The sequence below is a fragment of the Castor canadensis genome, chromosome 16, assembly GCF_047511655.1.
Source record: "Castor canadensis chromosome 16, mCasCan1.hap1v2, whole genome shotgun sequence".
Classification (NCBI taxonomy): domain Eukaryota; kingdom Metazoa; phylum Chordata; class Mammalia; order Rodentia; family Castoridae; genus Castor; species Castor canadensis.
The window spans coordinates 62,411,451-62,988,166 of record NC_133401.1 but is presented as its reverse complement, the minus strand read 5'-3'; the positions used below and the strand labels follow the sequence as shown (position 1 = coordinate 62,988,166).

General features: G+C 42.9%; 3 protein-coding genes, 3 long non-coding RNA genes and 12 pseudogenes across 23 annotated transcripts; 2 read left to right on the top strand and 16 right to left on the bottom strand.

Moving 5' to 3' along the window:
- Positions 1-31,486: 31,486 nt before the first annotated feature.
- On the bottom strand, positions 31,487-34,626 carry LOC141417871 (protein-L-isoaspartate O-methyltransferase domain-containing protein 1 pseudogene; annotated as a pseudogene).
- Positions 34,627-61,090: 26,464 nt separating this feature from the next.
- LOC109697586 (protein transport protein Sec24A-like) lies at positions 61,091-66,165 on the bottom strand (annotated as a pseudogene).
- A 40,255-nt stretch (positions 66,166-106,420) lies between these two features.
- On the bottom strand, positions 106,421-107,238 carry LOC109697593 (olfactory receptor 1J21-like; annotated as a pseudogene).
- An 8,433-nt stretch (positions 107,239-115,671) lies between these two features.
- LOC109697595 (sperm motility kinase 2B-like) lies at positions 115,672-147,738 on the bottom strand. Its single transcript, XM_074057237.1, has 5 exons — positions 130,239-147,738; positions 128,743-129,010; positions 119,788-128,498; positions 117,071-117,670; positions 115,672-115,935 (listed from the first exon to the last, which is right to left on the bottom strand). The coding sequence occupies exon 1, from the start codon at positions 142,462-142,464 to the stop codon at positions 140,980-140,982; it is 1,485 nt and encodes a 494-aa protein (XP_073913338.1). The 5' UTR covers positions 142,465-147,738; the 3' UTR covers positions 115,672-115,935; positions 117,071-117,670; positions 119,788-128,498; positions 128,743-129,010; positions 130,239-140,979.
- Positions 147,739-147,855: 117 nt separating this feature from the next.
- On the bottom strand, positions 147,856-352,856 carry LOC109702162 (protein transport protein Sec24A-like). Of its 16 annotated transcripts, XM_074057238.1 has the most exons (19): positions 352,590-352,856; positions 350,339-350,441; positions 341,722-341,872; positions 338,928-339,048; positions 338,496-338,644; positions 334,771-334,896; positions 332,359-332,468; positions 328,596-328,814; positions 326,168-326,301; positions 325,756-325,846; positions 324,845-324,924; positions 323,562-323,656; positions 165,897-166,047; positions 163,103-163,223; positions 158,952-159,077; positions 156,550-156,659; positions 150,356-153,005; positions 149,944-150,034; positions 147,856-148,861 (listed from the first exon to the last, which is right to left on the bottom strand). In XM_074057238.1, exons 8-16 carry the CDS (start codon positions 328,642-328,644, stop codon positions 156,619-156,621), a joined length of 888 nt encoding a protein of 295 aa, XP_073913339.1. In that variant the 5' UTR covers positions 328,645-328,814; positions 332,359-332,468; positions 334,771-334,896; positions 338,496-338,644; positions 338,928-339,048; positions 341,722-341,872; positions 350,339-350,441; positions 352,590-352,856; the 3' UTR covers positions 147,856-148,861; positions 149,944-150,034; positions 150,356-153,005; positions 156,550-156,618. The 16 variants fall into 16 exon arrangements, with proteins under 16 accessions (XP_073913339.1, XP_073913346.1, XP_073913347.1 ...); XM_074057245.1 differs by lacking the exons at positions 147,856-148,861; positions 149,944-150,034; positions 150,356-153,005; ... (5 more) ...; positions 338,496-338,644; positions 350,339-350,441 and adding exons at positions 292,888-293,675; positions 294,824-295,422; positions 297,607-298,819; ... (2 more) ...; positions 306,130-306,281; positions 306,526-306,793 and having other exon boundaries at positions 326,168-326,298; XM_074057246.1 differs by lacking the exons at positions 147,856-148,861; positions 149,944-150,034; positions 150,356-153,005; ... (5 more) ...; positions 338,496-338,644; positions 350,339-350,441 and adding exons at positions 292,888-293,675; positions 294,824-295,422; positions 297,607-297,743; ... (2 more) ...; positions 306,130-306,281; positions 306,526-306,793 and having other exon boundaries at positions 326,168-326,298.
- LOC141418395 (U6atac minor spliceosomal RNA) lies at positions 151,776-151,892 on the bottom strand (annotated as a pseudogene).
- LOC141417869 (uncharacterized) lies at positions 171,209-176,908 on the bottom strand. The gene is made up of 3 exons (XR_012442516.1): positions 176,769-176,908; positions 174,511-174,613; positions 171,209-173,877 (listed from the first exon to the last, which is right to left on the bottom strand). It is a non-coding gene; the product is annotated as an uncharacterized lncRNA (long non-coding RNA).
- LOC109678825 (olfactory receptor 1D2-like) lies at positions 184,803-195,981 on the bottom strand (annotated as a pseudogene).
- LOC109698665 (olfactory receptor 1J21-like) lies at positions 284,165-285,390 on the bottom strand (annotated as a pseudogene).
- On the bottom strand, positions 327,585-327,701 carry LOC141418394 (U6atac minor spliceosomal RNA; annotated as a pseudogene).
- On the top strand, positions 352,840-443,512 carry LOC141417870 (uncharacterized). Its single transcript, XR_012442517.1, has 4 exons — positions 352,840-352,988; positions 356,036-356,166; positions 439,498-442,477; positions 443,223-443,512. It is a non-coding gene; the product is annotated as an uncharacterized lncRNA (long non-coding RNA).
- On the bottom strand, positions 360,612-362,192 carry LOC141418179 (olfactory receptor 1D2-like; annotated as a pseudogene).
- LOC109697121 (olfactory receptor 1f45-like) lies at positions 371,321-373,567 on the bottom strand (annotated as a pseudogene).
- LOC109697120 (olfactory receptor 1F1-like) lies at positions 390,145-394,385 on the bottom strand (annotated as a pseudogene).
- On the bottom strand, positions 401,974-402,839 carry LOC109697119 (KATNB1-like protein 1 pseudogene; annotated as a pseudogene).
- Positions 443,513-446,370: 2,858 nt separating the features above from the next.
- LOC141418401 (U6atac minor spliceosomal RNA) lies at positions 446,371-446,478 on the bottom strand (annotated as a pseudogene).
- Positions 446,479-459,095: 12,617 nt separating this feature from the next.
- Positions 459,096-481,481, top strand: LOC109697117 (uncharacterized). The gene is made up of 3 exons (XR_012442518.1): positions 459,096-459,311; positions 471,986-472,097; positions 478,584-481,481. It is a non-coding gene; the product is annotated as an uncharacterized lncRNA (long non-coding RNA).
- A 24,953-nt stretch (positions 481,482-506,434) lies between these two features.
- Acsl6 (acyl-CoA synthetase long chain family member 6) lies at positions 506,435-566,843 on the bottom strand. 3 transcript variants are annotated; one of them, XM_020180527.2, is made up of 21 exons: positions 566,694-566,843; positions 549,391-549,611; positions 546,258-546,372; positions 545,556-545,620; positions 545,187-545,288; positions 544,547-544,646; positions 543,845-544,023; positions 542,749-542,781; positions 541,322-541,373; positions 534,991-535,064; positions 533,222-533,299; positions 531,636-531,770; positions 531,091-531,225; positions 530,028-530,123; positions 528,791-528,863; positions 522,640-522,728; positions 521,819-521,935; positions 518,882-519,025; positions 517,653-517,754; positions 516,778-516,849; positions 506,435-510,218 (listed from the first exon to the last, which is right to left on the bottom strand). In XM_020180527.2, the coding sequence occupies exons 1-21, from the start codon at positions 566,740-566,742 to the stop codon at positions 510,081-510,083; spliced, it is 2,169 nt and encodes a 722-aa protein (XP_020036116.1). In that variant the 5' UTR covers positions 566,743-566,843; the 3' UTR covers positions 506,435-510,080. The 3 variants fall into 3 exon arrangements, with proteins under 3 accessions (XP_020036116.1, XP_073913336.1, XP_073913337.1); XM_074057235.1 differs by lacking the exon at positions 533,222-533,299 and adding an exon at positions 533,087-533,164; XM_074057236.1 differs by lacking the exon at positions 566,694-566,843 and adding an exon at positions 555,033-555,347.
- Between the last annotated feature and the right edge of the window lie 9,873 nt (positions 566,844-576,716).

Sequence of the window (576,716 nt, the reverse complement as noted above, 5' to 3'; positions counted from 1 at the left end):
AATAACTTTATATGGCAATACAACTGCACCCTCAGAAGAATGATAGCAATTAACAAGCCCAACACCACCCAGTGCTGATGAGCTATGGAGAACATAGAGTGCCTTACACACGTGTAGTGGAAGTGCAAACTGGACTGCCTCTTTGGAGAGCAATTTGGCAAAGTCTAATGAAGTTAAAGAAGTGCATGCCCCGCATTCCAGCAGTTACACTGCAGACACACCCTAGAGAAACTCAAGTACACATGCACAAGGAAATAGTTAAGGAATGTTCATGGTACCACTATGGTAAAGAAAACCGGAAACAACCTGAATGGTCATAAAAACAAAACAGATAAATTGTTGTATAGTATCAGAATGGAATGTTAAATGACTTAGAAGTAACATGTGTTAACATGGCTACTAAAAAAAATAATGTGAGTTGAGTATGGTGGTGCACACCTGTTATCCCAGCACTCAGAAGGCTTAGGCAGGAGGGCCACAAGTTCAAGCCTACCCTGGGCTACACTGCTAGAGTCCGTCTCAAAATAATAATAACAATAATATTGAGTCAAAAAAGCAAATTACATAAAGATAGACACAATATGCCATTTATATACAGTTTTTAAACCATGGAAAGTCTCACTTATGCAGGGTCACTGCTACATTTATATGTAATGATAGCACAACACAAAAATGTACATGATAATGACAACTGAAAAATCCACACTGATGGTCACCTGGGGAGTGGGAGTAAAGAAACTAGGAGGAGGAATGCAACTCTTTGTAATACCTTTTCCAGTATTTTTAATCTAAATAAAGTAAATCTAAAGTTAATCTACATAAGTCTAAATAATCTAAACTAAAATTAATCTAAATAAGCATGGAGATGATACCTGAGAGAGCAGAGCAGTGGACAGTAGGTGATGGTTACATCAGTGTTTGCTATATACTCTGTATTTATCTATGCCATGAACAAAATTTTAAGTTAGACCCAAACAATACATAATTTTAGACTTGAGAGAATTCCAACATTTATACTTTACTACATTTCCTATTTTCAGCAATTAACTCATTGCTTAATGTTTATTATATATAAGTAAACAAACACATACTACAAAGTAGAACAATATATCCTTAAAAAAATATAGCTCTGGATAATGGGTATGATTTTCTAATCTTTGTTTAATAGAAACTCACTTCAGACATCCAAATTGGAAAAGAAGTAAATTGCCTCTATTCATAGGTTATATGATCTTATGTAGAAAACCCCAAAGATTATACACACACACACTGTAAAACTAGGGGAGCCTAGTGTGTTGGCATATACTTTTAAACCCAGCCACTCAGGAAGTGGAAATAGGATGATCATGGTCCAAGGCCAAACTGTGCAAAGCACTAGATTCTCTGTAAAAAACAAACTAAAAGCAAAAGGACTGTGTGTGTGGCTCAAGTAGCAGAGTGCTTGTCTAGCAAATGCAAGGCCCTGAGTTCAATCCCTAGTAACACAAACGTGCACACACACACACACACACACATGCACACACTCATGCACACGCACACACACTCACGCACAACCCTTAAAACTAGTTGGCAAAATCAGCAAAGAAGCAGGATACAAAGTCAACACACAAACATCAATTGCATTCTATACACTAACAATGAGCTATTTGAAGAGCAAGTTACAGAGACAATTCCACTTATAACAGCAATAGGATTAAAGAATAAAATATGTATGGAAAACTTAAACAAGGAGATGAAAGATTTATACAAAGAAAACCACAAAATACTACTGAAAGAAATGAAAAAAGACACAAATAACAAATAATTATAAAAGAAAAATGAAAAAAAAAAAAACAAATAATCCACATTCATGGATTGGAAGACATAATGTTGTCAAGATGTTAATTCTATTCAAAGCAACTAATGAAATTCCTATTAAATTATCAATGTCTTTTTTTGTAGAAATTGAAAAATCTATCCTAAAATTCATATAGAACTCAAGAGACCTTTAATATTCAAAACAATCTTCCAAAAGAAGAGCAAAGCTAGAATTTAATCCCTTAAATTCAAAGCTACAGTAAGCTTTCACTTTTGCTGGCATAAAGGCAGACATGTAGACAAATGAAATAGAATAAACAGCCCAGTAATCAACTTTTGAGTATATGGTCAAAGAATTTTTGTAAGGGTGCTAAGACTATTCCATGGGGAAAGGATACCATAGGATTAGGAAGTGATCCTAGGGAAACTGAATATCCTCATGTAAGAGAATAAAGTTGGACCACAACTAATATCATATACAAAAATTTAAAAAACCATGAGATCTGAAATTATAAAACCCTTAGAAGAAAACATAGGGTAAAAGCTTTACAGAGTTGAATTTAGCAATGATTTCTTGGATATGATGCCAAACCATAGGCACCAAAATTTAAAAAACAGACAAAGTAGACTTCATGAAAATTTTTAAATATTGTGCATCAAAAAACAGTGCCAGAATGGGGGTGTGGTTCAAGTGGTAAAGTGCCTGCCTAGCAAGCTTGAGGCCCTGAGTTCAAAACCCCAGTATTGCCCCAAAACTACCAACAGAGTAAAAGGGTAATTTACACAATGGGAAAAAATACTTGTAAATCAGCTCGCTTGAGAGATTAATATTGAGAACACACAGAGAACTACAACTCAACAACAGAAAAACAACCTGATTCAAAAGTGGGCAAAGGATTTGAACAGACGTTTCTCCGAAGAAGGTATACCTATGGCCAGTAAGCACAAATTGGAAAGATGCTCATTATCACTAATCCTTAGGGAAACGAAAATCAAAACTCAATTAGATATGCTACCACCTCACACTCATTAGAACGGGCAGTAAAATACACAAATAAAATGCAAAAAGTAGAAATAAATACTGACAGGTGTAGAGAAATCAGAACCCTTGTACACTATTGGTAAGAATGTAAAATGGTACAGCTACTATGAAAAACAGCATGGTGTTCCTAAAAAACTTAAAAATGAAATTACCATGTGATCTAGCAACTCCAGTTCTGGGTGTACATATAAAACAATTGAAAATAGAGTCTAGAAGACATATTTGTACACCTTTGTTCAGAGCACTATTATTCAATGCAGAAACAACCCAATGGATGAACGGATAAATTTTATTCAGTCTTCAAAAGGAAAATCTGATACATAGAACAGCACGGATGAACATTGAGGGCATCATGCTTAGTGAGATAATCCAGGCATAAAAGACAAATACGATATTTACATTTACATGATACACTTAGAGTAGTCAAAATCACTAAAATCAAGGTGTCATAGGTCGTGTTCCTTTCTGAGGCTGTAGAGAAGATGGCTCCTGCTCATTTGGATCATTGGATGAATTCAGTTCCTCACAGTTGTACAGCAAAGGTTCCTTTGCTTGATGACTGTTCATGAGGGCCATTCTCAGTTTCTAGAGGTCCTTGCACACCCTGGCTTGTGACCCCTCTTTACCTTCACTGTAGCAGGTCCATCTCACATCACATCTCGGCCCTCCTCTTCCACTTTTAAGGAGTCAGATGATTAGATTGGGCCTGTCCTAATAATTCAAAATAATCTCCCCATTGCAAGGTCCTTACCCTTGATCTCATCTGTCAAATTCCTTTGCCAGTAAAGGAATGCACTCACAGGTTCCAGGGCTTAGGGTGTGACCATCTTGGGATCATTATGCAGTTATGAAAAACGATAAGGTACTCTGGGTACAGGAGAAATATCCAAGTTATTACCACTATTTGAAGAAAACAAAAGCAAAGTGCAGAAAAGTGCAATCCTCTTTTAGTTTAAAAAAGAAAAGAACATAAATGCAATTATATGTATAATTTCTCCGCAAAGGGAATTTATAGGAAATTATTGACAAGAGTAGTATATGAGAAAGAATGCTCAGCATTTCTTTCATTTTTCATATTCTGTGGTTTGAGTTTTCCAGCCTTAAAAATGTTTTGTGGGCTAGCAGCCTGGTTCAAATGGTAGAGTGCCACCTGGCAAATGCAAGGCCCTTAGATCAAACCCCAGTATGACAAAAAATGTTTTGTAAGGATGGGTATATAGCTCAGTAGAGGAGTGCCTGTATAGTATGCACAAGGCCCAGGGTTTGGTCCTCAGCACCGTAAAAAATAAATAAATAAATAAAACTCAAGAATTGTTTAGCTGGGCATGGTAGCACACGCCTGCAATCCAAAGCACTCAGGAGACTCAGGCAGAAAGATCTAAGTTCAAGGCCAGTATGAGCCACATAACGAAGCCCTGTGTCAAAAATGATAACAAAAATATTTTGCCTATTTTTAAGATAATTGTTTATTTATATTTAATAATATCATAAGATTTTTCTGGATGGCATGATTAAGTCTAATTGTCTGTCTTGTAGAACCCTATGTCAAAAGAAAAGCAGCATATTAAAGAATGTGTATACATATGGGTATGTATGTATTTAATTCATGTTTGGATATACACATATGTGCATATCTATGTATACACATGTATCTATGTGTACAGACATGTATGTATATCTAACATACATATATACTGGGGAGGGGTTTGGAAGGTAGAGCTGATTGACTCTGTCAGCACCTGATGGTGCCTGCTGCCTTGACTGGCCATGAGCTCCTGTCCTATTTGGGACACCTCCCAAACTCACTTAATTGCAACCCTGCACAGGAAAATTGTTGCCATGTACCAAGACTGTCTAACAATGGCAAAAAGCCCAAGGAAGAACACACCAAAGGGAGGCAGTCAAAAGGAACCTCATTCCTCACCCACATCTTCCCTGACTGAGGAACTGGCCCCAATCTGTACCTGATGCCTGGTGCGAGGAGTCTGACTACAAGATGAACCTTCAGTCCAGATCCTCTCCTTGACCTCTTCACACAGTCTCTGGATCTGATCCAGGACACTGCATAAAAAGAAGCAGAGGCAGCAGTTCCATGGCCTCCTGCGCCAGTCATCATTGGGAAGTGTAAAATCCATGCCTGAAAACCCCAGTGCCATTTGAAGGGACCCTCAGCAGCTGCTGGGCATTTCCATGACTCCAATTCTACACTCTGGTTGTGACACCTACATTGATTATTCCAAAATGCAGATATTAGGTGAATCTCCACTCTGCTCCCTCATATCAAATACTGCCACCCTCCCAGCTGGAGGAGCAGCCTGGTGTCACTGCTCATAGGCCTGCTTACCTGGCCTGTGTGTGGCACTTATATAAAATCAGGATATCAAATCTGTATCTCCCACCTCAGATGAGTCCCAGAGGAATTTCTATTTTGGCTTTTTATGTTCCTCTTGTTTTCAATGCCTGGGGGAACAGACAGGCCTGAGATCTCTTACTTTTGAGCCAGAACATCTAAGAGGGACTGGCAGAGTGCCACACAGGATTAGAGGAGGCCAGAGATACCAAAGAGATGATGGACAGACCCCTGTGTCCATCTTCAGGGAGACTGAGACGGTGCTGGTATAAAATATTCAGGAAGGGGACAGAGGCAGAGGTTTGGTCTCCAAGCAGTACCCTGCCTCTGGTCTATTGATCTCCCTTCCAGACTCCTGACATCAGGAAGGAGGTTCTAATAGGGAGGAAAAGCCAGGTGCACACAAGTGTCACCAGCCCCTTGAGTCCTACAATGTGCCTGAGGGAATCTGTGAGTTCAGACAGGAACTTCACAGATGGGCAGTCATGCTTCTGTTCTGTAGTCATGGGAAAGACCACTGTGGGCTCTGATAGAGTCCACAACCCAAATTCTATCTGTTAACCAATCAAGCGTTACACACAAAGTGTCCCTGAGACTACCAGGCAATTGGATTCTTGACCTTCAGTTCCACTTTACCACCGCTAGTCATAGCAAGTTGATCTGATATATGAATACATAAGGAAGAATGAGAAGAAACATGAGAATATTATTCAAGGTAAATAAGATTTTGCAAAGCTAGACAAACTAGATGGGATCCTGCCACTCAATACTTTTTCTACTTTGGCTCATTTTAATTATTCTTCTTTTTCTCACTTGCTTTAAAAAAACCTCAGTAGAGGCTTTTGAGGACAAAGGATATTCCAGATGCACAATGGAAAAGATAAAAGATAAAAGAATTCTGTGGCTAACCACCAAATCAGGTCTGGTGACTGGGAAGAGAACATTTTCATGGAAAGTTGGGTGTTCCAGCCACATTTGACAACCATCCTAAGACTTCTCTAGAACCTCCTAAGAACAAAACACCAGAAGAGAAAGGGAAACCCCAGAAGGCAGAACATGGGGGGAGTTGGATCAACAGTACATCTTGGATTCATTGGTAATTTCCTAAGCCGAGGGGAGCCAGGCCTCTTGAGTGATTGATAAGGTGGATATTTGGAAGATAAATGAAAAGGTTCAGGAGCTTACAGCACTTCCATCAAGGTTGGGTCACAGTTGAGCTGATCCTGTTCTCCTCCATGAAATTAGACCTTCTCTGCCTCCAGGAGGCTGTGAGGGGACTTTGAATAATATGTCCCAACACAATGGGCACTGCAGGCCACGCTTCTTCCCATCAAGGCCAAAGACTTGACCTGTGACTTTACAACTTTTCCAAGATAGCTGGCACTCCTTGATGCTTTTCACACAGTTCCTTATGGCTTGATACCCAGTGTTTATGTAATAATTATCTCACCCACCACACAAAGCAGAGAGCAAGGCAGAAATAGGATGTCTCTGGTTTGTTTCCAACTGAAATAATGCTTATAGGTTTAGGAAAATTAAAATCCACTTTTTCCACAATCCACCAGTGACAGCCACAGGAAGTTAGCAGGACTGTGATGTTCATAGCTCACATGTGCAGCCAGGAATTCCTGTTTGGAGAACAAACCTCAAAAGCAAACATGGAGTCTAAGTCCTGGACTGAACTCACTTGAATTTCAACAAACACCCATTTCAACCCAACACATGTCCCCCTCTAGGGATAATGTCACTGTCCCTGAGCAGGGCATTAGCTCTTAGGCAGTCAGGACTTGCAACTCCAACATCCCACCTTCCAATCACTTCTCTACCACCCTCTATTCATGCCCACTGCCAGTAGTCTTTGTGCTCAGATGCTCTTGTGAGCCAGGAACCAGGAGAAACACAGACACATGCTGGTCAAAGTCGGTGACAAAGGGATTACACACTGTGATTCTTGTAGGGTTTGGGGGCTGTGGAGGGGATCATTTGCACATAACCTACCATGTATCAGGCATGGTGTGGATATTGGGAATATAGCTCTGCTCACAGATGAAGAGACACCCACAGCCCAGTGTGACTAGAGCCATGATCCAAGAAATGCAGAATACGCTAGGACAACAATGGACACCAGACCTAGCAGAGGAGGTAGGTCCTAAAGGAACTTCTAAACTGAGACTCAAAGGGTTCAAAAATGGCTCTGCCAAACAGAAGAGATAGTGGGAGAGGCAGACTAATTCTAAAAGAAGGACCAATATGTCCAAAGGCCCAGAAGCTGGAAAGGCTCTGTCTTGCTCAAAGAACTAAAATAAGTTATTACAGCTGGCATGAAGCATGTAGGGGACATGGTCTCCCAGCCATGACAGGATGAGAGCAGGGAGCTGACCCATGGCCTCTGCTGGGGTAGCAGGTCTACCACAGCTTGGATGAGATCCAGAGATCTCTGAGAACAGCCTCCTTGTGATGTGCCAGTGGACTCAGAGGTGTCTCAGGCTGTCTGCCTGGTACTGCATCCCACAATGAGAACAGCAAATCTGGTCAATGGCAAGGAAGTTTGGAATCAGGGATAAAACAGAATGACATTAGCTCTAGAAAATTTGGTTCAGGCAAATTAATAGACACAGAAGCTAAAGGAGCAAGGAGGAAGAGGCATGGAGATTTACTGTTTTGTGGGCACAAAGTTTCTGTTTAGGATGATGAAAACATCTGGAAATAGTGGTATGGTCACACACCAATGTGAATGTACATCATGCCATTAAATTCTACACTTAAAAATGCCCATCTCAGCTAAGCATGGTGGCATGCACCTGTAGTCCCAGCTATTTAGGAGGTTGAGGCAGGGGAATCACTTGAGCCCACAAGTTTGACACCAGCATGGGCAGCATGGTAAGAGTCCCTCACAAGAAATATATCTAAAAAGGAAAGTTTTATGTTACATTATTTTACCATAATTTTTAATTGGACAAAGCAGGGGGGTGCTAGTCCTTCCAGGCCTTGGATAATAACCAATGAACTAGACATCAATCAGAATTAAAGGTTCATGTCCAGTAGCTAGCACAGAGTAGATGCCCAATACATAAAAGTGATTATTCTTATAGTTGTTATTTAATCTGTGGCTTTTCTTGTGTCACCTAGGTTATAAATAAATGTATTTGGTATTAATGTTCCCTAAGTACTGACAGAGAGTTTCTATTAGATTTATGTATTGTTAATTATCTGAATAATCATTGTAGAACTCTTCATCATGAATTCAAGTTCAGCTTCTCTTTCCATTGCTTATTCCCATCTCCCACAATAAACAGTTTACCATTCAATTATTTTCATTGCAACCACTGTGACCACTGTACTTAAAATTCAACCAGGCTTCTAATTTTAAGAATCTTTTTTTGTGTATATAGTGCCAACAAATGACAAGTGTTCAGGGCTTAACATCTGTTCGCAACAATACATGGTTTTAAATTTAAGAACTAAAAACACATATAAAGGCAATTATGATCAGTTTTTGCACTGAGATTCATGTCTGTGCATCAGCAACTTGTTCAGTGACAGCAGTAGTTCTGATAGATGGGGCCTGAATGCAATGTTTGGACACCCCACTGCCAAAGGACTTACTTTTGACTGACATAGAAGACACAGCTATGAACTTATGGCAGAAAGGGATGCGAATGGAGCTGAAGGTGATTTTACTTCAAGTTGGGAGCTGATAAAACAACTGAGACAACAGTGGAATCATCAAGTGTGTAGAAGGAAAGTAATAATTTGTTTAGCCTCAATCAGATGCTAACTACACATAAGTTGGTAAACTGTGGAGGGAAATAAGTACAAAATGCTAGAAATGTATTATGAAGGATTATGAAGCTTCCAATTAGGACTTTTAATATTTGTAGCTAGCTAGGACAGAGCTTTCCTTAACATCCCAGCCTCCCATTGAGCCTTCTAGAACTTCAGCTCTAAACTGAGCAGCTCTTCCCCATCAACCACCTCTACTCAAGAACCGTTTTGCTTTCTTCACCTGGAATAAAACCTGGCTTTCCATGGAGGTCACTTCCCCACAGCCCTTGGGATGGCACATGGAGTCCCTGTGCTCTGCTCTTACATCATCACTTCCTCAACTCCAACCTCCTCCTGACTGTGTCACCTGAGGACCAGCAACTCATTCACCTAAGATTCGGACACCTAGCTCCCACCTTCCCTTCCACCTTCCCTTCGGATAGCCATCTTACATTCTGAACTTCACTTCCTTCATCAGTGCACTGTAGTGCATTCTGATGGCACTCCCCTTCAACATAGTTATTTCAATCATCATAGTCTCTGCTAGGCAACAGTCACTGACCTACCATTTATCTCCAGTCCTTTGTCTCTTTTCTTTTTTCTTAATCCATCAGCAAAGTATAGGCACATAAAGAGACCAAAGAAATATATTTGTCCTTTTCCTCACTTAACTTGAATGCTTTTATTATTTCATCAGTAAATATAACGTTGGCTTTGACTTGACATGTTTGTGTACATGGTTTTTAAGAAATCATGTCAAAGCATAGAGGGATGGTGAGGGAAGACATCATGCTAAGGAAGTAAGGAGGAGAGTCAAGTGACTTTCTGGAAAGAACATTCCAAGTAGGAATAGTAAATCCAAAGGCCTTCAGGCAGCAGTGTGCTAGGCAACTTTAAAAAACAATGAGGAGACCAACACAACAGAAACAGCAAACAAATGGGAAGCAGAGGCATGGAGCAGGCTGGCAGGAGGAAGTACAAAGCCACAGGGGGACTAATGGGAAAGAAAGCCATAAGAGGGTTTTGAGCAGAGAGTAGTAACATGACCAGACTTGCATTTTGAAAGGCCTGTTACCCCTGCAGGGTTCAGAATAAGCTACAGGGTGGGGCCAAGGCAGAAGAAGGGACACTGGGTAGGAAGCTATGACAATAATCCAAATAAGACATGGGCAGGGTAGCAGAAGTGTGAGAAATGGTAAGATCGATCCTGAAGAATAACATCTAAATATAAAATGTATATTTTTAACAGAACCAACTAGACAATTAGAAATAGAGAAATAGATATATCAACAGATAATAGATCAATAAATAGAATAAGGTAGTTGGATACTCACATCTGAAAAGACACCACAACTTATTGTTGAGTGAAAAGCACATCATAGAGCAGTATGTATGTATGAGCCTATTTAAACTAACAAAGTTATACTGTTATATATGCAGAGGAAGTGATCTGGGATGATATGCACCCCACTGCTAATGGCAAGTTTCTCTGAGGAACAGGATCAGCAGGGGTAGAGAGAAATGTCAACTTCTACTTTATATCCATTTCTTGGTTTAAAAAGCCATAAGTATATACTGCTTATTACTCATGGTAAATGGGACATCCACAAGAAGTGTTTGAGCCTGCCTAGATGACCCCTTCATGGGTAATTCACTCAAAGAAGCCAAACATCAATGGCATGTGGAAGCTTAAGATACCCTCCAGCCTTGGGCCTCCTTATCAAGCTTGCCAGAATCCCCTCACCTCTTTGAGCTCCAGCAAGGGTGACAATGCCTGCTCCATTGGAGGGCTGTAGCATCATCTCCCTTCCTCCTCCCCAACAAGGATGCCAATGATGTCTGGGAGATGAGGCTGTTCCTAAAGCTCAATGTGCCTTGGGAATCCAGGTCCCCGGAAGGCAGGATGACTGCTGGGCTAGCAATGATTCCAGCACTACCCCACCAAAAAAGAATAACAGTCTTCTTTAGAGAAAAAGACAGAGATGATTTCCTCAGGCCCTCTGGGGAAAGGTAAGAAGTAATGCAGAAATACTCCCTTCTGCCAGAAAGAGAGCTTATGACTCCCCAAAATCCCAAGTCAAGGTCAGAAGCTCCTAGTGATTTATGATTTTCCTCTCTTGACTTCCAAGAAGGCATGGGGAAAGGAAAAGGAAAGCTGAATGCTATTTATCTGAAATCACTAATATGTTTTGAGAAGCTATAAAATGTGCAAGCTCTTGCCAAAAGATGTCAAGAAAGAACTTTGACCTCTATTTTGGCCAGAAAGGATCTGTTCCCTTCCTAATGCAGATATATGGGTTTTTGTCTCACATCTACCCAGTCAGATGCACAGCACATTCTTAACTGTTTTGAAATGATTAAGAATGGAGCCATAAATCTATGCTTTGACATGACATGGTGATTTGACCCCCCAGCCATATCGTAATGCATTATTACAATGCTTCCCAAATCTATTGAAAAAAATTTCCAGAGCTATTTACTTATTAATAGCTGTCCACACGATGAGGATCATTTTTGAGTAATTATAATAGTATGCCACATTATTTTGTGATGAGAACATAATCATGTCCATTAAAATTATAAGTACAGTTTTTAACCTTAGCCAGAAATAAATGAGGTTAAGTCTAAGGGCAACACCTACAGGTATCTCCTTCAAAAGCTTTTCTTTTTTTCCAAAGCTTACTTTCTAAAGCAGAAAAGACCCCCTGAAAGCAGAGGGTGCTGAGGAAGTGCCAGAGGGAAGGCCCTTAGGACCTCCACTGCTTCATACCTCCCACTCTGCAGCATCAGCCTGCTGCTTGTGGTCTCCTCTCCATCCTCCCCCTTGCCACCCACCCACCCTCCTGCATGAGCCCTTAACTCTCTAAGCCACAGGCCTGCCATAAGCCTGTCTCCTGGGCCTGACTTCCTTTGACCAGCTGTGAGCTTGCAGGGCCTGTGACACTATGCAGAGGCCATTAAGAAGTGGAGAAAGATGCAGAGGGCTTGCTTGAGGAACAAGACAGGGTAGGGGATTGGGGCTCTTATGGTGTGGACATATTGCAGGGAGGGTATGGGAAGGTACCTCACTGCCTTCCCAATGAAAAGCTCTCCACTTGGCGGCTCCTGTCAGAACTGAGTATATTGAGAGGTCCCAAAAACATGTGACAGTTTCATACCAAAAAATTACTAATTGCTGCTGAGAAAACAGGTTACTGTAGAAGTCTGAAATCAGACCCCTATCTCTCACCCTGTAAAAAAATCAATTCAAAATGGATCAAAGAACTTAATGTAGTATCTAAAACTTTGAAACTACTACAGGAAAACACGCAGTGAAAATACTGGAAGATGTAGGCAATTGTTTTATGAATTGCCCAGGAAATAAGAACAAAAATTGAGGCTGGATGCAGTAGCTCAAGCCTCTAATCCTAACTACCTGGAGGTGGAGATCAGGAGGATTGTAGTTTGAAGCCATTCTGGGCAAAAAGTTTGCAAGACCCCATTTCAACCAATGGCTGTGTATGGTGGCACACTCCTGTCATCTCAGCCACATAGGGAAGCACAAATAGGAAAATCAAGCTCCAGGGTGGCCCAGGCACACAGCAAGTCTCTATCTCAAAAATAACCAACACAAAAGAGCAGTCTGAGTGGCTCAAGTGGTAACACATTTCCCTAGCAATTAAGCGTGAGGCCCTGAATTCAACCCCTGTATGACAAAAAGAAAAAGAATTGACAAATGGGATCACATCAAATTAAAAAGCTTCTCACAATCAAGAGATAACCCACAGAACAGGGGAAGATCTTTGCCAGCTCATCAATAGATAAAGGAGTAAGATCCAGAATATACAGGGAGCTCAAAAAACAAATTAAAACCCCAAAAGAACAAATAATCCAATTAATAAATAGGCAAACAGATTGAACATATCGTTCTTAGAAGTACAAATGGCTAATAAAAGCATGAAGAAATGCTCAATATCCTTAGCCAGAAAGGAAATGCAAATCAAAACTACACTGACATTGCATGTCACCCCAGTCAGAAAACAAACAGCTGGAGGCATGGCTCAAGCAGTAGAGCACCTGCCTACCAAGCATGAAGGTCTGAGTTCAAATCTCAGTACTGCCCCCAAAATGTGGCAAGGATGTGGAGACAAAGGAACCCTCATACACTGTGGTTGGGAATGTAAACTAATGCAACCACTACAGAAATAAAAGTTCACCAAAAACCTAAAAATACATATGTCTTATGACCCTAGTATACCACTCCTGAGTGTAAATCAATATACAAGAGAGATACCTGTACACCCATGTTTATTCATGCGCTGTTCACAATAGCCAAACTGTAAAATTATCCTGCGTGCCCAACAACCAATGAATGGATAAAGAAAATGTGACATTGGAGGCCAGGGACTCGTGCCTGTAATCCTAACTCCTTGGGAGGCTGAGATAAGGAGGATCACAGTTTCAGGCCAGCCTAGGCAAATAGTTCACAAGAGCCCATCTCAGGAGCTAAATGGACTCAAGGTGAGGAGTAAGAAGTAGTGTGCCTGTTTTGGAAACCCTGAATTCAAATTCAAGTCCCACCCACCCCCCAAAAAAAAGGAAAAAGAAAGATAAGAATAGAAAATGTGGTATATATACATAATGGAAAATTATTCAGTCATACAGAAGAATGAAATTATTCATTTGTAGGAAAACGGATAGAACTAGAGATCACTATGTTGAGCTAGCGATGCCAAGCTCAAAAATCCAAATATCACATATTTTCACTCATACGTAGAATCTAGACCTAAGATGATGATGATGAGACTTGAGTGTAAAAGAAGAACTGGGCGGGGGGGGCGTAGTGGAAGAGGAAGAGCAAAAGAAGAGGATACTGGGGTAGGTTAAAAAAACCAATTACTCATTATTGCCAGACATGGTGGCCTGTGCCTGGTACTCAGGAGGCAAATATGGGAAGATCACAGTTAGACGTCAGCTCAGACAAATTTAGGGCAACCCTAAAGTAAAATACAAACACAAGACTGTGGGTTACTCAAGTGGTAGAGCACTTGCCTAGCTGTGCAAGGCTCTGGGAAGGGAGGAAGTGAGAGGGGAAAAGAGAGAGATACGAAGGGAGTGAAGGAGACAGAAATTACCCAGTGTTTATTCGAAATTCTAATTTAACTGGGCATCCTGCATTCTTTCTGGTAACCCTAAGGAAAAATGAGGGAAAGTAGAGCAGGTGTCACCTTCCAAGTACCTCCCCAGAGCCTCCCTCAGTACTAAGGCATGGTCTAACGCACAGCCACCCCCTCCTCAGCAGGCATGGCTTAGGTACTCTAGGCCCAAACTCAGAGCTCTCCAGGTCCAGAAGCTCAACCTTTCCTAGAAAGAGGTCTTTTTGCTCAACCCTTTCCCTAAGACCTCTGTCTGTCCAGTCCTGCATCCTAATGATTCACCTCCTGCTCTAGTGGTCATCTTCTTCCCCTACCCTCATATTCCTGCCATCTCATATCTGCCATCAGAATACACCTTACCCCAAGGTCACAGCATGGGAGGAAGAAGCTCAACAGGGGATGGCCTTATACTGGTTACCACAAACTCCAAAAATCTCCTTGGTGCTGCAGGTAGCTGGTAGTGAGTGAGTGATGTGGGCAGTGACTCCAGCAAATGCTTGTGACCCATCTCTTCCTTCTCCCTGCCCCCATGAGTCTTCCCAGGAAAGGAGGCTTCCAGCAGCTTCTCACCCATGCCACAGATTCATTCAGTCAACAAATACATCTTGTACGCCACTATGTGTCAGGGACTATTCTAAATACCAGAAAGAAAAAGAACAAAGACCCTGTCCCCTAGCATTTACTCAGGAGCAATATAGAAATGCCGAAACTCAGGAGCAAAACATCACAAACTGGAAGCCAGACATTCATCACCTGTCTAAAAAATGTAACAAGGGCCGTGTGTTGGTGGCTCATGCCTGTAATCCTAGCTATTCGGGATCAGAAGTCAAGAGGATTGTGGTTTGAAGCCAGCCTAGGCAAATAGTTGTGAGATCCAATCTTGAATATAATCAACACAAAAAAGGGCTAGGCAGTAGAGCACCTGCCTACCAATGGTGAGGCCCCAAGTCCAAACCTAGGTAGCATAATAAAACTAACTAATTAAAAATGTAACAGTGACATGCAGTGGAAACATTAGATTATTCAATGAAAAACACAGGGGAGCTAAAAGAATGAGTCCAACAATAATAAAACAAGCCAGATGTGGTGGTGATACCTGTAATCCAAGGACTCAGGAGGCTAAGGTATGAGGATGAGGAGTTTGAAGCCAGCCTGGACTACGTAGCAACACCCAGTCAGTAGGAGTAGTAGTCATAGTAATAACAGAACATTAATAACTACATCTGAGGCTGCTCTTTAAGGAAAACCAGTATTGAAATTGTCAAATAACTAGCAAGCATCAACAAAAAAGACAAAATTTAAATAATAAAAAATGAAATAGATACTAGGGAGACTTAAAAATTGTAAGACATGCTGCTGGATTTTTTTTTTTTTTGCAAAGACATAGATGATTTTCTATGGAAAAATACAGATTATCAAAATTGACCTTCCAAGAATATTTTTTGTTGGTCCTGGGGTTTGAACTCAGGGCTTCACACTTCCTAAGCAAGTGCTCTGCTACTTGACCTAACCTGCCAGCCCTTTTTTGCATTGGGTATTTTCAAGACAGGTTCTCCCAAACTATTTGCCCAGAATGGCTTCCAGCTGTGATCCTCCTGATCTCTGCCTTGCAGGTAGTTAGGATAAGTCACCAATACCTGGCAGCACCCCAAGAATTTTTAAAACCAACAGTCAGGGGAATGTTAAAAAAGTTACCAAATGTTAATCCCACAAAAGGCCTCAGATCCAGATGTTAGATTTAACTTTCAAGAAACTGCTGGTTTTTCTCATACAAATTGTTCTTTCACAAGAAAAAAAAAAAACAATATAATTGACATCATCAAATTATCATAACTGTGACACTAAAACCTGACAGAAGTAGTGGGCAAAAAAACCTATGAATCCTTTTCATTTATGAAAATAAGTATAATGATCCTAAATAAAATGCCAGCAATACAATTCAACAGACTATTAAAAGAATAATATGTAATGATAAAATTGGGTTTATCTCAAAATTGCAAAAGGGGTTAGAATTGGGAGATTATGCATATACCCTCTCCTATCAGGGCAGCAATTCTTTAAGTAATAAACAAGGTTACAGTCTTGTTAAATTAAATATCCATTTCCCATAAAAATTCTAAAGTCTGTAAATAGAACATTACTTGCTGAACATAATAAAGTATTGCTCACTCTGTATGGATCTTGAATGTCCCCCACAGCCTACATGTTAAATGCCTGGTTCCCAGCTTGGTGCTATAGGGAGGTGAGAGAACTTGCAAATGTTTAGCTAGAATAACCATTTTGGAAACAATTTGGCAATATAGATCAAGAATGTAAAAATATTCACACACACACACACACATACACAGAGTCAATACCCCTTTTGACAGTTACTATTGCTTTCCCAAGAGCTACTCTTTCCTACTAACAGACCCTAAGTTCTAGGAAGCAATGTCCCCAAGCCAGATCTAAGGGAACCAGGATAATCCTGTTAGTTTCTGCCAGCAATGGGTCTTGGTGTGGTCATTTGACTTTGACCATGTACAAGAAAGTTTTTTGGAGAGTTTACTGCCTGGAAAGAGAGCTCTTCAAAAGAAAGCCCTTTTACTCCTATCCCTTTCTTTTTTCTTGGGATTCTACCAAAAAAGGATGGAATTCTTGACATTATGACAGCCATTTGGGGCCATGAGAGGACATATTACCAATATACTGAAAGATAGAAAGCACCTGAGCTTTTGATGTCACTGAGCCATTGTTCCTGTACTATCTTTCCTCTAAATTTACATCTCAACACATAGTAGGCATTCATCATTCATGGATGCCAGGCATCTTCTGATCTCTAGTTTCACATGAGACCTATATTACCCTACACTACATATGTAAAAGTCTGACATTTTTATTGCTAGAGTGGGACGTGTATCCCAGGCTGCCAATCATCCCCAGCCACGTGGAATGAGAATTCAGAAAGGAGAAGTGAAACAGCAGCCACATGCCAGGCAACCATGTGCAAAGAACCCCGTCTTCGCGTGGTACACTGTTGGTTGTCCTGTTAGACTGTCGCAGAACTTCTGAGACTGCTTCCTGGGTCATTCATGCCACACAGCAGCCAGTAGTGGTGTCACTAGAAAGTCCCACAATGGGATGGAGCACTGATGCTAGCTGCCTTTTTTCTGGCTACATATCTAAGCCTGTTCTCTGCACCACCACCCCATGCTCCAAAGCTCCTGACTAGCTTGTAAAAAGATGTCTTTCTACATAAACACCTGCAGTGGATTCTCTCATCTGCAAATAAAAACCCTAACCTATAATTCCACCTCTAGCAATCTATTCCAAAGAAAATAATCCAAAACTCAGAGAGCCTCACACATACAGATGACTACTGCTATATTATCTGCAATAGTGTACAAAAGTTAAAATGTGTCCCTCAGTGAGATACCTAATTAGTCATTTTTAACAAAGCTGCTTAAGGTCTCCATTATAAAATGTTTGTAACAACATAGGAACTAGCTCAGAAAATAGTGCAGAATCATATACTATCTGACCAGAGCCAGAGTAACAGCAGTGGGAGTCCCAGAAGCATTCACATTGGGTAAAGCAGTTGTTATCCCTCATGTGGTAAACAACTTCAGGATTTCTCCCCGGCCCATGAAGTCACCTGGTCACCCCTGAAAATTCTCCTTCTCACAGCCACAAGGTTGGGTCACAGCAGCCATGTTTCCACCTCGTGAGCCAACCTCACTGGCCATGACTGACAGGGCCTGTTATCTGAGAAGACTACCTGGGGTCGTTGAGACCCTTCTCCAGGTATCTGAACTGAACCTATTCATGTCCTTGGGTGACTGGCCATGGGGGTTGTGTAGGAGTTCAGATGGTATGCAGTGACCATCTTTCTTCTTGGGGCTACAGGAGCATGAGCAGAGAAAGCTGGCATGGCTGAAAAGAAAATGGGGAGGATGAAGGAGTGAAAAGGGAGAAGGAAGAACAGAGGAAGAAAGGGAGGGTGAAAACCATCAACTTTCCAGATTTAGCCTATTCTTCAGTGAAGCTTCCATCTTATTTTGGAGTTCTGAAAGAAACTCCTATGTCTTTATAATAATTTTTTGCCACTGACTAGTTTCTGTTACTCAAGGGTGGCCTGTTCCACTGTTTCTAAAGTGGAACCCTCTGGATGCCATGAGCAATCTGAGGGCACCTCGCCTCAGCATCCCTGTCTTGTTTTCTCCCACTTGCAGCTTTACCTCCCAGGCACCACTGCTGGCACCTCCCCCTGCACAGCCAAGTCACAGTTCTCCTGGCAAATTTGAACAACTCAGCTTAGTGAGAGTGAGTCTCTGGCTCCCTTCACTGGGTTGGTCAGGATCAGGATGGTGAAGAAGAGGTGAAGGATGACCTGAAAGGCTCCCGCGTAAGAATGCAGAATGCACTTGCCTTTAAAGTAAAGAAGACAAAAATTTTGGATCTGGGAGTTGCTTTAAAGATCTGAGGCAGATGAATGACGGAAGAAGAAAGCCAGCCCAGAGATGTGTATTTTGAAGAGAAAACCAAAATGTGACAGTTACTAGAAAATCCGGGCATCAAGGAGAGAAATGGGTAGAAGAGGACATTTAGGAAGTTTGTTGAAGAATTCCCCGCTGCAGTCCCCTAAGGAAGCCTTTAGTGAAGCTGTTCATTATCCTTGCTGAGGCTTCTGGAGCCATAAGCATTTCTTTTGGATGTTTAGTTGCATTGAGATTTTCTTACTGACAAAAGGTCCAAAGACTGGGGGTGTGGCTCAGCTGGTAGAATGCCTGCCTTGCAAGAACAAAACCCTGAGTTCAAACCCCAACACTTCCAAAACAAAACAAAACAAAAAACTCAGAAGGTCTAGTTTTGTTCTGATTATAGAGGGTGAAAATGAGGAAAGCCCTACTCAGAGAATTAGGGATGAAATCTGGCATAAAGTCCCAAAAACAAGAGCAAAGTTGCTCACAGTCTGCATTTTCTGATGAGTGCTGCTGGTGGCTGCACATGCAGTCAACTTCATGGGGTGCAGAATGAGCTGCAGGATGCAGAAAGACCTGGGTGTCCTTCCTCACCATTTGCAATGGAATCACTCCATGAATCCTGCTGGAAATGTAATCCAATTAAGGTGTTGAGTTGACTGCTGATCACCATGATTAAAACCTTTGCTGATACAGAAAATCCAGAGCCTCAAAAGGGCAAGACCCAGTAGCCCCAATCCCACCTGACCAGCAGCTGACAGCCAATGACTCTTTTTCCACATTCTCGGGGCCCCTGTGACCAGAGAGAACAAGAACTTCCCATCTGAGCACCTGCTCATGACACCTCTAGAGGGAACTGAAACTCAGAAGCACCAAGCAATTCTTTCTTCTTTCTGAGGCTCATTTTCACCTAAAGAGACTGGCTTTCAATGTGGCCTTCCAGGTCTGCTGAGAAATGAGAATGAGCTGTCAGAGAAAGAACTGTCTGGAAGCTCATGTCTGCACATGTAAGTGAGTTATTACACTCCCATAAGAGTCAGGAATATGGTCCTATAAAGAAATATCTTTCTATCATGTATCCCTATACCATTACTCAGAATCCTTTAAGTGCCTCTCTCCTCCCTCTTCCTCTCTCAATAGCTTGATCATTAATGACTTGATCATTTAGAAAGTCCTATGATGTTTATATAAAAAGATGACTGACTTATTATAAAGACTTTCCTACACACAGTCTAACAAACTTATCTGCAGTCTCTTACACATCATGTCCCAACCTGCCACCCTGCTCCCCCAAAATGACAGAGGGAGCCCACCATGGCACTGACAGTTCTAATTAGAGAGACAGACTTGATTAGCATAGTCACAGCAATGAGAATCCAGTGAAGTCTGGAAAAGCTCCAGACGTGTCTGGGCAAAACACAAAGACTTAGGGACGAGAAACATGCTGCCTGTGTGCTCACCAGAAGAGGTGATGCCTCCACAGGCCTTGGCCAATGCTTGTGTTGGGATAAACCCCTTCAGTCATCCTTACTCCATTCTCCAACAACCCACCACATAATTATGCCTCTGCTGTAATCACTCATTCCACCCAGTTGTCTATCTATCCATTCAACTGACCATTCATCTTCCTGTCATCAATTCATTTACATTCATCATTCTCCATATCTAACCATCCTTTCATCTACCCATCTTTCCACCCAACTATGAATCTGTTTGCTTCTCTCAGCTCCATCCAACCATCTATTCATTCAGTTACACTGTCTTTAGTCTGTTTCACATATATACTCAAAGAAGCATCCCACCATCCATCCATCCAACCAACTTGTGTATAGGATCTATTCAGGGTTCCGTGGCTACAGAAACAAGTCTCTCCCAATCCAGAAAGCCTCTCTGTCAAGTAGAGAGGAGATGTTTGTGGATAAGCCCCTGTAGGAACCTCCTCTGTAGAACCACTCACGTTCTCTGTCTGGGATCTGCAAGCTGCACTTTTTTGGCTGCTCCAATGCCAGCCCCATCACTACCTGGTCAGGACAGTTACCTAACAAGCTCAGAAAGCAGAATAGGACAGCATGTGGGCCTGCCTTGAGTTTCCCACCAGCATCTCACAGTAGCTGCAACTCAAGTGCCCGGACCAGGCAGGAGCGGCGTTGCTGCCCTTCAGCTTCTAAACTTGCATTGTTCAGGAGAAGTACAAGGTGAGTACATGAACTTCAATTTTCTTGTAGCTATGTTTTAAACAGGAAAGAGAAACAGGTGAAATTAATTTCAATGTATTTTACTTAATCTAATATATCTAAAATATTTTAATATGTACTCAGTGTAAATAATAAGATAGTTTACATTTTCTTGTTAGATACCTCAAAGACCATTGTGTGTTCTGTTCTTAGAGCATCTCTTAATTCAGTCTTGTCACATTTCAAGTTCCTGATAACCCATGTGGTGAGTAGTTACCATACTGCTAGGCTACCATATTGGCTAGTACAGTTCTAGACTTTATGCCATTATTTTAAGGCCAGATCAAAACATGAAGCCTCCCTAATCATCTGGGTCCTTGCCAAGTTGACACTTGCTACAGATTTATTTGGCAGCTAGTCAGAGGAAGAGCTGGGGCACTGTGACTGGAAGGACAGAAAGTAAAAGGCACTGAATATGATACTCACAACCCCCCTCCACTGTGTTGAGGAGTTAAGGCCAGCCCTAAACTTTCCAATTCTCTTAGCAAAACTGTGGGGTTGTTAAACTGGCCTCCTCCAAACACAGTCTAGCCACAGTCTTTGGTTCCTGATGGGTCCTCTGGGAAGGCTGCCCCATCTTAGAAGCCCCAAGAAGTAATTTCTGTGATCATCTGCGGAGGGCAATGTTCAGTCACTGTGGTCTGCTCCACCACCATGCCTGTGCAGAGCTATACCAGCTCTTTGCAGAGATAGGCTGCAGGACACTATTCAGCCAGCCAGTTTCATAACCAGCCTGATTGCTGCTCACATCAAATCTGATCTCTTCATGACTTGCAGCTAAGGCTAGAAAAATAGAGAGCTACTGGTACAGATGCTGCTCAACTCTGGGAACTTAGAACTCCCAGGACGTGGGTTTCTAGTAATGAAGAAATTGAGGCACAAAGGGGATGAATGATTTACACAAAGCTACATAGTTATCAGTAAAAGTGATGCTGTAGACTAGATCCTGGACACTTGCTGCCCATGCTGATGCCTTTGCCCTTTCAGCCTTTCTCACAAGTAGGCCCTCTAGAGAGAAGGCTGGACCAGGGAGAGGGGACTCAGAGAGCTTCCTCCAAGAACCCAGAGCCATTCCACCCTTAAAGCCAGACTCAAGAGGAGGAGGAGCCCATACCAAGTAAACATTCAAGACCCCTGGTCATCTGGTCCTTTCTCTCTCTTATCCTCTCCCCTCATGAGTACATCCTGGAGACCCCAGCCTCATGATGCCTTCAACAAGCTCTAGGAGTTCACACCTCTACACCTTTGTTCATTATGCAAATTCTTCCTGGACTGTTCTCCCCCACCTCCCTTCCCTTCCATGACTGGAAAAGTCCTTCTAACCTACAAGGCTCAGGCAGTTCCCAGCTCACTGAAGCCATCCCTGACAGCACCAGGCTGAAGGCTCACTCACTCACCCTCTGTCCTACAAGAGCATGTTTGATGGTCCACCTGTCCTCCATGCTTCCTAAAGGGCACATGGGACCTACTAACGCCATAGTGCCCAAAAGGCACATAACAGTGACTTAGTAAATGCTTATTAGATAACCAGGTGAGAGCTTATGGTGTACTAATAGCCTGCATCACCACTCTTGAACTCAGCCTTCTTCTATTTCTCTGGAACCCCATGGGTATGGGAAACTCAGCCAGCACCAGCTCCCACAATTGGTGCAGCCACACATGGGAAATCCCTGCACTCATTTGTACCAGGAGGTCCCTCCTCAAGCAACTCTCCACTCTGACCAATTTCCTTTTCTAAACCTCTGTCCCTTTTGCCGCAGACCCCTAGCATTCCCCACCCTTCACCCATACACTCCAAAGTGATAGCCCCTGGATCTGCACAGGGGATTTCAAATGTCCCAGGTAATTTAGTGTGCTCAAGAAAATATTGAGAGATTACTTATCTGTGTTCTCTAGAAACTGAAGGCTACAGTAGATCTTGTGATTATATTCCCCCACTGAGAGTCAGAAATAATCCTGAAGGTGACAAGCTAAATCACCACTTTGTAAGTTACTAAAACAAAACTAATATACAGAGAAGTGTTTTCTCTGCCATTTTATAGCAATTTTACCATTAAACTGTCTTTGATTGCAATTCATAACAATGAATAAAGCAAAAGGGAAAGGATATCTTCAGCCTAGATGAAGATTTTATTCTGAGTACGAACAGTTTTCCCCATAAGCAAAAATACCAGGCAACATTTCCAAAGTAGAATAGCCACATCCCACCAAGAATGACAAGTGGGAGTGACTGAGGTCACATTGCATAATCAGACTGCTTCATCATACCCCCTCCCCAAAGAAAGCCACCAAGTACTCTGGACTGGTGCTAAGGCCTGGATGTCTATCCCCTTTTTCTTCCTCACCCCAAAAACTCAGCCCATGGCCTCTCAATTAATAAACTCAGTTTATCCTTCAGAGGATCAGCTCCAACATGCCTTCCCATGGAAGTAAATCTTCCCTTCCAGCCCCCACCCCAGTTCATAATATCTTTCCTAGGTGGCTAATAAATGTCTGTTTCCACTATAACCTTTGCTCCATGATGATAGGGACCAAGTGCCTATTTTGCTTATCATTCACCTTCACTGAAAAAAAAGTATTGTAAAAATAGTGAATAAAGATAAGTCCAGTGTTCTAACACCACAAGTCATATATCTTTTCTCAAAGGAAGCACATGTTCTCCACATGCTCAGCTAAGAAGTCAGCCCTCAAAGACCCAAGACAGACCTTTGACAACATCTATGTCTTGCTTGAGCAAAAGTATAGGAGGATTATGATGGTTAATTGTAGATGTCAATGTGACTAAGTTAAGGGTGGCACAGACAAATGGTCAAGCATTATTTATAGGGATATCTGTGAGGGTGTGTTTTAAGGAAATTGGCATTTGAACCAGTAGACTAAGGAAGATCTTCCCTCACCAGCAAGGACAGGCACTGCCCAATCAACTGAACATCTGAAGAGGTCAAAAGGCAGAGGAAAGACAAGTTTGCTCCTTCTCTTTCTCTTCTTCTCCTTCTCCTCTTCCTTCTCCCCTTCCCACTTCCCCTTCCTGCCCTTGGACATCAGGACTCCAGGTTCTCTGGCCTGGCACCAGTGGCCCCTGGGTTCTCAGGCCTTTGGCCTCTGACTGACTCAAAGCATCAGCTTCCCTGTTTCTGAGGCTTTTGGACTTGGATGGAGCCGTGCTACCAGCTTCCATGTCTCTCCAGCTTGAAGATGGCCTACTGGGGGATTCCTAAGCCTCCATAATCATCTGGGCCAATTCCCCTAATAAATCTTCTCTGAGGCCAGACATAGATACAGTTATAGATCAACCTCTGATTTTTGTCTCTCTGGAAAACCCTGACCTATACAAGGGCTCAGGGTCACTTGTCCATATACTTGGGGAAATACATCCCAGTGCTCTCTGAAGCATACCTTTCAGGATCCTCTGAGGAACCTGTGACATGAGGACAATAAGCATTGGTCTTCTCCCTAGGAAATTTGGGATCCACTACACCAGAAGCACTACCAGAACCATCCACAGCAATGCCACCCTCCTTTGTCTGTTCCCAACCTATATGGCGCCCTCATCATGCAGGCCCCTCAACATCCTTCAAAGAAAAACATCCTCCCCAAAAAATCTGCAGGAAAAACCACATGTATGGAGAGATGTTTCAGATGGGGCTCACAACTGGACAAGCCTCTCAGGTTTCCATCTGCTGAGACATTGGGCCATCTCCTAATCTCCCAGTGTTCTAAGGAAAAGGGACAGGCATAACAAACATGACCCAGAAACAAAGCAAGCCCAGCTTTGTTTCCAGTGATCAAAACTAAGTGTGAGGGAAGAGAGGGATTAAAAAAGAAAACCTAAGAGCCACTCTCATGCAATCACTGCATTGCAGTAGGCCCCAAAGCCAGGCCACAAGATCCTCCTCCACACAACTGAATCACATGTGAAAAGAAAGGTACATTTTTTCCAATTCTGTTTGAGCTCAAGACCACAAGGGGGAACACGAAGTTACCCTAGAAAATTTCTGCAGGGAGAGTTAACAGTATCCTTCAACCAGAAGGAGAGCTATCAGCAGGGCTCACAGAACCCAGAACAAGAGGAGAGGACACACCTGCAGTCACCCCCACATCCCTGACTCAGCCTGCTCATGGATCTACACAGGAATCACTGAAGATGTAGAGAGGTGTTGCTGGGACCCACATCCTGACTGGGCTGAGAATCAGAGAAACACATGTAAATATGTGCCAGCCAGGATTGAGGTTAGATCCTCCAGTTACTTTTTCAAAAATCTGTGAAATCCAATAGCCAAGTTATGGAAACAGCCAAGATGTCCCAGCACTGACGAATGGATTAAGAAAATGTGGTATCTATACACAATGGAATTTTATGCAGCCATGAAGAAGAACGAAATGTTATCATTCGCTGGTAAATGGATGGAATTGGAGAACATCATTCTGAGTGAGGTTAGCCTGGCTCAAAAGACCAAAAATCGTATGTTCTCCCTCATATGTGGACATTAGATCAAGGGCAAACACAACAAGGGGATTGGACTATGAGCACATGATAAAAGCGAGAGCACACAAGGGAGGGGTGAGGATAGGTAAGACACCTAAAAAACTAGCTAGCATTTGTTGCCCTTAACGCAGAGAAACTAAAGCAGATACCTTAAAGCAACTGAGGCCAATAGGAAAAGGGGACCAGGAACTAGAGAAAAGGTTAGATCAAAAAGAATTAACCTAGAAGGTAACACCCACACACAGGAAATCAATGTGAGTCAATGCCCTGTATAGCTATCCTTATCTCAACCAGCAAAACCCCTTGTTCCTTCCTATTATTGCTTATACTCTCTCTACAACAAAATTAGAGATAAGGGCAAAATAGTTTCTGCTGGGTATTGAGGGGGGGAGCGGGAGGGGGCGGAGTGGGTGGTAAGGGAGGGGGTGGGGGCAGGGGGGAGAAATGAACCAAGCCTTGTATGCACACATGAATAATAAAAGAAAAATGAAAAAAAATAAATAAAAAAAAAAAAAAAAAAAAAATCTGTGAAATCAAAATGGTCCCCAGAGTCGCAGACCTTCCAAATCTAAGTCCAAGGAGACAGGTGTATGGATCATTAGTAAATTGCTGAGAAAAGCATAAGTCAGGAGAATAGTAAACATAAATCAGACAAAAGAGGCTGTGGCCCCATTAGTAATGAGGAGGCTTGGACCCAGGCCAATACCACTTAAGTCTCATGGCTACTTACATCATAATGTGGGAGTGGCGGAAGGGAGAAGGCATAAACTCCAGTGTCTGGGCTCCTAACAGGCTCACCTCAAACCCTCCACCTTAGGACTTTACACTTAAGAAGGCAGAAAGTGAGTCATGTCCACAGCAGGTCAATGTGGGATGAATGGTGTGCTCTGTGCTCTGACATTCCAGCCAGGCCAGGTAGGAGAGGAGCACAAGACAGAATTCCTCCACCCTACACAGAGATGGAGGCTCTGAGAGATTCAAAATGAGGTGACAAGGATGGGCTCAACCACCTGTCTTTCCCACTGCCCAGGAGCAGGAGCCAACCCTTCCTCAAGTCCTCCCCACATGGACGAGGCACCGCAGAGGGCACTATGACCAGTCCTTCTTTCCCTTGCCCCTCAGGAAGATTGGACATAGGACCACTCTCCAAAGTCCCTCCATTCCTGCCAAAAGGCCTGGTCTTGATCATCCCCCAGGGCCAGAGCTCCAGGCTGGGCTGCAGTCAACACAACAGGAAAGGTCACGCCATCTTCTAGTCGCTCAGGGGAGTCGGAAGGACACTGGGTCCTAGGCAGCGTGTCCCGTGGTCCCAGAGCTCCCCACCTGAGCCCTGCTCTGGGGCTCTTATAATGGCAGACAACCTTTGTGATGATCAAAGGAAGGCCAATGCTAAGTTCTGCTCCTGCCCCTTACGTCATGCTGTGCTATCTTTGGAGCCTTCCGGTAAAGGCCATTTTCTTTCCCATTTGCCTTACAGAAAAGGTGAGGTCACTCATTGTCAGGGACCAGGGAAAGACCTTCATCACTGCCATTGTGAGTAAGGGTAAACCTTCTGGAGAAATCTCACCTCCAAACTTATTTTATAGCAGAATGTTAGAAAATAGAGAGGTTGTTTGAACAAGTATGAGGGTCTGAGCCCACCTGGCCCTGCTGTCACCCCATATAAAATGTGAGTTTTTCCTAAAGCAGATCCCCTCTGACTCTACTCATAGCACACAGGACCCCCATTTAGCCACCTGGACATAACCCTGGCCAATGTCCTCTTCCCCTCGATCATCAGGTAGCCTCCTCGCTATAGCATCACTGTGTCCCACAGCTAGTCACCTACTCACATTGGCTCCTCACCACCTCCTCATGCCAGCCTGGTCCCTCCTAATTCTTCCCATGAACAGTCAGGCACATCCATAGTACAAAGACCACACTACTGTGTCCTAGCTCTGAAACTTACTATTACTTACCAACATGCTTAGAAAAATATCAAGGCCCTTAGTCCAGGTACAAATGAAAACCTTTTGCCTCACTATCAAAAAATACAACCATTCTGAGCCTCAAGGATTCCTCCTCAAGTATTTCAAACCTCCATTTGGATGCTGCTTTTATGAATGACCTACCTTCTGTTCCATAAGAGGCACTAGTCATCCACGCGGGTCTAGGCCAGGCCCTGCAGCCACAGGCGGCCCATGAGCCATGCTTTCCCAACTGAATTACCCAGCCCTTTATGATTCTGCACTCAGGCAGTAGTGACCCCAGCAAAGTTGCCCAGGACCAAGGCACTGCCACTTGGTTCCCAGCTCTCTCCACACACACTCCCCTGTGCCCAGGTAAGGTGCTTCCTCCTTCCCCCTGGATCATGAGCCCAGATTCCTCCTTGCTTTATAACCCTCCAGGGACCTCTGGCCATTCTCTGTCTTAAACTTTCTACCCTGTGCTGTTTGTTGCTCCCTGCACTGCAGCCTGTGGTCAAGCTGTCCTCAGCTCCTCAGCAAACTGTCTCTCCATTCACCATGCATCCTTTACTTATCAGTTCTTCTGGGAGCCCCATGGTTCTCTGCTCCATTGTTGTTAATTATCTACTTACCTGTAAGCCCCACTAGACTAAGACCTGCAGGAAGTCAGCTATGGACTCTGTTAACTCTGTCTCTTGATGCCAGTGCACAGCCCCATAGCTGCTCAAAGAATGTTTATAAAAGGCAAACAAGCCAACAAATAACTTAGCCTTCCCATTTGTGGTAACCATCAGGTCCCCTCTAACAGTTGCCATGGTATTTGGGCCAGGGAATCCTCAGGTCCTGGCAAAGTCTTCCTGCAGCCCATGGTGGGGGCAGGAGTGGCCATGATAGCCAGGGCAGGTTGTCGGGACCAATTTATTTTGTAGACTCGTATTAACAGAAAGCAATTTCATTAACAAAAATTGTTGCTTGATGAGTTACCTCCAATTTAGGACTTCTTTCTAACATGTCCTTAAAAGCCATGTGGAGCAGGCTGAAGAGCTGAATGGGATTTAATGGAAAGTGCTTAACAATGGTGTCTCACTGGGAACACTGGAGAGCCCAAGGCCTTTTCTTGGACTGTGAACACTTCTCAATGCTACAGAGCCACCCTCTGGTTTGAGGAAGGGGTAGACAGGGTGCATACTTGAAGCTAGGTTGGAGGCTGCGGGCTCCATTAGAAAAAGGAACTGCACTGAGAAAATGCTGACAAAGGAGAAAGACACAAGGAGGACACACTCATAGACTTACCTATCCAGTGAAGCCAAGGAAATGAGATGCACACAGCAGTTAGTTGAAGACAGGCACTCAAAGAAGGTAAGCTCTACACACCAGTGACAAGTTCTATAGCCCACATAACCTGTGGGGCCAGTGCAAGCTGGATGTGGTATTCAAAGAGACACAAAGTCCTACAGCGAAAATCCCCCATTTTCCTTAACCTTGCTAAGGCCTCTCTCTTCCTACTCCTCACAGCTGGACTCAACCTTCCCACCTCCTGTCCACAGCCACCCTCACCCTATGCTGTTTATCATGTGATTCAACAGTCTCAGGTATTTTTCCTTTACCCACTGCCCAGGTAGACTCTCTATCCCCCTGGACAAAAGCATGGGCACCACCTAAAACCTGTTAGAAATGAAAATTTTAGACACATCTGTGTGAGCCCAGGAACCAGGCTAGGAGCCCAGGCCAGCTTGATTCCTGCCTCTCTGGTTCTGGCTTTCCTACCCATTCTCCTGATTCAACATTACAATAACATGAAAAACAAGCTGGTCCAGATAGAATTTGCAGAAGGTTTCCATTGCCTGAGGCAATCGTCTATAAAGGGAAAGGAGAAGGCCTGGCAACCCATGTACACCATGAAATCTTGTCTGATTCCCATCACCCAGCCCTGGGCTCTGCATGCTGAGACTAGGGATTGAGAGTAGACTGGGCATCAGGAAGCATCCTCTAATCCAGGGATTCTGATGCTGTTCCTCATACCCTGCAGTAGCTGAGCTAAATTCAGACACAAACAGCTGCTTCCTGGGAGTGTCTGTGCACAGCCAGAGACCCCTGCCCTGTGCAGACATCAGTGTCTTGGCCTGCCCTTTGCTGGGGCTAATGGGATCACACCTGAGTCAAGAAGAACAGCGAGACCTGGGCACCAGGAGGGACAGGTTCATAGCATTGCAGGGGCAGGAAGCAACACTCTCTCTGACCCAGTGACTAAAGACCATGCCACACTGGAGAAGGGTGGAGCGTCTGTGTTTGCCCTTCAACATTGTTCTTCTAGAGCCTGGGTCCTGGCCTGGGAAGGACAAGAAGGAAGGTTTCTCTGCAGCCCTGGAAGCTGCGATCACTAGGACTCCTTATGCCTGGAGCAGCCACTCTGCTTTTCAAAGAGTAAGTCACATGACTAGGGTTAGTACTTCCATCAACACCTTCTACCTCCACCATCTCCCGTGATGACAGGACTGGTGCTACCCCAATCTACAGATGGAAACCGAGGATCCTGAGGTTCCCCATCAAAATGCCCTATGTGACCAGCAACACCTGGGCACTTGTGAGAAATGTACACTCTCAGGCTCTACTCAGACCTGCTGAGTCAGACATGCACTTTAACAAGATTCTGGCCACTGTGAGAAGCACTTGGCTGAGTGACTACCCCAGGCCTGAGTGCAGTCCAAGATTCTTTTTCTTTAACCCAGTGATGCTACAATTTGGGTGGTCAAGTCCACAGTTAGTGGCAAAAGCGCACATTTTCTAGCTCAAGGCCTCTGTTAAGCCACACCTGTTTGCCTTAACTACTCTGAAGGAAAGGAGGTGGCTTTCTCTATTCTCCAAACTTCTAGGGTTCCTCATGAAGTCTGAACTGTGTGCTGACTCTGATCTGCAGACCAACCATCAAGGCAAAGGAAGGGCAATGGCGCCCCCGCGTGGCAACATCAACACTACACCTCCCAAAGATTAAATCAGAACTGGCTCCAGGGGGAATACTGAATTCTTGGGGAATGAATGCCACTCCAAATACAGTAAATCTTCTCACCCAAGGTTTCACATTTCACAGTTTCAATAACTCACAGTCAGCCATAGTTTGAAAATGCTAAATGGAAAATTCTAGAAATAAGCAATTGATGAATTTTAAATTGCACACCATTCTGAGTAGGGTGGTGAATCTTATGCTGTCCTGCCCAGGAAGTGACATCCCTTTGTCCATTGTATGCATGCTGTATTCACTACCTGTCTGTAAAGCAGTAGCCATCAAGGTTGTAAGATGGATGCAGTGTTGTTACTCTCTTACTGTTCCTAACTTGTATGCTAAATTTTATCACAGCTATGTATGCACAGGAAAAAAGCATAGTATCTACAGGGTTTTGTACTATCCATGGTTTCTAGCAACCACTGGGTCTTAGAAGGCATTCCCCACAGAGGAGAAACTAGTATAATAATGCTATATTCAGGGTGAATTTATGGAAAGCAAGTCTCGATCTAAGCACACAATTTTCTAGTAGGGTAACAATGTTATTGAAAAAAGTTGGCATGAGGATTCTTGGCTCAGCCATCCACCATCTTTGTGACGTTCACCTGCTCTGGCCCTTTCCTTATCTAGAAAGTGAAGGATTGGATAATATAATTTCAACAAGAGTTGTAACATTCTTCATTGAAAACATTGCATTTCTGTATTCAAGTATTTTTTTTTTCAATTACATGTGACTGTTTATTTTAAATGATTTACCAATGATTTAACAGGCTTTGCTTCACTTTCATCTCAAACAGCTAGAAATCAACACACTTGTCATATCTTATTTTAACCACTGTGTATGCTATTTTGATAACATTTTTCTTTATTAATATCAGAACCAAATATATTGACCAAAACGTATAGATTTAAATTAGCTTCTTGGTAGCCATATGACAGATTCTTGGGATTTATCTGATATTAGATGATATTTCAGGCCTATTACCAGCTATATGCATGACAGGCAAAATACACCACTCTAGACCTGCTTTCTTCTCTACAGATTAAAGACCTAGATTAGATGATAACTAATGTTTTATCTGTCTATACAATTCCATGATGATACTCCTCCTCATCACTTTCATTTACTTTTAATTCATTTGCTACTTTTCTACCTATAGACCATAATTTTCCATATCCAAGAATGGAAATTCATTAAAAAATAGACACAAACAAAAATATTCTTATTCCAATATATCTGCATTAACAGATAAGAAAGCTTTCACTTGAGTTTCCATTTAATTCTACCTCTTTATTTAAAATCAGTGATAAAGTCACACTTATAAAATAAAAGCATTTAAGAACACAAAAGATACATTTTGATGACAAAAAAAATATGCAATGATCATAAAATCTACCGTACACTTTGCCAAGGTGAATAGAATGAAAGACAATATGAAAATGTCAATCTTCAAATGCATCCCTAACAAAGGCTCCTAAATAGTAAGGCCATCACTGAAGAATATATATTTCTACAAATCTGGATATAGTGTCAAAAAATTAGGGGTGAGGAGGCAGATAAGATTAAAACTGATCCTAGGTTTAACATGAAAATATGTGGGTGCCAGGAATTCAAGATTAAACTTAATTCATAACAAAATGAATACTTATAACAAATGACAAAGGTATGGAACTATTTTCTTAGAAACAAAATGGTCATATCTTAATAATAGTTTAATGGTCGCATAGAAAAATTGTAGACATCCACATTATGCCTCCCACCCTGGCCACAGGTGTAAAACAAACACCTTCCATGAAATTATCTTTCACATTACTAAAATATCCTCAATTATTTGGGAAATTTTTATGTTTAGACTATTCCAAACAATTGCTTTGTATGTGTGAAATTATTAGAACTGAGATATCTGAAACAATATTTGAATCTTCAAGAGACAAAAATCCCTCTCACTATACAATGATTAAAGGAGTTTCCTTAAGCAAACCTGAGCAACTACTGTAATGGTAATGCTGGTGGGAATAAGTGATACTTTAAAAATATATAATCCATCTAACACTAAGCAGCAAGTATGTTACATTGTACACTTTCTTAACAAGGAATGACTGTTTTCCGGCCTTACTAAGGAAGGATAAAACTAATAGTGGCATTTACTACCTGTTTTATTACTGAGAAGCTACATAGCGTAAGTATGTAATAGTAAGCAAAAAATGAAAACCGTCATAATTTTACCAAAGAAACAGAAAAAGAGGAAGAAGTTAAATGAGCATAGTGTCGGTCCCAAAGATTGCACTATGACTCTGAACCAGATTTCAATACAAAGGAATCTACATACAGTTTCAGTGATTACCTATGTATCTAGAAAGATCCAAAGCAAATGTAGGCAAGCTCAGCCCTACCTTGTCAAAGATAAATATTCAGATAGAGCAGAAGTCCCATTTGCTAAAGTGCATCAGCTGATCATATCGCTTTGGCCCTGCTACTTAGAGCTATCCAAGCAAGTGGTGGTCATTTGCGCTTATCCATTCACTCACTGTCTGTGGTCAGAGACAGAAAGGACAATGGACTTCTTTTTAAATCAAATACTTTCTACAGTGAACTATAGAAAAAAAACAGCCCTAAATACACTAACTTTTGAGTTCTAGAGAGTTAAGACAGTCTCATGATTTTTAAATACTGAAAATGTAAAGGGTCCATACAAATTAGGAGTTGTATTAAGTATATTATACTTTTCTACTTTAATATTTGCTTGCTGTGCTCTTAAAATCTCTATGAGAGAAGCAGGTATTTTCCCCATATCTTTTGGCAATAAATTCAACAGCAAAAGTTGCAGGGTTGTAAAATTTCATGAAATCTGTGTGTTTTAAAGCTAAATTATTCAATTTTTTGTATTATTATTGCACTCATATATTGCCCGGAATATATCTACAGCAACTCAGCAATAGTGATGGCAACAAAAAATAAGGTAAATAAGCCTACAAAGCATTTGATTTCCTTATTAGATAATAAAGTTCTCATAAAGGAAATACAAAGAACTGCAGTTCAAATCAGATTGTATTTGCTTAACAATTTTTTAAACCTTATACAAAATTAAATCTAACCTTTACCACTACAAATCTGTAAGGAACCAGAAAGGGACTTACTGTACACAAAGTCTTAACTATTGCTGCATTCCACTTTGAAATCACTCTGAGTTAAAACAGTGTTTTCCCAATAGTTAAAGAAAAATAGATTTTAAAAAAGAGATTCTTTTTAATCACTAAATACATCATTTTTGTTACTAATGGAAACAGGTTATACTTTTTTCTACTATAATTCACTCTGATGAAAGAAATAATTCTCTCTTTTAATTCCTAGTAAACGCTACATTTTCAAGACTAAAGGAACTATCAGTAGGCATCCTTTCTTCTTGATTTAAATTATTTGTCTCTAAAATACGTCAAGTAAGCTTTTAAAGATTCAGGGAGGGGCAGCTTCATGATTTTCTCCCTCAGTAAGTTTTGAGGAGGCTCGTCTGACTTCAAGGCTTCACTGTGATCTTTCTCTTCCTCTTCTTTGCTATCTTCTTCCATTTTTTCATCCTCCTCACTGTCTAGGGGCTGAGGAATAAGCTGGTTACCCACAAATACGTAAGTGTTAATTCTCTGTTTAACTCTCTTTCTTCTTCTCTTGGGTGGCGCCCGTTGAGGAATCCCCTTGGCCTGCATCTCATCATTTATGAAATTTCTAAGTGTGCGTCGAATGTAGATTCGAGCCAAGTCCTGTAGATTCCTGACAGCACACGGGGGGAGTCCCACAGAATCTGGTTTCCCATTATCATTCTTACTTGGCTGTACAAGTGGAGCAAATGAAACAGCAAGGATATTTTTACTCTCCCAAGTGTTTTGTCCAGTTCGCATAATCTGTGTTAACTGATCCTCTATAGGCATAACCAGTAGCCTCCAACTTTTAGTAAGATTTTCATGTAGTTTTCATGGTCTTTCTGGACTCCAGCACCACAATAAATTCGATCATACTGATGGCTGTCAGACGCTATCTGGAGGCAATTACCAACCACAAATGCAGGTTCACAGAACTCAAATCTTAGCAGTAGTTTTCTTTACAGCTGCATGTTGCAATGTCTTCATCTTGAGACGTACAGATGATTTCGTTCACAGCAGGGACCTTGCCAACTTGCCCATATAATTCTTTTGATAAGCTGCTAGGAGATCAGGGTGACCTAGCCTTGCCCTGTAGCTTCCCTCTTAGACGGATAGTCTAGGTCTAGGAGCTGATTATCAAAGCTATCACTATTTTTGATGAAGCTCTCCAGCTTTTCCTTGGCATATTCCACCACATCTGAATGAAGCTCAATTCCATGATTTATTCCAAAAGGACCTGTGGCGCGGCGGTCGGTCCGGCCCGCCTCAGCGACGCGGGGGCCAGGCACTAGGACTCGGCTAGCTCCGCCTGTATTCAAGTATTTTGAGTGTATTCTCCATTACAGACTGCAGGAGGCAGTTGGAAACTAGGTGGTTTATCCTTCAGTTATCTGATATAAAAGAGACCAGGGCAGAAATAGTCACAGAGGAAAGGCCCTTCACCCAACCAGGGCTTCCCTGACCACTGCATGCCCCTCCCCTAATTTTCCAAGTCCTATCCTATGCAGTTTCCTCATTCAGGTCCTAGAAACATCCACTGGCAAGACTGCACCAGTCTTTTCTGGCACATCTGATGCAGCTTGTCCTCAGAATACTTAGCTGGGATTTACATCCTGGAGGCTGAGCCACTGAGATGGCCTTCCAAGTGATCCTGGCTTTCTTTCCCAAATATTAGCCAAATCAAAAGAGTAGACTAGTATTTTAAAGTAGGTTGTTTAAGTGCATGTAGGAAAAAACAATGTGAGACCTGCAATGTGGTGGGTGAAGCCCTGCTAATTTGTGATAAGAAAAGCAATTTAAATATCTTCTTTCCTCCATTGATCCAGGACTCCAAATCTAACAGGCCACCTGTTCCTTGAAGGCTGTAAAGCATGGGCACAACTAGTGGAAAGGGTCCAAGACAAACACCTTTTACATTCTCTTATTTTCTCTGTGTTATGCTGGAGCCTTGTAAATTCCAGAGAGCTTGGAAACAAATGTCCCACTATCCTCCCTGCCATTCCAGCAGGTCCAAAACCAGACTGGCCATGTCAGGATTGGACTGCCACTTGCCTGTGGATTTTGGGCAAATGTAGAAAATTTCTCAGTCCCAGAGTTTGAACTCAGTGACCATACTAGGTAGGTAAGCACTTTATCACTTGAGTCATGCTGCCAGCCCTTTTTTGTTTTAGTTTTTGGATAGGGTCTTGTGTTCAGACTGTATGCTCCTATCTACAGTGTCCCTTATAGCTGGGATTATAAGGTACATGCCATTTTGACCACCTTATTTGTAAGATAGGATCTGACTAACTTTTTCTCCAGGTGGATGAGATTTCTGATCTCTGATCCCGATTCCAAGCAGCTGGGATTAAAGGTGTGAGCCACTGCTCCTCTTTATTTTTTTTAAAATGTCATCTGGAGTATACCTTGTTTCCCCAGACAAAAACCCTCCTTCCAGATATGTTTTCTCATTTTGCCTCATGATGCTTAAATAGAAGACCTTAGCCAAAAATATAAATTCGCCTTCTGTCAGTGGTGCTTGAAAGGGCATTAGTGTCCAGTAGCCATATGTAAGAGTTCTTCTTTAAATCCTCTTGGCTTTAGTAATTTTTGTGAGGTCCAGCACAGGTGATTCCATCTGAATTTTTTTTAACAACTACTCTTCTTTTCTAAGAAGTTTTTCTCCAAACCATCTTCAGTTTTCTCTGAAGACTCCACCAATTAACCACAAGGTTAATGAATTATATAGTTTAAAAGGACATGCAAAAACAAGTCAATGAAATACAAGAGAATATGGATGAACAGTTAAATGAATTGAAAGAGAAGGCAAAGAAACAATTAAACCAACTCAAAAAGGATACAAATAAATATCTGAATGAAATCAAGGAAGATACAAAAAAAAAACAACCCAGATAAATGAAATCAGGAAGATAGTACAAGGCATGAAAGGGGAATTTAATGAAGATATAGAAAGTCACAAAGAAAACCCAAATAGAAACTCTGGAAATAAAAAGCTCCTTAAGTCAAATAAAAATTACAGTTAAAAGCCATTCCATCAGACTGGAACAAGTGGGAGACAGATTTAAGGATCTGGAGACAAACTAGATAAAAGATTAACACATAGAAAAAAACAATGAAGCAATATGAACAGAATATGCAAGAATTCTGCATCTTCATTATAAGAACAAACCTAGAAATCATGGGTATTGAAGAAGAGCTGTACAGGAGACATATTTAGGAAAATAATAGCAGAAAAATCCCCAAATCCCCAAAACAAGATGTCCATCCAGGTAGAGGAGGCCTCTAGGACAACAAGGAGGCATAACCAAAGTAGAACCTCTTCATGGCACATTATAGTTAAGCAATAAGTATAGAGAATAAGGAAAGAATATTGAAAGCTGAGAAGGAGAATTGTCAAATCACCTATAAAGGTAAATCCATCAGAATAAGAGATTTTCAATAGATACCTTAAAATCATGGAGGGCATAGAATGACTTCTTTCCAATATAGAAATAAAATAATTTCAAACCTAGTTTACTCTATCAGGCACAGTTATCACAAAATTGAAGGAGAAATTAAAAAAAACTTTTGATGATAAATAGAAACTAAGGCAACTGATGCTAAACCAGCACTCCAGAAGATAATCCAAGGAATCTTAGACACAGAAAATGAAGGATAAACATCACCATAAAAGTATAGGAACAAACTTCAATTGCTTATCTTGGATAAGCTGAATGTTAATGGTCTCAAGTACCCCAGCTAAAGACATTGATGCTCTTGCTGGATTAAAAAAACAAGACCCAAAGATTTGTTGCCTTCAAGAAGTGCATCTAACTGACAAAAATAAACATTGGCATGGGTAAAGAGGTAGAAAAAGATTTTCCAAACAAATGGACTCTAAAAATAGGCACGAGTACCTATACTTACATCTGATAAAGTAGACTTCAAACATAAATTAGTCAGAAGAAATAAAGATGAACACTCCATACTAATAAAAGGAACAATACATCAAGAGGTAATTGTTAATTTATATTACAGTTAGACCCAATGTTGGTGTAATGAGCTTCCTTAAACAAATAGCACCGGACTTAAAAGCACAGATAGACCCCAACACAATGATAGTGGAAGACTTCAATACCACATTATCACCAGCAGACAGGTCATCCAGACAAAAGTCAATAAAGAAACATCAGAATTCAGTGACACGATAGGTCAAACAGACTTAACAGACATCTACAGAGTATGTCATCTACAAGAAGCATAATATACATTTTTCTCAGCAATCCATGGAACTCTGTTCAAAACAGATCATATTTTAGAATACAACCAAGTATTAACAAATATAAAAAAATTGGAATAACTTGCTGTATCCTGTCAGACCACAAAAGAATAAAACTAGAACTTGACAACAAAAGAAACTACAGAAAATATTCAAACACATGGAGACTGAACAACATTTTGCTAAACAGCCAGTCACTGAAGAAATAAGGCAAGAAATAAAAGTTCTTGAGATCAAACGAAATGAAAACACAACCTACCAGAACCTATGGGATATAGCACAGGCAGAACAAAGGGTAATGCTTATAGCTATGAGTGTCTAGACTAAAAATACAGAGAGATCTCAAATAAATGACCTAGTGCTGCATATCAAACTCTCAGAAACACAAGAGAGCTAAAACCAAAATTGGCACAAGGAAGAACATAATAAAAATAATAGAGGTGAAAAAAAGACGAGACTATATAATCAACAAAACAAAAGGTTGGTTCCTTGAAAAGATAAATAAGATTGATAAACCCTCAACCAATCTGAGTAGGAGGAGGAAGGAAAAGATCCAAATTAATAAAATTAGAGATGATAACAGGAATGTCACAACAAATACCAGTGAAATACACAGGATCATTAGGCAATATTTGAAAACCTGTATTTAAATTAATTGGAATCTCTAGAATAAAGAGATAAATTTCTAGATACATTTAATCAACCAAAATTGAGCCAAGAGGAAGTATATGACCTAAGCAGATTTATAACAAGTAATGAAATTGAATCAGTAGTAGTGTCTCCCAAAAAAGTAAGACCAGGACCTGATGTATTCACTGCTGAATTCTACCAGACCATTAAAGAAGAACTAATACCAACACTCCTCAAGCTTTTCCATGAACTAGAAAGGGAAGGAACACTACCAAACTCATTCTATGAAGCCAAACTGGACAAGGACCCAATGAAAAAAGAGAATTATAGAATGTGTATAATGAATATTGATGCAAAAATTGTCAATAAAATACTGGCAAACTAAATTCAGCAGCATGTTAAAGAGGTAAAACACTATCATCAAGTCAGTTTGATTCCAAGGATTCAGGGATGGTTCAATGAATATGCAAATCAATAAATGTAATACAGTATATACACAGAAGGACAAAAATCATATGATTATCTTTCTAGATGCAGAAAGGTCTCCTATAGCCAACATGACACTAAACGGAGGAGAAAACCCATTTCATCTAAAGTCAGGAATGAGACAATGGTATTTATCCCCCCACACACTATTATTCAACATAGTTTTGGAATTCCTAGTCAGAACAATAAGACAGGAAGAAGAAATAAAAGGAATTCAAGTAGGGAAAGAAGAGTCAAATTACTTCTATTTTCAGGTGATATGATCACCTAAAAGACCCTTTAAATGACACCAAAAAGATCCCAGACATCATAAATACTTTCAGGAGAGAGGATACACTGTCTATATACAAAAATCAGTAGCTATCCTATATAGCAACAATGAACAGAGAAAGAATTAAGGAAAATAATCCCATTTACAATAGATTAAAAAAACACAAAATACATAGGAATAAATTTACTCAAGGATGTGAAAGACATTGATTATAAATTACTGAAGAAAGAAATTGAAGACCTCAGAAGATGGAAAGATTTCTCAGGCTAACTGATCAGCAGAATATCACGAAAATGGCTATACTACCAAAACAATTTACATATTTAATGTAATCCCCATTAAAATTTCAGTGACTTCCCACATTGAAATTGAAAAATCAGCCCTAAAGTTCACACAGAAGTTCAAATAGCCAAGGCAATACTGAGCAAAAAGAGCAATGCTGGAGGTATTATAATAGTCAACTTCAAATGATACTATAGAGCCATAGCAATGAAAATAGCAGGCTTTCCAGTGTCAGTGACTTACACCTGTAATCCTAGTTACTTGAGTACTTGAGAATAGGTAGATTGAGGCCAGCCTAGCAAAAAAGTTCATGAGACTCCCATCTCAAAAATAACTAGACTAAAATGGCTGGAGGTGTGGCTCAAGTGGTAGTGTTTGTTTTGTGATTACAAAGCCCTGAGATCAAACCACCAAATCAAACCAGCATGATACTGGCATAAAAACAGACACAAAGCCCAATGGAACAGAAAGACCAGACATGTAAATTCATGTAGCTTCAGCCATGTGTTTGTTGACAAATGAGCCCAAAACCTATATTGGAGAAAAGAGCCTCTTTACCAAATGGTACTGGAAAAATGGGTATCTTCATGTAGACAACTGAAATGGATCCCTTTTACCCTGTGCCAATATCAATTCAAAGTTGATCAAAAACTTAATATAAGGCCTGAAACTTTGAAACAACTGCAGGAAAGAGTAGGGAATACACTGGAACTTACAGTCAAAGGCAATAACTTCCTAAAAGGAACTCCAATGGTTCAGCAATTGAGAGAAAGGATGAGCAAATGGGATTGCATTAATTATATACATTGCACATGACAAAGGCCATGTGTTTCTCTCATATGTGTTAGACAAATCCAAAGGATAAATGTATACACAAAATGAAACATGATCATATACAAATTTATATGTTTATATATATTATATATATATGCTTATAATATTGGAACTACTCTGTGAAACTTGGGTAGTATAGAAAGGAAAAGAGAAGGAGAGAGAGCTAACAATATTGAAACCCATTGCATCTGTGTAGGTAGATGACATACGATAGGTACTGAAAGCCACTGAATAAAAGAGGGAGAAGGGAAAAGGTAAAGGAGAATAATAGAGGGGATAAGGTGATCAAAGTTTAGTATATTCACAACTGAGATACATTGAGAATTTGAACACTGAGTTTGGAATTAAAAATGAAGGATGAGTGTAAAATACGTCCTGTGGTGGGACTTATGGGAGAAAGGAGTTTCCTCCGAAATGAAGGAGTGTAAATATGGTTGATGTGGTTGTATACATATATGAAATAGAACAATGAAATATTTTGTAATTGTTTTAGGTGGGTGGGGAGGTTGATGAGGAGACAAGATGGTGGGGACAAACCTACCCAATGTTTAATATAAGGCTATTCAGAAATGTCATGATGTCATGATGAATCTCCCCTGTATAATTAATTTATGCTAATAATAATGAAAAAGTTAATTAAAAAGAAAAAGAAAATATAGTATATACATATACAATGGAATATTGTTCATCTATAAAGAAGAATTGAAGATCATCATCTTAAGAGAAGTAATTCCAGTTCAGAGAGGCAAGGTCATATGTTTTCTCTCCTATGTGGAAGATAGATCTAAAATGAAAACATATGCACAAAAACCGAGTGCCGTTAACTCACGCCTATAATCCTAGCTACTCAGGAGGCAAAGATCAGAAGGACCATAGTTTGAAGTTAGCCTAGGCAAATAGCTTGTGAGACCCTATCTCAAAAAAAAACCCATGACAAAAAAGGGCTGGTGAAGTAGCTCCAGGTATAGGCCCTGAGTGTGAGTTCCAGTACTGCAAACAAAAATGTATGCACAAATATAAACATGATCATACACACACAGGCACACACTGTCCATAGATACAGATGTAACTATGGATATAGATACATATAGACATATTTCCAATACTGGGACTATTTGAGGAGACAAAGGGAGGAGGGAAAGGAGAGAGAATGATTGAAAGTAAATAATATGGAAATATATCACATATGTGTAGGAACAACATGCAACAAAATGTACTGAAAGCTGTTCAACAATACCACATAGTGGGGAAAGAGTAAGGACAGGTAATAGAGGGAGTTAGACTCATAAAAGTACCATAAATCCACAGGTAAAATATCAAGGCAAACCCTTTCGCATGATGAACATATACATAAACACTGAAGGATAGGAATATAAAACAGGTCTTGTTAGAGGGAGGGAGCTAGTGGGAAGAGGAGGGGAAATGAAGAGGGTAAAGAAGGGTGAATACGGTCCAAGTATTTCCTTATATGTGCATAAAGATGGAACACTGAAACCAGTCAAGTTCATTTTAAGAAGGGGGCAGGGAGAAGAGGGAGAATAATGGTAAGGATGAACCTAACCTAGGTACATAGTACTCATACGTGGAAATGTCACCACAAAACCCCCTGTACTACTATTATATACTAATAATAGGGCTAAAACAAGACAAATATGTGCAGGCCACGTTTCAAGTTGCAAGACTGCCCAATAGCAGGGTTTTTTCCCTGAATGTTACTGATTATAGACAGCAGAAGTGACTATTTTTATATGTCAATGGTTTAGATGCCATGCATTTTGAATTAAAAAGAGAATTATTTGGCCATTTTACACACTTTCAATTTTATAAATATTTGCATAATATTTAGATAAAATATAGACACACAGTTCAAAATCCTTCTGGATTACAAATACATTGGACACAAATTGTATTAGAATTACTTATCAGTTGTTTGTTTTGCCACACAGCTTATAAGTGGTCATTTAAAGACTTTTAGGCTCACACCTACAATCCTAGCTACTTGGGACATTGAAAAGGGAGTATTGTGTTCAAGGCCAGCTTGATCAAATAGTCTGAGAGACCCTATCTCCAAAATAACCAGAGAAAAATTAATGGGAATTCTGGCTCAAGCAGCAGAGAGCCTGCTTTTCAAGTTTGAAACCCCGAGTTCAAACCCCAATCCTACCAGAAAAAAAAAAAAGACTTTTATGTGAACATACTTAAATGAACTCTGCTTCAGTTAAAGTTTAGTTTCCTAAGTAGTCAAAATCTTGACAAGATCAACAGAAAACACATGTAATTATCTTGATAAAATACAAAACCTTCCTTTAAGCCTGTTTCTCCCAAATGTTACTAGGAGTAGATCAGTATTGAAATATCCTTGTCATTAGAAACATAGAGAATTGGGTTTTAGTTTTACATCAGTACACTAAATTTCAACCTGAGATTTGAACTTTTGAATTTTTAAAGTATAGCCAACCTAACTATACATAGAAACCTTTGATTAAACTTCATCTTGTATATTTTGGCCATCAACTCGTACTTTACATAACTTCCCATGGTTTCTGTTTTCTTGTCTTAGCCCTCTGCTTTCATTTTGGAACAATTCTTCAGGACAAGGACTTCTTTACAAAATTCTTTTTCATACAAGAGTATCACCATATGTTTGATATTCTTTCCTATTTGCTGATTTCTGTCTCTTCTTTCTAATTTGAAGTTTGAAGTAATTTTTATCAAATTTTGACTTTAAAAAAATTGTTTCTTTTCCTCCTATAATAAAACACTCTTAGTAGCCTTGTATTTCAATGAAACCCAAGAAGAAAAGCAATCTTAAACTGTTTCTATATACAATAAAAACTACTAGAACTGCAGCTGGCGGCGCATTTCAAGTGGTAGCATACCTACCTAGCAAACTGAAGGCCTTGAGTTCAACCCCCAGTACTGCTAAATAAATAAATACAAAAAATAAATAGGAAGATAAATAAAAACAACCTATTAGAACTGATAGGCAGGTTCAGGAAGATTACAGAACACAATATCAACATAGAAAAGTCAAGTGGATTTCTATACACTAGCTTCTAAAAAATTTTTTTATTCATTTATTCACATGTGCATACATTGTTTGGGCCATTTCTCCCCCCTGCCCCCCACCTCCTCCCCCACCCCCCCGCTTCCATGCAGAACCTGTTCTGCCCTTATCCTAATTTTGTTGAAAAGAAGACATAAGCAGTAACAAGAAAGACAAAGCATTTTTGCTAGTTGAGATAAGGATAGCTATACAGAGATTCCTAGCATTGCTTCCATGTACGAATGTGTTACAACCCAAGTTGACTCATCTCTACCTGAGCTCTTCACTAGCTCCTGATCCCCTTCCCATATTGACCTCTGTCGCTTTAAGGTTTCTGTATTAGTTCCTTATACACCAGCTTAACACTACCTTAAATAACTAAGAAAACAAGGAAAGGGCATATTCACTTAGGGAACACTTATAGTACATAACAATAATACAGTCTTATAAATGTAAGTGAATTTCAGTGAAACACGGGAAACTACAAACATTTTTGAAAGAAATTAAGCCCTAAATAATGGAACTTGTTCCATGTTCATGGACCATGAATGTTGTTGGGATGGTAATACAGTCATCAACACAGTGTGGCACTGACTTGAGGATAAGGCAGATGAACATGAGGATAAGACAATCAAATAGAGAGTCCATACATAAATCCATACACTTAGGGCCAATTGATTTTGTTTTCAATCGTTTGATTATGGTAAAGTACATGCAACATGAATTTGCCATGGGGGTATGTCTGGTGGAATCTGAACCCAGGACCTTGTGCATGCTAGGTAAGTGCACTACCACTTGAGTTATGACCACAGTCGTTTTTGCTTTAGCTGTTTTTCTAATAGGGTCTCACATTTATGCTTGGGCTGGCCTGGACTGTGATCCTTCTATTTATACTTCTTGTGTAGCTGGGATAACAGGTGCATGCCACCAAATCCAGGTTCAATTGGTTGGGATGGGGTTCTCGAGAACTTTTTGCCCAGGATGGCCTTGAACAGCAATCCTCCCGCCTACTGAGTTGGTAGAATTGCAGGTCTGTGCCACCAGCCTAGCTCCATCTTCACCGTTTCTGAGAGTACAGTTCAGCGGCATTAAATTCACTCATGAACCACTTAATAACAGGCAGTTCTGAGAAATTTGTCACTAAGTGATTTGTATCATTGTGCAAATAGGTTTAACCCATATCAAAGATTTTCTCTGGAAAGCAATTTCCCTCCTTAATCTGTCTTGAGTTTGGAAATGTTCTTTAATGGCCATTCCATCAGCCCTCACGGAAACACCACTCATTTTCATATAGTGGTTCTTGAATTTTTTAAACCACTCAGAGCTAGGCCAATTATTTGACATGGCATCTGACTAACAACCTTAGTAGGGGATTTTGTATGCTTACAAACAAAGCATCATATTAAATAAAACACAAGAGAAAATGATGCAATAAAAGAGACACAGTAGCCAGCCATGGGTGATTCGTTCCTGGAATCCTAGTTACTTGGGACACTAAGATCAGGAGGACCATGGTTCAAGACCAGCCTGGGCAAATAATAAAACCCCATCTTCCAAATAACAACGAACATAATGATCAAGCAGTAGAGTACCCGAATTGAAGCCCTGACTTCACACCCCAGATCTTCCAAAAAGATAGAGAGAGGGGGGACTCAGTAAACACATGTATGAAGCTGCTGCCAGTGTACCACAGCTACTCTCCTACAGTAAACTTTTTATAAGTACACTCTAACATAACAATAAATACAACACTATAAAGACATACACCAGGAATATAGTCATTTGTCATTGTCCCGTATTATGTACTATACCTAGCTGTACATGCTACTCTTTTAAATGATTGCAGAATGCTCTTTGTAGCTGCATCAAGGGAGCATTGCATTTGCACAGCACCCTTAGGATGTCTGCCACAGCACTAGGCAATGGAAAAATTTTAGCTCTATTATAATCTTGGGTCCACTATATTGCAAGTGCTTCGTGTTGGCAGAAATATTTCTGTGAGGCCCATCACCATACATTCATAATGTGCATCCATCTCCACAACTGTTGTTTTGTTTTTGCTTTCGCATTTGCATTTGCATATTTATTTGGTGGGACTAGCATTTGAACTCAGGGTTTTGAGCATGCAGAGCAAGTGCTCTACCACTTAGGCACACCTTCACTCCATTTCCCTCTGGTTATTTTGGAGATGGGGTCTCACAAACTATTTGTGCAGGCTGGCCAGGATCCACAATCCTCCTGATCTCAGTTTCCCAAGTAGCTAAGATCAATGCTTTTTTTGTAAACTTTTTTTTTTCTCAGTGGTCAGGGCCAAATCCAGGATCTTGCACAGAATAGGCAAAGAGCTATACCATTGAGGTAGCCCACAGAAAAATAAAACTGATACTTTGTACACAGAGACAACAACTCACCATTCTCCTCTCCCAACCTCTGTGGAACCAGCATTTCCCTTTTTTTTTTCTTAAATCAGTGGTGGCAATGGAACTCAGAGCTTTGTATATGTTCAGTTAGCCCTTTACCACCCACAGTGGTACATACCCAGCTACAGCTATCATTCTTTCTGCCTTTATGATTTACAATAAAACATTTACTGTCTTAATTCCTCTAAAGTATCTGAGGTTCCTTATGCTAAGACCTTTGGGTCTCTATCTCAGAATTGGGCCTGGTAGGAGAGATGCCATGTGTCTGGCCTGATTCCCTGAAGCAAAGATTTCCCTGACATTCAGGATGATCCCTGCAGCACTCATCCTGCAAGACCTGAGGTTCTGAGGAGTCTCTTAATTGGATCCCCAAAATGGGCCAAGCCCTACAGTCCTTAAAACAAGCCCTTACTATTGCCCCACTGTCACCCTCCCTGACTTGAGCAAACTCTTTTCCATATATGTACATGAGAGAATGGTGATTGCCTTGGGAGTACTCGGGACCCATCGGTCACTCTGTAGCATATCTATAGTTCAAGTATGGTCCCATTCTTCAGTACATTGTTCCAGTAGTTATTTTTGTAGAAAAGCCTTCTAAATTGTTCCTGGGGCACAAGGTGATACTGCTGACCTCCATCAAGTAACAGTTATCTTAAGCACAAAGACCTACCATGGGATATTTGATAGTTGTAGTCAAAAGAATGAAAGTCTCTTTTGAGGGATATCAGACCTCCAGATTCAGCCTCTGCAAACTCTAAATCCTGCTAGATTACTATCTGACCCAAACACTTATCCCATACTTGGACACAATTGTCTGGTGGTTATTGTTTCAACTTGTATAGCCCAGGGTGACCCCGAGGACACTCCCTTCCTCTATAGTGATACCACCTTTTCACTGATAGCAGCAAGTATATGATTGGCAGGAGACAGGTTTCTGGTTATGCAGTTGTCAGCCTCTCAGAGGCCATTGAGTATAGCCTCTTGCCTGGTAGCTCTACTTTAGCCCAAAAGGCAGAGCTATTTGCGTTCACTCAAGCTCTTCAATTAGAGGCAAATGAAACAGTCAGTATATCCATTGACCCTGCCTGTGCCTGCAATGTAGTGCATGCACACTCAACCATCTGGAAGGAAAGGTGCCTTTTAACAGCCCAAAGCATCCTAATGAAACACGTCCCTGAGATCATAAACCTACCAGACACCTTCAAACTCCCAATGCAGGTAGTTGTAATTCATTGTCAAGCCCACCAGAAAGCCACAGGCGAGGTATCTGGGGGAAACAATCAGGTTGACAAACAAGCCAAGGAGGCATCCAGACTACCTCTGCAGGCAGCTTTACTCCCTTCTCCCTTTCTACCCTCTCTCCAATGTAACTCTAGGGAAACTGAGGCAGCCATGGCTAAAACATTCCCAGATACCCTGAGGGTTAGTTACAGGAAGCAGACCATCATCTCCTCCTGCCTGGATCCTCCCAATGGAAGGTTTTGTCAGGTTGTCATCAGTCTACCCTTCTTGGAGCCAATACCTGTGCTATGCTTGGGAAGAATGCTACTTCTGGGTTAATGGATCAAGACAAGTACAAACTAATATTCATAAACTAACCTGCCAAGCCTCTAAACTTAGAGAAGAAGCCACCCAAGGATGTCTCTGAAGGGAAAATCCTAGACAGGGTTATTCCATGGTTTCTCCCCTTCTTGGGACCTCTTGTATCTATTTTATTCCTTTTTGTCATTGGTGAGGGCCTTACTAATCTTCTAACCAGATTTATTTCTTCTTGCCTCTAGGCCAGAAAGTTACAAATGATGCTACAATATGAGTTCCATCCTGTACTGCCTGACCCTTCAATACCTCTAAGTACCCTGGACTAGGCTTCCAAATAAGACCACGACATGTTCCCATAGACTGCACCATCACCTTCTGTCAGAACAACAAATACATCTCTACCACCCTTCCCAGCTCAAAGCAGTTAAGAGAGGATAAGAAATTCTCCCTACTAAAATTAGGATTGGTTCTGTTGTTCTGTCACGGTAGGATGTAGAGAAGGCTCCCATTTTAAGGAAACATGGCAACAAAGGAATACTAAGGAACAGATGGAAGGTTGGGGGTGGATCATGCCCACTGGGGGACCCAAATGGAACACAGAAGTAAAAGCCAAGCTTACAGAGATGTTTTCCCTTGCATTAAATTCAAACCATGATCTTAGGAATTGGTAACCAATCAGTAAGGTGTACAAAAAGGGAGACAGTCAAAAGTGACCTGACCAGAGGTATAAAATCTATTCTCACCCCTCTACCTGCAAGCTATTCTCCTTTGTGTAGCTGCCACCATCATTTCCCCTTTTAATGGTGACCTAATAAATCTTTGTTTTCTCCTCCTTTCTCTGTCTTGGTAAATTCTTTCACCAACTCAAGAATCACAAATCCCTGACAGTAAGGAGTCAATGCTTTTCAGTAAAACCGTGTAAGAACCTCTTACAGAAGTATGCTCTAAGATAACAATAAGTACAATATAGTGAACACATAAACCAGTAATATAGTCTTTTGTCATTGTCATGTATTATGTACTGGATATAACTACTACACTTTCACATGACTAGAGCACAGTTTGTTTATGATAGCATCAAGTGAGTAATGCATTGGCACTCCACCCTTAGGATGACTGCTACATCACTTGGTAATAGGAAATTTTCAGCTCCACTATGGGTCCACTATGGCATAAATGGTCTGTGTTGGCAGGCACATTGCTGTGAAGCCTGTGACTATACATTCATAATGTGCAACCATCACCACCGTCCAGCTCCACAACTCTTTTTTAAAAACTTTTTTCCTCAGTGGTTGAAACCAAATCCAGGGCCTTTTGCATGCTAGGCCAGAACTCTACCACTGAGCTAGGCTCATAGCCAAGAAAAACTGAAACTTTATATTCATTAAACGATAACTCCCTATTCTCTTCTCCCTATCTCTCTGGCAACCACCATTCCTGTTTCAATTGGTGGTGCAGAGGGAACCCAGGGCTGTGTGCGTAATCAACTAGCTCTACTACTGTGCTACATTATCAGCCACAACCTTTAGGATTTTCACTATCCTGAGTACCTTATGTAAGTGGACTTCTGTCCACAGTCCCAGATTCATAGCAGGGAAGGTGTGGCCAGGGTCACCATTTATGACTCAAACTCCACAGTCCCTATCCAATAGTAGACCTGGATGGTCTACCATTGGGCAGACCCTGCCCTGCCCAGACCTATTGAACATAAGCACATGGGCTCTTTTGGAGGGACCACACAGCTTGGGACACTATCTTGGATGAGGGAATTTTGGATGCTGGATCTCTTCCCACAGTTCATGGCTCTCACTGCTCTCCTCCCCACCACCAGTCCCACTGCTGTTCACTGGCAGGTAAAGAGAACTGGCAACCTGACTGACAGGTGGGAAAGGGATGCAGGCTGGAGCAGTCAGACTATGTTGATGCCAGGAAGCAACATGGAGGATGCAGAGGAAGGTACTTGTGTCCAGACCTTCTGCACACCAATCACAGGACTTGAAATATGGAAGTCAGCAGCAGCACACTCTAGGTGCTGATTTCAAACCTCAAGGGCACTGCTTAAGGTTATTCCCAGGCATACTTCACATTCTGGTTCCAAGTGAGACTATCCTAGTAGAGTTACCTGTTTCTCTTCTGTCTGACATGACAGCACTCCCTATTTCCCTTCTGAGATTTTTTTTTTGGCAGTACTGGGATTTGAACTCAGTGCTTACCACTTGAGCCACTCCAACAGCATAATTTCCTTTCTCTGCCTTTTCTCCTTTGCACTGATAAACACTTTGCTTGCTAAATGACTGAATCTTTTTTGTCACCACCTGGAATACAAGCTATCTGAAGACAAGTGCTATGCTTTGCTCACTGCTGCAGTTCAAACAATCTGGGCTCACAGAGGGATCATGTACTCAGGCACAGTAGGCCCGGTGCTGAGGGCCTCTGAGTCTTGAGGCTAATGACAATCTATTTCCATTTTGATTTGTCTTATCAAATCATTACTCTATAATAATGAACCCATTCTAGGTTATAGTCATCCTTACTATAAACAGTCACAAAATATATGAGTCAAAGAAAAAATAGTCTCTGAGGTTCCCCCATGGATTTGGAAGGGATTTATCCTCTCTAGGCAAATTCAGGTGATCTTGCAGCTCACCACCCCATTCTGCAAAGGATGCGTTGGAAGGCCATCTTGATGGCAGATGATACTTGACTGGAAACCCATGGGGAGAGACCCAAGGTAATTTGCCATTACAGGGAAAGATGGTTTGCACACCTCGCTCCTGCTCTGGACAGAGGCCTTAAGTAGGATTGATGGGCACACAGTAGCTTGAAAGTCCTCCACTCACATGTTCCATGACAAGGTAGATACAGTTCACTGTTTTGATGACCTGCAACAGCTTGATGATGTTGGGGTGGTGCAGTGTCTTCAGTAAAGATATTTCGGATGCAATGAGGAAGTGTTTCTCTCCCTTCTCCTGTATTTTCACCACCACCTGGGTCCCAGTGAGGCAGTGGTAGGCAAGTTTCCTGCAGCCAAAACTGCCTTTGCCTATGGTCCTCAGGACCAAATAGAGCCTTGGGGATCTCATCAGAGGATCTGGAATTGAGAGGGTGCTGTGCTGATAGCCCCTGACCCCACTCACAACACAATGTTTGTGGCACTGTTATTAAATTTAAAAAAAATTTAAAAACCAAAAAGAAAAAGATAAAAATAACCAAGAGTAAAACAAAAAACAGTGCTACCTGAGTAAAACGAAAATGTAACATAAAAAGAAACAATAAAAGAAAAAATCAAATAAAAATGAAAAATATAAGTAAAAATAGAAAACAAAAAACAAAGACCAAAAGCCAAAGGAAGTCAACCAAGCTTTGTAGTAGTCCAGCGGGTCACCAACCAAGAGCTTCCTGCACTGTATGGACAAAAATCCAGCCCAGGCCAACTCCTTATATACCTTGATCTGTTTTTCCTTTTGGTTCTAGGGTTGAACTCAGGGCCTTCTGGTTGTTAGGCAGGCACTCTACCACTTCAGCTTTGGTGCCATTTTTTTGCTTTCCTGAGTGGGTTGAACTCCCAGCACTCTCAGCCTGAAAGAGCTGACTGCTGACAGCTGGGCGGGGCTCCCCTATGGAGTGTTGGCTCTGTCTGCCAACAGTCTCAGTTATTGTTCAAAAAGGGTTGTCTTTTTTGCCTGGACTGGCTGGACGTTGATACTCCTATTTATGTCTCCAACACAGCTGGGACCACAGTCGTGCCCCATCAGGCTCTGCTTGTTAAGTGAGATGGGGTGTCAACATCATTTTACTGGGGCTGGCCTTGACCCCAGAACCTCTGAATCTATGCCTCTTGCGAAGCTGGGATTATAGAACTGTACCACCACACAAGGCTTCTTTTACTAATTCTTGACATGGATACTCAGCTTACTATGTTTAGCCTTTTCCTTTCTTAAATATATTAACAAAATATTTTTTTCTTCAATGACGTACGTCTCTCGAGTCATCATTGTAGCTAATTCTCACAAATTTTCTTACATGATGTTCTACTGCCCTTCGCTTTTTTTTTTTGGGTGGTGCTGGAGAAGACACCCAAGGCCTCGAGTATACTAAGCAAGTGCTATACCTCCCAACTCAAATTTCCAAATATTTTGTAATTTATTTTCATCATGAATTCTTTAGACACACTAAAGAATATAATTTGTTTTGTCTATCTCTTTGCATTGACCTGTAATTTTATGAAAACAGTATGACAAGTATTCAAACTTGCTTCATGTTCTGGTTCAGGTGTGACCCAAGTTTTTCTGTAAAGGGCCAGGTAGAAAATGTTTTGTACTTTGTACCGTCTGTTGCACCCATTCAACTCTGGTAGCCTGTGGTGAGTACAGCTACAGACAGCACGAAACAAGTGAGTACTGCATTTATCTTGTGATTTCTAACATGTTTATACTTGCTAAATTCATTCATGTACTGGCTTGGCTGCTTTTGCAAAGATTTTAAATTTCAAATAGCTTAACAAGATAGAAATAAGACAGCTGTGGTCATCTCTCCCTACAACAGGGGCCGAGTCTCCTTTCTAATTGCTGTCATCCTCCATGCATAGCTTGCAGTACAAGATGATGCTCTAGCTCCTGCCATGGCATCTAAATACCAGCCAAGTACAAGAGGAAGAGGAGGGAATTTCCTCTCTTACTTCAGTCACTCAGCCAGTCCTTTTTGTATTGCTTAGTTTTGAGATGGGGATCTTGCTTTATGTCTGGCCCAGACCAGCTCCCCATCAGCCTCAGAGGCTTTCATTACAGTCCAACGGGAAAAACTCAATGACGTGCAACATGTGCTGGATGGCTGGTTGTCCAGAAAAGCTTGGTCCTGCCAGCTATGTCAAGAGATCCTGGGTTTTCAGGCCCAGCCAAAACATTTTACAAGACAGCCTTGCCAGCCTGACCGCTGGACCTGTCCCCAGGGCCTCCAAGATGGATGTCAGCTAGAGCACCCACCTCCCAAGAGAGGAAGGATCCAGGATAAATTTGTTTTGAGCCTTGTCTCCCAAGGGTGGAATAACATGTTGGGTAAGTAGAGGCTGAGTAGACGATACCCTGACGCAATAATAATAATTCTCAGTCAGGTCCCTGGATGAGCAGTCTAACCTGGTAACTCGCTAGAAATACAAATTCTCAGACCTCACCCCAGAAACCTCAGTCAAAAACTCCAAAGGTCTGGCCCAGAATCTGTAACCTTAAAAAAGAAAGATTACCAGTCACTGTATGTAAGCTTTTAATTAACTTTATTGGAAAGTGAAATTCATGAGTTAGCACAGATCAAACGATTGTCTGCATGAGTTACAAATGAGTCCCTTTTTTTATTTTTACAGGAATAAAACTGTGCAAATTACAAACTGTAATAAGGAAGACAAACCTTGTCTCTAACATTTCAGAGAAGCAAGATTTTTACATAGCACATTGAACATCAACAGGTATTTTAATTTGAGAACAAGAATTTAATGTTGTAATATTATACACTACTTTACAAAATTCAAATTTCTATGTAAGGATTGTATTTGTAATAGTTAATAAAATCTTGAAATCACATTTGGTGGTCCCCTACATAATAGTTGTTATACATCCTTGGTTAGAAGAAATAAGTCTTTTAGTCTAATTATTGCAGAACAGTCTATCAGTCTCAAGACAATGAAAATATATGCAAATTTAAAAAATGGTAGATATATTTTGATTTGAAAAACACAGTGTTTCAGAGGTGCATGTTTGATTCTTTGCGGTGGTCCTTTGTTTGCTATAGTTTGTTGAGATTACAGTGAAAACATCTTGATCATCACATTTAAGTCACAAACCTAAATAGAAAAGGAAGGCAGGACAAGTTCCCAGGAATTCTGCATTGTTATGATTTCCTTAACAATACTAAGTCCAATTTCTTCATTTTCACTTGCTGTATATGCAAGAGGAATTCATAATATGACAAAGCAGATTCTTCTACCATGTCTTGAAGGACATGTGCTTTCATTGGACTCTCATCCCTTACGAGTAAAATGGTAAAATTTAATGGCAACAAAAACAGTGGATCTGGGACTGGAGGTATGGCTCCAGCAATAGAGTGCCTGCCTAGCCAACGTGAAGACATGAGTTCAAACCTCAATACTGCCCCCAAAAATAAAGAAAAAAGGAAAAAAAAAAAAAAGAAACTACTACGGATCTGTCATAGATTTTTGACCTACTGCATTAACTATAATATTTATCATACAAATGGCTACTTCTGGAGGTTTTCTCTAAGAACATTTGCTTGATTATGTACACTTTATGTTGTTTAAGGGCAAGTGTATACTGGAATTAGGAGAAACTGTGAAGGTTTTTAGTAACAAATTTATTAAAAGCTTAGTAACTCCAATAATTGCTAAAAGCACAATTCTGTACTGTTTATTGAACATAATTCTCTTTTCTTCTATATTCACATAACTTGCTTAAGCATTACATCACATATATGATTCAAAATAGATCCTTGCAAGACCAAACAAAGTAAGTTACAAATGAAAAACCTGACTTACCTTATTATATAAAGTACTGGGAAAAATGGTCTCTGCTCTCTAAGCCATGAGATAAAAACTACTGTTCTGGCAGACTCTGGTGCATCAAGTTCTGGATGGTCTGTCTGTTAAACAAAACCAACAATATCCAATTAGCTCTAAGTATGAGTCTACAATATGTAGAATAATTTTACTGTGCTTGTGAATCAATCACCTGGTGGTTTTGTTGGTCCAGACAGTGAAGACTTTAAGCTTGGAGGTCATTTCTTCTCAGTTGCAAAAACTCAACTCTGCCATTGTTACACTGAAGTGGCCATAGACAATACGTAAGTGAATAGGCATGGCTGTGTTCCAATAAAACCAAATTACAAAACAGGTGGCAGGCCTCCTTGATCTAGGAGAACGTCCTAACTCTTCTCTGCATTTTTATGACATTTTATTTCCTCATTACTTAAAATACCTGCTGAGTCCCGTAATTTTGCTCACGGCCTAGAAGCCAGTGCTTATCCTAGCTAGAATATCGACACACCAGTCTTTTTAAATAGTTGAATCCCCTAATGATTCCATGAATGTAAACATAGAACCTATCACTTAAAACCTGCCAATATAGAAAAGTAATGAAATAAAACACATATTCCAAAGGTGGCTACAAACTAGCAAGAGGGATTGAAAAATAAAAACACTAAGAAAGATTGTCTATTATTGGTTTTAACTTTAAAATTCAAAACTATCCAAATGCTACAGATTCCTCATGGGTTAAATTATTAGTCCATAAGCAAGAAAATTTTTACAAGACTATTTTTAGCAACTTATCCAAGACCACATGGCTAGTAATACACATAGGTCCATTATTCCTTTCTTAAGTAACCAATATTAATCCAACTGACAGTAACCACCTGTCATTTGCTAGGTTAAATGAGGGTGGCAAGTAGTTCAGTTCTTACTCCAAAATAGCAATTTAAAAGACCCTGCCGAAGACCGGAGGTATCGCTTAAGAGGTACAGTGCCTGCCCTGAATTGTTCAAACCCCAGCCATACCAAAAAAAAAGAAAAGAAAAAAAAGACTTCGTCAAGCACTTGCCTGGCAAGTGAGAGGTCCTGGATTCAACCTCCTGTCCTCACCCCACCCCTCAAAGAAAATGGTTCTGTCATTGATGCTGAGGGCTCCTTGAGGAAGTGAGGAGGTGATTAAAGCTGCTAGACACAGGTAGGAGGAGAGTCACAGGGAAGAACAAAAGCAAGTAAAGGACTGTTACCTCCAAGAGTTTGGGCCTTACTCACTGAGGCCAATCACAGTTATTCATAATATGAAGAAGATGAAGTTAAAACAAAGCTGCTTAAATCCCAAGAGATCCAAATTAACTTCTGATCCTAACTATTATTTCAAAAGCAAATGCAACACATATGATGTTGTACAGTGAACAAATGATATCAGTGAAGTCCAAATAACATCTGGAATTTAGTTAATAACAGTATAGCAATCAACTTGAGTTTAGCGGATTATACAAAAGTATCATGGATTTGTAGTTTCATTTTACTTTATTTTGATGTATACATTTTGAGACATGGTCTCACTATGTAGTCCAGGACGGCCTTAACCTCACCATCCTCCTACCTTGGCCACGCTGTCCACCTCTTTTTTTTGACATGGGGTCTCCCTGTGTTGCCTAGGCTGGTCTCAAGCTTGTGACTCAGGTGATCCTCTTACCTCAGCTTCCCTAGTAGATGCGACAAAAGGTGTGTGCCATCATACACATTAGGGTAAAATGGGTGAGGGTGTGTGAAAACTATCTGTGCTGTATTTGTAACTGATCTTTAAATCTAAAATTCCAAATGAGGAGGCGGAGAGGTAGCAGGGAAAGAAATGAGAATCTCTTTCAAACATCAAGCACAAATCTTCCCTTTGGCTCTAATTGGACCTGGTTGCTTGACTTGGGCCATGTATACATCCTGAGAGGAGCAAAAGCAGCCTAAACTGGTAACAAATTATAAATGGATATATTTATAGGGCTAAGTGATATGATAACAGTATGCAATGTGGAATGACTGAATTGAGCTAATAAGACAATCCATCACCTCAAATGCTCATTTATTCCTGCTGTGTAACTGACACTGTACCCTTGACCAATATTTCCCCATTGCTCCCTCCACCAGTCTCTCTATCCTCAATCACCATTCTGTTCTCTGCTTCTATGTGTTCACTTTTGAAACTTCTAGTTATAAGTGAGAAAATGCAGTATATGGTGGCTTTTTATGTTAGCAACACAATATATAATTCTTTTGGAAAACTATCATTTGAGTGGCTGAAAACATCTCTGTACACATAGTGAGCATCTCTCATGCACAGGGCACGTGCAAAATCAGTTACTTGTAACTTTCTTTGACTATACACCCCTCGAGGTTCAAAGAAGAGGTAAGGTCCCTGTCCTTACCACGTTCAACTGGCATAGAGACAGAAGCAAAGTTTAGGGAATCACAGGGTAAAAGTTTGGGCTTTTGACATTTTCACCATGCTGTTTTCTGGTTTTGTTTTCTTACCTGTTTAAGGAGAGCCAACACAAAAAGTGGGAAAAGCTGCAAAGACAAAGGGACCATGAGCCCAGGCTGCTGGTTACTGAGGACTGAAGAGCGGTAAGCTGCCAGAGAGTCGATGAGGACATTCACGAGAGCATCCCAGGCGTCATTCAGACTGGCAGTGACAGACCTGTCCACAGCTAATGGAGGGGAGGGTGGGACAAAAAAGGCACAAGGCAGTTTAGCAACTCCACTGGTAAGGATAGGAAAAATAATTTTAAAAATCGTGATGTCTCTTTCCAATTTACTCCACACACAATGAGCGAAAACACACAGCACAAAAAGCATACTCTAGAGAATGCAACCAACCTCTGTTCAAATGGCCTTCTGCCAGTTCCTAGCTATGTGACAATTTGGTAAGTGACTTAAGCTTCCTGTCCTCAGTTTCCTCATTTCAAAAATGGGAAAATTACATTCCATTGACTCTTAAGATTTTAGTCCACCATGTTATTTGTATGACACTGAGAAAGTTTTTCTAAGAAACATTCTGGAATTCAATATATTTTACTGTCATACAGTTTTATTTATAGTTACAGACTTAACAGTTATTGAAGCAGATTTTCACCTGTTACCCCACTCTGTTTATATGTATTTCTGCATACCCCAAAAAATTTGAATAGTAAAAACAGCGCAACTCTTTTGAAGACTTTTCAACTGGCAACTTCCTGAATCCATGTACTATGAAAAATATATTCAACGAAGGTATGTTACCTAGCCAACAGCAACTCCAAGGCTTCATCAGTTGAAGACATGCTCTGGTCTTAATGATGATAAAACATAAAAGTGTGCATATTGTGCTCAACCAAATATGGTAAAAGGATCCATACTTACAAAGCTACACTGAAGTTTTTAAAATCTATAAATACTGCCTGATAATTAGTTCTGTTGATACTAACAATGTTGACAATAATGACTATATAATCATCAAAAATATTTTTTTGGGGGTACTGGGAACTGAACCCAGGGTCTCACTTAAACTACACAACTATACACACAACCCTCCACCCCCCTTTTCTTTTTGTTTGGTTTTGATTTTTGAAATAGGGTCTTTTCTGGGCTGGCCTTGAACTTGAGATCTTCCTGCCTCTAGCTCCTAAGAAGCTGAGATTGCAGGTGTTCCACCACAACTGGATCAACACATATTACTTAAAAAATAAGGACAGTGACCCTCAAATTTCTTAGGAGACCATTTTCAAATTATTTTTCTTTTTCCTTATTATTTTATTTTATTTATTTATTTTTGGATGCTAAGGATGGAACCCAGCATTCTAGGCAAGTGTTCTACCACTTAACCCTTTTTGTTGGTTTCTGAAGGTAAGAGTCTTGCTATGTAGCCAAGCTCCTCAAAGAACATGTGATCCTCCTGCCTCAGTCTCCTGAGGCATCACCCAAGTAGCTAGGATTACAGGTGTGTACCACCACACACACCTACAAGTTTCTAACAACATATAAGAATACAGTACAGGGTGCTGGTGGCTCACACCTGTAATCCTAGCTACTTGGGAAGCTGAGATGAGGAGAATCAAGGGAGGCCAGCTCAGGCATATAGTTCACAAGACCCCATCTCCAAAATAACCACAGCAAAATGGACTGGAGGCGTAGCTCAAACGGCAGAGCTCCTGCTTTGTAAGCATGAAGTCCTTGGTTCAAACCACTGTCCCACCGAAAAAAAAAAAAAAAAAAAAAAGACTACACTAAGGCTCCATGCATGAAAGAAAATTTTCCCTACAGGAAACTCAGAAAATAGGTACCTATTTCTGTGAAAGGCATACTGGAATCTGAAGTAAATGGACTTTGTGAAATACTTCCCTGAGGGAAAAAGGATTTAAGACTCAAACTGACTAAACACTGCATTTGAAAACAGGACAAGAGAATCAAGACAGCAACTAGATCTGAGATGGAAGTAAATAGGTAAAGACCCCAATAAGTTTTCTCCCAGCCTGACAAGATTTGGGAAGGCTGTGAACATATGTGTGGTAGTAAACTGGTTTTAATCTCAAATTCCATGACTGCAAATCTAACGATCTTTATAGTGCCCTGTCACCTCTTACTATCCAAGCTGCTGTGCTCATAAAGCACTGTTATAAACAATACTACTAAGTACCGACATTAAACACTGGGTACCATGGTTATTTAAGTCCAAAGTACATGACTATAGAGACTGAAATTAGTTTAGTGGGGGATAAGACAACTGAGGGAAGGAAGCAGGAGTGGCACTAATTGCTTATGGGCATGATATTCATTTTGGGATGATAAAAATTTTCTAAAATCAGATTGTGATGGTAGCTGCATAACTCTGTACATAGACAAAAAACACATTGGTGCAGTCCTGTGATACATAATTCTATCTCAATAAAACTGTTTAAACAAGGAAAAAGGATTTTCTGTGGCTTATCTTTTCATTGACATAGCTACAAGCACCCAAATCGAAACCTATAAAGCTAATTACAAGACAAACTACGTGGATTTGCTTAATGGTTTTACTTGTAAAATATTTACAAGTGATACCAACTCTTATCCATACTGGCCAATAACCCTGAAATTGCCTGAACATCAACTTCTAGAAAGACTTCATTCAGAGTTGAAACTACTGGCAAACACAAAGCATGGACACGTATTCTTCTTTCACCTTTGGGGAAAACACATGATAGTAAGGACAGCTACATTCAAAAAAAGATTATGCTAAAGTCAGGTCTTTTCAATATAGAACCAAGTAGTGCCATACAGGCAGCAGAGATGGTATCAACACTCTAGAAGGTAACACACACGCACTCCCTGTATAGCTATCCTTATCTCAACCAGCAAAAACCCTTGTTCCTTCCTATTATTGCTTATACTCTCTCTACAACAAAATTAGAAATAAGGGCAAAATAGTTTCTGCTGGGTATTGAGGGGGTCGGGGGAGAGGGAGGGGGCGGAGTGGGTGGTAAGGGAGGGGGTGGGGGCAGGGGGGAGAAATGACCCAAGCCTTGTATGCACATATGAATAAAAAAATAAAAAAAAAAAAACCAAAACACTCTAGTCTGTGACAACAATAAATTTTTATTACCATTTTTTTAGTATAAAACTTTTTACTTCAATAATTTCTAAAGAGGTAACAGGGATTATATTTCAATGGTGAAAGTATGCTAACATTTTCTTCCTTCTCTCTTTCCCTCCCCACTTCTTTCCTTTTCTTTCTTTTTTGAGATAAGGACTCACTATGTAGCCCAGGCTGACCCAGCTGCTTGAGTATTGAAATTAAGATATCTGCCACCACACTTGCCAATATGCTAGTGTGTTTTACAGCCTGTCTTAAAGTTTAGGAAATTTTTATTTTATTTATAGTACTGGATGGAGTTTGAACTCAGGGCCTCAACACTTGCTATGCAGAAGCTCTGTCAGCTGAGCCATGCCCCCAGCTCTAATGTAATTCTTTTTACACACAGGAAAAAAATTAAAAGAAATAAATTAATATTCACAAAGCCTTTTCTTTGGTAATTGCCTACAACAACAATAAATAAATCAAAGAAATAAAATGAAAACTTTTAGAATCATCAAATATCTCTCTCTTTCTCTTTCCCTCACTCTCTCTGCTGGGGATTGAACCCAGGACCATATGCATGGGAAGCTCACCTGGGATGTGAATAAACAAACTGGGCACAGCAGGAAAGTACTCAGGAATAAAAAGAAGCAAACCACTAACGATGCGGCATGTGGATGCATCTCAAATACACTACCTTAAGTAACGGAAGTCAGACTCAAAAGTGTACACACTACAGGTTAAGAGAACTTCGAATCCTAACCACTAGACCACGAGGGAACATTCACATCACAGGCTGAGCAACTTGAACCCTAATAATGAAAATCTGAAATGCTCCAAATCCTGAAACCTTTCGAGCACTAATATGACGACAGTAGAAAACCCCACTCCTTACACGTGAGGGTAGGTGTCAGTCAAAATGAAGGCACACTAAAATATTGTATAAAATGACCTTTCAGCTATTTGTGTAAGGTGTATATGAAACACAAGTGAGCTTTATGTTAAGACCTGATCCCATTCCCAAGATATCTCATGACATACACGCAAATATTCAAATATTTGGAAAAAGTCCATAATTGAAAACTCTTCTAGTGCCCAGTCTTCTTTTGTTTTGGCAAATAAAACATGATGTCTAGTCAAGTGTCTTACGCCTGTAATTCTAGTTACTCAGTAAGCAGAGATCAAGACGACTGAGGTTCAAAGACATCTGTGGGCAAATAGTTCAACAGACCTTATCTCAAAAATACCGAACACTAAAAAAGGGCTGGTGGAGTGGCACCTGAGTAAGAAGAGGGAGATAGCATGGCAGACTGAGGGCGAATCAGGCCCAGGATGGTTCTGAATTTATGGGGAGAGAGGGGGAGGTCTGTGCCTGTGTCTCCTACAGGTCCCATGGGACCAGATCCTGATGGGTATCCATACCTGCTACACGGTCCTCATGATGTTGCATGAGAGCGTTTCTTGCAGACTTGTGTGTTTGGGGTTTTTTTTTTTTTTCTTTTTTTTCTTTTTGGCAGGGAACTCAGGGACTTATGCATGCAAAGTGGGCTCAGTGGCAACTGAGCCACACCCCCAGCTGGGGAAAGCATTTCTGGGGTGTTCCTTCAGTAGTTAGTGCCCTCTAAGGGACCCTGCCCACCCTAACTGACACCTAGTCTAGTGGGAGGTTTTAATGTCTGCTTTGTGCTCTGGCTTTAATATTCATTTCCCTGGTGTTTGGCAGGTTGATCATTCTCGTATGTTATGTCCTCTTGTGCATTTTCATTAATTTGAATTTATTCCTCTATGGCAATTATAGTGCCTTATGTCTCCCATTCCCACCCCCCCTCCCAAAAAAAGTCAAATGTAATTGTGTGCTCCACCTTTTTGACTTGGAATTAAGGCTAAAGTATATGCTTACCTTGTACGGGAAAACTTTTAAAGGGATGTCAGAAGCCACAGAATGGGACCTAGTGGACTATGTTTCTCTTTTTACATGTTTTAATACTTCATCTTTTTCCCCCTGTGGTGCTGGGGATTGAACCCAGGGCCTCAGACATGCTAAACATGCCGTCTACATACAGCTGTATCCATCCCTGCCTATACTCCTCTCTCTCCCTCTCTCTCTCTCTCTCTCTCCTATCAATGACTTCTAATGAAATTAATTGATCATAAAAGAAGAAAACTAAGCCAGTTAACCACACAGTTTTCAGTTAGGCACTCTATAGAGAAGCTCAAGCCTAGTTTATTGGCATTTTCCCAGGCTCTTCATACTCTCATTTCTTGGGGGGAGGGGAGGGTAACTGGGATTTGAACTCAGGGTTTTGCACTTGCTAGGCAAGCACTTGAGCCACACCCTCAGCCCAATTCTCAGGCTCTTTATGAAAAGTAAGGTAATACAAATAGTCTCTGATTCATCAAGTAGGAAAAGTCTTAAGCACTTTCAGGATACACATGTCCCCCTAATTAGCAGGCAGCCTCTAGAGAAATAAACATTTCTGAATTCTGCCAATCTTGAATGAATGAATAGAACCCAACAAATGTGCCCTTCAAAACATGAATACAGTAGGGCTTGGTGTGTAGCTTGGTGGTACAGCACATGCTTAGTTTCTATGAGGTCCTGGGTTCAATCTCCAGTATCACTCCTCCAAAAATATGGAACTAAAAAATATTAAAATAAATGAATTCAGTGAGGGCACATTATTAAAGTGAGGGGTAAGAGAGAACAAACATTAGATAGGCAAATAGTTTTTGTTGCTATTGTTGTTTGTTTTCGTGGTACTTGAGCTAGAACCCAGGGCCTCGTGCTTTCTTGGCAGGTCTCTACCATATAAGCCACTCCTCCAGACCTTTTTTGAATTGGGTATTTTTGAGATAGGGTCCATGAACAATTTTCTGGGGCTGGCTTTGAGCCATGATCCTCTTGATCTCTGCCTCCTTAGTAGCTAAGGTTTACAGGTGTGAGCCATCTGCAAACAGCGAGACAGGCAAATAGTTTGATAAATAGATTTCAAAATTCATTGGGTAGATTAATGGATCCCTTTTTTTTTTCCCCTGTAGTTTTCATGTAGTTTTTCAGCCTTAACAATGATTAGCTTAGCTGGGAGCCAGTGGTCCATGCCCGTAATCCTTAGCTACTCGGAAAGCTGAGATCAGGAGGATCAAGGTTTGAGGCCAGCCTAGGCAAATATTTCCTGAGACCCCCATCTCCAACACAACCAGAGCAAAATGGACTGGAGGTGTGGTTCCAGCATTAGAGGGCCTGCTCTGCAAGTGGGAAATCCTGAGATCAAACCCTAGACCTTCCCACAAAAAAGATTGCTTCACATCCCTTAAGAATCAAAAATATTTATACATGAATAAAAATTAGAACCAGGTTGATAATGTAGAAAAATGAAAAACCAAGAAGCAGACCAAAACTCTAAAGATGTCCTCCTTCTGGAGATGGATATAAGGATGAGAAAGCCACTGAGCTATGTACAAATAAAAATGGTTAGCAGGGCTGGAGGCTTGTGTAGAATGCTTAGCAAGCTCAAGGCCCTGAGTTCAATCGTACTTCAACTAAAGGGGGAATATTAGAGGATGGGGAGTAGCTCCGTGGTAGAGCGCTTGCCTAGCATGTGTAAAGCCTGTTCAATTACCAGCATGGCCAAAAACAAATGTTTTTTTAAAAAGACACTCAGAAGGTGAAGGTAGGAGAATCACAAGTTTGAGGCTAGCCTGTAAATAATGAGAACCTACCTCAAAAAAAACAGTAAATTAGTAAAAATTTTAAAAGAGTAAACTAACCAATTTTATGATTATTTGACCATGATTTAAAAAGTTGTTTAATTAAAACAAAACAAAAAAAAGGCCAGAGGCATGGATCTGGTGGCAGAGTGATTACCCTCTGAGCACAGCGTCCTGAGCTGAAACACCAGCACCCGAGGAAAAACGTTAAGTCAGGCATGGTGTGTGTGTCTGTAGTCCCAGCTACCTGGGAGGTGAGGCAAGTTCACGACCACTACCTCCCATCAAAAAAGAAAAAAAGACCTTCCACTACTACTGTAATTGTTCAATAAGTACAATAAATAATCCATCAGTAACACAGTCCGATATTCCTTGCAGCCATGGTCATTTGTTTTTAAAACTGAGATATTTCACATACTATAAAATTCACCATTGTAAAGTGTATAGTTCAGTATTTTTTAACATAGTCACAACAGTCTCTCTTTCTTTTTTATTTCCAGTACTGAGATTTGAATTCAAGGCTTTGTGCTTGCTAGGCAGGTGCTCTCACTTGAGCCACACCTCCAGCTAGTCTATTTTTGTGTTTCTTTTCACTTCTTAATTGCATATTCTGTAATTACATCTTATAAAGTTAGCAAAGCATCCCAGCAGTGTAAATCCTTTAAGATATAACTAGGTGAAAACATATATATCTATCGGCATAAAAAACATTTGCTTCTTTGTAGAAAAAAATAGTGTTCCCACCTTGGTGCACCAAATCCTCATAACTGCCTCAAAGCCAATCTTCCAAGTGAGGTACCTCTGTACTTCCTTCTGTAATTTCTGTACTTGGTCTGGATTGTGCTGATGATGGTAAGATGGATAGTAACAGATGCTACCTGCTGAGCACTGAGAAATACAACCTAGAAGACAACACGCTACTGATTATATGTTCATTTTTAACATTGTGATTTTGAGACAGTGTCTCACTTAACAGCTCAGGCTGGCCTTGAACTTGTGATTCTCCTGTCTCAGCCTGTAAGCACACAGCTCTTTTTTTTTCTTAAACTTATTTCTCTACTCATTTCTGTATGTCTTTCTATACTGCTTGTGTCAGCTGCTGTGGTGCTTATTGTGCATGCGTGAACGCAGAGCACTGTCTCACCAGCTGAGATCTGCCTTACTTAGAGGGCTAACAGCCCTTTTAATTTGATTTTTTCTCTTTTTTTCTAGTATATATTAATTACACAAAGGGGTTCTGTTATATTTCCATACATATATACAATGAACTTTGATCATCAACCCCACTATTACTCGATCTTATCTCCCTCCCCCGATTTTTAGACAATTTTTAACGGGTCTGATTATTCTATTTTCATACTCGGGTATGAAACACTTCATCATATTCACCCCCTTTCACTGTCTCCTTTCATCCTCCAGACTCCTGCTGGTTCCCAACCCCAAATGCTCCTCCTTCTGACAGTCCCACAAACTCCTTTCAAATGATGCTACTATTACCACACCAAAGTAACTGCAGGCATTTCACTCAGCTTTTCTCTAACTTCTCAAGGTCCTATCAAAAATAATAATCCATTCCTTTAGGTTTAGGCTGGGAAGAAAGTGGGGAACACTTGAGTCTAAGAATTTGAGACCAGCCTGGGCAACATAGCTAGACTCCATTTCACAAAACAAAACCTGACTGATTAAATCTCTCAAGGGAATAAATTCTTTTACATTGCCTCCTACTTACAATAACATCATATAAATGTCATTTCACTGTTCACTGAAGAAAAAAAATCATGATGAACTTACCCAGAGAAGCCAAATCAGAATACTGTCCACTGAGAAGGAATAAGTCAACAGCTACCTGCTGACCAGAACAGTCCAAGGCTAATTTCTTATAGAAGTCAGTGGATGGAGTCAGGTTTATTTCCTATGAATAATAAATAACAAAGATACATTTTTTAAAATCATTACCAAAAATGTAAAATACACATCTGTTTATGTATATTTTATTATAATATCGTTGATCTACCTCTACATGTGTTTCTTTGTTTTTGTTTTTTTCTTTTGCGGAAGTACTGAGGTTTACACTCAGGGCTTCACCCTTGCTAAGTAGGCATTCTACAACTCAAGAAACACACTCAGGCCTATGTATGTTAATAATTTTTTCTGGGGCAGTCTACTCAAACCTTTTGCATTTTTATACTATTTGATTTTTCATTAAGAAGCACACACTGTGCAGGTGTGGTGGCACATGCCTGTAGGCCCTGCAATTGGGAGGCTGAGGAAGGACAGTGAGTTCAAGGCCAGCCTGGACTACTTAATGAGACCCTGTCAGAACAGACTAAAAAAGAAGATGCATGTGGTGTGTAAGAATAAAAAATGGGACAGACCTGTTGAAACTATTCCAGGAACTGGGGTGGGGTGGGGGGAAGGGATAAAGGAGAATGATGGAGGCGGTGAATTCAAATATGATATATTGTAAGAATTTTTGTAATGTCACAATGTAATAATAATGTAATATGCAGTAGAACATTAGGCAGTCTGTCTCTAGGAGTGAAATCATTAGCAAAATAAGATACTGGTTTCTCTTTCATCTTTTGGGAAATGTATGTCTCTTGACATCATAAACACAAGTTGCTCAAAAGCAATTGCCAATATAGCAAGTTATGGCCACTGCTAACTGGTCATCCAGGTTCCACCTTGTTCCTAGCAGGTATATTTCCTTAGTTTCCCAGACTTTCTCATCAAAGCCAGGTTGGATTATAGTGGCTTGCTGAAGATATTAGAAACAAGGCATGGGGGCATCAGGTTAGGACAACTGTAATCAAATATGTCTACAGAAGAGTGAAACCCTTTACCGATTTCCTTATTACCCTCCTTCTCACAACTGAAAAATACATTAAAACAAACAAAAAAGCTCTGTCGCCAAAGGGACAAGGGCTCCAGCATAATTCATACAATAGACTTCATGATTTCCTAACCTTAGCAGATGACCTGTGGTTGGGTTCCTCTCTTGGCTTAAGAGCTCCCACACCAAGAGTTGGGAGTTGTGTTTGAAAGACAGACATTCAACCAGCAGTTGGGGATATCAGCCCAAAGGCAGCCTGAAGTGCAGGACCCAACACATTCTGGGTCTCCAGACTCTTGGTAAACATTTGTGGAAAAGTTTTTACTAAATCCTGGAAAAGCTTGTGAAATGAGGCAAGAAAATTCAAGAGTGTTACAATTAAAAATCTTTTTCACACCAAGTCAGTATCTAATTCAACAGACGAGACACTGAGTTATGATGATTGTCAGAGAATCTACAGACACTACAGTAAACGATGAAGTAGATGAAATGAAAAGAAAGCCATTTAAAATCAACATAAATCAGCAAGCAAGAGATCTTACTTACAGCTCTAGAACATGCAATAGCCAAGCAAGTCTGTAAGTTACAAATGTGTCCTAAAGAACTACCCTAGTGAAGAAACTTGATCTATTTTAACACCATGGAACATGCTTTCTCCATCGCCTCTTTATTCTTCATTAAGTTCCAAAGTCCCCTGTTGTAAAATCAAAGATATTTATTAACTTGCCTAGTAGTAACGTTACTACTAAGGAAAACAAAATGTAAAACAACTACCTCTTCAGGTTAGGATGTAAAATAAAGAGAATTAATGGTTAAAAAAAAGATACTTTGCATTATGGCACAATGACCACTACCAAGAGCAGAGCCCAAAGACTTGCTAGTGAAAACATCACCCTACAGCATATATGCATGTACAGGGTAGATAACATCCCCCTTCAGACACATTCTGCTCACCTCTCATTATATTATGTCATGGTAATCTCCAGGCAGATAATAAGTTTCTTTGAACTGACCCCAATGACACTCTGTGAATGAGAAAAGCAAAGGGCAGTGAGTTCAGCCTGGCTAACGTGCTTCCCCAGTGACCAGCAGTGACTCTCAGCAACCCTCCCACCTCCCACAAGGCTGTCTGAGTCTCTGCTTTAATTCTTTCAGGTGTAAAATGAGAAGTGGAATTGTGAAATCATATGGTAATTTTACAACTCAGAGGAACTACCACACTGTTTCCATAGCAGCTGCACCATTTCTATTCCTACCATCAATCCACAGGGGTTGCTATGTTGCCACACTTTGCCAACATGTGTTGTTTTCTATTTTTTAAAATCCTCCTGATGGATGTGAAGTTAACTCGTGGTGAGTTTTTCATATTGAAACTCATATTCTACTGCCTGTGCTTTTGGTGTCATCTTTAGGACATCATGAAGATTTTCTCCTATGTTTTATATTTTTAGCTCTTCAGTCCCATCTTTACTTCATTTTTAGTTAATTTTCTTTAAATGGTACAAGGTATGCATCCAGCTTCACTCTTTTGCATGTCTAGTTTCCACAATCATTTGTTGAAACAAGACAATCATTTCCCCCAAGAATGGTCTTGGCACTGCTGTCAAAAATCAACTGAACAATGTGAGGAAAAAAGCCAATCAACTGGTCATATGTATTAGGTTCATTTCTAAGTTTACTATACACCTTTGGGGTCTCCATGTACATCCTCAAATGCCGATATAGTTGTCTTTCCTTTTGTGGCACTGGGATTAAAACTCAGGGTCCCTCTTATTTTTTTTGGTGGCATTAGGGTTTGAACTCAGGGCCTTATGCTTGCTAGGCAGGTGCTCTACTGCACTCAAGGCTTTGTACTTTCGAGGAAGATCCTCTACTACCTGAGAAATTCCTCCAAGTCTTCTGGCACTGGTTACTTTGGAGATAGGGTCTGGATCTTTGCCCAGGCTGGTCTGGACTGCTATCATCCTATTTAGGGTTCCCACTGTGCTTGGATGACAGGTGTGTGCCACTGAGCCCAGCTATAGATTGAGATGTGGTCTGGCAAACTATTTGCCTGGGACAGCCTCCCAAGTAGCTAGGATTAAAAGCATGAACCACTGGTGCCAGGCTGAACACACAGTCTTGTATGTGCTCAGCAAGCATGCTACATCCCCAGCCCTCAACAAACTTAAGTGAATGAGAAGGAAAACGAAGGCTAAATTTAATAAACTAAGTATTAACTTGTTTTGTTTCCTATTTTCTAAAGAGAGAGATTGGACTGAAGGAATCTTACAACTCCAACAATCTAATAACTTTATAGTCAAGACTTTCCTTCACAGAATAAGCATATACCATACACTGCTAATTTACCAAGTGGTCATGAAATATTTCCAAAATGGAAAATTCCTGAGGCAGTTTAATAAATGTAAGTGTAAAACACATACCTTCAATGTCTGAAACTATTAGCACCTGCAGTTGGGAGAGGCTTCCTTGAAGACTGTAGAAATGAATTCTGCTGTCAAATGTTATGAAGCCAGTTCTTATCCTAGAGTTACCAAGAAACCTAAAAACAAATTCAGAGAATGTTTTGTTAAGTTTTCCCATATACATGCACATGAAATGTCTGCTAAGCTTACATCTAATTCAGTATTATGGAAAATAGCCCAACACAAATGAATCTTTAAGCCAGTCAATGTTCCCCTACCATGAAAACATATCCTCCCCAAGGGAAAACACTACACATAAGCCAAATAGTCAATGAAAGAGTAACAATACAGAAATTCAAAAACTATTACTTCTATATAACATAAGTTTTATGTAATTACTTAGGAAGTAGCATGTGAAAATATCAGAAATATGTACAAAACTTTGCAGGCAATTTGAAGTGATTTTTAAAGAATGGATCAGGAACTAGGGATGTAACTCAGTGAAAAAGCATTTGTCTGGCATGAGCAAGACCATGGGTTCAATTCCCAACACCATGAACAAAAACTATCATACACCATCTGTAAAACGAAACATAAATTTAGGTTGTGAATCTTTAAAAAAAGGTATATAAACCTTTTTATATTATTTAAAGTAATTCCTTAAGAACAAAGAAGACCAAAAGCACCTCCTTTAAAGAACACAAACGTGAAACCATAGTTGCTTAAAAGGGAAAAGAACTAGCTTTTCATCTTATTGATCATGCTTGGGTTGAATCAATGGGGTACTTCATTAACACACAGCCCCCCATGAACAATCTACAACATGAGAAATACAAGTGATGGCAGGAATAAGGATGTCTTATTCCCAAGGTGAGGGAGTCACTCCACTTGTGCTGAGATTAGGTCTACACATTCCTCCATATCATATAAGAGCACTGTACTTCCTTCCATTGAAAGGTCACGCTAGTTTTCATGAGTTACATTAAGAGTCCAAGCAACACTTAAAATAGTTATTTTAAGGACTTAAAGAGTTATATGTGTGCACACTATTTGAAACTTTATTCCAAAGTCTATGGTAAAATGATTTTTTGAGAAAACTAGGAACAAAAGAAATAAACTAGGTATTAAATGTGATGGAATTATTGCTATTTTTGCCTATTGTGATACTAGTATTGAAGTTAGGGTTAAAGTACTAAAGCATCTACAGGTAAAGTGATAATGATGGCTGGGCTTTGCTCTAAAATACTCAGGGCTGGGTGAAGTGTATGTAAAGAGGAAGAGTGAGATGAAACAAAACCAGCAAAATGCAGGGCACTGGTGGCTCATGTGTGTAATTCTAGACACTTGGGATGCTGACACCAGAAGGATCAAAGTTCAAGCCCAGCATGAGGAAATATTTCGGGAGACTCCATCTCCAAAATAACCAGAGCAAAATGCACTGGATGTCTGGCTCAAGAGGCACAGCATTTGCCTTACAATCTCAAAACCCTGGATGCAAACCCCAGTTACACCCCTCAATAAATCCCCCACCTCCCCTCCAAAAAAGCAGAATGCTGAAGATGGAGGTTAAGTACCTGAAGATTCATTACATTATTCTTCCTATTTACTACAGGTTTGAAACTGTTTATAAGAAAACCGAGGCCTTAGATATCATTGATTTAAGTGAACTTTTAGAACATAATTAAACAGCTTTGTTTGTACTTGCAAAGTCGTCATTCATTTTGCAAACAGTTTCACATTTAAGCTGAACTGAGACACTTACAAATCCAGATTGTTGCATAAACTCTGGCAAACTGATTTCAAGTATCCAGTTTCAACTGCATTGTGAGACACATCAATATGAAGAGGTACCCTGGAGGTTGTGGTGGTCCTAACTGAACAAAGAAAGAGAACCTCATTAAATACATTTAACAGGATTGAATTTAAACTTACTTTCTGGGTTCACAGACAGCAAAACCATAAAATAAGCATTATTTACAGACTGGGTGTAGGTAACATGTATAGTATCTTCCACTGTTTACAGAATTAAAAGAAAAATGAGTCTGCACCTGCCATAACTAAAAAGAGTATTTTTTTCTAGGACAGGAAATGTTGAAAATATGAGAAGGGTTCCTGGAGGTACCAGCAATGTTAGATTTCTTGACCTAGGTAGTACTAACAAAGGTGTTTCTTTATAATTATTTGATAACATACATATCTGAGCTTTATTATATTTACCATATGAACATTGTATTTCACAACTTAGGGAAAACATTTTTCTGAAAGTGACAAATCAAGTTGGCCCCAGATGGCTATTTAACTAAAACATTCCAGCCAAATTCCATAAAAATGTGAGATGCTAATTTCTAAACTTCTTTTACAAAGATTTGTTTTCAATTCAGCAAAAAGCAAGTACCACTTGCCAAATTCATAAAACCTGTAGCTCAAGAGGTAGTAAGCCAGAGGAGCTAGGGGGATGGCTCAAGTGGTAGAGCACCTGGCAAGTGGGGGGCCCTTATTCAAACCCCAGTACCACCAAAGAACAAAAAAAAAAGAGAAAGAGGTGAGCCCGGAAGAGGCAAAAGCCTTTGTAGCAAGGAACTCCCCAAATTTCAAAGCAAAGCAGCCGTTCAAAGCTACAGGATGAACAGAGCTCAGGAAGCCATTTCAACAGCATACATGCATGTGCTCTTCTGCCTTTAATTCCACAGAGAGACAGCCACACTGAAGAAAATCACAACCAACCTCTTAAGGGCCACAAAATGTTGTCTCCATTGCAACTTTGTTGTGAAAGAGACCGAGCCCTCATAAGTTCCTCAGCACCAGGAACTGCCTGCAGAGATGCCAGAAAATTACACTAACACACTAAACTCTTAAAGGTTGGCATTAAGTCTTATCTTCAAGACCCCTTTTCCCTGGAGGTAGTGATGGCACAGTGAAGGATAACCATATCAACAGGACTGGGTTTTATGCAAGTATTACCACTTACTTAGGTATTTGTTGAGTCATTCAGCCAACATTTGTCTTCACATTCATAAGTTGGGAATAACAGTGCTTCTCTCTGGATGACCTCTCTCTCAGTGTTATTTGTTATGATAAAAAATGTACATGCTCTCTGAAATGTAAAGGGCTAAACAATAGGTATAATTATTATCATTTTTGGGGGGCAAGGTCTCGCTAGAGTTCATAAGACTCTATCTCAAAAAATCCCATTACTAAAACGGGCTGGTGGAGTGCTTCAAGGTGTAAGCTCTGGTACCCCAGTACCACAAAAAAATAAAAAATTGTATTCGTCTTTCTCTATTTCTCAACTACTAATGAAATTTCCTTACAAAAAGACAGTAAGTTTTCAGTAGTCTAATCTTAACAAAACGTTCTTTGTTTTATGATATTCTTTCAACAAAGGCTAGAAAAATAGTTAATGCAAGAGATCTCTTCAACTACTAAGAAAGCCACATTCAACCAACCTCCCAATACCACCCACCACCCTTCTCTCTCCAGTCAGAAAATTACATACCTATTATATACACTTGTTTTACCCAAAGAACAGGTCTGGAATAAGTTCTAAATAAATTATTTCTAAAATTACTGGCTCTAACCTAAACCTGCATATCACTATACTCCTCCTACTGTATTTCTGTCTGATTAGTGTTCTGAACAATAAATTGGAAAAAAGTGCTCAAACTTAAAAAAATAAAATAAAATAAAATAAAATTACTGGCTCTAATAAACCATGAAATAAATGTAAAAAAATGGTCTCGAGATATTATCACTTGTTTTGCTTAAAACGGATGTAGGTATTTAGCTATAAACACAAGTGCATAGAAAAACTTACCAGTGACTGCTTTCTGAGTGGCAGAACTGATTATACGTATATACGCGTGAATCAGAGGGCTGCTTTTCTTCTGAGATGGGGTCTCTGTATGTTGTCACCATCTTCCTGTCTCAGCCTGCCTGGTAGCTGGGATTACAGGTTCTCTGTTTTCACTTCATAGCTTTACTGTCTGATTTCCTGACAATGTGAACAGAAATTATAAAATGACCCTAAACCATACCATCATGGGGTAGGTAACATAAGCTACACTTCTACCTTCTTTGGTCAAGAAAGCCACAAAAAGGGTTAGTACAGGTTCTGCATGAAGGACAGCTCACAACTCTACTGGAAGGAACCAGGGGCAACTGCTGAAAAAACACACCAAAGTTTTTTAACGCAATGATCATCACTTTGAAAAGGGAAACAATCTAGCCCTTCGACTACTGGAGCATGAGAATTTAGGAGACAAAAATTAAAGAGTAAAATGCATTCTAATTGCCAGGCAAAAAACTGTGTAGCTGAAATGCATTGGTGTTAAATGCTACTGTTTTCTTCCGGGATCATTCCCATTAAAATTTGCCTTTTTAAAAAGGTATTTACTTTCTCTTTAGACCTCATAGTGTAAAACCGAGACAATACCTCTAAATGTGGTTTGGAGATAGATGGCTAAGGAAACAGGATCAACCTATTTTTTTAATAAAACAGGGTCTGGCTATGTTGCCCAGGCTGGCCTAGAACTCGAGACCCTCCTGTCTCAGTCTCCCAAGGAAGAGACCACATTCTAAAATAGTGATGAATTAAAGTATTAAGGAAAATTTTGATATTACGTTAAAAGGCCTACCTCCTAGTTCTCACAAAACAACTATTACAGAGTTAAAGAGTATTTAAGGTTGATCATACAGATAAAACTTCTAGTCTTCCCATCAAAAATCAACAGGGACTGGAGACTTGGCTTAGTGGTAGAACACTTGCCATGAATGATTCTAACACCACTCGACACCTCACCGCCTCCACAAGAACTCAGTAAGTGCAATAAATCCTGTAAACTATCAAGGATTATATAATGCTCTATTTAAATTCTCAAATATTTCCAGTCATCCCCATAACAGTTCAACTCTCTTGGAACTGCACCGAAGCACTTATGATGTGACCCTTACAGAGTCTTCAATCTCATTTCCCCTCTGGTCTCTTTTTCCTGTTCATCCCCTGAGCTTCAGCCAGGATGGATTCCTTGCAATCCCTTAAATACACCGCGTTTCCCGACTGCAAGCCCGCACTCCCACGCTCACCTCCCCATCACTTCTGAGCGCTTCCCCATGCCCGGCGGGGACCGGCCCAGAAAAGGAAGACCTGGTTCTGGTTCTGGTCCTGGCTCTGGCGTGGGGGGCGGGCGCCTGGCTCCCCGGGGAGGACCGCGTTTCCCACGCGTGACCGCGGCCGCGGCCGCTCCAAGCCGGCAGCGCGGGCAGGGAACGCGCCGGGACGGGGCTCAGGAGGCGGGAGGCTGCGCTGGGGCGAACCGGGACCGAGCGCCGACCGCACACGTCCAGGCGGCGTCGCGGCCGGCAGGCGGGGCAGTCGAGAGCCCGCGGGGCCACCGCGCCTGCAAACGCCTCTCAGCTGGTCCCGGCCGCTTCCCCGCCCGCATCCTCCCGAGGCCCGCGCCCGCCTCCCGCAATCCCCGCCCCTCCACAGCTCACCTCCCCGGGCTCCGGGGTCCCCTGGGCCGGCCTCGGCCGCGACGCTGCGCAAACGCAAGGCTCCAGAACCGCGCCATCCGACAGCCGCCTGGCGTTCGTGCCCCGCCCGCGCGACTTCGGCCCGGTACCCGAGCCTCAGCCCCAGCCACAAAGGTACAGGAATGGCCCGGTCCGGGCTTCGGGGGTCGCGCAGCCGCTACGTCTCCTGGGAAATGTTGTCCACGCGAGTACCAAAGCCTTCTGGGACGTGTAGTTTCCCGCGCTTCACTGCCGAGAGCTGCGCCGATCATGATGTCTGTCAGCAAGGATCCTGAAGTGCTCCTGAGTTAGTCCCAGTCCCTCCTCAGCTGTGAAGCCCTGGGTTCCAGTCACTGAAGGTAGGTTGGCCAAGGCCAGTGTCATCGCTGTGCACTCGTGTGACTAACGGTGAGGTCAGCAGGTGGTGATCCAAGGTTCACTCACGTCCCCTGCAGTTATCATCAAAGGGCTGTTGAGCACCTACTAGGTGCAGGCATCATGGAAATCCGTTCTCAATAAGTTAACGGACAAAATGAACACCATTGCTCTAGGTGGAGTAGGTTTTAAAAGGCAGGGAGCAGACAAGAAGTCACAAGCATAATTACACGGCAAATATCAAAGAGGTAAAAGAAACGGTGCCAATAAGCAGAAAATTACCTACACGTTTTGATTAATTCCTTGTAACAGCCTGTTGAGTCCTACGTTATATTCACAGTCATCGTCACTCTCATTTTAACATAATAGAATACTGCAGATAGCATTTGTCACCTATCCTGTTTTGCGCCCACTGAAACATATGCCTTGGACATTGAAATTTGCTAGTTCTCTCAGTGTTTCCAGTAGTTTCAGTGTATTCACTGCATTGAATGTTTTTGTGGGTTTTGTTTTTTGGTTGTGTTTCTTGTTTGTTTGTTTTTTGCGGTGTTGGGGTTTGAACTCAGGGCCTACACCTTGAGCCACTCCACCAGCTCTTATTTTGTGAAGGGTTTTTTTCGAGATAGGGGCTCTTGAACTATTTGCCAGGGCTGGCTTTGAACCGTAAGCCTCCTGATCTCTGCCTCCTGACTTGCTAGTATTGCAGGTGTGAACCACTGGTGCCAGGCTGCATTTAATGTTTCAAAAGCAATTCACTAAAGCTCATTCAATACATTTTACCAAACCCTGTTTGCTAGTTATTTATATTATTTTAAGATTCTCTCTTGCACCATTAATATCCTTGCACCTATATTTTTGAAGATTATTTTCTTAAACTCTTTGAACTTGAATTGCTGGATCAAGGATTGGTAGAACTCTCACACATTTGAGTACACTACCAGATTTTCTTCCTGAAAGGTTTTACAATTTATATTGCCATGGGCGCTTGCTGACAATATGTGCCTTGTGCTCCCGCTCACTCTATGTTTTCTTTAAATATTTTTATTTAATAGAACAAGTTTTGTTTGAATGTGTAAATATAAGATTTGTGAAATTATAAAAATGTTATCTTGTTTTTATATATAATTTTAGTTACTTGAAAAATTAAATGTGCTATGTATTTCTTCATGATTTAGATACTTCTGATTTTTTATTACATATTATTTTTGTACTGGGGTACATTGTGACTTTTACAAAAGTTCTTACAATATAGCTGCTGTTTTATCACTTACCTAGGAACCAGGTTAACTTCCTATCATTGTAATAAAAACGATGGATAACTAGCTTATGAGAGAAAAGGTTTATCTTTAGGCCTCACAGATTTGGAGGTTCCTGTCTATGACCAACCGTCCCTATTGTTTTTGGGCCTGTGGCAAGGCAGTACAACGTGACAGGAGCTTGTGGTGGAAGAAGCTGCTCAGATTGTGATGGGATGCAAGAGAAGGAGATGGGGTTGGAATGTGTTGATCCTCTTCCCTATATTTATTCATGTATTTCATTAGATTTGGAAAGTTTTTGCCCATTATTTCTTCAAAATCTTTTTTTTCTTTTTGCCCTTTTTCTCTTTCTTTTCTTTTTGTAGTTGCTAAACTGTATAGGTTGATATGCTTGACAATATCCTAGAGGTCCCTTGTGCCCTGGTTTTTGTTGTTGTTGTTTTTGCCTTTTCCACTGATTTATTATGTTTGACACAGACCCAGATTCTACAACACCTCCCCACACCATATCTTCTCCAACACCAGCAACCCCTTCCTTCCATCCCCTTCCATACCTCCCCTCTGCCACTGTGCACCATTGGGGGAGGAAAACAAAATGAACTGGAGTTGGAGTGCCCGCAGCAAGCTCCTCAATAGGTCATCTGGTAGACTGAGGGGCTGGGAGTCCGTGGCGTTCAGCTGGGTGTTGGAAGACACAGCACAGCACAAGATGAGGGTGCTCTCAGGGACCTGGAGAACCTCATCCCATGGGCATTCTGTGCGTGGTGACCAGGTTGTCCATCCTGCCGCTCATCTATCACTGGCCATATGGGGAAAACTTGAGCCTGAGGACGATGTGATCCTTACTCCCCACCATGCGTGCCCAACCTCCAGTGATAGGCTGCAGCCAGTGCTGGCCATTGGCCAGACCAGAACACCCAGTCTCCCTGAGGTCTGTAGGACCGGCTCATGATCTGAGGCTCAGATGGGCACTCCAGGGTCTCCCAGGCTGTCCACAGGTCGCAGCCCCATAAACAGGCTTCCGGACCTCCATCCAGATGCTTAGGTCTTTGACCACAATGCTCTTGGTACCATTCAGGTGACCAGAGAGGTCCCTGACCATGCTGCCATCCCACAGGTCCCATATCCTGATGGTCCCATCGGTAAAGCCAGCCAAGGCCAACTTCTCATCCAGTTTGGTAGCCAGCGCCTGGCAGGAGAGACCCTCACAGGGCAGCTTCCTTCATATACAGGGAGGGCACCGACAGGTTCCACACGTTCACGCTGGCCCAGTTATGGCCTCCTGCCAACAGGGTCCTGTTGTCAGAGGTCTGCAGGCAGCTGTATGCCTGGCAGCAGGTGGCTATGGGGGAACCTGTCCTCAGCCACCTGGCAAACCAGGCTCCACACATTGACACTGGCCTTGCTGCAGATGAGGGCATGACATGTAAAACTGCTCATGGCGATGGCCAGCACGGTCTCTATATGTTTCAGCAAGCACATCTTTTGCAGCTTGTGTGGGACAGCAAACCTCTTGGACTACCAGGACAAGGTGTCTGGCCTATTCCATGGGTCTAACTGCAGATCCCTCAGGCTCCCAGGACAGAAGCTTCAGGAGTGAATGGGCACCGCCGGCTGGCTCCTGGCCACCTTGGGCCAGGTGTTACCTTCTTGGGAACCTCAAGCTGGGTCGACTCCACCAGGATGGGAGTCATGGCTTCAAAGTTGTCATCTTCCACACATGGCTCTGGTTTGGAGTCACACAGCTCAAGGTCCATGCTGTCCAGGTCCAGCACTGCCTCTGTCATTTTATGCTTCTATTCCTGATCGTAGACCCTGAAAAATGTCTGCCAGAGGTGATGGGTAAGGACATTGTGCCAAAACCGAGCCTTACAGTCCCCGACTGGTGGCAGGTCATCCACTTCTGGGGTCCACAGCAGCATGCTACATGACTCGTCCATGTAGTCTTTGATGCTGGACTCCAGCAGGGCCTTTGGGAGCTGGGGGGGGCGGGGCTCCCTGGCTCCCCACAGCCGTGCTGGGCTTCTCTCGGGTGAGACTGGACTACCTGGGGCTCCATGGACAGGGCCTGCAGGGGCTGATGGCAGCTCTCTGTCAGCTGGAAGAGTTTGCTGCTTGTGATGTTCTTGCAGGTGCTCCTGGGCCATCCTGAGCTGAAACAACAGAGATCACAGGTTGGGAGGGAGGCTAGTGAGTCTGGAAGAACCTCCCTAAGAGCCTTGTTTTTGCCCCACCAGCATCTATTCCCATTCTTCTAGCAATGGGGGCTCAGTTAGGGTTGTGGGGACCAGTCCCCAAACCCCTAGTTTATAAGGTTTGGGTGCAACCCACCATTCCCTCATTTCTAGTGGAGACACATGTCTCAGGCCTGGCCATTCGGAGTCCTAGTGATTGACACATGACCCAGGCCTGGCCAGCCTTCTAAAATAGACCATGAGGAAGAGGCCATCCTTTTGAGCACCTGGATCCAGCTGTGCCTGAAGCCAGTGTTTTACTTAGTTGAACATATTAACATTCCCTGTCTGCTTACATTAGTTTGAGTTGGATTCCAGTTGTCACATCTGAAGTATCCTTGAGCTACACAGAAATGAAGCAATCTGAGGGGCGAGAGTTCTGGATTTGGACACCCGGAGAGCCATGGTTGACCTTGGAGGTGTCTTCCTGGGAGTGTGGTGGGGCTTTTAAGACTAGCCAAGTCTTCATGTACTCGACAAAGGTTTGTTGAGGATTGTCCTAGTCCTTTGCTGCCACAACAGAATTCCTGACACTGGGTTATTTCTAAACAACAGAGATGTATTTGGCTCATGGTTCTAAAGACAGAAAACCCCAAAGCAAGGTGCTGGCATCTGGGAGGACCTTCCCGCTGCCTCACCCCCTGGCAGAAGACAGAGGGCAAGAGAGGCCTGAGCTTCCTTTTCTCTTTTCATAGGTACTGGGACCTTGTCCTTGCTAGGCAAGCACTCTATCACTTAAGCCCTTTTTGCTTAGCTTATTTTTCAGATAAGATGTCTCATTTATACCTGGGCCAGCCTGAACTGTGGTCCTCCTTTTAACACTTCCCTTGTAGCTGGGAACCACCACACCTAGCTTATTTGTTGAAATGGAGTCTCACTAACTTGGCTGGCCTTGAACCACAGGCCTCCCAACCTCCACTCCCAAGAAGGTGGTATTATAGGCGTGAGCCACTGTGTCCAGCTGAACTTGCTTTTATAAGAAATCCATTCTCTGGACAGCTAACCCATGCCTGAAATGAAATAATGACATCATCCATTCCTAAGAGCTGAGTCTTTGGGAACAAGTCATGTCTCCTTAGGAAACTGCCCCCCCCTCGACCCCCCGGCCCTTTCCTGACACTGTGGCACCAAGACTGAGCTTCCCACACATGAACTTTGGGACACACACAAACTGCAGCAAGCACCTCTGTGGTGCCAGGCTCTGTCCTATACCCTGGTTACAGCAATGAGCAAAACTCTCTGCCTGTCTAGAGTGCACGGTGCCGTGGCTCAGGAAATAGGAAGGAGCCGTGTTTCTTCTGTGACTATCATCACCCCCTTAATAGACAGATGTGGAAACAGAACCTCAAGAGGTGAAGCCACACAGCCAGCCAGTGACCGAGTGGAGGTCTGAATTCATCTCTTCACAATTTCCAAATCAGCTGTGCCTGCCACACAGGCTGCAGAGAGCAGCTCTCCAAGTGGAAGTGACTTCATGCTCCTCAAAGCAAGCTGCGACGTGATTGAAAGGGGACAACAAGACCGTTGCACATGGAGGCTGTGGAAAGACTCCGCCAGACACAAACGTGCTCACGGGCGAGGGCTGGTGTACAAGTCATAGACTCGTGCAAGAGACAGACACACAATGATGCATAAAAAAATTATTTAAACAAGAGCTGTGACTCAGGTGTTTCTGCTGGGACAAATAAAAATAACAGGAGAGAAAGATGGATTCGTCACCAGAACAGTTTCTGAGAACTGAATCCCCTACAGTCATCCTTCTTCTTCATTAGCTTCTGAAAGTTGGAAACCAATCTCCCTAGACATATTCCTGCCAGGGGTGCGGGATAAAGCCCGGGTGGGTGGGCGGGGATGGGAGGAAGGGGGAGATGCATGTCAAACAATGATTCTCTGTCCAGCACTGGGCTCCCCGGGGGCACGTGGATCTGTTGCACAGGTTGTTTACTGCTGGTTTCTCCTCTGGTTGGTCTTTGCCTGGGCTGTTCATTGGCACCATCTCTAAATCACAGTCATTTATTCATTTGCTTATTCGTTTATTTATTCAGTCATTCCAAGATAGGCAAAGTAACATGTTAAGACTCTGTGTGGACAAGAAAAAGCATATCCCAAGGGGCTAAGACCTGTGTGCCACAGGTCTATGTAGAGATTTAAAGAGAAGAGATGTCTCTCTTTTTTGTTTTTGTTACTTTTGCTAGTTCAGAGAGTGGCAAACTACAGTCTGTGGGCCATTGTTTTTATAAATAAAGTTTTACTGGAACATGGGCACACCCAGCATTTACCTACTTTGGCTGAATTAGCATGACAATGGCAGAACTGAGGTTGCTACAGAGACTATGAGCCACAGGTCAAAAATATTTACCTTTACAGAAGTTTCTTGACCGCTAATTTAGCTAATAAAAAAGGATTTGCAGTTGTAAGCTCCAGAGCTCACTCTAGGGTTCTTATTCATGGTTTTGGTAGCTCACAGAACCTCATGGATGGCCAGGGAGCCAGCCTAGAGGTCATTGTTAGGACCCGGAATCCTATTCCCCCGAGAGACAGAGAGCCAGGCGCGAATGCAATCAACAAAGCAGAGTTTATTGGACTGGCTAGCCAGGGTCGAGCTCCCACACGGACACGCAGGACCGGTTAGGAAAGCAAGACCCTGAGCCTCTTAGGGGGAAATCTTATATAGACTGCAGTGGCGTGCATATTTTTGTTATCAACATTAGACAAGCAGGCAGAGCACATCCTGCACGTACTTCACATCTTGCTCGTACCTCACATCTTGCTCGTATCTCACATCTTGCTCGTATCTCACATCTTGCATTCCTCACATTCTATATGCCCTAACTGAGCCCTGCCTCATTGCTTATCTTATCTACATGGGATGTTTGGTACTGGTTTCTCCAACAAGGGGGTTGGGGCCCGCTGAGACCTCCTATTCCTTTCATTCCCCCCTTTCTTATGGCCTAAATTGAGGAATCATCCTCGAGAGGATGAAGAGCCTGATATTGTTGGCGGAGGACCAGAAGTTGGATAGTATTAATTCGACTTTTGACAAAAGTCATAAGTCGGTTTAGAATCCAGGGTCCTATGGTAACAAGCAGTAGGATGATTATTATTGGCCCTGCCAGTGCAGATAAAAGGGTAGCCAACCATGGGGACTGGTTAAACCAAGACTCGAACCAGCTTTCCCCTGCCTCTTTTTCTCGTTTTCTTTGTTCCAGGCTCTTTCGGAGTTTAGACATGGAGTCACGAACAACTCCGGTATGGTCAGCGTAAAAACAACATTCTTCCCCTAGAGCAACGCATAGTCCCCCTTTTTGGAGGAACAACAAGTCCAGACCTCGTCGGTTTTGAAGTACTACCTCAGACAGAGAAGTGAGGGATTTTTCTAGGTGGCTAATGGAGGTTTCTATTCTCTCTATATCTTCGTCTATGGCTGCGCGCAGCGAAGACATCCCTTTATGTTGAGTAGCCAGGGAGGCTATGCCGGTCCCTGCCCCAGCCACCCCTAGGCTAAGTAGGGTAGCAATGGTTAGTGTAGAAATAGGCTCTCTCTTCTTTCTCTCACCTGTTCCTATATTCCAGTATGAATATAGACTTTCCTCCGAATGATAGAGGATGCGGGGCAGCACAACCACTATAACACAGAATTCTTTAGAGCTGTTAAACACCTTAGTTGATAGGCACGGGGTGAGTCCAGACCGCGAGCATAGCCACCACCCATTGTCCTTTGGAATTACCCATTTAATAGCATTTTCCCAGGTAGAACTGGCGTTAATAACAGTACATAAGTCCCGTCTGTTCTTTGGCACTTTTCCTAAGCAGGTTCCTTGGCCGTTTACCTGCTGTATGGTCAGACCTCTCTTACGGTCTCCCCAGGAACATTGAGTAGGGTTTTCCTCAGATGAGGTATCGTGAGTGGTGTTTAGCCCTATTGCCTCATAGAATGGGGGCCTCACATCATAACATAACCAACAGGAGTTAGTCATGTTAGGGTTGGTGTGGTTTAACGTCAGGAAGGCAGCACCCATTAGCCCCCAGAGGGGGTCTTTAGATGCGGTCATGAGACTGGGCCTCACCAGGGGAGGGCTGGTTTCTGATGGTCTTGGAGTTGTAACATTAGCCCGAGCTATGGTTGAGGGAAGGTGGTGAGTTGTGGAAGGTTGGGGAGATGGCTTTACATTGGGCGGCCTAAGTACCTTATTGGGGCCTACTGCTGTGGACGGTGGCCCTATGGGCTCAATTTTTAATCTGACCACTATGGTCGAGCCAGCATGTCCACCATATTTATAAAATACAAGTCCCCATACCTTACCTTGTATCCACCCAGGGGTGTCCTTCTTGCCAGTTTCAGTGAAAGTGACCTTGATTCTATCTAGATCCGTGGGCTGGCATTTATGGGTGGGTATTGGAATTCTGTGCCCCCTTAATATCCCATTTACAAAGGCAAATTTGACTAGGTCTGATTTTGATATCCCCCATTTCCATTCACTATCATTGGATGTGACACATGCCCATGACCTACAGAAGGAGTATTGTATCCCCCCACATTCCTGGTTCTTTTTGTGGCCGGGGCAGGCATAAAACCCATAACGTCGGGCTGACTCCGGGGCAGTAGACTTGTAGGCAGGATTGATGTCTCTGAAGCAGAACTGAAGCTCCGGCCACCAAGTTCCTATGGGGGCAGTGCGAGTAGTCTCGTTGAGGGTGGTATGAGTCTCCCCATCGGTGAGTATCCAGGTTTGCTTATAGGGCTGGTGAGGGTTGGTTTCTGCGAGGCTCCCGCTCTGGGCATTGAGCAAGATCAGAGCGATCAGCCACCCCATCCGTGGCTGCTCCTGAAGGCTCTGCATGTTTCCGGGGCCACAAAAGCTTTAGCTTTAATGGGTTGTCTGGGTGCCGCCGTACAGTCCACTCCTTGACCCCTTCTTGTTTTTGATGATTGGCTCGACGCACGTGGGAGTGGTGGATCCAAGGTCCGATGCCATCAACCTTGAGGGCGGTAGGGGTAGTAAACAGTACAACATAAGGTCCTTTCCATCTAGGCTCTAGGGTTTTGGACTGATGCCTTTTAACCCATACCATGTCACCCGGGACTATGCCATGTTCCGGAGCCGGGTCCCTCTTAACAGCGTGGTATGCTTGAATTAAGGGCCAAATCCGTTGTTGCACTTTAGCTAAAGCCTGCAACATGGTCAGGTAATTTGGGGCCAGATCACCTAGTTCTGGGCTTAAGGTCCTCTGAATGATGGGGGGTGGAGCCCCATACAGGATCTCAAAGGGAGTTAGCCCATGGACATAGGGGGAGTTCCGGACTCGGAAGATGGCCAAGGGAAGGAGCGTCACCCAATCACCGCCAGTCTCCAGAGCCAATTTGGCTAAAGTCTCCTTTAGTGTCCTATTCATCCTTTCTACTTGCCCTGAGCTCTGGGGGTTATATTCACAATGTAGCTTCCAATTGGCCCCCATAGTCTGGGCTAGTCCCTGCAGGACCTTACTAACAAAAGCCGGACCGTTATCTGACCCAATTGCCTCGGGCACCCCATATCTGGGTATGATTTCCTCTAGCAAAGCCTTTGCCACTACCTGACTCGTCTCCTTCTTTGTAGGAAAAGCCTCCACCCAGCCTGAAAAGGTATCTATGAATACCAGCAAATATTTGTACCCAAACTTTCCCGGTTTTACCTCAGTAAAATCCACTTCCCAACTTCTTCCCGGAGCCCTCCCCCGTTCCCGAGTACCTGTATGGTGCCCCTCCCTTCGTCCTGGTTTCATGATTGTGCAGCTGGCACAATCTTCCACAATTTGGCGGACTGCTATGGTCTGGTTCGGAAATCGGAGCTGCGCAGATGTCAACAAGTCTAGTAATTTTCTCCGCCCCAAATGGGTGGACTTATGTAAGTTAGCCAACAGGAATCGTCCGAGTTTTTCAGGCAGAATTAACTTGCCTTCCAAGTCGCTTTTCCATCCGTCTTCCCCTTCTCTAAAGGGGGAGTGGGCTCTCATCCAAGTGAAATCCTCTGTGGAGTATTCTGGTCGGGGGGGTAGCGGAGGGAGCTCTGGGACCGGCACGTCTATCGCCGCAACCGTGGAAGGTTGCCCTGTCTCCATGGGAGGACTCACCATTGCTACTCTCTTTGCTTCTTGATCTGCTCTGTTGTTACCGACAGCTTCCGGCGTCTTGGCAGACTGGTGGCCTGGGACATACATCACTGCCACTGCCTTCGGTTTTTCCACTGCCATTAATAGACGCTGGACTTCGGCTAGGTTCTTTAGATGTTTTCCTTCTGCTGTGCGGAATCCTCTTTCGCGATAGATGGCCCCGTGGACATGGATGGTACCGAAAGCATAGCGGCTATCGGTGTAGATATTGACTCGCTTTCCTTTTGCCCTCTCCAGGGCCTCTGCCAAGGCAATTAATTCCGCTTTTTGGGCTGATGTTCCGGGTGGGAGGGCGCTGCTCCATACCGTATTTCCTTCTTGGTCGACTACAGCTGCCCCTGCCCTTCGGGCTCCATCTTGGAAAAAACTGCTTCCATCCGTGTACCAGTTTAATTTGCAGCCGGACAGGGGGGTATCCTTTAGGTCAGCCCGTACCTGTGTAACAGCACGGCAATGGCCGCTATGATGCGGAGGCAGGGGGGCCATCCTGCCGCTACTGCGTCTAATTTCTTGGAAAAGTATGCCACTGGTCTCTTCCAGGGACCTAGCTGTTGGGTCAAGACTCCTTTGGCTACCCCCTTTTTCTCATCTAATTCCGTTAGCAGGTGTTCAGTAGCCTTGATGCACTCCTCTCGGGTTTCTGCCGCTAACAGTAAGTCATCAACATACTGTAATAGAGTGACTCGTGGGTGGCTCCGACGAAAAGGTTCCAGGTCCTGGCTCAGGGCCTCATTAAACAGGGTGGGAGAGTTTTTAAATCCTTGCGGCAGTCTGGTCCAAGTGAGCTGTCCGGATTGGCCCCCATCTTCTTGCCATTCGAAAGCAAATAGCGGCTGACTAATTTCTGACAATGGAATGCTGAAGAAAGCATCTTTCAAATCAAGGGTTGTATACCATACTTGCGAGGGGGGTAGGTGGCTGAGCAAGGTATAGGGATTTGGAACGGTGGGATGAATGTCCTCCGTCCGCTCGTTTACCTTTCGTAGGTCTTGCACAGGCCTATAGTCCCCGCTTCCCGGCTTTCGGACGGGGAGCAGAGGAGTATTCCAGGCAGACTGACAAGGTCGCAGTACTCCTTCCTTTATTAGCCTGTGGATATGAGGGGCTATGCCTCTTCGGGCCTCCTCAGGCATAGGATACTGTTTCACCCGAATGGGGAGAGCAGAAGCCTTCAATTGTATAACTACGGGCGGGAGGTGTTTGGCGAGGCCGGTTCCCGCAGTCTCCGCCCAGGCCGTGGGAAATCTTTTTACCCAATGAGTCATGTCCCCTCCTGGTTCCTGTTGACTCTCAAACAGACGATGCTCGTCAGCCAATGATAGGGACAAGACATGAATCGGGCTCCCTTCTCGATCAGTCACAATTATTCCATCTGGTTCAAAATGGATATGGGCCCCTATTTTGGTGAGTAGGTCCCGTCCGAGCAGGGGAGCGGGGCTCTCAGGGACGACCAAGAAGGAGTGTGTGACCTGGTGTTTTCCTAAGTTCACCTTTCTTTTGGTAGTCCATGTACATAACTGCGTACCGGTGGCCCCCTGAACAACACTTGTTCGTGCCTTGTTCAAAGGTCCATGTGCCTTGTTTAAAACCGAATATTGGGCGCCGGTATCCACCATGAACCCCATCGGCTTCCCCTCCACATGCATTGTTACCCAGGACTCGGGGAGGGGGTCTGAGCCCCGTCTCCTTCAGTCCTCTTCTCCGGCTAGTAGGACTCTGGCCTGCTCTACTGCTCGTTCCCTTTCCCTGTTTTCCCCCGGTCTCCTTCCAAACCCTCTTCTTCCCTTTAACTTAGGACATTCTCTCTTCCAATGCCCCGTTTCCTTACAGTAAAAACAGTGTTCCTTATCCGGGGTCCTGGCGTGGCCCCCTCCTCTGGGTTGGTCCCGGACACCCGCTAGGAAAATACGAGCCATTTCTCTCTGTTGCTTTCGGTTTTCCTTAGCCTGGAACTCCCGGTCCTCCTTTCTCAATTTCTCCTGGGCTTCCCTGTCTTCCTTTCTCTGTCTTTCCTCCCTTTCTTCTGGAGTTTCCCTAGCGGTAAAGACCTTTTCTGCTACCTGTAGCATTTCCCTTATAGTCATCTCCCCTAAGTTTTCCTGTTTATTGAGTTTTCTCCTAATGTCTGGGGCTGCCTGATTAATGAATGAGAGTACCACAGCAGACCGGTGGAGGTCCGCCTCAGGGTCAATCGGGGTGTACTGACGGTATGCCTCATAGAGGCGCTCTAAGAAACCGGCCGGGCTTTCGTTTTCCCCTTGAATGACTGCTTTTACTTTTGCAAAATTGGTGGGCCTTCTAGCGGCCGCTCGGAGACCGGCCATAAGAGTCTGGCGGTAGATCCGAAGACGCTCCCTACCTTCTGCGGTCCCGAAATCCCAATCAGGCCGGCGTAGGGGAAAAGCCTCGTCTATGGCCGGTTGGAGAGTTGTGGGTCTCCCATTATCCCCCAAGACATTCTTCCTCGCTTCGTTGAGGATGCGCTCTCGTTCCTCCGTCGTAAAAAGAGTATTGAGCAGCTGATGACAGTCATCCCAAGTGGGGCGGTGTGTATGCATGATGGACTCCAGGAGATCTATGAGACACTTGGGGTCTTCAGAAAAGGGCGGGTTCTGCGTCCTCCAGTTATATAGATCACTGGAGGAGAAGGGCCAGTACTGAAACTGTTGCCCTCCTCCCGGTCCCCCTTGGCCCACCATCCGGACTGGAAGTGTAGGGACAGTTTCCTCCCCCTGTGTTGATGAGGGGGGCCCGTCTTCCCCCTCCCTTTCCCGGATCCCTCGGGGGCGAAGTCTTCGACCCATTCCTCCTCCTGCTGCCAGTCCTGTTGAGGAGGATGAGGAAATTTCCTCCTCCGGGGCACTGGCTTGGCCAGGGGGAGTCACGTATGGAGGCGGCCGATCTTCCTCTGCCCCTGCGAGGGATGGGTAAAGGGGGGAACTCTCTGGTAAGACCGGAGATGGTGAAGGAGATGCCCTAATTTGAGGACCGGTCAAGGTGGGAAGAGGAAGTTTTTCCTCCTCCTTTATGACCAAGGCGGGCGTGACTGGGGTTTTAGCCCCGGGGGCCGAACTGGAGGGGTGGGTCAGAAAAACTGTTAACCAAGGGGGAGGGTTCCTCACCAGATCCTCCCAAACCAAAATGTAAGAAACTTGGTCTGGATGGCCTCGATTGTCTGGCTGAAAAATGACTGCTTTAACCTTAGTGATCAGGTCTAGGGAGAGGGAACCTTGAATGGGCCACCCGACTCCAAAGGTGGGCCACTCTGCAGAACAAAAGGTGTCGAACTTACCTTTCTTGATGACCAGACCCGCATTTAAGGCCCTTTCTTTAACTTCTGGAAAGTGAGAAAGGATCAGAGACTTTGGGGTTGTTTGTCCCTGTCCCATTGTGGAAGGAGACTCAAACACCAAGAGAGATAGAACAAAAAGGGTAAAGGCAACAATAATTCCACACACACACAACACTCTCCAGCACTCGCTCGGACCGGTCCTTCTCTCACACTGGTGCGCACCCCATTCAACCTCCTCACCGTCCAACTGGGATATCAGGCCGAAAGGCGTCCACTTGACGGGTGGTCGGTCGACTAGCTCAATTAGTTCTTCACCTGGCGCCAGGGTTCCTAAAATGCTCGAGCCCAAATGAGAGGAAAGCCTCTCCCAATAGGACCCTGTGGTCCTCCTTGCGAGATTCCCAGAATGAATCTCCCTGGGGATTGGCCGAATCCCCGCCGCGGCCCAAATGGAACACTCAAGTTCCTCCAAATGAGGGTCTGGGATCCCCTCCCAACGCCTAGGACTTGGGATCGCCCCTGCTTTCTCGCAGGCAGGTTCTGTCTCTCGAGAAAATGAAATCTCGGTGGGACCTCCAAATGTTAGGACCCGGAATCCTATTCCCCCGAGAGACAGAGAGCCAGGCGCGAATGCAATCAACAAAGCAGAGTTTATTGGACTGGCTAGCCAGGGTCGAGCTCCCACACGGACACGCAGGACCGGTTAGGAAAGCAAGACCCTGAGCCTCTTAGGGGGAAATCTTATATAGACTGCAGTGGCGTGCATATTTTTGTTATCAACATTAGACAAGCAGGCAGAGCACATCCTGCACGTACTTCACATCTTGCTCGTACCTCACATCTTGCTCGTATCTCACATCTTGCTCGTATCTCACATCTTGCATTCCTCACATTCTATATGCCCTAACTGAGCCCTGCCTCATTGCTTATCTTATCTACATGGGATGTTTGGTACTGGTTTCTCCAACAAGGGGGTTGGGGCCCGCTGAGACCTCCTATTCCTTTCAGTCATGCCACCAGGGGCCAGGCCCAAACTTTCTGTGGGAGGGAAGGCCCCCCAGGGGACCCCTCAGCAGCCCCACTGAGCACACCAACTGGATACCAGAGCCTGTGCTGTCACTGTCCCCAAAGGTCACATCTCTGCCATCTCTTTGGTCAGGTAGACATAATGCAGACCCTATGGCCCCTCCATTCCACTTTAGTAGACTACACAGTGCTCACTGTGCACAGGGACATGGGCACAGGGAGGCTCTTTAAGGATGTAGGAGCAATGGTGCCCAGCACCAGGCGTGGGCAGTAGAACTCGGTCTTTTGTTTAAGGACACAATGGGAGCTTTGCTGCTCACATAATGGTCCACGGTGAGGGTGCCCATAGCAGTCCTCCAGGCAGGCACTGAAGCCCAGGCCAAGGGCAGTTCTGACACCTTCAACCCATGGTGTCAAGGTCATTCTGGAGGCTGACTTCCCAATTAGCTCGGAGGGAAAGGATTGGGTTCAGGGCCAGAAGGCCAGGCACATCTCCTCAGCTGGCATCCAGGAGCTAAACCTCCACTGAGTGGCTCCACCCACCTGCAAAGAAAGCTGGGAAATGTAGTCCATTCTTGTGCCTGGAACCCAGGAGGCTCACCAGGGGAGCCAAGAACTTCCAGTGGCCAGGACCAGGGGACCAAGTAAGAAGTCATGTTTACTAAGAGCACAAGGGATGATCTGAGGAGGAAAAGTAAGGCAGCACAGGATCCCTAACTGCACCTTCACAACACTACGTCTTTATCTCTTGATGTATTTTGCATGATGTCTACTTGGATACACACATCCAAACACATAGCAGATGGATAGAAGGAACATACTTTCAATACACTGAGTGAGTGTGTGTGGAGGGGGGGAGGAGAGGGAAGTTGGAGTAGTAGAGATGTGTGCTGAAGGCAAAAAAGAAGTCAAACTAGAAGAAAGTCAAAGCCATTGTTCAGTGCTGCTGACGTGGTGTGTGATGGCCTGGAAGCATGGTCAACTGACTGCCATGTATGATGTCCAAATTTAAAGAGGAGGAGAAGCAATGTAGTAAAGAATAAAAGTCATACGCATCTGTTGTAGAAAATGTGGGAAATGTAAAAACTATAATGAACTAAACAAATACACATAATCCCAGTCCCCAGCTGCAACTGCTATTGTTATTTTTGTGTATTTCCTTACTGTCTCTTTTGCAAAAAGCATCACACTCTACTGTAGTTTGCTTATTAGAAATACAAACTATTATGTACACTCTATATTCTGCTCTTTGTTCCCCGTTTTTCTATTTATCATGAAGTATGTTCCTTATTCCATGAAATCTTTGAGCAGACTTTCCAGCGGCTAAATGATTTTCCACGTTTGGATTTAACTATTGCCTTATTCATGAGAATGTAGGTTCTCTCAGACATGGGACTGTTCTGAATGATGTGGCAACAAACAGTCATCATGCGGTAACATCTTCACGTGGCAAGGCCTCAGCATGTGACTCTCTCTATAGCTTAGATCAGATCGCCAGAGTGAACTGGGTCAAAGGGAATGAATGGGGGTGTGTGTGCGCATTAATTTTTTTTTTTTTTGTAGCACCGGGCCTTGAACTCAGGGCCTTCACCTTGAGTCACTCCACCAGCCCTATTTTTGTGAAAGGTATTTTGAGATAGGGTCTCACAAACTATTTGCCTGGGCTGGCTTTGAACCATGATCTTGTTGATCTCAGCCTCTCAAGTAACTAGGATTACAGGTATGAGCCATCGGAGGAGTGGAGATAGGTGCTAAAGGCAAAAATGTCCCCAGAATTGTGCATCCAAAGCCCAGACCCCTCCCAACCCGAGAGGAAGCCTTCTTTTCCTGATGGCTTAGCCATGCATGTGTGCACTCCACAGCATTACAGTTTAATATGCTCTGCTTCTGAGCTCTGTGCAAATGGAATCACACCCAACATGCTCTTTTACATCTGGCTTTCTCAGAAAACATTGTTTTCAAAATCTGTTTTCAAGCCTGGTGCTGGTGGCTCATGCCTATAATCCTAGATACTCAGGAAGCCAGAGGTCAGGAGGATGGATGTGGTTTGAAGCCAGCCCAGGCAAATAATTTGCGAGACCCTATCTTGACAAACCTTTCACAAAAATAGGGCTGTTGGAGTGGCTCAAGGTGAAGGCCCTGAGTTCAAGCCCCAGTACCACGACCAAAAAAAAAAAAAATCCTTTTTTCAAAATCCTTCCACATTGTCACATAGTTCTTTCTCTGCTGTCTTGGCTGTCTGTCTCTTTCTCTGTCTCTTTATTTCTCTCCAGGGTCTCACTATGTAGCCTAGGCTGGCCTCAAACTCATGATCCTCCTCCTGCCTCCCCGGTGCTGGGATCACAGGTGTGGGTTATGATGCTAGCAGTCCATTTGCTTTTGTCTTTTCTGAATCCACCTGTTTCCTGCCCTTCACTTTCATGTTTCTGAGGCCTGACTTTGAGAGTTGGGAGGAATTCCTTTTTATTTTTTCAAGCATTTGGGGGCTACAAGACCTTATGCCCTCACCCTCCTTCCTCAGAGCCTGGCTGAGCAGTCTCCTTAACATCCCGACTTAGAGGAGGAAACTGAGGCTCAGGGCTTTGAAGGAAACAGCCAGGACTGTGAGATTTGCCCTCTGTCCTTTTCATGCAGGAAACAAGGTCATGAGAAAGCTCCTTCTTAAAGGAGCGGAGGAAACTCAATGAACACCTGCAAATACCTGTGTAACACCTGTCCGGTGTCAGCTGCCTGCCCCAGCTGTGAACGCCGGCGTGACCCTGGGACTCATCCTTGTTCCTTTCTGTCTGTCTCTCTGGCCCAATCCTACGACTTTATCACCTCTGTCCTACAGTGTCGCATATCTCCGGGCCCATTGCCCCCCCAGATCTTGGCACTGTGTATGCCATCACCCACTTAGCATCTCCCCTTGGGTATTTTTTTTCTTCATATGTGCATACAATGTTTGGGTCATTTCTCCCCCTTTCCCCCCTCCCCGCCCCTTAACCCCCGCCCCCTCTCTCTCCCCCAAACCCCCTTGAAACCCGGCAGAAACTCTTTTGCCCTTATTTCTAATTTTGTTGTAGAGAGAGTATAAGCCATAACAGGAAGGGACAAGGGTTTTTGCTGGTTGAGATAAGGATAGCTATACAGGGAGTTGACTCACATTGATTTCCTGTGCGTGGGTGTTACCTTCTAGGTTAATTCTTCTTGATCTAACCTTTTCTCTAGTTCCTGGTCCCCTTTTCCTATTGGCCTCAGTTGCTTTAAGGTATCTGCTTTAGTTTCTCTGCGTTAAGGGCAACAAATGCTAGCTAATTTTTTAGGTGCCTTACCTATCCTCACCCCTCCCTTGTGTGCTCTCGCTTTTATCATGTGCTCAAAGTCCAATCCCATTGTTGTGTTTGCCCTTGATCTAATGTCCACATATGAGGGAAAACATACGATTTTTGGTCTTTTGGGCCAGGCTAACCTCACTCAGAATGATGTTCTCCAGTTCCATCCATTTACCAGCGAATGATAACATTTCATTCTTCTTCATGGCTGCATAGAATTCCATTGTGTATAGATACCACATTTTCTTAATCCATTCGTCAGTGCTGGGGCATCTTGGCTGTTTCCATAACTTGGCTATTGTGAATAGTGCTGCAATAAACATGGATGTGCAGGTGCCTCTGGAGTAACAGTCTTTTGGGTGTATCCCCAAGAGTGGTATTGCTGGATCATATGGTAGGTCAATGTTTAGCTTTTCAAGTAGCCTCCAAATTTTTTTCCAGAGTGGTTGTACTAGTTTACATTCCCACCAACAGTGTAAGAGGGTTCCTTTTTCCCCGCATCCTCGCCAACACCTGTTGTTGGTGGTGTTGCTGATGATGGCTATTTTAACAGGGGTGAGGTGGAATCTTAGCATGGTTTTAATTTGCATTTCCTTTATTGCTAGAGATGGTGAGCATTTTTTCATGTGTTTTCTGGCCATTTGAATTTCTTCTTTTGAGAACGTTCTGTTTAGTTCACTTGCCCATTTCTTTATTGGTTCATTAGTTTTGGGAGAATTTAGTTTTTTAAGTTCCCTGTATATTCTGGTTATCAGTCCTTTGTCTGATGTATAGTTGGCAAATATTTTCTCCCACTCTGTGGGTGGTCTCTTCAGTTTAGAGACCATTTCTTTTGTTGAGCAGAAGCTTTTCAGTTTTCTGAAGTCCCATTTATCTATGCTATCTCTTAGTTGCTGTGCTGCTAGGGTTTCATTGAGAAAGTTCTTACCAATACCTACTAACTCCAGAGTATTTCCTACTCTTTCCTGTATCAACTTTAGAGTTTGGGGTCTGATATTAAGATCCTTGATCCATTTTGAGTTAATATTGGTATAGGGTGATATACATGGATCTAGTTTCAGTTTTTATGCCAGTACCATGCTGTTTTTATTGTTATTGCTTTGTAATATAGTTTGAAGTCAGGTATTGTGATACCTCCTGCATTGTTCTTTTGACTGAGTATTGCCTTGGCTATTCATGGCCTCTTGTGTTTCCATATAAATTTAACAGTAGATTTTTCAATCTCTTTAATGAATGTCATTGGAATTTTGATGGGAATTGCATTAAACATGTAAATTACTTTTGGGAGTATAGACATTTTTACTATGTTGATTCTACCAATCCATGAGCATGGGAGATCTCTCCATTTTCTATAGTCTTCTCAATCTCTTTCTTCAGAAGTTTATAGTTTTCCTTATAGAGGTCATTCACATCCTTTGTTAGGTTTACACCTAGGTATTTGATTTTTTTGAGGCTATTGTAAATGAAATTGTTTTCATATATTCTTTCATTATTAGTGTATAGAAATGCTAATGATTTTTCTATATTGATTTTATACCCTGCTACTTTGCTATAGCTATTGATGGTGTCTAGGAGCTTTTGAGTAGAGTTTTTTGGGTCTTTAAGGTATAGGATCATGTCATCTACAAATAGGATATTTTGACAATTTCTTTACCTATTTGTATTCCTTTTATTCCTTCTTCTTGCCTAATTGCTCTGGCTAGGAATTCCAGTACTGTGTTGAATAGGAGTGGAGATAGTGGGCATCCTTGTCTGGTTCCTGATTTTAGAAGGAATGGTTTCAGTTTTTCTCCACTAAGTATAATGCTGGCTGTAGGTTTTCATATATAGCTTTTATAATGTTGAGGTACTTTCCTTGTATTCCTAGTTTTCTTAGAGCTTTTATCATGAAATGCTGTTGGATCTTATCAAAGGCTTTTTCTGCATCTACTGAGATGATCAAGTGGTGTTTGTCTTTGCTTCTGTTCATGTGGTTTATTACATTTATTGATTTTCATATCTTGACACCCCTGCATTCCTGGGATGAAGCCTACTTGGTCGTGGTGAATGATCTTTTTGAATTGTAGTTGAATTCGGTTTGCCATTATTTTATTGAGGATTTTTGAGTCAATGTTCATTAAGGATATTGGCCTATAGTTCTCCTTTTTGGAGGTGTCTTTGCCTAGTTTTGGGATAAGTGTAATACTGGCTTCATAAAATGTGCTTGGCAATGTGAGTCAATGCCCTGTATAGCTATCCTTATCTCAACCAGCAAAACCCCTTGTTCCTTCCTATTATTGCTTATACTCTCTCTACAACAAAATTAGAGATAAGGGCAAAATAGTTTCTGCTGGGTATTGGAGGGGGGGAGCGGGAGGGGGTGGAGTGGGTGGTAAGGGAGGGGGTGGGGGCAGGGGGGAGAAATGAACCAAGCCTTGTATGCACATATGAATAATAAAAGAAAAATGAAAAAAAAATAAAAATAAAAAAATAAAATGTTCAAAGACACACAACAAAAAAAATAAAATAAAATAAAATAAAATGTGCTTGGTTTCATAAAATAGTTTTGCTGGGTAGAGTATCCTGGGGTTGAAATTATTTTCATTCAGTGTCTGGAAGATCTTGCCCCACGCTCTTCTGGCTTTTAATGTTTCTGTTGAGAAGTCTGCTGTGATTTTGATGGGTTTACCTTTGTATGTTATTTGTTTTTTCTCTCTTACAGCCTTCAATTTTCTTTCTCTAGTTTCTGTACTTGGTTTAATGATGATATGCCGTGGGGTAGTTCTATTTTGATCTGGTCTGTTTGGTGTTCTGGAGGCCACTTGCATCTGTTTCGGAATATCTTTCTATAGATTTGGGAAATTTTCTGTTATTATTTTGTTGAATATATTATTCATTCCCTTTGCTTGCACCTCTTCTCCTTCTTCAATGCCCATGATTCTCAGGTTTGGTTTTTTGATGGAGTCGGTGAGTTCTTGCATTTTCTTTTCACAGGTCTTGAGTTGTTTTACTAATAGTTCTTCAGTTTTTCCTTTAATTACCATTTCATCTTCAAGTTCTGAGATTCTGTCTTCTGTTTGTTGTATTCTGCTGGATTGGCCTTCCATTTTGTTTCCCCTTAGGTATTTAAGTTGATCTCTAACCTAGCCAAAGCCAAACTCCCATCTTCTCCACCAAAGCAGCCCCTCCCATGGTCCTCCAAATCTGGCTAATGCCAATCCTCTCATTCCAGTGGTTCAGGCCCCACCTTGACTCATATTTAACTCTCTTTCCTCCCCAGGTTTTCAGCAAATTCTGCTGACTCTATCCTTAGAACATGTCCATCTGTCCATTCATCCATCTATCTATCCATCCACTCACTCACCTATCCACCTGTCCATCCATCATCCATCTGTCCATCCATGCATGCATTCATCCACTTATTCATTCATCCAGCCATTCATTCATTATTCGTTCAGCTAATATTCATGTGCCTGGCACATCTCCAGCTTGAGGGACACAAGGTTTCCACAGTCCACTGGCATCCCTCAGGAGGTGAGAGGTGACATGGCATGGACTTAGAGTTGGACATCAAGGTGGCGATATTCCGGCCAGAGAGATGTGCTCAGAAGTGATGTGTGTCCCCCATCAGTCCTCTTACTCCCTCAGATCCCTCTGGGATACTCCTCCTCTCCCTTCCCATTCCTAGTGACAATGGTACTATAGGATGAACCAACTTTTAATAAATGACCTGAGCACTCACCATGCACCAGGCACTGCTGGGACATGACATCAAATCCCCACCATGGCTCTTGTGGTAGATCTTGTTTCCATTGCCTGTTTTGCAAATGAGAAAGCAGCTGGGAAGAAACTGAGCAAGCTTGCTGGATTAGTTAAGGTGTAGATGAGCTCTTAGGTCAAGTCCTAAGTAATAATGATTTAAAAAATGGAAGTTTATTTTTAATTCATGTCAGTGCAGACATAAACAACCTAAGGTAAGTTCCCTCCAGCTGTGGTTACACCATCCTCATTCTCACCATGGGGCCACACACCGACAGCAGGAGAAAGAGCAAGGCAAAGGAGGGCCTGGTCCTTAGGGGACCAAATCTGGAAGTTTCACACATCACTTCTGAGCACACCTCTCTGGCCGGAATATCGCCACCTTGATGTCCAACTCTAAGTCCATGCCATGCCACCTGTCACCTCCTGAGGGATGCCAGTGGACTGTGGAAACTTTGTGTCCCTCAAGCTGGAGCTGTGCCAGGCACATGAATATTAGCTGAATGAATAATGAATGAATGGCTGGATGAATGAATAAGTGGATGAATGCATGGATGGATGGACAGACGGATGATGGATGGACAGGTGGATAGGTGAGTGAGTGGATGGGTGGATAGATGGATGAATGGACAGATGGACATGTTCTAAGGATGGAGTCAGCAGAATTTGCTGAAAACCTGGGGAGGAAAGAGAGTTAAATATGAGTCAAGGTGGGACCTGAACCACTGGAATGAGAGGATTGGCATTAGCCAGATTTGGAGGACCATGGGAGGGGCTGCTTTGAGCCACTTCAGGCTCTGAACCAAGGGAGTCGCCTCTGATTCTGCCAGCCTCTCTGTCTGAGTCACTAAGGCTGAGGGTAACAGTGACCTTGGCAGAGGCCTTCGGCTGCCTCCAACCAACTCTGGTTTTCCAGGCTAAGCTTCTGCAGGCCTTAGTGAAGTCCAAAGGATGGGGTTTATTAATTATTTGATTACATTCTTTCTTCCTCTGCTCTGCCCCCAATGTGTCAAAGGGCAGGGAGCTGATCTGTGGTGCCTCCTGTGTGTCCCACTAGTGCACAGTGGGTCCTCACTGTATAGTCCTAAGTGGCGTAAGGAACACGCTGTCCATCTAATTTGCCCTCCCTGTCCCTGATGGAGAGGGCCATTTTCCTGGTGGTTGCTTGATCATTTCTGCAGTCTCAGTGCCTGTGGAATGGCCCAGTGCAGAGTAGGTGCTGTGGCAAACAAGGACCCCCCCCCACACACCTTCCCCAGGCCTTTTCACCTTTAAGAGCCCTGAGTTGTTCTGGCCGCCAAGTCCCAGCTCTCAGTCAGGAACTATCCAGGGCCACTACATGACCCAGTTCTGACCTGCTGGGGGCTTCTGGTAAGAGACAGGCACAGAGCAGAGTCCCCTTTGTGCTTTTCTTTCCTGCCATGAAGCTGCTGTGGGAGGAGGTGATGTTGACCTTTCAGCAGCCATCTTTTGACTCTGGAGCTCCAAACTTTGGGAGAGAAAGCCACCATGATGAAGAGAGCAGGACAGTGCTACCTTTGTTCATCACTGAGTTCTGAACCAGCCTCCTCTGGAACTATTCCCACATAAGCAATAGCCTCGTGTTTTAAGCATCAGTAGCCCATTCTTTCTCCTGCTTGCAGCCCAATGCGTTCTAATGGATTCAGCACCCAGTGCATGAGCTGAATAGATGAAAGCACTTGCTGTGTGCCCCATGCACTTTCCTGTGTTCATTCAGGAGTCTTGCAAGGAAGGTCCAGGTATTATTTCAGGTCACAGTCAGGTGTGGTGGTGCATGCCTGCAATCTAGCACTGGGGAGGCTGAGGCAGGAGGATCCCGAGTGTGAGGCTAGCCTGGGCTGCATTGCAACACCCTGTCTCAAAAAGCCAAAAAACAGACGAACCCCCTCCCCCACAAAAGCAACATAAAGCATACAGACAACAGAAGATACAGACACACACATTCACACACACACACAAAATGAGGCATGAGTGCTCAAGTCTTTTATTAAAAGTTGGGTCATCTTACAGTACCATTGTCACTAGGAATGGGGAGGGATAGGAGGAGTATCCCAGAGGGGTCTGAGGGAGTAAGAGGACTGACTGATGGGGACGGGATGGGCTCCACCACAACTGCTGAAATGTTCAGGCAGTGCGAGTCAATTCTGAGGCAAAGCATGGGATTTGTGCGTGAATTTGGAGGTAACTTTCCTTGGTCCTGGGCATTTATTGAATCCCTTCTGTACCCCAGCTGTCAGTAACAGACACTTTTCAGGGGTTCTTTGGCAATGTTGGGAGATATCTTGTGTTCTCACAACTGGGGAGGAGGGGTGCTCCTGGCATCTCGTGGGCACCACACGCTGCTATGGCTTGCAATGATGCCCTCTCCCAACTAAGAGTTATCTGACCCCAAACGTCTATATCCTGGGTTAGAGAAACCCTGCTGTACATCAACTTGCTTTCTTAAGACTCACATTTTACAAATTAGACAACTGAGGCTCAGAGAGGGGAATTGCCTTGGCCAGGGTCGCCCAGCCGGTTAGATTTGGAGCTGGGATATGAATGGAAGCCTGTTTCATTCCCCACCCACTAACTCCCAGTTGTGGGAGATAGGATTAATTTCAAGTTCTGGCAAATGCGGCTCAGAGAGGTGTTGTGACCAGTCTAGGGTCACACAGCAGAGCTCTTCCAGTGACCTTTATTATCCTGTGAGACACTCAGGAAAAGGCCAGCCCCCTTTTAGAGTGAGTCCACTCCCCACATCCAGTGATCACTAACTCACATCCCGTTATTCTCTGCCCAGGACAGCTTCCCTCACTTATACCTGTGCCCCAGGTCAAATGCCACCTCACCCAAGATCCCAAAGAAACAGGGATCTGGGGTGGAGGGGGCAGGGCCACCCCACTCCCTCCCTGCTTTTAGGGACTTGTAGTGTTTCCCCTGAGGACACTGGGAGAAGGATTCTAAGGTCTGGAAAGGAGATAAGTAAGCAGTAATGTTCCTGGCCCAATGTTGATTATAGTCTAAAAGGGGCATTTAACTGACTCAGGGAATCTTCTGCAGAGACTGTGGGGCAGGTCAGGGACTCACTGGCACACTGAGAAGAGTATGACCAGAAGGCCATGTGACAGGAGGTGTGAACCCCTCATCTCACATCCAGGTGGTGGCAGTGACTGAGGAACTCTCCCATCCCAGTTGTCCCTGGTCTTACTCAGCTGCCTTTTTCTAGATTATGGAACTTGAGCCTTCTCCTCTACTTCTGGGAGATGGCTCTCTGTGACTACCCCACCTGATTGGAGGCTCCGTGACTGCCCCACTGACTGGGGACTGTGAGACTGCCCCACATGGATCAGACAAGCTTTAGCAAGGGCTGTGGTAGGTCAGATGACCGCTTCCACCTGCCTGCCACCCATGGAGACCCTTGCCAGAGCATCTCCCACCACAGGGTCCCTCAGATATGGGCACCCACCCATCCCCAAAACAGCCTGCTTCCTTTTGCACTATCTGACTTACCTTCTGCAACCATTATACAGTCCTGGCTAGGACAGCATGGGCCATCACCCCATCAATAATGAGGGCAAAAATTGCAAGTTTGGAAGGGATCACATGGCTACAGACCTATTACTAGCGTCCTCTCATTTCTCACTGCTCTGTGGTCTGGGCAAGGTACCTGGGGTCCTGGGCAGCATAGTCTGTCTTCTTACCCTCTGGGCTGGAACATGGTCCTATTTCACAAATGCAGGTTTTGTGGTCCCCCCCACCCCATAGAGAGAGTACCATAGTTCCTTTATAGGCTGTTCACCAGAGGGTTTGTCTCTGTCCTGCAGATCCCAAATGAATCAGCTTGCACAGGGGCTAAAGAAGAGAGAAAGGGGCTAGTATTCATATTGGAAGTCAAGGACATGAGTTTTTCCTGTTGGGAATTTTAAAGGCTAGCTCAGGTCTCTGTTGGGATGGGGTCTCTATAGATCTGCATTCTCTGTTCTTTGTTTTCTAAATATTCTCTGCCTCATTTTTATTCTCATCAGAAGATTAGGAAGGAGGTGAAAGAACATGGATTCTAGTTTGGAACAGACCTAACTGATCCTCCGCTTGTTCTGAATATGCGTATTTGGAGTTGGTTGGGTGACAAACAATATTGAGAACCAACTGACACATGATGGAGTAGACAGTACCAAGAAACCTAGTACCTAGAAACCTAGGTACCAAGTACCTAGACAGTGGTCTAGGTTAGACTCAGTCTGAGTATTTGAAATTAGGATTCTCAATCTCCTTGTTCTTTGTCACGACCAGAACACAGCTTCCTGGTCTCCATCTGAATTTCTGATGCAAAATACCATTTTGTCAGACATTTATCATTACATCTGGGGCTGCAGTTTGGTAGTGTCAGGTCTCTTTTGAGCAGAGCCTGGCAATTTTGTGATAAAAAATCTCTCATGCTGTAAAGGTCAGAGTTAGGAAGCCACATGCATATGAGTGTTCCCGTTCTGATGCTGTGAGCTTTACCTGTCTCTGGAATAAAATACAGCAAAGATGTGAGGATGGCTTTCCCGGCTGGGGAGCATGAACCATGTCGCTCAGAGGCTTATGGGCAGTGTGCTCAGCCTTGGTCTCTGGAAGAGCTGTGAGGACACAATCCAGAAGCTTTGACCTTTTCTTCTGCTAGTCTTCAGGTACCGTAGCAAGGCGTCCGTTTCTTGGTGTGGTAGTCAGAGCCCTACCACCCCAGTTCACCCGATGAGGAAAGAGGGGGGTAGAGAAATGAGCACACTTTTCCCTCAGATTTGGGTATTGAACCCAGGGCCTCCTGCATGCTGGGCAGGCACTCACCACTTGACGTAGCCCCCAGCCTTTTTGCGTGTATTTTGTTCTCAGAGCTGCCTGGACCTGGAGATCCTTCTGCCTCTGCCTCCTTAGTAGATGTGACTACAGATAGATATTGACAGCCCAGCAGAAACCTCTTTTCTCCAGCATTTGTGTCTCTTTTTCGTCCATAGGGCTTAGGTTATCATGAGCCTTTCTACCAACATCTGCCACATCATCTTTATCTGCCCCCAGAATGGGTGATAAAGTTGTTGCTTCCAGAAATGAGTCAGAAGAAGATTCTTTCAGAGGCCGTGATGGTTAATCTTGATGGCCAAGTTGATTGGGTTGAGAAGTGCCTAGCAGACTGATAAATCACACTTCTGGATGTGTCCAGGAGGGCGTTTCCAGAGAGGATTAGCTAAGGAGGAAAAACCCACCCTGCATGCTGGCAGCACCATCCCAGAAGCAAGGGAGGCAGCCAGTGATTGCAGGCATTCTCTCTGCTTCCTGGCCACAATTAAGTGAGCTGCTGTGCTCTGCCATGCCCTCTGTGCCATGATGGACTGAAACCTCTGAAACCAACAGTCAAAATTAACCTTCCCTCCAATAAGTTGTTTCTATCAGGTGTTTGTCACAGCGGTGAACACATGACTAACACAGTAACCATGGCACATCCTGGGTTGATTTTCCTCCATTCTGTCACCTCAGGTCCAAGACCATTCCAGGCTTCACAAGTGAGCTCTGTATGTCAACCATCTGAAGTCATCATAATGACTGCTGTAGTGTTGTCCCTCCGTATCAGTCTTTCAGAAGGCTTTCGGGAGCCTCTGCAGATATCACAATCTCCAGATGCTCAAATCCCTTAGATAAAATGGCATAGGATTTGCATATAAACTGCAGCCACCTCCTGCATGCTTTAAATCTCTCTAGTTTACTTGTGAATCCTAATGCAAGGTAAATCTATGTAAATAGTTGTTTGACTCAAATTCTCAGTGAATAATGACAACAAAAAGGTCTGTGTGTTGAGTACAGATACTTTTTTTTTCCTCTTTGAATATTTTCCATTTGTGGGTGGTGTTTCTGTGATTTGGGACCACAGCACAGAGGGACAACTGTTTGGGCAGCCTTTCCCATTGTATTGCCACAGACGACTGCAACCCATGTCTCTTGTGGTTCTTTCTGACTGTAATGATTTCTCAGTCTTTGCTTTCTTTTTTATGCTCTTCACTCTTTTGAAGAATCATGGTCAGGTATGACCTTGTATTTGGGGTTCTCTGACTTTTTATGATTATACAATTAGTATGACTTTGGGAGAATAATTACACAGAGGTAATGTATCCCCATCAAATCATATAAGAGATGCGTGGTATCAGTGTTATGTATATGGATGATATTAACCTTTATCACCTGGTTAAGTTAATATTTACTTTGAAGATTATGGCTGTTTTTCTATTGTCTTTGGCTTCAAAACACTAATCCAGGTGTCTCTGATGGGCAGAGGAGAGTATTAAGCTTCACATTCAGGTCGGGGGGAGGGGCAGAGAGGATCTACAAGGCACTACTTGGACATCTTCTGCAGAGAAAGTCAACTCCTTCTCTCCTATTTCTCTCCTTATTCAAATACTTGTTTTCATTGTACGGATTTAGTTATATTTTTTCTACTTTAAGTTATTATCCAATGCAGGTTGAATATCTATTATTTAAATCGTTGGCATCAGAGGGGTTCCAGATTTCAGATGTTGGAATGTTTACAATATTTAATGAGACCCCTTCGAGATGGGACTGAAGAATCAACACAAAATTAATTTATGCTTCAAGCACAGCTTATACATGTGGTCTGAAGGCAATTTTCATCTTTTTTCTCTTTGTTTTTTCTACTTACCAGGCCGAAGCTATGTAGTCTCAAACTTCAAATTTTCAAATCTCAGGCTGTCCAGTGCTAGGATTACAGGCCTGCTCCACCATGCCCAGCTGTTAAGGTAATTTTATACACTATTTGTAGTGCATTTCTGTCTTGAGTGCAGCTTGTCTCATAAGATTACCTGTGGAATTTTCCACTGGCACTTGCCAATATTGCAGATTTTGGATTTCCTGATCATGGATGTTCAACCTGTAGGTAGATATTAATTTGCTTCTGGCATTGGATTAGCTCTCACCTTTGAGAGCTCATTCAGGTTGAATAGTGTGTGTTTTTAGCATGCCCCACTCATTTTCTTCCTGCTTGCCTTCCTTCCTTCCTTCCTTCTTTTTTACCTATCATTTCTTTACAATTTATTTGGTTCTCTCTGTCTCCCTTCCCCCCACCAGCACTCCCTTAGAAACTACAGTAGAATGTGCCCCAGGTCTGTTTTTCATGAGCCCAAACAGTCATTTTTCACTGCAGCACAATATACATAAACTTCATTATACATAAACTTTGGATTTATTAGGACACAGAGTTCATTGAGCAGATAAAGCCAGCTTTCATTGTACACAAGGCAAAAGGTCAGTGCCCAGAGAAATCTTCTAAAGGCCCATTGACATTTTAGTTTGTAACCTGAAGCACCAGAAGGCAAAATTTCAGAAGAAAAAATACAAACTCTTAGAGGGTTGCCATGAGCAGTAAATGGCAGGAGGGGTCTCCTCAGCTCATGAGAGACATTCTGGGATATCTTGTTGCACAGCAGCCTCATCTTGGAATGGAGGTGGTTTCATGAAATTTCAATGGCCATGATACGGGTGGTCCCTCTTCCCTCTGGAGAGAACAGCATCTGGGGAACTGTGCAGGGATGAGACATGACCGTCCCTTTCAGGATTCCCTGAGCAGAAGTCAAACTCTTCTCCCCAAGTTGTTTCAGTTGGTATCTAAAGGGTTGACCTCCAATGGCACATTAGTAGTAGATTGAAATTGCCCATGGGAAGGAGGGTGAGGTGCCCCCTGCAGTCCTGGCACAGGCCTGCCCTCTGCTAACTCTGGGTCTGGAAGACGAATCACAAGACATAGCCCTGGTTATCTGGCTGTCCCAGTGGGGACTCTGCTAGTCTGGCACAGTGTCTGTTTCTGTGGGGAGAGGGCACTAGAGACCTGCAAGGTGCTGTGTCCTAATGACCAGTTCATGTCCTGTGAGTGCTTCACATAGAGACCCATAACCAGGGTGATTCTGAGACCATGGAGGCATCTTTCGCATCGCCTGAACCTGGCACTGAGATGAGGGTGGCCCAGGAGAAAGGATGCAGGAGCTAGGAAGGATGCAGGGTAAGGAGTCGCTTAGCAGAATGAGGTAGAAGATGTGAGGCTTGTGTGGAATTGGCCAGCCCATAACCACTCACACTGTGCCCAGGACAAGCAGACAGAGGCTTTTCAGCTCTGCTCCCACCCTGCTGCTGACCTTGTAGGGGTTTCTTTTCCCTCTCAGGTAGGCCTTTGTGCATGATGCATATGGCTTCCAAGATGAATTTGGGGTCATGGGGATGGAAAGTTGTTTTCCCTTTGGCTCTGAACCTTTTAATATGTTCATTGATTTCCTTCTATTCTTCTCTGTCTCTCTCTCCCTCTACACATTCACCTTTTCACTGAGGTTTCAGGGAAAAACAGATTCCCAATGGAACCTCTGCCCTGGCCAGGTGAGGCCCTGCATGGCTATAATCCCAGCTATTCAGAACACTAAGGTATGAAATCTCTTTGGTTTAGAAGTTGAGCCCAGTGTGGGCAACAGAGAATTTCCACCAAACACACCAGCAAGCAAACACATGCCTATCCCTCAAACCCTCGCTGTTTCTATTCAATCTCCCTGTGTCCTTAGGTCCCAAATTCAGTGGCTCTTTCCACATCTAGATCATCTGTCAGTTCTCCAGTTCCCCAGATTCTACATTTCACTACTAAGTTTTGGTGTCTAGGAAGTCACTTCCCTGTTTCCCATGCAGGGAAGGAAAATAGAATTTCTTTTCCTAAACCACATGGGTTCTTAGCTGGGACAGATTCCTATTAACGAAAGGCCAACCAAGAGGAGAAAAACACCAAGTTTGAAAAGTTGTTCCATATCTATCACACAGGAAGGAAACAACTCTCCCAGGCTAGTAACCAACTCCCAAAGCTGTGCGTTGGGCTTCTGTTTTCTACTGTATTTTAACAAAGAGCAATGACTCTTAGAGTGCTGAGACAAAGATTAAGAAATTTCCACTTCCAGTGTGGGAAAACTGTGAGAAGGTGGCAATGTCTGCTCCAGATTGCTCTGGTTTCTGCTTTGCCAGCTTAGGCTGATTAGTGCCTTCTCCAGGAAGGAAGAATTTCAGCTCTAGCTAAAGGGGAAGGAGAGAAAGACAGAAAGTTCTTATGTGTATGTTGATCTTTGTCTTGCCATCAGGGAAACTCCAGCTTCTTAACTGTCTCAGGTCAACACTCCTCAATACTTGAGAGAGAAATCTTTTAGTTTCCTTCTTGCCTTACCCTTGCCTCACGTCAGCAGTGATTCCTCCATACCTGATTATATAGTAAATCCCAACTTCACTGGGCTTTGTAGGGGATGATGTGTGCACACATAAGCTATGGTTCATTCTCCAAGAAGTGTGTAATGTAATGAGGGGATGCGCTATGGATAAAGATATGCATAACACAAGAAGGAAGACTATGAGGAGAACAAAATACTCATATTATTTAGTCCATGTTAGTATATCTCATATACTTTCACAGAACTGCTGCTACGATAATACTGAAGAGATAAGAATATATGATGTATCATATGTAGTCTTGTTCCCATAGGCACCAAGATAAGTTATCATGGGGGTTCACACGCTGCAGAAGTCCTGTGAGGTGTGTGCTGTACAGATCTGTGGGCTATAAACAGTCAAGGAGTTGATACAAATGCACAATTCTTAGGGTTTTATAGATTCCTGGAAGTCTTGTAGCAGAGTGAGCAAAGAGAGAGGGAGAGAATTCAGAGAGAGCTGTGTTGGGAGAGCTGAGCATTGAAGTTGGTGAAAAAAAAAAAGCGTGAGGACAGCTTGAGGCCACATGGTGTTAGGCTTTCTACTTGAAGGGAAGAATATTTGGGAATATTGTGGCCTTTTCCATGTTTTCTATGAGACTTGGTTGACAGATACAATCAGTGTGTTAGGAGGATTAAAGGAGTCTGTGTTTAGGGTAGAGATGTACAGAGAGAGGAAGGAGTTGAGAGTACAGGACTGAGACACCTCCTGCCATAATGCTGAAGGTGGAATGGAGGTCAGAATTAGCAAGTAGCCAGATGAAGTCAGGAAGCAGTTGATGGGTACAATGAGGACCTGTCACATAGGAGAGTTGAGGAGATTGAGAAAGGAGAGTACTACCAGGCAAGAAGGCCAGTGGCACAAGGGCTGCTGAGGACTGGCGATCCAAGTGAGCACTGTCTGGATGTCAGGACAGAAGAGGTGACCTTGTTGAGACTTACTCTTCACATGTAGAAGAGGAAAGAAGCTTGGTGTCCTGATCACTTGGTCCTCTAGAGTGAACTGACTCAGGACTCAGAATCGGGAGTCCTGGGTTCCAATTGGAATCCTGCTGTTAATTATGACGTTATGTCCCCAAGGTGCTATAGCAACTGTAAATGCTTAAGATTTAGGGGAATCTCTGCTTCCTGCAGCTTATATGAAATTCATGGGACGTCATAGATCCAGGTAAAGAACAGCTACCATCCAAAGGATCCGGTTCCCCATGCCTGACAAGTTCACATGCTGAGTAACAGAACACCAGAAGGTTAGTTGGGCACAATGGACAGGCAATGGGTAGTGTTCTGAGCTGTGAGATGTAGAGGGAGACGTACGCCTGGGGCAGAGCAAGAATGACCTGACATGGCAGTGAACAACCCTCTGAGGGTAGGACCTTTCTGTACCCCAGCGGCTAATGGTTTATATCCCAGGGCTAGAGAACCTGTGTGTCTGTCACCGTGAACACTGTGGCAATTCCTTATTGAGATCATGGGGCAGATAAACCTGAGGAGTGTCAGCTCTGAAGCCCTCTGAAATTCTCATATCACTGTCATGGACATTTTCTTAGGGGGTGGTAGGCCCTTCTAAAGACAGTGTACACGTGGTATGTCTGATCCTCAGTTGTTGTTATCTCTATAGTCTGTCAGAAAGCCCTTTATATAGAAAAACAAATTACTGGTTAAGGAGATATAAGCACCTGTTAGTCTCAAAAATGAAATGAAGAATCCTGCACCACTACCCATGCCAGTAATCCAGCTACTCAGGAGATAGAAATCCGGAAGATCGCAATTTGAAGCTACCTGGGTAAAAAAGTTCAAGAGACCCTATTTCAGCCATGAAAGGATAGACATAGTGGCACACATCTTCTCCAGCTACTTTGGAAGTATAAATTGGGGATTTCTTCCCAAGACAGCTGTGGCATAAACGTGAGACCCTTTCTCCAAAATACCCAAAGCAAAAAGTGCTTAGAGTGTGGCTCAGGTGGTAGAGCACCTGCCTAGCGTGCACAGGGCCCTGAGTTCAAACCCCAGTACCAAGTTATGTGCATGATAAAGCATGATTGTGATCACGTGACACTAATTACAGGAATGGTCACGAATGAGATTTGCACCTATCTGGGCCTCACTTGCTCTTTTTACAAAGAAGAAATGTCGGGTATCCAGGAGCCCTCTCAGCTGTAGACTTCTGTTCTGAGATGTGAGGGTCACCTTCCTTTGGGCTCCTGTCATGTCAGTATTCCCCAGATGCAGAAGAAGTGATCAATCAAAGGTATCTTAAGGTGACAGTGGCCACCCTGTCTTGCACTGAGCAGGAGGATGAAGGCCGCATAAAGACACCTAGGATTGCCCCATAGAAGAGGGAAAAAACAGTGAGGTGGGAACCACATGTGGACAGGGCTTCCGTATCCCACAGACGGGTGGCAGCTTCAGTACAATGGAGAAGATGTGGGCATTAGAAACAATGACGCACGTAAATGGTGTCATAAATGTCACTCCACCCACGGTGAAGACCATCAGCTCATTGACAAAACTGTCTAAAGAAGAGAGCTTTAGAATTGGGTGGGGGTCACACAGGAAGTGATGTACAAATTGTGGGAATAAAGGTAGTTTGAAGTAGGAAAACAGTATATAATAACCCACAATATGGCCACCAGAAGGACACAGAGTCTGGGCCTCATGATCGTGGTGTAGTAGAGTGGACAACACATGGCAATATGGCAGTCGTAGACCATGACATTCAGGAGAAATCCGTCCATGTTAATGAAAGTGGTGAAGAAGTAGATCTGGGTCACACAGCCCATGTAAGAGATGGACTTGCTGCCTACTATGTGATTTACCAGCATCTTGGAGACAGTGACTGATGAAATGTAGATGGTGACACTGGAGAGGTTGGCCAGGAATAGGTACGTGGGCATCACTGCTGTTTGTCAAGATGATGATGTTCCCATTGACCATAATGAGGTACAGCCCCAAGAAAGCCCAAAGAGAATGTCCTCCTGCTCTGCCTTTCCAGAGAGTGTGAGGAGGAGAACTCTGTGTCTCTAGTCTGTCCCCATCCATGTCTATTGGGAAGAAACTGTCATCATACAGTAAGATCACATGCCAGCAGTTGAGCAGAAACTTCTTAAATAGTTTCAAAGAGATCACACGTAGGTTGAGATTATCTGGATTGCTTTATTGTATAGCTCCATAGAAAAATCCTGGTTAATTTTAATAGGGTTTCTTATAAATGGCTGTAGTTTTATTACCTCTACTCTTAATTGCAGAGCATGTAGGTATTTTCTTGTATTCCTTCTTCTTCCTCTTGTGAAACAGATATGAACTCTCCACCACTTGAGCCATTCCCCAGCATATTTTTTGCTTTAGTTTGTTTTCCAGATAGGGTCTTGTGCTTTTTCCCAGCAGCCTTGGACAGTGCCACCCTTACTTCTGCCTCCTTAGCAGCTGGGAATGAAAGGTGTTTACAAACACCACTGCCACGCCTGACCTCGTATAGGTCCTTTCTTGTACAATATGTAACTTAATCTAATATTTGCAGCTTAACATGTCACTTAATTCACAAGGAAACTGATATTGCACAGCTACATGATTTATCCAAATTCACAGAGACATTAAAAGTTAGATTTACAAGTAAAATTAGGTTCCTTTTTCTTTTTGCTATATTTTAATTAAGTCTCATTAGTTGAAAATTAACCAAGGGCAAATGCTGTATCAAGAGCCATACTATAACTTGATGATTTTTGGCTGTGATTTTTCTATTTTCTTAGAATTTGGAACATTTGGGAGGAGCTTTGATAGATCTTCCAGGTAGTGTGTCCTCAACACATTATCTGCCATTAAGAGGGCTTCCCATTTTGCTAGGTGTAGTGGCGCACCCCTGTAATCCTTGCTGTTTAGGAGATGGAGATTAGGAGGATTGCAGTTTGAGATCAGCCCAGGCAAAAAGTTAGATAAGGCCCCCATCTCAACCAACAGGCTGGACATGGTGCTTCATATCTCCACCCCAGCAGTGCAGAAGGCTCACATGGAGGCAGCCCCTCGCATTTATCTGAAAAATAACTAAGGCAAAAATTGCTGGGGTCATGGCTCAAGTGTAGAGCGCCTGCTCAGCTAGTATAAAGCCCTGAGTTCAAATTACAGTACTACAAACCAAACCCAAACAAAAGGCCTTCACATTAGCTCACAGCTCTTGGTCTGCTGGTCAGAGGTACTGGCCAGTGACTATGGGCAGCCCCCTCTTGCTGCCATCAGAAGACGAAAGGCAGATACCTGTTTGCTATCTGTTTGTCTTCTACGCTTTTATTTCTCAGTTCTTTTACAATGTCATTTTTTGGTATTTAGTTGGTTTTCCTACTAAATACCAATTCCGTTTTCATTCCAGTGTCTTCTCTTTTATTTAAAGTTAGTTTATTAGTGGTTATCTTGAAAATGACAATTAATATCCTAAACCTAGTTTGAAAAGGCCAACTTAAGGTTCATTAGAATATACTGTCTTTGAGCACACATAGTTACTTTGTTGTTATCACAGAATACACACTTATTACTGTGTGCCAATTGTTACACGTTTATGAGTATTATTTTGTGAACTGCCTTTTAAATCGTACCGAGAGAAAGGAACGGTTACACTGAGCACGAGAATGCTAATCTCCTGTAGAGTTCCCCTCACCAGGGGTCTTTCTACTCTCTGTGCCTAGAGAGTTACTGCCCAGGGTCCTTGCATTGTAGCCTGAAGGATCCCTCCTGGCATTTCTTGTAGGGCAGATCTGTTTGTAATGGACTCCTGCTTTTGTTTATCTGGAAAGTCTTAATTTTTCTTTTATTATTGAAGGATAGTTTTCCAGGTATAACATATTTGGTTAACAACTTTTTCTTTGAAAACTTGCAATGTGTCAGTCCTTTTGTTGTGGCACCCGTGGTTTCTGGAGAAAGATAAGGTTGGTAATGTTACTGCGAATCTTCTGCATGCAGTGAATCGCTTCCGTCTTGTTGCTTTCAGAATTTTCTCCTCTTGTTGGGTTTTAATTTTCTTGCTAGGCAGGTGGTCTGCCACTTGAGCCACCCCTCCACCCTCATCCGGGTTTTGACATGCTGACTGTGCTACGTCTTGTGAATCTCTTTGGCTCTGTACTGCTTGACGTTTATTGAGTGCCTTGGGTATACATTCATGTCCTTATGAGCAGATTTTAGATGCTTCATCCGTTGTTCCTTCAAATATTCTGTCTGCCCCTTTCTCTCTTCTCTCTCTGAGATTCCTCTGATGCAAACATTGGTATGCATGACAGTGTCCCAGAGATTCCTCAGGACATACTCCTTTGTCACTTTTTTCTGTCTGCTCTTCAGACTGAATGGCTTCAATTTTCCCATCTTCTAGTTCTCTGATGCTTTCTTTCATCTACTCAAATCTGCTATTGAACCTTTATGGTGAATTGTTTATTTCAGGTATTGTGTTTCTCGCCTTCTTAATTTCTGTTTGATTTCTTTCTATAGTTTGCATTGGTTTGATTTTCTCATTCTGCACTCATCGTTACAGATTTTCTTTTTTTTTTTAATTTGGTAGTACTGGGATTTGAACTCAGGAACTCACTCTTACTAGGTAGGCTCTCTACCACTTGAGCCACACTTCTGGCCTTTTTTGCAGTGTTTATTTTTGAGATGCCTGAGGCCGGTCTAGACCATGATATTCCTATTTGTGCTTCCCTGCCTATCTGGGTTGAGAGGTGCAGGCCACTGTGCCCAGCCATTGGTAACCTAGGAACTTGCGAACTTTGTGCCTGGGCTCGCCTGGAACAGCCTCTCAAGTAGCTGTGCTCCTAGGCATGAGCCACCATGCCAGCTTCTTTAGTTCTTTCTGCATGTTGTCTTTTTTCTTTGTTATTTGGTTCATGTGGCAAAGATGTAGCATTTTTCATTGTAAAGAAAGCATGTTCCTTCATTTGCCTGTAGTATAGAATCCCTTGTGTAGTATTTGGAATATTAAGTGGCTGACAGTTTGGGAAAGTCCTTGCAAGTGTGCAGGCCCAGCATGGCAGTGTGGGGATGACAGTGACTCTGGGAAGCAAGAGAGTTACCACAAGAGCTGCTGGAGGTGCTCTTTGGAGGGCTTATGGTGGAGAAAGAGGAAGAGAAATGTGCCATGGATTTGCCAGATTCCGACAGACTAAACACAAGTGTAGTGGCCAGTGCTCCTGAAGAGTATATGTGGAATGACACTGGCTTTTGAAGGTTGTCAGTTACTCTCTGTCTTGTCAGTTACTACCTGTCTGAGTAGTAACTCACAAGTTACTACTACCTGGCTGTGAAATTTTAGTGTAGTAGAGGCTATTTGTACTCAGTGATTCTGAAAATACAAAACCACGCATGAGCCAAGCAACATCAGGTGTGTTAAGGGAAAATTGAATTGGAAATTGAGACAGAAGAAACTATGGTCTCTCTCTCTCTCTCTCTCTCTGTCTCTCTGTCTCTCTCTCTGTGTCTCATCTGTGTCAGATGCCAACTCTAATCCTGAAGGTTTTGTCTGTGACTTGTCTGTTTTCTCAGAATTTGAACATTCATGGGCTTTAATAGGCCTGCCTGGTGGTTTGTCCTCAGCACTTTCTCTGTCATTAAGATGTGGTCACCAGAGCTCACAGCTCTTGGTGTGCTCACCTGAGCTGCTGTCAGTGGTTATGTGCAGTGTCCCCTCTCCTTAGTGCCATCAAAAGAGGAATGGCAGAGGCCTATGGTAGCAGAATATTTTTTCATGTGATGAAAGGGATTTGCAAATTGATAAAGAGCAATTTCATGTGGTTTACAAAAAGTATTCCAGGACTAAAAAATCACCAGAGGTGTGGGTGTGTGGTGGTCAAGTAAAACACTGTGGACTGTAGGGTCCCTGGGAGAGGTCATTGGTCAAGTGGGAAGGAAAGGAGATGTGATCAGTGGGAGATCAGTGGCCTGAAGAAAAGGAAGCAGAAAGACCAGCTGCTGCTATGGGAGGTGGCCTGACTGCCTGGCAGAGAATATCGTAGCAGTTACTTTTGGGGGGTGGATTGCATATAGGATGTACATATTATGGAGACAGCGAGGAATCTACCAGAGTGAGAGTTAAATGAATGAAATTGAAGAGAAGTGCTGAGATTTGAATTCAGTTTTTATCTGGATTCACTCCCATTGTCAAAGTAGAGCAGGTCAAGAAGGAAGGTAGACATTGCTCCTGAGGAAACACAGTAAATGTGGACCGTATATGTTGAAGGCTTTGGCAGGCACTGGGGGGTATGTAGTCTCACAAGCAGAGTTCATTGACTGTAGATGAGAATACTATGGTCTTCAGGACAGACAGTTTCACAGCAGAAGCAGGGGAAAGAGGTGTGATAGGGATGTCGGGGGCCTGTGCTCTCGGGGGTTGTAACTGCTACAAAGGCCCTGTGCTGAGAATGGCCACAGTCTCCTCCTAGAGCATTTGCATTGAGAGGTGGGCTGGCTAGGAGGGGCATTTGGTGGATGAAATATCACTGTTCCACAGTTTAACCTCAAGACATTGAGCTTCTGAAGCAAACCACTGAATTGTGGTAGGGAATGCAGTTGGTCTGATTAGATTTTCATCAGGCAATCTGTGAAATAGAATTCAGCTTTCCCTGCAGCTTCCTGAGGAAGAGAGTACTTCTAGCACAACTGTGACAATGACATTAGCTCATATAACTGAAATCAGTTGATGTCTGCTCTCATGCATTGATCCGTGGTCAGTCATGCTAGGGTGTCAGCGTGTTTCCACATCTGACATAACTGCTTCCCTGAGTGTTTGGGTCCCTGCACCATGAAAAAAGGCTGAGGACTCCAGTGCAGCCAGCATCCCTCTTGGGGCTCAGGCTGGCACCAAGTAGCTGAGATCTGCATCACCTTTATTATGTGATCGTGGATCACTTTCGGAGGACACGGAGTCAACTAGCAACAAGTGGACATGAGGGACACAGTAGCATGTCTGACAGAGGAGAGTCTGTGTTGGGTTTGCAGGAAGTGGGGCTCTTGGTTCTGAGCTCTCCCAGGCTTCTGAACAGACTCCAGCCACTGGTCATAGCACTGCTAAACCTAGTTATCCTCTCCTCTTTCCACTGCCCACTTTCCTGTTTCCATCCTGGAGATGGACTGTTCTGTTCCCAGTGCACAGCTCATCTGTTCAATGGGCATGAGAATCTGTCTATTGTTGGAGGAAATCGTCTCTCATTTGCTCTCCCAGCCCCACTTACCTGGATGCTGTCTGCTGTTGGGCACTGTCACAGAATTCCTATATCGGCTGGTTCCCTTCTGGACCTGGGTGATGGGAAATTCACAGCTAGGCTGAGAAGGGAACGGCCTTTTCTCCTGGAGCAGAACATTACGGATGGGACACGTGGCTGTCTCTGGTCAAGCATGGATGACTGGGAACTAACAAATAGATCCCTTTCCTGGAGACTGGGGCAGCCATGAGGACTGCTGCCTAGTTGTGGCCCCTGGGGTTAGTTCCCTTGAGGTCTCTTTAAGAACACATTCTGTTTATTGTTTGTGTTCTGTCTTAATATAGAAAACAGCAATGTGAGAATCTTACTTTGGATCTAAATAGTTGTTCCACAATCTTGCAGCTTTTTATTCATATAAGCATTTAAAATGATAAATTTCCTCCAGACATTCTACAGATTTGGGTATCATTTATTTTTGTTATCACTTAATTAAAATATTTAATCATTTGCCTCATTGTTTGATGTATGTTAAGTTGTAACATTTGGAAAAATTGTCTAGTTATGTTATTTTCTCTGGCTTTAATTAGAACATATGAATGTCATGAAGTAATGGGTTTTATTGGGTCATTTTCCTGCGTGCATACAAAATACTTTCATCATACTCAACCCTCTATTACTGCCTCTTATCCCCTCTCCTACACCTTGTCCCCTTTCACATCTCTAAGATTCCCTATTACTTTCACGCTCTTTTTCCTTAAATTCCACGAGAGAAAACATTCAATGACTTGTTTTTCTTGTTTCTCTTAACATGATGAAATCTCATTGTCTTGCAAATAATATCATTTCATTCCTCTTGGCCAAATAAACCTCCATTGTGTCGATTCACCACATTTTTACAGCGCTCATCCACTGACAGGCACCTATGGGTTCTGTCACTTGGCAGTTGTGCAGTGCTGGGTTGACATGGCTGTGCTGATGTCTCTATGAAAGCTCACTTTGTTCTGTGGTATCTTCTCCCAAGGACTGAGGCAGGGGCATCACCCTGAGTCCAAAGTTAGCCTGGCCTAAATAATGAGACACCGCCTCAAAATATCAAAAAATGTAAACTTCAACTACTCCCCCCAATAAGTTTATAAAGGAAGAACTAGGTTACTTACTGGGTAAGGTAGGAGTTTAATACTTTTTAATTGCATACATATTAAAAACTAAATAATAAAAGCAGGGGGTGGGAAAGGAAAATAGAAGCAAGATATAAAAGAGGTGAAAAGTATATGGTGGGAAGGCATTCAATTAGTAGGAACAGAGAACACAGTAAGATATGTGCAGAGAAAGATAAAATAGTAAAGATCATAGAAACACATTTTTGATAATAGCTGCAAAAAAAAATAAAAAAGAAACAAAAATCCATAGTTCTTCCTTATTGGGGAGGTTGGTACAAGATTTCCCTGCTCCTTGGAACAGTTGTTTTTTTCTTTGAAGGTCAAACAGGCTAGGCCAGTGGGGGTTGTCTAGTTTGGGGATTTAAGTCAATGGCAGACCGCTCATCCAGCAACTGCACAGTCCGGAGCCAGATCTCCTACCCAGCAGGTGCACAGAAAATGCTACTTGCAAGCTGGGCGAACAGCAAGCAGCTGCTCCCCTCCTGACTCCCGGCAACCTGTGGCTCCCAACCTCCCAGTTCTCTCCAGGCTAGTTCCTCACTCGTGTTGACTCCAGGCTCGCTCCCCACTTGATTGATGGAAATTACCGAGTCAGTCATGCTCCTGCTGACTCCTACTGTGCTCTCCACTTGACTGTCATGATTGCCACTGGGGCTTGTCACCACTCTGCCTTGACTCACGCCAGATTGCATCCAGATCCCAACGAGGCAGCACCTTGGCAGTGCTCACTGTCCATGCTCACTCCCCAGGCAGCAGCCCTGGCTTTGGCTTGCGGGATTCCCATGTCACTCAGGTTGTGCCCACTCCCAGTCTGTTCCCCACTGCACTCCTGGCGGGTCCCATGCACCTGAGGCGGTCCCGTACTGGCACTTTCTCAGCATGGCACCTCTGTCTTGGAGTTTGTGGTCTCTACCCACATGGTTTTGTGTCTGAATTTCAGTCCCAGTCTCAACTAGTTTTATGGATCCACACACATTCTCCCAAGTGATTTTTTGTTTAGTTACTGGGGAGGGGAAGCTTTTGGGGATTAGAGATACAAAACTAGAGCTTCTTCTGCTCTTCCCTGGAATGTTCTTAAGGCCTCTCTTTAGCACTCTATTTGAGGGTCCTTTCTACTTTTAGAAATCTAAAGTTCAGTGTTCCCAGACTTCTGTTCTATCCCTATCTGCTGTTTACTACTGCCTTCCTGTGCCTTTCATACCACGGCCTTTCCAAGGAGATGCAGGGCCATGGAGGGCATCTTTACCTCCTGGCCCTGTTCCTATAGCAATTCTTATACGGCAGATATGCTTGTAATGAATTCCTTCAGCCTCTGATTATCTGAAAATGGCTGTTTTTTCATTTGTTATTAAAGGATGATGATGGATGCACAGTTGGTCATTACATAAAAATAAGTAGCATTTCTATACACAAATAATGAACAGGCTGAGAAAGAAATGAGGAAAATAATACCATTCATAAGAGCTTCAGAAATATTTTTTGTTTCATTTATTTATTTGGAAACAAGGTCTCCGTGTGTAACCCAAGCTGGCCATAAACTCTCAAGCCTCCTGTCAGTTTCCCATGTGCTGGATTTACAAGTGTGTCCTACCATGCCTGGCTATATAGTACAATTTTAACCCGGGTGCTGCTGCTGGCTCATGCTGGCAATCCCAAGAGCTGAAATGGGGAAGGGGGAAGTGGTGTGAGGTCTCCCCGGGTTAAGACTTAAGGAGACCCCCGCCATCTCCAAACTAACCAGAACAAAATGGACTGGACATGTGCCTCAAGCAATAGAGTACTTGCTTTGCTAGTGTGAAGCTCTGAGTTCAAATCCTGACCCTGACAGATAGATGATTGATACGTAGGTAGAGAGATAGATAGGTAGATACTGTTAAGTAAATTTTTATAGAGAAACCCTAAGGCAAAAGTTCCTGGGACTGAGGAAAGTCCTATGTGTTAGATCCCAGTAGTGTGGCTAGTGGGCAGGTGGTGAACAATGCTATATAGATGGGAGTTAAAGCAGAGACAAAGTTTTTTATTTACTTTCCAAGAGAGAAAAGGACCAGACACCATTGGCTTCATGAGGTAATTTGAGTGAGTCCTTAAATGTTTTTGTAAGGAGGCAGTTGTAGAAACAGGTAGGGGGAGTGGGTCAGGCAGTTGTTTGTCCCTTTCACAGATGGTGAGGTTGCATCCCTGATTAGATCAGCACATTGGCCGGGTTTGGCTTGGTCCAGAGATAGGTCTTCAAAGTTTTTGAGTACTGTCGTTTGTCAGACTAGAACAGAAAAGAGTTTGAAAAGGATAAGCAAGGTTTTGTGGGAATCTACACAGAATCGGGTCTAGATGCAAAAGGGAGTTATTTAGACTAATTTTTGGGCTTTACAGTTCCCTCCATCAGACATGGAAGAGATGATTCTTTGGAAGATGACAAGGGGCAACCCCCGCCCCCACCCACTCTAGGGTTGTTGAGGATGTGAGGTCCATCTTCTATACATGCTTCATGCTGAGAAGGTGTACAGACTTGTCCCTGAGGAGTCAAGGGGTCATTTTGGACTGGGTGCTTGTGGTTCACACCTATAATCCTAGTTACTCAGGAGGCAGAGATCAGGAGGATCACAGTTCGAAGCCAGCCCAAGCAACTAGTTCTTGAGACCCTATCTTGAAAAAAATCCATGACAGACACAGCTGGGTGGAGTGGCTCAAGGTGTACATCCTGAGTTCAAACCCCAGTATGAAAAAAGGGGAATCACTTTGGGGTATGGGTTGAAAATGAATAGCCAGGTTGGGTATTTGAGTCTTGGGGTTGTGCAAGTTTTTCATGAATAAGGTTTTGTGGTGCTGAAGAAAAGATATCACAAAGCAGAGAAGGCATGGGCCAAAAATGAGCAAAGAAAGGATGGCAGCCAGAGGGCCAAGAAAAGTGGTGAGCATTTATACGTAGACCAGACATTGAGCTTCCAGGAAAAGCAGTCCATACCCCAATTTTTAATTTTTATTGGTCATTCCAAACAGGTATAATTACTTGGTTAATAGTAATAGGAATTATTCCTGATTCATTTATGTAGAAACAGCATTTCCTGGTTAGATGGAAATTGTGAACATGAGTTGAGGGTTTCTCCCCCTTCTCTCTCACCAGGACATCTTCCTTATCCCTTTCCTCTCCAGTGACAAAAGGATACAGAAGAAAGAAGCAAGAAGAAAATCATGTTGTGAAAACTCTAAATTTGGTGAGTGGGGCATTACTGGGGTTTGAACTCATGAGGAATGTTGCCATTACTCACTGAATTTCCTGATTAATAAAAACTCATCAATCTCACGTGATTTGTAACCCAGGTCACACATGGCTGCCAGGATTGTAGGGTTCAAGTGTTTAGGCAGTGTGTCAGTAGGACTCAGTGACTTTTCCTCACCTTGGCTGAGGCACAGGTTCCCCATGATGTTCTCCAGGGCAGTCTTCTCGCTAGGCCTGAGGGTGAGTAATTGAATGATGATGTCTTGCAGTTCCACAGAGAGGTAAGATGGTATGCCATACCTTGGGTGCAGGACCTGCTGCTGCAGCTGCAAAAATGTCTTCCCTTTAAATGGGAAGGCAGCTGTGACCATGTAGTCCAGGGGGACACTCAGGCCATTGTATTTGTGGTACAGGAAGAGTTTGGTGGCATGGACTGAAAAAACAGCACACAACTCTATCAGAATCTGAAGCTAAAGCCAAAGTCGCTCTTCTCGATGTATCCTTGGGCATGCAGCAGGATGTTAGATTTCACGTGTGTGTGTGTATCATGCCTTTTTTGTGGCAGTATTTGATGGCACACACAATCTGCTTGTATACTCCATGGGCCTCATTCTCATGCAGGCAGTTGGTCTGTTGGATATACTGCAGGAGCTCTGCCCTACTACTGTGTTCCATGATGATGTAGCCCTGGTCCACTGTTTCCATCACTGGAACCGTTTAGTCATGCTCGGGTGGTACAGAGTCTGTTGATGATCACGTTTGGGTGCTGTAGAGACTGCTGAGAATGAAAGGGGCTTCCTCTGATAATGGTGAAACAAGAGGCATAAACTGCCCTCCCAGCTCTCCTGAGAACTGATAAAAAGCATTTTCATGGCCTGGGGACATGGCTCAAGTGGCAGAATGCCTGCCAGTCTAGCTTAAAACCCTGTGTTCCCTAGAACTGCAAGAAAGAAAACAGTATTTCACTTCTCATAACTGCTTCAGATGTGGGCAGACCTCTTTGTTTCTATATGGATTGAGCCTGACATGTTGCAGCTATCTTCAGTGGTAACCGCCATGATGGCTCTAAAGAAAAACCTGTCACATTTTCCTCCACAGATAAATTCATTAGAGCAGTGTGTGGAGCTTTTGAACTAGACCTTGGTGCCTGGATGTTCCTGACTCTTTGATACTAGCTTAGAATTCTTCAGATACACTCTGGCTTGGATAAACTCACTTTCTCCTAACATTTCTCATCCGACCTAACCCATGGGGATCCACTTTGTCTTCCTGCTGCCCCAAATCACACTCCCATCACTAAGTCCCCAAGAAACTGTACTCTGTCCTATTCTGTATGTGTCTGTTTCTCTTTCTTCAGTCTCAATGATGCCTTTGGGATGGTTCTCATGCACTGGGGCTGAACCGTTTAGTTTCATTTAAACATATTTATTATGACTATTTTTCTTTTATAAATATTAAATATACATGTATGGATGCATATGTAAATTACAGAACATGATGACATGAGCCTTTATACACCTACATGTAGCATAAGAAGTAGAGGGCAGGACTAGGGATGTAGCTCAGTGGTAGAGCCCTTGACGAGCTTGCATGAAGTCCTGGGTCAATCCCCAGTGTAAGGGGTCTCTAGGCGTTGGGTCCCTAAAGGAAATTCCATGCTGGGAGTGAAAACAACCACAAGAACCCTGGCACCAGAAGAAAGACTGCCTCCCAGTTCTGGTAACTGGGACCTAAGCTAAATGAGCACATGTGTACTTCCTGAACTTTGCTTCATCTTCTGTAAGTTATGACTTTTTTTTTTTTTTTGTAAACTGTGACCTTTTCTGTAAGGTTGTGTCCTTGTTATGGGCAAGGCAGACATGGATTAAGAAGTTCTCAGTCTCCAGTTTTCACCTGATCTGTAAATAAATCCATTTTCTGCTCTTATACATATTATGTTGTTCTCTCTTAATGTAGGTGGGTGTTCCAACCCAGAGCCAGGCCCTATTGCTGGGGGAATGGGAAGCTCTGGTTATAGAATTTGGCAAACCTTGCAGGGATGGAATTGAGGCAGGAAATTTAGCGAAAGTACCCAAACCAGGTCATGGGGGACATGAAGCCTCCCTGGAGCTAGCCTTATGGGGCAACAGGTGATCTATCTCTACCCAGAATGACTCCAAAATGCCCCTTTTGAAAAAGCATTTTCATCTGGACCGAACCCTAATTAGAGCCCATGTAATTCACATGTATGGTCAATCAACAAAAGCCACTCCTAAGTACCACTCAAATCTCTTCCCTTTTCTTATCCCCTGCAGTGTATAAAAACCCATCCCAACCAAGGGGTGCTACAGGTGCTGCTGGTAACCCCTGTCACTTACAGCCTGATACTCCCCCCTTTCTTGGGGAGTGTACACTCTTGCTCTCAATAAAACACTGTTACTGTTTTGCTATCTGTATGTCACCATCTAATTCTTTGCTTGGATGCCAAGTACCTGAGATCTTCTCTACCAGGGTCTTCTGAACCCACCCACCAGTAACCATTTTTGGTGAATCAGCCAGGAGGTAAGCCCCTACACAAAATCCCACCTCTGTTCCCCACTTTACTGAGCCAGTGTACTTTCACTTCCACTTTCCTTATTTATCTGGAACACCTGGCACATGTCTATCACTATATACCACCAAGCACACCTGATTCAGGTTGGACGCCCAAAGCAGAGGCCTCCACCCAGGGGTCAGACTGGTGGACACTGGACACGGCCATTGGAGGAGCCAAAAATATCAGCATGTTGATGCCCATCCACTGCCAAAGACGTCTGGCCATGTTTTGGAGGAAAGTTGGGGTCATTCTCATTCCCCTCTACCATCTCAGGACCATAGAGGGTGCCCTAAGGGCTCATGGAGTCCCAGCCTCCTTACCTCCTAAGGGTTGTGTTTCTTCTCTCTCTTCTCCTTTATTCTTTCTTCAGATCAAAATGGGGAGAAGTACATGTATCCCAACAGATTCTCCACTTGGCTGTATCCTTAAACATCAGGATCATCTCGATCCTGGTAATCTGAAAAAGAAACACATTGTCTCCTACTGGAATGTAGCCTGGCCCAATACCAACTGGGGAGTCAAGTAAAGTGGCCCAAGATGGGAGCTGAAGTTATAATCCCATTTTACACTTAGATTTGTTTTGTAAGAGAAAAGGCATATGGTGATAACTATCGTATGCCAAAGCTTTTATGGCCTTGTGTCAAGACCCTTCCCTCTGTAGGTCGACCTCCAGCCCCCAAAGGAGGAAAGCAAATAATGAGGATGTGGACATCCTTGATCCCCTGCTACAGGGAGCGACGCCTGGCTCCCGGGGGACACCTCTCTCCTTACTATAATCCTCCCTGTGCACCCCAACCTCTGATGAGCCCCCCACACTCCTGAGACCCCTATATACTCGAAGTGAAACACTTTCCTTGGAGGCTTCCCAAGCCTTGTTCCCGCTGGGAGAGATGGAGGGGCTGGAGGGGCCGGTTTGGGTATAAGTGCCTTTTTCTGTAGCTGATATCCAACAGTGCAAAGAAAAACGTAGGAGATATTCTGAGGACCCTGATAAATTTGCAGAAGGGTTTCACACCCTATCCTTATCTTTCCATCTGTCCTGGAGAAATATCAGTTCCTTTTGGCCAGCTGTTTCACCCTCACAGAAAAAGAAAGAATACTTATTGCTGATTGTAGGGAGACAGATGTGACCCTTGGGATTGTCAGCTATGGACTGATACTGTCCCTGAAAATGAGCCTAACTGTGACTACCAACACTCTGGGGATGGGGGCAGAGGTGAAGGAAAGCTAACATGGTGGAGGCAACCCTCATGGGCATGAAATCAGGAATGCTAAACCCATTAATTATGATGAGGTTAGAGGAATTACTCAGGTAGAAGTCCCGTATCATCTTAGGACAGGCTGCAGGAAGCCTTTAGAAAATATATCAGTGTCAATCCCTGCTCTAGAGAGGGGCCACTCCCTCTAGGCCACCATTTTATTACTCAGTCCACCCCAGACTTCAGGTGGAAGCTTCAGAAGGTACAACTTGAACCTCAGACTAATAAAATCCATTTGCTGGACACTGCTTTTCTGATCTATAATAACTGTAACCTGGAAAAGAAAAAGAAAAGACAGAGTAAGGAAAGGAAGCAGGACAAAGTTATGGCTGCCATGTCTCATGATTGGGAATGCCCTCCCTTGCAAGGCACCCTAACGTGAGAGAGGAGGCAATCCCAAAGTCAACCTATTACTAATGCAAGAATCCTCGGCATTTTGCCATGGATTGCCTGGTGCCCCCCACCCCCACCCCGAGCCCTTGTCAAAACTGCTCTGAAAGAAGAGTTTTGGCACTGGAGGGTTGACTGTCCCCACTCTCAGAGAAGGACCCAGGCAGTTAAGACTCTGGCTGCACTGGCAGAAGCAGAGCAGAACTGAGGGTGCCAGAAGTGCCCTCAGCAGCCCCCGCCTAAGATCAGCACATGGGTAAGTAAATTCACTTCCTATTGGATATGGGACAACTTACTCTGTTCTTCCTACCTATGTGGGAAAGCCTTTCTCCCTGATGATGTAATGAAGGTTGATGGGAAAAAATAGGGTTAGAAATTCCACCCACCTCTTGCCTTATTATTTTGAGATCCAAGTCTTCATGTACAGATTTCTTGGAATTTCTTTTTTCTGCAGTACTTGGGTTTGAACTCAGGGCCTCATGCTTTCTAGGCAGGTGCTCTATCACTTCAGCCACTCCACCAACATGCATAGATTTCTTAGAGTCCCTGGATGTCATGGTTTACTCTTGGGACAGGATATAATAGGAAAACTGAGCATGGTGCTGCTAATGGGACTAGAGAAACAGATGATGCCTGTAGAACCCATAAAAAGGGCCTCACTGAGGCCCTGTTCCTAAGAACTCCCAATTTGGAAAAACCTTGTATGGTATTCTGCCACCAAAAGGGTACTAACTGTAGGGTACTAACTCAGAACCTAGGGATGGAACCTTGTCCAGTTGCCTATCATTCTTTTTTTATTCATTTATTCATATGTGCATACATTGTTTGGGTCATGTCTCCCCGCCCCCACCCCTCCCTCTCCCTCATTCTAAGAGGTTGGAAGGAGTTGCCCTGGGTTTGCCACGATGTCTGAGGGCAATACTTGCCATTACCTTCCTAGTACAGGAGGCCACTACTCTGGGTCAGCAGCTAGAAGTTCTTACCTTACCACCCATTAGGTAAGAGCCACCTTGGAACTAAAAAGTCACTTGGGGATGTCCAGGGAGAGATTAACTAAATACCAAGCCAACCTTCTAGAGTTCCCAGAAGTGAAGATAAACATCCTAAATCCTGCATCTTTGCTGCCCTGTGAGCTAATGACTGAGCATACTTGTAAGCATGTGATCATACAAACTTATGCACAGAAACCAGACCTATCAGATAAGCCACTCCTTGAAACCGAGGCTGAATGGTTTACTGATGGAATTAGTTTTCTGCTAAATGAGGAGAGAAAGGCAGGGTATACAGTGGTGAGCCAAGAGAAATCATTGAACCTCAGCCTTTGCCAGCTGACTGGTTCTTCAGCCCAAAAAGTAAAACTGATAGTCTTCACTACAGCCTTAACTTTGGGGAAAGAAAAACAGACTTAACATCTATACTGCTTCAAAATATGCCTTCCTGAATGTTCCTCAATATATTAAAGGCTATATATGACAAACCCATACCACCATTATATACTAAATGGAGAACAACTGAAACCATTCCTGCTGAAGTCAGAACGAGATAGGATGCCCTCTCTCCCCACTCTTACTCAATAGTTTTGGAATTCTGATTATATAGGCATAGGCAACAACTTCCTAAATAGAATTCTAATGGCTTAGCAACTAAGAGAAAAATAAATGAATTAAAAAGCTTCTGCAGAGCAAAAGAAATAGTCACTAGACTCAAGAAATCAGGGAAATAATCCCATTTGCAATAACCTGAAAAACTCTAATGAAGTACCTTGGAATCAGTTAAAAAAGGAAACCAAAGACCTTGTCAAGGGAAACTATAAACCACTGAAGAGAGAAATCGAAGAAGACATCAGAAGATAGAACGCTCTCCCATGCTCATGGATTGGCAGAATCAACCTTGTGAAAATGGCTATACTCCAAAAGCAATCTACATGTTCAATGCAATCCCTATCAAAATTCCAATGACATTCTTCAGAGTAGAAAAATCGATCCTAAAATACATATGGATTTGTTGATTCCATTGTTAATGCCCTTGCTGTTTGTACTAAAATGGAAAAAATGAATGTTCTCCAATCTCTAGACTCCAAGTTTGTTTCCCTGGTAAACTCTTGCTGTTTGTGTTCGCTGAGTCTCATTCTTTTGTTTCCTTGTCCCTTGTGAACACTAGTGAGTTTGAGGCCTCTTGTGAGTTTTCAAGGGTTCTTTAGTATTTATATATTTTTAGGAGTCAATATTGGGGTTTGAATTAGGGCCTTGCACTTGCCAGCCAGGGACCCTAGCACTTGAGCCATGCCCCCAGCACTATTTGCTGTTTTTGAATAGTCTTGCTTTAGTTGTGGGCAGTACTGTTGGTTTGAACTCAGTGCTTTGGGCTTGTTAAGCAGGTGGTCTCCTGCTTCAGCCTCAACTCCAGGGGGTCTTACATTTTTGCCCATGCTGTCCCCTGGGTCCTTCTGTTTATGCTACCTTCTTAGCTGGGATGAGAGGCACAAGCCTTATTTGCGTAGAGAAATAATTTAATGCCTTTCAGAAGAACCGAACGGGAGCTTTGGTAATAGTCCATATTCCATAAGGGCGTCTACTGTGCCAACCCACGGAACAAGTGCTTCTCTCTTGTCCTATCCATCCATGCACTAGTTTTTGTGGATTTCTGGCTGGATGTCACACACAAAAGCCAAGAGGTGACCCACGACTTTATCCTTATTCTGCCAGAAGTAGTTCTGGAGGATGGTCATCTTCTCCTGGGTCACCATCTCCACCTTAGTGCTGCAACTGCCAGAGGATCCCAGGGCCACAACTTCCTGGCCTTGAGCTCTTTCTCCCCCTGCAGGCAGTACTGGTCAGTTTCAGCCTGTCTTCTTTAGCCTGCTTCAGCCTCTGGCTCTTTCACTTGTGGCCCTCGCACACCTTCTCAGCTGTCCACTTCTCAGCCTGCAGCAGCTGCTGGATCCCTTCCCACTGACTGGATGTGGCTCCAGAGACCCGGGGACAGGTAAGAGGTCTGAGGCAGTGCAGTGGCCACTCAGGTCAGCTGCCATGCCCAGCATTTCATTGGTTTAAATGGGGTCTCACTGACTTTTGCCTAGGCTGTCCTCAAACTGCAAACCTCTCCTATATCCACCTCCTGAGTAGCTAGGATTACAGATGTGAGCCACTGTGCCAGTACTGTACTTAAAAATCTACTGCTATAAAAATTTTAATTCAATACTTCCACGTTTGGTTCAGCCGTATAACCAACTGGCCTCAGCTTGTTTCAGTTTCTCATAACTATAAGACGGATTTAACTGGCTGAATGTAGATGTGATAAATTTACATTACCATACTGCTTTGTCTTACACTAAGTTTCAAATACAGCAATACTGAATTTTTGTTTTCTTTGAAAAACAAAAATTACTAATGGTAAAACAATTGACTTATAGTATTTACTACACTGTCTACAGTCTTCAAGTTCATGGATAATGTAAGAGTAACTGTTAAAAAGTGAAGTAAGGCTGGGCATGGTGGCGAGTGCTATAATCCCAGCACTCAAAGGCTGAGGCAGGAAAATCACAGTAACAGGCCACCCTGAGCTACATATCAAGTTCCAGGGTAGCCTACGCTATGAGATCATGTCCCAGAAAATCAAAAAAAAAGAAATAGAAATGTGATAAATATTTCATCTGAGCCATTGGTAAGTAAGTTTAAATACTAAAACGTTTGCTAAGTATGAGTTCAAGTCTTCGTGCCCACGGACTAGGGGAAGAGGGAAAGAAAAGAGTAAGAGGCGAGTAATATCGAAATACAACAAATCTGTGCAGGAACAAGACACAATGAAATGCACTGAAAACTTTGGAACAACATGGGGTAGGGAGAAAGGGTAAGGAAGAGTAATAGAGGGGGTTAGGCTGATCAAAGTACAATATATTTACAGGTAAAATACCAAGGCAAAACTCCATTGAGACTGGGTGCCGGTGGCCCACGCCTGGAATCCTACCAAGTCAGGAGGCAGAGATCAGGAGGATCGCCATTCAAAGCCAGTCTGGGGAAATAGTTTGTGAGACGCTATCTTGAAAACACGCATCACAGAAAATGGGCTGGTGGAGTGGCTCAAGGTGTAGGCCACTGAGTTCAAATCCCAAGACCACACACACGCACACACACACACAAACTCCACTGAACAATGGACACTTAAACAATGAAGGACAGGACTATAAAACAGATCGTGTTAAGGGGAGGGCATGAGTGGGAGGGGGAAGGTGAAATGAAGAGGGTAGAGGAGGGAGAATATGGTTGATGTATTTTCTATACATGAATAAATATGGAACGTTAAAACCTGTCAGAGTCATTTCAAGAAGAGGAGAGAGAGGAGCGAGAACAATGGAGGGGATGAACCAAACTGATATGCATATATCGACACGTCACAACAGAACCCCCGTGCAACTATTAGATACTAATAAAAACATTTAAAAAGCAGAGTCAGGTGTAGTGATGCACACCTGTAATTCCATGGTACTACAAACCAGAAAAAAAGAAAGGAAAGAAAATAGAAGGCTTAGAAGTCCATGTAAGCCCCTCCCCAGGTGTCCTCACCCTCCAACACCGCACTGAGTTTTTTATGATTCCTGTGCTATTCATATTTATACATGTGTGTGTACGCGCCCACATCTGTTGGTATTGATGATGCTTAGTTTTGCTTGTGGTGGAACTTTATAGGAAGGTATTTTGGGGTTTTTCTCTGATTTGTCTTTTTTGGCACTCAACATCATGTTGGGAAGACTCATTTCTGTTCACGCCAGTAGTTCATGAGCACTGCACACGGCAGGTCATTGCATATGCAATTTACTAATCACTGTCCCAGTGGGTTTTTGGCTGTTTCCAGGAATTTTGGTTTTCTTTTTCCTAAATTACAAAGTAACTTTGGGGTTCCTTACCCCTGTTCCTTGAGCATAGCTCTAGGGTATACACTGAGAAGCAGAGCACTGAAAGGAAGAGAATAAACTTGGTTACCATTTGTCACAGCAGCTGAGGAATTTACACCCCAGTGAACAATGCTGAGACCCAGTTGAATCACAGGACAATGATTTTTGATTTTCATGTTGGAGACAGAACCCAGGGCCTTCTCACGCTGAGCCCACGCTCTGCCACTGAGTACATCCCTAGTCCTAATTTGACTTTCTTTCCTGAGAAAGGTTTTGCCATACAGAATAGACTGGTCTTTAACTCTCCATCCTCCTGCCTCCACTTCCTGAGTGCTGGCATTACAGGCTTCCACCACCACATCCAGCCTTGCTCATTTCAAATTTGTGTTTATCTCATGAGAATGAACTAGTTTGTAATTATGCATTTTTGTTTTGTTTTGGGATAGGATCTTGCTATAAAACTGGCCTCAAATTCCTGGTCTTTCTGCCTCATCCTGCCAAGTGCTGGAATTACAGATGTACACCACCAGACCCTATTATAATTATGCCTTTAATTTGCATTTTTAATGATTATGAAGTTAACAATGAGTTTTTCAGGTTATTGGACTATTTCCTCTTCTGGGAAATAAACTGTCTGTTCATATTAACAGGGATAAGTTTTGTCGTTTAGAAGCAAGTATATTCTAGACTCTGTTCTTCACTAGTTATATGTGTGGCACACAATTCCGTTCTCAGTTTGTAGCCTTTTTCCTTGCACTGTGGTTGTGTGTTTACCTTAACAATGTTTATTCTACAGAATTTCTAGCATGTGAGTAGGTTGACTTAAGATGATAGACTCCAGTGTAGCAGCACCCATCATCACTTCACTACAACAAAACCCATGACTCATTCTGACCCTTCCACCACGCCCTCACCTATTCTTTCCTCCCATGCTTGGTTTTCTTTTTTTTTTTTTTTTTTGCAGTCCTGGGACTTGAACTCAGGGCCTACACCTTGAGCCATGAGCCAGCCTTTTTTGCGATGGGTTTTTTGAGGAAGGGTCTTGAGCACTATTTGCCCAGGCTGGGTTTGAACCATGAGTCTCCTGATCTGTGCCTCCTGAGTAGCTAGGATTACAGGTGTGAGCCCCCGGTGCCTGGCGGTTTTCTTTAACTTTTTGATACAAAGTCTTCCTATGTTGCTCAGTCTGCCCTCCAACTCCTGGGCTCAAGCCATCTTCCTGCCTCAGCTTTGTCTCCCAAGTCACTAGAACTATACATGTCCAGCTCTCATGTTTTTTTTTAAACTGTAAACATCATGTTTTCATATGTAAATATTTGAAAGGATATGCCTCCTGTCTGGATGCCTTCCTTACCTCCCATGGGCACAAACACCCCATGCCAGCTGCCCAACCTCCAAAAGGCCCTCCTGTCCCTCTGCGGCTCCAACGCTGGTGCTGGAGAACCATCCCATGGGAGCCTTCATACCCTGCCCCTCCCACTGTGGGCCTCATGGTTCTCACCTCCACCTCCAATGTGGTGACCTTACCTTACTTCTTCACACCTAACTTTTCAGGACAGACGCTTCTTCATTTATGATGGGGTTGTCTTGATAAACCCAATGCAAGGTGAAAATATGTGAGTCAAAAATGCATTTAAACACCATAGCCTACCTTACACATGATCAAAACATATTTGCCTACAGTTGGGGAATTACTAACAGAGAATAAACTACTGAGTTTTTTGGAAGTTACTGGGATTTGAACTTAGGGCCTCACATTTGCTAGGCATGTGCTTTACCACTTGAGCCACTCAATTACTCCTTTTGTTGTGTGTTGGGTGTTTGTTAGATAGGGTCTTGCTTTTTGCCTGGGCTGGCCTCAAACTTGGATCCTCCTGATCTCTGAGTACCTAGGTTTGCAGGCGTTAGCCACTGGTGCTGGGCAAAAGTAATGACTTTTTGTGTAACTTACTGTGTAACTTAATGATGGGATGTGAAAATACAAAACAATTTCCAGTTAAATGCTAGCAACACAGCATACTGGAGAGTATGAGATGCTGCCCTCTGGATCCTGGTGCTGACTAGGAGCTGTGGCTCATTGTGGCTGCCTAGCATTAGAGAGAAGCTCTCTAATTTTCCACATTCCAGGAAAAGATCCCAATTCAAAATGCCAAGTGTGTTTTCCACTGAATGTACATTGCTTTGGCACCATTTTAAACCTGGAAAATCATCAGCTGAATATTGTAAGTTGGCAACTGTTTGTCATGAATTGTTCTCTGCCACCTGGAATGGATGGACAACCCTGCTGCTACATGCAATGTTTCCCAGTTCTGGAATACACAGAAGGATTCTTCACTCACAGGTCTGGCCCCTCAGTCAGATGGCTAGGACACCTGGGCGCTGGCTAGACATCTCTCTTCCTCTTGACACAGCCAGTTTAAACTTCCTCACAGTGTGATGGTCTCAGGTCCAAACTCCTGGGCTTCCACATGTCAGGTCAGACTACTCACTTCTATTATGGCAAATAAAGAGATGGTAATGTTTATTAAGGGCAGAGAAAGATTTATTACTCAGCCTGGGTAGTACTGTGGAAATGGAATTTATTACTCAGCCAGGGATATACCATAGGAATAGGCAAAGTAAGCACTCATCCCATTGTTAGCCATCTTTGGGGTACAGACATGCATTTTGGCTTTAAATAGCTACAGAGTTGGGCAGGGTTTGAAAGGTATGCACAGATAAACAGTCACACTTACAGGTGTTGATCTGGTTGGATGTTGTCTCAGTCCTTGCTCTTAAAGGGTCCTGGAGAAGTTGTTACTGCCGCCAACACTTGAGGGGAGCAATCTGGTGCCCAAAAAGTGCTTACTCCTGCTCCACAGTGCAGCCTCATTGTTATGGGTATCTGTCCTCATTTGGAAAGGTGGTCTGTGCTCCAAGGCTCCACTGTCATTAGGGATCGTTTCAGTCCCTTCTCACAAAGATGCTACTGATCATTCCCATCCTTCCTTGATTCCAAGGTGACTGCAGGAGAGAATAACTCAGAGCAAAGGATAACAGGTACAAAACTGAATCAGAGATGCTAAGTCTTTCTCCTTTGTTCAGTTAATTTGTGTACCCAAGGAAGGAGTCAGTGCTTTTCAGCAAAAGCAAATGCTTTCACATTGCTTAAATTGTCCCCTTTGTTTGAACATTCCTCAATGTTGAGGGAACTAGAAGACCAAACCTACAAATTATGGCATATTCCTATGCCTTTATAGGAAACACACTTAAGAACATAATAGCAGAAAACTTCCAAAATATCAAGAACAAGATGCCCATCCAGGCACAGGAGGTCTCTAGAACAATAAGCTGACACAACCACTGAATGTCAGGGTTGTGGGGAAAGGGGAAGGGAGGGTAATAGAGCGGTTAGACAGATAAAAGTATTATAATTTACAGGTAAAATGCCAAGGTAAAACCCTTTTGAACAATGAACATACACTTAAACACTGAAGGACAGGCATGCAAAACAGGTGATGTTAGGGAGAGGGCACTAGTGGAAGGGGAAAGGGCAAATGAAGAGGATAAAGCAGGGTGAATATGGTCCATGAATTTCCTGTATGTGCATGAAGATGGAACACCAAAACAGGGTGAATTCAGTTTAAGAAGCCAGGAGGTGGTAGAGGGACAATAATGGTAAGGATGAACCTAACAGAGTACAAACTACTCATATGTGGAAATGTCACCACAAAATCTCCTGTATCACTTTACAAACTAACAAAATTGTTAAATCAAGACATACATGTGCAGGCCAGATTTCAAGTAGCAAGATTGCCCAAACATCAGGGTCTTTTTGTGTTGTTTTTTTGGTTTTTGGGTTTTTTTTTCCTGAATGTTACCTTTACAAATGGCAGGATGGACAAAAGTTTTATTGACCATTTTTGTATGTGGAAGGTTTAGATGTCATGCACTTGAAATAAAGAGAGCATGAGCTGGTCATTTCACATGTACACATTCACACTTTTCATTTTGAAAATGTTTGCATAATGGTTAGATAAAATTGAGACACGCACCTCTACATATTTCCAATTGCACGCGTATGAGACCAACCAGAGCAAACAGTCCAGAAAACCCCATCTCCAAATTAAGCAGAGCAAAATAAGCTGGAGGTTTCTCTAAGCAGTAGAGAGCCTGCTTTGCAAGCTCAAAACTCTGAGCTTAAACCCCACTCCCACCAAAAAAAATTTTTAAAAGAAAAAAAGACTTTTACATGAACAGATACTTAAGTGAACTCTGCTTCAGTTAAAGTTTAGCTTCCTAAGTAGTCAAAAGCTTCACAAGATCAACAGGAAACACATGTGATTGTCTTGAGACAACACAAAACCTTCCTTTAAGCCAGTTTCTTGCAATCGTTACTAAGAATAGATCAATATTGAAAAGCCTTGTCATTACAGACTTAGAGAATCAGGTTTTTGTTTTACATCAGTATGCTAGATTTGAACCTCAGAAAATTCTTTAGGCGACTTTTAAATTATAGCCAACTAAATCACACATATAAACCTTTGATAAGCTTCCTCTTGTACACAGTTTGACGATCTACTTGTGTATACTTTACATAACTTTCCACACCTCCTGTTTTCTTGACTTAGCCCTCTGTTTTCATTTTGGAACAATTCTTTAGGACAAAAGTTACTTTACAAAATTCTTTCCATCCAAAAGCACTGAGATATGTCTGGTATTTTTTTTCCTATTTGCTAATTTCTGTCTCTTTTTTTGTAATTTGAAGTATGAAATAATTTTTATAAATTTTTTAACTGACACAAAGTTGTTTCTTTTCCCCATCAAATAAAGCACTCTTAGTAGCCTTACATTTCAATAAAACCCAGGAAGAGAGGCAATATTAAACAACTTCTCGATACAATAGCAATTTACAAATATGCATTTGTTAATAGATCTAATTATAGATGAGAGTTGAATGCAAATAAATAAATACAGTTAGATAGATAAATAAAAACAACCTAGTAGTACTTGATAGGCAGCAGGTTCAGCAAGATTACAGAACACAATATCAATACAGAAAAATCAGGTGGATTTCTATACACTAGCTTAGTAGTCCAAAAATAACTAAGAAGACAGGGAAAGGGCATAGTCACATAGGGACACTTACAGTACACACCAATAATACAGTTTTAGAAATTTAAGTCCATCTCAGTGAAAGACTAAAACTACAAACATTTTTGAAAGAAATTAAGCTCTAAAAATAACAGAACCTTCTTCCATGTTCATGAACCATTAATTCTGTTAAGATGGCAATGCTCATCCTGTGACGGATTCAATGTAATCTTCCTCAAAATCCCATCTAACTTATTTGCAGGATTTGAAAAGCCAATTTTGAGATTCATATAGAAATTCAAGGAACCCAGAAAAGTCACCATCTTTACTGAGAAGTACAAAGATAGAAGACTCACACTTACTGATTTCCAAACTAAGTTCAATACATTAAGGGAAATCGCTCAAGGCCCAACCAAAAATCTAGCCCTCTTTCATTCCAGGATCAGAGGGGACGTGCACAAGCACACCACCCTAGACCCTGAGACACTGGAGGGTCTACCAGTTCTTCCCACGTTTTATCAGGCAATCCTCACCAGACAGACAAACTCCAAAATCTTCAACAGAGCCTCCCAAACTCACTTCTCAACCTAAGTAAAAATGGCTTCAAGGCCTTCAGATCTTCAACGAAGGAGGTACCAAGGGCTGAAAAGAGGTGACAGGCTGATTGTCTGTGGCAACTGCCAACTCCCTTTCACTCCAGGGAGCCCTCAGGCTCTGTACACTAGCCCTAGCCTTACTTGAGCTAATTCCAGGCAACCACAGGTTCTATCATAATTCAACTTAGACTGCTATAATAATGGCCAGCCTGGACATTTCAGTTCCAACTGCCAAAATCCATGTCCCCCACCAGATTCATGTCCATGCTTCAAACAGGAGTGCCACTGGAAATGGGACTGACTTCCTTTCCTTTTCCATGAGGAGAGGTCATTCCAAGCCCAGGAATCCCATGAACAGCCTATTCTTTGTGATTGGCAGATGCCTCTGACCCAGTTCCTGGACTATGAGGCATCAACAGATGGGGGAGACCTGTAACTCAATTGATGTGGTCCAGGGGCTCAACAGGCTCCTGTGTTCTCTACCTCTATCTCCTGTGAAGCCCTGAATGTGGCAGGAAATAAAATTATTTTTCTGATAGAGATGGCAGCTTCATAGTCTGTCCTAGTTACTGTTCCAGGACTCACTGTTCAATCCCTGATCCTCCTCACAGAAACAGATGGACAGCCCCAACAGGGTTGCTTCCTTGCTGCTTGTTTGCTCACTGGAGACCACTGTTTTCACTCATTATTCCCTGGCACTGCCTAAATTCCCCTGTCCTGCTCTTGATAGACATATCTAATCCTAGCTAGGACCAGCTTTGTGTCTAAAACACATGTAGCACTGGGTCCACCTTTTTTATGGTAATGGGCATTGAACTCAGTGTCTTACACTTGCTATGCAATGCTCTACCATTTGAGCTACAACCCCAGTCGGTAGTGTCCACTCTTGACTGGCATTTCTGGCCCCATAACCACAAGTCACCCTGACCTTTGACCCTTTGTAACTTCACTAAATTCCCACTGAGGTCTGGGACACTATTCTCCCTGGACGTCTGTTTTCTTGACTCTAGTCAAATATTTCTGATAGACTTCAACCTCTCCCTCAAGTGCCCCTCAAATCTTCTAAAGCCAGAGGCCCAAAGAGGACTCTGGCTAAATTTTTATCAGCTGGCCTAAAACCCCCTTGCAATTTCCCCTGCAACAGCCCCATCCTGGCAGTAAAAAAAAACCAAACCAAAACAAAACAAAATAAAATAAAAAAAAAAAACGCAACAGTTGGCTCTTAAAGGATGGTACAAGATCTCAGGTCCCCAATGAGGCAGTTCTCCCCCCACCCTAATTGCCCCTAACCCATATACCCTACTAAGTCAAATCCCCACAGGGTCCCTGGTTACAGTCCTAAATTTAAAAGAAGACTTCTTTTGCATCCCTGTACACCAAGATTCCCCATTCTTGCTTCTCTCTCTCTCTCTCTCTCTCTCTCTCTCTCTCTCTCTCTCTCTCTCTTTCTCATAAACTCTTACAGTATGTAGATGATCTGCTCCTGTGTAGCCCCCCTCAAACATACCACACAACGTAATTTACCACATAACAAGGGATATAGGGTCACCCCTTCCAAGGGCCAAACATCAGTTTCACAAGTCACTAACCTGGGTCTCACCATTACCTGGGTGAGTAGCCATTGTTCATTGCAAGTGCCAGCACAGATCACAGATATCATCTCCCTTAACAACTCTCTGGCAGATGCCTAGTCAAGGCTGCCACCCGGGGAAATTCATCACCTGACACTCCTGGAAGGATTGCCCTTTAACCCATGCTCTTCTCACCTTCCCCAACTTTGACCCCCCAACACAAGGACTGAACATACCACTCTCACCCGGGCTCTGGAATACCTAGTTCTTTCACATCTCCATAATCTCTTTCACTCAGGGTACAAGGCCTCACTAAATCTGTTTCAAGCTCAACTAACTCAGCCACTTAGTCTTACTTTATCTGCTCCCGGGTGTCCCCCCGCCCCAGGCAAGTGTTAGGCCCCACCCTTCCCCACACACCAGGCACAAGGCAGTCTGCCAGGACTACTCTATGGCTGTCCTTCTGTCCTTCACCACATACCCCACACTTCTACCTCACTTCTCACAGAGGACATCTGGCTCACTCTCCACCTTTCCTGACAACAATGTAGACAATATGCTTGTTGAAAGCTTCACTTTGTAAACCTTCCTCTGACCTTCCAGCTCAGTCTCCAGCCATAAAGCCAAGGGATGAAGTCTGTATCTCCAATTCCTCAACACCACTAAAGCCAAAATGGCAAGGGCCACACCAGGTGATTTTGACTATGCCCACCATGGCCCAGGTTAATGGGCAACCACATTGGATTGACCAAACTCCACTAAAGGTACAACCCAGTCAGAACCCGAAAAAAGGTGAGAGCTCCCATATACCAACATCGCTCCCCACTTAAATATTCCTCTCTCCCCACAGGACCCACTTCACTCCACCTTACCAGGATCACTGACATCCTGACTCATCCATGCCTCTAACTATAGCCCATTTTGAGTCCTTTCTATACTATCTTGCAGAGGGCTATGCTGCCATCCCTATTCAGTCCCACACGTGCCTCACAGGCCTCCTCTTCCTCCAGTAACTATGGCACCAGGACTTTTCTCCAACCCAGATTTCCTACTTCACCTTCTGCTCCCACCACTTAGAGACACTCAGTGACCTCACTCAATTCTGCCTTACTCCAAATCAGGGTTTTACCCAACAATCTGATACCAACCTCTCACAGGGGCCATGCTGCCTGCTCTTTCCCAGTGTGGGAAATGGAAAAGCCCCACTGGTGCCAGACCAAAACATTCTCCTTGGGGCGGGGGATTGGCGGACTGGATCAAGGGGCAGTGGGCCTGCCTAGCAAGCATGAGGTCCTGAGTTCAAACCCCAGTACCGCCAAAAAAAAAAAAAAAAACATTCTCCAAGGTGGCTACTTTGACCTACAATTTCTGTCTGTCTGCACCAGGCTTCCTTTCCCTGTGTGGAACATTTTCCTGTCTTTGTTTACCTGCCAACTTCTCAGGCACCTGTACCCTTGGACACCAGATTCTGGATGTGGCTACACTACAAAATAACCAAACAATTCAGGTTCCCCACTAAGCTTCCCTGACCTTGGGAGCCTGAGTCCAAAGAGCCATACAACTCATTCAATCCTTGTTGGCCTGGGACTCTCAGGCTCCCTGGGGACTGGGATAGCGGGAATAACCTCTTCCTCACTAAACTTTCAACAATCATCAAGAACTTTCTCCGTCACCTTAGAAGAGCTAGCCCAGACCCTCCAAACTCAAATTGATTCCTAGCAGGGGTGGTCCTCCTAAACTAGGGAATTCTTTTCTTTTCTTTTCTTTTTTTGTTATGGGGCTTGCTAGGCATGCACTCTATCTTTGAACCACACCCCTGGGACTATCATATTGCACTTTTTGGCAGCATTGGTGTTTGAACTCAGGGCCTCATGCTTGCTAGGCAGGTGCTCTTACTTCTTGAGCCACTCCCCCAGCCCACTGGTGAACCCTTGACCTCCTAACTGCTAATGATGGGGGAGGGTGTCTCTGTTTATAAGTTCAAAGCTGTGGGGTTGGCAGAGTGGCTCAAGTGGTAAGAGTGCCTGCCTAGCAAGTGTGAAGGCCCTGAGTTCAAACCCCAGTGCTGCCAAAAAAAAAAAAATAATAATAAAAAAAAAAGATAAATGCTGTTTCTATGTCAACCAGTCTTCGTTCATTCACAATGCTCTTAAAAATCCCAGGAAAGCGCTTCTGATCTCCCATAACATTCCTAAAAATCCCAGGAAAGTGCTTCTGGTCTCCCATAACATGTGACAGTCAACTGGGGACAGTGGTCTGCCTGAGTTAAGTGGATGCCACACGTGGCACCCCCATTGGGAACTGTTATTTTTTCCTCATTCTGCTGACAGTGGAACTCGTATCTTTAAATTCCTTTCTCACTTTGTTTTCCAAAGGCTCCGTGCTTTGGTCCACACTACTACCCAAAAACAGTTCAACTCAATCCTGTTCCTCCAGATGGCCTGCTACAGATGCCTAAAACAAAAAGTCCCTGCCAGTACCCTCTACCTTTCAGAGACCTCAACTCCCTAACCTAGCAAGAAGCAGTTAACAGACTATTGTGGTCCCTTCTCCCAAACTATATATAGCACAAGGCAGGGATGTAGGGATGTTAAAGTGAGCATAAGGGCAGCCTTGCTGCGACCAGATGCCATTTCATATGCCGTGTGGATGGCTAACTGAAGCACCTCACCTAGCCCCAAAGAGTGACAGACATCTGCCCTTAGCCATTGTCACCAGGAACACGGGATGGTTAAACACACAAGTGACCTAATCACAACTTATCTTCCTTAGCTGCCTAGCCAAAGACTTTTCCTGCTAGCCATCTTCCTGGTACTTTTCCAACAAACTCCTTTATCTAACCCCAGTCTCTAAATGGCTGTGGACTCTAGCTGGAGTCCACAGTCCTCCACATATTCTTTCCCAAATAAAACCTGTGCTGACATTGAGCGGTCCCCTCACCTATCTCTCCCTGTGTTTCTCAGTTAATGAGGAATTTGATGGACTGTGAAGGGATCCATGGTCTGGTGACATGTGAGCAGACATCAAAGAGATCATATGATCACACGTCTTTTCTTGGAGGGCATGCGTAGGGACGTGATTAAACATACTGACTTCTATAAATTAAGAGAAACCACTCAAGGCACCATCAAAAGCATTTCCCTCTTTCTTTCCAGGGTAGGAGGGCAATGCACAAATACTCTATCCTAAGGACTGAGATACTGGAGAATCTAGCAATTCTTGTCATACATTTTATCAGGCAATTCTCACCAGACATTAGACAAAAACTCCAAAATCTGTGACAGGGCCCCCCAAACTTCCTTCTCAACCCAGCTAAAAATGGCCTTCAAGCCCTTCAAAAGGAGGCATTTACAAATGAAAAGTGGTGACATGCTGATTGTATGGCCATGGCCACTGCCAACTGCATTTCACTGCAGGGTGGCCTCAGGCTGTGGACACTAGCCCCAGCCTTACTTGACCTAATCCCAGGATACCACAGGCTCCCCCATGGTCCTCATTCACCTACTATAATTGTGGCCAGCCTAGATATTTCAGTTCCAATGGCCAAAATCCGTGTCTCCCACCTGGCTTATGTCCAGACTTCAAACAGGAGTGCCACTCAAAGTGGGACTGCCCTTCCCTTGCCCACAGGAGAGGTCATTTGAAGCCCAGGATCCTCATGAACAGCTTATGCGGGGTGACTGGCAGATGCGTGGTCACTTGGACTATGAGGAATAAACAGCTGGGGGAGACCTACAGCTCGACTGATGGGGCCCAGGGGTTATACAGGCTCCCGTGTTCTCCATCTCCATGGAGTACTCCCATTTAACCCTGAATGTGGCAGGAAATAAAATTACTTTTCTGATGGAGATGGGGGATCCATAGTCTTCCCTAGTTACCATCCCTGGACCTCCTTAACAGTCCCCAATCCTCCTCACAGGAATAGATGGACAGGCCCAATAATGTTCCTTACTCCCCTGCTTGTCAGCTCTCTAGAGACCTCTGTCTTTACTCATTCTTTCCTGGTACTGCCTAATGCCTCTGTCTTATTCAAGCTAGGACCAGCCTTAGTGTCCAGAACACAGGTAACACTAGGTTCAGTCTTTTTGTTTGTTTTAGTACTGGTCTTTGTACTCAGTGTCTTGCACTTGGTATACAGGCACTCTATCATGCATCAGTTGACAGTGTCTACTCTTGACATTGATCCTTTCTAACTTCACCAAATTCCCGCTGAGGTCTGGAACCCCACGCTCTGTGGACATTCTCTTTCTCCAACTCAAGTCTGAAAGACTTCAGCTTTTTCACCAATTGACCCAATATCCCCTCAAACCTGAGGGCCAAAGAGGACTCTAGCTCCTCATTCCTAAATTTTGATTGGCTGACCTAAAACCTCCTGGAAATTTCCCCTGCAATACTCCCTACTGGCAGTTAAAAACCAGATGGCTCTTACAGGATGGAACCAGAACTCAGGGCCATCAGCAAGGGAGTTTTCCCTCTCCCCCATTGTTCCTTATACATGTAGCCTAGTAACTCAAATCCCCACAGGGCTTCCTAGTGTATAGTCCTAGAATCAAAAGATGCCTCCTTTTGCATCCCTGTGCACCAAGATTCCCAATTCCTTTCATCTTTGAGTGGAGAGACAACCAATACTCAGATTGCCCAGCAGTTAACCTAGACAGTCCTACCCCCACATCTCTCCTTCTGCAATACATCAATATAGGTCTAACAAAAAAACCCTGGAATTCAATAGCCAGGAGTCTGAGGCTCACACCTGTAATCCTAGCTACTCAGGAGGCAGAGATCAGGAGGATCCTAGTTCAAAGCCAGCCCAGGCAAAAAAGTTCATGAGACCCTATCTCGAAAAACCCTTCACAAAAATAGGGCTAAAGGAGAGGCTCAAGGTGAAGACCCTGAGTTCAAGCCCCAGTACCACCAAAAAAAGAGAAAGAAAAGAAGAAGAAGAAGAAGAAGAAGGAGGAGGAGGAGAAGGAAGACTAAGGAGGAAGAAGAAGAGGGGAGAGGGAGGGAGAGGCGAAGGATTAGGATTAGGAGGAGGAGGAGGAGGGGGTGGGGGAGAGGGAGAAGAAGCAGCAGCAGCAGAAGCAGCAGCAGCAGCAGCTGAGATTTAAATACCATCTGGGGAGTACAGACACTGGATTCACGAGAGTACATAGTTTCACCTGCTAAGGATTAAATTTCCTTTTAAGAATAAGGTTTTCTTAAACAAGGAGCCTCTACACTGAGCCCCCAAATGGGCCGAGCCCTTTCTGTCTTAAAGCAAGCCCTTACCACTGCCCCTGGCTTGGGAAAACTCTTCCACATATGTCCATGAGGACAGGTGACTGCCTTGGAGTCCATGGCGCCCGCCAATCACCACGCAGCACACTCTGTCAAGGATGCGCCCATTTCTCAGGGCCTTGGCCTCAGTAGCTCAGGCGTCTAAACTGACCCTGAGGCGAGGGATGACAGTGCTGAACTCCATCAAGTAACAGGCATTTGAAACTCGAAGGCCTGCCATGGGCTATGCGACAGCCATTTTCAGAAGTACCAAGGTCTCTTTCTAGGCACCTCAGACCTCCAGTTGCAGTCTGGTCAAACTCTGAATCCTGCTACGTTACTAGCAGACCAAACACTGACCCCACACTCCAACACTCTTACCTGGAAGTCATTGCTCTGATCTACACATCCAGGTGGGAACCTCCAGGATGCTCCATCACTGACCCTGATACCACCTGCTCACTGATGGCAGCAGGTTTATGATTGGCAGGAAACAGGTTTCTGCTTATGCAGTTGTCAAAGACTGTCACAGGCCACTGCGTCTAGCCCTTGCCCAGTAGCTCTACTTCACTCCAAAAGGCAGAGCTATTTGCCTTCACTTGAGCTCTTCAATTAGAGGGAAAGAAAACAGTCGATATAAACTGACCTTGCGTATGCCTCAGAAAGGACACACACACACACTCAATCATCTGGAATAAAATGGACTTTTAACAGCCTAAAACTCTCCACTGAAACATGTCCCTGGAATCATAATCTTACCAGAGGCCATCAAACTACAAATGTGGGTAGCCATAATTCATTGCCAAGACCACAAGAAAGCCATGACCAGGTATCTCTGGATAACAATCTGCCTGCTAAATAAGTTGAGGAGGCAGCAACCTTACTCCCTCATCCCTTTCTACCCTCTCTCAAGTATAACTCTAGGGAAATTGAGGAGGCCAGTTGGAAGCACCAGACCATCACCTGCTCCTTCCTGGATCTTCCCAATGGAAGATTTTATCAGTCTACCTTTCTTGAAGCCAATACCTTGAGTGGTCCAAGGGGGAATGTATGGTGTACTTGTACAATACAGTAAACAAACCAGGAATGTAGTCATTTGTCATTGTGACATATTATGTACTGTACATAACTATTTGCTACACTTTTACATGATTAGAGCACACTGTTTATGACAGCATCAAGGGAGTAGTGCATTTGCACTCCACCCTTAGGATGACTGCCATGTCATCAGACAAGAGAAATTTTCAGCTCAATTGTGATCTATGGGTCTATTATGGTGGAAGAGGTCTGTGTTGGCAGACACATTGCTGTAAGGCCTATGACCACACATTCATAACGTGCAAACATCACCACCATCCATCTCCACAACTCTTTTTTAAAGCATTTTGCCCCTCAGTGGTTGGTACAAAACCAGAGCCTTTTGCAGGCTAGGCCAGGACTCCCCACTGAGCTAGGCTGGTAGCCAAGGAAAACTGAAACTGTCCATTCAGCAGTTACTCCCTGTTCTCTCTAGTAGCCATTCCTGCTGTCCTCAGTTGGTGGTGCAGAGGGAGCCCAGGATCTGCACATGCTCAGCTCCTGTTCTGCTGCTGCACTGCATTCTCACCCACGACCTCTAGGATTTCCACCACCCCGAGTACCTGTGTGTGTGGACTTCTGTCCACATTTGTAGATTGGTGGCGGGGAAAGTTTGGCCAGAGTCACCACTATGACTCAAACTCCAGCGTCCCCATCCAGAAGTAGGAACCTCCGCCCTGCTCTGCCCAGGCCTGTTGAGCATGAGCACATGGGGTCCTTAGGAGGGACCAACCGAATGAGGGCATTTCGGATGCTGCATCCCTCCTCTATGTGCGTGGCTCTCACCGCTCTCCTCCCAGGACAACAGTCCCCCTGCTGTTCACTAGGAGGTGAAGAGAACCGGCATCCTGACTGACAGGTGGAAAGGGATGCAAGCTGGAGTGGGTCCAGACTATGTTGATGCCAGGAAGCAATTGGAGGATGCAGAGGAAGGCGCTTGTTTTCAGACCTTTGGCACACGGATCAGAGGATTGGAAATACGGACGTTCAGCAGCAGCACTTTCGGTGCCTATTTCAAACCTTGAGGGCACTTGAAAAAGTACATGCCTGGTCTATTCCCAGGCTTTCCTCACATTTTGGTTCCAGGTGATTTTCCTAGTGGAGACCTCCATGTCCCATGAGGAGAGGCCCTGGCCATTGGCCATTCCGTGGAAAGACGGTTTCATTCCTCACTCCTGCGCTGGACAGAGGCCTTTGCTGGGCTTGCTGGGCTCACAGCAGCTTGAAAGTCCTGCTTGAATCCTTCCTGCAGCTGGCTGAGGATATACCTGGTCCAACCCCCACACTATGGTGAAAGGATCCACCGCACACAGGGTCCTCTGGCTCTCTGTTGTTAACTGTGCCTTTCTCAGCTGTCTGTAGCTTTCACTGAAGCCACTTAGTTGTGGAAGTGAGGGTGTCACTTTTGGCCCCGCACACAACAACACAGTCTTAAAACAGAGTTCACAATCCTCCTCCTCACCCTCTTCCAGCCTTGAATATTCCCGCTGGAAGGCACTGTGGCCACATCGTGGGGCTGCCCGCTGGTGAAGGCGTGTTCATCTGAGGACATTCCCTTAGAGGACATGCCACTCTCTACCTCCCCAGGGGGCGGAGCAGCCGCAGGACCAGGCTGGGGGACGATGCTTGTGGTAGAGACATTCCTTGGCAGGATGCAGAGGGGAACATTAGGCAGGCCGGCTGTTCCTCTGCCCCTGTGCCCTGTCTTGTCATCGGAGGACAACGTGAAGGTCTGAAGAAGGCCAGGTGCACTGGCTCTCCTCCTTGGGGGGGGAGCAAAGGTGGAAGGGTCTGCAGGGGATGGGGTGGGCACAATCTCTGGGCGCACCTGGGGCTTAATTCGGGCTCTGAATGTAACCTCCTGGCACATTTGATCTCTCAACATGAGGTAGGTGGCCATCGCCTCATCAAATCGTCTCTGCAGTAGAGACTGGCGAATGTCATCTGGGTTGTAACCCAGGTCACGCATGGCCACCACGATTGCAGGGTCCGGGTGTTTGGGCAGACGCTCCACAGCTGGACTAGGTGACCCTTCCTCCCCTTGCCTTAGCCAAGGGTGCCCCACGACGTGGTCTACAGTGGGCCTCTCACTAGGGTTTTTCGTGAGCATCTGAACTATGACATTTCTCAAGCCCATAGAAAGGTATCTGGGTATGTCATACCTTAATTCCAGGACTGCCCGCCGCACCTGCATAACAGTCTCCCCTCTAAAGGGCAAGGCTCCCGTCACCATACAGTAGAGGACGATGCCCAGGCTCCAGACGTCCACCTTTCGGCCATCATAGGGTAGGCGCAGGAATACTTCAGGTGCCCGGTGTGTAAAGGCACCACACCAATCTGTGAGCGCCTCTCCAATGGAGTACCTGGTGCCAAGGCCAAAGTCGATGACTTTCACGTTGCCTTCAGTATCAAGCAGGATGTTGTCAGCTTTCAGGTCTCTGTGCACAATGCCTCTGTCGTGACAGTATTTGACTGCACACAGGATCTGCTTGAAAATGCCACGGGCCTTCTCCTCACACAGGCGCAGGGTGTCTCTGATATGCTGCCGGAGCTGCCCTCCGCTCACGTACTCCATGACCAGGTAGACATGGTCCACTGTTTCGATCACCTGAAACAGTCTGATGATGTTAGGGTGGTCCAGTGTCTTCAGTATAGAGACTTCATTCGCAAGGTAGGAGCTATTCTCCCACTTCTGCTGTAGTTTTACTGCAACCTGGGTTCTTGTGAGGTGGTGGTAGGCAAGTTTCACATAGCCAAAGTAGCCTTCGCCTATGGTCCTCAGGAGCCAATACTGAGCCTTCAGGATCTCATCAGGGGACCTGGCACTGAGAGAGCGCTGTGCTGTCAGCCACTCATACCTCTCATCATAGAATGATCGTGGCATCTTTACCAAATTTTAGAAAAGAAACAAATTAAAAAGCCCCCCCCCAAAAAAAATAACCAATAATAAAGACAAAAAACAATGCTACCTGAGAAAAAAAGGAAACGTAACAGAAAGAGAATCAAAAGAAAAAAATAAAGATATCAAATCAAAAGGTAAATAAAAATGAAAAATATTAGCAAAAACAGGGCGCAAAAACAAAGACCAAAAAGCAAAATCCCAAAATCCGTCAACCAAGCTTTGTAGTAGTCCAGCAGGTCACCAACCAAGAGCCTCCTGCGCTGTATGGACAAAAATCCAGCCCAGGCAAATTCCTTATATACCTGCTGGATGGCAGTTGGCCTTACTAACAATGGCCCCTCGGTGATGTCAGAGAACAAGTGAACCAATCACAGCTAGGCACAAGCCACGGGTCTTATCTCATTGGTCCAAATACCATTACAACTTTTTTTTTAAAAAATTCAAAAAATAACCTACTCCAACAGTTTCTTCCTTGATGGGTCATGGAGTCTGGTATTTCTCCCTGTGAAGCTAAAGCCAGTGGATGCTTCAATGGCCTCTTCAGTTGGAATATGAAACTCTGTGATAAAATTTGGCTTTTAAAGACCTCATCCTATCTACACTCAAGGTATTCAATTCCTTTGTCTTTAAACCTGGAGTGACTGATGTCAAACTAATCCTTTGGTAGCAGTTCTCAAACTTCCACTGTCACAAAAAGAAGTGTTCCCTAAAGCACCATGGAGCACTTTTAACATCTGTTGTGGGGGTGGGGGGTGGAGAGAGCCCACTTCACCATAATTTCCCTCATCAGATTTTGTATCAGAAGCCTTGGAACCCAGAAGACAGTGCGTTGGTATTTTCAAAGTGATGAAGGATAAAACCATCTGCTAAGAATTATAGCAGAGAAAAAGTGCTACAGCCCATTTGTGCTGCTGTTACAAAATGCCTTAGAGAGGGTTATGTGTAATTAACAGAAATTTATTTCTCACAGTTGTGCAGGTCGGCAAGTGCTTGGTTAAACTTCCCGGGAACTTCAGTGTGCCAAAGTGCTTGTTTTTGCTTTCTTACTTTGACTGTTACCCTGTTACTATTTCCTCACAAGGTGGAAGGGTAGAGACAGTCTTTGAAAGAAAACAATGTAGCAGACACACTTGCATCCCCCATCCAGATGCAACAGATGAGATTTTATTTTACTTGCTTCAGATCTCTTGTTGTTGCTGCTGCTGTTGTTCTCCTCCTCCCCTTCCTCCTCCAATTCCTTGTCCTCTTCCTCTTCTTGGGGTGTGGGGAGAGATCTTGGGCAGAGTCTCAGTGTGTAGTCCCAGCTGCCTTGAATGCTTGATCCTCCTTCCTGAGCCTCTGAAGTGCTAGGATTACAGGTGTGCCAACTCCCCCACCTTCTTCTTTTCAATTTTTTTTGGGTGGGGGAGGGAAATAAGCCACACACCTGCCTAAAGCCCTGGGTCCCATCTACCCTCCTGGATATTGTCATTTTTGGCTTTTGTTCTGTTTTGACCTTGCAATACTTGGGATTTAACCCAGGGTGCTTCCCACATGCTAGGCAAGTGCTCTACCACAGAGCTACATCCTCCTTGGATATAATTCTTAAGTCATTCCGTCTTTCCCATGTGTTTATCGACCTTTCCATCCAGTCAGCTCACTGAATTCTTCTTAGGTTAGTGTACCTGCAGACACCCTTGACTTCCATGCAGTCATATGACCCTGCACATAAAAGTACAATTTCTCCTCCATTGTAGTTTTTATCCTTTCATTTATTTTTTTCGTCTTACCATGATGTCCAAGACATCTGGTACAAGGTAGAATGTTACCAGTGATAGGAAGCAGAGTTCTCTCCTGTCTGACCTTAATAGAAATGTCTCAAATATTTCACCAGTAAGGATACCGTTTGCTATAGGTATTTGATAGATAACCTTTATCAGGGTTCAGGAAGTATCCTTCAATTCTGAGTTGAAGTTTTTATAAGGAGCAGGGAGAAGGATCAGAAGAAAAAAACAGTAGGCCTGAGTTCTGATAAAGTAGCAGGGAGATAGGGATGGCTTAGTAGAGAGGTAAAACCTGAGGAATCTGAGCGTGGAGAGGGTCACATAACACTGGGGAGGGGGAAAGTCACGTAGCAGTGGGGTAAAGTAGCCTATGGAACTGCATATAACCATATATGGATTAGACTTTGCTTTTTCCTTCTGTAACCTGCTTGCAAGGATATATAAGGTGAGACCCCTTTGTTCTAGGGGCTCAGCCTTTGGACAGGAGTTCGCTGGGTCTGTGCCAGCACAATAAAACTGCTTCCTGCTAAACTGCCTCAGTGTCCCATATCTCAGCTTGAGATTCCCACAACAATATTAAAATTTTATTAAATGCTAGCCAGACACTGGTGGTTTATAAGCCTGTGATCCTAGCTACTTAGGAGGCTAAGATCAGGAGGATCATAGTTCAAGGCTAGCCTGTGCAAATAGTTTGGGAGATCCCATCCCCAAAATAATCAGAGCAAAGTGGACTGGAGGTGAGATGTAGCTCGAGTTGTAGAGTGCCAGCTTTGCAAATGCAAAGTACTGAGTCCAATCCCAGTGCCAACAACAAAAAAAATTATCACTTTTTGTGTTGGCATCTATTGAGATGTTTGAGGTTTCTTCTTCATTGTTAGGTTGATAGATTACATTGAATTTTACTTAGCCAGAGTTGGTTTTTATGGTCACAGCACACTTGGCTGTTCCAGTAGCAGCGCCCCTCCTCCATGAATCCCTATCCCTGCGTCCTTACCTATTCATCACCCCTCCCACATTGATCCAGTAAGTTGTTCTGGTCAAGATCTGTTGTGATTTGGCCAATGAGACATTACAAAGGTGACACAAGCAGAGGTTTGAAAAGCACTTGTGCACTGGGCTTGCCCTGTTTTGCTGCTTACTGGGAAACCTTGTGCCACAGGAGAAGGCTGAGGTGACCTGACACAGATGTGACTCAGCTGACAGCCAGCTCCACGGCCAGACATGTGAGGGAGGCCGTGCCATCAGATGGCTGTCGCTGCCCGAGGACTCAGGTGAGACCAGCAGAGCTGTCCAGGTGTGCCTGCCTGCGCTGCCAACCACAGAATCACAAGCACAAATAGGTGCTGTTTTCAGATAGTTTTTTGGGGGTGACTTGTTAGACAGCAATAGATAACTGATACAGGGGACATAGAACTATTTGGTTTGTCTGTAATTTTCTCTCTCCCACAAAAGTTCTAGCTGTATTAATAACCTTTTCCCACATGAGGGGCCAAGTCTCCTTTCTAATTGCTGTCATCTTCCATACACAGCTTGTGGTACAAGATGATGCTCTAGCTCCTGCCACTGCATCTAAACACCAGCCAAGCAGAAGAGGAAGAGGAGGGAATTTCCTCTCCTACTTCAGTCACTCAGCCTGTCCTTTTCATATTGGTTATTCTTGAGATGGGGTCTTGCTTTACATCTGGCCTAGACCAGCTCCCCACTAGCCTCAGAGGCTTTCACTATAGTCCAAAAGGAAAAACTCAACAAGGCGCAGCATATGCTGGGCAGTTGGTTACCCAGAAAAACTTGGTCCTGCCAGCTATGCCAAGAGATCCTAGGTTTTCAAGCCCAGCCAAAACATTTGACAAGACAGCCTTGCCAGCCAGACCTCTGGACCTGTCCCCAGGGCCTCCAAAATGGATGCCAGCTAGAGCACCCACTTCCCAGGAGAGGGAGGGTCCAGGATAAATTTGTTTTGAATCTTGTCTCCCAAGGGTGGAATAACCTAACCCACTGGGGGAGGTGGAGGCTGTGCAGACAATACCCTGAGGCAATAATTCTCAGTCAGGTCCCTGGACCAGCAGCCTAACCTGGGAACTTGCTAGAAATGCAAATTCTCAGATCTCACCAAAAACCTTAATCAGAAACTCCAAAGGTCTGCCCAGCAGACCTTAAAACCTTGTAAAAAGGCCTATATCCAAGCACAAGAAAAAAGAAAGATTGCCAGTTGCTGTATGTAAGCTTTTAATTAACTTTACTGGAAAGTCAAATTCATGAGTTAGTACAGATCAAAAGATTGTTTGCATGGGTTACAAATGAGTCTTTTTTTTTTTTAACAGGAATGAAACAGTGCAAATTATAAATTGTAAAAAGGAAGAAAAACCTTGTTGGTAAAATTCCAGAGAAGCAAGATTTTACACAGCATATTGAAGATCGATAGATATTTTAATTTGAGAACAAGAATTTAATGTTATAGAATTATACACTACTTTATAAAATTAAAATTTCTATGTAAGGGTTATATTAGTAATAGTTAACAAAATCTTGACATCACATTTGGTGGTCTCCTACATAATAGCTGTTGTGTATCCTTGATTAGAAGAAATAAGTCTTTGTCTAATTATTGCAAAACAGTCTATCATTCTCATTGTTCTTAAAGACAATGAAAATACATGCAAATTTAAAAAATGGTAGAAATATTTTGATTTTAAAAATATAGCATTTCAGAGGTCCGTGTTTGATTTCTCTGTGGTGGTCCTTTGTTTGCTATAGTTTGCTGAGATCACAGTGAAAACATCTCAATCACCACATTTAAGTCACAAACTTAAATGGAAGACAAAGGTAGGACAAGTTCCCAGGAATTCTGCATTGCTGTGATTTCCTTAACAATACTAAGTCCGATTTCTTCATTTTCACTTGCTATATATGCAATAAGAATTCCTAATATGACAAGGCAGATTCTGTTCTGTCTTCTACCATGTTTTGAAGGAACTGTGCATTCACTGGACTCTCATCCCTCACAAGTAAAATGTAATTTTATTGTTGGATAAAATGTAAAGGTAAGAGTGGATCTAGGACTGGAGGTGTGGCTCAAGTAATAGAGTGCCTGCCCAGCAAGCCTGAAGCCCTGAGTTCAAACTTCAGTACTGCCAAAAAAAAGAAACAGCAGACTTGTCACAGATTTTTGACCTACTGTGATAACCCATTATATTTATTACACAAATGGCTACTTCTAGAGGTTTTCTCTGAGAACATTTGGTTAATTGTGTGAACTTTGTGTTGTTTAAGGGAAAGTGTAGAGTGGAATTGGAACAAACTGTGAAGTTTTTTTGTAACAAGTAATTCCAATAATTGTTTATAAAGCACAAATTAGTACTATCTACTGAAAATAATTATTTTTCTTCTTCTTTTCTATATTCACATAATTTGCATAAGTATTAGTTTGCATATATCTGATTCAAAACAGGTTCTTGTCAAGACCAAACAAAGTATGTCACAAATGAAAAACTTGACTTACCTTATTACATAAAGTACTGAGAAAAATGGTCTCTGCTCTCTATGCCATGAGAGAAAAGCTATTGTTCTGGCCGACTCTGGTGTATCAAATTCTGTCTGTTAGACAAAACCAACAGTATCCAATCAGCTTTAAGTTACGTGTCTATTATAAGGACTATAACACTCCTCAAATTTTACCATGCTTATGAATCAATTGCCTGGTGGTTTTGTTGGTCCAGATAGTGAATACTTTTCTTGGAGTTCATTTTATCTCAGTTGTAAATTCTCAACTCTGCCACTGTTACATTAAAGTGGCCATAGACGATATGTAAGTGAATGGGCACACCTGTGTTCCAATAAAACCTGAATTACAAAATAGGTGGCAGGCCTCCATGATCTAAGAGAATGTCCTAACTCTTCTCTACATTTTTATGACCTTAGAATAAATGGATTTATTCAGGTGGTTATTAACAAACATGACATTTTATTTCCTCATTACTTAAAATACCTGCTCACTGAGTCCAGTAATTTTGTTCAAGGTCTGAAAACCAGGTCTTATAATCCAACTGACAGTGACCAGGGTGTCAATTATCCTAGCTAGAATCTTGACACATCAGTCTTTTTAAATAGCTGAAATGCCTAATGACTCCACCAATGTAGACATAGAACCCATCACTTAAAACATGCCAATATGGAAAAGTGATGAAATAAAACACATATTCCAAAGGTGGCTACAAACTGGTAAGAGGGATTGAAAAATAAAAATACTAAGAAAGATTGTCTATTATTGATTTGAACTTTAGAATTCAAAACTATCCAAATGCTATAGGTTCCTCAGGGACTATTTCAACTATTCTTTCATAAGCAAGAACATTCTTACTTTACAAGACTATTTGTAGTGACTTGGCCAAGACCACATGGCTAGTGATACACAAAGGTCTATTATTCCTATCTTAAGTAACCAATATTAATCCAACTGACAGTGACCACCTGTCATTTGCTAAATTAAACCAGAATTTCAAGTAGTTTAGTTCTTACTTCAAAACAGCACTTTCAAAGACCCTGCCAAAGACTGGAGGTAACATTCAAGTGGTAGAGTGCCTGCTTTATAAGCATAAAGCTCTGAATTCAAACCCGTCCTACCGAAAAAAACAAAAAAAAAGACGCTGCTAAGCACCTGCCTGGCAAATGACAGGTCTTCAATACAATCCTCTGTCCCTACTCCACCCCCAAAGAAAAGAGGGAGGGGAGGAGAGGAGAGAAGAGGAAAGGAAAGGCCCTTCCAAAGACTGAAAAATCACTTACCAAGAACAAAACAACACCAGAATGGGGTTGTAGCTCAGTGGTAGACTCCTTCCCTACAATGTGTAAGGCATAGCACCAGTCTCACAGAAAAAAAAAGAAAAACAGAAACAGAGAGAGAAAGAAAGACAGAGAGAGAGACTCACAACACTAATATCATTTGTAGTAAACTCTTTTTTTGGTCATTAACTAAATTCATTGCTTTCTCCTCCAAATAGAACACTGTCTTAAACATAGACAAGTCAATGCGAAGTCACACGAAGAATGCCATTCTCTCTTTTTTTGACAGTACTGGGGGATTTCAACTCAGACCTCACCCTTGCTAGGCAGGCACTCTACCATTTAAGCCACACTGCCAGTTCTTTTTTGTATTGGGTATTTTCAAAATAAGTTCTCTGGAACTATTTGCCCAGGCTGGCTGCAAATTGTGATCCTCCTGATCACTGCCTCCTGAGTAGCTAGAATCATAGGCGTAAGCCAATGACAACTGGCTTAAGAATGTCATTCTTAGATTAGGAGGTGAGGTAGGAGCATTGTGGGTTCCAGCCCAGCCTGGCCATACATGATGACACTGTCTCAAAGAAAACAGGGAAAAAAGAAAGTCATTAAAATATAATATCAACTAGCATGGTGGCAAGCCCATGTAGTCCCAGGTACTTGGGAGGCTGACATAGAAGGACCATTTAAGCCCATGAGGTCATAGACCAGTAAACACAGCAAGATCCAGTATGGAAACACACACACACGCACACACACACACACACACACACACACACACACACACACACACACAAAACGAAATGTTTTCTTTTTGGGAGAAATTTGGAGTGTTGATTTCTGATTTCAAAATGTGATAGTCATGTTTTTGCCTCACTTGACATGTCCTTTAAGTCTATAGTCACTGAAGTAAAAGTCTTACCATAGTCTGTGGAATTGATGCATAGTTTGGAACTCCTACCACTTGGTGGAGAAAACTCTGCACAGTTTTTCCCAACACAAAGCATCAGTGCCTGTGAATAGGAGTAAAATTATCTTAGAGGATGCCTCATAGGAAGTGTTGGCACCACACCTCTGGGAGTATTTTGAAAGGTCAGAAGGATGCGTGTATTTACAGAGATTGTACAGTTCATAACAGGACTAAAAACAACTAGTATTTACCACAGTGACACCTGGCATGGAAAAAGGCAGTGGTGGGAGAAAATGGCTGACACAAATACATGTAGAGCAAAGAGTACAAATCTATTCAAGAAGAGAGATACCATGGGGAAGGAAACCTAATGCTAAAAAGGAACAGTGGTACAGTGAGGGGGTCAGGAAGTCAAACTACTCACAGAGCCTGAATCCAGGAGGAAAGCGCCATCTCTGCTCAGTTTCTCCGTGGAGAGCTGAAGAACAGGGGGCTGAGGGATGATTCTGTCATTGATGCTGAGGGCTCCCCGAGGAAGTGAGGAGGTGATCACAGCTGCTAGACACAGGTAGGAGAGTCACAGGGAAGAAAAAAAGCAAGTAAAGGAGTGTTACCTCCAAGAGTTTGGGCCTTACTCACTTAGGCCAATCACAGTTATTCATAATATGAAGAAGATGAAGCTAAAACAAAGCTGCTTAAATCCCAAGAAATCCAAATTAACTTCTGATCCTAACTATTATTTCAAAAGCAAATGCAATCCTATGTAACACTATATAATGCTGTAGAGTGAACAAATGATGTCAGTGAGGTCCAAATAACATCTGGAATTAGTTAATAGTAGTACAGCAATCGATTTGAATTTACTGGATTTCACAAGAGTATCATGCTTTTGTAATTTACTTTATGTTGATGTATTTATTTGAGATAGGCTCTCACTATGCAGTCCAGGACGGCCTGAACCTCACCATCCTCCTCCCTTGGCACCACGCCAGCTGAAAACATTTTAAAATTTTCTATTCTTTCTTTGTTTTGACACAGGGCTGCCTGTGTTGCCTAGGCTGGTCTCAAGCCTGTGGGCTCAGATGATCCTCTCGCCTCACTTTCCAAGGAGGTGGACGATGGAGTGGACCAAACCTGTGGGCTCAGGTGATCCTCTCGCCTCACTTCCCAAGGAGATGGACGATGGTGTGAACCATCACACACATCCGAGTAAAATGATGGGGGTGAGAACTTTCTGCATTGTATTTGTAACTGACCTGTAAATCTAAATTCCAAATGAGGGGAGAAGAGGAGGAAGGGAGAGAGAATGACGTGTTAACACTGTTTCTCTCAGAAAGTATTAGGAGTGCTTTACTTGTCTCTCATTTTTTTTAGTGGTGCTGAACTGAGGGCATCCTACTTGCTAAGCTGGCTCTCCACTACCCAGCCACATCTGCAGCCTCCTCTCTTCCTGATAGTTACGATATTATAGACACAAAATCAACAACATTAAAATTCCATGTCAACTTGCTATGCTGCTATTTTTTAATGGGAGGAAAAAAGTAAGACTGAACCAGGTATGGTGGCATGGGCCTGTACTCCTAGCACTCAGGGGGTGAGGAGGATTTAGAGTTCAAGGCCAGCCTGGGATGCACAGTTAGACCTTGTCTCAAAAAAAAAAAAAAAAAAAAAGAGAGAGAGAGAGAGGGAAATTTAAGTTTAGTTAATTGAACTTATCAAATAAGTAAGATTATTTTGTAATACAAATTAATAATGTTAAGAACAATTTTCATTTGTAAAAAAATTACCTCCTGTTTCTCCTTTACGTGATGGTTAATCTTACCTGTCAACTCTTTAAATTTTTTAACCATGGTTAAATGCCATGAAGTAGGCAGCAATGTCTTCACCATGTGGGTGTTGTCAGGGCCGAGGGCCCTTCCATCCTTGTCAAGGGAGTGCTAACCTCTCCTGTCATACAACACCTTAAATGTCACCTTGACTGGATTGAGAAGCACACAGGAGACCAGAGAACACACCTCTGGGGCGTCTGAGATGGTGTTTGCAGAGACGATTACATCATGAGCTCTCTGGATGGATTAAAACTCCTCAATTGATTCATAGTTTGATGCCATTACTGGGGGGAGGTGAAGGTGGGAGGTGGGGCCTGGTTGGAGGAAGAAGGTCCCTGGGGTGTCCTTGAAGGGAATATCTTGCCCTGGCTGGTTCCTGTGTTCCTTTTCTCTGCTCCTGGCTGCATGATGGGAACTGCTCTGATCCACAACACCTCCCCACCATGATGGACTGACACCTCTGAAACGGTGAGGTAGAATAAATCTTTCTTCCCTTAGGTGATTTTTGTCAGATATTTTGTCAAAGATGATAAAAATAATGAATACAAAAGATATCTTAAATTTTTAAAAAATTTTGAAAGATTTTAACCAAAACATTACTCCCTATCTCTACATATACTAACTTGAGCACAACTGTAAATAGATGATGATTTAACATTTTTATGCTTTAACTTTAATAAATATGGCAATAAATAATATGACTTTAATAAATTTCCTATCAAAAGCAAAATATTACAACTCAGATAAATATTTTCCCTTTACTTCAAAGACAGCATTACATTGAACATGGACCTAGGGTACTCAGATGTCATTTCACTCTTACCATACATCTTCCAGATCAATTTGTTTAAATAAATAGGCTGCTCTGGTCAACTTGACATTTTCTTTATTTCTTACATCTGTTCTAGAGACTTGACTTAGGAAACTAAATAAAGGTACTATTTTCAGGAGCTTCCCTGAACCAGTATCTCTCTACATATAACTAGCAAAAAGATAAAAATATAAAGCTTTAGATAACAAACAAACCTCTTCTCAATTCAGCACTGGAATGAGTATGATTACGCTTAGAAAACATCTAGAAAAAGCCACTAAAAAAAGGAATCCATCTTTCCTCATCTGAGAGATTGTCAATTCTGTACAAACTGGGATGAGTTGTGAGCATAAGGTGAACCAAGGGCTGGGTTTGCACTTGACACAGCAAAATGTGTTCTTCTAGATACACGTTTGTCCAGTCTGGAATGATTTCTGTAATGAAAAACAAACCCCGTGCCCACCAAAAGAAGACATTTAAAAAGTACAGAATTTTGTAAATGTCAGACAGAATTTTCAAATTTACTATGAATTATTGTTTCAAAAAATATTCTAAGAAGTCATATACGTGTATTAACTTGTGTCTACAGTGTCACCTAAAAGTCTGGAGCAGTTAATGAACTGACCATGGCAAAGCTATCTTATATGTTTCCTCATCATAAAATAGGTCTACTATCTACCATGACATAGTGACAGTGATGTAACAATCTAAGCAGTATCACAGGAAGGACGTCAGTACGTAGCAGATGACAAAGGCACACATGACGGGCTATGGTATCCACTAAGTGTTCTACCAATGCTGCATGATAATGAGTGGTGGCGGTCTCTGTTTCTCCCACACTTAGAGAAACTAATCAAGATACCAAAGCTTGCAAATCAATGATGAAAAGTAGTAATACAAATGATGACTACTAAGTACAAAAGAGTTCATAAGCAAGAGTGACATTTAAATAGTGTATTAGCTTCATGGAGAATGATGAAGTTTTGAGGTAAAGGTTTCCAGGGGACGGAAAGGGGTAAAAGAGGCAGAGGAAACAGGAATGAGATAGGACTAAAGCAAGGGCACCGGCTAAATAAAAGACTACGAGGAACCCTGGGGGAAGCGCAATTTATGAGGGACAAGAGAGCACTGCTCATGTGTCATACTGACACACCTTCACGTGTCCTGGCGGTGCCCATGCTGGGTCACTGTCCTCAGAACCAGCTGGGCTTCTGATGCCCATGAGCACCTGCACTTGTGCAGCCGCCTACTTCCCAGGGCTGCAGCGCATCAGTGCTATGGGGACAGGACCTGGGCACTGAACTTCCTGTGTCCTGTTACACACTCTCTGCCTGACGAAACCAACTCTCTTCCTTTCTCTGTTTTTGCTTTTCCTTCCTTTTTTATGTCCTTCCTTCTTTTTCTTTCTTTCTTCCTAGTACTGGCGTTTGAACTCAGGGTCTTACCCTTGCTAAGCAGGTGCTTTACCACTTGAGCTACACCACCGGTCCTTTTGCACTATTCTGCCCCAGCTGGCCTTGGCAGCAATCCTCCTAAATATGCCTCATGCATAGCTGGGATCACAGGGGTGCACAATCATGCCCAGCTTGTGTGTTAAGAAGGGATCTCACCAACTTTTTCCCAGCTAGCCTCAAATCTTGATCTTCCTGATATCTGCCTCTGCCTTTTATTATAGGCATGCACCACCATGACTCAGCCTACCAAACTAAACTTTCTCTGGTCCTATCTGTGACCTTTCTTATAAAATCCAGTTTTAGCAAGAACCCCCACCCTCAATATCTGATCACTCTCTACAACTCATCAGGTTCATCATTCTCCATCATCCCCCAGCTGATGTCTAATTACCCTGGACTATCTTCATAAGAATCTTGTTAGCAAGAAGCCCCTTTACTCTTTTTTTTTTTCTGTTCCTTTGAGACAGTGTCTCAATAGGTATCCCAGGCTGGTCTTGAACTCACAATCATCCTGCCTCAGCAGACCAAATGCTGGCATCACACGGGTGTGCCAATAGTCCTTGGTAATCTTGATGGTACCTATTAGTAATTTTCTATCCATCAACCCCACCTTACTCTTTCTAAAATTCCCAACTACCCATGAGGCATTCAGAGCTGCATGTAGTCTCCTACTGTGCTTCCAACAAGTGTCATTGAATGAAAAAACAAAAAGCTGTATGATTTTTGAAATTAGTATGTGGACAGTCACTAAGAAGGAGGCAAGTACTACGGGAAATGAAAGAAGCAAAGCTCCAAGTACACATTAAAAATATTTAATGAGTGTCTATTATGTTTGTTTTGGATTTTTGTTTATTGTTTTGGCAGTACTGTGGTTTGAACTTAGGCCTTTGCACTCTAACACTTGAGCCACATCCCCAGCTATTATGCAGGGAACTGTTTAGGTGCTGGAACAAAGTAGTGAATGAAAAAGATAAAAGCCCTATGGTTATGTCAGACTGCATTCTATACAAGGAGAAGAAAATAATAAATAAGCAAAATACCTGGTCAGTAATATGTGCTTCAGAAAAAACCTAGAATGGAAGAGTCAGACATGTCAGGGTGTTGTAGGGAAGGGAAGGATGAAGCGGTGCATGTTAAATAGAAATAGACAGAAAACCTGAGAAGGAAGACAGATATGAGAAAAAAATCAAAACAATGACAAAAAAAACCCTGAAGTAGAGGGAGAAGCTCTACTTCTGTGTACTTATATTCCAAAATGGAAATATGTACCTTGAAACTAGAGCCTTTCCTATGAGGGGAGAGCAGGTTGCCCACAGCATCTAAAAGAGATTACACACACCAGGCAAGCAGATCTTGGAAATTCAGAAAAACACAGAAATAAACAAGATCTAAAGCAGCCCTGATCAGTACTTTTGATAAAAAGCACTATTATCAAGAGCTTGTAGATAAAATGCTATGAGAAGATTACTTGAAGTCTGTAAGCTTGGACATTAAATGCTAGACACTGGATAAATAAGCCTATTCCATGATTCCAGAGTTCTCTATGTTTTTAGGAGGTGAGGTAGAGACACAGAGCAGTTAGGGAAACATGTAAATTACATGCCTGTAATCCCAGTGCTTAGGAGGTATATAGCATGACCCTGTCTCAAAACAAAAGAACCAAATGAAAAACGCTATGAACAAAGCTAAAACTAAACTGAGGCTCCATGAAAGAAAATTTTCCCTATAGGAAACTCAGAAAAGGGGTATCTATTTCTGTGAAAGGCACATCGAAATGTGAAAGAAATCAATCTTATGAAAGGCTTCCCTGAGGGAGAAAGGATGTAAGAACCAAACTGATGTTAAACTCTGCATTTGAAAACGGGACAAGAGAATCAAAATGACAACTAGATCTGAGATGGAAGTAAATAGTTAAAGACCCAAATAAGTTTTCTCCTAGCACACAAGATTTGGGAAGGCTGTGAACATGTGTGTGGTAGTAAACTAGTTTTTAATCTCAAATTTCATGACTACAGGTCTAACAATCTTTATAGTGCCCTGCCACCTCTTACTATCCAAGCTACTGTGCTCATAAAGCACTGTTATAAACAATCCTACTAAGTACCGACATTAAACACTGGGTAGCATGGTTATTAAGTCCAAAGCAGATGAGTACAGAGACTGAAATCAGTTTACTGGGGACAAGGCAAGCGAGAGAAGGAGGCAGGAGTGCCGCTAATTGCTTATGGGCAGAAGATAAAAGTGCTCTAAACTCAGACTGCGATGATGGCTGCACAACTCTGTAGATAGACTAAAAACAATGGAATGGTACAATTAAAATGGTGCAGTCCTGTGACAATAATTCTATCTCAGTAGCGCTGTTTAAACAAGCAAAAAGTATTATCTGTGGCAGATCTTTTTATTGACATAGCTATAAGCACCCAAATTGAAACCTATAAAGCTAATCATTTACAAGAAAACAAAATATGTGAATTTGCTTAATGGTTTTACTTGTAAAATATTTACAAGTGATATCCACTCTTACCCATATTGGCCAATAACCCTGAAATTGCTTGAACATCAGCTTCCAGAAAGACTTCATTCAGAGTTGAAACTACTGGCAAACACAAAGTACGGATAGTATTCTTCTTTCACCTTTGGGGAAAACACATGATAGTAAGGACAGCTACATTCAAAAAAGATTATGCTAGAGTCAGGTCTTTTCACTATAGAACCAAGTAGTGTCATATAGGAAGCAGAGATGCTATCAACACTCTAGTCTGTGACAACAATAAAGTTTTTTTTTATTATTATTTTTTGAGTATAAAACTCTTTATTTACAGTATTACTAAACAGATAACAGGGAGCATATTTAAATGATAATATCCTAGCATTTTCTTCCTTCTCCACTTCTTTCTCTATATCCCCCCCACCACCCCGCTTTCTTTTTTTGAGAGGAGGACTCACTATGTAGCCCAGGCTGGCCCAGCCATATGAGTGTTGGAATTACAGGTATCTGTCAGCACACCTGCCAATATGCTAGTGTGCTTTGTGGCCTTTTTTAAGTTCAGAAAATTTTTATTTTATTTATTTTATTTGCAGTACTGGAGTCTGAACTCAGGGCTTCACACTTGCTACCCAAGACCTCTACCAATTGAGCAATGCTCCTAGCTTTAATTTTACTCTTTTTAAACACAGAAAAAAAAAATTAAAGGAAATAGATTAGTAGTTACAATGCCCTTTCTTTGCTAGTTACCTACAACAACTATCAGTAATTCAAAGTAAAAATGAAAACTTTTAAGAATCATCAAATTATCTCTCTCCTCTCTCTCTCTCTCTGTCTCTCTTCTCTCTCTCTCTGTCTCTCTGTCTGTCTGTCTCTCTCTTTCTCTCTCTCTGTTTCTCTGCTGGGGATTGAACCCAGGACCTTCTGCATGGTAAGCTCATCTGGGATGTGAATAAACAAACTGGACACAGCAAGAAACTACTCAGGAATAAAAAGGAGTAAATCACTAAGATGCAGCATGTGGATGAATCTCAAAATGCTAAGTAAAGGAAGCCAGACTCAAAAGTCTACACACTACAGGTTGAGCAACCTGAACCCAAATATCCAAACTCTGAAATCTTTCAAGCACCACAAGTGGAAAATCCCGCTCCTTAGACATGAGGGTAGGGTAGCGGTCAAAATGAAGGCACACTAAAATATTGTATAAAATGATCTTTGGCTATGTCTGTAAGATGTATAGGAAACACAAGTGAACTTTATGTTAAGATCTGATCCCATCCCCAAGATATCTCATAATGTACATGCAAATAATCAAATATTTGAAAAAAATCCAAAATTGAAAAAATTCTTCCAGTGCCCAGTCTTGTTTTGTTCTGTCAAGTAAGACATAAATGTCTAGATGGGCACCGGTGTCTCACATCTGTAATCCTAGCTACTCAGGAGGCAGAGATCAGGAGGATTGAGTTTCAAGGCCAGCCCAGGGAAAATGAAAAACGAGACCCTATCTCAAAATACTCAGCAGAAAAAAGGGTTAGCAGAGCGGCTCAAGTGGTAGAGTTTAGCCTGCCTAGCAAGTGTGAAGCCTAGAATTCAAACCCCAGTGCCACCAAAAAAAAAAGTAAATTGAACATGCCTCAGAATAAAACACAAATTAGGTGTTAATTAGGAATGAACAAGTCCCACCCTTAAGAACTGCTGTCTGTCTCCAGCACAAGTCCTTTCAAAACGTCCACTGGACGAGGTCTTTCCCTGGCTACTCCATCTTAAAATAGCAACTCGAGCACTTCCTATACCCTTACCTGCTCTGCTTTTCTCCTTAACTATTACACTGTTTATCCTGTTTATTATCTGACTCACTAATAGAACTAAAATCTATGCAATAATTTTTTTTTTTTTTTGAGACAGGGTCTCGCTGTGTTGCCCAGGCTGTTCTAGCACTCCTGGGCTCAAGTGATCCTCTTGCCTCAGGCTCCCCAGCACTGGAATACAGGCCAGAGCACAGCTCAATAAAGGGATTTTTAAACTGATGCACAGAATGTCTGCTACAAAACAGACTCTCAATGAGTATTTATGGCTGAGTATGGTGGCCCATGAGTATAATGCCAGGACTTGGGAGGTTGAAGCAGGAGGAACATGAGTTCGAGGCCAGCCTGGGCTATACAGTAAGATCCTGACTCCAAAGAAAAGAATGTGTGAATAAAATGTAAAATGGTCTAGGAAAATAAACACCATGGCTTTACCAAAAATAACAACAAAGCTCTTATGATCAGGAACACTCTTTTGGCTGAACAGGCATTCCTAATTACTCCAAAGAGTCTCTCATACTCAGAAGAAGACATTCTACATGAACAAACGTACCTTTACTACAATACTGTGCTGAACGTTAACACAGTAGAGCTTATGTTGTGGTTTTTGTGACAATAAAGCAAACAAAAACTTACCTTTGCTTGATGTATACAAGAGTGCTGACTGAAAAGAACCCAACTGCATGTCAGGAAGACTCTTTTCCGCTGACATCTGTACTGTATACCTGGCATCTGGGTTGACATTGGGCAGAGACAGGAAGTCTGTGGAGCAGACAAAGAAGTTCCCATGGAAAGTGTGAATGGTGAGAACTAGGCGAGAACAAATTTTAAAATGACTTTATATGCCTGCCTCTGGATATTTACACTTTATCCTAGTCACTTATGAGATACTAAAAATAGGTAGATAATAGAGAGGATTTAGTGAGATTGAGGGGGATAGGTGTCTTCTTAAATAAAGGTGAGGATACAACCTTCAAAACGCTTTCTGGGAGGGACAATTTGGCTCTACATATTAACATTATTTGAACTTTAGCAATCTCTTATCTAAGAATTTATGCTATAGATATACTCATTCAAGTGCACATTTCTTTGTGCAAAAACATTTTAAACAGATTTGTCACAGCAAAAAATTTTAAAAATCACCATCACTGGTTATCAGTAGTAAAATAACTAAATTGTGATTTGTTCCTTTTAGTGAAATTAGGTAGACATTAAACAGAATGGGATAGGTTTATATAAACTAAAATGAAGGGATCTTTAAAGTTTATTAAGTGAGCATGTCATTTATGCAAATACACCATCTATGTACTTTCCATGCAGTTGTACCTAAGCCAAAAGCAGAAAATCCTGTTATGCACCAAAGTGGTTACAGTAAATACATAAGGATGTAATTGTGTGTACAATCAAGCTGATATGGAAGGAATTTAGCATTACCAATAGGTATATATGCAAATATATACATGCATAATGCATGTATAAAATATTTGTATTTTAAAGAAAAACAGATGCATATATTGTGAAATAAAAACTAACTTTAAAACAAGAAAGATACAGTTCTGCACATACAAAAACAGATGTCCATGATGTGGTTTAAAAACATGTGAGCATCTCATGGAGCACAGCAGAGCGGGAGCCAGCATGCAGAAGCCTGGTGACTTGCCAGATTCACACTGCCCCAAGCTCCCTTGCCAGCATCTACAGCAGGGAACATCATCTGCAGCTAGAGAAACACTTCAAGGTGGATGGGTACCCTGACTATAAGACCAGGTGGCCCTGGCTACCAGGCTCAACCTGAAGGAGTATGATGTGCAGGTGTGGTTCCAAATGTATTTGATCCTTAAGGACTGTGAGGAACTCTTTTTTTCTGGGGGGGGGGGGGGCGCAAGGGGGAGTCCTGGAGTTTGAACTCAGAATTTTGCACTTGCAAAGCAGGCACTCTAATGCTTGAGGCACACCTCTAGTCCATTTTGTTCTGCTAATTTTGAAGATAGGGTCTCACAAGGTATTTGCCCAGGCTGGCCTCAAACCTTGATCCTCCTGAACTCAATCACTCAAGTAGCTAAGGCTTATAGGTGTGAACCACCACTGCCCCAGCTAAGTTCATTGTTAAGGCAGGAAAATGACATAAAACCAGCAGAAAAAAAAAAAAAAGCTAGGCCCCAGTGGTTCATACTTATAATCCTAGCTACTCAGGAGACCAAGATCAGGAGGATCATGGTTTGAAGTCAGCCTGGGCAAATAGTTTGTGGGACCCTATCTTAAAAAAAACCTATCACAAAAAGGGGGGGAGGTGGGCTGGTGGAGTGGCTCAAGGTGTAGGCCCTGAGTTCAAACCCCAGTACAGAAAAACAAAAAAACAAAAAAAAAAAAAAGAAAAGAAAAAAATCCTGGACCCATTGTTTGGTTTTCCGGAGATTACAACAACAGCTACGACCACTGAAAATAAAGTGCCAAAAGCAGAACATTTTACAAACCCCGCCCCACCCCCTTGCCCTGCCATTCCTGGCTCTCCATTATAACCAGCATTTGGAAGTGACTTGATCACAAAGCACTGCTCCTTTCATCTTTTCAGTCTGGACAGCTTCTTCTACCACAGCCTGAAGTCTGATCCCGATTTCTGGTCAGACACTGTGAAGTCCAGGGAGCTCCCCTCAGCCCTAGAGGCCTTCCAGAGACTTTCTATCTCTGCATTGGCACCTGGGTACAAAGAGGGAGGTAGCATGGCAGATTGAGGGCAGATCAGGCCCAGGATGGTTCTGAATATTTGAGGGGGGGAGGGTCTGTGCCTATGGCTCTTGCAGGTCCCATGGAGCCAGATCCCTGTGGGTACTTTTGGATCTGTGAATACACCATTTCCCCAAACCTGCTAGACAGTTCTCATGGATATGGTAGGAGAGCAATTCTTGCAGATTATTTTTTTTTTTCTTTTTGGGAGGGAACCCAGGATCTTATGTATGCAAGGCAGGCTCAGTAGTAACTGAGCCACACCCCTAGGTGGGGAAAGCATTTCTGGGGGATTCCTTCAGTACTTGGTGCCCACAGGCTCTAAATGGCCCTGCCCACCCTTACTCACACTTGGCTAGTGGGAGGTTTTAATGTCTGCTTTGTGCCCTGTCCTGGCTTTAATATTAATTTCCCTGGTGTTTGGCAGGTTGGTCATTCACATATGTTATGTCCTCTTATGTTTCATTCATTTGAATTTATTCCTCTACGACAACTGAAGTGCCTTATTATTTCTTCCCCACCCCCATAAAAAAGCCCCGTGATTGTGAGAGTCATCTTTTTGACCTGGAATTAAGGCTAAAGTATGTGCTTACCTTGTACGGGAAAACTTTTAAAGGGATGTCAGAAGCCAAAGAATGGGACCTAGTGGACTATGTTTCTCTTTTTATATGTTTTAATACTTCATCTTTTTCCCCCTGTGGTGCTGGGGATTGAACCCAGGGCCTCAGACATGCTAAACATGCCGTCTACATACAGCTGTACCCACCCCATCTCCTATCAATGATTTCTAATGAAATTAATTGATCATAAAAGAAAAAACTAAGCCAGTTAACCACACAGTTTTCAGTTAGGCACTCTGTAGAGAAGCTCAAGCCTAGTTTGTTGGCATTTTCCCAGGCTCTTCCTACCCTTACCTTTTTTTAGGGGGCTGGGGGTAGGGGCATGGGGAACACTGAGATTTGAACTCAGGGCCTTGTACTTGCTAGGCAGGCACTGAACCATTCCTCATCCCAGTTCCCAGTCTCTTTATGAAAAGTAAGATAATAAAAATAACCTCTGATTCATCAAGTAGAGAAAGTCTTAAGCATGTTTAGTATGAACACTTTCCCTAATTAGCAGTCAGTATCTGGAGAAATAAACATTTTTTAATTCTGCCAATCTTATATATTAATTTTTAACGTTCTGTTTTGAGACTGTGTCTTACTTCATAGCTCAGGCTAGTCTCAAACTTCTGATTCTCCTGCCTCAGCCTGCAGGCACACAGTTCTTTTTTTTTAAAAAAAAAATTATTTCTCAATGCATTTCTGTATGTCTTCATATACTGCCTTGTGCTAGCTGCTCTGGTGCTTATTATGAGTTTATAAGCACAGACCACTGTCTCACCAGTTGAGATCTGCCTTACTTAGAGTACTAACATCAGACCTTTTAATTTCATTTTCTCCTCTTTTCTACCAGCATATATTAATTACACAAGGGGTTTTGTTATGATATTTCCATACACGCATATAATGAGCTCTGATCAGAGTCAACCCCACTATTACTCGTTCTTATCTTCCTCCCCCCATTTTTAAACAATTTTTAACGGGTCTGACAACTCTACTTTCATACTTGGGTACAAAATACTTACTCACCCCTCTCATCCTCCAGACTCCTGCTGGTTCCCAACCCCAAATGCTCCTCCTTCTGACACTCCCACAAACTCCTTTTAAATGATGCTACTATTACCACACCAAAGTAACTGCAGGCATTTCACTCAGCTTTTCTCTAACTTCTCAAGGTCCTGTCAAAAAGAATAATCCATTAGTGGTATAGAAACTTCTCTATTTCTCTCCTACTAAATTAGCATAGCCCACTATAAGATTTATTACTGGTTAAACTGATCAGCAGGAGGCTATTGTGCACACCTGCAGCCCCCAGCTGCTTAGAAGGCTGGGGGGAAGGGGAAATTGAGACCAGCCTGGGCATTATTCAAGGGAATAAATGCTCTTACGTTGCCTTCTACTTAGAATAACGTCATATGTCATTTCACCATTCACTGAAGAAAACAATCATGAAGAACTTACCCGGAGAAGCCAAATCAGAATACTGTCCACTGAGAAGGAATAAGTCAACAGCTACCTGCTGACCAGAACAGTCCAAGGCTAATTTCTTGTAGAAGTCAATGGATGGAGTCAGGTGTATTTTCTATGAATGATAAATAACAAAGATACATCAAAAAATCATTATCAAAAATGTAAATACATCTGCATATATGTATAATTATAACATCTTTGACCCACCTCCATATGTGTGGTTTTTTTTTTTTGGGGGGGGGCAATACTGGAGTTTATATTCAAGGTTTCACCCTTGCTACATAAGCCTTCTATCACTTGAGAAACACGCCCAGGCCTACATAGATTAATAACAATTATCTCTGGGGTATTCTACTCAAACCTTGTACATTTTTATACTACTTGATTTTTCATTAAAAAACGGACTAGACAGGTGTGGTGGCCAAGCCTACAGGCCCAGCAACTGGGAGGCTGAGGAAGGAGGACAACAAGTTCAAGGCCAGCCTGAGTTACTTAATGAGACCCTGTCTCAACAGACTAAAAACGAAGATGCATGTGTGCTGCTTTTTAAAATGGAAAAATGAGACCTGTTGACACATTGTAGGAATGGGGGGAGGGGAGATAAAAGAGAAAAAGGGAGGGGAGAATTCCACTATGACATATTGTAAGAGCTTTTGTAAATGTCCCAATGTTACCCCAGTACAACAATAAAAAAAATAAATTAAAAAAATGTGCTGCTAAAGAATTTTCTTTGAACTTTTTAGGGCTAGGGATATAGTTCAATGTAGAAGCAAGACCTAGCATGAATGAGGGTTTGAGTTTGATCCCCAGCAGTACTGAAAAATTTTTAAAAGAAAAGTAAAAGAGACAAAGAAAAGAATTTTCTCTGAGTGACTTTTCCTGTCAAAAAGTAAACATCACTAATTACATTAATTTTGTAATAGGCAAAGACAATTATTTTAATTAACATTTGTCAAATGCTCAGTATGCTGGTAACTATTCCAAACAAACCACAGGTAACACGGAGCCCCTTCGACTACCTATTTCTGCTTCACATGGAAACAGAGGAGCTAATAAGTACTCAAGTGTCCACATCTAATAAGCAGTAGAACATTAGGCAGTCTGTCTCTAGGAGTCACATAATTAGCAGAATAAGATACTGGCTTCTCTCATCTTTTGGGAAACATATTCCTCAAACTCTTAAGGTCATAATGCAAGTTGCTCAAAAGCCAGTGCCAGAATAACAAATTATGGCCACTGCTTACTAGGGACTTGCTTGTCCCTAGCAAGTGTTATTTCTTTAGTTTCCCATACTTTCTCATCAAAGCTAGGTTGGATTATAGTGGCTTGCTAAAGATATTAGAAACAAGGCATGGGAGCCTCAGGTAGAGAAAATTGTAATAAAAAAGGTATGTCTACAGAAGAATGAAACCCTTTACCCAATTCCTTATAACCCTCCTCCCCATAACTGAAAAGTACATTAAAACAAACAAAAAAGCTGGGTGCTTGTGGCTCATGCTTATAGTCCTAGTTACTCAGGAGGCAGAGATCAGGAGAATCATGGTTCAAAGCCAGCCCAGGGAACTAGTGCGCGAGACTCTATCTCGAAAAACCCTTCACAAAAATAGGGCTGGTGGAGTGGCTCAAGGTGAAGGCACTGAGTTCAAGCCCCAGTACTGCAAACAAACAACAAACAAAAAACCCTGTGGCCAAAGGGATAAGGGCACCAGCATAAATCATATCATAAACTTGATAATTTTCTGACATTAACAAATGATCTGTTTGGGTTCCTCTCTTGGTTTAAGAGCTCCCACAACAAGAATTGGGAGTTGTGTTTGAAAGACAGACATTCAACCACCAGTTGGGGCCATCAGGTCAAAGGCAGCCTGAAGGGCAGGACCCAAGGCACCTGGGTCTCCACTCTTGGTAAACATTTGTGGCAAAGTTTTCAGTAAATCCTGGAAAAGCTTGTGAAATGAAGAAGAAAACTCAAGAGTGTTACAATTCAAAATCTTTCTCACACCAAGTAAGTATCTAATACAACAGACAAGACACTGAGTCATGAGGAAAGGTCAGAGAATCTACAGAGATTAAACAATGAAGTTGGTGAGATGACAAGAAAGCCATTTTAAATCAACATTATAAATTGGCAAGCAAGACATCAGAATTGGAGCCTTACAGCTCTAGAATATGCAATAGTTCAGTAAGACTATAAGTTAAAAATGTATCCAAAAGAACTACCCCAGTGAAGAAATACCATCTATTTTAATGCCATGGAATATGGCTTTTTTCATGACCTCTATATATTTTATAAGTTCCAAAGTTCCCTGTTGCAAAATCTAAGATATTTACTAACTTGCCAAGTAGTTAATACTACCACTAAGAAAAGACAAAATCAAAACCAACTACCTCTTCAAGTTAGGGCGTAAAAATAAAGAGAATTAATGGTAAAAAAGAATACTTCCCATGATGGCACAATGACCACTGCCAAGAGCAGAGCCCATAGACTTGCTAGTGAAAACGTCACCCTACAGCGTAGATGCATGTACAGGGTAGATAACATCCCCCTTCAGACACGTTCTGTTCACCTCTCATTGTATTATGTCATGGCAATTTCCAGGCAGGTGATAAGAGTTCTTTGAACTGACCCCAATGACACTCTGAACGAGAAAAGCACTCAGTGCTTCCCTACAGTGACCAGGGGCGACTTTCAACTTTCCCACTTCCCAGGAGGTCTTCAAACGTTCTTCCTTTTGGAAGAGGCTTATCTTCTACTCTGAGCTACACTCCCAGTATGTTTTCTCACCTTCTTGATGATGTTATTTTTGTTTGCTTTCTTGAGACAGGGTCTCACTGCGTAGGCCATGTTGTCATTGAACATGTGATCTTCCTGTCTCCACCTTCTGAGTGCTGGGACTTCAGAGGTACACCGCCACACCTGGCTTCTTGATGATGTTCTGTAAAGCACAAACCTCTTTAATTTTGAAGAAGTCCAATTTATATACTTTTTTCCTTTTGTCATCAATACTTTTGATGCTTCATCTAAGAGTCCAAGATTCACTCCTATGCTTTCTCCTAACACTTCCAAACTTTTAGTCTCACAATAGGCTCTATGAGCCACTTTCAGTAACTATTAATTTTTTCTGTAGTGCTAAGTATTAAACCCATGGCCTCATGCAAGGTAGGCAAGTGCTGAACCTTTGAGCTAAACCGCCAGCCTGAGTTAATTTTTTTATGGTAAAATGTACAAAATATATAAAATTCATCATCTTAACTATTTTGAACATACAATTCAGTGGTATTTGATGTATCACAATGCTGTGAATCCATCATTTATTTTCAGAACCTGTTCATCATCCCACACAGAAACTCTGTACCCACTCACAATTCCCTACTTCCCTTTCCCTCCAGCTCCTAGCAATCTCCATCTTCTTTTCTGTTTCTATGAATCTGCCTATTCTAGATACGTCATGTAAGCAGAACCACAGAATATATTTCTCCATTTGTGTCAGGTTTATTTCACTTAGCAAAATCTTTAAGCTTCATCCATGTTGTATCATGAATCAGAATTTCATTTTTCCTTGAGGCTGAAAAATATTCTATTATATGTTTATATCACATTTGCTTATTCATTCACTTGCTCATGGCTACTTGGGGTGCTTCCAACCTTTGACTATTCTGAAAAATGTTGCTATGAATGATGTACAATGATTTGTCTGAGTCTCTGCTTTAATTCTTTCAGGTATAAAATAAGAAGTGGAATTGTGAAATCTTATGCTAATTTTATGACAACTCTGAGAACTACCAAACTGTTTTCCATAGAAGCTGTACCATTTTCCACACTGACCATCAATTCATGGGGGTTGTGATGTTGCCATACCTTGCCAACATTTGTTGTTTTGCATTTTGTAAAAACTAGCCATCCTTCTGATGGATGGGAAGTTAACTGATGATGAGTTTTTGGATAGTTTGATTTTTTTTTTTTTTAGAAATACGCAAGCAATTAGTATTTTATTCTATGATGGATTCCACATTGTTACAACAAAATGAAAAATGAGAAGACATGGTCTACATTAACAGAGGTGAAATGTATAAACATACTTAAGTTACAACTCACAGCAGAAAGTATAGCTATTTCTTATTATAGTTTGAAAAAAATATTTTTTGTCACAAACAATACACAGAAGGATTTTTGTTTTGTTTTTGGTGCTGAGGACTGAAGTCAGAGCCTCTAGAATGCAAGGCAAGCAGTCTACCACTGAGCTACATCCCAGCTCTCATTGTGATTTTGACTTACATTTTCCTAATGATTAAAGATGTTGAGCATTTTTCATGTCCTTATTGTCCATTTGTGTATCTTTTATGGAAAAATGTCTAGTCCAGTCCTCTACCCAGTTTTCAATATTTTTTGTTGTTTTTGAGGCATACTTCTTTATGTGTTGTGCATACTAAATTCCATATTAGATATATCATTTGGAAAATTTTCTCCTATTCTGTGGGCTAATTTTTTCACTCCCTGGACAGTGTTCTCTGATGTACAAAACTTGTTGTTTTTCTTTTGCAGTACTGGGGATGGACCCCAAGGCTTTGTGTATGCTAGGCATGGGCTCTAATACTGAGCTACATCTCGAGCCACAAAAGGTTGCTGTCTTTTAGGAACCTGGGATGAAACCCAGGGCCACACATGCTAGGCAAACTGTTGTAGCACAAGAACTTTATTTTTAGTTAGGCCTCACTAACTTTGCCCTCATAACTCATAACTCATAACTTCCTGCTTCTGCTTCCTACGTGGCTAGGATGACAGTCATGCACCATCACACCTTATGCACAAAACGTTTTAAGATTGATGCCGGGTGCTGGTGGCTCACGCCTGTAATCCTAGCTACTCAGGAGGCAGAGATCAGGAGGATTGGGGTTTGAAGCCAGCCCGGGCTATCTCGAAAATATCCATCATAAAAAAGGACTGGTAGAGTGGCTCAAGGCATAGACCCTGAGTTCAAGCTCCAGTACTGCAAAAAAAAAAAAGTTTTTGAGATTGATAAAATCTAAGTAGGTATCTTTCTCCTCTACTGCCTGTGCTTTCGGTGTCATCTCTAAGACGTCATGAAAAATTTCCCCTATGTTTTATATTTTTAGCTCTTAAGTTCGGTCTTTAATCCATTTTTAATTTTCTTTAAAAGGTACAAGACATTCACTCTTTTGCACGTCTAGTTTTCCATAATTATTTGTTGACAAAGACCATCATTTTCCCCATGAATGGTCTTGGCACTGCTGTCAAAAATCAATTGAAGAATGTGAGGAGAAAAACCAACCGATTCATCACATGTATTAGGTTCATTTCTAAGTTTACTATACAACTTTGGGGTCTCCATGTACATCCTCAAATGCCAATAGTGTTGTCTTTCCTTTTGTGGTACTGGGATTAAAACTCAGGGTCCCCCTTTTTATTTTGGTGACATTAGGGTTTGAACTCAGGGCCTTATGCTTGCTAGCCAGGTGCTCTACTGCACTCTAGGCTTTGTACTTGCAAGGCAAATCCTCTACCACCTGAGAAATGCCTCCAGGTCTTCTGGCACTGGTTACTTTGGAGATAGGGCCTCTATCTGGTCTGGACTGCTATCATCCTATTTAGGGTTCCCACTGTTGCTTGGATGACAAGTGGGTGCCACTGAGCCCAGATATAGGTTGAGATGTGGTCTGGCAAACTATCTTCCAGGGCTAATCTTCCACATAGCTAGGATTAAAGGCATGAACCACTGCTGCCAAGCTGAACACAGAGTTCTGTTCTTGCTTGGCAAGCACGCTACACCCCCAGCCCTCAACACACTTCTCAAATGAATCAGGAGGAAAAAGAACCATAAACTTAATCTGAATTCTAACATTAACTTGTTTTGTTTCCTCTTTTCTAAAGAGAAAGACTGGACCAAAGGAATCTTACAACTCCAACAATCTAATGACTTTGTAGTCAAGACTTTCCTTCACAGAATAAGCACATACCATACACCGCTGATTTATCAAATGGTCATGAAATACTTCTAAAATGGAAAATTCCTAAGGCAGTTTAATAAATATAAAACATACACTTTCAATGTCTGAAACTATTAGCATCTGTGTTTGGGAGAGACCTTCTTGAAGACTGTACAAATGAATTCTGTGTCAAATGTTATGAAGCCAGTTCTTATCCTAGTGTTGCCAGCAAGTCTAAAAACAAATTGAGAGAATGTTTTGTCAGGTTTTCCCATATACATGCACATGAAATGTCTGCTAAGCTTACATCTAATTCGGTATTATGGAAAGTAGCCCAGCACAAATGAATCTTTAAGCCAGCCAACATTCCCCTATCATGAAAACATATCCTCCCCAAGGAAAAACACTGCACATAAGCAAAATAGTCAATGAAAGAAAGCAACAATACAGAAATTCAGAAACTATTACTTCTATATAACATAAAGTTGTATGTACTTAGGAAGTAGCATGTAAAAATACTAGAAATATGTACAAAACTTTGCAGGCAATTTGAAGTGATGTTTAAAGAATGCATCAAGAACTAGGGATGTATAAACTCAGTGGTAAAGCACTTGTCTGGCATGAGCAAGACCGGGGGTTCAATTCCCAACACCATGAACAAAAACTATCACACACTGTCTCTAAAATGAAACATGAATTCAGGTACTGCATCTTTTAAAAAATGTACACAAACCTTTTTATATTATTTAAAGCATTTCCTTAAGGACAACAAAGATGACCAAAAGCATCTGTTTTGAAAAACACAATGTGAAACCATAGTAGCTTTTCATCTTATTGATCTTGCTTAGGTGAATTAAAGGGCCAGCTCATTAACACACAACCCCTATGCACAATCTACAACATGAGAAATACAAGTGATGGCAGGAATGAGGATGCCTTATTCCCAAGGTGAGGGAGCCATTCCACTTGTGATGAGGTTCGGTCTACACATTCTTCTGTACTTCCTCACAATGAAAGGTCACACTAGTTTTCATCCGGTAAAATAAGAGTCTCACCAATATTTAAACAGTTATTTTAAGAGACTCGAAGAGTTGTAACAATCAAATGCTATACGTGCACACTATTTGAAACTTTATTTCAAGGGGCTGGTAAAGTGATTTTTTTTTTTTAAGAAAACTAGGACCCAAACAATTAACTGGGTATTAAATATGATGGAATTACTGTTACTTTTGTCTGATGTGATACTAATTTTGAAGTTAGGGTTGAAAGTCTTGAAGCATTTATAGGTAAAGTGGTATGATAGCTGAGATTTGCTTTAAAATACTCAGGTTGGGCAAAGGAGAGTGAGATGGAGAAAAACAGCAAAATGCAGGCCACCTGTCACTCGTATAGAATCCTAGATACTTGGGAGACTGACATAGGATCACTGTTTGAGCCTGAAGAAATAGGTTGAGAGACACTATTCCAAAATAACCAGAGCAAAATGCACTGGATGTGCGGCTCAAGAGGTAGAGCATTTGCCTTGCAATCTCAAAGCTTTGAATGCAAACATCAGTTCCACTCATAAATCAAACAAACAAAAGCAGCAGAATGCTGAAGATGGAGGATAAGCACCTGGAATTCATTCATTATTCTGCTATTTACCTCAGGCTTCACAATAAAGTTTCCAACTAAAGGAGGCCTAAGATTTCACTGATGTAAGTGAAATTTTAGAACATACAGCTTTGTTTGTACTTTTAAACTTGCCATTTATTTTGCAAACACTTAGTTTCACAGATTGTCTGACAAACTCTAGCAAACTGAATTCAAGGATCCAGTTTCAACTGCATCATGAGACACACCAAATATGAAGAGGTACGCTGGAGGTTATGGTGGTTCCAACTGAACAAAGACAAAGAACCTCATTAAATACATTTAACAGGACTGAATTTAAACTTACTTTCTGGGTCTGCAGACAGCAAAACCATAAAAGAAGCATTATTTACAGACTGAGTGGAGGTAACATGTAAGATATCTTCCACTGTTTACATAATTAAAAGAAAAATGAGTCTGTGCCTGCCATAACTAAAAAGAGTATTTTCTCTAGGACAGGAAAGGTTGGAAATATGAGAAGGGTTCCTGGAGGTACCAGCAATGTTCAATTTCTTGACCTAGGCAGTACTAACAAAGGTGTTTCTTTTTTTTTTTTTTCCTTTTACCTTATTGGCACATATCTTTTTTTTATTCATTTATTCATATGTGCATACATTGTTTGGGCCATTTCTTCCCCCTGCCCCCTTCCTCTCCCCCCCTACACTCCTTCACTTCCAGGCAGAACCTGTTCTGCCCTTTTTTCTAATTTTGTAGAAGAGAAGACGTAAGCAATAATAAGAAAGACGTAGCGTTTTTGCTGAGATAAGAATATACAGAGAGATTCCTACCATTGCTTCTATGCACAAGTGTATTACAACCCAAACTGATTCATCTCCACCTGACCTCTTCATTACTTCCTGGTCACCTTCCCATATTGACCTCTGTCATTTTAAGGTTACTGTATTAGCTCCTCTGCAGTGGGGACATCAAACACTTTCAAGTTTGGGTTTCCTACCTATCTCCATACCTCCCGTATGTGCTCTGCCCTTAGCATATGACCCAAGTCCAACATTACTGCATTTGCCCTAGATCTAAAGTCCGCATATGAGGGAGAACATACGATTTTTGGTCTTCTGAGCCTGGCTAACCTCGCTGGGGATGATGTTCTCCAGTTCCATCCGTTTACTAGAGAATAATAAGGTTTCATTCTTCTTCATGGCTCAGTAAAACTCCATTGTGAATAGCTCTGCAATAAATGTGGGTATGCAGATGCCTCTGGAGTAACCTGAGTTGCATTCCTTTGGGTATATCCCCAGGAGTGGGATTGCTGGATCATATGGCAGATCTATATTTAGATTTTTAAGCAGCCTCCATATTGTTTTCCAGAGTAGTTGCACTAGCTTGCATTCCCACCAGCAGTGTACAAGGTTTCCTTTTCAAAGGTGTTTCTTTATAATTTAATGATAACCTACATATTTGTGTTTTACTGACTTCTCTATGTGAACATTATATTTCACAACTTAGGGAAAACATTTTTCTGTGACAAATCAAGTGAGCCCTAAAAATGTGAGCTGCTATTTCGTAAACTTCTTTTATGAAGATTTGCTTTCAATTCAATAAGAAGCACATACCTCTTGCCAAATTCATAATGTACCTGCACCTCAAGAGGTAAGCCAGCAGGGTGGAGGATGGCTCAAGTGGTAGAGCACCTGCAGTGTGGGGTCTTCATTGAAACCCCACTACCACAAAAGAACAACAACAAAAAAAAGAGGTGAGCTCAGAAGGAGCAAAAGCCTTTGTAACAAGGAACTCCCCAAATTTCAAGGCAGCCGTTCAAAGCTACAAGATGAATGGAGCTCAGGAAGCCATTTCAGCAGCACAAACGCTTGTGCTCTTCTGCCTTTAGTTCCACAGAGAGACAGCCACACTGCAGGAAACCACGACCAACCTCTTAAGGGCCATAAAATGTTGTCTCCATTGCAACTTTGTGGTGAAAGAGACCGAGCCCTCACAAGTTCCACAGTACCAGGAACTGCCTATAGACAATGCCAGAAAATTACACTAACATACTAAGCTCTTAAAGGTTGGCATGAAGTCCTACCTTCAAGTGCCCTTTTCCCTAGAGGCAGTGATGGCACAGTGAAAGAATAACCATATCAACAGGCCTGGGTTTTATGCAAGTATTACCACTTACATAGAGGTGTTTGTTGAGTCACTCAACCAACATTTGTCTTCACATCTGTAAAATGGGATTAACAGTGTTTCTCTGGATGACCTCTCTCTTAGTGTCATCATTATTATTATAATTATTACTACTTGCAGTATGGAGGCGTGAATTCAGGGCATATACCTTGAGTCATTCCACCAGCCCTTTTTTTGTGATGGGTTGTTTTCAACATAGGGTCTTGAGAACTAGTTGCCTGGGCTGGCTTTGTACTGTGATCCTCCTGATCTCGCCTCCCAAGTAGCTAGGATTACAGCGTGAGCCACCTGTGCCTGGCTTCTTAGTGTTATTTGTAATGATAAAAAATGTACATGCTGTCTGAAACGTAAAGACCTAAACAATAGTCATGAATTTTATCATTTTTTGACACCAGGTCTTGCTGTGCACCCCAGCCTAGCCTTGAACTTGAGATCCTCCTGCCTCAGCCTCCTGAGTAGTACATTTCAGGTGCGTGTCATCACACCTAGCTCAATAAAAATCATTTTAAAAAATATGTTCTATCCAGGTGCTGTATTTAAAAACGCATACCATCATTAACTTGGTAACAAGTTACACTTCTACCTCCTATGGTCAGGAAACCTGCCAAAAGGGTTTATACAGGTCCTGCATGAAGAACATCTCACAATTGTTGCCTGGAGGTAACCACAGGCAACTGCTGAAAAAACAGACCAAAGTTTTTCAAGGCAATGATCATCACTTTGAAAAGGGAAACATTAATCTATTCTTCCAGGTAACTACTGGAGCATTAGAATTTTGGAGAAAAAAGCAATCCGATTGCCAGGCCAAAAGACTATAAAACTACGTTGCTGAAATACATTGATTTTAAACCCTGCTTTTTTTTTCCAGGATCTTTCACATGAAAGTTTTCCTTTTTATTTTCTCATTAAGCACTCATAAAACCAAGATTTAGATATACATCCAAATCAACTTTTTTTTTTTTAGGGAAACAGGGTCTCGCTGTGTTGCCCAAGCTGGCCTGAAAGTTGAGATCCTCCTGTCTCAGCCTCCCAAGAGAGACGGCATCCTAAAACAGTAATGAATGAAAGTATTACAAAGGTTTTGATATTATGGGAAGGGGCCTACACTGTTCTCACAAAACAACTATTACAGAAATAATTCTATTTAAAGTTGATACAGATAAAAACTTCTAAAATCTTCCTAATGAAAATCAGTAAGGGGCTGAGGGCATAGTACAGCGGAGAACACTTGCCTAACATGAATGAAGCCCTGAGATCGATCTCTAACACCACTCACTACCACTGCCACCACCTCCAGAAGGTATCAATAAATGCAATAAAACCCTATTACCAAAAGAAGATTTGCTTTTCAAACTGTCAAGGATTATATAATGCTCTATTTAAGTTCCTCAAATATTTCCAGTCATCCATGGGACAGCTCAACTCTCTTAGAACTGCACTGAAGCTCTTATGATGTGACCCTTACAGAGTCTTCAATCTCATTTCCTTTCTGGTCTCTTTTCCTGTACATCCCCTGAGCTTCAGCCAGAATGAATTACTTGCAATCCCTTAAATACACCACGTTTCCTGACTGCAGGCACGCACTCCCATGCTCACCTCCCCATCACTTCTTGAGCACTGACAATCTGAAGAAGTTTCCCAGCCAACATGCTAAGCTGCACACTCTTAGCCAGACTCACCACCAAGAGCAGAGTCTCCAAGCCTTTCTTTCTCTGCCTTCCAGTGATCTTCTCCTTGTTGCAACAGGGAGATCACCTTGGGTATGGTAAATGGAGTCCAACTCTTAGAAAAATAAGCAAATAAAACACTTAAAAACCAGAAAGACTAACAGAAATAAGTTACAGAGATCACATGTGTCCTGCAAAGTCTAAAATATTTTCTACCTGGCCTTTTATAGAAAAAGTTTGCTGACTTCTTGAAAAGGCAAGTGGGAAAGGGAAGTCCAGAGGCTCAATGCAGTCCTCTGCTGAGATGAACAAACAAACCACAGAACAACTGCTGTTAGGACAGTTTTGTCTGAATCATGAAGAAACTTCTAATGTGGAATCATATAGAGGGACAAGGATGACTATCAATACCACCTCACTATGGGCCTGGCCCTGAGCTAAACACTTTCCATGCACTAACTCATGTCATTCCCTCATCTACCCTAGAAGATAGCACTGATTTTATAGGTGAAGAAACTGATGCACAAAGGGATAGAGTTATTTCCCCAAAGCTCACAAACAGCAACAGAAGAAAGAGGTTAAAAACATGTGTCTGACTTAAGAGCCCCACTTCCTAACCGCTGTGTGCACTGCTTCTCTGCCATAGATGATCATGGAACGCTCCTGTAGCTTACTCTTTATTCCTGGAATAAAAGACCTCTCCTATTGGATCCCCTGCTATCCTAGGCCCACTCACTGTCTCATCCTAATGGGGGGGGGGGCTTCCCTAGACTCCCAACATAAAGATAAAAATGGCAGGCCAGTCATTTTTCCCAAGTGGTAGAGGAAAAGCATATGATCCATAATGTCCACTGGGAGAAAAAAACTAAAAACTAGGGGCTGAGAAATCTGGGAGAGGCATCATGAGGATGCTCAGGAGGAAAGAGAAAAAAGCATTCTTGCCAGGGACAGGGAGTAACATGGAGGAGACAAACTGGCAGGGCCAGAGAGGAGTTTTCCCAGGTGTGCAGTTTGTCTGTCCATAGTGATAAAAAGACACCCAGGCATCTTGCTTGTCAAATTAGTAATGACGACACAGATTGAGATTAGTGAACAAAAGTGAACCCTGGAGATGGGAATATCCCCTACACAATCCACCACCCACGAGGGTGGACCAACTCCTGCTCTGTAAAAAATGGCCTCTAAATCCTGATGGAGGTTGTATTGGGTAGAGAACTTCAGTTAAGTTGGGAAAAACTCCACCTCCATTCACTAAGAAACGAGATGGCAATGAGCTCACATGAGATTGTGCTTCCCTTTGCTCAGGAGCCATGTCCTCTATCTGAGCTCTTCCCCAAGGACCACTGCAGTGGCCCTCAGAGGCTGGATGGGAGAGAAGAAAAGGGACCAGGAGAAAGTCCTTTCTGCTTTAGGCCCCTCAGAATCAGCAGCTTTCAAATCCTTTTCATCACCCCAGAATGACCCCAGGGGTCTTCAGAGAGGGAAGTCAGAAGGAGCTGGGAGTGGACAGGACCAGGGAAGGGCTGGGACCATGGTGGCCCAGGGCCCGGGCCCCACTCTTCTTGGCTCAGGGAATCTCCAGGATCAAGACTAGGAAGAGACCCTGGACTCCATCACTGACCCTCGCCCCATGCCAGGCACCTTCTTACACTGCTTGGCCCCACATTATTGATCCGCATACTGAGGGCAGAGTGGGGCCACCTGACCCCATTGGCACAACCAATGAGTAGTGGCTCCAGTCTCACTGTCTTCCCCTGCGACAGTCTTCCTCAGCCTCAGCTGCGCCCACCCAATTTCTCTGCCTCCTGCAAATGAATCCATTTCCAGGGTTTTCAAGAAAATCCTTCCAGAAACGGGGAACGGTGGCTTCCCCATGCCCGGCGGGGCCCGGCCACAGAAAAGGAAGACCTGGTTCTGGTTCTGGTTCTGGTTCTGGTCCTGGCTCTGGCGTGGGGGGCGGGCGCCTGGCTCCCCGGGGAGGACCGCGTTTCCCACGCGTGACCGCGGCCGCGGCCGCTCCAAGCCGGCAGCGCGGGCCGGGAACGCGCCGGGACGGAGCTCAGGAGGCGGGAGGCTGCGCTGGGGCGAACCGGGACCGAGCGCCGACCGCACACGTCCAGGCGGCGTCGCGGACGGCCGGCGGGGCAGTCGAGAGCCCGCGGGGCCACCGCGCCTGCAAACGCCTCTCAGCTGGTCCCGGCCGCTTCCCCGCCCGCATCCTCTCGAGGCCCGCGCCCGCCTCCCGCAATCCCCGCCCCTCCACAGCTCACCTTCCCGGGCTCCGCCGCCGCGATCCGCAAACGCGAGGCTCCGGACCTGTGCCACCCGACAGCCGCATAGCTTCGTACTTCGCCAGCGGGACGTAGGGCCACGAAGCCGCGCCAGGACCAGCGCTTGGCCCCGTGAAAACACACGAGGTGCGGGGTCGCGCGGCCGCTAGTTCTTCTGGGAAATGTGGTCCAGGTGAGGACCAATGCCTTCTGGAACATGTAGTTTCCCGCGTTCGTCTGCCGGGGGCGGGGCCGATCGCTTTGGCTGCTGCTGTGCTGGGCCCTGGCTGATTCCTGAGTTCTCACAGGTCCCCTCTGAGCTGTGGAGCCCTGGGTTCCAGTCACTGAAGGCAGGCTGGCCTAGGTCTGTGTCATCGCTGCATGCTCAGGTGACTGAAGGTGAGGCCAGCAGATGGTGACTCAGGGTAGACTCCCGTCCTCTGCAGTTATCATCAAAGGGCTGTTGAGCACCTACTAGGTGCAGGCATCATGGAAATCCGTTCGAAATAAGTTAACCGACAAAACGAACACCATTGCTCTAGGTGGAGTAGGTTTTATAAGGCAGGGAGCAGACAGGAAGTCACAGAGATAATTGCACAGCACTTTAGAGGATCCCTGTTACCAGGAAAAGCAAAGGAAGCGCAGGATTGGGGTTTCTGGGGACAATTTGGGAATGTGAGCTGGGTGGCCTGTCTGGTGAGAAGGAGCAAAGGTTCCCAGTCGGGGCCTGGGGAGGCGCATTCCAGGTACTGGGAACCAACAGACAATTTATTCTTAAGTAAATACTTTGTTACAAGAAAAACAGAAGGCTCGCCAAACACCAAAGAGGTAAAAGAAAAATGCTCTCGGTGCCATTAAGCAGAAAATTAGTGATGTTGTTTGATTAACTCCTTGTAACAGACCTTTGAGTTCTACATTAATCTCAAAGTCAGTCACTGTCGCTCTCATTTTAGCATAAGAGAATATTACAGATAGAACTTGTCACCTATCTCGTTTTGACCTCACTGAGAAATATGCCTTGGACACTGGAATTTGCCAGTTAATATTCTCTCAGTAGTGTTTCTGATAGCTTCAGTGTATTTACTACATTTACTACATTTAAAAATATGTAACTAAAGCTCATTCAATACATATTACTAACCCCCTTTTGCTACTTATTTATATTATTTTCAGATTCTTTTTTGCATTGTTAATATCCTTGACCTATATCTTTGAAGATTATTTTCTTAAACTCTTTGAACTTGAATTGCTGGATCAAGGGTTTGTAGAACTGTCACACATTTAAGTACACTGCCAGATTTTCTTCCTGAAAGATTTTACAATTTGTTTCCATGAGCGCTTGCTGACATTATGTGCCTTGTGCGCCCACCCACTCTGTATTTTCTTTTATTGCTTTTATTTAATAGAGCAAATTTTGTTTGAACATGTAAATTTAAGTTATGTGAAATTTGTTGTTATAAAAATCTTATCTTGTATTCATATATAATTTTAGTTACTTGGAAAATTAAATGTGTTATATATTGCTTCATCATCTAGATACTTTCTGATTTTTTATTGCATATTATTGTACTGGGGTGCACTGTGACATTTACAAAAGTTTTTACAAAATATCTGCTGTTTAATTGCCTATATAGGTGTCATGTTAGCTTTCCATCATTTTAGTAAATATTTAGGATAATTAGCTTATAAGGAAAAGGCTTATCTTTAGGCCTCACAGTTTTAGATGTTCCTGTCTAGGACCAACTGTCCCCATTGCTTTTGGGCCTATGGCAAGGCACACAACATGGTAGAGAGCTTGTGATGGAAGAAGCTGCTCAAATTGTACCTGGGATGCAAGAGAAAGAGACCAGGGTCCTTCTATCCTCTTCCCACACCCACCCCCAATGATGGGAAGTCCTCCTGCTAGGCTCCATCCATTAAAATTGCCACCACCTTCCAAAAGTGCCTGAAACTGGGGACCAGGTCTTTAACACAGGGGCCTTTGGAAGACATTCCAGATCCAAGCTTGTTATGGTTTGCATATAAAGAGTCCCTCTTCCAATAGACTCATGTGTTGAAGGCTTGGTTCCTGGCTGGTGGCACTATTTTGGGAGGTGGTGGAAACTTCAGGAGGTGGACATAGGTGAGGAAGTAGATCACTGGGAGTGCATCGTTGGGGCTGTACCTTGTCCTGGGTCCCTCTCTGTCTCTACTTCCTATCTGAAGTGAGCAACCTCTGCCATATGCTCTGCTTCACACAGACCCAGAATCAAAGGAGCCAGAGTCAGAGGTGGACTGAAACCTCTGACACTAGGAGCCAAAACAAATGCTTCTTAAGTTGATTATGTCAACTGTTTTTTTGCAGTAATGAAAATTCTAGCATAAAACTATTGTAGGTATATTGACCATTTCCTATTGAAATGTTCACATTTCTTTCTTTTACATAGATGAAGAAAGGATTTGGTTAACTCAGTATCATGTATCCCCTTGATCTTTGGTTAATGTGTTTATTCAACTTTGATTTTTGAGATAATTTTTCATGCACATGCAGTTGTAAAAATAATCAGAAGTTCCTATGTATCCTTTGCTTAAGTTCCCCATGGTGATATGTTGCAAAGATGTTCTACAAAAGAACACATTGGGAAGTTGTTTTTTTTTTAATTTCTGGGACAGGGGTTTGTACTCAGGGCTTCACACTTGCAAAGCAGGTACTCTACGGCTTGAGGCATACCGCCAGTACATTTTGCTTTGGTTATTTTGGAGATGGGACTGTTTGCCTAGGCTGATCTCAATCCTTGATCCTCCTGATCACAGCATCCAAGAAGCCTGACTGCAAATAAATTTTGGAAGTTGATTTTTTATCATGCAACTTTGCTGAATCCGTTTATACAAACAATTTTTGCATTTGGGATTATCTGTGAACAGAGTTAAATTTACTTCTTACATTCCAGTCAATGTCTTTTGTTTGTTTTTCTTGACTAGTTTCTTTGCTTTGCGTAGAACTTTCAATGGTGGGTTGAAGAGAAGTGGTGTGAGTGGCATCTCTGTCTCGTTCCTGGGCCACAGCAAGGACCACTTTATGGCATCTGCCTTCTTTTTCTTCAGTGTTTTCAGGGTGCACACGAGCAACTATTTTCATGTGGTGACACAGCTCTTCCTCAGTGACAGACATTGTTGATGGTCTTGATTCCTGTTTGCATGAATGCCTGACATTTCTCTCTTCTGATCTTCAGCAATTCACTTAGGCAGGCAGGGCAGGCCTTGCCTTGACCTACAATTGGGGCTCCAGACGGGTTCCCTATTGACCTGCACAAGGCTAACAGCAAAGGCTGGGATGTGTCTTCAAATGGTAGAGCGCCTGCCTTGCAAGTGTTAGGACCTAGGTTCAGTCCCCAGTACTGCCACAGATCTAAAGAAATTATCAATGTTTTTTGATGTTTCATCTTTCCCTACTGCCCTCCCAAAAGGCTAACATCAGAACCTCACCAGACAAAATCTTCATGTGTTGACGAATGAAGGCTCCTCATGCGATACCAAGCTCAGAAGGACACTTACATTTGCAGCTCATGCCTAGAAGAAGTCACCATGACAACTTCTGGTAAGTTCTTTTTCATTTTCATTCATCTTTAAGGTTTTCTAATGTCCTTGTGATTTCTTCTTGGATCCATTGGCTGTTGAAGAATGTGCTGTTGTGTCACCCTTGAGAAAAACAGAGTGTCAGCACCGAGTAACTTGTCCCTGAAACACCCCCTTTCCATCCCCTGAGACTCCTGCCAAGTCAAGGGGACAGTGACAGTGGGCCAAGACTGGAACGCTGGGATAAAGGCCTCCTGGAGGGCTCTGACTCCCTGTCATGCACATGAGAGTGAGGGCAAGCAAGTGTCATCTAGAAGAGCTCTGCCTCCTGCTCACCTGCTAAGTCAGCTACTCCAGGGAGTGCTGTCCACACAAAGCAGGCTGAGCTGATGGTGTCAAGGCTATGTAGTCTAACCTTTAACCCCTGTCCCTGTGGAAATCAGGGATCATAAAGGAGCACAGTGGAGAGGACAAATGCTTTTGGTCCAGCTGGCCACCACTGGTAGTGTGGTGGGGGAGGATGCGCATTACTGGCAAGGCACCACGGGACAAAGGTGCTGCTTGCCTAGTCTGTGGTCACCACTGGATCTTAGCAGCACTAAGCCTGCATGGTTTCTGATGAGAAGTCAACTGTTGGTCTAATTGATGATCTCTTGTATAGAAGGAGTTGCTTCTGTCTTGTTGCTTTCAAAATTCCGTTTGACTTTGGGTTTCAGGAATTTTACTACAGTGTGTCCTAGTATGGGTGTGTTTGAGGTTATCTTGCTTGGAAGACGTTGATCCTCTTCACTGAATTAATTCATGTCTTTCATTAGATTTAGAAAGTTTTTGCCCATTGTTTCTTCAAAATCTTTTTTTCTTTTTGTCCTTTCTTCTTTTTTGGAGTTCCTATGATGTATAGGTTGGTATGCTTGACGATATCCCATAAGTCTCTTGTTCCCCGTTCATTTTTCTTCATCCTTTCTTCCTGCTCCTCCCTAGATAATTTTAACTGTTTTCAGGTTATTGATCTTCTTTTGCCTGGTTAAATCTGCTTTGACCCCTCTGGTGAAATTTTTACTTCAGTTATTGTACTTCCAGATCCTAAATTTGTCTGGTTTCCTTTTATAACTTCTGTTTGCTGATGTTTTCATTTTGTTTATACATCATTTTCCTAACCTCCTTTCATTTTTGACCATGTTGTCCTTTTACTCCTTGAGAAAAATCCAAGGCAGTTCACTTCACAACTTTTGCTAGTAATTATGATGTCTGGGCTTCCTTGAGATGATTTCTGTCATATTTTTTCTTGTGATTGGGGAGAACTTTCCTATTTCTCTATGTGTTTTGTAACATTTGTTAGGAATTGGACACCCTGAATATTATAACTTAAAAGTCTGAAAATCACATTCTTTCTGTTTTCAGAAATTTCTGATCTTGCTTGTTGAGCTCTGGAGCCAACTATTTATGATGTTTTCAAACCATATTTGCAAACTGTGTATTCCTAATATAGGATTGTTTGGTACTCTTAGAATTTTGGTAAAAATGGCCACATTTTCTTAGAGAGAGTATATTCAGTTTTACACTTCCGTCCATCACACTTTGACTTACAGTTTCAGTGACCACATACAATAAGCAATACACAGTTTGCAAATATGGTTTGGGAAAAATCCAAGTGTGTGTGGCATTATCTTGTCAGGTCAGTCAGTGACCTGATAACAATTTCCTTAAATGTTTGGCTCCAAAAAATGGAAAACATCATGTGATAAATAACACTGAGAGTCAGGGAAGCCAGTGCAGCTGAGAGGGTTGAAACCAAGGCAAATGTCTACACTAGTTTTTCAGAGTGCCACCAGACCACCAGAATCATCTAGCTCCCAAATTTTACTGGGTAAGGTCCTCAGACTCTTTCCTGGAAGCAACTGGACACCCAGTGAGCCTGAGACATGGAGGAATGTTACTTAATTTTGCATGCTACCTTTTTCCCCAAATTAGTAGCCTCTCTTTTCATGAAGCACTCACGTTGTTATACGTGTCCAAGTGTCCAATCACGTTCCAGAGTTCTGAAAACGTTGATTCCATTTGCTCTTTGAAGCTCAGTCATTGCTTTAGAGGAAAGACCAGCCCCTAGAGCTTCATGTTTCCCCATTTTGCATGAGGTCCCTCTTTCCATTCTAGCTTGCTTTGCAGAAATGTTCTTCAGATCCTAGCAGTACATGCCGGACCTGCACGACATCCCACCTGTGAGTTTTCCTCCTGGGCCAAACAAATTGAAGGGTCCATGCTTCTGTGTACTGCCCTTGATATGTGTGTGTTTTAATAAATGAAATAGCTTTTGTTCCTGATTATAAAAGAGAATATGCTCCCTTCCAATATTTGCATTTAAAAAACTAAAAAAAAGTGAAAATTAGCTATAAACTCTTCAGCAAGAGTTACACATCCTTAAGATTTTATGTTTATCTTTCAAAAAATTTTTCTACGAATGATTATTCTTATAAAGCATGGTACCTGGTATCATGTAACCTGCTTTTTGAAACTTAGTATATGTTTGACATCTGTGTATGTCACTAAACATAGACTGTTCTAGGTATTAAGGACCATCTAGTTCTTTATTGACCATCTCCCAAACTGATGCCATCTAAATCTTTTCTATCTTCTTCTATTTTATTTTTTTAACTTTCAGCAACGATGAGTCTCTTTCCATATGGTTATTGCCCATTTCTCATTCTGTGTTGTAGCATTTGTCCACTTTTCTTTTGGGCAAAAGACTTATGTTGCAAATTTTCTTGTGTTAATTTTCATTTACCTTCCTATTTCTTTGTTGAGCTTTAAAATTTTTTTTCTGTGAATAATCAATTTTTGTGTGTTTATAAAGAAAATATGCCAGGATTTGTTTTCATCATGCTTTGGTAAGACATGCAGACTCAGAAATGACTTCCCCAAGCAAGGGGTTCTACACTCACTGATTCTTAGCACTGAGGCATGGACATGCCTGCACAGCCATCTGGGAAAAGTACCACAGTTGGTCAGGAGTGAAAGGATCCACAGGTGAACATGAGTAAGAGCCTTTATTGTGGTTTCTGCACTGAGGAATGGAAGAGGTACATTTCCCAGGTGCAGGACTGGCTGGTTTGAGTGCTTTCCATGTGCCCTAGGCATAGGGCCTGGGCATAGTAGCCCAATAAGTAGACTTGGGATGGCTATGGCAGGGGATTGTAGGGCCAGAGTGTAAAGGCTGGTGGAGGAGGTGGGGGTGGTCTGGCCTCTGGCTAGTTTGCATGTGAAGACATTGTTCTGGTTGAACCTTTGGCAATCTCTAAGGATATTAGGCAGGGGGGCAATCCCTCTCCCATAATAGTGGCCCGATGTCAAAGCATAAGAACACATAGACAATCAAAGTCATGATTCACGCAAAATCTCATGTAGCCAATTTAAAAAGTTTGTACTGATTTGCCCTTGACACCAAACCTGGAAAGAGGTGTTTTACAGAGCTCCTTAAAAATAGATGATATTTTCCTATAATCTTAATATTTCCCAGATTGCTTTATTGTCTTCCTCATTACATTTGGAATATTTTGGTGCTTTGTTTTAACATTAGTATGTATCAATATTATAATGAGCAAAGTTTGAACAACATGAGTTTTTCTCCTACATGTTCCTATAGAGAAAAGAAATCCTAAATGAAATCTTCTCTCCCTTAAAAAAATTAGTCTCCTCAAACGTTAGTGCCACAAAACCTCTCTGATGCTTTTTCTTCATACTTTTTGGCTCCAACCAGAGAAACCTTACTCTCAGGTTTAGGTCTTAAAGGGAGAATTTCTCCTCTGATACTATAGCCTCAAGAATGTAGGGATCCCATTTGTAGTTTGTCTCCTAACACTCAGTTGGTCTGGAGGGAATCACTGTAAGAGTATTTTTATTGTCCTGAAAATAACAATGTGACTTTGCATTTGTTACTGTGGTGAAATGAGTCTTGTGTGTTGTGGCGTGCCTGCCAGTTTTCTGTCCATTATCCACTTCTTCCTCTACCTTTCTAAGAGTATCCCTATTTCACTGGAGGTGGTGATGTTTTTAATCCTAACAAACAAATGAACAAACAGCAGCAACAAAAATTAGCAACTGCCTTTGGCAGCCTGCTTTGCATGTGGGTGGCCATTGAGATGTGAGCAAGAGATGCTGAGTGGGGCTTCTGGAAAAGCCTTTGAATAAGCCCCCTTTGCCCTTCCTCTCATCACCTGGGACTAATAAGATGGTTGTAGCCTCAGCAGTCATCTTGGAAACAGAGCGATGAAGGCCTCACTCTGGGTGGTGGAGGATAGACCGGAAGAAGCCTCATTTCTAGCCTTGAATTCTCCACTATGGACAAAAAGCAATCTCTTGTCCTGTTTAAGCCAATATAATTGGGATTTTTCTGTTCACCACAGCTGGAGTGGATTCCCACAGATACAGGTATCTCTTTAAATAATTAAAAAATTCCCTCCTAATTTCTCATTTTTTTTCTCTAAAACCAGTCTGAATGGGTGTATGGGAGAAGGTGGTGTCGAGCTCCACAGTCATTTTCCATTCCTTTGTATCTTGAGCTTCTCTGGACGCCAGCCCAGAACTCACCACTGCTAAGAGGATTTTGAGCCCCTGCTAACGAGTCTGTCTCCTCACGGTCTCCTGTGTCCTTGTTCCTCAGGCTGTAGGTGAAGGGATTCAGCATGGGGGTCCCACAGAGTACATGATGGTCGCCACTGTGTCCTGGGCTGAGAAGGAGTCTGGGGTTGTAAGTAGATCCCCAGGACAGTCCCATAGGACAGGGTGACCACGGACAGGTGGGAGCTACATTTGGAAAATGCCTTGTGCCTCCCTTTGGCAGATGGAATCTGCAAGACAGCCACAGCGATGTGGGAGTAGGAGACTATGGTAAGCACATGGGGCCACAAACCAACACATGCTGGTTGACACGTGTCTGAGCAGGCCGTCTTCATGAGCAGATAGGTACTTCAGAGGAAGTGTGAGATCTCCCTGGTCAGTCTGCTCATGAGGAGTGTGTGAACCAGGGAGATGATGCCAGAGCCCACCCACATGAGAGCTGCCAGTCCCCCACAAAGCCAAGGAGTGATGGTGGTGTCATACTGCAGGGGGCTGCAGATGGCCACATATCGATCCAGCGCCATGGCAGCCAGCAGAAAGGTGTCCACATTAGCAAAGGAGATGAGGAAGTACATGTGAGTCAGAGAGTTGGGATAAGTGATGGTCCCTGTTCCTGCCTGTGTTGACCATGAGCTCAGGGATCAGATTGATGGTGAAGCAGATGTTGACAAAGGAGAGACTGGTGAGGAAGAAGTACATGGGAGTGTGCAGGTGTGGGTCAGAGCTGATGACTAGGATGATGAGTGCATTCCCAGCCCCAGTGACCAGGTACATACACAGGAAGAGCCAGAAGTGGATTTGTTGCTGCCCTGGGCCACTGGTGATGCCAAGCAGGAGGAACTTGCTGACTCCAGTCTCATTCTCCTCTCCCCTGTACGTCCCAGTGTGGATAGTGAGGAGTCAGAATTGGATCAAATTTATTTGTAATGCAATAAATGAACACAGTTTTCTATCTATAAAAATCACAGCTTTTTATTGAGTGCACTCATGCTAAAGACTGAACGTGCAATCTTTTCTGTTTCCTACCTTATAAAATATGAACTTTTATCATCCACACTTTTCTGATGAAGTGAATGAGGCTTAGAGCAAGTGATGGCTCCAGACCACACTGATGGTAAGTGGCAAAGGACTTTGACCCCAACATGTTCTGAATGTAGATCCTGTGATCTCAACCATCCCACTGCAGAGTGGACGATCTGGTCAGTTTTCAGATGCTGTGTGCTGAGGGCAGTGTCACCATCACTGAGTCTTTAACCTTTATACAGCCAGCACGTCCTCATTGCATGGCTGCTGCGAGCTGAGGGGACCCAATGGAAACTGGACATGAGCCCTGTGCTCAAGGTGCCAATTGAGAAGACAGAGCCTAAGTGTGAAAAGTGTTGGGAGCATTCCCAAATTATTATGATTTGACACGTGACCAGCACGTGGACAAAGGCCAGGAGCAAAACCCTGTTGGCCATGATGCACAGTTCTGTGTATGAGTTTCCCCAAGACTGTTCTAGGTTTGGCCACTGACAATTGTAAGGAGGTGTGTTCCCTGCCTTGCCTATCCCGCTGCCTGCCTGTGAGCTTGTACTGCTCCTTCTCTGCTCTGGACCTTCCTGTGCATCATAAAGACGGCCACCCCCAAGTTCCAAAGTTCAGGGCTTCACACCTTCAGGATTCCATCACGTGGAACCCAACTGACCAACCTGGTGCAGGCTTGCCTTGCACAGCAGGGATTCAAGAGAGCCCAGGATGACGTCTGCCCCCAGCCCAAGTGTCATTTCACTCAGGGCACTGCCAGGTTGCACTGGCTTTTTTTCCTCTCAGTAACTGGCAGCATCTTTGAAAAACTCCAAGAGAATACAACACTTCCCTGCACAAATGTCCTCAATAGAGGGTTGTCACAGACTAAAGCCCTGACTTCTTCTAACTCAGTAAATGGGACTCTTTCTGACCTGAGTCCCACTGACTTCTCTTCCTGTGCCTCCTGCCAGGCTCATGGACTTCAGTCCTTTCTGCCTTAGGGACTTTGCTATTGTGTCCCAGTGTCTGGAACAATAACTAGCACATAGGAAGTGTCAGGAAATTGGTCAGATGACAGCATGAACATTCACAAAGGTATTGCACACCAAAATCTACCAGTATCAAGTACAGCCATGGTGTTTCATGACCATATGTGGTTATGACTAAGGAGTGCATTTATGAAATAAATTTGGCAAGGCTGGGCTATAAGCTCCATGGTAGAGTGCTCGCCTAGCATGTGCAAAAGAAAAAGAAAAACTGTGTGCTTAAAGCAGGTCTAAGTGAGTGAAGTGGAGAGATGACAGTGTTGAGTCAATGTCAGTGTGGGCAAATCCAAGGTCACATGTGAACAGGAATTCCCTTGAGTGTGCTCTTGAGGGAGATGACACATGTAGCCTCCATGTAACCTAGGACCTGTAACCACTGTAGACCAGAGATAGCAACCTGGCTCCTGTTAGCCAGATCTGACTTCAGGGCATATTTAGTTTGGCCCTGCTATAGTTAGGAACCAGAAGGCCTCCTAAAGGCCCAGTGTTAAGGAATTAGTCTTAGAATTGTGGATCCCCAGCCTCTTCTTTTCCTCTTTTTTTCCTGGACACAAGGTGAATGTTTTTTGCATACCATGTGCTTCTGACATGATGTGCTACCTTTCCACAGGCCCAAAGCAAAGGCACCAACTGATGTTGTGCTGAAACTTCTATCAAAGTATGAGACAGAATCAAGGTTTCTCTTTATAAGTTGATTATGACAGACATTTGTTAGAGTAATTGACAGATCCTACAGTAACACAGATCCTCAGAGTTTTTCAAAATGCTTCTCCTTGACTGATACTTTAAAAATCAAAGACTTTTTAGAAAACCTGGATTTCTGACTCTACTTGAAAATAAAAAGCCTTGCACCAATGGGCGCAATCAGGGAAATGATTGGTTGGGAAAATAGATTAACTAATTCTCATTGAGAGTCACTATGCAAAAGAAAAAACTCTGTGTTTCATGTCTACACTGACCCTGTGTGTCCCTCAGAGCCTTCCTCTGTAACAAGTTCATAAAAGTCCTACGAGATAGAGAGACACACTTAAGTGACTGCAGAGTACAGTTCGCCTCTCTAGGCTGCCCCATGTCACTGTGGTGGCCTTCTATTCTGCCCCTGGAACCATTGAGGAGCCAGCTACTCCCTTTCAACATGTCATCCTTTCTAGGCTGTGCCTGAAGCTGTTGTGACTATTTCCTTGTCTTCCAGTAGTCTAGACTCTGAAGAAGTTTTGAAAGCTGAGCTGAAGAACTTGGACAAAGTTCTGAAGGTTACAGAAAGCTGACTTTAATTTTAAATGCAGAATTGCTCTCCTCTGCCATTTTAACCAGAAAACCAAATACAGGTTGTGTACCTCATCCAGAATGCTTGGGAGTAGAGATGTTTCAGAGTTTAGATTTTGGAATATTTACATATGCAGAATGAGATATATTGGGGCTAGGACCCACATCTGAACACAAAATTCATTTATATTTTAAATATATCTTATACACATACCCGTGAGTAATTTTATATATTTTAATAATTTTGTGCATAGTTTTGAAACAAAGTCTTACGTGTAGAATTTTGATTTGTGTCTTTATGTGAGTACACAGGAAGTTTTTGATTTTGTAGAATTTTGGTTTTCATATTTTTGGATTAGGGTTTTTTTTCTCTTTATGATAAATTTTAAGGACATAAATGAATTTTTAATAATAGCAATTGCTTAAAGCAACCGGGTCTCCAGGCAGTCAGTTTCCTGTCATGACTATGATCTGTAGGAATTTGTGTTATAACTCTTTTCATAGTGTGGATTTGACCTGCACCACAGAGTTTGATTTCTTAAAGGACACCTGAAACTACTTTCACTTAAATTCAGACAGGTGACAGGAAAAATGATGCGGTTTTTATTCAGTTACTCATCATCCAGCAGTACATGTGGAGCACTGTCTTCTGTCTCTGTTGGGTCACCAGAGAACACAGACCACACCCCGCCCTCTGGCGACACCACTGCATTCCAGAAAGCACTTACTAGACTCACACTGAGTTTGTTCAAAGCCAAGGAGGAGCCAAAAGAACTGAGACATGTTAGAAGTTTATGAGGTGTCTCAGTGTCACACACGGCCTGGTCATGGAGGAGGACACAGTGGGGATTGGGAGAGAATAGAAAATGCTTTAAAATGTGTTTTTAAGAGTGATGTGAGAGGTGGGTTTGTTCAAAGCACATTATATGTGTATGGACATATCATAATAAACCCCCTTTGTACAGTTAATATATTTTAGTAAAAAATAATAATATATATATTTTTAAAAATCGACATGACCTACTCTACTGTTTACTTAAATGGAGACATCAAATTTCCTTTCCGGCTAGGTGAGATTTTGTACCTGGAAGGGACCCCCCCCTGCTGTCCTTACTATTCCACCTCTGCACTATGCTGCTCATGGGAAGCTGAGGCAGAGAAAGCAGGGGGGGCTGACATTCCTAAACCCACCCTGGCTCATATGTAGTCTTTCTAGAATTTGATTCCTAAACAGATGACTCTTCTCAGTTTTCCCCTCAATCCAATGGGGGACAAGATGGTGAGGTACAAGGAGAGGGTGCATTTAGTGTCTGGAAAAGGGGAGCCAGAGGGCTCCCCTTTATTCAGCAGCCTTTATTCAGGACCACATGTGCTATCTTGTAGAACACTGAGAGAATAAAACCTTGAATACCAGCTCCTCCTCACACTGAGATAAGTACGATCAGAAGGCCATGTGACAGGAAATGTGAATCTACTCATCCACATCAAGGTGGTGGCAGTGACTGGGCAACTCTCCCATTCCAGTTGTCCCTGGTCTTACCCAACTGCCTGAATTACTCTGAATTCATTTCTCTAGATTCTGGCACTGGAGCCTTCATCTCTGCCTCTGGGAACTGATTGGGGGCTCCATGACTGCCCCACTTGATTGGGGGTTTCGTGACTGCCTCCACTTGATTGGGCACTCTGTGATTGCCCCACTTGGTGCAGAGGAGCTCTGGCAAGGGCTGTGGTAGCTAAGATAACTGCTTCCACCTGCCACCCACAGACACCCTTGCTGGAGCATTTCTGGAAATGATGATACTCCCACACATGGCCGCACACAGATAGACACCCACCCATCCCCAAGCCACTTGCTTCCTTTTGTACTCTGTTCAAAAATTCTATGGACTTGGGACTTAGATGAATCTGAGGCCTTTTTTGTAGATTCATGTGGGGTTGTTTGAAGCAAACTTGACCAAGTCACTGTGAGAAAGTCGAGGTCCTGCTTTGGTGACTTTGGGGACGTAGGATCTGCATTTACCTGGGTGAAGTTGGCAATGACAGGACCACTGTACCAGTTAATGGCATGTCCTTTCTGTTTATTATAGAGTTAATTGTTGAGACATGACTCTCAGGCACTGACTGAATAATATCTAAAGGTGCTTAGTTGGTTAAAATATGTAAAGACTTTCCTCCTGTATTATCTGACTTACATTCTGCAACCCTATAGGGTCCTAGATAGGACAGCAAGTGCAATCACCCCATCAGTAATTAGGGCAAAAATTGGCAGGCTTGGGAAAGGATCACATGGCTATAGATATATGGGTAGCATCCTCTCTTTTCTCACTGCTCTGCGGTGTGGGCACAGTACCTGGGGTCCTGGGAAGCATGGTCTGTCTTCTTACCGTCTGGGCTGGAAAGTAGTCTCGTTTCATGTATGTGGGGGTTTTATAATTCCCACTGTAGAGAGAACCCCCCCAGCTCCTTGTCACAGGCATTTCACAAGGGAGTCTGTCTGTGTCCTACACGTCCCAAATAAATCAACTTCCCTAGGGGCTAAAGAAGAGAGAAAGGGGACTAATGTTCATATTGTAAGTCAAGGACATGAGATTTTCCTGTTGGGAATTTTAAAGGACATTTCAGGTCTCTGTTGGGATGGGGTCTTTTACAGATCTGCATTCTCTGTTCTTTATTTTCTAAATATTCTCTGCCTCATTTTTATTATCCTCAAAGGAGTAGGAAGTAAGTGAAAGAACATGGATTCTATGTTGGAGCAGACCTAACTTATCTTTTGAATATTCCAAATATGTATGTTTGGAGTTGGTCGGGTGACTAAAGATGCTGGAAAACCAACTGACACCTGATGGAGTAGATGGTGACAAGAAATGGACGGTGGTTCATGTTAGCCTCTGAGTATTTGAAGTTAGGATTCTCACTGCCTTTATTCTTTGTGGAGAACAGAACACGCCTTCCTGGCCTCCATCTGGTCTTCCTATGCTAGATACCATTTTGTCAGACATTATCGTTACATGTGGAGCTGTACTTAGGTAGGTGTCAGGGTGGCTATTGACCAGAGCCTGGTAATTTTGGGAGAAAACTCTGTCACGCTGTCTGGTCACAGTTTGGAAGCCACATTCTATGATTTGCTCTGATTTTGATATTGGCTGAGCTTCACCTGTTTCTGAAATAAAATATGGCAAAGATGTCAAGATGACCTTCCTGGCTGGGCAGCATGAATCACGGTGCTCAGATGGTTAATGGCAGTGTGCTCAGCCTTGGTCTCTGGAACAGCTTTAAGTGTACCATCCAGAAGCTTCCAGCTTTCCCTTATCCTGGCCTGTAGTTGCCGTAACAAGTGGTCCTGTGGTATGAGAGTCTGTCCGCTCTACCCCACGATATCGCATGAGGAAGGAGGTGGTTAGAGAAATGAGCAGACTTTTTTTTTCCAGTATTGGGAATTGAACCCAGGGCCTTGTGCATGCCAGACAAGCATTCTACCACTTGAACCATGTCTCCAGCCCTTTTGTTTGTATTTTGTTCTGAGATGGGTCTTACTAACGTTCCCTAGGCTTGCCTTGACCTCGAGATCCTCCTGGCTCTACTACCTTAATAGTTGGGATTACAGATATGTGTTACCACGCCCAATAGAAACCTCCTTATTCTAACATTTATGTGTATTTTAGTCATAGGACTTAGGTTAACTTTCTGGCTCACTTGATTGGATTGAGATGTGCCCAGGAGACTAATAAATCATACCTCTGGATGTGTCCATGGGGGCATTTCCAGAGAGGATCAACTAAGGGGGGAAGATGCACACTGAATGCTGGCATCACTATCCCAAAGGCTAGGGGCTCTGAAGGAATAAATGCGGAAGGGGGAGGAAGCCAGCTAGAGCAGGCATTCCTCTCTCTGCCTCCTGGCCACCATACACTGAGCTCCTGTGTTCTGCCGAGCCCTCTGTGCCGTAATGGACTGAAATCGCTGAAACCATGAGCCAAAATAAATCATCTTCCCTTAAGTTATTTCTCTCAGGTGTTTGTCACAGTGATGAACACCTGACTAACACAGTGACCGTGTCACATCCTGGGAAGATTTTCCTTCATTCTGTCACCTCAGGTCCTAGCCCATTCCAGGCTTTGCCTCTGAGTTCTGTGTATCAACCTTATCCAATCATCACAATGACCACTGTAGTGTTGTCCCTCTGTATCCACTGGGCACTGCTTCCAGGAGCCTCTGCAGATATCACAATCCCCAGATGCTCAAATCCCTTAGATAAAATGAGGTAGGATTTGCATATAAACTGCAGCCACCTCCTGCATGCTTTAATTCAGCTCTAGTTTGTGGTTCCTAATGCAAGGTAAATCTATGTAAATAGTTGTTTTACTGCATTCCCAGGAGATAATGACAAGAAAAAGTTCTGTAGATATTCAGTACAGATATTCCTTTTCTTCCTTTTTGAATATTTTTCACTTGTGAGTGGCACTTCTGTGGTGTGGGACCACAGCAGACACAGAGGGACAAGTGTATGGGACAACCTTTCTCATATCGCCACCGACGACTACAACCCATGTCTCTTGTGGTTCTTTCTGACTGTAATAGTTCCTCAATCGTGCCTTTGTTTTTCCTGTTCTTAACTCTGTTGAAGAATCTTGGCCAGGTGTTTTGAACAATGGCTTGTATTTGTATTCTCTGACTTTTTCATGATTAGACTGTTACTAGGACCTTTGGGGAAGATTTCCACAGACGTGCAGTGTCCTCATCACATCATATCAGGGATGCATGCTATCGGCATTAGTTATCACAGGGGACGTTAACCTTTATCCTTGGTGAAGTTGATATTCACTGCAAAGATTATGGCTGCTTGTGTATAGTATTTGGCTGTAAGACCCTAAGTCCAGCTGTCTCTCAAGGGCAGAGATGAATATTAAGTTTCACACTCTGGTGGGATGGGGAGGGGCAGAGAGGATCTGCACACACTACTTGTACATCTTCTGTAGGGAAAGTTGGTTCCTTCTCTCCCATTTATTTCCTTATTCAAATACTTGTTCATCAGTATGAATTTACTTATATTTTTTTCTACTTTATGTTGGTACCAGGGACTATCAGTGGGAGTACCATGCCCAACTGTTCAAGATAATTTTGCACAATATTTTTAGTGCATTTCTCTCTTGACTACAGCCTGTCCCATACGGTTACCTGTGCAATTTTCCACTTTACCATCGGGTTGGCACTTGCCAACAAGGCAGATTTTGGAACATCTTGGATTTTGGATTTTCTGATCATGGATGCTCAACCTGTTGGTATATCTGTTTTTAGTTTTGGAATTGCATCTGCTTTGACATGGGAGCTCATCCAGGTTTCTAGTGGTCTTTAGCATGCTCCATTTCTCATTTTCTTCCTTCCTGCCTTCTATCCTCTTTCTTTTAAACCTATCATTTCTTTTCTTTACTTTTATTTGGTTCTGTCTCTCTCTCTCTACCTTCTTTCTCCCACTCTCAACACTTCCTTAGAATCTATTCTAGAATGTATCCCAGGCCTATTTTTCATGAGCACAAAATGGAAATTTTTTACTGCAACACAATATACATAACTTCATAATATATAAACTTGGGTTTATTAGGGCACAGAGTTCGCTGAGTAGACAAAGGCAGTTTTCAATTACACAAGGCAAAAGATCAATGCCCAGAAAAAATTGCTGAAGTCCTGATGATAGTTTAGTTTCTGACCTGAAGCATCAGAAGGCAAAATTAAAGGAGAAAACCAAGAAACTCTTAGAGGGTCTCATGAGCAGTAAATGGCAGGAGAGGCCTCCTCGGCTCATAAGAGATGTTCTGGCATATCCTAAGCTCCAAGTAGACCTAGGCTTGAAAGGCAGGTGGTTCCATAAAACTTCAATGGCCATGACATGGGGTGGTCCCTGGGGAACTGTGCAGGGATGAGGCATGACTGTCCCATTCACTTTCACTGAGGTGAAGTCAAACACTTCTTCCCAAGTTGTTTTAATTGACTTCTGAAGAGTTGGCTCCCAATGGCAAATTAGTGGTAGGTGGAAATTGCCAGTGGGGAGGAGGCTCTGGTTCCCCTGGAGTCCAGGTAGCAGGAAGGGAGGTTCCTGTCATAGGCCAGCCCTCTGTTAACTGGTTCTGGAGGACAAATCATAAGACATAGCCCTGGTTTTCCTGGCTGTCTCTAGGGAGGTCTCTTTTAGTTTGGTACAGTGTCTGTTTCTATGGGGAGAGAGCCCTAGAGACCCTGCAAAGTGCTTTGCCCTAATTAATGACTAACTCATGTCCTGTGTCTCACATAGCCAGGGTGATTCTCTCTGAGACCATGGAGGTATCTTTCTATTGCCTCTACCTGTCCCTGAGATGAGGGTGGCCCAGGAGAAAAGGTGAAGGAGCTAGGGAGGTTGCAGGGCAAGTAGGTACCCAGCAGAATGAGGTTGAAAGATGTGAGGCTCATGTGCAATTGGCCAGCCCATAACCATTCACACTGCCCAGGCCAAGCACACACCCTGTTGCTAACCTTCTATGGGCTGCTTTTCCCTCTAGGCAGGCCTCTGTGTATGGTGAATAATGGCTTCCAAGATGAATTTAGGGTCATGGGGATGGAAAGTTGCTTTTCCTTTGGCTCTGTACCTTTTAGTAAGTTCAGTGGTTTCCCTGCATCCTTCTCTCTGCCCTCATACTCATGTCTTTGCTGAGGCATGTTTAAGGTAGCAGTAGAACAGAGTAATAACTTTTACATTTACTCTATAATAAGAATCATCCTTTAGATGTTTACATATTTAAATGTAAAAGCCTAAGCATTTTATAACAAAGATCTTTAAAACAAATATCCTGGTTTTTGTTACCTTGAGTATCATATTAACCTTATAATAGCAATTTAAGAACCATTTTGAAGATGTTTACATACACACGCACACAAACGTTTTATAAATTAAGCATGCCAGAAAAAACGTCAACTTAAGCACGCATAAAATGAGTCGGAATTCCAGGAGGTGAGTAAATTTTGCCCATGCTTTAAACAAATTCACACACACACATTTACACCGAAGTTATAACAGTTTCCTTCAGAAGTCCCTGACCTGTGAAACTCCTCTCGGAGGTTCCCGGGAGTGGATCAAGCTCCCCTTCCATCCAGTGAGATAGGACGTGACTTAGGACTGATTTCCCGGGGGTGGTGCTTACCAAGTCTGGATGAGACTGCCAGATGAGTTGGTCCACTTCTCCTTGGAGTCCAAGCCAGGTCAAGACTGCTCAGAGAGTTGGGGCACCGGGGCGAAGGAAGACCCAGAATCCCATCTGGTGGCACGCCACCTCGTTCGGTCCCGTGTCCCTCCCTACTCCAACGCAGCCCAGACTCCAGCTGGTGGCACAACAGGCCAGTCGGTTGGAATCTCGCTGGGGCCTCCAAATGTTGTGGCAATATAGTCAGAGGAGAAACCAAGCGACACTCGTAGGTAGGAGTGGAGAACTCAGATTTTAATTTTACACTAGCGGGTCCAGATGTGTACCTGTGTCTGAGCCCTGAACAAAGGATTCACAGGATATTTAAAAGGCAGTGCAGGGCATCAGGTTACAAGGAATGCGCTCTCCCATCAATTAGGGGCTACTAGTGGATTAGTTAAGAACAGCAGGGGAGTCCTGCTTTTGGAAAGTTTATTTACAAGTGGAGACAAAGGAATGCAGGAATGAGTGTTTATCTCTGCATGGTGCCCCTCACCTGGATCCTGAATTTTGCATGGTTCTACTGGGTAATTCCTCGTGTTTTACAGCTCTGTCTGAGGTTACAGCTTTTCATTGACAGCTTACCATGTTTTGCGATCCTGTTTCAAGGCTATCTTCCTCTTCAAAATAATCAGAATAAAATAGTTAAACTACCTAGGATAAAATGAGAATATACTTCTAAATAAAATAAGTTCATATTTAAATCATATATTTAAAAAATACTATCCTGAGAATGAAATTTTATTAAACTTCAATATGATGTAAAGCTTAATGACTGAACAACAATAGTTAATTTAAACAAAATGAGAGAGAAGTCAAAATTACTTTGAAAAGAGGCCCTACTTTCACAATGCTGTCAAGTATACTAAATACAGTTTTTGGCATAAAGACACAGCCTTTGGAGTTTAAAATATCACCACTGCATGACGATATACATAAAACTGCAATTATTATTTATGCATTAGTGGATTAAATAGTCAAGAGGCTATACAATCTAGACCAAAATTAAAACTAAAATGTACTAACTAAATGAAATAGAATGGAATTAAAATAAGATTCCTATTTAAAGCATCTATTTATAAAATATCATTCTCATCATTATAATTCTATTAAGCTCTGATTTGAGGTAGTTACTAAGTAACAGTAGTAATTGAAAGTGACAATGAGAGAAGTCAAAAGTATTTTGAAAGAGATTTTACTTTTGTGTTCATCTACAATTATGGTAACTACATTTTTGGGCATAAAGACACAACATTTGGAGTTTAAGAAAGCCAGTGCAAGATGACATAGATAAAACTGCAAGTAATGCTTATGTAATAGTGTACTAAATAATCAAATTCAAATCAATATAATACCTGGTGCTGTGGCAAACAAGGACCCCCTCCCCACCTCACCCAGGCCTTTTCACCTTTAAGAGCCCTGAGTTGTTCTGGCCGCCAAGTCCCAGCTCTCTGTCAGGAACTATCCAGGGCCACTACATGACCCAGTTCTGACCTGCTGGGGGCTACTGGTAAAAGACAGGCACAGAGCAGAGTCCCCTTTGTGCTTTTCTTTCCTGCCATGAAGCTGCTGTGGGAGGAGGTGATGTTGACCTTTTGGCAGCCATCTTTTGACTCTGAAGCTCCAAACTTTGGGAGAGAAAGCCACCATGATGAGGAGTTCACAAAGTTCTGAACAAGTCTCCTCTGGAACTATTCCCAGATAAGCAATATCCTCGTATTTTAAGCATCAGTAGCCCATTCTTTCTCCTGCTTGCAGCCCAATGCGTTCTAATGGATTCAGCACCCAGTGCATGAGCTGAATAGATGAAACCACTTGCTGTGTGCCCCATGCACTTTCCTGTGTTCATTCAGGAGTCTTGCAAGGAAGGTCCAGGTATTATTCTCAGGTCACAGTCAAGTGTGGTGGTACATGCCTGCAATCTCAGCACTGGGGAGGCTGAGGCAGGAGGATCCCGAGTGTGAGGCTAGCCTGGGCTGCATCGCAACACCCTGTCTCAAAAAGCCAAAGAACCAGAACCCCTCTCCCACAAACGCAACATAAAGCACACAGATGACAGACGACACGGACACACACGCGCGCACTCACACACAAACACACACAAAATGAGGCATGAGTGCTCAAGTCTTTTATTAAAAGTTGGGTCATCTTACAGTACCATTGTCACTAGGAATGGGGAGGGATAGGAGGAGTATCCCAGAGGGGTCTGAGGGAGTAAGAGGACTGACTGGACGGGATGGGCTCCACCACAACTGCTGAAATGTTCAGGCAGTGCGAGTCAATTCTCAGCCAAAGCATGGGATTTGTGCGTGGATTTGGAGGTAACTTTCCTTGGTCATGGGCATTTATTGAATCCCTTCTGTACCCCAGCTGTCAGTGACAGACACTTTTCAGGGGTTCTTTGGCAATGTTGGGGATATCTTGTGTTTTCACAACTGGGGAGGGGGGGTGCTCCTGGCATCTCGTGGGCACCACACGCTGCTATGGCTTGCAATGATGCCCTCCCCCAACTAAGAGTTATCTGACCCCAAACGTCTCTATCCTGGGTTAGAGAAACCCTGCTGTACATCAACTTGCTTTCTTAGACTCACATTTTACAAATTAGACAACTGAGGCTCAGAGAGGGGAAGTGTCTTGGCCAAGGTCGCCCAGCCTGTTAGATTTGGAGCTCGGATATGAAGGCAAGCCTGTTTCATTCCCCACCCACTAACTCCCAGTTGTGGGAGATAGGATTAATTTCAAGTTCTGGCAAATGCGGCTCAGAGAGGTGTTGTGACCAGTCTAGGGTCACACAGCAGAGCTCTTCCAGTGACCTTTATTATTCTGTGAGACACTCAGGAAAAGGCCAGCCCCCTTTTAGAGTGAGTCCACTCCCCACACCCAGTGATCACTAACTCACATCCCTTTATTCTCTGCCCAGGACAGCTTCCCTCACTTATACCTCAGCCCCAGGTCAAATGCCACCTCACCCAAGATCCCAAAGAAACAGGGATCTGGGGTGGAGGGGGCAGGGCCACCCCACTCCCTCCCTGCTTTTAGGGACTTGTACTGTTTCCCCTGAGGACACTGGGAGAAGGATTCTAAGGTCTGGAAAGGAGATAAATAAGCAGTAATGTTCCTGGCCCAATGTTGATTATAGTCTAAAAGGGGCATTTAACTGACTCAGGGAATCTTCTGCAGAGACTGTGGGGCAGGTCAGGGACTCATGGGTAGGTTGGAGACAGGGACCAAGCCTAGAGATTAAGCACCACATGCCCTAATCATTAAGGACAGAGACTTCCTAGGTGCTGGGTTCTGATGCAAGAATTTCCTATGGAGTGACCCCCAGCCCTGTGCGGGCCCCTGTTGCAGGACACCGCTATTCTCCCCTGTCTTGAGGGAAACGCTGAGATCTACAGGTTAGGAAGCCGGCCCAAGGGTGCCCTGCCTGGGAGCTATGGAGGGATCTGGGCAGCACCTGAGTGGCTGGTTCTGGGTCTTAGAGCCTCTAGGTGGATCCATACCTTCCTCTAAGGCAGCTGAGGACATTGCCTAGTGGTTCCAAGATTATCAAGGTCACGCAGAACTGCCCCACCAGAAGCTGGGCTACTCAAGGTGTTACCATGGGTGCTGGGGCACAGGAGGGCCGCTGTCCCTCCAGAGAGGTGGGAAGGGCAGGGTCACCTGCCAAAGAAGTTTAGGGAGAAGAGGGAAAGAACAGAAGGAAGGGAAGAGGAAAGAGCGAGCCCGCACAAGCCCTTAGGCGCCTTCCAAATGTCGCAGGGGGCCCAAGGACACCGAGCGCCAGGGAGCCAGGGGAGTGGGCTGGGTGGGCCTTACCGGGTGGTGGGCTGGCTCAGAGCGGCTCGCTGCCTGCGGTTCAAGTCTGGCGCGCCGGCCCCGGCGTGGCGGCTGCTCGGCGAGTGGCGCGTGTCGGGTGGGAATGGCGTAGATCGCGGGGGACGGGAATTGGTGCGGTGGCCTCTGAGCGCCGCACGATCTGCCAGCCCCAGGGTTCCTTCCGGAGCTTCTGACGATGGCGCTGAGCGCGCAGTGCGGCCTCCCGGCCCCGGGGCCCACCGAGGACTGTGCGGCGGCGGCAGCGCGGCGGGCACTTGGCAGACGCTCCCTGCGTCCACGGGCCCTCGCGCGCCACTCCGTGACCCGAAGCCGTGACCCGATGCCCTTGCGCCCATCCGGGATATGGCGCTCTAGGGAAGAGCGGACACCGCGCGTCCGCGCAAGGATGGAGGCCTTCAGAAGCACAGGCGGTGACCCCAGCCGGCGACGTCGCGGCGGGCGGTGCCCACCCCGGACCCTGCGCCCAGCGGCCGCCAGCGAGTGCAGGAGTCAGCTGTGCCTCCGCCTCTGCGTCGTCAAGGAGACCCTGGGCACCGAGAGGGACTATGTTGGCACCTTGCGGTTCCCTCCCTCGGTGAGTGTCGCCGGGGCTCGGGGACAGCCTCCCCCCCGCCCCGCAACCCGTGACTTCAGCCCCGGTGGGTGCTCAAGGAGCATGGGCAGCGCTGGCGCGGGCACCAGCACCTCCACTCCTGCAGGTCTCAGGGTCGCCTGGATCCTCCCAGGGTCCCCTGCTCCCAGCTGCCAATCGTGCTGCCCTTTTGTCTTTTTCTCCCAGCTCTCCATCCTTTCAACTAGTTTTAAAATGAGTGACATCCTCAACGCATGATGCATTGAGGATCCTTCAGTCACCTGGTCCTTCAAGGCCGATTGGTGGGACAGACTAAGCTACTCTGATCCAGAAAAGGAGTAGGATAAAGCCCAGAGGAGCTTGCCAAAACAAGAAACTGTGGTTTTGTGTTGTCCCTATCTTTTATTGTTTAAAAGATGTCTTTTGTGCAGGGCTTTGCACTTTCTAGGCAGGAGTTCTACCCCTTAAGCGACACCCCCAGCCTGTAAGATTTCTGCACTCCCAGTGTCACAGGAGGAAGAAATGCTGAGGGGGCGCTGGGGATGGGGGATCTCACTTTTGATCCCTAGTCATCCAGACAGAATGATCTGCCTGGTCCCTGGGAGGGTTTGTAGTGGCTGTGTTTGGAAACCAGGGTGGGGAGAAGCATAGATGACAGTTGACTTTTGGAAAATCTTCAGTAAACACAATGTCTGTGCTTAAGGTTACAGTAGTGGCCTCAAGGAACTCATGGAAGGCGGTGTGTCTTTGGAGAGAGGCTAGCAGATTAAAAAAGGGAAAAAGAGTAGGAAGAAATACGTTTGCAATACCTTTTCATATAAAGTTATGCATGTATGTGTGGACTTACTTTTAAAAAACGCCAACAGAAATGTTGCGTTTCAGCATGGTTGTTAGAGTCACCTAACCATGATGCATTTACACACCCTGTGGATAGCATTTTCTATGTATTAACTGAGAAGTTTCTGGAAACAGACACAGAGAGAGCAAGTCGATATCCCAAGACAGCCTGAGGGAGCTGGCATTTGATCCCAGGTGGTCTGGCTGCATAGCTGACAGTCCCTACCCCTACCCTGAGCTGCTTCAACATGGTGCTGTGGTCATGGGCAAAATGACTGTCCTTGGGTGACTGACTGGCTGCCTAAGTGCTTGAGAATGAACTCTAAAGGTTTGGGATGCCAGGAAAAACTTTTTTGATAATCAAAACCTGTGTCAGCCTGGGCCTCCTTGCCTGTGTGGGGCAAGTAGAGCACAGACAGGTAGAGTTGGAAGATGTCAGACGGTTTTACTCATGCACAGGCGTGCACAGGCAGCTGTTGTACCTTCGAGGCAGTATATATGGTGTTGAAGAATCAGCCCTCTGCAGGACAGCCCAGTGGAGACAGAGCTCAGTGTGTTTCACGGAAGCCCAGTCATCATTATCCTGGTGCTGGCCCTGGTGGCTGTTCGTCTGTCACTTTCAGGAGAGATGGATGGTCTTGGTGTCCTGGCTTGCGGGATCTCAGTGTCTCCCTTTCTGGACAGTACCTCCTTTATCAGACTTGTTTGGCACGTTCCCCTCTGCAGAGAACCCACATCCTCTGCCAGGCAGCGCTCCTCAGAACCCTGAAGGGTTTGTGTTAGGTCTGGGAAGCCAGCTGTGCTGGTTGGGAGACCTGGCCTTTCAGATCATTGGTGGCTTTTCTGTTTCCCAACAGACAAGGCTCTGGCAGGGGAGGTGGCAGGGTCTGCAGACACTTACACCAGCACGCAGGGGTCCCCCCGACCTCCCTCCCAGGTAGAGGAGCAGAGCTGATTGTGGTGCTGGTGTTAGGAGACAGAGTTGGAGAGTGAGCCAGGTGGATTGTGGGGCTGAACCTTAGTGTCTGCAGGGAAGGATTTGTGATTCACAGAGTTGAGGACAGCCCTTGCCTGGTTAAGGGTGGTGGCCCTGCAGCTGATCAGGGTTCCATCTCCAGATCCCCTTTCGTAGCTCATGTTTTTCTTTAGGGACTGTGTTTTAGCTAGATTCCAAAGGCCCACTTAGGAGGTCCCTGGAGGACATTTCTGGCCCCAGCAGCTGATGGGGGCAAATTCTGTCACTCTCCCAGTGTAAGTAGTGTTGGTATTTTGGAGTGTATAGTGGTTTGTCTTAGGGTGTCCTGTGAGTGCTAGCTGTCACCAGGTAGATGCCAGGAGCAGCACCTCCCCAGTGGGACAGTTAGAAATGTCTGCAGACCTTCTCAGGTGTCCCTGGGTGCAGCTGAGTTCCCAGCTAAGAATCACTGGGCTTAATCCTTTGCCACCCTCTTTGCTCAGACCTTTGGGGACTTTACTTCAGATGGAGCAGTGTGGCCCATGTGACTGCAGGGTGTCCCTGTGTGTGTGTGTGTGTGTGTGTGTGGTTAGGGCAGTAGCCAGATGTGGGTTGCGCTTTGTGCCTTGGGGCCCTTATGGCTCCTGGTTAAGAGCACAACCTAAGGGACTGGCACAGTGGCTCACTCAAGTGGTAGAGCACCTGGCTAGCAAGTGTGAAGCTCTGAGTTCAAACCCCAGTGCTGCCAAAAATAAAGGGAAGGGGTTTAGGGTGTAGAGCATGTGGCAAAGCATGCATACTAACTGCAAGGCTCTGGGGTTCAAGCCTCAGCTCCAAAAATAAATAAATACATAAAATAGATAAAAGCACCACCCAGGAGCGTAAAGGCCAGAGTTCAGGCCCCCATGTGACCTGGGCACAGTCCTTTGCCTCTTGGAGCCCCGTTTCCTCATCTGTAAAGTGGGGTGAGTGACGATGGATAGGAAATGAAGTGAGGGTGTGTGCTGTTTTAGATGGGATGTGGCCTTGTTTAGGCAGAGACTTGAAGGAGGAGGTGTCTGGGTCCTTGGGCGCTGAGTGCAGGCCGGGCTCGCAGGTTCTCCTGGCTCCATGGAGAAGCCCCGGGGAAGGGAGCCCTGCAGCCTCACTGTGGGCACTGGGAAGTTGAGTTTTATTTCTCAGCTCCTGCAAGAACAGAAGGGAATCTCGCTCATCTTTTGTCTTGTGGTCAACACTCACTCTGGGTTGCTGTCTGGCTCCTTCCCCAAGGTGGAATTGAGAGCCCATCCCTTGATCCTGCACCAGGGGAGGCGAGGCTCCTAGGCTGGCAGGACTGGGCCGAGATGCTGGTGGAAGCAGGTGGCTCAGTATCTTTGTGTGGCGTCTGGGGACCTGGACAAGACTGTGACTGTTCTCTAACATCAGCAAAGCCATGTGGGTGACAGTGGGCTGAGGGATTTGGTGCAGGAGGACATTCTGCCATGTGGCATTGGGTTCAAGTGCTGAGGTCTGGGCCGCTCTGTGGAGTCAGCCTGTCGGTCTGATGGTCTGATGCTGGTCTCTGCCCTCCGCGGTTGTGTGACCCTGCGGGAGGCGATGCCCTTCCCTGGGCCTTGGTTCCCTCATCTGTAAAATGGGTTGGGCAGTTGGCTCAGTGCCTGGCAGATTGCTTTATTTATTTTGTAATGTTTTTGTTTGTCTGTACTGGGATTTGAACTCAGGGCTCCACGGTTACTACACAGGAATTCTCTTCTACTGTGTGAGCCATGCCTCCGGCCTGAAATAGTTCAGATTCTTAGCATTTCCTACTTTCTGCACAAGGACAGTCATGGCAGGTCACCCCCCCCCCAGCACACTGCCTCTATTTCTTCCTGGGCTTGAAATGTGCAGGTCGGTTTATCTTGACCAGGCAGCCCCGTCCTGGGCCTTGTTCTCTGCACTCTGAAGACAGTGGGGAGCAGAGGTGTCCTGTCATGGAACCGAGGATGCTGCCCAGGCTCTGCTTCAGGAGCCACACAAAAAGTTTGAAGAGACTCACCCCCCACCATACAGCCACCCAAAAGCTGGAAGAGTACCCTGCTCCGGCCTGCTGGGGGACTGTCACACACCCTGTCTCCTTTGCACCGTCACAGGGCTGTAAGGAGATTCAGTCGTCAGGTCCTTGCCCGAGGTCACACAGAGACACGAGGTTAGTTTTCTGCCTCGGCTTAACACACCGATACAACTTTGGTGGCCTAACACAGCGCTGCTTATTTCCTCGAGGTTTCTGTGGGTCCGAGGCTGGGTACAGTGTCACTGAGCTCTGCTCCAGTCTCAGGAGCTGCAGCTCAGGAACTGACCAGAGCTGTGAGCTCAGCTGAAGCTGGGGCAGGAAGGGGTTTTGTTTGTTTTTGGACCTTGGATCCAACCCATAGCCTTCCCAGAGCCCCACCCCATCCTGGGACTCAGTTTTGCATTCTGTGCAGAATTCAGTTTATAGTTCAGAGGCCTCACTTTCTTGCTGGCTTTCAACTGGAGATCACTGTCCTCTCCTAGGACCACCTCAGATCTGCTATGCTACTGTATCACACCATGGCCATTTCCTCACAGGTAGCAGGTAAATCTTTTGCTTCGAATTTGTCCTTTTAGGAAGGACCTACATGTGTCCATGTCCATGTTTTCCTCCCATCCCCCTCAAGCTTTAGTGTCTCAATTCTCTTTTAATTCTCACCTGATCAATCCAGGCCCACCCAGACAAAACTGATTTGAGACCTTAATTACATTTGCAAAGTACCCTGACCTGTGGTGTGTACTGTATCCTATCAATTATGTGTCGTAAACTAAATGTGCTTCAGCTCACATCCACACCTCTGCTAACGTGAGGGGCATACATGTAGGAGGGAGGAATCTTGGGGCATCTAAAGACTCTGCCAGCCAAGGGTGGTTGGTGGTGGATTTTAACTCAGGACTGGCTGATTTTAGAGGTCATGTTCTCACTGCTATTTTGTATGTGTTCCCTCTTTGACCTGGGTGGAATGGCCACAGGGAGGCAGCTGGTGGGCTGTGGAGCCAGCCAGGTTTGTTCTGAGTGAGGTTGGGCATGGGTGGGTGCATTTCCCCTGGCAGGGCCTGGTCTTCCTAACATCTCACACAGCCCCTCTGCATGTCCTGAAATGCTTTCCCAAGTGCGTTGTCTGGGAGGAACCTGGAGCAGGTGTCTCCTTGGCACTCCTGTACATGGGGTTTGGGCTCAGACCCTGTTGTGGGGAGACTGCCCACCTTTCCTCTGAGAGGCATTGGTGTGGGTGTTACCTACTTAACTCCCTTGATGGGGAGGGGAGGAGGCTGGTTCATTGACTTCCCAAGTCTGAGGCTTTTCCAGGTAACTTACTGCGTAGTGATTTCTAGTTGAATTCTCTTGTGCTCAGAGAATGTGCCTGTGTGTTTCAGCCTTTTGAAATGGATTGAAATTTGGTTAAAACCTGCATATGGTCCAACTTACTTACCAACTGTTCCCGAGCATTTGAGAAGAGTGTGTGGCCTGTGAAGGTCATGGGAATGCCTTGCCGATGGTATCCAGGTCACGTGGCTGGTGGTCGTGGACAGTCTTGCTGGGTTTGTTCAGCTGCTCTCTGAAGAGACTGTGGAGTCTCCAGCTGTGACTGCAGACTTGTGTTTCCATTTTAGTTAGTGCATTTTCAAGTTATATGTTTCAGAGATCTGTGTGATGCCCATTGGTGATGCTGCATGAATCAACCCTTTGATCATCAGGAAGTACCTCTCTCTGTCTGTTTGTGCTCTTTGTCCTGAAGTCTGTTTTGATACTACAATGGTGGTGTCATCTTTCTTTTCTTTCTGTTTTCTTTCTTTCTCCTTTCAGCTCTTTGTGTCTTGATTATTTCAGCCCATGTCTTATAGGCATCAAGCAGTTGGTTTTGCTTTTTTAAATACATACCGACAGTCTCTGCCTTCTAATTAGATAGTTTACCCCACGTATATTTAATGTGATTATTGACAGGGCTGGGTTTAGAGCCAGCATTCTGGTTTGTTTGACAGGATAGCAAAGATGATAGAATGTCCCCTTTCTCTCCCAGCCCCACTGTAGTGGAGGTAGAAGGAAGGAAAATGGAGGTCCTGGCTTAGAGGGCACTGTGGGATCAGGCCTGGGCTCAGTACACCAGTTTCTTTTCCCCCTTCACTTGTTCTGCACTGACCTCAGCAGCTTTCTTTCTGGTCATGAACTCACTGTGTGTGTCCAAGTCTTCTGAACTCTTCCCATGGCACTAACAGGCCACTTTGACTCCTGATTTATGAAGGCCTCTCCCTCCCTCAGCTCCCTGCTCAGGGCCACTTCCTCAGCCTCCCAGGTCTGTTTTCTTCTGAAGTAACCTTGGCTAAGTCATTGTCTCCCATTAAGACCAGAGCCTGTCTGCTGTGGTCACTGGTTGGCCCCACAGCCAGCGCATACAGGCGCCCTGTTAATTTGATGAAGGAGAATGCATGGGTTAAATGGGGTCTCAAAGTGGCAGAGGCCTTCCTGGTGGCACGGTGACCTTGTTTGGGGAGTGTGAGCCCAGGTTGGTGGTCCTCTTCGGTAAGGCTCCTGGGCTGCCTGCCCTGGCCACACTGGGAGGATGGAAGGACCCCAGTGTTTGATTTGCCCGTCAGGGAGTTGTGTATGGTAGCAGCGGCCAGGCCAATGAGTGGGCTTTGTGAGACTGATCTCCCCATTACAAAGGGGTCAATACAGTGCGGTGCGTGTGTCTAAGGGACATCCCCCAGACTGTCTGTCTCCAGCACCATGCGAGGTAAGATGATGTTTGGGTACAGAGCTCACTGGTGTTACACATCTCTGCATGGATGAAGGCACAAAACCAGGTGTGGGTGTTTATGGGCAATTTAGTGCAGTTTTCATTCTCTCCCCACCCTGCACAGGCATATTGTTGTTTGGATTCTTTGGGGAGTAATTTTGTATTCAGGCCCTGAATACTCCAGCACCATTTCTTCAGCACCAGAGTATTCTCTTAGATAACCACTGCTAAGTGAACACAATCAGGAAACTTAACATTGACACCTAGTCATGCACCCCACAATCCATATTTCCCCCTCCCCTCATCCTTCATTCCCTCCTCTCTCCCAGGCCCACATTGACATGCCAGCTATGGGTGAGGCCAAAGGTAGGAGGACCGGCTCTTGGCCACATCCAGAGACCATACCTGAAAAATACCTGAAGCAAAATGGATCAGGCATGTGTGTCAAGTGGTCAGCGCCTGTGTAACAAGCATAAAGCCCTGAGTTCAAACCGCAGTGCCCCAAGAAAGAATACGTTTACTAAAGGGGCAAAGATGTGTCAACTTTATAAGTCTGAGTGAATTGATGGGTGTGAGAATCCTAGAAGCAGACTGTTAGAAAGGGAAACTGAGTCACCAAGTTGCTCAGTGGCTTGGCCAAGGGTTACTAAGTGAGTGTGGGGCTGAGCTGGGCCCTGAGCCCAGGTTTCCTAGCTCCTGACCCCGTGATTCTGCTGTGTCCAACAGCTAACACCTCTAGAGGACTTAGCCCATGATGCTGACCCTGTGCACCTGGGGCCTCCCAGGGCTCTTGAGGCTTTACCTTCAGACTGAGGTTTCAGTAAACTGGGAGTTTGGGGGTGTTTTCTGGTGGAAAGTCACTTAGTGTGCCCTTGCTGTCTGCTGGGTCTCGTGCTTGCTGAAGCAGAGCCGCTCACTACTGTTCACACCAAAACCACGGGTTCCTACCTGGGGGTCCTCAGGCCAGATCAGGCGTCTAAGTGCGTTTTTGTCAGCCTTGCACAGTGTTTTAAAACTGGCTTATTAGTTGTCAGTGTCTCAAGAAGTTATTCAGATGACAGCATCTACATTCAAAATGTATTGCACAGCAAAGCCTGCCAGTATGGCATAAGCCGTGGTATCTCATGAGAGATGTGACTGTGACTAAGGAGTGCATTTCTGAAATAAAATTGGCAAGACTGGGATGTAGATCCATGGTGGAGTGCTTGCCTAGAGTGTGTGAACCCTGGATTTGATCCTCGGTACCGCAAAGAAAAGTAAAAAGAAAAAAAATGTGTGCTTGAAGCAGGTTTATGTGAGTGCAGTAGAGAGATGACTGTTGAGTCATTGTCAGTGTGGGCAAATCCAGTGTCACCTGTTACAGGAATTTCTTTGAGTGTGCACTTGAGGAGGATGGCATGAGTAATCTCCATGTAACCTAGGACCTGTGACCATTGCAGACCAGAAGGGGCAAAGTGGCTCCTGTTAGCCAGACCTGGCCTCAAGGCTTATTTGCTTTGTCGCTGCTGTAGTTTGTGTAGTTGGATCTGGAAGATCTTCTAAAGGCCCAGGTGTGAAGGGATTTGTCTTCAGGGTGGTGCTATTGGGAGGTGTGGCTAGAGTTCTTTGGGGTATTCTTTCTGTCTCTCTCTCTCTCTCTCTCTCTCTCTCTCTCTCTCTCTTTCTCTCTCTTTCTCTTACACAGGCTACGTTGAATTCAGGATCCTTCTGCCTTAGCCTCATGATCAAAGGTGTACACTACCAAGCCTGGCTGTAGATGGGATTTTTCAAGATTAATTTTGGTCTTGTTATGATAAATTTTAAATGCACATATGAATTTTTAATGATAGAAATTACTTGAAGCAACTAGATCTCTTGACATGACTGTGCTGTCTCAGTAATGTGTGTTATAATTGTGCTTTCGTAGTGTGGATTTGATCTGCACCATAGAGTTTGATTTCTTAAAGGATACCTGCAACTACTGCCATTCAAATTCATGCTGGTGACATGGAAAAATGAGGAGGCTTCATCCAGTTAGTCATCATCCAGCAGGTATGTGTGAACATGTGAAACACTCTGCTCTGTCCCTGTTGTGTCATCAGAGAACCCAGACCACACCCTGCCTTCTGGCAACACCACTGCAATCCAGAAAACACTAGACCACAATGAGCTTGTTCAAAGCCAAGGAGGAGCCAAAAGAACTGAGACATGTTAGAAGTCTCAGTCACACAGGGCCTGGTTATGGAGGAGGACACTGTGGGGATTGGAAGAGAATCAAAATGCTTTTAAAATGTGTTTTTAAGAGTAATAGGAGGGCTGGAATGTTCAAAGCATGTTATATATCCAGTGGTGGAATCTATGGTGAGGACCAAGGAGAGGGTGTATTTAGTGTCTGGTTCATTCCTGGTAAAATGGAGGCCAGAGGGTTGTAACTGTAGGGCTGCTGCAGCCTTTATTCAGGATCACATCTCATATCTTGCAGAACACTGAGCAATGCAACCTGGGATTCCAACCCTACCTGACACTGAGAAGAGACAACCAGACCATGTGACAGGAGATGTGAACTGACTCCTCTCACATCCAGGTGGTGGCAGTGACTGAGTAACTCTAACATTCCATTTGTCCATGGTGTTACCCAGCTGCCTGAGCTGGTCTGAATTCCTTTCTCTAGGTTTTGGCACTGGAGCCTTTGCCTACACATCTGGAGCAGGTTGGAGGCTCTGTGACTACACCAGCTGAGTGGGGATTCCGAATGAATAATACCTGAAGGTGCTTAGGTGGTTAATGTGTGTAAGGTTTTCCCCATGCGTTATCTACCTTACCTTCCCAACCCTACACAGTCCTGGCTAGGGCAGCATGGGCGATCACCCCACTAGTATTTAGGGCAAAAATTGGCAAGTTGGGAAAGGATCACATGGCTCCAGACATACTGGTAGAGTCCTCTCTTTTCTCATTGATTTGAATTCCTTTGTCTAGATCGGGTACTGGAGCCTTCACCTCTGCCTCTAGGAGCTGAATGAAGACTCTGTGACTGCCCCATCAGATAAAAGACTGTCTGTCCCACATGAAGGAGTGGAACTTTGGCAGGGAGTGTAGTAGGTAAGATAAGTGCTTCCACCTGCCAGCCAAAGACACCTTTGCTAGAGCATATCTGGAGCTGATGATGCATAACCCTTGCCTCACATCAGCAATAAATCTTCCATACCTGATCATGTAGGAGAATCCCAGGTTTACTGAGCTTTTAGGAGAGGTGTGCACATATAAGCTATGGTTCATTCTCCAAACAGTGTGAAATGTAATGAGGGGATGCGCTATGGATAAAGATGTGTAACACATTAAGGAAGACCATGAGGAGAACAAAACAGTCACGTAGTTTAGCCCATGTTAGTTTACCTCCAATATTTTCACAGAAGTGCTGCTAAGATAAACCTGAAGAGATAAGAACACGTGATTTATCATACGCAGTCGTGTTCCCACAGGCACTAGGTTGTGGAGGGACTCCACACACTGCAGAACCCTGTGAGGTGTGTGCTGTGCTTGTCTGTAGGCTATGAGTAGTGAAGAAGTTGGTACAAATGCACAATTATTAAGGTTTTGTAGAATCATGGGAGTCTTGTAGCAGAGAATGAGCAAAAGAAAGAGGGAGAGAATTTAGAGAGAGAGAGAGAGCTGTGCTGAGAGAGATGAGCATAGAAGTTGGTGAGAAAGAAAGCTATGAGCACAGCTTGAGGTCACATTGTGTTAGGCTTTCTATTTCAAGGGAAGGATATTTCTGAATATCTTGGCCTCTTCCTTACTTTCTGTGAGACTTTGTTGACAGATACAATCAGTGTGTTAGGAGGATTAAAGGAGTCTGTGTTTAGGGTAGAGATGCACAGAGAGAGGAAGCAGTTGAGTGTGCAGGACTGAGACACCTCCTGCCATGATGCTGAAGGTGGAATGGAGGTTAGAATTAGCAAGTAGCCAGATGAAGTTTGGAAGCAGGTAATGGGGAGGACAATGAGGACCTGTCACATAGGAAAGTGGAGGAGATTGAGAAAGGAAAGCAGTACCAGGCAAGAAGGCCTGTGAAGCAAGGGGTACTTGGTCTGACCACTGGAGATCCAGATGAGCACTGTCTGGATGTCAGGACAGAGAAGGTGGGACATGAACTGGTTGACATTTACTCTTCACATGTACAACAGGAAAGAGGCTTGGCATTCTGGATACTAGGCAGCTGGACTGGAACTGATCACTATTTGGAATCAGAAGTCCTGGATTCCTCTTGCAATCCTGCCATTAATTTTGTCCTTATGTCCCTGGGGTGTTATAGCAACTGTAGTCACTTGAGATTTAAGGGAATCTCTGCTTCCTGCAGCCTAGGTGAAATGAAGGACACAAGGAGATCCATGTGAAGAGCAGCTACAATCCAAAGAATCCAGTTCTGTATTCCTGACCGGTACCCATGCTTAGTAAGAAAACACCAAAAGGTTAGTTTTCCAAGCAATCTTAAGTTCTTTTTCTTTATGCTGTATTTCAATTAGTATCACTAATTCCAAATTAGCCATGGACAAATGTTCTGTCTACAGCCATATGGTAACCTGATCATTTTGTCTGTGAGGTTTTTCTTAGAATTTGGAATATATGGAGGCTAGATCAATCTTTCAAGTAATGTCCTCAGCACATTATCTGTCATTTAAATGGTTTCCCATGATGGTGCACCCTGTAATCCTACCTACTTAGGAGGTGGAGATCAGGAGGAATGCGGTTGGAGATAAGCCCAGGGAAAATGCTAGAGGCCCACATTCTCAGCAATAGGCTGGGCATGGTGGTTCACACCTCTAATACAACAGTGTACAAGGTATATGTACATTTCAGTTATCTGAAAATAACTAAGGCACAAATTGCTGGGGATATGGCTCAGGTGTGAGAGCACCTGCCCAGCAAGTATAAAGCTCTGAGTTCAAACTTTAGTTCTGCCAAACTAAACAAAGACCTATCCTTACTTCACAGCTCTTGGTCTGCTGATTTGAGGTGCTAGTCAATGGCTGAGCTGTGTCCCCATTCCTTGCTGCCATCGGAAGAGGAAAGGTAAATACCTATGGCAACTGGATGTATTTTTCTATGATTAAAGGAATTTACTGATGAATAAAGAGCAATTCCTAAAATAAAAAATCATTAAGGAGCCATTTTTAGTTGTTTATCCAAGAGTAAAAATCAACCTTGGAATGGTAAGTGGCTCAGGGAAACCATTGTGAGTCAGTGCCCCTGGGAGATTCATGGTGTTATGCAGGAAGGAAAGGAGATGTGGTCCTTGGGAGATCAAAGGCCTGAGGAAAAAGGAGAAGAAAAACAGGAAATGCTATGTGAGGTGTCCTGATTGCTGGGGCAGAAGATTTTGTGGCAATTCCTTATAGGATGTACATATTATGGGGACAGAGAGGTGACTACCAGCAAGAAAGTTAAATCACTAAATTATGGGGGAAATTGCTGAGATGTGAAACTAGTTTTTCTCTGATTCATGTCAGTCATACTAGACAGGGTAGGTCTAGGAAAAGCTAGACAGTACTCCTGAAGGAACAGGGCTAATGTGGACTGAATCTGTGGGGATGGGGAGGGATTGGTGGATTTGTGAAGAAAACTCAGAGAGTGCCTTGACAGGAGGATGTTAATATTCTCACCTTCATGACAGATAGTTTCCATAGTCAGATAGAAAGAGAACACAGAAAGCAGTTGATGGTGAGGAAAATGAAGGCATATCACACAGGAAAGCTCAGAAGATTGAGGAAGGAGACCAATGTCTTGCAAGAAGGGAAGAGAATTGAGAGCTACAGATAGAGGACCACTGGAGATTCAGGTGACCACTATCTGCCTATCAAGACCCAGAAGGTGGGAAATGACCTTCTGGAAACATAGTCTTCAGGTATAAAACAGTACAAGAGGCTTGGAGCTTACTATGACTCGGAGACAGTAGTCCTGGGTTGCAGTTGCAGTCTTACCACTATTTCAAGCCCTTAAGTTTCTAAAGAGCCATAGCAACTCCACACAATTTAATTTTAGAAGACTATTTCCTGCCTGTAGCCTGTGTAAACAAGGGACACCAAGAGTTCATGTGAAGACAGTTAAGATCCAAGATTCCTGATCCTAATCCTTTTGCATACCCAAGCTGAATCACAAAACACCAACAATTTAGGTGGGCCCAGTACATCGGAAACCATCATTGTTCTCAGCTGTGAGATGTAGGGGAAAGACAAGCCTGGAACAAAGGAAAATTTACCTAAGATGGCAGTGAACAACAGCCCTCAGAGAGGACAGTTAGGGACCTTTCTGAGGACAGTACTGGTGTCTGTCCCATGCAAAGAGGACATTTGTGTATGTCCGCCAGTCTGAACACTGTAGCATCTCATCTTCTGAGGCCACTGGGAGAGGTGGATCTGAGCAGAATGTGCTCCGAAGTCCTCAAATTCCAGATCAATGTGTCACTGTTTACTTAGGGGTTGGTAGGAATATGTATAAAGAAAATAGATGTACATATCTCTGATCCTCAGTTTTTCTTGTCTTTAAAATAAGTAACTCTGAATCAACCTTTTTTGTAATTAAGAAATTAGCTGATTTACGACTGTGAGCAGCACTCAGCCGCAAAGATAAAGCATGATCTTGGTAACCCATCCCGAATTACAGGAATAGTCACTGGTGAAATTTGCACCTGTCTGGGCCTCAGTTTTTCTCTTTACAAGGATGATGAAATGTAGGATATCCAGGAGTGCTCTCAGCTGCAAATTTTCTGTTCTAGGATTTGTGAATTGCCTTCCTTAGGGCTCCTTTGTATCACAGTTCCTCAGCCTGTAGAGGAAGGGATTAACCAGGGGGTCGCTTCTGTGAAGATGACGGTGGCCACCATGTCCTTACTGAGTAGAAAGATGAACTTCCCATGTAGACACTCAGGATTGTCCCATAGGGGAGAGACCACAGACTGGTGAGACTCAGATGTGCACAGGGCTCTCTGTATCCCATGCACAGATGGCAACGTCAGTTCCTTAGAAAACATGTATGCATAGGAACCATGAGGTATGTAAACAACGTCAGAAATATCAGTGCACCCCCAGTGAAGACCATGAGGTCATTGACAAAGGTTATCAGAACAAGAGAGCTTTAGAATTGGGTAGGGGGTCAAAGAAGAATTGGCACACAGCATTGTGGGAACAAAATTTAAGGTGAAGTAGGAGAACAGTGTGTCTGACAGCATGCAGGTTTGTAATGACCCATGATACGGCCACAAGAAGGGCACAGAAAGAGTCTGGGCCTCATGCTCATGGTGTAGTGGAGTGGACAACAGATGTCTGTGTAGTCATCATAGGCCATGACACTCAGGAGAAACCTGCCTATGTTGATGAGGTGACTGAGAAGTACATCTGGGTCATGCACTTTGTGTAAGAGCTGTCATTGCTGCCCACCTTGGTTCACCAATATCTTGGGGACAGTGACTGATGAAAAGGAGACTGTTGTATCTACAATGAACATTTTGTGTTGTTTGAAGGGTTTAGCTGTTCAGGATGTGCTAGCAGTAACATGTCAGGAATAGAATCTAGGAGGTGGTAAACGGTTTCTGTAAAATTCTATGAAATTGCTTTGTGTCTGAAATTTTTAAAATTAAATTACTGGATGTAGTTCTGTTTACAGTGAAGGATTGTATTATAAATGGGCCATACGAGGCTCTGAAAGTGTACATGTTAGCAATTTAGGAGTGGTAATCATTACTTTTGACAATCTCCCCTTATCCATTCTCAAACACTGTCAAATAATGCACTGCTTTTGAGGGAGAGTATGAGATGATACAATGAAACCAAAGTGAAGAGAGCTCTGATAAAATACTGAATTCCTAAAATGGTGTGTGCACACACAGAAACACATCTTTTTTTCCCTACTATTTGGCAAGACATGAATGAGGTGGAGTGAAAAGTATTTCAAAATGTATGTCACCAGTCAGAGCCAACCGCAGTGGGCTTACTTACAGATGAGCTCAGTCTTCAGGTCTGTTCAGAATTCATCCACGGAGCATGGAATAGTTGGTAAGAATCATCACTGCAACCCATTCATAATGCTCATTTTTATTTCCCTCCAATATGCTTTAACATATAACATATGAAGTTAAGTGTACACTTTTTAAATATCAAGAAAGGTGTCTGACTCCAAATACGGCATCGAATCTTCTCATCATCTCAAAAGTTCCTTCAAGCTACTTCCTAGTTAGATCTTGAATGGTCCCAAAGTTCAATGTAGTAAAAATTTATCTTTTGTGGTACTGGGGCTTGGAATCAGAGAATACACCTTGAGTCACTGATTAGGATTTCATCAACTATTTGCCCACACTGGTTTCAAACTGTGATCCTCCTGATCTCTGCCTCCTGAGTAGCTAGGATTATAGGTGTGAGCCACCAGAGCCTGCAGTAATTCTTTTTTTTTTAAGTGGTATTGAGGATTGAAGTCAGGGCCTTGAGCTTGCTGGACAAATACTTTACCAATTCAAACAGAATCCTTTTGGCTTTTAGTTTGTTTGTTTCAGATAGTGTCTCATGGTAAGTTTGCCTAGAATGGAATTGAAATCATGATCCTCTTGAGCAGCTGAAGTTCTGTCTGTTATGCCACCATGCCTAGCTGAATCCCATCTCTTAAAGGTTCTACCACCTCAACACTAGCACACCGAGGACCAAGCCCCCAGCACATGAGCCCTTGGGGACAAAGTTTGACCATGTACATGGAATAGCCAGATATATCCCAATGACCACCTCTCAGTGAGAACATGACTCCACAGAACTTGTGTCTTCTTGCTCTAAACCCACCAATTAGAACTCGCCAAGGGTAACCTGCTCCAGTAGTGCCCTGGCCCCCAATAAAGATGTGAGTCTACAAGTATCATGTGATAGCAAGAGGAAACAGATTGCGTCAGTAACAGACATAGCTCATAAATACACCTATGCATTTTAACATCCTAAAAATCTTACACAGTGGGTAGACCTATGTCTAAGATAAGATAGGTGTTACATTCCAACCATCCTTCAAGTATCTTCTGGATCAGGAGTCCTCATTTCCTCCACACTCAGACTATTACATTGTTTCACTCATGTTGTAATAAGGAAGGCAGACAGCTTGTGGTATCAGACACTTCCTTCAGAAGTGCACACAGCTGTTCAGCAGCTGTGTCCTCTGATGTTTCAAATGGCAGCTCAGGTACAAGGAAGCAAGCCTCACACTGGCTTTGGAGCCCTGAGTCCTACCAGAGCCAGTGTCTCTTAAATAGCCTAAGAGCATAGTTCAGTTTCCAGTGTCCCTTCATCCCATGATGTACCTGGACAGGTACAACTTACCCATCAGGAGTCTTTTTATCATGAACAAGGTTGACTAGTATTGCAGCTGTTGAATCTTTTTGAAGGTTAGCAAAGCAATCAGAATCGTAGATAAGGTTGCTTAAGAGCTCAGTTGACATATTTTCTTGTAGGTTATCAGAAGAATGGAGCTAATAAGCAATCCAAGAACAATTTCTTTTACAGACAAGAAGAAAGGATTTTGTTGGTACACATGCAGTTATAGAAATAATCAGAAGATCCTGTGTATCCTTTACCTAGATTCCCCATGGAGATATGTTGCAAAGATGTACCACAAAACAACTCATTGGTAAGTTTGTTTTCTTTCTTGTTTTTTTTTTTTTTTTTTTTTTGTGGAACTGGGGTTTCAAGTCAGGGCTTCACTTGTAAAGCAAGTGCTCTACTGGGGAAGGCAAGCTGCACTGCATCTTGCTCTGGTTCTGAGGAAGTGTTTACCCTGGCGTTCCTCCCAATGTAATCACCCGAAGTAGCTGGGATGACAGGTGTGCACCCCAGAGCCTACTGTGACTAGTTTTTGTGTGTTGATTTTGTATCATGCAACCTTGGCGATAAAATATTACTCAAACAGTTATTTTTGTATGTGGAATCTTTAGGACATTCTGTGATCAGAGATCAGTTTACTTCTTCCTTTGCAGTTTGATAGTTTTTCTTTCTGTTGAGCAGTTTCTTTTCTTTGGCTGGAACTTTCAATGGTGTGTTGAAGAGGAGTGGTGTGAGTGGCATCTGTATCTTGATCCTGGTCCACAGCGTGGGCCACTTTATGGCCTCCACCTTCTTTTTCTTCAGTGTTTTCATTGTTTAAATAAACAAGTACTTTCACGTGGTGACCCAGGTCTTCCTCAGTGACAGACATTGTTGGTTGTCTTGATTCCTGTTTGCATTCTCTGCTTGAGAATTCTCTTGATTTCCTGACATTTCTGTGCTCCGATCGTCAGCAGTCCACTTAGGCAGGCAGCACAGGTCTTGCCTTGACCTTCAATGGGTGCTCTAGCAGCTTCTAATTGACCTTCAAAAGGCTAACAGCAGGGGCTGGGCATACAGTTCAAATGGTAGAGCACCTGCCCAGCTAGTATGAGGCTCTGGGTTCAGTCCCTAACCACCACAGATATAAAGAAATTGCCAACATTTTTCGATGTTTCATCTTTCCCTTCTGCCACCCCAAAGGGGCATCAGCAGAATCTCACCAGACAAAATGTTCATGTGTTGGTGAATGAAGGCTTCTCATGCGACATCAAGCTCAGAAGGACACTTAGATCTGCAGCTCTGGCCTAGAAGAAGTTACCGTGACAACTTCCGGTAAGTTCTTTTTCATTTCCATTCATCAGCAGAGATTTTCTAATATCCTTTGTGATTTCTCCTTGGATCCGTTGACTGTGTATGATTGTGCTGTTCTATAATACCTGAGAAAAACAGAGTGTTGGCGTCTAGTAACTTTCCCTGAAACACCCCTTAACCGTTCCCTGAGATTCCTGCCAAGTGGAGGGGACAGTGACAGTGGGCCAAGAGTGACACGCTGGGATAAGGCCACCTGGAGGGCCACTGACTCCCTGTCGTGCACATGAGAGTGAGGGCAAACTAGTGTTATCTAGAAGAGCTCTGCTTCCTGTTCACCTTGTAATTCAGCCATTCCTGGGAGTGCTGGTCACACAAGCACAGAGCAGGCTGAGCTGATGCGTCACGACTGTGTGGTCTAACCCTTAACCCCTCTCCCTGTAGTAATTTGGGGTCATAAAGGAGCACAGGGGAGAGGACAAGTGCTCTGGGTCCTGCTGACCACCACTGCACTTCAAGGTGATGTGGTGGTGAAGGTATAGTTACTGGCATCACTGGTGAGGCAGCACAAAGGACAAAGTCGCTACTTGTCCAGCCTGTATTCTCCGCTGGACCTCATGAGTGCTATGGAGGTCAGGGCTGGTCCACCTTTTCCCCTGGGAGCTTCCCTGTTACTAATTTTCAATAAATCTTGTCTCTGAGAGCATTTTCTTCCCTCTCTTGGCAACCTCCCAGACTGCCCTTGCACACTTAGACTCTGCAATATATTAATCATATATTATTAATTTTTCCTTCTGAGTCTTCATTTTATGATGAGAAAAGATACCTCAAATGATTGTTTATCTTTTCTTGTTTTTTTTTCTTTTGATGGTACTGGGGTTTGAATGCAGGGCTTCATTCTTTCTAAGCAGGCATCTACCTCTTGAGCCAAACCTCAAAGATTTTTCTGTCTTTATTCAAGTGATCAGAGGTAATCTTTGGCTGCCTATATTGTCTATCCTGGCAAATGTCCAACATTCACTTGAGGATGTGCATTCTGCTGCTGTTGGGTGCAGTGTTCTGTAGGGTGTATAGATCTTATTGCAGTACAGTATTGTTAACTCCTCTCTTTCCTTATTAATCTATCTGATTATCTATCACTGAAAATGATGTGTTGATGTCTCCAACGATTATCATTAAAATGCCTATTTCTCCTTTCAGTTCTGTCAAATTTTGCTTTATATATTTTTGTAGGTTTTGTAAGGTGTGTGTACATTTATAATTTTTGTACTTTCTGCCTTGAGCCTTTTATAAATAATTATATATAATAATAAATAATCTATAATTTCATCTCCTTTGAGTTAAAACATATTTTTTTGAAAGTAATGCACCCACTTATCTCTGTTAATTACTACTTGCATGAATATATGTTTCCTTCCTTTCAACATCAAAGGAAGATTCTTACAGTGTAGAGACAGGTCATACTTTTTTCTAATGTCCTAATATCTGCCTTTTTACAGGAAATTTTCATCAATGAACAAGTTGAAGGTGTTGTTTTTTATCTGTAATCCCATCTACACCGGAGGTGTAGGTTGAAATATGGTCCACGGCTAGCCTGGGCAAAACCCCAAGCCCCTATTTGAAAAATAAAGGAAAAAAGGTCTGGGTGGTGTGGCTCAAGTGGTAGGGCACCTGGATAGCAAGCCCGAGGACCTTAGTTCAAAAACCCAGTCTGTCCAAAAAAGTAATTACTGAAAAGAAAGGATATAATTTTTCCATGTAGCTATTTGTTTTTATGGCTCATATTTTTCCTTAATTACATCTATTACTGCCTTCTTTTGTGGTATTTTCTGGTGTATCAATTTTATTCCATTCTCACTTCTTTTTACCTTGCATGTTTTATTTTCTTAGTTATTGCCTGTGGAATCACAGTAAACATTTTAATTTATAGTAATGTAGTCATATTTAATTAATACCAGCTTATTTTAACAGTGTTACAGTTGCTTCTATATAGTTGTACCCCTCATTTTATGCTGTTGGAGTTACTAATTACAGCTTTATATATTGAGTATCCATAAGCCTAGTCTTATACTTGTTTTATGTAGTCATCTTTTAATTTATATAGGAAAAGAGGAGTAACAGCCAATATACTTTAATACTTATTTATTTATTCCTGTACTGTTGCCTTTACTGTTGTTCTGTATTCCTTCCTGTAAACTTAGTTAATGTCTGTTCTTTTTATTTCAGAGTGATGGATTTACTTATCATCTATTACAGGGCAAGTTGACTAGTGATGAACTCCCTAAGATTTTCTTTCTTTGGAAATGTAATAATTTCTCCTTTATTAAATCCAGGAATTAACACATGCTAGACAGACACTCTGCCACTGAGCTACATCCCCAGACCCTCTCGGTCATTTTTTGAAGGTTAATTTTGCCATATATAGAATTCTTACATGGCACATGGCTTTCCCCCAGTACTTAAAATATACCACTGCACTGCCTTCTCACCTACATGGTATCTGATGAGAAGTCAAGTGTTAATTCTGCTGATGGGCCTTGTACAGAATGAGTTGCTTCTCTTTTGCTGTCTTCAAAATTTTCTTTTTGTATTTGAGTTTTAGTAATTTTCTAGTGTATGTCCCCTTATAGGTCTCTTTGAGTTTATCCTCCTTGGAATTTGTTGATCCTCTTTACATATTAATTCATGCCTTCCTCTAGATTTAGAAAGGTTTTGCTTATGTTTCTTCAAAACCTTTTTTTTTTTTTTTTGCCACCTTCTCTCTTCCATTTCCTTTTTGGAGTTCCTGTGATGTATAGGTTGTTATGCTTGATAATATCCCAGAGGTCCCTTGTGCGCTGTTTATTTTCCTTTATCCTTTCTTCCTCTTCATCAGACTGGATACTTTGGAATGTTTACATATACAGAATGAGATTATGTTGAGGTTAGGACCCAACTCAGAACACAGAATTTGTTTGTGTTACATATGTGTAGTATGCACATACCTGAGGATATTTTTATATAATATTTTCAAGATTTTGTGCATAATTTGAAACAAAGTCACAGGTGTAGGCCTTCCATCTGTGTCTTTATACTAGCACTCAGAAAACGATTACAGTTTCTTACAATTCGAAGTATTTATTTGGCAACGTCAAGTTGTCAGTATTTTAATCTACTCTGGCTCCTCCCCTATATTCCTCTATCCATCCCTTTTTCTCTATTGTTTTGGGGGGTGACACTGGGCTTTGAACTCGGGAGCTCACATTTGCTAGACATGTGCTCTTTCGCTAGATCTACCCTGCCAGATCTTTGTGATGGGATTTTTCGAGATAGGGTCTTGGGAACCATTTGTCCAGGTCTGGTTTCGAATCGCAGTGTTCTGATCTCTGCCTCCTAAGTAGCTAGGATTTCAGGTATGAGCCAATGGTGCTCATCTCTTTCTTTCTTCATAGGGTTTGCTATATATCCCAGGCTGGTCTTGAACTCAGGATCCTTCTGTCTCAGCCATCTGCTCACAGGTGTGCGTTATAATGCCTGACTATAGGTGGGATTTTTCAAGATTGATTTTTGGTTTCATTATGATAAGTTTTAAGGACATATATGAATTTTTTATTATAAATATAGAAATTACTTGAAGCAAATTGATCTCCAGGCAGTTTCCTGGCATGACTATGATCTGTAGGGATTTTGTGTTATAATTAGGCTTTTGTACTGTGAATTTGACCTGCACCATTGAGTCTGAACACTTAAGGGACCTTTAGAACTACAATCATTTGAGTTCACAAACAGCATGGAAAAATGATGAGGTTTTTCATCCAGGTATTCGTCATCCTTCAGCAGGTACATGTGGAGCAGTCTGCTCTATCCCTGTTGGGCCACCAGAGAACAGAGACTAACCCTGTGCTCTGGCAAGGGTACTGCATTCCAGAAAGCACTTACTAGACTCACAGTTAGCTTGTTCAAAGCCATAGCTGAGCCAAAAGAACTGAGACATGTTAGAAATTCAGGATGCATCTCAGTGGTCACACAGTGCCTGGCTTGTGAAGGAAGTCACTGGTGATTGGAAGAGAATGAAATATGCTTTTAAAATATGTTTTTAAAGGCTGGTGGAGCAGCTCAAGCAGTAGAACAACTGCATAGTAGTAGTGAGGTTCTGAGTTCAAACCCTAGTACCACCGAAAATAAAATATGTTTTAAAGAGGAACTTTAAGGGTGGAATTGTTCAAAGCACATTATATGCCTATGCAGACATATAACAATGGAACCTCTTGGTACAATTAATAAATTTGATTAAACAATCATATATAAGTCAGCATGGCACACTGTACTGTGTACTTATGTGAAGATATGAAATGTCTTTAGTGACTGGGCAGGATTTGGTACCTGTAAGGAACCTCTCCCCCATTATTCCTATACCACCTTTGTACTGTGCTTCTTATGGGGAAGTTGAGGCAGAGAAAGACAGAGGAGGCTGACACTCCTAATCCCACCCTGGCTCACATTTAGTCTTTCTAGAACTTGATTTCTTAGCAGATTGTTTGTTGTTCTATGTTTTCCCTTCAATCCAATGCAGGATGGATGGTGAGGAGGAAGCAGAAGAGTATATTTAGTGTCTCATTCAGTCCTGGTAAAATGGAAGGCAAGGGTTGTAACTTCCAGCTGTTGCAGCCTTTATTCAGGACCACATCTGCTCTCATGGAGAGCACTGTGAGACTGCAACCTTGAATCCCAGAAGTCCTCACCCGGAGAAGAGTGTGACAAGAGGTATGAACACACTCCTCCACATCCAGGTGGTGGCATTGAATGAGCACCTCTCCCACTGCAGTTGTCCCTGGTTTTACTGAACTGCCTGAGCTGGTCTGAATTTCTTTCTCTAGCTCTGGCACTGGAGCCTTTGCTCTGCCTCTGGGAAGGATTGGAGGCTCTGTGATTGCCCCACTGGATTAAAGGCTCTGTGACTGCCACACCTGAGTGGGGTTGCGTGACTGCCCAACCTGATTGGAGACTCTGTGACTGCCCCACATAGAGCAGAGGAGCCCCAGCAAGGGCTGTAGTAGGTGAGATGACTGCTTCCGCCTGCTACTCATGGAGAGCCCTGCTGGAGCATCTCCTACCATGTAATCCCTCAGAGATGGGCACCCACCCATCCCCAAAGCAGCCTGCTTCCTTTGCACCCTGTTGAAAACCTCTATGGATTGGGGATTGAGATGACACTGAGGTCATTTTTGTAACTGTGGGGTTGTTGTGTGATGCATATTTGCCCGAATTTACTGTGTGGAAGACTAGGTCCTGCTTTGGAAGTTAGGGGACGTAGGATCTGCATTCTCTTGGGTGAGAATGGCCATGACAGAGCCACTGTGCCAGTTGCTGCCATGCTTTTCCTGTTTCTTATCAGGTAATTGGTGAGGTGTTATTCTTAGGCACTGACTGAATAATATCTAAAGGTTATTAGTTGATTAACATGTGTAAGGATTTTTCTCATGCATTGTCTGACTTACCTTCTGGAACCGTAGCAGGTGCTGTGTAAGACAGAAGTGAGATCACCTCATTAGTAATTAGGGCAAAAATTAAAAACTTTGGGAAAGGATCACATGGCTTCAGATGTATTGGTAGCAACCTCTTTTTTCTCACTGCTCTGTGATGTGGGCACCGTACCTCGGGTCGTGGACAGCACCATCTGTCTTCTTAACCAGTGGGCTGGCTCCTAGTCTGCTTTCATGTATGTGGGGGCTTTATGGTCCCCCTACAGCTCCTTATTACAGGTAGTTCACAGGCGAGTTTGTCTTGTCCTGCAGATAACAAACGAATCATCTTCCCTAGGAGCTAATGAAGAAAGAAAGGGGACTAGTGTTCTTATCAGAAGTCAAGGTGATGAGCTTTTGCTATTGGGAATTTGAAAGGATAGTTCAGGTCTCTGTTGATCTGCATTCCCTGTTCTTTTCTAAATATTCTCTGCCTCGGTTTTATTCTCATCAAAGGAGTAGGAAAGAGGTGAAAGGACACGGATCCTAATTGTGAACAGACCTAACATATCCTCTGATTATTTGAATATGTGTATTTGGAGTTGGTTGGATGACAAAACATGTTAGAAAATTAATTCATTCCTGATGGGGTAGGACAGTGCCACAAAATGGACAGTGTCCATGGGAGAGTCAATCTGAGTATCCAAAATTAAGATTTTTAATCCTCTTGTTGTTTGTTGAGACAAGAACGCACTTTTGACCTCCATCCAGTCCTTGATGCCAGTACTTTGTCAGACATTATCATTAAATCTGATCCAGCAATCACACACTCCCAGGGATATGGCAAAAAGAATGTGACTCAGGTTACTCCAGAGGCACCTGCTCACCCATGTTTATTGCAGCGCTATTCACAATAGCCAAGTCATGAAAACAGCCAAGATGACCCACTACTGACAAGTGGATTAAGAAATGTGGTATTCATACACAATGGAATTTTACTCAGTCATGAGGAATTTTGAAATCTTATCATTTGTAAGTAAATGGATGGAACTGGAGAACATCATCCTGAGCGAGGTTAGCAGGCTCAGAAGACCAAAAATTCTATGTTGTTCCTCATATGCAGACTTTAAATCTAGGGCAAAGGCAGTAATGAAGTTGGACTTGGGTCACACGCTAAGGGGAGAGCACATACGGGAGGAATGGGGATAGGTAGGAAACACAAAACTTGAAAGTGGTTGATGTCCCGACTGCAGAGGAGCTAACACAGTAGCCTTAAAACGACAGAGGTCAATGTGGGAAGCTGACCAGGAAATAGTGAAGAGGTCAGGTAGAGATGAATCATTTCAGGTTGTAATACACTTGTGCATGGAAGCAATGCTAGGAATCTCTCTGTATAGCTATCCTTATTTCAACTAGAAAAAACGCTTTGTCTTTCTTATTATTGCGTATGTCTTCTCTTCAACAAAACTGGAGAAAAGGGCAGAAGAGGTTCTTCCTGAAAGCGAGGGGGTTGAGGAGGAGAGGGCAGGGGAAAGGGGCAGGTGGAAGAAATGACCAAACAATGAATGCACATATGAATAAATGAATGAAAAAAAATAAAATAATATATAGTTGTAAACTTTTTACCAAGCCTTCTTCTGGTGAGTTGATAGCCTCTTTAAAATAACAACCAAGATGATCTACTCTTCCCCTCTTTTCAACACTGTGGTAGAAAATGCCATCAATTAGAAAAAGAATAAAGGACATGAGAATTAGCAAAGGAGCGGAGGAAACTGGACTTTCTAACAGATGCCTTACTCTCTGTATAAAACATCCAAGAACATTCCAAAAGCATTAGAATAAGAGACCTAGAACATTTTTTAAAGTTCATCATCACCCTAAAAAGAAATAGCACAGTCATTTTCAAAACTGGAGCTACTGCTGTGAAGAATGTTACAGAGGTTCCAGAAAAATTAGATTCGCATATGACCTAGCAATTATACTTCTGGTTGTATATCCGAAAGACATGAACATAGTTTTCAGATGCTATTTTCACACCCATGTTCATAGCAATATTGTTCACCATGACTAGAAGTGAACCAAGAGTTCATCTCCAATGACTGGATTAAAAAATGTGGCATGTAGACGTAGTGGAATACAAGTCAGCTTTAAAAGGAAGGAAATTCAGATGCATACCCCCTGTGGATGAACTTTGAAAATGTTATGCTGTGTGAAGCAAGCTGGTAACCAAGAATGAATACTGTGTGGTTCTGCTTACATGACCTATCTAGAACGGTGGAATCCATAGAGCCAGAGAGTACCGTAGTGCTTTCCAAGTGACTGGAAGGGGACTTGGGGGTGTGTTTGGTGCATTCAGATTTGAAAACTCTGAAGACCTGCCACAGAGTTATGTGAACATACTGAAACACATTCATCTGCATGTTTAATACGATTCAGTTGGTAAATTTTGTTGTATCTATTTCACCATAATTTGAAATAGTTTCACACCTCGCATTTGTAAACATCAATAATAATCAGAAAGAAAATGTAGTAGAAAACCAAAGGCTAGCATGACTCCATTGTCATTGTAAATATTAATGGATAAAATGAAATAGTACCTGAAAGATTGTAGAGGTCTACCATATTCATGAATAATGACGATTTCTGCCACAAGAAATGTATATTTTACCCTGAACTAATTCAAATTGTTCTCTGATGTACATGTAATAAAATTCCAACAGAATTTTTCATAGAATTTTAAAGAAACAAAGATGAAAAAGGAGAAAAACATTTTTGAAAAAGAAATAGGTCATGACTGCAGAATTAGGCTGCAAAACTCGAACATGTTGTAGATGTCTGGATTCAAAACACAAGGTGTTCAAATAGGAAAAGAAAATGTAAGAGCAGAAGCAAGAACCACTAGAAACAGATTCACGCATATATTGAAATTTGATAGGTCACAAAGCCAGATCTTTGGGGAATCCTGGTATTCCAGTAAATGTTGCTGTGAGAAGAGATTTTTGTGGTACTGCGGGTGGTGGGGGCAGGGGGGAGGGTAAAGTGGTAGAGCACCTTCCTAGCAAACTTGAGTCCCTGATTTCCAACCTCAGTACTGCAAAACAGGGAGAGAGAGAGAGACAGAGACAGAGACAGAGAAATTACCCAAAAGGAAAGAAAAACCAAGTTGAATACAACTATATTATTATGAGAACCTTTGTCAATGTCACAGTGTACCCCAGTACAACAATAATACAATAAATAAGTAGATAAAAGTAAAAGAAAGTGAAATTGTAAGACTTCAATATTCAATATAAAATGGAAAAAAGTACAAAATATGAAAGGGATAAAAGAAAAAGGAAAGTCTGTCCATTCTTCTGTGAGAGGAATTGTGCTTTCAAGCAATGGGAATTAAGACTGGTGTGTTAGATATGAATAAATTGTGACATGTCTAAAACGAATTCTGAGTCTGTATTCAGAAAAACAATAGGACCCTCTACACACACACACACACACACACACACACACACACACACACAAGAGAAAGAATAGAATTTTTCTTAGACTCTATCTATGAGGGTTCCCAGATGAGCTTTAGGATACATGGGAAATCTTTCTTCATTTTACATAACAAGGTGGGCCCTCCTGGAAAAGGTCAGACCAATACCATGTAAAGCTTCCCCCTCTGAGCTGAGGGAAGTGCCCATTAACAAATCCTCCCCTGCCACCCCCGAGTCAGCTCTACAATGGTCTGCTCCACTGTGAGGGTTCCAGGCAGAACTCTGAGTGTTGTCTGTTGAGGCTCAGCCAGGCCTTGGCAACAGCCAAAGCAGCCTTGGAGCCATGGATGGGCCCAAGACTGTCCATCAGATGTACTCGACGCTGGTCCTAAAGGAATTTTCCAGGCTTGTGACAACAGATCCTGAAGAACTGAGACCAAAGCCCTATGATTTTCCATGGGAGCTAGTGATATATGTAGCTATTATTGGACTTTTTTCTGTTCTACTGATTTTGTGGAGAAGTTTTCAATCCGTTCGAAGCCGACTTTACGCAAGAAGAGAAAAACATCTTGCTGTGAAGCTTTCTGGACTAATTGAGGAAAAATGTAAGTTACTTGACAAACTTAGCCTTCTTCAGAAAGAGCACGATGGCTTGCAGTCATCGTTAAAGGACGCTAGATCAGTAGAAAGACACCCTTTTGAGGCAGCCTCCACAAAGGTGGAAATATCCAAGTCGAAACTGGAGGAAGTTCTCCTTCTAGGAAACCAGCTGATAGAAGAGAAATCTAAACACTCAACAAGTTGAATTGAATGTGGAAATGTCAAAAATGATACATTGCCTGGAGGATGAGTCAAAAGTTCTCAAATCCAAAGTAGCTAAAGCCAAAATAACCTTAAGACTCCTTCAGATCAATGAAGCACATCTTAAGGACTCAACAACAGATGTTTGGAAGGAAAACACCAAACTTCAAGAAAGCTGTAAGCAGCTTTTACGAGAAGCTGAAGCATGCAAAGAACAAGTGAGTGAACTTCATAGACAGAAAATTAAAGTGGAAGACTCTGTGGCACATGCAGAACAACTTCTAAGTGCCAAGGAAGATCACATCAGGTCTCTAACTGAATGCTTGCTAAAGATGAAAGTCTGGCTTATTCTTCAAGAATATGTGACAGATAACAGGCACTTGCAATCAGCAGTAAAGAGTGGATCAGGAAATGGCGCTCTCTTAGATAACCAGACAGAAGAAGCCTTGAGAAAGCTGATGTATGCTGTGAAGTTAGATGGTTCTTTAAAAACCTTAGAACAAGAAAGGAACCAAGTTTATACACAGTTGTGTGACGTCGAGAGAGCAAGTGAAGATCTTAAGCAGCATATTAAAAGTGTCCAGTGTGAACAAGAAGTTTTACGGTCTGAAAATACACAATTGGAAGATGAGAATAAGAAACTTTGGCAGAATATTAAGAAAATTAACTGTATGAAGAGAATGGAGTGAAATTCTACATGAAATTTATGGCAGAGGATCATTACCGGCGAGACATAGAGAAGAAAGTATCCAAAGTAGAAGAAAAGATGAGACAGGCTGCTGAAGACCTGCAGACCTATAAAAATGCAGCCAGAGAGCTCGAAGAAAAATTGGAGAGAACCAATCATTATTATCAAGAGCAGATTGTTTCCTATGATCAAAAAGCTTATTTTAACTCCTTGAAAGCCCAGGCTGCTGAAAAACAGCTCAAGTATTTTAGGAAAGTCAATGCCAGCAAGAGACAAAAGTTACTGAGAATGCTGTTGGAATTTGAACATTTAGAGAAATGTGGTATTTCAAATGCAGCATGTATCAGAGAGCATTTTCCACGTGATCCCTCACCATTGGGTGAACCTTCATCAGAAAGGAAAGCTTTCCTGTCTCCTTCAGTTTTCTTGGAAGGTCCATTCAGACCTCCACCTTTTCTTCCTCAGGAAGGACAAGGCTCCAGAAGACCAGAGAATCCTGTAGAGCATCACATTAGCAATGAAAGAAGACAATCAAGCAATGACAGGGTGACTGTCCCTCGTAGAGCACCTCCTGAGACTGGATCCCTGTCTCCTCCATGCAAACAGGATGGAAGAATGATTTTCCCTCCATCAGATCACCCGTGTACTGATCCAGCTCTTCCTCCACAGAGACATACTTCGTATGTGCCTGTTTCATCTCTGCCTATGGAAAGTAAAGTAGTGTTTCCAGGTTTTGTCCCTCCTGTCCGAGGTCCATTCTTCCCAGTGCATCCAAGCCCCGGACAGTATTTTGTCCCAAGGGATTTCCGTGGCCCACCATATCCCCCAGTTCCAATGAGAAATGTCCATTCACCGAGGGGTTTCCCCAGTTATCTTCCCCCAAGAGCTGCATATTCCCCTGCTGTAGCCACGTTCCTGAAGTAGAAGTGAGTTTTCTTCAGGGTCGATTCCACCTTCAGATGATCCTGCAGCTGAACCTGTAGAACGACAAGAAGAGACTTGGCAGTGTTTTCATCTCTGCATAACTTTGACTTCTCTCTTGTTTTTATGTAAAAGAACTGCTCTTATGTGTCATTATTATTTACCTTCAATGTAAGATTTAATAGAAGCTTAATATTCTGGATAGTATTTTATGAGTAGGTGGTTTAAATAGGATTCTTATATTATTTCCATTCTCTTTTATTTAGATAGTATGTTTTGTTTTCATTTTGTTCTAGATAAGTTTTCATTTGATTATTTAATCTACAATTACATAAACAAGAATTGGAGTTTTATGTAGGAAATCTTGCAGTGGAGCTTTTCAATTCCACAGTTTATGTATTTAGACCTAAAATACATTTAGTACAATGATAGACTATAAACGTAAGGTCTCCTTAAATTGTTTTCACTTCTCTCTCATTTTCAGTTAAAATTACTACTGTTAGTCATTACACTTTATCTCAAACTAAAGCTTTCTAGAATTATAACTATCAGAATAAAATTTTATAAGTAGGTGATTAAAATAGGAATATTATTTTATTCCATTCTATTTTATTTAGGTATTTTGTTCCTTTTGCATTGTACTCTAGATAGTATGTCGATTTGAATTTGATTGTTTAAGGCACTATTACATCAATAGTACTTCCAGTTTTATCTATGTAACCGTGCACTGGGCTGTTTAAACTCCAAAGTTGTGCCTTTATGCCCAAAAATGTATTTGCCATAATTGTAGACCAACAGGAAAGTACACTCTCTTTCAAAATACTTTTGACTTCTGTCATTTCAGTTTCAGTTACTACTGTTACTTAGTAACTCTCTGAAGTTGGACCTTACTAGAATTATAATGGTGAGGATGGTATTTTATAAATAGATGATTTAAATGGGAGTCTTATCTCTTAAATGCCATCTATTTTATTTAGATATTATATTTTATTTTCAATTTTGGTCCAGATTCTATGACCGTCTTGACTATTTAATCCACAAATACATAAATGATAATTGCAGTTTTATGTATATCATCTTGCAGTGTCTGTATTTTAAACTCCAAAGAATGTGTCTTTATGCCAAAAAATGTATTTAGTATAATTTTAGAACATTGTGGAAGTAAGGCCTCTTTTCAAAGTAATTTTGACTTCTCATTTTCTGTTTAAATTAACTATTGTTATTTAATTATTATACTTTATATCATATTGAAGTTTAATAAAATTTCATTCTCAGGATAATATTTTATAAATATATGATTTAAATGTGAACTTATTTTATTTAGATAATATATTCTCTTTTCCTTCTAGGTAGTTGAAGTATTTTAAACTGATTATTTAATACACTATTATATAAGTCATCGGAGTTTCATGAATTAATCTTGCATTGGGGTCTTTCAAACTCCTAAAGCTTTGTGTCTTTATGCCAAAAGTTTATGTACTGTAATTGTAGACCAATGGGAAAATAAAAACTTTTTTCACAGTAAAATAACCCAGACATTGACATTTATTGCATTATCTCACATGTGCAGAATTTTTTAAAGTATTACAGAGATGAAGAAGGAAACAGTGTTGGTAATGTGCAGAGAATATGGAGAAAATAGGGAGGTGTGAGTCAAGGATACACTAGCGCATGAGTGGAATGAAGAACAGATCTAATGTAGAAATGAGGACTGTAGAGGCGAAGTTGGATTGTGTTAGGTAATTTGTTTAGGGGTGGAGTTTATTCAGCACTTGGGATCACAACAGTGAGATGAGGATTATCCCGTGAAATGATAGCACGTTAATGTGCTTCACGATAGTGATGACTGTTATCTTTATGAATTCCATATTTCAACCTCAAATATACACAATAAATTTATTTTTAAAATAATGATGTAAAAAAAAGAAAAGGGAAAGGTGCTCTTATTATTCTACATGCAGGGAAGGCACCTTGGACTTCCTCTGTCAGATTGGCAATGGAAGGTGCCTAGCTCTGCTGTGGCTGTAGAGAACCACCATCTCAGATGATCAATTAGCCACTGTCCTGATGAGAAGCTCCAGTGAGACTCGAAGGAGTGCAGGTTCCCAGGGAAATGCAGGCTCCCTCCTACAAAGCAGGAGTTGAAAGGCCATGGCTGTGCCCAGCAATCCCAGTTGCCTCTTAAAATTGCTATAATAGGAGATGTCCCTATTACTTCTGAATAGCACGGGAAGCCCAAACTGTTTTATTAAATTCTGTCTGTGTGTTCAAAAAAGTCCTTTTCTCTACTGGATTATACACATGATTGTATTATTTATACCTTGATATTCATGGATACAGAGAAGTAAATACATTCATTTCCTGTGGTTTACTGCCTTGAACTAATCAATATAAAAATGTGGATTCTTGGGTGGTTGAAGATGGGTAAGGTTTGGAGTAAAACAGATTAGATTCAAATCCTGACCCACCACTCAGTATCTGGGTAATTTGAAGTAAGTCAACACAAAGAAATCCGTGGATGTGATAATTGAGTGTTTTCCATGTCTGAAAGTAGAGCTCCCTCACAGCATTGAATTTAGGAACTAATCCAGTAGTGTGCAACCTGCTTTAAAAATTCTATTGTATAAAAATGTAGCATTCATATTCGCTTTTGCTCCTCTTCTTGGTGCATGGGGAAGTTTATTTCAGATTTCAAATCCAGGCTACACTGACATCACAGGCATGAACCCTGATGCTCACACATCTGCTTCCTTCAGCTCAGTGCATGTGTGGTCAGTGCACCAAACCTCACAGCCCTGCTCATACCAGGTACATCTGTCATGCAGGACTGAGAAGAGTGAATGTCCATTCCTTTGAGGAAAAAATTAGCAACAAATGTCTTCATGTGGAGGGAGGGCGATTGCCCTCCCCATTGCTCAATTGTCAGATCCCATGATTCACCCCCACAGACGGAGCTGTTCTGTCCTTTCTAGCTGAGCCCTCCTTTTGCTGATGCTTTCTAGCTCTTGTCCACTCACTAACATGCTTTACATATCTTTGACTGCCATGCAAAGTTGACTTGTGGTGGATTTTAACTGAGGACTGTCCGATTCTTGAGGTCATGTTCTGACTGCTGTGGTGTACGTAGTCCCTCTCTGCCCTGGCTGGAATGGCCCCAGAGTGAGGCAGCTGGTGGGCTGTGGAGCCAGCCAGGTTTGTTCTGAGTGAGGTTGGGCATGGGTGGGGTGCATTTCCCCTGGCAGGGCCTGGTCTTCCTAACATCTCACACAGCCCCTCTGCGTGTCCTGAAATGCTTTCCCAAGTGCGTTGTCTGGGAGGAACCTGGAGCAGGTGTCTCCTTGGCACTCCTGTACATGGGGTTTGGGCTCAGACCCTGTTGTGGGGAGACTGTCCACCTGTCCCTCTGGGAGGCATTGGTGTGGGTGTTACCTACTTAACTCCCTTGATGGGGAGGGGAGGAGGCTGGTTCATTGACTTCCCAAGTCTGAGGCTTTTCCAGGTGACTTACTGCGTAGTGATTTCTAGTTGAATTCTCTTGTGCTCAGAGAATGTGCCTGTGTGTTTCAGCCTTTTGAAATGGGTTGAAGTTTGGTTCTGAACTGCATATGTCCAACTTACTTACCAACTGTTCCCAAGCATTTGAGAAGAATGTGTGGCCTGTGGAGGTCACGGGAATGCCTTGCCGATGGTATCCAGGTCACGTGGCTGGTGGTCGTGGACAGTCTTGCTGGGTTTGTTCAGCTGCTCTCTGAACAGGATATGGAGTCTCCAGCTGTGACTGCAGACTTGTGTTTCCATTTTTAGTTAGTGTATTTTCAAGTTGTATGTTTCAGAGTTCTGTGTGATAACCATTGGTGATACTGCCTGGTAAACCAAGCCTTTGATCACCAGGAAATACTTCTCTATGTTTGTGCCCTTTGTCCTGAAGTCTGCTTTGATACTGCAATGGCAGTGTCATCTTTCTTTGCTTTCTGTTTTCTTTCTTTCGCCTTTCAGCTCTTTGTGTCTTGATTATTTTCCTCCCTTCTCCTATATGCATGATGCAGTTGGGTCTGGCTGTTTTAAATCCATATCCACAGTCTCTGCCTTCTAATTTTATAGTTTACCCTGTGTATATTTAATGTGATTATTGACAGGGCTGGGTTTAGAGCCAGCATCGTGGTTTGTTTCACAGGACACTAACGATCTTAAGAAGTCCCCTTTCTCTCCCAAGCCCCACTCTAGTGGAGGTGGAAGGAAGGAAAATGAGGTCCTGGCTTAGAAGGCACAGTGGCATCAAGCCTGAGCTCAGCACACCAGTCTCTTTTCCCCCTTCACTTGTTCTGCACTGACCTCAGCAGCTTTCTTTCTGGTCATGAACTCACTGTGTGTGTCCAAGTCTTCTGAACTCTTCCCATGGCACTAAAAGGCCACTTTGACTCCTGATTTATGAAGGCCTCTCCCTCCCTCAGCTCCCTGCTCAGGGCCACTTCCTCAACCTCCCAGGTTCTGTTTTCTTCTGAAGTAACCTTGGCTAACTCTTTGTCTCCCATTAAGGCCAGAGCCTGTCTGCTGTGGTCAGTGGCCTGGCCACACAGCCAGCGCATACAGGCACCCTGTTAATTTGATGAAGGAGAATGCATGGGTTAAATGGGGTCTCAAAGTGACAGAGCCCTTCCTGGTGGCACAGTGACCTTGTTTGGGGAGTGTTAGCCCAGGTTAGTGGTCACTTCAGATGAGGCACCTGGGCAGCCTGCTCTGGCCACACTGGGAGGACGGAGAGACCCCAGTGTTTGATTTGCCCATCAGGGAGTTGTGTATGGTCAGCAGTGGCCAGGCCAATGAGTGGACTGTGTGAGATTGATCTCCCCATTACAAAGGGGTAAACAGTGAGCTGCGTGTGTCTGAGGGACATCCCCCAGACTGTCTGTCTCCAGCACCATGTGAGGTAAGATGATGTTTGGGTACAGAGCTCACTGGTGTTACACATCTCTGCATGGATGAAGGCACAAAACCAGGTGTGAGTGTTTATGGGCAATTTAATGCAGTTCTCATTCTCTCCCCACCCTGCACAGGCATATTGTTGTTTGGAGTCTTTGGAGTGTAATTTTGTTTCAGGCCCTAAATACTCCAGCACCCTTCACCTTCAGACTGAGGTTTCAGTAAAGCGGGGTTGAGGTGGGGGTGTTTTCTGGTTGAAAGTCACTTAGTGTGCCCTTGCTGTCTGCCGGGTCTCGTGCTTGCTGAAGCAGAGCTCTCACTACTGTTCACAGCAGAACCACGGTTTCCTACCTGGGGGTCCTCAGGCCAGATCAGGCCCCTAAGTGTGTTTTTGTCAGCCTTGCACAGTGTTTTAAGTTTTTCTTAGTTGTCAATATCTCAAGAAATTATTCAAATGACAGCATGAACATTCAAAAAGGTATTGTTGCACAGCAAAACCTAGCAGTATGGCATACAGCCATGATGTCTTGTGAGAGATGTGACTGTGACTAAGGAGTGCATTTCTGAAATAAAATTGGCAAGGCTGGACTATAGATCCACGGTGGAGTGCTTGCCTAGAGTGTGTGAACCCTGGATTTGATCCCCGGTACTGCAAAGTAAAGTAAAAAGAACAAAAATGTGTGCTTGAAGCAGGTTTATGTGAGTGCAGTAGAGAGATGACTGTGTTGAGTCATTGTCAGTGTGGGCAAATCCAGTGTCACCTGTTACAGGAATTTCCTTGAGTGTGCACTTGAGGAAGATGGCATGGGTAATCTCCATGTAACCTAGGACCTGTGACCACTGCAGACCAGAAGGGGCGAAGTGGCTTCTGTTAGCCAGACCTGGCCTCAAGGCTTATTTGCTTTGTCCCCACTGTAGTTTGTGTAGTTGGATCTGGAAGATCTTCTAAAGGCCCAGGTGTGAAGGGATTTGTCTTCAGGGTGGTGCTATTGGGAGGTGTGGCTAGAGTTCTTTGGGGTATTCTCTCTGTCTCTCTCTCTCTCTCTCTCTCTCTCTTCAGGCTACTTGAGTTCAGGATCCTTCTACCTCACCTTCATGATCACAGGTGTACACTACCTTGCCTTGCTGTAGATGGGATTTTTCAAGATTCATTTTGGTCTTGTTATGATAAATTTTAAGGACATAAAGGACATATATGAATTTTTAATAATAGAAATTTCTTAATGGATCTGGATCTCCTGGCATGACTGACCTGTAGTGAATGTGTGTTATAATTGTGCTTTCTTAGTGTGGATTTTACCTGAACCATAGAGTTCAGTTTTTTAAAGGACACCTGAGCTTCTTCCATTGAAATTCAAGCTGGTGACCTGGAAAAATGAGGAGGTTTTCATGCAGTTACTCATCATCCAGCAGTACATGTGGAGCACTGTCCTCTGTCCCTGTTGGGCCACCAGAGGACACAAACCAGACCCTGCCCTCTGGCAACACCACTGCATTCCAGAAAACACTAGACTCACAGTTAGCTTGTTCAAAGCCAAGGAGGAGCCAAAAGAACTGAGCCGTGTTAGAAATTCATTAAGCATCTCAACGGTGCCTGCTTATGAAGGAAGACACTGTGGGGATTGCAAGAAAGTAAAATATGTTTTTAAAATGTGTTTTTAAGAGGACTCAGAGGAGTGGATTTATTCAAAGCATATTATATATCCAGTGGAGCATCAACGGTGAGGATCAAGGAGAGGGTGTATTTAGTGTCTGGTTCATTCCTGGTAAAATGGAGGCCAGAGGGTTGTAACTGTAGGGCTGCTGAAGCCTTTATTCAGAACCACATCCGATATCTTGCAGAACACTGAGCAATGCAACCTGGGATACCAACCCCACCTCACTCTGAGAAGAGATCACCAGACCATGTGACACGAGGTGTGAACCGACTCCTCTCACATCCAGGTGGTGGCAATGACTGAATAACTGTCCCATTCCATTTGTCCCTCGTGTTACCCAGCTACCTGAGCTGGTCTGAATTCCTCTCGCTAGATTTTGGCACTGGAGCCTTTGCCTTTGCCTCTAGGACTTGATGGGATGCTCTGTGACTGCCCCATCTGATAGGAGGCTGTGCTACTGCCCCAAGCGATTGTGTACTCTCTGACTGTCCCAGTTGGTGCCAAGGAGCTTTGGCAGGGGCTGTGGTAGGTAAGGTAACTACTTCCACCTGTCACCCATAGAGACCCTTGTTGGAAGTTACGATGCTCCCACCATGTGGTCCTCAGGGATGGACACCCACCCTTCTCCAAAGCAGTCTGTGTCCTGATGTGCTCTCTTCAAAAGCTCTATGGATTTGGGACTTAGATGACCCTGAGGTCTTTTTGTAGACCCATGTGGGGTTATTTGAACCAAACTTGAGTAAGTCACTGTCTGAAAGATAAGCTCCTGCTATGGTGACTTTGGGGATATAGGATCTGCATTTACCTGAGTGACATTGTCCATGACAGGGCCACTGTACCATTTGCTGGCATGTTTTTCCTGTTTCTTGTGGAGTTAATTGATGAGGCATTACTCTAAGGCACTGACTGAATAATATCTGAAGGTGCTTAGGTGATTAATGTGTGTAAGGATATTCCCCATGCATTATCTGACTTACCTCCCGAAACCCTATATAGTCCTGGCTAGGGCTGCATGGGCGATCACCCCACCAGTCATTAGGCTGAAAATTGGCAAGTTGGGAAAGGATCACATGGCTCCAGACATACTGGTAGAGTCCTATCTTTTCTCACTAGTCTGAATTCCTTTCTCTAGATTCGGGCACTGGAGCCTTCACCTCTGCCTCTTGGAGCTGAATGAAGACTCTGACTACCTGACCTGATTGGGGGTTGTGTGACTTCCCCACCTGATAAGAGACACTGTGTGACGAAGGAGAGGAACTTTGAAAGGACTGTAGTAGGTAAGATGAGTACTTCCACCTGCCAGCCAAGGACACCCTTGCTGGAGCATCTCAGGAACTGAGGATGTATTACTCTTGCCTCACATCAGCAATAAATCTGCTGTTCCATACCTGATCATGTAGGAGAATCCCAGGTTTACTGAGCTTTTAGGGAAGATGTGCACACGTAAGCTATGGTTCATTCTCCAAACAGTGTGTAATGTAATGAGGGGATGAGCGATGGATACAAATGCATAACACAGGAAGTAAGACTATGAGGAGAACAAAATAGTCATATAGTTTAGTCCATGTTAGTTTATCTCAACTATTTTCACAGAACTGCTGCTAAAATAGAACTGAAGAGATAAGAACACATCATTCATCATATGCAGTCGTGTTCCCACAGGCACTAGGTTGTGGAGGGAGTCCACCCACTGCAGAAACCCTGTGAGGTGTGTGCTGTGCCATTCTGTAGGCTATGAGTTAAGAAGAAGTTGGTACAAATGCACAATTACTAGGGTTTTGTAGAATCACGGGAGTCTTGTAGCAGAGAATGAGCAAAAGAAAGAGGGAGAGAACAAGAGAGAGCTGTGCTGGGAGAGATGAGCATTGAAGTTGGTGAGAAAGAAAGCTGTGAGCACAGCTTGAGGTCACACTGTGTTAGGCTTTCTATTTCAAGGGAAGGATATTTGGAATGTCTTGGCCTCTTCCATGTTTTCTATGAGACTTGATTGACAGATACAGTCAGTGTGTTAGGAGGATTAAAGGAGTCTGTGTGTAGGGTAGAGATGCACAGAGAGAGGAAGCAGTTGAGAGTACAGGACTGAGACACCTCCTGCCATGATGCTGAAGGTGGAATGGAGGTCAGAATTAGCAAGTAGCCAGATGAAGTTTGGAAGCAGGTAATGGGGAGGACAATGAGGACCTGTCACACAGGAAAGTGCAGGGGATTGAGAAAGGAGAGCAGTACTAGGTGAGAAGGCCTATGAAGCAAGGGCTACTTAGTGTGAGCACTGGAAATCCAGATGAGCACTGTCTGGATGTCAGGACAGAGAAGGTGGGACATGAACTGGTTGACACTTACTCTTCACACATAGAACAGGAAAGAGGCTTGGCATTCTGGTCACTCAGCCATCCAGACTGGAACTGATCAGGATTTGGAATCAGCAGTCCTGGCTTCCGCTTGCAATCCTGCTGTTACTTGTGTCTTGATGTCCCTGAGGTGTTACAGCAACTCTAGGCACTTGACATTTAAGGGAATCTCTGCTTCCTGCAGCCTAGGTGAAACTGAAGGGACCCCAGGAGATCCATGTGAAGAGCAGCTCCATCCAAACAATCCCGTTCTCCATTCCTGTCCAGTACCCATGCTGAGTAACATACACCAAAAGGTTAGTTTTCCAAGTTAACTTAAGTTCTTTTTCTTTATGCTATATTTCAGTTAAGTACCAGTAATTGAAAATTAGCGATGGGCAAATGTTCTATCAAGAGCCATACTATAACCTGATGATTTTGCCTGTGACTTTTTTCTTAGAATTTGGAACATATGGAAGCTAGATAGATCTTCCAAGTAGTGCGTCCTCATCACATTATCTGTCATTAAAATGGTCTCCAATGGTGGTATACCCCTGTAATCCTAGCTACTTAGGAGGTGGAGATCAGGAGGAATGCGGTTTGAGATAAGCCCAGGCAAAATGCTAGAGACCCACATTCTTAGTAGTAGGCTGGGCGTGGTGGTTCACACCTCTAATACAACAATATACAAGGCGTATGTAGGAGGCAGGCCTTGGATTTATCTGAAAAATAACTGAGACTAAAATTGCTGGGGACATGGCTCAAGTGTTAGAGCACCTGCCCAGCAAGTATAAAGCCCTGAGTTCAGACTCTAGTTCTGCCAAACAAAACAAAAGACCTGCACCTTAGCTCACAGCTCTTGGTCTGCTGATTACAGGTGCTAGTCAAAGGCTGAGCTGTATCCCCATTCCTTGCTGCCATCAGAAGAGGAAAGGTAGATACCTATGGCAACTGGATGTATTTTTCTGTGATTAAAGGGACTTATTGATAAATAAAGAGCAATTTCTAAAATAAAAAAATAATTAAAGGGCAATTTTTAGTGGTTTATCCAAGACTTAAAATCACCCTAGGCAGGGAAGTGGGTCAGGGAAACCATTGTGAGTCAGTGCTCCTGGGAGAATTCATGGTGTTAAGCAGGAAGGAAAGGAGATGTGGTCCCTGGGAGATCAAAGACCTGAGAAGAAGGGAGAGAAAAAACAGGAAATGCTGTGTGAGGTGTCCTGATTGCCGGGGCGGAGGATTTTGTGGGAATTGGTTATAAGATGTACATATTATGGGGACAGAGAGATAACTACCAGCAAGAGAGTTAAATCACTAAATTAAGGGGAAAACTGCTGAGATTTGAAACTAGTTTTTCCCTGATTCATGTCAGTCACACTAGACAGGGCAGGTCTAGGGAAAGCTAGACAGTGCTCCTGAAGGCAAAGGGTTAATATGGACTGTGAATCTGTGGGGATGGGAAGGGATTGGTGGATTTGTCATGAAGAAAACTCAGACAGTGCCTTGACAGGTGGATGTTGATATTCTCACCTTCATGACAGAAAGTTTCTATAGTCAAATAGAAAGAGAAGACCAAGATATCCAGTTATTTCTCCTATGGACTTGAAAGTGCTACTGTTGAGTAGACAGACAGACATGAGTGGGGCCCCAAAGCAAGACTGGGTGAAGAGCCATAAATGGACAATCAAGGGCAACACTCAGGCACCTTTGGGATGGTAAGGCACAGCTACACTCAGGGATGATTAGAGGCAACTTCTGCCTTCAGAGAATGGTCAGGGTCAACATCTCATACCAGAGGCTCCATGACAGTAATAAAAGGAGATTTGTGCAGGACCAAAAGCCTCCACTCAACTTTTTGGCTTAAGTGTTCCAATGTTTTAGCCAGAGGGAGTTCTGGTGAACTTCACAGACAACAAAGGGTGAGTGTAAAAATTAAGCAGAAGAGCAAAAGCTCCCACAGGAAGGGAGGGGTTCTGAATATGGTGCCAGTAAAGTAGCAGAGTCTAGTTTAGATATAGTTCTGGGAGTAGCTCAGTTTACCTGGTAATTAGGTGCATGAAGAGCGCTGTGCTCATTGGCTGATTGCAGACCTACTATGTTCACCTTATTCTCATCAATGGAAATCAGCAGTTCCCAGGTAGGTGTGTCCTGCCCTTCCTCCCTCTTCTCTAACTCTCTCCCCACCACTTCAGGCCACAGGAAGGCTCCAAGAAAACAGAATGTTTTTCTCTTAAGTTTAAAATAATTTGAACAAGTTTGTATGAAAAGCTGTTTTGGAAGTGAAGTGGTTACTGGGTGGTCTTCCTGTGGAATTTCCTGGGGCCCCATACCTATTCTACCTACTCAACAGTGCAGTCACATACAGAGGCTATTCCAGCCTCAACTGGTCCAATGGGCATGAGTACTAAGATACACCCTGTTTGATAAGTAACCTTTTCAGTTGTGTTTTACTGGAACTTGGGCTTGAACTCAGGGCTTCATGCTTGCTTGGTAGATGCTCTACCACTTGAACCAGGCCTCCCACATTTGTGCTGTGCCTTTTTTGGAAGTTCAACTTACCTGCTATCTTCTTTCATGCTTCCCACCATAGCCCAGTTGACAGGTATATGCCATTGCACCCATCTTCTTCACATTCAGATGGAATGGCCATTCTGGGGCCTGCAGTGGGATCCTCCTGATCTCAGCCTCCACATCAGCTAGGATTACAGGTGTGAGCCAGCAGCACCCAGCTACCATGCAATGTAACAACCTTGGCATTATGGTTTTCACCCACTGTGGGGCTCTCATAGGGGTCATAAAACAGTACATTCTGTTTCAGTCCAGGATTACATAATGTAACCTGTCACTCACATGGTGTAAGAGGGGAGGAATTCTTTTTGGAATTAGACATAAAAAGATACCCTTCCCTGCCCCATTTTGAGGTTGATCCTGCTCAGGACGACCTGCTGTCACATCATGTGGAAGTGCATTTTCTGCTTCTTGCTTTTTCAAAACGCATTGGCTGTCTGTCCCCTCTCAAATCTTTCCTTTGAGAATAAAATTTCTAACATAACTTAGCATCCGCCTGTGGCACGACCACAGATATGTGTTCAAAACAAGCTAAGTTATCCTACACTGTCCTCATAGCATTGATGTTGATAGGTGGGCGGGCTAGAAGGGGCACTTGCTGAAAAAGCTAATACTGTTTTGTGGATCAAATTCTAGCAAGCGAAACTTCCCAGGAGAAGAGAACATTGTGGAAGGTCATGCACTGAGTCCTATTACTCTGACTGGATCTTCATTGGAAATCCTGTGAAGTAGAATTCATCTTCTCCTGTGGTTCCTTCAGGAGAGAGTGCATCTATCCCTCCTGGACAATGGCATTTAGCTTGTACTACTGAAATCTGTGGATGTCTGCTTTCATGCATTGATCTCTGGTGAGTCTCGGTAGTGTGTGAATGTGTTGACACATCTGATGTGTCTGCCTCACTGTGTTTTGGTCCCTGGACGATATTTTAAATCCACTTTGTCCCTGGAGTCCAGTAGAATACAGCAGCCCTCTGTGTGGCTCAGGCTAGCACCAAGTAGCTGAGTCCTTAGGCTCCTTTATTTTGGGATAGTGGACTACTTTTGAGAGGGACACAGGGAATCTAGTGGCACCAAGTGAAGATGAGGTTCAGAATAGGAGGGCTTTGCAGTCTGACCGAGGTGTCTTGCTGTTGGGCTTGCAAGAAGTGGGGCTCCTGGTCTGAGCTCCAGGCAAGGTAGTTAACAGCCTGCAGTTAGTAGTCCTAGAACTCCTAAACCTATTTGTCTTCTCCCCTTTCCATCTCCCTCCTTCCTCTTTCTATCCTGGAGATGGGTTAGCTCTGTTCCTAGTTCACAGCACATCTGGGAGAAAAGACTTGCGTGTGAGAGATGAAGGGACTTTCCCCTCTTGAACTTGGTTGGATGCAGAAGGATTCAGTGGGTCTGTTTTCCTAGTACCTTGCCTTGTGTTTGTGTGCATGAGACTCAGCTGTTGTTGGAGGGAACTATCTGGATATCAAGACAGAGAAGGTGGGAAATGAAAATCATGTTGCCATGGACATAAAGTATATTGTCCTGGGAATCCACGCAGCACAGAAGCCCTGTGAGGTATGTGACATGCATGTATGTAGGCTCTGAGTAATGAAGGAGTTGATACAAATGCACAATTCTTAGGGTTTTATAGAATTATGGGAATTTTGGAGCAGAGAATGGGCAAAGATCGAGGAAGACAATTGAGACAAGAGTTGTGCTGGGAGAGATGAGCACTGAAGTTGGTGAGAAAGGAAGTTCTGAGTACAGAATGAGACCACATCGTGTCAGACCTTCTTCTTCACGAATATTTGAGATTTTTCTGGTTTTTTCCATTTTTTGCATGAGAATTGTTTGACCGACACAGTCAGTGCATTAGGAGAATTAAGGGAATCTGCATTGAGGTTCGAGATATACAGGGCAAGGCAGAAGGCTCTAGCTGGGATGCAATACTGGTGAGGCAAGACCAAGTCTGGAAGCAGTTGATGATGAGAACCATGAGGACCTATTACACAGGAAAGCTGAGAAGATTGAGGAAGCAGAACAATGTCTTGCAAGGAGGGAAGTGAATTGAAAGCTGTATATAGGGGTCCACTGGAAATACAGGTGACCACTATCTGCATACCAAGGTGGGAAATGACCTTCTGGAAACATAGTCTTCAGGTATGAAAGAGCAGAAGAGGCTTGGAATCCTGGGCACTTGTCCCCATAGAGCAGAACAGAGGTTACTATGACTTGGAGGCAGTAGTCCTGGGTTCCAATTTTAGTCTTACCACTATTTCATGCCCTTAGGTTCCTAAAGAGCTATAGTGACTGCACACAATTGAATTTCAGAAGAATCCTTCCCGCTCGCAGTCCATGTAAACAAGAAGGGACACCAAGAGTTCATGTGAAGAACAGCTCTGAGCCAAGATTCCTGATCCTAATCCCTGTCACATAACCTGAGCTGAATCACAAAACACCAACAATTTAGGTGGGCCCAGTACGTAGGAAACCATCATAGTTCTCAGCTGTGAGATGTAGGGGAAAGACTTAAGCTGGGACAAAGGAAGAATTACCTAATATGGCAGTGAACAACAGCCCTCAGAGAGAACAGTTAGGGACCTTCTGAGGACAGTGCTGGTGTCTGTCCCATGCAAAGAGGACCTTTCTGTGTGTCCATCACTCTGAACACTGTTGCATCTCATCCTCTGAGTCCACTGGGATGGGTGAATCTGAGGAGAATCTGCTCTAAAGTCCTCAAATTCCAGAGCAATGTGTCATCTTTCCTTAGGGGGCTGGTAGGAACATGTATAAAAAATAGATGTACATATCTCTGATCCTCAGTTTTTCTTGTCTGTAAAATAAGTAACTTTGAATCATCCCTTTTTATAATAAGAAATTATGGCATTTATGACTGTGAGCATCCCTCAGTGTCAAAGATAAAGCATGATCTTGATAACCCATCCCGAATTACAGGAATAGTCACTGGTGAAATTTGCACCTGTCTGGGCCTCAGTTTTTCTCTTTACAAGGATGATGAAATGTAGGATATCCAGGAGTGCTCTCAGCTGCAAATTTTCTGCTCTAGGATTTGTGAATTACCTTCCTTAGGGCTCCTTTGTGTCACAGTTCCTCAGACTATAGAAGTGATTGACCGGGATGTTACCACTGTGAAGATGACAGCGGCTCCATATCCTGACTGAGTAGGAGTTTGAAGGTCACATGTAGACACTCAGTATTGTCCCATAGGGGAGAGACCACAGACAAGTGAGACCCACATGTGAACAGGGCTCTCTGTATCCCATGCACAGATGGCAACTTCAGTCCATTAGAAAAGATGTATGAATAAGAACCATGAGGTATGTAAAATGTGTCAGAAATATCAGTGCACCCCCAGTGAAGACCATGAGGTCATTGACAAAGGTTATCAGAACAAGAGAGCTTTATTTTTTTTTTTATGTTTTTCTTTTTTTTTTTTTTAATATTTTTTTTTCATTTTTCTTTTATTATTCATATGTGCATACAAGGCTTGGTTCATTTCTCCCCCCTGCCCCCACCCCCTCCCTTACCACCCACTCCACCCCCTCCCGCTCCCCCCCTCAATACCCAGCAGAAACTATTTTGCCCTTATCTCTAATTTTGTTGTAGAGAGAGTATAAGCAATAATAGGAAGGAACAAGGAGTTTTGCTGGTTGAGATAAGGATAGCTATACAGGGCATTGACTCACATTGATTTCCTGTGCGTGGGTGTTACCTTCTAGGTTAATTCTTTTTGATCTAACCTTTTCTCTAGTTCCTGGTCCCCTTTTCCTATTGGCCTCAGTTGCTTTAAGGTATCTGCTTTAGTTTCTCTGCATTAAGGGCGACAAATGCTAGCTAGTTTTTTAGGTGTCTTACCTATCCTCACCCCTCCCTTGTGTGCTCTCGCTTTTATCATGTGCTCATAGTCCAATCCCCTTGTTGTGTTTGCCCTTGATCTAATGTCCACATATGAGGGAGAACATACGATTTTTGGTCTTTTGAGCCAGGCTAACCTCACTCAGAATGATGTTCTCCAATTCCATCCATTTACCAGCGAATGATAACATTTCGTTCTTCTTCATGGCTGCATAAAATTCCATTGTGTATAGATACCACATTTTCTTAATCCATTCATCAGTGGTGGGGCGTCTTGGCTGTTTCCATAACTTGGCTATTGTGAATAGTGCTGCAATAAACATGGATGTGCAGGTGCCTCTGGAGTAACAGTCTTTTGGGTATATCCCCAAGAGTGGTATTGCTGGATCAAATGGTAGATCAATGTCCAGCTTTTTAAGTAGCCTCCAAATTTTTTTCCAGAGTGGTTGTACTAGTCTACATTCCCACCAACAGTGTAAGAGGGTTCCTTTTTCCCCGCATCCTCGCCAACACCTGTTGTTGGTGGTGTTGCTGATGATGGCTATTCTAACAGGGGTGAGGTGGAATCTTAGTGTGGTTTTAATTTGCATTTCCTTTATTGCTAGAGATGGTGAGCATTTTTTCATGTGTTTTCTGGCCATTTGAATTTCTTCTTTTGAGAAAGTTCTGTTTAGTTCACATGCCCATTTCTTTATTGGTTCATTAGTTTTGGGAGAATTTAGTTTTTTAAGTTCCCTGTATATTCTGGTTATCAGTCCTTTGTCTGATGTATAATTGGCAAATATTTTCTCCCACTCTGTGGGTGTTCTCTTCAGTTTAGAGACCATTTCTTTTGATGAACAGAAGCTTTTTAGTTTTATGAGCTCCCATTTATCTATGCTATCTCTTAGTTGCTGTGCTGCTGGGGTTTCATTGAGAAAGTTCTTACCTATACCTACTAACTCCAGAGTATTTCCTACTCTTTCTTGTATCAACTTAAGAGTTTGTTGTCTGATATTAAGATCCTTGATCCATTTTGAGTTAATCTTGGTATAGGGTGATATACATGGATCTAGTTTCAGTTTTTTGCAGACTGCTAACCAGTTTTCCCAGCAGTTTTTGTTGAAGAGGCTGCTATTTCTCCATCGTTTATTTTTAGCTCCTTTGTCAAAGATAAGTTGCTCATAGTTGTGTGGCTTCATATCTGGATCCTCTATTCTGTTCCACTGGTCTTCATGTCTGTTTTTGTGCCAGTACCATGCTGTTTTTATTGTTATTGCTTTGTAATATAGTTTGAAGTCAGGTATCGTGATACCTCCTGCATTGTTCTTTTGACTGAGTATTGCCTTGGCTATTCGTGGCCTCTTGTGTTTCCATATAAATTTCACAGTAGATTTTTCAATCTCTTTAATGAATGTCATTGGAATTTTGATGGGAATTGCATTAAACATGTAGATTACTTTTGGGAGTATCGACATTTTTACTATGTTGATTCTACCAATCCATGAGCATGGGAGATCTCTCCACTTTCTATAGTCTTCCTCAATCTCTTTCTTCAGAAGTGTATAGTTTTCCTTGTAGAGGTCTTTCACATCTTTTGTTAGGTTTACACCTAGGTATTTGATTTTTTTTGAGGCTATTGTAAATGGAATTGTTTTCATACATTCTTTTTCCGTTTGCTCATTGTTAGTGTATAGAAATGCTAATGATTTTTCTATGTTGATTTTATATCCTGCTACTTTGCTATAGCTATTGATGATGTCTAGAAGCTTCTGAGTAGAGTTTTTTGGGTCTTTAAGGTATAGGATCATGTCGTCTGCAAATAGGGATATTTTGACAGTTTCTTTACCTATTTGTATTCCTTTTATTCCTTCTTCTTGCCTAATTGCTCTGGCTAGGAATTCCAGTACTATGTTGAATAGGAGTGGAGATAGTGGGCATCCTTGTCTGGTTCCTGATTTTAGAGGGAATGGTTTTAATTTTTCTCCGTTAAGTATAATGCTGGCTGTAGGTTTGTCATATATAGCTTTTATAATGTTGAGGAACTTTCCTTCTATTCCTAGTTTTCTTAGAGCTTTTATCATGAAATGATGTTGGATCTTATCAAAGGCTTTTTCTGCATCTATTGAGATGATCAAGTGGTTTTTGTCTTTGCTTCTGTTAATGTGGTTTATTACGTTTATTGATTTTCGTATGTTGAACCACCCCTGCATCCCTGGGATGAAGCCTACCTGGTCGTGGTGAATAATCTTTTGGATGTGTTGCTGAATTCGATTTGCCATTATTTTGTTGAGGATTTTTGCATCAATGTTCATTAAGGAGATTGGCCTATAGTTCTCCTTTTTGGAGGTGTCTTTGCCTGGTTTTGGGATAAGTGTAATACTGGCTTCATAAAATGTGTTTGGCAGTTTTCCTTCCCTTTCTATTTCATGGAACAGTTTAAGGAGGGTTGGTATCAGTTCTTCTTTAAAGGTCTGATAGAATTCAGCAGAGAATCCATCAGGTCCTGGACTTTTCTTTTTGGGGAGACTCTTGATTGCTGCTTCAATTTCATTTTGTGTTATAGGTCTATTCAGGTGATTAATTTCCTCTTGGTTCAGTTTTGGATGATCATATGTATCTAGAAATCTGTCCATTTCTTTTAGATTTTCAAATTTATTTGAATATAGGTTCTCAAAGTAGTCTCTGATGATTTCCTGGACTTCCATGGTGTTTGTTGTTATCTCCCCTTTTGCATTCCTAATTCTACTAATTTGGGTTTTTTCTCTCCTCATTTTAGTCAGGTTTGCCAGGGGTCTATCGATCTTGTTTATTTTTTCAAAGAACCAACTTTTTGTTTCATTAATTCTTTGTATGGTTTTTTTGGTTTCTATTTCGTTGATTTCAGCTCTTATTTTTATTATTTCTCTCCTTCTATTTGTTTTGGGATTTGCTTGTTCTTGTTTTTCTAGGAGTTTGAGATGTATCATTAGGTCATTGATTTGGGATCTTTCAATCTTTTTAATATATGCACTCATGGCTATAAACTTTCCTCTCAAGACTGCCTTAGCTGTGTCCCATAGGTTCCAGTAGGTTGTGTTTTCATTTTCATTGACTTCTAGGAACTTTTTAATTTCCTCTTTTATTGCATCGATGATCCATTCTTCATTAAGTAATGAGTTATTTAGTTTCCAGCTGTTTGCATGTTTTTTGTCTTTACTTTTGTTGTTGAGTTCTACTTTTACTGCATTGTGGTCAGATAGTATGCATGGTATTATTTCTATTTTCTTATATTTGCTGAGGCTTGCTTTGTGCCCTAGGATATGATCTGTTTTGGAGAAGGTTCCATGGGCTGCTGAGAAGAATGTATATTGTGTAGAGGTTGGATGAAATGTTCTGTAGACATCTACTAGGTCCACTTGATCTATTGCATATTTTAGATCTTGGATTTCTTTATTGAGTTTTTGTTTGGATGACCTATCTATTGATGATAATGGAGTGTTAAAGTCTCCCACAACCACTGTGTTGGCGTTTATATACGCTTTTAGGTCTTTCAGGGTATGTTTGATGAAATTGGGTGCGTTGACATTGGGTGCGTACAGATTGATGATTATTATTTCCTTTTGGTCTATTTCCCCTTTTATTAGTATGGAATGTCCTTCTTTATCTCGTTTGATCAATGTAGGTTTGAAGTCTACTTTGTCAGAGATAAGTATTGCTACTCCTGCTTGTTTTCGGGGGCCATTGGCTTGGTAAATCTTCTTCCAGCCTTTCATCCTAAGCATATGCTTATTTCTGTCAGTGAGATGAGTCTCCTGTAAGCAACAAATTGTTGGATCTTCTTTTTTAATCCATTTTGTCAAACGGTGTCTTTTGATGGGTGAATTAAGTCCATTAACATTAAGCGTTAGTACTGATAGGTATGTGGTGATTCCTGCCATTTAGTTGTCTTAGTTGTTTGAAGGTTTGATTGTGTGTACCTAACTTGATGTTACTCTCTACTGTCTTGCTTTTTCTTATCCTGTGGTTTGGTGCTGCCTGCCTTTTCATGGTTAAGTTGGGTGTCACTTTCTGTGTGCAGGATCCCTTGCAGAATCTTTTGTAATGGTGGCTTTGTGGTCACATATTGTTTTAGTTTCTGCTTATCATGGAAGACTTTTATTGCTCCATCTATTTTGAATGATAGCTTTGCTGGGTAGAGTATCCTGGGGTTGAAGTTATTTTCATTCAGTGCCCGGAAGATCTCACCCCACGCTCTTCTTGCTTTTAATGTTTCTGTTGAGAAGTCTGCTGTGATTTTGATGGGTTTACCTTTGTATGTTACTTGTTTTTTCTCTCTTGCAGCCTTCAATATTCTTTCCTTAGTTTCTGAACTTGTTGTTTTAATGATGATATGTCGTGGAGTAGTTCTATTTTGATCTGGTCTGTTTGGTGTCCTGGAGGCCTACAAGAGAGCTTTAGAATTGGGTAGGGGTCACAGAAGAAGTGGCACACAGCACTGTGGGAACAAAATTTAAGGTGAAGTAGGAGAAGAGTGTGTCTGACAGCATGCAGGTTTGTAATGACCCATGATACGGCCACAAGAAGGGCACAGAAAGAGTCTGGGCCTCATGCTCATGGTGTAGTGGAGTGGACAACAGATGTCTGTGTAGCCATGATAGGCCATGACACTCAGGAGGAACCTGTCCATGTTGATGAGGTGACTGAGAAGTGCATCTGGGTCACACATTCTGTGTAAGAGCTGTGATTGCTGCCCACTGTGATTCACCCACAGTGACTGATGAAAAGGAGACTGTTGTATCTACAATGAACATTTTGTGTTGTTTGAAGGGTTCAGTTGTTCAGGATGTGCTAGCAGTAACATAACACGTCAGGAATAGAATCTAGGAGGTGGTAAATGGTTTCTGTAAAATTCTGTGAACTTTACTTTGTTTCTGAAATTTTTTAAGGAAAATACTGAATGTAGTATTTTCACTGTTTACAGTGAAGGATTGTGTTATAAATGGGCCATAGGAGGCTCTGAAACTGCACATGTTGGCAATTTGGAGTGATAATCATTACTTTTAACAATCTCTCCTTATCCATTCTATAAACTCTGTCAAATAATGCTGTGCTTTTGAGGGAGAGTATGAAATGATAGAATGATACCAAAGTGAAGAGAGCTCTGATAAAATACTGAATGCCTAAAATGGTGTGCACACACACAGAAACACACATTTTTTTTCTACTATTTGGCAAGACATGAATGAGGTGGAGGCAAAAGTATTTCAAAATGTATGTCACCAGTCAGAGCCAACCACAGTGGGCTTACTTACAGATGATCTCTGTCTTCAGATCTGTTCAGTATTCAGCCAAAGGAGCATGGAGTGATTAGTAAGAATCATCATTGCAGCCCATTCATAATGTTCATTTTTATCTCCCCCTAGTAATCTTTAATATATAGCATATGAAGTTAAGTGTACATTTTTTAAATGTTGAGAAAGGTGTTTGACTCCAAATAAGGCACCAAACCTTCATCTCAGAAAATTCCCTCAAACAAGTTACCCATTAGATCTTGAGTGGTCCCCAACATTCCATCTTTACCCAGACTGGTTTCGAACTGAGATACTCCTGATCTCTGCATCCTGACTAGCCAGGATTATAGGTGTGAGCCACAGGCACCCACCCTAATTCTTTTTGTTTTTTTAATGGTGTTGAGGATTGAACTCAGGTCCTTAAGCTTGCTAGACAAATACTGTACCAATTCAAAAAGGACTTACCAGAATCCTTTTTGCTTTTGGTTTTTTCAGATAGTGTCTCATGGTAACTTTTCCTAGCCTGGCCTAAATCATGATCCTCTTGAGCAGCTGAAATTCTATGTATATGCCACCATACCTAGTTGTATCCCATCTCTTAAAGGTTCTACCATCTCAACACTATCACACTGAGGACCAAGCCCTCTGCACATGAACTCTTGGGGACCAACTATGAGTAAGCCATATTACATGGAATGGCAGATATACCCCAGTGACCACCTCTCAGTGAAAACATGACTCCACAGAACTTGGGTCTTCTTGCTCTAAACCCACCAATTAGAACTTGCCAAGGTGAACCTTCTCCAGTGCCCTGACCCCAATAAAGATTTGGGTCTACATGTATTGTGTCATAGTAAGAGGAAACAGATTGCGTCAATAACAGACATAGCTCATAAATATACCTATGTATCTTAACAACCTAAAAATCTTACACAGTGGGTAGACCTATGTCTAAGATTAGATAGGTGTTGCATTCCAGCCATCCTCCAAGTATCTTCTGGATCAGGAGTCCTCATTTCCTCCACACTCACACTATCACATGGTTTCACTCATGTTGTGATAAGGAAGGCAGACAGCTTGTGGTATCAGACACTTCCTTCAGAAGTGCACACAGCTGTTCAGCAGCTGTGTCCTCTGATGTTTCAAATGGCAGCTCAGGTACAAGGAAGCAAGCCTCACACTGGCTTTGGAGCCCTGAGCCCTACCAGAGCCAGTGTCTCTTAAATAGCCTAAGAGCATAGTTCAGTTTCCAGTGTCCCTTCATCCCATGATGTACCTGGACAGGTACAACTTACCCATCAGGAGTCTTTTTATCATGAACAAGGTTGACTAGTATTGCAGCTGTTGAATCTTTTTGAAGGTTAGCAAAGCAATCAGAATCGTAGATAAGGTTGCTTAAGAGCTCAGTTGACATATTTTCTTTGTAGGTTATCAGAAGAATGGAGCTAATAAGCAATCCAAGAACAATTTCTTTTACAGACAAGAAGAAAGGATTTTGTTGGTACACGTGCAGTTATAGAAATAATCAGAAGATCCTGTGTATCCTTTACCTAGATTCCCCATGGAGATATGTTGCAAAGATGTACCACAAAACAACTCATTGGTAAGTTTGTTTTCTTTCTTGTTTTTTTTTTTTATTTGTGGAACTGGGGTTTCAAGTCAGGGCTTCACTTGTAAAGCAAGTGCTCTACTGGGGAAGGCAAGCTGCACTGCATCTTGCTCTGGTTCTGAGGAAGTGTTTGCCCTGGCGTTCCTCCCAATGTAATCACCCGAAGTAGCTGGGATGACAGGTGTGCACCCCAGAGCCTACTGTGACTAGTTTTTGTGTGTTGATTTTGTGTCATGCAACCTTGGCGATAAAATATTACTCAAACTGTAATTTTTGTGTGTGGAATCTTTAGGACATTGTGTGATCAGAGATCAGTTTACTTCTTCCTTTGCATTTTGGATGTTTCTATTTCTTTCTATTGACTAGTTTCTTTGCTTTTGCGTGAACTTTTAATAGTGTGTTGAAGAGAAGTGGGGTGAGTGGCATCTCTGTCTCGTTCCTGGTCCACAGCATGGACCACTTTATGGCCTCCACCTTCTTTTTCTTCAGTGTTTTCATTGTTTAAAAAACAAATACTTTCATGTGGTGACCCAACTCTTTCTCAGTGACAGACGTTGTCTTGATTCCTGTTTGCATGAATTCCTCACGTTTTGCTGTTCTGATCATTAACAGTCCATGTAGGCAGGCAGCACAGGTCTTGCCTTGACCTTCAACTGCACTCCAAGCCATGTCAAATTGACCTTCAAAAGGCTGACAGCAGGAGCCGGGGTGTGATTAAAATAGTAGAGCAGCTGCTCAGCAAGTGTGAGGCCCTGAGTTCAATCCCCAGTACCACCAAGGATCTAAAGAAATTGCCAACATTTTTTGATTTTCATCTTTCCCTTCTGCTACCCCAAAAGGCTAACAGCAGAATCTCACCAGACAAAATGTTCATGTGTTGATGAATGAAGGCTCCTCATGTGATACCAAGCTCAGAAGGACACTTACATCTGCAGCTCTGGCCTAGAAGTTACCATACAACTTCTGGTAAGTTCTTTTTCATTTTCATTCATCAGCAGAGATTTTCTAATACCCTTTGTGATTTCTTCTTGAGTCCTTTGGCTGTTTAAGAATGTGCTGTTCTATAATACCTGAGAAAAACAGAGTGTTGGCATCCAGTAACTTTCCCTGAAACACCCCTTTTCCATTCCTGAGACTCCTGCCAAGTGGAGGGGACAGTGACAGTGGGCCAAGAGTGACACGCTGGGATAAGGGCCACCTGGAGGGCCACTGACTCCCTGTCGTGCACATGAGAGTGAGGGCAAACTAGTGTTATCTAGAAGAGCTCTGCTTCCTGTTCACCTTGTAATTCAGCTATTCCTGGGAGTGCTGGTCACACAAGCACAGAGCAGGCTGAGCTGATGTGTCACGACTGTGTGGTCTAACCCTTAACCCCTCTCCCTGTAGTAATTTGGGGTCATAAAGGAGCACAGGGGAGAGGACAAGTGCTCTGGGTCCTGCTGACCACCACTGCACTTCAAGGTGATGTGGTGGTGAGGATATAGTTACTGGCATCACTGGTGAGGCAGCATAAAGGACAAAGTCGCTACTTGTCCAGCCTGTGTTTTCCGCTGGACCTCATGAGTGCTATGGAGGTCAGGGCTGGTCCACCTTTTCCCCTAGGAGCTTCCCTGTTACTAATTTTCAATAAATCTTATCTCTGAGAGCATTTTCTTCCCTCTCTTGGCAACCTCCCAGACTGCCCTTGCACACTTAGACTCTGCAATATATTAATCATATATTATTAATTTTTCCTTCTGAGTCTTCATTTTATGATGAAAAAAGATACCTCAAATGATTGTTTATCTTTTCTTGTTTTTTTTTCTTTTGATGGTACTGTGGTTTGAATTCAGGGCTTCATTCTTTCTAAGCAGGCGTCTACCTCTTGAGCCAAACCTCAAAGATTTTTCTGTCTTTATTCAAGTGATCAGAGGTAATCTTTGGCTGCCTATATTGTCTATCCTGGCAAATGTCCAACGTTCACTTGAGGATGTGCATTCTGCTGCTGTTGGGTGCAGTGTTCTGTAGAGTGCATAGATCTAATTGCCATATAATATTGTTAACTCCTCTCTTTCCTTATTAATCTATCTGATTGTTTTATCCATCACTGAAAGTGATGTGTTGATGTCTCCAACGATTATCATTAAAAATGCCTATTTCTCATTTCAGTTTCTCAAATTTTGCTTCATATATTTTGGTAGTCTATTGTTAGTTGTGTGTACATTTATAGTTTTTATACTTTCTTTCTGCCTTGAACCTTTTGTAAATAATTAACATCCTTGTTTTTCATCTTTTTTTGACTTAAGGCATATTTTTCTGACAGTAATGTACCCACTTCTCCCTGTTAGTTACTATTTGCATGAAATACCTGTTTCCATCCTTTCAACTTCAAAGGAAGATTCTTATACTGCATAGACAGGTCATACTTTTTTCTAATGTCCTAATATCTGCCTTTTTACAGGAGAATTCCATCAGTATACTTTCTTTCTTTTTAGACAAGTTCTCACCTTGTTGTTAAGGCTTGTTTCAAAATGGTGAGATCGGGTGATCCTCCCACCTCAGCCTCTCAAGTAGCTGGGAGTGCAGAGTGTGTCAGTGCACCTGAGTTAATTGCTTTACTTTAAAGGGAATCATTGTAACTGGGCATGTCAGTGTGTGCCTATCATCATAGGTACTCAGGAGATGGAGAATGGGATGACTGTGGTTCCAGGTCAGCCCAGGCACAACGTTAGCAAGACCCCACAATCATAAACAAGTTGGGGGTGTTGTTTTTTACCCGTAATCCCAGCTGCACGGGAGGTGTACGTAGAAATATGGTCCACGGCTGGCCTGGGCAAAACCCCAAGACCGTATCTGAAAAATAAAGGAAAAAAGGTCTGGGCGGTGTGGCTCAAGTGGTAGAGCACCTGGAGAGCAAGCATGAGGACCTTAGTTCAAAAACCCAGTTCGGTCCAAAAAAGTAGAAAAGGAAGGATATAATTTTTCCATGTAGCTATTTGTTTTTATGTCTCATATTTTTCCTTAATTACATCTATTACTACCTTCTTTTGTGTTATTTTCTGGTGTATCAGTTTTATTCCATTTTCACTTTTTTTTTTTTACCTTGCACATTTTATTTTCTTAGTTATTGGCTGTTGAATCACAATAAACATTTTAATTTATAATAATACAGTCCTATTTAATACCACCTTATTTTTAATAGTATTGCAATTGCTTCTATATAGTTGTACCCCTCATTTTATGCTGTTAGAGTCACTAATTACAGCTTTATATATTGAATGTCCATTAACCTAGTCTTATACTTGTTTTATGTAGTCATCTTTTAAATTACGTAGGAAAACGAGGAGTAATAAGCCAATATATTTTAATACTTACTTATCTGTTCCTATGTAGTTGCCTTTACTGTTCTGTATCGCTTCCTGTAAACTTAGTTACTGTCTATTCCTTTCATTTCAGAGTGATGGGATTTCCTTTATCATCTATTACAGGGTAAGTGTACTAGTGATGAACTCCCTAAGATTATCTTTTTTTGGAAATGTAGTAATTTCTTCTTCATTTTTTACAGTGCTGGGTATCAAATCCAGGAATTCACACATGCTAGACAGACACTCTGCCACTGAGCTACATCCCCAGTTCCTCTTGGTCACTCTTGAAGGTTAATTTTGCCATATATAGAATTCCTACATGGCAGATGGCTTTCCCCCAGCACTTAAAATATACTATTGCACTGCCTTTTAGCCTGCATGGTATCTGATGAGAAGTCAACCGTTAATTCTACTGATGGACCTTGTATAGAATGAGTTGCTTCTGTTTTGCTGCCTTCAACATTTCCTTTTTGTGTTTGGTTTTTAGTAATTTTGCTGGTGTATATCCCCATATGGGTCTCTTTGAGTTTATCCTCCTTAGAAATTGTTGATCCTCTTTACTATGGCATCTCATCCATACAGTCCCTCAGAGATGGGCACCCACCCATCCCCAAAGCAGCCTGCTTCCTTTGCACCCTGTTGAAAAACTCCATGGAATGGGGAAGACTGTGGGGTGACCCAAGTCACTGTGTGGAAGTCTTGGTCCTGCTTTGGAAGTTAGGAGACATAGGATCTTCATTTTTTTGCATGAGGTTGGCTGTGACATAGCCACTGTACCAGTTGCTGCCATGTTTTTCCTGTTTCTTATCAGGTTAATTGGTGAGGTGTTACTCTCAGGCATTGACTGAATAATAACTAAAGGTGCTTAATTGATTAACATGTGTAAGGATTTTTCTCGTGCATTATCTGACTTATCTTCTGCATCTGTACCGTGTGCTTTGTAAGACAGAAGTGTGATCACCTTATCAGTAATTAGGGCAAACATTGAAAAGTTTGGGAAAGGATAACATGGTGACAGATGTATTGGTCTGGGGTCGTGGGCAGCACCATCTGTCTTCTTAACCAGTGGGCACGATCCTAGTCTCCTTTCATGTATGTGGGCATTTTATTGTTCCCACTGTAGATAGAACCCCTACAGCTCCTTATTACAGGCAGTTCACATGGGAGTGTGTCTGTGTCCTGCAGATAACAAATGAATCAGCTTCCCTAGGTGCTAAAGAAGAAAAAAGGGGACTGTGTTCTTATTGGAAGTTAAGGAGATGGGTTTTTCTGTTGGGAACTTTGAGGATAGTTTAGGTCTCTGTTGGGATGGGGTCTCTGTTGATCTGCATTCTCTTTTGTTTTTCTTTTCTAAATATTCTCTCCCTTGATTGTATTCTCATCAAAGGAGTAGGAAAGAGGTGAAAAGACATGCATCCTAATTTGGAACAGACCTAACATATCCTCTGATTACTCTGAATATGTGTATTTGGAGTTGATTGGGTGACAAAGGAGTTTGGAGAATTAACTCATACCTGATGGGGTAGGCAGTGCCAAGATATGGACAGCGTCTAGGTTAGCCTCAGTCTGAGTATCGAAAATTAAGATTCTTAATCCCCTTGTTCTTTGTTGAGACAAGAACCCACCTTCCTGGCCTCCATCCAGTCCTTGATGCCAGTACTTTGACAGACATTATCATTAAATCTGATGCTGCACTTAGGTAGGTGTCAGTGTCTCTGTTGACCAGAGCTTGGTAATTTTGTGATAAAAATCTCCCATGCTGTTCTAGTCACAGAATTAGGAAGGCACATGCATATGATTTGTTCTGATTCTGATATTGGCTGAGCTTTACCCATTTGTGGAATAAAATGAGACTAAGATGCCATGATAACCTTCCTGACAGAGTAGCATGGATCATGTTGCTCAGAAACTTACTGGCAGTATGCTCAGCCTTGGTCTGAGCAACAGCTTTAAGGATACAATCTAGAAATTTCCAGCTTTTCCTTCTCCTGGCCTGCAGTTGCCATAATGGGGTCCTTTGCCTGCTCTGAGAGTCAACCCACTCCACCCAACTTTACCAGATGAGGAAGGAGGTGGGTAGAGAAATGAACAGACTTCTTTTTTTCAGCTCTGTGGATTGAACTCAGGGCCTACTGCATGATGGGAAAGCACCCTGCCACTTGACCTAGCCTCCAGCGCCTTTGTTTGTATTTTGTTCTGAGATAGGGTCTTACTAACTTTCCCCAGGCTGGTCTTGAACTTGAGGTCCTCCTTCCTTTGCCTCATAAGAAGGTGGGATTACAGACATGTGTTGACACACCAGCAGAAACCTCTTTAACATTTGTGTCTCTTTTATACTGTAGGACTTAGGTTATCCTAAAAGTCTGTCTAGCAATAAATCCACCTGTGGATGTGTCCAGGAGGGTGTTTGCAGAGAGGATTCACTACAGTGGAAGTCCCACCATGCATGATGGCAGTACCATCCCAAAGGCTGGGAACCCAGATGGAATTAAATGGGGAAGGAGCAGGCAGTCCCGTTCTTTGGTTCTTGGCCACCATGAAGTGAGCTGCTGTGCTCTGCCATGCCCTTTGTGCCATGATGGCCTGAACTGTGCACCAAAATAAATCTTCCCGCCCTTAAGTTGTTTCTCTCAGGTGTTGTCACGGCAATGAACACATGACTAACACAGTAACCATGGCATGTCCTGGAAAGACTTTTCTCCACTCTGTCACTCTCCTCCTACCCCATTCCAGGCTTTGACAGTGAGCTCTGTATGTCAGCCCTCTGAAATCATCACAACGGCTGCAGTAACATTGCGTCTCTGTATCCATCAGGCACTAACACATTGTTTTAGGCTCTCTTCTTGAAGGGAAGAATATTTGGGAATATCTTGGCTTCTTATTATACTGAAGCTGGAATGGAGGTCAGAACTGACAAGTAGCCAGATAAAGACAGGAAGGAGTTGATGGGGTGGACATTGAGGACCTATCACACAGAAACGTGGAGGAGATTGAGAAAGGAGAGCAGTACCAGGCAAGAAGGACAGTGAAGTAAGGGATACTTAGACTGACCACAGGAGATCCAGATGAGCACTGTCTGGGTGTCAGGACAGAGTAGGTGAGATATGATTTATTGACACTTACACTCCATATGTGGAACAGAAAAGAGGCTTGGCATCCTGGACATTCAGCCCTCTAGAGTGAAATAGACTCAGGGCTGAGATTAGAAGTCATGGGTTCCAATTACAATCCTGCCATTAATTATGACCACATGTTGCTAAGGTTTTAGAGCAACTCTTATCACTTAAATTTAAGGGAATCTCTGCTTCCTGCAGCCTAGGTGAAATTGAAGGGATGCCAATGATCCCTGTGAAGAACAGCTACCATCCAAAGAATCCAGTTCCCCATTCCTGACCGGTACCCATACTTAGAAACAAAACACCAGAAGGTTAGTTGGGCACAATGGGCATGCAATGGGAAGTGTTTTGAGCAAGCTGTGTGATGTAGAGGGTGACTTAAGCCTGGGATAAAGGCAGAATGACCTGACATGGCAGTGAATAATAACCCTTAGAGTGGGTAAGGACCTTTCTGAACCCCACAACTACTGGTTTGTGTCCCAAGGCAGGAGAATGTGTGTCTGTCACCATGAACACTGTAGCACTTCCTTATCTGAGATCATGGGTGCGGGTGAATCTGAGGAATGGCAGATACAAATCCCCCTGAAAATCCCATATTACTGTCATGGCCTCTTTCCTAGGGAGTTGGTAGGCCCTTGTAAAGACAGTGTATATGTGCATAGGTCTGATCCTCAGTTGTTGTCTCTATAGTGAGTATGTTAGAATCTTCTGTTTATGGGCAACAAATTGCTGGTTATGGGACAATAAGCACGTGTTAGTCCCAAATATAAAAGGAAGAAAACGTGTGTTGGCCAATGGCAGTAATCCCAGCTACTCAGGAGGCAGAAATCAGGAAGATCAATTTGTGGCCACCTGGGAAGAAAAGTTTAAGAGACCTTATCTCGAGCAGTAGAAAGCCAGACACGGTGGCACTTGACTGTCACCAAATACTTGAGCACTCTTAACTGTAGACTTTGAAGATCTGAGAATTACCTTCCTTACGACACATTGCTTGTCCTGAATCCTCAAGCTGTAATGAAAGGATTCCAGGGGTATCCCTAATGTGAAGCTGACAGTGGCCACCCACTGTGTCCTGTACTGAATAGTAGGATAATGGGCACATTAGATGGACAGGGAAATAGGGAGACCACAGCGAGGTGAGACCCATATGTGGACAGGGCTTTCCGTATCTCAGGGACAGATGGCACCTTCAGTACATTAGAAAAGATGTACGTATGGGATATGATGATGCTTGTAAGTGGTGTCAGAAATATCAGCCCACTTCAGTGAAGACCATCAGATCACTGATAAAGTGTCAGAACAAGAAAGCTTTAGAATAGGGAAGGAGTCATAGAAGATGTGTTGCACAGAATAGTGGGAACAAAAAGTAAATTGAAGTAGGAGACAGATATAAGAGAGCATGCAGATTTGTGATGATCCATAGTGTGGTCATGAGAAGGACACAGAGTCTGGGCTTCATGATTGCAATGTGGTGGAGTGGACAAAAAATGTCTATGCAGCCATCCTAGACCATTACAGTCAGGAGAAACCTGTCCATGTTGATAAAAGTGATAAAGAAGTAGATCTGGGTCATATACTCCATGTAAGAGATGGATTTGCTGCTCACAGTGATTGACCAGTATCTTGGGGACAGTGACCGAGGAGAAGCAAATGTCGGCACTGGAGGGGTTGGCCAGGAGGACACGCATGCATATGTAGAGATGAAGGTCACTGCAGATGGCCAAAATGATGAGAAGGTTCCCAATGATGGTGACCAGATAGATCCCTAAGAACACCCTAAAGAGAACCTCTTTCTGCTCTTCCTTTCCAGAGAGTCCAAGAAGGAGGGATTCTGTGACCTAGTCTGGTTGTTTCCATTCATGTCTTTAGGGAAGAAAATGATATTAGGTAGTGAGATCACATGTCAACATTTGAGCAAAGTCAAATACTTTTGAAGATACCACATTGAGATTATCTGGAGTACTTTACTATATAATTCCATAGAAAGAACCTGGTTAAATTTAATAGGGTTTCTTGCAAATATCTATGGTTTTATTAACTCTATTCCTATCTGCATATTAGGTAGGTAATTTCTACCCTTCCTTCTTCTGTGAAGCAGGTTTGAACTTAGGGTAGCATGCTCTACCACTTGAGCCACTCTCCAACAAATGTTTTTGCTTTAGTTTGTTTTTCAGATAGGGTCTTGTGTTTTTCTCCAGTCAGTCATAGACTGTGATCCTCTAACTTCTGCCTTCTTAGTCGCTGCGAATGACAGGCATTTGCCAGCACCCCTACCAAGGTCACTCTTGGTAAATGCTTGTTTTTTGCTATTAAAGAGGTCTTGGCATTGCCCTGAGGGCTCAATTGATGAGCTCTGCCTTACGGTCAGGATGTGGTTTGGTGATCCACAGTTCCTTCATGGTACGAGTTGGTTATGGTGAGTGACTGGAGGTGCAGTGGGGAGGATGCTCCATGAGAGAGGGAGCCACATGTAAGCGTGACTTCTCCATGACAAGTTCTGATGCAAGCCCTCCACTCCATAGATGAAATCAGCACCAAAGAGGAGCATGCTTCTCACAGATCTCCAGATGCCACCAGCGTCAAATGGGTCTCATATTGCATTGAAGCCTGTACAGTTCAGGGAGGTAAATGCAATAATTTTCTTTCCTGTAACTCCAGGTGAGTCCTGACCAGGTGGGCTACTCTGACTTCACAGTCCCTTTAAAACTCAAGGACATGATGCTAAGGCTCTAAAGTGGAAAGTAAAGTGTAGACATCAGAACCAGGAGACAAAGAATAGAGGCATGAGAGAGTTACTGAAAATAAACCAAGAACAGTTTTTGGAGGGCTGGCTGAGTGGCTCAAGTGGTTTAGCCCCTGCCTAGCAAGTGTGTGAGGCCATGAGTTCAAACCCTAGTACTGCAAAAAAATATATATATATATCGTAAAGAAACCTTTGTGTTTGGAGGCAATGTTCTGTTTTAACTCTGAGTTAAAAAAACATTTTCTTATTTCAGGCTTTGAATGTCAGTTAAGCTGAATGGACCCCAACTGTCATTTTCTGGTCTTTGCTGAATATTTAATCTTGAAGAATCTTGAAGATGACTTTAATACTTGTATGATGGGATGGATGTAGTGTTATGTCTGGTGTTGACATGATGGTGTCAGGATGAGAGAATGGTTGAGTCTGTCGAAGTGCAGACTATGACGGAGAATGGAAAGAAGGACAATATGGTGCTTAGTTGGATTTGATAGAAAGTTCAGTCCGCCAACATCTGAAGAAGAATTTACCTATGTAAGCACACCAGGAGAAAGGGAAATTTGATTTGAATCAAAGTATTGATATTCTAAGAATGAATATAAATGGTAAAGGATCCTCCTTTGCTCCAAAGATTAACTTTTCTGGCTGAAATGTGGCTCCATTACAGTTAGAAAATATCATTAAATTACTAGACTGGTGTGAAGGATGTAGTACATGATTTCTGATCTGAAGAAAATTTTGTTGGCTGGGGGTGTTCTCAGTGGTGGAGTGCTCATTTGGGAAGCCCTGAGTTGATTTCAAACACTGAAAAAATGTTATTTATGCAGACCAGGCACTGACATAGATTTTCACACTCAGACACGGAGGGTTGAGCACAGGCACTGATTTTTGCAGTGCAAACAATTAGTAATGTCAAATGTGCAAATTTCAAAATACTTGGTGCTTCTTAAGGGGATTGAGAGTAGGGATTATGTTTTAAAATGATAACAAGAGTAGGTGAATATCGGAAGTGTAAAGCAGTCAGTCTTCTACTTAATGTCGGATTACTTTTACAGCCTCCTGCACTTCAGCTTCAGTCTCTGACTGAGCAGGAAGCTTTCCAGTGACCAGAATACTTTCTTTCCAGGCAGTGTGCTTTTGAACTGCTTTGGTTTTTTTCCAAGTTTTATTTATATTTAGCTACAGTCTGTCCTCTTTTCAATTTTGCCAGTTGGTCTTAGTTTTGACCTTTGGAGAAGAAGAAAGCCAGTTCACCACCTTATCCATATGACAGATCTTTAAACATAGATATAGGCTCTTATGCCTGTGTTAAGCATTCTGTTTTCTAGCCTAAAATCTACAATGAAAAGCATTTCTCATGCAGGATATTTTTAGATGTCTAGCTGGGTTCATTGCCTTTGATTCTATGTATTTTGTCAAGGTTTTAATTTAAGCTACAGCAAAGAACTGGGAGAATGCGCTCACAACTCTATTTAAGCTGAACAGAGTTGGATAGTATATTTTAATTTAAATGTGAAGTTTCAGAGAGATTGTTTCTAAATACTTAGAGATAGTTGGAATAAAAACAGGAGTCATTGGGGACTGGTTTTGTCAGCCTAAAATTTTTATCCTTTAATGAAATGTTACATTTAAAAAATATTTAAGGAAATAGTCATTTTGAAACTACCACATTCACTTGAGGAACATGGAGTTCAGTAAAGGTTGCCTGCAGCAATTGTGCCCTTCAATGTATGGAGGACTGTCATTTAAAGGGTCGTGTTTATTCTGTGCTCCCCTCATGAGACCTTTTCCACCTGTCTCTGCCATATGCACCAGGCTGTGTTACCTGAAGGCTGCTACTGCTGGTTATCTGATGATTTTGACCATGACACAGCCTATCTTATGGTCAAACTCTTTTGAGTTATAAGATGTAGGACTGGGAATAATGTGTTTGATCTAAAGCCCACTGTTGATCCCATGTGAAGAGTAATGTACAACTCCTTTGAAAAATGAAAAGTCTCCTGTGAGTTTGTGAGTAAGAAGAGCTTTTCTTTACATGAAAATGACACGTGGCCATTTGGCACTCAAGCATAAGCACATGGAAGGATGGAGAAATGCTCTGTGAGGGATTGGGATTTGTCATGGCTATAGTAATTAGGTCTTAATAGCAGACAAATGTCTGGTACAAGGAGACTGACGTATGCTTTGCTGAACACAGGGAGTCACTGGCAGAAGTCCGGGAAGAGGATTAATGTGACAATTCAGGTGGATTTGAATGTTGTGATTTTGCAGACCATCCCATTTTCAGCATGGTCCTGAAGATCTGAAAGCAGGACAAATCCCCCAAAGAAGGGCTCACAAGAAGGTAGCAAGTATCAAAGTCTTGATTAGACCGATGAAGGGCAATATGGGGAGCAGTGATTGAAAAATCTTTATCTGAGAGGGTCTGTAGAATTGGGACTCTCTTCTTGCCCACTTGATTCTAAATGAAAGGCAGCACATCCCAGAGAAGTTAAATGACCCCCATATTTCCGCTTTGTAAATATGAGTGAAGCTGCCACAGGTTTTTCCCCATTCGAAGGACTTCTTAAACTCTTGGTGCGGGTGTATGTCTGTGGGCTCTGGTGACCAACTGAACACTTTGTGCCATTCCTTGTTCTGGGCATTAAAACTGTAAGTGAGAACATGCTAGATACTGTTGTGCTCTTTGCAAGCTTAAGAAAGATGGGACAGGGAAATCACTAATGAGAAATGACCTTGAATGTAGTCAGTTGAATTTGGGAAGGAACAATGTCCATAGAGCGATCAAACAAGAGCTTAGCTCAGAGAAGAGGAGCAAACCATGTCTCTCAGAGGAGACTTTCTGAACCTTGAGCATTGCTGACATTTTTAGAGTCGGGTACTTCCTGTGAGTATTTTGGTGTGTTGGTGGAATGGCTTGTGCCCTGTGACTGTATCACAGCACTGTTGGTCTCATTGCACTAAATGCCAAATGTATCAACCAAAAATGTCTGCAGACATTGTCACATGTCTTCTGATGGTCAAACCACACCTGGTTCAGAAGCGCTCAGATGGAGTTGTATGGAAGGTTTGCTTGAACATAGTTGGGGGTAGAGGATAATGACGTGTGTCTGGTTTCATAGACTGTGTAGCTGTGGTGAATTTCCCTGAGATCGGCACACAATGAAAGAGGATGGATCAAATTGATTCAGAGAGCAACAAAGATATGTAAAGCATTTTAGTGAGTGGACAAGAGCTAAAAAGCATCAGCAAAAGGAGGGCTCAGCTAGAAAGGACGGAACAGCTCCTTCTGTGGGGGTGAATCCTGGGATCTGACAATTGAGCAATGGGGAAGGCAATCGCCTTCACTCCACATGAAGACATTTGTTGCTATTTTTTTTTTCCTCAAAGGAATGGACATTCACTCTTCTCAGTCCTTCTTGACCGATGCACCTGGTATGAGCAGGGCTGTGAGGTTTGGTGCACTGACCATACGCACTGAGCTGAAGGAAGCAGATGTGTGAGCATCAGGGTTCATGGCTGCGATGTCAGTGTAGCCTGGATTTGAAATCTAAAATAAACTTCCCAATGGACCAAGAAGATGAGCAAAAGAGAATATGAATGCTACAGTTTTATACAATAGAATTTTAAAAGTAGGTCCACATTACTAGATTAGGTCCTAAATCCATTGCCGTGAGGGATCTCGACTTTCAGACATTGAATTGTCAGATCCACCGGATTTATGGGCCTGGATACAAAGGTAGCAGAGCGGTTGGGTTAAAATAAAGATGACCTTACTCATTACTCACAGGGCATAAAAGTTCCCTATGTCCAGCATCCTGTCCAGCAATTTTGTTTGATTTCACGTCCTTTGGTGCTAAAGATGTTGAACATTTCCTCATGTATTTATTGTCCATTTGCATTTCTTCTGAGAACTGTCTGGTCAGTTGATGTGCCCATTTATTAATTGGATTTTTATCTTTTGGTGTTTAATTTTTGGAGCTTTCTAATTATTTTGAATATTAATTATTTATCTGATAAATAGCTGTCAACCATTTTCTTCTATTGTGTACTTTATCTCTTGACTCTGGGGATTGCTTCCTTTGCTGTGCAGAAGTTTTTAATTTGCTGCAATTCTGTTTGTCAGTTTTGCTCTTACTTCCTGAGTAATTGGAGTCCTATTCAGAAAGGACTTTCTTTCACCCCCTTCTTTAGCTTTGTTCCTAGGTATTTAATTTCTTGAGGCTACTTTCTTTTTTTTTTTTAAATTCATATTTGCATACAATGTTTGGGTCATTTCTCCTCCCTTTCCCCACTCCCTCCCTTACCCTCTCCCGCCACCCCCTCCATACCCAGCAGAAACTATTTTGCCCTTATCTCTAATTTTGTTGAAGACAGAGTATAAGCAATAATAGGAAGGAACAAGGGTTTTTGCTAGTTGACATAAGGATAGCTATACAGGGCATTGACTCACATTGATTTCCTGTGCATGGGTGTTACCTTCTAGGTTAATTCTTTTTGATCTAACCTTTTCTCTAGTACCTGTTCCCCTTTTCCTATTGGCCTCAGTTGCTTTAAGGTATCTGCTTTAGTTTCTCTGCGTTAAGGACAACAAATGCTAGCTAGTTTTTTAGGTGTCTTACCTATCCTCACCCCTCCCTTGTGTGCTCTCACTTTTATCATGTGCTCATAGTCCAATCCCCTTGTTGTGTTTGCCCTTGATCTAATGTCCACATATGAGGGAGCACATACGATTTTTGGTCTTTTGGGCCAGGCTAACCTCACGCAGAATGATGTTCTCCAATTCCATCCATTTACCAGTGAATGATAACATTTCGTTCTTCTTCATGGCTGCATAAAATTCCATTGTGTATAGATACCACATTTTCTTGATCCATTCGTCAGTAGTGGGGCATCTTGGCTGTTTCCGTAACTTGGCTATTGTGAAAAGTGCCGCAATAAACATGGGTATGCAGGTGTTGAGGCTACTTTCAATGTGATTGTTTTTGTGATTTCTTTCTCAGCCTGTTTATTATTGGTGTATAGAAAAGCTACCGATTTTTGTATGTGAGTTTTGTGTTCTGCTACTTTGCTAAAGAGATTTATCCTTTCTAAGAACTTTCAATGGTGTATGTATATGATTGTACCATGTTCAAATGGGGATGATTTGACTTTTTCATTTCCTATTTGTAGCCCTTTTATTTCTTTCTATTGCCTTATTGCTCTGTCTAGGGATTCAGGTATTAGAGTGAGTAAGAGTGGAGAACATGGATATTCTTGTCTCATTCCTGACTTTAGAGGAAATTGTTTTAAGTGTCTCCCATTTAGGGTTATGTTGGCTATAAGTTTATTGTATATAGTCTTTATTATGTTGAGGTATATTCCTTCTATTCCTAGTTTCCTCAGGGCTTTTTTCATGAAAGGATATTGAGTTTTCCTGCATCTATTGAGATGAATATGTGATCTTTGTCCTTTATTCTGTTTATGTGCTGTATTATTTTCATTGATTTACATATGTTGACCCATTCTTTAGTCTTGGAGTAAAGTCACTGTGATCATTGATTTTTTTTCTTCTTAGTGTGTTGAATTAAGTTTTTAAGTATTTGATTGACTTTTGTCTTTATATTTGTCAAAGAAGTTGTTCTATACCTTCCTTTTTTGACTTGTGACCTCATCCTTGTTTTGTATCAGGATAATATTGGCCTCATTGAATGAGTTAGACAGTACTACTTTCATTTCTATTTTAATAAGGAGTTTCAGGAACATTGATGTCAGTTCTTTTGATCCGGTAGAATTCATCATTAATACATCTAATCCTGGATTTTTCTTTGTTGGGAGACTCTCAATTACTGCTTCAATTTTATGGCTTGTTATATATATGTTTAGATGGTTTATAAACTCTTGGTTCAACTTTGATAGATCATAAACAACTAAAAATTGTACATTTCTTCTAGATATTCCAGTTCATTAGAATATAATTTTTCAAAGTAATCCCTAATCACCCTCTGAATTTCCTTAGTGTTAATTTCTCATCTCAATTTAATTGACTTGAGTTTTCTATAGATTTTTGAGGACTCTTCATACTGCTATTCATAATTGTTGCACTAATTTTCATTCCCACCAATAGTGTGCAAGGTTTCCTATTGCAACACACTCTCGCCAGCATTTGTTGTTGTTTTTGCCCTTGGATATAGCCATTCTAACTGGGATGAGCTGAAATCTTAGCATAGTTTTGATTTATGTCTCCTTTGTAGCCTGGGAAGTTGCACACTTCTTCGTGTATTCATTTGCCATTTATACCTCTGTCTGAGAATTCTCTATTTAATTCAAGTGCCCCTTTCTTCATTGGGATGTTGATTTTTGGGGGGTTTAATTTTTTGAGTTCCCTGTAGATTCTGGATATTAGTCCTTTATCAAATGAATAGCTGCCAAAGATTTTCTCCCATTTTGTGGGCAGTCTCTTAAATCTAGTGACAGTTTCTTTTGCTGTGCTGAAGCTTTTTAGTTTGATGCAATCCCATTTGTTCATTCTTTCTCTAGGATGCTGAGTTGTTGGAGTTCTATTTAGGGAGTTGTTCCCCATGCCTGTATGTTCCAGTATATTTCCTACTACCTCCTGTAGTTGTTTCAGAGTGTCAGGCCTTATGTTAATGTCTTTGATCCACTTTGAATTGATTCGTGACAGGATGACAGACAGGGGTCTTGTTTCATTCTTCTACATATGGATATCCAGTTTTCCCAGCAACGTTTTTTGAAGAAGCTGTGTTTTCTCCGTCGTGTGTTTTAGGCTGTCTTTGCTTTCATATGTGGAAGAGAGATCCAGAAGATAAACATACACACAAAACCAAACATGATCATATGCAAACTCACATGTACAGCATTTTTGTAATAGTGGGACTCTATGGAACTGGGGAAAAGAGAGAAAGGAAAACAGATTATTATTGTAAAGCATAACATCTGTGAAGGTAGAGGATATAAGGATATGTATTGAAAACTGTTGAAAATGAGGGGAGGGTGGTAAAGGGTAAGAGAGAATAATGGAGGGGGTTAAATTGGCCAAAATGAGGTATACTCGCCGTGGGTATACATTGAGAAACCCATTTGACAATTGACTTAGATATTAATAATGAATGACAGGACTATAAAATAGGTACAGTGTAGAAGGGGTGCTTGAGGGAGGGGAGAGTGTGAAAAAAGGAGATTAAGGTGAGCGAATATGGTTGATGAACCTCATATACTTATCCAAAATAGGACAAAGTCACCACTTGCCACAGTTTTAAGTGTGGTGGAGAGAGCGTTGAAGGGGAGAAACCGTGGGGGCGATCTAACCAAAGAATAACGTATAAAGCCTATTTGGAATAGTCAATGTATGAACCCTATTTGAATTGTCACAATGAATCCTCCCCGTACAACTAACATATCTTAATAAAAAATTAATGAAAAATATGTTGGGTCTTCTTCTTCCTTCTTTTGTTTAGTTTGGCTAAGGCTTTGTAAAAAGAACCTACACTTTCTTTCTTTGATTCTTTGCATCATAGTTCAGTCTCCACATTGTTAAATTCTGCACAGATCTTTAATATTTTTTTCCATCCCCTGCTTTTTGGTTTGGCTCTTCCTTGTTTTTCTTAGAGCTTGGGGTGCATGATTAGCACGTTTGTTTGGGATCTCTGATTTTTTAATGAAGGCATTCATAGCTATAAGCTTTCCTTTAGCCTGCCTTTTGTTTCAAAGGTTCAGGTAAATTTTGTTTTCCTTTTTATCTGACTCCAACAATGTTTTGATTCCCCCTCCCTTACTACTCTTAAGAATCAATGATCATTCAATAATGAGTTTCTCAGTCTTCATGTGTTTAATATTTTATGTAGCTTCCTTGTTACTGATTTCTGATTTTATTCTCTGTGGTCTGATAATATATAGAAAGTAATTTAAATTTTCTTTCATTTGACAATACTTGCCTCATGACTAAAATACGCTCCATTGAGAGAAATTTTCATGAAATGTGGAGAAGAATTTGTATTCTGCGGCTATTGGATATCATATTCTTTAGCTGTCTTTTAAGTCCATTTGATCTACACTGTCGCTTAATACTGAAGTTTCCTCCTTGATTTTTTTTGTCCCATTGATCTATCTCTTGATGAGAGTGGGGTATTATAGCCACCCTCTATTATGGTGTTGAGATCTATCTGTGCTCTCTGTCTAGTAGTTTGGTTTATGAAATTTGGTGCACAAATGTTTGGTGTGTATGTGATTGTAATTGTTATACCCTCTTACTGGATTCTTCCTTTATCAATATGGGTGGCCTTTTGTTTTGGTGGTACTAAGATTTGAACTCAGGCCTTGCACAGCTGGGCAAATGCTCTACTACTTGAGCCACATCTCCACCCTTTAAAGGATCTCCTTTTCAATTTGACTAATTTTGACCTGAAGTTGCCTTCAATACCTCACTCCTGCTTGCTTTTCAGCTCCCATAGGTTGGAAAACCATATCTCATTTTGTGGTCTGTGTTTGTCTTTGCAAGTGGGTGCATTTCAATCTAATGTACCACTAAATTTCTTTTGATTGGAGAATTGAGACGATTAGCATTCATAGTTATTATTGAAAGGTATTCAGTAATTCCTACTATTTTGTTATTTTCATAGGGTTTGATTCTTCTCTAATCCTCTTTGCTTATCTTCTTGTCTAGTGAGATTTATTTTTCTGTATATTCACAGTTGCATGGGTGTTATCTTCCACGTCTCTGTGTAGTGTTCCTTTATGCTTCTTTCACAGTGCTGGTTTAGTGGTCATGAAAGCTTTTTTTTTTTTTTAACATGGAAGGTTTGTAAATTTTTCCTTCAATTATCTATGATAACTTTGCTGGGTTCACTAATCTTGGCTGGCAGTTATTTTCATTCAGGGATTAAAATACAACAACCCATGCCCTCCTTGCTTTTAAAATTTGTGTTGAGAAATATGCTGTTATTCTGACTATTTTGCATTTATAGGTGTCTTGGCATTTGTGTCTTGCAACTTTCAATATTCCTTCCTCATTCTGTATGCCTAATGTTTTAAGTACAATATGACATGAGGAGATTCTTTCCTTGTCTTGTCTGTTTGGAGTCTTCAAAAGTTCCTGTACTTTGTTGATCATCTCTTTATCAAGATTTGGGACATTTGGGACTACTATTTTATTGGATATATTTTCTATGCCTTTTGTTGCACCTTTCCTCACTCTGTGCTCATTAATCATAGCTTTGATCTTTTAATCATGTCCCAGAAGTCTTGCATATTTCATTCATACTTTATTTTCCCCACATATCTAAATCTGAATGTTCTAATACATCAATAGTTGTCTTCAAACCCAGATATTCTGTCTTCAATTTTTTCCAATCTACTGAGGAGGTTTTGTTTTGAGTTTTAGTTTTCATTTCCAGCATTTATATCTGATTTTTTCGGAATTTCTGTATCTTTATTGAATTCCTGTTTCATGCCCCACATTGTCATCTTTATTTCATTCGTCTTCTAAACTGAGTTTTCCTGGAATTGATTCAGGTGTTTATTTCATTGATCATTCTTAAAATCATTTTAAGCTTTCTTTGTCTTAGATTTCATCCAATTCACTCTCTTTAGTGTTTGTTACATGAAGTTTTTGAGTTTTGCAGGAGACATGTTGCCTGGAATTTTTTGGTTTTTTTCACGTTTGTTGTGTTTCTACATTGGTATTTGTACACCTGGTGATTGGTTTGAAGTTTCAATCCCTGTATAATCTTTCACTTGGAATATTTTCAATATTCCAGGAACAATGTAGTGGTCATGTTTTTTGCTGTTTCTCACCAGTGGACTGGGTTGATGGATCAGTAATGAAGCATTTGCAACCTGCTCGGGCCACCAGGCCTGAGCTCAGCACTACGCAGAAGAGGAAAACTATCTGTACCCTTTTGCAGAAGGAGCACTTGTCCTCTTCTGGGCTACTTTCATTTAGAAATTTGTCTTCTTTGTATACTATGAGCCATTGCTGGCCTCAGTGAAGTTTACAGGCTGCAGGCTAGATAGGCTCTTAGTTGCTTCACAAGGCCCCTGTTTGCTCAGGGGCCGAAGCATACAACCTAAAGGTGTTGCCCAAATGTATCAGAGAGTGGGAGGAGCAAAATGAGTGCTGAGTTCTGCACTGATAGAGGGAACTGAGAGACCTAGGCCTACTTTTGACATTACTTGGAGACCCCACAGAGCAGATCACTTCCTTGTATGAGGGGAGAAGGCTATGGAGGTCTGGAGTCAAGGCCCTCAGTCCTACCTGGCAGAAAACACATGCTGGGGTGAAGTTGGTAAAGGTAGGAGTCAGTACATTCACACCCTGCCCAACAATTCTCCACTCTCTGAGGCTGTTGATATCACATGATTCAGAAGTCCTAGGTTCAGGGTTCTTGAGCCCACCTGACAGTCAATACACATAGCCAGGAGGCAGGTTTTCAAGGCCCTAATGCTATGCCAGCCACATACTTGATGCTCAGTTTCCACTGCGACCCTTTGGTGACGGGATGGTCTTCTCACCATAGAAGGTGTGGCTTCTCACCAGCGCACCCTTGCAAACTGGAGCTCCCCAATGCTTGAATTTTTCTGTAAGTCCACATCAGACCCTTTCCCTTTCCACAACCAGGTCTTGTGGCCATCTCCAACCCATACACTTGGCAGGGTATGTCAAGACTCCCCAATTTATGGTGCTCCTTGTCTTCAGTCACCCAGGGTAACTTAGTCTCAACCAGTAGACATTACTCAAGATGAAATCTTGTTGTAACACTCAGCATTGAGGAGAGGGACAGAATGTCTTTCTTCACTTCAACTGGTTTCCAGAGCAGTCTTAACCAAGCCCCACACTGGGTTTAAGATTAGTGGCAGGTGTGGACTTACCATACAGCTTTAATTTCCACTCTGTTGCCAGGGCCATTTGCCTTGCGTTGTCATTGTGTGTCACCTTTCTCTCCTGTACCTGGATAGTGAAGGAAGGGATTTGAAAATGTTTTCTGTTTTTCTCTATTTCCTCTATCCATCTTTGCTTTTCTGCTGTCCTGCCAACTCTTTTTAGATTCTTATTGTTCTTCCCCTCTTAACAGCCACTCATTTGTTGCGTGACTCTTCTCATTTACAGAATGAAAATAATTAACACTTCTAATCTGCCATCTTGTCCTGCCTCTCGTAGTGGTGGTGAATTTCCATTTTCCTGATGACTGCTGGTATTGAGCATATTTTGCTTGTCTCCTGGCCTTTTTTATGTATTTAGAGAAATACCCTTTGCTTGTCTATCATGGGTTTCCTGGGTCATTTGTGGGTAACTCATTTGATAAATCAATAGGCTGTAGTCTTTTTGGGGGGAGTCTTCTTTAGTACCCACTTCTGACACTACATAATGCCATAACCTTGCAAAAATATAGAAAGGAATCTCCGATAAGGAACTTTTGGGGGAAATAAAAAGGATTCAGTCCATGACAAACACACCCAGATGGAGTGGCCTTGATCATATTTAAGGATTAAAGAAAATTTGGGGGTTTTATTTGAGAACAAGAAAGGATACATGATATGTTTTGAAACAAAGGTCAATGGAATCTGTGACATTACTCTACACCTGGGAAGGTACTACTAGGGAGTGGTTGAAGTTGTCAGGTAAATATAGTCAAATTATTGCAGGCTTTCCTTTCCCAGTTGCTATGTAAAAATAGTCTTAAAATGCTACGCTGATTCATTGGGTTGGTCTTAAACAATTGCTAGAGATGTCCATGACTTTAGTTAGGTATGATAGGAATGTTTTATTTTATGCAATAATTTCTCACATTATCTGGAGATTGGAAGGGTGCCACAATATGGACTGAAGGGTGTCCATATGAAGACATAATGAAAATGTGGCAACCTTAAGCCATAAGAGGGCCCTCAGAAGAGGCCAAACTTGCCAACACCTGATCTCCAATCCAGCCATCAGAACTGTGAGAAAATAATTTCAGAATGAAACTTGGCTGGGCATGGTGACACACTATTGTATTCCCAGGTACTCATGAGGCAGAGGTCAGTAGGATAATGCTTCGAAAAAAAAGCTAACAAGCTTGGTGTGGTGGCATGTCTGTAATTCCAGTTATGCAGGAGGAGTAATTAGGAAGATCCTGGGACAAGACTGACCTACGGTAAAAATGTGAGATTCTACCTGAAAAATACTAAAATCAAAATGGACTAGAAGCATGGCTCAAGTAGTACAGTATCTGCCTAACAAGCATGAGGCCCTGAGTTCAAAGTCCAGTACAGCCAAAAAAACCAAAAAAAGACAAAGTAAAATGAGGATCTTATCAGTTAAAGAAAAAGTAAAAAATGTATCCCTGGCATTTCTTCTGTAGAGCAGTTGTTAAAGGCAATTCTCCAGACAGAAGGGAAATAAGTCCAGAAAGATACTTGGAACACAAAGAAAGAAGGAAGAGCAATAGAAATAGTAAATATCTGAGTGAATAAAGTACATTATCCAAAACATATCAATTAAAGGACAGGTAGTGTCAGAGCCAAAACAAATATAATACCTAACTGTACTTGAAAAAAAACTCATTTTAAAATACAATCGTATAGATAACTTAAAGTACAAAGATGGAAAACTAAACATAAATAAAAGAAAAACTGGTGTGACTATATTAATATCAATTAATATAAGACAAAACAGACTTTATTGTTTGACTTCTATTTTTGTATAGTGCCAGGGATGAACCCCAGAGCCTTGTACCTGCTACACCACTGCTCGACCACAAAGCCACATCCTAATATAGAAGTCAGAAGAAAGAAAATTACGGGGTTAATGTGAAGGCATAAAATTAAAAATCTTTTAAATCACCAAGAAAACATAAAAATCTCAAATGTGCATGCAACAATGATGCAGTTCAAATTTCATGCCTACCTTAAAAATATAGGTGGAATACTTCCCAATTTATTTCATGCAATCAGCATTAAACATCTATCAATACTAAACAGTTTACGAAAAAATGATGCAGACCAATATATTTTATTAGTATGGAAATGAAAAATCTTCAACAAAATCTTCCCAAATTGAATTAAAATATATAAAATACTAATATTGCGTAACCAAGATGGATTCATCTCAGAATGGAAGTCTTGTTCAATGTTCAAAAATGAATTAATGTAATTCATCATATTAAGTGTCTACTAGCCTGAACACCTGAGAATAGAAACTTAAAAGAAGAAAGATTCATTTTGATTCATGTCACAGGTTTCTGTCCATGGTCACTGTACTCTGTTGTTTCTGGGCTATAGGGAGGAAGAATGTCATTTTGGGTATCCTCAGCAGTAGCAGAACTGCTCACCTCATAGTGGCCAGTGAGCGAAGGCAGAGAAAAAGGGGAAGAGGCCAGAGCAAAATTTACTCTTCAATACCAGATCCACAGTGACTTTCATTGTCCAATGAGGCTCCACCTCCTTAATTTCCAAAACTTTCCAAAAGTCCATTGAACTGCGAATTCATCAGTGAATTAATCCAGACCTCTAATGATCCAATCACCTCCCCAAGCCTCCATGGCCTCTGAACACTGTTCACTGGGAACCCAGCCTACAATACGTGAGTTTTTCGGGGACACTTCATAACCAGACCATAAAGGGTGCAAGACGAGAAGACGTATGATAATACCAATTGATGAAGAAAAGTGGATAAAGTAAATAAACCACCCGTGACAAAAATTCTCAGTATAATCACATAATAACAATAAATAACATATTGTTAATACGACAATAACTTATTGTCATAATGATTTCTGCAAAAAATGACCAAGCATATAACGTCACATCTAATGGTGAAATGCTGAGTGCTTTCCTGCTAAGATTAGGAAAAAGGTAAGGCCATAAACTATCATCACTTTTATTCAAAATCATATAATACATCTAGTACAACAACACAAGAAAAGGCAATAAAATTTATATAGATTTGAAAGCAGTGCGACTCTCCGTATTAACAGATGTCATAATTTAGAACTGATAAGTCTAGGGTTTGAAACTACGGTTTGAATTCAGGGCTTTTCCTTGCTAGGCATATGTTCTACCATGAAAGCCATGGCCTAAGATCTTTTTGCTTTATCTGTTTTTCAGGTAGGGTCTCCTGTTTTTGCTTGAGTCTGGTCTTGACTTGAGATCCTTCCACCTATGGTCTCCTATGGAGCTGGTAGCACTGATGTGTTCCACCAATCCTGTCTTATTCACTCATATGAGGACTTACTAACTTTTTTCCCAAACTGGCCTCAAACCAACATCCTCCCAACTGACCTCCTGAGTAGCTGGGATTAAATTGTTCTGGCCTTTTTCATGGTCATATATTTCAAACTTAAAACATGTAAATAGATTTTCCACCCAAATAAATAATACTAATGTAAAAAATCATCTAGCCTATTTAGGATTATATATTGAATGACTCTTACTCTAATAAGCAATCCCAACTGAACTAACAGATCAATTTTATCCAAAGTTTAAGATAAATACATGGCTATCCTATTCCAATCGCCTCAAAGCATAGGAAATGAAACGTCACGTTATACTCTCAGTACAAACATACAAGGATGGTACCAATAAAACCTATAGATCAATCTTTTGAAAACATCAGAAAGGCCTAAATAAAATATCAATGAATGGATATAAGCCAATAATGAATCATAGGTAAGTTGCATTTATCATAGCAACAAAATCACATTGCAACATTGGTGATTTTGTACATGTATCAAACCACACGAACAGACTGAATGATAAATATCATAGAAAATCTACACCACAATTGTTATACTCGTTTGTAAAACTTCAACCTTGATACATGATAAAGCCTTCAGAAGCCAAGAATAGATAACTATGTCTAGATGAGCCGAGCAAAGAGGACCCAGATATAAATCCACACAGCTCTGCCCACCTTATTTTTGACAAAGGCGCCAAAAACACAGGATGGAAAAAAAACAGCCTCTTCAACAAATATTGCTGGGAAGAGTGGTTATCTGCCTGCAAAACACTGAAACTAGAGCCACATTTATCACACTATACTAGTATCAACTCAAAATGGATCAAGGACCTTAATATCACACCCAAAATTCTGAAGTTAGTATAGGAAAGTGCAGGGAATACTCTGGACGCAATAGAGTATAGGCAAGGACTTCCTCAATAGAACCCCAGCAACTAAGAAACTAAGAGAAAGGATGGACTAATGGGACTGCATACAATTAAAAAGCTTCTGCACAGCAAAAGAAATGGTCTCTAAACTGAAGAGACCACACACAGAGTGGGAGAAAATATTTGCCAGCTATACATCAGACAAAGGACTGATAACCAGAATATAGAGGGAAATCAAAAAGTTAAACTCTCCCCAAATCAAAGAACCAATAAAGAAATGGGCACCTGAGCTAAACAGAACTTTTTCAAAAGAAGAAATTTTAATGGCCAAAAAAAGACATGAAAAAACGCTCACCATCTCTGGCCATAAAGGAAATGCAAATCAAAACCACATGAAGATTCTACCTCACCCTGTTAGAATAGCTATCATCGAAAACACCATCAACAACAGGTTTTAGTGAGGATGTGGGGGAAAAGGAACCCTCTTACACTGCTGGGAGGAATGCAAGCTAGTGCAAGCACTCTGGAAAACAATGTAGAGGCTTCGTAAAAAAATTAAACATAGATCTGCCACATAATCCAGCAATCCCACTCCCAGGATATACCCAAAGGAATGTGACTCAGTTTACTCCAGAGGTACTTGCACACTCATGTTTACTGCAGCACTATTCACAATAGCCAAGTTGTAGAAAAAGCCAAGATGCCCCACTACTGACGAGTTGATTAAGAAAATGTGGTATTTATACACAATGGAATTTTACTCAGCCACGAAGAATGAAATCTTATCATTGTCAAGTAAATGGGTGGAACTGGAGAACATCATCCTGAGCGAGGTTAGCCAGGCTCAGAAGACCAAAAATCGTATGTTTTCCCTCATATGCGGACTTTAAATCTAGGGCAAAGGCAGTAATGTTGGACTTGGGTCACAGGTTAAGAGGTGAGTGCATACGGGAGGTATGGGGATAGTAGGAAACACAAAAACTTGAAAGTGTCTGATGTCCCCACTGCAGAGGAGCTAATACAGTAACCTTAAAACAACAGAGGTCAATATGGGAAGCTGAGCAAGAAGTAGTGAAGAGGTCAGGTAGAGATGAATCACTTCGGGTTTTAATAAACTTGTGCATGGAAGCAATGCTAGGTATCTCTCTGTTAGCTATCCTTATCTCAAACTAGCAAAAACGCTATGTCTTTCTTATTATTGCTTAAGTCTTCTCTTCAACACAATTGGAGAAAAGGGCAGAACAGGTTCTGCCTGAAAGCGAGGGATATGGGGGCAAAAGGTGGGTGAGAGAGGCAGGCATGAGAAATGACCCAAAAATGTATGCACATATGAATAAGTGAGTAAAGAAAAAATATATGTAATTGTAAAATTTTCACCAAGCCTTCTACTGGTGAGTTCATAGCTTCTTTAACATAACAAACAAGATGATCTACTCTTCTCCTCTTTTCAACATTGTGGTAGAAAATGCAATCAATTAGAAAAAGAATAAAGGATATGAGAATTAGAAAGGAGCAGAGGAAACTGGACTTTCTAACCGATGCCTCACTCTCTCTATAAAATATCCAAGAGAATTCAAAAAGCATCAGAATAAGAGGCCCAGAACATTTTTAAATGTTCATAATCAACTTAAAAAATAAAAAGCATAGTCATTTTCAAAACTGGACCTACTCCTTTGAAAAATGGTATGGAGGTTCCACAAAAATTAGATTCCCATATGAACTAGCAATGATACTTCTGGTTATATATACAAGAGACATGAACATGGTTTTGAAAAGACAGTTTCACATCCATGTTCACACCAGCATTGTTCACCATGACTAGAAGTGAACCAAGAGTTCATCTCCAAATGATTGGATTAAAACATGTGCCATGTACACGTTGTGGAATACCACTCAGCTTTAAAAGGAAGGAAATTCAGATGCATACCCTCTGTGGATAAACCTTCAAAACATTATGCTGTGTGAAGCCAACTAATGAAGAGCCAATACTGTGAGATTCTACTTATATAACATATCTAGAACGGTGGATTATAACTAGAGAGTACTGGGGCTTTCCAGATGAATGGAAGGGGACATGGGGATGTGTTTGGTGCATTCAGATTTAAAAGCTCTGAAGACCTGCCACAAAGTTATGTGAATATACTGAATATGCATATGTTCTTCTGCATATTTAATACGGTTCAGTTGGTAAAATTTTGTTATATCTATTTTACCATAATTTGAAATAGTTTCACAATTCACATTTGTAAACATCAACAATAATCAGGAAGAAAATGTAGTAGGAAAACAAAGGTTAGCATGACTCCATTGTTATTGTAAACATTAATGGATAAAATGAAATCATACCTGAATGATTGTAGAGGTCTACCATATTCGTGAATATTGACGATTCCATGCCACAGAAATGTATATTTTACAGTGAAGTAATTCTAATTATTCTCTGATGTACTCCCAATAAAATTCCAACAGAATTTTTCATAGAATTTTAAAGAAACAAAGATCCAAAAAAGAGAAAAATATTTTTGAAAAAGAAAAATGTCATGTCTGCAGAATTAGGCTGCAAAACTCGAACATACTGTAGATATATGGATTCAAAAGAGAGAGTGTTCACATAAGGAGAGAAAATGGAAGGGCAGAAGCAAGAACCACTAGAAACAGATCCACACACATATATTGAAATTTGATATGTCACAAAGACCAGATCTTTGGGGAATCCTGGAGCTCCTGTAAATGTTGCTGAGAGAAGAGATTTTTCTGGTACTGGGGGTGGGTGTGGCTAAAGTGGTAGAGCACCTCCCTTGCAAACTTGAGGCCCTGAGTTCAAACTGCAGTACTGCAGCCCAGACAGAGAGAGAGAGAGAGAGAGAGAGAGAGAGAGAAACTGTCCAAAAGGAAACAACAATCAAGTTGAATTCAACTATAATATATTGTGAGAACTTTTGTAAATGTCACAATGTACCCCAGTACAAAAATAATATCAATAAGTATATAAAAGTAAAATAAAATGAAATTGCAAGACTTCAATGTTCAATATAAAATGGAAAAAAGTAGAAAAGATGAAAGGCAGAATAAGGAAAAGGAAAGTCTCTGTCTGTCCATTCCTCTGTCAGAGCAATTGTGCTTTCAAGCAATGGAAATTAAGACTGGTGTGTTAGATATGAATAATTATCTAAAACGAGATCTGAGTCTGGCTTCAATAATAAACAATAGGACCCCCTACACACACACAAACACACAATAGAATAATATTTTTCTTAGATTTATCTATGAGGGTTCCCAGATGAGCTTTAGGATACATGGGAAATCTTTCTCCATTTTATATAAGAGGGTGGGCCCTCCTGGAAAAACTCTGGCCAATACCATGTAAAGCTTCTCCCCTCTGTGCTGAAGGAACGGCCCATTAACAAATCCACCCCTGCCACCCCCGAGTCAGCTCTACAATGGTCTGCTCCAGTGTGAGGGTTCCAGGCAGAACTTTGAGTGTTGTCTGTTGAGGCTCAGCCAGGCCTTGGCAACAGCCAAAGCAGCCTTGGAGCCATGGATGGGCCCAAGACTGTCCATCAGATGTACTCGACGCTGGTCCTAAAGGAATTTTCCAGGCTTGTGACAACAGATCCTGAAGAACTGAGACCAAAGCCCTATGATTTTCCATGGGAGCTAGTGATATGTGTGGCTATTATTGGACTTTTTTCTGTTCTACTGATTTTGTGGAGAAGTTTTCAATCCGTTCGAAGCTGACTTTACACAAGAAGAGAAAAACATCTTGCTGTGAAGCTTTCTGGACTAATTGAGGAAAAATGTAAGTTACTTGACAAACTTAGCTTGGAGTCATCGTTAAAGGACGCTAGATCAGTAGAAAGACACCCTTTTGAGGCAGCCTCCACAAAGGGACAACTGTTTGGGCAGCCTTTCCCATTGTATTGCCACAGACGACTGCAACCCATGTCTCTTGTGGTTCTTTCTGACTGAAATGATTCCTCAGTCTTTGCTCTTCACTCTTTTGAAGAATCGTGGTCAGGTATGACCTTGTATTTGGGGTTCTCTGACTTTTTATGATTATACAATTAGTATGACTTTGGGAGAATAATTACACAGAGGTAATGTATCCCCATCAAATCATATAAGAGATGCGTGGTATCAGTGTTATGTATATGGATGATATTAACCTTTATCACCTGGTTAAGTTAATATTTACTTTGAAGATTATGGCTGTTTTTCTATTGTCTTTGGCTTCAAAACACTAATCCAGGTGTCTCTGATGGGCAGAGGAGAGTATTAAGCTTCACATTCAGGTCGGGGGGAGGGGCAGAGAGGATCTACAAGGCACTACTTGGACATCTTCTGCAGAGAAAGTCAACTCCTTCTCTCCTATTTCTCTCCTTATTCAAATACTTGTTTTCATTGTACGGATTTAGTTATATTTTTTCTACTTTAAGTTATTATCCAATGCAGGTTGAATATCTATTATTTAAATCCTTGGCATCAGAGGGGTTCCAGATTTCAGATGTTGGAATGTTTACAATATTTAATGAGACCCCTTCGAGATGGGACTGAAGAATCAACACAAAATTAATTTATGCTTCAAGCACAGCTTATACATGTGGTCTGAAGGCAATTTTCATCTTTTTTCTCTTTGTTTTTTCTACTTACCAGGCCGAAGCTATGTAGTCTCAAACTTCAAATTTTCAAATCTCAGGCTGTCCAGTGCTAGGATTACAGGCCTGCTCCACCATGCCCAGCTGTTAAGGTAATTTTATACACTATTTGTAGTGCATTTCTGTCTTGAGTGCAGCTTGTCTCATAAGATTACCTGTGGAATTTTCCACTGGCACTTGCCAATATTGAAGATTTTGGATTTCCTGATCATGGATGTTCAACCTGTAGGTAGATATTAATTTGCTTCTGGCATTGGATTAGCTCTCACCTTTGAGAGCTCATTCAGGTTGAATAGTGTGTGTTTTTAGCATGCCCCACTCATTTTCTTCCTGCTTGCCTTCCTTCCTTCCTTCCTTCTTTTTTACCTATCATTTCTTTACAATTTATTTGGTTCTCTCTGTCTCCCTTCCCCCCACCAGCACTCCCTTAGAAACTACAGTAGAATGTGCCCCAGGTCTGTTTTTCATGAGCCCAAACAGTCATTTTTCACTGCAGCACAATATACATAAACTTCATTATACATAAACTTTGGATTTATTAGGACACAGAGTTCATTGAGCAGATAAAGCCAGCTTTCATTGTACACAAGGCAAAAGGTCAGTGCCCAGAGAAATCTTCTAAAGGCCCATTGACATTTTAGTTTGTAACCTGAAGCACCAGAAGGCAAAATTTCAGAAGAAAAAATACAAACTCTTAGAGGGTTGCCATGAGCAGTAAATGGCAGGAGGGGTCTCCTCAGCTCATGAGAGACATTCTGGGATATCTTGTTGCACAGCAGCCTCATCTTGGAATGGAGGTGGTTTCATGAAATTTCAATGGCCATGATACGGGCGGTCCCTCTTCCCTCTGGAGAGAACAGCATCTGGGGAACTGTGCAGGGATGAGACATGACCGTCCCTTTCAGGATTCCCTGAGCAGAAGTCAAACTCTTCTCCCCAAGTTGTTTCAGTTGGTATCTAAAGGGTTGACCTCCAATGGCACATTAGTAGTAGATTGAAATTGCCCATGGGAAGGAGGGTGAGGTGCCCCCTGGAGTCCTGGCACAGGCCTGCCCTCTGCTAACTCTGGGTCTGGAAGACGAATCACAAGACATAGCCCTGGTTATCTGGCTGTCCCAGTGGGGACTCTGCTAGTCTGGCACAGTGTCTGTTTCTGTGGGGAGAGGGCACTAGAGACCTGCAAGGTGCTGTGTCCTAATGACCAGTTCATGTCCTGTGAGTGCTTCACATAGAGACCCATAACCAGGGTGATTCTGAGACCATGGAGGCATCTTTCGCATCGCCTGAACCTGGCACTGAGATGAGGGTGGCCCAGGAGAAAGGATGCAGGAGCTAGGAAGGATGCAGGGTAAGGAGTCGCTTAGCAGAATGAGGTAGAAGATGTGAGGCTTATGTGGAATTGGCCAGCCCATAACCACTCACACTGTGCCCAGGACAAGCAGACAGAGGCTTTTCAGCTCTGCTCCCACCCTGCTGCTGACCTTGTAGGGGTTTCTTTTCCCTCTCAGGTAGGCCTTTGTGCATGATGCATATGGCTTCCAAGATGAATTTGGGGTCATGGGGATGGAAAGTTGTTTTCCCTTTGGCTCTGAACCTTTTAATATGTTCATTGATTTCCTTCTATTCTTCTCTGTCTCTCTCTCCCTCTACACATTCACCTTTTCACTGAGGTTTCAGGGAAAAACAGATTCCCAATGGAACCTCTGCCCTGGCCAGGTGAGGCCCTGCATGGCTATAATCCCAGCTATTCAGAACACTAAGGTATGAAATCTCTTTGGTTTAGAAGTTGAGCCCAGTGTGGGCAACAGAGAATTTCCACCAAACACACCAGCAAGCAAACACATGCCTATCCCTCAAACCCTCGCTGTTTCTATTCAATCTCCCTGTGTCCTTAGGTCCCAAATTCAGTGGCTCTTTCCACATCTAGATCATCTGTCAGTTCTCCAGTTCCCCAGATTCTACATTTCACTACTAAGTTTTGGTGTCTAGGAAGTCACTTCCCTGTTTCCCATGCAGGGAAGGAAAATAGAATTTCTTTTCCTAAACCACATGGGTTCTTAGCTGGGACAGATTCCTATTAACGAAAGGCCGACCAAGAGGAGAAAAACACCAAGTTTGAAAAGATGATCCATGTCTGTCACACAGGAAGGAAACAACTCTCCCAGGCTAGTAACCAACTCCCAAAGCTGTGCGTTGGGCTTCTGTTTTCTACTGTATTTTAACAAAGAGCAATGACTCTTAGAATGCTGAGACAAAGATTAAGAAATTTCCACTTCCAGTGTGGGAAAACTGTGAGAAGGTGGCAATGTCTGCTCCAGATTGCTCTGGTTTCTGCTTTGCCAGCTTAGGCTGATTAGTGCCTTCTCCAGGAAGGAAGAATTTCAGCTCTAGCTAAAGGGGAAGGAGAGAAAGACAGAAAGTTCTTATGTGTATGTTGATCTTTGTCTTGCCATCAGGGAAACTCCAGCTTCTTAACTGTCTCAGGTCAACACTCCTCAATACTTGAGAGAGAAATCTTTTAGTTTCCTTCTTGCCTTACCCTTGCCTCACGTCAGCAGTGATTCCTCCATACCTGATTATATAGTAAATCCCAACTTCACTGGGCTTTGTAGGGGATGATGTGTGCACACATAAGCTATGGTTCATTCTCCAAGAAGTGTGTAATGTAATGAGGGGATGCGCTATGGATAAAGATATGCATAACACAAGAAGGAAGACTATGAGGAGAACAAAATACTCATATTATTTAGTCCATGTTAGTATATCTCATATATTTTCACAGAACTGCTGCTATGATAATACTGAAGAGATAAGAATATATGATGTATCATATGTAGTCTTGTTCCCATAGGCACCAAGATAAGTTATCATGGGGGTTCACACGCTGCAGAAGTCCTGTGAGGTGTGTGCTGTACAGATCTGTGGGCTATAAACAGTCAAGGAGTTGATACAAATGCACAATTCTTAGGGTTTTATAGATTCCTGGAAGTTTTGTAGCAGAGAATGAGCAAAGAGAGAGGGAGAGAATTCAGAGAGAGCTGTGTTGGGAGAGCAGAGCATTGAAGTTGGTGAAAAAAAAAAGCGTGAGGACAGCTTGAGGCCACATGGTGTTAGGCTTTCTACTTGAAGGGAAGAATATTTGGGAATATTGTGGCCTTTTCCATGTTTTCTATGAGACTTGGTTGACAGATACAATCAGTGTGTTAGGAGGATTAAAGGAGTCTGTGTTTAGGGTAGAGATGTACAGAGAGGAAGGAGTTGAGAGTACAGGACTGAGACACCTCCTGCCATAATGCTGAAGGTGGAATGGAGGTCAGAATTAGTAAGTAGCCAGATGAAGTCAGGAAGCAGTTGATGGGTACAATGAGGACCTGTCACATAGGAGAGTGGAGGAGATTGAGAAAGGAGAGTACTACCAGGCAAGAAGGCCAGTGGCACAAGGGCTGCTGAGGACTGGCGATCCAAGTGAGCACTGTCTGGATGTCAGGACAGAAGAGGTGACCTTGTTGAGACTTACTCTTCACATGTAGAAGAGGAAAGAAGCTTGGTGTCCTGATCACTTGGTCCTCTAGAGTGAACTGACTCAGGACTCAGAATCGGGAGTCCTGGGTTCCAATTGGAATCCTGCTGTTAATTATGACGTTATGTCCCCAAGGTGCTATAGCAACTGTAAATGCTTAAGATTTAGGGGAATCTCTGCTTCCTGCAGCTTATATGAAATTCATGGGACGTCATAGATCCAGGTAAAGAACAGCTACCATCCAAAGGATCCGGTTCCCCATGCCTGACAAGTTCACATGCTGAGTAACAGAACACCAGAAGGTTAGTTGGGCACAATGGACAGGCAATGGGTAGTGTTCTGAGCTGTGAGATGTAGAGGGAGACGTACGCCTGGGGCAGAGCAAGAATGACCTGACATGGCAGTGAACAACCCTCTGAGGGTAGGACCTTTCTGTACCCCAGCGGCTAATGGTTTATATCCCAGGGCTAGAGAACCTGTGTGTCTGTCACCGTGAACACTGTGGCAATTCCTTATTGAGATCATGGGGCAGATAAATCTGAGGAGTGTCAGCTCTGAAGCCCTCTGAAATTCTCATATCACTGTCATGGACATTTTCTTAGGGGGTGGTAGGCCCTTCTAAAGACAGTGTACACGTGGTATGTCTGATCCTCAGTTGTTGTTATCTCTATAGTCTGTCAGAAAGCCCTTTATATAGAAAAACAAATTACTGGTTAAGGAGATATAAGCACCTGTTAGTCTCAAAAATAAAAGAAGAATCCTGCACCACTACCCATGCCAGTAATCCAGCTACTCAGGAGATAGAAATCCGGAAGATCGCAATTTGAAGCTACCTGGGTAAAAAAGTTCAAGAGACCCTATTTCAGCCATGAAAGGATAGACATAGTGGCACACATCTTCTCCAGCTACTTTGGAAGTATAAATTGGGGATTTCTTCCCAAGACAGCTGTGGCATAAACGTGAGACCCTTTCTCCAAAATACCCAAAGCAAAAAGTGCTTAGAGTGTGGCTCAGGTGGTAGAGCACCTGCCTAGCGTGCACAGGGCCCTGAGTTCAAACCCCAGTACCAAGTTATGTGCATGATAAAGCATGATTGTGATCACGTGACACTAATTACAGGAATGGTCACGAATGAGATTTGCACCTATCTGGGCCTCACTTGCTCTTTTTACAAAGAAGAAATGTCGGGTATCCAGGAGCCCTCTCAGCTGTAGACTTCTGTTCTGAGATGTGAGGGTCACCTTCCTTTGGGCTCCTGTCATGTCAGTATTCCCCAGATGCAGAAGAAGTGATCAATCAAAGGTATCTTAAGGTGACAGTGGCCACCCTGTCTTGCACTGAGCAGGAGGATGAAGGCCGCATAAAGACACCTAGGATTGCCCCATAGAAAAGGGAAACCACAGTGAGGTGGGAACCACATGTGGACAGGGCTTCCGTATCCCACAGACGGGTGGCAGCTTCAGTACAATGGAGAAGATGTGGGCATTAGAAACAATGACGCACGTAAATGGTGTCATAAATGTCACTCCACCCACGGTGAAGACCATCAGCTCATTGACAAAACTGTCTAAAGAAGAGAGCTTTAGAATTGGGTGGGGGTCACACAGGAAGTGATGTACAAATTGTGGGAATAAAGGTAGTTTGAAGTAGGAAAACAGTATATAATAACCCACAATATGGCCACCAGAAGGACACAGAGTCTGGGCCTCATGATCGTGGTGTAGTAGAGTGGACAACACATGGCAATATGGCAGTCGTAGACCATGACATTCAGGAGAAATCCGTCCATGTTAATGAAAGTGGTGAAGAAGTAGATCTGGGTCACACAGCCCATGTAAGAGATGGACTTGCTGCCTACTATGTGATTTACCAGCATCTTGGAGACAGTGACTGATGAAATGTAGATGGTGACACTGGAGAGGTTGGCCAGGAATAGGTACGTGGGCATCACTGCTGTTTGTCAAGATGATAATGTTCCCATTGACCATAATGAGGTACAGCCCCAAGAAAGCCCAAAGAGAATGTCCTCCTGCTCTGCCTTTCCAGAGAGTGTGAGGAGGAGAACTCTGTGTCTCTAGTCTGTCCCCATCCATGTCTATTGGGAAGAAACTGTCATCATACAGTAAGATCACATGCCAGCAGTTGAGCAGAAACTTCTTAAATAGTTTCAAAGAGATCACACATAGGTTGAGATTATCTGGATTGCTTTATTGTATAGCTCCATAGAAAAATCCTGGTTAATTTTAATAGGGTTTCTTATAAATGGCTGTAGTTTTATTACCTCTACTCTTAATTGCAGAGCATGTAGGTATTTTCTTGTACTCCTTCTTCTTCCTCTTGTGAAACAGATATGAACTCTCCACCACTTGAGCCATTCCCCAGCATATTTTTTGCTTTAGTTTGTTTTCCAGATAGGGTCTTGTGCTTTTTCCCAGCAGCCTTGGACAGTGACACCCTTACTTCTGCCTCCTTAGCAGCTGGGAAAGAAAGGTGTTTACAAACACCATTGCCACGCCTGACCTCGTATAGGTCCTTTCTTGTACAATATGTAACTTAATCTAATATTTGCAGCTTAACATGTCACTTAATTCACAAGGAAACTGAAATTGCACAACTACATGATTTATCCAAATTCACAGAGACATTAAAAGTTAGATTTACAAGTAAAATTAGGTTCCTTTTTCTTTTTGCTATATTTTAATTAAGTCTCATTAGTTGAAAATTAACCAAGGGCAAATGCTGTATCAAGAGCCATACTATAACTTGATGATTTTGGGCTGTGATTTTTCTATTTTCTTAGAATTTGGAACATTTGGGAGGAGCTTTGATAGATCTTCCAGGTAGTGTGTCCTCAACACATTATCTGCCATTAAGATGGCTTCCCATTTTGCTAGGTGTGGTGGCGCACCCCTGTAATCCTTGCTGTTTAGGAGATGGAGATTAGGAGGATTGCAGTTTGAGATCAGCCCAGGCAAAAAGTTAGAGGCCCCCATCTCAACCAACAGGCTGGACATGGTGCTTCATATCTCCACCCCAGCAGTGCAGAAGGCTCACATGGAGGCAGCCCCTCGCATTTATCTGAAAAATAACTAAGGCAAAAATTGCTGGGGTCATGGCTCAAGTGTAGAGCGCCTGCTCAGCTAGTATAAAGCCCTGAGTTCAAATTACAGTACTACAAACCAAACCCAAACAAAAGGCCTTCACATTAGCTCACAGCTCTTGGTCTGCTGGTCAGAGGTACTGGCCAGTGACTATGGGCAGCCCCCTCTTGCTGCCATCAGAAGACGAAAGGCAGATACCTGTTTGCTATCTGTTTGTCTTCTACGCTTTTATTTCTCAGTTCTTTTACAATGTCATTTTTTGGTATTTAGTTGGTTTTCCTACTAAATACCAATTCCGTTTTCATTCCAGTGTCTTCTCTTTTATTTAAAGTTAGTTTATTAGTGGTTATCTTGAAAATGACAATTAATATCCTAAACCTAGTTTGAAAAGGCCAACTTAAGGTTCATTAGAATATACTGTCTTTGAGCACACATAGTTACTTTGTTGTTATCACAGAATACACACTTATTACTGTGTGCCAATTGTTACACGTTTATGAGTATTATTTTGTGAACTGCCTTTTAAATCGTACCGAGAGAAAGGAACGGTTACACTGAGCACGAGAATGCTAATCTCCTGTAGAGTTCCCCTCACCAGGGGTCTTTCTACTCTCTGTGCCTAGAGAGTTACTGCCCAGGGTCCTTGCATTGTAGCCTGAAGGATCCCTCCTGGCATTTCTTGTAGGGCAGATCTGTTTGTAATGGACTCCTGCTTTTGTTTATCTGGAAAGTCTTAATTTTTCTTTTATTATTGAAGGATAGTTTTCCAGGTATAACATATTTGGTTAACAACTTTTTCTTTGAAAACTTGCAATGTGTCGGTCCTTTTGTTGTGGCACCCGTGGTTTCTGGAGAAAGATAAGGTTGGTAATGTTACTGCGAATCTTCTGCATGCTGTGAATCGCTTCCGTCTTGTTGCTTTCAGAATTTTCTCCTCTTGTTGGGTTTTAATTTTCTTGCTAGGCAGGTGGTCTGCCACTTGAGCCACCCCTCCACCCTCATCCGGGTTTTGACATGCTGACTGTGCTACGTCTTGTGAATCTCTTTGGCTCTGTACTGCTTGACGTTTATTGAGTGCCTTGGGTATACATTCATGTCCTTATGAGCAGATTTTAAATGCTTCATCCGTTGTTCCTTCAAATATTCTGTCTGCCCCTTTCTCTCTTCTCTCTCTGAGATTCCTCTGATGCAAACATTGGTATGCATGACAGTGTCCCAGAGATTCCTCAGGACATACTCCTTTGTCACTTTTTTCTGTCTGCTCTTCAGACTGAATGGCTTCAATTTTCCCATCTTCTAGTTCTCTGATGCTTTCTTTCATCTACTCAAATCTGCTATTGAACCTTTATGGTGAATTGTTTATTTCAATTATTGTGTTTCTTGCCTTCTTAATTTCTGTTTGATTTCTTTCTATAGTTTGCATTGGTTTGTTTTCTCATTCTGCACTCATCGTTACAGATTTTCTTTTTTTTTTAATTTGGTAGTACTGGGATTTGAACTCAGGAACTCACTCTTACTAGGTAGGCTCTCTACCACTTGAGCCACACTTCTGGCCTTTTTTGCAGTGTTTATTTTTGAGATGCCTGAGGCCGGTCTAGACCATGATATTCCTATTTGTGCTTCCCTGCCTATCTGGGTTGAGAGGTGCAGGCCACTGTGCCCAGCCATTGGTAACCTAGGAACTTGTGAACTTTGTGCCTGGGCTCGCCTGGAACAGCCTCTCAAGTAGCTGTGCTCCTAGGCATGAGCCACCATGCCAGCTTCTTTAGTTCTTTCTGCATGTTGTCTTTTTTCTTTGTTATTTGGTTCATGTGGCAAAGATGTAGCATTTTTCATTGTAAAGAAAGCATGTTCCTTCATTTGCCTGTAGTATAGAATCCCTTGTGTAGTATTTGGAGTATTAAGTGGTTGACAGTTTGGGAAAGTCCTTGCAAGTGTGCAGGCCCAGCATGGCAGTGTGGGGATGACAGTGACTCTGGGAAGCAAGAGAGTTACCACAAGAGCTGCTGGAGGTGCTCTTTGGAGGGCTTATGGTAGAGAAAGAGGAAGAGAAATGTGCCATGGATTTGCCAGATTCCGACAGACTAAACACAAGTGTAGTGGCCAGTGCTCCTGAAGAGTATATGTGGAATGACACTGGCTTTTGAAGGTTGTCAGTTACTCTCTGTCTTGTCAGTTACTACCTGTCTGAGTAGTAACTCACAAGTTACTACTACCTGGCTGTGAAATTTTAGTGTAGTAGAGGCTATTTGTACTCAGTGATTCTGAAAATACAAAACCACGCATGAGCCAAGCAACATCAGGTGTGTTAAGGGAAAATTGAATTGGAAATTGAGACAGAAGAAACTATGGTCTCTCTCTCTCTCTCTCTCTCTCTCTGTCTCTCTGTCTCTCTGTCTCTCTCTCTGTGTCTCATCTGTGTCAGATGCCAACTCTAATCCTGAAGGTTTTGTCTGTGACTTGTCTGTTTTCTCAGAATTTGAACATTCATGGGCTTTAATAGGCCTGCCTGGTGGTTTGTCCTCAGCACTTTCTCTGTCATTAAGATGTGGTCACCAGAGCTCACAGCTCTTGGTGTGCTCACCTGAGCTGCTGTCAGTGGTTATGTGCAGTGTCCCCTCTCCTTAGTGCCATCAAAAGAGGAATGGCAGAAGCCTGTGGTAGCAGAATATTTTTTCATGTGATGAAAGGGATTTGCAAATTGATAAAGAGCAATTTCATGTGGTTTACAAAAAGTATTCCAGGACTAAAAAATCACCAGAGGTGTGGGTGTGTGGTGGTCAAGTAAAACACTGTGGACTGTAGGGTCCCTGGGAGAGGTCATTGGTCAAGTGGGAAGGAAAGGAGATGTGATCAGTGGGAGATCAGTGGCCTGAAGAAAAGGAAGCAGAAAGACCAGCTACTGCTATGGGAGGTGGCCTGACTGCCTGGCCGAGGATATCGTAGCAGTTACTTTTGGGGGGTGGATTGCATATAGGATGTACATATTATGGAGACAGCGAGGAATCTACCAGAGTGAGAGTTAAATGAATGAAATTGAGGAGAAGTGCTGAGATTTGAATTCAGTTTTTATCTGGATTCACTCCCATTGTCAAAGTAGAGCAGGTCAAGAAGGAAGGTAGACATTGCTCCTGAGGAAACACAGTAAATGTGGACCGTATATGTTGAAGGCTTTGGCAGGCACTGGGGGGTATGTAGTCTCACAAGCAGAGTTCATTGACTGTAGATGAGAATACTGTGGTCTTCAGGACAGACAGTTTCACAGCAGAAGCAGGGGAAAGAGGTGTGATAGGGATGTCGGGGGCCTGTGCTCTCGGGGGTTGTAACTGCTACAAAGGCCCTGTGCTGAGAATGGCCACAGTCTCCTCCTAGAGCATTTGCATTGAGAGGTGGGCTGGCTAGGAGGGGCATTTGGTGGATGAAATATCACTGTTCCACAGTTTAACCCCAAGACATTGAGCTTCTGAAGCAAACCACTGAATTGTGGTAGGGAATGCAGTTGGTCTGATTGGATTTTCATCAGGCAATCTGTGAAATGGAATTCAGCTTCCCCTGCAGCTTCCTGAGGAAGAGAGTACTTCTAGCACAACTGTGACAATGACATTAGCTCATATAACTGAAATCAGTTGATGTCTGCTCTCATGCATTGATCTGTGGTCAGTCATGCTAGGGTGTCAGCGTGTTTCCACATCTGACATAACTGCTTCCCTGAGTGTTTGGGTCCCTGCACCATGAAAAAAGGCTGAGGACTCCAGTGCAGCCAGCATCCCTCTTGGGGCTCAGGCTGGCACCAAGTAGCTGAGATCTGCATCACCTTTATTATGTGATCGTGGATCACTTTCGGAGGACACGGAGTCAACTAGCAACAAGTGGACATGAGGGACACAGTAGCATGTCTGACAGAGGAGAGTCTGTGTTGGGTTTGCAGGAAGTGGGGCTCTTGGTTCTGAGCTCTCCCAGGCTTCTGAACAGACTCCAGCCACTGGTCATAGCACTGCTAAACCTAGTTATCTTCTCCTCTTTCCACTGCCCACTTTCCTGTTTCCATCCTGGAGATGGACTGTTCTGTTCCCAGTGCACAGCTCATCTGTTCAATGTGCATGAGAATCTGTCTATTGTTGGAGGAAATCGTCTCTCATTTGCTCTCCCAGCCCCACTTACCTGGATGCTGTCTGCTGTTGGGCACTGTCACAGAATTCCTATATCGGCTGGTTCCCTTCTGGACCTGGGTGATGGGAAATTCACAGCTGGGCTGAGAAGGGAACGGCCTTTTCTCCTGGAGCAGAACATTAAGGATGGGACACGTGGCTGTCTCTGGTCAAGCATGGGTGATTGGGAACTAACAAATAGATCCCTTCCCTGGAGACTGGGGCAGCCATGAGGACTGCTGCCTAGTTGTGGCCCCTGGGGTTAGTTCCCTTGAGGTCTCTTTAAGAACACATTCTGTTTATTGTTTGTGTTCTGTCTTAATATAGAAAACAGCAATGTGAGAATCTTACTTTGGATCTAAATAGTTGTTCCACAATCTTGCAGCTTTTTATTCATATAAGCATTTAAAATGATAAATTTCCTCCAGACATTCTACAGATTTGGGTATCATTTATTTTTGTTATCACTTAATTAAAATATTTAATCATTTGCCTCATTGTTTGATGTATGTTAAGTTGTAACATTTGGAAAAATTGTCTAGTTATGTTATTTTCTCTGGCTTTAATTAGAACATATGAATGTCATGAAGTAATGGGTTTTATTGGGTCATTTTCCTGCGTGCATACAAAATACTTTCATCATACTCAACCCTCTATTACTGCCTCTTATCCCCTCTCCTACACCTTGTCCCCTTTCACATCTCTAAGATTCCCTATTACTTTCACGCTCTTTTTCCTTAAATTCTACGAGAGAAAACATTCAATGACTTGTCTTTCTTGTTTCTCTTAACATGATGAAATCTCATTGTCTTGCAAATAATATCATTTCATTCCTCTTGGCCAAATAAACCTCCATTGTGTCGATTCACCACATTTTTACAGCGCTCATCCACTGACAGGCACCTATGGGTTCTGTCACTTGGCAGTTGTGCAGTGCTGGGTTGACATGGCTGTGCTGATGTCTCTATGAAAGCTCACTTTGTTCTGTGGTATCTTCTCCCAAGGACTGAGGCAGGGGCATCACCCTGAGTCCAAAGTTAGCCTGGCCTAAATAATGAGACACCGCCTCAAAATATCAAAAAATGTAAACTTCAACTACTCCCCCCAATAAGTTTATAAAGGAAGAACTAGGTTACTTACTGGGTAAGGTAGGAGGTTAATACTTTTTAAATGCATACATATTAAAAACTAAATAATAAAAGCAGGGGGTGGGAAAGGAAAATAGAAGCAAGATATAAAAGAGGTGAAAAGTATATGGTGGGAAGGCATTCAATTAGTAGGAACAGAGAACACAGTAAGATATGTGCAGAGAAAGATAAAATAGTAAAGATCATAGAAACACATTTTTGATAATAGCTGCAAAAAAAAATTAAAAAGAAACAAAAATCCATAGTTCTTCCTTATTGGGGAGGTTGGTACAAGATTTCCCTGCTCCTTGGAACAGTTGTTTTTTTCTTTGAAGGTCAAACAGGCTAGGCCAGTGGGGGTTGTCTAGTTTGGGGATTTAAGTCAATGGCAGACCGCTCATCCAGCAACTGCACAGTCCGGAGCCAGATCTCCTACCCAGCAGGTGCACAGAAAATGCTACTTGCAAGCTGGGCGAACAGCAAGCAGCTGCTCCCCTCCTGACTCCCGGCAACCTGTGGCTCCCAACCTCCCAGTTCTCTCCAGGCTAGTTCCTCACTCGTGTTGACTCCAGGCTCGCTCCCCACTTGATTGATGGAAATTACCGAGTCAGTCATGCTCCTGCTGACTCCTACTGTGCTCTCCACTTGACTGTCATGATTGCCACTGGGGCTTGTCACCACTCTGCCTTGACTCACGCCAGATTGCATCCAGATCCCAACGAGGCAGCACCTTGGCAGTGCTCACTGTCCATGCTCACTCCCCAGGCAGCAGCCCTGGCTTTGGCTTGCGGGATTCCCATGTCACTCAGGTTGTGCCCACTCCCAGTCTGTTCCCCACTGCACTCCTGGCGGGTCCCATGCACCTGAGGCAGTCTCGTACTGGCACTTTCTCAGCATGGCACCTCTGTCTTGGAGTTTGTGGTCTCTACCCACATGGTTTTGTGTCTGAATTTCAGTCCCAGTCTCAACTAGTTTTATGGATCCACACACATTCTCCCAAGTGATTTTTTGTTTAGTTACTGGGGAGGGGAAGCTTTTGGGGATTGGAGATAGAAAACTACAGATTCTTCTGCTCTTCCCTGGAATGTTCTTAAGGCCTCTCTTTAGCACTCTATTTGAGGGTCCTTTCTACTTTTAGAAATCTAAAGTTCAGTGTTCCCAGACTTCTGTTCTATCCCTATCTGCTGTTTACTACTGCCTTCCTGTGCCTTTCATACCACAGCCTTTCCAAGGAAATGCAGGGCCATGGAGGGCATCTTTACCTCCTGACCCTGTTCCTATAGCAATTCTTATACGGCAGATATGCTTGTAATGAATTCCTTTAGCCTCTGATTATCTGAAAATGGCTGTTTTTTCATTTATTATTAAAGGATGATGATGGATGCACAGTTGGTCATTACATAAAAATAAGTAGCATTTCTATATACAATGAACAGGCTGAGAAAGAAATGAGGAAAATAATACCATTCACAAGAGCTTCAGAAATATTGTTTCATTTATTTATTTGGAAACAAGGTCTCCGTGTGTAATCCAAGCTGGCCATAAACTCTCAAGCCTCCTGTCAGTTTCCCATGTGCTGGATTTACAAGTGTGTCCTACCATGCCTGGCTATATAGTACAATTTTAACCCGGGTGCTGCTGCTGGCTCATGCTGGCAATCCCGAGAGCTGAAATGGGGAAGGGGGAGGTGATGTGAGGTCTCCACGGGTTAATACTTAAGGAGACCCCCGCCATCTCCAAACTAACCAGAACAAAATGGACTGGACATGTGCCTCAAGCAATAGAGTACTTGCTTTGCTAGTGTGAAACTCTGAGTTCAAATCCTGACCCTGATAGATAGATGATTGATACGCAGGTAGAGAGATAGATAGGTAGATACTGTTAAGTAAATTTTTATAGAGAAACCGTAAGGCAAAAGTTCCTGGGACTGAGAAAGTCCTATGTGTTGATCCCAGTAGTGTGGCTAGTGGGCAGGTGGTGAACAATGCTATATAGATGGGAGTTAAAGCAGAGACAAAGTTTTTTATTCACTTTCCAAGAGAGAAAAGGGCCAGACACCATTGGCTTCATGAGGTAATTTGAGTGAGTCTTTAAATGTTTTTGTAAGGAGGCGGTTGTAGAAACAGGTGGGGGAGTGGGCCAGGCAGTTGTTTGTCCCTTTCACAGATGGTGAGGTTACATCCCTGATTAGATCAGCACATTGGCCAGGTTTGGCTTGGTCCAGAGATATGTCTTCAAAGTTTTTGAGTACTGTCATTTGTCAGACTAGAACAGAAAAGAGTTTGAAAAGGATAAGCAAGGTTTTGTGGGAATCTAAACAGAATCGGGTCTAGATGCAAAAGGGAGTTATTTAGACTAATTTTTGGGCTTTACAGTTCCCTCCATCAGACATGGAAGAGATGATTCTTTGGAAGATGACAAGGGGCAACCCCCGCCCCCACCCACTCTAGGGTTGTTGAGGATGTGAGGTCCATCTTCTATACATGCTTCATGCTGAGAAGGTGTACAGACTTGTCCCTGAGGAGTCAAGGGGTCATTCTGGACTGAGTGCTTGTGGTTCACACCTATAATCCTAGCTACTCAGGAGGCAGAGATCAGGAGGCAGAGATCAGGAGGATCACAGTTCGAAGCCAGCCCAAGCAACTAGTTCTTGAGACCCTATCTTGAAAAAATCCATGACAGACACAGCTGGGTGGAGTGGCTCAAGGTGTACATCCTGAGTTCAAGCCCCAGTATGAAAAAAGGGGAATCACTTTGGGGTATGGGTTGAAAATGAATAGCCCGGTTGGGTATTTGAGTCTTGGGGTTGTGCAAGTTTTTCATGAATAAGGTTTTGTAGTGCTGAAGAAAAGGTATCACAAAGCAGAGAAGGCATGGGCCAAAAATGAGTAAAGAAAAGATGGCAGAAAGAGGGCCAAGAAAAGTGGTGAGCATTTATACCTAGATCAGACATTGAGCTTCCAGGAAAAGTGGTCCATACCCCAATTTTTAATTTTTATTGGTCATCACAAACAGGTGTAATTACTTGGTTAATAGTAATAGGAATTATTCCTGATTCATTTATGTAGAAACAGCATTTCCTGGTTAGATGGAAATTGTGAACATGAGTTGAGGGTTTCTCCCCCTTCTCTCTCACCAGGACATCTTCCCTATCCCTTTCCTCTCCAGTGACAAAAGGATACAGAAGAAAGAAGCAAGAAGAAAATCATGTTGTGAAAACTCTAAATTTGGTGAGTGGGGCATTACTGGGGTTTGAACTCATGAGGAATGTTGCCATTACTCACTGAATTTCCTGATTAATAAAAACTCATCAATCGCACGTGATTTGTAACCCAGTTTACACATGGCTGCCAGGATTGAAAGGTTCAAGTGTTTAGGCAGTGTGTCAGTAGGACTCAGTGACCTTTCCTCACCTTGGCTGAAGCACAGGCTCCCCACGATGTTCTCCAGGGCAGTCTTCTCGCTAGGCCTGAGGGTGAGTAATTGAATGATGATGTCTTGCAGTTCCACAGAGAGGTAAGATGGTATGTCATACCTTAGGTGCAGGACCTGCTGGTGCAGCTGCAAAAATGTCTTCCCTTTAAATGGGAAGGTAGCTGTGAACATGTAGTCCAGGGGGACACCTGGGCCATTGTATTTGTGGTACAGGAAGAGTTTGGTGTCACGGAATGCAAAAACAGCACACAACTCTATTAGAATCTGAAGCTAAAGCCAAAGTCGCTCTTCTCGATGTATCCTTGGGCATGCAGCAGGATGTTAGATTTCACGTGTGTGTGTGTATCATGCCTTTTTTGTGGCAGTATTTGATGGCACACACAATCTGCTTGTATACTCCATGGGCCTCGCTCTCATGCAGGCAGTTGTCTGTTGGATATACTGCAGGAGCTCTGCCCTACTACTGTGTTCCATGATGATGTAGCCCTGGTCCACTGTTTCCATCACTGGAACCGTTTAGTCATGCTCGGGTGGTGCAGAGTCTGTTGCTGATCACGTTTGGGTGCTGCAGACGCTGCTGAGAATGAAAGGGGCTTCCTTTGATAATGGTGAAACAAGAGGCATAAACTGCCCTCCCAGCTCTCCTGAGAACTGATAAAAAGCATTTTCATGGCCTGGGGACATGGCTCAAGTAGCAGAATGCTTGCCAGTCTAGCTTAAAACCCTGTGTTCCCTAGAACTGCAAGAAAGAAAATAGCACTTTCATTTCTCATAACTGCTTCAGATGTGGGCAGGCCTCTTTGTTTCTATATGGATTGAGCCTGACATGTTGCAGCTATCTTGAGTGGTAACCGCCATGATGGCTCTAAAGAAAAACCTGTCAGATTTTCCTCCACAGTTTTCCCAGCAGATAAATCCATTAGAGCAGTGTGTGGAGCTTTTGAACTAGACCTTGGTGGCTGGATGTGCCTGACTCTTTGATACTAGCTTAGAATTCTTCAGATACACTCTGGCTTGGATAAACTCACCTTCTCCTAACATTTCTCATCTGACCTAACCCGTGGGGATCCACTTTGTCTTCCTGCTGCCCCAAATCACACTCCCATCACTAAGTCCCCAAGAAATTGTACTCTGTCCCATTCTATATGTGCCTGTTTCTCTTTCTTCAGTCTCAATGATGCCTTTGGGATGGTTCTCATGCACTGGGGCTGAACCCAGTTTAGTTTCATTCAAACATTTTTATTATGACTATTTTTCTTTTATAAATATTAACTATACATGTATGGATGCATATGTAAATTACAGAACATGATGACATGAGCCTTTATACACCTACATACAGCATAAGAAGTAGAGGGCAGGACTAGGGATGTAGCTCAGTGGTAGAGCCCTTGACGAGCTTGCATGAAGTCCTGGGTCAATCCCCAGTGTAAGGGGTCTCTAGGCGTTGGATCCTTAAAGGAAATTTCATGCTGGGAGTGAAAACAATCACAAGAACCCTGGCACCAGAAGCAAGACTGTCTCCCAGTTCTGGTAACTGGGACCTACAGCTAAGTCAGCACATGTGTACTTCCTGAACTTTGTTTCATTTTTTTCTGAAAGTGTAACACTTTTCTGTAAGTTGTGACTTTTTTTTTTTTTTTTTTTTTTTGTAAACTGTGACCTTTTCTGTAAGGTTGTGTCCTTGTTATGGGCAAGGCAGACATGGATTAAGAAGTTCTCAGTCTCCAGTTTTCACCTGATCTGTAAATAAATCCATTTTCTGCTCTTATACATATTATGTTGTTCTCTCTTAATGTAGGTGGGTGTTCCAACCCAGAGCCAGGCCCTATTGCTGGGGGAAGGGGAAGCTCTGGTTACAGAATTTGGCAAACCTCGCAGGGATGGAATTAAGGCAGGAAATTTAGCGAAAGTACCCAAACCAGGTCATGGGGGACATGGAGCCTCCCTGGAGCTAGCCTTATGGGGGAACAGGTGATCTATCTCTACCCAGAATGACTCCAAAATGCCCCTTTTGAAAGAGCATTTTCATCTGGACCCAACCTGGGGCATATGTACAACGGTCCCTAATTAGAGCCCATGTAATTCACATATATGGTCAATCAACAAAAGCCACTCCTAAGTACCACTCAAATCTCTTCCCTTTTCTCACCCCCTGCAGTGTATAAATACCCATCCCAACAAAGGGGTGCTACAGGTGCTGCTGGTAACCCCTGTCACTCACAGCCTGATACTCCCCCCTTTCTTGGGGAGTGTACACTCTTGCTCTCAATAAAACACTGTTACTGTTTTGCTATCTGTATGTCACCATCTAATTCTTTGCTTGGATGCCAAGTACCTGAGCTCTTCTCTACCAGGGTCTTCTGACCCCACCCACCAGTACCATTTTTGGTGAATCAGCCAGGAGGTAAGCCCCTACACAAAATCCCACCTCTGTTCCCCACTTTACTGAGCCAGTGTACTTTCACTTCCACTTTCCTTATTTATCTGGATCACCTGGCACATGTCTATCACTATATACCACCAAGCACACCTGATTCAGGTTGGACGCCCAAAGCAGAGGCCTCCACCCAGGGGTCAGACTGGTGGACACTGGACACGGCCATTGGAGGAGCCAAAAATATCAGCATGTTGATGCCCATCCACTGCCAAAGACGTCTGGCCATGTTTTGGAGGAAAGTTGGGGTCATTCTCATTCCCCTCTACCATCTCAGGACCATAGAGGGTGCCCTAAGGGCTCATGGAGTCCCAGCCTCCTTACCTCCTAAGGGTTGTGTTTCTTCTCTCTCTTCTCCTTTATTCTTTCTTCAGATCAAAATGGGGAGAAGTACATGTATCCCAACAGATTCTCCACTTGGCTGTATCCTTAAACATCAGGATCATTTTGATCCTGGTAATCTGAAAAAGAAACACATTGTCTCCTACTGGAATGTAGCCTGGCCCAATACCAACTGGGGAGTCAAGTAAAGTGGCCCAAGATGGGAGCTGAAGTTATAATCCCATTTTACACTTAGATTTGTTTTGTAAGAGAAAAGGCATATGGTGATAACTATCGTATGCCAAAGCTTTTATGGCCTTGTGTCAAGACCCTTCCCTCTGTAGGTCGACCTCCAGCCCCCAAAGGAGGAAAGCAAATAATGAGGATGTGGACATCCTTGATCCCCTGCTACAGGGAGCGACGCCTGGCTCCCGGGGGACACCTCTCTCCTTACTATAATCCTCCCTGTGCACCCCAACCTCTGATGAGCCCCCCACACTCCTGAGACCCCTATATACTCGAAGTGAAACACTTTCCTTGGAGGCTTCCCAAGCCTTGTTCCCGCTGGGAGAGATGGAGGGGCTGGAGGGGCCGGTTTGGGTATAAGTGCCTTTTTCTGTAGCTGATATCCAACAGTGCAAAGAAAAACGTAGGAGATATTCTGAGGACCCTGATAAATTTGCAGAAGGGTTTCACACCCTATCCTTATCTTTCCATCTGTCCTGGAGAAATATCAGTTCCTTTTGGCCAGCTGTTTCACCCTCACAGAAAAAGAAAGAATACTTATTGCTGATTGTAGGGAGACAGATGTGACCCTTGGGATTGTCAGCTATGGACTGATACTGTCCCTGAAAATGAGCCTAACTGTGACTACCAACACTCTGGGGATGGGGGCAGAGGTGAAGGAAAGCTAACATGGTGGAGGCAACCCTCATGGGCATGAAATCAGGAATGCTAAACCCATTAATTATGATGAGGTTAGAGGAATTACTCAGGTAGAAGTCCCGTATCATCTTAGGACAGGCTGCAGGAAGCCTTTAGAAAATATATCAGTGTCAATCCCTGCTCTAGAGAGGGGCCACTCCCTCTAGGCCACCATTTTATTACTCAGTCCACCCCAGACTTCAGGTGGAAGCTTCAGAAGGTACAACTTGAACCTCAGACTAATAAAATCCATTTGCTGGACACTGCTTTTCTGATCTATAATAACTGTAACCTGGAAAAGAAAAAGAAAAGACAGAGTAAGGAAAGGAAGCAGGACAAAGTTATGGCTGCCATGTCTCATGATTGGGAATGCCCTCCCTTGCAAGGCACCCTAACGTGAGAGAGGAGGCAATCCCAAAGTCAACCTATTACTAATGCAAGAATCCTCGGCATTTTGCCATGGATTGCCTGGTGCCCCCCACCCCCACCCCGAGCCCTTGTCAAAACTGCTCTGAAAGAAGAGTTTTGGCACTGGAGGGTTGACTGTCCCCACTCTCAGAGAAGGACCCAGGCAGTTAAGACTCTGGCTGCACTGGCAGAAGCAGAGCAGAACTGAGGGTGCCAGAAGTGCCCTCAGCAGCCCCCGCCTAAGATCAGCACATGGGTAAGTAAATTCACTTCCTATTGGATATGGGGCAACTTACTCTGTTCTTCCTACCTATGTGGGAAAGCCTTTCTCCCTGATGATGTAATGAAGGTTGATGGGAAAAAATAGGGTTAGAAATTCCACCCACCTCTTGCCTTATTATTTTGAGATCCAAGTCTTCATGTACAGATTTCTTGGAATTTCTTTTTTCTGCAGTACTTGGGTTTGAACTCAGGGCCTCATGCTTTCTAGGCAGGTGCTCTATCACTTCAGCCACTCCACCAACATGCATAGATTTCTTAGAGTCCCTGGATGTCATGGTTTACTCTTGGGACAGGATATAATAGGAAAACTGAGCATGGTGCTGCTAATGGGACTAGAGAAACAGATGATGCCTGTAGAACCCATAAAAAGGGCCTCACTGAGGCCCTGTTCCTAAGAACTCCCAATTTGGAAAAACCTTGTATGGTATTCTGCCACCAAAAGGGTACTAACTGTAGGGTACTAACTCAGAACCTAGGGATGGAACCTTGTCCAGTTGCCTATCATTCTTTTTTTATTCATTTATTCATATGTGCATACATTGTTTGGGTCATGTCTCCCCGCCCCCACCCCTCCCTCTCCCTCATTCTAAGAGGTTGGAAGGAGTTGCCCTGGGTTTGCCACGATGTCTGAGGGCAATACTTGCCATTACCTTCCTAGTACAGGAGGCCACTACTCTGGGTCAGCAGCTAGAAGTTCTTACCTTACCACCCATTAGGTAAGAGCCACCTTGGAACTAAAAAGTCACTTGGGGATGTCCAGGGAGAGATTAACTAAATACCAAGCCAACCTTCTAGAGTTCCCAGAAGTGAAGATAAACATCCTAAATCCTGCATCTTTGCTGCCCTGTGAGCTAATGACTGAGCATACTTGTAAGCATGTGATCATACAAACTTATGCACAGAAACCAGACCTATCAGATAAGCCACTCCTTGAAACTGAGGCTGAATGGTTTACTGATGGAATTAGTTTTCTGCTAAATGAGGAGAGAAAGGCAGGGTATACAGTGGTGAGCCAAGAGAAATCATTGAACCTCAGCCTTTGCCAGCTGACTGGTTCTTCAGCCCAAAAAGTAAAACTGATAGTCTTCACTACAGCCTTAACTTTGGGGAAAGAAAAACAGACTTAACATCTATACTGCTTCAAAATATGCCTTCCTGAATGTTCCTCAATATATTAAAGGCTATATATGACAAACCCATACCACCATTATATACTAAATGGAGAACAACTGAAACCATTCCTGCTGAAGTCAGAACGAGATAGGATGCCCTCTCTCCCCACTCTTACTCAATAGTTTTGGAATTCTGATTATATAGGCATAGGCAACAACTTCCTAAATAGAATTCTAATGGCTTAGCAACTAAGAGAAAAATAAATGAATTAAAAAGCTTCTGCAGAGCAAAAGAAATAGTCACTAGACTCAAGAAATCAGGGAAATAATCCCATTTGCAATAACCTGAAAAACTCTAATGAAGTACCTTGGAATCAGTTAAAAAAGGAAACCAAAGACCTTGTCAAGGGAAACTATAAACCACTGAAGAGAGAAATCGAAGAAGACATCAGAAGATAGAACGCTCTCCCATGCTCATGGATTGGCAGAATCAACCTTGTGAAAATGGCTATACTCCAAAAGCAATCTACATGTTCAATGCAATCCCTATCAAAATTCCAATGACATTCTTCAGAGTAGAAAAATCGATCCTAAAATACATATGGATTTGTTGATTCCATTGTTAATGCCCTTGCTGTTTGTACTAAAATGGAAAAAATGAATGTTCTCCAATCTCTAGACTCCAAGTTTGTTTCCCTGGTAAACTCTTGCTGTTTGTGTTCGCTGAGTCTCATTCTTTTGTTTCCTTGTCCCTTGTGAACACTAGTGAGTTTGAGGCCTCTTGTGAGTTTTCAAGGGTTCTTTAGTATTTATATATTTTTAGGAGTCAATATTGGGGTTTGAATTAGGGCCTTGCACTTGCCAGCCAGGGACCCTAGCACTTGAGCCATGCCCCCAGCACTATTTGCTGTTTTTGAATAGTCTTGCTTTAGTTGTGGGCAGTACTGTTGGTTTGAACTCAGTGCTTTGGGCTTGTTAAGCAGGTGGTCTCCTGCTTCAGCCTCAACTCCAGGGGGTCTTACATTTTTGCCCATGCTGTCCCCTGGGTCCTTCTGTTTATGCTACCTTCTTAGCTGGGATGAGAGGCACAAGCCTTATTTGCGTAGAGAAATAATTTAATGCCTTTCAGAAGAACCGAACGGGAGCTTTGGTAATAGTCCATATTCCATAAGGGCGTCTACTGTGCCAACCCACGGAACAAGTGCTTCTCTCTTGTCCTATCCATCCATGCACTAGTTTTTGTGGATTTCTGGCTGGATGTCACACACAAAAGCCAAGAGGTGACCCACGACTTTATCCTTATTCTGCCAGAAGTAGTTCTGGAGGATGGTCATCTTCTCCTGGGTCACCATCTCCACCTTAGTGCTGCAACTGCCAGAGGATCCCAGGGCCACAACTTCCTGGCCTTGAGCTCTTTCTCCCCCTGCAGGCAGTACTGGTCAGTTTCAGCCTGTCTTCTTTAGCCTGCTTCAGCCTCTGGCTCTTTCACTTGTGGCCCTCGCACACCTTCTCAGCTGTCCACTTCTCAGCCTGCAGCAGCTGCTGGATCCCTTCCCACTGACTGGATGTGGCTCCAGAGACCCGGGGACAGGTAAGAGGTCTGAGGCAGTGCAGTGGCCACTCAGGTCAGCTGCCATGCCCAGCATTTCATTGGTTTAAATGGGGTCTCACTGACTTTTGCCCAGGCTGTCCTCAAACTGCAAACCTCTCCTATATCCACCTCCTGAGTAGCTAGGATTACAGGTGTGAGCCACTGTGCCAGTACTGTACTTAAAAATCTACTGCTATAAAAATTTCAATTCAATACTTCCAAGTTTGGTTCAGCCGTATAACCAACTGGCCTCAGCTTGTTTCAGTTTCTCATAACTATAAGACGGATTTAACTGGCTGAATGTAGATGTGATAAATTTACATTACCATATTGCCTTGTCTTACACTAAGTTTCAAATACAGCAATACTGAATTTTTGTTTTCTTTGAAAAACAAAAATTACTAATGGTAAAACAATTGACTTATAGTATTTACTACACTGTCTACAATCTTCAAGTTCATGGATAATGTAAAAGTAACTGTTAAAAAGTGAAGTAAGGCTGGGCATGGTGGCGAGTGCTATAATCCCAGCACTCAAAGGCTGAGGCAGGAAAATCACAGTAACAGGCCACCCTGAGCTACATATCAAGTTCCAGGGTAGCCTACGCTATGAGATCATGTCCCAGAAAATCAAAAAAAAAGAAATGGAAATGTGATAAATATTTCATCTGAGCCATTGGTAAGTAAGTTTAAATACTAAAACGTTTGCTAAGTATGAGTTCAAGTCTTCGTGTCCACGGACTAGGGGAGGAGGGAAAGAAAAGAGTAAGAGGCGAGTAATATCGAAATACAACAAATCTGTGCAGGAACAAGACACAATGAAATGCACTGAAAACTTTGGAACAACATGGGGTAGGGAGAAAGGGTAAGGAAGAGTAATAGAGGGGGTTAGGCTGATCAAAGTACAATATATTTACAGGTAAAATACCAAGGCAAAACTCCATTGAGACTGGGTGCCGGTGGCCCACGCCTGGAATCCTACCAAGTCAGGAGGCAGAGATCAGGAGGATCGCCATTCAAAGCCAGTCTGGGGAAATAGTTTGTGAGACGCTATCTTGAAAACACGCATCACAGAAAATGGGCTGGTGGAGTGGCTCAGGGTGTAGGCCCTGAGTTCAAACCCCAGTAACCACATACACAAAAAAACTCCATTGAACAATGGACACTTAAACAATGAAGGACAGGAATGTAAAACAGATCGTGTTAAGGGGAGGGCATGAGTGGGAGGGGGAAGGTTAAATGAAGAGGGTAGAGGAGGGAGAATATGGTTGATGTATTTTCTATATATGAATAAATATGGAATGGTAAAACCTGTCAGAGTCATTTCAAGTAGAGGAGGGGGAGGAGGGAGAACAATGGAGGGGATGAACCAAACTGATAAGCATATATCGACATGTCACAACAGAACCCCCGTGCAACTATTAGATACTAATAAAAACATTTACAAAGCAGAGTCAGGTGTGGTGGTGCACACCTGTAATTCCATGGTACTACAAACCAGAAAAAAAGAAAGGAAAGAAAATAGAAGGCTTAGAAGTCCATGTAAGCCCCTTCCCAGGCATCCTCACCCTCCAACACCGCACTGAGTTTTTTATGATTCCTGTGCTATTCATATTTATACATGTGTGTGTACGCGCCCACATCTGTTGGTATTGATGATGCTTAGTTTTGCTTGTGGTGGAACTTTATAGAAAGGTATTTTGGGGTTTTTCTCTGATTTGTCTTTTTTGGCACTCAACATCATGTTGGGAAGACTCATTTCTGTTCACGCCAGTAGTTCATTAGCACTGCACACGGCAGGTCATTGCATATGCAATTTACTAATCACTGTCCCAGTGGGTTTTTGGCTGTTTCCAGGAATTTTGGTTTTCTTTTTCCTAAATTACAAAGTAACTTTGGGGTTCCTTAACCCTGTCCCTTGAGCATCTCTAGGGTATACACTGAGAAGCAGAGCACTGAAAGGAAGAGAATAAACTTGGTCACCATTTGTCACAGCAGCTGAGGAATTTACACTCCAGTGAACAATGCTGAGACCCAGTTGAATCACAGGACAATGATTTTTGATTTTCATGTTGGAGACAGAACCCAGGGCCTTCTCACGCTAAGCCCACGCTCTGCCACCGAGTACATCCCTAGTCCTAATTTGACGTTCTTTCCTGAGAAAGGTTTTGCCATACAGAATAGACTGGCCTTGAACTCTCCATCCTCCTGCCTCCACTTCCTGAGTGCTGGCATTACAGGCTTCCACCACCACATCCAGCCTTGCTCATTTCAAATTTGTGTTTATCTCATGAGAATGAACTAGTTTGTAATTATGTTTTTGTTTTGTTTTGGGATAGGATCTTGCTATGAAACTGGCCTCAAATTCCTGATCTTTGTGCCTCATCCTGCCAAGTGCTGGAATTACAGATGTACACCACCAGACCCTATTATAATTATGCCTTTAATTTGCATTTTTAATGATTATGAAGTTAACAATGAGTTTTTCAGGTTATTGGACTATTTCCTCTTCTGAGAAATAAAATGTCTGTTCATATTAACAAGGATGAGTTTTGTTGTCTAGAAGCAAGTATATTCTAGACTCTGTTCACTAGCTGTATGTGTGGCACACAATTCCATTCTCAGTTTGTAGCCTTTTTCCTTGCACTGTGGTTGTGTGTTTACCTCAACAATGTTTATTCTACAGAATTTCTAGCATGTGAGTAGGTTAACTAAGATGATAGACTCCAGTGTAGCAGCACCCATCATCACTTCACTACAACAAAACCCATGACTCATTTTGACCCTTCCACCACGCCCTCACCTATTCTTTCCTCCCATGCTTGGTTTTCTTTTTTTTTTTTTTGCAGTCCTGGGACTTGAACTCAAGGGCCTACACCTTGAGCCATGAGCCAGCCTTTTTTGCGATGGGTTTTTTGAGGAAGGGTCTTGCGCACTATTTGCCCAGGCTGGGTTTGAACCATGAGTCTCCTGATCTGTGCCTCCTAAGTAGCTAGGATTACAGGTGTGAGCCCCCGGTGCCTGGCGGTTTTCTTTAACTTTTTGATACAAAGTCTTCCTATGTTGCTCAGTCTGCCCTCCAACTCCTGGGCTCAAGCCATCTTCCTGCCTCAGCTTTGTCTCCCAAGTCACTAGAACTATACATGTCCAGCTCTCATGTTTTTTTTTAAACTGCAAACATCATGTTTTCATATGTAAATATTTGAAAGGATATGCCTCCTGTCTGGATGCCTTCCTTACCTCCCATGGGCACAAACACCCCATGCCAGCTGCCCAACCTCCAAAAGGCCCTCCTGTCCCTCTGCGGCTCCAACGCTGGTGCTGGAGAACCATCCCATGGGAGCCTTCATACCCTGCCCCTCCCACTGTGGGCCTCATGGTTCTCACCTCCACCTCCAATGTGGTGACCTTACCTTACTTCTTCACACCTAACTTTTCAGGACAGACGCTTCTTCATTTATGATGGGGTTGTCTTGATAAACCCAATGCAAGGTGAAAATATGTGAGTCAAAAATGCATTTAAACACCATAGCCTACCTTACACATGATCAAAACATATTTGCCTACAGTTGGGGAATTACTAACAGAGAATAAACTATTGAGTTTTTTGGATTTGAACTTAGGGCCTCACATTTGCTAGGCATGCGCTTTACCACTTGAGCCACTCAATTACTCCTTTTGTTGTGTGTTGGGTGTTTGTTAGATAGGGTCTTGCTTTTTGCCTGGGCTGGCCTCAAACTTGGATCCTCCTGATCTCTGAGTACCTAGGTTTGCAGGCGTTAGCCACTGGTGCTGGGCAAAAGTGATGACTTTTTGTGTAACTTACTGTGTAACTTAATGATGGGATGTGAAAATACAAAACAATTTCCAGTTAAATGCTAGCAACACAGCATACTGGAGAGTATGAGATGCTGCCCTCTGGATCCTGGTGCTGACTAGGAGCTGTGGCTCATTGTGGCTGCCCAGCATTAGAGAGAAGATCTCTAATTTTCCACATTCCAGGAAAAGATCCCAATTCAAAATGCCAAGTGTGTTTTCCACTGAATGTGCATTGCTTTGGCACCATTTTAAACCTGGAAAATCATCAGCTGAATATTCTAAGTTGGCAACTGTTTGTCATGAATTGTTCTCTGCCACCTGGAATGGACAACCCTGCTGCTACATGCAATGTTTCCCAGTTCTGGAATACACAGAAGGATTCTTCACTCACAGGTCTGGCCCCTCAGTCAGATGGCTAGGACACCTGGGCGCTGGCTAGACATCTCTCTTCCTCTTGACACAGCCAGTTTAAACTTCCTTACAGTGTGATGGTCTCAGGTCCAAACTCCTGGGCTTCCACGTGTCAGGTCAGACTACTCACTTCTATTATGGCAAATAAAGAGATGGTAATGTTTATTAAGGGCAGAGAAAGATTTATACTCAGCCTGGGTAGTACTGTGGAAATGGAATTTATTACTTAGCCAGGGATATACCATAGGAATAGGCAAAGTAAGCACTCATCCCATTGTTAGCCATCTTTGGGGTACAGACATGCATTTTGGCTTTAAATAGCTACAGAGTTGGGACAGGGTTTGAAAGGTATGCACAGTTAAACAGTCACACTTACAGGTGTTGATCTGGTTGGATGTTGTCTCAGTCCTTGCTCTTACAGGGTCCTGGAGAAGTTGTTACTGCCGCCAACACTTGAGGGGAGCAATCTGGCGCCCAAAAAGTGCTTACTCCTGCTCCACAGTGCATCCTCATTATTATGGATATCTGTCCTCATTTGGAAAGGTGGTCTGTGCTGCAAGGCTCCACTGTCATTAGGGATCGTTTCAGTCCCTTCTCACAAAGATGCTACTGATCATTCCCATCCTTCCTTCATCCCAAGGTGACTGCAGGAGAGAATAACTCAGAGCAAAGGATAACAGGTACAAAACTGAATCAGAGATGCTAAGTCTTTCTCCTTTGTTCAGTTAATTTGTGTGCCCAAGGAAGGAGTCAGTGCTTTTCAGCAAAAGCAAATGTTTTCACATTGCTTAAATTGTCCCCTTTGTTTGAACATTCCTCAATGTTGAGGGAACTAGAAGACCAAACCTACAAATTATGGCATATTCCTATGCCTTTATAGGAAACACATTTAAGAACATAATAGCAGAAAACCTCCAAAATATCAAGAACAAGATTCCCATCCAGGCACAGGAGGTCTCTAGAACAATAAGCTGACACAACCACTGAATGTCAGGGTCGTGGGGAAAGGGGAAGGGAGGGTAATAGAGCGGTTAGACAGATAAAAGTATTATAATTTACAGGTAAAATGCCAAGGTAAAACCCTTTTGAACAATGAACATACACTTAAACACTGAAGGATAGGCATGCAAAACAGGTGATGTTAGGGAGAGGGCACTAGTGGAAGGGGGAAGGGCAAATGAAGAGGATAAAGCAGGGTGAATATGGTCCATGAATTTCCTGTATGTGCATGAAGATGGAACACCAAAACAGGGTGAATTCAGTTTAAGAAGCCAGGAGGTGGTAGAGGGCCAATAATGGTAAAGATGAACCTAACAGAGTACAAACTACTCATATGTGGAAATGTCACCACAAAATCCCCTGTATCACTTTACAAACTAACAAAATTGTTAAGTCAAGACATACATGTGCAGGCCAGATTTCAAGTAGCAAGATTGCCCAAACGTCAGGGTCTTTTTGTGTTGTTTTTTTGGTTTTTGGGTTCTTTTTTTCCTGAATGTTATTTTACAAATGGCAGGATGGACAAAAGTTTTATTGACCATTTTTGTATGTGGAAGGTGTAGATGTCATACATTTGAATTAAAGAGAGCATGAGCTGGTCATTTCACATGTACACATTCACACTTTTCATTTTGAAAATGTTTGCATAATGGTTAGATAAAATTGAGACACGCACCTCTACATATTTCCAATTGCACGCGTATGAGACCAACCAGAGCAAACAGTCCAGAAAAACCCCATCTCCAAATTAAGCAGAGCAAAATAAGCTGGAGGTTTGTCTAAGCAGTAGAGAGCCTGCTTTGCAAGCTCAAAACTCTGAGCTTAAACCCCACTCCCACCAAAAAAAATTTTAAAAAGAAAAAAAGACTTTTACATGAACAGATACTTAAATGAACTCTGCTTCAGTTAAAGTTTAGCTTCCTAAGTAGTCAAAAGCTTCACAAGATCAACAGCAAACACATATGATTATCTTGAGACAACACAAAACCTTCCTTTAAGCCAGTTTCTTGCAATCGTTACTAAGAATAGATCAATATTGAAATAGCCTTGTCATTACAGACTTAGAGAATCAGGTTTTAGTTTTACATCAGTATGCTAGATTTGAACCTCAGAAAATTCTTTAGGTGACTTTTAAATTATAGCCAACTAAATCACACATATAAACCTTTGATAAGCTTCCTCTTGTACACAGTTTGACTATCTACTTGTGTATACTTTACATAACTTTCCACACCTCCTGTTTTCTTGACTTAGCCCTGTTTTCGTTTTGGAACAATTCTTTAGGACAAAAGTTACTTTACAAAATTCTTTTCATCCAAAAGCACTGAGATATGTCTGGTATTTTTTTTCCTATTTGCTGATTTCTGTCTCTTTTTTTGTAATTTGAAGTATGAAATAATTTTTATAAATTTTTTAACTGACACAAAGTTGTTTTTTTTCCCCATCAAATAAAGCACTCTTAGTAGCCTTACATTTCAATAAAACCCAGGAAGAAAGGCAATATTAAACAATTTCTCGATACAATAGCAATTTACAAATATGCATTTGTTAATAGATCTAATTATAGATGAGAGTTGAATGCAAATAAATAAATACAGTTAGATAGATAAATAAAAACAACCTAGTAGTACTTGATAGGCAGCAGGTTCAGCAAGATTACAGAACACAATATCAATACAGAAAAATCAGGTGGATTTCTATACACTAGCTTAGTAGTCCAAAAATAACTAAGAAGACAGGGAAAGGGCATAGTCACATAGGGACATTTACAGTACACACCAATAATACAGTTTTAGAAATTTAAGTCCATCTCAGTGAAAGACTAAAACTACAAACATTTTTGAAAGAAATTAAGCTCTAAAAATAACAGAACCTTCTTCCATGTTCATGAACCATTAATTCTGTTAAGATGGCAATGCTCATCCTGTGACGGATTCAATGTAATCTTCCTCAAAATCCCATCTAACTTATTTGCAGGATTTGAAAAGCCAATTTTGAGATTCATATAGAAATTCAAGGAACCCAGAAAAGTCACCATCTTTACTGAGAAGTACAAAGATAGAAGACTCACACTTACTGATTTCCAAACTAAGTTCAATACATTAAGGGAAATCGCTCAAGGCCCAACCAAAAATCTAGCCCTCTTTCATTCCAGGATCAGAGGGGACGTGCACAAGCACACCACCCTAGACCCTGAGACACTGGAGGGTCTACCAGTTCTTCCCACGTTTTATCAGGCAATCCTCACCAGACAGACAAACTCCAAAATCTTCAACAGAGCCTCCCAAACTCACTTCTCAACCTAAGTAAAAATGGCTTCAAGGCCTTCAGATCTTCAACGAAGGAGGTACCAAGGGCTGAAAAGAGGTGACAGGCTGATTGTCTGTGGCAACTGCCAACTCCCTTTCACTCCAGGGAGCCCTCAGGCTCTGTACACTAGCCCTAGCCTTACTTGAGCTAATTCCAGGCAACCACAGGTTCTACCATAATTCAACTTAGACTGCTATAATAATGGCCAGCCTGGACATTTCAGTTCCAACTGCCAAAATCCATGTCCCCCACCAGATTCATGTCCATGCTTCAAACAGGAGTGCCACTGGAAATGGGACTGACTTCCTTTCCTTTTCCATGAGGAGAGGTCATTCCAAGCCCAGGAATCCCATGAACAGCCTATTCTTTGTGATTGGCAGATGCCTCTGACCCAGTTCCTGGACTATGAGGCATCAACAGATGGGGGAGACCTGTAACTCAATTGATGTGGTCCAGGGGCTCAATAGGCTCCTGTGTTCTCTACCTCTATCTCCTGTGAAGCCCTGAATGTGGCAGGAAATAAAATTATTTTTGTGATAGAGATGGCAGCTTCATAGTCTGTCCTAGTTACTGTTCCAGGACTCACTGTTCAATCCCTGATCCTCCTCACAGAAACAGATGGACAGCCCCAACAGGGTTGCTTCCTTGCTGCTTGTTTGCTCACTGGAGACCACTGTTTTCACTCATTATTCCCTGGCACTGCCTAAATTCCCCTGTCCTGCTCTTGATAGACATATCTAATCCTAGCTAGGACCAGCTTTGTGTCTAGAACACATGTAGCACTGGGTCCACCTTTTTTATGGTAATGGGCATTGAACTCAGTGTCTTACACTTGCTATGCAATGCTCTACCATTTGAGCTACAACCCCAGTCGGTAGTGTCCACTCTTGACTGGCATTTCTGGCCCCATAACCACAAGTCACCCTGACCTTTGACCCTTTGTAACTTCACTAAATTCCCACTGAGGTCTGGGACACTATTCTCCCTGGACGTCTGTTTTCTTGACTCTAGTCAAATATTTCTGATAGACTTCAACCTCTCCCTCAAGTGCCCCTCAAATCTTCTAAAGCCAGAGGCCCAAAGAGGACTCTGGCTAAATTTTTATCAGCTGGCCTAAAACTCCCTTGCAATTTCCCCTGCAACAGCCCCATCCTGGCAGTAAAAAAAAACCAAAACAAAACAAAACAAAATAAAAAAAAAAAAAAAAAACCGCAACAGTTGGCTCTTAAAGGATGGTACAAGATCTCAGGTCCCCAATGAGGCAGTTCTCCCCCCACCCTAATTGCCCCTAACCCATATACCCTACTAAGTCAAATCCCCACAGGGTCCCTGGTTACAGTCCTAAATTTAAAAGAAGACTTCTTTTGCATCCCTGTACACCAAGATTCCCCATTCTTGCTTCTCTCTCTCTTTCTCTTTCTCTCTCATAAACTCTTACAGTATGTAGATGATCTGCTCCTGTGTAGCCCCCCTCAAACATACCACACAACATAATTTACCACATAACAAGGGATATAGGGTCACCCCTTCCAAGGGCCAAACATCAGTTTCACAAGTCACTAACCTGGGTCTCACCATTACCTGGGTGAGTAGCCATTGTTCATTGCAAGTGCCAGCACAGATCACAGATATCATCTCCCTTAACAACTCTCTGGCAGATGCCTAGTCAAGGCTGCCACCCGGGGAAATTCATCACCTGACACTCCTGGAAGGATTGCCCTTTAACCCATGCTCTTCTCACCTTCCCCAACTTCGACCCCCCCAACACAAGGACTGAACACACCACTCTCACCCGGGCTCTGGAATACCTAGTTCTTTCACATCTCCATAATCTCTTTCACTCACTAAATCTGTTTCAAGCTCAACTAACTCAGCCACTTAGTCTTACTTTATCTGCTCCCGGGTGTCCCCCCGCCCCAGGCAAGTGTTAGGCCCCACCCTTCCCCACACACCAGGCACAAGGCAGTCTGCCAGGACTACTCTATGGCTGTCCTTCTGTCCTTCACCACATACCCCACACTTCTACCTCACTTCTCACAGAGGACATCTGGCTCACTCTCCACCTTTCCTGACAACAATGTAGACAATATGCTTGTTGAAAGCTTCACTTTGTAAACCTTCCTCTGACCTTCCAGCTCAGTCTCCAGCCATAAAGCCAAGGGATGAAGTCTGTATCTCCAATTCCTCAACACCACTAAAGCCAAAATGGCAAGGGCCACACCAGGTGATTTTGACTATGCCCACCATGGCCCAGGTTAATGGGCAACCACATTGGATTGACCAAACTCCACTAAAGGTACAACCCAGTCAGAACCCGAAAAAAGGTGAGAGCTCCCATATACCAACATCGCTCCCCACTTAAATATTCCTCTCTCCCCACAGGACCCACTTCACTCCACCTTACCAGGATCACTGACATCCTGACTCATCCATGCCTCTAACTATAGCCCATTTTGAGTCCTTTCTATACTATCTTGCAGAGGGCTATGCTGCCATCCCTATTCAGTCCCACACGTGCCTCACAGGCCTCCTCTTCCTCCAGTAACTATGGCACCAGGACTTTTGTCCAACCCAGATTTCCTACTTCACCTTCTGCTCCCACCACTTAGAGACACTCAGTGACCTCACTCAATTCTGCCTTACTCCAAATCAGGGTTTTACCCAACAATCTGATACCAACCTCTCACAGGGGCCATGCTGCCTGCTCTTTCCCAGTGTGGGAAATGGAAAAGCCCCACTGGTGCCAGACCAAAACATTCTCCTTGGGGCGGGGGATTGGCGGACTGGATCAAGGGGCAGTGGGCCTGCCTAGCAAGCATGAGGTCCTGAGTTCAAACCCCAGTACCGCCAAAAAAAAAAAAAAAGACATTCTCCAAGGTGGCTACTTTGACCTACAATTTCTGTCTGTCTGCACCAGGCTTCCTTTCCCTGTGTGGAACATTTTCCTGTCTTTGTTTACCTGCCAACTTCTCAGGCACCTGTACCCTTGGACACCAGATTCTGGATGTGGCTACACTACAAAATAACCAAACAATTCAGGTTCCCCACTAAGCTTCCCTGACCTTGGGAGCCTGAGTCCAAAGAGCCATACAACTCATTCAATCCTTGTTGGCCTGGGACTCTCAGGCTCCCTGGGGACTGGGATAGCGGGAATAACCTCTTCCTCACTAAACTTTCAACAACCATCAAGAACTTTCTCCGTCACCTTAGAAGAGCTAGCCCAGACCCTCCAAACTCAAATTGATTCCTAGCAGGGGTGGTCCTCCTAAACTAGGGAATTCTTTTCTTTTCTTTTTTTGTTATGGGGCTTGCTAGGCATGCACTCTATCTTTGAACCACACCCCTGGGACTATCATATTGCACTTTTTGGCAGCATTGGTGTTTGAACTCAGGGCCTCATGCTTGCTAGGCAGGTGCTCTTACTTCTTGAGCCACTCCCCCAGCCCACTGGTGAACCCTTGACCTCCTAACTGCTAATGATGGGGGACGGTGTCTCTTTATAAGTTCAAAGCTGTGGGGTTGGCAGAGTGGCTCAAGTGGTAAGAGTGCCTGCCTAGCAAGTGTGAAGGCCCTGAGTTCAAACCCCAGTGCTGCCAAAAAAAAAAAATAATAATAAAAAAAAAAGATAAATGCTGTTTCTATGTCAACCAGTCTGCGTTCATTCACAATGCTCTTAAAAATCCCAGGAAAGCGATTCTGATCTCCCATAACATTCCTAAAAATCCCAGGAAAGTGCTTCTGGTCTCCCATAACATGTGACAGTCAACTGGGGACAGTGGTCTGCCTGAGTTAAGTGGATGCCACACGTGGCCCCCCCATTGGGAACTGTTATTTTTTCCTCATTCTGCTGACAGTGGAACTCTTATCTTTAAATTCCTTTCTCACTTTGTTTTCCAAAGGCTCCGTGCTTTGGTCCACACTACTACCCAAAAACAGTTCAACTCAATCCTGTTCCTCCAGATGGCCTGCTACAGATGCCTAAAACAAAAAGTCCCTGCCAGTACGCTCTACCTTTCAGAGACCTCAACTCCCTAACCTAGCAAGAAGCAGTTAACAGACTATTGTGGTCCCTTCTCCCAAACTATATATAGCACAAGGCAGGGATGTAGGGATGTTAAAGTGAGCATAAGGGCAGCCTTGCTGCGACCAGATGCCATTTCATATGCCGTGTGGATGGCTAACTGAAGCACCTCACCTAGCCCCAAAGAGTGACAGACATCTGCCCTTAGCCATTGTCACCAGGAACACGGGATGGTTAAACACACAAGTGACCTAATCACAACTTATCTTCCTTAGCTGCCTAGCCAAAGACTTTTCCTGCTAGCCATCTTCCTGGTACTTTTCCAACAAACTCCTTTATCTAACCCCAGTCTCTAAATGGCTGTGGACTCTAGCTGGAGTCCACAGTCCTCCACATATTCTTTCCCAAATAAAACCTGTGCTGACATTGAGCGGTCCCCTCACCTATCTCTCCCTGTGTTTCTCAGTTAATGAGGAATTTGATGGACTGTGAATGGATCCATGGTCTGGTGACATGTGAGCAGACATCAAAGAGATCATATGATCACACGTCTTTTCTTGGAGGGCATGCGTAGGGACGTGATTAAACATACTGACTTCTATAAATTAAGAGAAACCACTCAAGGCACCATCAAAAGCATTTCCCTCTTTCTTTCCAGGGTAGGAGGGCAATGCACAAATACTCTATCCTAAGGACTGAGATACTGGAGAATCTAGCAATTCTTGTCATACATTTTATCAGGCAATTCTCACCAGACATTAGACAAAAACTCCAAAATCTGTGACAGGGCCCCCCAAACTTCCTTCTCAACCCAGCTAAAAATGGCCTTCAAGCCCTTCAAAAGGAGGCATTTACAAATGAAAAGTGGTGACATGCTGATTGTATGGCCATGGCCACTGCCAACTGCATTTCACTGCAGGGTGGCCTCAGGCTGTGGACACTAGCCCCAGCCTTACTTGACCTAATCCCAGGATACCACAGGCTCCCCCATGGTCCTCATTCACCTACTATAATTGTGGCCAGCCTAGATATTTCAGTTCCAATGGCCAAAATCCGTGTCTCCCACCTGGCTTATGTCCAGACTTCAAACAGGAGTGCCACTCAAAGTGGGACTGCCCTTCCCTTGCCCACAGGAGAGGTCATTTGAAGCCCAGGATCCTCATGAACAGCTTATGCGGGGTGACTGGCAGATGCGTGGTCACTTGGACTATGAGGAATAAACAGCTGGGGGAGACCTACAGCTCGACTGATGGGGCCCAGGGGTTATACAGGCTCCCGTGTTCTCCATCTCCATGGAGTACTCCCATTTAACCCTGAATGTGGCAGGAAATAAAATTACTTTTCTGATGGAGATGGGGGATCCATAGTCTTCCCTAGTTACCATCCCTGGACCTCCTTAACAGTCCCCAATCCTCCTCACAGGAATAGATGGACAGGCCCAATAATGTTCCTTACTCCCCTGCTTGTCAGCTCTCTAGAGACCTCTGTCTTTACTCATTCTTTCCTGGTACTGCCTAATGCCTCTGTCTTATTCAAGCTAGGACCAGCCTTAGTGTCCAGAACACAGGTAACACTAGGTTCAGTCTTTTTGTTTGTTTTAGTACTGGTCTTTGTACTCAGTGTCTTGCACTTGGTATACAGGCACTCTATCATGCATCAGTTGACAGTGTCTACTCTTGACATTGATCCTTTCTAACTTCACCAAATTCCCGCTGAGGTCTGGAACCCCACGCTCTGTGGACATTCTCTTTCTCCAACTCAAGTCTGAAAGACTTCAGCTTTTTCACCAATTGACCCAATATCCCCTCAAACCTGAGGGCCAAAGAGGACTCTAGCTCCTCATTCCTAAATTTTGATTGGCTGACCTAAAACCTCCTGGAAATTTCCCCTGCAATACTCCCTACTGGCAGTTAAAAACCAGATGGCTCTTACAGGATGGAACCAGAACTCAGGGCCATCAGCAAGGGAGTTTTCCCTCTCCCCCATTGTTCCTTATACATGTAGCCTAGTAACTCAAATCCCCACAGAGCTTCCTAGTGTATAGTCCTAGAATCAAAAGATGCCTCCTTTTGCATCCCTGTGCACCAAGATTCCCAATTCCTTTCATCTTTGAGTGGAGAGACAACCAATACTCAGATTGCCCAGCAGTTAACCTAGACAGACCTGCCCCCACATCTCTCCTTCTGCAATACATCAATATAGGTCTAACAAAAAAACCCTGGAATTCAATAGCCAGGAGTCTGAGGCTCACACCTGTAATCCTAGCTACTCAGGAGGCAGAGATCAGGAGGATCCTAGTTCAAAGCCAGCCCAGGCAAAAAAGTTCATGAGACCCTATCTCGAAAAACCCTTCACAAAAATAGGGCTAAAGGAGAGGCTCAAGGTGAAGACCCTGAGTTCAAGCCCCAGTACCACCAAAAAAGAGGGGGGGGGAGAGGAGGAGGAGGAGGAGGAGGAGGAGGAGGAGGAGGAGGAGGAGGAGGAGCTGAGATTTAAATACCCTGAGATTGGTGGCGGGGAAAGTTTGGCCAGCGTCACCACTATGACTCAAACTCCAGCGTCCCCATCCAGAAGTAGGAACCTCCGCCCTGCTCTGCCCAGGCCTGTTGAGCATGAGCACATGGGGTCCTTAGGAGGGACCAACCGAATGAGGGCATTTCGGATGCTGCATCCCTCCTCTATGTGCGTGGCTCTCACCGCTCTCCTCCCAGGACAACAGTCCCCCTGCTGTTCACTAGGAGGTGAAGAGAACCGGCATCCTGACTGACAGGTGGAAAGGGATGCAAGCTGGAGTGGGTCCAGACTATGTTGATGCCAGGAAGCAATTGGAGGATGCAGAGGAAGGCGCTTGTTTTCAGACCTTTGGCACACGGATCAGAGGATTGGAAATACGGACGTTCAGCAGCAGCACTTTCGGTGCCTATTTCAAACCTTGAGGGCACTTGAAAAAGTACATGCCTGGTCTATTCCCAGGCTTTCCTCACATTTTGGTTCCAGGTGATTTTCCTAGTGGAGACCTCCATGTCCCATGAGGAGAGGCCCTGGCCATTGGCCATTCCGTGGAAAGACGGTTTCATTCCTCACTCCTGCGCTGGACAGAGGCCTTTGCTGGGCTTGCTGGGCTCACAGCAGCTTGAAAGTCCTGCTTGAATCCTTCCTGCAGCTGGCTGAGGATATACCTGGTCCAACCCCCACACTATGGTGAAAGGATCCACCGCACACGGGGTCCTCTGGCTCTCTGTTGTTACTGTGCCTTTCTCAGCTGTCTGTAGCTTTCACTGAAGCCACTTAGTTGTGGAAGTGAGGGTGTCACTTTTGGCCCCGCACACAACAACACAGTCTTAAAACAGAGTTCACAATCCTCCTCCTCACCCTCTTCCAGCCTTGAATATTCCCGCTGGAAGGCACTGTGGCCACATCGTGGGGCTGCCCGCTGGTGAAGGCGTGTTCATCTGAGGACATTCCCTTAGAGGACATGCCACTCTCTACCTCCCCAGGGGGCGGAGCAGCCGCAGGACCAGGCTGGGGGACGATGCTTGTGGTAGAGACATTCCTTGGCAGGATGCAGAGGGGAACATTAGGCAGGCTGGCTGTTCCTCTGCCCCTGTGCCCTGTCTTGTCATCGGAGGACAACGTGAAGGTCTGAAGAAGGCCAGGTGCACTGGCTCTCCTCCTTGGGGGGGGAGCAAAGGTGGAAGGGTCTGCAGGGGATGGGGTGGGCACAATCTCTGGGCGCACCTGGGGCTTAATTCGGGCTCTGAATGTAACCTCCTGGCACATTTGATCTCTCAACATGAGGTAGGTGGCCATCGCCTCATCAAATCGTCTCTGCAGTAGAGACTGGCGAATGTCATCTGGGTTGTAACCCAGGTCACGCATGGCCACCACGATTGCAGGGTCCGGGTGTTTGGGCAGACGCTCCACAGCTGGACTAGGTGACCCTTCCTCCCCTTGCCTTAGCCAAGGGTGCCCCACGACGTGGTCTACAGTGGGCCTCTCACTAGGGTTTTTCGTGAGCATCTGAACTATGACATTTCTCAAGCCCATAGAAAGGTATCTGGGTATGTCATACCTTAATTCCAGGACTGCCCGCCGCACCTGCATAACAGTCTCCCCTCTAAAGGGCAAGGCTCCCGTCACCATACAGTAGAGGACGATGCCCAGGCTCCAGACGTCCACCTTTCGGCCATCATAGGGTAGGCGCAGGAATACTTCAGGTGCCCGGTGTGTAAAGGCACCACACCAATCTGTGAGCTCCTCTCCAATGGAGTACCTGGTGCCAAGGCCAAAGTCGATGACTTTCACGTTGCCTTCAGTATCAAGCAGGATGTTGTCAGCTTTCAGGTCTCTGTGCACAATGCCTCTGTCGTGACAGTATTTGACTGCACACAGGATCTGCTTGAAAATGCCACGGGCCTTCTCCTCACACAGGCGCAGGGTGTCTCTGATATGCTGCCGGAGCTGCCCTCCGCTCACGTACTCCATGACCAGGTAGACATGGTCCACTGTTTCGATCACCTGAAACAGTCTGATGATGTTAGGGTGGTCCAGTGTCTTCAGTATAGAGACTTCATTCGCAAGGTAGGAGCTATTCTCCCACTTCTGCTGTAGTTTTACTGCAACCTGGGTTCTTGTGAGGTGGTGGTAGGCAAGTTTCACATAGCCAAAGTAGCCTTCGCCTATGGTCCTCAGGAGCCAATACTGAGCCTTCAGGATCTCATCAGGGGACCTGGCACTGAGAGAGCGCTGTGCTGTCAGCCACTCATACCTCTCATCATAGAATGATCGTGGCATCTTTACCAAATTTTAGAAAAGAAACAAATTAAAAAGCCCCCCCCCAAAAAAAATAACCAATAATAAAGACAAAAAACAATGCTACCTGAGGAAAAAAAGGAAACGTAACAGAAAGAGAATCAAAAGAAAAAAATAAAAGAAAGATATCAAATCAAAAGGTAAATAAAAATGAAAAATATTAGCAAAAACAGGGCGCAAAAACAAAGACCAAAAAGCAAAATCCCAAAATCCGTCAACCAAGCTTTGTAGTAGTCCAGCAGGTCACCAACCAAGAGCCTCCTGCGCTGTATGGACAAAAATCCAGCCCAGGCAAATTCCTTATATACCTGCTGGATGGCAGTTGGCCTTACTAACAATGGCCCCTCGGTGATGTCAGAGAACAAGTGAACCAATCACAGCTAGGCACAAGCCACGGGTCTTATCTCATTGGTCCAAATACCATTACAACTTTTTTTTTAAAAAATTCAAAAAATAACCTACTCCAACAGTTTCTTCCTTGATGGGTCATGGAGTCTGGTATTTCTCCCTGTGAAGCTAAAGCCAGTGGATGCTTCAATGGCCTCTTCAGTTGGAATATGAAACTCTGTGATAAAATTTGGCTTTTAAAGACCTCATCCTATCTACACTCAAGGTATTCAATTCCTTTGTCTTTAAACCTGGAGTGACTGATGTCAAACTAATCCTTTGGTAGCAGTTCTCAAACTTCCACTGTCACAAAAAGAAGTGTTCCCTAAAGCACCATGGAGCACTTTTAACATCTGTTGTGGGGGTGGGGGGTGGAGAGAGCCCACTTCACCATAATTTCCCTCATCAGATTTTGTATCAGAAGCCTTGGAACCCAGAAGACAGTGCGTTGGTATTTTCAAAGTGATGAAGGATAAAACCATCTGCTAAGAATTATAGCAGAGAAAAAGTGCTACAGCCCATTTGTGCTGCTGTTACAAAATGCCTTAGAGAGGGTTATGTGTAATTAACAGAAATTTATTTCTCACAGTTGTGCAGGTCGGCAAGTGCTTGGTTAAACTTCCCGGGAACTTCAGTGTGCCAAAGTGCTTGTTTTTGCTTTCTTACTTTGACTGTTACCCTGTTACTATTTCCTCACAAGGTGGAAGGGTAGAGACAGTCTTTGAAAGAAAACAATGTAGCAGACACACTTGCATCCCCCATCCAAATGCAACAGATGAGATTTTATTTTACTTGCTTCAGATCTCTTGTTGTTGCTGCTGCTGTTGTTCTCCTCCTCCCCTTCCTCCTCCAATTCCTTGTCCTCTTCCTCTTCTTGGGGTGTGGGGAGAGATCTTGGGCAGAGTCTCAGTGTGTAGTCCCAGCTGCCTTGAATGCTTGATCCTCCTTCCTGAGCCTCTGAAGTGCTAGGATTACAGGTGTGCCAACTCCCCCACCTTCTTCTTTTCAATTTTTTTTGGGTGGGGGAGGGAAATAAGCCACACACCTGCCTAAAGCCCTGGGTCCCATCTACCCTCCTGGATATTGTCATTTTTGGCTTTTGTTCTGTTTTGACCTTGCAATACTTGGGATTTAACCCAGGGTGCTTCCCACATGCTAGGCAAGTGCTCTACCACAGAGCTACATCCTCCTTGGATATAATTCTTAAGTCATTCCGTCTTTCCCATGTGTTTATCGACCTTTCCATCCAGTCAGCTCACTGAATTCTTCTTAGGTTAGTGTACCTGCAGACACCCTTGAATTCCATGCAGTCATATGACCCTGCACATAAAAGTACAATTTCTCCTCCATTGTAGTTTTTATCCTTTCATTTATTTTTTTCGTCTTACCATGATGTCCAAGACATCTGGTACAAGGTAGAATGTTACCAGTGATAGGAAGCAGAGTTCTCTCCTGTCTGACCTTAATAGAAATGTCTCAAATATTTCACCAGTAAGGATACCGTTTGCTATAGGTATTTGATAGATAACCTTTATCAGGGTTCAGGAAGTATCCTTCAATTCTGAGTTGAAGTTTTTATAAGGAGCAGGGAGAAGGATCAGAAGAAAAAAACAGTAGGCCTGAGTTCTGATAAAGTAGCAGGGAGATAGGGATGGCTTAGTAGAGAGGTAAAACCTGAGGAATCTGAGCGTGGAGAGGGTCACATAACACTGGGGAGGGGGAAAGTCACGTAGCAGTGGGGTAAAGTAGCCTATGGAACTGCATATAACCATATATGGATTAGACTTTGCTTTTTCCTTCTGTAACCTGCTTGCAAGGATATATAAGGTGAGACCCCTTTGTTCTAGGGGCTCAGCCTTTGGACAGGAGTTCGCTGGGTCTGTGCCAGCACAATAAAACTGCTTCCTGCTAAACTGCCTCAGTGTCCCATATCTCAGCTTGAGATTCCCACAACAATATTAAAATTTTATTAAATGCTAGCCAGACACTGGTGGTTTATAAGCCTGTGATCCTAGCTACTTAGGAGGCTAAGATCAGGAGGATCATAGTTCAAGGCTAGCCTGTGCAAATAGTTTGGGAGATCCCATCCCCAAAATAATCAGAGCAAAGTGGACTGGAGGTGAGATGTAGCTCGAGTTGTAGAGTGCCAGCTTTGCAAATGCAAAGTACTGAGTCCAATCCCAGTGCCAACAACAAAAAAAATTATCACTTTTTGTGTTGGCATCTATTGAGATGTTTGAGGTTTCTTCTTCATTGTTAGGTTGATAGATTACATTGAATTTTACTTAGCCAGAGTTGGTTTTTATGGTCACAGCACACTTGGCTGTTCCAGTAGCAGCGCCCCTCCTCCATGAATCCCTATCCCTGCGTCCTTACCTATTCATCACCCCTCCCACATTGATCCAGTAAGTTGTTCTGGTCAAGATCTGTTGTGATTTGGCCAATGAGACATTACAAAGGTGACACAAGCAGAGGTTTGAAAAGCACTTGTGCACTGGGCTTGCCCTGTTTTGCTGCTTACTGGGAAACCTTGTGCCACAGGAGAAGGCTGAGGTGACCTGACACAGATGTGACTCAGCTGACAGCCAGCTCCACGGCCAGACATGTGAGGGAGGCCGTGCCATCAGATGGCTGTCGCTGCCCGAGGACTCAGGTGAGACCAGCAGAGCTGTCCAGGTGTGCCTGCCTGCGCTGCCAACCACAGAATCACAAGCACAAATAGGTGCTGTTTTCAGATAGTTTTTTGGGGGTGACTTGTTAGACAGCAATAGATAACTGATACAGGGGACATAGAACTATTTGGTTCGTCTGTAATTTTCTCTCTCCCACAAAAGTTCTAGCTGTATTAATAACCTTTTCCCACATGAGGGGCCAAGTCTCCTTTCTAATTGCTGTCATCTTCCATACACAGCTTGTGGTACAAGATGATGCTCTAGCTCCTGCCACTGCATCTAAACACCAGCCAAGCAGAAGAGGAAGAGGAGGGAATTTCCTCTCCTACTTCAGTCACTCAGCCTGTCCTTTTCATATTGGTTATTCTTGAGATGGGGTCTTGCTTTACATCTGGCCTAGACCAGCTCCCCACTAGCCTCAGAGGCTTTCACTATAGTCCAAAAGGAAAAACTCAACAAGGCGCAGCATATGCTGGGCAGTTGGTTACCCAGAAAAACTTGGTCCTGCCAGCTATGCCAAGAGATCCTAGGTTTTCAAGCCCAGCCAAAACATTTGACAAGACAGCCTTGCCAGCCAGACCTCTGGACCTGTCCCCAGGGCCTCCAAAATGGATGCCAGCTAGAGCACCCACTTCCCAGGAGAGGGAGGGTCCAGGATAAATTTGTTTTGAATCTTGTCTCCCAAGGGTGGAATAACCTAACCCACTGGGGGAGGTGGAGGCTGTGCAGACAATACCCTGAGGCAATAATTCTCAGTCAGGTCCCTGGACCAGCAGCCTAACCTGGGAACTTGCTAGAAATGCAAATTCTCAGATCTCACCAAAAACCTTAATCAGAAACTCCAAAGGTCTGCCCAGCAGACCTTAAAACCTTGTAAAAAGGCCTATACCCAAGCACAAGAAAAAAGAAAGATTGCCAGTTGCTGTATGTAAGCTTTTAATTAACTTTACTGGAAAGTCAAATTCATGAGTTAGTACAGATCAAAAGATTGTTTGCATGGGTTACAAATGAGTCTTTTTTTTTTTTTAACAGGAATGAAACAGTGCAAATTATAAATTGTAAAAAGGAAGAAAAACCTTGTTGGTAAAATTCCAGAGAAGCAAGATTTTACACAGCATATTGAAGATCGATAGATATTTTAATTTGAGAACAAGAATTTAATGTTATAGAATTATACACTACTTTATAAAATTAAAATTTCTATGTAAGGGTTATATTAGTAATAGTTAACAAAATCTTGACATCACATTTGGTGGTCTCCTACATAATAGCTGTTGTGTATCCTTGATTAGAAGAAATAAGTCTTTGTCTAACTATTGCAAAACAGTCTATCATTCTCATTGTTCTTAAAGACAATGAAAATACATGCAAATTTAAAAAATGGTAGAAATATTTTGATTTTAAAAATACAGCATTTCAGAGGTCCGTGTTTGATTTCTCTGTGGTGGTCCTTTGTTTGCTATAGTTTGCTGAGATCACAGTGAAAACATCTCAATCACCACATTTAAGTCACAAACTTAAATGGAAGACAAAGGTAGGACAAGTTCCCAGGAATTCTGCATTGCTGTGATTTCCTTAACAATACTAAGTCCGATTTCTTCATTTTCACTTGCTATATATGCAATAAGAATTCCTAATATGACAAGGCAGATTCTGTTCTGTCTTCTACCATGTTTTGAAGGAACTGTGCATTCACTGGACTCTCATCCCTCACAAGTAAAATGTAATTTTATTGTTGGATAAAATGTAAAGGTAAGAGTGGATCTAGGACTGGAGGTGTGGCTCAAGTAATAGAGTGCCTGCCCAGCAAGCCTGAAGCCCTGAGTTCAAACTTCAGTACTGCCAAAAAAAAGAAACAGCAGACTTGTCACAGATTTTTGACCTACTGTGATAACCCATTATATTTATTACACAAATGGCTACTTCTAGAGGTTTTCTCTGAGAACATTTGGTTAATTGTGTGAACTTTGTGTTGTTTAAGGGAAAGTGTAGAGTGGAATTGGAACAAACTGTGAAGTCTTTTTGTAACAAGTAATTCCAATAATTGTTTATAAAGCACAAATTAGTACTATCTACTGAAAATAATTATTTTTCTTCTTCTTTTCTATATTCACATAATTTGCATAAGTATTAGTTTGCATATATCTGATTTCAAAACAGGTTCTTGTCAAGACCAAACAAAGTATGTCACAAATGAAAAACTTGACTTACCTTATTACATAAAGTACTGAGAAAAATGGTCTCTGCTCTCTATGCCATGAGAGAAAAGCTATTGTTCTGGCCGACTCTGGTGTATCAAATTCTGTCTGTTAGACAAAACCAACAGTATCCAATCAGCTTTAAGTTACGTGTCTATTATAAGGACTATAACACTCCTCAAATTTTACCATGCTTATGAATCAATTGCCTGGTGGTTTTGTTGGTCCAGATAGTGAATACTTTTCTTGGAGTTCATTTTGTCTCAGTTGTAAATTCTCAACTCTGCCACTGTTACATTAAAGTGGCCATAGACGATATGTAAGTGAATGGGCACACCTGTGTTCCAATAAAACCTGAATTACAAAATAGGTGGCAGGCCTCCATGATCTAAGAGAACGTCCTAACTCTTCTCTACATTTTTATGACCTTAGAATAAATGGATTTATTCAGGTGGTTATTAACAAACATGACATTTTATTTCCTCATTACTTAAAATACCTGCTCACTGAGTCCAGTAATTTTGTTCAAGGTCTGAAAACCAGGTCTTATAATCCAACTGACAGTGACCAGGGTGTCAATTATCCTAGCTAGAATCTTGACACATCAGTCTTTTTAAATAGCTGAAATGCCTAATGACTCCACCAATGTAGACATAGAACCCATCACTTAAAACATGCCAATATGGAAAAGTGATGAAATAAAACACATATTCCAAAGGTGGCTACAAACTGGTAAGAGGGATTGAAAAATAAAAACACTAAGAAAGATTGTCTATTATTGATTTGAACTTTAGAATTCAAAACTATCCAAATGCTATAGGTTCCTCAGGGACTATTTCAACTATTCTTTCATAAGCAAGAACATTCTTACTTTACAAGACTATTTGTAGTGACTTGGCCAAGACCACATGGCTAGTGATACACAAAGGTCTATTATTCCTATCTTAAGTAACCAATATTAATCCAACTGACAGTGACCACCTGTCATTTGCTAAATTAAACCAGAATTTCAAGTAGTTTAGTTCTTACTTCAAAACAGCACTTTCAAAGACCCTGCCAAAGACTGGAGGTAACATTCAAGTGGTAGAGTGCCTGCTTTATAAGCATAAAGCTCTGAATTCAAACCCGTCCTACCGAAAAAAACAAAAAAAAAGACCCTGCTAAGCACCTGCCTGGCAAATGACAGGTCTTCAATACAATCCTCTGTCCCTACTCCACCCCCAAAGAAAAGAGGGAGGGGAGGAGAGGAGAGAAGAGGAAAGGAAAGGCCCTTCCAAAGACTGAAAAATCACTTACCAAGAACAAAACAACACCAGAATGGGGTTGTAGCTCAGTGGTAGACTCCTTCCCTACAATGTGTAAGGCATAGCACCAGTCTCACAGAAAAAAAAAGAAAAACAGAAACAGAGAGAGAAAGAAAGACAGAGAGAGAGACTCACAACACTAATATCATTTGTAGTAAACTCTTTTTTTGGTCATTAACTAAATTCATTGCTTTCTCCTCCAAATAGAACACTGTCTTAAACATAGACAAGTCAATGCGAAGTCACACGAAGAATGCCATTCTCTCTTTTTTTGACAGTACTGGGGGATTTCAACTCAGACCTCACCCTTGCTAGGCAGGCACTCTACCATTTAAGCCACACTGCCAGTTCTTTTTTGTATTGGGTATTTTCAAAATAAGTTCTCTGGAACTATTTGCCCAGGCTGGCTGCAAATTGTGATCCTCCTGATCACTGCCTCCTGAGTAGCTAGAATCATAGGCGTAAGCCAATGACAACTGGCTAAGAATGTCATTCTTAGATTAGGAGGTGAGGTAGGAGCATTGTGGGTTCCAGCCCAGCCTGGCCATACATGATGACACTGTCTCAAAGAAAACAGGGAAAAAAGAAAGTCATTAAAATATAATATCAACTAGCATGGTGGCAAGCCCATGTAGTCCCAGGTACTTGGGAGGCTGACATAGAAGGACCATTTAAGCCCATGAGGTCATAGACCAGTAAACACAGCAAGATCCAGTATGGAAACACACACACGCACACACACACACACACACACACACACACACACACACACACACAAAACGAAATGTTTTCTTTTTGGGAGAAATTTGGAGTGTTGATTTCTGATTTCAAAATGTGATAGTCATGTTTTTGCCTCACTTGACATGTCCTTTAAGTCTATAGTCACTGAAGTAAAAGTCTTACCATAGTCTGTGGAATTGATGCATAGTTTGGAACTTCTACCACTTGGTGGAGAAAACTCTGCACAGTTTTTCCCAACACAAAGCATCAGTGCCTGTGAATAGGAGTAAAATTATCTTAGAGGATGCCTCATAGGAAGTGTTGGCACCACACCTCTGGGAGTATTTTGAAAGGTCAGAAGGATGCGTGTATTTACAGAGATTGTACAGATCATAACAGGACTAAAAACAACTAGTATTTACCACAGTGACACCTGGCATGGAAAAAGGCAGTGGTGGGAGAAAATGGCTGACACAAATACATGTAGAGCAAAGAGTACAAATCTATTCAAGAAGAGAGATACCATGGGGAAGGAAACCTAATGCTAAAAAGGAACAGTGGTACAGTGAGGGGGTCAGGAAGTCAAACTACTCACAGAGCCTGAATCCAGGAGGAAAGCGCCATCTCTGCTCAGTTTCTCCGTGGAGAGCTGAAGAACAGGGGGCTGAGGGATGATTCTGTCATTGATGCTGAGGGCTCCCCGAGGAAGTGAGGAGGTGATTACAGCTGCTAGACACAGGTAGGAGAGTCACAGGGAAGAAAAAAAGCAAGTAAAGGAGTGTTACCTCCAAGAGTTTGGGCCTTACTCACTTAGGCCAATCACAGTTATTCATAATATGAAGAAGATGAAGCTAAAACAAAGCTGCTTAAATCCCAAGAAATCCAAATTAACTTCTGATCCTAACTATTATTTCAAAAGCAAATGCAATCCTATGTAACACTATATAATGCTGTAGAGTGAACAAATGATGTCAGTGAGGTCCAAATAACATCTGGAATTAGTTAATAGTAGTACAGCAATCGATTTGAATTTACTGGATTTCACAAGAGTATCATGCTTTTGTAATTTACTTTATGTTGATGTATTTATTTGAGATAGGCTCTCACTATGCAGTCCAGGACGGCCTGAACCTCACCATCCTCCTCCCTTGGCACCACGCCAGCTGAAAACATTTTAAAATTTTCTATTCTTTCTTTGTTTTGACACGGGGCTGCCTGTGTTGCCTAGGCTGGTCTCAAGCCTGTGGGCTCAGATGATCCTCTCGCCTCACTTTCCAAGGAGGTGGACGATGGAGTGGACCAAACCTGTGGGCTCAGGTGATCCTCTCGCCTCACTTCCCAAGGAGATGGACGATGGTGTGAACCATCACACACATCCGAGTAAAATGATGGGGGTGAGAACTTTCTGCATTGTATTTGTAACTGACCTGTAAATCTAAATTCCAAATGAGGGGAGAAGAGGAGGAAGGGAGAGAGAATGACGTGTTAACACTGTTTCTCTCAGAAAGTATTAGGAGTGCTTTACTTGTCTCTCATTTTTTTTAGTGGTGCTGAACTGAGGGCATCCTACTTGCTAAGCTGGCTCTCCACTACCCAGCCACATCTGCAGCCTCCTCTCTTCCTGATAGTTACGATATTATAGACACAAAATCAACAACATTAAAATTCCATGTCAACTTGCTATGCTGCTATTTTTTAATGGGAGGAAAAAAGTAAGACTGAACCAGGTATGGTGGCATGGGCCTGTACTCCTAGCACTCAGGGGGTGAGGAGGATTTAGAGTTCAAGGCCAGCCTGGGATGCACAGTTAGACCTTGTCTCAAAAAAAAAAAAAAAAGAGAGAGAGAGAGAGAGGGAAATTTAAGTTTAGTTAATTGAACTTATCAAATAAGTAAGATTATTTTGTAATACAAATTAATAATGCTAAGAACAATTTTCATTTGTAAAAAAATTACCTCCTGTTTCTCCTTTACGTGATGGTTAATCTTACCTGTCAACTCTTTAAATTTTTTAACCATGGTTAAATGCCATGAAGTAGGCAGCAATGTCTTCACCATGTGGGTGTTGTCAGGGCCGAGGGCCCTTCCATCCTTGTCAAGGGAGTGCTAACCTCTCCTGTCATACAACACCTTAAATGTCACCTTGACTGGATTGAGAAGCACACAGGAGACCAGAGAACACACCTCTGGGGCGTCTGAGATGGTGTTTGCAGAGACGATTACATCATGAGCTCTCTGGATGGATTAAAACTCCTTAATTGATTCATAGTTTGATGCCATTACTGGGGGGAGGTGAAGGTGGGAGGTGGGGCCTGGTTGGAGGAAGAAGGTCCCTGGGGTGTCCTTGAAGGGAATATCTTGCCCTGGCTGGTTCCTGTGTTCCTTTTCTCTGCTCCTGGCTGCATGATGGGAACTGCTCTGATCCACAACACCTCCCCACCATGATGGACTGACACCTCTGAAACGGTGAGGTAGAATAAATCTTTCTTCCCTTAGGTGATTTTTGTCAGATATTTTGTCAAAGATGATAAAAATAATGAATACAAAAGATATCTTAAATTTTTAAAAAATTTTGAAAGATTTTAACCAAAACATTACTCCCTATCTCTACATATACTAACTTGAGCACAACTGTAAATAGATGATGATTTAACATTTTTATGCTTTAACTTTAATAAATATGGCAATAAATAATATGACTTTAATAAATTTCCTATCAAAAGCAAAATATTACAACTCAGATAAATATTTTCCCTTTACTTCAAAGACAGCATTACATTGAACATGGACCTAGGGTACTCAGATGTCATTTCACTCTTACCATACATCTTCCAGATCAATTTGTTTAAATAAATAGGCTGCTCTGGTCAACTTGACATTTTCTTTATTTCTTACATCTGTTCTAGAGACTTGACTTAGGAAACTAAATAAAGGTACTATTTTCAGGAGCTTCCCTGAACCAGTATCTCTCTACATATAACTAGCAAAAAGATAAAAATATAAAGCTTTAGATAACAAACAAACCTCTTCTCAATTCAGCACTGGAATGAGTATGATCACGCTTAGAAAACATCTAGAAAAAGCCACTAAAAAAAGGAATCCATCTTTCCTCATCTGAGAGATTGTCAATTCTGTACAAACTGGGATGAGTTGTGAGCATAAGGTGAACCAAGGGCTGGGTTTGCACTTGACACAGCAAAATGTGTTCTTCTAGATACACGTTTGTCCAGTCTGGAATGATTTCTGTAATGAAAAACAAACCCCGTGCCCACCAAAAGAAGACATTTAAAAAGTACAGAATTTTGTAAATGTCAGACAGAATTTCCAAATTTACTATGAATTATTGTTTCAAAAAATATTCTAAGAAGTCATATACGTGTATTAACTTGTGTCTACAGTGTCACCTAAAAGTCTGGAGCAGTTAATGAACTGACCATGGCAAAGCTATCTTATATGTTTCCTCATCATAAAATAGGTCTACTATCTACCATGACATAGTGACAGTGATGTAACAATCTAAGCAGTATCACAGGAAGGACATCAGTACGTAGCAGATGACAAAGGCACACATGACGGGCTATGGTATCCACTAAGTGTTCTACCAATGCTGCATGATAATGAGTGGTGGCTGTCTCTGTTTCTCCCACACTTAGAGAAACTAATCAAGATACCAAAGCTTGCAAATCAATGATGAAAAGTAGTAATACAAATGATGACTACTAAGTACAAAAGAGTTCATAAGCAAGAGTGACATTTAAATAGTGTATTAGCTTCATGGAGAATGATGAAGTTTTGAGGTAAAGGTTTCCAGGGGACAGAAAGGGGTAAAAGAGGCAGAGAAAACAGGAATGAGATAGGACTAAAGCAAGGGCACCGGCTAAATAAAAGACTACGAGGAACCCTGGGGGAAGCGCAATTTATGAGGGACAAGAGAGCACTGCTCATGTGTCATACTGACACACCTTCACGTGTCCTGGCGGTGCCCATGCTGGGTCACTGTCCTCAGAACCAGCTGGGCTTCTGATGCCCATGAGCACCTGCACTTGTGCAGCCGCCTACTTCCCAGGGCTGCAGCGCATCAGTGCTATGGGGACAGGACCTGGGCACTGAACTTCCTGTGTCCTGTTACACACTCTCTGCCTGACGAAACCAACTCTCTTCCTTTCTCTGTTTTTGCTTTTCCTTCCTTTTTTATGTCCTTCCTTCTTTTTCTTTCTTTCTTCCTAGTACTGGCGTTTGAACTCAGGGTCTTACCCTTGCTAAGCAGGTGCTTTACCACTTGAGCTACACCACCGGTCCTTTTGCACTATTCTGCCCCAGCTGGCCTTGGCAGCAATCCTCCTAAATATGCCTCATGCATAGCTGGGATCACAGGGGTGCACAATCATGCCCAGCTTGTGTGTTGAGAAGGGATCTCACCAACTTTTTCCCAGCTAGCCTCAAATCTTGATCTTCCTGATATCTGCCTCTGCCTTTTATTATAGGCATGCACCACCATGACTCAGCCTACCAAACTAAACTTTCTCTGGTCCTATCTGTGACCTTTCTTATAAAATCCAGTTTTAGCAAGAACCCCCACCCTCAATATCTGATCACTCCCTACAACTCATCAGGTTCATCATTCTCCATCATCCCCCAGCTGATGTCTAATTACCCTGGACTATCTTCATAAGAATCTTGTTAGCAAGAAGCCCCTTTACTCTTTTTTTTTTCTGTTCCTTTGAGACAGTGTCTCAATAGGTATCCCAGGCTGGTCTTGAACTCACAATCATCCTGCCTCAGCAGACCAAATGCTGGCATCACACGGGTGTGCCAATAGTCCTTGGTAATCTTGATGGTACCTATTAGTAATTTTCTATCCATCAACCCCACCTTACTCTTTCTAAAATTCCCAACTACCCATGAGGCATTCAGAGCTGCATGTAGTCTCCTACTGTGCTTCCAACAAGTGTCATTGAATGAAAAAACAAAAAGCTGTATGATTTTTGAAATTAGTATGTGGACAGTCACTAAGAAGGAGGCAAGTACTACGGGAAATGAAAGAAGCAAAGCTCCAAGTACACATTAAAAATATTTAATGAGTGTCTATTATGTTTGTTTTGGATTTTTGTTTATTGTTTTGGCAGTACTGTGGTTTGAACTTAGGCCTTTGCACTCTACCACTTGAGCCACATCCCCAGCTATTATGCAGGGAACTGTTTAGGTGCTGGAACAAAGTAGTGAATGAAAAAGATAAAAGCCCTATGGTTATGTCAGACTGCATTCTATACAAGGAGAAGAAAATAATAAATAAGCAAAATACCTGGTCAGTAATATGTGCTTCAGAAAAAACCTAGAATGGAAGAGTCAGACATGTCAGGGTGTTGTAGGGAAGGGAAGGATGAAGCGGCGCATGTTAAATAGAAATAGACAGAAAACCTGAGAAGGAAGACAGATATGGGAAAAAAATCAAAACAATGACAAAAAAAACCCTGAAGTAGAGGGAGAAGCTCTACTTCTGTGTACTTATATTCCAAAATGGAAATATGTACCTTGAAACTAGAGCCTTTCCTATGAGGGGAGAACAGGTTGCCCACAGCATCTAAAAGAGATTACACACACCAGGCAAGCAGATCTTGGAAATTCAGAAAAACACAGAAATAAACAAGATCTAAAGCAGCCCTGATCAGTACTTTTTATCAAAAAGCACTATTATCAAGAGCTTGTAGATAAAATGCTATGAGAAGATTACTTGAAGTCTGTAAGCTTGGACATTAAATGCTAGACACTGGATAAATAAGCCTATTCCATGATTCCAGAGTTCTCTATTTTTTTGGGAGGTGAGGTAGAGACACAGAGCAGTTAGGGAAACATGTAAATTACATGCCTATAATCCCAGTGCTTAGGAGGTATATAGCATGACCCTGTCTCAAAACAAAAGAACCAAATGAAAAACGCTATGAACAAAGCTAAAACTAAACTGAGGCTCCATGAAAGAAAATTTTCCCTATAGGAAACTCAGAAAAGGGGTATCTATTTCTGTGAAAGGCACATCGAAATGTGAAAGAAATCAATCTTATGAAAGGCTTCCCTGAGGGAGAAAGGATGTAAGAACCAAACTGATGTTAAACTCTGCATTTGAAAACGGGACAAGAGAATCAAAATGACAACTAGATCTGAGATGGAAGTAAATAGTTAAAGACCCAAATAAGTTTTCTCCTAGCACACAAGATTTGGGAAGGCTGTGAACATGTGTGTGGTAGTAAACTAGTTTTTAATCTCAAATTTCATGACTACAGGTCTAACAATCTTTATAGTGCCCTGCCACCTCTTACTATCCAAGCTACTGTGCTCATAAAGCACTGTTATAAACAATCCTACTAAGTACCGACATTAAACACTGGGTAGCATGGTTATTAAGTCCAAAGCAGATGAGTACAGAGACTGAAATCAGTTTACTGGGGACAAGGCAAGCGAGGGAAGGAGGCAGGAGTGCCGCTAATTGCTTATGGGCAGAAGATAAAAGTGCTCTAAACTCAGACTGCGATGATGGCTGCACAACTCTGTAGATAGACTAAAAACAATGGAATGGTACAATTAAAATGGTGCAGTCCTGTGACAATAATTCTATCTCAGTAGCGCTGTTTAAACAAGCAAAAAGTATTATCTGTGGCAGATCTTTTTATTGACATAGCTATAAGCACCCAAATTGAAACCTATAAAGCTAATCATTTACAAGAAAACAAAATATGTGAATTTGCTTAATGGTTTTACTTGTAAAATATTTACAAGTGATATCCACTCTTACCCATATTGGCCAATAACCCTGAAATTGCTTGAACATCAGCTTCCAGAAAGACTTCATTCAGAGTTGAAACTACTGGCAAACACAAAGTACGGATAGTATTCTTCTTTCACCTTTGGGGAAAACACATGATAGTAAGGACAGCTACATTCAAAAAAGATTATGCTAGAGTCAGGTCTTTTCACTATTGAACCAAGTAGTGTCATATAGGAAGCAGAGATGCTATCAACACTCTAGTCTGTGACAACAATAAAGTTTTTTTTTATTATTATTTTTTGAGTATAAAACTCTTTATTTACAGTATTACTAAACAGATAACAGGGAGCATATTTAAATGATAATATCCTAGCATTTTCTTCCTTCTCCACTTCTTTCTCTATATCCCCCCCACCACCCCGCTTTCTTTTTTGAGAGGAGGACTCACTATGTAGCCCAGGCTGGCCCAGCCATATGAGTGTTGGAATTACAGGTATCTGTCAGCACACCTGCCAATATGCTAGTGTGCTTTGTGGCCTTTTTTAAGTTCAGAAAATTTTTATTTTATTTATTTTATTTGCAGTACTGGAGTCTGAACTCAGGGCTTCACACTTGCTACCCAAGACCTCTACCAATTGAGCAATGCTCCTAGCTTTAATTTTACTCTTTTTAAACACAGAAAAAAAAATTAAAGGAAATAGATTAGTAGTTACAATGCCCTTTCTTTGCTAGTTACCTACAACAACTATCAGTAATTCAAAGTAAAAATGAAAACTTTTAAGAATCATCAAATTATCTCTCTTCTCTCTCTCTCTCTCTCTCTCTCTGTGTCTCTTCTCTCTCTCTCTGTCTCTCTGTCTGTCTGTCTCTCTCTTTCTCTCTCTCTGTTTCTCTGCTGGGGATTGAACCCAGGACCTTCTGCATGGTAAGCTCATCTGGGATGTGAATAAACAAACTGGACACAGCAAGAAACTACTCAGGAATAAAAAGGAGTAAATCACTAAGATGCAGCATGTGGATGAATCTCAAAATGCTAAGTAAAGGAAGCCAGACTCAAAAGTCTACACACTACAGGTTGAGCAACCTGAACCCAAATATCCAAACTCTGAAATCTTTCAAGCACCACAAGTGGAAAATCCCGCTCCTTAGACATGAGGGTAGGGTAGCGGTCAAAATGAAGGCACACTAAAATATTGTATAAAATGATCTTTGGCTATGTCTGTAAGATGTATAGGAAACACAAGTGAACTTTATGTTAAGATCTGATCCCATCCCCAAGATATCTCATAATGTACATGCAAATAATCAAATATTTGAAAAAAATCCAAAATTGAAAAAATTCTTCCAGTGCCCAGTCTTGTTTTGTTCTGTCAAGTAAGACATAAATGTCTAGACGGGCACCGGTGTCTCACATCTGTAATCCTAGCTACTCAGGAGGCAGAGATCAGGAGGATTGAGTTTCAAGGCCAGCCCAGGGAAAATGAAAAACGAGACCCTATCTCAAAATACTCAGCAGAAAAAAGGGTTAGCAGAGCGGCTCAAGTGGTAGAGTTTAGCCTGCCTAGCAAGTGTGAAGCCTAGAATTCAAACCCCAGTGCCACCAAAAAAAAAAAGTAAATTGAACATGCCTCAGAATAAAACACAAATTAGATGTTAATTAGGAATGAACAAGTCCCACCCTTAAGAACTGCTGTCTGTCTCCAGCACAAGTCCTTTCAAAACGTCCACTGGACGAGGTCTTTCCCTGGCTACTCCATCTTAAAATAGCAACTCGAGCACTTCCTATACCCTTACCTGCTCTGCTTTTCTCCTTAACTATGACACTGTTTATCCTGTTTATTATCTGACTCACTAATAGAACTAAAATCTATGCAATAATTTTTTTTTTTTTTTTTTGAGACAGGGTCTCGCTGTGTTGCCCAGGCTGTTCTAGCACTCCTGGGCTCAAGTGATCCTCTTGCCTCAGGCTCCCCAGCACTGGAATACAGGCCAGAGCACAGCTCAATAAAGGGATTTTTAAACTGATGCACAGAATGTCTGCTACAAAACAGACTCTCAATGAGTATTTATGGCTGAGTATGGTGGCCCATGAGTATAATGCCAGGACTTGGGAGGTTGAAGCAGGAGGAACATGAGTTCGAGGCCAGCCTGGGCTATACAGTAAGATCCTGACTCCAAAGAAAAGAATGTGTGAATAAAATGCAAAATGGTCTAGGAAAATAAACACCATGGCTTTACCAAGAATAACAACAAAGCTCTTATGATCAGGAACACTCTTTTGGCTGAACAGGCATTCCTAATTACTCCAAAGAGTCTCTCATACTCAGAAGAAGACATTCTACATGAACAAACGTACCTTTACTACAATACTGTGCTGAACGTTAACACAGTAGAGCTTATGTTGTGGTTTTTGTGACAATAAAGCAAACAAAAACTTACCTTTGCTTGATGTATACAAGAGTGCTGACTGAAAAGAACCCAACTGCATGTCAGGAAGACTCTTTTCCGCTGACATCTGTACTGTATACCTGGCATCTGGGTTGACATTGGGCAGAGACAGGAAGTCTGTGGAGCAGACAAAGAAGTTCCCATGGAAAGTGTGAATGGTGAGAACTAGGCGAGAACAAATTTTAAAATGACTTTATATGCCTGCCTCTGGATATTTACACTTTATCCTAGTCACTTATGAGATACTAAAAATAGGTAGATAATAGAGAGGATTTAGTGAGATTGAGGGGGATAGGTGTCTTCTTAAATAAAGGTGAGGATACAACCTTCAAAACGCTTTCTGGGAGGGACAGTTTGGCTCTACATATTAACATTATTTGAACTTTAGCAATCTCTTATCTAAGAATTTATGCTATAGATATACTCATTCAAGTGCACATTTCTTTGTGCAAAAACATTTTAAACAGATTTGTCACAGCAAAAAATTTTAAAAATCACCATCACTGGTTATCAGTAGTAAAATAACTAAATTGTGATTTGTTCCTTTTAGTGAAATTAGGTAGACATTAAACAGAATGGGATAGGTTTATATAAACTAAAATGAAGGGATCTTTAAAGTTTATTAAGTGAGCATGTCATTTATGCAAATACACCATCTATGTACTTTCCATGCAGTTGTACCTAAGCCAAAAGCAGAAAATCCTGTTATGCACCAAAGTGGTTACAGTAAATACATAAGGATGTAATTGTGTGTACAATCAAGCTGATATGGAAGGAATTTAGCTTTAGCAATAGGTATATATGCAAATATATACATGCATAATGCATGTATAAAATATTTGTATTTTAAAGAAAAACAGATGCATATATTGTGAAATAAAAACTAACTTTAAAACAAGAAAGATACAGTTCTGCACATACAAAAACAGATGTCCATGATGTGGTTTAAAAACATGTGAGCATCTCATGGAGCACAGCAGAGCGGGAGCCAGCATGCAGAAGCCTGGTGACTTGCCAGATTCACACTGCCCCAAGCTCCCTTGCCAGCATCTACAGCAGGGAACATCATCTGCAGCTAGAGAAACACTTCAAGGTGGATGGGTACCCTGACTATAAGACCAGGTGGCCCTGGCTACCAGGCTCAACCTGAAGGAGTATGATGTGCAGGTGTGGTTCCAAATGTATTTGATCCTTAAGGACTGTGAGGAACTCTTTTTTTCTGGGGGGGGGGGGGGGGGGCGCAAGGGGGAGTCCTGGAGTTTGAACTCAGAATTTTGCACTTGCAAAGCAGGCACTCTAATGCTTGAGGCACACCTCTAGTCCATTTTGTTCTGCTAATTTTGAAGATAGGGTCTCACAAGGTATTTGCCCAGGCTGGCCTCAAACCTTGATCCTCCTGAACTCAATCACTCAAGTAGCTAAGGCTTATAGGTGTGAACCACCACTGCCCCAGCTAAGTTCATTGTTAAGGCAGGAAAATGACATAAAACCAGCAGAAAAAAAAAAAAAAGCTAGGCCCCAGTGGTTCATACTTATAATCCTAGCTACTCAGGAGACCAAGATCAGGAGGATCATGGTTTGAAGTCAGCCTGGGCAAATAGTTTGTGGGACCCTATCTTAAAAAAAACCTATCACAAAAAGGGGGGGGGAGGTGGGCTGGTGGAGTGGCTCAAGGTGTAGGCCCTGAGTTCAAACCCCAGTACAGAAAAACAAAAAAACAAAAAAAAAAAAAAAAGAAAAGAAAAAAATCCTGGACCCATTGTTTGGTTTTCTGGAGATTACAACAACAGCTACGACCACTGAAAATAAAGTGCCAAAAGCAGAACATTTTACAAACCCCGCCCCACCCCCTTGCCCTGCCATTCCTGGCTCTCCATTATAACCAGCATTTGGAAGTGACTTGATCACAAAGCACTGCTCCTTTCATCTTTTCAGTCTGGACAGCTTCTTCTACCACAGCCTGAAGTCTGATCCCGATTTCTGGTCAGACACTGTGAAGTCCAGGGAGCTCCCCTCAGCCCTAGAGGCCTTCCAGAGACTTTCTATCTCTGCATTGGCACCTGGGTACAAAGAGGGAGGTAGCATGGCAGATTGAGGGCAGATCAGGCCCAGGATGGTTCTGAATATTTGAGGGGGGGAGGGTCTGTGCCTATGGCTCTTGCAGGTCCCATGGAGCCAGATCCCTGTGGGTACTTTTGGATCTGTGAATACACCATTTCCCCAAACCTGCTAGACAGTTCTCATGGATATGATAGGAGAGCAATTCTTGCAGATTTTTTTTTTTTTTCTTTTTGGGAGGGAACCCAGGATCTTATGTATGCAAGGCAGGCTCAGTAGTAACTGAGCCACACCCCTAGGTGGGGAAAGCATTTCTGGGGGATTCCTTCAGTACTTGGTGCCCACAGGCTCTAAATGGCCCTGCCCACCCTTACTCACACTTGGCTAGTGGGAGGTTTTAATGTCTGCTTTGTGCCCTGTCCTGGCTTTAATATTAATTTCCCTGGTGTTTGGCAGGTTGGTCATTCACATATGTTATGTCCTCTTATGTTTCATTCATTTGAATTTATTCCTCTACGACAACTGAAGTGCCTTATTATTTCTTCCCCACCCCCATAAAAAAGCCCCGTGATTGTGAGAGTCATCTTTTTGACCTGGAATTAAGGCTAAAGTATGTGCTTACCTTGTACGGGAAAACTTTTAAAGGGATGTCAGAAGCCAAAGAATGGGACCTAGTGGACTATGTTTCTCTTTTTATATGTTTTAATACTTCATCTTTTTCCCCCTGTGGTGCTGGGGATTGAACCCAGGGCCTCAGACATGCTAAACATGCCGTCTACATACAGCTGTACCCACCCCATCTCCTATCAATGATTTCTAATGAAATTAATTGATCATAAAAGAAAAAACTAAGCCAGTTAACCACACAGTTTTCAGTTAGGCACTCTGTAGAGAAGCTCAAGCCTAGTTTGTTGGCATTTTCCCAGGCTCTTCCTACCCTTACCTTTTTTTAGGGGGCCGGGGGTAGGGGCATGGGGAACACTGAGATTTGAACTCAGGGCTTGTACTTGCTAGGCAGGCACTGAACCATTCCTCATCCCAGTTCCCAGTCTCTTTATGAAAAGTAAGATAATAAAAATAACCTCTGATTCATCAAGTAGAGAAAGTCTTAAGCATGTTTAGTATGAACACTTTCCCTAATTAGCAGTCAGTATCTGGAGAAATAAACATTTTTTAATTCTGCCAATCTTATATATTAATTTTTAACATTCTGTTTTGAGACTGTGTCTTACTTCATAGCTCAGGCTAGTCTCAAACTTATGATCCTCCTGCCTCAGCCTCCAGGCACACAGTTCTTTTTTTAAAAAAAAAAATTATTTCTCAATGCATTTCTGTATGTCTTCATATACTGCCTTGTGCTAGCTGCTCTGGTGCTTATTATGAGTTTATAAGCACAGACCACTGTCTCACCAGTTGAGATCTGCCTTACTTAGAGTACTAACATCAGACCTTTTAATTTCATTTTCTCCTCTTTTCTACCAGCATATATTAATTACACAAGGGGTTTTGTTATAATATTTCCATACACGCATATAATGAGCTCTGATCAGAGTCAACCCCACTATTACTCGTTCTTATCTTCCTCCCCCCATTTTTAAACAATTTTTAACGGGTCTGACAACTCTACTTTCATACTTGGGTACAAAATACTTACTCACCCCTCTCATCCTCCAGACTCCTGCTGGTTCCCAACCCCAAATGCTCCTCCTTCTGACACTCCCACAAACTCCTTTTAAATAATGCTACTATTACCACACCAAAGTAACTGCAGGCATTTCACTCAGCTTTTCTCTAACTTCTCAAGGTCCTGTCAAAAAGAATAATCCATTAGTGGTATAGAAACTTCTCTATTTCTCTCCTACTAAATTAGCATAGCCCACTATAAGATTTATTACTGGTTAAACTGATCAGCAGGAGGCTATTGTGCACACCTGCAGCCCCCAGCTGCTTAGAAGGCTGGGGGGAAGGGGAAATTGAGACCAGCCTGGGCATTATTTAAGAGAATAAATGCTCTTACGTTGCCTTCTACTTAGAATAACGTCATATGTCATTTCACCATTCACTGAAGAAAACAATCATGAAGAACTTACCCGGAGAAGCCAAATCAGAATACTGTCCACTGAGAAGGAATAAGTCAACAGCTACCTGCTGACCAGAACAGTCCAAGGCTAATTTCTTATAGAAGTCAATCGATGGAGTCAGGTGTATTTTCTATGAATAATAAATAACAAAGATACATCAAAAAATCATTATCAAAAATGTAAATACATCTGCATATATGTATAATTATAACATCTTTGACCCACCTCCATATGTGTGGTTTTTTTTTTTTGGGGGGGGGCAATACTGGAGTTTATATTCAAGGTTTCACCCTTGCTACATAAGCCTTCTATCACTTGAGAAACACGCCCAGGCCTACATAGATTAATAACAATTATCTCTGGGGTATTCTACTCAAACCTTGTACATTTTTATACTACTTGATTTTTCATTAAAAAACGGACTAGACAGGTGTGGTGGCCAAGCCTACAGGCCCAGCAACTGGGAGGCTGAGGAAGGAGGACAACAAGTTCAAGGCCAGCCTGAGTTACTTAATGAGACCCTGTCTCAACAGACTAAAAACGAAGATGCATGTGTGCTGCTTTTTAAAATGGAAAAATGAGACCTGTTGACACATTGTAGGAATGGGGGGAGGGGAGATAAAAGAGAAAAAGGGAGGGGAGAATTCCACTATGACATATTGTAAGAGCTTTTGTAAATGTCCCAATGTTACCCCAGTACAACAATAAAAAAAATAAATTAAAAAAATGTGCTGCTAAAGAATTTTCTTTGAACTTTTTAGGGCTAGGGATATAGTTCAATGTAGAAGCAAGACCTAGCATGAATGAGGGTTTGAGTTTGATCCCCAGCAGTACTGAAAAATTTTTAAAAGAAAAGTAAAAGAGACAAAGAAAAGAATTTTCTCTGAGTGACTTTTCCTGTCAAAAAGTAAACATCACTAATTACATTAATTTTGTAATAGGCAAAGACAATTATTTTAATTAACATTTGTCAAATGCTCAGTATGCTGGTAACTATTCCAAACAAACCACAGGTAACACGGAGCCCCTTCGACTACCTATTTCTGCTTCACATGGAAACAGAGGAGCTAATAAGTACTCAAGTGTCCACATCTAATAAGCAGTAGAACATTAGGCAGTCTGTCTCTAGGAGTCACATAATTAGCAGAATAAGATACTGGCTTCTCTCATCTTTTGGGAAACATATTCCTCAAACTCTTAAGGTCATAATGCAAGTTGCTCAAAAGCCAGTGCCAGAATAACAAATTATGGCCACTGCTTACTAGGGACTTGCTTGTCCCTAGCAAGTGTTATTTCTTTAGTTTCCCATACTTTCTCATCAAAGCTAGGTTGGATTATAGTGGCTTGCTAAAGATATTAGAAACAAGGCATGGGAGCCTCAGGTACAGAAAATTGTAATAAAAAAGGTATGTCTACAGAAGAATGAAACCCTTTACCCAATTCCTTATAACCCTCCTCCCCATAACTGAAAAGTACATTAAAACAAACAAAAAAGCTGGGTGCTTGTGGCTCATGCTTATAGTCCTAGTTACTCAGGAGGCAGAGATCAGGAGAATCATGGTTCAAAGCCAGCCCAGGGAACTAGTGCGCGAGACTCTATCTCGAAAAACCCTTCACAAAAATAGGGCTGGTGGAGTGGCTCAAGGTGAAGGCACTGAGTTCAAGCCCCAGTACTGCAAACAAACAACAAACAAAAAACCCTGTGGCCAAAGGGATAAGGGCACCAGCATAAATCATATCATAAACTTGATAATTTTCTGACATTAACAAATGATCTGTTTGGGTTCCTCTCTTGGTTTAAGAGCTCCCACAACAAGAATTGGGAGTTGTGTTTGAAAGACAGACATTCAACCACCAGTTGGGGCCATCAGGTCAAAGGCAGCCTGAAGGGCAGGACCCAAGGCACCTGGGTCTCCACTCTTGGTAAACATTTGTGGCAAAGTTTTCAGTAAATCCTGGAAAAGCTTGTGAAACGAAGAAGAAAACTCAAGAGTGTTACAATTCAAAATCTTTCTCACACCAAGTAAGTATCTAATACAACAGACAAGACACTGAGTCATGAGGAAAGGTCAGAGAATCTACAGAGATTAAACAATGAAGTTGGTGAGATGACAAGAAAGCCATTTTAAATCAACATTATAAATTGGCAAGCAAGACATCAGAATTGGAGCCTTACAGCTCTAGAATATGCAATAGTTCAGTAAGACTATAAGTTAAAAATGTATCCAAAAGAACTACCCCAGTGAAGAAATACCATCTATTTTAATGCCATGGAATATGGCTTTTTTCATGACCTCTATATATTTTATAAGTTCCAAAGTTCCCTGTTGCAAAATCTAAGATATTTACTAACTTGCCAAGTAGTTAATACTACCACTAAGAAAAGACAAAATCAAAACCAACTACCTCTTCAAGTTAGGGCGTAAAAATAAAGAGAATTAATGGTAAAAAAGAATACTTCCCATGATGGCACAATGACCACTGCCAAGAGCAGAGCCCATAGACTTGCTAGTGAAAACGTCACCCTACAGCGTAGATGCATGTACAGGGTAGATAACATCCCCCTTCAGACACGTTCTGTTCACCTCTCATTGTATTATGTCATGGCAATTTCCAGGCAGGTGATAAGAGTTCTTTGAACTGACCCCAATGACACTCTGAACGAGAAAAGCACTCAGTGCTTCCCTACAGTGACCAGGGGCGACTTTCAACTTTCCCACTTCCCAGGAGGTCTTCAAACGTTCTTCCTTTTGGAAGAGGCTTATCTTCTACTCTGAGCTACACTCCCAGTATGTTTTCTCACCTTCTTGATGATGTTATTTTTGTTTGCTTTCTTGAGACAGGGTCTCACTGCGTAGGCCATGTTGTCATTGAACATGTGATCTTCCTGTCTCCACCTTCTGAGTGCTGGGACTTCAGAGGTACACCGCCACACCTGGCTTCTTGATGATGTTCTGTAAAGCACAAACCTCTTTAATTTTGAAGAAGTCCAATTTATATACTTTTTTCCTTTTGTCATCAATACTTTTGATGCTTCATCTAAGAGTCCAAGATTCACTCCTATGCTTTCTCCTAACACTTCCAAACTTTTAGTCTCACAATAGGCTCTATGAGCCACTTTCAGTAACTATTAATTTTTTCTGTAGTGCTAAGTATTAAACCCATGGCCTCATGCAAGGTAGGCAAGTGCTGAACCTTTGAGCTAAACCGCCAGCCTGAGTTAATTTTTTTATGGTAAAATGTACAAAATATATAAAATTCATCATCTTAACTATTTTGAACATACAATTCAGTGGTATTTGATGTATCACAATGCTGTGAATCCATCATTTATTTTCAGAACCTGTTCATCATCCCACACAGAAACTCTGTACCCACTCACAATTCCCTACTTCCCTTTCCCTCCAGCTCCTAGTAATCTCCATCTTCTTTTCTGTTTCTATGAATCTGCCTATTCTAGATACGTCATGTAAGCAGAACCACAGAATATATTTCTCCATTTGTGTCAGGTTTATTTCACTTAGCAAAATCTTTAAGCTTCATCCATGTTGTATCATGAATCAGAATTTCATTTTTCCTTGAGGCCGAAAAATATTCTATTATATGTTTATATCACATTTGCTTATTCATTCACTTGCTCATGGCTACTTGGGGTGCTTCCAACCTTTGACTATTCTGAAAAATGTTGCTATGAATGATGTACAATGATTTGTCTGAGTCTCTGCTTTAATTCTTTCAGGTATAAAATAAGAAGTGGAATTGTGAAATCTTATGCTAATTTTATGACAACTCTGAGAACTACCAAACTGTTTTCCATAGAAGCTGTACCATTTTCCACACTGACCATCAATTCATGGGGGTTGTGATGTTGCCATACCTTGCCAACATTTGTTGTTTTGCATTTTGTAAAAACTAGCCATCCTTCTGATGGATGGGAAGTTAACTGATGATGAGTTTTTGGATAGTTTGATTTTTTTTTTTTTTAGAAATACGCAAGCAATTAGTATTTTATTCTATGATGGATTCCACATTGTTACAACAAAATGAAAAATGAGAAGACATGGTCTACATTAACAGAGGTGAAATGTATAAACATACTTAAGTTACAACTCACAGCAGAAAGTATAGCTATTTCTTATTATAGTTTGAAAAAAATATTTTTTGTCACAAACAATACACAGAAGGATTTTTGTTTTGTTTTTGGTGCTGAGGACTGAAGTCAGAGCCTCTAGAATGCAAGGCAAGCAGTCTACCACTGAGCTACATCCCAGCTCTCATTGTGATTTTGACTTACATTTTCCTAATGATTAAAGATGTTGAGCATTTTTCATGTCCTTATTGTCCATTTGTGTATCTTTTATGGAAAAATGTCTAGTCCAGTCCTCTACCCAGTTTTCAATATTTTTTGTTGTTTTTGAGGCATAGTTCTTTATGTGTTGTGCATACTAAATTCCATATTAGATATATCATTTGGAAAATTTTCTCCCATTCTGTGGGCTAATTTTTTCACTCCCTGGACAGTGTTCTCTGATGTACAAAACTTGTTGTTTTTCTTTTGCAGTACTGGGGATGGACCCCAAGGCTTTGTGTATGCTAGGCATGGGCTCTAATACTGAGCTACATCTCGAGCCACAAAAGGTTGCTGTCTTTTAGGAACCTGGGATGAAACCCAGGGCCACACATGCTAGGCAAACTGTTGTAGCACAAGAACTTTATTTTTAGTTAGGCCTCACTAACTTTGCCCTCATAACTCATAACTCATAACTTCCTGCTTCTGCTTCCTACGTGGCTAGGATGACAGTCATGCACCATCACACCTTATGCACAAAACGTTTTAAGATTGATGCCGGGTGCTGGTGGCTCACGCCTGTAATCCTAGCTACTCAGGAGGCAGAGATCAGGAGGATTGGGGTTTGAAGCCAGCCCGGGCTATCTCGAAAATATCCATCATAAAAAAGGACTGGTAGAGTGGCTCAAGGCATAGACCCTGAGTTCAAGCTCCAGTACTGCAAAAAAAAAAAAGTTTTTGAGATTGATAAAATCTAAGTAGGTATCTTTCTCCTCTACTGCCTGTGCTTTCGGTGTCATCTCTAAGACGTCATGAAAAATTTCCCCTATGTTTTATATTTTTAGCTCTTAAGTTCGGTCTTTAATCCATTTTTAATTTTCTTTAAAAGGTACAAGACATTCACTCTTTTGCACGTCTAGTTTTCCATAATTATTTGTTGACAAAGACCATCATTTTCCCCATGAATGGTCTTGGCACTGCTGTCAAAAATCAATTGAAGAATGTGAGGAGAAAAACCAATCGATTCATCACATGTATTAGGTTCATTTCTAAGTTTACTATACAACTTTGGGGTCTCCATGTACATCCTCAAATGCCAATATTGTTGTCTTTCCTTTTGTGGTACTGGGATTAAAACTCAGGGTCCCCCTTTTTATTTTGGTGACATTAGGGTTTGAACTCAGGGCCTTATGCTTGCTAGCCAGGTGCTCTACTGCACTCTAGGCTTTGTACTTGCAAGGCAAATCCTCTACCACCTGAGAAATGCCTCCAGGTCTTCTGGCACTGGTTACTTTGGAGATAGGGCCTCTATCTGGTCTGGACTGCTATCATCCTATTTAGGGTTCCCACTGTTGCTTGGATGACAAGTGGGTGCCACTGAGCCCAGATATAGGTTGAGATGTGGTCTGGCAAACTATCTTCCAGGGCTAATCTTCCACATAGCTAGGATTAAAGGCATGAACCACTGCTGCCAAGCTGAACACAGAGTTCTGTTCTTGCTTGGCAAGCACGCTACACCCCCAGCCCTCAACACACTTCTCAAATGAATCAGGAGGAAAAAGAATCATAAACTTAATCTGAATTCTAACATTAACTTGTTTTGTTTCCTCTTTTCTAAAGAGAAAGACTGGACCAAAGGAATCTTACAACTCCAACAATCTAATGACTTTGTAGTCAAGACTTTCCTTCACAGAATAAGCACATACCATACACCGCTGATTTATCAAATGGTCATGAAATACTTCTAAAATGGAAAATTCCTAAGGCAGTTTAATAAATATAAAACATACACTTTCAATGTCTGAAACTATTAGCATCTGTGTTTGGGAGAGACCTTCTTGAAGACTGTACAAATGAATTCTGTGTCAAATGTTATGAAGCCAGTTCTTATCCTAGTGTTGCCAGCAAGTCTAAAAACAAATTGAGAGAATGTTTTGTCAGGTTTTCCCATATACATGCACATGAAATGTCTGCTAAGCTTACATCTAATTCAGTATTATGGAAAGTAGCCCAGCACAAATGAATCTTTAAGCCAGCCAACATTCCCCTATCATGAAAACATATCCTCCCCAAGGAAAAACACTGCACATAAGCAAAATAGTCAATGAAAGAAAGCAACAATACAGAAATTCAGAAACTATTACTTCTATATAACATAAAGTTGTATGTACTTAGGAAGTAGCATGTAAAAATACTAGAAATATGTACAAAACTTTGCAGGCAATTTGAAGTGATGTTTAAAGAATGCATCAAGAACTAGGGATGTATAAACTCAGTGGTAAAGCACTTGTCTGGCATGAGCAAGACCGGGGGTTCAATTCCCAACACCATGAACAAAAACTATCACACACTGTCTCTAAAATGAAACATGAATTCAGGTACTGCATCTTTTAAAAAATGTACACAAACCTTTTTATATTATTTAAAGCATTTCCTTAAGGACAACAAAGATGACCAAAAGCATCTGTTTTGAAAAACACAATGTGAAACCATAGTAGCTTTTCATCTTATTGATCTTGCTTAGGTGAATTAAAGGGCCAGCTCATTAACACACAACCCCTATGCACAATCTACAACATGAGAAATACAAGTGATGGCAGGAATGAGGATGCCTTATTCCCAAGGTGAGGGAGCCATTCCACTTGTGATGAGGTTCGGTCTACACATTCTTCTGTACTTCCTCACAATGAAAGGTCACACTAGTTTTCATCCGGTAAAATAAGAGTCTCACCAATATTTAAACAGTTATTTTAAGAGACTCGAAGAGTTGTAACAATCAAATGCTATACGTGCACACTATTTGAAACTTTATTTCAAGGGGCTGGTAAAGTGATTTTTTTTTTTTAAGAAAACTAGGACCCAAACAATTAACTGGGTATTAAATATGATGGAATTACTGTTACTTTTGTCTGATGTGATACTAATTTTGAAGTTAGGGTTGAAAGTCTTGAAGCATTTATAGGTAAAGTGGTATGATAGCTGAGATTTGCTTTAAAATACTCAGGTTGGGCAAAGGAGAGTGAGATGGAGAAAAACAGCAAAATGCAGGCCACCTGTCACTCGTATAGAATCCTAGATACTTGGGAGACTGACATAGGATCACTGTTTGAGCCTGAAGAAATAGGTTGAGAGACACTATTCCAAAATAACCAGAGCAAAATGCACTGGATGTGCGGCTCAAGAGGTAGAGCATTTGCCTTGCAATCTCAAAGCTTTGAATGCAAACATCAGTTCCACTCATAAATCAAACAAACAAAAGCAGCAGAATGCTGAAGATGGAGGATAAACACCTGGAATTCATTCATTATTCTGCTATTTACCTCAGGCTTCACAATAAAGTTTCCAACTAAAGGAGGCCTAAGATTTCACTGATGTAAGTGAAATTTTAGAACATACAGCTTTGTTTGTACTTTTAAACTTGCCATTTATTTTGCAAACACTTAGTTTCACAGATTGTCTGACAAACTCTAGCAAACTGAATTCAAGGATCCGGTTTCAACTGCATCATGAGACACACCAAATATGAAGAGGTACGCTGGAGGTTATGGTGGTTCCAACTGAACAAAGACAAAGAACCTCATTAAATACATTTAACAGGACTGAATTTAAACTTACTTTCTGGGTCTGCAGACAGCAAAACCATAAAAGAAGCATTATTTACAGACTGAGTGGAGGTAACATGTAAGATATCTTCCACTGTTTACATAATTAAAAGAAAAATGAGTCTGTGCCTGCCATAACTAAAAAGAGTATTTTCTCTAGGACAGGAAAGGTTGGAAATATGAGAAGGGTTCCTGGAGGTACCAGCAATGTTCAATTTCTTGACCTAGGCAGTACTAACAAAGGTGTTTCTTTTTTTTTTTTTTCCTTTTTCCTTATTGGCACATATCTTTTTTTTATTCATTTATTCATATGTGCATACATTGTTTGGGCCATTTCTTCCCCCTGCCCCCTTCCTCTCCCCCCCTACACTCCTTCACTTCCAGGCAGAACCTGTTCTGCCCTTTTTTCTAATTTTGTAGAAGAGAAGACGTAAGCAATAATAAGAAAGACGTAGCGTTTTTGCTGAGATAAGAATATACAGAGAGATTCCTACCATTGCTTCTATGCACAAGTGTATTACAACCCAAACTGATTCATCTCCACCTGACCTCTTCATTACTTCCTGGTCACCTTCCCATATTGACCTCTGTCATTTTAAGGTTACTGTATTAGCTCCTCTGCAGTGGGGACATCAAACACTTTCAAGTTTGGGTTTCCTACCTATCTCCATACCTCCCGTATGTGCTCTGCCCTTAGCATATGACCCAAGTCCAACAACATTACTGCATTTGCCCTAGATCTAAAGTCCGCATATGAGGGAGAACATACGATTTTTGGTCTTCTGAGCCTGGCTAACCTCGCTGGGGATGATGTTCTCCAGTTCCATCCGTTTACTAGAGAATAATAAGGTTTCATTCTTCTTCATGGCTCAGTAAAACTCCATTGTGAATAGCTCTGCAATAAATGTGGGTATGCAGATGCCTCTGGAGTAACCTGAGTTGCATTCCTTTGGGTACATCCCCAGGAGTGGGATTGCTGGATCATATGGCAGATCTATATTTAGATTTTTAAGCAGCCTCCATATTGTTTTCCAGAGTAGTTGCACTAGCTTGCATTCCCACCAGCAGTGTACAAGGGTTCCTTTTCAAAGGTGTTTCTTTATAATTTAATGATAACCTACATATTTGTGTTTTACTGACTTCTCTATGTGAACATCATATTTCACAACTTAGGGAAAACATTTTTCTGTGACAAATCAAGTGAGCCCTAAAAATGTGAGCTGCTATTTCGTAAACTTCTTTTATGAAGATTTGCTTTCAATTCAATAAGAAGCACATACCTCTTGCCAAATTCATAATGTACCTGCACCTCAAGAGGTAAGCCAGCAGGGTGGAGGATGGCTCAAGTGGTAGAGCACCTGCAGTGTGGGGTCTTCATTGAAACCCCACTACCACAAAAGAACAACAACAAAAAAAAGAGGTGAGCTCAGAAGGAGCAAAAGCCTTTGTAACAAGGAACTCCCCAAATTTCAAGGCAGCCGTTCAAAGCTACAAGATGAATGGAGCTCAGGAAGCCATTTCAGCAGCACAAACGCTTGTGCTCTTCTGCCTTTAGTTCCACAGAGAGACAGCCACACTGCAGGAAACCACGACCAACCTCTTAAGGGCCATAAAATGTTGTCTCCATTGCAACTTTGTGGTGAAAGAGACCGAGCCCTCACAAGTTCCACAGTACCAGGAACTGCCTATAGACAATGCCAGAAAATTACACTAACATACTAAGCTCTTAAAGGTTGGCATGAAGTCCTACCTTCAAGTGCCCTTTTCCCTAGAGGCAGTGATGGCACAGTGAAAGAATAACCATATCAACAGGCCTGGGTTTTATGCAAGTATTACCACTTACATAGAGGTGTTTGTTGAGTCACTCAACCAACATTTGTCTTCACATCTGTAAAATGGGATTAACAGTGTTTCTCTGGATGACCTCTCTCTTAGTGTCATCATTATTATTATAATTATTACTACTTGCAGTATGGAGGCGTGAATTCAGGGCATATACCTTGAGTCATTCCACCAGCCCTTTTTTTGTGATGGGTTGTTTTCAACATAGGGTCTTGAGAACTAGTTGCCTGGGCTGGCTTTGTACTGTGATCCTCCTGATCTCGCCTCCCAAGTAGCTAGGATTACAGCGTGAGCCACCTGTGCCTGGCTTCTTAGTGTTATTTGTAATGATAAAAAATGTACATGCTGTCTGAAACGTAAAGACCTAAACAATAGTCATGAATTTTATCATTTTTTGACACCAGGTCTTGCTGTGCACCCCAGCCTAGCCTTGAACTTGAGATCCTCCTGCCTCAGCCTCCTGAGTAGTACATTTCAGGTGCGTGTCATCACACCTAGCTCAATAAAAGTCATTTTAAAAAATATGTTCTATCCAGGTGCTGTATTTAAAAACGCATACCATCATTAACTTGGTAACAAGTTACACTTCTACCTCCTATGGTCAGGAAACCTGCCAAAAGGGTTTATACAGGTCCTGCATGAAGAACATCTCACAATTGTTGCCTGGAGGTAACCACAGGCAACTGCTGAAAAAACAGACCAAAGTTTTTCAAGGCAATGATCATCACTTTGAAAAGGGAAACATTAATCTATTCTTCCAGGTAACTACTGGAGCATTAGAATTTTGGAGAAAAAAGCATTCCGATTGCCAGGCCAAAAGACTATAAAACTACGTTGCTGAAATACATTGATTTTAAACCTTGCTTTTTTTTTCCAGGATCTTTCACATGAAAGTTTTCCTTTTTATTTTCTCATTAAGCACTCATAAAACCAAGATTTAGATATACATCCAAATCAACTTTTTTTTTTTTAGGGAAACAGGGTCTCGCTGTGTTGCCCAAGCTGGCCTGAAAGTTGAGATCCTCCTGTCTCAGCCTCCCAAGAGAGACGGCATCCTAAAACAGTAATGAATGAAAGTATTACAAAGGTTTTGATATTATGGGAAGGGGCCTACACTGTTCTCACAAAACAACTATTACAGAAATAATTCTATTTAAAGTTGATACAGATAAAAACTTCTAAAATCTTCCTAATGAAAATCAGTAAGGGGCTGAGGGCATAGTACAGCGGAGAACACTTGCCTAACATGAATGAAGCCCTGAGATCGATCTCTAACACCACTCACTACCACTTCCACCACCTCCAGAAGGTATCAATAAATGCAATAAAACCCTATTACCAAAAGAAGATTTGCTTTTCAAACTGTCAAGGATTATATAATGCTCTATTTAAGTTCCTCAAATATTTCCAGTCATCCATGGGACAGCTCAACTCTCTTAGAACTGCACTGAAGCTCTTATGATGTGACCCTTACAGAGTCTTCAATCTCATTTCCTTTCTGGTCTCTTTTCCTGTACATCCCCTGAGCTTCAGCCAGAATGAATTACTTGCAATCCCTTAAATACACCACGTTTCCTGACTGCAGGCACGCACTCCCATGCTCACCTCCCCATCACTTCTTGAGCACTGACAATCTGAAGAAGTTTCCCAGCCAACATGCTAAGCTGCACACTCTTAGCCAGACTCACCACCAAGAGCAGAGTCTCCAAGCCTTTCTTTCTCTGCCTTCCAGTGATCTTCTCCTTGTTGCAACAGGGAGATCACCTTGGGTATGGTAAATGGAGTCCAACTCTTAGAAAAATAAGCAAATAAAACACTTAAAAACCAGAAAGACTAACAGAAATAAGTTACAGAGATCACATGTGTCCTGCAAAGTCTAAAATATTTTCTACCTGGCCTTTTATAGAAAAAGTTTGCTGACTTCTTGAAAAGGCAAGTGGGAAAGGGAAGTCCAGAGGCTCAATGCAGTCCTCTGCTGAGATGAACAAACAAACCACAGAACAACTGCTGTTAGGACAGTTTTGTCTGAATCATGAAGAAACTTCTAATGTGGAATCATATAGAGGGACAAGGATGACTATCAATACCACCTCACTATGGGCCTGGCCCTGAGCTAAACACTTTCCATGCACTAACTCATGTCATTCCCTCATCTACCCTAGAAGATAGCACTGATTTTATAGGTGAAGAAACTGATGCACAAAGGGATAGAGTTATTTCCCCAAAGCTCACAAACAGCAACAGAAGAAAGAGGTTAAAAACATGTGTCTGACTTAAGAGCCCCACTTCCTAACCGCTGTGTGCACTGCTTCTCTGCCATAGATGATCATGGAACGCTCCTGTAGCTTACTCTTTATTCCTGGAATAAAAGACCTCTCCTATTGGATCCCCTGCTATCCTAGGCCCACTCACTGTCTCATCCTAATGGGGGGGGGGCTTCCCTAGACTCCCAACATAAAGATAAAAATGGCAGGCCAGTCATTTTTCCCAAGTGGTAGAGGAAAAGCATATGATCCATAATGTCCACTGGGAGAAAAAAACTAAAAACTAGGGGCTGAGAAATCTGGGAGAGGCATCATGAGGATGCTCAGGAGGAAAGAGAAAAAAGCATTCTTGCCAGGGACAGGGAGTAACATGGAGGAGACAAACTGGCAGGGCCAGAGAGGAGTTTTCCCAGGTGTGCAGTTTGTCTGTCCATAGTGATAAAAAGACACCCAGGCATCTTGCTTGTCAAATTAGTAATGACGACACAGATTGAGATTAGTGAACAAAAGTGAACCCTGGAGATGGGAATATCCCCTACACAATCCACCACCCACGAGGGTGGACCAACTCCTGCTCTGTAAAAAATGGCCTCTAAATCCTGATGGAGGTTGTATTGGGTAGAGAACTTCAGTTAAGTTGGGAAAAACTCCACCTCCATTCACTAAGAAACGAGATGGCAATGAGCTCACATGAGATTGTGCTTCCCTTTGCTCAGGAGCCATGTCCTCTATCTGAGCTCTTCCCCAAGGACCACTGCAGTGGCCCTCAGAGGCTGGATGGGAGAGAAGAAAAGGGACCAGGAGAAAGTCCTTTCTGCTTTAGGCCCCTCAGAATCAGCAGCTGTCAAATCCTTTTCATCACCCCAGAATGACCCCAGGGGTCTTCAGAGAGGGAAGTCAGAAGGAGCTGGGAGTGGACAGGACCAGGGAAGGGCTGGGACCATGGTGGCCCAGGGCCCGGGCCCCACTCTTCTTGGCTCAGGGAATCTCCAGGATCAAGACTAGGAAGAGACCCTGGACTCCATCACTGACCCTCGCCCCATGCCAGGCACCTTCTTACACTGCTTGGCCCCACATTATTGATCCGCATACTGAGGGCAGAGTGGGGCCACCTGACCCCATTGGCACAACCAATGAGTAGTGGCTCCAGTCTCACTGTCTTCCCCTGCGACAGTCTTCCTCAGCCTCAGCTGCGCCCACCCAATTTCTCTGCCTCCTGCAAATGAATCCATTTCCAGGGTTTTCAAGAAAATCCTTCCAGAAACGGGGAACGGTGGCTTCCCCATGCCCGGCGGGGCCCGGCCACAGAAAAGGAAGACCTGGTTCTGGTTCTGGTTCTGGTCCTGGCTCTGGCGTGGGGGGCGGGCGCCTGGCTCCCCGGGGAGGACCGCGTTTCCCACGCGTGACCGCGGCCGCGGCCGCTCCAAGCCGGCAGCGCGGGCCGGGAACGCGCCGGGACGGAGCTCAGGAGGCGGGAGGCTGCGCTGGGGCGAACCGGGACCGAGCGCCGACCGCACACGTCCAGGCGGCGTCGCGGACGGCCGGCGGGGCAGTCGAGAGCCCGCGGGGCCACCGCGCCTGCAAACGCCTCTCAGCTGGTCCCGGCCGCTTCCCCGCCCGCATCCTCTCGAGGCCCGCGCCCGCCTCCCGCAATCCCCGCCCCTCCACAGCTCACCTTCCCGGGCTCCGCCGCCGCGATCCGCAAACGCGAGGCTCCGGACCTGTGCCACCCGACAGCCGCATAGCTTCGTACTTCGCCAGCGGGACGTAGGGCCACGAAGCCGCGCCAGGACCAGCGCTTGGCCCCGTGAAAACACACGAGGTGCGGGGTCGCGCGGCCGCTAGTTCTTCTGGGAAATGTGGTCCAGGTGAGGACCAATGCCTTCTGGAACATGTAGTTTCCCGCGTTCGTCTGCCGGGGGCGGGGCCGATCGCTTTGGCTGCTGCTGTGCTGGGCCCTGGCTGATTCCTGAGTTCTCACAGGTCCCCTCTGAGCTGTGGAGCCCTGGGTTCCAGTCACTGAAGGCAGGCTGGCCTAGGTCTGTGTCATCGCTGCATGCTCAGGTGACTGAAGGTGAGGCCAGCAGATGGTGACTCAGGGTAGACTCCCGTCCTCTGCAGTTATCATCAAAGGGCTGTTGAGCACCTACTAGGTGCAGGCATCATGGAAATCCGTTCGAAATAAGTTAACCGACAAAACGAACACCATTGCTCTAGGTGGAGTAGGTTTTATAAGGCAGGGAGCAGACAGGAAGTCACAGAGATAATTGCACAGCACTTTAGAGGATCCCTGTTACCAGGAAAAGCAAAGGAAGCGCAGGATTGGGGTTTCTGGGGACAATTTGGGAATGTGAGCTGGGTGGCCTGTCTGGTGAGAAGGAGCAAAGGTTCCCAGTCGGGGCCTGGGGAGGCGCATTCCAGGTACTGGGAACCAACAGACAATTTATTCTTAAGTAAATACTTTGTTACAAGAAAAACAGAAGGCTCGCCAAACACCAAAGAGGTAAAAGAAAAATGCTCTCGGTGCCATTAAGCAGAAAATTAGTGATGTCGTTTGATTAACTCCTTGTAACAGACCTTTGAGTTCTACATTAATCTCAAAGTCAGTCACTGTCGCTCTCATTTTAGCATAAGAGAATATTACAGATAGAACTTGTCACCTATCTCGTTTTGACCTCACTGAGAAATATGCCTTGGACACTGGAATTTGCCAGTTAATATTCTCTCAGTAGTGTTTCTGATAGCTTCAGTGTATTTACTACATTTACTACATTTAAAAATATGTAACTAAAGCTCATTCAATACATATTACTAACCCCCTTTTGCTACTTATTTATATTATTTTCAGATTCTTTTTTGCATTGTTAATATCCTTGACCTATATCTTTGAAGATTATTTTCTTAAACTCTTTGAACTTGAATTGCTGGATCAAGGGTTTGTAGAACTGTCACACATTTAAGTACACTGCCAGATTTTCTTCCTGAAAGATTTTACAATTTGTTTCCATGAGCGCTTGCTGACATTATGTGCCTTGTGCGCCCACCCACTCTGTATTTTCTTTTATTGCTTTTATTTAATAGAGCAAATTTTGTTTGAACATGTAAATTTAAGTTATGTGAAATTTGTTGTTATAAAAATTTTATCTTGTATTCATATATAATTTTAGTTACTTGGAAAATTAAATGTGTTATATATTGCTTCATCATCTAGATACTTTCTGATTTTTTATTGCATATTATTGTACTGGGGTGCACTGTGACATTTACAAAAGTTTTTACAAAATATCTGCTGTTTAATTGCCTATATAGGTGTCATGTTAGCTTTCCATCATTTTAGTAAATATTTAGGATAATTAGCTTATAAGGAAAAGGCTTATCTTTAGGCCTCACAGTTTTAGATGTTCCTGTCTAGGACCAACTGTCCCCATTGCTTTTGGGCCTATGGCAAGGCACACAACATGGTAGAGAGCTTGTGATGGAAGAAGCTGCTCAAATTGTACCTGGGATGCAAGAGAAAGAGACCAGGGTCCTTCTATCCTCTTCCCGCACCCACCCCCAATGATGGGAAGTCCTCCTGCTAGGCTCCATCCATTAAAATTGCCACCACCTTCCAAAAGTGCCTGAAACTGGGGACCAGGTCTTTAACACAGGGGCCTTTGGAAGACATTCCAGATCCAAGCTTGTTATGGTTTGCATATAAAGAGTCCCTCTTCCAATAGACTCATGTGTTGAAGGCTTGGTTCCTGGCTGGTGGCACTATTTTGGGAGGTGGTGGAAACTTCAGGAGGTGGACATAGGTGAGGAAGTAGATCACTGGGAGTGCATCGTTGGGGCTGTACCTTGTCCTGGGTCCCTCTCTGTCTCTACTTCCTATCTGAAGTGAGCAACCTCTGCCATATGCTCTGCTTCACACAGACCCAGAATCAAAGGAGCCAGAGTCAGAGGTGGACTGAAACCTCTGACACTAGGAGCCAAAACAAATGCTTCTTAAGTTGATTATGTCAACTGTTTTTTTGCAGTAATGAAAATTCTAGCATAAAACTATTGTAGGTATATTGACCATTTCCTATTGAAATGTTCACATTTCTTTCTTTTACATAGATGAAGAAAGGATTTGGTTAACTCAGTATCATGTATCCCCTTGATCTTTGGTTAATGTGTTTATTCAACTTTGATTTTTGAGATAATTTTTCATGCACATGCAGTTGTAAAAATAATCAGAAGTTCCTATGTATCCTTTGCTTAAGTTCCCCATGGTGATATGTTGCAAAGATGTTCTACAAAAGAACACATTGGGAAGTTGTTTTTTTTTTAATTTCTGGGACAGGGGTTTGTACTCAGGGCTTCACACTTGCAAAGCAGGTACTCTACGGCTTGAGGCATACCGCCAGTACATTTTGCTTTGGTTATTTTGGAGATGGGACTGTTTGCCTAGGCTGATCTCAATCCTTGATCCTCCTGATCACAGCATCCAAGAAGCCTGACTGCAAATAAATTTTGGAAGTTGATTTTTTATCATGCAACTTTGCTGAATCCGTTTATACAAACAATTTTTGCATTTGGGATTATCTGTGAACAGAGTTAAATTTACTTCTTACATTCCAGTCAATGTCTTTTGTTTGTTTTTCTTGACTAGTTTCTTTGCTTTGCGTAGAACTTTCAATGGTGGGTTGAAGAGAAGTGGTGTGAGTGGCATCTCTGTCTCGTTCCTGGGCCACAGCAAGGACCACTTTATGGCATCCGCCTTCTTTTTCTTCAGTGTTTTCAGGGTGCACACGAGCAACTATTTTCATGTGGTGACACAGCTCTTCCTCAGTGACAGACATTGTTGATGGTCTTGATTCCTGTTTGCATGAATGCCTGACATTTCTCTCTTCTGATCTTCAGCAATTCACTTAGGCAGGCAGGGCAGGCCTTGCCTTGACCTACAATTGGGGCTCCAGACGGGTTCCCTATTGACCTGCACAAGGCTAACAGCAAAGGCTGGGATGTGTCTTCAAATGGTAGAGCGCCTGCCTTGCAAGTGTTAGGACCTAGGTTCAGTCCCCAGTACTGCCACAGATCTAAAGAAATTATCAATGTTTTTTGATGTTTCATCTTTCCCTACTGCCCTCCCAAAAGGCTAACATCAGAACCTCACCAGACAAAATCTTCATGTGTTGACGAATGAAGGCTCCTCATGCGATACCAAGCTCAGAAGGACACTTACATTTGCAGCTCATGCCTAGAAGAAGTCACCATGACAACTTCTGGTAAGTTCTTTTTCATTTTCATTCATCTTTAAGGTTTTCTAATATCCTTGTGATTTCTTCTTGGATCCATTGGCTGTTGAAGAATGTGCTGTTGTGTCAACCCTGAGAAAAACAGAGTGTCAGCACCGAGTAACTTGTCCCTGAAACATCCCCTGAGACTCCTGCCAAGTCAAGGGGACAGTGACAGTGGGCCAAGACTGGAACACTGGGATAAGGGCACCTGGAGGGCCACTGACTCCCTGTCGTGCACATGAGAGTGAGGGCAAACAAGTGTCATCTAGAAGAGCTCTGCCTCCTGCTCACCTGCTAAGTCAGCTACTCCAGGGAGTGCTGTCCACACAAAGCAGGCTGAGCTGATGGTGTCAAGGCTATGTAGTCTAACCTTTAACCCCTGTCCCTGTGGAAATCAGGGATCATAAAGGAGCACAGTGGAGAGGACAAATGCTTTTGGTCCAGCTGGCCACCACTGGTAGTGTGGTGGGGGAGGATGCGCATTACTGGCAAGGCACCACGGGACAAAGGTGCTGCTTGCCTAGTCTGTGGTCACCACTGGATCTTAGCAGCACTAAGCCTGCATGGTTTCTGATGAGAAGTCAACTGTTGGTCTAATTGATGATCTCTTGTATAGAAGGAGTTGCTTCTGTCTTGTTGCTTTCAAAATTCCCTGTTTGACTTTGGGTTTCAGGAATTTTACTACAGTGTGTCCTAGTATGGGTGTGTTTGAGGTTATCTTGCTTGGAAGACGTTGATCCTCTTCACTGAATTAATTCATGTCTTTCATTAGATTTAGAAAGTTTTTGCCCATTGTTTCTTCAAAATCTTTTTTTCTTTTTGTCCTTTCTTCTTTTTTGGAGTTCCTATGATGTATAGGTTGGTATGCTTGACGATATCCCATAAGTCTCTTGTTCCCCGTTCATTTTTCTTCATCCTTTCTTCCTGCTCCTCCCTAGATAATTTTAACTGTTTTCAGGTTATTGATCTTCTTTTGCCTGGTTAAATCTGCTTTGACCCCTCTGGTGAAATTTTTACTTCAGTTATTGTACTTCCAGATCCTAAATTTGTCTGGTTTCCTTTTATAACTTCTGTTTGCTGATGTTTTCATTTTGTTTATACATCATTTTCCTAACCTCCTTTCATTTTTGACCATGTTGTCCTTTTACTCCTTGAGAAAAATCCAAGGCAGTTCACTTCACAACTTTTGCTAGTAATTATGATGTCTGGGCTTCCTTGAGATGATTTCTGTCATATTTTTTCTTGTGATTGGGGAGAACTTTCCTATTTCTCTATGTGTTTTGTAACATTTGTTAGGAATTGGACACCCTGAATATTATAACTTAAAAGTCTGAAAATCACATTCTTTCTGTTTTCAGAAATTTCTGATCTTGCTTGTTGAGCTCTGGAGCCAACTATTTATGATGTTTTCAAACCATATTTGCAAACTGTGTATTCCTAATATAGGATTGTTTGGTACTCTTAGAATTTTGGTAAAAATGGCCACATTTTCTTAGAGAGAGTATATTCAGTTTTACACTTCCGTCCATCACACTTTGACTTACAGTTTCAGTGACCACATACAATAAGCAATACACAGTTTGCAAATATGGTTTGGGAAAAATCCAAGTGTGTGTGGCATTATCTTGTCAGGTCAGTCAGTGACCTGATAACAATTTCCTTAAATGTTTGGCTCCAAAAAATGGAAAACATCATGTGATAAATAACACTGAGAGTCAGGGAAGCCAGTGCAGCTGAGAGGGTTGAAACCAAGGCAAATGTCTACACTAGTTTTTCAGAGTGCCACCAGACCACCAGAATCATCTAGCTCCCAAATTTTACTGGGTAAGGTCCTCAGACTCTTTCCTGGAAGCAACTGGACACCCAGTGAGCCTGAGACATGGAGGAATGTTACTTAATTTTGCATGCTACCTTTTTCCCCAAATTAGTAGCCTCTCTTTTCATGAAGCACTCACGTTGTTATACGTGTCCAAGTGTCCAATCACGTTCCAGAGTTCTGAAAACGTTGATTCCATTTGCTCTTTGAAGCTCAGTCATTGCTTTAGAGGAAAGACCAGCCCCTAGAGCTTCATGTTTCCCCATTTTGCATGAGGTCCCTCTTTCCATTCTAGTTTGCTTTGCAGAAATGTTCTTCAGATCCTAGCAGTACATGCCGGACCTGCACGACATCCCACCTGTGAGTTTTCCTCCTGGGCCAAACAAATTGAAGGGTCCATGCTTCTGTGTACTGCCCTTGATATGTGTGTGTTTTAATAAATGAAATAGCTTTTGTTCCTGATTATAAAAGAGAATATGCTCCCTTCCAATATTTGCATTTAAAAAACTAAAAAAAAGTGAAAATTAGCTATAAACTCTTCAGCAAGAGTTACACATCCTTAAGATTTTATGTTTATCTTTCAAAAAATTTTTCTACGAATGATTATTCTTATAAAGCATGGTACCTGGTATCATGTAACCTGCTTTTTGAAACTTAGTATATGTTTGACATCTGTGTATGTCACTAAACATAGACTGTTCTAGGTATTAAGGACCATCTAGTTCTTTATTGACCATCTCCCAAACTGATGCCATCTAAATCTTTTCTATCTTCTTCTATTTTATTTTTTTAACTTTCAGCAACGATGAGTCTCTTTCCATATGGTTATTGCCCATTTCTCATTCTGTGTTGTAGCATTTGTCCACTTTTCTTTTGGGCAAAAGACTTATGTTGCAAATTTTCTTGTGTTAATTTTCATTTACCTTCCTATTTCTTGTTGAGCTTTAAAATTTTTTTTCTGTGAATAATCAATTTTTGTGTGTTTATAAAGAAAATATGCCAGGATTTGTTTTCATCATGCTTTGGTAAGACATGCAGACTCAGAAATGACTTCCCCAAGCAAGGGGTTCTACACTCACTGATTCTTAGCACTGAGGCATGGACATGCCTGCACAGCCATCTGGGAAAAGTACCACAGTTGGTCAGGAGTGAAAGGATCCACAGGTGAACATGAGTAAGAGCCTTTATTGTGGTTTCTGCACTGAGGAATGGAAGAGGTACATTTCCCAGGTGCAGGACTGGCTGGTTTGAGTGCTTTCCATGTGCCCTAGGCATAGGGCCTGGGCATAGTAGCCCAATAAGTAGACTTGGGATGGCTATGGCAGGGGATTGTAGGGCCAGAGTGTAAAGGCTGGTGGAGGAGGTGGGGGTGGTCTGGCCTCTGGCTAGTTTGCATGTGAAGACATTGTTCTGGTTGAACCTTTGGCAATCTCTAAGGATATTAGGCAGGGGGGCAATCCCTCTCCCATAATAGTGGCCCGATGTCAAAGCATAAGAACACATAGACAATCAAAGTCATGATTCACGCAAAATCTCATGTAGCCAATTTAAAAAGTTTGTACTGATTTGCCCTTGACACCAAACCTGGAAAGAGGTGTTCTACAGAGCTCCTTAAAAATAGATGATATTTTCCTATAATCTTAATATTTCCCAGATTGCTTTATTGTCTTCCTCATTACATTTGGAATATTTTGGTGCTTTGTTTTAACATTAGTATGTATCAATATTATAATGAGCAAAGTTTGAACAACATGAGTTTTTCTCCTACATGTTCCTATAGAGAAAAGAAATCCTAAATGAAATCTTCTCTCCCTTAAAAAAATTAGTCTCCTCAAACGTTAGTGCCACAAAACCTCTCTGATGCTTTTTCTTCATACTTTTTGGCTCCAACCAGAGAAACCTTACTCTCAGGTTTAGGTCTTAAAGGGAGAATTTCTCCTCTGATACTATAGCCTCAAGAATGTAGGGATCCCATTTGTAGTTTGTCTCCTAACACTCAGTTGGTCTGGAGGGAATCACTGTAAGAGTATTTTTATTGTCCTGAAAATAACAATGTGACTTTGCATTTGTTACTGTGGTGAAATGAGTCTTGTGTGTTGTGGCGTGCCTGCCAGTTTTCTGTCCATTATCCACTTCTTCCTCTACCTTTCTAAGAGTATCCCTATTTCACTGGAGGTGGTGATGTTTTTAATCCTAACAAACAAATGAACAAACAGCAGCAACAAAAATTAGCAACTGCCTTTGGCAGCCTGCTTTGCATGTGGGTGGCCATTGAGATGTGAGCAAGAGATGCTGAGTGGGGCTTCTGGAAAAGCCTTTGAATAAGCCCCCTTTGCCCTTCCTCTCATCACCTGGGACTAATAAGATGGTTGTAGCCTCAGCAGTCATCTTGGAAACAGAGCGATGAAGGCCTCACTCTGGGTGGTGGAGGATAGACCGGAAGAAGCCTCATTTCTAGCCTTGAATTCTCCACTATGGACAAAAAGCAATCTCTTGTCCTGTTTAAGCCAATATAATTGGGATTTTTCTGTTCACCGCAGCTGGAGTGGATTCCCACAGATACAGGTATCTCTTTAAATAATTAAAAAATTCCCTCCTAATTTCTCATTTTTTTTCTCTAAAACCAGTCTGAATGGGTGTATGGGAGAAGGTGGTGTCGAGCTCCACAGTCATTTTCCATTCCTTTGTATCTTGAGCTTCTCTGGACGCCAGCCCAGAACTCACCACTGCTAAGAGGATTTTGAGCCCCTGCTAACGAGTCTGTCTCCTCACGGTCTCCTGTGTCCTTGTTCCTCAGGCTGTAGGTGAAGGGATTCAGCATGGGGGTCCCACAGAGTACATGATGGTCGCCACTGTGTCCTGGGCTGAGAAGGAGTCTGGGGTTGTAAGTAGATCCCCAGGACAGTCCCATAGGACAGGGTGACCACGGACAGGTGGGAGCTACATTTGGAAAATGCCTTGTGCCTCCCTTTGGCAGATGGAATCTGCAAGACAGCCACAGCGATGTGGGAGTAGAAGACTATGGTAAGCACATGGGGCCACAAACCAACACATGCTGGTTGACACATGTGTCTGAGCAGGCCGTCTTCATGAGCAGATAGGTACTTCAGAGGAAGTGTGAGATCTCCCTGGTCAGTCTGCTCATGAGGAGTGTGTGAACCAGGGAGATGATGCCAGAGCCCACCCACATGAGAGCTGCCAGTCCCCCACAAAGCCAAGGAGTGATGGTGGTGTCATACTGCAGGGGGCTGCAGATGGCCACATATCGATCCAGCGCCATGGCAGCCAGCAGAAAGGTGTCCACATTAGCAAAGGAGATGAGGAAGTACATGTGAGTCAGAGAGTTGGGATAAGTGATGGTCCCTGTTCCTGCCTGTGTTGACCATGAGCTCAGGGATCAGATTGATGGTGAAGCAGATGTCGACAAAGGAGAGACTGGTGAGGAAGAAGTACATGGGAGTGTGCAGGTGTGGGTCAGAGCTGATGACTAGGATGATGAGTGCATTCCCAGCCCCAGTGACCAGGTACATACACAGGAAGAGCCAGAAGTGGATTTGTTGCTGCCCTGGGCCACTGGTGATGCCAAGCAGGAGGAACTTGCTGACTCCAGTCTCATTCTCCTCTCCCCTGTACGTCCCAGTGTGGATAGTGAGGAGTCAGAATTGGATCAAATTTATTTGTAATGCAATAAATGAACACAGTTTTCTATCTATAAAAATCACAGCTTTTTATTGAGTGCACTCATGCTAAAGACTGAACGTGCAATCTTTTCTGTTTCCTACCTTATAAAATATGAACTTTTATCATCCACACTTTTCTGATGAAGTGAATGAGGCTTAGAGCAAGTGATGGCTCCAGACCACACTGATGGTAAGTGGCAAAGGACTTTGACCCCAACATGTTCTGAATGTAGATCCTGTGATCTCAACCATCCCACTGCAGAGTGGACGATCTGGTCAGTTTTCAGATGCTGTGTGCTGAGGGCAGTGTCACCATCACTGAGTCTTTAACCTTTATACAGCCAGCACGTCCTCATTGCATGGCTGCTGCGAGCTGAGGGGACCCAATGGAAACTGGACATGAGCCCTGTGCTCAAGGTGCCAATTGAGAAGACAGAGCCTAAGTGTGAAAAGTGTTGGGAGCATTCCCAAATTATTATGATTTGACACGTGACCAGCACGTGGACAAAGGCCAGGAGCAAAACCCTGTTGGCCATGATGCACAGTTCTGTTGTATGAGTTTCCCCAAGACTGTTCTAGGTTTGGCCACTGACAATTGTAAGGAGGTGTGTTCCCTGCCTTGCCTATCCCGCTGCCTGCCTGTGAGCTTGTACTGCTCCTTCTCTGCTCTGGACCTTCCTGTGCATCATAAAGACGGCCACCCCCAAGTTCCAAAGTTCAGGGCTTCACACCTTCAGGATTCCATCACGTGGAACCCAACTGACCAACCTGGTGCAGGCTTGCCTTGCACAGCAGGGATTCAAGAGAGCCCAGGATGACGTCTGCCCCCAGCCCAAGTGTCATTTCACTCAGGGCACTGCCAGGTTGCACTGGCTTTTTTTCCTCTCAGTAACTGGCAGCATCTTTGAAAAACTCCAAGAGAATACAACACTTCCCTGCACAAATGTCCTCAATAGAGGGTTGTCACAGACTAAAGCCCTGACTTCTTCTAACTCAGTAAATGGGACTCTTTCTGACCTGAGTCCCACTGACTTCTCTTCCTGTGCCTCCTGCCAGGCTCATGGACTTCAGTCCTTTCTGCCTTAGGGACTTTGCTATTGTGTCCCAGTGTCTGGAACAATAACTAGCACATAGGAAGTGTCAGGAAATTGGTCAGATGACAGCATGAACATTCACAAAGGTATTGCACACCAAAATCTACCAGTATCAAGTACAGCCATGGTGTTTCATGACCATATGTGGTTATGACTAAGGAGTGCATTTATGAAATAAATTTGGCAAGGCTGGGCTATAGCTCCATGGTAGAGTGCTCGCCTAGCATGTGCAAAAGAAAAAGAAAAACTGTGTGCTTAAAGCAGGTCTAAGTGAGTGAAGTGGAGAGATGACAGTGTTGAGTCAATGTCAGTGTGGGCAAATCCAAGGTCACATGTGAACAGGAATTCCCTTGAGTGTGCTCTTGAGGGAGATGACACATGTAGCCTCCATGTAACCTAGGACCTGTAAGCACTGTAGACCAGAGATAGCAACCTGGCTCCTGTTAGCCAGATCTGACTTCAGGGCATATTTAGTTTGGCCCTGCTATAGTTAGGAACCAGAAGGCCTCCTAAAGGCCCAGTGTTAAGGAATTAGTCTTAGAATTGTGGATCCCCAGCCTCTTCTTTTCCTCTTTTTTTCCTGGACACAAGGTGAATGTTTTTTGCATACCATGTGCTTCTGACATGATGTGCTACCTTTCCACAGGCCCAAAGCAAAGGCACCAACTGATGTTGTGCTGAAACTTCTATCAAAGTATGAGACAGAATCAAGGTTTCTCTTTATAAGTTGATTATGACAGACATTTGTTAGAGTAATTGACAGATCCTACAGTAACACAGATCCTCAGAGTTTTTCAAAATGCTTCTCCTTGACTGATACTTTAAAAATCAAAGACTTTTTAGAAAACCTGGATTTCTGACTCTACTTGAAAATAAAAAGCCTTGCACCAATGGGCGCAATCAGGGAAATGATTGGTTGGGAAAATAGATTAACTAATTCTCATTGAGAGTCACTATGCAAAAGAAAAAACTCTGTGTTTCATGTCTACACTGACCCTGTGTGTCCCTCAGAGCCTTCCTCTGTAACAAGTTCATAAAAGTCCTACGAGATAGAGAGACACACTTAAGTGACTGCAGAGTACAGTTCGCCTCTCTAGGCTGCCCCATGTCACTGTGGTGGCCTTCTATTCTGCCCCTGGAACCATTGAGGAGCCAGCTACTCCCTTTCAACATGTCATCCTTTCTAGGCTGTGCCTGAAGCTGTTGTGACTATTTCCTTGTCTTCCAGTAGTCTAGACTCTGAAGAAGTTTTGAAAGCTGAGCTGAAGAACTTGGACAAAGTTCTGAAGGTTACAGAAAGCTGACTTTAATTTTAAATGCAGAATTGCTCTCCTCTGCCATTTTAACCAGAAAACCAAATACAGGTTGTGTACCTCATCCAGAATGCTTGGGAGTAGAGATGTTTCAGAGTTTAGATTTTGGAATATTTACATATGCAGAATGAGATATATTGGGGCTAGGACCCACATCTGAACACAAAATTCATTTATATTTTAAATATATCTTATACACATACCTGTGAGTAATTTTATATATTTTAATAATTTTGTGCATAGTTTTGAAACAAAGTCTTACGTGTAGAATTTTGATTTGTGTCTTTATGTGAGTACACAGGAAGTTTTTGATTTTGTAGAATTTTGGTTTTCATATTTTTGGATTAGGGTTTTTTTCTCTTTATGATAAATTTTAAGGACATAAATGAATTTTTAATAATAGCAATTGCTTAAAGCAACCGGGTCTCCAGGCAGTTTCCTGTCATGACTATGATCTGTAGGAATTTGTGTTATAACTGCTTTCATAGTATGGATTTGACCTGCACCACAGAGTTTGATTTCTTAAAGGACACCTGAAACTACTTTCACTTAAATTCAGACAGGTGACGGGAAAAATGATGCGGTTTTTATTCAGTTACTCATCATCCAGCAGTACATGTGGAGCACTGTCTTCTGTCTCTGTTGGGTCACCAGAGAACACAGACCACACCCCGCCCTCTGGCGACACCACTGCATTCCAGAAAGCACTTACTAGACTCACACTGAGTTTGTTCAAAGCCAAGGAGGAGCCAAAAGAACTGAGACATGTTAGAAGTTTATGAGGTGTCTCAGTGTCACACACGGCCTGGTCATGGAGGAGGACACAGTGGGGATTGGGAGAGAATAGAAAATGCTTTAAAATGTGTTTTTAAGAGTGATGTGAGAGGTGGGTTTGTTCAAAGCACATTATATGTGTATGGACATATCATAATAACCCCCCTTTGTACAGTTAATATATTTTAGTAAAAAATAATAATATATATATTTTTAAAAATCGACATGACCTACTCTACTGTTTACTTAAATGGAGACATCAAATTTCCTTTCCAGCTAGGTGAGATTTTGTACCTGGAAGGGACCCCCCCTGCTGTCCTTACTATTCCACCTCTGCACTATGCTGTTCATGGGAAGCTGAGGCAGAGAAAGCAGGGGGAGCTGACATTCCTAAACCCACCCTGGCTCATATGTAGTCTTTCTAGAATTTGATTCCTAAACAGATGACTCTTCTCAGTTTTCCCCTCAATCCAATGGGGGACAAGATGGTGAGGTACAAGGAGAGGGTGCATTTAGTGTCTGGAAAAGGGGAGCCAGAGGGCTCCCCTTTATTCAGCAGCCTTTATTCAGGACCACATGTGCTATCTTGTAGAACACTGAGAGAATAAAACCTTGAATACCAGCTCCTCCTCACACTGAGATAAGTACGATCAGAAGGCCATGTGACAGGAAATGTGAATCTACTCATCCACATCAAGGTGGTGGCAGTGACTGGGCAACTCTCCCATTCCAGTTGTCCCTGGTCTTACCCAACTGCCTGAATTACTCTGAATTCATTTCTCTAGATTCTGGCACTGGAGCCTTCATCTCTGCCTCTGGGAACTGATTGGGGGCTCCATGACTGCCCCACTTGATTGGGGGTTTCGTGACGGCCTCCACTTGATTGGGCACTCTGTGATTGCCCCACTTGGTGTAGAGGAGCTCTGGCAAGGGCTGTGGTAGCTAAAATAACTGCTTCCACCTGCCACCCACAGACACCCTTGCTGGAGCATTTCTGGAAATGATGATACTCCCACACATGGCCGCACACAGATAGACACCCACCCATCCCCAAGCCACTTGCTTCCTTTTGTACTCTGTTCAAAAATTCTATGGACTTGGGACTTAGATGAATCTGAGGCCTTTTTTGTAGATTCATGTGGGGTTGTTTGAAGCAAACTTGACCAAGTCACTGTGAGAAAGTCGAGGTCCTGCTTTGGTGACTTTGGGGACGTAGGATCTGCATTTACCTGGGTGAAGTTGGCAATGACAGGACCACTGTACCAGTTAATGGCATGTCCTTTCTATTTATTATAGAGTTAATTGGTGAGGCATGACTCTCAGGCACTGACTGAATAATATCTAAAGGTGCTTAGTTGGTTAAAATATGTAAAGACTTTCCTCCTGTATTATCTGACTTACATTCTGCAACCCTATAGGGTCCGAGATAGGACAGCAAGTGCAATCACCCCATCAGTAATTAGGGCAAAAATTGGCAGGCTTGGGAAAGGATCACATGGCTATAGATATATGGGTAGCATCCTCTCTTTTCTCACTGCTCTGCGGTGTGGGCACAGTACCTGGGGTCCTGGGAAGCATGGTCTGTCTTCTTACCCTCTGGGCTGGAAAGTAGTCTCGTTTCATGTATGTGGGGGTTTTATAATTCCCACTGTAGAGAGAACCCCCCCAGCTCCTTGTCATAGGCATTTCACAAGGGAGTCTGTCTTTGTCCTACACGTCCCAAATAAATCAACTTCCCTAGGGGCTAAAGAAGAGAGAAAGGGGACTAATGTTCATATTGTAAGTCAAGGACATGAGATTTTCCTGTTGGGAATTTTAAAGGACATTTCAGGTCTCTGTTGGGATGGGGTCTTTTACAGATCTGCATTCTCTGTTCTTTATTTTCTAAATATTCTCTGCCTCATTTTTATTATCCTCAAAGGAGTAGGAAGTAAGTGAAAGAACATGGATTCTATGTTGGAGCAGACCTAACTTATCTTTTGATTATTCCAAATATGTATGTTTGGAGTTGGTCGGGTGACTAAAGATGTTGGAAAACCAACTGACACCTGATGGAGTAGATGGTGACAAGAAATGGACGGTGGTTCATGTTAGCCTCTGAGTATTTGAAGTTAGGATTCTCACTGCCTTTATTCTTTGTGGAGAACAGAACACGCCTTCCTGGCCTCCATCTGGTCTTCCTATGCTAGATACCATTTTGTCAGACATTATCGTTACATGTGGAGCTGTACTTAGGTAGGTGTCAGGGTGGCTATTGACCAGAGCCTGGTAATTTTGGGAGAAAACTCTGTCACGCTGTCTGGTCACAGTTTGGAAGCCACATTCTATGATTTGCTCTGATTTTGATATTGGCTGAGCTTCGCCTGTTTCTGAAATAAAATATGGCAAAGATGTCAAGATGACCTTCCTGGCTGGGCAGCATGAATCACGGTGCTCAGATGGTTAATGGCAGTGTGCTCAGCCTTGGTCTCTGGAACAGCTTTAAGTGTACCATCCAGAAGCTTCCAGCTTTCCCTTATCCTGGCCTGTAGTTGCCGTAACAAGTGGTCCTGTGGTATGAGTCTGTCCGCTCTACCCCACGATATCGCATGAGGAAGGAGGTGGTTAGAGAAATGAGCAGACTTTTCTTTTCCAGTATTGGGAATTGAACCCAGGGCCTTGTGCATGCCAGACAAGCATTCTACCACTTGAACCATGTCTCCAGCCCTTTTGTTTGTATTTTGTTCTGAGATGGGTCTTACTAACGTTCCCTAGGCTTGCCTTGACCTCGAGATCCTCCTGGCTCTACTACCTTAATAGTTGGGATTACAGATATGTGTTACCACGCCCAATAGAAACCTCCTTATTCTAACATTTATGTGTATTTTAGTCATAGGACTTAGGTTAACTTTTTGGCTCACTTGATTGGATTGAGATGTGCCCAGGAGACTAATAAATCATACCTCTGGATGTGTCCATGAGGGCATTTCCAGAGAGGATCAACTAAGGGGGGAAGATGCACACTGAATGCTGGCATCACTATCCCAAAGGCTAGGAGCCCTGAGGAATAAATGTGGAAGGGGGAGGAAGCCAGCTAGAGAAGGCATTCCTCTCTCTGCCTCCTGGCCACCATACACTGAGCTCCTGTGTTCTGCCAAGCCCTCTGTGCCGTAATGGACTGAAATCTCTGAAACCATGAGCCAAAATAAATCATCTTCCCTTAAGTTATTTCTCTCAGGTGTTTGTCACAGTGATGAACACCTAACACAGTAACCGTGTCACATCTGGGAAGATTTTTCCTTCATTCTGTCACCTCAGGTCCTAGCCCATTCCAGGCTTTGCCTCTGAGTTCTGTGTATCAACCTTATCCAATCATCACAATGACCACTGTAGTGTTGTCCCTCTGTATCCACTGGGCACTGCTTCCAAGAGCCTCTGCAGATATCACAATCCCCAGATGCTCAAATCCCTTAGATAAAATGAGGTAGGATTTGCATATAAACTGCAGCCACCTCCTGCATGCTTTAATTCAGCTCTAGTTTGTGGTTCCTAATGCAAGGTAAATGTATGTAAATAGTTGTTTTACTGCATTCCCAGGAGATAATGACAAGAAAAAGTTCTGTAGATATTCAGTACAGATATTCCTTTTCTTCCTTTTTGAATATTTTTCACTTGTGAGTGGCACTTCTGTGGTGTGGGACCACAGCAGACACAGAGGGACAAGTGTATGGGACAACCTTTCTCATATCGCCACCGATGACTACAACCCATGTCTCTTGTGGTTCTTTCTGACTGTAATAGTTCCTCAATCGTGCCTTTGTTTTTCCTGTTCTTAACTCTGTTGAAGAATCTTGGCCAGGTGTTTTGAACAATGGCTTGTATTTGTATTCTCTGACTTTTTCATGATTAGACTGTTATTAGGACCTTTGGGGAAGATTTCCACAGAGGTGCAGTGTCCTCATCACATCATATCAGGGATGCATGCTATCGGCATTAGTTATCACAGGGGACGTTAACCTTTATCCTTGGTGAAGTTGATATTCACTGCAAAGATTATGGCTGCTTGTGTATAGTATTTGGCTGTAAGACCCTAAGTCCAGCTGTCTCTCAAGGGCAGAGATGAATATTAAGTTTCACACTCTGGTGGGATGGGGAGGGGCAGAGAGGATCTACACACACTACTTGTACATCTTCTGTAGGGAAAGTTGGTTCCTTCTCTCCCATTTATTTCCTTATTCAAATACTTGTTCATCAGTATGAATTTACTGATATTTTTTTCTACTTTATGTTGGTACCAGGGACTATCAGTGGGAGTACCATGCCCAACTGTTCAAGATAATTTTGCACAATATTTTTAGTGCATTTCTCTCTTGACTACAGCCTGTCCCATAAGGTTACCTGTGCAATTTTCCACTTTACCATCGGGGTGGCACTTGCCAACAAGGCAGATTTTGGAACATCTTGGATTTTGGATTTTCTGATCATGGATGCTCAACCTGTTGGTATATCTGTTTTTAGTTTTGGAATTGCAGCTGCTTTGACATGGGAGCTCATCCAGGTTTCTAGTGGTCTTTAGCATGCTCCATTTCTCATTTTCTTCCTTCCTGCCTTCTATCCTCTTTCTTTTAAACCTATCATTTCTTTTCTTTACTTTTATTTGGTTCTGTCTCTCTCTCTCTACCTTCTTTCTCCCACTCTCAACACGTCCTTAGAATCTATTCTAGAATGTATCCCAGGCCTATTTTTCATGAGCACAAAATGGAAATTTTTTACTGCAACACAATATACATAACTTCATAATATATAAACTTGGGTTTATTAGGGCACAGAGTTCGCTGAGTAGACAAAGGCAGTTTTCAATTACACAAGGCAAAAGATCAATGCCCAGAAAAAATTGCTGAAGTCCTGATGATAGTTTAGTTTCTGACCTGAAGCATCAGAAGGCAAAATTAAAGGAGAAAACCAAGAAACTCTTAGAGGGTCTCATGAGCAGTAAATGGCAGGAGAGGCCTCCTCGGCTCATAAGAGATGTTCTGGCATATCCTAAGCTCCAAGTAGACCTAGGCTTGAAAGGCAGGTGGTTCCATAAAACTTCAATGGCCATGACATGGGGTGGTCCCTGGGGAACTGTGCAGGGATGAGGCATGACTGTCCCATTCACTTTCACTGAGGTGAAGTCAAACACTTCTTCCCAAGTTGTTTTAATTGACTTCTGAAGAGTTGGCCCCCAATGGCAAATTAGTGGTAGGTGGAAATTGCCAGTGGGGAGGAGGCTCTGGTTCCCCTGGAGTCCAGGTAGCAGGAAGGGAGGTTCCTGTCAGAGGCCAGCCCTCTCTTAACTGGTTCTGGAGGACAAATCATAAGACATAGCCCTGGTTTTCCTGGCTGTCTCTAGGGAGGTCTCTTTTAGTTTGGCACATTGTCTTTTTCTATGGGGAGAGAACCCTAGAGACCCTGCAAAGTGCTTTTCCCTAATTAATGACCAACTCATGTCCTGTGTCTCACATTGAGACCCATAACCAGAGTGATTCTCTCTGAGACCATGGAGGTATCTTTCTATTGCCTCTACCTGTCCCTGAGATGAGGTTGGTCCAGGAGAAAAGGTGCAGGAGCTAGGGAGGTTGCAGGGCAAGTAGGCACCCAGCAGAATGAGGTTGAAAGATGTGAGGCTCATGTGGAATTGGCCAGCCCATAACCATTCACACTGCCCAGGCCAAGCACACACCCTGCTGCTAACCTTCTATGGGCTGCTTTTCCCTCTAGACAGGCCTCTGTGTATGGTGAATAATGGCTTCCAAGATGAATTTAGGGTCATGGGGATGGAAAGTTGATTTTCCTTTGGCTCTGTACCTTTTAGTAAGTTCAGTGGTTTCCCTGTATCCTTCTCTCCGCCCTCATGCTCATGTCTTCGCTGAGGCTTTAGGGAGAAAGACTGAGCAATGGAACCTCTGCCCTAGCAAGGTAAGGCACTGCATGCCTGTAGTCTCAGCAACTCGGGAGGCTAAGGCATGAAAATCTCTTGAGTTTAGAAGTTGAGTCCAGTGTGGACAACATAGAGATTTTCCACCAAACACACTGGCAAGCAAACACATACCTATGCATCAAACCCTGGCTCTTTCTGTTTGAACATGTCAAGTCCCTGGGTCCCAGAATTCAGTGACTCCACATCTGGATCATCTGTCAGTTCTCCAGTTCCCCAGATTCTACATTTCACTGCTAATGTTTGGTCTCTAGGAAGTGACTTCCCAATTTCCCATGCAGGGGAGGAAAATAGAATTTCTTGTCCTAAGCCCCATGGGTTCTTAGCTGGGACAGATTCGTATTAACAAAAGGCCGATCAAGAGGAGAAAAACACCAGCAAGTTTGAAAAGTTGTTCCATATCTATCACACAGGAAGGAAACAACTCTCTCAGGCTAGTGACCAACTCTCATAGCTGTGCGTTGGGCTTCTGTTTTCAACTGTATTTTAACAAAGAGCAATGACTCTTAGAGTGCTGAGACAAAGATTAAGAAATTTCCACTTCCAGTGTGGGAAAACTGTGAGAAGGTGGCAATGTCTGCTCCAGATTGCTCTGGTGTCTGCTGTGCCAGCTCTGGGCTGATCAGTGCTTCTTCAGGAAGAGACAATTTAAACTCTAGCTTTAGGGAGAAAAGGGAGAAAGACTGAAAGTCCTTATGTTTGTGTAATCTTTGTCCTGCCATCAGGGAAACAGAAGGAAAGGTACAGAGAACTCTAGCTTCTTAAGTGTCTTCAGCTCAAGACTCCTCAGTACTTGTGGGAGAAATCTTTGATTTCTGCACTCACATTACACTCTGCAGCTTATGTGAAATAAGGACACCAAGAGGTCCATGTGAAGAGCAGCTGTCATCCAAGGGTCTGGTTCCCCATCCCTGACCAGTTCCCATCCTAAGTAACAAAGCAGCAAGGGTTAGTTGGGTGCAATGGCAGGCAGTGGGTAGTGTTCTGAGCGTGAGATGGGGGGAGAGTAAGCCTGGGACAGAGGCAGAACGACCTAACGTGGCGGGGAACAGCACCCTAGAGTGGGTAGGACCTTCCCGAACCTCAACAGCTATGGTTGTGTCCCAAGGCAAGGGAACGTGTGTCTGTCACCAAGAACACTGTAGCAATTCTTATCTGAAGTCATAGGGCAGGTGAGTCCTATGAAATTCCCATATCACTGTCGTGGCTATTTTCTTAGGGTGTTGGTAGGCCTTTCTAAAGACAAAGTAGGAGTGGATATGTCTGGTCCTCAGTTGTTGTTGTTGTCTCTGTAGTAAGTGTGCTGGAATCTGCCATTGATATGGGCAACAAGTTACTGGTTATGGGACTATAAGCGACTGTTAGTCTCAAATATACAAAGAAGGAACCCGGTGTGGTGGCCATGCCAGTAATCCCAGCTACTCAGGAGGTGGAAATCAGGAAGATTGCAATGCACAAAAAAAGAACTTCAAGAGCCTCTATCTCAAGTAGTAAAAAGCTAGGCACAGTGGCCCATGCCTGTCATCTTGCTACTTGGAAAGCGTAAATTGGGAGATTTCAGTCCAGGGCAGCTAGGGCATAAATGTGAGACCCTATCCTAAAAACAACCAAAGAAAAAAGTGCTGGGAGTGTGGCTCAGGTGGTAGAATGCTTGCCTGACGAGCACAAGGCCCTGAGTTCAAACCATAGTACCCAGTTATGCATATGATAAATCATGATTGTGATCACATGACACCAATTACAGGAAGAGTCACTAGTGAGGTTTGCACCTATCTGGGCCTCACTTGCTCTTTTTACAAAGAAAAAGCAGTGTAAGCTGTCAGGTAGCCCTCTCAGCTGTAGACTTCTACCCTAAAATCCGAGAATTACCTTCCTTAGGGCTCCTTTCATGTCACGTTCCTCAAGCTGTAGATGAAAGGATTGTTAGCACTGTGAAGATGACAGTGGCCACAGTGTCCTGTACTGAGTAAGAGGATGAAACCCACAGATATACGCCCAGGATTGTCTCATAGAAGAGGAGACCACAGTGAGGTGAGACCCACATGTGGACAGGGCTCTCCATATCCCACAGACAGATGGCAGCTTCGGTACATTAGAGAAGATGTAGACATAGGAAACAATGATGCATGTGAATGGTGCCAGAAATATCAGTCCATCCACTGTGATGACCATCAGATCATTGATAAAGGTATTGGAACAAGAGAGCTCCATTATTGGATGGGGGTCACAGAAGAAGTAATGTGTTGTGTTGTGGGAACAACAGGTAAATTGAACAATGAGAAGCGTGTGTAAGGGAGCATGCAGGTTTGTAATGACCCATGATATGGCCACTAGAAGGACACAGAATCTAGGCCTCATGGTCATGGTATAGTGGAGTAGATGTCTATATAGCGGTCATAGGCCACGACACCAGGAGGAATCTGTCCATGTTGATGAAAGTGATGAAGAAGTAGATCTGGGTCACACACTCCATGTAAGAGATGGTCTCGCTGCCCACTATGTGATTCACCAGCATCTTGGGGACAGTGACTGATGAAAAGCAGATGTCAACACTGGAGAGGTTGGCCAGGAAGAAGTACATGGGTGTGTGGAGATGAGGGTCACAGCTGATGGCCGAGATGACGAGAAGGTCCCAATTGTAGTGACCAGGTATATCCCAAGAATAGCCCAAAGAGAACCTCTTCTTGATCTGAGTGCCCAGAGAGTCCCAGGAGGAGGAATTCTGTGACTCTAGTCTGATTGTTCTCATTCATATCTATTTGCAAAACAGTGGTATTGTACAGTAAGATCATATACCAACAGTTGAGCAAAAACACATTGTATGGTTTAGAAGAGTTCACACGTGGGTTGTGATCATGTAGACTATGTTACTGTATAACTCGCTAAAAAAAACCTGGTTAATTTTAATAGGGTTTCTTACAAATATCTGTAGCTTTTTTAACCCTATTCCTAATTATGGAGTAAGTAGGTTCTTTCTCCTCTTCCTCCTCCTCCTTGTGAAACAGGTTTGAACTCAGGGTCTCATGCTCTACGACTTGAGCCACTCCCTAGGATATTTTTTTCTTTAGTTTGTTTTCCAAATCAGGTCTTGTGCTTTTATATAGTTTGGACTGTGATCTTCTTACTTCTGCCTCCTTAGTAGCTGGGGCCTGTATAGGTACTATCTTATCAAATATTTAATTTATTCTAATATTTGCAGCTAAATATGTCACTTAATCCACGAGGAAACTAAAAATTGGGTGGCTAAGTGACTTATGCAAATTCAGAGCCAATAAATGTTAGATTTCCAAATGGACTTAAATTCCTTTTTTTAATGCAATATTTTTATTACCTATCAGTAGTTTAAAATAGAGCAAGGGTGAATGCTGTATGAAAAGCCATACTATAATCCTGATGATTTTGTCTGTGATATTTCTGTTTTCTTAGAATTTGGAACCTTTGGAGGCTTTGATAAATCTTCCAGGTGGTGTGTCCTCAACACATTATCTGTAATTAAGATGTGCTAGGCACAGGGTGCACCCCTGTAAACCTAGCTACTTAGGAAGTGGAGATCTGGAGGATTATGATTTCATATCAACCCCGGTAAAAAGTTAGAGACCCCCCATCTCAACCAACAAGGTGGGCATGGTGGCTCATGTCTCTAATCCAGCAATGCAGAAGGCATACGTAGGAAACAGGCCTTCACATTTAGCTGAAATATTACTGAGGCAAAAATTGCTGGGGGCATGGCTCCAGTGGTAGAACATCTGCTCAGCAAGTACAAAGCTCTGAGTTCAAACTCCAGTACTGCACAAACAAACATCAAACAAACAAAAAAAAGTCCTTCATCTTAGTTTACAGCTCTTGGTCTGTTGATTAGAGGTGCTTGTCAGTGGCTATGTACAGTCCCCTCCTTGCTGCCATCAGAAGAAGAAAGGCAGATACCTATGGAAGCTGGATTTTTTTTTCTGTGAGGAAAGGGATTTATTGATTGATAAAGAGCAATTTCATGTGGTTTATCCAAGACTCAGAAATCGCCCTAGGCTGGGTAGGTGGGTCAGGTGTAAGTGCCATGTCCCTGGGAGAATTTATGGTGTTAGCAGGAAGGAAAGGCGGTGTGATCCCTGGGAGATCAAAGGCCTGAGGAAAAGGGAGAAGAAAGACCAGGAACTGCTGTGTGAGCTGCCCTGACTGCTGGGGCAGAGGATTTTGTGGGAATTGGTTATAAGATGTAAATATTATGGGGCAGAGAAGTGACTACCAGCAAGAATGTTAAATCACTAAATTAAGGGACAAAGTGCTGAGAAGTGAAACCAATTTTTACCTGATGTACTTCAGAGCCACACTAGACAGAGCAGGTCTAGAAAAAAGCTAGAATATGCTCCTGAAGAAACAGGGTTAAGGTGGACCTTGAATCTGTGGAGATGGGGAGGGATTTGCGAGATTTGTCATTAAAACAATCCAGAGTGCCTTGACAGGTAGATGTTAATATTCTGGTCTTCAGAACACATTTTTTCTATAGCTGAATAGAGAGAAAGCCAAGCTGTCAAAGCCATTTGTCCTGTGGCCCTGAATGTATAGACAGACAGACATTACTTGGGCCCCAAGGCAAGATTGGGGGAAGAGCCGTGAAGGGAATCAAGGGCAACATTTAGAAGCCCTTGGGGATGATAAGGCACAACTCCTGTCACTCAGGAATGTTCAGAGGTAACTTTCTCCCGTTCTCTATGCTGTGTCTTTACTCTGTTCACTGTTTCCATTGCTGTGCAGAAGATCTTCAATTTGATGCAATCCCATTTATCAATTCTTGCTCTTATTTCCTGAGTTATTGGAGTCCCTTTCAGAAAGTCCTTGCCTATACTTATTTTTTAATATTTATTTTATTAGCATATATTCATTGCACAGGGAGGATTTGTTTTGACACTTCTTTATAGTCTTACATTGTACAATAGTTAGATCACCCCCTTTATCCCCCCCTGCCACCTCCCTTCCCGCCTCACTTAAAACATTTGCAAGAGGTTTCATCAATCATTGTATCTTCTTTATGTATAGGAAGCCCATTGACCCTATTACTTCATCTTCATCTCCTCTGTCCGCCCCACTCATAAATAACCCCCCACTGTACCAATTTTATATTCTTGTATTTCATTATTAATTCCAAAGTCAATGTTCAAAGGGTTTCTCAATGTATCCCAGACCTTGGTCATTTCAACCCGCTCTGTTTCTCTTCCTTACTCCTTTCCTTCCACGCCCCCATTATTCTGCAGTTTTCAGTACATATCGCTATGTCCTCTATAATAGAGACACGTGCACATCCGTGTTTATCATAGCACTGTTCACAACAGGCACACTATGGAAAAAACCCAGATGCCCTATAACTGCTGAATGGACTAAGAAGCTGTGATATGTATAGATGGAGCTATATACATATATATGTGGAGTTTTATTCTGCCTATAGCCTTGAAGTGGTTTCCCTTGGTAGTTTCAAAGTTCTAGGTATTACATTAAGGTCTTTGGTCCACTTCAAGTTGATTTTTGTACAGCGTGAGGGACAGGGACACCTAGTTGAGTTTTGTTTTGGTTAAAGACTATAATAGGTAGGCAAGATTACTTTGTTGAAAATTCTGTGCCCCCCTTGGAAGTGCAGTATGGGTTAATGTCAGTTCAGTGAGGCGAACTTGGTTGGTGATGGTCAGTTCTTCTCTGTTCTTACTGACTTTTCATTTTAAGTGTGTTTCCGGTTACTGAGAGAAGGGATTATAATCTGCTTTTTCCTCTGTTAATTTTTATCTTAAAGCTTAATTGTTAGCTACACATCCGTGTTAATTCAACTGTCTTCCTTATGAACGAACCCTTTATCACTTTGAAATTTCTCTTCTTCTACTGGAGAGGTTTCTTTCTTAAATTGTATTTTTGTCTAATGTTAACATAACACAATAGTTTTTGTAATTGTTTCATCACACAATCTTTTAAAAAGTTACTATATTTTTGAATTAGCATACACTAATATGACAGGATTTCATTATAATAATTCTATACTGTGAACAGTGTATTTAAAACAAATTTATTGTTCAAAGTATTCCATTATATTCCTTCCCGCTCCCTCCTCTGCTCTTTGTCAGTGTTTGGTGGGTTTGATTATGCTGTTTTGGATCCTTTTCACCCCTCAGTCTCCTTTCCTTTCCCCTCCCCCCAATGATACCCGCTACACAGTACGTCCCTCATCTTCATTCCCATTATGATTATCACCATCGTTTTAGGTCTAGGTTTCCACAAGTGAGCAAGAACATGTGATTTTTGGCTTTTTGAGCAATAAACTTGACTATGGAGGTATCTCTTTTGTATACTGATTTACACTCCTTTGGTATATGCCCAAGAGAGGTATGGCCGAATCATAAGGTAAGTCTATTTTTAGTTTATGAGGAAGCTCCATACTGATTCCCATATTGGATTTACTGGTTTACATTCCCACCAACAGTATATGAGGGTTCCTTTATCTCTACATGCCCACTAGCCTTTGTGCTTTGTTTTCTTGATGATTGCCAATCTGACTGGGGTGAGGTGGAATCTTAATATAGGGTTTTTTTGGGTGGTCAAAGCATTTTATTGAGGGGCTTGGACATGGGAAGGGGTTAAAAAAGCACTGAAGAGGACAGTGAGATCTCCGGTCCATAGCAGGGCAGGACTTCCTGCTCTTGCCTCCTGAAACTCTTAGTGTAGTTTTGATTTGGATTTCCTTTATGGCTGAGGATGTTGAACATTCTTTCAGGTATTATTAGCCATTTGTGGGTTTTTTTTCTGAGAACTCTCTGTTCAATTTGTTTGCCCATTTATTCATTGAATTTTTTTGTTCTTTTGCTGATTAGTTTTTTAAGCCCTTTGATAGTTTGAATATTAACCTCTATTTGTTCAACAACTGATGAAGATTTTTTTCCGATTCTGTGGGTTGTCTTGTGAATCTAGTAATTGTTTATTTTGATATGCAGAAACTTTTTTTTTCTTTTTCTTTTATTATTCATATGTGCATACAAGGCTTGGTTCATTTCTCCCCCCTGCCCCCACCCCCTCCTTTACCACCCACTCCGCCCCCTCCCTCTCCCCCCCACCCCCTCAATACCCAGCAGAAACTATTTTGCCCTTATCTCTAATTTTGTTGAAGAGAGAGTATAAGCAATAATAGGAAGGAACAAGGGTTTTTGCTGGTTGAGATAAGAATAGCTATATAGGGCATTGACTCACATTGATTTCCTGTGCGTGGGTGTTACCTTCTAGGTTAATTCTTTTTGATCTAACCTTTTCTCTAGTACCTGTTCCCCTTTTCCTATTGGCCTCAGTTGCTTTTAAGGTATCTGCTTTAGTTTCTCATGCAGAAACTTTTTAATTTAATGCAGTCTCATTTGTCAATTCTTGCTCTTATTTCCTGGGCAGTTGGAGTCCTATTCAAAAAATTATCACCTATACCTATATGTTCTAGAGTTTTCCCTATGTTTTTCTGTAGTGGTTTCAAGGTTTTAGGTCTTATATTAAGATCTTTTACCTATTTAGAGTTGATTTTTTTTACAGGATAAGAGATAGGAGTCTAGTTTCAGTCGTTTGCATGTAGATAATCAGTTTTCCCTGAACCATTTGTTGAAGAGGCTGTCTTTTCTTCAGTGTATGTTTTTGACACCTTAGTCTAAGATCAGATGGCTATAGCCATTCAGTTTTATTTCTGGGTATTCTATTCTATTCCATTGGACTCTGTGTCTGTTTTATGCCATGCAATGCTGTTTTTGTTACTTGGTTTATAGTATAATTTGAATTCTGGTATTGTGACACCTACAGTGTTGCTTTTTTACTCAGGATTACTTTTGCCATTCTGGGTCTTTTATGCTTACGAATGAACTTTAAGATTGCTTTTTCTAAGCTAGACATTGATCTACCATTTGATCCAGCAATACCACTCTTGGGGATACACCCAAAAGACTGTGACACATGTTACTGCAGAGGCACCTGCACACCCATGTTTATTGTGGCACTATTCACGATAGCCAAGTTATAGAAACAGCCAAGATGCCCCACCACTGACGAATGGATTAAGAAAATGTGGTATCTATACACAATGGAATTTTATGCAGCCATGAAGAAGAACGAAATGTTATCATTCGCTGGTAAATGGATGGAATTGGAGAACATCATTCTGAGTGAGGTTAGCCTGGCCCAAAAGACCAAAAATCGTATGTTCTCCCTCATATGTGGACATTAGATCAAGGGCAAACACAACAAGGGGATTGGACTTTGAGCACATGATAAAAGCTTTAGCACACAAGGGAGGGGTAAGGATAGGTAAGACACCTAAAAAATTAGCTAGCATTTGTTGCCCTTAACGCAGAGAAACTAAAGCAGATATCTTAAAAGCAACTGAGGCCAATAGGAAAAGGGGACCAGGAACTAGAGAAAAGGTGAGATCAAAAAGAATTAACCTAGAAGGTAACACACATGCACAGGAAATTAATGTGAGTCAACTCCCTGTATAGCTATCCTTATCTCAACCAGCAAAAACCCTTGTTCCTTCCTATTATTGTTTATACTCTCTCTTCAACAAAATTAGAAATAAGGGCAAAATAGTTTCTGCTGGGTATTGAGGGGGTGGGGGGGAGAGGGAGGGGGCGGAGTGGGTGGTAAGGGAGGTGGTGGGGGCAAGGGGGAGATATGAACCAAGCCTTGTATGCACATATGAATAATAAAAGAAAAAAAATAAAATAAAATATCACTTCCATAACTTATCCCCACCCAGCACAATAGAACACAAGAAAAAATAAATACCATTAATCTGAAATGAGATATATAAAGCACAAAATTTAGTATTTTGAGGAAAGGATTAAATAAAATCAAGTAAATAATGAATTTTATGTTATGAATAATTTATTGCAAAAATCACTAAAATATTATTTTTAAAGTGTTAAAAAAAGATTGCCTTTTCTATTTCTATGAAGAATGAACTTGGAATTTTGATGAGCATTGCATTGAATCTGTAGATTGCCTTCAGTAGTATTGCCATTTTCGTTGTAACAATTTTGCCAATCCATGAACATAGTTGGGTAGTCTTTCCATTTTCTGGTGTCTTCTTCAATGTTTGTAGTTTTCATTGTAGAGTTATTTCATCTCCTTGGTTAAGTTTATACCTAGTTTTTTTTTTGGGGGGGAGGTTATTGAGAATGGAATTGTTTTCCTGATTTCTTTCTCAACTTGTTCATTGTTGGTATATAACAAAGCTACTTAGTTTTGCATATTGACTTTATATTGTGCTAGTGTTTGTAAGATCTAGGAGTGTTTTGGTGGAATCTGTACAATTTTTGAAAATGGGGATAATTTGACTTTTTTTCCTATTTTGAATCCCTTTTATTTCCTTCCCTTGCCTTATTGGTCTGGCTAGGAATTTCATACAATATTGAAAAAGATATGGGAGAATGGACATCCTTGTCTTGTTCCTAAGTTTAAGGGAATGATTTCTGTTTTTCCCCATTTAATATGAAGTTTGCTATAGGCTGTCACATACATCCTTTATTATGTTGAAGTACATTCCTTCTGTCCCTAGTTTCTTCTAAGCTTTTATCATAAAAGAACATTGAATTTCGTCAAAGGCTTTTTTGCATCAATTGAGAGGATCATGCAATTTTTGTTCTTTATTCTGTTTATACTATATTATGTTAATTGATTTGTGTGTGTTGAACCATCCTTGCATCCCTGGAATGATTTTTGCATCTATGTTCACTAAAGATATTGGTCTATAATTTTGTTTTTTGTTGTGTCCTTGTCTGGTTTTGGAGTGAATGTAATACTAGTTTCATAGAATGAGTTTGGTACTGCTCCTTCCCTTTCTATTTCATGGAAAAGTTTGAGAAAAATTAATTCTTTAAAGGTCTGGTAGAGAATCCATTGGATCTTGGGCTTTTCTTTGTTGACAGACTGTATTGCTACTTCAGTCTCATTGCTTGTTATAGATCTATTTAGGTGACTTTTATACCCTTGGTTCAATTTTGGTTGGTCAAATGTGTCTAGAAATTTATTTCTTTCACATTCTCCAGTATATTTGAGTATAGGTTTTTGAAGTATTCCCTTATGATCCTCTGGATATTATTGATATTTGTTATAATATCCCCCTTTTTATCTCTAATTTATTATTTTGAGTCTTTTCCCTCTTTCATTTAGTCAGATTGTTTAAGTGTTTATCAATCTTACTTATCTTTTTAAAGAACCAACTTTTTGTTTTATGGATTCTTTGTATAGTTTTTTTGTTCTGTATTTCATTAATTTCTGTTCTAATATTTGTTATTTCTTTCCATTGTCTCTGTTGTGTTTGGTTAGTCCTTGTTTTGTAGCCTTGTTCATTAGGCTATTTATTTGAAATCTGTTTGTTTGTTTTTTTTAACGTAGATAGTCATAACTATAAACTTTCCTCTTAGCACTACTTTTGCTGTATCTCAAAGGTTCTGGAGGTTGTGTTTTCATTTTCAGTAGTTCTAGGAACTTTTGGATTTCCTCCCTTATTTTTTCAATGACCCAGTGCTCATTCAACAGTGTTATGTTCAGTCTCCATGTGTTTGAATATTTTCTGTTGTTTCTTTTGCTGTTGAGTTCTAGTTTTATCATTATGGTCTGATGGAATATAGGGAGTTATTTCAATTTTCTTGTATTTACTAAGACTTTCTTTGTATCCTAAAATATGATCTATTTTGGAGAAAGTTTCATGGAATGCTGATGAGAATGTATATTGTGTATCTATGGATGTCTGTTAAGTCCATTTGGTCTATAGTATCATTTTATTCCAAGGCTTCTTTGTTGATTTTTTTGTCTGAATGAACTATCTGTTGGTGGGAGTGGGGTATTGAAATGTCCAACTATCATTGTGTTGGAATGTATCTATGCTTTTAAGTTCACTAGTGTTTGTTTAATGAAGTTGGGTGTGCTCACATTTAGTGCATATATGTTAGCAAATGTTATTTCCTCTGAGAATGTTTCCTTTTATTAATTTGAAGTGACTTTCTTTATCTCTTCTGACTAATTTTGGTTTGAAGTTTACTTTATCAGAAATGTATAACTATCACTGCCTGCTTTCAGTGCTCATTTTCTTGGAAAGTCTTTTTCTACCCTTTCACCCTAGGCCAATTATTATTATTATTTTTTTTTTTTTTTTTTTGGTTAGGGAGACATGTTTCTTATAGGCAAAATACTGGTTGGGTCTTGGTTTTTAATCTAACTCGCCATTCTATGTCTTGTGATTGGAGAATTAAAATCATTAGCATTCAGTGTTAATGTTGGAAGGGATGTAGTAATTCTTACCATTTCGTTGTTTTTGTAGTTTTTGATCCTTATTAAGGTGAAGAGTGTATGTTTGCTGGGCCCTATCAGTACAATGGATGCTCCCTGTAATCTCTTGTCCTCAGCTTTGTGTCTGCAGTTCTCCTGTTGTGTTTACTTACATATCCCCTCAGGGACCTAGATTGACCAGGTTCGGCTTGGGAGGAAGGCTCTGGACCACAGGCAGTTGCTGGGGTGAGATAGGGCAGGTCCTGTGGAATAGTAGCAATTCCAGGGGCTGGGCTGCTTTGTTGGGGCTCAGTGGGGCAGTCCCAGGAGTGTGAGGTAGCAGCGGGGGATGGATGGCAGGGTCTCCAAGCACAGATTGTGGGTCAAATATCACTCTGCCACGTTCTTCCATATTCAGGGAATCCAGTGCTGCTCTGACTTGTTCATGGTGAGCTCCACCCCGCAATTTCCAGTTTAATGTCTCATTTGGAGAGTGAGGGGCAAGTAGTTCCTGTCATTTGTGTATACACATATACCCCTGGATTGGGCAGTAGGTTTAGGTCTCTAGCAAGTTGGCTTGCTTACTTCCGCACCTTTCCCTGTTTTGGGTAGAGACCCAGGCTTCAGCCATGCACTGGGCCAGGGCCACATGTGGGAACCTTCAATCAGCTTGCTTAGCTGTTAAGTTTTCTTGGTGCAGGGGGAGGCAGACATATTTGTGTCTGTACACTGGGCCAGCCCGTGTGGTGGCCCTCAAGACTGAAAATGGTTTTCTCTGCTGGCTACCTTCCATGCCATCATTTTACCCCTGGATGAATTCCTTCAGCTCATGAACATATTTAAGATAGTTGTCTGACATTTTTGACTTGCAATTCAAGTGTCTGGGCTTCTAAGGAATGGTTTCTATCATATTTTTTGTTGTTGTGAAAGGTCTGTATTTTCTTTTTGTGTATGCCTTCTGTTTTTTTTCATTGAAAAAATCTGTTTTCAGAATATTATATCTTGTAAACTCTATAATCCTAATTCTCCCTCCTTTTGGGCATTGTTGATACTTCTGCTTGTTTTGGAATGGACCTCTCCATTTGTGACTTTTCCAAATTATTTTTGCAAAGTGTATATTCCTTGTTATATGCAGTCCCTGAAGTTTCTGTTTCATTTTGTATGGAGTTAGACAGTGACCTGACAAACATTTCCTTAAATATCTGGCTCCAGAAAAGGGGAGAAGGGTAAATAAAGGGAAAAACTTCTCTTTATATCTCCTTACAAATGGCACTGGAAGAAGCCTCTGTGGCCTGCATGGCCATGGGAGGGTAGACGTCAGGGCCGTTCTCTCACGTGTCTCCAAGAGCAGCCAAACGTTCAGCAAGACGTTCCGGGAGCACACCACCGCCATGGCCCTCTCTGACACCAGCCACTCTAGAAATACGGCTGCTGTTCCCATAGGCGCAGAGTTTGAGCGATGGATAAAGCAGGCGGTTTATACAAGCCACACTCTCACCAAAGATCTGTGGATGCCTCCTTCATCAAGTACTCTCTGGATTTTGGAAGTCTTCAGCAGGGTCCAGAGTTCTGAAATAGATGATGATGATGGTTTTTCTGTCTTATTCGTTGTTCTGAGTAGGGGTCAACCCTGTAGGTTCCCACCCCACCATTTTGCATTTGCACCCTGTGTCTGGACTTTCTCCTCAGATCTGCTGAACCTTTTGATAACTAGCTGGTTTGATTATGAGAATTTTATAATATGTATTTATATGTAAATAGACATAAATATCTGTTTCTATGAAAATTGATGCCCAACCTTTATGGTAGTTTTTGGAATGTCTTTGATTTTGTATTTCTGATTAGGGATGTGAAACTTGTAGTACTACAATTATTTGTATATAGGGTTGATTGATTAAGGGAGCTCATTCAGGTTGGCTGATGTGTCTCATTGGCATGCCCCATTCCCTCTCCCTCCTGTCTTCCTTTCCTTCCTCCCTCCTTCCCTCCCTTCCCTTCTTCCTCCCTTCCTTCCTTCTATAACAGGTGCTTACTAGCTACTTTTGCTGAGAAACACTGACTCCTTACTTGGGCCTGTAAATTAATTGAAGACAGGATAAAAGCTAGGCATCCCAGCCTCCATTATGCATCTGTGTCCTTTGCTCTGAGTCGTTCTCTCCTACTGTAGCTTTTCAGTCATTTTGGAATCCAGGAAGGACTGGAACACCTGTCAGGCATCAATGACTCTTATTATAACAAGGCCCCACCTGACCAATCCTAGACACTGAGCTGTCAGACCACCTGTGACTTCTGCCTGTGACCTATGATCAACCACAGGAACATACCCATCACTGGAACCGTTTATAATTAGGCATGTTACTGGAAATTTGGTCTTCTGAACTCAATGCCAGTTCATAAATAACAAGAGCAGGGTTTTGAGGAAAAGGAAATAGGGTTTATTAAGTTTCCAGGCAAAATGCAGGCTGCAGGAGTTATTGCCTCAAAGCTACAGTCCTACTTTTGAGAGAATGTTGGTTATTTAAGGAGAAGCTCAGTTTTAGGATACGTGATGAAGTGTCTGTCCCAGACCAGATGATAGCCTTGGTTTCTTATTTACAAATTTGCTGGCACCTTGTCTCTGAAGTTGTATGTCTTGGTTGGGAAGGAGTACTTCCCAGCAGTTAGAGAGAGATAGGGGGATGAGCAGTGTGCTGAAGATTGCTTGGTTCCCTTGAAAAAAATGTGTTAACCTTGGGCTTCCCAGCAAGGGGAGATGTATGCGTAATCATCCCTGACCTTCCTAGATTCCAAAGTAGCAGCAGGAGAGAATAACTCAGAACACAAAGTGGAGGCTCAGATGCCTAGCGTTTATCTTGCCTTCAGTTAATTTGTGGGCCCAAGTAAGGAGACAGTGTTTCTTAGTAAAGCAGCTTTTAAACACCTCTCACCCTCTCCCCCAATTCCTCCTCATATTTAAACCTAAGGCAAATGTCTGCTTGGGGAAGATGAATGAAGATGACTTCAAATACATTTCTTCTTCCCATGGATCCCAGTGCTATTCAACAAACTTGTATTCTCTGCTCTTCACCATAAGTTGTCTTCTTTTGTGTGTATGTGGTACTGGGATTTGAATGCAGTGCCTCACACTTGCTAGGCAGGCGCTCTACCTCTTGAGCCACTCCACCAGCCCAATTTTGTGTTTGGTATTTTTGAGACAGGGTCTTGCAAGCTATTTGCCTAGGCTGACTTTGAACTGCAATCCTCCTGATCTCTGCCTCCTGAGTAGCTAGGATTATAGGTGTGAGCTACCGGTGCCCAGTGTAACTTATCTTTTATTTGACATGTTGGGGTGAGTGACTGGACCTGACCTATGGAATCCAGAAATTTGGGCCTGAGGTCTAAAACCTCCTTTCTTTTCTTTTTTTCCTTTCTCTTCTTTTTTGACACTTCCTTATGATCTATACTCAAAGATGCACCAGGCGTAAAGTCAGTCATTTTTTCAAGGAGTCCGGTTGGGAATTTTCCACCACAACACAATAAGCATGGAGTACAGAGCAAATAAGTACTAGATATGACCTGTTTGAAAACAGGCTCAGAAGCACACTCAAACTCACACTGGAATGTTTAGCCTACAGACCTGGCTTAGTAGTACTCCAGATCTCCAGTAGATTAAGCCAGTTTTCAATATCCTTGAGGCAAAGTCTGCTGAAAGTCCATTGACCTTGTGAGAGATAAAGAACTGTAAAGTTTAGCTCCTGCCTGAAGCAGCAGGAGACAGAAATCACAGGAAAAACAACAATCTCTGGAAGGTTGCATTGACCAGAGAATGGCAGGAGGAGCCTGCTCAGCTCCTAAGAGACATTCTGAGCTGCACTGTAGGCCTGGCCTTAAAATAGAAACTTGAATTTCAAGTAGAAAGGGAATGGTTAAATGAAACTCCAATGACCATGATTAATAAGCTGGGGTTTGGGGGTGGTGTGGGTCCTCTTTTCTGTGTATAGATAGATATCAAAGGCATAAACTTGAGCAGTAAAAATCAGGGAAGTTTTATTTGTAGACAAGAGAAAGGAAAGGCCGCATGGAGCAGGACCTGGAAACCAGTAGTCCCCTGAGTTGGCTTGGACGGCAGGTTTTTTTTTTTTTTGTAATGCCAGTGGGAGGAGTATGTTTTGATGCAAAGATTTTGGTACAAATAGGTGTTCCTTGGGAAGGAAAGGAAGCATTTTTTCCTGGCTAATCACCATATTTGAGGAACATGTGGATTGCCTTCATTCCATCCTTCAATAGTCTGGGCAGTCCCTGGCTACTCTGGAGGAAGCAGAGTCTGGGGGATTGTGCAGAGATAAGTGATAACTGTATTTCATCATTCACTGAACTTAAGTGAAACTTTGTCTCTAAGTTGTTTTAATTGGCTTCTAAAGAGTTTCTCCCCCCATGGCCAATTACTAGTAGATGGAAATTGCCAGTGGTGAGAAAGGTGTGCTGCCCCCAGGAGTCCAGGCTGTGGGAAAGGAGGCTCCTGGCACAGGCCTGCCTCTGCTCACTCAGGCCCTGGGGGCCAAATCACCAAACCCTGCCCTGGTTTTCTGGCTGTCCCCAGAGAGGATGCTGCTAGTCTAACCCTGTGTCTGTTTCTAGGGGAGATGGCACTAGAGATCCTGCGTAGTGCTTTGCTGTAATAGATGACCACTTCAAGCCCTGTGAGTGCCTCATATGCAGAGAGCCATAACCAGGTGACTGGATGTGGCTCATGGTGAAATCTTTCCCACACTCTGTACTTGCCCCTGATGTGAGGGTGGCCCATGAGAAGTGGTTCAGGAGCCAGAGAGATGTAGGGCAAGGGGGTGCTTAGCAGTGAGAGGGTGAAATACATGAGGCTCATGTGGATTTGGCCAGCACAAAACTGTGCAGACCAAGGGCTGGCCATACAAGACAGAGAGGCCTTTCCTTGTTTTGCTCACACCTGCTGGTGACTTTGTAGGGGTATCTTTCTCCTTTTAAGCAGGTCCATGTGATGGTGAAAAATGAATTTCCAAGATGAATTTGGGAGCTTGAGGATGGAGAGTAATTTTCCTTTTTGCTTTGTACACTAACAAATTCATCAACTCCCCTCTATCCTCCCACTTCTCATACTCAATTTTCCAGTGAGAGTTTAGGGAGACACCAACTCAACAAAGGAACCTCTGTCCCAGGCAGGTGACACCATGCTGTTTAGGAGATGAAGTAGGAAAATCACTCGAGTCCATGCACTTGAGTCTAGCATAGGCAACATAGAGAAAATCCTTCACAGCCAACCAACCAACCAAACAAGCACAAACCTTTGCTTCAGACCATGGTTCTTTTTATTCAACCTTTCTAAATCTGTGGGTCCCAGAATTCAGTGAATCCACATCAGGAGTCACCTTGTCAGTACTCAGCTCCTTAGATTATAAATTTCAGTGATTTTTGGTTCTAAGATCACCTCTCATTTTTCCTATGCAGGGGAGAAAAATAGGATTTCTTTTCCTAATTCACATATGTTCTCAGCAGAGACAGATTCCCATTAACAAAAGGCAGATCAACATGAGAGAAGCACAAGCTTTTACACACCCACAATATCAGAGAGAAACAATTCTCTCAGAGCAGTAAAGGTTCTCAGAGCTGTGGCTTGGGCTTCCATTCTCAAAAGTATTTTAACAAAGCACCATAAAACTTAAGAGACCCTAGACAAAGGTTAGGAAATTTCCACTTGAAGGCCTGGAGCATGGTTCATGTGATAGAGGACCTGCCTCACAAGCACAATGCCCTCAGATCAACCCCAGCACTATTAAAAGAAAGAAAGAGAGAAAAAGAAGAGAAATTTCCACTTCAGAGGTGGCAAAACTCTGGAAAATTGGCAATGCCTACTCTAGATTCTTCTGGTGTTTGCTGCTGAAAGATCTGATCTGAACAGTACCTTCTGCAATAAGAGGGGTTTTAAACCTGGTACTTTAGGAGGCAAAGACAGAAAGTCCTTTTGTGTGAATCTGTCCTACCATCAGGCAAACAGAGGGAAAGGCAGAGAGAGCTCCTGCTTCTTAGCTATCTTCAGCTCAAAACTCCTCAATACTTGAGTGGAACTGACTCAGTACTCTGAATCAGAAGTCCTGGGTTCCAATTGGAATCCTGCCATTAATTATGACATTATGTCCCTAAGGTGCTATAGTGTTGTGGCAATATAATCAGAGGAGAAACCAAGCAACACTCGGAGGAGTGGAGAACTCAGATTTTAATTTTTACGCTAGCGGGCCCAGACGTGTACCTGTGTCTGAGCCCCGAACAAAGGATTTACAGGATATTTAAAAGGCAGTGCAGGGTATCAGGTTACAAGGAATGTGCTCTCCCATAAAGTAGGGCTAGTAGTGGGTTAGAAACCTAAGGTTTAGATAAGAACAGCAGGGGAGGCCTGCTTTGGAAAGTTTATTTACAAGTGGAGACAAAGGAAGGCAGGAATGGGTGCTTATCTCTGCATGGTGCCTTTCATCTTGGTCCCAAACTTTTGCATGGCTCTAATGAGCAATTCCTCACAGCTCTGTCTGAGGTTACAGCTTTTAATTGACAGTTTACCATGTTTTACAACCCTGTTTCAAGGCTATCTTCCTCTTCATTAGCAACCATAAACACTTAAGATTTAAGGAATCACTGCTTCTTGTAGCCAATGTGAAATTGAAGAGACACCAAGAGATCCATGGGAAGAACATCTACCATACAAGAGTCTGGTTCCCATTGTTGTGGGATACTCGAGAACGGGGAAACAGGACATGAAGGCTTTTCAGGAAGCAATATTTATTAACATGTCAGGGGATTCACAGCCAAAGGCTGAGCCCCGAGAACAAAGGGGCCTTGCCTTATGTATCATTCTAGGCAGGTTATAGAAGCAAGAAGCAAGGTTGAATCTGTTGCAGGAATCTCAAAGCTGAGATATGGTACACTGTGGCAGTTTAGCAGGAAGCAACATTTCATTGTGCCAACACAGACCCAGTGGACTTGCATCCAAAGGCTGAGCCCCAAGAACAAAGAGGTCTCACCTTATATACCCTTGCAAGCAGGTTACAGAAGCAAAGAGCAAAGCTCAACCCATATATGGCTGCATGTGACTTCATTGGCTATTCCATTCCTCCAGTACTATGTGATCTTCTTCATGTTTCAATTCTTTAAGTTTTATCTCTCTGCTTTGCCACCCCTCTCCCTGCCTTATTATCAGAACACAGCCTGTCTGTTTCTCTTCTGGCCCTCCTCCCTGCTATAGATCCATATATGGTTACATACTATTTCATTGGTTAGCTTTTTCTCAGTGCTAAGTGATCTTTTTAATGTTTAGATTCTTTAAGTTTTATCTCCCTGATACACCATCCCTGACCAGTACCCATGCTGAGTAATAAAATACCAAAAGGTTAGGTGGAAGAATGGGCCAGCAATGTATAGGGGGACTTAAACCTGGGACAGAGAAAGAATCACCTAACATGACAATGACAAGAGACATTCAGAATAGATAGGACCGTTCTGAAATCAATAGCTACTGGTTTATGTCCTAAGGCAAGAGAACATTTCTGTGTGTGAGTCATGAAAACTATAGCAATTCCTCATCTGAGACCATCAGGGCAAGTGATTCTGAGGAGTGTCAACTCTAAATTCCTATGAAATTCCAGAGCATTGTAGTCACCACTTCTTTATTGGTCTTCTAGAGTCATTTAAAAAAATAGACTTAAATATTTCTGACCCTCAGTTGTTCTTGTCTGTAAATGAGTATATCAAAATCAGCTACTTTTATGTGTTTATTTGTTGACACTATTGAGGTTTGAAAATCAGCCATTTTTACATAAAAGAATTACAAGTTTTATGACTATCAGCAACCGTCAGTCTCAAATATAAAAGCATGGTCATGACCACAAATCACTAATTACAGTAATAGTTATAGGTTTGTTTTGCACCTATCTGAACTTCACTTTTTCTCATTACAATGAAAAAGAGGTGGTACATGAAGTTAGAAGTCTTATCTCATAAATTTTCTAATTCTAGAATCTGAGAACTACCTTCCTTACTGCTCCTTTCATGTCACAGTTCCTCAGCTGCAGATGAAGGGATTGACCAAAGGTGTCCCCATTGTGAATATGACAGTGGCCACAGTGTGTCCTGTACTGAGTAGGAGGATGAAGGGCACATATAGATGCCCAGGATTGCCCCATAGAAGAGGGAAACCACAGTGAGGTGAGACCCACATGTGGACAGGGCTTATCATGGACAGATGGCAGCTTCAGTACATTAGAGAAGATGTAGACATAAGAATCAATGATGCATGTGAATGGTGTCAGAAATATCACTCCACCCACAGTGAAGACCATCAGGTCATTGATAAAGTATCAGAACAAGAGAGCTTTAGAATAGGGTAGGGCTTACAGAAGAATTGGTGCACGGCATTGTGGGAACAAAAGGTAAATTGAACCATGAGAAGAGTATGTAAAAGAGCATGTAGGTTTGTAATGATCCATGAAATGGCCACTAGAAGGACACAGAATCTGGGCCTCGTGATCATTATGTAGTGAAGTGAACAACAGATGTCTATGTAGCGGTCATAGGCCATGACACTCAGGAGGAACTGGTCCATGTTGGCGAAAGTGATGAAGAAGTAGATCTGAATCACACACTCCATGTAAGAGATGGACCTGGTGCCCACTATGTGATTCACCAGCATCTTGTGGGCAGAGACTGAAGCAGATGTCAACACTGGAGAGATTGGCTAGGAAGAAATACATGGGTGCGTGGAGATGAGGGTCACAGCTGATGGCCAAAATGATGAGAAAGTTCCCGATGATGGTAACCAGATACATCCCCAAGAACAGCCCAAAGAGAACCTCTTCCTGCTCTGCCTTTCCAGAGAGTCCCAGGAGGAGGAACTCTGTGATTGTAGTCTGATTGTTCCCATCCATGTCTGTGGGGAAGAAAGTATCATCATACAGTAAGATCATTAGGCAAATGTTTTTTATTTTTATCAGTTTATAAATCTATAAAATTTTATATACTTTAGAAGAGATTACACATTGGTTGAAAATATCTGGATTATTTTCTTATACAATCTACAGAAAAGCCTGGTAATTTAAACCGCTGACTTTCAAATGGCTATGGTTTGTTTTCTCTATTCTTATTTGATGAATAATATATGTAAGAACTTTCTTATGAAATGTATAACTTAGTGTAAAAATATGGCTTTTAACAGCTCACTTTACAGATGAAGAAACAAGGGATTTGTCAGTGAGACTGTTTATATCAATTCACAGACAATGAATATTAGAGTTCCCAATCAGCTCAGGTGTTTTGTTCTGTATGCTATCTTTTGATTAGCTACCCCTTATTGAAGGTTTGGCCACTTAGCAAATGAGGTATCAGATGCCAACTACATTCCTGGAGATTTTTGTCGGTGGCTTTTCTGTTTTCTCAGAATTTGGAACATTCAGGGGCTTTACTAAACTTCTTTGGTGATTTGTCCACAGCACTTTGTCATAAAGATGTGGTCACTATAGCTCACAGCTCGTGGTCTGCTGACCTGAGCTGCTGGTCAGTAGTTGTGTATAGCATCCCCCTTCCTTGCTGCCATTAGAAGAGGAAAGGCAGATACCTATGGGAGCTGATTTTTTTTCTGTGTTGAAATGGATTTACAGATTGATAAAGAGGACTTTCATGTGGTTTATCCAAAAGGTAATCCAGGACAAAAAACAAAACAAAACAAAACACCGTAGGTGTGTGTATGTGGTGGTCAAGTAAAACACTGACTGTAGGGTCCCTGGGAGAACTCATGGTGTCAAGTGGGAAGGAAAGGAGATGTGATTCCTGGGAGATCAAAGGTCCAAGAGAGAGGATAGAGAAAGACCACCTACTGCTATGTGAGGTGGCCTGATTGTTTGGCAGAGGATATTGTAGCAGATGCTTTTGAGGGATGGATTGGTTATAGGATGTACATATTATGGAATTAGTGAGGAGTCCATGAGAGTGAGAGTTGAATGAATGAAATTGAAGAGAAGTGCTGAGATTTGAATTCAGTTTTTATCTGGATTCACTCCCATTGTCAAAGTAGAGCAGGTCAAGAAGGAAGGTAGACATTGCTCCTGAGGAAACACAGTTAATGTGGACCGTATATGTTGAAGGCTTTGGCAGGCACTGGGGGGTATGTAGTCACAGAAATAAGAGAGTTCATTGACTGTAGATAAGAATATTATGGTCTTCAGGACAGACAGTTTCATAGCAGAAGCAGAGGGAAAGGGGTGTGATAGGGATGTCAGGGCATGTGTTCCAGTGGGTTCTAACTGCTACAAAGGCCATGCGTTGAGAACAAGTTGGTATTTTCCCACATTCTTCTCCTAGAGCATTTGCATTGAGAGCTTGGCTGTCTAGGAAGGTCAGTTGGTAGATAAAATATCACTATTCCACAGTTTAATCTCAAGACATTGAGCTTCTGAAGAAAACCACTGAATTGTGGTAGGGAATGCAGTTGGTCTGATTAGATTTTCATCAGGCAATCTGTGAAATAGAATTCAGCTTTCCCTGCAGCTTCCTGAGGGAGAGAGTACTTCTAGCACAACTGTGACAATGACATTAGCTCATATAACTGAAATCAGTTGATGTCTGCTTTCATGCATTGATCCGTGGTCAGTCATGCTAGGGTGTCAGCGTGTTTCCACATCTGACATAACTGCTTCCCTGAGTGTTTGGGTCCCTGCACCATGAAAAAAGGCTGAGGACTCCAGTGCAGCCAGCATCCCTCTTGAGGTTCAGGCTGGCACCAAGTAGCTGAGCTCTGTGTCACCTTTATTATGTGATCGTGGATCACTTTCGGAGGACACGGAGTCAACTAGAACCAAGATGACATGAGTCCACTTGCATGTCTGACAGAGGATTGTCTCTGTTGGGTTTGCAGGAAGTGGGGCTCTTGGTTCTGAGCTCACCCAGGCTTCTGAACAGCCTCCAGCCACTGGTCATAGCACTGCTAAACCTAGTTATCCTCTCCTCTTTCCACTGCCCACTTTCCTGTTTCCATCCTGGAGATGGACTGTTCTGTTCCCAGTGCACAGCTCATCTGTTCAATGTGCATGAGAATCTGTCTATTGTTGGAGGAAATCGTCTCTCATTTGCTCTCCCAGCCCCACTTACCTGGATGCTGTCTGCTGTTGGGCACTGTCACAGAATTCCTATATCGGCTGGTTCCCTTCTGGACCTGGATGATGGGAAATTCACAGCTAGGCTGAGAAGGGAACGGCCTTTTCTCCTGGAGCAGAACATTAAGGATGGGACACGTGGCTGTCTCTGGTCAAGCATGGATGACTGGGAACTAACAAATAGATCCCTTTCCTGGAGACTGGGGCAGCCATGAGGACTGCTGCCTAGTTGTGATCCTTAGGGTTAGTCCCCAAAGGTCACTTTAGGAACGCATTCTGTTTGTTTGTGTTCTGTCTTAATGTAGAAAATAGCAATGTGTGAATCTTACTTCATATCTAAATAGTTGTTCTACAATCTTGTAGCTTTTTATTAATATAAGCATTTAAAATGATAAATTTTCCTCCAAACATTCTGTAGATTTGGGTATCATTTATTTTTGTTACCATTTAATTAAAATATTTAGTCTACTGTACTTTTTCACTTGACTTGATTATTTTGACGTATTTTATTTAGTTTCTAATATTTGGGAAATTTTTCTAATTATGTTACTGTTTCCTAATTGGCTTTTTTTGTTTATTTTTTCATTTATTCATATGTACATACATTGTTTGGGTCATTTCTCCCACCTTCCCATTCTCCCTCCCTCGCCCCTCCACCCCCTCACTTTTATTGGCTTTTAATTACCATGTATAAATGTTATGAAGTAATGGGTTTCATTGGGTTATTTTCCTGCATGCATATAAAATACTTTTATCATATTCACCTCTATTACCACCTGTATATCCCCCCTCCTACACCTCATCCCCTTCCACATCTCTAACATTCCCCTGTTACATTCATGATGTTTTTCCCCTAAATTCCACCTGGGAGAGAAAATATTCAATGATTTGTGTTTCTGAGTCTGACTTACTTTGCTTAACATGATGAAATATTGTCTTGCAAATAATATCATTTCATGCCTTTTTATGGCCAAATAAAACTCCATTGTGTGGATATATCACATTTTCAAACCACTCACCCATTGACGGCCACCACGGTGGGTTCCATAACTTTGCTGTTGTATACAGTGCTGTGATAAACATGGCTGTGCTGACATCTGTGTTGAAAGCTCACTTTGATTCTTGTGATATCTTCTTCAAAAGACTGGTATGGCTGCATCACAGGGCAATTCTATTTTAAATTTTTTGGGAAACCTCCACCCTGATATCCTTAACACCTGGAGTAATTTCAACTCCCACCAACATTGTATAAGGTCCCCCCACAACCTTACCAGCAGGTATTGTTTTTGTTTCTTCATGATAGCTTCTGTGTGGGTGAGATGGCATTTGATGTAATTTTGATTTGCATTTCTCTGCTGGCTAAAGTTAGTGAACATTTCTTGTGTACTTCTTGGCAACAAACTGGCATTCTTGAATTGGGAAGTGTGTGTTCAGTTCATTGCCCATTTATTGACTAGATTATTTGCTCCTTTGGTGTTTAATTGTTTACATTGTATATATTCTAGATATTAATCTCCTGTTGGATGAATAACTGGGAAAGATTTTCTCCCATCCTGTAGGCTGTTTTTTTTCACTCCGTTCATTGTTTCCTGTGCTGGGCAGAGCCTTTTAAATTGATTCAATCCCATTGGTCAATTATTTTTTAAAGAAATATTTAGTAAATTAATTCAAATGAAGGCAGTTTAAATGATCCATAAATAGAAAACATTAGAAATCTGTATACAATAAGAATATAAATTAGCCAACTCCAAGGTCATTTCCATTTAAACATTCATACTAATACATAATCATGTTTTTCTTAATATAGGGATAACACATATAGTCATGAGGTGAAGATTCTAGGACAAAACCAGAAATATAAGTTTAAAAAATGTTGTAGTATATGTTTCAACAACACTCTACATGCATATAACCCCTGAGTTAATTCCATGATTTTATCATGACAATTGCATGTTTGGTTTTAATTTTTTAAAAACAGATATTGTTATCCTAACAGATTGATTTATTGATAATTAAGGCATTTTTGTACACACAGTACCACTGTGGACAATGTTAGGAAAAATGCCGCTCACAAAGAAAGCTCACGAGAAAAGTCTCACGTCCAAGAGCAAAGTTTAATGGTAGGCTCGAACTGCCAGCTGGCCAGAGAAAGATGGCGCAGCAGCGAACCTGGGCCAGGCGTGGCTTTTATAGAAGGGGGACGTTAAGGAAGTTAGTGCATGCACGGGAGTCTCTGGTAGGGGTGGGGCTGTCTTAGAGTGTGGGAATTTCTGTTAAGGGCGGGGCTGTCCTTGGGAGTTTCTCAAGTGAAGTCTGAGGATAAAATGGCCGCCGATTTAGAAATGACATTATTGTTCTATCATTCCACCATTTTTTCTTTAATAATGATGAGGGTAGGGGCTGGGGATTAGGAATTGGGGTGAAGCATCGGTCTCTTTAGCTGCTTCCTGCTGGCTGGGGGCACTGTATGGGGCAAGATCCTCAGACTCCTGCATCCTGGTAGGTTGGTATCCCTGGAGATACAACTGGTTAAACTTTTGATTAGCAACAGCAGACATGCAGTATGATACAAGGGAGGAAGCTTAAGAATAAGAGAGCAAGAAACATAGGCATTAGGATGGGCATTGGCCAGGAGAACCACTGTGAAATGTTCCCTGGACAATTTCAAGAGTCCTCCAATTCCCTTCTCCATTTTTTTAACTGTTCCTTGAGAGGTGCCGCCATTGGGGGATCCCATTGAGTTTGACAGAAGTGGGTGTAATGAGAATGACCAGATGAGGGCTGGTCCACTGAAGTCCCAATGGAGAGGGCAGAAGATCCTTCAGGAGAACAAGATCTCCTGGTTAAACAGATCCTGCCCCAGGGTGGGGCAGGATCTGGTCTGCATGCTCTCTGAGAAGTTCCCTGAGAAGGTTAAGATAAGGTAGTGGTCAGCCAGAGGAGCAGAGTCTGTTGGAGGCAAGTTTTCTAAGAGAAATGGGTGGCCATATATTATTTAAGATGCAAATAGGAATATTAGGAGGAGCTAAGGGACTGCATACCTAGGGATCTAAATTTTGCAAAATCCTGTAACTCCCAAGAAAGGTGTAAGCTGCCTATGGTATGGGGGAGAGGGAAATGGAAGATTGGGTTGATGCACTAATGACTCAGGGAGTGAGCCTGTCTCTTTAAGGCCACACCTAGGTAGGTGACCTGTGGGAGGCAGGGGCTGCCAGGATTTACATATAACACTCTTGGATAAAAAGAGAGGTCTAGCTCATTTTTATATAACTTTGTAAATGTTTGTACCTTATTTAAAGTATAGACACTACACTGTTACAAGGTGTTCATTTAAGACACATAAGAAATATGTAAATGAACTCTGATTTAGTAGTACTTAAAGCTTAACAAGATCAGCAGAAAACACAAATAATTTCTTTGATAAAATCTTTCTCTGTAATGGTTTTCTTGTAGATGTTACTCAGATCAGAACAATATTAAGATAACCTTGTTATTTTATAGACATAGAGAATTTAATTTTAGTTTGACATGACCCTAAAAATCTTTTAGGCAACTCTTAGATTATACTCAACTTTAACTTTATTACACACCAAAGCTTTTTATTATACACTTTTAAAACTTACTCAGACCTTTATATAACAGACTAAACCCTTTGATGGCTTGTCCTTATCTATCCTATTTGAAACAATCTTTAGGACAAACCCTTCTTTACAAAAATCCTTTCTCATCCTTTCTCCTTTAACTTCTCAAAAAATATATTCACTACCTATCTATATCCTTTCCAGTTGTTTACTTTGTAACTTGTATTTTAAAATTAACTTTTATAAGAATTTTGAATTTTTTATATGTACTGGAGTAACTAATTAGTAGCCCTTGGTATTCTAAGGAATTTATGATAGGCATAAAGCCTCATTGTCCCTCAGGCTTGAGAGGATGTTGTTTTTGGGTGTGGAAAATGTGAGGGATCTTTGAGTTTTATTTGAATAGGGGGACCATCCAGGCTTGCCCTACAGTCATCCCATCAGTCCACACTGTGGGATCTATTTGTTCCTAAAGGAGGGGCAGCAGAGATAGCTGCTTTGGGGGAGGAGAATTTGAGCTTTTAGTTGAGATAGTAAATCCTGTCCCAGCAGGGACACTGGAGTTTTAGGTACTATGAGGAAAGGGTGACAGAAGAGGAGGTCTCCCCAAGAGCAGAACAGAGGCTGGGTAAAACAGTGCTCTAGGGGCTGGCCAGATTTGCCCTGAACAATAACTTTGTCATTGGACTGGGACCAGGAGAGAAAGGTAAGACAGAGAAATGGTCTCCACTGTCTAGCCAGAAAATGTGCCCTTGTTTTTCTGCCATCATGGCTCTTCAACATTGATGCCAAGAAGTGGAGTGTGGACAGGAGGCCAGGACCCATCAATCCATAGGAGGTGGCACCTCGCCTTCCATCTGGAAACAGGAGCACTTAGACCTCCAATGGTTATTTTTGCAGAGAGGGCAGGGTCCTGGTTGGGGGCGGGGCTGTCTCCCAGGCTGTCCCCCTTAAGCATTCTCTGAAGAAGTGCCCTTCCTGTCCACCATGGTGGCAAACTGGAGATGTAGACCCCAGTCGGGTGGGGGCAGCAATGAGGTCATGATGTCTCTTATTTTTCTCTCTGTTAGTAATGTCCTGGTTATAATATACAGACAGGTCTAGTTGTATTAGTTGATCCAGTGACTTTTCTCCTTCAGCCACAGACTCAATTTTCTACAAATATCTGGGGCTGACTGTTAGAAATTTATCTTTGAGGAGAACTTCTCTCATCTGTGACTCTGGGTCCCCAGTGGTATGTTTTCTGATAGCATCCTTAAGATGCTACAGAAAGGTAAGGGGATTTTCTTTAGGATGTTGCTGTAAAGCAAGGTTGTTATTTTACATTGACATCTGACACTCTGGAGAGCAGGTCTCTGAACTGTTCTGGGCCTCAGTTTCCTCACTTGAAGAATGAGGGATCTAGTCTAGGTTAAACTACTTTCTTCCACTATGAGATGGCTGAAGTGACATAACGCCACTTACCTTCCTTACTATTTTTTTTTTTATTTAGCAATGCTGGGGAATTGAACCCAGGGCTTTGCACATGCTAGGTGGACATTCTCCCACTGAGCTACTTCCTCAGCCCCAAATATCTTTTTCCTCTTTCCTTTGGCTGTACTGGGGCTTGACCTCAGGACTTTATGCCTGCAAAGCAGCACTCTACTGCTCGAGCCATATCATCAGCCCCTTTTGGTGTGGATCTGTCAAGGGACTGCATGTGCCCCTGTAGGTAGGCACATTTAGTCCCTCATTTCCAGGTGCCACTAGTATTGGGGCTCATTGTAAATGGTAATCATTTCCAACCTGAGCAGCCTGGGCCAGAACCCATTGCATTTCTAATGAGGAAAGAGTCTGGTGTAGTAGAAGCATAATATCCTTTCATGTCAGTTGAAAGGTTTGGATCACAGAGATAAAGGCTTGAATGTATTTGTCTGGGCATCAGTATAGCTGTCTAGATGTTTTTAAATTTCCCTTAGATCTGATAGCTGGAGGGGGACATAGACTCGCCCTCTTCCTACCTTTACCTATTGAAGGGGGAAGCACCCATTAGGAGGCTCTGAATATTGGGGTGGCTTAGAAGGTAGGGCAGAGGGTGGAGCAGTAGGGGTGAGCCTTGTCATTGATAAGAGGCTTTCTGGTCCTCCTTTCCATGTTTATCCTGTGGCTTACAAAGAATGGCCAGTGTTTGAGTATCTAAATAGCAATTGTGGAGCCACTCTGAGATGAAAGGAAATTTGCATAGGGGACCTCTGTTCACTTTTTTTCCTTTTATAGAAAGGGTCTAATTGGAGTATGGTACTGTAATTTAAGGAACCCTGTGAAGACCACTTTTCTTGGTCACCCAAGGCATATTGAGGCCAGGCCTCAGTACAAAGCTTCCAACATTGACAAGCCAGAAGACTGGAAGGTGCAGATCCCATCTAGAGAGAACAAAACACTATGATCCTGTCTTTTAGCTAACAGCAGGCAGCCTCTTTAATAAAGACTACTTTTTTAACAAAGGAATAAATCATCTGTAAAGTTAGAGAAGGGCATTCAGAGGGCATCCCAGGCCAGTAACAGTACCATACTGTCCTTTTTGAGATTTTTGGGACGATAACCTTGAGCTAACAATTGGCTTACAAGGGCTGGGTCCGGTGCCCCAAGGTGTGAGGTGGGGCTAGGAGCAGGGCTTGTGCAAGGTGCCACTCTCTCCACACACACACAGGATAAGTGAGCCTGACTGTGTAGGCCTGATCCTCTGGCTTATTCTAGGGGAAGTGGCAGCGGGCTGCAGCCACCACCATATGCTGCTGGTGGCCTAGGATGTGTGTTGGGTCTCTTAGCTATGGCAGGCGTTCCTGCTATGCACAAGTGCACCTATTTGCTTTCCCTCCTCCCCTTGTGAGGGTGGAGTTAGGGCGTGAGCATGGCAGCTGTAGTGTTTTGTAAGCGCTTTTGTAGAGCAGCTGATTTAAAGTTACTTTAGACTGAGAGGCCTGGCAAACTAGTTGGAATAACTTAAGTCATAAGGTACCATGCTACAAGTTCTTCATGGGAGGCAGGGTCCCAGTAAGCCCAGGGAGGGGAAGGCAGGCAGAGACAAAGGACACGTGGTGAGACCCTGGAGGAGGCAGAAAAGGTGAGCTGACATCTTAGGTAAGGGAGGGGAAGGCAGAGCCTGGAGGCATGACACATGTCTGAGGGCTTAGCCATCACCTGTGCCTCTAGGTCACTCCCATTGACTGGTACTGTAACACTTTCAGCAACACAAACCTCCACTCTCTGCTCACTGTCTCAGGAAAAAGGGGCATTAGACGGGGGTGGGGGTGAAGAAGCAGTCGTCAGATGCCATAATCAAACAGGACTCCCCCATGTAGCATGAGGAGTACCCAGATAAACCCCAGGCTTGGTCTCAGCCCACAGGGAGGGAGCATGAACTCTCCCAGAGCTGGAATCGCCTTGAGGCTAGAGCTGTCAAGGAATGGCTTGACACCATGAGGGGAAAGTCACTCAAGAAGATAGGAAGAAACAGGCAGTGAGAGCAGTGCAAGAAGTCTGCTTACATGGGGAAGAAGGAGGTTTGGGAGAGGATTTGGTTCATTTAGAAGCTGGTTTAGAGGCTAATAGAACCTGTGCAGGGGAAGAGGAAGTACAGAGGGAGGGTTTGGTGTGGTGATAGGAAAAGGATTGGGTGTAGGGAAGTTCCTTCCACTTACCAGAACGCTCACAGAAATTGTATAAATCCCTTAAAATATTGGGATTGAAAGTGCCATTAACTGGCCATTTGGAGGCATTGTCTAATGGGTATTGGGGCCAGGCCTGATTACAGAGAAAAATGAGCTCTCGTGGCTTAAGATCAGGCATTAGGCGGAGGGGCCCAAGATTGGCCAGGAGACATCCCAATGGGGAGTCTGAAGGAATTTGGGTAGTCCAACTCCCATGGTGAGGCCTGACCTGAGGAGAGATACGGCGGGCATCCCTGAAATATCAGGTCCTCAGGAGAGATAAATGTGTAGTACCCAGAGGGAATGGCTTCACCATGGGGGTCCACAGTCCCTAGTGGGGAACCCGGTTCCCAGGGATGGAAGTGAGCCAAGACCTAGCACTAGGATTTCGAGGAAATGAGAGAGAGATCACAGCTCTGCGAGCGAGGACTCACCGAGAGAGGACCTTGAGGGAAGATTGGCCGGTGGTGGATGGCAATTGGAGTGTGCTGGGGTGGAGGAAATGCCCTGTGAGCTGTGAGAGAGTGGAGTTTTCTAGGATTCAGATCCCAGAGGAAGGAAATGGAAGTAGAGAGAAAGGAAGAGTGGGATGGGGTTGGGGAGGCTGGGAGAGCAAGGTCAGTGCCAGGAGTGCACCCTGATCCGAGTCACGGCACCAAAATGTTAGGAAGAATGCTGCTCACAAAGAAAGCTCACAAGAAAAATCTCACGTCCAAGAGCAAAGTTTAATGGCAGGCAGGCTCAAAACACCAGGCTGACCAGGGAAAGATGGCGCAGCAGTGAACCTGGGCCAGGCATGGCTTTTATGGAAGGGGGACGTTAAGGAAGTTAGCGCATGCACGGGAGTCTCTGGTAGGGGCGGGGCTGTCTTAGAGCGTGGGAATTTCTGTTAAGGGCGGGGCTGTCCTTGGAAGTTTCTCAAGTGAGGTCTAAGGATAAAATGGCCACCGATTTATAAATGGTGACACTATTGTTCTATCAGACAAAATATTTTAATATTGATTACTTACTATGGTGTTTTAAATTTTCAAAATCTTTTCAACATATGAAAAGAGATCTTCACATGTGTTTTTTTTTTTTTAGAAAATTCAATAAAAACTAATGATGATTGGTCTTTGTAGTTCCTAGTAATGAGTGCTATCATATTTTTTACACAGTACAAATTATATTCTTTTGCAAGACTGCATTAAAACCGGTATTTCTGAAACAGTGTAACCAAATAACGTGAATCCTGGAGCAGCAGAGGGAACAATCTTCACAGTGCACTTTTACCTCATCGAAGCGGAAGCTGCTCTTTTTGGATATTTTTCCACTTCAATGTGAAGTAGATTGTGATACTTTCATCATGCTGCTTTAGGAAAGAAAAATGGTTTTGACTTCTTGCAGAGTTGCAGTTCTCAGAAGAGTCCGATTTTTGGAAATCATGCAGTCCAGTGATGTTTGGAAAGAGCAACTGCTCTTTAGTAGATAAAATCTCTCAGTGCAGCCGTGATAACTAAGCACCCACATCCGCAGCTCTATTACCAGTATATCCTGGAACCAAAGTAAGATGGTTTTCCTGTTCCCACACTCCGCTTAATTACTATTTTCAAATCTTACTATTTCCATCATTTATCATTCTGTTTTGATGATAGTTCTGACTACCACTTTTTTATTACTGCTTGAATCCAGTTTAAGCCAACTATTGCATATTATTCAAATTTGCTTTTAAGTAATGACTTACTTGAGGCAACAAGTCTACACAGCAGCCAAGTGAGATGTATTGCTTTTCTTCCTGTAAACTATTGGGAGCACAGAAAGGTGATCTACCACACCTCTCAAGATCTTCTATCCTCACCAAATAAGCTACAAGTTCACTTTTACTCTTCTTTCTCCAGAAGGTTAAAGCTACATCCAATCTCAAGTTCCTGCTGAACAAAACTTGGGGCATTGTTTCATGGTCCTGAGAAACCTCAGTAAAAGACCCTTTATGAAGAACCAGCCTCACTGAAGCTAACCAAGTATGTCCTACTTTGATGGAGTCATTTTCCAGACAGGAGGCTTGCACAAGCCTGTGTACTTTATTCGCCATGTCACAGCCCACTTCTAGGGGACTGCTTTTTTCTGTAACAGCATTTGGAAAGGGATGATGAAGTTTCTTTTTGTGATAGATCCCCTTAGGGCTCTTCACAGTTTGTCCAACTGTTCTACTTATCCAAGTTGCCAACTCTTTTGGAGATTTGTTAACCCTCTTCATGTTCTTAGTGAAATTAGAGATCCTTTTTCCAGGAAGAGCAATGGAATGATCCTCAATATTTTTTAAAAGTTTTGTTTTTTAATATCATGGGTTTCAGATGCTATCATCTTGTAAATACCACTGCCCCATGGTACCACAGTGCCTCAGCCCAGCTGCACGCTGATAAACAACCCTAGGTTCCCAGCCGCTCAAACGCTGCTGCCCCACTGGTCAATTCTTATTTATTTCCTAAGCTATTGCAGGCCTGTTCAAAAAGTCATTGTCTATGCCCTCATATTGAAGTATTTCCCTGTGTTTTCATTTACTAGTTTAAAAGTTTCACCTTACATTATTGTCTCTGATCTGTTTTAGTCTATTTTTGAATAGGTTGAGAGCTAGGAATCCCTACTTGAACTTTTCTCCTTTGGTAAGAGAATATATTATGTAATTCTGGTTAATTTTTTGGCTATCTTGTGTGTACTTGAAAGTGTAGTATGGTAAGGGCTTGGGATTGTGACTCAGTGGAAGAGCATCTGTCCAGCAAGCAGAAAGCCTGTGTTCGAACACCATTATGTTAAAAGAAAAAAAGCATAAAAGTGTAGTGTGGTTTAAAGTCAGTTACATGATATCAAGTTGCTTGTTAATGTTCCCCTCTTCTCTGTCCTTACTGACTTTTCAGTTTTGGTGTGTTATCAGTTGCTGAGAGATGGGTATTAAAATCTGCTTTTACTTCTGTCAATTTTTCTTTTGTATGTCTTGAAGTTTACTTGTTACATTATTTTTCTTCCTTATAAACTGAACCTGTATGAAATTTCCCTTCTTATATTGGGAAATATCCTATCTCTTAAAACATATCTTTGTGTAATATTAATATAACCTCACAAATTTGTATATACTATTTATATAGCATATCTGTTTCTATTTCCTAACTTTTAATCCTCAGTTCTCTCATTAGTATCATTTTAATCCTCAGTTCTTTCATTAGTATCATTTTATGGTATTTAATTTTATAGCATACAATTTTGATTACCTCTTCACTCTTTTTCTCTATGTTTTAAAGTTAATTTCTTAGAGTTCTTTATAAACCTACAGTGAACATCTTATACTTAGGACAACCTAGTTTGAATTAGGCCAAATTAAAGTTCATTAGAATATGCTGTGTTTCTATACATGCATCTATCGTTTACTTTTTGTGTTATGATAGACTACATCTTTATTCCTTATGTGCCCATTACTATAGAAGTATTAACATGATTTCATACATGTCCCTTTAAACCATGTATAGGAAAAAGAGTGTTTATATCAAGTATAATACCTGCTACTTTCTAACTACTGTGTAGTTAACCTTCACCATAGTTCTATTTTGATCGGGAGCAGTTGGGGGTTGAACTCAGGATATTCTGCATCCTAGGCAGGAGCTCTATCACTTGAGCCATGCTCCAGCTCGTTTTGCATGGGTTATTTTTGAGATATTGTCTCATTTTGTACCCAGGATGGCCCAAACTGCAATCCTTCTATTTATACTACCCACAGTAGCTGGGATGACACTTTGCCAACCCATTGGTTAAGATGGGGTCTTGAAAACTTTAGGCCCAGGCTAGCCTCACACCTCAATCCTCCCAATCTCCACCTCCCAAGTAACTAGAATTCTATGTGTGAGCTACTGTGTTTGGCTCATGAGCATATTTAAGACAGTGTAACAACTTTGATAAGCATTTCAAATGTCAGGGTTTCCTCGTGAATGGTTTCTATCCCTTTTTTGTTGTTGAAAATGGCCTTTATCTTCCTTTCTTGTGTATTGTTTGGGATTTTTTTTATGAGAACTCTGTGTTTGGAATATTATATTTTATTAGCTGTATAATCACAGTTCTACTATTTTCAGGCATTGTTGATATTTCTGCTTGTTTTGGAATGGAGGTGTCCATTTGTGACTTTTCCTAACTATTTTTGCAAAATGTGTATTCCTTCTTATGTGTGGTCATTGAAGTTCTTGTTTCATATTTTCTGCAGTTAGCCAGTGGCTTGTCAAAGACTTTCTTTTAATGCCCGCTTCAAAAAATGGAGGGAAAGAGAAATAAAGGGAACCACTGCTAGGTGATAAGATGGCAGTGTAATGTCACCCCTAGAATATCTAGCGAAGTGATCAGGCCTAGCTGGAGAGCAACACTCTTAGAGGTGGGCAGTGGTGGGATGAGCTGAGATTTCCATAGTGAACAGAAAGAACCATATTTAAAATGGGAAGTTGGGTCTTCAGCAAGTGAACTGAGGCACCACTCCAGTGGCAGAGAACCCAGCCTGGCAGAGTGCACACAGCTGCAGGGGGTGGGACTGGGGTGAAAGAAAGACCAAATCCTCACAAATCGCACTGGGGTTTCAACTATGACTATCCAGAGTTTTATAAAAGAACCCAGAAGGTAAGAGTGTGAAATGGGGAATGAGAGAACAGTTTGGTGAGTGGTTTGGGCAGAAGTGGCCTGGCACAGGGAGGGAGTAGAGATGAAACAAAGAAATGAGAGCCTCAGAAAGCACAATTAACATTGGGCTCAGTGCTGAGCAGATGTGTGGTGTAGCTAGGTGGGTCCTGCAGACTACAAACATAAAGGTATGGGGAAGGAATTAAAAAATTCCTACAAGCAAATGAAAATGAAAATTTAACATGAGGATCTATAGTATAGAATGACAACAATTCTACTAGAGAAGTTTATAGCTATAAATACCTGCAATTAAAACAACAGAGAACTCAGACTTAAAAAAAAAAAAACCTATTGATACACCTAATGGTCTTAGAAAAACAAGAGCTCATCAATTCCAGAAAAAGGGAAAAAATCATGAAAAACATAGTTGAAGTTAACAATCAGCAAACTAAAAGAACTATACAAAGGATCAAGGAAATAAAGATCTGGTTCTCTGACAGAATAAGCGAGATTGACAAACCCTTAGCCATACCAACCAAAAGTAAGAGGGAGGAGCCCAAATTAGTAAGATCAGAGGTGAAAAAGGTGATATTACAACAAATACCACTGAAACCCAAAGTAACATGAAGGAATATTTTGAAAATTTATGCCTTAATAATTTAGAAAATCTGGAAGAAATGGATGACTTTCTAACACACTTTTTTTTCCTTTAGGTGGTATTAGGTTTTGAACTTAGGGCTTTGCACTTGCTAGGCAGGTTCTCTGCCACTTGAGCCACTCCTCCACCCCTAAAGATTTTTCTTCAGCCTCTTGCACTTGTTAGGGAGATGCTTTGCCACTTGAGCCATCCCAGCCCAGAAATGAACAAATTTCCAGACACAGATAGCTGTCAAATTTGAACCAAGGGGTTACAACTAATTTAAGTCAATAACATGGAGATTGAAACTATAATATAAAACACCTCAACAAACAAAATGCTGGGACTGGATGGATTATCTGCTGAATTCTACAAGACCTTTAAAGAAGAACCTACACTAGTGCTCCACAAAATGAAAAAGGAAGAAGTCCTTCAAAACTCATCCCATAAAGCAAGTATTGCCCTGACACCAAAACCAGATGAGGACACAACAACAGGAAAACACTGTAGGCCAGTTTCATGTGATGAACATAGATGCAAAAATCCTCAATAAAATGCTTGCAATAAAATTTAACAGCACATTAAAGAGATTACACGTAATGATCAAGTTGGCTTCATCCCAAGATTTCAAGGATGGTTTCACATATGCAAATCAATAAATGTACTGAAGTATATAGATACAAGCAAGGACAAGAATAACACAATCATCTCAATAAATGTAGGAAAAGCCCTTGACAAACCAATATCCCTTCATGATAAAAATCCTAAAGAAGTGAGCAGAATGAATTTACCTCAGCACATTAAAGGGTATACATGAATAGGCCTGCACCCACTATTATACTGAAGGGGGGAAAGCTGAAAACATTTCCTTTAAAGTCATAAACCAGACAAGAGTGTCCACTCTTTCTACTCTTGTTCAATTTAGTACTTGACTTCTTAGCAAGAAAAGTTTGAGGAGTATTGTTACTAGTCTTTATTATTATTCTTATTTCTTCTTTAAAGGTCAAGTAGAATTCAGAAGTGAATCTGTGTCAGATCCTGGGCTCTTCTTCATGGGGAGACTATTACTGCTTCAATCTCATTCCTTCATATAGATCTACTTATGTCGTTTATATTCCCTTGGTACAACTTTGGTTGATTAAATGAAATACAATGAGAGTTTCCAGTTTACTTGAAAATAGGTTTTCGAAATATTCCCTAATGATCTTCTGGATTTCATTGGTATTTGTTGTGATATCTCCTTTTCATATTTAATTTTATTAATTTGGGTCTCCTCTTTCTCAGCAGATTGACTAAGAGTTTATTGACCATGTTTATCTTTTCAAAGAACCAACTTTTTGTTTTGCTGATTCTTTGTAGAGTGTGTTTGGTCTCATTTATCTTGGCTCTCATTTTTATTATTTCTCTGCTAGTTTTGGGTTGAGCTTGTTCTTGTTTTCCTAAAATCTTAAAGTGCAAAAAAAAGCTTAAAGTGCATTTTTAGATTATTTATTTGAGATCGCTCTGTGTTTTTTTTTTTTAAGATAGCACTCATAGCTATAAACTTTCCCCTTAGCACTGCCTTTGCTGCATCCCATAGGTTCTGGTAGGCTGTGTTTTTATTTTCGTTAGATTCTAGGAACTTTTTGATTTCTTGCCTTGTTTCTTTGATGACCCACTGGTCACTTCTCAACCAGTATTGATGGGTCTCCATATGTTTGAGTATTTTCTATAATTTCTATTGTCGAGTTCTAGTTTTATTCCATTGTGACCAGATATGATATAGGGAGTTATTTCAGTTTTCTTATATTTGCTAAGACTTAATTTGTGTCCTAGAATATGATCTATTTTGGAGAAAGTTCCATGAGCTGCTGAGAAGAATGTGTATTGTACAATAGCTGGGTGAAATACACTGTAGATGTCTGCTAAACACATTTGGTCTATGGTATCTTCAAATTCTGATGTTCCTTTCTTGCTTTTTTTGTCTGGATAACCTATTTATTGGTAACAGTCTGGTTTTCAAGTCTCCCACCATCATCGTGTTGGGGTCTACCTATGCTTTGAAGTCCAGTAGTGTGTTTTTTTTTTTTATGTAGTTGGTTGCACCAATGTTTGCCACATATATGTTAAGAATTGTTATTTCCTCTTGATGAATTATTCACTTTTTAAATATGAAGCGACCCTCATTGTCTGAAGTCTACTTTTCAGATATGAGTATAAGCTACTCCCATGTGTTTGGGGGGTAGATTTGCTTAGAAGATCTTTTTGTCCGCTGTTACTATATAAGCCAATGTTTGCTTTTGTTAGTGAGGTGTATTTCTTGTAAGCAACAAATGGTTGGCTCTTCATTTTTAATATAACTTGCTATTCTACTTCAAATGGTGGACTCTTCTTTTTTAAGCAGACTTGCTATTCTACATCTTCGATTGGGGAGTTGAGGGCATTAATTCAGTATTAATATTGAGAGGTATGTAGTATTGCCAGTTATTTTTGTTGTTTTTTTCTTCTGATGTTTACTTTTCCCCTATTCCGTATTTGCTAATCACCTTGGTTAGGAGGGCTTATTCTTTCTTAGATTTTCTTAGCCAACTTTAACTTCTTCATCAGTGCAGGATCCCTTTCAGTATTTTCTGCAGTGCTGATTTGGTGGTCATGAATTCCTTTAGTTTTTATTTGCATGGAAGCTTTTCTTCTTTCCTTCAATTACAAAGGTTAGTTTTACTAAATAGACTAGGTTAAGTTGACAGTTGTTTTCTTTTAGGGCCTGAAATATATTTCTCCTTGCCCTCCTTGCATTTGGAGTTTATACTGAGAAATCTGCTATTATTCTGCTCTGTTCACCTTTATATGTATCTTGTCACTTCTCTTTTACAGCTTTTAACATTCTTTCCTTTTTTTGTATATTGAGTATTTTAATTATGATATGTCTGTTTTAACTATATTTTTTGATCCTGCCAGTTTGGTGTTCTGAAAGCCTCCTATACATGGATGTCCCTCCCTTTCTCACAATTGTGGGATTTTTCAGCTAGTATGTTATTGAATAAGTTACCTATGCATTTAGTTTGTATCTCTTCTCAGTTGTTCTACACCTATGATTTATAGGTTTGGTCTTTTGATGGTGTCCCAGAGGTCTTGCATGTTCTGTTCATATTTTCATAGTGTTTTTTTATCATCCTTGACTGATTGATTTAATTCCTCTACTTTGTCTTCCATTTCTGATACTGTTTTCTATTTTGACCAGTACAGGTACTTGAACTTAGGGCCTCACTCTTGGTGGTGGTGGGGGAATAGAGAAAATTGAACAAACAAACATATACATAGAAAAACTACAAAAATAATCTGGTAATCTGTTTACCCACAAAGTATTGGTAATTAAGGAGCATTATGGGTGGATAAACAGAGAAAAGAGAAAATACGAGTCAGAGAGCAGTTCTGGTTGTAGACAAGAAGAAAGTATAAATAGGGAGGGGAGATGGGAAAAGGGAGGAGAAGAAATGGTTTAAGATTGAATAGTGAGTGGCATGTCTGGGGCTCTCATATGATGATTACAGAGAAAGGGAAAGGAGGAACGGCAAAAATAAACAGAAAATGGTGGAGAGAGAATGCATAATTTCTCAGTTCAAATGTACAGAAAAATAAAATAAAAGCATATCAAAAATCTGTACATCCCAAAAGTAACAGCAACAGAACCACAAAAATTCAGATTTTTCTAATGCCTTTCTGAGTGGGTATTTTTTTTTTCCCATCAGTGTCCCAGTCTTTCAGTCCACTAGATGGCAGTGTAGTTGGATACCTGCTTCTGGAATATTGACAGCCCTGTGTTCCTTCTCCAGTGAGGGTTAGATTGGCGATCTAAATACAATCTCTGGTGAAGACTTCTGGAGTTTGGGCCCTCGACCTGCCAGTCCCACAGTGGGTAGCTTTCCCATCTTGCATACTCCCAAGTACTTATAGCTGTCATGTTTAGGACCTACACTTTCATCAGATTTCAAGTATTTGAGGCTTCTGCAGAAATAATTAACAATTTCCTCTCACTCCATGTCATTCTGGGATCATTTCAGGACCCTCTGTCTTTCTATACATTGTATGCTTCCCAGAATTCATTGTTTGTGTTCCTCTTTCAAGCACTTTCTGGAGACCTCTGAGGAAATGGTGAGGACAATTCCAGCTCTAATACTTTGTAATTATGTGGAACTGAACAAATTAGCTTTTCTCTGACTCAATTTCTTTGTGCTTTAAAATGGGACTATTCGTAGTATCACCTCATGAAGTTCTATGAGAGTTAAGTAAGAAAACACAGATATAAAAAAGGAAAGAAAATCAGAGATAGTTCTTAACATTTTGAAATTATCCAATTCAATAGTCAGCCTTTGCTTTATTCAATATTATTCAGTTAAAATCATTGGGTTGAGTTTGGTGAAACTTCATTGATATATGTGACTGTCATTTGGCATATATAGTCCCAGATCATTGTGGTAACAGGTGTCTTCAAATACTACTAGACCCAGACCCACACTTACAAATACATCCAGGTGTTGAATTGTATGAATAAAGTAATTTCCCTAGAACTCAGTCTACTTGTTATCTGTATAATAAGGATCACAGGATCCTCCTACAATACAGGTAATAAATGGTTGGCTTTATGGTTTCTGTGCACTCAGAAGCCTCCTTTATAAAAAAACAGAATCATGGGCACTTGACACTAGTTATGGGAATAGTCATTGTGAATGAGTTTTATGGTCTATCTGAGTTTAATTTCTGGTCTCAGTCCTCTCAGCTCTAAAATTTCTAATTCTAGAAAGTTGGCAAGACTAATTTCCTAATAGTTTTTTTATAGCTTGTTTCATGTCACAATTTGTCAGGCTGTAGATAAAGGGATTGGGCAGGGGTGTCACTACTGTGAATATGACAGTGCCCAATATGTTCTGTAGTGAGTACAAAGATAAAGGATGCATATAGACGCCCAGCATTGCCCCATAGAACAGAGAAACCACAGTAAGGTGAGATCCACATGTGGACAGGGCTTTCCTTATTCCCCAAGTGACTGGATATAATCCATTAGAAAAGATACAGACATATGAAACAGTGATACATGTGGGGAATATAATAGATGTTAATCCATGTCAGTGAAGACCAAGAGGTCATTGATAAGGCATCAGAACAAGAGAGCTTTAGAATAGGGTAGGAGTCACAAAAGAAATGCAGTTTTGTTGGAACAAAATGTAAATTTCACCATGAGAAGAGGCCGTGCAGGTTTGTAATGAACCACAACATGGCCACTAGAAGGACACAGAGTCTGGGCCTCATGATCATTGTGTAGTGGAGTGGACAACAGATGGCTATGTATCGGTCATAGGCCATGACACTCAGGAAGAACATGTCCATGTTGATGAAAGTGATGAAGAAATAGATCTGGGTCATACGCTCCATGTAAGAGATGGACTTGCTCCCACAATGTGACTGACCAGCATTTTGGGGACAGTGAAAAGGAGATTTCAATACCGGAGAGGTTGTCGAGGAAGAAGTACATGGTGTATAGAGATGAGGGTCACAGTTGATGGCTAAGTAGATGAGAAGTTTCCCGATGATGGTGACAAGATACATAACCTAGAAAAGACCAAGGAGAACTCTTCTTGATCTGACTTCCTAGACAGTCCCTGGAGGCAGAATTCTGTGACTCCAGTCTGGTTGTCTCTGTCCATATCTAGGGAAAAGAAAGTGCCATCGTGCAGTAAGATCATGTTCCAATATTTGAGCAAGTCTTATTAATTCTACTACTATTTGCTGTGTAGTCTATGTAGTTATTTTCTTGTGCAATGCTTAAGTTAGTCTCATAACTGAAGGTTAGTATCTCATTCTGTGGATTCAAATACTATGCATTAAGCAATTTGGTCAATTCAACACCCAAATTTACAAAGCCAATAAATTTTGGAGTTCCATATGAGTTTAAGTGTTCTTTCTTTAAAGTATATTTTGATTAGCTACCATTTATTGAAAAATTAACCAAGTGACAAAGGCTGTATCAAGAATTGTGCTGTAATCCTGATGATTTTTCTATGTGGCTTTTCATTTTTTTTCTCAGAATTTGAAACATTTGTGAACTATGATACACCTGACTGGTGGTTTGTCCTCAGCACTTTCTCTGTCACTAAGATGTGACAGAGATGTGTTGGTCTGCTGACCTGAGCTGCTGGTAAGTGGCTGTGTTTAGCCTCCCCTGCCACCCTATTGCCTCAGACAGAAGAGGAAAGACAGATTCCTGTGGTAGCTGGATATTTTTTCCTGAAATGAAAAAGATTTACTGATTCATAAAGAGCAATTTCATGTGTTTTATCTAGGTTGATACTTTAGACCTAGATCTAAAGTTGATCTAGGTCTAAAATAACACCCAAAGAGGGAGAGAACAGTGGTCAAGTATACAATTGTGACTGTTGTGTCCCTGGAGAATTCATGGTGTCAAGCAGCAAGGAGAGGAGATGCGTGCTCTGGGAAGTCAGAGTCCCCTTAGAAAAGAGGGGAGAAATTCCAGTAACTGCTGTGTATGGTGGACTTACTGTTGGGGTTGAGGACACTGTAGGAAAAACTTTGGAGGTAGATTGGTCATAGGATGTATGTGTTCTGGGGACAGTGGGGGACTACCACTGTGACAGTTTAATTACTGCAATTACGGAAAATTGCTGAGATGTGAAATCAGTTTTTACCTAAATTAATTCCCAGAGCCAAAGTAGGCAGAGCAGGTCTGGGGAAAAGCTAGACAAAGCTCCTGATGGACCATTTTTGTTGAGGGTGTTGGGAGGGTTTAGGGTACTTGTCATCAACACAAACCAGAGAGATCCTTGACTGGTGGGTGTTAATACTCTGGTATTCAGAATAGACAGTTTCCATAGCAGAGCAAGAGTGAAAGATGGTATGTCAAGGAGCATTTGTTGTGCTGAGTTAAAACTGCTTCTGAGGCCATAGGTTGGGAGCGATAAGTGGAAATTGTCTCACACTCTTCTTACAGTGTGTGAATTAAGAGGTAGGTGGATTGTGGAGTTTGAACTCAGGGCCTTGTGCTTGCTAGGTAGGTACTCTACTACCTGAGCCACACCCCAGTCCTTTTGCTTTTGTTATTTTTCTGATAGGGTCTAGTATTTAAGCCCAAGCTAGCCTGGACTGTGATCCTCCTATTTACACATCCTGCATAGCTGGTGTGACATGTGCGTACCACTACACGCAGCTTCTGTTGGTTGAATTGGAGTCTTGAGAATTTTTGCTTTTCTAGTCTTGAACAGCAATCTTCCTGATCTCCACCTACCTAGTAACTATAATTACAGGTGAGGAACCCTAGATGGGCTTCATCTTAACCATTTTTAGAGTACAGATCAATGGTATTAAATACAGACAAGAGTCACTTAATGACATGGATAGTTCTGAGGAATGTGTCAGTAAGTGATTTTGTCATGGTGTAAACAGGTTTCATCCATACTGAAGATTTGCTCTGGAAAGCAATTTTCCTCCATAATCAGCTTATCTAGAGTTTGCAAAACTTCTTCAATGGCCCTCCCCTCCGTGCTCGCAGACTCACCACTCATTTTCACATTATGGAATGAGTAGTGATTCCTGAACTGTTGAAACCTCTCAGAGCTAGCAGTAAAGTTCAACATCAGAGTCACGTCCATCTTTATCTTTCAACACCACAGACTTTTTGCTTTGGCTCTGGTAGGTGTGATGCTGACAGGGAGACACTTCTGTGTCTGCTCATCAATCTGGGTTGTTACAAGTTTCTCCATGTCTGATACAGGCCCTTCTCCAATATTTTGGTCTCACACTGCAGCAATCCTTATAAGTCTTCATCACTTTGTTCTTGTTCTTCAGAATCATACATATGGTGACATGGGACATGCCTCACTAGCAAGCAAGGACCATTATTGATTTTCCTCCTTTGTAGTCCTTAGTCACTTTTAATGTCATTTCTCAGTCAATTACTTGCATGGCCTCTTATGAACATTTGCAGATGATTTTGTATGCTATGACAAAGATTGAGAGACTAAAACACAAGAGAAATTGTTGTAATCAAGACATGCAGTAGCCAGGCACTAGTGGCTCACACCTGTAATCCTAGCTACTTGGTAGGCTGCCAGTGCAGGAAAATGGTTCTTGAGATCTGATCTCCAAAATAACCAGAGCAAAATGGACTGGAGGTGTGGATTATTCAGTAGAGTACCAGTTTGCAACAGTGGAGCCCTGAGTTCAAACTATAGACCCACCTGAGAGAGAGAGAGAGAGATGTGGTGAACACATGTATGACATGATATGAGGCTGTTGCCAGTGTAACATGCCTGTTGTTGTACAGTAAACGTATATAAGTAGAAGTACACCACAAAATAACAATAAGAACAATATGGTAAACCCATAAACCAGTAGCATACTCATTGACACATGTTCTGTACTGTCCTGTGCATAATTGTATATGTTACACTCTCACATGTCTGGCAGTACAGTCTGTTCACAGCAGCATCAAGGGAGCACTGCATCTGCACTAACCCTTAGCATGACTGCCACATCATTAGGCGATAGGAAATTTTTGACTCTATATAATCTGTGGGTCCATATGGTATAAGTGGTCCGTGTTGGCAGAAATACTGCTATGAGGACCTAATATTTGTAATGTGCATCCAGCACCACCATCCATCTCCACAACTCTTTTTCAAAACCTTATTTTTCTCAGTGATCAGCCCCAAATCTAGGGCCTTATGCATGGTAGGCAAGAACTCTACCACTGGGCTAGTCCCTCAGCCAGGTAAAACTGAAACTTTATAGCCATTAGACAATGATTCCCCATTCTCCTCTCCCTACCTCTCTGGAAAACACCATTCCCAGTATTTTTTTTTTTTGGCAGTGCTGGAAATGAAACCCAGGGCCTTGTGCATCCTTGGCTAATGCTCTACCATGTGCTACATCCTCAGCCACAGTTACCATCCCTTTTGCCTTCAGGACTGTGACTATTACAAGTACCTCATATAAGTGTGAGGCAGGGGTATAGTGAAGTGTAGGTTGGTTGAAAAAGGGGTAAATGGTGCTAATCCAAGTTTTGCCTTAGGACACACCCCCTAGCACTACCTAGTACATGCTCCCTTCAGGAAGCATCTGGTTGGGATGTCCACAGAACCCTTTTTGGGGTCAGACTGCCTCATGATAAGAGAGGATGTTTGGCTAGAAGGAAAACCCCAAGAAGTACCACGTGCACTTAGGTCCAGGGAACCTGTCCTCAGATGACCTTTCGAGACACCCCCCCCTACTTAAATCACTTTGTAGCTTTAATTATAACATTGTATTATGGGTAGGAATGTGTGCAGAGAAAAATAACATCCTCCTGTCAATCAAAGCTGTCAATCACTAGGGACTCCCCTCTCAGTCCCCCTTAGCCCCAGCTTCAGCTTTAAATCACAACAAAAACTGGAGAATTGGGGACTTCATCTTTTTCCTTCTTGCCTGCTCCCATCCTCTCTGGGAGTTATTTCCACTTTCAATGAATCTGTGCTTTGCTTGGTATTTCTGTGAGTTTTTTGTTCAAGTAACCAAGAACCTGGAACTAATACTCACACCTAGTACCTAGATGGTGGGTGCCCAGATCACCCAATGGTAACAAATTGTGGATTGGTGGCAAGGACAGTGAAGACAGGGTTGGTGCCCTAGAATCAAATGCATATCTCCATCCAATGGTAGACCCACCCCATCACAGGGCACTGAGCACACGAATGCAGCAGTCAGAGGGACTGCAGGCCTCTGGCCACCATCTTGGATGAGGATATCCAGAAGCCAGATCCCTCCCAGCTTTGCCTTTCATGGCTCTCACTACTCCCCTTCCCCACCCAGGTTCCTGATGCCATTCACTTGGAGGTGAAGAGAACTGGCACCCAGCCTGATGGGTAGGAAAGGATGCAAGCTAGAAGCAAGTCCAGACTACATTGATGCTAGGAGGAAAAGTGGAAGCAGATCCAGACTATGTTGATGCCAGGAAATAAAGTGGAGGATGCAGAAGCAGGTGCCCACGTCTATATGTTCTATACAAAGTTCATAGGCCTGGAAATGTAGAAGGGTGGGAGCTGCACTTTAGGAAGAGGTACACTGGACTCTGTTCTGGATGCTGATCACCTGAAAAGCAGGTGCCTGGTTTATTCCCAGCCTTTCCTCATGTTTTGGTTCCAAGTGAGACTTCCTTAGTGTAGCCATCCATGTCCCTTCTGTATGACTTGCCAGAACTTCTTATTCCCCTTCTCTAACTTTTCTGTTTTGCACTTATAACCACTTTGCTTGCTAAATGTCCTAATTTTATTTATTGTCACTAACCCAACTACAAGCTACCTGAAGGCAATGTTCACTGCTGCAGTTCCTGAAACAACATGGGCTCACAGGGGGCAATTCACTCAGATGAGAACAGGAAAGGGTCTGAAAAAGATAAGCAAGGTTAGGTGGGAATCTACACAGAATCAGATCTAGATACAAAAGGGAGTTATTTAGGCTCATCTATGGGCTTTACATCTCCCTCCCTCAGACATGGAAGAGATGATTCTTTGGAAGATTACAAGGGGCAACCCCCCCACTCTAGGGTTGTTGAGTAAGGGAGGTCCAGCTTATCTATATCTATAGCTGCTTCATGCTAAGAAGGGTACAGACTTGTCCCTGAGGAGTTAAGGGGTCACTTTGGGTATGGGTTGAAAGAGAATAGCTAGGTATGATATTCAGGGCTTGGGGTTGTACAAGTTTTTAATGAACGAGGTTTATGTGGTCCTGAAGGAAGAATATTACGAAGCAGAGAAGGCATGGGCCAGAAATGAGCAAAGAAAGGATGGCAGCCAAAGGGCTGAGAAAAGCGGTGAGCCATTTAAAGGTAGACTAGACATTGAGTTTCCAGGAAAACCAAACCCCACGCTCCACTTTTTGTATTTTTATTGCTTGTCCCAAATGGGTTTAATTACTTGGTTAATACGAGTAGAACCATACCTAATTCATTTACGTAGAAATAGCATTCTCTTTTTCTGAAACCCCTCAGAATGCTTTCCATTGTGAATTTCAAGTTCCTGCAATTTATATGGCAATTGGGGACCTGAATCGAGGGTATCTCTCCCTTCCCACTTATCCAGGACTCCTCCCCATTCCTTTTCTCTCCAGTGGCAAAAGGATATGGAAGAAGGATGCAGGAGAAAATGGTGTTGGGATAACTAAAGTTATTTTTGTGGCACTGGGGTTTGAACTTGGGGCCAAACCCCAAGTTTATTTATAAACAGGATAAAAAAATCACATGATTATCTCTTTAGATGCAGAAAAAGCCTCCTATAACCATCATTATACCAAATGGGGAAAAACCCTCAAGTAACCCCCCTCCCATACACTGTACCTATTTTATACTGCTGCCTTTCAATATTAATATCTAAGTTGATGTTCCAGGGGCTTTCTCCATGTGTCCCCACTGTGAGTCTACTTTACTTTAGTCCATTCAACCCCTACCATTTCTCTCTCTTACCCTTTTACCTCCCACCCCCCAATTTTTCAGTAGCTTTCAATACATACCCTTATATCCTCTACCTACACAGATGTTATGTTTTATGATATTTGTGATGCTCTATCATGCTTGTTTCCTTTCCTTCCTTTCCAGAGTTCCATAGAGTAGCTCCAATATTACAAATATGTTCTACATATGAGTTTGTATGTGATCATGTTTGTTTTTGTGTATATGTTTATCTTTTGGCTTTTTCTTCCATGTATGAGAGAAAACTTGTGGCCTCTGTGTTTCTGAGTCTGGCTTAATTCCCTTAGCATGATGTCCTCCAATTGCTTCCATTTACATTCCAACCACATGTCATTTTTCCCTTCTGGCTGAGTATTTATTCATTGTGTATTTATATCACATTTTCTTGATCCATTCTTCAGTTGTAGGGCATCTGGGTTGTTTCCATAGCAGGGCTATTGTGAATAGTACTGTGATGAACATTGGTGTATAGCTGTCTGTATTGTATCCTGACTTACGTTCTTTTGGATAGACCACTGGATCATATGGCCATTCTATCTTTAGCTTTCTGAGGAATCTCCATACTGCTTTCCAAAATGGTTGTACTAATTCGTGTTCCCACTAACGGTGTATAAGGCCTGTTTTGCCACATCCTTGCCAGTGTTCATTGTTATTTCCCTTGGATATGGCCATTCTAATTGAGGTGGGATGGAATCTTAGTGTAGTATTGATTTGCATCTCTTTTATAGCCAGGGAAGTTGAACACTTCTTCCTGTATTTACTGGCCCACTTGTACCTCTTCCTTTGAGAATTCCCTGTTTAATTCATGTGCCCATTTCTTCATTGGGATGTTGATTCTTTGGGGGTTGAGTTTTTTGAGATCCCTGTAGATTCTGGATATTAGCCCTTTATCAGATGAAAAGCTGACAAAGATATTCTCCCATTCTGTGGGTTGTCTCTCAAGTCTAGTGACTGTTTCTTTTGCTGTGCAGAAGCTCTTTAGTTTGGTGCAGTCCCTTTTGTTCATTCTTTCTCTTAGATGCTGAGCCTTTTGAGTTCTGTTTAGGTAGTCATTCCCTATACCTGTCTGATCCAGTGTATTTCCTACTGCTTCTTGGAGATGTTTCAAAGTTTCAGGCCTTATATTAAGGTATTTGATCCATTTTGAATTGATTTCGGTACAGAGTGAAAGACAGTCTTCTACATTTGGATATCCAGTTTTCCCAGCAGCATTTGTTGAAGAGGCTGTCTTTTCTCCACTGTGTGTTTTGGGATCCTTTGTTGAAGATCAGTTGGCTATAGATGTGTGGGTTTATGTCTTGATCTTCTATTCTGATCCATTGGTCTTCACATCTGTTTTTGTGTCAATACCATGCTATTTATATTGTTATGACTCCCTAGTATAGTTTGAAGTCTGGAATTTTTATGCCTCCAGCATTGGACTTTTTGTTCAGAATTACTTTGGCTATTTGAGATCTTTTGTGTTTCCATATGTATTTCATGATTTTTTTCTATTTCTGCATTGAACATGTGACTGCTTTTGGTATTATGGCCATTTTCACAAGGTTGATTCTGCCAGTCCATCAGCATGGAAGGTCTTTCCATCTTCTGGTGTCTTCATCATTTTCTCTCTTCAGTGGTTTATAGTTTTCGTTAAAAAGGTCTTTGGTTTCTTTTGTTAAATTTATCTGAAAGTTCTTTATTGTTTTTGAGCCTATAGTAAATGGAATTGTTTCCCTGATTTCTTTCTCAGTCTGTGTTGTTAGTATATAGAAAAGCTACTGAACTTCTGTATGTTAATTTTGTATACTGTTACTTTGCCAAGAGAGTTTATGATTTCTAGTAGATTTTTGGTAGAGTTTTTGGGGTCTCTTAGGAATAGGATCATATCATCTGTAAATAGGGATAGCTTGACTTCTTCCTTCCCTATTTGAATCCCTTTTATTTCTTGCTCTTGTCTTTTTGCTCCGGCTAAGAATCCCAAAACTATATTGAATAGGAGTAGAGAAATTGGGTGACCCTGTCTTGTTCCCGACTTTAAGGGGAATGGTTTCAGTTGTTCTCCATTCAGTATGATGTTGGATCTAAGTTTTTCATATATAGCTGTTATTAAGTTGAGGAACATTCCTTCTACTCCTAATTTCTTCAGAGATTTTATCATGAAAGGGTGTTGAATTTTGTCAAAGGCTTTTTCTGCATCTATTGAGAGATCATGTTGTTTTTACCCTTGCTTCTGTTTACATGCTGTATTCTATTTATAGATTTGCATATGTTGAACCGTCCTTACATCCCTGGAATGAAACTGACTTAGACATGATGTATGATCTTTTTGACATGTTATTTAATTCTGTTTGCCAATATTTTGTTGAGAATCTTTGCATCTATATTCATTAAAGATACTGGTCTGTAATTCTCTTTTTTGTTGCATCTTTATTGGGTTTTGGAATTAATGTAATGTTGGCGTCATAGAAAGAATTTGTTACTGTTCCTTCCCTTTCTATTTCCTGAAAAAGTTTGAGGAGATCTTCTTTAAAGGTTTAGCAAAATTCAGCCTTGAATCCATCAAGTGCTGGACTGTTCTTTATAGGGAGGCTCTTTATCCAATCTCATTGCATGTAATAGGACTGTTCAGGTGGTTAATATCTTCTTCGTTCAGTTTTGGTTGCTTATATTCATCTAGAAATTTATCCATTTCATCTAAATTTTCCAGTTCGCTTGAATAGAATTTTTCAATGTACTCTCTAATGATCTTCTGGGTTTCATTAGTGTTTGTGGTTATGTCCCTTTTTCCATCTTTGATTTTTATTGAGTCTTCTCCCTCTTCCATTTTGTCATGTTGGCTAAGGGTTTGTTGATCTTGTTAATCTTCTCAAAGAACCAACTTTTTGTTTCACTGATTCTTTGTATAGTGTTTTTGGTCTCAATTTCATTCATCTCAGCCCTGATCTTTATTATTTCTTTCTGTCTGCTAGTTTTGGGTTTGGTTTGTTCTTGTTTTTCTAGAAGTTCAAGGTGCATCATTAAGTGTGTTTGAGAAGTTTCTGTTTTTTAAATGTAGGCACTTATAGCTACAAAATTTCCCCTTAGCACAACCTTTCTGTGTACCACAAATTCTGATAGGTTGTATTATCATTTTCATTAGATTCTAGGAACTTTTTGATTTCTTATTTCTGTGGTCACCCATTAGTCATTCAGCAGTGTGTTGTCCAGTCTCCATGTTTGAATATTTTCTGTGGGTTCTTTTGTTGTTGAAGTCTAGTTTCATTCCATTGTGATCTGATATGATATGAGGGGTTATTTCAATTTTCTTGAACTTGTCGAGACTTGCTTTGTGTCCTAAAATATGATTTGTTTTGGAAAAAGTTCCATGAGAAAAGAATGTGTATTGCCTGGTTATTGGGTGAAACACACTGTAGATGTGTATTTTGTCCATTTGATCTAATATTTATAGTAGCTCTGGTTTCTTTCTTGATTTTTTGCCTGGATGACCTATCTGTTGATGGCAGTGCGGTATTCAGTCTTCCACTATCACTGTGTTAGAGTCTATGTGAGTTCTTAGGTCCATTAGTGTTCTTTATGTAGTTGGGTGCCCCTATTTTTGGTGCATATATGTTAAAAATTGATACTACCTCTTGATGAATTGTTCCTCTAATTAATATAAAGTGACCTTTATTGTCTCTCCTGATTTTAGTCTGAAATCTACTTTGTCAGTTATGAATATAGCTACTTCTGCCTGTTTATGGGGCTCATTTTCTGGGAAAACATTTTTCCACCCTTTGACTCTAAGCCAGTGTTTTTTTTTTTTCAGTGAGATAAGTCTCTTGTAAGCAATATACATTTGGGTCTTGTTTTTTAATCCAGTTTGCTATTCTGTGTTTTTTGTTTGGGACATCGAGACCATTTACATTCAGTGTTAGTATTGAGAGGTGCATGGTATTTCTAGTCATTTTTATTCCCCTGTTGTTTATTTTTTTATCTGTTCCTTGTTTACTGGTCTGCTTGGCCAAAAGGGTTTATTCTTTCTGGCATTTTCCTGTCTACTCTAGTTTATTCTTCTATATGTAAGAGTCTTTTAAATATTTTCTGCAGTGCTGGCTTGGTAGTCATGAATTCCTTCAGTATTTTCTTGTTTTGGAGGATTTTAATTTCTCCTTCAATTAGGAAGCATAGTTTTTGCTGGATAGACTAGTCTAAGTTGATAGTTATTTTCCTTCAGGGCCTGAAATATGTTTTTCCATGACCTTCTTGCATTTAGAGTTTGTGTTGAGAAATCTGCTGTTATTCGAAGGGGTTTGACTTTACATGTGACTAGTCTTTTCTCTTCTGCAGCTTTCAGTATTTTCTTTACATGTTGAGTGTTTTGATTATGATATGTCTGGCATGTTTCTTCTTTGGTCTTTATGGTTTGGTGTTTTATAAACTTCCTGTACCTGAATATGCATTTTCTCAAGGTTAGGGAAGTTTCCAGCCGTATTATTTTATTTAATCTATGCCTTTTGTTTGTATCTCTTCTCCTTCCTCTCTACCCATGATTTGTGGGTTTGGTCTTTTCATGGTGTCCAGTAGTCTTGCATGTTCCATTCATGTTTTCCTGTTCTTTTACTGTTTGATCTAGTTCCTCTACTTTGTCTTCTGTTCCTAATACTCTATTTTCAATTTTCTCCACTCTGCCTGCCAAGCTTTTGATTGAGATTTTTATTTGGATATTGAGCTGTTCATTTAGGATTTATTCTTTTTCAGGATTTCTATGTCTTTATTGAGTTCCTCTTTCATATTCTGCATGGTCTTAATTTCATTCATCTGTTTGTTTTGAGTTCTTTTAGTTGTTTATTCCTGTCCTCTTTGAGATCCAACACTGGTTTTTGTGTCTCTTCTTTGAGCTCATTAATCATTCTTTCTATTCCTTTTAGAATTCAATATTTGATATTTCCTTCTCTTTGCTGTTGCTTAGATCCTTAGTGGTGGAGTTGGGTTTTGAGGGGGATCTGTTGCCTTGCTCTTTCATGGTTCTGCATGAGAGTTACACATCTGAGGTTTCTTTGGATCAGGATTCCAGTCCCTTGTGCCCCTGTAGTTGGGGTTTTCTGAAGGATTGTACAGGACTGGGTGGGGGTTGAGCTCTGGTGTGTTTTCTTGTCTCAAGATAAGGGAGTGGTGGCTCAATATCAATCCCTTCACCTTCTTATTTCTCAATATGTTGAATTCTATCCCCTGTTACACATAGGGAAAGAAGGCTTAGCTACTAAAGCGGTCTTAGTTATTGAACTGCAGCCTTGAAGTTACAGTAATCCCTGCAGAAGATCAGTTACTGCTACTGTTCCAGTATGCTTGATTTTCAACTGGAGCAAAGGTGAATTTTTGTGGTCCTGAAAGGATAAATGTAGTAGGAGTTGTGATGGGACAGAAGCAGAGGGAAAGATCCAGTGGGTAATAAGAGATGAAGTTTATGTAGTAGGAGGGGCGTTAATTAGGAAGCAGACTAGGATGGGTAGAAGAGATCAGGTAGGTAATAAATTCAAGAAAATTAAACAAACATAAACTCCATAGAACTGAAAAACAAGAGAGAAAAAATCTGGGAGTCCCTTTATGTATTGGAATTATTGGTATTGAGGGAGGGTAGACAATGAGAAAGGAGACTGATAGCTAGGGAGTGTTTTGGTGGTTGACAGGTAGAAAGTATGAATTGGGGAGGGTGGTAGAAAGGGGGAAGAGAGGTTTAGGGTTATAAAGTTGGTTTATAGGGGTTTCGTGAATGCTTGAACTGAGAGGGTTGGGAGGGAGGTAGATCAAAAGAGGGAACTGGCGAGCAAGAAGGCTAAACCACTGTTGGACTGTACAGAAAATAAAAGAAAAAAACAAAAAATAGCTGCAAGTGAATGAGTAAGAGAGCTACATCACAGTTTCAGCAGCAATGGGCAAATTTTACATAAAACTTGTTAATTTTCTATTGCTGTTGCTCTTCTCCCACCCTCTGTGTCTGAGACTTTCAGTCTGCTAGATGGCAGGCTAAATTGGATACCTGCCTCTGGGTTGGTGACTGGGGCTGTAGGGAAGAGGGATGTTTGTAAATCTAACTCTTTGGAGTTCCTACTGACCCCTGGTCAGCCTCGCCCTTCACATTTGCACTGTTCCCATCTCTCAAGATCCCCAGAACTCACAGACTGTGGTCTGTAAACAGGGTTTTGTCTAGATGTTAACCAACCTCTGGAGGGGTTGGAGGTGCAGCTCCCTGATGGTAGTGCTACCACACTGTGACCCATTCCCTGTGACCTCTGTGGGCTGCTACTGGGTCCCAGTAAATTTACCTGTTGGGTATCTGTTCTTTGCAGGTCTTCCACTGGTGGTCACATGAGCTGGAATTGGGGTCTCACTGGCAGCAGTGGGCTCCGGGGGTAGGGTGAAGGAGAGAGGGGGGACTGTACACCCTCCAGAGAAGTTAACCATGGCTCCAGAGAGGGCTTTTGTTCAGGGGGGCCCCAGCAGAATGTGGCTTCACTTCTGCTCACCAAGTCACCCAGTTCTCCTCAGCAGAATGCCGCTGAGCACCTTTGTTTCACGGGTGCCAATCTTCTGCACAGGGTTCTTTTGCTGAAGGTCTCAGCTGGGGAAGCCTGTGCTCCAGTGGGTGCAATCGACTCTAACGCTCAGCTCCGCGCACATCGGGATGTGGAAACATGCAAATGTTTCTCTGTGTGTTCTGTTACTTCAGACAGTTTAGGTTCAGGCAGAGTTCTGCTTCTCGCTGCCTGTGGGGCCTGGGACAGTTTCCATGTTCCATTGGGTTTGTGGAGCTCCACTGTAGTTCAGAGCTATCAGCAAACCATCAACTTGAATCCCAGTACACTAAATTTTTTTTTATTATTTTATTATTCATATGTGCATACAAGGCTTGGGTCCTTTCTCCCCCCTGCCCCCACCCCCTCCCTTACCACGCACTCTGCTCCCTCCCTCCTCCCCCCCTCAATACTCACCAGAAACTATTTTGCCCTTATTTCTAATTTTGTTGTAGAGAGAGTATAAGCAATAATAGGAAGGAACAAGGGGTTTTGCTGGTTGAGATAAGGATAGCTATACAGGGCATTGACTCACATTGATTTCCTGTGCATGGGTGTTACCTTCTAGGTTAATTCTTCTTGAACTAACCTTTTCTCCAGTTCCTGGTCCCCTTTTCCTATTGGCCTCAGTTGCTTTTAAGGTATCTGCTTTAGTTTCTCTGTGTTAAGGGCAACAAACGCTAGCTAATTTTTTAGGTGTCTTACCTATCCTCACCCCTCCCTTGTGTGCTCTCACTTTTATCATGTGCTCAAAGTCCAATCCCATTGTTGTGTTTGCCCTTGATCTAACGTATGCATATGAGGGAGAACATATGATTTTTGGTCTTTTGGGCCAGGCTAACCTCACTCAGAATGATGTTCTCCAATTCCATCCATTTACCAGCGAATGATAACATTTCGTTCTTCTTCATGGCTGCATAAAATTCCATTGTGTATAAATACCACATTTTCTTAATCCATTCGTCAGTGGTGGGGCATCTTGGCTGTTTCTATAACTTGGCTATTGTGAATAGTGCCGCAATAAACATGGGTGTGCAGGTGCCTCTGGAGTAACCTGTGTCACATTCTTTTGGGTATATCCCCAAGAGTGGTATTGCTGGATCAAATGGTAGATCAATGTTTAGCTTTTTAAGTAGCCTCCAAATTTTTTCCAGAGTGGTTGTACTAGTTTACATTCCCACCAACAGTGTAAGAGGGTTCCTTTTTCCCCTGCATCCTTACCAACACCTGTTGTTGGTGGTGTTGCTAATGATGGCTATTCTAACAGGGGTGAGGTGGAATCTTAGTGTGGTTTTAATTTGCATTTCCTTTATTGCTAGAGATGGTCAGGATTTTTTCATCTGTTTTTTGGCCATTTGAATTTCTTCTTTTGAGAAAGTTCTGTTTAGTTCCCAGTACACTAAATTTTAACCTTAGATTTTTGACTTCAGAAAAATTTTTAGGTAACTTTTAAATTATAGCCAACTTAATCACACATATAAACCTTTGATAAGCTTCATCTTGTATACATTGTACCAATCTACTCATATACTTTACACAACTTTCCACGCCTTCTGTTTTCTTGTCTTAGCCCTCTGTTTTCATTTTAGAACAATTCTTTAGGACAAAGACTTACTTTAAAAAATCCTTTTTCATCCAAAAGCTTCACCATATGTTTGGTATTTCTTTCCTATTTGCTGATTTTAGCTCTTCTTTGTAATTTGAAGTTTGAAATAATTTTTATAAAATACTGAATTTACACAAAATTATTTCTTTTCCCCATAAAATAAAGCACTCTTAGTAGCCTTACATTTAATAAAACCCAGGAAGAGAAGCAATGCTAAACTTCTTCTCTATACTATAGCAATTTACAAAAATGCATTTGTGAATAGGTCTAATTACAGGTAAGAGTTAAATGCAAATAAATAGAGAGTTGGATAAATAAAAACAACCAATTAGAACTGATAGGCAAGATTTCAAAAAACAATATAAATACAGAAAAATCAGTTGAATTTCTGTACACTAGCTTAACAGTCAAAAAATAACTAAGAAGTCAGGGAAAGGGCATATTCACTTTGGGAACACTTACAGTATATAACAATAATGCAGTCTTGGAAATTTAAATGAATTTCAGTGAAACATGGAAAACTACAAACATTTTTGAAAGAAATTAAGCTCTAAATAATGGAACTTGTTCCATGTTAATGGACCATTAATGTTGTTAAGATGGCAATGCTCATCTTGTTATGGATTCAATGCAATCTGCATCAAAATCCCATCTAACTTATTTGCAGAACTTGAAAATCCATTTTTGATACTCACTCATGTGGAAATTTAAGGAACCCAGAAAAGTTAACTTATTTAGTGAGAAGTACAAAGGTGGAAGACTCACACAAATTGCTACAAAATTGCAGTGGTCAAGACAGTGTGGCACTGACATAGGTAAGGCATATTAACATGAGGACAAGACAATGAAATGAACAGTACATAAATAAACCCATACACTAAGGGCCAGTTGACGTTGTTTTCAATTGTCCGATTGTGGTAAGTACCTGTAACATAAATTTACCACTTTATCTATTTTGGGGGGATTTCCCCTCCACCACCCCATCCTGGTAGTAAAAAAAAGAGATGACTCTTTCAGGATGGCACGAGATCACAGGGCCATTATTGAGGCAGTTCTCCCTATCCCCCCAGTTGTCCTTACTCATATAGCCTACTAAGTCAAATTCACACAGGGTCCCCAGTTACAGTCCTAGATTTAAAGGATGCCTTCTTTTGCATCCCTGAACACCAAGATTCCCAATTCTTATTTGCCTTTGAGTAGAGAGACCCCAATACTCAGATTGCCCAGCAGCTCACCTGGACAGTCCTGCCCCAGGGATTTTGGGACAGCCGTCCTTTGTTTGGACAGACCTTAGCAGAGGATCTTTCCCTAATACAGCTTCCCCTGGGTCTGTCCTTCTCCAATTTTCAGATGACCCCCTATCTGTAGCCCTAACGAAAAAGCCTCTGATTTAAGTACCATCCAGGTCCTACAGGCATTGGCTACACGTAAATATAAAGTTTCCCCACTAAGCCCCAGATTTCCCTACAAGAAGAACAATTCCTGGGACAGATTCTAACCCCTGGGAGAGGGCTTCTGGATGAGAAGTACAGGGATTTCATTTCATTTTTTTGTTGGGCCCTCTTACCAACAAACAACTTATGCTCCTTCCTGGGAAAGAGTGGGTATTGTCTCATCGGGAACCCCCAGCTTGGGCTTATAGCCAAACCTCTCTATGAGTTTATGAGCCTTTGTAGATCCTGAGGAGGAGTGTCTACACTGAACCTCTAAAACAGGCCAATCCCTACAGCCCTTAAAACAAGGACTGCCCTAATTGTTGCCCTGCCTGACCTGAAAAACACTTTTTCCAGACATATTTGTAAGAGAAGGGAGATTTCCTTGGGTGTCCTAGGGACCCACCAATCACCCTGTAGCATAACTTCTTCAAGGACGGACCCATGCATCAGGGCATTGGCCTCCTATAGTTCTTTTGGTATAAGAGGCTTCTAAATTGTTCCTTGGATAAGGGATGATGGTATTTCACTCCCTATCAAGTAAGTAACAGATATTTTCAACTCAAAAGGCATACTATGGAATACCTGATAGCCATATTCAAAAGCACTAAACCCTCATTTTAGGGACCTCTGACCTCCAGATTTGGCCTTGTGAAATTCTGAATGCTGTTACTTTACTATAGGACCCAAACTCTCACTCCACGCTCCAACACTTTTGCCATGAAGTTATTGCTCTGACCTGCACAGCCAGGTCAGACCTCTAGGACACCCTCTTCCCTGACCTTGATGCCACCTTGTTCACTGATGGCAGCACCCCTATGATAGATGGGAGACGGGTTTCTGGTAATACAATTGTCAGCCTCTCAGAGGTCATTGAGTCTGGCCCCCTGCCTGGTAGCTCTCTTTAATACAAAAGCCAGAGACAATTGCCATCTCTCAAGCTTTTCAATTATATTGACTCAGCCTATGCCTTCAGGTAGTGCATGCACCCAGGGCCATTTGAAAGGAAAGTGGACTTTTAACCACCCCAAACACACCAATCAAACATGCCCCTAAGGTCATAAACCTACTAAAAGCCATCAAATTTTCATTGAGGGTGGCCATAATTCATTGCAGAGCCTACCAGAAAGTCACAGACCAGGTGTCTTTGGGTAACAATCAGGCTGACAAACAACCCAAAGAAGCAGCCCAGCTAACCCTGCAGGAAGCTTTACTCCCTCATCACTTACAACCCTATCCCGAGTATTCCTCCACGGGAAAAAAGGTAAAAAGAATATACCTCTAGGAAAACTGAACAGGCCAAGGCTAAAGAATTCTCGTGTACCTCTGAGGTATGGTTACAGGGACCACAGCACCATCTCCTCCTGCCTGGATCCTCCCTATGGAAAGTTTTACCAGGCCTTCATCAGTCTAGCCATCCTGGAGCCAATACCCAACATGACCATCTTAAACGTGCCTTCACAGGGGAAGGGATGCTCCAGACTCTGAGGTCCATCTCCAGAACGTGTCTTGTCTGTTGTCTCACAAACTCGGAGGGAGGACAAAACCCCAACCCTCCTCCAACATATTCAGAGGTGAGAGACCTTACCAGGAAGACTGGCAACTAGGCTTCACCCATATGTGACTTTGTAAGGGCCTCAAATACCTGCTTGTCTTTGTGGATACTTTCACAGGATGGATAGAGGCTTTTCCTCTCAAACAGAAGAGGCCTCAGAGGTGATTACTGCTCTCATTGAACACATACACCCTGTATCTCTACAATCAGATAATGTCCCCACCTTTCTATCACAGATTACTCAGGGGATCTGTCATGCTCTTCAAATTCAATTCTACCTACATGCTTCCCAGCACCCCTAATTTCAGGAAAAGTAGAAAGAACTAACCATATCCTAAAAGTCATTTAAAGAAATTAATGCAGGAGACTCAACAATCTGAGCCACCCTGCTCCCAACAGCACTTCTTCAAGCCTGACGCCAAAGACAAAAACCCACATAAATCCTTTGGGATTATTATATGGCAGTCTTCAGACACATCTCTTACTGGACCCCAAAGCCCACTATTTAACTCGGTGTGTCATTTCCCTAGGAACACCCATCACAGCTATCCATGAGTGCCAGCATGCTAAGAACCCAAAACCATATCCAACAGAAAGTCTCGGGAAGACTTATCCCTTGGGCCTGGAGATTGGGTGTATCTTAAATCTCTTCCCCTAGATAAGAAGCCCTTAAAGTCTGTCTGGGAAAGATCTTACTAAGTGCTTCCAACTGCCCCCTTCTCCCATCCTCCTTGCCTACAGCATTTAAACTTTCAGGTGTTTCTCCCTGGAGTCACATCTCCAGGATGAAGACAGAACTCCCACTTAAAGATGTACTCAGTTATGACATCTAGTCACAACTGTAAGCCAGCGGGAGATCTCTATCTGCTGTTTCCATGCACTCCAGATGATGCCAATTCTGCTCCATTAGCTTGTGTGGACCCCATCTCAGGGTACCACCTCATTTATTCCATTTTTCTCTAGGAATTTGTTCACTGACTCCCTGCTGATCTCGCCTAATCTCAAATTCATGACCTTATTCTAGAACTTATTCTACAGGATAACTTCTGGCTTTCCTGGGCACAAAATCCTCCTATTCCTGCAGCCAGAGATTTCTTCCATTTTTCTATAGACATATGCCTGCACCTTGGGAAACTCCCTTCGCCTCATTCCCTCAACGCAAATGGACTTCTCCTCCTTGGGGGGATTACTGTTGTGTATCATCAGGCTATTTCTATGCCTCCTTCAGTCCCATCTCTCAATTCTTACTCTAAAATGCTACTTGTGAGTATAATCTCTTTCCCTCATACAAAAGGCCAGACTGTCTTTGCCTCACACCTGTACTTGGGTGCTAAAGGGATGCACAGTAATTACTAAAATATACAAACTCATGCTACTGACTTTTCACTGTGTGTAAACTTCCCCCCTTCATGGTTCTGGAAAGGTGAACCCTGCTGATCCTTATAGTGAGCAAGCTCTGGAGCACATCTGTCCTTTGTCTATCACTGTGGACCCTGTGCTGATCAGCTCCCTACTGAAGTTGTACACTATCTTAGCTAGGCTAATCAAGTTTTTTCTGCTTACTTGTAGGAAACTCCCCCTATCTTAGGCCCTCTATTTAACTCTATAGAACTTGTAGGTCAAGCTGCAATCTGACTCAAGGCTGAATGCCCCTCTGGGACTCAGGTGGGAACGCTATCCAGTATTCTTTGCACTGGGACTATAACTACTGAAGATAAACATCAAACCCAAACCCAGAGTCATCCAGCCAGGTCAGGTTCTCTTCTATTTCTGAGATCTTTCTCCATTCACAGACTTAACCAAACTTCTCAGTTCTGTCTAGGTCACCCTGCAGGATGCATATCAATCTACTGGTATCTCCCAAATGGCAAGGACATATGTATACCAGTGTCTACCTCAGGGGACTCTGCCCCTTTCCTTAGACCCTCTGGGTAGATCAAAAGAAGGTCATGCTTTTCTGGGAAAATAGAACCACTTCCCCCATTCACACTCAAGCTCTACGCTTAGCCCCCTTGGCTTCTGCCACACTGATGGCTGAATACTATATCTTGGGAAGATCTACAGGATATTGGTCTTTCTTTAGCACAATTTGCTTCCTGCCACATGCATTCCTTCACACAACAAAAAGGACTATATTTTCTATGCAGAGGACAAGCACATATTATCTGCCTTCCAACTGGAGAGGAACATACACTGTCACATGTCTGTCCCCTGCCATTTCTATAGCCCCAGGAGAAACTCAGATGCCCCTTCCTGTGTATGAACAATACAACCTCTTAGGAATGAAAGGGCATTCATCTCATACCACTCCCAATGGGCTTAGACATCACATCAGGAGTAGGGCCCAAAATTGGAGGCATTATCTTTTCTTCCCTTGTTTACAAATACCTGTCACTTGAGGTAGCCAATGCTTTAGGTACCATAGTCTAAACCCTCATGGAGATACAAAAGCAAGTCAACTGTTTAGCAGCAGTAGTCACACAAAACAGGAAGGCCTTACTGTATGCTTACTGCTGCCCAGAAGGGAATCTGTGCTATGCTTGGGGAAGACTGCTGCTTTTGGGTTAATAGATCAGAAGTTCAAATTAACATTCATTAACTAATCCATCAAGCCTCTCAACTTAGAGGAGTCACTCAAAAATGGCTCTCATGAGAAAATGCCTGGTCATGGCTATCTTGGCTTTTCCCTTTCTTGGGACCTCTAGCATCTACTTTATTGCTTTTTTGCCATTGGTCCTGAGGCAGGTTAGCAAAGAGAAATAACCCACCACAGTATCCCCCTTCTCTTAAACAAACAGGCATTCTCCAGCACAGACCCTGAGCCATCTCTAGAGCAATCTAGTTGCAAATACCCTGACAGTCATAAATATCTTTGTAAGATAGAATCCATAAGAGGCACCTTTGGGTCTGCTTTGCTTGATTTAAAAAAAGGCCTGCCCTAGATTTGACCTTTCAGACTAAATCCTCTTAATTCGGACCTTATGAATATTGGTCACATCTCATACATATAATTAAAGACCTAAAAATTAGCATAAGTACATGTGCAGTGCAGCATACACCAAGTTATGTGATCAGGCTGTGTTAATTAAACATTCCAGGCACCCTAGACCCTCCTTAAGGATTCCCAGATTTTTCCCCACCTTACAACTTATAAATTAGGCTTAAACAAAGAACTCAATGCTTCAATGCCATCTGGCAGAGTCCACCGCTTCTTCTTGCAGTGCCTTCTCTTAGTCTTTCTTTCCTTTCCTTTCAATAAAGTTTTGCTATTATTTTGCAATTTGTGTCTCTATCCAGTTGGCTCTTCAGGTGACAAATGAACTCAGAATCTTCTGGTCTAATGTCTTAAGCCACCCAGGCAGTGACAGTCCTTGCCTTATTAATGTTCTAACTGGAGTTGTTTCTTCTTCCATCCAGGCTATAAGGTTACAAATGATGCTCAATATGGATTCCATCCCCTACCACCTGAACCTCCAGTGCCTCTTAGACCCCTGGGCCAGGCTTTCATATATTCCAGATTCAATTCGACCTTGCCTTGTCCCCATGAACCTGTTCCATGTCATTTTCTGCCAGAACAATAAATTAATAGGCAGGGTCATCTCTACAATCCTCATAGGGAAGCAGTTACAAGAAACTGAAACAAATATACGATGGAGAAATAGCAGCCTCTTCAACAAAAACTGCTGGGAAAACTGGTTAGCAGTCTGCAAAAAACTGAAACTAGATCCATGTATATCACCCTATACCAAGATTAACTCAAAATGGATCAAGGATCTTAATATCAGACCACAAACTCTAAAGTTGATACAGGAAAGAGTAGGAAATACTCTGGAGTTAGTAGATATACGTAAGAACTTTCTCAACAAAACCCCAGCAGCACAGCAACTAAGAGATAGCATAGATAAATGGGACCTCATAAAGCTAAAAAGCTTCTGTTCATCAAAAGAAATGGTCTCTAAACTGAAGAGAACACCCACAAAGTAGGAGAAAATATTTTCCAGCTATACATCAGACAAAGGACTGATAACCAGAATATACAGGGAACTTAAAAAACTAAATTCTCCCAAAACTAATGAACCAATAAAGAAATGGGCAAGTGAACTAAACAGAACTTTCTCAAAAGAAGAAATTCAAATGGCCAGAAAACACATGAAAAATGCTCACCATCTCTAGCAATAAAGGAAATGCAAATTAAAACCACGCTAAGATTCCACCTCACCCGTTAGAATAGCCATCATCAGCAAAACCACCAACAACAGGTGTTGGCGAGGATGCAGGGAAAAAGGAACCCTCTTACACTGTTGGTGGGAATGTAAACTAGTACAACCACTCTGGAAAAAAATTTGGAGGCTACTTAAAAAGCTAGACATTGGTCTACCATTTGATCCAGCAATACCACTCTTGGGGATATACCCAAAAGAATGTGACACAGGTTACTCCAGAGGCACCTGCACACCCATGTTTATTATGGCACTATTCACAATAGCCAAGTTATAGAAACAGCCAAGATGCCCCACCACTGATGAATGGATTAAGAAAATGTGTTGTCTATACACAATGGAATTTTATGCAGCCATGAAGAAGAATGAAATGTTATCATTCGCTGGTAAATGGATGGAATTGGAGAACATCATTCTGAGTGAGGATAGCCTGGCCCAAAAGACCAAAAATCGTATGTTCTCCCTCATGTGGACATTAGATCAAGGGCAAACACAACAAGGGGATTGGACTATGAGCACATGATAAAAGCTTTAGCACACAAGGGAGGGGTGAGGATAGGTAAGACACCTAAAAAATTAGCTAGCATTTGTTGCCCTTAACGCAGAGAAACTAAAGCAGATACCTTAAAAGCAACTGAGGCCAATAGGAAAATGGGAACAGGAACTAGAGAAAAGGTTAGATCAAAAAGAGTTAACCTAGAAGGTAACACACACGCACAGGAAATCGATGTGAGTCAACTCCCTGTATAGCTATCCCTATCTCAACCAGCAAAAACCCTTGTTCCTTCCTATTATGGCTTATACTCTCTCTACAACAAAATTAGAAATAAGGGCAAAATAGTTTCTGCTGGGTATTGAGGGGGTAGGGGGGAGAGGGAGGGGGCGGAGTGGGTGGTAAGGGAGGGGGTGGGGGCAGGGGGGAGAAATGACCCAAGCCTTGTATGCACATATGAATAATATAAAAAAAAAGAAACTGAAACATTCTCTCCACTAAAACTGGGATTGGTTTTGTTGCTCTGTCAGGTGATGTGGAGGAGGCCCCAATTTTAAGGAAATACAGCAGACAAATGAATATTAAGAAACAGCTGGAATGTGGGGAGTAGATCAGGCTTGCTCCCAGAGGGACCAAAGAAGTAAAAACCAATTTCGCAGAGATGTCCCCCAATATGGAAAATTCAAACCAGGATCCATGGAAGGGATAGCCAGTCAGTAAGGTCTACAAAAAGGGAGACCTAAGTGGCCTAGCTGGAGGTATGAAACCTATTCTCACCCCTATCCCCATGAGCTATTATCCTTTGCTTAGCTGCCCATCATCATCTCCCCTTTTAATGGCATCCTTCTTTTTTTTTCTTTTTCTTTTATTATTCATATGTGCATACAAGTCTTGGTTCATTTCTCCACCCTGCCCCCACCCCCTCCCTTACCACCCACTCCGCCCCCTCCCTCTCCCCACCTCAATACCCAGCAGAAACTATTTTGCCCTTATTTCTAATTTTGTTGTAGAGAGAGTATAAGCAATAATAGGAAGGAACAAGGGTTTTTGCTGGTTGAGATAAGGATAGCTATACAGGGCATTGACTCACATTGATTTCCTGTGCGTGGGTGTTACCTTCTAGGTTAATTCTTCTTGAACTAACCTTTACTCTAGTACCTGTTCCCCTTTTCCTATTGGCCTCAGTTGCTTTTAAGGTATCTGCTTTAGTTTCTCTGCGTTGAGGGCAACAAATGCTAGCTAATTTTTTAGGTGTCTTACCTATCCTCACCCCTCCCTTGTGTGCTAAAGCTTTTATCATGTGCTCATAGTCCAATCCCCTTGTTGTGTTTGCCCTTGATCTAATGTCCACATGAGGGAGAACATACGATTTTTGGTCTTTTGGGCCAGGCTATCCTCACTCAGAATGATGTTCTCCAATTCCATCCATTTACCAGCGAATGATAACATTTCGTTCTTCTTCATGGCTGCATAGAATTCCATTGTGTATAGATACCACATTTTCTTAATCCATTCATCAGTGGTGGGCATCTTGGCTGTTTCCATAACTTGGCTATTGTGAATAGTGCCGCAATAAACATGGGTGTGCAGGTGCCTCTGGAGTAACAGTCTTTTGGGTATATCCCCAAGAGTGGTATTACTGGATCAAATGGTAGATCGATGTCTAGCTTTTTAAGTAGCCTCCAAATTTTTTTCCAGAGTGGTTGTACTAGTCTACATTCCCACCAACAGTATAAGAGGGTTCCTTTTTCCCCGCATCCTCGCCAACACCTGTTGTTCGTGGTGTTGCTGATGATGGCTATTCTAACAGGGGTGAGGTGGAATCTTAGCGTGGTTTTAATTTGCATTTCCTTTATTGCTAGAGATGGTGAGCATTTTTTCATGTGTTTTCTGGCCATTTCAATTTCTTCTTTTGAGAAAGTTCTGTTTAGTTCACTTGCCCATTTCTTTATTGGTTCATTAGTTTTGGGAGAATTTAGTTTTTTAAGTTCCCTATATATTCTGGTTATCAGTCCTTTGTCTGATGTATAGCTGGAAAATATTTTCTCCTACTTTGTGGGTGTTCTCTTCAGTTTAGAGACCATTTCTTTTAATGAACAGAAGCTTTTTAGCTTTATGAGGTCCCATTTATCTATGCTATCTCTTAGTTGCTGTGCTGCTGGGGTTTCATTGAGAAAGTTCTTACCTATACCTACTAACTCCAGAGTATTTCCTACTCTTTCCTGTATCAGCTTAAGAGTTTGGGGTCTGATATTAAGATCCTTGATCCATTTTGAGTTAATCTTGGTATAGGGTGATATACATGGATCTAGTTTCAGTTTTTTGCAGACTGCTAACCAGTTTTCCCAGCAGTTTTTGTTGAAGAGGCTGCTATTTCTCCATCGTATATTTTTAGCTCCTTTGTCAAAGACAAGTTGGTTATAGTTGTGTGGCTTCATATCTGGGTCCTCTATTCTGTTCCACTGGTCTTCATGTCTGTTTTTGTGCCAGTACCATGCTGTTTTTATTGTTATTGCTTTGTAATATAGTTTGAAGTCAGGTATTGTGATACCTCCTGCATTGTTCTTTTGACTGAGTATTGCCTTGGCTATTCGTGGCCTCTTGTGTTTCCATATAAATTTCACAGTAGATTTTTCAATCTCTTTAATGAATGTCACTGGAATTTAATGGCATCCTTCTTAATCTTTGTTTTTTCCACTTTTTGTCTCAAAAAATTCTTTTTACCAACTTGCAGCTCCCAAATGCCTGACAGTAAAGAGTCAGTGCTTTTCATCCAAAGCACTATAAGCACCTCTTATAGAAATATGCTCTAAAATAATGACAATATAGTAAACACATAAACCAGGAATATAGTTCTTTGTCATTGTCACATATTATGTACTGCACAAAACTGTACATGCTACACTATTACATTACTAGTAGTATATCTCTTTATGACAGAATCAAGCAAGTAATGCATTTGCACTAGACTCTTAGGATAACTGCCATATTACTGGGCAATAGGAAATTTTTGGCTCTATTATGATCTATGGATCCATTACAGCATAAGTGGTCTGTGTTGGCAGACACATTGCTGTGAGGCCAATGACCATACATTCATAACATGCAACCATCACCATCATCCATCTCCACAACTCTTTTTTCCAATTTTTTTCTTTCAGTGGTCAAGACCAAATCCAGGACTCATGCATGCTAGGCAAGAACTCTATCACTGAGCTGCAGCCAAGTAAAGCTGAAACTTCATACCCATTAGACAATAACTCCCCATTCTCTTCTCCCTACCTTTCCCGCCTTTTTAAATTATGATGGTGATGGAACTCAGAGCAGTGCGTATGCTTGGCTAGCACTCTATCACTCTGCGGCTTCCTCAACCATAACCACGCCTTCTGTCCTTAGGATTTTTACTATCATAAGTACCTCATATTAGTGGACTCTCCTTGGATTGGTGGAATGGAAGGTATAGCCAGGGTTGCCACTCCCTCAGGACTCACACCTCACCCCCATCCAGTGGTAGATCCTCCCTCAGCTCTGTGTCCAGACAGGCTGAGCAAAATCATGGGGGCTCCATCCAGGGACACAGGGATCTGGATGCCATCTTGAATGAGGGAATTTTGGAAACTGGACCCTTCCCACCTTAGTTGGCTTTCACTGCTCCCCTCCTCCCACCACTGTTCCACCTGCTGTTCAATGGGAGGTGAAGAAAACAAGCACCAAGCTTGATGGGTGGGAAAGGCATGCAAGCTGAAGCAGATCCAAACTATGTTGATGCCAGCTACCTGAAGGCAAGTGCTGTGTTTTGTTCACTGCTGTGGTTCCTGGAACAATGTGGGTTCACAGGGGATTCACTTACTCAGCCACGGTAGGCCAATGCTGAAGGCCTCTGAGAATCTTGAGGCCCACAACAATGTTTCCATTTTGTTTTCTCTTAACAAGTAATTACTGTGCCATAATGAACCCAATGCAGGTGATAGTCATCCTTATGACCAACACAGTCACAAAATATATGAGTTCCAGAGAAAAAATAGTCTCTGAGGTTTCTCCCATGGATTTGAAAGGGATTTCTCCTCTCCAGGCAGCTTCAGGTGATCTGGCAGCTCACCACCCCAGTCTGCAAAGGATGCATTGGAAAGCCATCTTGATGGAAGATGATACTTGACTGGAATCCCATGGGGAGAGGCCTATGGCAATTTGCCATGACATGGAAAGATGGTTTCACACCTCACTCCTGCTCTGGACAGAGGCCTTTGCTGGGCTTGCTAGGCCTACAGCAGCTTGAAAGTCCAGCTTTGATCCTTCCTGCAGCTGGTTGAGTCTACACCCCATTAAACACCCACACAATGGCATCAGGAATCACAGAGCCAAACAGGTCCTCTGTTGTTACTGTGTCTTTCTCAGCTGTCCATAGTTTCTTTGGAGCCACTTTGTTGTAGAACTGAGGGCATGACTTTTGGGTCAGCACACAAAAACATTCTTAGAATACAGGTCAGCATCCTCCTGGTTCAGCGCTATTTTTGCTGCTAGAGACTGTGGCCACAGTGTTGTTACAAAACAGGAAGGCCTTAGATATGTTTCCTGCTGTCCAAGGGGGATCCTGGACTATGCTTGGGGAAGACTGTTGCTTTAGGGTTAATAGATCAGGACAAGTTCAAACTAACATTCATAAACAAACCCACCAAGCCCTTCAACTTAGAGAAGGAGCCATCAAAGATGGCTGTCATGGGAAAATACATGATCATGGCTCTCCTGGCTTCTATCCTTCTTGGGCCCTGTAGTATCTATGTTATTCCTTTTGCCATTGGTCTGTGCCTTATTAATATTCTAGCCAGATTAATTTCTTCTCATCTCCATGCCATAATGTTACAAATTATGCTACAAAATGGGTTCTATCCTCTGCTGCCTGACTCTCCAATGGCCCTTAGCAACCTGGACCATCCATATAATTTTACTCCATGATCAATTAGATTTTGTCATGTACCAATGGCCTGCACCTCTACCATGCAGAGTGTTACAAAAAGACATTCTCCCCACTAAAACCAGTATTGGTTTTGTACTTCTCTCTTTCTCTCTCTCTCTCTCTCTCTCTCTCTCTCTCTCTCTCTCTCTCTTTCTGTGTGTGTGTGTGTGTGTGGTGTGAAGGAGGCCCCTATTTTAAGGAAACATGGCAAAGGAAGGAATACTAAGGAACAGATGGAATGTTTAGAGTGGATCAAGCCCATTGGAGGAGGGCTCAGTTGGAACAGGGAAGTAAAAGCCAAGTTTGCAGAGATGTTCCCCCTTGCAGAAAATACAAACCATGATCCAGGGAAAGTACAACTAATCAGCAAGTTGTATAAAAAGAGAGACAGCCCATCAAAAGTGGCCTAACCTGAGGTATAAAACCTATTCTCACTTCTGTCTCAACGAGCTATTCTCCTTTGTGTAGCTGCCTGCCATCCTCTCCCCTTTTAATGGCCTCCTAATAAATCTTTGTTATCTCCTACTCCATGCTTTGGCAAATTCTCTTACCAACTCAAGGTTCCAAAATCATTGACAGTAAGGAGTTAGTGCTTTTCAACAAATGGAGTATAAGCACTTGTTAGAGAAGTATAAACATATAAACCAGCAGTATAGTCCTTTATCACTGTCATGTACTGTCACTGTTATGTCACTGTCATGTACTGTACATAATTGTACATGCTACCCTTTTACATAACTAGAGCATACTCTGTTTATGACAGCATCAAGGGCGTAATGTGTTTGTACTACACCATTAGTATGCCTGCCACTTCCCTAGGCAATAGGAAATTCTTGGCTCAGTTATAATGTGTGGGTCCGCTATGGTCTAAGTGGTCTGTGTTGGCAGACACATTGCTGTGAGGCCTATGACCATACATTCATAATGTGCAACCATCACCACCGTTCATCTCCGCAACTCTTTTTTAAAACATATTTTTCCTCAATGGTTGGAACCACATACAGGGCTTATGCATGCTAGGCCAGAACTCCACCACTGAGCTTGGTTCGTAGCCAAGGAAAACTGAAACTGTATCCATTAAACAGTAAGTCTATTCTCTGGCAAGCACCAGTCCTATTTCAATTAGTGGTGCACATGGAACCCAGGGCCCTCTATATCCTCAGACACACCTTTAGGATTTCCACTCTCCTAAGTATCTTATATAATGGATTTCTCTCCAATTGCATATTGGTGGCAGGGAAGGTGTGGCTAGGGTCACCCCCCTATGACTCAAACTCCAGAGTGTCCAATCAACAGTAGACAGGACCCCTGCTCTGCCCAGACCTGTTAAGAACAAGCACATGGGCTCCTTTGGAGGGACTACTCAGCTCATCACGATATCTTGGATGAGGGAATTTAGGATGCTGGATTCCTCTCCACCTTGGGTGACTCTCACTGGTCTCTTCCACAGCTACAGGTTCTGTGCTGTTCACTGGGAGGTGAAGACGACTGGCATCCTGACTGACAGGTGGAAAGGGATGCAAGCTGGAACAGGTCCAGGCTGTGTTGATGCCAGGAAGCAAAGTGGAGGCTGCAGAGGAAGGCACTTGTGTTCAGACCTTCTGCACGCAGCTCACAGGCCTGGAAATGTGGAAGTGCAGGAGCAGCACTTTGGGGAAGAGCATGGAAAGTTCTGTTTTAGGTGCCGATTTTAAGCCTCAAGGGCACTTGAAAAAGTATGTGTCTGGTCTATTCCCAGACTTTCCTCCCATTTTGGTTCCATATAAGACATTCCTAGTGGAGACATCCGTATCTCTTCTGTCTGACATGCCACCACTCCCTATTTCCCTTCTCTGTTTTTTCTCCTTTGCACTTACAAGCACTTGCTTGCTAAATGACCTGATTGTATTGTCACCATCTGGAATGCAAGCTACCTGAAGACAAGTGCTGTGTTTTGCTCACTGCTGCAGGTCCTGGATGAACATGAGCTCACAGAGGGATCACTGACTCAGGCACAGTAGGCCCAGTGCTGAGGGCCTCTGAGAGACTTGAGGCCAATGACAATATTTCCATTTGGCTTCCCTTAACAAATCCTTACTCCATAATAATGAATCATTCTAGGTGACAGTCATCCTTTCTACCAACACAGTCACACACTGTATGAGTCACAGAAAAAAATAGTCTCTGAGGTTTCCCCCATGGACTTGTAAAGGATTTCTCCTCTCCAGGCACATTCAAGTGATCTGGCAGCTCACCACCCCACTCTGTAAAGTATGCATTGGAAAGCCATCTTGGTGGCAGATGAGACTTGACTGGAATCCCATGGGGAGAGGCCCATGGCAATTTCCAATTACACAGAAAGATGGTTTGAACACTCACTCCTGTGCTGGACAAAGGCCTTTCCTGGGCTTGCTTGGCAAACAGCAGCTTGAAAGTCCTGCTTCGATCCTTATTGCAACTGGTTGAGTCTACACCCTGTAAAACACCTGCACCATGGTTTCAGGATCCACAGAGCATAAGGTCCCCTGGCTCTCTGTTGTTTTGTTTTTCTCAGCTGTCCATAGCTTTCTTTGGAGCCAACATGTTGTGGAACTGAGGCTGTAAATTTTGGGCCCACACACAGCAACACAGACTTAAAATACAGTTCAAATCCTCGCTGGAAGAGGCTGCTACAGTTGTGAACCCATTATGGGGTTGCCCACTGAAAAAGGCATGTTCTTTGCAGGACATGCCTTCACAGAACATACCACTCTTCACCTTCCCAGGGGGTGGGGCAGCCATAGGACCAGGCCAGGGGACAATGCCTGTGGTGGGGATCCTCCTCAGCAGGATGCCGAGGGGAATATTGGGCATGCTGGGTGTTCTTCTGCCCCTGTGCCCTGCCTTCTTTTCTCCAAGGTAAAGTTTGGAAGCAGGGCAGATGCACTAGCTCTCCTCCTCAGGGAGGATGTGAAGGTGGAAGCATCTGTGGGAGATGGGGTAGGCTTAAACTCTAGGCACAGTGGTGACTTAATGAGGGGATTGAATCCAAACCCCTGGAATACCTGTTCTCTCAACAGGAGGTAGGTGACCATCTCCTTATCAAGTTTTCTCTGTCATAGAGACTGACACATATCACCTGGGTAATAACCCAGGTCACACATGGCTGCCAGGATTGCAGGGTCCAGGCATTTGGGCAGAGTCTCAACAGCAGGACTAGGTGATCCTTCCTCCCCTTGGCTTATCAAGGGTGCCCCACACTGTGGTCTAGACTGGGCCTCTCACTAGGATTTTTGTGAGCATCTGAACAATAACATTTCTCACACCCCCAGAAAGGTATGAGGGTATGTTATACGTTTATTCCAGGACTGCCCGCAACACCTGCAAAATGGTCTCCCCTGTAAAGGGAAAGGCTCCCATCACCATACTGTAGAGGACAATACCTAGGCTCCAGACATCCACCTTTGCGCCATCAAAGGATACGCACAGGAAGACTTTGGTGCCTGGTGTGTAAAAGCACCACACCCATCTGTCAGCTCCTCTCCAAGTACATGGTGCCAAGGCCAAAGTCAATGACCTTCATTTTGCCTTGGGCATCTAGCAGGATGTCCACTTTCAGGTCTCTGGGTACCATGCCTCTATTGTGGCAGTATTTTCCTCTACACACTAAGTGCTTGGATATTCTGTGGGCCTCATCCTCACACAGGCACTGTGTGATAAGCCACCAGAGCTGCTGTTCACTGACATGTTCCATGACCAGGTAGACATGGTCCACTGTTTCCATCACCTGAAACAGTCTGATGATACTGGGGTGGTACAGTGTCTTCCGTATTAATATTTCATTTGCAATGCAGGAACTTTTCTCCCACTTCTGCTGCAGTTTTACTACAACCTGGGTTCCCGTGATGCAGTGGTATGCCAAGTTTCACATAGCCAAAGCAGCCTTCCCTGTGGTCCTCAGGATCCTATACTGAGCCTTGAGGATCTCTGCATCAGTGGAGCTGGTACTTAGAAGATGACATGATGTCAGTCCCTGATCTCTCCCAGGACACAATGTTTCTGGCATTGTTACTAAATTTAAAACAAGAAACAAATTAAAAAAAGATAAACATACTGAATAAAAACAAAATGCAATGCTGAGCTAAAAAAGAAAAAGAAAATGAAACAGAAAAAGAAAGTAAAATACAGTCAAAAAGTACATGAAAGATATAAGGAAAAATAGAAAAGAAAAAAAGACCAAAATCCAAAACACCATCAACCAGCTTTGTATTAGTCCAGTGAGTCACCAACCAAGAACTTCCTGCGCTATATGGACAAAAATCCAGCCCAGGTGAACTCCTGCTGTTGGCCTTACTCACAATGGTCCCTCAGTGAGGTCAGAGAACAAATGGGCCAATCACAGCTGGGTGCAAGCCACACAGCTTGTCTCATTGGTCCAAAAACCATTACAACTTTTAAAAAGAAAACAAAAGGTAATGAACTCTTAACAGTTTTTTGCTTAGGTGGGTCATGGAGACTGGTATTCACTCCTGGGAAGTTGAAACCAGTGGATGCTTCAATGGTTGTAATTATGTTTTAATGTCTAAGGGGGAGGGAGAGAGAGAGAGAGAGAGAGAGAGAGAGTAGAGGGAGTGAGAGACAGAGGGGGAGGAGAGGGAGGGAAGGGGAGAGAGAGAAAAGTAGCGTTGGAACTCAGAAGGCAGTGGACAGGTATTTGCAAAGTGATGAAGGATAAAACCATCAACCAAGAATTATAGCAGAGAAAGGACTGAGAAATGGGGGCATATATGGTGGGTCAGACCCTTGGTGGTATGTAACAAAATCTTTAGACAGGGTCACTTGTAGCCAACATAAATTTATTTTTCACAGTTGTGCAGGTTGGCAAGTGCTTGATCAAGCTTCTGGGAGCTTCAGTGTGCCAGAGGGCTTGTTTTGCTTTCTCCCTCTGACTGCTACCTTGTTACTGTTTCCTCACAAGGTGGAAGGACTAGAGACAGTCTTTGAAAGAAAAAAATATAGCAGACATACTTGCATCCCCCATCCATATTTAACAGATGAGATTTTTTTTTCATTTGCTTCAGATCTCTTGTTGCTGCTGTTCTTCTTCTTGGGGGTGGGGGATGGGTTCCTGGAGGAAGAGTCTCAGTGTGGAGCCTCAGCTGACCTTAAACTCTCTCCTTTCTTATTTTATTTCTGTTCTTACTTTTGGTGCTACAGGAGTTTGCACTCAGAGCCTCAAGCTTGCTAGGCAGGCACTCCACCACTTAAACCATTCCACCAGCCTGGACTTGAATGCTTGATCTTCCTTTCTGAGCCTTTGGAGTGCTGGGATTACTGGATAATAGGTGCGCCAACTCTCCCACCTTCTTTTCATTTAACTTTTTTTGGGGGGTGGGGGATAAACCACACACCTGCCTAAAGCCCTGGGTCCCATCTTCCCACCTGGATATCGTCATTTTGGTTTTGTTCTGTTTTGTTTTCTTTTGACTTTGCAGTGCTGGGGATTTAACTCAGGGTGCTTCCCACATGCTAGGCAAGTTTTCTACCAGTGAACTACTTCCTCCTTGGATATAATTCTTAAGTCATTCCTTCTTTTCCATGTGTTTATTGACCTTTTATCCAGCCAGCTCACTGAATTCTTCTCAGGTTATTGTACCTTCAAACATCCTTGAATTCCATGCAGAGTCATGTGACCCTGCACATAAAAGGACAATTTCTCCTCTGTTGTAGTTTTTATTCCTATCATTTATTTTTCTCTTACCTGGTGTCCAAGACATCTAGTACAAGGTAGAATGTTACTGGCAATAGGAAGCAGAGTTCTCTCCTGTCTGATTTTAATAGAAATGCCTCAAATATTTCACTGGTAAGGATAAGGTTTGGTATAGGTATTTGATAGATATCCTTTATCAGGTTTAGGAAGTTTCCTTCAATTCTGAGTCAGTGTAGTTTTTATAAGGCTATGTAGCAGGGAGAAGGATCAGAAAAAAACAGACTAGGCCTGAGTTCTGATAAAGTAGCAGGGAGGTGGGGACGGCTTAGTAGAGAGGTAAAACCTGAGGAATCTGAGCGTGGAGAGGGTCACATAACACTGGGGAGGGGGAAAGTCACGTAGCAGTGGGGTAAAGTAGCCTATGGAACTGCATATAACCATATGTGGATTAGACCTTGCTTTTTCCTTCTGTAACCTGCTTGCAAGGGTGTATAAGGTGAGACCCCTTTGTTCTCGGGGCTCACCCTTTGGACAAGAGTCCTCTGCGTCTGTGTCGGCACAAAATGTTGCTTCCTGCTAAACTGCCTCAGTGTCCCATATCTCAGCTTGAGATTCCTACAACAATATTAAAATTTTATCAAATGCTAGCCACACACTTTTCTTTCTTTTTTTTAAAACATGGGGTCTCTCTATTTTACCTAGGATGGTCTCAAACTTGGGGACTCAGGTGATCTTCTTGCCTCAGCTTCCCAAGTAGATGGGACAACACATGTGGACCATCATACACATTAGGGTAAAATGGGTGAGGGGTATGTGAGAACTTTCTGTACTTTATTTGTTACTGATCTTTAAATCTAAAATTCCAAATGAGGGGGAGGAAAGGAGGGAGGGAGAGGGAGAAATGAGAATCTCTTTCAGATGTTAAGCAGACATCCACCCATTGGCTCCACTGGACCTGGTTGCTTGACTTGGGCCATGTGTACATCCTGAGAGGAGCAAAAGCAACCAAATGCAAATGAAATTTAATAGTGCTCTTCAACTTCACATTTATCAAAGATAGAAATGCAAGTTTCTCATTTATAATTGACTGTAATGCTGTTATCTGCTAACACATAAACAGGCAAGGCTTTCAATATTCACACTTACCCATTTTGACAAAAATATATTTAACTACTTAACCTAGGTAAGTCAGTCTTATTCATAGTGATGGTTAAAACTGGAAACAGTGTCATGAAAATGTATACTTCAAATGAGTGAATGCTTACATACATGGAAATAACCCCCCCACCACACACAAATGCTAGGGGTGAAATCCAGGGCCCTATGCATGCGAGGTAAGCACTCCACCACTGAGCTACACCTTAAGCTCCTAAATATGTTTAATTATGATAATGATCACAATACTGATGATGCTAATGATGGTGATGGCAATAGCTGTGTATGGCTTACATCGCGTCTATTGTAGCCAGGCACTGTCCTAAGAGTTTTACATGTGTTAATTCATTTCATGTTCAAAACTACAAAAACCTCAGAATCTGAAAACTATAGAGAACAAAATTCAGGGCAAGAGGAAAGTAGAGCTACCAAAGTCAGTTACTGCTTGGAGTTTTCAGCACCCAGCTTCCTATTGTTTGGGGGACATGATTTTTTTCACTTCTGTGATGAGTCAGGGGTTATTATACACAGTGCTTAAAACTTCTGACCTTGGGACCATGGGGAGCAGAAGAGACAACAACCCAAATACGGCTGATGAGGAATTTCGTCAGAGGTTTTCAATGTGAACTGAAAAAGAACTTCATCCATCTCAGAGGGTGAGAAAGGCAAGATAGCACTGGCTGTTTTTAGTTTTAAGAGAAAAGCTGATCAGAAAGAAGGAAACTGATGGAGAATCTACTAGGTTCTCAGTGCCCCCTAGTTGCTCCTGTGGTTTATTTCCTTGTGATCTTTTAAATTTATATTTTTGGCAGTGATGGGGATCATGCTAAGAACCTCAAGCACAAGGGCTCTGCCACTGAGCTACACAGCTCCTCCCTCCCCACCCCCTTGTGGTTTGTTTCTAAGAGCTATCTTTTCCCTTTCCTGCCTAAACTTCTTGGAAGTCAATGTGTCCTGATAAACTCATCACTGATGTGTTAATACTGTTTGTCTTAGAAAGTAGTATGAGTGCTTTACTTCCTTTCTCACTGATGTATTAATACTGCTTATCTTAGAAAGTATTGTGAGTGCTTTACTCTCCCCCCACCTCTTTTTTGGGGCTTCATACTTGCTAAGCAGGCAGTCTACTGCCTTAGCCACACCTCCAGCCCTCATCCTTTCTATATTATAGACATAAACTACATTTAAAATTTTGTTAATTTCTAATGCTGCTATGTTTTAATGGGAGAAAAAAAATAAGGCTAATCCAGGTATGGTGGCATAGGCCTGTAATCCTATCACACACTCAGGAGCCTGAGAAGGATTGAGATGGGCTACATAGTTACATCCTGTCTCCAAAAAATGAGAAAGGTAAGTTTAGTTAACTGAATTTATTGGTTAAGATTAGTTACTTTTGTAATACAAATTAATAACATTAAGAACATTTTTCATTTCTAAAATATTACCTCCGATTTCTCCTTTACATGATGGTTAATTTTACCTGTCAACTTTTTAAATTTTTAATGATGGTCAGATGCCATGAGGTAGATGGCAATGTGTGATGTCAGCCCAAGGTTCCCTCCATCCTTGTCAAGAGGAGTGCTAACATTCTTTCCTTTCATACCTTAAATGTCAACCTGACTGGATTGAGAAGCTCCTAGGAGACTAGTAAAGCACACCTCTGGGGGTGACTGTCATGGTGTTTACAGAGACAATTACGTCATGAGGACTCTGAACTACTGAGTGAATTAACTGCTTAATTGGATTCATATACAACTTTTTTTGCTATTCCTGGGGAGTGAGGAAGGTGGGAGGTGAGGCCTTGTTGGAGGAAGTAGGTCCCTGGGGGCGTGTCCTTGAAGAGAATATCTTGCCCTGGCTGGTTCCTGTATTCCTTTTTCTCTGCTACTGGCTGCATGATGTGAACAGCTCTGATCTACAACACCCTCCCCACCATGATGGACTGACACCTCTGAAACCATGAGGTGGAATAAATCTTCACTTAGGTCATTTTTGTCAGATATTTTCTCACAGAAAATATAAAAAGTATCTTAAATTTTTTTTTAATTTAAAAGACTTTAACCAAAACATTACTCCCCATCTGTATACATATTAACTTGATCACCATTTTAGAAAGATTATGATTTAACATTTTTATGCTTATGACTTTATGGTAATACATAATAAATAATGTGACTTCAATAAATTTCCTATCAAAAGCAAAGCATTACAGCTCAGATAAATATTTTTTAATTCAAAGACACTATTACATTAAACATTGACCTAGATGTGATTTCACTCTCACCATACATCTTCCAGATCAATTTGTGTAAATAAATAGGTTCTCTGGTCAACTTGACATTCTCTTTATTTCTTACATCTGTTCTAGAGACTTGACTTAGGCAACTTAAATAAAGGTACTGTTTTTAGGAGCTTCCTTAAACTAGCATTTCTCTACATATAACTAGCAGAAAGATAAAAATATAAAGCACTAGAAAACAAACAAATCTCTCCTCATTTCTGCACTGGAATGAGGATGATTAAACTTAGAAGCCTTCAAGAAAAAAAACCACTAAAAAAAGCGATCAATCTTTCCTCGTCTGAGAGATTGTCAACTCTACACAAACTGGGATGAGTTGTGAGCATAAGGTGAACCAAGGGCTGGTTTTTTACTTGATACACAGCAAAAATGCGTTCATCTAGATGCACATTTGTCCCAGTCTGGAATGATTTCTGTAATGAAAAATAAACCCCATGTCCACCTAAAGAAGACATTTAAAAAATACAGAATTTTGTAAGTGTCAGACTTACCAAATTTACTGTGAATTATTGTTTCAAAAAATATTCTCAGAAGTCATACAAAATATTCTAAGAAGTATTAAATTGTGACTACATCCTTACCTAAAAGTCTGGAGAAATTAATGAACTCACCATGACAAAGGTATTTGATCTCCCTGGTGTATGTTTCCTAATCAATAAAATAGGTCTACTATCTACCATGACATACAATGACAGTGATGCAACAATCTAAGCAGCATCACAGGAAGGATGTCAGTACGTAGCAGATGGCAAAGGCACACATGACGGGCTATGGTATCCACTAAGTGTTCTACCAATGCTGCATGATAATGAGTGGTGGCTGTCTCTCTTTCTCCCACATGTAGAGAAACTAAACAATATACCAAAGCTTGCAAATCAATGATGAAAACTAGTAATACAAATGACTAAGTAGAAGTAAGTTCATAAGTAAGAAGAAAGTTAATGAGTAAGATGGTACCTCTTAGTTATTTTCTATCCATCAACCCCACCTTGCTCTGGTATATTACCCAGTTAAATATACATTCAACTGGAATATTAGCTTCATGGAAAATAATGAAGTTTTGAGGTAAAGTTTCAAGTATTCCAGTGGATGGAAAGGGGTAAAAGAGGCAGAGAGAACAGGAATGAAAAGGGCACTGACTAAAAGAGGATGAGAAAGCCCTAGGGGAAGCACAATTCATGAGGGAGAAGAGAGCACTGCTGATGTGTCATAGTGACACACCTCAGCTTTAACCTCCACTCTGACCAACATGGACCTGTCACGTGTCCTGGCAGTGCCCTTGCTGGGTCACTGTCCTCAGAACCAGCTGGGCTTCTGATGCCCCAGGAGCACCTGCACTTATGCAGCCACCTACTTCCCAGGGCTGCAGAGGATCAGTGCTGTGGGGACAGGGCCTGGGCACTGAACTTCCTGTGTCCTGTTACACAATCTCTGCCTGACGAAACCAACTCTCTTCCTTTCTTTCCTTCTTCCTTCCTTTTCTTTCCTTCCTTTTCTCTCCTGCCTTCCTTCCTTATTTCCTTTTCTCTCCTTCCTTCCTTCCTTCCTTCCCTCCCCTTTCTTTCTTCTTTGCTAGTACTAGGGTTTGAATTAGGGTCTCGCACTTGATAAGAAGGTAATCTACCACTTGAGCTATATCACCAGTCCCTTTCTGTTTTAGATGGGACTGTTACACTATTTTGTCCCAGCTGGCTTTGACAGCAATCCTAACTATGCCTTATGCATAGGATCACAGGTGTGCACCCTCCTGGCTTATTTGTTCCCCAGCTAACATTTCCCAGCTAGCCTAAAACCTCGATCTTCCTGATCTCTGCTTCCGCCTTTGACTATAGGCATGCACAACCATGCCCTGGCCCTGCCCAACTAAACTTTCTCCTGTACCTATCTGTTCCCTTTCTTGTAAAATCCAGGTTTAGCAAGAACCCTACTGAGTCAATTTAATAAGAAGCCTCCACCCTCAATATCTGATCACCCTCTATGACTACTCAGGTTCATCATTCTCCACCATCCCCCAGCTGATGTCTAATTACCCTGACTGTCTTCATAAGAATCCTGTTAGCAAGAATCCCCTTTACTCTTTTTTTCTCTGTTAATTTGAGACAGTGTCTCAATAAGTGGCCCAGGCTGGTCTTGAACTCATGATTCTCCTGCCTCAGCAGCCAACAGACCCAGGTAATCTTGATGGTGCCTCTTAGTAATTTTCTACCCATCAACCCCACCCTGTTCCTTCTAAAATTCCCAATTGCCCATGATGCATTCAGAGTTGAATGCAATCTCTCCTACTGTGCTTCAACAAGTGTCACTGAATGAAAAAAGAAAAGGCCCATAAGATCCTTGAATCAGTACATGGTCAGTCACTAAGAAGGGGGCAAGTACTAGGGAAAATGAAAGAAGCAGAGCTCCATGCACCCATTAAAAATACTTAATGAGTGTCTATTAGGTTTGTTTTGTTTTCTCATTTGTTTCTTTTGGCAGTACTGGTATTTGAACTCAGCCCTTGCACTCTACCACTTGAGCCACACCCCCAGCCATAAGTGTCTATTATGTACTAATAACTATTTAGGTACTGGAAAAAAGTAGTGAATGAAAAAGATAAAAGCCATATGGTTATGCCAGATTACATTCTATATAAGAAGTAAATAATAAATAAGAAAAATACCTGATCAGTAATATGTGCTTTAGAAAAAACCTAGGATGGAAGAGCCAGCAGTGTCAGGGTGTTGTAGGGAGGGGAAGGATGAAGTGGGGCATGTTAAATGGAAATCAAGACAAGAAACCTGAGAGGAAGACAGTTGTGACAAAAAATACAAAACAACAACAACAACAAAAACCCTGGAGAGGGAAGACCTCATATTTGTAACTCCTGTGCACTTATATGCAGAAATGGAAATACGTATCTTGAGTTCAAGAAACTAGAATGTGGGTTCAAAAGCCTTTCCTATGAGGGAAGAGAAGGTTGCCCACAGCATGAAGAAGAGACTGTAGACACCAGACAGGCAGATCACAGGAGTTCAGAAAAACACAGAAATTGACAAGACCCAGAGCAACCCTCATCAGAGCCTGTCATAAAAAGCATTACTATCAAGAGCTTTTATATAAAATGTTACGAGGTTACTTGAAATCTGTAAGCTTGGACATTAAATTCTAGACACTGGAGAAATAAGCCTATTCACTGATCCCAGAGTTCTCTCTCTTTTGGGGGAGGTGAGGTAGAGACACAGGGCAGTTAGGGAAACATATGAATAATAAATATGAAAAACCAAGCACATAATGGCCCATGGCTGTGATCCCAGCGCTTAGGAGGCTGAGGCAGGACTGGGAGTTCAAGGCCAGCCTGGCCTACATAGGGAGACCCTGTCTCAAAACAAAAGAATCAAATGAAAAACCCTAGAAACAAAGCTATTCACAAAGAGCTATAGGACCGCAAAAGGAAAGGTGTGCCAGAGAGGTAGCATTTGATCTCAAAGACAAGGCTATGGAAGTGCAATCCAGACCCTGAAAATAGGTACACGAATATGAGAAGACTTATCCAAAGAATAAGAAGTGTGGGCTGGGCGGCAACTCAGTGGTAGAGTGATTGCCAACATCCAACCATGACTAAGACTAGCTTCAAACCCCAGCAGTGGAAAAAAACCAAACCAAACAAAACAAAAAACCTGAGAACTATAATAGTGCTGAAATACTGTAGGGACCAGGAAAGAACCAAACCAAAACAAAGAAAAAAAAATGCATGTGTGCACTTACTTTTGAAAACAATTTTTTTCAATTGGCAACAAATTATAAATGGATATACTTATAGGGAACAAAGTGATATGATGTAGTATACAATGTAGAATGACTGAATGGAGCCAATACACATCCATCACCTCAAATGCTCATTTATTCCTGCTGTGTAACTGACACTGTACCCTTGACCAATATTTCCCCACTCCTCCCTCCACCAGTCTCTCTATCCTCAATCACCATTCTGTTCTCTGCTTCTATGTGTTCACTTTTGAAACTTCTACTTATAAGTGAGAAAATGCAGTATATGGTGGCTTTTTGTGTAGCAACACAATATATAATTCTTCTTTTGGAAAACTATCATTTGAGTGGCTGCAGACATCCCTGCACACATAGTGAGCATCTCTCATGCACAGGGAACTTGTAAAATCAGTTACTTGTAACTTTCTTTGACTATAAACCCCTCAAGGTTCAAAGAAGGTCCCTGTCCTCAAAATGTTCAACTGTCATAGAGACAGAAGCAATGTTTAGGGAATCACAGGGTAAAAGTTTGGGCTTTTGACGTTTTCACTATGCTGCTTTCTGGTTCTGTTTTCTTACCTGTTTAAGGAGAGCCAACACAAAAGGGGAAAAGCCGCAAAGAGAAGGGGACCATGAGCCCAGGCTGCTGGTTACTGAGGACTGAAGAGCAGTAAGTTGCAAGAGAGTCGATGAGGGCATTCACTAGAGCATCCGGGAAGTTGCTCAGACTGGCATTCATGGACCTGTCCACAGCTAATGGAGGTGAGGTTGGGACAAAACAGACACAAGGCAGCTTAGCAACTCCACTGGTAAGAATAGGAGAAATAATTTTTAAAACTGTGTTAAGTCTCTTTCCAATTTACTCCACACACAATGAGCAAAAACACACAGCACATAAAAACATGCTCTAGAGAATCCAACGAACCTCTGTTCAAATGCCATTCTGCCATTTCCTAGCTGTGTGACAATTTGGAAAGTGACTTAACCTTCCTGTCCTCAGTTTCCTTATTTTAAAAATAGGAAAACTACATTCTATGGTGGACTAACATTTTATCTACCATGTTATTTTGTATGTCACTGAGAAAAAAAAATTTTTTTGCAGTGCTGGGCAAAGGTAGTGCCTACACCTTGAGCCCTACCTTTGTCATGGGTTTGTCGAGATAGGGTCTCACAGGCTTTATGCCCCAGCTGGTTTTGAACCACGATTCTCTGGCTCTCTAAGAGCCTCCTGAGTAGCTAGGATACAGGCATGAGCCACTGGCACCTGGCTCACTGAGAAATTTTTTTTAAAACACCCTGGAATTCAATTCAAAATTTTACTTCCACACAGGTTTTTTTATTTATTTTATAGTTAAGGACCTAACAGAGCTACTGAGGCAGATTTTTACCTGTTATCCCACTCTGTTTATATATATTTCTGCATAGTCAAAAAATTCAATACTAAAAACACAATAACTGTTTTGAAGACTTGTCAACCAGCAACCTACTCAATTCATGTGGTATGAAATGAAAGGATGTCATTTACTGCTGTGACCTAAATTTGCTCATAGAGGGAAGAATGAGGACTATTGCTACTGGTCCACGGCAACCCTAAGGCTTCATCAGTTGAAGACATGTTCTGATCCTAATGATGACAGAATATAAAAATGTGCGTATTTTGTGCTCAGCCAAATATGGTAAAAGGATCCATACCTACAAAGCTATACTGAAGTTTTTAAAATCTATAAATACTGCCTGAAAGTTATTCCTTTGATGTTAATAATGTTGACAATAAGGATTGTACAGTCATCAAATATATTACTTTTTTATTTTTTTGGTACTGGAAATTGAACCCAGAACCTCACTTGAGCTACACCCACAACCCCCCTCCCCACCTTCTTTGTTTGTTTTTAAAATAGGGTCTTTCCTGGGCTGGCCTTGAACTTGACATCTTCCTTCCTCTACCTCCCAAGTGGCTTAGATTCCAGGTGTTCCACCATGTCTGACTCAAACATATTATTTGAAAAAAATTAAAAGTGTGACCCTCAAATTTCTTAGGCCACGATCTTCAAATTACTTTTCTTTTGCTGCTGCTCCTTCTTCTGTTTCATGATTGAACTCAGCATTCTAGGAAAGCATTCTACCACTTAATCCTTTTTACTGAATTCTGGAGACAGTCTTGGTATGTAACCCAGGCTCCTCAAAGAACTCGTTATCCTCCAGTCTTGGTCTCCTGAGTGCTGAGATTACAGATGTGCACCACCACACACAGCTACAACTTTCAAGTTTTTTAAAAACATATACAACTAAAGTGCCAGGTTCTGGTGGCTCACACCCATAATCTTAGCAACTTGGGAGGCTGAGATCAGGACAATCAAGGGAGGACAGCCCAGGTGAATATTTCACAAGATCCCATCTCCAAACTAACCAGGGCAAAATGGACTAGAGGTGTGGCTCAAGCGGTAGAGCTCCTGCCTTGCAAGCATGAAATCCAGTCCTGCCAAAAAAAAAAAAAAAAGACTAACCAGGCTCCATGAAAGAAACTCAGAAAACAGGTACCTAGTTCTGTTAAAGGCAGATTAGAGTTTAAAGCAAACAGACTTTGTGAAAGTCTTCCCTGAGGCAGAAAGGGGGTAAGAATCAAACTGATGTTAAACTTTATATTTGAAAACAGCACAAGAGGATCAAGACAGCAACTAGATCTGAGATGGAAGTAAATAGGTAAAGACCCCAATAAGTTTTCTCCTAGCACACAAGATTTGGGAAGGCTGTGAACATGTGTGTGGTAGTAAACCGGTTTTTAATTTCAAATTCCATGATTGCAAATCTAACGATCTTTATAGTGCCCTGCCACCTCTTACTACACAAGCTGCTGTGCTCATAAAGCACTGGTATAAACAATCATACTAAGTACCGATATTAACCGTTGATAATATATGGTTATTTAAGTCCAAAGCAGAAGAATACAGAGAGACAGAAATCAGTTTGGGGGGAATAAGGCCAGTGAAGGAAAGAGGCAGGAGTGGCACTAATTGCTTATGGGCATCAGATTCACTTGGGGTGACTAAAATGTTTTAAAATCAGATTGCGATGATGGCTGCAAAACTCTGTAGATAGACTAAAAACAACCAATGGTACAATTAAAATGGTGCAGTCCTATAGTACATAATTCTATCTCAATAAAACTGTTTAAATAAGCAAAAAGGATTATCTGTGGCAGATCTTTTTGTTAACATAGCTGTAAGTACCCAAATTGAAACCTATAAAGATAATCACTTATAAGAAAACAAAGTAAGTGGATTTGCCTAATGGTTTTACTTGGAAAATATTTACAAGTGATATCCACTCTTATCCATACTGGCCAATAACCCTAAAATTGCTTGAACATCAGCTCCCAGAGACTTCATTCAGAGTCGAAACCACTGGCAAACACAAAGTATGGACAGTATTCTTCTTTTACCTTTGGGGAAAACAAATGTAGCTGTAAGGACAGCTACATTAAAAAAAGATTATGCTAAAGTCAGGTCTTTTCACTATAGAACCAAGTAGTGTCATACAGGAAGCAGAGATGCGATCAACACTCTAGTGTTGTTGACAACAATAAAGTTTTTTTATTATTACTACTTTTTACTATAAAACTTTTTATTCAAGCTATTACTAAATAGGTAACAAGCATTATATTTAAAAGATGATAATATGCTAGCATTTTCTTTCTTCTCTGTCTTGGTCCCTCCCTTCCTCTCACTCTCCCTTGCCCCTCCTTCTTTCCTTTTTTTCTTTTATGAGACAGGGACTCACTATGTAGTAGGCAGGCTGGTCCAGCCACCTGAATGTTGGAATTACAGATATCTGCCACACCTGCCAAAATGCTAGTGTGCTTTACAGCCTGATTTAAAGTTCAGAAAATTTTTATTTTATTGATTTATTTTATTTGCAGTACTGGAATTTGAACTCAGGGCCTCACACTCACTATGCAGGAACTCTACCAGTTGAACAATGCCCCTAGCTCTAATATTACCCTTTTTAAAAACAGAAGAAAAAAATTAAAAGCAATTCATTAATATTTACAATGCCTTTTCTTTGGTAATTACCTACAACAACAACTATCAATACATCAAAGAAATAAAACGAACCTTTGGAATCATCAAATATCTATCCATCTCTCTCTCTCTCTTCTCTTTCTCTCTCTCTCTCTTTCTCTCTCTCTCTCTTTCTCTGGTGGGAAATGAACTTAAGACCTTATGCATTTAACATGGGATGTGAATAAACTGGGCAAGCAGGAAAGTACTCAGGAATAAAAAGGAGCAAACCACTAATGGTGCAGCATGGGGATGCATCTCAAATACAACTATGCTAAGTAAAGGAAGCCAGACTCAAAAGTCCCAATATCCAAAATCTGAAATGCTCCAAACCCTGAAACCTTTGGACCACCAATATGATGCCACAAGTGGAAAAGCCTACACCTTACACAGGAGGGTAAGGTAGCTGTCAAAATGAAGGCACACTAAAAATATTGTATAAAATGACCTTTTGGCTATGTCTGTAAGGTATACATGAAACATAAGTGGACTTTACATTAAAACCTGATATCATCCAAGATATCTCATGATATATATGCAAATATTCAATTATTTGAAAAAAGTCCAAAGTTGAAAACTCTTCTAGTGCTCAGCTTTGTTTTTTGTCAAATAAACATGATGTCTAGCAGAGCCCTGATAGCTCCCACCTGTAATCCTAGATACACAGGAGGCTGAGAGCAGGAAGATTAAGGTTCAAAGCCAGCCCTGGGCAAATGGTTCAAGAAACCCTATCTAAAAAATATCCAAAACAGAAAAGGACTTGTGGAATAGCTCAAGCAGTAGAGTGCCTGCCTAGCAAGTGTGAAGTTCTGAGTTCAAACCCCAGTACTGCCAATAAAAAAAAAAAGATGTCTATAGACAGAAATTCATTGGTTTTCGTGTGTGTGTGTGTGTGTGTGTGTGTGTATGTGTTTGTGTGTATGGTACTGGGGACTTAACCCAGTACTTGAAGGGCTCTACCTCATGAGCTCTGCTCCTACCTTTTTGTTTTCATTTCATTTTTGAGATAGGGTCTCTCTAACTTGGCTGGAATTACAAGCAGGCATGTGCCACCACCGCCAGCTCAAAAATCAATTTTACTTTAAAATATAGTGTGCAATATGCATTATATTCACATAAAAACTTTCATTTTATTTTAATTTTTATTTTATTCATATGTGCATACAATGTTTGGGTCATTTTTCCCCCCTTCCTCCTGCCCCTTCCCTTACCCCCAACTCCCTCCCTTACCCTCCTTACCCCTCACTACCAGGCAGAAACTATTCTGCCCTTATCTCTAATTTTGTTGAAGAGAGAGTATAAGCAATAATAGGAAGGACCAAGGGTTTTGCTAGTTGAGATAAGGATAGCTACACAGGGAGTTGACTCGCATTGATATCTTGTACATGTGTGTTACCTTCTAAATTAATTCTTCTCAAACTAACCTTTTCTCTAGTTCCTGGTCACCTTATCTGCTTTAGTTTCTCTGCATTGAGGGCAACAAATGCTATCTAGTTTTTCAGGTGTCTTACCTATCCTCATACCTTCCTTGTGTGCTCTCACTTTATCATGTGATCAAAGTCCAATCCCCTTGTTGTGTTTGCACTTGATCTAATGTCCCCATAAGAGGGAGAACATATGATTTTTGGTCTTTTGGGCCAGGCTAACCTCACTTGAATGATGTTCTCCAGTTCCATCCATTTACCTGCGAATAATAACATTCCATTCTTCTTCATGGCTGCATGAAATTCCATTCTGTATAAATACCACATTTTCTTAATCCATTCGTCAGTGGTGGGGTATCTTGGCTGTTTCCATAACTTGGCTATTGTGAATAGTGCTACAATAAACATGGGTGTGCAGATGCCTCTGGAGTAACCTGTGTCACAGTTTTTTGGGTATATCCCCAAGAGTGGTATTGCTGGATCATATGGTAGATCAATGTTTAGATGTTTAAGAAGCCTCCAATTTTTTTTTCAGAATGGTTGTACTAGTTTACATTCCCACCAACAGTGTAAGAGGGTTCCACTAAACATTCAGTGTCAGTGTTAGATGAAGAAGAGTAGACAAAAGACAAGTATTTTCTGGGTCCCAAAAACACTGTACAGCGGTTTCTCTGTGGTTTGTTTTTTGTTGGTGGTGGTGGTTGGTTTTTGCTTTGCTTTTTTGCCAAGCTGGGGATCAAACTCAGGGCCTTGCACATGCTAGGCAAGCACTTCACCACTGAGCCACACCTCCAGCCCTTAGCAGTGTTGACAAAATTAATATTATTAATATAGTATCCTTCATACACTGAATGGTTACTATGAGCCTGGCCCTGAGCTACACATTTTCCATGCACTAACTCTTGTAATTCTCTCATCTACCCTAGGAGATAGGCACTGATTTTAAAGGTGAGGAAACTGATGCACAAAGAAGTAGAGTTATTTGCCCAAAGCCCACACACAGCAACAGAGGAAAGGGGTTAAAACCGTCTGGCTGGAGAGCCCTACTTCCTAACCACTGTGTGCACTGCTTCTCTCCCACTGACAGTGCAAAAAAACTCCTGTGGCTTCCTGAGGAGTCTTCTCTTTGTTCTTGGAGTAAGAAACCTCTCCTATTGGGTCCCTTGCCATCCTAGGCCCACTCATCGTCTCATCTGGATGGAGGTCCTCCCCAGTCCCCAAACATAAAGATGGAAATGGCAGGTCAAAGTCATTTCTCACAAGAGTGGTAGAGGCAAAGCACATGATCCAAAAGTGCAGTGGAGAAAAAACTAAACACTCAGGGCTGCAAAACCTGGGGGAGGCATCAAGAGGATGCTCAGGAGGGAGGAGAAAAAGAAAAGCATTCTTGCCAGAGACAGGGAGAGATGTGGGAGTGAAGGTGGCAGGGCCAGAGCAGAATTTTCCCAGGTGTGCATGTTTGTCCAGTGATGAAAAGACACCTGGCATCTTACATGTCAAATTAGTTATGACACCACAGATTGAGATTAGTGAACAAAAGTGAACTAGACATACGGGGTGTGGGGAGTATTCCCTACAGAATTCACACCCAGGAGGGTGGACCAACTCTTTCTACATAAACACATGGGCACCAAATCCTGGTGAAGGTTGTATTGGGTGAGAACTTCAATTAAGGCAGGAAAAACTTCTCTCCATCACTAAGAACTGAGAGGGCAATGAGCTCACCTGAGACTGTGCTTCCTTTTGCTCAGGAGCAATGTCCTCTGTCTGAGCTCTTCTCCCAAGAATGGCTGCACTGTACCTCAGAGGCTGGATCTGAGAGAAAAAGGGACCAAAAAGAATCCCGTTCTGCTTTCAGCCACTCAGACTCAGCAGCTGTCCAATCCCAAGGACCTTCAGAGAGGGAAGTCAGAAGGAGCTGGGAGTGGACAGGACCAGGGAAGGGCTGGGCCCATGGAGGCCCAGGCCCCTCTCTTCTTTTTTCAGAGAATCTCCTGGACTCCACCACTGAGCCCCACCCCATGCCAGGCACTGCCTTACACTGCTTAGCGCCCCTACTTTGTAGATCAGGAAACAGGGCAGAGTGGGGCCACCTGTCCCCACTGGCACAGTCAATGAGAAGTCACAGGACTCCAAGCCCGCACCCTGAGCAGCGGCTCTAGTCTCACTGTCTTCCTTGCCACAATCTTCCTCAGCCTCAAGCTTCGCCCACCCAATTTCTCGGCCGCCTGTCAAGGAATCAATTTCCAGGTTTTTGGAGAAAATCTTTCCAGAACAGGCAAATGCTGGTTTCCCCATGCCCGGCGGGGACCGGCCCAGAAAAGGACGACCTGGTTCTGGTTCTGGTCCTGGCTCTGGCGTGGGGGGCGGGCGCCTGGCTCCCCGGGGAGGACCGCGTTTCCCACGCGTGACCGCGGCCGCGGCCGCTCCAAGCCGGCAGCGCGGGCCGGGAACGCGCCGGGACGGAGCTCAGGAGGCGGGAGGCTGCGCTGGGGCGAACCGGGACCGAGCGCCGACCGCACACGTCCAGGCGGGGTCTCGGACTTTAGAGCAGAGGAGGGCGTTGGATATGGCCGCGCCCACATACGCTCCCGGAGCTTCTCAGAACGCTTCTCCGCCTCCTCCCAAGGTCTGGGTCTGCCCGCGGCAATCCCAGCCCCGCCTGGTTTCAGTGCTCCGCCAGCAAGACCTCAGCTTGTATCCGAGCGGGCGGCGGGGGGGGAATGAAAGAGTAGCGATGACGCTAACTCTCCTGGGAAATGTAGTCCAGGTGAGGACCAACGCCTTCTGGGAAGTGTAGTTTCTCGCGTTTGTCTGTCAATAACGTTTTCATGCAGCCACAAGGCTCCTGAAGCGCTCCTGAGTTCTCACCCGCTGCTCCCTCAGCTGTGGAGCCCTGGGTTCCAGTCAGTGAAGGTAGGTTAGTCGAGGTCAGTGTCATCGCTGTGCACTCGTGTGACTGACGGTGAGGTCAGCATATGGTGCTCCAGAGCAGACACCTGTTTCCTGCAGTTCTCTGCAAAGGGATGTTGAATACCTGCTTAGTGCAGGCATCAGAGTCCCTTCTGAAATACCTTAACAGACAAAACGAATACCATTGCTCTAGGTGGAGTAGGTTTTATAAGGCAGGGAGCAGACAAGAAGTCACAGAGATAATCGCACAGCACTTTAGAGGATCCCTGTTACCGGGAAAAGCAAAGGAAGCGCAGGATTGGGGTTTCTGGGGACAATTTGGGAATGTGAGCTGGGTGGCCTGTCCGGTGAGAAGGAGCAAAGGTTCCCAGGCAGCTCGGGAAGTCGGGGCCTGGGGAGACGCATTCCAGGTACTAGGAACCAACAGACAATTTGTTTTTAAGTAAATACTTTGTTTCAAGAAAAACAAGGTTTGGCAAATACTAAAGAGCTAAAAGAAAATGGTGCCATTAAACAGAAAATTAATGATGTCATTTGATTAACTCCTTATAACAGCCCTTTGTGTTCTATATTAATCTCAGTCAGTCATTGTCACTCTCATTTTAAGGTAATAGAATATTGCACATAGCACTTGTCACCTGTCCTATTTTTCCCCCACTGAAAAATATGCCTTGGACATTGGAATTAATATTCTCTCAGTAGTGTTTCTAATAGCTTCCGTGTATTCACTGCATTTAATGTTTTAAAAGTATTTAACTAAAACTTATTTAATTTAGTTCAATATATCTAATTAAACCCCTATTGCTAGTTATTTATTTTAAGGTTCTTTTCTGCACTGTTAATATCCGTGCACCTATATCTTTGAAGATTATTTTCTTAAACTCCTTGAACTTTAATTGCTGGATCAAGGATGGGTAGAACTCTCACACATTTCTGTACACTTCCTGATTTTCTTCCTAGAAGGTTTTACAATTTATATTTCCATGAGCAGTTGCTGACTGCTCCCACCCACTCTGGATTTTCTTTTAAGGCTTGTATTTAATAGAGCAAATAGTTATCTTGTTTGAATATGTAATTTTAAGAACTTGTGAAATTAGATGTAATAAAAATGTTATCTTGTTTTTGTATATAATTTTAGTTACTTGGAAAATTAAATGTGTTACAAATTTGTTCATTATTTAGATACTTTAGATATATAGGTACCATGTCAGCTTTCCATTACTGAAATAATTACATCAGGTAATTAACTTATAGGAGGAAAGGTTTATTTTTAGGTCCCAGTTTTGGACCCCATTTTTTTTAGGCCCCATTGCTTTTGGACCTGTAGCAAGGCAGCACAACATGGTCAGGAGCTTGTGATGGAAAAAAACTGCTCAAATCATTGCTAGGATACAAGAAAAAGAGGGAAAGAGAAAGAGACCAAAGAGACCAGGGTCCTGCAATCCTCTCCCAGCCACACACCCCCAATGACAGGACTACCTCCCACCAGGCTACATCCCTCCCAATACTGCCTGAAGCTGGGGACCAGGTCTTTACTCCAGGGGGTCTTTGAAAGATATAACATTACAAACTCGTTATGGTTTGAATACGATCTGTCCTTCTCCAAAAGGCTCATGCATTGAACGCTTGGCTCCTAGCTGGTGGAGCTATTTTGGGAGGTGGTGGAAACTTTAGGAGTAGGCTTTGGTGGAGAAATTAGGTCACAGGGGGTGTGTCACTGGGGCTGCACCTTGTCCTGGGTACCTCTCTGTCTCTGCCACATGCTCTGCCTCATCACAGACCCAGAATCAATGGAGCCAAGAGCTATGGACTGAAACCTCTGACACCATGAGCCAAAACAAATCCTTCCCTGAAGTTGTTTATGCCAAGTATTTTATTGCAGTGATGAAAAATCTGACTAACACAAAACTATAGTTTGTACACTGGCCATTTCCTATTGAAGTGTTCAAATTTGAATTTTCATTTTGCAATACTATGTATACAAATTTTTTTAAAGGAATAGTCTTTTGTTACTCTGAAAATTATGCATTCATTATTTTAAGAAACCTTGCACAGTTTGTGGAATGAAGAAATATAGTAAAGAAATAAATCCAGCATTGATTCGTAAATGCTCATTTCTCACACTATTGAAAATATAGTGTCCAATACAACACATGATGACAAAGAGAAGACCCTGTAACCATCCTCCCAAGTTGAGAAGTAGACCCTCGTTAACACTCAGTACTCCCTTCTGATTTTTTAAAATTGTTTTTTGGCAGTACTGGGGTTTGAACTCAGAGCTTCACACTTGCCAGGCAGCTGCTGTACCACTTGAGCCACACCTCCACCCAGTACTTCCCTCTAAGCACAGCACCTGTCATGACTTTTGAGATAGACTTTTCTTTATGGTTTTACCACCCATTTACATATTCTTACACAAGAGTTTCACTTGTGACCAACTTTATATAATAAATCATACATCTATATTTTTGTGTCTTATTCTCCTTTTTGTTAGAGTCATCCTTCTTATTGCAGATAGTTTTATCTACTGTGGACATTTTATGTTGTTTCCAGGCTTTAGCTGCTCAGGACTCTGCTAGTAGTGATAAAACATGTCAGTGATAGAATCTGAGAGGTGGTATATGGTTTCTATAAACTTCTATCAACTTTTCTTTGTGTTTGAAATTTAAAAAATACTGGACATACTTGTGTTTACAGTTTAAGAATTGTGTTATAAATGGTCTGTGGGAAGCTCTGAAACCACATATTTCAGCAATTTGGGGATGACAGTCATTTATTTTAACAATCCTTATCCATTCTACACCATCAAATAATGTACTGCTTTTGAGGGAAGGTACAGATAACAAATCAAAGAAGATTGGTAAAACGTTGAATGTCTAAAATATTGAATGTTTATGTGCACACAAAAACACACATAAGCATACTTTTTTTTATACTTTTCAGGAAAGGGGGGGTAAAAAATATTTCAGAATGGATGTCAGCCAGCCATAATGGGCTTACTTATTGATGAGCTCTGTCTTCAGATCTCTTGAATATTCAGCCACAGGAACATGCATTGACTGATAAGATTCTTATAATTAATGTGTGACAGCAACACATTAATGATACTTGTTTTATTTCCCTCTAATACTATTTGATATTTAGTAAATGAGGCTAAGTGTACATTTTTTTAAATGTTGAGAAATGCGTTTGACTTCAAATAAGACACGGAACCTTCTCATCATCCCAGAAAGTTCCCTCAAGCTACTTCCAGTTAGATCTTGAATGGCCCCCAAAGGTCCATGTATCAAGAGCTTACAGCTTTTGGCACTATTAGAAGGTGGTGGAACTTTTTTTTCTCTTTTTTTCTTTTATTCTTTGCTGTTGTTATTGTTGCAGTACTGGGGTTTAAAGTCAGAGCTTTGTGCTCACTAGACAGGTGCTCCATGGCTTGAGCCACACTTTGAGTCTCATGGTGGAATATTTGGAAGGTGAGATATAATGGGAGGAAGGTAAGTCACTGTAGGTGAGCCTTTGAAGGGGACAAGGGGACCCTGGCCCTTTAATATCTCTTTATTTTGCCTCTTAGCTGTTATGAGTTCATCCGTTTCCTCTGCCATGTGCTTTCACCATGATGTACTGTGCTGCTATAGATTCAAAGCAACAGGGCCATCCAACCATGAACTGAAACCAGAAGTGAAAATAAACCTTGCCTCCTTATAAGTTGATTATCTCAGTATTTTTCACAGTAATTGTAAGCTGAGTAACCCACCACTGAAAACCACCCATTTAGCAGCAAACAGTATTCTGATTTCTTTCACCATAAGTTGCTTTTGTCAGTTGTAAAACCTCATAGAAATTAAATTATATAGTATATACTTTTTTGTGTCTGGCTTGTTTCACTAACATATTATTTATGAGATTCACCCATGATGTTTTATGTATTAGTAGTTCTGTCTTTTCAATTACCTTGTAGCATTTCATTGCATAAATATTCAAAAATTTGCTTATCCATCCACCTGCTAATGAACACTAAGTTTACTTCAAAGTTCTGAGTAAACCAGCTGTGAACATTAGTGTACAAGTCTTTAGTGGGCACAGATTTCATTATTCTTGGACAGATACCTAAGAGCAGAATTGCTGGTTGTGGGTTAAGCTCATTGGTCTGCTTGCGCTGCCTTAACAAAACACCACAGACTGAGTGGCTTGCAAATGAGAGATTTCTTTCTCACAGTTCTGAATGAGGGGAAGTCCAAGGTCTAGGTGCTGGCAGGTAGGTTCCATTCTGAGGCCTCCTGACTTGTAGGAAGGTGCCATCTCACTGTGTACTCACCTGAACCCCTTCTTTGTGCATATTCGGGGTACAATGAGATCTTTATAACTTTATGTTGCCTTAGCAGCCATTTTGTAAAGAACCTGGACTTTTACATACCACAGGCAGAGCTTAGACAAAGTTTCCAGTTGTCTACCTCCTTGCAGTTCCACAAGGTGGTCTATTCAGCTACCTGCCTTATATAACTGCCTCCTGGTAGCCAGCTCCTATGGGACAGCTAGTTTCAATCTACTTGACTCACCGTTTTGACAATCACATCCGATGTATTGGTTTGTTTTCAATTGCTATTATACAATTTCTGGAGCTGAGTATTTTATAATGAGAAGAGATTTATTTAACTCACAGTTTTGGGGACTAAAAATGGAAGATTGAATGGTCCCATCTGATCTGTCACTGTTGAGGGCTGAATCACAACATGGTGGAGAACTAGGATGAAAAACTGGCTTGTGTAGAAGAGGGGAGCACGGGGTGACCTTACTTTATAACAATCCAATCTTGAGAAGACAAAGTCACTCCTCAAAATCAGCATTCATCTCTTCTGAGGGCAGTGCCTCATTGACCTAATTACCTCACACTAGACCCCACCTCTGTTTTTATGTGATACTGAGGATTGAACTAAGGGTCTTGTGTTTGCTAGGCAAGTGCTCTATCAATTGAGCCAGACCCTCAGTCCTTTTTGCTTTTAGTTTGTTCTTTTTAAATAGGATTCATGATAACTGTCCGAGTGGCCTCAAACTCAAGATCCTCCTCTCTCTGCCTCTTGAGCAGCTGGGATTGTAGATGTGAGACACCATGCCTAGCTAGACCCCATCTCTTAAAGGTTCTACCACGTCAACACTGACACACTGAGGACCATACCTCTAGCACATGAACCCTTGGGGAGCAAACCACATTCAAATCATAGCACCCCACGCGGACTGGCCAAATATGCCACAGTGACCACCTCTCAGTGAGAACATGACTCCACAGAACTTGTGTCTGCCTGCTCTAAATTTACTAATTAGAACTTACTATGGCAAACCAAACTATGCTTGGGCAGTAAAAGCTTAGGTCCATAGGTATTTTATCATAGCAAGAGGAAACAGGTCAAAAAAACCCATTCCATGCCCCAGGACAGTGCAGCTCAGAACAATTGAGAAAAACGCCCAACTTGAGGCTTTTCCCTCAAGAGAAGAATGAAACATACATCCAATATGTTGGGGTGCTGCCTAGGCACTGCTTTCTGTCTTGAGCACTGACCTGGAACTGGCATTATTTTCCTTGAGGGCAGCTGAGAACAGAGATCTTTGCTGTAGCACCCAAAATTGCAGTTCCACAAAAAGACACCAGAGGGTGGAAGAAATTAAGACTGCCTAAAAATCCAAGTAATCTCTTTGTGAATTTATATTACACAAGCTAAGAACAGACTCATCTCCATCTCCAGAAAACATAAGCAAGGCCCCCAGAATCTCTACCCTGGCTGATTGAAGATGGCCTGCTGTATAAATACAATCTGCAAGACTGGGAGAGGTGAATGTTTCTTCAAATGTTCAAATTCCAACAAAAACACCAAGACATAAGAAGAAACAGAGAAACAGCCCAAATTGCTCAAGCACTCAGAGAATGAAACAGTGGTTAGCATGGGCAAGAGAGGAAATGTGGAGATGGAGGTCAAAGGACACAGAATAGCAGATGTGGAGGATGGACTTGTACAACATGAGGGTGAGTTACTCCTGTATTTTGTGTGTAGATCACAGCCTCTCTTGCCACAGGTGGGGAAATAGATAACTGTGAGATGACTGATAGGTTAGTTCATTCCACTACAGTAACTATTTTACTATACAGTTGACTCTTCGGCAATGCAGGGGTTCAGGACACCTACCCTCATCCCCCTGTAGTTGAAATTCCTAGGACAACTTTGGACTCCTCCCAAACTTAACTACTTTGACCAGAAACTAATTTGAACAGGTGATTAAGATATATTTTGTGTCATATGTATCACATATGGTGAAAGCTTCATGACAACTGTGAGATCACCTTTTACTGGGGTACACCATGTAAGAGTAGCTGCTGGTTGAAATGATTTGAAGTGGATACTCCTGACACAGGAACTTGTCATCATAGCAACAGGGATGGCACAGTATGCAGTAGAGTTTATTTTGTGCCATAACAATACTGCATCTTTACATTTTTACATTTGTTTACATTTTTCTCACCTGTCATTGAAACCACATATTGTTTATGTGGGTAAGTGTAGATAAATTTTAACTTTTATCATAGAATTGTGTATAGTTTTAAATAATAGAGTGTTATCTACATATATTTTACTCATTTGTGATGTTCCTTTTTCTTAATTTAAAAAATATTTTTTAGAAATCTTGAGAGGATTCCAAGATGGCGGCTAGAGGGAGGAAGCAGAAAGCGTGCCTCCTATAGTGAAATCTTGGAGAGATGCTGGAGACACACCCTGCAGGCAAAACCACCGAGAAGAGGCAAAAATTTGACGCCTCCACACCTCCAGCCGGCACAGAGAATCTCCACTTCACGTTAAACGGAGAAACCAGGAGGGACCCCGGGCTGCCAGTCGCCCGCACCCAGACGGCTTAGGAAGATGTGGACAAGGTGAGCTTAGCAATACCGTGGTACTTCCACAGACAACCCTGGGCCAGATCAGCATAGCCCCCTGGACAGACCGACCTCCACCCGGGGAAAAAAGAGAAACTGAGTAATAAGCAATAAGAACAATAAAGGCACATGGAAAGAGGGTGGGGCGCACTGAGTACCGAGGAGGTGGGGAAGGGAATCCTTCCCGGAACTGTAAATAAACAAGCCAGGCCTGGCCGGAGAGGCTCCAGCGAGAGCGGGGGCGTGCGCCCAGCAACCAGGAGCAGGAAAGCTTGTAAAAGTGGCGGTGGGAGAAAAACTCCACAGGAGAGGGGGGAAGACCCACTTCCCATGTGAACTGTAAACAAACACGCTGGCCTGAGAAAGCGGCTGCAGTGTCACCTCCCCCAGTGTGCTTGGAAAGGGGAAAGCTTGTAGCAGAGGCTTGCGCACAGGAGAACTCTGAGTAAACAAAGCCTAGGGGCTAGGTGAGTGTTAAACTCACTCCTGAGATCTGCATAAATAAAGCCTCCAGCAACAGCAGGCTGACAGCAGCGGGCAGACAAGCCACAGCCTCGGATACCATTCACAGAACTGTCTCCAGACTCTTTTTTTTTTTCCTCTCTCCCTACCTTTGATGAGAAAACAACCAAACTACACCTGCATGCTGAAAAACTTACTGAAACTGTATTGCATTTGAACTTGGGACACCTTGTGGGTTTTGTGTGTGTGTGTGTGTGTGTGTGCAGTTTTGTTCTACTTTATGCATCCCCTTTGATGAGACAACTACAGAACAACGTCTGAGACACCATATCCAGAATTGGAGGCTGAGACGGACACCAAAATTATTAAGACTGAAACTTCACTGCATTTGAACTTGGAGAGTTTTTTTTATTTTCTAGTTTACATTTTGTTTTATTTTATTTATATGTATATATATTTCTTTCATTTACTTATTTTTTATTTTTATTCTTATCTTTATTCTTTTTATTTGTTATTTTCAATCCTCTCTCTGTCTCTCTAATGCCTGTTCAGCTTACTGTCGATTAGTACACTAATGCTCCCTGTTTATGTCTTTGAAACTTTTTTGTTTGATTTCTTGTTTTGTTTTTTCCTACTTGTCTGTTTATTTGTTTTTTCTTTTTCTTTAACTTCTTGCTTTCCATCTCCTCTCACCCTTCCATTCTAAATATCACCATTGTTATTATTACAAGCTAGAAAATACTTAATTGCACACAGTACAGGGACAATAACAACACCAAGGACAATGACGGGAAGACAGAAAAAAACAGGGAAACCAGTTTCCCCACAGCAAAAATTTAGTACAGGAACCAGGGGGAAATGAAGAAAATAGATACTCAGATCCAGACTCCAACAAAATGAAGATAAACTATGCCAAAGAACTCAATGAAGCCCACAAGAATAATTTAAAAGAAGACGTACTACAGGTACTCAATGAGAATTTTATAGAGATGATACTGGATATGGTCAACCAAAATGTACAGGAGACACTCAAGAAATTCCAAGACAACAAAAATAGAGAATTTGAAAAAGCAAAAGAAGAAATAAAGGAAACCATAGAAGCACTGTATAAACACCAAAGTGAAACAGAGAACACGATGAATAAACAGATAAATGAACCCAGGACAAAAACAGACAACATTAAAGAGGAAACCACCCAGGATATGGAAAACCTCAGAAAAAAAGAATGAAACAGAATTGCAAAACAAAACGGAAGGCCAATCAGCAGAATAGAACAAACAGAAGACAGAATCTCAGAACTTGAAGATGAAATGGTAATTAAAGGAAAAACCAAAGAACTATTAATTAAAAAACTGAAGACCTGTGAAAAGAAAATGCAAGAACTCACCAACTCCATCAAAAGACCAAACTTGAGAATCATGGGCATCAAAGAAGGAGAAGAGGTGTAAGCGAAGGGAATGCGTAATACATTCAACAAAATAATAACAGAAAATTTCCCAAATCTAGAGAAAGATATTCCCATACAGATGCAAGAGGCCTCCAGGACACTAAACAGACCAGATCAAAATAGAACTACCCATGACATATCATCATTAAAACAACAAGTTCAGAAACTAGGGAAAGAATATTGAAGGCTGTAAGAGGGAAAAAACAAATAACATACAAAGGTAAACCCATCAAAATCACAGCAGACTTCTCCACAGAAACAGCAATGGGATTGGACTTTGAGCACATGATAAAAGCGAGAGCACACAAGGGAGGGGTGAGGATAGGTAAGACACCTAAAAAATTAGCTAGCGTTTGTTGCCCTTAATGCAGAGAAACTAAAGCAGATACCTTAAAGCAACTGAGGCCAATAGGAAAAGGGGACCAGGAACTAGAGAAAAGGTGAGATCAAAAAGAATTAACCTAGAAGGTAACACCCACACACAGGAAATCAATGTGAGTCAATGCCCTGTATATCTATCCCTATCTCAACCAGCAAAAACCCTTGTTCCTTCCTATTATGGCTTATACTCTCTCTTCAACAAAATTAGAAATAAGGGCAAAATAGTTTCTGCTGAGTATTGAGGAGGTCGGGGGGAGAGGGAGGGAGTGGCGTGGGTGGTAAGGGAGGGGGTGGGGGCAGGGGGGAGAAATGACCCTAGCCTTGTATGCACATATGAATAATAAAACAAAAAATATTTTTAGGCTTTGCTTTTTCAGATTGCTACAAATCTCAAAGAAAAAATTTTTTTCCTGATGTAACTGGAACAAGATAACTCAATCCTAGTTGTTCAAAGGTCAAGTGTATTCCATGATCTTATATCTATAATCTAAGAACTCAAAGAAGCAGACAACAGTGTTGGTTACCAGTTTTGGGGTAAAGTGGGTTGGGAGAAATGATGAGTAAGTTCTGTGGATCTAATGTGCAGAATGGGAACTATAGCTAATAATACTATGGTGTAACCTTAAAATTTGCTATAAGACTACATATTAAGTATTCTTGCCACACATGTGGTAACTATGTGAAAAGAGGGAGATATTAACTTGTCTATAGCAATCAATTGGCTCCATATATATTTTGTTTATTCATGATGGGCGCTTGGTTTGTTTCCACCTTTTGACTATTATGAATAATACTGTTATAGACATGGTGTGCAAACATCTGTTTGAAGCTGTGCATTTAATTCTTTTTGGGTATAACAATCAGCAGAGCTACTGGGTATGTGGTAATTGCTATAATTTGGATCTGGAATGTCCTCCAAAGGCCTATGTCTTAAAAGCTTGTTTCCCAGAGTGGAGGATGCTTTTGGAAAGTGGTGGAATATTTGGGGGGGGATGGAACTCAGAGCCTCACACTTTGCTTGGCAGGCACTCTACCACTTGAGCCATGCCCATATTCCTTTTTTGCTTTACTGGTTTAACAGGTAGGGTCTTGTGTTTTTGTCTGGAGCCAGTCTCAGACCTCCATTCTCTTGTTTAGTTTATATCTTCCATGTAGCTGGGATGGCAGGCACACAGCATGACACCCAACTTGTTGGTCAAGATGGGGTCTTGCTAATTTTTTTCCCAGGCTTGCCTCAAACTACAATCCTCCTGACCTCTGCTTCCTGAATGGCTGGATTATAGGCATGAGCCACCAACATCAGCCTCTATTTAACTTTTTAAGGAGTAATCAAAATTTCTACAGTAGTTGCATAATTTTCCATTCCCACCTGCAATGCCCAAGGGTTCCAATTTCCTTACATCCTCAGTAATATTTGGTATTTTTTGTTGTTTGGTTTTTTTTTATAAAAACCATCCTAGTGAGTACAAAATGATATCTCACTGTAGTTCTGATTTGCTCTTCCCTAATAACTAGTAATGCTGAGTATTTTCATGTACTTATTGACTGAATAGCTTTACACAAATGTGTGTTCATGTTCTTTGCCCATTTGTGGATTGAGTTGTTTGTTTCATGTTGTTGAATTGTAGGAGTTCTTTGTATGTTCTGGATATTAGTTACTTGCCAGCTGTAAGTAACTAATTTACACATATGACACTCATTCTTTGGGTTTTATTTTTCACTTTCCTGGTAGTGTTACTTTATGCATACATTTTAATTTTGGTGAAACCATTATATTTATTTTTCTCTTGAAAAAATATTATACCTAGGAAACCTTCTTACCCACCCAGTATCATGAAGCTATTCCTCCTACATCTTTTTCCAAGAGTTCTATGATTTTAGATCTTAAATTTAGGTCTTTGATTCATTTTTAGTTAATTTTTATATCTGGTATACAAGGGTCAAGCCTCATTCTTTGCCATGTGACTATTCAGTTTCCCAAAACAACTTATTGAAAAGACTGTTCTCTCTCCCCATTCAATAACCTTGAAACCCTTGTCAAAAATGAAGTATGTGTGTGTGTATGTGTGTGTGCATTTGTGTGTGTGTGTGCGTGTTTGTGTGTGTGTGTGTGTGTGTGTGTGTGTGTGTGTGTCTACTTCTGGGAATGCTATTCCACTGATCTATATGCCTATTCTTATGTCAATACCATACCAGTTTGATTCCTGGAGTTTTGTAGTAACTTTTGAAATTAGGAAGTTTGAGTATTCCAACTTAGATCTTCTTTTTCAAGATTATTTTGGCTATTCAGGGCCCTTACAATTCCATATGAATTTGAGGATTGACTTTTCTATTTCTACAATCAGGCTATTTGAATTTTGATAGGGAACGCATTGACTTTATAAATCTCTTTGGATAATATTTTCTTCTTCATAGTATTAAACCTCCCAGTTCATGAATACAAGATATCATTCCATTTAAGCCTTTAAATTTTAAGCAATGTTTTGTAGTTTACAGTGTACAAATCTTTTACTCCTTCATTTAAATTCATTGCTAATCTTTTTATTCTTTTTGGAAATAGATTAGTATTCTTAATTTTTTTGTTCATTGCTAGTGTATAGAAACCCAACTAGGTTTTTGCATTGGTTGTTGGTGGGACGGGGTTTGAATTCAGGGCTTCGCTCTTACAAATCATGCCTTCTACTGCTTGAGCCACATCTCCAGTCCATTTTGCTTTGTTTATTTTGGAGATGGAGTCTTGAGAACTATTTTCCCAGACTGGTCTTGACCTGCAATCCTCCTCCGGATCTTAGCATTCCAAGTAACTAGAATTACAGGTGTGACCCACTGGTGCTTGGCTGCAACTACTATTTGAATGTTGATTTTGTATCATGCAAATTTGCTGAATTCGTCTATCAGTTCAGACACTTTTTCTGTGTGTGGAATCTTTAGGATTTTCTGTGAACAGAACTAATCTTACTTCTTAGTTTCTAATTTGGATATCTTTCTTTTTCTTGACTAGTTTCTTGGCCTTGACTAAAATTTTCAATGGTGTGTTGAACAGAAGTGGTGTGAGTGGCATCTCTGTCTTGTTCCTGGTTCACAACATGGACCTCTTTATGGTGTCTACCTTTTTTTCTTTAGTGTTTTCAGGGTGTACATGAGCAACTACTTTCATGTGGTGACAAAGGTCTTACTCAGTGACAGACGTTGTGATTGTCTTCATTCCTGCTTGTGTGAATGCCTGACATTTTTCTGATCTGATTCCCTTTAGGCAGTCAGGACAGGTCATGCCTTGATGATACAACTGAGGTTCCAGGCAGACTCCCAACTGACTCTCAAAAGGCTAACAGCAAGGGCTCAGGGTATGGTTCAAGTGGTAGAGCACCTGCCCAACAAGTTTGAGGGCCTGGGTTCAAACCCCAGCACCACCACAGTACTAAATTACCAACATTTTTTGATGTTTCATCTTTCCCTGCTGCCACCCAAAAGGCTACCAGAAGAATCTCGCCAGACAAAAACTTCATGTGGTGATGAATGTAGGTTCCTCATGTAATAGCAAAGCCCAGCTCAGGTCTGGTGGAAGATACCATGACAACTGCTGGTAAGTTCTTTTTCATTTTAATTTTTCATTTTCATTCATCTGCAGAGATTTTCTAATATCCTTTATGATTTCTTTTTAAATCCCCTGGCTGTTGAAGAATGTGCTGTTGTGTCACCCCTGAGAAAAACAGTGTCAGCACCGAGTAACTTGTCCCTGAAACACCCCCTTTCCATTCCCTGAGACTCCTGCCAAGTCAAGGGGACAGTGACAGTGGGCCAAGACTGGAACGCTGAGATAAGGGCCACCTGGAGGGCTCTGACTCCCTGTCATGCACATGAGAGTGAGAGCAAACTAGTGTCATCTAGAAGAGCTCTGCCTCCTGCTCACCTGCTAAGTCAGCTATTCCTGGGAAGTGCTGGTCACACAAGCACAGAGCAGCTGAGCTGATGTGTCACAGCTGTGTAATCTAACCCTTAACCCCTCTCCCTGAGGTAATCAGGGGTCATAAAGGAGCACAGTGGAGAGGACAACACTCCTGGTCCATCTGGACATTACTGGTCCTCAAATAATATGGTGGCAAGGATATGTATTACTGGTGAAGCACCACAAGTGACAAGTTGTTACTTGTCCACCTGTGGTCACCACTGGACTTTAGCGGCTCTGTGGAGGTTGGTGCTGCTCCACCCAACCTCCCTGCTTTCCACCGATAGCTTCCCTGTCACTAAGTTTCAGTAAATCTTGTATCTCAGAGTGTTTTCTTCCATCTCTTGGCAACCTACCCCACTGCCCTGCCGAGGTAGGCTATGGGTGAGAAAATTGTTTAACTTCCATATATTATTAATTTTTCTTTCTGGTTTCTTCATTTTATGATTAGAAAAAAATACATTAAGTGATTTTTAATCTTTTATTCAACTGGTTCAAGCTCACTTTGTGGCCTCATATATGGTCTATCCTGGCAGTCCAACGCACACTTGAGGATGTGCATTCTGCTGCTGTTGGATTGAGTGTTCTGTAGAGAGCATAGGTCTAATTGCTCTACAGTGCTGCTAAGTCATCTCTTTCCTTTTTCGTTTCTCTGATTGTTTTATCCATCACTGAATATGACATGTTGATGTCTCCAGCTATTATACAAAACTGCCTATTTCTCCTTTCAGTTCTTTCACATTTTGCTTCATATATTTTGGTATTCTATTGTAATGTTCATATACATTTATGCCTTTTTATACTTTCTTGCCAGCTGAGCCTTTTCTAAATATTTAATCTACTTGCTTTTCATCTTTTTTTACTTAAAACATATTTTTCTGACAATAATACACCCACTCCATCTCTCTGTTAGTTACTATTTGCATGGAATACCTTTTTCCATCTTTACACTTTCAACTTCAGGTGAATTTCTTATAGATATAGATATACACTTTTTAGGGGAGGATCTCACTATATTGCTGAGGCTGGTTTTAAAATTGTGAACTCAAGTGATCCTCCCACATCAGCCTCCCAAGTAACTGGGACTACAGATGTATGCTACCATAACTTATTTAACTGCTTTACTTTAAAAGTAATTATTGTAGCTGGGTATATTGGTGCACACCTATAACCCCTGCTACTGAGGAGAGGGAGATTGGGAGGATTGTGGTTCAAGGCCAGCCTTGAGGGTTGAGGGTAAGCAGTTAATGATGGTGTTTTACAGTGCCATAAGGAGATTAGATGGAACTGTTGTATACCGTGGACAGTGCAGCTAATGCCCTGTCGTGCTGGTTGTCTCAGCATCAGGTGTGTGGCCATTGCCTCATTGAATTTTCTGTCTACTAGAGATTCATGGATCTCATGTGGGTTGTAACCCAGGTGAGAATGGAACATGTACCATTGTTTGTATAATGTCTCAATGGAAGGACTCAGGGAATTTTGTTCACCAAGGCTGAAACTGGGGTGTCCTTGATGTGCTCCAGAGGAGGCCTATCCTGGGGTTGTTGTTAAGCAGTTTAATTATGAAGTTTTGAAAATCCTTAAAAGAGATAGGATGGTAGGCCACACCTTGTTTGCAAGACATACTGTCACATAATGTGGATAGGACAGCCAACATCTTGACATGTTTGTTGCCTCAGCATGAGAAATGTTTTGATTGCCTCATTGTATTTTGTGTCTAATAGAGACTCACATCTGATGGGTTTATAATCCAGGTCAGACATAGAGGCCTGGATTGTAGGGTCAATGTAATTTGGGAAATTTCTCAATAGAAAGACTGGGTGAACTTTCCTCACCTTGGATCAGCCATGGGTGCTCCATTGCACCCCAGAGTGGGCTTCTCTGTAGGACAGAGGGTGAGCAGTTGAATGATGGTGTTTTTCAGTTTCGTAGAGAGGTAAGTTGGAGGGGCATACTTTTTGGTGCAGTACCAGCTGTTTAAGCATGAGGGTTGTGGCCATTGCCTTATTGAATCTTCTGGATAATAGAGACTCGCAGATCTCACATGGGTTTTGAGCCAGGTCAGGCATGGAGGCAAGGATTGTAGGGTCCTGGTGTTTGGGAAGTGTCTGGATAAAAGGACTCAGTGATCATTGCCCCCATGGCTAAGCCACAGATGTCCTATGAAGTGCTCTAGAGTGTGCCTCATTCTAGGACTGAGGGCAAATAGTTGAATGATGATGTTTTTCAATTCCATAGAGAGGGCTGGGATGTAGCTCAGTAGTACAGCGCTTGCCTAGCATGTGTGAGGCCCTGGGTTCGAGCCCAGCACCAAAAAAGAAAGGACAAAAAAAAAAACCTCTCCTCAATTCCATAGAGAGGTCAGATGGTAGATCATACTTTGGGTGCAGGACCTGCTGGCAAATAATGTGGATGGTGCAGCTATGCCCTGGCATGTGTGCCACCTAAGTATGAGGTATGTGTGCCTCAGTAATTTTCTAATGGAGACTAGCAGATCTCATGAGTTTTAACCCTTACCGGACATGTAGACCAGGTTGCAGGGTCCAGGTGTTTAGGCAGTTTTCAAAACATAGACTGAGTGAACTTTCTTGAAGCCCTTGGTTGAGCCACATGTGCTCAGAATGAGCGTCTCCCTTGGACCGAGGGTAAGCAGTTGAATGATGACGCGTTTCAATTCCGTAGAGGGGTAAGGTGATAGGTCATACCATGGTGCAGGACCTGCTGCTGCACAACACGAACAGTGCAGCTAACCGGCATGTCTGCTGTCTCATCACGAGGTATGCGGCCATGCCTTAATAATTTTCTGTCTAACAGAGACTTTCCGATCTCGCACGGGTTACAACCCAGATCACAAATGGAGGCCAGGTTGTATAGTACAGGTGTCAGGCGAAGTCTCTATAGTAGGACTCTGGGAACTTTCCTCAGCTTGGCTGAGATTCACTTTTCCCATGATGTGCTCCCAAGTGGGCCTCTCACTAGGGTTGAGGGTAAACAGTTGAATGATGGTGTTTCTCGCTTCCATAGACAAGATGTTAGGTCGTAACTTGGATGCCAGATCTGTGACCATAATGGTGACAGTACAGCAACTCCCTGACGTGTCTTCAGTTTGATCATGAGGTATGTGGCCATTGCCTCTTTGAAAATTTTGTTGAATAGAGACTTGAGATCTCACAAGGATTGGAACCCCAGTCAGATACGGAATCCAGAACTGCAGGGTTTGAGTGTTTAGAGAATGTCTTGATAGAGAGACTACCCAGAGGTAGGCAGGGGGAGCTTTTCAGGCTTGCGTCTTGGTGCCAAAGAAAGGCACCTTTAAGCAGGGAGAGTTGGGAGGGCTCAGAGGCCCTGGTGGTGCTCAGGACAGAAGGCTCGTTGTCTTGCTGAGGAGTCTTGTGAGGAAGGAGTGAGACATGGGCAGTAACATTCATCTGTGTGATTTGTTCCTTTTCAACAGCCATCCCAAGCTTGAGTTGAAGCATGAAAGATGGGCCTGAATGAGCCTTAGACCAGTCTGAATGAGATTCAGTCCAGTTACCCAGCTGTTCTGTTGGAGGTCCCATTTGGTCCCCTGTGTGGTTTGTTGAGCTGAAACAATGCACCAGGCATGCAAACAGAGAGCACTGTCTGTCTCCCCATTCCTCCAACTACTTTTTCCTCAGTGAGAGGAAGCTGGGGAGGGAAAATGAGGAAGGGAAGAGAGGAGCCTAGAAACTTGCATACTACTCTGAGGGACATAGAAGACAGTATGTGGCAGCTGATATGCTATGGGGTTGGTGCCACCTGTGGGCACAAGAGATAAAGACACCACTACCTGGACCAGGCTGGGCTGTTCCACCCTGGGTAGCAGCACCTGTAACAAAGGTTAGAGACGTGAACTATGAGACTCGAATGTAAGTCTTCGTGCTGGTACTTTCTCAACATACATTTAGTTGTCTTAGGCAACTAAGTCAAGTCACCTGTAAAATGGGAATGATCGTAGTACCTCCTGTCACAGGCCTGCTTAGAGCAGCCTCACTCTGCCTCTGGTGGTAGGGGTAGTATCTCACACAGACAGACACACAGACAGAGCTGCAATCTTCCCCATTCATGATTCTGCCCTGACCTAATTACCTGAAAGGAGCTCTTTCAGGAAACTTCTTCCTATCTTAAAATAGTAGTACAACTTACCATAGCCAGACCTCTCAGGCATGAGGCCCAAACACTGACATGATTTATAACATCCTGCAGAATTTCCATATTGCTCCCACAGGAAGGAGCAAGAACGTCACACGTAAATGATTAATGTATTAAATTAAAAATATCCTCAACCTCCCACGCTTCAGACAAGAGCAATTCATTCCCCAAACACAGTAATAATCTCAGAATCTCTTTATTACTGCAGCTTGGGACTTTTGTGACTATACCTCTTACTTAAGGATGTGTTTATCTGCCTTTCACCCTGGCAATGATGTCTCCCAAAGAAAATGGGCCTTTGTGATATGTATTCAAATGTTCTCACTTGAAGGTTTTGCAATCTTAGAATGAGTGTGTTTGCCAGGGTATATTAATTCCAACTTACTTTTAGTGTGCAGATTAACACAAAAGGATGAGGGAGATCAAGGCCAATGCAAAACAATTGTGTCCTTGCCGCGTCACTGACAGAAAGCAGTAGTCTTTACTTTACCGTGACAAAGCCCCAGAACTTCAGAGACCCCGTGTGGACGCCTCCCTGCCCAGGGTTCTCCTCAGTCACTTCCTGGTAGGAAGCTGGCTCCAGAGCGCTGGCACCAGGAGCAGCCACAGCTTCTGCCCATGGGGAACAGGGATGGGCAGGAGCTCACTCAGAGCCTGGGCCTCACTCAGAAACGATGGTCCAGTCCTGGAGGCAAGGCGGGGAGCACCCACCCAACTCAGTGGTGATCTTAACAAATTCCTCATGCCACTTTTCTTCCTCAGCAAAAGATCAGTTCCCAGCAAAACAGGCTTCGTGGCAAAGCTGACCGGTGCCCTGGGCTTTGCTTGGGTGTTGCAGCCCCCTCTGTGCGGGATGCTGAGCCAGGGAGACAGGGCCCCTCTGGTCCTACCCTGGCCCAGGTGCCCAGTACCATCTGCTGCTCCATCCATTGCTGCTGGCCTGGTCGTGCGCCTTACAACAGGAAGCTCAGGGCGTCACGGCAGCCCCCATCCCCGTGAGTCCAAATTCCTGAATGCAGCTCATGGCCACATGCGTACACAGGAGCGCTGTGCTCGCCTCTGAGTTTCCTCTCTTGCCGCATTATCCCCTCCCCCCATGCTCCAGCCCCATAAACTCGATTTCCCAGCACACCTGCCCCCATGACTTCCTGCCATGGCGCGTTGTTCCCTCTGCTGAAAATGCTCTTCTGGCTGGGACTGTCTGGAGGGAGAGTGGGGAAGGAACTATTCAAGTTATCAAGTATGGACAACTTCTCAAGGTGCTGGCAGGGAGGAAAATGGGGCAGAGCTGGGGAGAGTAGTTGGGGTGAAAAGAGTGGCCTTTAAGTTTTTTAAGAGAGGAGAAGGCAAAAACTTGTGGAGGCTGACAGGAAAGGTCCAGTACAAAGGGGAAACTGGCAAGAGGTGAGAGAGCTGTGTTAGAGCTGTGCCTGGGAAGGATCTAGGAGTGAGGCTGGATTGGACTGGGTAGGACACTCAAAACTGGACATTTTTTAGGAGATGGGAAGGAGAATGATCAGGAAGAGGCAACAAGAGTGGCAGGGGACTCCTGCCCCACCCCCCAGCCCAGTGGTAGGAAGAGAAAGAGGCTGCCCCCAGAAGCTTTAGGAGAAGCCCTGGCTTCAGGAGAAAGAGGAGTCTTCCACTGGACACTTTGCTGATGACTGAACATGAGCTCCAGAAGACACAAGGGGAAACAGTTCAGACACAATGGTGCTCACCTTCTGTTTAATTTTATTTTATGAAATTGCTAGAGTTCTTCAGAGTGGCAATGTTATCTCACATTCCTTCCATATCCTCACCAACACTTGGAATTTTATATCATTTTGATTATAGCCAGTCTAGCAGGGTTAAAGTGATAGCTCATTGGGTTTGAATTTGTATGTCCCTTAATGGTAGTGACATCTTTTCCATCTTCCTACTGTTAATTCACGTGTCTTCTGTGAACAGGGCGCTTAGGACCTGGAAGGCATGGTTCAGACCATCTTCTGAGACCCTTCTCAGCATGAGAAACATAGAAACCACAGTGACCCCTGTACTTACAGAAGTTCCATGGGCTGGAAAGCAAAGTCTTCTAACCACTCCCCCTTGACCTATTTAAAGTCTTTGACTCTATGAGGTTAAGATATGGGACACATTGCTGGTTCTCAGCCATTCTTTCCCATGTACCACCTTTTTTCTTGGCTATAAGCCAGGCAGCAATCTTATGAGACTCAAGTGTCCTCACCATGCATCATCTCACAGGTTAGAGGAGCAGGCAAGGCAGGCTGCTCCCTGTTTGTGTGAACTGACTGCCTCCCTAACCTGTTGCCTTGGTTTACTCATGCCTTTTATTTCCCTCCCCTGACTGTGGAAATAATATGTGAATAACACAGAAAGAACACAGAAATAATACAGAAAGAGCACAATTAAAGCTCATGTATCCCTCAAACCACTTAGCAGCACTGGTACTCACAGTTAGGGAGTTTCCTTCTGGCTCTAACTTCACATCATGATTCCACACTGCCTGTGTAATAAAAAGAAATTTTTATAAAAAGAAAGTCAAATTTATAGTCACTTTAAAGTTATTGTTGAAATTTTGGAACATTGATAAAAAGATGTAAATGTCACGTGGTTATTTTCTTCTGTTCCTTTTCATTCTTCACATGTATACTTGGCTTTTACTTTTATCCAATGGTACCCAAAGTTTTTACTTATTTATCATATATTTGCTTTTGCCTTAATGCACATGCTTTTTCCATGCTGCTGTAAATTATATGTAAACATATTTTAACTTGATGTGTGGTATTTCTTGGAATTATAATTCTTTACTCTTTCTTCTAGTCTCAGACACTTAGCTCTATTTTCTAATTTTTGGCGATAATCTCTAGGTAATGCATAAAAAGTATTAGTCACTCAGGGACCAATCTTCAAGAAAGAGTTCCAGAATGTGAGGACCTGATCAAATTTAAGATTGATGTGGTCAAATTTAAGCTGTGTTCTGGAACAGCTGGAGAGTGGTGCTGGAGCATCATAGGACAACTACCTGACGTCAACCTCAGCATTATAAGCGGTCACTGCTGCCTCATTTACCTGGAGCAGTGATTATTGATAACTAGATAGAATTCTTTGTACCAAGGCTCAACACTATTTGCACTTAAAAATATGCATACAAGCTTGTCAGAAAACAGGTTGAAAAAAGAGCCATCAATAACAATTCTTGGTATATGAGTATCTTACTAGTATATAAGTGAAATCCATTTTGACAGGTTAGAGCAAGTGTTAGACTGTATTTTCAAAGTATTTCTCCCTCAAAAATAAAGATTTTAATATACCAGTTTGTTAACTCAAATTTCTTGAAGATTCAAAATCAAGTGGGTTTCATTTAAATTTTCATGTATCTATATTATATTAAAAACAATTTGTCACATTAATGAAATGAGACACTTTTGCCTTCTCATTTCCCACCACTGCGAAGCTGAAGAAGCCTAGGAAAAACCAAAAAATAAAACCCACTTTTAGAAATCTGAGTCTTACTGGGTGAAAGCATTTGAGAATGGAACTCTAAGAATAAGGAAGTAGCATTTTCATTGAGTAGATTCAAGGTGATCTCATGGAATTTGAGTGCAAGTTTGTAGCTGGATAGGTGACAATCACATTTCATGCATATGAAATATCTTAACACTTTTTGTACAGGTATAAGTTTGTAAGACTTAAAAAGTCTTGAGTCCCAAATAACTAAAGTATAAGGAAGACTTCATGCTTATTAACATAGCCAGAAATGTCTCTGTGTTGGATACTATTTGAATTTCAGGCCCTGTCCTAATCCTATTTTGAGGACAGTAATCCTGTGGAGTACACACATAAGGAACATGACCATGGGTTAGGAAGTCATCCAAGGTGTCATACCAATAAGTGGGAACCTGACTCAGATCTCCCCCAATCCAGCATGGCCCCACAGACCCTGCAGCTGACACAGGTGGGGTGCTCTCAAGGATTTGAGCTATGAGGTCTGAGCTGCTCTGCACTGAGAGTTCCAAGGAGGAATCCATTGTTAAATTGCTTCCCATCATCCAAGGACTCATGGCAGCCTCATCCATACAAAGACAAGAAACAGCATGTAATTATAGCACAATGAATCTACATAATTATTTAGAAGGGACAAGTAACTGTAGGACTGTGAGTCGTGGGAAGCCTGAACAGAGGCAGCTGGGTGGCTGAGTCAGCCAAGGTCATGGTGATAAGCAGTGTGTCATAGCCCTCTCTCCACAGCAACAGTGTAGACAGGAAGCAGAAAGTCAAACCTAATAGTCCATCTTTTCTAAAATACTTTAAAATGAATCATGCATGGCCACCCATGTCCTTTAAGTGTCCCTGTCACAGCTCATCTTCAGTACAAACGTTATGCAAATGTCAGGCAGCATACCATTTTTTTCATTACCACCACAGCTTGTCTTAACTCCTTTTCAAAGTGTGAAGAACCCTCACTGAAGGTCGTCTGAGGGAAGAGGATGGAGATGGCATCTCCTGTTCACAGTGGAAATCATGACATCCCCGTACCCATCGCGTTCAGTTCCCACCTGGGCTCTAGGGGCACATCATGATCCTCCATTCAGTGAGACTCAGTCGGAACTGATATTGAGTAATTGAAGTCTATGCTGTATTTGAATCAAAAGACTTCATGTATTGAAATAACACTTTTGAAATGAGTGATACACCTTTTTGTTTGAATACACAGAATGGATTTTATGTGGTTTCATGTCTCAGAGTTTGTTCTGTTTGCTTTTAACACCCATTGTTTCCATTGTGTCTTTAATTCATGCCCTTGTGCTCCTTGTACAATTAAAAATTAATAAAATCAAGCATATCAAGATGACCAGTTGTGTTTTCCTTGGTGTGCATTATGTATTTGGTATTAAGTGTTGAATAATAAAAGACAGACAAGGAGTGATTGTGAAAACATGAAAAATATCTCTATATAGTTTGTATATGCAGATGCAGTTCTGAAATGTTTTGAGTTAACTTATTTGGAAACCCCCTCCCAAATTATGAAACGATTATTTTCTTTTCTCATTGCTTTGATAAGCTGAATTAAGGTGAATTGAGTTTGGCCATGAGTTATTTCTTCAAACATGAATATTCACCATACTGACTGGACGAGAGGCAGCATGCGTATTACTTTCCCCCATCACTGGTGAATCACTAATTATGAGTAGTGGTGATGCCGCTGTTTTGGGAGGAAACTGAGCATTTGTGCAGATCCAATCACACCCAGGTACTGTTTTCAGAAAGTGCCAGATCTCAGAAGTGCCACTGGGAATCTCTCTGGGAGGCTGGCATCCTACTAGGAAGAGCTCGTGGTGATGACGGCTGAGGAAACGCTACAGGACAGGACCTCAGGAACTCAATGATGTTATCTCAGTGAAAATTCCCCATCTCAGGAGTAGAATTGCATATATTCCAAGCCCACAGGTGAGGCCTAAGCCAGATATCAGGCTGTCAATTCAACCTGAGAAAGAGAGTTCTCTAGATATGGTGGGTGGAATCAGGTCAATGAGGACAATCCTCTTAGGAAGAACCCAAGGCTTGCTCAGGAGGTAGCTCTCTGAACACAAACCATATACATGATTTGAATGTGCCTCCGTGTCATTCTGTGGAACCCTAAAGTGATTATCTCAGCAATAATTATACTTCCAGCTGAGCCCAAGACCTGGCCCGCCACTCAGCAGCATGCCTGGACAGTAAGGAGGTGGGGCATTTGTTCTCTATGCTCAGATTGCTGATCAACCCTCCTCTGAGGGTCCTGAATCACTCATCTACCCGAGACTTAAATCCTCTATTAAGCCTTACTCTAGTTGACTCAGATGTCATTTTGTCCCTTTAAGGGGATTGTTATCATTCAATGTCTGATGTTCTGTTACATAGTTGAACTCAGAGCTTCCGTATCTCTGCGGACATAACCATTGCTCGTGTCTGTGTCTACCTGCGCTAAACAGTCAGGACATGGATCTCATGCTACCTTGTCTACTCTGAGAAAATGATATCAGATGCTATCACTGCTCATAAATCTAATGCCAGAGAAAATCACAGACACATGGCCTCCCCTGAGCGGCTCCAATCACTTGGAGCATTTTCTAGGATGCAAGCACATTTGTCAGTGCTCATAAGCAAAAGAAGCCTGAGGAAAGCAAACAACACCAACCACGGCAGCACCTCAGTACTGGCTCTGTCCCCTCCACCACCAGAGCTCTCCATCTCTGTGTTGCTGAAGTTCAGGTGGAGGAAGATCTTGAAAGGTTTGAAACCACAGACTTTTTCTAGCATCCTGGCCAGCATTACCATCTGGGCCCACTAAGCTCTGGAGGATGGGCAGTGAGCGGTGTCTTGCTGTCTGAGCTTCCCCAGTGCAGAGATGCTGCCACATGTCTAAACAGGGGCTAAGAATTTGGCTTCAGTAGATCTGATCAAGTTACAAGAATCATGGACTAAATCTAAATCAAATTTAGTCTTTGCTGCATCTGACTGGCCATACTTTGTTTCCAAATGGGAACCTTTACATGGTTGTCAATAGAACACATTTCGCAGAAACTTGAGCTGAGTGTAAACAAACAAGCAAACTGAACCTTTCCCAATATTGTATACAACTTTGTTTTAATGCTAATGTTTTTTATATTCTATGGATTCATTCAAGAAAATTAGCTTGTTCATTTCAAAAGGATTCATTAAACAAATCATTTATTTTTTTTACCTACCCATTATACATTAAGCATTTTGTTTTGTGTCTTTTACTGCATACACAGCAAACAAATGTTATATTTGTTCATTTCATTACTCACTAGAAGAAATGTTCAAGAGACATGAATAAATGCTGCCAAAAATAGACCTTACACACATGAAGTGATGTTTATCTTCACTGATGATAGGAGAAAAGCAAAAGAAAACCACAGTGAGATCCTGTGTTCATCTGTCATGTTAGCAAACACTGCCAGGCTTTCACAGACATGGGAGCAGAAGAGCTGATGTGCTCTGAATGGAGGGCAAGTCATTATCGTATATCAAAGTTACCAATGCACATGACCAAAGTGATGTAAAAGTTGTGATAGCATTTTACACTAGCAAAACATCAGAAAAACCGTGGCTTTCTACAGGGGAGTGATGCAATAAAGCATTTTATATTCATGAGAGAAATAATATGTGGCAGTCTAAATGTCCCAGTAAAATGACATAAAATGAACTCAACTTTATGAGGAGCAGAATAATGTATTTTGTAGACTATCTTTGTGTATGAAGGGGAAGTGAGAATATATATATATATATGAATAAATATATTTACAACTATGTTCATATTTACATAAAGGAATATTAGAGTAATTGAGTTTTGTATCATGCATTCATTATCTAACAATTTAAAATGGGTCATGCTATGCATATTACATTATTTCTCAAAACCACATTCTGACTATTTTCCATTTCCTTGAAGAATCTACAGTTTTAAATATGCATATGGATTTATTCTATGATATCTTTCTCCTTACTAAGTTCTTATTGGGTATTTGGGTTAATTTGAGACTGCTCTAGGGAGCATTGTAGTGAGTGAACATTCTTGCACATGATGTTAGAATATACATTTTGGTTCCTGAGAAAATTGGCAGATCAAATGATGAGAACACTTTGCAGCAGAGGCCTGTCCCACACCTGGGTGATGTGCTCCATGACGGCCCCTCATGGCTGGCAGTCTACAACAGCCATGCTGGAGTCCGGGAGCTTTTTCAAGCACTACTGGCCACAACCTGTGCTGTGTGTTGGGATTACTGAGATTTTTTTTTTAAGGTCTCTATGCCTGGCCTGTGACAAAGTCCTTGCCTCAATGACTCTCAAGGGCTCCCAGGAGAGGGAGAGCTATCTGTAAAATACAAGGAGCAGCAGGGCTACGTCAGACACAACTGGCATCACAGGGGCTTGGGATTACTTGATGTTTAGTGTTGGGGCTTGAGATCTGAGTTTCTAAGTGAAACGGGTGCAATTTCTGTACTGTAGTGCAGTTTGAGAACATTAGAAAAATACAAATCTTGCAGAACTTCTGATCCTCATTAGGTGGGAGGTATTTGGTGTTATTATAATTTAACCAAGAAGCAAACAAACAAAAAGCTCACAGAATATAATGGAAGCCACATATTCAGTAGCAAAAAAATTCCATGATATCTCATGCAACTGTTTAATTTTTAGACTTTAACTGAATAAAACTATAATATTAAAATACAGAAGTATCTTTGGTTATAGTAGGCCTTTGGTTATATCTTATTCCTCAGAATATCTAATTAGTAGTTATATAGGACTTTGGTTCCTATAATGGATAAAATTAACAATTACTCCTTGTGGCTTGCTTCACAGACAGAAAGACTTCAAACAATGACGTCTATGAGGAAAAAAATTCCAAAACAGTAAAAAGAACCTACAGTGTGACTCGTTGTCTCAAAGTTCTCCCTTTTTTGATAGCAGAGAATATATGGAGTTTGTAAATAGATTTTTTTAATAGTTGAGAATATTGATACCACAGTGTCTTCATGTGGAATGCACAATACACAGTTTATACAAATATTTGCATCGTTTTTTCATGGACTACCTGTGGATGTAGCCTTCTATTCAGGTATTTAATTTATCTTACCATGAGCCATGGACTTGAGTCATGGAAGTCCACTTGGTGAACAGGGCAGTGTAAAAGTCTTCCTACCATGAAGTACTGTGTGGCAGGTTTGCCTCTAGCCCTCTAATTGTGAGAGCAGCACAAGGACCAGGAGAGGAAATACAGGTGATAAGGACATTCTCCTTACCTCTCTGTCCCTAATGAAGTCAGAGCTAAAAGTAACCCCTTTCCATTCTAGGATCAAATAATATAGAAGGTAAGAGCAGACTGCTGAATCCAGGCTATGTGGGTTCAGACTCCAGCCATGTTGCTTTTCAGAACTATAGCAATGAGGAAGTTTCTTAGCCCTTTCTGCCTCAGTTTCTCCCTCTATACAACAGACAATACTACATATCTCACAGTGTGTTTGTGAGAATTAAATGAGTACTTAAACCAGTACCAAGCACATAGTAAGCACTATACCTGCAATTGCTACTATTACTTCATAAGAATGTCAATTACTGATTTTGTGACATTGTGTAGAAATCTGAAATTATTTAATTTGAACAAATTCTTCTAAATATATATGTGGGGGCACATCTCCAGACTCTTCATCTAAATCAGTAACAAGACCAGGAAAATCTCTGCTATCTGTGGCTCCATTCCTGTTGGGGAGTTAGGCAGGACCACTAGAGGTCATGAGCAGGCACAATAAGATGTGACACCTTCATGGCCTTCCCCTAGATATGCCTCCTTCCTCCTCTACTCCAGTGACAATGGCAGGCCACAGGAATGACTCAAACAGTGAATGAGCTTTGGGACAAGAGAGAGAGCACATGTCTCCAGAGTGTGGGGACATTTGGGGAGCTAGGTTGGGGAAGGGTGGCCAAACTGTGGATCCTATATTTCTTGTAATTCCCACTGGAGGGCTTAGGTCTAGGGCTTTGCCTTCAGGTGGAGGTAAACAGAGAGCGGTTCTGACAGAGTGCCGTGGGTGGGGTCCTGAGTACCTGGGTAGCAGAGGGGAGTTGGGGCCTCAGAGCCAGCCCTATGAGAATCCATCAACCCCCCACAACCTAGCCCAGTCAGGCTTGCCCACCTGTTGCATATCATAGCCACACAGAAGGTGTGAGGCCCTTGCACCTTAGTAGTAGGTGCTCAGCTGTTTCCTGGGAGGGGGGGCTCAAGGACTGCTCAAGAGACAGGCTGTGAGGAATTCCAAGATGGCAGCTAGAGGGAGGAAGCAGAAAGCGTGCCTCCTAAAGTAAAATCTTGGAGAGAAGCTGGAGATACACCTTACAGGAAAAACCACCTTACGGGAAAGAAGAGGCAAAGCTTTGACTCCACAACTCCAGCCTGCGCAGAGCATCTCCACTTCACGTTGAATGGAGAAACCAGGAAGGCCCCCGGGCCGACAGACACCAGCACCCAGACGGCTTGGGAAGACGCGGACCACAAGGTGAGCTAAGCGGTACGTGGTACTCCCACAGACAACCCTGACCAGATCAGCACAGCCTCCTGGACAGACTGACCCCCATCCAGGGAAAAAAAGAGAAACTGAGTAATAAGCAATAACAACAAAAAAGACACGTAGCAAAGAGGGTGGGGCGCCCTGGGTGCTGAAGAGTGGGGGAGGGGAAATCCCTCACAAGCCGGCTGGAGAAGGCAGGAGCAGCAGCACATGCCCAGTAATCAGGAGCAGGAAAGCTTGTAAAAGTGGCAGTGGGAGGAAAACTCCACAGGAGAGGGGAAAAGACCCACTTCCCACGTGAGCTGTAAATAAACAAGCTGGCCAGAGAAGGCAGGAGTGGCAGCACACACCCAGCAATCAGGAGTGGGAAAGCTTGTAAAAGTGGCAGTGGGAGGAAAACTCCACAGGAGAGGAGGGAAGACCCACTTCCCACATGAACTGTAAATAAACATGCAGGCCTGAGAAGGCGGGTGCAGTGTCACCACCCACAGTGTGCTTGGAAAGGGGAAAGCTTGTAGCAGTGGCATCACGCCCAGGAAAACTCTTAGTAAACAAAGCCTGCGAGGCCAAGTGAGTGTTAAGGTCAATCCTGAGATCTGCATAAATAAAGCCTCCAGCAACAACAGGCTGACAGCAGCGGGCAGATGAGCCACAGCCTCAGATACCATTCACACAACTGTCTCCAGACTCTTTTTTCTCTCTCCCTACCTTTGATGAGAAAACAACCAAACTACACTTGCATGCTGAAAAACTTACTGAAACTGTACTGCATTTGAATTTGGGACACTTTGCGGGGTATTTTTTTTGTTTTATGCTGTTTTGTTTTGTTTAGTTTTTGTTCCCCTTTGATGAGACAACAATAGAACTACTTCTGAGACACCATCTCCAGGACTGGAGGCTCATGGATGAACACCAAAATTATTAAAACTGAAACTTTATTGCATTTGTACTTGGAGATTTTATATATATATTTTTTTCACTTATTTTTTTTAATTTTCAATCCTCTCTCTGTCTCTCTAATGCCTGTTCAGCTTTCTGTTGATTAGTACACTATCTCTCCCTGTTTATATCTTTGAAACTTTTTTGTTGTTTGTTTGTTTTGTTTTTTTCTACTTGTTTATTTGTTTTTCCCTTTTCCTTTAACTTCTTTGCTTTCCATCTCCTCTCACCCTTCCATTCTAAATATCACCATTGTTATTATTACAAGCTAGAAAATACTTAATTGCACACAGTACAGGGACAATAACAACATAAAGGACAATGACGGGAAGACAGAAAAAACTGGGAAACCAGTTTCCCCACAGCAAAAAATTAGTATAGGAACCAGAGGGAAATGAAGAAAACAGATACTCAGATCCAGACGCCAACAAAATAAAGATAAACTATGCCAAAGAACTCAATGAAGCCCACAAGAACAATCTAAAAGAAGAAATAGTACAGGTAATAAATGAGAATTTTATAGAGATGATACTGGATATGGTCAACCAAAATGTACAGGAGACACTCAAGAAATTTCAAGACAACAAAAACGAAAATTTGAAAAAGCACAAGAAGAAATAAAAGAAACCATAGAAGCACTGTATAAACACCAAAGTGAAACAGAGAACACGATTAATAAAGAGATAAATGAACTCAGGACAAAAATAGACAACATTAAAGAGGAAACGACTCAGGATATAGAAAACCTCAGAAAAAAGAACGAAACAACAGTGCAAAACAAAATGGAAGGCCAATCAAGCAGAATAGAACAAACAGAAGACAGAATCTCAGAACTCGAAGATGAAATGGTAATTAAAGGAAAAACTAAAGAACTATTAATTAAACAACTCAAGACCTGTGAAAAGAAAATGTAAGAACTCACCGACTCCATCAAAAGACCAAACGTGAGAATCATGGGCATTGAAGAAGGAGAAGAGGTACAAGTAAAGGGAATGCATAATATATTCACCAAAATAATAACAGAAAATTTCCCAAATCTAGAGAAATCTATTCCCATACAGATGCAAGAGGCTTCCAGAACACCAAATGGACCAGATCAAAATAGAACTACCCCAAGGCATATCGTCATTAAAACAACAAGTGCATAAACTAAAGAAAGAATATTGAAGGCTGTAAGAGAGAAAAAACAAATAACATACAAAGGTAAACCCATCAAAATCACAGCAGACTTCTCAACAGAAATATTAAAAGCAAGAAGAGCTTGGGGTGAGATCTTCCGGGCACTGAATGAAAATAACTTCAACCCCAGGATACTCTACCCAGCAAAACTATCATTCAAAATAGATGGAGCAATAAAAGTCTTCCATGATAAGCAGAAACTAAAACAATATGTGACCACAAAGCTACGACTACAAAAGATTCTTCAAGGGATTCTGCACAAAGAAAGTGAAACCCAACATAACCATGAAAAGACAGGCAGCACCAAACTACAGGAAAAGAAAAAGCAAGACAGTAGAGAGTAACCTCAACTTAGGTACACACAATCAAACCTTCAAACAACTAAGACAACTAAATGAAAGGAATCACCACTTACCTATCAGTACTAACACTTAATTTTAATGGACTTAATTCCCCCATCAAAAGGCAAGGTTTGACGAAATGGATTAAAAAGGAAGATCCAACAATTTCTTGCTTACAGGAGACCCATCTCACCGACAGAAATAAGCATAGGCTTAGGATGAAAGGCTGGAAGAAGATTTACCACGCCAATGGCCCCCGAAAACAGGCAGGAGTAGCAATACTTATCTCTGACAAAGTAGACTTCAAACCTACATTGATCAAGCAAAATAAAGAAGGAATTTCCATACTAATAAAAGGGGAAATAGACCAAAAGGAAATAACAATTATCAACCTATATGTACCCAATGTCAATGCACCCAATTTCATCAAACATACACTGAAAGACCTAAAAGCATATATTTACGCCAACACAGAGGTTGTGGGAGACTTGAAAACACATTATCATCAATAGATAGATCATCCAAACAAAAAATCAATAAAGAAATCCTAGATCTAAAACATACCATAGATCAAATGGACCTAGTATGTCTACAGAACATTTCATCCAACTTCTACACAATATACATTCTTCTCAGCAGCCCATGGAATCTTCTCCAAAATAGATCATATCCTAGGGCACAAAGCAAGCCTCAGCAAATACAAGAAAATAGAAATCATATCATGCATTCTATCTGATCACAATGCAATAAAACTAGAACTCAACAACAAAAGTAAAGACAAAAAACATGCAAACAGCTGGAAACTGAATAACTCATTACTTAATGAACAATGGGTCATTGATGAAATAAAAGAGGAAATTTAAAAGTTCCTGGAAGTCAATGAAAATGAAAACACAACCTACTGGAACCTATGGGGCACAGCAAAGGCAGTCCTGAGAGGAAAGTTTATAGCCATGAGTGCATATATTAAAAAGACTGAAATATCTCAAATCAATGACCTAATGATACATCTCAAACTCCTAGAAAAACAAGAACAAGCAAATCCCAAAACAAATAGAAGGAGAAAAATAATAAAAATAAGAGCTGAAATCAATGAAATGGAAACCAAAAAAAAAAATACAAAGAATTAATGAAACAAAAAGTTGGTTCTTTGAGAAAATAAATGAGATTGACAGACCCCCTGGAAAACCTGACCAAATTAAGGAGAGAAAAAACCCAAAATAGTAGAATCAGGAGTGCAAAAGGGGAGATAACAACAAACACCATGGAAGTCCAGGAAGTCATTAGAGACTACTTCGAGAACCTATATTCAAATAAATTTGAAAATCTTAAAGAAATGGACAGACTTCTAGATACATATGATCATCCAAAACTGAACCAAGAGGAAATTAGTCACCTGAATAGATCTATAACACAAAATGAAATTGAAGCAGCAATCAAGAGTCTCCCCAAAAAGAAAAGTCCAGGACCTGATGGATTCTCTGCTGAATTCTATCAGACCTTTAAAGAAGAACTGATACCAACCCTCCTTAAACTGAACCACGAAATAGAAAGGGAAGGAAAACTGCCTAACACATTTTATGAAGCCAGTATTTTGCTTATCCCCAAACCAGGCAAAGACACCTCCAAAAAAGGAGAACTATTGGCCAATCTCCTTAATGAACATTGATGCAAAAATCCTCAATAAAATAATGGCAAACTGAATTCAACAACAAGATCAAAAAGATCATTCACCACGACCAAGTAGGCTTCATCCCAGGGATGCAGGGGTGGTTCAACATATGAAAATCAATAAACGTAATAAACCACATTAACAGAAGCAAAGACAAAAACCACTTGATCATCTCAATAGATGCAGAAAAAGCCTTTGATAAGATCCAACATCATTTCATGATAAAAGCTCTAAGAAAACTAGGAATAGAAGGAAAGTTCCTCAACATTATAAAAGCTATATATGACAAACCTACAGCCAGCATTATACTTAACGGAGAAAAATTAAAACCATTCCCTCTAAAATCAGGAACCAGACAAGGATGCCCACTATCTCCACTCCTATTCAACATAGTACTGGAATTCCTGGTCAGAGCAATTAGGCAAGAAGAAGAAATAAAAGGAATACAAATAGGTAAAGAAACTGTCAAATAATCCCTATTTGCAAACGACATGATCCTATACCTTAAAGACCAAAAAAACTCAACTCAGAAGCTCCTAGACACCATCAATAGCTATAGCAAGGTAGCAGGATATAAAATCAACATAGAAAAATCATTAGCATTTCTATACGCTAATAATGAACAAACTGAGAAAGAATGTATGAAAACAATTCCATTTACAATAGCCTCAAAAAAAATCAAATACCTAGGGTAAACCTAACAAAGGATGTGAACAACCTCTACAAGGAAAACTATAAACTTCTGAAGAAAGAGATTGAGGAAGTCTATAGAAAGTGGAGAGATCTCCCATGCTCATGGATTGGTAGAATCAACATAGTAAAAATGTCTATACTCCCAAAAGTAATCTACATGTTTAATGCAATTCCCATCAAAATTCCAATGACATTCATTAAAGAAATTGAAAAATTTACCATTAAATTTATATGGAAACACAAGAGGCCACGAATAGCCAAGGCAATACTCAGTCAAAAGAACAATGCAGGAGGTATCACAATACCTGACTTCAAACTATATTACAAAGCAATAACGATAAAAACAGCATGGTACTGGCACAAAAACAGACATGAAGACCAGTGGAACAGAATAGAGGACCCAGATATGAATCCATACAACTATAACCAACTTGTCTTTGACAAAGGAGCTAAAAATATACGATGGAGATATAGCAGCCTCTTCATCAAAAACTGTTGGGAAAACTGGTTAGCAGTCTACAAAAAACTGAAACTAGATCCATGTTTATCACCCTATACCAACAGGTGTTGGTGAGGATGCGGGGAAAAAGGAACCCTCTTACACTGTTGGTGGGAATCTAAACTAGTACAACCACTCTGAAAAAAAATTTGGAGTCTACTTAAAAATCTAAACATTGATCTACCATTTGATCCAGCAATACCACTCTTGGGGATACACCCAAAAGACTGTGACACATGTTACTGCAGAGGCACCTGCACACCCATGTTTATTGCGGCACTATTCACAATAGCCAAGTTATAGAAACAGCCAAGATGCCCCACCACTGACGAATGGATTAAGAAAATGTGGTATCTATACACAATGGAATTTTATGCAGCCATGAAGAAGAACGAAATGTTATCATTCGCTGGTAAATGGATGGAATTGGAGAACATCATTCTGAGTGAGGTTAGCCTGGTCCAAAAGACCAAAAATCGTATGTTCTCCCTCATATGTGGACATTAGATCAAGGGCAAACACAACAAGGGTATTGGACTATGAGCACATGATAAAAGCGAGAGCACACAAGGGAGGGGTGAGGATAGGTAAGACACCTAAAAAACTAGCTAGCATTTGTTTCCCTTAACGCAGAGAAACTAAAGCAGATACCTTAAAGCAACTGAGGCCAATAGGAAAAGGGGAACAGGTACTAGAGAAAAGGTTAGATCAAAAAGAATTAACCTAGAAGGTAACACCCACGCACAGGAAATCAATGTGAGTCAATGCCCTGTTATAGCTATCCTTATCTCAACCAGCAAAAAACCCTTGTTCCTTCCTATTATTGCTTATACTCTCTCTACAACAAAATTAGAGATAAGGGCAAAATAGTTTCTGCTGGGTATTGAGGGGGGGGAGAGGGAGGGGGCGGAGTGGGTGGTAAGGGAGGGGGTGGGGGCAGTGGGGAGAAATGAACCAATCCTTGTATGCACATATGAATAATAAAAGAAAAATGAAAAAAAATGTGGTATCTATACACAATGGAATTTTATGCAGCCATGAAGAAGAACGAAATGTTATCATTCGCTGGTAAATGGATGGAATTGGAGAACATCATCCTGAGTGAGGTTAGCCTGGCCCCAAAGACCAAAAATCGTATGTTCTCCCTCATATGCAGACATTAGATCAAGGGCAAACACAACAATGGGATTGGACTTTGAGCACATGATAAAAGTGAGAGCACACAAGGAAGGGGTGAGGATAGGTAAGACACCTAAAAAATCAGCTAGCATTTGTTGCCCTTAACGCAGAGAAACTAAAGCAGATACCTTAAAAGCAACTGAGGCCAATAGGAAAAGGGGACCAGGAACTAGAGAAAAGGTTAGATCAAAAAGAATTAACCTAGAAGGTAACACCCACGCACAGGAAATCAATGTGAGTCAATGCCCTGTATAGCTATCCTTATCTCAACCAGCAAAAATCCTTGTTCCTTCCTATTATTGCTTATACTCTCTCTACAACAAAATTAGAGATAAGGGCAAAATAGTTTTTGCGGGTAGTGAGGGGGTGGGGGGGAGAGGGAAGGAGCGGGGGGGGGGTAAGAGAGAGGGTGGGGGGAGGGGGGCGAAATGACCCAAACATTGTATGCACATATGAATAAAAATAAAAAAGAGAGAGGCTGTGTTACTCAGAGAACAGTGTCATGGAAAGACAGTCTTCACATGGCTCCCACAGAATGGAGCAGCAGGACTCATCAGTAGATGAGTACATGAGTGATGTGGATGCCACACAGAGGACAAGCCCTTGTGTAGTTGGCAGTCTACACTGAGGATGCTCAGGACACAGAGGACGGTGTGGAGCTCTCCTGGAGAGCAGGGAACCGCTCACACATTTGATCTAGGGTTTCCTCCCACAGAGGTTATCTGTAGCTCCCACCTGATTACCTGACCTGCCACTGCCTGGACAGCCAAAGGAGCTTGGGCTGGGGTGGGCTGGCCTCTGGATGCACAGGGACACGCACAGGAGTCCAGCTCCCACACACATGCTGTGGGAAGGCCAGGGAAAGGCCCTGTCCCCAGTGCCATGTCCTTCATTTTAGGCACATGGCTGAAGCAGTATTCAAAGGAGTTCATGGACCCTCCAGACTTTCCCTGCCTCAAGCAGTTAGTTGCTTACCTGCAGCTCAACGTGCCTGGATCAGATGAAGAGTGCCGTGCCTAACTTCTCCTCGCTAGATGGAGCACCCAGAACCCAGCGGGTGAGGAGTCTGGGGAGAGAACCTAGAGCAGGTGAGGAGGGCCCCATGCCCAAGCTCCAAGGTTGGCATTGGGCCAGGAGTAAGCAAGTGGCAAGAACCCCACAGGTGTGGACTGTAGTCTGGCCAGGCATCCTGTTGTGGGTTTCTCTGGCAGGCAGGAGTCTTCTCTGTCTTTTGAGGGATCTTGTCTCCCCCTGCAGTTCTTGCTCCAACTCCAGGGCTTTGGCTAAAACCAGCTCCCCAGTTACAGCCTGCTGAAGCACCAGTTCTGGCACACAGCCCAGTGGCAGCACCACCATCAGATCACAGCTGGTGCCATTCCAAGATGCAGAGGCAGAGTCAGCTCTAGCCCCTGCGGAGCAAGAGCCCACTCAAGTGCCAGCTTCAGAGCCCAAGGCATGTCCAGCACTGGCTCCAGAATTGGATCTAGCAACCTCCAGATCCTAGAAGGTGAGCCAGCTCTGGCACCGTTTCTACCAAAGGACCCTTCCTGTGTACCACTTGCATCCATAGAGAACAGAGCAAGTGAGGAGAAGCCTTCCATCTTGGTCTTCCTGCCCCACCTGTTGGCAGAACAGCTCACGTTGATGGATTCTGTGAGTGCCTCAGCAGGTCAGAGCATGGGTGGGCTTCCTTACGGCCTCTGTTACCCAGACCTGAAAAACCCTGGTCTAGAGCTGATTTCCAGTCCAAATCCCAGCTCCACTGGTGCAAACCCCACCAGTTAGGAAAAGTTTCTTAAAACTAAATCCTTTGGACACTGGAGTTGGCATCAACCCATAGTGACTTTGAACATTTAGGGATTGCGACAGAGGTACAACCAGACCCATGGGTCACCTTTGCCTACCCAGGAGGCCTTTAGAAGGCTGGAACCTCAGCACTCACTGGGGACACATGGCAGACACAGGACTAGCCACTGGTTGTACCAAAAGTGTTTGCAGTCTAGAGACAGGCAGAATGCTTGCGTGGGGATGGCAAAGAACTCAGCTTGGACATACAGGGTGAGCCACTTTCCAGTGAGTGACTGAGATTTTTTTTTTTTTAGGAAATTCCGCTCTCTCTTCCCCAGCATCTTTTCATTTCGGTAAGTCATGTGCTGGGTGTCCTTGGTAATCAGGAAACAAAATCCAGACAATCACACAAGGCTGGAGCACATCCTCAGTTCCCAACTTCCAGCCCCTACTTCTGGGTTTCATTCTAGGTCAGGGAGCAGTAGTTTGGGTCAGAACAGGTGAGATTGAACCTGTCCCCAAGAGCTGTTCAAGAAGGTGGTGCCTTACAAATGCTTGAACTACATCTGGTCCCCTTGGCAAAATAGCAAAGAGCATCTGGTCCCACTGGCACAATGGTAGGTGGTGGCCACCATCCAAGCCACCATCATTCAGTTCAATAAAGTGGTCATCTGTGTCAGGTCCTTCATCTTGGGCACCACCTGCCTCAAGGAGTGGAGCATGGATGCTGCTGACAGGGCCATGGTGGTGAAGCACTGGATCAAGGTGGCCTGGACATGCTGCAGGAGCTCCCAGTGGCACTCTCTTCTCTTTTTTCTGCTGTCAAAGGCTGTGTTCAGATTCCCTGCATAGATGTCAGGCCCCTCCTTCGCAGGGCCACTCTGACTGGACACTCACAGCCCACAGCCACAGCACTGACTCCCTCCTCTTGCTCTGCTCTTGGGGTAAGCTAACATCCTGCTCTTCTTTCCCCCTAGCATGACCCTATCATCCATCTCATCAGGAGAGGCTCATCCCAGGGCCTGAGCTCCACCCATTCCTCAGTGTCCTCATCAGGAGTGTCAAGTCTTGAAGAACTTCTCCTCCCTCTGTGCTATCCTGATTGCTCTGCAGTGCAAGACCATCCGTCTCCAGAAGAGAACATGGAAAGAGGTCTTCAGGTGGGTGGTCTTCTCTCCTCAGGTGCACCAGGGCTGCCATCGCCCCTAAATGAGTCCAGCACACTCTGAACACTCTGGGGGCAGGGGCTGCTGATGGGCACAATGGTGCACATGAACTCAGGTCTGCCACACACAGAGCAGGGTCACATGAGAGATTTTTCTGCTCTTACATTGAAGCCACAGAAGTCTTGGATTAAAACCAAAACAGCACTCCTCAGTGGAAATGGATGTGGAGCCCTGTTGTATAAGCAGGAAGGCCCTGCCCCAGAACCATGCACCCTTACACTCAGTAAAACCATTTGCAAACCTCTTCTCTGATCAGTTTTGAGTCCTGGTACTAAAAGAAAATAGATTCCCACTCATGCCCTTCCCCACCCATCCCAACTGTCACCTTCTCTCTGCCCTTCCTGCAGGGATAGCTTTCATAAGTTCCAGAAGCTGTCAAAGGTTTTGAATCATAAGACCAATCACTGCCTAAGCAGAGAGAGGCTTGTTAAGGTAGGTGGAAGTCTGGGTGCAGATGGCAGTAGGCATAGGAGAGCAGGGACATTAGTCTCTAAGTGAAAATGCTTTGGAATAGTTCTAAGCCTGTCTCATCTAGATGAAGAGAAGAGGGATCATTTTTGTGCTCAGGCAGGTGGAGGACAGTTTAAGGAACAGGAAGTTCCTAATAATGGAATGCTGTTGAGGCAGCCAGGGTGTTTGTGAGGGCCCGTGAAGGAGCAGGATGAATTGGCCTATGTCTTCCTGCCGGTGTTCAGCGTTAGCCTGCTGCTGAGTGGGTAGGAGGGGATAGGGCTACCTCCATAAACCATCTCATGGAGCCAGATTCCTGTCACCTTTCTGTATGGGCTGCACATCCCAGAGGAGTGGCCTGCTCAGGGATTTGGTGTCACAGGGTGATCTATAGACCAACCAACCATAGGGGCAACCTGTCCTGGGCCCACACATCTAGACCCGGGAAGCAGATCTCAGTTCACCGTGTATCTCCATGCCCTGCCCTAAAGTAGACCTGGTGATGGTCACAGAGACACTAGGTAGGTTCTGGGAACCATTCATGGCTCCACCTTTGAGCTGTGGAGTGCCCAAGGAGTTCAGAACTCCCTGGGACCCATGAAATCACCATGGGTCTCTCCTAACAATTCCATGTAAAAGAGGAAGCAGAGTCTCACTGCCCCAAGCCTTGGCCTAAAGGTCAGCCAGAATGACCCCTGGGGAATTCACAATCCCAAGTGGCCAAAGGCTAGTTTTGTACTAGAGAACATCACAAGGCATTCCATGGAGATGGTAAACCTTTGGCACAGCTTGGGCCTATTCAGGGGGCAGGGAACTGAAGAGTACTGGGGCAGGCAGGAGTCTGACACACTTTGTCCTTCTCCCTTTGTGATTTAGATCTGCTAGGTACCCTGGCACACTCTGAGGAACTATATGGCAGAACTCTGTTCAAGGACCAATGGGTAGCTAGACCCCTGCTCCCTTTGTCCCCCTGAAGGGCTCTGTGCAAGTCACCACCCCTCTCTGGGTCTGTTTTCTCATATGGCAATTGGAGGGACGATGAGCCTGTGGTGCTGACCTCATGGGAGACAATGAGTTTGTAGGGACAAAAGGAATGCACAGGAGTCCTGAGGTAGATTTGCCCATGGGTGGGGTGGGGTGCAAATCAGGACAGCAGCAATGGCAAGAAGGAGACCTTGAGTCCTCACTGTCAATCTGACACAGGTATATGGCCATCTAAAATTTACAGATGAGAAAACAGGCTCAGGGAGGCCAGGCTACCAGACCAGGACAGCCATCAATGAGTGTTGGGACAGGAGTCTAGTCTAAAACTGCCATGGCAGTTGTCAGAAGTTTGGCACAGCCAGCTAGGACACTTCTAGGCACAAAGTTTGGGAACTGGAGTGGTGAGTGATGAGAGAAGAATGGCCTTGCTAACTCTTGTTAGGAAGGGACTTCCAAATGGGCCACCCTGTGCATGAACATCAAGAGATGCCATGGGCAGCAGAAGGAGAGGGTGAGTGACCATGCCCAGGGCCAGGGGATCCCTGGAAGCAGCAGTGGACGGGACCCCTTCCCACCTTTGCCCACTGTCTGAAATGCCCCATCACACATGGCCTATGGACTCTGGCAGGTCTGTGCACACTGAATAACTGGCATCACGGCGAGATGAGCTGTAGCCACAAGACCCAGGGCCTCTGGAGCCTATGGGGACATTGTGGGTAGTGTCACATACCTTGGAGATGTGCCAAATGCCAGCCTGGGAAGTGAACAGAGGCAGTCGGTGACCCCAGGTGCCAAGATGGGGAGCTCTCAGGAGGTTGCTTCAATCCCTAGACTATTCTAAATGGGAGGCCCTGGTGGTGGCTAGAGGCAGGTGGAGAAGCCTTCAGCATAGAGGCCCTGAGTCAATGCCACAGTGTGTCATCGAAGGTGCCATACCTTACCTGGGCATGTTCCTAAGTGTCTTTGTGAAGCCAGTCACCACTATGAAAGATTACACACATGTGAATGAACACAGGCTGGGGGACTGGGGTCAGGTAGAGAGGGCGCCTTGCTGACCCCTGAACCTAGCACACATGAGAGCCTCACAGCTGCGCAGTTGCTAACCACTGTACCCATCCTACCTGGTGATGCCCAGAGTTGCTTGACTTTACAGCTGCAGGTACAGTTGACAAGTCCATCAGGTATTGACCATGGGAGAGTGACACCAGGTCCTCCAAAGTCAGACTGCACGTGGGGCAAGGAGGGCTTTTTCACCTGAAGCCCCAGTTTCTGATGTTCTCAGAGTGTTGGGCAAGAAGGACCCTGAATCTATGACCCCTCTTAGCCCTGCCCAGGACTGAAAGCTGGCCCTAGTGCAGGTGTGGTGTCCTCTGGTGGCCACTCTTGGTAGTGCAGTATGAGGCAGGGTGGTCTGAAAGGTGGAGGGGCTGTTTATTAACCACCTTGGTTGTGTGTCTTCTAGGGGAGGGGAATAAACTTACAGAAGAGGAGGAAGGTGAGAAGATCCGCCCTCACTGATGGGATGGACCTGGTAAATTGGCTGTGTAGTATATTTAGCTCCGTCCTTGCCTCCTGATAAATGGGGACGTTGGGTGCAGCGAGCATGGGCCACCCACAGGAAGGTGAGACTCTGAGGTAGGATCTAGCAGGGTTTCCTGGAGTGGCCGTTTGAACCCAGCTGTGAGAACACGGGGGAGCCTGGGTGGGAGTGAGAGGAAGGCTGACCCTAGCATAAAGACCCAGAGACCTGTCTCTAAGCCACCATGCAATGACCCAGGTCTGTCACTGGCCTGTCCTCTACCTGGCTCAGGAATTCCAAGTCATTTCAAACATCAGTGTTCTGCACGCAGCCTCCAAATATTACTGTTTGCCACCAGAGGAACATCTTGTCCCAGTTCCGAGGCATGGCACAGCTCACCGCAGATGAGAGGCAGGGCTGGGCAGGCACTGGGGGCAGTAAGAGTGGGGCGCACAGGGGGCTGGCTCCTGAGAGCCAACAGCGTTTATCCTGTAAAGCATGTCACTTTGAAGTATGTCACTTTGTTGCCTGGTAATGGCTGGGACCTGGGTTCAAACATCCAAGACAGACACTGGGTGACCTCACAGCCACCCCTGCCATTGCTCCAACCTGTCCTGTGAGCTGGAGCCCCGGTCAAAGACAGTCAGCATCACCCTGAAGATCAAGAGGAGCAGAGCCATGGGGAAATGCTCAAGTAAGTGCCTCATCCCAGGTAGTCGAGGACAGAGAAAACCCTGGACAGTAGGAAAGGGAGTTTGTCAGGCTGGCTTTGGCATCCCACCTCACCTCTGACCTGCCCTGTGACTGGAGTGTGGACCTCAGATCACTCAGCCTCAGTTTTCTTATCTGAGAAATGGGGAGATCCCTCAGAAGGACAGGTGAATGGGATCTTGGTCCTTGACCAAGAACTGAGAACACTGCATCAAACAGAGTGCAGTTGGGTACTGGGACTGGGATGTGTACTTGGGAAGACCCCTGACGTAAGCCACCCCCTATATTTAGCCACCAGGTTCCCATCACAGCAATGTGTGCAAGTGGCAGATCCCTCAGGAAGCCCTGCTACACAGTCAGGTGCAGCCCTGATCTTGGCAGAGAGGACATAAGTGACCCATGCAGCCTGAGCTCTGCAGGCTCTTCCAGCACTGACATGGAGGAGATTGAGTCCTGTGATGACCAGAAAGAGAAGGTGACCACCTCACTGTCCCCCTCCCCTCCTGGTGCAAGCTTTTTCCACTCTATGTCCACACAGGGGTCCAGAAGCTCCAGCTTCTGAACACGACTTCCAGAAGCCCATATTGCTGGCTGCCATGCTGGGAAACTCTTCGGGCTCTGGGTTTCTGCTGATGCTGCTGAAAGTCTCCCACAGTTCTTGCAGTCAGCCTTCCAGTCATCCCCACAGAGAGGCACCCACATCATCTTGACCTCCAACAGCCCCTCCCCAGTGTAGTCTCCACCACCCCACTGTGACCACAAGCATCCTGTCACAGAGCTCTCCAGGTCCCTCTACTAGCTGTCTCTCTGTCATCAGGGGAAGGGGCAAGGTTGCACCATCTAGATCAGCACGATGAGGACAGTGGCAACATATCCTAGTATGTCCTGATGACCCAGATGGCAGGCCATTCCCTCAGAGTCCTCACTAAGCCAGGCTGTAGCAGGCATGGAACTCTACACACTGTCTCTGCCTTCTTGTTGCATTCTAGTCAGGAAGGACAGACATGGCAGCAGAAGAGAGTGCCTGATGCTCAGAGCCTGACCCAGCGAGGGGCGTGGGGTGGAGCAGTGTGCCCAGCCCTCACATGTGTTGGGGGACCAGAAAGAGGCTGGAAGTGAAGGAGCAGGGCTGGGAGAGATGAGGTCAGGTTCTGTCTAGGGCCAAGTGGCTCTGGAGGACCTTGACTTTCTCTTGGAGAAGATGGAGCCCCCTGGAGTTAGATCAGAGGAGGTCAGCAGTGACTTTGGCCTATGCATGGACTGTTGTCCAAGATGGAAGGAGGCTGCTTGGGACGCTGCCATTGCAATCCAGCCTGGGAGAGAGGGGGCCGGCAGTGTGTGAGTGTCATGTAACCTTGGGGTCCACGGGATGTGCTCATGTGTGACTGGGCATCCAGGGCCAATCTTTCTCATGTGCTGTGTTTCCAGCTGCAGATTGGTCATTTTGCAGCCCTGCTCACCCCGTGATGGGTCAGGTGCCTCACTGCACACCTCCAAGACAACCTCATGCTGCCAGAAGCTGCCATGCCTGTCATTATCAGCCACCTGCATAACCCTGCGTCTGAGTCCCACATGTGTCCCGACCCTCAGATGTGAGGCAGCGGGGGTCATGGCTGTGCTGCCCACAGCTGCATCTTCTAGCTCACATCAGGCCTGGCATGTAGAAGGTCACTTGGCATCCAGCTGTCTCCTCTCTTTGGCTTGGACTGAGACCATCTGCTGCCCAGGTGCATTGATTCTGTCATCCCTGTGGCTTTTCCAAGGTGGTGTGAGGGTAGGAGGGGAGGCTGTTGGGGGAGTCTTTCACTATTAGCATTTGGAAAGAGCCCATCTCGTTACAGAGGGACTTCTCTCAGGAATCAGGAGAAAGTGAGGACCACTCAACCCAGCTGTGAGCCTTGTGCTCAGGGCTGAGTTGGTCCCACAGGGTCCCTGGCCACTGTAAATTGGGAGACACTTCAGGTCCTTGCCTTAATGGCTTGTTCTCTCTTCAGATCCAGGTGAGCCACCAGGATAGTGCTCTAGATGTTATTTATAGTGACATGAAAAAACATACCTGGGTTCAGGACAAGTCCAAGGGCTGGAAATTGCTAAATGTCATCACAGCCTATTTCTCCTGTCTGGAGAATCAGCCAGCCACCAGGGCCCTGTACCCCACAACACATGGCCACAGGGTGAGGGTGGACATTGTGCAGAGAGTGACCTGAGCACTAGACGTTCCTGGATCTCCTCACCACCCTAGTGGCTGCTGGATTCATTTATCTTTGCTTGGCAAAGATATGAATAGACCGAAGAAAGGAATGAAGAGAAAAATCTTGTTTCCTGGGCAGTGTCCAGACAGCCACTGTAAGGGATCCTTTCTGGCTATGCTGGGAAACATATACTTCAGAAACAATCAGGGGCTAGGGATGGAGTTCTGTGGTAAAATGTTTTCTTAACACACGTAAGGCCTTGTGTACAAATCATAGCATAGCTGAAAAAGAAAAGTCACCAATGAATGGGAATTGCATGATCTGAAATGCCACATGTTAAAATTCATGCATGTGACACAAAAACACATTATAGTGAGCCAAGTCGGTGTTCCAGTCACCAAGAGAAGTTCAGAATCAAAAAGTCTGGGCTCAGAGACCTTGGGCAAGTTCCAAGTACTTTGTTACCTGAGTCTTCATCCAGACGAGGAGGTAGGGTGCACAGCATTCCTAGGTGCAGGTTACTGCCACCTGTGACCATGGGCACCACAGGGCACCCACTCTTCCTTCTTGGCTGACTACCACAGTTCTCCCCTTGTGCCCATGAATACTGTCCTGTGACCGTTCAGGGATCCAGGCCCCTTCTTCCTCTTCTCCAATCCTTTCTCATGCTGTACCTGATTCCACTGTCATGGCTGACCTAGAGTGATGGAGTCTTGCCCACAGCAAGCCTCACCACTGCACAAGAGAAGAGAGAGAATCCCTCTTCTAGACCACACTGTTCACCCCAGGATTGCCAACAATCTCATTGCAGTGCCCTGGGGAGGCAGGGCACTGGTGAATTTGACAGAGGGGCCAATCAGACAGAGAAGTCTATCAGATCTTTGTGGGCCACAAACAGCAACTGTGCATGTTGTCCACACACTGCTTTCTTTCCAACAAGCTAAGCACCCCCATCCAACCATTGGGCCAATCATCCCTAGAAGTCGTATAATAAACCCTCTTGCACCTTATTATACCATTTTAGTTATGGGACTAGGATTGGAGAGACCCCAATCATACAGAAAAAAAAGATGAGGCCTAGGGAGGGCAAGAAACTAGAATCAGAGGTGACAATGTCCACAGGAGCGTGAGCCCATACTAGAGTTTGTTGAGAGAAGACTCTAAGGCAAGGGCACTGGTAGGTAGAGGAGCTCCGTGGAAAGACTTGCTGGGTTCCTGGAGCCTTCGGGTGTGTTTAGGAGATATGGGGAAGGATTCTTTTTAAATCTTTTAAATCCTTGGAATCTTCAAGCTTGGGAGGGCAGCATTCAGCACAGGTGGCTAGAGACTAGAAAGCCTGTTGTAGTGGGAAGTCCAACTAGTGGGGCAGCAGTGAGGGAGGATGGGAGGACACTTTGACAGCTCCAGACTGAACTAGTATGTGCTGTAGTCTAAGTCCTCTTCTGAGCAAGTGTCACTAGATTTCTTCAGAGCCAATGCATAGTCCACCCCTAGCCAGGTGGTCCTGGAGCTGAGCTAGAGGTATATCAGCTGTTTGGGTAGGGACTCTCAAGTGGTGGGGGTGTCCCAGTACCCAGGACCACAGCTGACCACCTCTCTATCCCTCTCCCACTAGAACTGAGCATCCAGGAAACATTGGATATGTCAACATCCATTTACAACTGTATCTTAAATACATCTTCAGTGAGGGACGTAAAGTCAAATGTGGAACAAATTGGATCATCCCATGCAGGATAGAGAGGAGAGTTACTCTGCCTTGGGCATCTCATGACATCAGGCTAGGGTCTGTTACCTGTACTCCAGATCACCTGGAGTAATGTGTAAATAGTGTATATAAAAAATATAACCTTTAATTTTAATATTAAAATGATTTCAAAAATAGCATGGTCATCATTTTGTTCTTTTAATTGCTGTGTTAATAATGAGACAGAGAATCACATTTTATGTTGAAATAAGAAATCTTGCAGATTTTTCAGACTTTTTGTGCAGAATTATGAAGGGCCAGTCTCCTTGTCAGACATGCTGAAGGAAACACACTTCCACCTTGCCCAGAGAACGTGTTTGTTTCGGGATCATTAAATTGGGTGAGGGACACAGGCCCCTCCTGACTCCTAGACTAGAGGTTGTAGGTGCTGTTGCAGAGCCTAGAACATCCACTGGAATTTGGTGTCTTTAAAAATAGCATTTGCTAAGGAAATGATTGAGGGGGAAGGACTGGGTTCAGTAAGCAACCATTAAGGAGGTTGAGGGAGGGAATCAGACTCAACAATGTGAGGACACAGTTATCAGGGGAGGCTTCACAAAGGGAGACACTGCTGAAGTTCAGCAATAGGTAAATAGTAAAACCATAACCGCATTTCTTAAAGACAAATAAATTCACAAATCTACCAAAGAAAACAAAGAGGAAACATGAAAATATCTGGGATAAAAGAGACATCACAAATGGCGTATCTATTTAGAGGCTAATAGAATATAACAGATAGTTTTATGTTCATAAATCCAACAACAGATTCAGAAAGTTCTTCAAAGATATAATTTACCATAGCTCACTAAAGAGTAACTGGATAAGTGAACAATCCTATATCTATTTAATGAATTTATAGTTAAGAATCTATGGACAAAGAAAACACAAGGCACAACTTCGTTGATAAGTTATACATATATGGAATCATATATATATATAGAAATCACACATATATGGAAACTTAATATCGCTACATAAAATATTCCAGAAAGTGGAAATCACAGGAGAAGTTATTCCTCAACTCAATTTTCTTGAGATTACCGAGCTCATTTGGACAAAATCAACACAATGCCAAAATGAGAGAGAGCACTGTAAGGAGAAGAAACCAGAGGTCGATACTCCTCCTAGTGCAGAGGAGAGGTTCTCAACAAAATCTCCACAAAGGGACCCCACAAATATATCAGCAGGATATGAAGTCATAGCAAATAGGGTTAATATGGGAATGCAAGACTGTTTCAATACTCAAAAGTGAGCTCGAGTGTATATATCCTTATCAGTACACTGAAGAAGAAAGTCATATGATCCTCTCAACAGGTACAGAACAAAGTTGAACCCAATGCAAATTCCAAGCGGAATGAAAACACTCCACAAAACAGGATTAGAAAAGATTTTCCTTAACCAATTCCACAGTTTACATTTAAGACTGAATTGACTCTAGGCATTGAGATTCCCACCTATAATCCCAGCACTTCAGGAGGCAGGAGGATCTCAGTTCAAGGCCTGCTCAGGCAAGGGTAGTGGCAAAGTCCTGTCTCAAACACAAAACAAAAATGAAATGGCTACAGGTGTACCTCCCAATACAGCACTTGCCTAACATCTGCAAGGCTCTGGGTTCAATCCACAGTACCCCAAGAAAAGATTGAATTGAGAGATTTGGCTTATTATTTTTCCCCACACTGGTGACCCTGCCAAGATAAATTATTTTCAAACTATTTTTATGTAATTAACAATCTTCCCAAAATTCCAGGGTATGCCATAATCAAATTCTGCTTGAACTGAAGTAATATGAAGTGAAATTAAGCCAAGTCTTGTTTATACCTCTAGTATCAAGTGCAATGTTTGATAAGTGGTAAGCATTCCCTTGGAAATTAATTTGGAAAGCCATCTATCTTTTATTGCATGTAAATCATTTTTATGCTTGAGAATTTATCAAAGTAAGAAAAGAAATAGAAATAGCCAGAGATTGGGAACACCAATGTTCAAGGCCGACCTGGACAAATGAGTTTACTGTAACCCCAGTTACAAATTAGGATCACAGTGCAAGACCAGCCTGAGCAAAAAAGCATGAGAGACTCTCTGAAATACAACTAAAGAAAAACAGCTGGCAGTGTGGCTGAAGTGAGTGCAGGGTCCTATGTTCAAAACCCCATACTGCCAAAAAAATAACTAAAGCAAGAACTCACAGGTTATTTGCACCCCTGTGCTCATAGCAACATTCTTGACTATGACCAAAGGGGGAAACAACCCAAGTGGCCATGAATGGATGAAGAATGGTGAAAAAAGTGTGATCTATGTATCCAGAGGGATACCATCTATCCTTAAAAAGGAATGACATTCTGACACACAGTGCCATGTGTTAGAAGTTTGAACACATGCTAAGTCAACTAAGCCAGATACAAAGTGACCGCCCTCTATGATTCTACCTTGGTGCGGACCTCACAGGGTGCACCAGAGATTTTGGAGTTCGGGGAATGTGCAGAGCATGTAGGAAATGCTGGCTGGTGACACAGCTGGATACTGTGTAGCTATACAGCATGATTGGTGATTATCTCATATGCTCACATCATGGAATTATGTGGTCTAAATATACAAAATAGTAATCATAAACAAGCTTGAGAAATGAAAAATCTTTATTTTTTACAAAAGTTTTCATAAATGCATCTTTTATATGCATGCTATTATAACAAAGCAAATGAAAATATACGGTTAAGATATTTCTATGCAAATGTAAAAAGTAATATTCTAATCCCCCCAATTTTTAAAAATTGAAAGTAGAATAAGCAATTCTTCAAAAAATAGCCATTTCCCCGCATGCAATCATCACAATGGTTTAACAGGGAAAATTAAAAGAATCAGTCAAATGAATGTTTAATGCCACTGTCAACTCATGAATACCCTTTGCATGTGGGACCAGGTTTAGAAACTTGTGTTCCAAGTATTAGCTATTGCCTCTGTGTTACAACCAGTAACGTGGACTCATGGAAGAGTTTCCCCTTCAGGGTTTGGTTCTCGCCTGGATGCTAGTGTCATTCTTAATGCAGACACACAGCAAGATAATGCAGCACACATGAGAAAAAATTTACATGACTAGGATCCTTTTTACTTCTCATTTAAATGCTTCCTTAAAATAAACACTGGCAAGAAAATACAGCTAACTTACACTTTACCAATTTAATACATGATTATTCATTCTTTTTTTCCTGAGATATTAAGTTTGCAAGTTTGTTTTCATGCAAAAATACATTTCCCATTCTTTACATTCATTTTGTAATATTTTATATTTTAAACAACTATATCATATTTGTGCTTTATACATTTGGAACATAAAGAACAATTTATTTTCTTTATGGAAAAATTAGAGATTGTTGGTTTTTTGATGCAATCAAATTAAGTGCTGACTTCAAGTTGCTGAAACATTTCCTGATTGTAAAAATTGCAATGGAAATTTGTTTTTTCTCATACTTGTAGTTTCACCTAAATTTCAAATGAAAGTGACTTGTATATGTGAGGAAGTCACGGCATGGTTAATCCTTGGACTTGGGAATTTGAGTGCCCAATATACAGAGCTCAGCGTACTACTTCACCTGGCTAGAGACTCCTATTCCATCTGGAGAGGGAGTCTCAGTATTACATAAAGATATCTTTTATGACAAAAGGAAAAATATTTGTGTATATCCGATTTTGTAATACACACAAAAGGATTGATTTGTAAAATGTGAGAATAACATACTTGAAAGAGAAACAGGTAAAAAGGCCAAACATTCAATCATAGTTATGCTTAAGGAACCAATTTTCTATAACACCTCTAAACTTAGACAGGATGTAATACCCTTGGCTCTTGAGTAAATAGTCTTTTTCCATAGTGGTGAAAGTGAAAAGCAATTTCCCCAAAAAAACTAAGGCTGGGAAATCTGGAGCAAACGGGATTTTTCCATTAATGCATGCTATCTCATTTTCCCTTTACTACAGAGCATTAGACTGACATGCAATGTATTTAGGGTCCATGGTTTGCTTTTCTTGGCATATCTGCACTAATCCATTCACTGGTACAAATGTGATTATTTACATACAGTTCAGGAAGTCCAGTAGAAACCTAAGATCTTTTGGTGACAACCTTAAGTTGTCCATAATTAATCATTTCTAAGTAGTATGAGGTATAAATACAATCAAAATAAGTTTTAATAATTTTCTTGAGTTACATTATTTTAAATTCTTTTGGAAGCAGGCTTGGTGGAGAGGAGGCTGAGGTGGGAGGATGTTGAGTTCAAGGTCAGTCTGGATTACACAGTGAGATCAAGACAAGCCTGAGCTACACAGTGAGACTGCCTCAAAAAACCAAGGGTTGCAAATGTAAGTCAGGTAGTATGCTCGCCTAGCATGTGCAAGGCCTTGGGTTTGAATCCCTGCCCTCAAAAAAGTAGTTCTTTTAGAATGAAAGCCAACTATGAAATTTTAGTCACGTGTAAGGACAATGTAAAGCTACTTGCCCTTAAAATAGTATGAACTCCCAATTCAGGTAATGAGTTTCACTTTTAATTGGTCAAATATGTAAGTAAGTATTTAAAAAGTTGGTGTTATACAAATGTGACCTTGGACATGGTATGTGCTTAGCTCAGAAATGCTTTTAAAAACTGATGTGTACAGAGCTGGGGATGTAGTTTAGTGGTAAGGCACTTGCCTATCATGGGCAAGGCCCTGTGTTCAATCTCTAGCACTGTAAAAATCAAGAGAAATTAATGTGCACACAACTAGCTCGTCAAATTTAAAAGGGCAACAGTGGGTCTTCAGAGCGACATGCCCAAGGTATATGTAAAATATGGACTAAATAATTTAATGAACTTGTGGTCCACTTTTGCCGAGTCATCCCTAGGCCCCCGTGATGAAGAGGGTTTTACCTGCCAACGTTCAATGATGGTTCCGACTTCTTCCAGGGCTTTTGTACTGCAAACTGAGCACATGTAGTTTTGAATGAACATGTGAATCACACGTGTGCTGTCCATGTGCTCTCATCCCTAGAGAAGAAAAACACATTCCTGCTGCACAGTCTATAGCTTGGAACTGAACAGCTATCCACGGAATCAGAGCTTTTGTCATATCAAACTGTTGGCATCCAATGTGTGTGTGTGTAAATACAGATGCAAGAAAGGAGTTTATGGTTAAACCTAGGAGCATTTAAAGACTCTAGAAATGGAATTATGCCATTAGAAAATATTTCTCTATGATAGACCGATAACGTGTTCCAGGGGGATTGTGAAGAGAGTCTTCAAAATGTCTTTGAAAAAATTATTTTCTTTGGAAATAACATCTACCCCTCCCCACGACCTGCCTTGATAGTCTTATTGAAAGACAGTGAAGTTGTTCAGAATTACAGCCATACTGAGAATGGAAGAGGGGAAGACTTCTTCAAGGAACATAGGTACGTTAATTGCTGCCCACCCTGAGAAATAACTGAATTCTCCTCCCAAGTCTCCACCAAGTTCCATTCACTGTAAAGTCAACAGACATTGTTCAAAATTCATTATGGTCAGAAGTCCATGAATATCTACACACTATCCTTGAGTAGTTTTACATTACATTTTATAGGTAGCTCCTGAAGATTTCAATGAACTTTATATGAGAAAACATACTGAAAGATCTTTGTAAGTTGCTATACAAATATAACATTTGTTTTAGGAATATCTGAATTTACATTTTTCATGAATAAAAGTAAAACTCAGAGAGAAGACTTTTTCTCATTAATCAGGATTGTTATGGTTAAGGAATCTGAAGTCAAGTAGAATGTGAGTTATGTTTTGTTTTATTGTGATTCTGTACACCTTTTCATTTTTAAATCTGATTTAACTGTGATTTTGACAATCAGTTATTGAATGAGGTAGTCCACATTGTCTAGATATTCACTGTAGTGTGTTATTCCACAAATAATTAAGTACAATGTATCAGTCGTGTTTTTTCTCCTTTGTGTTTAATAGGAATTCTGTGAACATTGAGAATATATTACTTTTAGTGGTACACAGTTCTTGATTTTCACATTGCCATTTGTGGTATTTTTAGCAGCTTGCTACAATATCATTTTAATAAAAATAAAGTGTACTTGGTGATGATAGAGAAAATATTGTTAAAGACCTCTTGGGACAGGGAAAGGCTCGATCAAAAAATCAGATGCATATTCATTTCCAGCTGTGTCATTTGACTTATGACTTTCAAGAATTACTGTGATGTTGCTGCCCAGCCCGTCACACCGAGAACTTTCCTTGAGCTTCACATGGAGATGGAGTAAAGCTCTTCTATTTGTTTTCTGAAGTACTCTCTCAGCTCTGGTCTCTTAGCCTTTAGTGTTGGTGTCAGCAGGCCATTTTGAACTGAGAACATGTCACAATGGATGTGAATGGCTTTAACCTAAAAACCAAATGCAGAATACATCTTTCACAAAAACCAAACACAGCATTCAATAGCATACGTAACAGCTAAGTCAAAATTAGGTGAATAAACATTTTAGCCCATTTGAGAAATCTAAAGGCTACCCAAACTTTTCCCTTCCTACTTAATCATTTAGCAAGTCAACAGAAATAAACTCACTGTTTACTCTGTGTCAAGCACTGAGACTATCATCCCCTGCCATCAGGGAGTACACATTCGTATCCAACAGAGCCAACTGAGAGACGCTGGGCAAGTATTAGTACAGGATGCACAGGATGAAGGGCACTTCATCCATAACTGAGTTATGGTAGGGGAAAGGAAGAAGCAGTCAGGAAGACTTCCCAAATCAAGTGAGTGCTTAAAAAAAAATGAGTAATAGGCAGTTACCAAAGAGGGAGAGGTGAGTGGAAAAGGACCTCATAGGCAGAGGCAACCCTAAGAACAAGGCCAAGAGGTGCAAAAAAGAAATGCAAGTAGCTTCTTGTTGTTACATAAAATAGGAGGTAAAGTGCGTAACAAACAAAGCTGAAGTGGTAGATTGGCCAGTGGTAGAGGACCTCAAACTCTGTTCTAAAAACAACAGGGGGGGGCTACAGATATTTATACACAGTGATGGCATGGCTGAATATACATTGTAGAAAGATGCTTTGGGGGAAAATTAAGACTGGAAGCATCTGGGCCAACTCATCAGAGAGACGATAAGGACCTATACTTAGGGCAGTGGCAGAGACAGAGACAAGTAAATAGTTTTAAAGGATTCAGAGATAAATGGACATGGAAAATGGAAAGATGGAAAGTCTAGATCTTTAAGGACCTGCACCTACCTGGGACCATTTATCTTTCAACTACTTATGCACAGGTGGAAAAACTCAATCCAATGTGTTTCAGACGCTGTAAGGTTTTTTTCTGCTAGAACTGACAGCACTTTTTATATACTACCTAAGCCAGGTTTTGGTAGGACTCATTGAAAAGGAATACCTGAGTTGAACTCTGAAGGATACGTAGACTTTGGCAAGATGAAGATAGCAAGAGGGAGCGGGAGTGGCTGCTCTATGTCCTGAGCAGAAGAGTGTACTCAGGCAGAGGTAACATGTGCCAAACATGTCCAGGACATTGCAAGTGTAGGCTGAAAGCAGATGGCACAAATGACAAAGAAAGTGATGACACTGGAAAGATTGGCCAAATTATAAAAGATCAACATACCAAGCTACTGGGTTTAGACATGACTTTTTAGGCACTAAGCTCTTTGAAAAGATTCCTCTGTTAAGAATGGACTGATGTGGGGTGAGAAGCTGAATGACCATCTGTGAGCTGGGCTATGAATTGGCTATGGGGATAGAAATAGACTTTGGACTTTGGGGGTAGAAAGGACCAGGCTTAGCAACTGGTTTGAGTAAGAAGGAGAGGGAGGGAGGGAGTAAGGGAGGGTAGGGAGGGAGAGAGAGACAGGGAGGGGGAGAGAGAGAGAGAGAGAGAGAGAGAGAGAGAGAGAGAGAGAGAGAGAGAGAGGGAGAGAGAGAGTGAGAACAGCTCCACTATCAGCTTAGACACTAAGATGTCAGAAACTGGAGCAGAAAGATTTTTTGAAGGCAGGAAGATCAAGCATTCACATTAAGCTTGGAAGGTTTCTGAGACAACCACGTGGACTTTGGGCATCAGATTTATTAGTCTAGAAGACAAAACTGCAGCCTGGGCTTGAGACAGGGAAAGAGTGACCTGCGGGGTAGAAAAGATTCTGCGTGTTAGAAAAGCTAGGAGAATAAGACTGAGAGGGCACAGTCAGAGGCTGCTGTGCTATGAGAACTGTTTATAAGGTCCCATGGTCACAATCTAGAAATACCTTATTTCAAAAATCAACATGCATAAATAGTTGTCAATGTGTCAATTAAGGGCTGTTTTCAGAGTCTCTGATGCTAACAGCCCAGCATCCTGGCAGGTGGGTATTTAAAGATGACAAGGAATTCTTCACTTGGAAAATGCTCCATTACATTTACTGATTCTTCAGATTAAAAACTCAATATGCAAAGAAGATCCCTAAAATAGCTATACTTCCAACTTAGAAAAAAAAAAAAACCTCTAACAAAAAAAATTCTAACAAATTCTGGCACTTCACCTATATTTCTAATTAAAGAATATCTAAAGAATTTCTAATTAAAGAATATGAAAGTTTTCAAAAGAGCACAGCATTAATAAATCAGGTTCATGTTTGTCTCTAAGAAATTTGTCCAAAGGAAGGATTGCCTTTTCCCTTACAGTAGCTTATTTCTGCAATAAGAACGGCATTTTTAAGGGGTTCACTTATGTTGGGGATGGGGCAAATTCTATGCTAAAACTGCAGCTAGGATTATAGGAGCTGCCTTGATTTTACTTCACATTTTGGAAGGATTTCTACCTGCATAACCCCATCTTAACAATTGGAATTCCAAGACTCTTGGTTAAAGAGGGTATCATGAACTATTTCAAAATTAATTTAAGTTCTCAAAAAGTGTTACATTTGAAAATTCTCTCAGTGTGCCTGATATTCAAAGAGGCACATATTTGGGCAAGAATGGGAGTAATACTCTTTGTACTCTATGGAATGTTCTTTCCCCCTTATTTGTCATTATTAAACATATATCATCCTAGGAAACAGTTCCCAAGGGAAAAGCTTAGTGCATGCACTGAAGATGAGGGAATATACAGGGGTTGCTGCTGGGGGTGGTGTGACATGAGGTGAGGGGAAGAGTGGAGATGTGGAAGGGGAGGAAGATGAGGTGGGGAGAGGCAGAGTTTGGTGGAGATGAGGTGGAGGAGGGGTGAGGCAAGTTAGTCAGGTGCTTAGGGATGAGGGGGATGTGAAGGGGTGATAGCTCAAGCCCTAAACCAACCATAGCAGCACCATTCAACTTTTATATAAGATTTTATCTAGGTTCTACTTTTAAAAGTTTGGAAATGATTATATGGTGTAAAATTAATTAGCTTGAAGAAAACATGAACACAGTCTAAATCAAAATGAATCCTAGATACAGTGATTCAGTATAGTACTAACACATAAATGAAAAACCCTCAGCTTTAAAAAAAAGTCTATTCTCGTAGACACCCAATCAACATAGACTTTTGGCAATAGGAAACCATCTAACCAACTCCTTTTTATGAAATTAGTAGCAATTTTAAAAAGGAGACACAAATGCTGGAATACCGCTTCTAGAGTCTTTGCATCCTAGATTTCAGCTATATTCCCGACAGAATGTGAAGAACGAGAGTCTATGTCCGATTACTGCTGTAATTGGGATGAGGTCTGTGTTCAGTCCAGGGACTTGGAGTGGACACTATTGAAAATGTACTAGTGACAGCAGAAGCTACAAAATATACAGTCCAGGAAAGATGGCCGTCATAGAGAGAGCTAGGAATGCTGTTTAGATGGTGAGTAGAATGTGAAAGAACACCAACTTGGAAGGAAAGAACTGCACATGCAGACTGAGTATCTGCCACACCAGCTACCTGGGGCATATTCAAAGGGCAGTTCACATGCTGTCTACCAAACAGTTCTGCTTGAAGAGAGACCCTACCATCAAATCCAGCCTTGCAGAAGGCCAATTGAGCAGCATGAGCTCAGCTCCCCTTTAGTACTTGAGTAAGTCAGAGATACCGATGCCTGTCCCTGTTCCTGGCTGGGCCCATTTAAATTCTTTCACAAAATACCTACACCATCAGCTTGAGTGACCAAAAGTCTAGGAAGTAAATGGAAAACAACTGAGTTGTATCAGTTGCTTAACACATACCTTCACTGTAGGCCCCAAATCTATACTTTTTTTTTCAGAAGTGAATCAACAATAAAACACACTTTCATTTTCCATAACTATAAGCTTTCTCATAAAAACAAGCTGTCTAATTTAGAGCCTATAAAAAGTATGAGAATCCTTATTCTTCATTTATGTCAATCACACCATGATACTGGCTTTCCAAATTTTAATGCGTTTTTGTTGGAGAAAGAAGGAAATGCTTAATGTTAGCTTCCTTTCTTGAGACCACATTTTTGTTACTGAAAAGACTGTATAGAGATTTTTTGCTTAAATTTTGAAAATTAATTGGAGTAAAATACCTCAAAAGTCTCCATTTATGTCAACCCGTAAAAGCATAATTTTGAAGAAATACAAAGTATTTTAAGGTTTTCAAAGGTGTTAGTCAATGAAATATATTGAACTCAATATTGCTTGTAAGTAATAAACACAAAGCAAATAATTTAGGATGGAAGAGATAAAGTAAAAAACTAAAACATTGAAATTAATTAGGGAAATGATCAATTCATTTCTGATTTAAAGGCAAATTGGTTAGTGTTCATATGTATTAATAAGAGGAAATACAATACAAAACTGGTAGTGAGGGCTTCACTATTAAAATTTAAAAACAAATCTATCAAGTACCCATACAAATTAATAAGCAAACAAATGTCAAGAAAAATTATAAATCCTGGTTAAATATACTTGAATACTTATCAGCCACCTACATATTTTAATTATTGATGGAATTGTTGCAAATGCTTCCTATTTACTTATCAAAATATATTTTCCAAAGAAATTAATAATGGTTGGCCTAGTTCTAGGAATTATATGTTTCTGGAAATTATATTTTAGTAAATCAATTGTTTTCTAATTAAAAGTTCAATGCAAGGCAACCCAGCCCAGTAGACTTGAACTTCTAAAGCTTCTGTGGAAAGACTTGAACTCTGTGTGTGTGTGTGTGTGTGTGTGTGTGTTTAGAGTTAAGCCTTCACTGACTATTCATTTTTGAGGAGAGAAAAGGACACGCTGAGAAGGACACGCTGAGGACATGCTGAGACTGGATCGTGGATTAACTGAACAACTTATGTTGAGCTCTGGCTCACAGCTGGGAGTACACCCTCCTCAGGCATGAAGCCTGGTGTTTTCTCTTCTGTGGTCAGTTGAGGGCACACACCACTGTAAAGGGGAGGATGCCACAAAGCAACAAAGAGGACAATGAAAACAAGAAAATCAAGAGGTGACAACCTTGGCAATAAAACTAAAGATCTCTGAATGCCACATGACTTCCCTGCATTTGAGGTCACCATGGTAAGGATAGATCATTAGAGCAGAAATTCTGGTTAAGGCATGCGGAAGTCAAGATCACTTCTCTCATTATGAAAGCAAAGGCTGACACTAGCAACTTGTCCTAACCCCAGCAGAGGGCACACAGGCCTTGGGAATGTTCACAATGCTCAAGGATGTCCACAAGTGCATACTTAGGCTACTGACAGCTGCCCTTCAAATCACCACACAGGCCCAGATCACCTGGGTCTGCGATCACTCATCTGTGGCTGTGCACTACATGGTAACATATGATCCAGTCACACAACCCCCATTAAGGAAAGACAATGAAATCAGTTCTACCAAATTTGACATTTTAAATAGTTATTATGCAAAATAAATCTTTCATTCAGAAAGATACATGTAAAGTTTACTGAATACCTCAGATTTTAAAAGTTTTTTATATAAAGGTCCCGGCTTTAATTGCCCTAAAACATACTGACTGACAAAGGTAAAGCCGTGTTCCTCAAACTGTATTAATGTAAACACCTATTTCAAAAGAAAAAAAAAATTCTTAGATCTTGAAACAATGTTCAGATTTTTTCAGTTTGAAATTAAGAAATTAAAATCTTAACGTTTGGAAATGTTTTTTTAAATGCAAATTAAAATATTATAAGAATTTTGTGTTTAAAACTGAGTTTAAAATGTTTTTAGGTTATTATAAATAAACATACAAAATCATAAAATTCTCAAAAGCCTTGCCAACTCCTTACACTATATTTGAGGGAACAAACTTTTATGATAAACGATTCTTATGAAATGGTTATTTTATGAAAACAATTATTTTCAATACAAAGAAAAACACTTTAAAACAGTATTCTCACTATTTTTCTGCTCAAAGAGTTTTTCTCTGAATTTTTCCTAAAGAGGATGAGTGAATAGTACATGTGAGTAGGACCAAGCGTGCTTCTGGACTGTGACCATCAGAACCCCAGCCCTTGGAAAACTAAACATGTTAGAGGACTCCCTGTCCTCTCCCCTCAGGTTCTTTGTTTGCTCTTTGTAGGAGGCTCTCTGGGCTGACAGATCACTGGCCAAAGGGAAGAACCCAATCTTCCCAGACCGCCTCACAAGTAAGCTCTCCCACTGCAGCCAAGAAGTCAGTCCCAATAAAGTAAAAATAAGATAGGGCTCTGTTGTGGAGCTCGGCAGGCACCTCAGTAGACAGACCAGGTTCACATGACCCATTAGTGACGGTGAGGGTAAGATTTCAGTCTTATGAATGTCTGTGACTCTAAGGACAAGTGCAGCCTCACTCATCCAATGACCTATTTTAGTTCAGGAGCAAGCAGTTGCAGTCAGCCTGAAACAGGCCTTCAGGGGTCTCCTGGTACACAGCCTGCTAGCCGGTCACACCATAAAGGGAGGGAATCTAGGTCAGGGTCACCACAGTTTAAGGTCATTTTTATCACTAACTAAAGGACTAAAATGTGTATAGGGAAGGTAATAATTACCTGTTCAAAAGAATGGAGTCCACTTTCTTTTCCTAACCTCACCATATCATCCAAAATGGCTTTCTTCAGCTCCTGAATTGAAGCACATAAGTGAAATGGTAAGAACACATTGCAGAATGGGGTAGAGGAAACCATGCATTTTGAGCAAAGTGTGACCTGTGTTGTATAGACATGTGCTTCCTCCCACTTAGACTGGCATTCCAGCTGCAGGCCTCTCAGGAAGCACACAATTTTTTTAAAGCATGGTGAGTGTTGCCTCCTCCAGATGAAGCTAGGGCCCAGTGAAAGAAGTGGGGTCTATGGCAGCTGCTGAGAAACAGGCCAACAGATGAAGGGCTGATGCTGAGTCAGAGAACAGAGGTCCTCCTCCTACACATGTCATAAAAAGGTTTCACAGAGGTGGGAATGGTGACTGCTCTAAGCAGGAAGAACCGTCACTGCCTCAATTCCCTTACTATCTCTGTAAACTCAGTGCACAACAAATGCACCTTCTACTCGGTGAGAGTGTGGCCAGTGAGTCAGAAAACCTGTGCTCACATTGACTCTGCTGGTAGCCAGGTGTATGGTTGTGGGCAAGTCATCTCCCCCTTGGACTACTGTCCTCCAAGCTGCAAGAAAATAAGGCTGGAAAAACTTTCTGTGATGACTCCTGGCTTGAAAATCCAATTGCTTATCAAACTTCTAAGAAGAAATATGAATTTCTTCAACAACAACAAAAAGACAAATCTCTGGTTTAGGGCTTCTACCATGTATAAAGTAATATTAGAAATTCCCTATGTCTTCAGATTTCACTGACTACAGACTTTCTGCTCTCTCATTCCATGGTATCATAAAATGCTCAGCAACTTTTGAGAACACAGCCTTGAGATACCAACCTTATTCATACAGAGCTCTGCAAATGGCCCTTCAATTCCTCTCTTCTGGGCCCAGGAGGGCATGACTTCAGGATCAGGCACTACAATGCCCACCAAAAAGGCCTGCAATGCCCACCAAAGGAAACACAGTCATGACAAAAGCTCTAAAGTGGTTAGTTGTGGTCCAGCTTTAAAAATACTCTCTTGGTATTCTCAGACTCCACCCTTTTCTAAAAATAAGCATATGCTTATGAAACATTTGTTCATATGTTACAAAACATTTCCACCAAATATATCAGACATTCTTGGCTGTTTATTTTCTGATGTATCCCCTAACTTTTTTTCTGGGGGGGGAGAAGATTTAAAGACATCAAGAATCAGTAAAATTTGATTGATAGTCACCTTTGATGTTCATGCCAGTCTTTTAGGATGGTAATCAAACAACTCTTGACCCAAATTCTATGAACCAAAACACATTTCCCAGGACTTACAAACCATCTTGAAATTCTTACATCTATATAGTACTCATTCATAAAGAACTCTGTTTTAATTTTATAGCATTTTCTTCAAAAATAATTTAGTATTTATGCATATTATATATATATACACAAAGATAGCACAGAATAGATTTAATCTTTGATATCAAAGAATATATTCGTGATCTTTCTACCTTCAGCATAAGGGATATTGACAGCCAAAGAAGTACAAATCTCCTTCAAATAATTTAATCTTAATAAGCAATATTATCATCAGTACCATTGTTTGCAATACTATACCCTCTTATCTGTAAAGCTCATTTGCACATTAAAATCAAAACTGGGGTTGGGGGTGTGGCTCAGTGGTAGAGAGTTAGCCTAGCATGTACAAGGACCTGGGTTCACAAAAGAGGGAAAAAAGAAAGGAAGGAAGGGAGGGAGGGAGGAAAGAAGGAAGGAAGGAAGAGAAAGAAATCATTAAGAGCAGAAATCCTGAAGTTTTATTTAGCATCTTACCTCAAAAATCCCTTGCAGAAGTAAAGTGGAGCAACAGGTAAATGTGGGAATTTATTACCAGTAGTAACAAAACAACTTCAAGCACCTTATTTGATCTAACTGCAATTTAGGTAATTAAGACTTCTCCCTTAGAAAGGACTTTTCTCTTTTGATTTAAAATGGATGGAAGAATCCTGGTGTCTGATTGGAGATCAATGTTTAATCTGGAGTTTTCAGCAGGTCACTAGGTGTGGGAGGTCTAAAGCATGGGGACCTCACCTTTAAGCTGTCCCCATGGACATAGATTTGTGCCACAGGTTCACTCCGGACATAGATGTTCTCAATCTTCTCCGGGGCAACATATTCTCCCTGAGCAAGTTTAAATATGTGCTTTTTCCGATCAATAATTTTAAGAGTTCCTTCCTGTGGAGTTAGACAGACAACTTCCTATGAAGATGATGCTCCCAAGCCCAAGCCCCTCACCCTCTCCACTCCAGTACTGATCCCAAGAGACTCTTGGGGTGGGGCAGTGAGTTCTGATTCCATTGGCCCCAAGGATGTTCACCTTCCCAAAATCTAGCCATTTTGAATTCCTGGGTGATTAGGGACCTTCTTCCTTTGACTCAGCCCTTTTCCTGGCCTCTACTGACAAGGCTACTGGGGTAACCACCCCTACTGCTGTCTGAGCTCCTGGTCAGACCTCTCCTTAGAGCTCCCAGACCTCACCACCCTCCAAATGCTATAGAGGGCATAGAGGCTGCCTGTCCTCCAAAATGCACCCCACCCTGAATGAGGCTCATTATTGTCTGCCCCCCACCACCAAAGTCTGTCTCAGCCAGGAGCCCCAAACCTGGCTTTGCTGTTTAACTTTCCTGGGGTCTCTAGCAGTCAGGCCATCCATTCTCACTCGCAAATCCACCTCTCACACACCTCCTCCTTCCATCAAAACTACATCCTGAGCAGACTCCTGCATACACTGTGTCCCCACTCCATCTGTTTGATCCACCAAAGCCAGAGTAATCTCTCCAGAAGAAAAAACAAGCAAGCCCTGCTCTGCTCAAAACCTAAGGGCGACATTAGGCATCTTCCCTGCACTAGCTTCTTTGGACTTCATGGAATCGCATGATCTGGGTGTTATCCCATTTCACCAATGAGGAGCAGATAGGTTAGCTAACTCTCCCAAAGCCATAGAGCTAGGAAATGGGGTAATTGGGATTTGAATCTAGGTTTCTGAAGATTATGCCCTTCCTTGATTTATCTAATACTACAAAATAATTTTTAAAAACACAAATATCTTTGGGCAGGGTGGTACTGGGGCTTGAACTCAGGGCCTTGTGTTTGCAAGGCAAGCACTCCACCACTTGAACCATAATCCTAGTCCAGAAAGCACAAGTATCTTTATAGATAATTGCTACCTAAATTTCAAGAAGAAATTGTTCAAACTTTGCACATACTCTTCCAGAAAACAGGGAAGAGAAAGCACCCACTCACCAACTCTTTCAATAAGTTAATACCAAAATATATTAGAGTTGTATATAAAAGGAAAATTGTAGATTCATCTCAATTATGACTATAAATGGAAAGGCCAAACACAATTTTTAGAAAAACGATATGAAAAAAAAATCTCATGATGGCTCAGATGAACTTTTCTGCCAGGAATACGATTTTCCTTACATGAGAAATAGAGAGAGAATAAACATTTATTCCAAAAGTTGTAATGCGATTTTAATTAAAATTCAACAGTCATTTAAAAATGAGAGTAACTTTATAAACGGACTCCATAGGCTGTCTGCCACTCTCTGTGGCTCTGTGCCCAAGCATGACACCAGCTGCTTCTCGCAATACACAGCAGAGCAGGTATTTCATTCAAGTTCAGAGCATCAGCAGTAGATTAGGGTTTTATGGACTCTGAGCTTTTGCCATTTTGAGGGCCTTCTTTAAGAAAAATAATACAAAATGAAGTGTAGGGCCTTGGAAAGAGTTGATGCAAGTGAGGGTCCCTGAAGCCCAAGCTTTCTTAGCTGATGGGACCATTGTCCCTCTGCAGGTGTCCAGGACCTGCTGGTCTCTCTGGCCTCTCTCTCTGCACTGTGAGCCTGTAGTTGGAACAGCTTGCCTTATACCCCTAGTATCTCTACTCAGCATGTGTTATGTATTTCCCTGGCCTAACTGTCCTTCCCACTCTCTCCTGTCCTCTTGGAACATGGCTTGTCCTGACACTTGGCTCTGGGATGCCTCTCCCCAGGTGGGTGTCTCCCTATCCCCCTCAGGCTCATACCCGTTACATTGGGTGAGAAATTGTCAAAAGATGCATGCCCTCCCGAGCAGAGTCCCTGACCCAGGGCACACACTGAGGACACATGTCCTTCCCTGCCACAAACATTAAGGTTTTGGGAAGGGAGGCACACAGATGTAAGCAGGGGCGAATTGGCTTGCCAGCCCACAGAGCCCCTGGGAGGGTCCTACATCATTCATGCATCTAATAACTCAATGCTTCATATCCAACCAAGACGTAGCAATGCCCTAGAGACACAGAAGAGGTTCTCTGGAGGCAGGGTCTCTCCATGGCAGCGACAGAGCCTTCTTCTGGTCAAAGCATTCATCAAGTGTCTCCTACATACGAGGCACTGTGCTAGACAGGCATAACGTCACTTATTCCTCAGGACAGTAACTGCAGAGGCAAGCCATGTGATTGTCCCCATTTTAAAAATGAGAGAATGAAGTAAATTAGTTTGGGCTAAAAGTTGGGAGCCACAGCCAAAATGCTCTGAAGGTTTTGCATCAGTGTAGAACCCAAGGGAGAGAGAGGTTTTGCTCAAGGTAACAAGGTAACAAGGGCACAGGTGAAAGTGACTGAAGCATCCTCTGCCCAGATCAAGCTCTTCCCTCTCAACTGGGGGCCAGCGTTCATGCCTGTCTCAGATTGCCCGGAGACATGGTCCTGCTTTTATTCCACTATTAGACTCCACACACTAGCAGGTCTCTTTATGGAAACCATGAAGGCTAGAGAGTTGGTCTCCCAGCTTCACCCTGTTGCACAGGCCTCATTCCCTTCATCAGGAGGAAGGCAAGAGGATGCTCTAGAGGGCCAGTCCCCAGGGGTGCTCCCGAGTGCATGCTCCTCAGGACAAATGTGGAAAAGACCCCCTCAGTGAACTATCTCATACACCTCCCCTTACCTACCTCCCAAACACTCAAGCTTCTCAGCCTACTTACCGGGAGCCATTTTCCAATGTCTCCAGTGTGAAGCCAGCCGTCGCTATCCAGAGCCTCCTTTGTCCTGTCCTCATCTTTTAGGTAGCCTTTGAACACATTTGGTCCTCTCACACATATCTGAGGGGAAAAAACACCAGGGTCTCAGGCGCAGCATAAGGGTGGCTGCCAGGCACAGCCCTGAGAGGCTGTCACCATGCAAGTAGAGAATAAGGTACACTATCCATCAGGAAGCCACTGTGGATACTGTGGTGATGACAATATACACCTGGCTCTGCCTTCTGAACCCATCTTCTGCCTTCTCGGAAGCAATGTCTCCCCCTTTCCTCCCTGCCCTAGCCAGTCTTCCTCCTTTGCCATCTGTTCTTCCTCAGAAGGCCCCAGCGCTGGCCACACACTGCTTTGTGATACTCAGTGGCATCTCATTGCAGGTAGTGATGGCTTCTTGAGGCCCTGGCTTTGTTACCAGGCAGTTGGCTTCCTCACCGCTGTCAAGGGACAAGTCAGCTCAAGCCATCCTATCTGGTCTATGTGTTCATGGCCATAGTTCTTCTGGGACAGATTACACATCAGCAGGCCATGCCACAGTTAGGAAAAAAATATAGATTTTTCTTGTTGTTGTTGTTTTAAGTTTGGAAACTCAAAATTTTGATTTAAATCCATTCAGACCCAGTATTGGAGGCTGGTTGAATGAAAGAAATCAGCGACTTAAAATGACTTTCTATACAAGGTGAAGGGAAAATCACTACCCTCCCACTGTGTTGGCTCATTCTCACTCACCACGTGGAGCACCCATAGACACTAATGGCGAGATCCTTGCTTACCTCCCCCTCTCCTTTGCAGGTCCAGTAGTTCAGCTCCTCCACGTCCACAAGCTTGATATGATTGCAGGGCAGAGGAGCCCCCACGTGCCCTAAGCACCAGAGCAAGACGGCGTTTGTCAGTCTTGGAATCTGTTTTCACACTGAAGAGCTCCCTGTCCCATAAAACTCCCAAGTGGATCAAAGTAGGGAATTATGGACAAAAGGCAGCACAACTTTACACAGGCAGATGCTGATGATCAAGCAAAGTTCAATCTCTGCTGGCCTTTGTTTTATATTTGATTTTTTTGGGCAGTACTGGAGTTTGAACTCAGGGCATTATGCCTTATGCTTATATGGGGGCAGGCACTTCAGCCAAGTCCCCAGTTCTTTTTTGTTTCAGTTACTTTTCTAATAAGGCCTTGCATTTTTATCCAGGGCTGGCCTTGGGCTCAATCATCCTAACTACACCTCTCACATAGCTGGGATTACAGGCATAAACCACCAGGTCCAGTTTGTTGGATGAAACAGAGTATCATTTTTTGCCTGGGCTGGCCTCAAACCGTGGTCCTCTGGATCTTTGCCTCCCAAGTAGCTGGGGATACAGGAGTGAGCCACTGTACCTAGCTATATTTGATTCTTAAAAGAGCAAGACAGGTTCTTTGAAAAAATAAACAAGATCGATAGACCCCTGGCAAACCTGACTAAAATGAGGAGAGAAAAAACCCAAATTAGTAGAATTAGGAATGCAAAAGGGGAGATAACAACAAACACCATGGAAGTCCAGGAAATCATCAGAGACTACTTTGAGAACCTATATTCAAATAAATTTGAAAATCTAAAAGAAATGGACAGATTTCTAGATACATATGATCATCCAAAACTGAACCAAGAGGAAATTAATCACCTGAATAGACCTATAACACAAAATGAAATTGAAGCCGCAATCAAGAGTCTCCCCAAAAAGAAAAGTCCAGGACCTGATGGATTCTCTGCTGAATTCTATCAGACCTTTAAAGAAGAACTGATACCAACCCTCCTTAAACTGTTCCATGAAATAGAAAGGGAAGGAAAACTGCCAAACACATTTTATGAAGCCAGTATTACACTTATCCCAAAACCAGGCAAAGACACCTCCAAAAAGGAGAACTATAGGCCAATCTCCTTAATGAACATTGATGCAAAAATCCTCAACAAAATAATGGCAAATCAAATTCAGCAACACATCAAAAAGATTATTCACCACGACCAGGAAGGCTTCATCCCAGGGATGCAGGGGTGGTTCAACATATGAAAATCAATAAACGTAATAAACCACATTAACAGAAGCAAAGACAAAAACCACTTGATCATCTCAATAGATGCAGAAAAAGCCTTTGATAAGATCCAACATCATTTCATGATAAAAGCTCTAAGAAAACTAGGAATAGAAGGAAAGTTCCTCAACATTATAAAAGCTATATATGACAAACCTACAGCCAGCATTATACTTAACGGAGAAAAACTAAAACCATTCCCTCTAAAATCAGGAACCAGACAAGGATGCCCACTATCTCCACTCCTATTCAACATAGTACTGGAATTCCTAGCCAGAGCAATTAGGCAAGAAGAAGGAATAAAAGGAATACAAATAGGTAAAGAAACTGTCAAAATATCCCTATTTGCAGACGACATGATCCTATACCTTAAAGACCCAAAAAACTCTACTCAGAAGCTTCTAGACATCATCAATAGCTATAGCAAGGTAGCAGGATATAAAATCAACATAGAAAAATCATTACCATTTCTATACACTAACAATGAGCAAACGGAAAAAGAATGTATGAAAACAATTCCATTTACAATAGCCTCAAACAAAATCAAATACCTAGGTGTAAACCTAACAAAAGATGTGAAAGACCTCTACAAGGAAAACTATACACTTCTGAAGAAAGAGATTGAGGAAGACTATAGAAAGTGGAGAGATCTCCCATGCTCATGGATTGGTAGAATCAACATAGTAAAAATGTCGATACTCCCCAAAGTAATCTACATGTTTAATGCAATTCCCATCAAAATTCCAATGACATTCATTAAAGAGATTGAAAAATCTACTGTGAAATTTATATGGAAACACAAGAGGCCACGAATAGCCAAGGCAATACTCAGTCAAAAGAACAATGCAGGAGGTATCACAATACCTGACTTCAAACTATATTACAAAGCAATAACAATAAAAACAGCATGGTACTGGCACAAAAACAGACATGAAGACCAGTGGAACAGAATAGAGGATCCAGATATGAAGCCACACAACTATGAGCAACTTATCTTTGACAAAGGAGCTAAAAATATACGATGAAGAAATAGCCTCTTCAACAAAAACTGCTGGGAAAACTGGTTAGCAGTCTGCAAAAAACTGAAACTAGATCCATGTATATCACCCTATACCAAGATTAACTCAAAATGGATCAAGGATCTTAATATCAGACCCCAAACTCTTAAGTTGATACAAGAAAGAGTAGGAAATACTCTGGAGTTAGTAGGTATAGGTAAGAACTTTCTCAATTGGAACCCCAGCAGCACAGCAACTAAGAGATAGCATAGATAAATGGGACCTCATAAAACTAAAAAGCTTCTGTTCATCAAAAGAAATGGTCTCTAAACTGAAGAGAACACCCACAGAGTGGGAGAAAATATTTGCCAATTATACATCAGACAAAGGACTGATAACCAGAATATACAAGGAACTTAAAAAACTAAATTCTCCCAAAACTAATGAACCAATAAAGAAATGGGCATGTGAACTAAACAGAACTTTCTCAAAAGAAGAAATTCAAATGGCCAGAAAACACATGAAAAAATGCTCACCATCTCTAGCAATAAAGGAAATGCAAATTAAAACCACACTAAGATTCCACCTCACCCCTGTTAGAATAGCCATCATCAGCAACACCACCAACAACAGGTGTTGGCGAGGATGCGGGGAAAAAGGAACCCTCTTACACTGTTGGTGGGAATGTAGACTAGTACAACCACTCTGGAAAAAAATTTGGAGGCTACTTAAAAAGCTGGACATCGATCTACCATTTGATCCAGCAATACCACTCTTGGGGATATACCCAAAAGACTGTTACTCCAGAGGCACCTGCACACCCATGTTTATTGCGGCACTATCACAATAGCCAAGTTATGGAAACAGCCAAGATGCCCCAGCACAGACGAATGGATTAAGAAAATGTGGTATCTATACACAATGGAATTCTATGCAGCCATGAAGAAGAACGAAATGTTATCATTCGCTGGTAAATGGATGGAATTGGAGAACATCATTCTGAGTGAGGTTAGCCTGGCCCAAAAGACCAAAAATCGTATGTTCTCCCTCATATGTGGACATTAGATCAAGGGCAAACACAACAAGGGGATTGGACTATGAGCACATGATAAAAGCGAGAGCACACAAGGGAGGGGTGAGGATAGGAAAGACACCTAAAAAACTAGCTAGCATTTGTTGCCCTTAATGCAGAGAAACTAAAGCAGATACCTTAAAGCAACTGAGGCCAATAGGAAAAGGGGAACAGGTACTAGAGAAAAGGTTAGATCAAAAAGAATTAACCTAGAAGGTAACACCCATGCACAGGAAATCAATGTGAGTCAATGCTCTGTATAGCTATCCTTATCTCAACCAGCAAAACCCCTTGTTCCTTCCTATTATTGCTTATACTCTCTCTACAACAAAATTAGAGATAAGGGAAAAATAGTTTCTGCTGGGTATTGAGGGGGGGAGCGGAAGGGGGTGGAGTGGGTGGTAAGGGAGGGGGTGGGGGCAGGGGGGAGAAATGAACCAAGCCTTGTATGCACATATGAATAATAAAAGAAAAATGAAAAAAAAAAAAAAAAAGAGCAAGACAGGCATATCTGGCCCAGCACCAATCTGCAAGGAGCCTTGGGTGACATAGAGTCTTACACCATGGTCAGGATTTTTTACTATAGTCCCTGCATTAAGACATTTTCTGCATTGCTAACAATCTTGGTTTGGGGATCATAAAAATATAACCATCATTGATTTTCTTTTCGTCACCAGACCGTTGATTAATGTACATGGGAATGATGTAGAGATCCTGTTGGGTTGTAGGTTCTGACTCTGGGAGTGGGATGAGGCACTAGATTCTACATTCCTCATTGGTACCAGGGAAATGTTAATGCTGCTTGCTGATCTATACACTACACTCTGAGCTATGAAGGAAGAGAAAGTCAGGGTGGGGCAACTTCACCCCCCAAAATAAGACTCTACATTTTGTTGGTCTTATGTACTCCAACCACAAAATTATGTGTAAATCATTTTCTACTCATTGTGGTTATGATCTAACTCACTGGCAAGTTGAAAGACTTTTAACCAAGCACTGGCCAAAGTCCTGAAGAAGTCAGCTAAATATATGAAAAACAAGGCTATGACACTTTGGTTTTTCTTTTCAAAGAGCAGCTGCCAAATCTTTTACAATACTTACAAAGATATCAATCCTCCCATGCCCAATAGTCTTCTAAGTTTTTAGGATAAGGATGAATTAAAAATTCAACAATTTTACATGGAAAATGTAGAGAATAATATATGAGGGAAGAACGAAAGTGTCCAAAAAGAGGAGATAACTGGGAATAACTTGCCAATGTGATGGGAGCAATAAGAAAAAATTAATGTGCCAGGACCTCCAAAGATGGCTCCTGAAGGACAGGAGACAGAGTGATCAAAGAATGTGTGTACAAAACAGGCTGAAGTACAGTGAGATAGTACTCACAATGTTCCACACTTGGCTTGGCCAAAGGTGGTTTCACTTTAGACTCCACCTACCATGTTTCTACTGACTAGCTCAAGGTGCTTTAAAAATAGTTTTGCATTCATGAGCATATTTTTCTGCATGTACATGAACTCAAGTTTTCCCATGAATCATTGAGCAAACTTGCACAAAGAGTGGTCCCAGGAGCACAGAGGAAGTTGGTATCTTAAAGGATTCTTTTGCTGAGGATTTTACAGTTTGTCTCTGTTCTAAATCTAGTGAGGGATCATTTAAACCTGCATCCCCCTGCATGAAGGATGCATCTCCTCACAGTGATGGCATGGATGGGAGCTGCTGCTTTCTGAAGTTGCCACTCCTTCCTTAGATATTCATATCACAAGAGACTCCATTGTTCCCAAAGGGCCTGTAAAATGGCCCTTTAAGATAACAGTGCTCTAGCTGGGCATGCTAGTGCCTGTAATCACAGCTACTTGGGAGGTAGAGGCAAGAAGATCAAGAGTTTAAAGCCAGCCCAGGGAAAAGTTATTGAGAACCTATCTCAAAACCAAAATACAAAACAAGAAGGGTTGAGGGTGTGGTTTAAGTGGTAGCCCACCACATGTAAGGTTTAATCTCCAGTACTGCCAGAAAAAGAAAAAAAAAAAAGATCACTATGAACCTCTCTCTCTTTACAAGTCAAATCTGATTGGCAGCCTGCTTTTCTCAGTATAAAAAAAAATAGTCCTAAAACACCAGCAAGACTGTAAGCAAGACTGCAAGCAAGACTGCATGATATCCAAAATCTATAAAACTCAACAGTCTTGTACCACCTGGAGTTTTATCTTGTGATCTATTTTTTTGGTATAACTTCTATTTATCTATAAAAGGGATAGGAAAATACAAAAATATAGGAAAGAACAAAATTTGTAACAAATTACAACCCCGGCCAAACAAGTAGATCATTGCTATAATCCCAGCTACTTGGGAGGCAGAGATCAGAAGGATCAAGATTCAAGGCCAACCTTGGCAAAAAATGAGTGCAACCTAAGCTCAATAAAAAAGCTGGGCATGGTGGCTGATATCTGCAATCCCTACATGGGAAGTGTAAGTAGAAGGACCGTGGTCTAGTGGGCCTGGGCAAATAAACATGAGACCCTACCTGAGGAATAACAAAAGCAGAATGGTCTGGGGATGTGGCTAAATTCATAGAGTGCTGCCTAGCCAGTGTGAAGCCCTGAGTTCAACCATCAATACTGCTAAAGTAGTACAACCCAGACATAACCACCATTAATGGTTTTCTTCTGTTTCTTTTGCTTTTTGTTCAAGTGCCCATGTGAATTCGTTTTCCAGGTGGGAGTTTCAGAGCCAGCTATTCTGACTTAGAGTGGCTTATGAGCCATTCCCATACCTGCGGCCCATCCTACCTGAGGTCCAGTCCCCAGGCGTCGTGAAGGTACATCCAGCTGTGCACTCGGTTTGGCCATAACCTTCATACACCTTCAAGCAAAACACAAAGACCATACTGTGGGTGCTTACGCTCCCAGAGCTGACTGGCTGTCCCTTTCAGCTAACTTCCCCTTGACCATCTGGTGGGTGAGGCGCTCTAGAGGTAGCTAACTGCAGGTGACATAGCCACAGTTGCTAGAAAGAAGTGCTGTTCTTGACACAGACAGTTAGTAGATAAGGTTATGTAGTTTGGGATAAAGATTTCTGACCTATTTTTTAACCACTGGCTCTAGTTTTCATTTGAATAATATGTATGAAAGACAAGCATTTTTTAAAGATGGGACATTGTGGTACATGACTGTAATCTCAGCACTTGGAAGGCTGAGGAGGGAAGGATCAAGAGTTGAGGCCAGTCTGAACTAAATAGTTGAGACCCTGTCTCAAAAAACCAAGGACTGGGGATGTCACTCAGTGGTAATGTGCTTGTCTGGCATATGCAAGGCCTTGGGTCTGAAAAAAATAGATAAGCATTTCAAAACCTGCTCTGTATTTACTTTTGTCTTTGTAAGATGTTCCCCTCCACAGCCCCTCTTGTTTGCATGAATACACCATATGTGAGAGTGTCTTCATTCAGAACTGATCAGGCTGGTCAGTGTGTAACAGAGGATAGTAAAGATGCTCATGACTTCTAAACCCTGAATAACTGTGAAATAGACATGTTTGCCACACCATACCACATATCCTGCCTATGCAGGAACTTAATCCATATTAATCAGATAGATAAGCAAAGGAATGAATTTTTTAGAGATAACAAAACCTGCTGAATCAAATAACCATCCACAAATAGGCTCTCCCTTCCCCCTGTGCTCCTTTTCTGATTTGGAGGGTTTTGCAGGCTGGAGAATGCAGAGATACAGGGCAGAGGTGGTACAGGTCCTCCAGCACATGGAGGGTATATAGAGTTTATGTGATTCCTTTGCCCTGTGCTAAAAACTTTCAAGGGCCTAGGTAAAGGAAATCCCAGAGTCAATACACCTGGGCTTCCCAGAATGTAGCAAGGCCATCCTGGCTTTCAATGGCTCTGGATTCTTTTCATCCTTGGAAGGAGATTTTATTCCCCAGGATCTTTCTCTGTACAGGAGAGGGTATAGTATAGTATTTCTCCTACCTAACATACATCCCATTGCCCCCAAGGAAGGCCATGCATGACAATACCTGGCATCCCAGAGCTGCCCTGAGGAATCCCAGGACTGTTGGTGATGCAGGGGCCGCTCCAGTAACAATCATCCGCACTCGCCCTCCAAGACTGCCCTGTGGGAGAGAGAAGAATCTGACAAGGCTTGTGATGCCTGAGACGGTCCTCACCCAAAGTCAACATTCAACATTCACACCCTACCTTGACGCTAGGGCTAGGATCAGACAGAAGGCCATCTTCCAAATGGCAAACTGTGTCAGCCTCCTCTCTTGTGCCTTTTGAGATCAGTGCCATTAGTCTGTATGGTATTCTATAATTATGGTTCTCCCTCCCTAAACTATACAGCTGCTCCCTCCCATCATTCACAACCATCCAAAAACAATTACTTAGGGCAATTTCATCCAACTTCCATTTTAATGGCATTGCCTTTTTTTCATGTAGAAATCAATACCATGCTTTATTTGCTAGCCACTGCAGAGGACAAAGGATACTTGAAACACTTTGTTTCTGTAAGCTGAGCCAAGGGTCTTTAAATATTAATTTTCACAGCTAAAAACAGAGTAGCAAGAAAATTAGTAATGCTACTAATTAATTCCAGATTCCTTGGGCAATGAAGGAATCTTGAAGACTTTTGTGGAGATACAGAAATGAGTAATTCCACTTTGGCTTGCTGTGGGAGAGGCAGAAGGGACAGGAAAAAAGAAACGAAAAGAATATTCCTGGCCATCGGGTTAGAACCTACTGCTCTGGGAAAGCCACTGTTACAGGAAAGACAAGACGATCTTCAGAACCCAGGAGCATCTCAGGGAAGCACTGACCCAACCACCCAAGGGCAAAGCTACCCTGGTGCCTGTGGAGGTCAAGGGACCTACTTTCCAGGGGTCCTTCTAGCTAGCTGCATTTTGGCAAATATAGCACACATCCAAAACTTAAAAAATTTCAGTGGTAGATTAAACTTTGATTTACTGAGCAAATGAATAATGAGTTCACAAGATATCAGGCCACTGGGATGAACTTTATTTCCCCCAGAGGGCACCTGCGGGACACAGGTGTCACCCTGTCAGCACTTGCTCACTTTCTTACCTGAATCTTATTAAAGAAGAGTTCATCCCAGATACTGTTATTCCTGATGATTCCACTCCGGACCTCAGCTTGCTTGCGCTTTGCTGCAAATTCCAGGAGCCAGCGCTTTATTGGAGTGTCTGCCTGGCAGAAGATCTGAGGAACACAAGTTTGAAACAGCTGTTAGGGCCTCAATGTCTCACTTCTAGACATAGTCTCCAAGGAGAAGGCCCAGAAGAGGAAGGGAAGCCATGCTCCATTGTACCCATGGAAGAGTGATATCAGGTTGAACTTTAACACACTGGGGCAAAGTCCAGGCACATTGCAGAGATGGAAGTTCCTTATAAAAAAAAAAAAAAAAGTCTCCCAACCAGGGTTTTGGAGAATATGAAGAAAACAGGAGAAAAGAGTGAGAATCAGAGAATACAAGAGAAGAGGCAACTTTCTGGACCTGAGCTGGAGGCATGGAAAGCCCACTTGGGGCTCCAGATTCTGTCCAAATAAGCAAGTATACAGCCCTCAGCCTAGTCAGAGACCCACCCCTGAGGTAGGGGGTAGGAGCTCACCTTATCATACATCCGGTTCAGCAGTCTTGGGACCACGGGGAAGATGGTAGGTCGCAGAGCCTTCATGTCATCTGAGAGGAGGCGGATGTCCCCCTGGAAGAAGCCAACTCGCCCTCCATGGCAGTAGACAACAGACTGGAGGGAGAGGACAGGAAGGTAGGAATTCCTTAGGCTGGTTACTCCTGACTGCAGTCCAGAGCTGTCCAAAGTTCTGCCTTCCATAACCCTCAACCCAGCTATGGCTGCTGCACAAAGACATGAAGAATGCGGAGTGACCTCCCCACAAACCTTTGTACTAAGTCCCACTCAGGCAAAGGAAGGAGAAGCAGGAGACAGAGTGGAGTTCTGAGCTTTTGGGAGATGCCTAAGTACGCATTCTCACTGGTGCTTAACCCTCATACCCCACTCCCAAACTGGACTTGGGCCTCCTTGGGAACTCAGGTCTCTGCAATGTATTTTACTCGGGTCTGTCCAGGTCCTAGATAGTCTGTGGGACATCTCTGCAACTATGGAAGGATGGGCTGTCCCCATGGGCACTGGAATTATTGCTGAAGCTGGCTGTGGGTGGTGACTCATAGGAGACCAAAGGGGAGTCGGGGGCTGGTGGAGTGGCTCAAGTGGTAGAGTGCCTGCCTAGCAAGCATGAAGCCCTGAGGTCAAACCCCAGTACCACCAAAAAAAAAAGGGGGACTCAGGTGGATTCCTATAGGACTAGAAGCACACCAGGGGCCTTATATGTGCTTCTTTCTTTAACCCTCATAGCAACCCTATTAGGAAGGTAGTATTCCTAACATCCCTTTACAGGTGAGGGTTGCAAAACTCAAGAGAGGTAAAATGACTTGCCAAGAGTCACAAAACTAGTTGAGAGTAACTGCTGGCATTCTAATCCAGGCCTGGAAAGCATGCCCTGTTATACCACATCTCCCCTAAGGAAAAATGGGAAAGGCTTAAAAGATGCAGTTTATTCACAGTTTAGTTTCTCAAATGACACACACATGGAGAATTTTTTGTCCCTAGATAGGATTCCTCCCTTCACTCTCTCTTTACTCCCACAAGGCCTGTCTCAGGGCCAATTTAATATCAGTCCCCATTGGCAGTCTGTAGAGTCATGATGCTACAGCCTTATTCTCTCTTTTAGGAATTTGTAAGTTATGAGAATCATACTACAGAAGCCCAACACTAAAACACTTCTGCCAAGTTGCAATACTCTTAAAGCAAGTGATACCAGCTGGGGTCTCACCCAGTTGAGCAAGACAGGGCTGGCCTGGGGTCTTCCCTAGAGCAATGCTCCCAGGAGGGCCAGGTGGAATGGCCAGGTCCTTCTGAGGACACCTTTTGAGGACAGGGCATTTTGGCTCTACTTCATACCACCAGTGATGAGAGACACTGCTAGGTTGCTAGGGCTGTGGATTTTAGGCACCGAATGTGCCTCCCTGATGCCAGGGCCTTACCTGCACCATTCGCTCAAACATGTGTGCTAAAGGCAAATAGGAAAAGTGCACATCCGCACAAGCGGGAGCCCACTGACTCTGCAAGAAAACACAAGGAGCCCAGGCAAGTCCCAGTCAGCCAGGTGGGCGGCTTACCTGGATCACTCTCTCAAACATGTGAGCCAAAGGCAGGAAGGAGACGAGCACATCGTCCTGTCTCGGAAAGATCACTTTCTGCAGGTGATGGGCATGGGAGACAGAAAGGAAAGAAACACTGACAGGAAGACACCGAGAGAGTCATAAAACAATAAAGAGAAAATGGTCTTGGAGGGGTGAACAGGAAGAGGGGGGAGGGAAACGAAGGGCTGGGACAGAGAGAGAGGTGAGATGAGAGAAAAAAATGAGAGCAAGAGAGAGGGAGAGGGAGGAAAGGTGCAGGAAGAAGGTGGGCAGCATAGGAAGCGGAGTGTTAGGTCGCAGCGCCAGTGGGTCTGGGTTATCTGCAGAAGCAAAGAGCCACATGAAGCACACATAAACCAGCAGAGCCAGGCTCCGCAGGGAAGTCTCTCGGCAGGGCCTGCACCTGGCTTGCAGTCATTCGGCACCAGCCTGGCTCTCTCCCCTTCCTCCCCACGTTAGTAGGTTGGATCGGCCCTAGGCTTCCTGGGCCACTTGGGTAGAGATTCAGAGTGTTTTGGTTGATCGGCACTTTCTAATCCTTCCAGAAAAAGAGGTCCAGAGAACCCTACATCTATGCCAACTGTGGCTGTGTTAGGAGCTGGGGACAGAGGAAGAGACAAGGCCAAGTCCCAAATAGGTGGCTGAACCTAACCTGACAAGCCACAGCCCTGGATCAGGGTCTTAAGGGGAAAGCTGAGAAGTAGCCCAGCTGAAGAGCCAGTATAGGTCGAGTGTCAGCCCACATCTCGTGGATGGGATGGACCCTTAGGACCCAGGCTGCTCAGGTCAGGCAGAGGCCTGTACAAGGAGGCTCAGTTTTGTGCCACCTGCCTGAGCTCTACCTTGTCATAGAGGCTTTTACTCTCCTGGTGGCCTTTTGGACCAGTTTGGACAAACCTTGGGAACCTGGCTCATGGCTCCTAACCTGGATTCAGCCACCAATACAGTTTTCTACCAAAGTAAAAGTGTTTAGAGCATATACTCCATAATGCCATGAAGCATGTGTGTGGAGAGACAGTCTCCATGTGAAGAAAAAGCCTGACTTTGATGAAAATGTACATTTTTTTCTCCTGAAGGAAACTGCAGAATATACTCACCACTTCTGGAGAGGTCCTCTTTTCTTATGTGGGTATAAACACTAACATGCTTTGTCAGGCCAAGAGGTCAACCTTTTTGACTCTAGATTTACCTTTAAGCACACTCTATTAGTCCTTAAACACAAAATGACTGAATTAAACCCTAGCCTATTTAAAGAACAAGTTACCAAGGATTACCTTAGAAATAAAGGTGCATACACAAAAGCAAAAGGATCTCAATTTTTGAAGTTAAAAATGAAAAACAGATTCCCATGCTTTTCTTTCTGGGGTCCTAGTACTCTCAGAAATCAACTGAATGTTGTTGGGTATGAGAGTCATTTCAGTGTTTGGGGTTAAAAGCTGCGTGTGGTGGCACATGCTCTCATTTCAGCCCTTGGGAGGCTAAGGCAAGAGGATCATGAGTTCAAGACCAGCCTGGACTACAAATCAAGACTCTGTGTCAATTAAAAACAAAACTAAATCACAGTGTTTGAAGTTAGAAGTGGCTGTAAAGGTAGGGTTGTTCTATTGAGAGAAACTCCTGCCTGTGAATGGTAGCCCAGATTATATCAGGAAAAAAACAAAACAAAAGGAACAAATTTTTAAGATCCCTCTGAGGCCAGAGATTGTCCTCAAGAGATACCTGCATAGTAAGTTTACTTTATTCACCTCTGTCACTTTCAGAAAGCCTGAGAAATCAGCCACCACGTTCCCATGGGTGAGCATCGCACCTTTGGGGTTCCCTGAAAACAGAAGGCAAGAAGGGGAATTAGTTGGGAGCCCAGTGGCAACTCCCTGAGAACAGTGCCCAAGCCAGCAATGCCTGGCTGTTCCCTCAAGCCTCTGGCCTCTGGCTCAGCCATCCTTGAGATCCAGGCAGATGAATACTGCTTGTGGGACCTTCACTCTTTAGACCCTCTGCACCTACCTTGAGGCTCTTTACAGCTTGGGACCAAAAGGCAGGTGACATGGCTGCACAGATGGATGTCTCAGATCTGAAGAGTATACTACTTGGGGCACTTTACCCTCTCTTGCCTCCCTCAGGGAACACAGGCTTAGGCCTCCAGTTCCCTCACACACATCCACTGGTCTATCCTGCTCTCTTGACCTCAGCAGGGCTATCTGCTAGCAGAAAATTTACTGGCTGTATCTGGTGACTGGAAAGACTTCAGGCTTAGGGCAGGCTGGAGGTCAGCAGGATTGGGGCTCCCCTATTGCCTGCTCAGCTGCAGAGATGGGACAAGGATATTCTTGTTTTGTCTTAGCATGATTTTTCACTGCTGCTCATTAGGCCTAGTGTTCGGGTCCCTTGAGGAATCTGGGGTTGCTAGGATGACTCAGAGGATAGAGGCAGGTGAGGCCCAGGACACAGCAGGCTGGGGAGAAGACCAAACTGACCACCATTTCACACCAGGGTGGACACAACCCTGATGGTGCTGCTACAGGTCTGACAGGACTCAAAACCTAGCTGTGCCACTCACAGCTAGCAGGACATCAGTAAGCCATTGCTCCTCTTGAGAGAAACCACCTCTCAAGGAAACCTCCTCTTGAGGTTTCCTTACCTGTAAAACAGGGACAATAATGCCCACCTCATAAAGGTATTATAAGGACTATAAATATAATCCCTGTACAAAAGATGTTAAATTAAATGTTTCCACTAAGGCAGTAGATACAGTTGCTGTGAAACTCCAAAAGGGAGGGGGCAGAACACATGCAGAACTTACCCAGAAAATATCAAAACAATCAATATGTTAACTTTGCAACCCTTACCCAAAAGGAGGTAATAAAAGGGTCAAGTGAGTAGAAACTAAGAGAGTGTTGTACTAAGCGCCACTGAACTTGTTCACATTACACTGGTTAATTTGATGCTACGTGAATTTTCCCTCAGCGTGTGGGGAGGACTTAGAAAATCTGTGCAGAGGTCCTTTGGAGGGAGCTACACGTCATACATAGCCCATGAAAAGTGGAAGAATGAAGAGTCCTCTCTCCCAATCCCACACTGAAACCCAAGACCCTAATAGGAACACCTGAAGAGCCCAAATGTGCTCCCTAAAGCTGGAGGACCCAGTGAAAAAGGTGAAGAAGTCAGTGGTTACAAAAAGTAATGAATCCAAGAACTGGACACAGTCTACGAAAGGAATATCAGTCTGAGGGGTGAGAGGGACAGTGGCAAGGATGGTATATTAGAAGGCATCTGTCAGAAGGTCAGTCTTCCAAGGAAAAAGGATCCCCTCCCAACAGGGGAGGCAGTAAAGTGCACACAGAGGCCAGAACTGAGGTAGAGACAGCACCACCCAGCCCAAGATGAGCGCTATCTATGTCAGGGGAACTCTATGTCAAGAGAACTCAGGAAGTGTTAATCAAACACAGGGTGAGTTTTAAACACTAGCCCAAATAATTTTCCTACTTTTATACCCACTTACTTATTTTCCATCCCCACTTCAAACCCAGTGGGAGAGGAAAGAATCCACCCCCAGTAGGCTGGGGACAAAGGAGAAACAGCAGCAAGGAAAACAAAAGTTCTCTCTGCTGGGGAGGAGGAGGTCTCAATGAAGACTACAGATTCCTAGTTTGGATTGACACTTGTGATTCTGAGTTAAGACTGTGACTTGCAGTGGCCATGGGACTTTTTATTACATAAAAGTGACCAGAAAGGCCTATGATGTTTGAAGTTTTTATCCAGGAGCAGAGAAAGAACCTGCCCTCACTGAGCAAGTGGAGAGCAATGGATGGAGACAAAAATAAAGTCACTCTCATAATTACATCCATGAGACCTGCTTGCTCAACTTGTTGGTGACCCGTTTGGCAGAGATCAGAGCATTAGTTACAATCCCATCTTTGAATTCAGGAGACAGACACATCACTCTACCGAAGATGTGTGGTGGGCAGAATTTTAACCTGTGCTCTGGTACCTTCACTCATATGGTCACCCACGTTGATGACTTTGGGGACACAGGTTACATGATTTAAATAAAAAGTGACATATTTCTAATAAGTAGCTGTTCCTTTTGAAAGGAACAGCTTCCTTTCGAAAAGAAAAAATAAAAAAGCACAGAATCTGTCTTAACTCTGCCTGTCTTTCTTTCATCCCAATATTCTTCCTCAAGCCCAGCCCATATTAAGAGACTTAAGCCTGAGTCATCACTTAGATACAAATCCTACAGAATCCCAGGGCCCACAAAGTATTCTGAGTGTTACTTGGTAATTTTCAGCTGAGAATGCTCAGGTTCTTCAAATTTTTAAAGAACATTCCCCCAGATAATAAATATGGAGTCAGGGCTATCACAAAACAGAGCCTGTGCTATAGTTTTAGATCTGTGAGACTGGCTTGGCTGACTTTCTCACACCTAACATAACCTCATGGTAGAAGGTCTGATCATTTTGAGAGAAATTTGTCTTCAGTGATGAAAAACCTCCAAAGCCTCCATTCAGTTCAGGCCAAAACACTTACAATGGTAGTATTCAATCCTGCTTAGTTTGGTTAGGACTTTTTCTTTTCCAGCATGGTGCAAAAAGTTTGTATCTTTTAGAAAAGCATGTTTTCTTGCAGGTATCAATGTAATTTTATAAACTTCTAATGACCTATAGAATTTGTAAAGATTCCCTGAAACATTCAGATTATTTCTTCAAGTCATCTCTAGATGTGGTCCCCATGGATGAAGGAGAAGTGAAGGTAGACCACAAATTCTGGGAACAGACTACAAGGTCCAGTTAGGAGGTAGAAGATGAGCTTGTGAACAGGCTCTGCTTGCTTCTCTGACTCAGGGCTGTGTATGCCTCTGGCAGCATTTCTTTTAGACCTGATGTAGACAGTTTTCCTAGTTGCTCACATGGAGAAATATCATAAGCCTTCCTAGACAGACCTATGTGCAATCAAGTATGATGAACTGAGCTGCAGAGTCTCCTTTGGTCCTCTTTTTCTGGTGCAATGTCAGAAAAGGTCTGTCACCTAGCTCCCCAATGTCTCAGCAGTATGAGACCTGCTGTCCATTTCCCTCCTTCTGCCCATAAGCAGACATCTTCTCACTAAATGCCTCCATTTAACACCCAAGAAAACTGAGGCTTAAGAGTGCTTACATAATTTTACAGCTGCACAGCAAGAATGCTGAGAGGTACAGGGAGCATCAGCAGGTGTTTCTGTGGTGACATCCCCTGGGTACAATTTAGCCACAGACAGTGCCGACAGTTTCTGTTCTCTGTCCTCTTGGCTGTTCCTGCTCAGGCTCATTGGGAACACCTATGCTATCATTCCTCTTGTGCAGTGCTCCCAGGCCTTGCTCCCAGTCCATTCTTTTCCTCACTTGACCTTCCTTCAAATCAGTATTCTCTGTCTTGCTACAGATCCTCTGTGCATGCTGTTCCTTTTGCTGGGAACACCTTTTCCTCTCTTCTCGTCCAGCTATCGATGCTTCAAGAGTCTGCTTAGATTTACTTCCTTTGGGAATCCTTTGTGTTCTGTTGTCTTGACCTCTTGTTGGCAGGATACTTGGGATGCAGTATGCAGCTTGGGATGCAGACTCTTGAGGCAGTGATCAAATTGTAACTGGCTGATAACTGAGCTGTGAGATCATGACTACAAGGCTGTGCGCTGTCCAGCACTGTGTCCTCAGCACTTAATGGTAGGTCTGATACACAGAGGTTCTCAAAAAAGAAACTGAATGAATGAACATACATAAACTAGAAAAAGAGTGTCAAAGACATATAGAGTGAAAAGATTGTTTCACAAGACCACTGTATTTTCTTCTCCGGAAAGTGAAGGTACCTGAACTCATAAAGACACAGACTCCTAACTATCTTTCAAGGAAGCCAACTTCCCCAAATAGGTTGTATTATACACACAAATTATCTTTTTTTTAGGGGAGATTCAGTTTCCAGTCCAGTTAATAGTTGCTTGGAAATGACCAACCAATCACTCACCCACCCATCAGCCATTACTGGGTACAAAACACAATCTCTCCTCTTCCTGGACCTTCCTAGCCTGGTGAGGGGCTCTGGAGCATTGGCATTTTCTAGGAGTTTTCCTCAGAGTTTCTACCACATACTAGAAGGAAATCATCCTGGAATGATTCTGCCAGAACCTGGACCAAATGTCAGGTTCAGATCATATTTTCCATCTCTCCTGACTGAAGAACATTGTGGTCCTTGATGAGGCTGAGAGCCAGGATGCTCAGCATGCAAGGGAAGCTGTAGCTGGACTGTGATGCTGTGGACACATGTAGCTGATGTGCTGACAAAAGGAAGAATAAAAGAGCACAGCATAGGCTTAGCCTAAAGCCAAGAAAATCCAAGTGCATGACCCAGAGAGATGATATCAGGCCAAAGATCTGCTGGCTGCCCCAGCTCTGCCCTGGCACCAGCCACAGCTTTGGAGCAGGAAGCTTGTGACACTAAATCACAACCTATTTTTCAGGCTGTCTGCATTCTATTTCACCACACAGAGCTTGGGTAGGATGGCTCAGCTTTCAATTGGAAATCCAGTCTGAAAGGCACTGGACATGATGTCTGGCTCTCTCCAGCTGGGCCACATCACATGTCTGCCTCAGGAAGTCCTTTGCCAGATATGGGGGCATCTTCTGTGACCAAGTGACATGTTAAAAGCCTGAAGGCACTCTTGGAAGGCAGAGGTTCAAAGCTAAAGGCCAAAGCAGTGACCTGCTCTCCAAAACCATGTCACCAAAAATTTATATTGTAAAACTCATGACAAAAAAGACATTGTAAAGCTCTATTTAAAAAGCAACATAAGCTTGAAGAGCATTTTTGAATTTTGAGTTGGCTCTGGATGTCAGTCCCTGGAAAGTAAGGGCTGTATTACTTCTTTTCAAAAAGGGTTTAGTAGAATATGGTAAAAATCTTTAAACCCACTTGAATTAATGGCAAAAATCTGTCTCCATTCAATAAAGCCGTGTTTCTCATGATCCACTGACATAACTAATCCAGCTTATGGGGCTGGTCAAAGGTCTGCCAAATACCTTACAGCTGCTTCTGTGGGAGATGTAGAGACCCCAGTCCACTGTCTATTGACAGTGGCCAGTGTTTGGTCTGAAAGAAGGCTAGAAACCTCTTGCCCATTCAGGACAAAGCAAGTGACTTCCCAAGTCATCAGATGGAGTGACAGCAGTAGCAAGAGAACTGGGCAAGGAGTTTGGGGATGAAGATACAAGTGCTGACACCTCCACTTGCTGATATTGTTCCCTTGGAGCCAGCTCAGTGTTGAGCTGCTCACCTCACTGACTAAGCTAAGGCCCCAGTGCACAATGACAGGGTGGACAGGACACTAGACTGTAAAGTGCTGAGCCTGTGCCTAATGTGCATTCTGCCTCCCCCAGGACACCCTGCTGGACTCTTCCTGTCACGCTGATGTATGTGCTGCTTGGTTTGTGCCAGGCATGGGCCGAGCCATTTCTGCAGTGTCCTCTTCCTGACAGTCTTGCCCTTGGCTGCAGAGTGTTTGTACTGCCCATTCATATACCATCCCATCTCCTACTTGGCCCCTAACCACCTTCCTCAAGGTGAGAAACTGGGGACAGGGATGGCAGAGAACTTAAGTGACTGGTTCATAGCACTCTAGCAAGTAGCAGAGATGAGACTCAAACTTTTTCTTTCAGACACCAAGCCCCATATTCCTTACCCAGTCCCTGACATGAAGGCCAGACAAGAGCAGGAAGCAGGGAGGTGAATTGTTTCCCATAAAGAAATGACTGTCATAAGAAAATTCCTTCCTTTAGTATGTGACCCAGCTGCCCACCTAGGGCTCTGCTGGCTCAGCTCTGGAAAGCACAAGGCCCTGCCTATACTTCCCAATCCACACTGTCCATCTGCATCTGGCCACTCCCCATCCTGTCTGGTGCTATGTACTGGCAGTAGAGGGACCAGCATCTGGAGCCAGGCCCAGGACAAGGCTTAGCCCATCTCACAGAGAGTCCCAGAGACTTCCAAAGTCACCTGCCAGGCTGCCAGGGAAGGGTACAGGTAGCCAGGTGATCTGAGTGCCTCTGCTTACCTGTGGTGCCGCTGGTGAAACACACAATAGAGAGATCATCAGGCTGAGGGGGCTGGAGGGTTAAGAGAAAAGGCATGGTTAGGGAGACCCCGTGTGATTAGCCAGGGCCCCACCACTGCCCAGCCCCATACGTGCTGTAGTGGTGATGTGGCTGTGGGCAGTGCTGGGTATGTTTGCAGGCCCCATGCACTGCAGGTGGGCTGACAAGCTCCCAGGAAAAGGGAAAGAAGCTGAGTTCGTGGACATGGATTGGTCCCACCAACCTTACCCTGATCCCAGCACTCCTCTTTCCTCCAGTCTGAGCTGAATTTTCCTAGGTGGGGTTGGATTACAGAGGCCACATTCAGACCTCAACCAAAGACCTCACCTTTCTAGTGGGTATGGCCAAGTCCCCACATTCCTTCCCATTTTCTCCCAAATGTCTGTGGTTAGTCTTGGGAGCATGTGTGGCTCAGGAGTTGAGCTGCCCGTTGCATCCTCAAGACTGCTCTGCATTAAGCCCTTGTCCTGACACTGGGCATATGGCCTTCGAGTCACTAGGAAGAACTCACTGAGTCCATCTGCACATAGAAGATGGCTTTCCAGAGGTGGTAACATGTGAGTTGAAATGGAAGGGTGAGCAGGATTTTTCCAGAAGAAGTGTGTGTTAAGGGGGGGCGTTCCTTGGAGGGGTCCTGGGAGGAACTTGCATGGGCCCAAGCACAGAGGCACAGGAGATAGGGCATGCTGAGAGATCAGGGAGCAGCTCTCTATGACTAGAGTCTGGTACATGTGAGGTAGACAAACACCTAGGACTACCTCAGGAGGGCCCTGCAAAGCAGGGCTATGATTTGTTTAGACCTGTGTGAGAAAGTTCAGAAGGAGTGGTGAAGGGAGTGAAAAAGATTGAGCTACAAGAATGCCTAGAGGTCAGAGGCCCTGAAAGAACCCCCAAACGACCCCCATGGCCTAGCCCATGGGGCAGCTACCTTCACTGTGACCCAACCCCAAACAGTCATACGGTGATGACACACAGGAAAGTTCACAGAGAAAAGATGAATAAAGACAGCAGATGCCATAAGACCACTAGACCCAGTGGTCCACTTCTGGTTCTGTTCATCCCATCCCCTAGGGAGTTCACTACATTTGAAGGAAAAAAATAAGACTTCCTCAAGAAAGTTACTAGACAATCAAAGGTAGCCAAGACTGACTGCCATCTGTCTCCTTCTCAACCTCTGACTCTTGTCTCAGGTCCTTTCCTGGGCCATCAGCCCATAAAAGTCCTGGGCAGCAGAGCAGGCATTCTTGAGTTGAGCACAGGGCTGCTTATTAACATGGAGATGTTTGTCTGGCCTCTCTCCTGAGCCCTGTGTACAGTGAAGGGCTCTGCGAGGACAGTCCCTACCTATCATCTTGTTCAACAAAGACCTGCTAGAAGATCAGCTTACCACAGGAGCATGGTGATTTTCTTGGCCACAGTCCTGAAAGAAGAAAATACTGCTTTAAAATCCTCAAAGTTTTCATCAATTAAAAAAAAAAATTAACAGTCCAGTCCAGTAGGCCTTGCTCTTGTGCCAACGCCAGATTTCAGGATCCCCTGCTCAGACATAGTAGTTGTGGCAGATGCTACCTCAGTGGCATCTCCTCAGACATATGTCTAGTCTGAGGTCCCTGAAAGAGAGGGAGGACGTCTACAGGTCCTGAGTCCATCCTGTACATTATAGGCAGGGAGCCCAAGGCCCAGTGAGAGGCCAGGCACTGTGCACATGACAATGAGTTTTGGATATGTTGGGCTTAAGGTGTGCCCATGGTACCTCTGAGAACATGCATGAAAGTGGTTGGGTGACCTAGGCTTCTTACATGAGCATTCAATGCTGGGGGCTGCCAGTGCAGGTGGGGTTGATAAGTTGCTGAAATGTACAAGTGCACAGGTATTATAGGTACAATGAGAAGAAGATAGGGAAGCAGGAGAACTGAAGGCCCCAGGGGCTGAGCTCCAATAGAGCATAGTGTGAGTCAGTTGCTACTGAGCAGGGCCTGAGGCTCTGAAGGCCAGAATGCCCGGCATTGCCTCAGCAGGCCATGAGCTTCCAGAAACCTGGTGTCTCTGGGAAGGCCAGGAACAGCAAAAAATCAGTTCTGCTGGCTACTGGGTGTCTGGATCCCATCGGTAGGAACCTTTCCAAGACTCCTGGACCTCATATCTACCGCCTTTGGCTACACACAAGGGCTGACACTAGCTGGAAATAAGGAGACTCCAGCAGCTGTGTGAGTGCCTCCCAGGCAAGCACACTATCTACTTGCTGGCACCTAGTGCCATTGGCTATATGCCAGTCAGAGCCTTTGCCTAAAGGATGCCTAGGGACATCAACTGCAGGCCTCCTTCCACCAGCTCTTTCAAAGCATACCTTATCTTAGCACTCATACATTCCCAAGCACATAAAATGGTCACTTCTGAGGCATGAGAGGGGCAGGTCACCAGCAGTTCTGATTCAGCAGCCAGCCAGCTATGGATCAGCAAACAACCCAGAAACAGATTCTCACCTCCACAGCCTGCATGGACTTGATGACCACCCCGCACTTCTGTCCCCTCTCAGTTAGGGCTTCCTCGAATGGCTCCATGAGGATGATCAGCTTGAGCCCTGGAGTCTCCTTCTTCTCCACATGCTCTAGCAGAAGCATGGCCTTCTGTGGCTTGTCCACAATCACGGTGCTAATGTCCGCTGCAGGGACCACCAAGGAGAGTGAGGCTGTGTGGACACAGGCTGGGACTGCAAACAGCACATGCCAGGCAGCGATAGCACAGCTGTGTGTGCCATAGCTTGTACGTAAATAAAATGTGTGAGACAAGCTGTGGGGACCATGCATCGTATACACAGGAATGTATCGTGGGTCCTGGGTGAACCAAGGCCCTCCTGGAGCAGATGACTAATTTACTTCATACTCGGCCCCTATCATCCCAGGTCTGCCTGGGATATTTACCACCACAGCAATGATACCCAGCTGTCATGAACTTTGGAGGGTTGCAGCCTGTTGGAGGCTGGTACAGAGTCTCTTCCTTGATACCCCAGTCCTGTGGACAGAATCTTCAGGTGAAGTCTGATTAGAGATATCTGAGACTCAGTACAAGCCCAAGTGTTTTCTGAGAGCAGAAGCAAAGTGCTTCTTATGGATCTCAGGATAAACTGAGAGGCTAGGGGCTGGAGATAGGCTGCCAATGGCAAGAGGGATGGTGGTGGGGCTTACCTGTATTGATGATGTAATGGATAGCCCCAGGGCCCAGAGTGTCATACAGTGGTACCACCACCATGGAATACGTGTAGCAGGCCAGCTCTGCAATGATCCACTGTGGAAACACAAGGTCTAGGTCAGGGGAAAAACAGACAAGAGGACTGACTGTACTGCCCTTAGGCCCAGGAGAACAGTGACCCTGTGCGAGGCCCTATGCCCGATTCTCTGCATTCCACAAGGAATCCACAAGGCTAATGGGTTGTCCCTGTTCACCCATAGCCTTCGAAATCTGGTTTGCACCATGGAACTCTGTAACTCCTGGTTTCATGCCCAAACAGTCCCAGGCCCTGAGTGGACTTCTTCACCATGAATCTCCTTCCCCTTGGCCTCTAGGACATCTGTTTATGGAGCAGAGTGTGGTATGGATTGATCTTGTCTAGGGTGCCCTTTCCTGATGTGGGGCAGAACTGAGTGGGGGTGTCCTGGCCCTTGGGTCTCCAGTTTTTCTCTTGTCTCAGGTCCTACAAAGAGCAGTAGCAGGATCATTCCATGCACCCAACCCCTACTCCACTGATATCTCTAAAACCAGTCAGAGTCTACAGCCAAACCACCCCGAATGTGCCCGATCTTGTCTAAAAACAGGGCAGGTACTCACCTCTGGTCGATTTTGTGCAAAAACACCAATAAACTGATCTGTATGTGCTTTACAGTTGTGCTGGAGAAGTCCAGACCCCAGGAATTCAGCCCTGTTGGCCACCTGTACATAGACATAGGGAGGTGATGGGGAAACAGGGACTCTTCAGCTGAGGAAAGACCCATAGCGGGGAGTCCTACAGGTCTGACAGACCTCCTGGCTCCCTACCCAGGTTTGCAAAAAGTCTCTCGAGGATGCTGGCAGGAGTTAGGCATATAGACCATAAAAAAAAAAAAAAAGATCCTTTGAAACCCAGTAGGGTGCCCGTAAGTTCCACAAGGGCCAGATCCGTATGGGGAGACAGGGTGGGGTGTGTTTTGTATCACTCACCTCCTGGTAGGATAGCCACTGGTAAGGCTGGTTGGGCTTCCTAAAACCAAGGCAGGGCCCGTTCCCTGCAGAGAGACAAGCAGGCCTTGTGCCAGGGAGGGGGGCAGTGGGAGTACCACTTTCCCCTTCCCCTCAGACACCCTGTATGGATGTCTTATACTGTAGGTATCCGTGGACCCAGGTAAACATCCTCCTAGCTGCCTGTCTTACCCACTGCAGCCCAACAGGGCCTGAAATATGCAAACATGACATCCCTCAAGGGATCAGACAGGCCCAGGAAGAGGACTGATGCAGTAACTGGTGCCCACCATGACTTGTATGACAGTCTCTACTGCAGACCCAAAAGGACACAGACACTTGAGGGCCACTAAGAGAAGGTGGCAGGTTGCCTGTGTGTGACCATCTCCCTTTGCCTCATGTTGTGGGACTGCTGAGACATGTCAGAGGCTCAGGTTCAGCTGCCAGTCAGTGACCTGACAGCTCTCCTGGGAACAGAGGATGGGGCCTGAGGTCAGGTAGTCCTAAGGGCTGAAGCAAAGCTGAGGTCAGTTATGGGTCACATAATGCAACTCCTTCTCTGGTGGGAAGAGGGTCAGGAAGGGCTCCTCTTTGCTGACACAGGCACTGCTTACCTGCTGCATAACCCCCTTGCACCTGCCAATGCCAGCCATGGCCCATCCACATCCCCACAGCCCATCTCACCTGTGATGCTAAGCCCACGGCGGAACACCTGGTACATGGTCCGGGCATCATCGTAGTAGTGGGTAAGCAACTGGGGGCCATCCCCTATCACAGATCGCCGGGCCCCACCACTGTCCTACAAGTCAAACGCAGACCAGAGGTGCTGGCTGAGGTAGGTTCGGAAGTCAGGAATGGGCCCCTCAAGCATGCACAAAACTGTACACAGCTGGGATGCACTCCTGCACCACAAGTTGGGGATTGAGAGGTGCTCTGTGTATGCTCACACATGGCCTATGCACACCTGGACTGTATACACTCGATCTGTATGTAGCCCCACTCAAACAGGGTTGGTTAATACACACAGGCCCAGCACACCAGTGCCTCACATACAGCATTCACACATCAGGTCGGCATACAAAGAATGTCCAGAATTTTCAATAGCTCTTCATAAACAGTCATACAATGGAATGGGAAGCATTTGCTGTAGTCAACTATCTCCTGGCATCAGGTCCAAGGTGTCTCTTACGCCATCATCTGCTGCTCGCTCCTATGTCGTGAACCACTTGGGTATAGTCTTTAGCTAAGGAGGCTATCATCTACCACTGACACAGTTGTGTGAATGAGTTAAGGACTGAGCTGAAGGTGCTTTCCCAGTAACAGAAGCCTAGACGCTGTGGAGGGAGGATAGGTGGAGTTATGTTAATTACTGACTGAGGCAGGCAGCACAGTGAAATCCTGGACACTCACCAGTGCAGATCCATAGTAGGAAGGAGTGAGTGCGCTCTGTGCTGGGGCTAAGGAGAGGAGCTCAGCATCCTCCCCTGCCTCCTCCCTTCTACCCTATAACCCCTCCCCAAGCACCCCAAACCCAGAACTCTTCTGTACCACAGCTCTGCCTGTTCTCAAGTTCTATTTAGGCTGCTCTGAGCTGGCCCAGAGCCTGCCACTTCTTGGAACATTGGGTCTGAGGAAAAATTGTGAGTGCCACAGAGCAAACAGCCAAACTCAAAACCTCAAACAGTTCTCCACTGTTTTTGGAGTGGAAAGTTCTGTTTGGCCAGTGCTTCCTGAACACCAGGCTCAAGACAGACCTGCAAGGGAGGCTGGGGACATATACAATCAGACCTGGTTAGCACCAGGGGAATGACAAGAGACTGTGTGCCAGTTACAGAGGAAGCTAAAGTGGGCATGCATGTTGGAGAGGGGCTATTCAGCTGAGTTTGGAAGGCAACGGAGGGATTTGCCAGGCAGAATGAGGAGCAGGCAATGGCAGTCTCGGTACAGGCAACAACAAGTGCATCTGCATAGGGCAGAAGCTCAGGTGCATTTGGGGGAACTGTGGGCAGTTTATGAAGCTTCAGACAGACATGGTGCAAGAACAGGCCAGAGAGAGATGCAGACCAAGGCAAGGAATCTGGACTTTAGGTGAGGACAACGGAGCCAAGGGAGGTTTTTTTCTTTATTTTTCTTTTCTTTTTGGTTTAACTGGGGTTTGAACTCAGGGCTCCATGCTCACTAATCAGGTGCTGTGCCATTTGAGTCATGCCTCCAGCCTGAGGAGAGGGTTTTAAGCTACAGAGCGATATGGTCTGAACTATGAACTATGCATTTCACATGTGGCACAGAGTAAGTGCTGCCAGGCCCCATGTGATGGAGACACCTCTTGAATCTCTCACCTCATTTCCTACCACTGTGTCCTTTGCCTACTGCACTGCAGCCACTCTGACTTTCTATGCTCCTGGAGGGTGCAGGGAGAGGCCAGAGATGGGTATCTTCCCAGGAAACCTTAGTTTTTGTCCCAGCCAGACTTATGTTGACTCATTCTGTCACGCTAAGCCAGAGCCATCCCTCCCAGCATCCTGACTCCATCCAACCCAGATAGATGCCTGCAGTTGCCTCTTCATGCCTGCCCTGCCACTGTCAACCTTCTACAGCACAAACCCCCAAAAAATCCATTTTGTCCACCCTGAGGATCCCTGCAGCCTCTCCAGGTGATTATATATAATTATAATCATAATTATAAGCTGCTTATTCTCAGTGATTTCTCTACATTGTCCCTCAGATTCTTACCACATCTTAGGAAGTAGCTGCTCTTTTCATTACCCACTTTATAACTGAGGACACTGAGGCTCAGAAAGTCAAGAAACTGCCAAGAACAACACAGCTAGGCTTCAAGCCCAGGACTGGTGGTCCCCAAAGGTCATTCTCATCAACACTGCTAGCTGCTCTTTAGTCCCTCTCTTCTACCCAGTGCCCAACACCAATCATCATTCCCCAAAGCCACTATGTACTTTATCATATACCTGGGCCTTTGCACACATTACTCCTTCCGCAGGAAGGAGATCCCAACCTCTGTTTGGCCTGGGCCCTTTCTACCATCATCGTGTTATGATCAAAAAGCAAAGTACACTACAGTGTATTTATCATGATATCACTTAAAAGTGGGGAGGGGGATATCTGCTCCTGACAGAACCATTAACACAAGTTGCCTCTGGGAGGATAATGGGGAAACCAGCAGGATAAGGTAGAAGCTTTTTAGTGTATGTCCTTTGGTTTCTTGAGAACTGTGTGAATATACTATTTATTCAAAATTAATAGAATTAAAGTTTAGAAAAGGGGCAAAAATTAATTCCATAAGCTTAATAAAGAAGCAAATCTCACCAGCCCTTCGGGTTTAGCGTGGAACACCTGTCTTCTGAGTCACTGTACCTTCTTCTCTGTGGTGGCTCCACCTGTGAGCCCATGTGCTCTGAGAGAGACAGAGCCCTGCGGTGGACTTAGCTCTGGGTCCCTATACCAACCAGGACTAGTCACAGGGAGAGTATGGAAGAAATTTACATGGAAGCCAAAGGACTATTTAGCCTACTGAAACACCAAAGAGCCAAGACCCCTTACCCAAGAAGCAGGCACACCAGAGGCTCAGTTCAGAGTCAAGGTCAGGCTCTGCTCAGGAACAGTTCCTGGGAAAGGTAGAATGAACACTGGCAAGAGATCCTGCCTAAGCCTGCTACAGAGCATGTTGGCTGGATGCCAGAGGAAACCAGGATTCTCAGGACCACTTGAGGTCAAACAAGTCATAAATTCGGCTTCTACCTTCAAGATACCCATCCTCTGTCAGCTATTTTCTCCAGTCGACTGCTCCCACTCTGCTCACCTCCACCTCTTCTGACTGCATCAGCAGGTTGCATGGCGGTTGCAAGGCCTTCGGCCGGTGAGTGAGCCAGTAGGCAAGGATGGCAGCCAACGCACCCATACTCACAAGGGTGGTGGCTGAGAGGCTGCGGAAAAACTGGCCCAAGTCACCCAGCTCGGGCAGCCGCAGTATCCTCAGGATCTCCTGGGTCTGCATCTTCTCCAGAAGTGAGAGGACAAACTCTGTAGGAAACAAGAGGCAGATGAGGGAGAAGACCTGATGGGCAGCCAGGGAGGGATCTTGTGTCTCAGGTGGCACACTGACCTTGGCCAGGTTGTGGCCCAATATACTGAAGGGCAGGCCTTGGGCTGGTTGAGATGGACAGCCTCCTGGTGCAACACAGCACACCCCAGAGGCTGGCCATTTAGAAGGACCTTTCCTGGTGAGAGGCCAGAGCCCACACCTGACAACCAGACAGCCACATGCTCAAGGCCCCAGGCCATAGCTGATGGCTGCTTCCATATCTTCCAGCTGATGGCCAAGGTGTGGTCTGGCAGCTCTGGGTGTAGAGTCACTTGGGCTCCAAAGCTTGGGTTCTCTAACTCTCCTGTGAGACTGTGGTCATAGTGGTTTGCTTATCTTTGTTTCTGGGGTATGGAGAAGATGGAAGGGCAGCAGAAGAACCCATCACAGCACCTAGGATGAGTGGAGTGGAAGGATGCAGGCTCCACCTGCTCCATTTCTAAGCTCCCAATCCCAGGCCCTTCCTCTTAGGGAGAGAGAGAAGCAGTATTGGGCAGAATTGCACTGGCCTGGACAGATACCTTTAGGCCTTGTGACACAAAGGCAATGAACTATTTGACTATATGAGCATCATACCTCTACACTGCTACACACAGCTATTGCAATAGGCATAGCTGGCCCCACCCTTGACTGACACTGTGCATTCTCCCTCATCCCTTCAGCTAACATCCAGAGGAAAGGAGAGGTAGCAGAGGGAAACAGACATTTAACTGGTAGAAAGAGAAAGAAACCAAGGCCCAGAGAGAAAGGGCTAGGCAAAGTGCTATGTACAATCTGAGAAGTAACCAGTGTCTCTTACAATGATACAGATGGTGGACAGGGTGCCCTGTCACCTCTGGCAGTCCAAGTGGGCATATGGGCCTCTCAGAGAGACATGGGGGACTCCCTGGGGTAGATAGTGAAGTGGTTTCTGTGAGAGGCACTGGTGACTGATTGATTCCAGGACAGCAGGTCCTAAGGAGTTCCTGTGTCCTCCTATTAGCCACTAAGTAAAGAAATACTGACAGAGTAGACAGCTATCCAAGCTTGGGGTTCTGTACCTTGCCCAGGACTGAGGAGGGTACCTAGGGTGAGCCAGGTGTCAGATGTTGGCACCCATACTGGGACCTCTTCGTGTTGCTGCCAAGATCTGCTAGAAGCTTCCCCAGGATACCTATTGGTTTGTCATCCCAGTGATTGCAGGGTGGGCTCTGGGCTGCCATGCACCATCCACAGACACCTCCTCCTAGGTCCTTGACTCTTGGAAGCAATGACTGTGGTTTCTTCTTGAGAAACAAGAAGAAATGCAACAGTGGTTACTCTGCAGCCACGGGATGTGAGCCAAACAATTGCTTGACCCCTGAGGGAGGAGAGATCTGCTGAAATTCCAATAAATGGTATTTGTGCTAAACTGTAACACTGTCACACAGACAATGAGATCAGTTATGTGCAAAGTCACTGCAGAGAGAGAGAAAGGGAGAGAGAGGAAGAAAGAGGGAGAGGGGGGAAGAGAGGGAGGGAGGGAGAGAGAGAAGGAGGGAGGAAGGAAAGAAATGAGAGAAGGACGGAGAAAAGGAGAAAGAGAGAGAGACTGAAGAAAGCTCTTTGGTCTGAGTGCCTTATCAGCTGAGCACAGTTGAGCACATCCACCTGTCTGAACCTTCATTTCCTCTTGTTTAAAATGGGCACAGTACCAGTTGGGCACATAAAGCTTTTTGCCCTGCATCTGGCAAAGTCAGAGGACTAAAGAGATAGCTAAGGGATATGTTTGTCAGAACAAGGGGACTTGCCAGCCTAGAAAACAGAGGAGAGGTCAGAGATAGGCCTGGCTCAGGCTGGTCCAAACACTGGGCTTCACAGAAGGAGCTCATGCTCTACAGATGCATAACAGACTATCTGAATCCTAGGAATTCACCAAGCCCCCTCAGGTGTGGGAGAGCAGTGAAAGTGAGTCCCCAAAAGGCAGGGCATCTTCCCTGAACTGCTGGGCCAGAAGTCCAGTTTCAGAGGCAGCCTTCTTAAGTACGGTCAGTGATGAGGGTGCCCCACAGGAGCGCCCCACTCCTGGCACATCAATCAAGTTAAGGGTCTGCATCATCAAAGCAGAGGCCCAGGTATGGACCATAGTGAATTCACCAATGGAAACCTCTCTGAGGAGGGTGCTGGGTAGGTGGGCAGTTGGTCCTCTTGGGACACTGACTTCCCTACCTTGAAGATGGGAAGACCAGGTTGCAGGCAGGTCTTTAAAATTTAGGCATGGTTGCTAGCTCTTGAGTAGGGCTCTGAGCTGACTGTTTCCTTTACAGAAATGAGCTGACTCAATGAAAAATCAAGGCCCAAGAAACCCCTACTCAAATCCTAAGGGCTCAGCTGTATGGTGTAAAAAGTTTTTAAAGAGAATCTGGAAGAATATCTCATGACCACTAGTCCCTGGCTCTTGGCACTTGCTCATAGATTTTTAAGCTACAGCAGAAAATGGATATTTGTGGCAGTGGGGTGCAATTCTGGAGTTGTCACAGAGCACGGCCCAGAAGGGCTAAGCCATTCCATCCATCTACCCATCCATTCCCCCATCCATCCATCCATCAATCATCTGGCAGACTCTCTTATGACCTCTACTCTCTCCTAAGTCACTGTTGGGCCTGGGGAAGGGAAGGCATGAGGAAGTGTACAGTATTGTGCAATGTGGTCCAGGCTGTGATCAGACATGGGTGCCTGACTCAGGTATGGTAAGTCAGGGCAGGCTTTGAGCAGGAAGTGATACTGATGTAATGCTGAACCACTTGCATTTACCCTGAGATTCCCCTGGGAGCCAGATGAAGAGGAAAGGTTGTAGAAGAAAGGAAGAAAGAAAGGAAGGAAGGAAGGAAGGAAGGAAGGAAGGAAAGAAGGAAGGAAGGAAGGAAGGAAGGAAATACACAAAGGCTGGAGTTGAAAGAGCTCATGGAACTCTTAGGGAACTGAATATGCCATTCAGATAATAAAGTTGTAAGTCCATGAACTCTTGTACAAAGTTCAGCACCCTAAGAATGTGAGGATGACCTCTGGGACAGGCCGAGCTTCTGGTAGTTACCATCTTAGCACAGCCTATGATGGAGGGAAGAGCAGGACTTAGCTAGATTTCCTGAATTCCTAATGCCTGGGGAGCCCCTTCCTATACACAGTACTGTTTGATCTTCATGCAGCTATTCACACTCACTGTATGGAAGTGGAGCGCAGGGACTCCCTCTTCAGTGAGTGACAGGACATGGTCGGCAAGCCATAGAGCTAGGTCTCAAGCCCTAAGCCATTCTTCTGTCTCACGTGGCCACCTCCCTGCCAACACTGGACCCATTCTGGAACCCATCCTCTCCTTAGTAATGCTACTAAAACAACAGAAAACTGACTCCAGTCTGATCAGAAGAGCCTAGGTCCTGGGAGGTTGGGGGATATGAAGGGTCACCACAGTTTGGTTGTGGGATCAGCCAGTTAGGTCAGTCATACATTGTTCACCCTGTGCACACCATGTGTGGACTCCCTCCTCGCCTGTCATCAAGAAATTTTATGGCTCATGCCTGTAATACTAGCTATTTGGGAGGTTGAGATCAGGCCAGCCCGGGGAAACAGTTCAAGAGACCCCACCTCCAAAATAACCAAAACAAAATGGACTGGAGGTGTGGCTCAAGTGGTAGAGTGCCTGCCTTGTAAATGTGAAGCCCTGAGCTCAAGCCCTAGTACCACCAAAAAAAAAAAAAAAAAAATCAAAAAACTTGTCATTAGTTCTCTTGGCTGTGTCCTTCTTCTCCCACCTGGGGTGATAAAGGGCAGTGTGAGAAAGACTTAGCTGTCCACTCCTCAGGTGAGGTGCCCAGCCTAAGGAGGCATCTACAGTGAATTCAGCTTCCCTGGCCCTAAGGCTGTGCCTGTGCCTGTCCTCGGCAACCTGGTCTCATTCTTCCAGGTTCACCAATCTGCTCAGACAGTCAGAACCACTTGTATTTTCACTGTGATTCCCCTCAGATCTGGGAGCCATGGCAGGGCAGAGTTGTGAGTACAGGTCTTCTGAGGACACTTGCTTCAGAGCCAGCCCATACTCCCAAGCCCTTGGCACATAGGAGGCAGAGACTAGGTCTGGAAGTCTGGTCCCCTCATTATTTCATGGGACCTTGGCCTCTTCTGACCTCCTCTTTGCTGATTTGGGGTGGGGTTTGGTGGCACCTGGGGTTCCAGCCAGGGCTGCCTCCCTCCATGCCCAGGAGACTCCCTGGTGGCAGTGGCTGTGTGAGGATGTGTGCAGACAGCACCCAAGAGGATCAGTGGTGCTGTGTTGCCAAGCAAGTGGCTGTGAGTGTTTGTAAATATTCTCCTGGCAGGAGGACCCAGCCTCAGCAGGAGCAAGCCTCCTCCTTCTCAGCATAGACCTGTTCAGAATACCAAATGGTAGCACAGGCTTGGGACAGCAGGACTTCCTTCCACCTTCCCATGTCCTCTGCTAATTCAAAGCACATGGAGGGTGGGTGGTGAAAGCCACAGCTCTTGTGATCCAGAAGAGGAGAGAACAGGAAGAAGGCTGTGGGGGGTGGCAGAGGCAAGGCCCCAGAGCACAAACTGTGGAAAGGGTCCTGGGGTTCTGAGAACCCTCTGCTGGTGTAGCCTCCCAACCCAGCACTCTAGGCCTTCACAGTCTAGCTAAATGGCTCTGTGTATCTCTCAAACCTGACCCCATTAAGTATAGCCCAGACTCCCACACCAGCCTTTTCATAGGTCTTCTTGCTCTAAGTTGTGCTTACACTGATATCAAAGTTATTTTCCTGATACATAGACATGACTATGTCACACTGCTGCTCAAAACCTTATCTGGCTCCCCAGTGCCTTAGGGCCAAGGTCCAAGCTCATTATGTTGGTCCTGAGGGCACTCCATGCTCCTCCAATTCTTCCCTTCCTTTAGAATCACCCCAGCTTCGCTCCGTATCAGCCTGGATGGGGGTTCTTACAAAGGAGTTCTGGACCTCTGCAAACTTCTGAAGCCTCCAGAAATAGCAGGGAACACAAGTCAAGCCATCAAATCACCAAAGAGCCCCCTCACCTCCCTGGATGACAAAAAGAAAATCACAACCTCTCTCAGGGCATAGTGACCCTAACAAGTTTGGAAAAGGGCCCCAAGAGGGATTCCAATGCTGAACTGACCTGACTCAGACTCTTGATAGCTGAATGGCTTTGGGCAAATCACCGTACCTTGCTGCCTCATCTCAAACAAGATCGTGGGCAGAGCAAGAGTACGATGCCAGGCACACAGTAAGAAAAACACTCAGAAGATAGTAGTTAACTAAAACAGTTACTCCATCTCATTGACAACCAAAGGGGCTCAGACACTTGCAAAAGGAGATACATTCACACCCTACCTTTCCAGCGAGCTGCTGACACTGAGGAGGTGGCTGAGCTGATCCCGCTAGAAACCAGCCTTCCTTTTTAGGGCCTGTGGGGCCCAGGGAAAGAGGTTACCACATCTTGATAAAGCACCAAACTGGCGAAGGGCCTGCCCCTGGGGATAGCCGATGGCAACAGCTGCCTGCTCTGAGAAGCCAGGTGGTGGCAGAGGTGCTAGCGGTGGTGGCAGTTGGTCCCTGATGGCTGTGGGAGCAGGTCTGGTAGGGACCAGAGCACAGAGCTGTTCTGTGAGGAGCCGCTGGCCCCTCAAGGCCCCGACTGTCCCCCCGCCCTTCATCTGCACACGGGGCAGTGCTGGCTGAGATCAACTCAGAGCCAAGCAACCCTCCTTAACTCTCCCTCTGCCAGCGTGCCAGGGCCTCATCCCACGCCCTCTGAGTCTCTCCCTCCACCTGTCTTCAGTCCTGAAGGGGAGTTTGCCAAGCGAGTTTCTCACAGGACAAAGCCTCGTCACATGTCCATCTGAGACACTGATTAGGGGCCAGGGGCTCACACTCAGCTGTGGGCTGAGTGTGAGTGGTGGGGTTGATGGGAAGAAGTGGGGAGTGACAGGTGGGGATGCCAAAATTCTGGGGCTGAGGAAAGACTGCATCCTCCTCCTCCTGGGGACTCTGTCTCCCAGGGCCACCCCCATTCTCCACACCCACAAGGTCACAACCAGTCTACATGGGAGAGGCAAGAAACTGGGCACAGTCTCAGATAAAATATCTGCTCAGGGATGCTCTAGGGAATGGGAAACTCCAGACCAAGGATCTGGGTCAGAGGTGGAAGACCTCAACACAGCTCACCAGCCCCTCCCTAGTGCCTGCCTGAGAGACATTGTTTCCTGGCTTGCCCAAGAATGGCTGCCCTGCAGCCAGAGTCTATACCCTCTCCTCACTGAACCTAAGCTGAGCTCCTAACTCCTGCAGCACCTCTGCAGCCTAGAATGCTGAGGTCCAGGGACTCCAGGGAGAGCTGCACTCCTTTAAGGGCTATCTCTACAGGGTATGAGAAGTAGGATCGTGACTTCTGTAGCTTTTTCACCCCAACTTCCATGGCTCTTCACCTCTACCTCCTTGGCTACCATGTGGCTGGGCACACAACAGGCACATGGCTGCAAACTGCTACTGGAAAAGAAACAAATCCAGGCCACAGGACCCAGCTCACCATCAAACCCAGCCCCCCCACAACTGGGTGCTTCTGGGCACTTTTTAGTCTGTCCCACCTGGGCCACGGTCACCCAAATCCATTCTACCTCCCTGCTCAGGCCACAGCTAAGGGCTCCAAGCTCCCTCTTAAGAGCTGTTTGCCCAACCAGTATGGCAACTCTGGAGCCCACAGGCTTGCAACACCTTCCTTGGGGCTGAAGACACTCTGCCACTGTTCCCCCCACCTTCTGGGGCTGGTCACATGGACAGCTTCCTGCTTCAGAAGGCCTCACTTGGAAGTTGGCCCCAGCATCCCCCAATCCACCCTGATAAACATACCTGCCTTCGGCCCACAAAGCCCTTTCCCCTTCTTCTTTGACAGGACCCCAACTTTTCTCCAGACATCTTCAAAAATATCTTTCAATAAAACAAAAACTTCCTTTAATACTTCTCAGGGAAGCTTCTGGGGTAGGAAATTCAACGACCACCACCATACTCCTGGTTGGTTGAAAACCACGTGAGCTGCCAAGGGCATGGACCTGAGGGAACAGCTCTACCCCAGAAAATATGTAGCCAGTTCCCAGTGTAAGAAAAGCACAGACCTGGCTGGATGTACTGAATCATGCTTATAATCCCAGCTACATGGGAGTCAAAGATCAGGAGGACCGTGGTTTGAGGCCAACTGGGCAAAAAGATAGTGAGACCCCCCCCCTCTTCTCAACAAACAAGCCAGATGCAGTAGTTCACACCTGTAGTCCCAGCCATGAGGGAGGCCTTAAGTAGGAGGATCATGGTCCAGGCTGGTCCCAGGCAAAAACAAGAGACCTTCTCTAAAAAAAAATAACCAAAGCAAAAAGGGCTGGAGGCTTGTGGTTCAAGTACCAGGCCACCTGCATACCAAGTGCAAGGCCTTGAGTTCAAGCCCTAGTAACACCAGAAAAAGAAAAAGAAAAAAACAAGCACAGGCCTTACCCTAACCTGCAGAATCACACAGAGCAGTTCCACACTCAGTCCATCAATAGCCCTATCCACACAGTGATTCAAGCTGGTCTCTGCTGTGAGATAGGGCCTTTCTCTCCATTTTGCTCTTGGGTTTTAATTAATTCACAGAACCACAGATGACTGGAGCAGAGATGAGGCCAAGGGCCCCCCTGTCTTGGGAATTGCTAGGAGAGACGCACAGTGCATCCCCCATGAGACTGGGGGCCATGACAAACGGTTGCTGAGTTACGTGGTGGTTCACCTGTCAAGCCTCCCTGAGGAGCCTGGTTATAGCCCCGAAGGGCGAATTAAGCCTCTAGAATGTGGAAAGACGCAGCTAAGAACTTGCTATGACTGGCCACTTCGTAGTCACCTTCCCCAGCCACCCAAACTCACTGTGAACATGCCTCCCTCAGCAGCCTTCACCGCCCCTGTATCCCCATCCTCATGACAGTACCTCTTAAGACACTCACTCGTCCTGAGCTCCCATCAGGGAACATGGACCCACACTCCTGACAACAGCACCAGGAAGCCAGGCTCAAACAACACTGTCAGGAACTCAAAAATATGAATAGCCTTGAGAACAGAGGAGCAAACAGAAACACAGTGTCTTTCACAAGCTCTGAGATAAAGGTTGTTCTTACCATGAATCAAGCACAGCAAAATTCTCAGAGCAGAGGGACAACAGAGGCTAAAACAATGGAGGCAGCCTCTTAGGAAATATTTATAGGGTTCGATGACCAATGGTCCTAATGGACTGACAGTCCTAGATGAGTCAAGGTCTCGTAGTCCTTCCTTCCACACTATATCCTGGGACAGCAGGCAGAATGCCAGGGATACTGGCAAGGGCCATGATTACCATGGACAGGCAGAGGGACATCCCCTGGAAGGCCCCACTTTGTAGGGAGCCACACAGTCCTGTGGCTACATGATACTTTTCCTTCCCAGACTTGTCCATGGAAGGGACTGCCCATGTCTTAGCCTCAGGAGCAGTGATCTATTTCCATTACTATCCCAACTGAGGATACACAGCAAGCTCTCCAGGTTTAAGCTCAAGGAAGGATACATGGGCTGCTTCTGGCAGGATCATGCTCTTAGAGTTTAAGTACAGGTAGCCAGGATACAGCAGGACAGTTTCTTCCAACTAAGAAGACCCTCTTGAGGTAGGGAGGGTTCTGGCAAGACATGTTGGGGTTACTGAGGTCAGTGAGCAAGACAGCAATTTGTCTACCAGCTCATTCACTTAGGAGCACTGCTGGTCTGCTAGAGACCCTTGCTCAGAGAGAAATGCACAAATGACAAATTCTGAAGCACATCTCCATCAGGGAACCAAAGCAAGGACACACATAGAGCAGAGTGGAATGGGGAGGAGAGCAAGGGTATGGCAGAGTGGCACAATGGGTTGAGAAGTCACAGGAAGAGGTGTAAGATGCTGGGGCCCCTTTCAGGAGTGTAGTACAGGGAAGGAGGCACAGGCCTAGCCTTACCAAGAACTAGAGCAAAAAGCTGAGGCTGGCATGATGGCATTTAGCTACAGGCAGCAAAAGACTGTAGTCAGTACTGTATGTTTACTGCATGCCTTCTAAGTCATATTCCATAGGCTAATGACACCCACTAGCTCACCTGACCTAGAACCCTAGGATCTGGGGTTGTGAAAGTATCCCAGGAAAATCATGTCCCTCTGAACACTGCCTGCATGACTCCTTTACCCATCACTCCAGGTGTCAGGAAATCTGCCACCTTGTGAACCAGAGGTCAGAGCTGCAGAGCAGTTGCAGCCTAAACAGCCCTCCAGCAGCAGCAGGCTCATCCCACTGTCAGCCTGTGAGAGTGACCATAGGGTTAACAACAGGCTCCAGCAGCTAGGCCTTTGGCTGGGCCAGAACACTGGGAACTCAGGCCTCCTTTTCAAGGCCAGGATGAATGGGGAATATGCAAATGGCCACCTCCTGAGGAGTGGCAGGGAGGGCCTGCTGCTGGCAGTCCTACATCACTCCACTCTGGGCCTGTCACATGAAAGGATTTGTACTCCAGCTGCTGGCTCCTGCACCAGGTCAGGCTGGGGCTGTTCTCACCAGAAAACAAAAATCTCTTTCAGACCAAAGCTAAACGAGGCCCCAGCTGGCCCTGGGAAGACCATTGGATGTTGTTCATGCTGACCTGCCTAGAGCACCCATCACTTGAATCCTCACTTTCCACCACCATCTTTTCGAGAGGGAGCTGGAGGCCTCTGTGGCCACTGAGAAAGCACTGTGTCAGGTCAGGTGGGGGGAGCCAAGAAATAGGCTCCTTCCTTCTGAGGTACTGTTGGTTTGTCCTTTGCAAAAACAGTTACAGCTGCAATTGAGATAGTAACTTTTTTTTATACAAGAAAACTGATAATTTTCATACTGCTCATGGTAAACACAAAGAAGGAAATGAGAAAACAGTGCTGGTGAAGAAGACCTTGTAGTGCAGAGAGAGGACTTTAAAGTATCGTGTCTGGTGCCCACAACACTGCTGCCACCAGTGCCCTTGAGCTGTGGGTGCAGTTTATGGTGACCCAGAGCCAGACTTTTAGCGGGCAGAAATACTGGATCTCTGACACCCTAAGATCACCAGGAGTTGTCCATTAACTGTATCATAAATATTGTATCCCATAAACATGGGTGCAAAATTCATACTCACACTAACAGGCAGCAAAGACACAGTAAGATCATTCAGCTTAAGAAGACATATAGGACAAGCTCACTTAGGGCCTGATTCTCTACCAACAGGAGGGGAGGAAGGTGCTCCCACAATCCAAGGGAAACAGGCCTAGTCAGCCTCATTGCCTAAAGAAAAGACCCGCTCTGATGGCCAACTGTCCATCGCCACCTCCCTCCTCAGGTCTTCCTGCTTTTACTTGGGGCTACACAGTATGCTCATGACATTAAGATATCTAACGGGTCTCAGAGTTCAGGGAGTAATCCTGGGAGGATAATCAAGAGACAGAGGAGGGGAGAGAGCATACTTTAGATCAGATCTGGAAAAAGCAAGTTTCACAGGTCACAAGCCACCCTGATCTCTGGCCTGTGGCAAGGAGACCAAGGACACATGTATCCAAATCCACACCAGTCCACTCACCAAGGGATGACCTGACTTCCCTGGACACAGCCAAGCTTGACAGGTGGCCTGCAAGCAGGGTGCAGCTGAGTATGGATGAGCTGAAGGTGTCCCCCAGGGAAAAAGACCCCATCTGCTGGAAGGTACAATCACCATCAACAGTGAATTCTCTGCCTGCTAAGCCTGGGCCTGGGATCTGGATAGCTTCATGCAGCCCTAGCACTAGAAGAAAAGCAGAGAGACTAGAGGTTCTGCCTCTTCCAAGGTCAAGGTTCTCTGCCTGCTAAGCCTGGGCCTGGGATCTGGATAGCTTCATGCAGCCCTAGCACTAGAAGAAAAGCAGAGAGACTAGAGGTTCTGCCTCTTCCAAGGTCAAGGGATTACTGCAGGCCTGAATGGGTCCTCGCTGTGGCCCCCTTTCTTGTGTAGTCTAATAACTGCCTTCCTCTCATTGGCCTGAGACTGTCACTGTCCAGCCTCCAGCAGGCTCCCTGTCCAGTCTCACTAGCTGGCCCATATCCTACCTGATGTTTCATCTCAGCTCTGGCTGACCTTGCTGTCCAGTCTCTGGTTGACCTCATTGTCAATTGGTCTTCCTGTCTATTCTGCAGGATCTGTGGTGAATGATCAGAATGGTTTGAAACTAGAGCTGCAGCAGGGTTGGGTGGGCAGGAGTGAAACCCTGTGGGAGAAGCTAACCCCCGACAACAATCCACATGTTGGAGGGGAGCATAGGGCTTTTTAGTAGGGCTGAGTACTGCTTGATCCCTTGGGATCCACCTCCCACCAAGGTGGGCAGCCAATGAAGCAGGCTCCCAGGCATTGGGTAGTCACCCATTCAACCTGGGCCTACGTGCTCTCTCATCTCTCTCTCATTCCTCCAAGGGCCGCCAATCATTAGATCTGTTCCTGGCCCCAACAGATGCCACTCTGGATTTGCTTATTCCAGAGTCTGAAAACTGAGAAGCTGATTATCCCATACTAGTCTAGCTTTCTGCCCTAAAGCCCCAGCAGGCACCTATCTTGGAATGCAGGTCTGACTAGGCAAAGGGTAAACTAGAGGCTAGCCTCCTCTAATTCTCCATGAATACCTCCCAGTTGAATGCCTGAACTAGATGTGGGGAGAAGAAGGGTGTGTCTGGGAAGAGCAGATGAACAGGACTAGCTGGCATGTGAAACCTTTCAGGCTCTGTAGTTACTGATTGGGGCTCTGAATAGGTAGCTCAGCTTGGCTCAACCTAGTTTCCACATTCCGATTTCTGTACATTGCAGACCCCAAGACTCACCTGAATCAGGAGCTATGTAAAGGCAGTAAGCTCCCAGGGGAAACAGCCCTGGGCATCCTGAAGGACAACCCCAAGGGCCCATACAGCCTTTCCCCCAGGTCCTCACCCACCAATCCTGATGCTCAATAAATGGTTAGACAGAACTCTGGCACGAAATGGGGCCGTCACACCAGGCCATCCATGAGGTAAGAGCCTTGACTGGGGATTCCTCTCAGATATGCATGGCAGAGTAATCAGAGCTCTCGGCCTACCACAAAGCCAGAACCTTGGAGCTCCAAGGAAACAACAGAGAAGATTACACAAAACCAGTTCCCCTGCAGCCAAGGGTCATCCCTCCACTCATTCCTTCATCAAATACTTTTGGAGTCTCTCCTTCTTTTCTAGGTTGCACTGGTTCTCAGCACTCAGGGTTCTCCACTAAAGGTTGACCTGGCCCTTCCTGCAAGGAGTGCACACCTGCTTTCCCCTGCTGCTTCTGCCATACTGACATCATCCCTAAGCTGGGCACAGAGCCTGGCATCATAGTGGGCATGCACTCAAAGCCTGTTGCTTGCTAACTGACTTGTGAGAAAACAGTTTATAAAATATACCAGTATTAAAAATAAATTATGTTCAGGGAATTCTGTTTATCATTCATTTCTGCAATAAACACTGATGCATACTACATGTTCAACCGTGGATTGGGAGCACAGAGATGAGACACCCTAACCTTACCCTTGGAAAGACCAAAGGACTTGTGAAGAAGGCCCAAGACTGAAGTTCAGTGGAACATGTATCACTGGGGATGTTTGTGGAGTTCAGGCATGGTATCACCTTAGCCATACCTTCTCTCTCTCTCTCTCTCTCTCTCTCTGTCTCTCTCTCTCTGATGGGATTGGGGATTGAACTCAGGCTAAGCCATGCCCCAGCCCTTTTTGCTTTAGTTTGCCTGTCAGATAGGATCTCTAACTGTGATCTCCCTACTTTTGCCTCCCAAGTAACTGAGATTACAGGTATGTACCACTGTGTCTGGCCAGAGCCATATCTTCTTTTTCTTTTTTTTTGGTGGGACTAGGGTTTGAACTCAGGGATTCCCACTTGCAAAGCAGGCTCTCTACCACTGAGTCATACATCCAATCCATTTTGCTATAGTTGTTTTGGAGATTGAGTATCTCAAACTATTTTTCTGGCTGGCCTCAAACCACAGTTCTCCTGATCACAGCCTCCCAAGTAGCTAGGATTACAGGCATGAGCCACAGGCACCTGGCTCATCTCTTCTTGATGTAACTACCACAGAGAATAAGATCAACATGGTTTTCATGGCATTCTAGGCCTGCAGAGCCCTGGCAGCCTCAGTGGCCAAGCAGAATTTGTCTTATTACCAATCTTTCTTCACACAGGTTCCTCTAGGCAGAGGCCTGGCAACCTTTTCTTTCTCTACTTCCTTTCTGCATGTTGGAATCCTGGACCTCCTCTGGACTTCAGGTCTTCAGCTCTTGCAAGTTGTTTCCCATTAAATCTCCCTGGGTCTCTGTGCTTTACCTAGTAAGTGGGGATAACAGTATCACAGTGTTGTGGGAAGACTGAAGGGAAGCTTGCAGAATCACAGAACATGCACAACCAAGCACCTACTGTGCTTGAAAGCAGCTGTCAGCATGTTTGCAACACCTTCCCCAACACACACACTCTGTACTTCAGACAAGACCAGGCATATTCAGGGTGGTGTGGTAGTAGATCAACCAGTACTTCAATCAATGAATAGCTGAGTGCCTACTCTGTGATAGGTGCTGGCTAGATACACAGTGCAGTTTCTGTTATACAAAAGTCTATCACTTTTGTTTCTTTGTGCAAACAAGTCAGTGCCTCATTCTTACTCACCCTGTCTATGGGTCAGCAGAGATCCTATTAGGGGTTGCAATTGAGCTAAATTCAGCCTTCTGAAGGTCAACCTAAGAGTCCTTAGAATCACAAAAGTCAGAAAAACCAGCTCTAGAGCAGAATGGCTGGACTCTGCTGCCCCCTGGTGTCAGTGTACTTTGGCTGGAGCAGGCTGGAGAGTGACAAAAAGGTGCTGAGGTCAGAATCCTCCTGCATGGTGATGGAGCCTTTGCAAAACCACACTTTTTTCATTTGTGAGGCATATCCCCAGCTAACCAGACAGCTGCCTGTTTTGCCTGGAGCTCTACCATTGGTCCCAATTCTTAGCTGCCTTCTTGGGTCCCCTAGGGTAGCCCCAGACCTCCTGCCAGTCTCTTCCTAATGGATCCTAACAGTGGAGATAGGGTCTGAGGGGTTGAGCTGAGTCACAGCATGCAAGTCTGCATTGCCTAGCAACTGTAGCCTGCCATACCGGTCTCTGGCAGCCCTGGCTTAGCCCAGCAGGGCCAGCCCTATGTCTTCTAGGGCAGGGGGCAGAGCTAGGCTTCATCTCTTCTCTCTCTGGAGTCCTGCCTCAACTCAGGCCATCTTTGAGCCAAATCAGTTCTCATGTAACATCATTAATAGCTTCCCACCACATCCCTGGTAACTACTCCTCCACTCCCCACGACTCAGCATGGCCACTGTGGCTAAACAGAGGACTCCTCTATCACCCCCCCACCTCAATAAACTTCTCTCCTCTAGGACCCACTCCCACAACCCAGGTTCCCAAAGTACAAGACTGAAGACTCAGTCCTCATCACAGTTCTGCACACTTTTGTTGGTCTGACTTCCCCTATTTGGAGTTTGGTCTACCTCCCTCTGACCAATGGCCCTGTGTCCTGCAGAAGCCCACTCTGGTGTCACTGGTTGTCAGGTCTGAGTTGAGCAGACTAGACTCTGTACAAGGGCTGCGTCAGCCTAGAGGAAGAGGCTCCCTTTTAGAAATGTCTCCACCACAAATGATGTCTCACTCTACCTTGCAAATAGGCAGACACAAGCTCCAGTTAATTACTCCCCTTGTCCTGAGTGCTTATGGCACTGAGGGCACATTTTCTCTCACCAGGCCTAGCATCTGACTTATGCTGATCTATTCTACTTGTCTCCTTGTTCACTACTTAACACACAAATGCAATATGGGCCTGCCCAAAGCACAGGGCTGCTTCCTACAGGCGGCTCCCCCCTGCTCCTTTGCATCATTCTTTCCCCAACAGCCCTTGAGGGTAGCCCTTGCTCAGCCCTGCTTTGTTTCCCTAGAGCCAGATTAGGTGGTAAAAAGCATATAGCTCTATTAAAGAGTGGTGCTGCATTGAGGGTCCCCTCCTGTTTCTGGCTGTATAGAAGGGAACTGGCAAACTGCCAGGGACCCTGAATTACAAGGCAGAGTTCATTCGCACATGTACTCTCCCTAAACTGCAGTTCTTAGCCCAGTAGTCCCTTCTGCCCCCAGAGAAAGGCTGGAGTCCAAGCTAAGTCCCAAGGAAGATGGACCCATGACCTAGGAAAGTCCCACCATGTATCTTGGGTATTCCATTCAATGAGAGCCATACCTCCAGCCTCAGCTTGGCCTCTGTGAAAGCAGTTGCCCAAGAGTATCCCTGCTTGACCTCAGTGAGGCCAATACCCTTCTCTCCTTTTCATACTCAAGGAGGCACCTGAACACTTTGGGAAAAGGTCCACAAGAAGGCAGAAGAGAAGGCCCATCTAAGTCAGAGATAGAACTCCACTTATAGACAAGAACTCCACACCATAAGGGGCTTTTCTCACATGCTGCTGATGACTCTTGTCACTTGAAAAGCCTCCAGATTCCCTCTTGCTGCCACAGAAGACCAAGCCTTTGGAGAACTGCCTTTGGGCCCATGGCTAGGTAGGGCCTCCTCAAGAGGGTACAACAAAGTGATCCTGGCACTAGAAAGAGGCTTTGAGACCATGAATCACTTGGACAATAAAAATCATCATCATCATCACCCTTGATCCCAGCTCTAGCCTTGTCCTTGCCTATCGAGTGTGAATCAGGACAGAGGGGCCCTGCACAGCCTGTCATCACACTGGCAGACAGAAGGAGCTTAGGGAGATGAGGGGATTAGAGAGGTCTTACTCTCCCAGCTCAGGGGAACTATCCTGTAGCCTAACTCAGGGGAATGTTGGAGGAGGGAGAAAGTGATTACCTGGCTCACCAACCCCCTAGGTTCAGATCAGGTACAACCAAGCACTTGGCATAGGTTGATCATTTAAACCTCAGAGAGAATCCCAGATATTATTCATGTGACATTGGGCAAGTTAATTCCTCTCTGAACCTCAATAAAAAATAAGATGACACCACTTATCTAGAATTTTCTGTGAATATTAAACTACACATGAAAAACCTCAGGTAAGGATCTCAAAACAGTCAACGTCCTCCCTTCTTTCGGCTCAGAAAGAACTTTGTCACCACCTCTGATGTGTCCTTTGTGAAATAATAAAGACTAACGTTCATAGAGCATTTCCTCTGGGCTAGGCCAGATGTAAAAGCAATTTAAGGGTCAAGTACCTCACAGCTGGGAGAAGTAGAGACCCTTTAGAGAGCTGAAGATTTGGAGGGTCAGAGAGGGGTGAGGCCTGTGCAGGCAGAACTGAGGCCCCGTAGACCAGGGCCAGACCCCAGGTATGAGTGTTGTGGGTTGGGGCAATAGCTGGGCAGGGATCCAGCAGAGGTCACCCTGGCCTCCTAACAGGGTGCAGGGGAGACGGGGAGGGGTGAGGGCTGGGGATACAGCCCTGGGCAAAGCCAACAAGGCAGCTGAACTTGCTTTACAAAAACCCTGTATTCTGGCTGAAGGACCAGCAGGGGTCAGGAAGCCCGGGTACATCGTTGACCTACTGCAGGACCTTGGGGGCCAACACCCTAAGTTTCTGGTGGCAGGAGATGATAAGGCCGGAATAAGTCCATCCCTGCCTTGGCTCAGGGTCTAATCTGATCAGCAAGTCCTTGCCATAAGGGGAGAGGGGAGCGAGAATTGAAAGGAGGTAGTGGGGTCGCCATAAGCAAGGCCGCATATCTCTGCAGACCCTGCTGTTTTCCAAACACCGCCTGGAGCCCGCCGGAACTGTGGGCTGCCCGGGGACCTTGAAGGCAGCTCAGCAGCCAGCGACTGGGGCTCGGCGGCTGCGGGTATGTAACACCCGCACGTTGGGCCAAGACACCCCAGTGTACCGAAGATGGAGGTCGGGGACCGATGGGGACCGGACAGGGACTTACCCGCAAATAGCCAAAGGGAGCCTCCCGACACAAGGAAGAAGGTCAGCATGTCGGTCAGCGGGGCCCAGCCTGGCCCCGCACGGCCTCCGGGGCCCGCAGCCCCGCAGCCCAGAGCAGCCGCGCCACCGCCGCCGCAGCCGCTGCCGGGTATTTTTAGCCCCCGCCTCCCGCTCCGCAGCCCCCGCCTCCCCGCGCCGCTGCAGAGAAGAAGGGAGGGGGAGGGTGCGGAGCGCGCCCCGCACCGGAGCCGCACTCCAGCCCCGCAGCCCCGCGGGGTCACGGGCGCCGCCAGCCCGCGCAGACAGCCGCCTCCTGGGAACCGCCGAGCCCCGAGCCGGGGAGGAGTCTGACCGCAACACGAACCAACTCTCTCTGCCCCCGCCCCCAACGTTCTGGGGAAACGGGCTGTCCCTGCACCTGCAGGCGGGCGACAAGCCGTCACCACCTACCCCACCAACGCGCGACCCAACCGCGCGACCTGCGCCTTGGGTGTCATGGCTAGGCAGGCTAAAGTGGCAGCATGGTCATTTATCCCAGGAGGTGCACACGCTGATGGGCTGATGGGCAGTTGATGCTGACAGCCTCCTCGGACTGGAGTTTGCAGACACAGGGAGCCACCAGGTAACACATTTGTAAGCCAGTGGGGAGAGGGGGAGAGGAAGATCTATCTAGGTTTTGATGAAGGGAGCCAGCTAGACTGGATGGTGCCCAGATCAAATGGGGATGCACAAGGTCAGGGCTGAGGCTACACAAGGTCACAAAGGCCTCATGTGGTCTCCAGCTGACATATGTGGTCACCAGTCACAGGCATGCTACATGGAATCACAGATGTCCCATGCAAACACAGACAATCATGATTTTAATACCATATGTGACACATGAGGTCTCAAGCCTCTCATACCTACAGTCTCAGATGGGTGACTGCTGGACTGAAGGGTTAGACTCTCTCTGTTTCAGTGCCTTGGATTGAAAAGAGGAAACCTAGTTGCACATTTTTCTGAAAGAATAAGGGTAGGTATTCAGATGGGGCTTCCAGAGAGCTCTATACCTGGATTTCAAGTTCACCTCCCAAAGCTCTTCCTTGTTCTCAAATTTGTGTGTCCCACTAGGCTTCCAGCACCGAGGACAGCGCTCAGGCAGCCCAACCCTTTCTACATGAGGCCCTCCAAGGCCAAGCCTGGGCTAAGACCAGAACCCTGGAGGAAGAGGGTGGGACCACAGAACAGAGCTCAGGGAGCAGAAGGTAGACAGATAGGTGAGACCCCTGCTCTGTGTGCAGCTGGGCTGCAAGTGTGTGGGGGGACCTTGTATCTGTAATATGAATATGACATGTGTGTGCCCTGGCCTGTGTGAACCTTATAGAGGTGTAAATCTGCAGGCATGCCACTTCCAGTCTTTACAGTAGGACCCTCTCCCCACTACAGCTTCTGGATCCTGGAAGAGTGGCTCTTACTTGAACTCAGGCACATCCTGGCAAGGATTTTTCCTGGAATCTCAAACTTGGTAAGGCCATTTCATGAAGGTGTCACAGTGACTGTGTGGCAGGATCCCTCCCAGCAGGTAACATGGCTGTCGGAATCCCCCCTCCACTTCCACTGGCATCAAACTAACCAAACACCTGCTGGTGCTGAAGAAGAAACCCAGGAAGAACCAGAAGATTGGATGGATCTCTCCAGATCAAATTGGCCTAGGGGAATGGGAGACATTTCTCCATAGGTTAAGGGGTCAAGACAGTGTTTCTTCACAAAGCAGGGGCCCAGGAGCTAGTCAACAAGCCCCAGACCCAGTGCTGCTCTGCAGTAGTCAGCTGCAGTAGCACTCCAGGCCCCTGTGTGGCTCCTGGCAGCCTCCTCCCCAGAGTGATGTCATGGGATACATTTAGCCTGGCCTCCTGCAGAATGTCGCATCCGGTTACTCTTCCAACAGATGTCTCTGCACCTTGTGCATATTTTAATTCAAAAGCCTGTGCTGGAGCTATGGCTGATTAAGCTTACATGAGTATTTTTCTGTTTTCCTCTGAGCATGACTTGGCTTCTCCTGAGGGATTGAGACAGGAAGGCTCTGGGTTAGCTGTAGGATCATGCTAGGTCTCTTTCACCTCTAGACCTGTTCCCTCCACTGAGTAAGGGGCTGTCCCTTTTCTGTCCTGGGCTCTCAATGTCTCATTCCACCTCTCCATCGACCATCATTGGGCCTGGGAAGATGTGACTCTGAAGCCTCTAGACTTCCTGGGCCCAGCAGCCATGAAACTCAGAGGTGAGAACCAAGACACAGAGACAACCAGATCAGGCTTACTACATACCACACAGCAGTTGTGGCCTCCTTACTTTCATTCATTCATTTTTTTTCTTTCAACAAATGTTCGCCACAATGTGTTTTGTGTCCAGTCGTCTGCTGGGAACTGGGAGGCAGGAGAGACAAATCAGAAGCAGCAATGACATCAATCTATCATTATAAGCCTGGTGATAGAAGGATAATCCTAGCCTAACCCTGGGAAGATCTCCTGGTTTCATGTTGCTAGGTGTTATGGTTTGAAGGGTCCCCACAAAGGACTCAGGTGTTGAAGACTTGGTCCAGATGGTGGTACAACTGAGAGGTGATTGTATCATGAGGGTGCTAACTTCATCAGTGGATAAATACCTTGATGAGTTCATAGCTGAATAGGCTATTAGGAGCTGGGACCTAGTTGGAAGAAGTAGGTCTCTGGTGGTGTGACTTTGAAGGATATATCTTGTCTCTAGCCCCTTTCTCTTACTCTTTCTACTTTCCAACTGAGGTAAGCAACTCTGCTCCATCATGCCCTTTCCACATGATGCTCTCTGTCTGACTTCGACACAGAAGTCAACTGTAAGCCAAAATAAACCTTTCCTCCATTAAGTTGTTTTTCTCAGGTATTTCATCATAGCAATGGAAAGTTGACTAACATACCAGGCATCAAAGTAGAGCAAACAACACTGCCCCCCATCCACTCCAACTCCTTCATGCCATTCAGCCCTGGATAAGCCTCTGCTCCTTTCTATGTTGATTGGTACAAGGAAGTGCTGATCTAGAGGCTTTTGGGTATCCGGACTATCTAGCCATTATTCTGATGCCCTTTGTCATCTTAGTCAAATGACCACCTCTAAACCTGCAAGACCCCCTGTCATTTATTGAATACCTGTGACTTTTACTGAATAGGAGTATTTTCCCCCAGATTAATAAAATTTTTCAATGTAGAAATTTTGGAAAATACAGAAAAGTATGAATTAAAGTCACTTGTAATCTCATCCCCCAAAGATAAACAATTAAGTCTTGTATATTTTGTAACAATAATAATATCTAACACTTATCTGGTACTTGGTAACAGGCATTATTTCTAAGCACTTTACTTCTATTATGGACTGACTTATGTCCCTCTCAATTCATATGTTGAAGCCCAACTCTCATGTAACTGTAAGGAGCCAAGCAATGATAAATAAAGGTGTGGGAGCACTGATCCAATAGGACTAATGTCCTGTTAAGAAGAGATGCTGGGAATAAAGATTGTGTGAGGACACAAAAGGAAGGCTGTCCTCTGAAAGCCAAGGAAAGAGGTCTCACCAGAAGTTATCCCTCCAAATCATCTTGATCTTGGATTTCTATACTCTAGAACCGAAGATAAATAAGATTTTGTTGTTTCAGCCACACTCTCCATGACATTTTGTTATGAAAGCTCAAGCAGATTAATGCAATGCAGGTAACTTATTTAATTTTTACATCAGAAAAACACATCATGTATAGCACAGTTTTATAAATATTTATCAAATGAATAAATGGTGAATACTGTTACTCAGAACCATATGCTGCTTTTTTAACCTGACAACATAAGTATTTTCCCCTTGTTACTACCTTCTTGCATCAAAAATGGATACCTGATAGTTGTTCATTATATTTCTTTTAATAAGCACAGTATACATTGAGTCTCCAGTGTGATCAAGGCATTGTTCTAGGTCCTGGGAATATAGCAGGGAACAAAAGGAAAGTCCATGCCCACATGGAGTGCACATGCTCTATGGAAATGCCACAGCCCATCTGTCAGACAGGAATTAACCTACTCATTTGGAAAGGTTTCTCTTAACTGGAAATTTTCTGATGTGCCGACCAGATAGGCACAACTAATGAGATTCTTTTCCTTTAAAAAGGGACAATTAAACGATTGAAGAGCTCCTGAGATTTCCTCCAGAGCTATGGAAAGAATGAAGATGAAGCCCTTGGAAGCTGTTCTGAGTCCATGAGGCCGGGAGTTAGTGTTGATTGAGCCACAGATACCTACAGGTTGCTGAAGAGATACCTGTGGATGCAAAATTAACTACATTTTCTAGATTTTGAAATGAAACAAACTTAAAGAAAATATAAATGAATGTCATACCATCTGGGGATGGGAAGGTTGGTTTATGCACAACAAAGAAGGCAGAAGTTACAAATGAAAAGACTGGAAGATATGAAGTTCTGACTACCTGCAAATTAAAATGTCTCTGTGTTAAAAACCACCATTAAAAATGTAAAAGACAAATAGATAACTTGCAAACGTATTTATGCCACAGGCAACAGACAAAGGGCTTGATATGTCACCCAAGTCAATAAGAAAAAGACAAATAAGCTAAAGATTTGGACAGGAAATTCAAGAAAGAAGAAATGCCACCCTTCATGGCCTAACTGCTCACCAAAGTGAAATGCAAAGCAGTTATTTGAATGTTCTCTGTCTCTTTCCCCCAGAAACTTCAAGACCCCATGTCACAGGGCACTGACCCCTATGAGAGGAGCAAGGACCAGAATTCCATATGTCCATCTCACTGATTTGGATGATCCCATCACTTTTCTGACCCATCCAGAGTCCAGGCCCTCCCTTTCTCCCAATGCACGTGCAGGCATCTCAGCCCCACCAGTCTGGCCAGATGGTTTCCAGCAATAAAAGCAGGGTAGAAGTGATGAGAAAGTGGCTGTTTGAGGATCTGATATCCTGTAAATCCTTTGTGGAGAGCAGTTTGGCAAAATGTATCATAATCCTCAAAAAAAATTTTACTGTTTTATGACTATCAGTGGATTTGCTTAGGAATTAACACAAGGCAGGGGGTAGAAATCAAGAATTAGTTACTCGTAAGGATTGTCATTGCAGCATTACTTACAGCAGTGCTAAGTTAGAAACAATCCTAATGCCCAATCACAAAGTCAAATACATTTTCGTTCATCTATAGGATGCTGTGTGCTTTGCTGCCTATAAAAATGATGATGCAGAAGACTGCACAATGACACAGAGAGTTGTTTATGGCATTTGGCCAATTGAAAACCAGCAGGTTATAAAACAGTATATTCAGCATCATCTCTGTTGTGTTTAAAAGCATTTGTGTATTCATGGAAAAATTGAAGGGAAACTTGATAGTGGTAATCAGTAATGGTGGGATTATAAGGTTTTTTTTTTTTTAGTTTATCTGAAATGAGTAGACATTTTTTAGCAAGGAAAATGTTATTATAAAAAAAGTCATTTCCATACCTCTCTCAGTTTAGAAAACACTGGGGTGCTAGAGAGGGAGAAGCAGGTTACAGGAAGATCACCGGAGAAATCAGAGTGGTACTCTCTACCCATGGCACTAATGGCAGGGTATGAGCAGAGGATCACTCTATTAAGACCTGTCACCTCCTGACCCTGTAAACTCTTGGTATCTGCTCATGGCCTCCCTTCTGTTGTTCCAGCAGAGGACCACAGTGAGCTAGGACTGGGAAGAGAGAAAAGGGCTGGTGTTGGCCATCTTTGAGGTGGCTCATGTCAGCACAAGAAGATGTTATGAGGAAGAGAAGGAAGGGGGAGGCAGTCCTGTTACAGGTGGTAGAAGAAGGGACTCAAGGAGGGCCAGGTGCCAGGGAAATCAAAAGAGAAGAGAATTCTTAAGAGGGTAGTGCATCCCCTAAGGCTGGTAGGATGTGCCCCAGTCTCAGAGTCAAACCAAAAAATCCGTGCCTAAGAAAGCCCAAGTGTTGTCCATCTGAACAAAAAGGCTGTGCTTCGAGCCAGAAGCACAAAACTGTGTCCTTCAAAGGTTGGTGGGGGATGCATGGGAGGTGGAACAAAATAACTTGTAAGAAATCTGCTAAAGGGTGTTAGAGGGGTGCTGCAAAAACCAAGAAGCACTGGCTGACCATCCAGAAAGGTCAACAGGATGGGGGCCCAAGAAACCATCTGAGCCTGCTCTGTTTCCCTCCCTAACCCTATAGAGGCCCAGGGAGGGGAAGGAACCTGCCCAAGGTCACACAAAACTAAGGCTAAGACTAGACCTGGACTTTCTGACTCCCTGTCCAAGGCTCTATCCATTACCCCTAGTAAGAATTTTTTTTAATTTTTTTTTTTAACATTTTATTTATTTTTTTTTATTCATATGTGCATACAAGGCTTGGTTCATTTCTCCCCCCTGCCCCCACCCCCTCCCTTACCACCCACTCCACCCCCTCCCGCTCCCCCCCTCAATACCCAGCAGAAACTATTTTGTCCTTATCTCTAATTTTGTTGTAGAGAGAGTATAAGCAATAATAGGAAGGAACAAGGGGTTTTGCTGGTTGAGATAAGGATAGCTATACAGGGCATTGACTCACATTGATTTCCTGTGCGTGGGTGTTACCTTCTAGGTTAATTCTTTTTGATCTAACCTTTTCTCTAGTTCCTGGTCCCCTTTTCCTATTGGCCTCAGTTGCTTTAAGGTATCTGCTTTAGTTTCTCTGCATTAAGGGCAACAAATGCTAGCTAGTTTTTTAGGTGTCTTACCTATCCTCACCCCTCCCTTGTGTGCTCTCGCTTTTATCATGTGCTCATAGTCCAATCCCCTTGTTGTGTTTGCCCTTGATCTAATGTCCACATATGAGGGAGAACATACGATTTTTGGTCTTTTGAGCCAGGCTAACCTCACTCAGAATGATGTTCTCCAATTCCATCCATTTACCAGCGAATGATAACATTTCGTTCTTCTTCATGGCTGCATAAAAGGAATTTTTTTTAATTTTGAAAATATAAGTAACCCCTACATTATAGAAATTATTTGAAACAAAATAAAAAATATTCTTTGCCATCCAATTAAATTATAAAGTAGCTATAGACACAATTCCAAAACTTGATGTGACATCAAAGTTTTTAACAACTAAAAATAAGCCAGTATTGAATAGAATAGAACTTTTAACAGACAACAGATTAAGTGTATAAACTGAATTTCCACTAAAATAAAATAGACTCTGTCTCCACAGTGCCAGGCTGACAGAGAACAGGCAGCCAGGGTAGCACCTTGTGATGAGTTGTGCATAATCTAGGTGCAAGTGCAGTGTGTGCTTCTAGTCTCTTCCTGGCCACTTTGGCTATCCAGGTGCTATGATCATCTCTGCAGAAACTACTTTAGGAAACATCCACTCTCACGGTACTCATCATCCCACTCCCAACTTTACAATAGCAGCTATCATGTTCACAGAGGGTGACTGTGTCCCCTGGTCACCAACAGTAAGTCCAGTGACTGACAACTGCTCCAATCACTGGACCCATTACAGTTCTTCCCTGAGATAAGAATGTTATCTGTAGAGAACATGAAAAAAAAAAATGAAGTAAACGTGCCCAGAGAAGCAAAGATGAGAGACAGGGAGGACTTCACTCCTGGGTTCTCTACAGGGCTTATGAGGGGTAGAGAAACTAGCACAAAAACAAACAACAATAAAACAGACCAGGACAGGGCTAAAGCCCAACTACGTTGTATCTCATGACAAATCCCAAGTAAAGATTTTCAAAGTCTGAAGTTTTTGGAGGTCTTCATCTTTATTCTGCCTGCATCCTTGGTTGTAATTGACTCAATAACCCTTTAACCAATCCACTTTAAGTGTTTAACTGGTTTGAGTAGTTACTATGGCTTGTGGTCACTTTCACAAACTAATATGCCTCACTTTCCAAATGAGGAAGTTGAAGCTTCAAGAGAGGAAGTAATTTGCCTAAGTCCCATAGCTGGCTTGAAGTTTGAACCCAAAGTTATCCCATCCCCAAGCCTGTGTGCCTTCCATCACATACCTATTAGCAGGAAAATTGACAAAAAATCATATAAAACTTTCACAGTTCCTCATCATTTCTCAATAAAGTCTCTTAAAATCAGGAACAGAGATTTTTATGTAAAAAAGGAAAAAGTAAGAGTTAATTCCCTGGGAAGAAGCAAATGGAATCAAGGAGCACATGAATGAGACATTTTAGTGAGAAACACAGCAAGTGTAACCCAAAAGCTCCAGTCCCCAGAGTCTTCGCTATCATCCTTGAAGCCATTTCAGCTTTGCTACAGTTTGGGCAGGGGCAAATCCCAGAGGGCAGGAGAGTGTCCCCTGAATTTGTAGAAATAGGAGAGGCAACCATGATCATGCCGTGTTGATACAGCTGCCAGAATCCTCCTCCAATACCAATGCACACTACACAGCAATCCTACTCAAAATCATTTCCAAAAAGAAAAAAATTGAAAATAAAAACTCCCAAACAAGGAAGAGGTAATGGAACATAAACTACCCAAGATTGACATATGGGATAGATGTGAGATTAAGAGAGGAGGTTTCATGAGGTGAATTCCCAGAGGCAGCAGGGTAAGGAGTGAGGGAGGTGAACTGACCACCAACACCTGAGTCAGACAGAAACCCAGTGGGTTAATCTCCCCTGACACCCTGTCTTCACCTCTGCCACTTAGAATGAGAGCAGGCATCTCTCTCAGCCATCTGGCATTCAGGGGCACTCAGTAAAGAGTCAGTGCTGTACAGTTGTGCAATGAAGAAAAATCATGAAAGCAAATGTGAACATGCATCTACCCCATTCTGGCCAAGGTGGACACGATTCACCCTTGGGTAGTATTTTTTTGTGCATCAGCATGGGCCTTCTGAGCATGGGGAGGATGGCCCTCAAATTTATGTCCTTAAAAATCACCTAGAGGGGTTACCTTAGAGAGTGCGTGGCACTTCAAGGAAGAGTAGCATTGGATCCACAGGCCCACACTCACCCTGCTCCTCCCCAAGCATCTCTGCTCCCTCTGGCCTGCTTCCATGGATATCTGCCCCAAAACATGTAGACACGTTAGCCTCTCCCCACTCTGTGGGCCCTTCCACTCCTGTCACCATGCTCCTCAAAGGTGTTCCTACTGCTGAAGTGTGATATTCAGGACCTTTAATCAGCCTAAGCCCCCAAGGCCCAGTTCTGCCAAACTTCCTGTCATATTAACCATAAATTGCTCCATGTGCTGTCTGTTCTCTCTGGTCTCACTCTTTCTGGGAGACCTGTTGTTTTACTGAAAGGACTGTGTGCCTCCTGTCTTACCTTGGACAAGTCTATGAATCTACATAGGAATCATCTTTCTGAAGTAAGCACAAATGATCCCACAGGGGAAAGGTCAACTTGGATTCCTCTGAGAACAGGAGTACATGCCACTCTTCTTTTCTGCTTTGGGCTACTAAATTCAGTAATGTATTCAGATTTGGATGGAAGAGAGAAAGAGGAAAGACCCAATGTGGGTTGAACATTTATTAAATATGAAAACAAACATAACAGAAAATACACAGGAAAAACATTTCATTCAAAAAGGAACAAAAATAACTGGGAACGAACTTAGGGTGTGAAGGACCTAGATAGAGAATGGTGTAAAAGAATGGCACAAAACTTTATAGGAAGACATAAAAGAAGACTTTAGTGTATGAAGAAATGAACTATATGGCTGGATTAAAGTATTAAGTATTAAAAGCAAGGTATCATCGTACATGCCTATAATCCCAGCACTTGGGAAACTGAGGCAGGAGAATCTTGAGTTCAAGCCCAGCTTGGGCTACATAGCAAGACCCTGTCTTGCTAAAAATATCTCTCTCTCTCTCTCTCTCTCTCTCTCTCTCTCTCATCTATCATCTACTCTTTATCTATTCATCTATCTCTCATTACAAAGATGTCAGTTCTCCCAAAAGTCATGTTTATAATTAATCCATTCTCTTTTTTAAACTTAACAAAATCAATTTATTCTCTCTTTTTTT

Excerpts from the sequence above, each read along its gene's own strand:
- Acsl6 (XM_020180527.2), bottom strand. The coding sequence starts at position 566,742 with ATGCTGACCTTCTTCCTTGTGTCGGGAGGCTCCCTTTGGCTATTTGCG. Across the intron at positions 541,374-542,748 it reads AAAATCACCATGCTCCTGTG|CCCCCTCAGCCTGATGATCT; the intron begins GTAAGCTGATCT and ends TTAACCCTCCAG. Across the intron at positions 522,729-528,790 it reads GCCTGGGGACTGGACCTCAG|GGCACGTGGGGGCTCCTCTG; the intron begins GTAGGATGGGCC and ends TCTGGTGCTTAG.
- LOC109697595 (XM_074057237.1), bottom strand. The coding sequence starts at position 142,464 with ATGCCACGATCATTCTATGATGAGAGGTATGAGTGGCTGACAGCACAG.
- LOC109702162 (XM_074057238.1), bottom strand. The coding sequence starts at position 328,644 with ATGTTTTCTAAGCGTGATCATACTCATTCCAGTGCTGAATTGAGAAGA. Across the intron at positions 324,925-325,755 it reads CATCAATTCCACAGACTATG|ACTGGTGCTATGCCTTACAC; the intron begins GTAAGACTTTTA and ends TTTTTCTGTGAG. Across the intron at positions 156,660-158,951 it reads CTTGTATACATCAAGCAAAG|GTGAAAGAAGAATACTATCC; the intron begins GTAAGTTTTTGT and ends TTTTCCCCAAAG.